Source organism: Xiphophorus couchianus, chromosome 1, assembly GCF_001444195.1.
Source record: "Xiphophorus couchianus chromosome 1, X_couchianus-1.0, whole genome shotgun sequence".
In the NCBI taxonomy this organism is placed as follows: domain Eukaryota; kingdom Metazoa; phylum Chordata; class Actinopteri; order Cyprinodontiformes; family Poeciliidae; genus Xiphophorus; species Xiphophorus couchianus.
The window spans coordinates 3,811,462-4,343,865 of record NC_040228.1 but is presented as its reverse complement, the minus strand read 5'-3'; the positions used below and the strand labels follow the sequence as shown (position 1 = coordinate 4,343,865).

The 532,404-nt window shown below is 39.7% G+C and overlaps 17 protein-coding genes and 4 long non-coding RNA genes across 34 annotated transcripts; 10 read left to right on the top strand and 11 right to left on the bottom strand.

Moving 5' to 3' along the window:
- Positions 1–1,411: 1,411 nt before the first annotated feature.
- pard6b (par-6 partitioning defective 6 homolog beta (C. elegans)) lies at positions 1,412–25,477 on the bottom strand. The gene is made up of 3 exons (XM_028011435.1): positions 25,102–25,477; positions 21,699–21,921; positions 1,412–5,536 (listed from the first exon to the last, which is right to left on the bottom strand). Exons 1-3 carry the CDS (start codon positions 25,162–25,164, stop codon positions 4,614–4,616), a joined length of 1,209 nt encoding a protein of 402 aa, XP_027867236.1. The 5' UTR covers positions 25,165–25,477; the 3' UTR covers positions 1,412–4,613.
- A 4,719-nt stretch (positions 25,478–30,196) lies between these two features.
- On the bottom strand, positions 30,197–40,912 carry adnpb (activity-dependent neuroprotector homeobox b). 2 transcript variants are annotated; one of them, XM_028011236.1, is made up of 4 exons: positions 40,480–40,912; positions 35,490–35,606; positions 34,204–34,296; positions 30,197–34,080 (listed from the first exon to the last, which is right to left on the bottom strand). In XM_028011236.1, exons 2-4 carry the CDS (start codon positions 35,595–35,597, stop codon positions 31,111–31,113), a joined length of 3,171 nt encoding a protein of 1,056 aa, XP_027867037.1. In that variant the 5' UTR covers positions 35,598–35,606; positions 40,480–40,912; the 3' UTR covers positions 30,197–31,110. The 2 variants fall into 2 exon arrangements, with proteins under 2 accessions (XP_027867037.1, XP_027867112.1); XM_028011311.1 differs by lacking the exon at positions 40,480–40,912 and adding an exon at positions 38,784–38,834.
- Positions 40,913–42,204: 1,292 nt separating this feature from the next.
- Positions 42,205–48,170, bottom strand: dpm1 (dolichyl-phosphate mannosyltransferase subunit 1, catalytic). Its single transcript, XM_028023837.1, has 9 exons — positions 47,964–48,170; positions 46,029–46,128; positions 45,796–45,829; positions 45,645–45,721; positions 45,453–45,478; positions 44,120–44,215; positions 43,737–43,805; positions 43,486–43,600; positions 42,205–42,556 (listed from the first exon to the last, which is right to left on the bottom strand). The coding sequence occupies exons 1-9, from the start codon at positions 48,092–48,094 to the stop codon at positions 42,452–42,454; spliced, it is 753 nt and encodes a 250-aa protein (XP_027879638.1). The 5' UTR covers positions 48,095–48,170; the 3' UTR covers positions 42,205–42,451.
- Positions 48,171–48,353: 183 nt separating this feature from the next.
- On the bottom strand, positions 48,354–102,344 carry LOC114147983 (collagen alpha-1(XX) chain). Of its 3 annotated transcripts, XM_028024067.1 has the most exons (43): positions 101,973–102,344; positions 101,781–101,889; positions 94,947–95,057; positions 93,672–93,776; positions 92,868–93,011; positions 91,092–91,271; positions 89,555–89,695; positions 87,308–87,475; positions 87,084–87,203; positions 86,854–87,018; positions 85,831–85,989; positions 85,541–85,713; positions 84,662–84,791; positions 83,500–83,645; positions 82,277–82,406; positions 82,020–82,159; positions 80,958–81,084; positions 80,733–80,872; positions 80,490–80,622; positions 78,892–79,037; positions 78,630–78,759; positions 77,685–77,801; positions 77,441–77,587; positions 76,226–76,282; positions 57,345–57,383; positions 57,097–57,235; positions 56,613–56,755; positions 54,852–54,961; positions 54,024–54,182; positions 53,847–53,924; positions 53,564–53,650; positions 53,395–53,448; positions 51,270–51,365; positions 51,113–51,166; positions 50,901–50,954; positions 50,759–50,812; positions 50,468–50,539; positions 50,340–50,375; positions 49,858–49,924; positions 49,563–49,751; positions 49,410–49,487; positions 49,147–49,308; positions 48,354–48,966 (listed from the first exon to the last, which is right to left on the bottom strand). In XM_028024067.1, the coding sequence occupies exons 3-43, from the start codon at positions 95,047–95,049 to the stop codon at positions 48,938–48,940; spliced, it is 4,701 nt and encodes a 1,566-aa protein (XP_027879868.1). In that variant the 5' UTR covers positions 95,050–95,057; positions 101,781–101,889; positions 101,973–102,344; the 3' UTR covers positions 48,354–48,937. The 3 variants fall into 3 exon arrangements, with proteins under 3 accessions (XP_027879868.1, XP_027879058.1, XP_027880612.1); XM_028023257.1 differs by having other exon boundaries at positions 101,781–102,344; XM_028024811.1 differs by having other exon boundaries at positions 92,868–93,008; positions 101,781–102,344.
- Positions 102,345–103,130: 786 nt separating this feature from the next.
- slc35h1 (solute carrier family 35 member H1) lies at positions 103,131–110,938 on the bottom strand. The gene is made up of 10 exons (XM_028025975.1): positions 110,811–110,938; positions 109,963–110,155; positions 109,700–109,850; positions 108,808–108,871; positions 108,649–108,721; positions 107,316–107,484; positions 107,107–107,190; positions 106,414–106,589; positions 104,947–105,076; positions 103,131–104,481 (listed from the first exon to the last, which is right to left on the bottom strand). The coding sequence occupies exons 2-10, from the start codon at positions 110,071–110,073 to the stop codon at positions 104,336–104,338; spliced, it is 1,104 nt and encodes a 367-aa protein (XP_027881776.1). The 5' UTR covers positions 110,074–110,155; positions 110,811–110,938; the 3' UTR covers positions 103,131–104,335.
- A 698-nt stretch (positions 110,939–111,636) lies between these two features.
- taf13 (TATA-box binding protein associated factor 13) lies at positions 111,637–112,938 on the top strand. The gene is made up of 2 exons (XM_028029582.1): positions 111,637–111,782; positions 111,857–112,938. Exon 2 carries the CDS (start codon positions 111,861–111,863, stop codon positions 112,236–112,238), a length of 378 nt encoding a protein of 125 aa, XP_027885383.1. The 5' UTR covers positions 111,637–111,782; positions 111,857–111,860; the 3' UTR covers positions 112,239–112,938.
- Positions 112,939–113,575: 637 nt separating this feature from the next.
- tnnc2.2 (troponin C2, fast skeletal type, tandem duplicate 2) lies at positions 113,576–117,801 on the bottom strand. The gene is made up of 6 exons (XM_028028386.1): positions 117,670–117,801; positions 116,740–116,791; positions 115,701–115,844; positions 115,290–115,404; positions 115,054–115,190; positions 113,576–114,220 (listed from the first exon to the last, which is right to left on the bottom strand). Exons 1-6 carry the CDS (start codon positions 117,670–117,672, stop codon positions 114,189–114,191), a joined length of 483 nt encoding a protein of 160 aa, XP_027884187.1. The 5' UTR covers positions 117,673–117,801; the 3' UTR covers positions 113,576–114,188.
- A 1,582-nt stretch (positions 117,802–119,383) lies between these two features.
- tnnc2.1 (troponin C2, fast skeletal type, tandem duplicate 1) lies at positions 119,384–126,088 on the bottom strand. Its single transcript, XM_028027153.1, has 6 exons — positions 125,854–126,088; positions 122,394–122,448; positions 122,075–122,218; positions 120,968–121,082; positions 120,344–120,480; positions 119,384–119,806 (listed from the first exon to the last, which is right to left on the bottom strand). Exons 1-6 carry the CDS (start codon positions 125,854–125,856, stop codon positions 119,775–119,777), a joined length of 486 nt encoding a protein of 161 aa, XP_027882954.1. The 5' UTR covers positions 125,857–126,088; the 3' UTR covers positions 119,384–119,774.
- Positions 126,089–129,534: 3,446 nt separating this feature from the next.
- On the top strand, positions 129,535–130,695 carry LOC114145511 (olfactory receptor 14I1-like). The gene has a single exon (XM_028019143.1). The coding sequence runs from the start codon at positions 129,535–129,537 to the stop codon at positions 130,693–130,695; it is 1,161 nt and encodes a 386-aa protein (XP_027874944.1).
- Positions 130,696–137,554: 6,859 nt separating this feature from the next.
- Positions 137,555–150,363, top strand: LOC114148414 (phosphatidylinositol 4,5-bisphosphate 3-kinase catalytic subunit gamma isoform). Of its 2 annotated transcripts, XM_028023714.1 has the most exons (14): positions 137,555–137,860; positions 137,969–138,204; positions 138,412–139,526; positions 139,557–139,619; positions 140,157–140,790; positions 140,905–140,970; positions 144,560–144,785; positions 145,553–145,647; positions 145,749–145,892; positions 145,985–146,075; positions 146,380–146,510; positions 147,852–147,963; positions 148,151–148,308; positions 149,198–150,363. In XM_028023714.1, exons 2-14 carry the CDS (start codon positions 137,986–137,988, stop codon positions 149,453–149,455), a joined length of 3,312 nt encoding a protein of 1,103 aa, XP_027879515.1. In that variant the 5' UTR covers positions 137,555–137,860; positions 137,969–137,985; the 3' UTR covers positions 149,456–150,363. The 2 variants fall into 2 exon arrangements, with proteins under 2 accessions (XP_027879515.1, XP_027879505.1); XM_028023704.1 differs by having other exon boundaries at positions 138,412–139,619.
- Positions 150,364–155,034: 4,671 nt separating this feature from the next.
- On the bottom strand, positions 155,035–156,183 carry LOC114145505 (olfactory receptor 14I1-like). The gene has a single exon (XM_028019134.1). It carries the CDS (start codon positions 156,181–156,183, stop codon positions 155,035–155,037), a length of 1,149 nt encoding a protein of 382 aa, XP_027874935.1.
- Positions 156,184–161,571: 5,388 nt separating this feature from the next.
- Positions 161,572–213,046, top strand: lamb2l (laminin, beta 2-like). 3 transcript variants are annotated; one of them, XM_028016865.1, is made up of 36 exons: positions 161,572–161,660; positions 161,737–161,774; positions 175,776–175,855; positions 182,524–182,693; positions 187,225–187,360; positions 187,507–187,580; positions 188,040–188,228; positions 188,762–188,825; positions 189,577–189,779; positions 191,528–191,648; positions 192,783–192,971; positions 193,963–194,142; positions 194,241–194,353; positions 195,448–195,527; positions 195,680–195,836; positions 197,139–197,279; positions 197,453–197,614; positions 198,041–198,162; positions 199,638–199,758; positions 200,395–200,587; positions 200,681–200,824; positions 201,826–202,057; positions 202,155–202,318; positions 203,003–203,227; positions 204,599–204,813; positions 204,909–205,005; positions 205,630–206,002; positions 206,077–206,261; positions 207,195–207,442; positions 208,264–208,470; positions 208,552–208,696; positions 208,831–209,038; positions 209,786–209,927; positions 210,049–210,225; positions 210,626–210,788; positions 212,362–213,046. In XM_028016865.1, exons 3-36 carry the CDS (start codon positions 175,792–175,794, stop codon positions 212,496–212,498), a joined length of 5,541 nt encoding a protein of 1,846 aa, XP_027872666.1. In that variant the 5' UTR covers positions 161,572–161,660; positions 161,737–161,774; positions 175,776–175,791; the 3' UTR covers positions 212,499–213,046. The 3 variants fall into 3 exon arrangements, with proteins under 3 accessions (XP_027872666.1, XP_027872657.1, XP_027872676.1); XM_028016856.1 differs by having other exon boundaries at positions 161,609–161,774; XM_028016875.1 differs by lacking the exons at positions 161,572–161,660; positions 161,737–161,774 and adding an exon at positions 174,170–174,283.
- Positions 213,047–218,115: 5,069 nt separating this feature from the next.
- On the top strand, positions 218,116–271,414 carry lamb2 (laminin, beta 2 (laminin S)). Of its 3 annotated transcripts, none has more exons than XM_028023971.1 (36): positions 218,116–218,271; positions 218,605–218,666; positions 237,068–237,237; positions 237,352–237,487; positions 239,333–239,406; positions 239,494–239,682; positions 241,136–241,199; positions 243,257–243,459; positions 243,579–243,699; positions 243,810–243,998; positions 245,245–245,424; positions 245,610–245,722; positions 247,341–247,420; positions 249,451–249,586; positions 249,668–249,826; positions 251,649–251,776; positions 251,915–252,047; positions 252,129–252,321; positions 253,269–253,412; positions 254,480–254,711; positions 255,530–255,699; positions 257,302–257,337; positions 258,707–258,931; positions 259,032–259,249; positions 260,242–260,338; positions 261,484–261,665; positions 261,755–261,945; positions 262,751–262,935; positions 263,024–263,265; positions 263,994–264,197; positions 266,060–266,204; positions 266,303–266,510; positions 266,607–266,748; positions 267,875–268,051; positions 268,511–268,670; positions 268,786–271,414. In XM_028023971.1, the coding sequence occupies exons 2-36, from the start codon at positions 218,636–218,638 to the stop codon at positions 268,920–268,922; spliced, it is 5,394 nt and encodes a 1,797-aa protein (XP_027879772.1). In that variant the 5' UTR covers positions 218,116–218,271; positions 218,605–218,635; the 3' UTR covers positions 268,923–271,414. The 3 variants fall into 3 exon arrangements, with proteins under 3 accessions (XP_027879772.1, XP_027879754.1, XP_027879764.1); XM_028023953.1 differs by having other exon boundaries at positions 218,145–218,270; positions 218,609–218,666; XM_028023963.1 differs by lacking the exon at positions 257,302–257,337 and having other exon boundaries at positions 218,154–218,271; positions 218,606–218,666.
- A 1,903-nt stretch (positions 271,415–273,317) lies between these two features.
- On the top strand, positions 273,318–295,358 carry usp19 (ubiquitin specific peptidase 19). Of its 4 annotated transcripts, none has more exons than XM_028023987.1 (26): positions 273,318–273,672; positions 276,153–276,540; positions 278,078–278,206; positions 278,315–278,451; positions 279,178–279,684; positions 280,239–280,617; positions 281,496–281,652; positions 281,740–281,811; positions 281,995–282,110; positions 282,528–282,763; positions 282,862–283,060; positions 283,949–284,082; positions 284,210–284,368; positions 284,485–284,595; positions 284,677–284,787; positions 284,897–284,998; positions 285,256–285,396; positions 285,480–285,598; positions 285,679–285,822; positions 286,992–287,368; positions 287,628–287,738; positions 287,829–288,045; positions 289,215–289,367; positions 289,485–289,651; positions 290,184–290,356; positions 291,829–294,295. In XM_028023987.1, exons 2-26 carry the CDS (start codon positions 276,318–276,320, stop codon positions 292,090–292,092), a joined length of 4,638 nt encoding a protein of 1,545 aa, XP_027879788.1. In that variant the 5' UTR covers positions 273,318–273,672; positions 276,153–276,317; the 3' UTR covers positions 292,093–294,295. The 4 variants fall into 4 exon arrangements, with proteins under 4 accessions (XP_027879788.1, XP_027879781.1, XP_027879806.1 ...); XM_028023980.1 differs by having other exon boundaries at positions 282,522–282,763; XM_028024005.1 differs by lacking the exon at positions 291,829–294,295 and adding an exon at positions 294,389–295,358 and having other exon boundaries at positions 273,319–273,672.
- Positions 295,359–300,339: 4,981 nt separating this feature from the next.
- LOC114148562 (uncharacterized) lies at positions 300,340–309,563 on the top strand. 2 transcript variants are annotated; one of them, XM_028023940.1, is made up of 7 exons: positions 300,340–300,734; positions 302,053–302,225; positions 302,462–302,680; positions 304,427–304,587; positions 304,685–304,817; positions 305,459–305,660; positions 307,234–309,563. In XM_028023940.1, exons 1-6 carry the CDS (start codon positions 300,485–300,487, stop codon positions 305,633–305,635), a joined length of 1,113 nt encoding a protein of 370 aa, XP_027879741.1. In that variant the 5' UTR covers positions 300,340–300,484; the 3' UTR covers positions 305,636–305,660; positions 307,234–309,563. The 2 variants fall into 2 exon arrangements, with proteins under 2 accessions (XP_027879741.1, XP_027879733.1); XM_028023932.1 differs by having other exon boundaries at positions 305,459–309,563.
- A 4,880-nt stretch (positions 309,564–314,443) lies between these two features.
- On the top strand, positions 314,444–479,906 carry klhdc8b (kelch domain containing 8B). Its single transcript, XM_028017307.1, has 6 exons — positions 314,444–314,908; positions 355,596–356,827; positions 422,946–423,110; positions 429,567–429,791; positions 457,196–457,297; positions 465,110–479,906. Exons 2-6 carry the CDS (start codon positions 356,437–356,439, stop codon positions 465,304–465,306), a joined length of 1,080 nt encoding a protein of 359 aa, XP_027873108.1. The 5' UTR covers positions 314,444–314,908; positions 355,596–356,436; the 3' UTR covers positions 465,307–479,906.
- A 14,586-nt stretch (positions 479,907–494,492) lies between these two features.
- On the top strand, positions 494,493–509,067 carry LOC114146517 (scavenger receptor cysteine-rich type 1 protein M130). 2 transcript variants are annotated; one of them, XM_028020660.1, is made up of 19 exons: positions 494,493–494,578; positions 497,601–497,924; positions 498,040–498,147; positions 498,993–499,208; positions 499,294–499,482; positions 499,650–499,807; positions 500,431–500,578; positions 500,682–500,990; positions 502,346–502,648; positions 502,763–503,077; positions 503,229–503,552; positions 503,641–503,979; positions 504,492–504,758; positions 505,218–505,396; positions 505,538–505,640; positions 505,785–505,940; positions 506,827–506,910; positions 507,053–507,226; positions 507,308–509,067. In XM_028020660.1, exons 1-19 carry the CDS (start codon positions 494,518–494,520, stop codon positions 507,487–507,489), a joined length of 3,939 nt encoding a protein of 1,312 aa, XP_027876461.1. In that variant the 5' UTR covers positions 494,493–494,517; the 3' UTR covers positions 507,490–509,067. The 2 variants fall into 2 exon arrangements, with proteins under 2 accessions (XP_027876461.1, XP_027876452.1); XM_028020651.1 differs by having other exon boundaries at positions 506,824–506,910.
- A 1,164-nt stretch (positions 509,068–510,231) lies between these two features.
- On the bottom strand, positions 510,232–514,275 carry LOC114143893 (uncharacterized). Its single transcript, XR_003595354.1, has 2 exons — positions 513,545–514,275; positions 510,232–513,453 (listed from the first exon to the last, which is right to left on the bottom strand). It is a non-coding gene; the product is annotated as an uncharacterized LOC114143893 (long non-coding RNA).
- Positions 514,276–518,451: 4,176 nt separating this feature from the next.
- LOC114143066 (uncharacterized) lies at positions 518,452–526,930 on the top strand. Its single transcript, XR_003595155.1, has 3 exons — positions 518,452–518,461; positions 526,517–526,523; positions 526,576–526,930. It is a non-coding gene; the product is annotated as an uncharacterized LOC114143066 (long non-coding RNA).
- Positions 519,174–531,287, bottom strand: LOC114143072 (uncharacterized). The gene is made up of 3 exons (XR_003595158.1): positions 530,680–531,287; positions 527,320–527,327; positions 519,174–519,184 (listed from the first exon to the last, which is right to left on the bottom strand). It is a non-coding gene; the product is annotated as an uncharacterized LOC114143072 (long non-coding RNA).
- On the bottom strand, positions 519,569–520,037 carry LOC114143059 (uncharacterized). The gene is made up of 2 exons (XR_003595152.1): positions 519,928–520,037; positions 519,569–519,835 (listed from the first exon to the last, which is right to left on the bottom strand). It is a non-coding gene; the product is annotated as an uncharacterized LOC114143059 (long non-coding RNA).
- Positions 531,288–532,404: the final 1,117 nt, after the last annotated feature.

Genomic DNA, 532,404 nt, shown 5'->3' with positions numbered 1-532,404 from the left:
AAAAGGGCACTTAACACGATCGAACTTTTAAAGTGCCACTTTTTTACAACTTTTTCAATCAATCCTCTGAAGTAAAAGTAAAAGCCGACGTAAAATACGGCGAAACTATTGCAAGCCCTTTTACTGACATTGTGTAAGTCTGTTGATACTCAATTTATTCAGCGACAAATGTTGAATATTTTAGACCTCACAACTAAACAAAATGGTTCTAATAGTTTATCTGAATAATAATCTCTCGTTTGGTTCTTGTATTATATTGTAATTTTATGATATTGTTCTTGTCAGAAATATTATGACAATATTTTTAGTATATGATTTCGTTTTTATTCTACTCATTTAAAAAAAAAAAACATGTTAAAATACCTTACAGGAAAAACAAATGTTCCACTTAAAAGTGGAACTTTTAGGTAATTATTACCTAAATTTAGGAACTTAAAAGGTAATATTAATTTCCATTATTATGATTCTGCTCACAATTCAATTAAAGGGAAAAGATTAGATTTCTCCACGCTGGTGTCGGAGGCCTTGCTCTCTCAAGTAATAACTGCTGCTCTGATACATTTTCCTTTAAAAATTTATGAAGAACTCTGTGTGGACTATTAACTATAATTATTTCTTCTTACTTTATAGCGTAGCGAGTAAAAAAACTACTTTTCTTTGCGTTCTGGGTTTGAAAACTGGCTAAACGTGTCTCTTAAACTTCCACTATTGTTCAACAGTTTCGCAGGTTAAAAGCGTTTTACAAACTGTCCACCAGATGGCGATAAAACACAGGGAAGGTTTTTAATAATTCCTCCTTCTGAGGAATGTTTGTTTATTCAGCGGCTGTATCTTCCTGAACATTCTGGGTTTGTGGATTTACAAAAGCAAATAAGATGGTTGTTAATGGTGAATAGAAAAACTATGCAGCTGGTCATAGATATCAGAGTGCAATTCCGAGAAAAACAATTTGAGAATGGTTTTCTTTGGCTTATATTATGTGGACAAAAAATGTCCATGTTTTGTCGCAGCATTTCCTTGGAAAATTGGAAGGTACTTTGCTTTGTTACAGGAGAAAAAATTAATTATTAATAAATATTTATTGTTAATAAACACTACTATTGTTACTAATCTTTTAATTAATTTACATTGTTCATCAGTCAGAATTACTTGTGGGCCAGAAATAAATTAAAAAAATTCTAAAACAGATGAAAAATGAAAATCCACTTCACCATCATCATACACGCTTATCTCTAGTGGGGTCACGAAGGGAGCTGGTGCCCATCTCCAGCGGTCAAAGGGCGAGAGGCGGGGTAAACCCTGGACAACTTGCCCACAGCTGAAAAATCACAAAGAAATAATATAATGGCTAATTTCAAAGGATAATACTTTTGCAAGGTTCTGTATGTAAACAAAAAAACCAGCAAGTATTGCTACATATTACTTTATTGTATCCAGCTCCGCCAGTCAGCAGTTACAGGTGTGCATCTACTTTTTCTTATATTTCCAGTTCAATCTTATAACAATATCCTTCAGATGATAAAAATGTCCATCATACATATAGCATTGATATGAAAATACTGACACTCTTTATTACAAATCTACATCACAGGATTTATCTGGCTAGAAAAAAAAAAACAATTATTACCTGATCACTTAAAAATAGTCGACACCAAACGTCTGCCTATGTGGTTGTTAATACAACTGTCTCGCTGTCACCAAAAATAATAATTCACAGTATGAGAAAATAAAATAGAAATAGTGTTTAATTAATTTTTTTTTTTTTAGCAGAGATTCTCCTGAAGCTTTAAACAAAGCGGTGAAATCTATAGAAATTAATTCTAAAGAAATCTCTATTGTACCTTGAGATTTACGACCAAAAACAAAAAAAGAAATGATCATTTATACAAACAACAAAAATATCTGTTATAAAAATATAATAGCATAAAATGTGTACAAAGAAAGAAAATATGAAGATTACAGAATAAATAAACATTTTTTGATGTAGTTACAATTCCAGTGTCCTGTGCTGTAGTTCAGAAACAAAGCTGATAAAGTAATAATTATAGAATTCCATTTAGAGTATGGTTCATTGCTATGCTTAGTGCTGGGAATGCTGCATTTTGTGGACCACACACAAGGCCAAAAACATCAAACGTAGTAAGTACCCTGTGCTGTTATAAAAACATCCTTTAATCAGTCATGGAATTTCACAATCTAAAAGTCTCAGATCGTAAACACGGCTACAAATTATGGACATAATAAGCGTAGCGTCAATTTAAATGAATATACTTTCACTTGCATAATTTGCTAAAAGTGACAGTGTGGACCATGGTTTTATGTGCAATAGTAAAACAAATGCTAAAGTAAGACTTAGCACTTCAATAAGGAGAACAGATGCTTAAAAGTCCAGGGCACGTGCTCTCACTTCACAGAGGGAGTTTGCAACAGAAATGGACGTACTGTTTATGGTTCCGTCTGGAATTGAAAGGGTTTCAATTCAATTATTTTAAGATATTATTCTACAAACATTTGAAATATTAGACCAAAGGAGGCTAACTTTGAAGATTTTTTAAAAACAATAAAAACCACCAACATTTCAGTACCACCTGGAACCACCAGAGGGGGTCATTTTTTCCCCAGATGACATTTAAGACTTTAGTGATCATTCATTCATTATTACTCGTGTTTTTTCTGAAGTGTATGAGTCAAACTGAGGTGTGAAGTATATGAACTGGAAAAATATTACTGTATTTTATCAGATTGTTCTATTGGACATCATTACAATGTGTGCACCCTTCAAAAATCAATATATTTATCATAATTATTCCAGAATCTGAGCAGAAATGTCACTTTGTATTGCTGAGTATGCATCCTTTCAGTTTCAGTGAGGCATAAATCCACAGTAGATCCTCTGTGGATCTACTTTTACATCACCATAACACTTTCATTTTAGTCATTTACTTCTGAGATGATATAGACTTTTTAAAATAAAATAAAAAAAACAAGATACTGGAGGTTAAATTGAAGAGAATTAAACAAAATGGAGAACACAAAGACAGGGCAAAAGTGGCTCCTTTGGTGGTTCTTAGATTATCATCATGTGGTTCATATGACGGCACGGCCTCACCTTCAACAAAGAGAGAGAGTTTGTGTCAGTTGTACCTGCAGCTGTGTGTTCAGCGGTGACTCAACCTCAGCAGGGACACGGACGCGTCATCTAGCTCACCTCAGAGGTTGTGTTTGCCAACATGGTTACAGCAACGCTATTTCTGGACCGTCAGCGCGCTTGTCGATATATTACAACTGAATGGAAATGGGGGATTTGATGGGAATGCTGGCAAATTGCAGACGAGTTAGAGAAAATCCTGTTTGTAAAATTGTGTTTAAAAAAACAACAAAAACCCCCCACTAATCTAAAATCCATTTCTGGAAGCATTTGGGCATATTTTGAATTATTATCATACACACATTTTTGTGGTTTACACTTTCAGTCCTGGAGTTGTGACGCGTTCATGCTAACATGCACTCCAGATTAGAATTTTATTTATTGGGATTTTTTTTTTTGGGACTCAAATTTTGGTTTCTTTTTCATTTTGATCTGTTTAACTTAAGGCTGTTCGAACATCTTCACCAATGGCGCTAAAAACTGTATCCACATCTTTATGAAGTCATGGCATGATTTAGAAAATGGCTGAATAATCTTAAATATATTGATCCATAAAGAACCATGAAAATCACATTCACATTATTTTACAAGTCGACCAAGTGGCAGAGGAGACAATCATGAGAATAGGAGTGCAATATGAAGGACAGATTGTGTGATTCATTCACAGATATCTTATTTTGGAGTTAATCACCACTCAAAATTTGTCTTCTAAGGAAAAAATAATCTCCATGAATAGCAGTGAAAATAAAGCAGGTTTAAGAGTAAAATGTTTTCACTGAGGCCATCTAATAATAATGATAACCTTCTTTTTGCAGTCGGTCACACTTATAATGAGGTACAAAAAGGAAGAAGGATAATAACAGTGGTTAAAACGATCAAAACCACAACTTGCTAGGTTGCTGGAAAGTAGTGTTTACCATTTGAATGAAGTAAATGTAAATGGATGAAAAGCAGGTGATTGGAGGCAATTGTCAACTAATAACTGAGCCAGAGAGAGTAGGGGTGCACTGATAAATCAGCCCTGATTTCCTTAATTTTGGGAAATCAGCAATCAGCAGATATTTGCAAGAGAAACTGATCTTACTCGCCAATTTTATCTAAAAAACGGTATCGACCAAAATCGGAATTGGTGAATCCTTAGCAAAGAGTGTTTGTAATGCCATGGAGCCAACTAGTTCACTGAAAATATTTGAAGACCAAATGAGGGTGTTGAGTTTACCAGTTAAAAAGCTAAAACCCGTGAACTCTACTGGTTTCGAGATGAACTGGAAAGCAGCTGTGGCTCTGTGTTCCTTCTGATCACCACTATGGCACTCCAGCGTGATGACTGGCATGTAGGGAGCAGCATACGGTGTGGTGTTTCACGTTCAATACATACACATCTAACTGTGCTCCTCAGATGAGGGCACTGAATGCGTTTCAGACGCTGCTGCACCTCCCAGTGATCAGTGTATTGAAACCCAGTCTACAGCGTGATGACTGTGCCCTCCTCCTCCAGGTTCCGCCTCTCCTTCGCTCTGTCGGGGGACGGCGTGGTGGAACTGGCGTTGGTGTTGGTCAGAGATCCGCCGCTGCCACGCAGGTTCCCGTTGGCATTTATGGAGAAGGCAGAGCCGGAATTGGCGGCAGTGGTGGTGCGAAGATTGAGGTGCGGTTCGTAGCGAGGCAGAGACGGCATGCTGTAGTTCGACGGAGTGCGCTGAATGGTCTCCGCCTCGCCCCCCACTTCGATCACCAGGTCCTCGTCGTCTTCGTCGCTCTCCAGCTCCCCAACAGGGAAGTTCTGGATGATGTGTGTCGGCCCGGCGGTGGCAGCTGCACCTTGGGGTACATAGCCATGGTAACTGGCACCACTGTCCGACGAACTACCAGAGGCAGCACCGCCGCCTCCTCCACTGCCACGAACGACATTGTTCCGCTGATTGGCAGGCTTCACGGTGATGATGAGGTTGTGGCTGTTGGCAATCATCATGTCCGTCACCTGGTCCAGAGACTTGCCCACCACCTCAATGCCATTCACCTCCAGAACCTCGTCGTTGACAGCCAGCAGGCCTGTGCTATCAGCCAGGCCGCCGGGCACCAGGCGGGAGATGAAGATCCCTGGGACCTTCTCCAGGCCCTGTGGAGTCACTCGCACGCTTGAGCCGTCGCGGATATAGAAACCCAACGGCTTCTCCTGACCATGCTTGTACAGACGGACACGCCTGTGCGTCTCCGGGAGGATGTCCACGTCGATGATGGACGACACAGGGCGGAAGTCTTTCGGGAGGCTTATGATCACTGGAGGCTTCTTCTTGTTGGGGTCAGGCCGCAGAAGAACCGCCGAGAGCACTGTATTCTTCTTCCTGGTCAGTGAGTCTGTACCAAATGTTGTGTAATCAGCTTCCTCTGAAAAACACAAGAGAGAGGAAGTTAAAAAAAATAGGCGAAGTAGAGAAGAGGAAGATGGAAGGCAAATAAAAAGTTCCCACTAATCAAGTGTCGTTTTGTAGCACAATCATTAATACAGTACTTATGTTAACTTCAGTTATAAAAATGCCGAGTATATACAGTACAGACCAAAAGTTTGGACACACCTTCTAATTCAATGGGTTTTCTTTATTTTCATGACTATTTATAAGGCAAGAAATCCCACTTATTAACCTGACAGGGCAGGTTGACCTATGAAGTGAAAACCATTTCAGGTGACAACCTCTTGAAGCTCATCAAGAAAATGCAGAGTGTGTGCAAAGCAGTAATCACAGCAAAAGGTTGCTACTTTGAAGAAACTAGAATATAAGGGGTATTTTCAGTTGTTTTACACTTTTTTGTTTAGTGCATATTTCCACATGTGTTATTCATAGTTTTGATGCCTTCAGTGTGAATCTACAATGTCAATAGTGATGAAAATGAAGGAAACTCATTGAATTAAAAGATGTGTCCAAACTTTTGGTCTGTACTGTATATATCAATAAATGACTATCAAATTTTACTCTCTAATTTAACGACTTGTAAGTGGCCCTATGTCTCTTTAAGATGCTACTGCCCTTTCTGAAGTTCTGCCTTCAGGAAGTCATCACAACAGCACTCCTCTGTTAACCCTTTAACAATGTTTTTACCAAAATTGTTCTGAAAGTAGCTCCTGTAATGAGTTCATCAGATGTGCAGCACCACCAGGTGTTTGCTAATTGCTGCTGGCTGGTCTGAGGGAGCTGAGTGGGGGATGTGTGGAGGCAGGGTCGAATACTTGTCATGAAAGATTAAAGAATTTCTAAAACATGCATGAAAGAGTCAAAGCAACACAAACTAAAAAAAATTGATTTTACATAATACTGCCCCTTTAAGGCTGGCACACATGAAACAGCTTCTATGCCTGACATTCTGTTTCATCATGTAATTTGAGACCAATTTATTTATTTATTTTTTGCTCTCAGCCTGAGGCATTGCTGGAAGAGGGATTCTGACTGCTCCCGTTGGGTCGCACTGATGAAAAAGTCCACCACAGCCAACAAGTCGCTTGGCAAGTCGACTTTTGAAAATCAGGTTTTTCCATCTTGCTGAAGCCAAAACCGTCCCCTCCTTATGCTGCATCGAACCCTGCAGGTGCATGTGGTGAGCTGATATTCTGCATTATTTATTTACCAAGCATATGGTTGGCTTGGCAGATTGTTCACATGAAATTTCTATTCTAACTGATGAAAAATCATTCAGCAAACAGTGACAATCTCATGAATCATTAGTGTTGTTGTGATGTGAAAACTCAATACTAACACTGGAGAACATTTTCAATCTCATTTTAGGTACTACATAGTAGAAATGCACAGAAAAATCTTAAGGCTGACCAGAAAGTGAGCATTACTGGCTTGATCAGGTAGCCGGAAACTCAAAAAGCCATTTCTTTTCTATTCAATGAATGAACATACCAAGTTGCACCAAAAGCAACAGATTGGGAGCACATGATTTACATGGCAAAAGCTGAAATAATACCAATAACTCTGAAGAATTTTAAATTAATGAGTTTCAACAACATTAAATATTCCTTTGAGATTAACAAAGTATTCTTGAATTTGAATTTAAGATGATGGAAGAAAACTCAAGGGTTTCTATTAGTATCAGTGAGGTGTTTAAAAATGAAGTCAGAGGATGCAGACAGGTTGGAAGCAATTCAAAAGGAAACCGTTTTAGTTTATTTCAAATCTTGCAGAGATAATTTTCATTCATACACAGGTAGCAATCATAGAAAGTTGGAAGGACTGTTGCAGTAAGAAGGTCCTGGGTTTGAATCCCAGTTGGATGGATGAATTACTGCCAAACGTTTTCTGTATATTTTGGTTCAATTCCAGACAGAGGCTGGTGTTAACTCATCGCTAGAGAAAGCTGAAAATATCAACTATGTAATCATTTTGTCTTTTGATTGAAATGTCAGTCAACTGTTTTACAATGGCACAAGTATGATTAACAGCACTAAGACCCGCCTCTTGGCTCTGATTGGTTGTCTCTGATCGAGCGGTATATGACAGTAGGACTACGGGGAGAAGGCAGAGAAGCTTGAATTTTTCACAGATAATCTGTCTCGTATTATACTGTTGTGACATTGTGACACATTTAGCAGTAAAAAACAAAAACAAAATTAACGTTACTAAAATTAGTTTTTAAAGAAAATTCAGAATCTTATCTAATTAGCATCAGCACGTGAAAACCTAGCAGAAATTGGAGCTCTAGAATTGACAAAAACTCTGAATCTCTACTCAATAGATATAAAATGTTCTTGATTAATACCTGACTACACATTTTTTTTGACAATATTGTCGCGTTTGCAGATAATGCAAAAACAAGTGAATTTACTACAACGTTATCATGAACAACTCACATTGATCCTAAAACCACATCTATCTGTTAACTACCCATTTATTTGAAAAGCATCTGAATCAAAGATCAATATCTGCTGCAGATCCCATCCTCAAACAGAGTTAAACTGGTACGTCATCGACTCTAGAAGAATGGATGCATCAGAAATCACTAAGTGACACCACTACAACCCTTTACTGTTAATTAAAATAACCAAACAAAAATGGCCAGTTTATTTACTGTAGGTGAATTTCAGAAAAAGAGGAACAAAGAAAACAGAACTCCCTCCAACTATTTTGAGTTGTGGTTTAATGCTTGTATGAGTCTAATCCTTCTATGGTTTCCTGGAATCATCTCCTATTTGTTCATGTTCCAACAATTTACTGAAGATTTTCTGCAGAATTAAGACATTATTGACTGAGCTGAGCTGATCGGCCAGGGTAACGCTCCCCGTTTCTGGGAATTTCATATTTTTAGGCCAACAATGAACCCCTCTGACTGGTTTGGACAGAACAAAAAGTGTACATCCTGAACCAAAAACACTTTCAAAGCATCATAAAAGAGAACAGCTTTTCAGGGCACAGTGTACGCTATCAACAAACTACAGCAGAGCATGGCTTACAGAGGAAGAAACTGAACCTTGAATCTAATAGTTAACTAGCATGTAACAAGCAGCTAAACATTAACATCTGTGTGATTGGTCGTGTCATTAACGTCCCACTGGGTTTTAGATGTTATTTTTACCATTTTCCTTTGAAAAGACTTCAAAGTTTTTACTCTCTCCATTTATGGGACTCAGCACAATCCAATTTAGATGCAGGAGCTCTATAAATAGAGCGTTAGTGACACTTTTTTGAATATCTGCCCCCTCTCCGAGTGTGTGAAAGCAACCTCGAAAGGTATCCGCTCTGGTAGCTGATGAAAATTCCAGCTCTCAGGTTCTGACAGCTGAGCACCACTCCCCGCTCCATCCCGAAACCAAAACAAAGGATCGATTGTCCCGAGAAAACGCTACCGGTTCGCCTTTCAGTTCCCACAAGGCACGAGTTTAACGTATTCGCACCTCTGATATCTTAAAAAGCCGAAACGTACGAATGTGTCATCTGCAAATTCTGCAGGATTCTAGTGTTTAAATGACCGACCGCTGGCTGTTTGAACACACAAACACATCTTTCCTTCATCGCTGCCACAAGGCCTTTTCGGTCAGAGCGGTCATGCGTGTGAGAGGGCCTGAGCTCTACATCTCGTTTCACTTTTACCAGTCGTCTTTTCATGTGAACCACCCATCTGTGACTGGCATATGAGAGACCTGACCGTCAGTGATGCTCACACACTCTAAGCAGGACCAGATGACATGAATTTGGGTATCTCCAACACTCTCTCACTGCACAGCTCAGCTCTTAAACACTTCATGTCTACTAACTCGACACCATGAAAAACAATAATTATTTACTTTATAGCTGGCTAGAGCACAGCATTACCTGGTGAAGTCTAGAGGAAGGTTACTAAATGATATGAACTAAATATATATGAATCCTTATGCTAGTTATTAAAGCCTAAAACCAATCTGACAATCCGTTTTCTTATTCACAGGAAGGTCTAAGGGTTCACGCCATAAATTAGTTTGCCTTTAGTCACTCAGTGCTTGGTAAACACTACAAAGGTTGACTGTGGTGTGCTGCACAGTGACTGTACAGGTATGTGGTATATTTGGACAATAATTAACCTGCACAGTCATAGAGGAACTATAAGAGGGAAGAAATTAAAGGTTCCCTATTATCAACCAGTATTTTAGAAAGTAGATCTACTTAGAGACTAGCATCAGCACCCTCATGTTTTTCTGTTGGTTAAAAAGGCATTTTGAAATATTCTACAACCCTTGCAAAACCCCATGAACGACATCTTTTAGCAGTGCACTTATAGCAGCTTTCTGGCCGATCAGCGATGTTTAAAAAGCCCGATTTGCTGATCCAGATTTTAACTGTTACAGATTTTCCTTTGTCTGAAAAGACACTTAAGGTTAGACATGATTGCAAAATATTAGAATTTTGAGTTTTACTGAAGTGGCATAGGACACACTATAGGCAGTGTCTTCATACTTAATTCAATCTGAAGGAGACATTTTGAAGTGATGTTCTGAGAAGACATTAAAATTAATAATTTCCTTACCATAAGCAGACATTTGTAACTACTGAAATTTGCCATTTTTACACTTTGTCAACCAAGAGGTTTTCCATTTTACTTCGACGTTGAGCTATTGAATATGGGAATAAATGAGAATTCAAGTTAGTGTTTGAATATACAAAAATTGAGCCAGAATTACAAACCAGTAGAGAAACTGGTTTATACAGGTTTATAAAACTGTATCAAAACTGGATTTAATATACATTTCCTTCATAAAACAAGCTCATAAGCATCCAATGACTTTTACTGTATGCATGAAAATGACTTCCAAGTCAGGAATTTTTGCCTTCAAGCCATATTGTATTGTGTTTTACTCCCCATTGTGAGTCATTAGCCTTGGTTAAAAGGCCAAACTGAAATCATGATTAACCCAGGGTTATTTCTGAAAACAGCTCAGTGGGTTTCCTTTGTCACTGTGTGGGCTCACGCCAGTAATACCAACAGAGACCTGTGGTGGTTGCTGAATTATGGTCCAGCACGCCGCACCGGTTAGGTATTCCAGCAATGCAGTGGTTGTTTTGACTTCCCACCATGTGAATGGGGTTAGTGAGGAGGGAAGAAACCACATCAATGGAGGAGAAAATGACCCCCGGGGAGGACGCTTGAGGGGGCGCTCAGTTTTTTTTTGCTGTTTCGTGTTTGTCACCTGGATGTATAGTTGTGTTCAAAATAATGGTAGTGCGTAAACAAGTAGAGTAGAGCTCAAAATCATTGTATTTCCACAAATGCATTGTGGAAATACAATGCATTTGTATCTATTCCAAAGCAAAATAAGAGGAAAAAGAGAAACTTTTTATTTACACTGCTTGCCGTTCACTTTACAAACTCCAACTTTTGCTGTGTAAACTGAATAACTTAACTTCCCACTCAACCACAGAAGAACAGATGTGCTTCTGACAACGGTTTACTTTTTTATCTCAAATGCAAAATGTGTATATATTTTGTACAGTTTTGGTTTAATTATGGCACAGTCTTTCAGCAAATGGCCTTTTTATTCTGTATGCTCCTGTTAACAATCAATTACTAAATGAGTTGATGATTATTTCAATCATCGATTCATCACGATTAATCATTTCAGTACTACGCCGTTCTCATTTCAGTTTCCATTCCAGATCATTTTCAAACTACTTTTTAACCAAAGTACGCATCTATGAAAAACACCTGGAAGGACCAATCTTGTCCACATTAAACACAGATAAATGTACTATAAGCAACATGTTAAACATTCTCTGTTATTCCTGTACAAGAGCCATACAATGAATGACCTCACTGATGAACGCCACACTGCTATTACCTCTTTCAATTAATGATTCAGTTACACAGAATGCCATAGGAAAATTTGCTATGTAAAAATATAATTTCTACCAAACTCCGATTAATCTGGTTAATGGTGCTGGATTGCCATTATCTTGAACACAAGTGGATGCCTCCTCATATTCAAATAATTGCAATATTACCCAGTAACAGATCCCATCTACACTCTGGATGAACCTATATAATGAGCTTGACATAAAAAAAAAACACCTCTTACTAGATCAAATCAGCTGAATGTCCTGGTATTTGGATCCCACAACAGAAACTGCCTTGTAACTTAAAAAGTATAAACAATAAAACATGAACATGTAGTGAGAGCATTAATAGTTTATGGGGTAGGAGTTTATATGTTTCGTACTTCTTCCTACTCCTTTTCGAGCATGTTACGATTATTGTAGTACAAAAATCTGTGTCTTTTGCATTCCTTGTTTATATGTGTGATTTTCTACTTCTATCATCTTCGAAGTAAAACAAATTCGATATACTTTCTGCTCCAGCGATGCATTCATGCATCCACTTTCTCTCGGTACTCTCATTACAGCCACTCCTTAAAATCTACTTTGCTGCTGGTATTGAGTATCAAAACTACAATGATCCAGACTGATAAGATGCTTTCTCTGCAGCAGAATTATCTCTAGCAATAACTCTAATGAGCCATTATTTCTCACTACCTGTAATTCTGGAAGCTTGACACTACTCCCAGGTTTCACCATGACCAGGAACACACACGCAGAGAACCGTTATCACAGCTGCGACAACTGTAGCTTTTTTGTTAATATTTTAGCTAAAAATACATCAGCTTGAACAGAGAAGCTAGAACAATCTGCTGAGTAACATTAACAAAAAACAGGAGTGATGAGAAGCCCAGCAGAGTAACAGCTTGAAGCCTGATAAACATGCAAAGCCTCGCAAACGCATTCATTCCCCTTCAACCTTTTCATGCAGGTCTTTAAAAAGCCTGACCAGCTGATTCCAATTTCAGCCTTTACCGATTTTTTAGTCTAAAAAGTTTGTAAATATAGCAACAAAGTCACTAAGTTGGGAGTAGCAGGGTGAATATTTTTAACTGTGCATGTGCAGAATGTCGTGCAGTATTGTTTTTTTTCACCAGTCAATTTATAGTCAGAATTGGTAAATAGTTCATCCATGAACATTAGCAAACAAAAAGCATCATGAGAACCAAAATGTCCACCTAAAGTGACCTGCCTTGATAAAAAGAGCAATAACCAAAGGAGCAGCCATGATAACACTGAAGGGAAAAATCAGTTGAAAGAATAACAGATAATAATTGTTCATGTACTTCCCAAATCCAGCCCTCATGGAAGAAAGTAGGGTTGGACGATATGGCTGGAAAACATGTGATGCAAGCGTTTCATATCAGTTGATATTGATAATTAATGATTAGTTTTTCGTTTTAAATATTTAAAACACAGCCAGATCTAAAGTTCTCAGACCAACATTAATTACTCCCAAGGTTGCTGAGTGAGGGAACGAAGGATAGTTTCATAAACGTTCCTATTTTTAGTCCAGTTTTTAGTCCACGCTGTTTTGTATTTTTATGCAGTTATGAGGCATGGTGGCAAAACCTAAACCTGCTGCTGCTCAAGTTACTCTGTAATTTCTGCACTCTTTTGTTACAGCGAGTGACTTAGTTGGTGCAACCAGCCTTGCTTAGCTCAAGGTTGGACAGCTAAATTCTTTCCTCTGTCTACATCCTTCAGAAGGCCGTACTGAGGTACTGGATCAGAGTTCAGTGAATATTCTATATATTGAGAATTGAAAATTCTATCAAACATATGTATCACGATATATATTGTTATACATTTATTGTCTAGCCTTAGAAGAAAGCTGCAGTAGAAAGAAAGCTGAAAGAGGACCTATTTATACTTTTACTGCAAACCCTGAGGACAACATTATGGCGGCGGCGGCATTAAGATACACGGATGTTGTTCTTTTGTCTGGGCAGAGGCTCACCTTCCAGCAGGAAAATAACCTGAAACAGCCAGAGCTACAATAGAAAGATTAATACCAAAGAATATTTATGTGTTAGAATGGACCAGTTAAAATCCAGGCTAAATTAGCAAAAAATAAGATACAAAAGTCACATCGAAAAATAAAAGGTTGAGGAAAAGCTATTTAGTATATTAACATAAACACACTGTGTTCACTGTTTATGTAATTCGTTTGAAATAGACAAATATAAGACATCAGAAGGGCATGATGAACTAAAAACAAGCAGACTGTGAGGTTCTGGAAACAGTCAGGGTTGTTGATGACAAGCTTGGATGTTCACTACTCAGCCGGTGTCATGATGTTCCTAACACGGGCTGATACGAGAGGAGGAAGAGGAGGAGGAGGAGGAGAATGTGTGAGAGTGTGCGTGTGTGTACTTTCACACAGCAGAAGCAAAGGTGGAAAACAACACAATACAGGACAGAGACAGAAACAAATAATACGGAGAGACAGGAGAGCTGGAACACTACTGGGATGGTGAATTAATAAAAATGCTTTCAAAAGGGTAAATTCCAGAACTGTTACTATTCCTGGTGTGGTAAGCATACCTCCCAGATAAAAGAGCCTTAATGCTGCTGATAGGAGGAAGAAGAAGTTGAAGAGGGAGGTCAAAGAGAGTCCTGAGACGAGGCGGCGGAATAAGGCTAGCAGTTTTACAAACTGAAGCAGAGCGCAATGGACCGATGTGAAAAGGTTCACCCGACTGCTGGCGATGTGAGGCCAGAAAGTCGCCATGAGTAACTAGGCTGGCACCGAGGAATTAGACCAAATGTATTATTTAAGACTCCTCATCAGTAAGACTGATCATCCTGCTTCCAGGCCTCCTGATACAATGTTAGACATAACTTCTCAATTACAATCATCAGTCTTGTCTTATTATCTTTTAATCTAGTTGGGAAAAACCTGAATAAAAATCCGAACTTGATAGAAAAGGACTGCACTGTAGGAGCAAATACAGAATGACTTAAAAGGGTTTAAGAGAAATGCATTTTTTCACCACTTTGCACTTGAAGGAACAGCACGTTTTAAACATTTTAGGCCGGCTCTGTTCCCATCTTGTCACTGCGGTATGAAGCAGTTCCATCAATTTGTTTAGTGCTGACAGAGACATTTTTGCTTCCTGCATTGGCTCCTGTCTTCCTTTCCCATCAACCTGTCCCTTGGCCACTCTGGTCCACCTCTCAGCAGAAACATTTCTGCTTTCAGCTGATCCAACAGATTCCTATTTTGGCTTTCTTCTCCATCTTCTCTTGATTTGGCCATTTTTTCTGTAATTACCTCCTTCTTTGGCACCTACTGCAGTGTTTTAAATGATTCAATTCAGAAGCACTTTACTAATTGCAGAGAAAAATTAAATGTTATTCCAACATTAATGTCCTCTTTACAGATAAACCCAGTCTGTAACCTCAAGACAACCCTTCAGGACTTCTTCAGCTTAGTGTGACCACTTTCTCACATTTCTCTTTGTTACAGGTCACCACTGAACAAGGGATTTATATTTTGAGCAGAGAAAAATAATGTGACATGTTAATAGCCACCTTCTACTATGATAGACTACATAAAGGGTTTGAAAAGAAATGAGATGAATTCAATTTGTAAAACAAATTAAACTCTTAATTTACAAATAATGTAATTATTTGACCCTAGTCTGGGGAATTAGTTAGTGGAAGCAAAATGCTTTCTGCCAAAAATTAATAGAAGTTAATCAAAAACTGGTAACTAGTCTGCATAATCACGAGAATTAGTTTACTATAACTTAGTGGGTGGGCTTTAACTGGATGCTGTGAACCTTAAGCAGAAAGTGTCCCAACAGCAGAAAGGCAACAGTGTTTGGGAAGCTGCTTGTCTGAGCCTGCTGACTATGGAGAACAGCCAATCAGATGAAACATGCTGGAACAGCGTGCAGAAAGAAATTCGTAGATAAGCATATCAGTTATTATGCCGCATATCAAAATAAGCATGACACCAAGTCCACAGGGCAGAAGAAATGAGTTTTAATTTAAGCTCAGCAAGAAGTAAATCTGTCAACTCGACTGTCTAAAAAAGCAAAAACAAAACATCATCTTCACATCTGTTCCAATCTGAATCCAACAAATGTAATGAAAGCTAAACAATTCCCTCTTTGACTGCTTTATTTGCAACACCTGAGATCATCACTAAAATACACAACACAGACTTTAAGTTTCAGCTTGTGAAATGGAAAGGAGCTCTCCAGCGACAGTTCATCAGTTGTCGTTTCTAACATGAATCTAAGCAGACATGGTTCAGCAGTCTCTCGTCACACATCCACCTGACATTGTGGGCATTCCTTCATGTCTTCTGGCTCTGTACAACGTCCAGCTCACTCACTACCTCTGTCCTTCCTTCATCACTCCATCATTCGTCTTGCTCTCCAGATTATCCCTTATGAATCGTTTGTGATCAAGACTTTCCTTTCTACAACCACGCCCTAAACCTCGGCTTTACCTCTTACCGCAGCTCAAATTGGATTTTCTTACAACAACCCCTTTTTCCTTCCTGCTCTAACTCATTCATCTTTTCAGAGCTAAAAGAACTCAGCAGCCTCCTAATGCCCCTGTATCCCATCTGCTCCCTTTCCTCCCTGCCTCCATTTTCTTGCAGTTTGAATAAAGTTTCAGTAAGTCAGGCATCAGAGGAGAAGGAGTAAGTTCTCAGCTTTTTGTCCTCCTTTTAAATCTCTCTCCACCAGTCTCTCTTTGTCCGTTTATAGCCCTTGTTGACTGAGCCATGCTCTGAAGCTCAGGGTCTGGTCTGGCCTGCTGTCTTGTCTAATCTATCCAGTGGACGTGATCAGACGCTAGCCACATACCACCCATAACGCCTCCACCTCCTCTGCTTCCCCGTCTCCCTCCCACTCTTCATTTCTTCCCCTCTTTCTCTCTCCCACCCACCCTATCTTGGGCCTCTCTCTGCATTCTTCCCTCACTAATACTATTCCCACTATCCTGCTACCCTCCTCTTACCTCCTGGTGCATTCCTATCACACTTAAAGCTCCCTCGCTCTCATCTAGCTGCATCACTAATTACACGACTTACCAAAACAAAGCATTCTACATTACTCCTGCTTTAATACTGTTTACTCTGCCTCCCGTCCATCCCTCAGTCTTTCTCATTAGCTTTAAGATATGCACCGCCTCCTCCACACATTCCTCCTCAAGTGCTCTGAATCCTTCGTTCCCTCACTCAGCATCCTTGGGAGTAATGAATGTTGGTCTGAAAACTTTAGATCTGGAGGTGGAGTGGCTGATTTCCCTTGCCTTGTCAGAGTGTGTTACTTAGGGAAGGAGCATGGATTTTACACCTGCCACTTTCATGTCCATCCAGCTTTAAAGATTTCACCCGATCGCACCACGACGGACTTTGTTGTGCTTGTTTTGTCCGTTTTCACCTTTATTCTATTCTATTCTGCTCTGTAAATGTGAATTTTTCACTCCATTTGTGTCACTCTGCTTCGACATCGTTGCCTCTCAACAGACTTGATGCGTGGCTTTGTTTGTGTACTGAAACCGCAATGTACATTCCCGCCACTCTGACTCTTGCATGTATTGGTTATTAACTCCTAAGGCATTCTCATGAGGGACTGTGAATCCAAGCATTCCTGCCCTCTGCTTTAATGAGCAATGGTTATGATTTCACCGTCATCATTCACAACTCCTCCTTTTGCTTGCTGATGGCCAGGTTGAAATTCATGTGACCAAACAGCCAGGTTTTAATTTTATCAGACAACAGGACATCTCTCCAGAAACTAACATATTTGTCTCTGAGTAGTTATAAACAGTAATTTGGTCACATTTTCATGACTATTTATATTCATAATTCATTTAAGTGTTTTTCTAACTAGAAAAATGAAGTGCCTATGGTTTAGGTACATCAGAACAAAACAGAAGTCAGACGTGTCAAAAGCGCCCGCCAAATGTATTCACAACCCTTAAAGTTTGAAAACGAGCGAGTGTACGAACTAAACAAGCTGAAGTTTATTCTTGACACATATTAAAAAAAAAAATTATAAGAAAACATTCCCAATACATAGCCTTATTCAGCAAGTTGAAAAAAACAATGTGTATACTCAAAACAAAGACAAAGACAAAACAAAAACAGAGACTTAAGAAATTTTTTCCTCTCTTTATAGTTTTTGCAGTTTTCCAGACACACCAAGTTTTGACAACTAGAAATTGACATTACACATGTTGGAAGATTAAATGGAAAAATCCTTAGAGCTGCTCTAACAACAACAATGCATGTAAAACCTTTTTTTTTTTTAACCCCTCCAGGGGGTCTTTTGTGGGCTCTAGAGTCCCTTTTTATGAAGTAGGCTGACAGGAAAGGGGGAAGGAGAGAGGGGAAGACATGCGGTAAACGTCGCCGGGTCCGGGAGTCGAACCCGCGACTGCCGCGTCGAGGACTTGAGGCCTCCAAATGTGGGTCGCGCTAACCCCTACACCACCACGGCACGCCCAGTAAAAACATTTCTGATTAGAACACATCACAGCCAGCTCAGTCATCATCAACACACTCTTTGCACTTTATGCAAGTTTAAAAGTTATCCCATGTTAACCGTTACACAGGACAACAACAAAACTCTTTATACAAAAAGCAAACGGCCACACACTTGCAGCCTCACATCAGTGCTCAAAATGTCTGCAGAAATGAACAAAACCCATTGATCACCGAGCTCGTGTAAGAAGCCCGAATAAAATAAAACCCAGAATAAAACTAAAAGCCACATCGGGAACAATCCTCATTAGGTGCAAATGGATCTGCACTGAGACTAAACACACACAGATTGTGAAATTGCCAGTTTGAGAATGATAAACAAGCGTTGTAACTGGAGACCGAGCTGTTTATATTTCAGAGCTAAACACATTTCTAAGCCCTCTAATAAGAGTTCACTGCTCCACGAAGGGAGAGGAGCTCTTCACCAATGCTTTGAAGGTTCACTTTATCCAGTAATAACATCACATCTGTCTAAAAGTTTATGAAATTTATAGAAATATGACAAGTGAATCTCAAAGGTATTAGCAGTAGGTTAGGAGTGGATTCCTCTTGTTTGATAAAAGTCTCTTCACTAGGACTCAACTGTACCTTTTACATAAAGACAAATTGGCTGGTGACCAATGTTTAGCTTGATCAGCTAATGTCTGCTTCACACAGCAAGATTTTAAAATCGTTGACCAATTGTCAAAACCTAAGAGACCACACATGACAACATATTGGCTATAAGAGGTTTGGTCATAAGGTGTGTGGTGTCGAGTCACTATACAAACAGATTTCACTCACCAACATTCAGATGTCAGACAGAAAATATCGCAAAACGTCTCGAGATGAAATGTTAGTTCATAGTAAACTAACATGGTCGACTGGGAAAAAGCAATGATGGCAGTCTGTGGACAATATTTAATAGAAAATATATAATACAAAGATATCTCAAAAGTACACCAAACTTTACGGTCCACTTTGGCAGTAATTTGTTTTCTTTATTTAAAATTCCCCTACATGTCACATTCAACAGGCTGCATTGTCATTTGTCCTCAGAACACCATACACACTGCGATATCGCCGACTATCCAAAGTGCTGAATATCCCCACTTTTAGATCAGAGCGGTCCTGACTTCCTTCAGAACAAACAAGATCACTCTTAAAGTGGCAGTATTCTGTATTTTACCATCACAAAGTGCCCTTTTAGAGCACAATTAAGTATCTGTTACCTTCAATTGTTATAAAAATGCTCTATGTATCAAACATGATTTAAAAGAAATTTGACTTTGCAATTTAACGCCTTGAAATTGGGCCTTCGTTTCTTTAAAAACTCCTACTTTTTCTGAAACTCCACCTTCAAGAAGTCATCACAACAAGGCTCCTCTGTTAACCCTTTATCAACGTTTTTACCAGCGTTGCACTGAGAAGTAGCTCCTATAATGAGCTCAACAGATGCGTAACTCCATCAGGTGTTTGCTAATTGCTGCTTGTTAGTCTGGAGAAGCTGGGAGGGGGATTCGCAGGGGAGGGGGTGCTCTGTGAGACGGAAGCTTAGAAATTCCAGCTCCGAGGAGGAGCTGCGCCTCAAAAGTGGGGTTAGGTCCATCAAGGCGTCTTGCACAGCTGAAAGGTTGTCATGAAGATTAAAAGATTTCTTAAACATGAAAGAAAGAATCAAGGCAACACTCCAGGTATCCTTGATGATTAAATAACATTATAACATGACGTAAAGCTAAAACAAGGGCACTTTATATAATACTGCCCCTTATATACTTATATAAACTTGCATACCACACACAGACATACCATACATCTCTTAACTTTTATCTTAAGGGTCATCTTGATAACCTGCCCATCCTTAAGATTGTTGGAAGAGGAAAATCAGGACAAAAACTGGGGGAAAAAAATCTTGCCAGGCTTAATCAGAAACTAAAATATCTCATCTTTTTATTATCAGAGAACTCTCCGTACCCAGACAGGGTCTGGTAACAATAACACTCTTTCAAATGGAAGTTGTGACTAAGGGAAGAAGACTCAAAGTAAGCTACTTGTAGTATCACTGAGGTGTTTAAAAAGAAGTCAGTGTTGAATGAATGAAACATCTACAAAGTTAATGTACTGCATCCGCACACTGTCAACTTAATCCTACTGGTGCCTACTGGTAGAGTGAAGAGCAGGGGAGGGTAACAAATCAGGTGGGGGATAGGAGTGTGAGGTTAATAGGGTCTGTGGGGGGTTGTGGTTGCACTGATGGGCGACCGTTGTTGGTTTTTATTTCAGCGCATGCCTAAGCGCGTGAGTGATGTGCACTCCCTGCTTGGCTCCACCGCCTTGTTTTCATGTTGTTCCGGTGCGTTTATGAACAGCAGTGAACCCAGCGTGGGGCTTGTGTCTGGAGCGTGTAATTCAAACAGCGTCCCATGCAGCGCTACGCACTCCCCTCGCTAATCTCCTCCTGACAAAGTGGCTTAGCTTCTATAGGGTTATATGGCACAGGGAGACAGCTTAAACCCCAGACTCCCTCGGCCACCAGACCCTGGGATCCTCCCAACATTCAACAGGTCACACTTGGAAACTCACAGGGTTAAAAATCCCAAACAGACGGGAAAGTGTTGCAATGCCTGAACATGAGAAACAATAACTTCAAAACTCTCACAAGCAAACCCACTGAAACCTCTCATATATTCTGAAAGCTGAAAATTGTCATGCACTGTAATGGGAGGATTATGAGGGAAGTACATTTGAGTCCTAATTAAAGTAAACAAATACAGATGAGAAAGAAGGATTTCACGACACATGCACACCTGGCATTTTCCATTAAAATCCTGCGACCTTTGACCTAAACCTGATAACAGATTTCAAAACTTAACTTAAGAATAAAACATATGCAGAGTTCAATTAAGTTTGTAATATATAATTATTCAAAGGATGCACCGATTGCAGTTTTCTGCCGATCACTGGTCTTTATGGTCGATTCTGATGTTGGCCAACAAAATGTTTTATTTCTGAAAAGTCCCTAAATATAGCCACAAACTTGCCAAGTAGGCAATAGTGGGGTGATAATTATAGACTGCGACCTTTGCAGAGTTAGATAAGATCCGAGGAGAAGATCAGTTTTACGTGTAAGTAGCTGCCAACTGAAGGAAATTCACCCAAAATTAAGGAAATCTGGTCAGCGAGGGTTGAAAATAGTCATACCAGAATAGTTTTCCTCCCATTTTAAGAGTAATGTTAACATTTTGGAGCAACTCAGCCATAGTCCAGACATGACTCTGATCTGTAAAGGGAGATTAGATTCATCTGAATCTCCCTCATCTTATAATACCAGTGGAAACATGCAACACGCTGGACAACAATTCTAAGAAAGGTTTAACTGAAAATAATATTTTTCCCATTATTATTGGTAAAAGTACAACTAATTTTCAACATGACATTTCATTTCATTATTTTTTTTCAAAACTGACACTCCTTTTACATCGTTTCATTATTTTTTGCCTAATTTCCTGTCTGGATTAAAAAAAACATTTCTTGTTTGGTTGACAAATATTTTAATGCTAAATTTGCCAGGAGTTGTGTATGTATGATTTTAAATATGCAACAAAACTATAACTTTTTGACTGTCCAGAGTAAAAGCGTTTCGGTTCTGTAACCAGCATTGTATTTCTAAGCTAGGTCATTTAAAAACACGCAGAAACTGAAGTAGAATAAATGTTACCTTTCCTTTGCAGGAAGAGCCTCAGCAGAGGGTTGGCACTCTTGACGGCCTTGAGATAATTGTCGTCGTTGTTGATGGGCAGCAGGTCGCCGTGCACATCGGCGTAGGCCACCAGCAGCTCCACGTTGGGGATGCGATGAACATGCTGCAGAAGGCCATAGAACTCATCAAAGCGGCCTGGCTTCGAGCGATCCAGAGAGAACCGACGGAACTCTGCGCCAAACTGGGACACGACACACAGGATCACAGCATGAATATTAACATGGATAATATCGGAGAGGTCGGAACGGAGACAAATTCAGAAAAAGGTGTGCGATGAGAATCAAGGGAGTTTTGCTAAACTATTCTGAGGAATTAAACTACAAATCCAGTAAATTACAGGATGCATTCTTATGGAATTTGATTTAAAAAATAAAAATAACACCTGATTTTCAGCATAATAGCAGACAGGGTCAAACTACAGATGTCTGATCTCATCAGCACATAGAAAGCCTCCCTGCTGATGTTGATGACAAGTTCTGGTTGTTGTGGTTACTGTTGCCGAGGATGGACCAAAAAAAAAAAGCTATGATTCAATGCCAACTTGGACGCTTGTTGCACATTGGTGCACACCAATGTAGAGATTAAGTTGTAGGACTAAAGTAAAAGCAGTCGGACTTTAGAGCACGCAATGATTTTGGTCAGTTTCTACAGGGAAGTCTGGAGAAAAACAGTTGGGATGTTCTGCTGGCTGCTTCAATAGTCTAATTTTTACATCAAAATTTTACCTATCCAGTCTGAATTTATGGCATCAATTAACTGAGAGGAGCAAATGACTGTTGCTCATGTAAAAACATCTAAAAAGAAAAAAAACAACAAACATTCAATTCTCTTTGTCCAATACGGGTAGGCCTGGCGCAATAAGCAATAAATCAGTTAATTGCATGAAAAATTAAAACAAGCTCATTAATTTCCATTTGCAGGATTTATCATTTCTCTTTTCTCTCTTTCCACCAAAAACTGGATAACAAAAAGTCTTCAGTTTGGTGCTTTGGTCTCCACTTGCCGTTTTTTTGACAGACAATTTTATTTGCAGAACCGTATGATTCTTTTTATTCGTTGTTTCTGTTGCTTTATTTATTTGGGATATTTAAAATGTCTTCCAGATCCAGTGTTAGATGTTAATCTGAATTTAAAGGTTATTGGTCTTTGAGAACGTATTCTTGCAGTATTATGTCATTACCATTTTATCACTTGAAAATGGTCACAAAACAACAATATAGACATTTATCACAATAACTACTGAGAATTTCTCTTCCAGCAAGATTTGTTGTTGTGACAAGCCTAGCTACAGGCGACATATTGTTGCTAAAATCTGAAAGTGCTTGTATGAATACAATCTAAACATAGAAATGCTCCAGAAAGATCATTCTATTACAACAATTCTGTTTACAATAAGTTGCAGCAATTTAGTTCATCTACAATTAAATGGTTGTTAACCATATTATTACAGAATGATGTCAAACATGTAAGCATTTAAATATGTCCTCTGTGTGCTGATTATAGGTTTGACAAATTAAACTGTGACCTGTTGGCCAGACAGAGAACCTTATCCCTGTATGTCAGAAAACCTCTTATCTATTTTTTAGCAACCTGAAGCTTTTCATCTGTCTCTACTTGGAACTACAAAGACTTACGTCTTTCCCTTTTCCCTCAAAAGGTTTCATCATGTAAAATTGCATAACATTGTGGGAGGCAGCAATATAAACAAATGAATAAACAATTGAGGCATTTTTTTTCAAAGCATGAAATTCTATGCAACTTAAAAATACAATTAAATATTGTAGAGAATGTCGAATTATGAAAAATACACGTTTCTAGGTATGGACTGCACAATATATCATTACATTAGTTCTCTGTGTGTATTAATAATATTCCAAAAGACTGTTTAGAGTTCAACATTTGTTGGTCACAAATTCTGTCACAAGTCCAATATGTTAAGGTCACAGGTTGTTGGAAACAATAATATCATAATCTTAATATGGGTATCCCACCCTACTGCTGAATACATATTTAATGAAGTCAAAAGTAAAGCGGGGTTATTTTTAGACCAGATTAAACGTACCAGGAAATACAACAACAAAAACTCAATTGTTTACAGTGAGATAATGTGAAGTTTCAGTTGGCCAGTATTGCATGTTGACTTGTGTTACCAACAGCAAGTAAAACATATTTATAATTTTTTTTTAAATTGAATACATTTCTTTAATGATTGACTTCAGCCATTGATCTGCCCCTCAACAACAAACCCAGTTATTAATAAGGGTCTTTTGGAAAATGTAATTACTCCCTACTGCCCCAAAGTATATGTTTGTATCTTGAACACCCCATAACTTCTTCTGCAAATTTCTATATAAATACATTTTACATCATATGTAAATTCAATATTCATACAATCACTTTAAAACTTTTCTATTAGTTTTAAAGATCAGACAAATAATAAGATACGAATCACACAATAAAAAAATTAGCCAAAAACTTCAAAATGGTTAACATAACTTCCCCCCACCCCACCCAACTTCTTTTATATGCTCTACTAAATAGGTAAGTTTGACTCCTTATTTTAAGGTAAGAACTGGTATCTTTTTATAGCTACTATGGCACATAACTATAAAAAGATGACAATTGGCCGATTCCGGTCACCTGTCAAGTAATCAGTGCATTTATAAACTTTCACCCTATCAGATTGAGGAGCGCTTCTAAAATGATAAAAAATAATTTGTATTCGTGCCAAAAACTGATGTCATAGTTTGTGTCATTGGATTTCAGTAAATAATAGTTTTCGGTAGAATTCCTCAATGTGGGCTACAGACAGGACACAGAGAGCCTACTGCGGAAGGAGCCAGACGAACGCAAGGCGAGTGATATCGGTACACGAATAAATAATATTATGGGCATTTAATAAATTGTTTTATTGTGACGCCTTAACTATGTTTCCGTTTGTTGTAAACCCTTTATGAGGCGGCAGCGCGTATATCTCCTAGTAGTTATACAGAACGTAATTGGTACAACTTCGGTGAGAGAGCAGGGAGCGGCGGAAGGAGCTATGACAGGTGAAACTAGTTCGCTGCGGAGTCAGCTGACATTAACCTCCACCTTCAAACTTAGCCAGTCCTAAAACTTGGCAAATACAACCACAAAATAGTTTCCTTAAAATGTGTCGAGCTATCAACGAACTCCCCACAGTAAAAACAGAACAACTGCGCGTGTAGCGCAGGTTTATACATCTGTGGTCGGAACATCACAACCTGCTACCAAGCCACTTAGCGGGCTAAATTAGCAGGAGTAATAATGTTAATCACTACAATGAGTTAGCATTACTCACAGAAAAAGTAAAACTGACAATAAAAAGTATATATATCACCTTGCTTTTCACCTCCACGGCACTCAGAGAACGGCTGCTCGGTACTCGGTGGTTTTTGTTCATGTTTCGCTAGCAGCAGGACCATCGACGCCGCCAAAGCCCGCACACTACGCCCTGCTCCAGCCGTCGCCGCCGCTTCAGCGACCGCTGCTGCCACCGCAGAGTGTCCGAAAAAGCAAGTTGTTTTACCGGGACCGCGAACTATCCCAAGAACTCTCGGCTACCACCAGTTTCAGAGGTCTGTGTAGAGAACGGCACAACTGCTGTCAGCCAGCTCGGCTCAGCTGGTGAACTTATCTCCTCTCATAGTTATCTTTTCCGATGTTATCCCAGCGGCAGCCTGCGCTATGACTGAGCTGGCCTGGTCCCTGCCTCGGGCTGCCTGTCTCCTCTCAGGACTGGGAAAGCTGGGTGCTTCAAAATAAAAGCCGCTAACTCTTAGCCAGTCAAAATAAGACTGAACAATAAACCAACGAAGTACACTTAAACTTTATATTAGCAACATAAACTACAATAAAAAGAAAAAAAACTTTATTTAAGAAATTGTATTTTAATTTATATTACTACCAATTTAAATATCATTATTTATGACATCCCCGAATATAATGATAGCAGTTATGATAAAAATAGCAGTTATGAAGACAGGATGAAATGTGGTTAATGTATACTGCCTTCTTAAATAACTTTTATTTTGTATACATACTAACATGAAAAAAATTACAAATCACAATATGACGTAAAAATATTTATTTATAAAGCAGGAATCGTTAACCACATTTTTCCATTCTTAGAGTGCCACCTCCTGGCCAAAACCTACAGTCGCTGCTCTTGACAAAAAATTAAAAAATAAAAAATCACGCAGTGAAGCCCAGTTTGTATTGTGAAGAAGTAAGTCAAATTAAATGAGCTGTGCTTTAATATGCTATGCATAGATTACTATAAACAATTGAAAAACTAGCATATAGTTTTAGTTTTGTGTTTACTCCGGCTTCAGTCCAAAAATATGACTGTCAGGTTGATTGGTCTCTCTAAAATTCTCCTTAGGTGTGGGTGAGTGCGTGCATGGTTGTTTGTCCTGTTTGTCTCTGTGTTGCCATGCGATGATCTGGCGACCTGTGACCTGTCCAGGATGTACCACGACTCTGGCCCCTTAACCACCTGGAGATAGGCACCAGCACCCCTGGAGACCCCACTAGAGGGTTGCCAGGGGTGGATGGATGGATGAATGGTTTTGTGTTAGTTCTATTTAGTTATTAGAATATATGTGAAAAAAGATACATTTTTTGTCTACTGTACATTGGCTTGTCTGAAAACATCAGCCTGACAATGAAAGTTGGTGGCAACATCGTGGAAGCTGGTTTGCGTTGATCGGAAGATGGATGGAACTAGAAACATGGCAGTCCTTCAAGAAAACCTGGAGGCTGCAAATCACTCTGGAAGAGTTTCATCTTTAAATCAGAACAAGGACCCAGCACACCCAGGCAGGTCAACAGTAGAACTGTTAGATCAAAGCACATATGTGTGCTAGAATGGCAGAATCAAAGTCTAGGACTAAGTCCATTTGAGAAGCTGCACCAAGATTTGAATATTCAGTTGGTTTTCATGTAATTTGACTGGACTAGATTCATTTGCAAAGAAGGATGGATAAAAATGCAAGTCCTTCTAAAAAAGGTTTAAAAGCACACATTTTGTTTTCTATTCTACCACTATTCCATTTTTTTTTTTTTTTTTACCTCCTCAATGTTTCGGCCTGACATGTTCCTCCTCCCCTGTGTTGTTTGCATTGTGCATGTGCAGCAAGGCCAATGTAACTGCAGGAGACATTGTGCACAGGCCTGCAACCGTCTCTGTTCGCCGACCCCCGTCCCCCAGCGTCCCCCAGCGTCCCCCAGCGTCCCCCAGCTCCACCTCCACCCCAGTCCTCCCTTTTCCAGCCTCCATCGCACAGCTCTGCAAAGGAGGAGTCCTCGCAGCGTGCCTCCCTTCGTCTGCCTCCCTCTCTTATTGTCCCAGTTTTCGTTGCACCCTGATCTTTAAAAACCCTTCTGTTGACAATGCGTATATTGATTTGTAGAATTGTTTAGTATTACTGTTTTTATGGGTTGTGTTTTGTGATGAAACAGGTCTCTCTTGTAAATGAGACAATGAGGCTCAAGAGACTTTTCCTGTACTAATAAAGGATTATATCTAAATATAGGATTATAAAGGATTATAACACATGACCTTTATAGTTGCATGTGATGGTCAGTAGAGTTGTACCCATTACCAATGCTTGTCCAGATGGGGAATATTAACACCTCTTGTGAGGGAGAATCTGTGGAAATGTCCCCTTCCTTCGCTGTCCTAACCGTCACTTCATCACCAGCCCTCCCCATTCAGGTGGGTTTGGGCAGCTGGTCAGGCCGATATGACCAGTCCAGCCAGTTAGCGAGGTCGTCATTGTGTCCAAGATCGCATATATTTATGCCCTGCTGTACCACATCTCCATGCACAGGGGGCGCAGTTTTGGACTCCCCCCACTGCTGCCATCTCCTCTATCTCCTCCTTCCCTATCACCCATCTTAGCTTCTCTTGTGTTCTCTGACTCCCCCCATCCTCCCTCCCCCCTCCCAGCTCCGTTCGCCACCCTTCTGCCTCCCCCTCGCCTCTCTTCTTCTCCTCTCTTCCCCCGTTCAGTGGTGTTAAGCACTCCTTCTGCACACAGCACTGCAGATGAGGCCTCCGCCTCCCCCACAGTCTTCCAGGCCCCTCTCTTCCTCTCCCTCCTTGTAGCAGCATAGCAACACGGCCTAGCCAGCCAAGGTTCTCTCTGGGGTAATTTCCATCCATCTTATGTTATTCATCCCACAGCGGCAAAGGACAACATTGTGATGAAAATAATGATATAAAGATGTGCATCCAGTTTCTCACAAGAAACTTGAGTTGCAAAAATAGGATTCATATCAGCAAGACTAACAAGTTTTGATTCACAGCAGCTCTCCCATATTTGGTCACTGATATGAGGACGGGGAAAGTTAAGAGATAGTTTTGTAACTTTTTCAGAGAGCAACCTCAAGAACTACAGGGTGAGGATTAGTGTTGTCTTTTACACATATAAACAGTGGTACTTCTAGGCGAGCCCTGCCTCCTGCCAACCCACCCAACCAGGCCACAACATCTGGAGTTATGTCCTGACTGTGAGAGAGTTTATATTCAATTGCAGTATCTGGTGCCGTTGCTGATGCCGCCCTGGGTAACCGCCCACATGGCCCAGTGGGAAGGCCACACCCAGAAAAAAAATATTCCCAATAGGGCAATGTACAGTACTGTGTGCGAAAGATTTACTGAGATACAAACATCTCCAGTGCTGCATACATATTCTTACTTTCTTTTATTATTATTACAATATAATAATATTACATTAAGAGGTCGCAGGTGGTGAGAAACCTCCAACTTTCCCACATTGATTTCCAATTTGATTGGACCTCTGTGATCCCCCCAGTTCAAGTCGAAAAAGAACATTTTAACATTTATAGTGAACATGTAATGTAATTGTTGCCTTCACCTAATTATGGATTGCCAATGGTTACAGTTTAGATACATATATATATATATATATATATATATATATATATATATATATATATATATATATATATATATTCCTGTTTTTTTAATGACAAATAGCAAATAGTAAATTAATGAAGTCTATGTCTTGTTATTTTAAAAACCCTTGGCTGGCTAGGCACTTGTGAAAAATGTGAGAACAATCATAGAGCTAACAGTACCAGAACAAAAAACCATGAACTTAAAGGGTCTTTTTGTTTGTTGGATGATCAATATTGAATTATCTTTGAAAGAAACAACTCCTGCGTAGGAAGTCATATTTAAGAGGTGCCGTTTGTAAAGTTACTCAAATAGAAATTCACAATAATTGGGGTTATTTAGTTTGTCATAAGAGAGAAAAAAATAGGATTCATTTTTAAAGTTATGTTATTATAAGAATATTTAGTTAGCAAGTTAAACATTCAGCTTCAAACTAAATGTTTGAGCTAAATATTTGAACTTAAATATTTAGCTCAGAGCTGAATATGTAGATTCACTTGCCTGTAAGCGGAAGTGGACCACCAAAATAAAAGCGTAGACTTGAAACCTTTATATAAATTTCTGCTGGCGTGCCTGATTAGAATCAGATGTTGCTTCAGGTCACCTTTTGATGATAACTTATTTTCTTTTCCTCTCAACAAGTACAATATTTCAGCCTAAAACATGAGATGAGCCATTTTAACGGCATTGCAGGTGTTACAGTGAATCTACAGCTACAGTGGCCGCGCTAGCTCATCGGCAGCAGGAGTTAAGGTTCGCAGCTTTTATTTTGACTGTCCACTTCCGGTTTCGGCATGTGAATTTGCATAATAGCGAAATACTTAAAATTTACCTATTCTTAAAATATTTTCAAACCTTTCAACTTTTAAGCTAGACATATAATATATATATATATATATATAAACATATATATAAGCTAGACATATATATATATATCCATCTTATGTTGGATATAATATATATACAGTATATTTAATTATATATTTTTTCCCTTTTCTTGGTTATTGCTACAGCAATAACTGGCCAACATAGTAACTTATTACACTATTGGCAAAATGTTATCGGCTTAGAAATGTTAGTATATCGTCAGTCATCGTATTGTTGGTTGAAATATCAAGCCCACTGTTTACCACAGTGAGGGACCTGATGCTGTGGGACAATTTCTTCTACGGCCCTGAAAACCTCAGCATACTGAATGGCATCCTAAACTTACTGGAAGAAAAGATACTTTAAAACTGGTTGTTTCAAACAGAGGAATGATTCAAATCTACAAAGAATCAAAAACAATTTTTTTTCTATGGTCATCCCAGCTGCTATTTCTGCATCTGAAAGCTGCAGGATGGAACCTCTCACCAACTGGACTTGGTCACCCCTGAGCTATATTCCACTAATCTGAATTTTGCAACTTTCCAGACTTATTTTAGCTCCAATTTCCAGGAAAATGTTAAAAGATGTACACCAAGCACAAGTCATTTCTTAGACCAAGCATGTGGTAAAGCATCCGGCCCTGTAAAAAGTCACAATTACAGCACTTTATTGTTCATAAATGCTTAGGTGAAAAATAAAATAAACAAAAATAAAATACACACAATTCAGAGAACACATGGTGAACACAATAATGTCCTTTGGAAGCAAAACCAGAAGCTTTCTTGCCAGTATCCCGGTTACTTTCCAGTCTTGTGGGTACATTTTTAAAAAACAAGCACAGTATAGTCAAAGATAATGAGCAATAGATGCCAAAAATGGATAAAATGATCCTTTATGTCAACAGAAATATAAAGAGCAATGTTGCCAAATAATTAAAAAATAAAATAAGAGTTACAATAAAAGAAAATGTTCCGTTCATTTATATTTATATATATTTATTTGGCGAAACAAAACTAATTTAGTTAAAAAATAAGCATGAAAATACCAATCCACAAAAGCAACACCTAGTTTTTAAGCATAGCAATGGAGAACATGAGGCTACCGTACACACAGGTGATATTTAAGGATACATGTACAGCGATGTCTGTTCAAACATGTTTAAAAGACTGTACAAATTTACACTATCTATCTTAGTATACCTGCATGAAAAATGGTGAATTATATGGTCAGTTTCTAAAGGTTTTACCCCCAAACATCGCTTCAGGAATACTGAGGAGCTCAGTGGCTAAAGCAATGTTAATAACTCTTTTATCTCAAAGAAATAAAGAATATAGAAGGCAAAAACTTCCCATTTTTGTTTGGTGTAACTTTCCCATCTTTGCTCGTCTCCTGTATATTTTAACTGCTTGCTTAGTTCTGCTTTCTAACATCAATAGATGGCTTTTTAAAATTTATTTATTTGTCCCTTTTGCTTCACCCCTGTAATCCAGTGCAGCTGTCATTTAATTCAGGTGAGGCAGATTTATTGGTGTGATCTTCTCAGACTGACTGATGCAGTCAGGACTGCTGTTTGCCCAGTTGGGCTCCATCTCTCTGGTTTCTAGCGGACGATGGGACAAACTTGGGGATAATAATGGGCAGACTGTCTCTTCCTGAGTTCTCAGTAGTGCCAAAACCATTCTCTACATGTCCCCCTTCATCATCTTCGTCATCTTCGTCATCCTCGTCGTCGTCGTCATCGTCGTCGTCGTCAGACATGTCGTCCAGATCTGAAACCGTTTTGATGTCTGTCCTTGTCTCCAGTCTCTCTTTAGAGCCAGTAAACTGCTGGTTACCATGGATATGTGCTGCTGCCCCTGGTTTCTTGTCCTTCCTCTGCTGCTCTTCCTCATCACTTTCAGAGTCTATGGAGATGGGCTCAGAGAGGTCTAGAGGCATTTTCTGTGGTAAGGTGCTGCTGATTGTCTTGGTTTGGTCTCTGCCGACAGTACTTGGTTTGGGAAGCAAACCTTCCTCCTTCCCCGCCAACTCTCCCTCCTGCGGCTGCTCAACTCCACCGTTGGCAGCCACGTGTTCCCTGTGTCTCTGTAGAGCCTGTTCTGATACCCCCATGCGTGTCCTGGAAGTCCGCTGCTTGCCGTGTTTGCCTTCGTAAGCGGCATCCGCGTCAAATTCCAGGTCGTGGCGAAGCTTGCTGAGGTCGTGCATGCTGAATCCCAGCAACACACTGGGCCGCTGGCTTTCACACTCCTGTACGCACTTTCTCCTTGTGCCGACAAAATGTCCAGAGACGTCCGACCTCCACAGCCAAAGACTAGATGCCAGCTTGTCCACCTCTCGTTGGGTAGGGTATGGCGCACGATTGAAATATTGCGTCAGAAACTCTTTCCTGGACTCGTACGACTTACTTTCCTGACCTTTGGGGTCAAGAGCAAGGACTACAGGTTCGTTTGGATTTTCTTCAAAGTAAGACGGACCATTGAGGTCCCCAGGGTGAGCCCTTTGTCCAGGAGGTCCCGGCCTCCTTCGCTTCGGTGCGCTGGTGTCAGAGCTATCAAAGCCAGGCCGTTTCAGTGCGCTGCTCTGAGACTGGCTGACGCGAGAAGACTGGGTGACCCTGGTGTCCTGTCCGTTCTGCGACTTCCCCACACCTCGACAGTGTACTAAGTGGAGCGTGATAGTAGATGCAGTCATGTTACTTGTATAAACCCCCAAGCAGTGGATGCATTTATAGGTCAGCTTCTTTTCTACAGGATGAACGGTCTGAATCACCTGGTGCCGCTCTCTTAAATGGTGGGCCAACGAATCTGAGATTGGGCCCTTGAGGATGGAGAAGCAGAGAGGGCACAGAGTCTTTCCAACGTCTCTCTTGTAAGGAACTGAAGCTTGCGGTGCGCTCTTGATTTGAAGAATGTCTGAGAGGCCCGATGATGTTTTAGATGGCTGCTGAGGCATCAACCTCTTCCCCCCTAGAAGAGAAGCAGAGAGGTTTGACGAGATGGAGGAGGTGCTGTTCTGGGCGTGAAATGCAACTGACTCTTCGGGTGCATCCCTCATGTTATATGTAGTGACAATCAACTGAACGTTTTTGGGGTTTCCCTGCTGCAGAGTGAGGTCAAAAGTCAGTGGAGAGTCGGTGCGAGGTCCGACCTTTTCCTCAGGGTGCGACAGCCGCATGTGGGCAACCATCTTCTCCACGTCGTTGAACGTCGCCCGACAGTACGGGCAGGACAGGCCATGGATTAGCATGTGGTTCAACAGCGTGTCACTGGGGAGATAGCGGTTGCAGTACAGACACTTGCTGGTGAAGTTGTGAATCTTCATGATGTAGTTGGCCACAGCAGGCACCTTCTCTGCTTTGTGCTCCTTCTCGAAGTGAGCACTGTAGACGTTCTCTGGGAACAGCTCGTTGCAGATGGTGCAGATCTTCCACTTCTGGGTGTAGGACGTGCCGAGAACCGAGGAGCCACCTTTCTTTGCTGTGACAGCCGCTACTGTGGTGGCAGCCGCCTGAACACGCGAGCCCAACGGGTTGGATTTGAGGGAGGAAGAAGCGCCAGCCACCAGCGGGCTCCGCAGATTAGTGACGGAGATGAGCTGCTTTGCTGCATGCGACTGCTGAGGCACAGACACCTGAGCGTTTCCCGGCAGAGTTCCTCTAATGTGGTGGTTACCGAGAGAGAACGGCTGCACGCTGCTTGCCTTTAACCCCAAAGGCTCATGTTTTAGTCCAGTTAGAAAACTGTGGGAGTTAAAGGCAGCCTTCGATGCTGCGACAGCAGCAGCAGCGGCTCGACTAAGCTGCTGGGACGCAGAAGACCGCGGCGTGGCCAACACTGCTCCTTTGGGGCCCATCCCGATAATCGTCTTGTCTCCTTGAGTTTTGGCCGGGAACATAACGAGTGCTTTTGGTCGAGGGACTATCACACTGGTGTGGCCGATCATGGCTGTGACCTGATAGCCGATCCTCTCGTGGTCCTCGATGACGTGTTGGACCAGCGCTTCGTAGGTCCGCGGAACAAACAGACACTTCTTGCAGCGAATTTGGTTTGCGTTACCACCGTGCGTGGTGTTGCTCTCCGCTGTGCCACCATTCTGACTGTTTGTTTTCTCTCCTGGCTTTACGATGTAAGGATGGGCCACTTGTTGAAAGTGTTCCCGGTAGATGTGCTTTCGCACCACATTGTACAAAGGGTCCCTGTAGGTGCACTTCTTGCAGTAGTACACCGCCTGTTCCACGTTATCCACCGTCCTCTTCAGCAAGCCGTCCTTCGTCATGATCCCGCCAGCTCCCGCCGCTGCCACGGCACCGGGCCCCTGCCGCACGCTGTTATTAGGCATGTGGAAGAGTTTAATGTGCGTTTCCAGGGTCTTCTTGTTGCCATTGAAAGTGCAGTAGGGACAATTGAGCAGAATGTTGTTCTCAAAGTCCTCGCTGTGGACGTTGCGGAAGTGGCTCTTGTATGCTGAGAAATACTTGGATGAAAATAAGCAGCCAGAGCAGCAAAAAGGTTTGGATCTGTAGTCCTGGAGACACAGATAAGAAGTAAAAAAAAAACAACAATTAATTGAAAGAAGAAATGAAAAATCACAGTATTGAAGCCACATATGGCAAAACAATTACATGTTTCATTTGAATGAATCACCCACCTGGACTTTGGTATGGGATGGTTCCCACATGCACACATCTTCCCAGGTTGTGTGCTTAATATACACCTCAGGAGGGTTAAAATCTTTATAGTCCTAACAAATAAAAGACAGAGTAATACATATTCATAGAAGATCTGAACAATATATCATCCGTGTGTGCTACACATCTCAATCCAAAGGGCCTGCTTTTAAGCAACAGATGGCAGGATACAATAGTTACAGTGACCGAAAAGTCGCTAAATATAACAACAAAGTTGCTAAGTATATTGGCAATATTGGGTGACTATTGTTGACCGTGTGACCCGATGTGTCAGTTAGGCCTCTCGAGGCTAGCAGTTGATTCTCAAACCTTTACCGAGATAAATAAGATAGGCTTCATATGCAAGCATCATCCAATCTCCCAAAATTAAGGAAATCATAGCGGATTTATTGGTGCACCCCTGAAAATTACTATGGTGATCATGTCTTCATAACACTCTCCTTGCTTGGGATACTGTTTATAACCCATCACTGCTGTAAAAGTCACAACAGCGGCATTTCGCTCCATTCTTTCCATCTACTGCTGATGGCTCATTATTATTCTGTAACAAACCTTTGAGGCTTTTACAGAACAGCTGGAGTTACAGTAAGATTAAATCGCACATGGATGGACTGGATTTAATTTAGTTGCTTTAGCGCAAAAGAGGTTGAATTGACATGTGTGCCACACTTTTCAGATTCATCTTTTGGACATTTTGAAAACCATCATCATTTTCCTTCCACTTCACAACCGTGCACTAATTTAGACCATCAGCTGTCAGGCTTATACTAAAGTTTTCAGTTACAATGAGACAAATTATTTACATACATATATATATATATATAAAGTAGTAGCATGTAGGAAGTGTAAATCCTCCAGCTTTAATGAAATAAAAGATTGATGAATTATCGAATGCAGAGAGCATCTTTTTTCTCTTTTATACATTAAGTGAAACATAATTAGAATGGGAATACAGAGTCATTGTGGGTAATCACAGCGCAGTGTGTGCTGGTTTGTAGATTCAAATGAGGATACATCATCTTAATTCATGCTGCAGTGCCAGAAGCTCTGCAGCAGAAGCCTTACTTCATGCACAGAAATCTCAATTCTTGAGTGCATAAAACTCAATATGCCATATTATGAATGCTACCCCCCACGCCAAAAAAAAAAAAAACGTCATGTGGTAATTTATAAAAGGACTACTGCAATCTACTGTAGATATAGCCATGAAGGAAAAGGTTAATTATTAACAGTGGAGCATGCTCACCTGTAGGTGATCTCTGCAGAACTCCAGGCCGATATCTCCCAGGACTTTCTTGACATTTCTCCTGGCTTTCCGTAGGCTGGTGAGGTTATTGACTGGGAGCTGGAACATTCTGCCCGCCTGAACAGAGGGGGCGAACAAACACAACATGTCTTCAATAAGTGTGGACATTTATCGTGTTGTTCATCGCTAGGCCTGTCGCGATAAGCAATAAATCAATTAATCGCATGATAAATCAAAACAAGCCCAACTATTTCTATTGCAGGCTTTATCATTTCTCTTTTCTCTCTTTCCCCAGCTTGTTGGTCTCAACTAGCCGGCTTTATGTTGAACGACAATTTGGTATATTTAAAACTTCATAATTAATCTGGTTTGTTATTTCAGTTGTTTTATTCATTTTGGATATTTAAGATGTCTTCCAGTTCCAGTTTTAAATGCTCACTAGTTATTGATCTTTCAGAATATGTTTTTGCGTTGCTATGCCATTACCATTGTATTACTCGGAAATGGTCTCAAAACAACATTATCATTTACGCCAAGAACTTCTGGAGCAATTTATTGTCCAATTTATCGTGTTATTGTGACAGGCCTATTTATCATGACACATTTCTTATAAGCATTTTGATTTATTGTTGTCACTTATTAATGATGTTTAAAACCTCAAAGCTGCTTTTATTGTCAAGACTGATCATTTTACCATTTTCTCCACTGTTTGTTCAATGAAAGCATCAATAAATACTAATGCACTTGAAAGTACAGTTATCATGTGCAGTTTATTGACACAAATCACATGTTTTTGTGTCCTAAAAGAAGCGAATAACCAATGGGAATGTTTTTTAAGAGCATTATTTGACACAGTCACAGCCATATAATTACATAAAAACAAAGCAATAGGTTTTATTGTTATCACAATAATATTGCAAAATATGAGAAAACGCTATGTACATATGACTAACCTCTAGCCAGACAGTCTGATGTAAAAAGTGAATTTATATTGGACCAAACGCATCGTTCTGCTGAAATTGCCTTGTAAGATGAGCAACATTTAACAACCTTTTAGCAAGTGGATGTTTGTTGTGCTTGATTACAAGTCGTTATTTTATACAGCCATCTTTTCAGCCTCCAGGTGAGCCAGTCTGACATTTTGTTTTGCATGATTCGGTGAATGAAGGCGCTCCAGAGGCTTGAAAGGCATCAGTAGAAGTTCCAGTCCCAACTCCTTACACACGACGTAATATTTCAGAATACTCTACACGCTGCTGTTGGCATGTCAGGTACATAAGAGAATGGCATTGCAGAGAAACCAAACTAACTTCAGAGCAGGTTGTGTTAAGAGCATCGGTCTCCATGGAGACAAAGCACTGAGAAAAATGAACATTTCTGAAAAATTCCTAAATTTATCATCTCAATTGACTAGATGCAATTCAGAATTCCTGATGTCCTGTTTGTTCATCACACAGGTGAGACTGTAGTGTTCAAAAGTCCAGAATTTTCCCTTCTTCACATGAACAACAGCTTCCTGCAATCTTTTTTTACTGATTTTCTAGGTTTCTCAAATGTGCTGTTATTCTCTGAACGTGTGTAGTTATTCTGTTATTCCACTTATTCTATTCTTTTGCCAAAACAGTTTTTGCAAATATTTCTTTATTAATTCACTTACCACTGACTCAATTAGAAACGCTGGTCAAGCAAAGAGATGGTTTTGGTGAAAAAAACAAAAAAGAAAACTTCTAGTTGGACTTTGAGCGCTGCAGGTGACCTGTTACACAGACAAGCTATTTTAAGTTCTTTGGTAAATAACAGAAAAAAATCTAAACGTTATACTATTTGACAGGCATACAGTATATGTATGCAACAGTATATGTAAAGAACTGTTAGCTTAAAAAGGTTTACATAAGGTAGCAGGTGAACTGAAGGATGATGCATCTCTCTGGGCGTGTGTGTGTGTGTGTGTGGATTCTTTTCCTGCCTATTTAAAGACATCACTTTCATTTACTGTTCATTTTCTGGAGATGGAATTGAAGGCCTAACATGCTTTAATGATCGTCTGGTTTCAGATCTTCATTTCTAAAGCTTCTACATAATAGATCCTTCAGTGTACAAAGAAAAACTTCTGAATTGTTCAGAGAACCACATTAAAGTTTACGCTAATCTTTAGCTTCTTATGAGCAGAATTAAAAAAACGAGGAATGACTCAGAACGTCTGAGTATTACTGAACTACAGATGCTGACCAATCTCCCGGCAGCCCTGCTAAATGTATACAAAAAACTGCTTCTTCCTGATAGAGTCTACCAGGAATGCTAAGCCTATTTAGCATGGCCACGGATGACAGCTTATGAACGGTGTTCCTGGAACAGCAAGTCCTTTCTAGGCTGGTACGTATAGCAGCATGTACCCTAGGTTGATTGACAGCATTAAACCCCTCCTCCTGGCTCTGATTGGTTGGTTTTGACCAGGAGCTGTGCATTTCTTCAGAAATGTTTGCTTTGGTTTAGATAAGACAGATTCTTCGTTTGTTTGTTTCACGCTGAGATTGACGTGAATCAAAAGGAATCAAAAACACCTTCTACCCACTGATGATCATGGTGAGGGCGACTCTTTGAACCCCCAAATGGGGCGGCGTCACACGGCTCAGTACGACGAATCCAAAGCCAGATCTGAACATCGTCCAAACAAGAAAAACATTTCGCAAGCTTTCGCAGGTGTTACGCTGTATGAGAACAGTTCTGAACTGCGGAAACAAACATCGGGTTCTAACATGGCTCACCCGGCTACAAACATGGTACAGACAGGAACCCATTCATGTTCCCAAAGATGGTTTCTCTTGGTAACCGGCACGTTACCGCCACATCGGAATTAATCAGTATCGGCCCAAACATTTGTGTGGGTGCATCCTCAATGCCAAACACATCTGTGCTTCACTGGGCTCCTCTTAAATTAATAGAAACTCCTATTAATTTAACAGGGATCTTATTAATTAATAAGAGACCTATGAAGGAGCGAATTAAACTCTGCTTATGATTTTTAATTGATCTTTCAAAAAGTTCTGCCCCCAGAGAAAATTGGACAAAAGGGGACAGATCATGTCAGCGGTTTGATATTAATTCAGATTTTCACAACAAAAAAACTAATCAATAATTATTGATATTGGCCAATATTTATCAGGTGTTTTTTTTTAACCATATAGAAAACCCTATTATACAAGATACTTTATTGATCCCCGAAAAGCAGGGTTTTGGGGATTTTGCTTGTCCCAGCATACAAAATATCAAAGAATTTTGAATTTTTGAACTTACTGTGTGCAGGTTAGTGAAGCAAATCACACATATTCATGTGACCGGTGTCCTACAGAACCATATGACAAATGTTTACGTTTTTCACTTTTGTCGTTATCACCATAGTAACACAAAATATCGTGATAGCACTTTAAATCTCTGCAGCCCACTTATTAGATCCTCTTTTCAAATCAAAACTCTTGTGCAGCAAGGGTCAAAGGTCACCTTCTTCACAATATCAAAGCAATGTGACGCCAAACAATTACAGTGAACACATGGGCCCCCTCCAGCTAACGTCCCCCCACAAAACAGCTCCAGGTACTAGACACAGACCTCTACCTGCTCTGCCTCCCTGATTTTTATTTATTTTTTTAATCCTTCATCCCTCCCTCTGATGTTAGATGGCGCTGCAGAGGACTCCCATTATGTAAGCCTCCCTTACACTCTGCCTGGCCCCCTTTTTTCCTCCCTTCCTCGCAGCACCGCCACAGAATGGCGCCTCCTATTGAGTTAGCAGCAGCCCCTACAATATGTCTGCAGCAGAAGAGGGTTGGGGGGATGGGAGGGAGAGATGTTGGATGGGAGGAAGAGGAGGGACAGAAGGAGTGAGAGGGAGAGAGACTTGGAACGAGGGAGGGTGAGTTGGGGGAGAGAGGATGAGCAAGAGGAGGAGGGGTGTGGAAAGCTTGCAAAGGGGAGAGATGAGAGGAAAAGGGGGAGGCAGGGAGGTCAGAGAGACTGGCAGAGAGGAAAGGGAGGGTGGAGGGGACAGAAAAGGGAAGAGGGCGAGATAGATGAGAGGGAGGGAGAGCCAAGGAGAGAAGGGGGTAGGAGAGGAGAGAAGGAAGAGGAAACACAGGAGGAGGCTGCTGGAGGAAAACAGGCTTCCCGTTCTGCGGTGGAGCTAGAGGGGAAAGAAACATTGGCCTTCATGGCATTAAACTCCCAGGATGTGATCACCTGGTCCACGTAGATCAGGTTTGCACTTCCTCAATGTCTCGGATGCTTAATTAAGGAAGGAGGAGGCACTTCTCACAACATCCACGTTAATGCGAGATTGGGATTTACCACATGGCTGCAAACCTGTCTAATGTATATTCTGATGAAGGTGAGGGTTTGTTTTTAGGCTCATCACCCCCGTCCCAATCCAACACCCGGCGTCAGTACAGCCCCACTGTCACCTGGCTGAACTCTGATCACATCCGAAGGGGCTCAAACGCAAACAACTATTGTGGTCAATAACAGATCGAGTGTTCAAAAACAAACAGTTTAAATCGGTACGGCTCGGACGCTTTTTTTTGTTTGTTTTTGGTCATTTTTTTAAAACAATAAAACATCTGGTAAGATCGAGATGGGCAAGAAGCTGCTGCTGCTGCTGCAGCTGACAAAGAATAGGGGGCACACCGCGCTCAGCTAGCATGCTAAGCTAGCTCCCAACAACATGGGCTGTTTAAAACTAATTCTTCACAATTCAACGCCTTGCTTCAACCCGACTAATCTATTACAAACAAGCTAACGGGCATTCGAGTTGCGATGAGCCTCCCAAACACACACACAAAAAACACAACAACAACAACAAAAACAACAACAAAAAAAACACGCACACACAATAGCCAGCGTCCCACCGCCACCCTTCACATCACATCCCCGCAGGTAGAGCGCGGTTAACGGCCAGCTATTTGCGGTGCTCTCCCGGCGTTATGACACCCAGGTTTACCTGCTTTCACATCCAGGACTCCCGTCTGAGCGAACCGCGTCACCTCAGGCTGACCGAGGCCGTGTCTTCACACTCTAGCGCGCACAGCTGCGTCCTCCCAGGTGTCTTCTGAGGAGGATCATCGGCCGTCGGTCTTCCCTCCCCGAGCCCGACGGTCCCTTACCAAGCGGCGGCTACCCTGTCTCCTCTGGCCAAAGAGCGGAAACGGAGAGCGCTCCGAGCTTCACCGGACAACCAATGGGGCCGTTCCGCGGAGCGCCGAGGGCGGACACATGTTGGCCGTTTCACTCCCGAAATAGAAATTCACCTTTAACTGTGCCTATACTTCCCCGGTAGTGAGAATTGCTTTGCCCATTCTCGTCTGACGGACAATACACAGCAAACCCGCAAACTGCCCAATCCAAAATGGCGCAAATAAAAGGAGCGGAAGTGACATCTACCTTATTAGCATAAATTATCTCGTTGTAAGGTCCTCCTAAAAATCATCTCATTAAAACTCCTGATTGGTTTGTCAGTCAGCTTGGCCAATTAAGCAAATATCTGCTAAAAGATAATCCATCCCGTCTTTCTTCTTCGACTGTTTATGTTGCGTCTGTGTTGGACTCAACGGGGTAAACAACCCCGCAGCAGTTACCTGAACTCTCCGGCAGCGGGCGTCCTTCTATGTACTCCTCCCTGCGGAGAGTCGGATGTGCACAGCGCCTCAGCACGTAGGTCGAGGTCGGGCCAACACTAGATGGCGCTGTAGATTCCGCTGTTTCCTAGTTAGTAGAAGCCGGTACTACTAGTTAATTGATGGGAACTAGTGGCCCTGTGTCTTTTGTTTGGGTTAACGTCAGCCATATTGTTTCCATCTTCTATTTTTATGTGTGCCTTAAACATGCACAACCTGATATATTTCTTGTGTGTACATGCCACATGATTCTGTACCATTGTTCAAAAATGTTTACTGCTAAAGAAAAGCCAGCCATTGGAAGACAGATATACTGTACATGGAATATGTGGATGATGGAATGGCATCCATACATTTCATTCATCCAAAGGGATGAATAGACAGGATTAACGCATGGGAGAATAGATGGATGGAAAAACCATTATGAATGTAAAGTTGGATTAATGAATGGAAAATGAGGAAGCAGATGCAAGTACGTCTAAAAAAAGTTTAGAGTAAAAGTTCTATATTCACAAAGTTCTGCTCATATTACAGATTCATAGGGTGAAAGATTCCAAACCTTTATTTCTTCTAAGTTAGATGATTATGCTCACAGATACTGAAAACCCAAAATACTTTCTCAGAAAATTGGATTGCAACATGATAAAAGAAGGATATTTTAAACAGAAATATAAACATATGTTCATTTTTATCCACTCAGTTCTTGATACTTTGGTCCTTTTTGCAGGAATTACTACGTTAATTAGGCATCAAGTTTAGAGGAGACCAGCCTGTGGATTATTTCTTCAGGCGTAATGGAAGCCCATGTTCCTTAGATAACTGTCTTTAGTTTATCTGCAGTGTTGATTCATCTTGACAACACCTCATAGATGCTGTGAACAACCAGTTTGTGGCGGGTGTCCACAGCAGTCTCCCCAATGACTGTGTGTCCGACTGACCCCGAGTCAGAGACCGTTTAGAGGCTCAGGTGTTTTCAGTAAAACCCAAGAGCTTTGCATCATGACATCATTAAATGTAAAAAAAAAAAAAAAACTACTCGCATAACAAACCAGTGGCAGGAATACAAACTGTTTATTACATACAAACAAATCTGGGTTCGGTTCACATTCAGTGATGGGGGCGATGAGGCACCAAATCAGACTCGAGAGAGATAACGGGAATGTAAAGCTTCGTCTTCCTTCAGTGTTCGTTTTGCGTTTCGTGCCTGGCGTGGACAGACGTCTGCTATCTGGTCCGACGATACGCCACGTTCTGACCGCTGGAACATTGAAGAAACGCCAAGTGAAGGCAGGTCGCTGATCACGTCGTGGCGAACAGCGTGAGCAGTCCCTTCGCATACGAAACAATCTCATTCCCTCCGAGCTTGGACTCCCCGTAAACCCGGTCCACAAAGGAGATGGGCACCTTTGTTTTGGAAAGAGAGGGGGACATTTTATTAGACGACAGAAGTGAGGGAAATTATTTAGGTAAAATCAAAGTAGAATTGTTTTTAATAGTTGGTAAAACTTTTGTAAAATGTTCATTGTACTATTTAGATGCGTCTGAGTCACCGTCGGTCCCTATTTATCGGATTGCGAAATAGTGATGATCGTGGAAGCGTTTTCAAAGCTGCGTCAATCTGATGGGAGCTAAATTCTAACCAATCAAACCAAGGCACTTTTTAATGTAGAAAAATAAATTAAATCCCTCATTTCCTGCTGAAGACAGGTTTCTGGGTAGAAGATGTCTGATATTAAGATAAAATATTAATATCTGTATCGATACAGATATTGATAAAAATTCTAGATGGGGTATCAGTGACAATGTGCCCGATACATAAGTTCAGATCTCTTCAATCTAATTCTATGCTTTGGGTTCTGAACATCATCATGCTTTATTATTTATTTTGCATCATATTTAGAATTAATAATTACACTTTCCGAATCATTTGAAAGGTTTGTTGCGGTTGATTTTTAAAAAAATGTTTCTCCGAGGTAGTCAACCTACTGTTTTCGTGAGTTTCAGTTTCTTTCTAATTCATTTTGCATTGGCTCCTCGTTGCGCTGGCATGAACAAATTAAAGTTGCGTTATTTTTACATGTTTGACCAAGCTCGTGACACTATTGGTGTATTTAAGCGTGCTGTGCTGATGCAGAGTTATCAAATCGATTTTTAATTCAGCACATTTAAGTCCGTTTAAAAAAAAAGAAAAAAAGAAAAGTTTTAAGTTAATTCAGCCGTTTTTCTGTATCGGATCAGGTGAGGCTGAACCTCGGATATCTGTTGTAGGTACCAAATATTTTCAGCTGGCTCTCTAAATACAGAACGAAAAGCGCAGCTGAGGGCTGGATCACCTCTCCCACTGTGTAGTTCAGTTGCCTGGCTCGGACGATCATCTCCATCTGAAAAACGTAGCCTTTGGACACACACCGCTCAACCAGGCTCTCCAACACTTTCTTCTTGTACAACCTGATGCAGGAGAGAGCAAAAAAAAAAAAAAAAAAAGAAAAATGAAAAAGAAACACTCCAATTTCTTCTTCATTGGAAAAGAAGAAGAAGAAAGACAATAGCTGTTGAGAAGAAGACAACTTCCCGCTCCACCCACCTGAAGCTTCCTGTGAGGTCTGACGCGCCGGGTCTCAACAGCACCTGGGCCAAAAAGTTGGCTCCCCGGCTGAAAGTGGGAGAAATAAACAAAGAAGCTTACAGAAAAAAATCTCTCAATTTCAGCTTCCTGTCAAAATAGGCAGGTGGAAACTTGAGAAAAAACAAACAAGAAACACACTATATATCAGCAATAATATCGGTATCAGCCGATGTTAGTCATTTTTTAACATATCGATCCAATAAGAAAAACTGGGCCGATATTAATAAAAGATATAACTAATATTGGTAATAGGTTATCAGCCATATTAATATTGGCCCAAATTTTGTCGGCGCAGTTGTAGAAAAAAAACAAACAAAACAAACTGTGCTGAGCAGTGTCACCTGATGAGTTTCCTGCGCAGGTCCCAGCCGTACACACCTCCACTGCCTTGGTATCGAGTGCCGGACACAAGGTCATAATCACCCTCCTTCTGTTTTCTGAATAAAAATAAATAATCATAATCATAATAATAATGAGAATTAATACTGGCAGACACAAGAAAACTATAACATCCTGCTGCCAATCAGAAAACATCTATTTAACCTACGGTAGGAACCAGAAGTTTACATACACTGCATAAAGAGAACACGAGCAGACATTAAATCAGACCAAACTTTTCCTGCTTCAGGTCAGTTTCTTTTTGCTAAATGTCAGGATGATGAGATGGGGAATGTTTTCTTCAGCCCAGATGTTGACGTACCCTTTCTTGATATTTGCTGGAACCACCTTGCTGGAATTCCGATCCAGTTCCTGACAGAATTGATGCCTCACTCACACACATATTTTCAGCCGTGTCCATAAATTGTCTACACACTGTAGATTAGCACTTTGTGGTGGTTTTGTCATTAAGCCAGGCTTGTTGTCGCATTTGGGCCCAAGGTTTAGCTTCCTGGTTGATGTTCTGAGAAGTTGCTACGTTTCCAGATATTGTCCCTTCCTGACAATCCCATCTATATTGTGAAGAGCAGATATTTCAGTTTCACCTGTGACACAAAAATGAAGGTTTTTGTCCCCCGATTGGTGGGTAACTTTAATTAGTTTTTTTTCTTTCTTTAGAGTACCGGCTTCTTCCTTGCAAAGCGACCTTTTCACTCATGTTGGTCTTCGTTTCATGGCTGATAATGATGCTCAATCAGCCTCCTCACCAGGTGCTTTGCTTTTGGTCTGAGGTTAATGCACCAACACACAGAACCCATCTCCTTCCTAAACAGTACAATGCATCTGAAACTTGTACTAGACTAATTCTCCTCCTGATATCTTGGTATTCTTTTTTTCCAACTATGTCAAACGGCAAAGCAGTGTGTTTGAGTTGTACCTTAAAATTATGGCCGGGTCTAACGTGTTTATTTCGACCAATTTATTACACAGATTTTAAAGCTTAAATTTTTTTTGCCCTATGTGAATACAAAGAAAATACTTGCATTTGCACATTTCTGTGCAGATGACTGCCTTCAAACTCCTGACTTTAGAAGACAATAATAATAATAATGATAATAATAATAAATACTCTCATTTACCAATTGGAACTAGTCAAACTTCCTGAAAACAGAACAAATTCTGTCTGAATTAACGCCTTTTTATACAGTGTATTTGACCTTGTGTATATTCTATTACTAATAAATCTACCCTTTATTATACTCTTTATAAAAACCTAAGTGTTTCAGATATACTTACTTGATAAACTGTGGGATAAACTTGGGCTGAAAGCAAAAGCAACAGTCATGAAATATGAAGTTGAACATAACAACATAACAACTTTTTTTTTTGGTAGGTTTTAGAAAGTAAGAGTTAAAAAATTTCTTTTCCCAAACTCAAACAATCGTGACACTTTGAGGCCATGAAAGATGCCAAACATTTTCCACTCACATGGTGGGACAGATCTGCATCCATTATAATGATGAAGTTCCCAGTCGCGTGCTTCATGCCATGAATGTAGGCCGTGCCTTTAAGAAGCAGACAGGACGCCATCATTAAATGATCAAGCTGAGCGAGTCGACGCAGCATGTTGACAGCTTACCAAGGCCCAGTTTTTTCGCTCGCGGTCGCAGAAGCTGGAAAACAACGAGATTTATGAATTATTTCTAATTGTTAACAGCTATGAGTCACCTTTAATACACATTTTTGTAGCACTGAGTTATTCATTCACACCGGCAACAAATAACTGCATTAAAACGCAACGATTTGGTTTTTCATGCCAATTTATACATCCTCAGATGAGCATGTATACATTACTTTAGCTTCTTAGCTTACCATTTTGTCATCTCCATAAATTTTCTGCAGCTGTTCTGCCACCTCCAGTGTCCCATCTGGGCTTCCGTCGTCAATGACAATGATCTCATAATCATGCCCACTGCAAGACGAACAAATTAAAAGGTGCATGTCATTAGTTACGAGCAGTTATACACGTGACGCTGCGCGCAACTAGTTCAGGCAAAGAAATTGAACCTGAAAATAATATTGCTGCCCCTGAATGCTCTTTGGTTTTGTTTGGGCACACAGACTATAAAACAAGTCTTGAAAAACAAAAGGAAGGTTAGTTTCATCTAGCAATACACAAATCAGTGAGCCGCTCTTTGAATCGCCACGTTTCTCTTGAAAAGCTTAGATCAATGACTAGCATGTAAAACACTTTCTGTTCGTCTTAGGAAGATAAGTACCACAGCAATACATGTTCATTGATGCAATTTTTATTCAGAGAAAGGGCAACCTTATGCATTGTTGAATAATTCATGGAAAATCTTGTAATTACTTTAGCATTTGTTTAAATGTTCATTACTTCTAACTATTGACAGAAAATAAAATGAGTCAGGTAGTTTGTGTGACGGTTCAAAGAAAGAAAGAAAGAAAAAATAATGATATATAATGTGAGGGTCAAAATGTCAAAGGAAACTAGAAATTATTATCAAGCAGTAGCTGGATTTTACAAAGTGAAGCCTAAACTTCATAGCTTTGTGGCGTGTAGATTACGTTACAGTACATTTTGTTAAAAAAACAAAACAAAACCAAAAAAAACAACAACAGTGCATCCAGACTATGCAAGGGGTAAACCTTCAATTTTACTGTGTGTGACGGGTTCTGCATACTGTTGGGCTACAGAGCCCAGTCATGATACACTGATGGCCAGATTTTGATTTGGGGCCAACAAAATCTAAAGCTCTTAGCCAGGACTGGATTCAGGGGAGTAGGTGGTGATAACCTGATTTATTTTTTTTAGATATTTTACTACGTACTTACATCACCTTACAAAAGTAAAATTAAGCTGGCAATTATTCAGAACCTACCCCATGCAAAATTAAATCTGAAATTATTTGTCAGTCAACTACAAAGTTCCCTTCTGATAGAAAATGAGAGCAGCTTTCCATTAATTGCTCTGTTTGCTGAATAACAGGTCAACGTCTTATAATCTTAAATTATTTTTCTCCTATTATACTGATGAAAACTAAAACCTTGCATCCTTCTAAGTCTGTGGGGGTCAGCAACACTTCTTGATAAAGACAGTATGGTGGTTTTGAAGCAAACAGAAAATGATAGACTTTAAAGATTATGAAACCTGGAATGCATCAAAAAAAATTCCTCTAGTCTTTATTTGCTTCTTTTTTATATATATATGAATTATAGAAATAAATGATGGCCTCGTTTTTTGTTTGATTCAAAAGTGTTGTCTCTCAACTCCAAGGAACCTTTCTATTTAATTTGTTTACAGACTTAAGAATTCAAGGGAAAAAAGAGAATATATCAAAACTGGACATGACAGGTGAGCGCTCAAAGAAAAACAATCAGAAAACTGAAAAAGACATTAAAAAAAAAAACTGACTCAACGAGGAAGACCGTTACCAGTTCATCTTTACCAAACCAAACTACACTGTAACTCGTGTTATAACGTACATAAATTACAGTATCGCTGATGTTTTGTAAATGAAAACACCTCATTGTAGAACCGAGCAGGCATTCAATACAAAAGACGCAGTGAAGTAGCTCTTTTTGAACATACCCAAAAAATAAACACTGTAAAAGTTTTCACATCACAAACTGCTTTAAACGAGTTTTAACATCTCAGATAATCCAGAGTCCACCTCTAGTTCAGCCCTGACCCACTTGTTTCCTCGGGTTAAGCGACAGCTCAGCGCTGGCAGCAGCAGCAGCAGTTAGCAGTAGCCGAGCAGATTAGCAGTACCACCAACTCACCTTTCCCCGAAATATTTCACCAAGAGCCACACGATCAGAGGAAGGTTTTCTCTCTCGTTGTACGTCGGTAGCAGGACGGAGTACTTGTCTCCGTTCGCTCTGTTTGCCTGCAAAGACTTTCTACTCGCCATGTTGACGTGACCAGATATGAAAACGGACAAGAGCAATCCTTCTGCGCAGGCGCAAAACTACAAACTGCTACCTCGCTTCCTGTTTGTAGACTTCAAAATAAATTGAATACCTTTTTGATCCCAGGCAGACAGACAGAGTTTCCGGTTGCACATTTCAAAGTAAGCAACAGTGGAAACAAATTCCCTAATAATCCTACCTGGATCTTGCTTGAGAAGATCAGTGGTAGAAATTTTACCTGAACATAATACCTTTTGACAGTAATTCAAAGATTTTATTTCATATTTAAACACTTTTGTCAATCATATAATTTGCCAAACTCAAGACATCAGAAAATGTAAACAGGGGCTTCCAGGTGAAATTCAGAACACATACAATTTACACAAATTAAAAAAGATGCAGCAAATACTACAAAACATATACACATTATTATACATATATAAATGCAGTCTCATATTATTATTTATATATAGTGTAAAAAAAGAAGCTTTCATACCACAAAATATGGATTTTAAATTATCTTAGAGGCAGCAAGGCTTACAATAAAAACAAAACATAATTTCAAAGGCTTAACTTGGTGCTTTAGGCAGTGCATGAATACATGAAAACATAAAGAAAAGCTTTCAGTGCTAAACTGTATAATATGGCACTCAAGTGATCCAACTGAGATTTCTTTATTATATACAGTTATTCTGGTTTATACTGGAAAGCTCTCTGATTCATCTTAGGTTCATTTCTCTGGAGATTTCAAACAGAATGGAGACTGGAACAGGGTGACTGGTAAACACACTTCTGCTCAGCTCTAAAGGAGAGTCATTTCATTAGTGACTGCTTGCTTTCTCCTCTCAGGGTTGGTAGTCGTAATAAGGGTCTTCTGGATGAAGAAAGTACAAAGAAGGAGAAAATGTTGAAAAAAATACTCAATTAGAAACTAGACAGAGCTAAAAACCAATCTGATCCTGCTCCAGGATAGTTTGGCTCAAACAGACCTGAGCTCTCACAAATGTCATTTCCCAGGCTTAGCTTCATCATTCGGCCACTCTTAGCAGCTAACCTGTTTGTTGGGGAACATTTCGACAGCCTCCACTGCTGTCACACATGCCCTGTGGTCCAATCTCTCCTGGCTGACCCGAAGGCCCAGTGGTCCCTGGTGGCCCTGGTTTGGCGTCGTTTCCTTTTGGACCTGGGACCCCTGGCTTGGACTCCCCTGGGGGACCTGCACACACAAAATGCACAACCGTCACATATTCTAATCACACCTGATGGTGTGTTAGACAGTGGAGTAATAAATGGAACACACAGGTCAAGGAGAAGTACCTGCAAGCCCTTTAATCCCTGAGGGCCCCTGGACATTATTCCCCAAACTTCCTTTTTCTCCAGGGATCCCTCTCCGTCCTGCAGAGAAAAAAGAAGCAATTGAACAGAATGTCTTGATGGCTCTGATGATACATCTAACAGATCAAACCTTACCTTGCTCTCCTGGATACCCAGGCCTCCCAGGTCTCCCTCTTGACCCAACACTCCCCTGGTTGCCCCTGGCACCAGGTGGGCCCCTGGACCCTGGTATACCAGGCTCCCCTGGGGGACCCACCGGCTCCTCAATAGGAACGGGCTTTCGACTAATCTCATTGATGTACATATCAAGCTTCAAAACCTCCTCTGAAAAAAAAGACATTAAAGCATGTTGTCGACGTACATTATGTTGCAGTGACTTAGAAAACACAAACAACTCATATGTGTTGGTTTTATCACTCCTGGTACTTACTGTGAACTAGTTGTTCACAAGCCTGTGTCACCAGCTGGTAGATCATGGCCATAGACTGTGGCTCCCCCTGAAAAATATCACTAGCCAGTTAGCTTAAAAAAATCAATCAATCCAGTCATAATTAAAAAAAGATATTTTAAAATGCCATAGAAAATCTTATACTGCAACATTTTACTCTGCAATAACAGAAATGCTTTCACCCATAATGCTGTACACATATATATAAAAACACTGAGTGGTGTATTGAAATATTTATTGAAAGACAAATATAAGAAGACAAAATGTATTTAACTCTATTGTTGACTGGGTTATGCCCTTATTTAGAGAATGTTTCCATCTTGTTACCTGGTCTTCTTTGAAGGTAACCCTCACAAAAAATCATATTGGACTTCCCTGGCTGAAGGTCTACTGGATGTAACAGCATGATTCTTTAAACATAAACTCAGAGTGGTGGTAAATCTATAATTTGCCCTGTTACCCACCTTTTCACCTCGTTCCCCTTTATTTCCCGGCAGACCCTGTGGAGTTAAACATACATGAGTGTGAACTGGTAGATAACCATATGTGAAGACAAGCTGGACAGCTTTTGTGTTTGTCCTTGAGTTCTTACCGTTGGTCCAACAGGTCCAAAGGGACCCCTCTCCCCGACAGGTCCTGGGTATCCCGGAAGTCCTTGGAAACCCTGAAGCACAGAAAATGTTTAATGGAAACACCATCAAATATCAGGCGAAAATAGAACAGAACGAGGGTTTATCTGTATGGGCATCCAGACAGTGAACCAAACTGTACTGGCCAGGAAGCTGAAGGGTGAAAATGGTTTTGATTTCAGCAAAACAAAATGTTCCTATAGCTGATTTGCTCGGCTCAGGCTGTTAGAACCATACACAGAGGACATTCTTACCCTGGTTCCCGTAATGCCCGGGGCACCTATGTTTCCCTCCACACCTCTGATACCCTGGAAAACAGAAAGCAAGACAGGAGGACTGAGAGAGATCTCTGCTGGAAGAGGACCTGTTACCTTTCTCTGGGATCAAGCAGCTCACCCTGGGGCCTGGGATCCCCTCTTCTCCCTTTGAACCTGGAGGTCCAGGTGAACCCTACAGGAAAAACAGACAAGAAGGTTGAATAGGGAACTTTAAGTGTGTTACGTTATTGACTCTATATAGCATTTGTGAACACTATGAATGAAGATATTATTGTTATGTGACAGCAAAAGACTGAAGAAACAGATTACCATCATTTGATTTCAACTCACCTGCACTCCTGGTCTACCAGGATCTCCTTTTTCCCCCCTGGCTCCTGGTGGACCCTGGTCAAGAAAAGTGGTTAAAAACACAGGAATATGTTCTTTTTGCATATATATGTCTTTATAAATCACATTCTAAGAGAGAAAATGTCAAGCTAGGACTCACAATTTTGCCTTGGACTGTTATGCCTCGGGGCCCAATGCTGCCCACAGGTCCAAGACCCCCCTCAAATCCAGCCTTACCTGGGGGGCCCACCTCTCCCTGACAGAGTAAGATTAACAAAATTTTCATGTATGAGTTTAGATTTTTCTTTTTTTTTTCTCCCAAAACTGACAAAATACTGTAAAACACAATGTTAAGTTGTCATGCAATTGCCAATTTGAGCCATTAGATGTCACTATAGCATATAAACCAGATTACCTATTACTCTACGTTCTTTTGTGACCAACCTTTGAGCAGTTATGGGTCTAAAGGAAGACAATGAAATTACTAAGTAGACGCCACAGACAACTGATTCCAATCACACATGTACTGGGCTGTAAAACAGGTCAGCAGCGCTAAAACTGAAGCTTTAAAAAATTGATACAACCAACTCTCCAAAATATTCATAGGTTTTAATAAAGACAAAAAAATACAACATATTGATGAAAAAAGTACTAGTTCCGTTGGCAGATTATTTCACCTATAATTTGGGACAAATGTCTTGTCATAAGTGAAATAATCTGCCAGTAGAACAAGTTCATTTTCCTCAGCATTAAGACATTTTTGACTTAAAGCCAGCTCCCACATCTTGCTGGAACGTTACTTAGAAGTTAGTGTAGTTTTGTCTTATTTCAAGTCTACTGAGATATTTGCACTAAAAACAAGACCAAAACTATGAGGTAAAGATTTTGTGGTTGTGCAGTGAAGTGACTAAAGAATTCAAACTACTGTATTTTATTCACGTTGCTTCAAATAGGCTTTATAATGTACAAAAGGATTTTCTGCATTGACTGAGACCCAGCTCAGCTCATGAGACCTGTAGTTTCTGTTTACTTTCTGTCCCCAATGAGTCATGTGCCTATTTCCACCATGTTACTCTAAGAAATATGTGTTTTTCTAACCAAATACAGTGTTTTTTACTGTTTAAAGTGAAAAGCACTACATTTTATCTTCTATCTGAGCAATTTGGAGGAACCACTTAATCTAGCTTCTTTGTTTTTGAAGTGTGGGGGGAACAGAACGAATCCACGTATGTACAGGGAGAAAATGAAAGCTCCATGCAGGAAGACCTTAGGCAGGGATTCAAACCCAGGACCTTTATTGCTGCCAGGCAACAAACAGCCTTACCAACTGTTCCACAATGTTAAACAAAGCGAATGATTAACAAGTCATATCAGAGCAGAGAGCAAGCACTCTGATGTTAGCATATCAGCTAATAACATCAGCTGATTCAAGACTGTAGCTGTATGAATGTAAAAACTGATAATAAAGCTATATTTCAGACAGTGTGTTTTTTTAAAGGTTTTGTTGGCTCTAGTGGCCTTTATTTGAAAGTAGTTCGACAGGAAAGAGGCTAATGAGAATGGGGGAAGACATGCGGTAAATGTCGCCAGGCCGGGAATTGAACCTGGGACCACTGTCACGAGAACTAAGGCCTCAATATGTGGGTCGTGCTTTGCCCCTGCACCACCATGGCACCACTTCAGACGATGTGTTGTCACAAGATCACAGAAACTGTCTAAACAGAGTTAATGCCTTTCTGGAGAAGCACACTGAAGCTGACTTGCAGAAACTCTGAATTGGACAAAATGTCTGCTGGCAACAAGAACAACAAATCAGAAAGAGTGGTGTGCCTAGAATGGTGAGTGAGATAATTGGGACATAATTGTGATACTAATGTATAGCGGTTCTGATTAAAGGACATATTTCAGTTTAATTACATGGTAATGATTTTAATGATGTACAGAACACGGCACATGCTTATTCTCAAATTACTCTGATCACCATCAGATCAGCGTCAGACTGGACAAGTGAACCTCATTGGGACATCACCATTATTGTCAGTAACTCATATGGAAATAAGAGTTAAAGACTTGAAGTTCATTTTCTCCACAGTTAGAGAATTTGAAGGGCTCTTCTTACTGTTGCCACATTAGTGCGTCCATGAAACTTCACTCACTAAGAAACGTTTCTGGTCATTAGAGGACTATTGTCCAGTAGCAGATAAACTAGAAGAGAGGAAGAAACAAAGCTAGTAGCTAAAACCACGGCATATTTTAAATGTTAAGAATGATCATTTTCATCTTACCTTTGACCCCTGTTCTCCCTTATCACCTTTTTCCCCTCGAGGACCTGGTTTCCCCTGTGAAAAAAAATATATAAATGGAATATGAACATTTTAATAATCCTTGGAAATATGCCTTATTGTAGCACAAAATATTACAGAGAAAAAAAAAAAAAGGCATGTAGAGACATACAATTGGTCCAGGGGGGCCTGGAGCTCCTTGAACGTTGGAGGAACAGGTACATGCATACGGTGGAGCAGGGCAGCTCTCCTCATCCCTCTGAGACACAGTCAGCAAAGGCTTTAGGTTAGCTGGTGAAGTGTGTGCCCCCAGAGGGGAAATGTGTTGTTTAAGTACAAATACCTCACATACAGCACATATTTAACATTTCAGACTGTCATCACATGGAGTCCCTACAGGCACCAAAATGAAAAAAAAAAAAAAAAAGCTGGCTAAAGATGGCAGTACCACTGACCACTCCAGGCAGGTCACAACAGGTGTCCATTGAAGCCCATGTGTTGTTACAGATGATTTCAAAGGACTGTAGCTGGAACTGGAGATATTAAAGAGAAAAAAACCCCAAAACATTGAAAGCTCCATTGTTGTATTTGAAGGATCAACCGATTTAATCTCAGAGAGGAAGAATAATTACCGGGGCTGAACCGCTTTTAGGTCCTCTGGTTTTCACCAGTTTTCCCAGCATCTCGAATCCATCGGTTGGTAGGTTTCCCAGAGGGCGGGCTGGCCTTTCACCAACAGGCTGACAGTCCACAGACAGGGAGACGCTCACCTGGCTGACAGACAGGTGAACCTGCCAGAACCAAATGAAAACACAAACACTGCTAATGATGATGGCAAATTAAGGGTGCAGTTTACTGGCTGATTACCAATTAAAGCCTGACCTGCTGATTCTGATTCTTGCTGATACCATTTTTTTGTCTGAAAAGTTGATAAATATAGCAACAAAGTTACTAAGTTGGAAAAAGTGGGGTGACTTATTATTAACTGAGTACATGCAGACATGACCTGGTGAAAAGGTCAATCAGTCAGCCCTCTCTCACAGCAAAGCAAAAGAGGACAGCAGCTGATTTTCAGACCTTTGCGGAGATAAATAAAATCAGTGGTTAAGATTGGTTTCACATTCAAGTATCAACCAAATTTAAAAAACTGGGGCAAATTCATTGGTGCACCCCTATATTTTTTGTAGAAACGTAGTTTAATTTATATTAAACTTATTTGGTCATCAAGTGAAATTTATGGACAAAAATAAATACAAAAATAGGCTTTTTTGTCTATTCAAATAGGGAACATTAGCATTTGTAGATGGAGGTACATATAGACCATTACTTCTCAGTACGTTTGATACGCATCTGTCTCTTGTCTGTGAAATAGCTAGCTGCAAAAAGAATCCATCTGATTTGTTCCTAAATAAAAGCAAACATTGATTCAACCTTAAAGAGCTTGGTGGGTCTTATCTCACCTTGTGAAAACTTCCATAGAAAATCTTGTGGACCTGTGGCTGATCAAAGGTGAGCTCCTGCACTTCTCCCCTGTAGTCCAGGCTGAAGTACATCAGAAGTTGGCTAGAAGCTGAAAAAGATGCAAAACAGTCATCTTTTTATCATTCAAAAGATTATTGTGTTGTTCTAAAAAGATATTTTTAAAAAGTTGCTGTGAGAATCCCGGTTTAAAAAAGAGAAGAGAGACTGACTTAATTTCATGTTATCAATGTGTTCTGATGTGGCAGGGTGGGGGAATAGCTATAGAGTGTAGCTGAAACCCCAGTTTAAATTTGAGAACACTTAGAGCAAAGCGCTAAGTTTATAAAACAGGACAACAACTTCTTTAAACTATATACGCACGCATTTAATAGAAAAAACATTGAAATATACAACAACTTCCATGGCACCAGGTGTACAAAATCCAGCACAAATAATGGTGAAAAACTTTAATTGCAACAAAATATTCCACAGTTTACTAATAGCAATATATTAAAAAGGCAGTATTATGTATTTTCCAATTCCAGGGATATAGTTGCATTTCATAGCACAATCAACAGGGCTGAGGGGGTCCACCGAGTTTTGCACAACTGAATGGTTGCATTGGGACATTAAAGAATTTCTCAAACATAAATGAAAGAATCAAAGCAACACTCCAGGTACGGTTTTGATGAGGGAATAACATTATAACACAAAGTAAAGCTCAAAAAAGTTGATTCTACATAATACTGCCCTTTAAGAAGAGCAAAAGTGTTTGAAATTTTTTTTTCTCCCAGTGAACCACTGCAGGCAGATATAGATGTGATGTTCTTCGCTTTAAGAGTTCACCACAACTCCCCTTATCCTTGAATGCTAACCCTCAAGAGGCTGTAAATAGTCTCTGCTGTTCCATCAGCAACCTAAAAAGCATTCATCCTGAGGACGTTTTAGTGGCCGGTCTTTAATCAGACTGAAATGAAAACTCTCTTCCCGTATTCCATCTGTGAAACAGGTGAGAGTGTGGGCTGACAGTGCTGGGGAGGCTCAACGAAATTGTTTTGAATGCATAACCTGGGATATGGACAGAGAAGAGGCTACATATGACCAGAGCTTCAATGTGGATGAGTATCTCTCATCTGTGTTAAAATTAATTTCAGACGTCAGTGTCATCAAGAACATCATCATCCGGGCCAATCAGAACACACTGACCTGCATGTTTTAGCCATTTCCCTGCAGCTGGTTGCAGTTCAGCAAACACCTGTCAATTGAAATCACCTGTGCTGAAGCAAGAAAACACCTAAAACATGCAGGGCAGTGTGCCTTAAGAACCAGGGATCTAGAGATTCTGTACTGTAGCTTTTTGATGCACTCGTGCTCTAACACACCCGAATCAAATGACTGGCTTTACCAGGCCTTCGACATACTTGATTGTATGCTGGAAAGGTAATTCAATCAGTTGATTCAGCCGTGTTGATGAATCTAAAAGTTGCAGGTCAGTAGATCTTCAGAACATAAAAACCAACTTAAACATTAATCAAAGCTACATGGCCCTATGTGAAAAAGTGGTGGAAGATATCATTGCTGCAGTTTATTACACCAGACTTTACAGTCTCAGGCCTGATTACTGCAACACAAAGACATCACTTAAATAGGACCTGCTTGACAAAGTGAAGACATCAAAATATCATTCAAGGCTGGACATGACCCCCGTCTCAACTGCTTAGAGGCGCCACTGAATGTAAAGCTGCAGAAGCATTACTCACGATCAATCACAACTCCCATCTTTGGCTGGAAGTCATTGTCAGTGAGCTGCCAGAGAGCAAAGGCCTCCATCAGCGTGTCCTGCAGCAGGCGAAAAGTGATGCTGATGGTGTGCTCTGGAGAGAAACCGGCAGGGTGAATAAACCTGAAAAAAGGGGGGTGGGGAGAAGCACACTGTCATGATAGAAGAGGGAAATAATTTCTTTTTCTTGAAATTTGTCTTCTTTGGTAAAATACAACTAGTTCTGCAAAACACCTCAATAGGGTTGGTCACCAACACATTAAGCAGTGAATAAACCAATATCAATAAGTAAAAAATAAATAAATAAATAATTGAATTATTGTCTAAACACAAAACAGAAATTACTCCATGGCCAAACAGCAGAAAACACGTTCTGTAATAATTTCTGCTGAGCATAAATGCATAAAAGGAGACACAGTAGAAAGTGTGCTTTTGAACTGAAATGTGAAATCAGAAAGTCTCACTTGGTGCTCTGTGTCAGTTGCACATCTCTGTACACGGTGTAGGCAGGCAGATTGTTGAAGACAAAGGGCTCGGCTGACACTCCCTCCACTGATGAGTGAGCTTTCCGCGTCAGACCAAACGCTTCCATCATGTTAAAGCCTGAACCAATAGATAAAACAACAATGATCTGCAGAACTTTTATTTGGATGAGCTGGGTGAATTCCTCTTGTTTTTAAATGAAATGTTTTGAGAAGACAGTCAGTTTCACCTTTAACAATGCCATTCTGGATGGTGACTTCAGGACAGACTGCAACACAAGAGGGCAGAGTTGAGACATTATAGGAAAAGGCAGGAAAGCATAGTTTCATATCACTATTATTATTATACATTTTGTTTGAAAAGAATAAAAGACAGAGTTATAAAGTATTTTACATTAAATTGCAAAAAAAAAAAAAAAATCCATTAAATATATAAAATAAACCTGCAGTGAACCAACCACTGCATGTTTATTTTAGTTTTTAAAAGAGAAGGACATTGAAGAGGGTGGTCTAATGAAAAGTGGTGTAATGACCGAGTAGCTCAGAAATAGAAGATGGGACACAACCATTAATTGACTGAAAAACTAGCAATAATCTTAAAATGTACTCTGAATATCACAGGCAATAGTTTTCAAGAGCATGAAGAAAAACAACACTTGGATGCAAGGATGTTGAATCTTATTGTTGATGTTCTTGTTGACTTCCTGTGGTGGGTGGAGATTTACACAGGTGGGCACAATCTGCTAATAAAAGGCCACAGGTTGCTCTGGTGAGCACTGCACTCAGGCCAAACGAAACTGAAGGCTATGTTGCTTTTCCTTCGTCACGACCCGGATCGTTTGATCCAGCCCCGGCTCCAGAGGAGCTTGGTAAAGAGGGGGAGGGGCATTGGCTTATTTTCAGGAGTAAACGTTTACTTAAAAAGAAATACACAAAAAAACTTTCATGTAACATTTCAATAAAAAAAACTGTGCTGGTTCTGTTGGACCTCAGTGCAGCTTTTGACACTGTCGATCATGACATATTACTGAATCGACTGGAGAGTTGGGTCGGACTCTCTGGCCCAGTGCTCAACTGGTTTAAGTCTTATATAAAGGCTTAAACCAAATTGGAAACTTCTCATCAAAGAGGTCAGAGGTCACATGTGGTGTACCTCGAGGTTCAATCCTAGGACCCCTCTTATTCAATATTTATATTGTCCGTTATCCTGCAATAGCTAGCCCCGCCCACTTCGTCACAACCCTCCGGGGCTGACTACTGACCAGTTCTCTGTCTAACAGGTCCGGAAAATCTCTAAGACCTGGGTATTACCCTAAAAGAGATCTATAAGAGATAATCTATTTAAACTGGTGTCGAAAGCGATTCGTCTAGCTCTAACTACCTCCAATCCAGAAGTTACGACCCTTTTCAGTTAAGAAACAATCAGCTGAGTAGCCCTCACAGCTGCATAATTCCAATAACCACTTCTGTTAACGGTAGCTCGCTTTCTAAAATATAACTAGCTCTTGGAACCGACTAGACTAAATTTAGTGACTTGGATGTAAGTCCCTGGGTCATTATTTTACTCTCACCAAAGGAAATTATGAAGCCTCCTCTTTACTAGAACCATGTACATTAGTTTTACCTTTATTAAAAGAACTGAAAAATGAGTAAATGACTCAATTAACTCCAATGTCCACCAACCTCATTAGAATTTTAGAGTATGAATTTATTAAGCAAGCTTAAGCAGGGATATGTGACATACAAATCAATAATCAATTGTATATAATTCAAGAGCAGTGTAATAAGATCAACATGTACAATCATACCCTACTGCCTCTTTTCCCTAACCTATGTCGCAGATTCTGAGATAGCTTTTTAGGAAGCAAGTTCGACTCATACCCAGTTGGTGGTGGATCTTTAGCAACAGGAACGTCCGAAAACCTTGGTCTGAATCTTTGTCCTTTGTGTGGTAAATCCTCTTTAGAATAGAAGCAAAGTAGAGAGGGTTCAATTGTTTTGAAAACCCAACTCCTTATCCCTCCGGAACCTTTGTCTTTTCTCCAAGTCTGTTGCAATGTTTGGGTTGAGGCAAGACCGACGATCGAATCAGGAACCCGGGTTGGACGATTGGAACTTGTCTCCCTTTGGCGGCAAGAAGCTTCAGCTTTTCCCGTGGCTCCAGGGTGTGGTCTGCTGTTGTTTCCTCGATCTGCTTCTTCTGTTAGCTCTACTTCGGTGCCGCAGACAAAGAACAAGAACTTCTCCTTTTCCGTCTGCTTATATACAGTTCTCTGCCATATATGTGTATGGGGAGTGTTAGTTTACGTGGTTTCGGCCCCTCCTGTCTGCTGGCTGGGATGGAAAGTACCGTCCTTTCCTCAGCGTTGTTCTTAGCCAACCATACCGCCCCACCCATCCTGTGCATCTGGCCATCTGTTCAGAACTGCTTGCGACAGCAGGAACTCACAAGTTCCCCTTCTGCTTTTTCCCTTTTTCTTTTTAACATTAAAACCTATGTGCTTTCCTCTGATTAACTTTTAAACACAGTCAAATATTAAAAACTATGTGCTGATTTCCATTAAGCATTAATCATAAGCATTAATCACCTCTTTCACTTATTATAAATCATCAAACCTTAATCATTTCATTGTTGTCATGCTATTACAGATCATGATTCGTACACTTCAGAATCATTCAGTGAATCATTCAGTGATTACTTACATACAGTCATTTTACCTATTGTATTCATCCATGTTCAACTTAATCATTATCAAAACACTCAATCATTATAAATCAAAACACAAGATTGCTTTATTTCCTTCAGGCTTTCATGCACCTTTTTCTGTGTGTACCTGGATAGATCTCAAACCTCATACCAGTTTTCTTGACACCCCCTCCTTGAGATCGGACGGTGCATCGCAGAAAACACAAAGTCCGAAGTTAAAAGAGGTCAAGTCCATCACCGCAATCAGCAGTCAAGATGTCCTGTTCGTAGCAGGCAACCGGAGATGATGATGGTGTCCAGGTATCCACAACCTCATACTCCGTCAGATTGGACGGCGGAGAAATCCAGCACTCGGCGTCCAACTGTGGAGGAAGTGGAGATCCTGCTGATCCGGGAGGGCTAATGTCCTCCAGGGAAGACTGCAGAAGCGAAGACAGATCCATCTCAGAGTCTGGCAGTGTCGGTGGGTTGTTACAGTATCCCTCCAACTCAGTCAGCAGATCCTGAAAATCCATATCGGTCGAAGGCGGATCTGGTGAAGGGGATGACACGAAGAGGGTGTCTTCTGTCTGGCACGCTTGGTGAAATGAACTGAGAATCTCAGTTTGGGTACCTTTTCTGTGAGTCGCACTGCTGGTTTGGCATCCGACATCGATAAACATATCCGGCGACACGGGACACGCTGGTGGAAGGTACTCGCCCACTGCCACAACTCGTCCATCGAGAAGGTGTAGAGTTGGCAGGCATTGTCGAGTAAGCTGGTGTTCCCATAACTTCTGAATCACGGGCAGCAGGAGTCCCGTGTGCATTGGAGATGTCGTAAGGTCGTCGTCTTCTTGGCCAAAGGCAGAGGTCCACACTATTTTGTGCACCCGTTCCAGGGATCGAGATGTGGAGGCCGCTATGTAAGGCAAATCTCCTTGCCCTGTGGCGCAGAGAATCGCCGTTACATCGGTGATACGGCTGCTCACGCAACGGTGACACCAGCGGGAGGACGATGCAACCCATATGAATCCATAGGACTCTGCGGCGATCCCACATCCCACACAGCAGGTTGGTGCCTGAGAAGAAACAGCAACCTAGGTAACTTCACGATTAGGGGTTTCGGATTAACAACAACACAACGAATATGCAAAAGCGAAAGCGGAGAGTGTAGCTGGTTTAAGCTCGTGTGCCTGCTTGGGCTGCCAGCCAGGGAGAATTAATCACAGGAACCGGAATATCATGATCTGGAGCTGGTTCGCCCCGATCATAGACATGAGCTGAATCATGGAATATTGCAGCATAGGTCATCATCCATACAACGATGGCCAGGTCAGAGGTCTCCTGAAGCCAGTAGAGGACCACCAAGATCCCCCAAACCGTTGCCCAAAGAGCCAGAACTATCCACTTTTGCAGCCATATGCGCCTGCCCCGACCTTTGATGGACAAGGCTTGGCGCGCTAGGTAGACGAGGATAGATACTGCGAAGAGCCCTTCTAGAATAGCTGTGAGGATCTTAAGTGGGGCGGTTCGAGTGGCTTGACGGTCCCCAAGGACCAACTCCAGTATCAGGGCTGTGGTGTCGGTGATGAGCCATAGGCAGACCACAACGCCCCTGCGCCAGTTGATGCGGGTACGGCCCATCAGGTAACAAGCGAAGAGGGATGAAGCTAACCCCCATTTCTGGAGGATGATGGGTCGTAGGATAAGCTTGACATATCCTTGTAGCGCAACGAAGATCCTCATAGGATGTCCCCTGGGCCAGGAACCAGTGTGGCAGTAGAGTACCCAGGCCAGGGTAACCCCTAAGTGCTCAAAGGTACTCACTTGAAGTGGTGCAAAAAGTGAGTTGGGGTTTGATGAGTTGGTTGAAGAGTTAGATTCCATGATGTCCGATGGTGGTTCTTTTGGTTCCGGTGTTGTCGGCTGCTGCAGCGAGGATTGAATGGCTCGCAGGCACACGGCAGCTCTCTTTTATGCAGAGGCAGGCTCCTCCTTCGGGGGGAGGGGCTGGTACTCCCTCTTATTACAACGACAAAGTGCTTTCAGCCACACCTCCAGGACGATTTTGCCAACGATTAAAGCCACGGCCACGCCCAGTAGGCCCAAGATGTATGGCCACAGCAGGCTCAGAGCATCTAGCAGCCACTGTCCGATGTGGAGGCCTCCCTCTACAACGTTAGCAACGCCTTCCACGACGTCGGTAAGGGTGGTCACGATAGCTGAGCCCAAAGTCTCGAACCAGTAACATTCATGTTGGTCAGATCCTTTTCCACATTTTTCCCAAATTTCCTTAGAGATTTGGCAGGTGAGATTGGAATACAAAAGGTTAGGCCCAACCCAATCAAACCCTGGGTCTGTGTGCCCATCACACAGATTCTTGCGGAAAGCATGTCCTTCGGCGATGGCCACCAGGGGATTTGGGATGAACGGAACTGGGAGACCCAGAATGCTCTTGCGCTTCTGGAGATGGTATCCCAGAATTGCATCGGTGCAGGTCTTTCCGCTCACTATAGCCCTCCGCCAAGTACCATTGATTTTGCGCCAAGTAACTTCAGAAGAGTGAGTGTCATACTCATCGGCATAATGTTGGTTGCAGTAGCTTTCCCAACCTTGGACCTCGTGGCAGGGTCTTCTGGCCAAACTGATGACACATTCAAAGACATGTCGTGTGTTGTTTTTACAAGTCATGCGCCAGGGTCTCGGGTTGACGTAGTTTTCAGGTCTCCAAAAAATTCCAGGCCAAATCGCGCGGTCCTTAGAATAAACTGTGGCGAGGTACTGGTACTTGATCCAATAATTGGTGGATTCACTGAGACATGGTATAACCCAGGCTTGAAGTTCTTCCTGTTGGAGTCCCCACCATTCCCAATCGCAATCTCGATAATAATCCTCATAGCAGGCTTGTAGAGCCCATTTAGCGGTAGGAAAGGTGTCGGGATCGGGGCAGTGATACTTCCATACGGAAAATAAAGTATGGCTTTCTTGTAAGAGGTCACATCGCGGTGAAGATAGGGTTTTCCTCCAATAAGTATCGTTGAGGCTGTCAAAGATCCTCTTGGCGACACACTTATCAATCTTTGCAAAATCATCCTTAGGAGCGTTCAGAAGATCCTCAGGAGTTGGAAGGCGTTGGGTACGCAAGTTGGCAATGTGTAGCTCCTGTAACCCAGCAGGAGAGCGAACCGCTCCCTCTGGGAAGTCTCCCACAAAGAACGTTTGGTCCGTTGCTATATATGTCCATGGGAATGTGTTATTCAGCCAAACTTCAATTTCTGTACGTACTGTGCGTACAGAGTGCCATAAATCCGTCCAGTATTCTTCTACAGCTGTTACAATGTAATTTTGGCCCCTGCATTTGACGAACTTATTCCAGAGGCAGGCATTCAACCACCTAAAGTGGTGCCTATAACAATGTTGTTGGTCAGATTGGTACATAAACCGTGTAGGACCTTGCCGAATCAGGAAAGCCGTAATATTAGCTAAACTGTTGTTGGGGGGGGGCCTCGTGACCCAGTCGCGAAAGTCGTTTCGGGAGGTTCTGTTGATCCGCTCTCGCTCTGTGATGTTGGCATCTTCTCTGCAATTTAGGTGATAGTCTCCCCAAAACTCCCCTCGTGGGAGCCAGGTTCGACAGCCTGAGGACCTGTGCGGGGCCGGGTATATAACTTCGGTATCCCAGTATCCCTGTTCCGGTAAAAGTAGTAGCGACCGACAGGCCATATTGCAATGCCATTGTGGAAAGCCTCGATCCGGATGAATCCAGTTGCATCTCACGGTCCGTCGCTCCTTGCGCTGTAGAACCCGTATCCAGCAGAGCGCTCCGGTCTCGAGGAAGTCATAGGCGTAGATCTCCCAGGTCCGATTCAGGAGGTCGTCTAGGGAGGAGTCGTTCACTTTGTAGGCTCGGCTTTCCACATACTTTTTGCCGTTGTCTTTGGCGAATAATCCGGTTCGATTCTGGGCAGAAGTTTCGTTGTCCCATGGCACAAAAATAGCCGTGGTGCTTGTATTCCAGCAGTTGAAAGTGGCATACTTGGAATGTCCATAAGTGACCTTTGTGTGCGTAAGGTACCACGGTCCAACTCCGATGAAGTAGAAGATCGTAGCGAGAACAGCAGCAGCAAATAGCAGAGCAAGAAGCGTCAGCAGCCCTTTCAGGCAAAGGGATTTTCCTGTTATCGTAGTCGTTTTCCGTAGCAAAGGTTCGTTAGAGGTGTCCGAGTCGTCGTCAGTGTCAGAAGAGCTGTCCGAATCCGATGTTGAGTCCAGCCAACCCTGGTCTGTAGGCTTGCGCCTCATGCCGATAGCATCCATTCTGGCCAGATTAGTGATTCTCTGGGATCCGGTGCATCAGGCTTTGTACAAATTTTTCTCAAAGCCTTGATACAGCCTTGGTGAGCCGGGTTCTTTGCAACCCGTCTGGTGGCTCTTCTTTGTTGCAAGGCTGTAAATATAGGAGAGGGGTAGGGTAAGTCGGGCTCCAACCCCCTCCACACCCACTTCCAGTGGAACACCCTCCAATAGTGCGGCCGAGGAAACGGGCCTTGGGCGGTGCCGTTTTTCAACGCCTGGTCATACCAAGATTCGTGATTGTACCCTATTGGGGCTGGTACTGAGATGTAGGTGTACAAAGGTTGCCCATGCAAAGTTAGTCTGGTGCGGTACCCCCAGGCTGACGGGGTAAAAATCCTCTGGTGTGGTGGATTGGGGTAGACCCTATCTATTTCCAATTTCAAGGGAAGCCTGGTGTTATTAAATATATAACACTCTGGATTCACTTCCCTCCTTACTATGGTTTTTGCCATACTTGGTGATGTGGTCCAAATAATCATGTCATTAAGTGAAATTTCACAATACAGTCCTTGCAGTGGTTCAAGGTAGTGGGGACCCCACCTTATCCGTAGTTCGATCCCCTGTACCCTGTGATACACTGTATTAAAAGTCCATGGTAGAGATCTTGGGCTCATAGGTGAAATTGATGCATAATGGACCATGTTATTGGACCCTCGTCCTTGCCAAGCAGGCGGTGCGGTAGGGATGAATAAATGTGGCTTCGTTGGAGGGGGTGGCGTGTACTCTTCACTTTGCCCCACCTGTTTTGTGTGCTGGAAATCAGTGGGTCGAAGATATATGAGGTACTTGAGGAAATATGCTTCGGTGAGCGGATTGGAAGGAGTGAAGTCCTCTCTTGGCATATCCAGGAGTATAGAGGTAGTTGGGAGTCTCAGAAACGGGCCTTTATCTGATAGTCCCGACGAGACTCCAGCTCCTACTTTGAACATTTTAGTTACAAAAACCTTTGTACCTTTCCGTCTTGTGGGTTTTGACTGACGTTGGGACTTGGCGACTCGTTTTCCCCCTTCCGGTTTATCCGTTAGTCTTGGTTCTTCTTTCTCCATGGAAATGCTGAAGCGAGCTTCTGCCAGGCGTGGGTCTTGGGTTTCTTCTTAGGAGGCTCCGGTTCGGTGTAGGACACGGTGGCGTAATTCTGCTCGTCTGGCACCACTTTGATGGCTGCTCCGACGGAGTAGATTCCTTTAAAGGGGACGGTGATCATGCGCACCGACAGCTGAATCTGGCAGGAGGTGCTAGGATCGGAGGGCGTACCCGCTCTATGGGCCACGCCTCCCGGGTGTTGCAAAACTCCATCCCGAAACTGGGACTCCGCTGTTATCCAGTACAGGCAAGACTTTTCCTTAGGTCTTACCGCATTGCTGCCCCACCCGTCCACCTCAGTGGTGTAGTAATACATATCTGAGCAGCGTACCCCATCTTCCCTTGGCACGTCCGGTAAATCCACCACAGGAATTGTGCAGTCATTGATGACTTCCAAAATCAGATGCGCCCATGTGGTCAGCTCCCAGGGGCCTGTCCAACCTCCATTAACAGCTTGGTCCCTGGTGTCATCTGGGAGTGCACTTAGCCCCTCAGCTGATGGTTGGTACGCGTGAGGACGATGTACCCGGAAGATCACAGGGGAGTGGCTGGTGTTCAATGGTGGAAATGACAGGGATGTTCCGGCAGCTTCATACGGCCAGGCAGCATGAACAGAATCCCACAGGACATCATGGGGCCCTTCTTCCCTCCTCCACACCCATGGATCCGCTTCTTCTGGGGTGTTTGGGGGAGCTGAAGGTCCTGGTAATATTATTGGTATGGGGCTCCCGTGATTTGGTTGTACTTGTCCATATGTTCTGTAATATCGCAGCGAGCTGTAAAACCTCGTCACCTGCCATCCCTCAGCCTGACCTGTCAAAGTCAGTTCTCCTCTCCCCAGCTGGTCTTCGCAAGTAGAACAGTGGTGGAGATCGTCCCCATCCCAGACGCAATAACAGCTTTTTGGTTCTTCATTCTGCCAGCTCCATTGGGTCTCCAACTGAAGTCGGGGCAGGTAACCTACCCGGCAGTTCCCACAGATGGTGTTGTTCAAAACCGTAACCGGAGAGACGCGGAGATGTTGTAGTATTTCTGCGGTGGCTCCTGGTTGCCTGGGTTTCTCACGGCCCGGTCCCTCCCAGGTGATGGGGAGTGGGTTGTTTACTAAACAAACCGGACAGCGACTTTTAGCTCTTGCCCATATCAGCATCTCTCGCTCCTCCGACAGGACTCCCTTTTTAGCCCAATCCAATTTCTTCAGGGCTCGTCCTGCCCAAATCCCTGAAGGTGTTCTTCTAATTATAACCACCCCTTTCACGGTGGCCAGTCCGATATAGGGTGGAATGGTACATGATTCACTGGCCATTTCACCGGCTTCTGTTTCACTTTAGTCAGGAACTGGCTTGAGCTGCTCAACTCCTTGAATCCCTTTTCTTTTCAGCAATACTGTGTTCCTATCCAGTACTTGCTTGACGATGTCAGTGGTCTCAAACTTGGGTTTTACTGCTGCATTTACAGGTTGCTCTCTTGCTTTGACCCACACGCGCTGTCCCTCTCGGAATGGCACTCTGGGCGTCAGCTTCTCCTTTTTGTCGCTGGAGCTCCGCCCCACTTCCTTCGTGGTGAACGGCCGTTGGTTGAGCTCCATTGCAGGGGCGGGCCTCTCGGCTCTGCTTCTGTCGTTCAGGGCCTGCCCTATTTCCACCGCCTGTGTGCTCCAACTGTTGGTGTTAGCATTTTTAGCTATCCAGCTTTTCACTAACCCTATGGCTCGTTCCACCACTCCGTTAGCTTGTGGGGTATAGGGTGGAGAGTAAACTCGCATTACTCCAAACTTCTGACACCATTGGTCAACCTGTGAATTACGGAAATGAGTCCCATTATCCGTGCGCAGCTCTTTCGGGATTCCCAGGGCACTGCATACTTGTTCCAGCATGCCGACAACACTATTGCCGTTTGCTTTCCTGGCTGCTTTTGTAGTTACAAACCCCGACATAGAATCCACCAGCACCAAGAGGTACTTCTCACCTTTTCTTCCTGTTATCCCCATGGGGCCTGCAACATCCATGCAGACTGAACCCCAGGGGACCGTGCTTTTGATGGATAACCCCTCCATCCGCTGCCCTCGGCGACCTGCGTTGTGTTGTCCACATACTTCACAGTCCCTTAGCACGCGTTGGACTTGTTTCACTGGGATCCAAAGATCCTGCTCCTCCAGCTCCTTACGGGTAGGTCGTACGCCTGCATGTCCAAGGGCCTCATGCACGCTCTGCACGACCTCAACCACGTACTCTTCTGGGACCTCCCGTCCTCTGGGAGTGCTGTCCCACTTCTCGGTACCGACAAAGACGATCTTTCTTTGCTGGACATAACAGTCCACTTCATCATTCCCACGCCAATGAGCTCCCTCATGCGTGTGTGCTTTTTGATGCTCAACATCTATTTCTAGTTGTAGTTTTAGCTCAGCAATCTTTTTCCACAAGTCTCTGTGTGCCACTGGCTTGCCCTTCGCTGTCTCGAAACCATTTTCTTCCCAAATGGCCAAGTCTTCTCTAAGGGCTTGAGCGCAGTAGTAACTGTCGGTTACTAACCTGGCATTCTTGATTTTCCTTTTCACCAGCTCCAGCAATCCTTCCAGTACGGCCGTTACTTCTCCGGCTTGAGCACTACCGGGAGCTTTTCCTTTCTGACGGCATTTTTCCTTGCCGTCTTGCTTCAGAATAAATCCCCAGTATGCCGACTGGTCGGACCCCTTTCTGGATCCATCGGTGTAGATTGTCCATTCCGGTTGTTTTGGCTTCTCAGATGTCTCTGGCGGTTTCTTCTTACTGGTGGGTTGTGCTGGCCCAATCTCAAGCTCCGGGTCCAGCAGGATGTCTTCCCATCTTCCCCACCGTGTGTTAGTTGCTTTAGTACTTTCCACGGTACCTTTTCTTAGATACTTATGAACTTGGCTCTGTGTGATGACTTTAACTGGTTGTCCTTGTGCTAGATCCTTCAGCACACCCCAGTAACGAGCTAACACCGCTAGCTCTTTCTCCTCCTGCGGATATTTCCTCTCAACAGAAGTCAGGGTGTAACTCCACAGGGTAACCAAGCCTCCATTTTCATTACTCACTTTGATCATGGCATCGTCATTCTCACAGCTGATTTCTGCCACCAGTCTTTCTGACAAACTTCTTGGCTCCAGTCTCACAGCTGCTTGAATGGCTTTTCTCAATTCTTCCAGGTTCTGTTGATTCGCTGCTGTCCATACCCAGGGTCTTTTTCCGTCCTTTTCGTCCTCCTCACTCTTTCTCAGGCATTTGTACAAAGGTTTGGCATACTTCTGATAATTGGGTACGTGGTCCCGGACATAGTTGCATAGTCCTAATATTTTCTGTAAGTCATTCTCTGACTGAGGTGGTTGAATGTTCGTCAGCTTTTCTCTGTACCCATCTGAGAGTCCCAAGTCCGACGTGACCTGGAAGCCCAGATAATTCACTTGGAACTGTCCAAATTGACATTTCTTGAGGTTTAGCTTCAAACCTGCCTCGGTGAGGTTTTCTACCACTTTTTGTAGTCTTTCTAGGTGTTCTTCTTCTGTGTCATCAGCAATAAAGACATCATCAATGTACACGGTTGCACCTACGTCCCCCAGTACTTCCATCACTGCTGACTGGAACACGTTTGGGGAGTTCTTGTATCCCTGGGGTAACCTTTGCCACACATAGCTCTTGCCTTTGTGGGTGAACGCAGTTTTACCTTGCGATTGTCTGGCGAGGCGTAGAGAGAAAAATCCATTGGCTAGGTCGATGCATGACTTGAACTTCTTGACTCGAAGAGTTTTTAACGCTCCTTGGGGATTGATTAAACTGGCTCGGTTCGCTATTGTTCTCCGATTCAGGGCTTTGAAGTTGATAACTGGTCTCCAACCCCCTCCAGCCGATTCAGGTTTCTTCACCGCCTGGATGGGGCTGTTGGTGATCGGGTTGAGCTCCTCTCTGATAATTTCCAGGGCGCTCAGCTCTTTCACGATCTTGTCCATCTCCTCGACTGCTCCCGGGTTCAGCGGGTACTGCCGGACAGGTGGATGAACCCCACCTTCGATGTGATGAACAAACTTTGGACCCAAATCCCCACAGTCGTTCTTGAACCGTGCCACTTGCGCTGTAACGATGATCTCACGCAGCTTCTCTTTCCCAGCCGGGGAGAAGTCACTCTCTGCGAGCTTCTGTTCTGTCACCGTTGGTATGTCAATCGGTTTGTACCAGTCCTGCTGCCCGGATCCGGTTTGGGTCGGGCCGACTTTCACCAACCTTGCTTTCAAGCTCGTCAGCCTTCGCTCTAGTCGGCGATGTGTGCCTTTCTTTTTACTGAGTTCATCTAAGTCTTTTACTGTGAGTAGATTGTAAGGACCTTTCACCCACACTACTCCTTTCCATGTCCCGTATGGCATTTCTTCTATTTTTCCATTAGCAAACTGAACCTTCAGGTGTCCTGCTGTTTCTAGGTCTTTGCGGGTCATCGACACCTCCGCTCCGGTGTCCACCAGGTAGGGTACTCCCTCCACTTTGGCGTAGATTTCGTCCCCTTCCCAGTAGGCATTTTCTAAAATGACCCGCGACCTGGACGCCATTACTTTGGTGACCCTCCGGCCCCGGCTTTACGGGACTCACGGAGGGCCGTCCTTTGTTCTGGGCTCAATTTCCTATATTCCTCATCCGTCAGGAACTGACCTTTCCCTGGCTGATTTTGTGAAGCCGGCGGGTTGGTCGGTCTTCCTTGTGGTCCTGGTGGTTTCTGCTGGAACGGCCGGTTTTGGAAATTGGATGGTGGTGCTCCCTGTTGAAACGGCCGGCCCTGGAAGTTGGATGGCTGCGTGCCTTGCGGGAACGGCCTGCTCTGGAAGTTGGATGGTTTTCTGATGTTGACCCTTCCAGGTGGCTTTGCTGGTTGGCTAGCCTCTTTTTTCCTTTTGTCCTCGTAGTACTGCTGCTCCAGGTCGAACCCCTGCACTGCCACGTCCATCTGGGCCACGGTTGTGCTTCTCACTGGCAGTTTCACAAACACAATCTCTCCTCTTCGTCCCTTTGTCACCTCACGCAGTACCTTCACATACCTCGCGGGAGAAACGGTTTGCTTTAGTGTGTGCCAAAGCGGTTCCAACCGGCTTCCTTTGTCCAGCCGTCCTCTAGCTCTCTTCACCTGGGACTCTTCGTCGTCCATGTCCTCCAACACCAATCTCTCATAGTTGCTCTGTGCTGACTCTGTTCCAACCATCGGGTCCGCAGTTACGCTGGTCAGCCACAACTTTTTGGCTCCTTCGTGGTTGGTGGTAGATAGCACGGTTGGCCAAACATCTTTCAAATACTCCTCATTATTTTCGTCTGCGTTTTTACTCCGAATCACCAGCCTTAGATTCTTTAGTTCTGCGTATGCATCTTGTCCGGTAGTAGTGGCCGGTGGCTGGGCTGACACTCCTTGTGGTCCCCGCGGGATCTGTGGTCCTGGCTCTGAAGACGTCGCCTGCGGCTCCTCTTCATCAGCCGACACCTCGTCCAGCTTCTGTCGAGTCTCCCTGGAGTACTTGTAGGCCGCTTTCTTCAGTCGTCGCAGAATCACATCATACATAATTCCCATGTATGCGTTCCTGAAGTTGGTGGTCAGGGAATAGTGTGCTGTCAGGGTAGAGCAGGATGGTGTCATCAGGATGTTAGCCCACTCCCCGACTGTCGCTTCTACCTCGAGCAGCACCTTGTCTCCCAGCCTGCTGGCCCATCCTGCTGGAATCTGGTACTCTGTCTGACCGACCTCTGGTACATACGTACGCCGTCCGTCTTTAGCCTGTACGGGGCCCCAGGTCACGTCTCTCGCTAGTCTCTCAGAAGAACCCTCGATGTCAAAGGTTTCTATTTCTTTCTTCTTTCCTCGGTGCTGTGCTGTTCGGAGTGTCTTATGCCCTGTCGGTGGTTGCTTTGGGTCGGAGAAGATGCTGCCGTGATCACTCTCTTCTTCTTCTTCTTCAGAATGTTCGATCTCCTGTTGCTCTTCTCCTTCCTCCGAGTCGCTGATGTCCTCATACTGTTGTTGTCGAAGAGGTTCCCTCCTGGGGGAGTTCAGCGGTTGAATCTTGGCTGGTTTCATCGGTCCTACTTCTCTCTGGACCGTCAGCTGCTCATTCTTGACTCTGTCCGTGTTGGGTTGCCTCAGTTCACTGCTGCTTCCCTCGAATGAGAATTCTTTGACATATCTTGCGGCCTGGGACTCTGGCCCGACTGGTGCTTCCCTTAACTTTATCCTGAGTGGCTCCATAACCTTGGCCTTGCCGGTCTGGGTGGTGTTTGAAACTCCACTCTGGGGTATTTTTAAGGGATATTTCTTGATCTCCTTTGCTGGGTGGCTGATGCGGCATTGCTCCTCCATTTCAGTTGCCATTCGTACACCTTGCTCCGTACGGAGTCGATGCATACGGGGGTCAACCACCACCACCACCTCTTTGAACACAAAGAAATGACTGTTGGTCTTGGCTATGTTCACCACTCCGTTCTCTGTGACCGCCCTGGCGGTGTCCCCTGGCAAATCTGCCGATCTTAGTCCCTGCACGCTCACCATCACCCTTCTCATGCTTCCGTTGCTGGCGGTCACCAGGCCCCTTTCGAGTCCATGCCACATCTTCTTCCGATACTCCTCCAGACTCTCTCCTTTCTTGTAAACATCAATTGGGACCAGGATTACGGCACCATAAGGAAGACTGTAGCCCTTCATCATCACTACGTCTCCTCTAGTTTTTTCACTACAGGAAGCCTCCAACACCTTTGAATCTTTTTGGTAATATTTCCCAGCTTGGTTTTTAAGGCTGCGTCGAAACTTTCGATTGTGGATCTTGTATTTATCATTGGTGAACACAATCAGCCCGTCACCTTCAAGGTCCCATATTCCTCCAATAAACTGGTAAATCATGAGCCCGGATTGCAGCCTTAAGCTGATGGTCTCTGATGGTATTTTGGCCAACTCTCGGGTGCTCCTCCAAACATCCGACTTCTGGGTCTTCTTTTTAGGGCGGCCGGGGTCCCATAGCTCCTCATCCGATTCCTCCCCGTCCTCGTCGGAGCTGCTGCCCGCTGGAGTCTTCGTAGGTGGCCGTAGCTGCCTCCTTTCCGTGCTGAGGACTCGGGGATGAAACCCGAACTCCCGACCCTGTCGAGGGGACCAATCCCTGGCCGCTTGCTCCAACTGCTCCTCAGTGAGACCGTCGATGAGCGATCCCTCGTGATTTTCCTCTTCTGACTGCTCAGAGGGGATCTCGTCGTTCCGCGATGGTCCCGGATGAGCTGGGATATCGTCATCGCCGTCCGTCAGGTCTATCAGGTCCCGCTGATCTTGCTTCGGCTGGTTAGTCGGTGTTGTGGCTCTGCTGGGCAGTCGAGAGGGGGCCTCAGCCACCTCCGATTCCGCTTTGTCCGGGGCCTGCTCTTTTCCTCGGGTCTCCTTGAAGGCCGAAAGTCTCTGCAGAACCTCGGTATATTCTTTGTATTTGCGCACCCCACTGGCGAGAGGGTTCACCAGGATCCCTTCGATGCCCGCTGCCAATGTAGCTGTCTTCACTAGGCTGTCATATTTCTCGGAGGGGCTGTAGACCATCCGCAGCTCACCAATCGTCCATCCTTCAAGGAGTTCAGCGAACCATTCCAGCCATTCTCTGATCTCCGATTTCTTGGTTATCTTTACCGGGCATTTAACGACTCCCAGTCGGTGACCATGTTTAAGCTGTGTGCAAAAGTATATCCGAGTCTGCACCAGGTACTTCATTAAGTTCCGTGCCATGTCCTCTTTGATGGTGTAGTGAAATTCAAAGAAAACCCTCCTAATTACCTCAATCCAGGAATCCAATCCATCACCGAGTAATATCAACGATATAGGCAATTGTGATAATGTGGATTGGGAAAGATGGGATTGATGACTCTCTCCATCCCGGCTGATGTTGCTTGCCTCTTGTCCCATTGTTGGCTTTGGCAGGGGATCCAGTTCCCCTCTTTCTTCTTCATTCATAGTTGTCTTTGTCTTCGAGTTGCCTATCCCCCAAAGCCTCTCTTTGCGCTCTTGAGTAGGGATGGGTCCAGGCTGTGTTGGCTACTGGCTTCACTGTCTGGATACTATTACTTATCCTCAGTAGAAGCTTTCCCTCACCTGCATGCTATACAGTTACTGCAAGGGTTGTGACCGACGGCCTTATCAGTCACTGTTAACTCTACTCCCTAAGAGTTAACGAACCAAGTGAGCTATTCAGAATCACACATCTGTTTTTACTGACTTAGTGTATTAGGGCCCGCCTACTTGGCTCCGCCCCACGTTGGGCGCCATGTCCGTTATCCTGCAATAGCTAGCCCCGCCCACTTCGTCACAACCCTCCGGGGCTGACTACTGACCAGTTCTCTGTCTAACAGGTCCGGAAAATCTCTAAGACCTGGGTATTACCCTAAAAGAGATCTATAAGAGATAATCTATTTAAACTGGTGTCGAAAGCGATTCGTCTAGCTCTAACTACCTCCAATCCAGAAGTTACGACCCTTTTCAGTTAAGAAACAATCAGCTGAGTAGCCCTCACAGCTGCATAATTCCAATAACCACTTCTGTTAACGGTAGCTCGCTTTCTAAAATATAACTAGCTCTTGGAACCGACTAGACTAAATTTAGTGACTTGGATGTAAGTCCCTGGGTCATTATTTTACTCTCACCAAAGGAAATTATGAAGCCTCCTCTTTACTAGAACCATGTACATTAGTTTTACCTTTATTAAAAGAACTGAAAAATGAGTAAATGACTCAATTAACTCCAATGTCCACCAACCTCATTAGAATTTTAGAGTATGAATTTATTAAGCAAGCTTAAGCAGGGATATGTGACATACAAATCAATAATCAATTGTATATAATTCAAGAGCAGTGTAATAAGATCAACATGTACAATCATACCCTACTGCCTCTTTTCCCTAACCTATGTCGCAGATTCTGAGATAGCTTTTTAGGAAGCAAGTTCGACTCATACCCAGTTGGTGGTGGATCTTTAGCAACAGGAACATCCGAAAACCTTGGTCTGAATCTTTGTCCTTTGTGTGGTAAATCCTCTTTAGAATAGAAGCAAAGTAGAGAGGGTTCAATTGTTTTGAAAACCCAACTCCTTATCCCTCCGGAACCTTTGTCTTTTCTCCAAGTCTGTTGCAATGTTTGGGTTGAGGCAAGACCGACGATCGAATCAGGAACCCGGGTTGGACGATTGGAACTTGTCTCCCTTTGGCGGCAAGAAGCTTCAGCTTTTCCCGTGGCTCCAGGGTGTGGTCTGCTGTTGTTTCCTCGATCTGCTTCTTCTGTTAGCTCTACTTCGGTGCCGCAGACAAAGAACAAGAACTTCTCCTTTTCCGTCTGCTTATATACAGTTCTCTGCCATATATGTGTATGGGGAGTGTTAGTTTACGTGGTTTCGGCCCCTCCTGTCTGCTGGCTGGGATGGAAAGTACCGTCCTTTCCTCAGCGTTGTTCTTAGCCAACCATACCGCCCCACCCATCCTGTGCATCTGGCCATCTGTTCAGAACTGCTTGCGACAGCAGGAACTCACAAGTTCCCCTTCTGCTTTTTCCCTTTTTCTTTTTAACATTAAAACCTATGTGCTTTCCTCTGATTAACTTTTAAACACAGTCAAATATTAAAAACTATGTGCTGATTTCCATTAAGCATTAATCATAAGCATTAATCACCTCTTTCACTTATTATAAATCATCAAACCTTAATCATTTCATTGTTGTCATGTTATTACAGATCATGATTCGTACACTTCAGAATCATTCAGTGAATCATTCAGTGATTACTTACATACAGTCATTTTACCTATTGTATTCATCCATGTTCAACTTAATCATTATCAAAACACTCAATCATTATAAATCAAAACACAAGATTGCTTTATTTCCTTCAGGCTTTCATGCACCTTTTTCTGTGTGTACCTGGATAGATCTCAAACCTCATACCAGTTTTCTTGACAATATGCTCCCACTAGCTCAGGTTATAACAGGAAATAAGATTAGCTACCATAACTATGCAGATGATACACAGCTCTACATTACAATGTCACCAGGTGACTCAGAGCCCATCCAATCATTGAATAAATGCTTAGAACAGATAAATGTGTGGATGTGCTAAAACTTTCTCCAGCTGAACAGAAACAAAACTGAAGTTATTAATTTTGGGCCGAAAGAGGAACGATCTAGAGTCAATGCACAGCTTCAGTTATTCCAACTTAAAACCAGCGATCAGGCCTGAAACCTGGGAGTAGTGATGGACTCTGACCTGAACCTCCAGAGCCACATAAAGACAGTTACAAAGTCGGCCTTCTATCACCTGAAGAACATCTCCAGGATTAGAGGACTAATGTCTCAGCAAGATCTAGGGAAGCTCATCCATGCGTCACAAGGAGAAGCAGCATTCAGCTTGTGTGCTCCACAAATCTGGAACAAACGTCTAGAAAACTGTAAAACGTCTGAAACATTGACTTCCTTTAAATCTCGACTAAAAACTAACTTTAGAAACTTAATCAATTACGAATTTAACAATGGCACTTGCCTTAAAGTAATGTTTTGATTGTTGATTCTATGTTTTGTGACTTTGTGTTTTTGTGTTTGTGATGTAAAGCACTTTGAAATGCCTTGTTGCTGAAATGTGCAATACAAATAAAATTTGATTGATCAAATTTTGACCATATGTGTGTTTAAAAAAAACTACAAAGAACTGAAACTTGCACACCCATTTCTTGTTTTTAAAATCCCTCCAATTAAAAGTTGTATATTTATTACAATTTAGTAAAAGAACTGCTTAAATGAAAAATCTTACATTATAGTGATATTGTTCTCTGTGATGAGTAAACATCTGACACCACTGTAAATGTTATATGTTTTGTCTTGCAGAAACTTTGGATTACTTCTTCTCATATGTAAAACCATATTTTATGCAGACTAAAAGAAACCCTGAGCTCCTCTAAAAGCAAAAGAAGCAACGTTTAAGGAGATTCACCTTCATTGTGTACAGGATATATCCGGGGAGGAATGGGAATTCTGGCTGGAGCTGGAGCTGTGAAAAGATAAATTAAAAGAGCATGCATCATTACTGGAATTACTACTTTGTATTTTAATTTCATTGTTTTGGAGACTTTCAAAGATTTGTGTAAATTCATTTAATTAACACATAAAAAATCCCTTTTACTGAACAGAAATATTAGCTGTCGGTTGCTGTTTATATGCATAGTAAAATCTCTAGTATTGAGTCAAATTAAAATAAGACATTTAAACACAAACACAACTAATTAGTTTCCAAGAATTAAAGAAAAATGATTCCTACTCTTAGAATGTGCTAGATTTTCTGTACCATTTAAAAAATTTCATGTAAATTGCAAATTAAATCAAGTAAAAAAAAAAAAAAAGGAAACAAAACAGATGCTTAGATGTGATCTAATACTTGCTGCAATATCTACCTTCCTCTGACACATTATTCACACTTTCCATTGTAATGGAAGTTTTTATTTTTTCGGCTCTAATTGACTTTATCCGGTAGAGGTCAGACAGGAAAACAGGTTGTGCGAGAGGAGAAGGACATGAACCTGCAGCAACCACACAGAGGACAGAGGTCTCCATAAATGGGCCGTGGGCCTTACCCCATCGCCACCCAGTGTTATGTTTTATTACTAAAAGTGATTATTCTATCACTTTTAGAATAATGAATAATTCTAAAAGTGACTGATTGTGATACATCAATATAAACCCATAAACCATTAGAAGTGTCAATTTCTAAATATATAAATCCCTTTTTTTAAAGAGGGTTTAATATTATTATTGATCTTTTGAGACAAATAAAGAACATGTTTTTTTATTAATGAGATTGTTAAGATTTTGATACATAAGTATAATAAATTGGCCTTTTCATGTGCTACATTTATCGCCCAACAGTTTACGAATCTCTTGCATTCCCCCACAAATGAAATGTTTTGCTTTTGCACAATATCTCAATTGCAACCATGTTTGTTCTATTTGTCTTTCTGTAGATTCTTAATTGTATTTATATCCAGACTTTGACTGGGCCATTCTAGCAGATGGATATGCTTTGATGTAAACCATTCAATTATAGCTTACTGGTAGGTTAGAGTTTGTTTCAATCTACTGTTGTAATGTGACAGAATGTGAGAAAGTTCAAGCTGTGTGAATACATGTGCAAGGCCCAGCAATTACTGCACACCTGTAGGATGGAGAATGGAGACGGCAGCGCCCTCTGCAGAGCCAAGAAGCGAATGTACGCTGATGCGATACAGGGTTTCAGGTTCCAGGTGGTTGAAGCAGTAGCTGTTGGTGGACTCACTCACAGTTTCCTGTTTTATTTGCTTGTCTAAACACAGAGAGAGAACCAACAAAGATGTTCACTCCAGCCAATGTGTTTTCAGAAACATGTTGAGCACAAACTTCTGTAAATATTTGTAGATCACCTTTAACTGACTGAATGACAACACGGTATCCATCGACCGCCAACACGGGCCTCCAGGACAAACAGACACTGGAGTGGTCCGACCTGACGACGCTTATGCTGCTCACACGTAGACTGGCTGCAGGGATGGGCACACGAACATGAGGGAATAGAAACTAGATCACAGATGAAGTAGAAAATCAGATTAAACCTGCAAGGACAAGAATGAACTCATAGAGGTTTCATATTTTTATTATTTTTTTATTTATAAGTTAATGGAAACTAATGTCATTTTTTGTTTATATACCCCATTTAAATAAGCCACATCTTGGTTTTACTGCATATATAAATTTTTGCAAAACTTGTTTGCAAAAATAAATTGTTCTGTGTTCACTTTTGTGTTTGAAAAATGTTTATACATTATTTTTAGTTTCCTGTTTAACAGAGTTTGTTTCTTTGTTTGCGGAACTGAAATTCTGCTGTGATCATAAACCTTTTGTTTTTGATCATTTTTGCAAAAAATATGCAATAAACTCTTAATCATGCATTAGTGTGAAAAAAAGCAGGGATTTGTTGATGTAAACCCACATCCTCTACTCCTGCTGGCCACCCACTAAAGCATTTTAGTGGAATCTTAAACATACTTCCAGTGTTATGAGAGTTATTCCCAAGAATAATTGTTACAATACAGAAATAACCAGTTGCAAATGCTCTTACTTTTTAGGTAATGTATATGAAGAATAGTGAACATGTTTTAGCCCCTCACCCTTTAAAAGTGGTGTTATGATTTAGAGTTCCTCCAGCATTCTCATTTGTCTCATTTGTGTCAAAATACTAAACTGAGAAATATGGAGTGGTGACAAAATAAATAACAAGAGCAAAAACAAAATTAACTGTAGCAGAGTATTAGTATCTTGAGTTGCGTGTTTAGGAAACAGGTGATTTGACTAGGCCCAAGTTCACTTACCGGTTTTGCCTTGAGCTGAGCCGCTGCCTCCCTCTCTGTTGCGATACTCTGCAGTGACTAAGATGCTATAACGTGTATCTGGCTGCAATGACTCCAGCACCACCTGCTTATGACCACCGGGGACCAACACCTGTAGACAACAACACAGTTTTTCAGACTGCCAACAGTGGCAGGAGGATTTGGAATATCTCTCTGACCCACAGTGATTTGTGACTCTTTGGAACAAGGCCCAAAAAAGCCAGAACGCTTAGAGCCCACTCACAGTTCCATCCTGGGTCTCAGCTCCGGTCAGTGGTGTGTAAGAAACCCGGTACTGGAGGACGTGAGCATTTGGAGGCACCCAGTTGACCAACATGCTAACTGCAGTTTCTTCTGACACGGATACACTGGACGGGCCTCCGCCTGACACTGCAGAAACAAACAACATGTTACAGGTTTTTCAGGTTCTGCCCAAAAACAGAGAAAGAGAAAATCGTTTTTACAAACAAGCTGAGTGGAAAACCTGAACATCCACATTTTGTTTGGTAGAAAAATACCCCAAAATTTTGTCTTAACCTTCGTCATGTCATTTGTGTTTCTATTCCTTCCTCATGCCCCCCGCAACATTTTATGTTTCAAATGCGTAAAAAATATTTGAAATTCTTTGTTTTTAGAAAAGCGCATCAATGTGAACAAACTTAATAAACACTAGGAAACTGATTTAAACATTGAATAAAACTACATACAACAAATTAATATGAAAACCAAAAAACATCCTAAAATATAGTTTTAAAAAAAGGGTTTATAACGATCATTGTAAACATAGATATCTAATTATTTGTTGCAGTTATTTGTATCATCTCATGCACAACATTTATTTACTTTTACACTCAACATTCTGTAAATGTAAATTATAACAAAAGTTCAAGACTGACTGTTCCACCTGATGTATAATGTATTTACAACAATATTTAACAAGAGGCTGTGCAGCAGAGGCAGTGTTTCAATAACCACTGGAACATTTTGTGGAAGGTTTATCAGTTTATTCCTGACGCAGCTGAGTCATTCTGGTGTTATTTAAGTTAAGGGACTAAAAGTTTACTATTATGAGGCATCAAATCTTTTTCATTTGTACGATGCCATCACATGCAAATAATTATCTGAAAAAAACATGCAGCTTTTGATGTGAAGCATAGAGAATATGTCTTAACATAAAGGACATATTAAATGAGGAATCAAAATAATCTGACTTTTTTTAGGATACCTTACCTATAGAAATGAAAACTTGCAAGATGTTAACTAAGAATTAAGTAGTGAAAAACAATCTGACTAAAGGTATAGCAAATGTCAGAAACATCAAAACTATTTCTCATATAGTTGAAGTGCTTGCACTTATTTGTGCTCCTTATAAAAAGCAACATCCTAACAGATGTGGTTCTTCTTGTGCTCTAGATATTCTGAAAGCAATACTCTAATTTGAGCCTATAAATTCTGAAGTAGCACTCTGGTATTGGCGCTCATTTGCAATTTCAAGATCCAAATTTTTTTTCTTTCCCAATTTTTATGCAAAAGCCACATTTTGTTAATATCTCGCAGTCATGACTGACTGTGAAAATTCAGAATTTCAAACGTCAAAAATTTTCGACGTTTGAAACTCATACATTTTTAATTTTTTTCTGGAAAATTTATCAGATTATTCTCAAAACTTTTTAGTTTTTGGTGAAAATGTACTTTTTGTTTTTGGGAACTCCTGGGTATATATAGAAAACCTTTAGAAACCCTTGAGAAATAATAAAGACATTTAAAGGGAAGCAAATTGAATTAGTGGGTGGTTTATAATTTTTGCACAGTAAAGTTTGCAGATAAATATGTTGGACTTACAGGTACTGTATCGAATGGCAACAGCCTCACTCTGAGCTCCATCTCCATAAAGTGCAGACAGAGAGATCTGGTATTCTTTATCCTCCTCCACTCCCTCCAGGATCGTTCCTTCATTGTCTCCATTCACCTTCAGCTAAACACACGTGAACCCAAACATATATACATGTATATGTATATATATATATATATATATATGTTTGGGTTTTTACATTTTAGAAGATTGCCTCGCCTTTCCCTCCTCACCTGCCTCAGGTCTCCTTCACTTAAAGAGATCCATTTGATGAGGTAATAGACCACATCATCTGCTGCTGCTGCCCAGCGTACCATAATTTCACTGCCCGAGAAATTAGTCACCTTGAGATCTGATGGAGAAGGCACCTTCACTGGCAGAGAGGAAAAAGGTGGTGAAGAAAACCCCAAAAAGAAGAATCAGAGACTGGATATACATGTGTGTGTATGTTGACTTACGTGTTGTGACGTTACTGGTGAGTGTGGCAGACAGGCCTTGCGGGTAGTGGGACTGGACTGAAACCAGGTATCGGGACAGAGATGAAAGGCTTTGCAGCACCACAGAGTTCTGGCCTTTGACCTCCATCTGGGGAAAAACAATTTCAAACATTTTCACATGCCGAGCTATCTATGAACTAGCATAAATGTGTATTATGCTGTTATAAGGAGTCATAGACCCCTATTGAAACTCAGAAAAGTAAGTATTTCAACACAAATGGAAAAGATATCAATAATCTTACATTTCTAATGTGAAGATTAGAGCAAATGTACCTGACATTCTATATCAAACCCAGTGTAATTGTTCAGTATCGCTTTCATGACGCTTGAAAAGGAATCAATGTCGATGAGTGAAGATGTGACATTCCTTTTATCTGCTTAGATAATGGTTTCCCACTTGGAGATAGATATACATGCAATTATTTGTACTGAAGTACCTTGAAAGTAATTTCCATAGTGCATGATGTTTCATTCTAAAAGCACAGAATCCTCTGTAAAGTTTAACTTCCTTTCTTTTGTTTGGGTCCCCATTAATTCTACTTCCCTGCATCTACTCTTCCACAATCATCCACAACTCAGAACTAGGAAACCTAAGAGTGACGTTCTCCATCTCAGTTAAACTGAGCCTTTAACAATGAAGCAACACACTGGGATTGCTGCTCATATGAAGTTTCCTGATCTACTTTTTTCCTTCTGTTTCATTAAAATATTAACTCTGTTCTTCTGATGTCTCAGCCTTGTGTTTTCTTAATATGAACAAAGAAAGTTGCTCAGTGTAAAAACAATGGATATAGACATAGATACAAGAAAACAGTATTCCTACTAATTCTTTATTTATCTTTAAAATGTCTTTATTGAGAGCAAAGTGGAACAGAAGACAAATTCCTTGTGGTGAATAAAGCTGATTATGATTCTGGATATCTAGACATAGAAACAGCTCTGCTGTGAGGCTAGTTGATGACATGAAAGATTGAAGCAGAAGTAGGAATAAATGAAAAATAAATGAACACAATACAATTTTACCTGCTTGGTGTCACTGCCATGATTGGTGCTGTAGGTGATTCTGTGGCCTGGGACATCCACAGCACCGGAGACCCAGCTCACCTTTATCATGCTGTGGGTTACAATCGGGAAGTGAATTCCAACCGGAGCTGGGAGGGGTACTTAAGGATCCGGAGGGTCCCGGATTTAGGAAAAACAGGATGAAGTGAAAAAATATTTCAGTTAAAATAAAACAGAGAGTTAGAAATGCTAATGAGAATGCTCAGGGAATCACTTACATGTGCGGGAAACTGAAGTGACTGGATCACTGGGCTCTTCATCATAGAGAGCATAAAGAGTGACAGAGTAGTCTGTTTCTGGCAGCAAGCCTGCAAGCTCCACCACTGTCTGGCCTGCGCTGAATTTCTCCTGTCCATAAATGATATAAAACATTAAATTAGGGTTGGAGCCATGTTATTCTCTTCCAAAAAAAAACCAAAACAAAAATCAATCAATCATCAAATCATATTTGAAGTGTTGTCTTGATTTTTTCATACATGTTTAAGAAATCCTTTAATTTTCCGTGGTAGCCACTTGGGGAGCCTAAACGCTTTCGGGGGACTTAACACCGCCTTCAAGATGTAGCCCCTCCTTGGAGCTGCAACTTCTAAGCTTCCGTCTCAAAGAGCCCCTCTCCCCTGAAACTCCCCCTCTCAGCTCCTCCAGAACAGCCAGCAGCAATTAGCAATCACCTGGTGGAACTGTGCATCTGTTGAGCTCATTATAGGAGCTACTTCTCAGTGAAACGCTGGTAAAAATGTTATTAAAGGGTTAGCAGAGGGGCTATGAAGTGATGACATCCTGAACGTGGAATTTCAGAAAGAGCAGGAGTTTCTTAAGGAGACATAGGCCCAATTTCAAGGCCTTAAATGACAAAGTCAAATTTCTTTTAAGTGATATTTGTTACATGCAGCATTTTTATAGCACAATCAGGTAAATATTGTAGTAAATTTTCTTAATAGTGAAACACTGAATTAATTAGATAAATGCACATTTGTCTTTTAGGTATTTATTTAGAAGACCAAAGTAAAAAGAAAAATATTGATTCTCAGAGATCAGCGAGAAAGGGAAGAAAGGGGAGAAGAGGAAAAAGTGAAACTTAACACATACAATTTTTCTTTAATATCTTTTCGATCATGTACACGGTGCCTTACACCCAGTTCTCTCCTATAGGGAGTTTCTCTCAGTCTTTCCCATCTCTGGTTAATTGGTACCTCTGTCCCTAAATCACACTCGGTTCAAAGGAGTTTTGGTAGAAAGGAAAAGAAAAACATCTCCTCTGAAACCTGTTATCAGGTTGTTCTTCCCAGTAAATAAGCCAAAGTTTATTATGTCATAACACTATGTTACCTGATTGTGTTATAAAATGGCACTGTGTCTGGAAAATACATAAATATAGATTTTTTAAATTTGATTCATTTTTAATTTGAGTTAATTCTGATTTTAGATTTTCACTCCTTACCTCCTTTGCATCTTCAGGCTCTCCGTCGCTGAGTGCTGAGTATAGGATCATGTAATGAGTCGCACCAGGAGCTGGACTCCAACTTACTTGCAGAGTACTGTAAGAGGAGGGAGTCACTTCCAAGTCGGTTGGCATAGCCAGAGGCACTGAAAAAGAAGCATTAAGAATAACAATGAGGACAGAATATAAAACAATGTGGCATCCAATATAGTACTGTACCACTGGTTTTTGTTTGTATGATTTGTGTTTGTGCTTTAAACCAGTGGTCCCCAACCTTTTTAGTACCACGGACCGGTTAAGACTTCGCAAATTTGCTGTGGACATGGGGGAGGGGAGGGGCGCGCGCATTAAGAGGACCGGCGGTGGGGGTTGGGGGAGTGTAGGGAGGAGACCGAAACCGATGCCGTTTGTGGGCTCAATGTTGCCGCGCAAGATGTAACCGACAGAATCCGGTTAAAGGATTTTCAAAATAAAAGATCCTCCAGACTCAATACATAACACGGAAATATTCTTGCGCGGCCAGGTACCAATTGGTCCACGGACCGGTACCGGTCCCCGGCCCGGGGGTTGGGGACCACTGCTTTAAATTGTGTGGATCATTTTGGTCTGCTTTAACTGTTTTGAACATGCTTAAGAAAACAATGGTTTCTATAGTTACCACACAGAGCCAGACAAAGACTGGGCAGAGAAAAAGAGGGCATAAAAAACATGTCATTTAATGAATGTGCTACTAAATTCAAACCAGCCTCTTAAAATTATGTTTTTTGTTTACCCCTCCAGGGGTTCTTTTTGTGGGCTCTAGAGTCCTTTTTCACAAAGTAGGCTGACAGGAAAGGGGGAGAAGACATGCGGTAAATGTCGCCGGGTCCGGGAGTCGAACCCACGACAGCCGTGTCAAGGACTTGAGGCCTCCAAATGTGGGTCGCGCTAACCACTACGCCACCACGGCACGCCCCCAGCCTCTTAAAATTATGAATTACAAATATATATCCTACTCAAGATGTACAAAATGTTAAATAAAATCACCTTTTGTGTTAGTTTATTTTTATCCTTGTGTTAATTGTTGATTACAAAACACCTAACCAGTTCAAACTTCCTTTTTTCTGCACAAACTGAATAAAATCCCATAAAATGCCATATTCATCAGCTATGTCATGCTCACATGTAGTGACAGTTCCTCTGAGGGCCAAGCCAATGCTGCTGGTGTACACAGGGAATATGGAGATGTGATAGAGTGTCTGAGATGAGAGGCCATCGAGCAGAACAGTGGATTCAGAGCCGGATAAAACCACCTGCAGACACATTTTTACAGTCACATGAAGAAATGGGTAGATTGTTCTAGTTTTCTGAAGACGTGTAGCTTTATAAAAACACAATCTACCTTACCTACACTCTATTCTTTTAATGGTGGCAACAATAGCCTAGCTCTGGAAAAAATTAAGAGACCACTCACTGAGCTCCATTGAAAACCTCATGGTTATTCCACTAAATATTAATTTCTGAACTCTTCCTGAGTTAAAACATTATTATTGCTGTTTCTAAATGAATATGAACTCGTTTTCCTTGCATTATTGAAGATATGAAAGCACTGCTTCTTTTTCGTTATTTTGACCATTTCTCATTTTATGCAAATAAATAAAACATTTTTGCTTGGAATTTCTTAGACATGTTGTTTGTAGTTCACAGAATAAAAGAACAATGTTCATTTTACTCAAATATATCCCTATAAAATGTTAAATCAGAGAAACGGACCATTTTAAGTGGTCTCTTAACTTTTTCCAGAGTTGTTTACATATGCAGCTTCTCTGCTTCAGTTAAAACACTCCAGTGGTGTATCACTATCACTGTCACATGACCAAGTAAACACCACATGGTTAATGCCCCCCTGAAACATACACAACAATAAATGGAAAGAAATATTAATTAATATTGGCCCAATATTACTCATCAGACGGATACTGACAAAGTGACCAATATCAGCCGATATCAGTGTTAAAGCCTATATATCATGCATGCCTAGATGTAAGAGTGTAGTTCTAACCTCCTGTGGACTCTGACTCTCAGCACTGTGGTAAACCACTCTGTACTGCTGGACGGGCTGGGCAGGATTGGTCCAGTGCAGCTTCACTTGTCTGGATCCAAGTTGGGAAAACCGCAGATCAGTAGGACTGGGAAAGGAGAGGCCTGGCTGTGTGGTGGGTGCAGGCTCCATTCCTAAAAATACAACGAATCCCACCTTAAGATGACATATTTTTCATTTCAGGTGACTGTACAATCAGTTTGAGCACAAGACAAACAGTCTGCGCGTAGGTAGACAGACGTGTGGGCTACGTTTTGAGATGCCACGGTCCTCTATCCTCCTGCACAGAATGTGAACCAGCCGAGCGACCAGCTTGCTGAGCAGGGGGAAATCATTTACATTGTAGACGTTCAGGTCAACTGGCTCTGAGGCAACCTGCCTCAATTCAGCTTCATCTGCATTTTTCACACCTAAAAAAAAACACAAACTTATAAAATGTATCAACCTCATTGGCAGAAGAAAAGGTATCTAAGCAGAGTTTAAAATTAGAGTTCGTAAGACAAAATTTTAGAGAGTGAAAATACAAAGATTGTAAAATAAACACAGGGCATAATGTCATTAAATAAGAGCTTACAGGGTATCTGGAATGAAAACACTACATTAAAAACTACATTTTTCTTTCTACATTCTACACACTCTACCATAGATTGCATACATAAGCTCTGGTTGACCTCCTGGATGGTTTTCCAATCTCTGCAAGAGAATAACTGAGCTCCAATATTGGTTTCTTGGACACATCCTTGGCCAGAGCACTTCTTCTTTGATTGCACATATTGGTTGGTGACTGTAACTAGGAAAGATCTGGCTGGTTGAAAAACTGTTTTCATTTGTAAATAATGAAAACCACGGGGCTTTTTGGGACGTTTGTTGTTCCCAAAAAGCTCTGTGGTATTGTTAAGAAAATTTGTGATTTGATACAATGCAGTCCAACAGGTCTATAGACAATTCCTCCTCTTTTGCCTTAATTGCTTGGTTTCTGCAATGAAAACTGTAAGACCTTATGTAGTTCAGTACAAGTGGATTCCAGTCAAGTTGTAGAAACATCTGAGGGATGATCAGTGGTAACATGATGCAGATGAGCGTCCTTTGCTAGTGTGAATACTTATGTGGATCGGATTTTCTTTTTTCTTTTTTTACAAATGTGCAACTTTTTATACTTTGTCATTCTGGGATATTACAAATAACAACATACTGTAAATAAGGTAGAAAAAGTGACACAAGGTGCATTCTTTCGGGATAAACTCGAAATTCAAAGCAATATTTTTCACTCTCACCTACAGCGATGATTTCCACGCCTGCATTCTTCAGCCGGTTAGCTGCTGCAATGGCATCGTCCTGAGACTTTCCATCAGTCAACAGAACCAGAAAAAATGGCGCACTGGCTCGTGCTCCTGCCTTAGGCTTCATGTTTTCCTCCATGACGTGGAGCAGTGCCTGTCCTAGGAGAAAACCGGCTGGTTACACACTGGCAGACATGAAAAGAGCTGAAGCTGAATTTCCCTACCTGTAAATGTGTTTCCTCCTTTGTATCTGAAATTCCTCACTGCCTCCAACAGCTGCTCTTTTGTGGTGAAGTTTCCCAGGTGCCACTCGGTGCGAGGGTCTCCGCTGTACTGGGTCAGCCCTGCAGCACACAGTACACTAATATTTGCCAGATTTTTCTCTCCTTTAGAGGGTATAGCTTCAGATAGAGAACTAGTTGATTCCCACTGTTGGCCTGGTCCTCACCGATCTGAATGTGGTTTGGTCCAATGTTGAACGGCGTCACCAGACCCTCCAGGAAGTCTCTGACCCGCCTGAAATTGGTGCGTCCGATGCTCCAGGAACCGTCAACCAACAGCATGATGTCTGCCGCCGTGTCACTCTCACACTCATATGGCTTCCTCTGGGGAAAGCCTAAACTCCAAGACACAAAAATAGATTTAGACAGGTCAAAGTTCACAGAACATTAAGGCAACAATACATGGGGACACAGGGATAAGTTGAGGCACCTCTTGTTTCTAGGAAACGGTAAGAAAAACATTAATCATGTGAACAAATAGTTAGGAGGAAGGCATCATTGAATGAAGTTTGTAAAGGTAAGAACCTCCTGGGTAAAGGGGTTAGACTTTGATTTCTTAAGAAGTGTGAATCTAGTCTTTTGTAAGTTTGATAATTGTGTTTAGATCAAAATAGATATTTTTAAATTTGTTTTATCATTTGTGTTATGTATGAACTACAACATGAAGTCATAAACCAAAAACAAAAGTGAAGCAATTTAGATGTAGGCACAAATAAAGTTAAAATATTTGCTTTGGGGCAAGTTGAGCCATTGGCAAGCTATAGAGTCTCAATTTTCCAATGATTCAGTTTTAGTTTATGCTCACTTTGTCATGATATACGGTTAGCGGTGGTGAGGCAGATGCAGAGGACCCAGGTTGGTGTGAAGAAATGATGATTTTAATGATGAAATGAGTATAAGTCCAAAAATCCAGGTAGCACAGATTGAGTAGAAGGCTAAGGCTCAAAACTGGTAGCAACTGGAAAACAAGAGACTTCTGACAATAGACTAGACACAACAAGACAGATAGACAAGGATCTGACAAGGAACAAGGAACACAGGTGGGATTAAATACAGAGGGAGACAATCAGGGGAAACAAGGAATAGCTGCACTCAATCAAGGGGTAGATGGGACAACACAGAGACTCGACAGAAAACCTTGACAGAGAAACCTAAATAAACACACAGAAAAACCCAAATCACTACACACTTCTCTGGCCCAATAAAAAGCATTTAGTTTTTTGATGTTGTTGTTTTTTATGAACAGCTGTTTAACAGTAATTTGTATAAATATATTTTTTTACTGTACTGATAAATTATGCAAAACAAATAAAATTGTGATTTATTTAGGAAATGCATTAAGTTAAAAGGTTGAATGCAAATCCAACCCACACTTTTCAGATTTCTACTTGTAAAAATCTTGAAAGCCATTTGCTAATTGTCTTCTGCTTCACAATTACATGCTGTCTAGTTGCATTGACCTGTCACATGAGCTCTCACTTAAACACATTGACATTTGGGGCTGGAATTTAGCAAAATGTGAAAAAGCTTAAGGGGTGTGAGCTTTTGCATAGCAAAACATGCTGACAGGTTGCATACATGAACTAGAGTGGGTTTCCATGCATGTGCGGAGTCTCGGAGCTTCCTAAGTTCAAAGAGGAGACAGAGGACATGTGTATCCAGAGGACATGTGTATCCTGCAGCTACACAGGACGGCTTGTCATTATCACCTATCAGTGAACACTGTCATCATGCTCCAAACCAGCATTTACTGCTCTGAAATATTATGTTTTTCTAGCATGTATTTTTTAGACATAGTTAATGCAAAGGTTTGCCGCTAAACTTAAACTTGATTAGAATAACTTTTGCTTGTCAGTACGGCTGTGTCTTACGATTGAGTATTAGGGCCATGCTAAGAAAAAAATAAATAATTAAAATAAAGAGAACAGTCATAATATTGCAAGAATAAAGTCATAATATTATGAAAATAAAGTCATACGAGAACAAAGTGTCAATATTGCCAGAATAAAGTCATTGTATTATAACTTTATTCTGGCAATATTATGACTATTCTTGAAATTGTATGACTTCGTTCTCATATTGTTACAACTTTATTCTCATATTATTTCGACTTAACCCCATATTCGTACGACTTTGATTTTGTCCTATTAAAACTTTATTTTCGTAAATGTAATTGTTGTATCAGTCTATTTTTGTAATATGACTTTATTCTCATTATGATAACTTTCTTCTCATATTATTTTGACTTTCTTCTCCAAATATTATGACGTTATTCTCATAATATTATGACTTTAATCTCATAATATTACTGAAATAATTGAATCTTAAACAGAAGCTGAACAATAAAATTTTCCCACAAGTTTTTCTTACATTTTTTCTGCAGAAATATGTGTTTCTGTGATTTGGGATTTTACCCTGTTTCATCCCATGCTCCTCCTTGTTTTCCACTGTGGAACTATGCTGCTCCTTCTCTTTCTTCCTCTTCCTCTTCTCTCTGGTGGTTTTCTCTGGGGGCTCATCAGGGTATTCGGAAGCGCTTTCTGTGGCTGAGGGCTCTGGGGACCAGATGTAATGGTAAATACATGGGTGGGGTTAAAGTAAGATAAGCAAAGGTTGTTCCCAGAGAAGCTGGGGTAATATAGAAAAAACATCAAAGGGAAAAGTGAGAAAAAAACCCTAACTTTGCTTCTAATAAATAAACATTTTCCCTTAAGATAAGACGTATTTATGGCTTATTTGTCATTTACAGAAAGAGGGATACAAAATCTCTTCTTGTTTGTTGGATTTATATCTTTCACATCTCCCACTTGGTTCAGTTTTAACATTGTATGTTTTTATCAGTCACTTTTGACAGATCCCACAAGTTTTCATGCAAGAGCATTTTAGCTAAAATCACATGGATAATGTCTGCCAGAAACATCTAATCTCTACCATCAGAAATGTCAGTACTTTTTGTGAAAAGATCTGGGTTAAATGGAAAATTCATTGTGATGAACTGTCCAGAATTTGTGTGACTCTGTACTGTGAAGGAAAAATTAATTAACAATGTTTAATTAATTTTGAATGTACACTTTATGATGTTTTTATTAAAGGTTTGCACTCAGTTGCAGCTCAGCAGGACATATGCTCTTCTGACCCTCCGCAAATAAGTGAAGAACAGGGTGTTCAGCGGTTAGAAATGTTAGACGTGGCTAAGGTGATAAGCCTATTTTGTAGAAGTTCAGTTACTAGTATCTGTTTAGCCATCAGCAGAGAGTCCTTTTTGGAGAAGCGCCTATTTGGACACAGAAAGAAAGTAGAAGTTATCTACTATGTTTCGTTAGATAAACCTAAAAGGGTGTCTTATCCACAAGAAACACAGAGAATATGGCCAAAGTTGAGCTGTGAATGTGTATGCAACCCTGCTCAACTGAAACTCACAGATGAGTAACTTATAGATTTTTGCCTGACACTTGACCCAGGGGGTGTGACTAAGTAATGTGTGATGTATCCTATGTAGATGAGGGGATGTTCAGCCCCAAGTCAGAACTCATCCGATTCTCACTGAGATGTGAGCTTTGTATGTTTTCTCCATTTGCAAATGTTAATTAAAGCTGTGTTTGTTCTCTCCTAAAGAGTGAAGTTTGGTCTCGAATTTTGTGCAACTTAACAGTACTACTTTTATTGTATTTTAAGTTATTTACATGTTGTATGTGTTTGCCACTTTTTTTAAATTTGTGTTCATGTAATTGTGTGTTTAGTTATGGTAAGGAAGGCTTGGAAAAATAAAATAAAACAAATTGAAACAACTTGCCAATTAATTTCTACTTTTCCATCTTCCCACAAGTGTTGTTGCATAAGTTATATTAAAATCTTTGACTTGTCTCATGTTGTTAGTTCTTGAGTCATTTTACTCTGACATGAGTCTTTGGGTTCATCAAAGTATTATTTTAACCAGCCAGCATATAGCACCTGCAGTTGAGACAGTGGCAGCAGTGGTAAGAGTGGGTTCTGGAAACAGAACTGTTGGCAGGTCCAGCAGAACAGCCGTCGAATCGTCCAGGTCCCCCGAGGCCGACCCGCCTGGGATCAACTTCCTACGGTTCTCACGGCTACCGCTGCGGATCATCTCCTCCTCTCGCAGACCCTCTACTGCAAAACATAAAGTTCAGTGTAATTACCCAAAATGTATCTTACACATTACTTTTCAGGTGCTCATAGGTAAAAAAAAAACAACAAAATGTCTAAAAATTACCACAACACAAAAGTACAACTGTTTTAAAATCACCTGATGTTCACATGTTTAAAGGTAAGAAATTCCTAAGAACAGGAATCCAGTGTAACCTTAGTTCTGACTGGGAACAAGACCCTGAGGGAGTGAAAAAAAAAAAATCCAAAAGACAAAGACACATCAGGAAGGAATTCCCAGACCGCCATACTTCTAGCCTGACAGCTAGAGTGCTACAAATTTCCAAGTCAAGGTGTTTTCTTTGTAATGTGCCTGAACACGCTCAAGTCATCACAGAAACCTGCTATCAGCTGCGTGTTTTGCAAGTACCTGAAGAGTACGCTATGCCCCAAGACAGGAATCCATCAGGCTCACTAAAAACATACAATATGAAAGGCATTCACAAATCAGGAGGAAATCAGCCGGCGTGTACCTCAGATCGGGATCAATTTTACTTCTGTAGATGGTAAAAGAAGACAGTAGAGTTTCTATCTGTCACACCCTAATCCTTAAAATATCTTCCAACCCTACTAATTCTGTCACAGTGTATGCCAAAGGCCATCATTAAGGCTGAGTTTGGGTTGTCCAGGATGGATAATTCACAATCTAGGAGACACTAAACTCATTATAGTGTATGAAGCAGCTTTAAAATCAATTTAAGGGAGTGTCTGTAATCAAAATGTGTTTATACTTACTGAGAGTGAGACTGTGTATTCGTGGTTCACAAAACTGAAATGGAATTTCTTTTTTTTGCATCACTTGTGTCACATGGTCAGTGACTCGTGTGGTCTTTTCTGTAGTATGCTACTACAGAAAAGATGAAAAAGACGACAGGAAGTGGTAGGAGGATGGTGGGGCTGCATATTGCTTACTGTCTAATCACCTGAACAAACTTATTCACGTGATATTTTAATTGCGCTTCTTGTTTAATGGAAACACTGCATTTGCGAAATTGTGTTTTTTTGACATTAGCAGAATTACCATGGAACAAGCTGTATTTCCAGAGTTTCTTCCACTGTTTTTCATCCTAACTGGCCTGCAGATGTTTAAGTTTCTTAAGGTCATGACAAAAACGTCTGAAAAGAAGAAAACAAAATGTGATTTTTACATGTGAAGCCAATATTATCCACCGATATTAAAACTGCAGTTAGTGCACCCCTTATTTTCTGTCCACAACCTAACCACTAATGTCAAACCTTTTAAGGTCCATTCGAATAATTGCTTTCTGACTTGTGAAACATTCAGACAAAAGACAGCAATTAAACTCAAGTGATGAAGGTGATTACCAGAGAACTAAAAGCTCAACACTTCGTAGAGCAGATAATTAGCTAAAGGATGAGCAAATGACATTTGCTTGACTTTAAGAGAAAAGTTCTAAAACTTAAGCAAAGTATGATGAAATCGACCTACTCTCAAACTAGACATATTATATCCTATTAAATTATTTAAAATGTTTCAAAAGCTGGTCCTAAATAAATATGTCCTGTAATTTAATCCATAGTTGATGCTGAGTTTCTTACAAGTGAATCGCCTTTTTGCCAGAAGCTTCTCCGTCGTCCCGTTCAGAACGAAGACTTGGAGGGAGTATTCCTGACTGGAGTCCAGTCCCGCCACTGTTGCCCGGCCTCGGGTGGTGGTCAGCATCAGCTCTGGTTGCTGCTCTTCTAGAAAGAAAATGAATGACTCATCAATCTGTATTCTGCTGTCCTTTCAATCCACGATGAAAGCTGCTCAGTTCCTCACAGAACTGTTGATATCTCTTGAATGTTTTTACCTTCTGTCACATTATCACAAATTTCAGTGTAATTTGTTGTATTTAATGGAACAGACCAACAAAAGGCTGGACGATATGGCCGAAAATGTATCACAATATAAGCCTTTTAGATTAGTTGATATCGATAATTGTCAATATTGATAATGATTGATTAGTTTTATGTTTTAAATATCTGAAATACTGCCAAACGTGACCTTTCCTGTTTTATTCGCAGTTTTCAATTCACACGGTTATTTATTTTTAAGCAGTTAGCCTATGAGGCATGTTGGTGAAACATGAAACTGTAGCTGCACAACTTTCTCAACAGTTTGTTGCTAGGAAACCAAAGAGTGAGTGAGTTAGTTAATGCCACCAACATTTCTTAGGTTACAGGCTAAAGTCTTTGCTATGCTTTGATGAGAAAGGCTTGGACTTTTGATAGTCCAACATCCTTCACCTTGAACATAAAGCAGGCGTCATTCCAACACTGTTTATAGACTAATATATTTATTAGTGAATCTTAGAAGTTATAGCTTTCACCAGTTTAGCAGAGCTTGGAAAATATTCTCACCTGACATTGTTCTGACCCGAACTTTGTATCCTTGAACGGGACCATCAGCCTCTTTCCACTTCATCTGCAATCGGTCCTCAGACAGAACGGTCAGCTTCAGACGACCTTGGCGGTAACAAAGATTTGGAAAAGATCAACATTTAGGATTTAAAAAGGATCTCTGTCTGTTGTTGAGGTGATTATTCAGGATTTCTTTTAAGATCAAAGGCTCAAACTGGGATGCTATCTTGGTTCCTCTCGCTCTCCCATGGCGGTCTAGCCCCTCTCACTTCCTCCTACACAAATCAAATCCCTCTCTTGTTCTGACTTCATCTGCATAATTTCCAGCAGGGGTTTCCCAACAAGTGGTGTCTTTCATGTCCCTGTCGTCCTGCCCTCTATACGTCCTCATCTCCAGCTGCCCCCCATCAGTCAAAGCAAGCCCTGTCCTCTGGACTGCAGCAGAAACAGGAACAGGACGCCAGGAGGGTCAAAGGGCATGTCAGAGCAGCGTCTCTCAGTTACAGTATGACAGGGTGCTGAATGTAACATGTAGTGGTGTAATAGAGGGGTGGGGGGAGCAGAAACAAGGAAGACAGAAGAGAGCAAACATGAGCATGGTGAATCCCAGCAGACTGTTTACAGCTGATCTGTGAACCTCCAGCACTCAACAGCTCCTTTTCTGACTCGGATTTACGCAGACTGTCTTCATCCATGGTCAAGGGGGCGGGGCCACGGGGGATCTGATGGGTCTTTGCAGAGAAAGGGTCAAGGATTCAAAGAGAGCCTCTAATAACAATAGCATTTCCAGACATGCAGAAGAAAACAGCATCTGTGCTCTGATTTAAGATTTAAACCTCATCTCTTATTTTGTGACTTACAAAAACCTGTTTGGAAATTTCAAATTCAAATTTCAAAAATGCTTCATTGATCCCAAAGGGAAATTAAATGTTGTTCTGACTCATATTAATTCAAATTCTTCAAAGAGTTATTGTAGATAGTGAAAACTGTTGGCAGGACAGATCTCTTGTAGCTGTCTGTACTACAGCAAATTTGAAGAAGCCTCTGACTGAAGACACTGTTTTCCAAAGAAGGTCTCATGAAGAGAATGGTCAGGGTTGTCCATACTCTTCTTGATTTTTTAAAGAATTCCTCTTTGCACAATCATCTCCAGAGTTTCCACAGACAAAAAAGCAGTTAAACACAGAAATATATCTTAAAATTGGTACATTTACTTAAAAATGGGATCAAAATTTCTAGACTTTCTTGTAACTTTAAAGGATCAAAACATATTACCCTGGCCATGAACTCCTGAGGACAGCAGCAAGAAGACACTGAGCAGGAAACACAGCATTGGCCTTAGAGACGATGGTCTGGATGCAAGGAGGTGAGAAGACATGATGGGGCCTGAAACAATAAAATAATAAATGTTCAAAGTTGACTTATAGTCTCTTTTGTTTTCATTTTGGCCTCTTCTTCCATTTTATTTACAGACTCCCAGACATTCTTGTAATCATTTAAAGAAATATTAGTCTGCACTTCTCCGTCTCTCTCTGTGGAGCAAATGATTTTTCATTATTCATTCATTTTCTCCTCTGCTTTTTCTCTTTCTTCCATTTTTAAAGAACATGCCCAAATTTCATCCTTCAAAACAACAAAAGCCTGACATATTTGTTTTTGTAAAACTTAATCGGTCGTTTAAATTTCTGTGTTTACACCTGTTTTGCTCTGGGCCAACAAACTCCCAAAACTCCTGCTTTAATAGAGGCGGTCCAGTTGATCAATTATTGCTTTTAACCTTTTTTAAATGCAGAAATGTCATCTTTCTTTAATGAGTAATGACAATGAATTCTGACTGTGTACATCTGAAGTTAGATTTTTAAAACGTTCAGGTCCTGCAGTTAATTTCAATGTGTCCTTATAAAGTAAAATTCTAAAAATAAAAGATGGTGTTATTTTATAGCTTTTAGTTGATTGCACTATGAGCTGATGATGAAAATGACATACAGTAGGTGTATGCTATCTGCAGTTAAACAGGAGGTAAAAAAAGTAAGTTTTTATGCAGATTCTTTTCAGCCTTGTGGTTGCACTGTTGGTGTTTCTTCAGGTTGTCGAACCACTAAAATTGTGCAGCTTTGCAACTTTCCTCACAGATTGTAACCTGGATCACAAGGTCTGGAGAAGGTGACACTTAGTAATGTTGTTTTTAGAAGCACATAACATTTTTGAGGTGGTCTGGTCTGGAATGTAGGCCATCTACAAGACTCAAATTGCCCTTTAGGTTTTAATGATCTTTTAGAAGCCACAGACTCTGATGTAAACATCCTTCCTATAGCTTCACACATCCCTGTTTATGGATCTCTGTACTGCCTTATTGCGCTCTCTATACTGTGAAAATTGTTTAAGCCACCCTTCATTCTTTATAACACATTACTTCCAACGAAGACTTACCATATTCAGTATGATTTTGATTAACAGATTTCTTTGGACTTTGGCCGATTTCTCACTCATTTTTACTTGTAGTACCTGAACAGTGCTGTCCTAAAAAATGAAAATTGACTCCTTTCAAACAAAAGATGCATTTTATTACTAGAAACCTCATACAGCAATGAGCAGCATTGAATGGTCCTGTCTTCAGAAAATAGAAAAAACCTTTCAAAGCACTGACACGTGACCTGAAAGACACTTAACAATCGCACTCTATAATTACTTCGCTTATGGTGGTAGAATATTGGAGTAGCTCTGTTACGTTAACTGAGATTTGTTCTTTTTGTATACTTTTATTTTTAAGTTGAGACATTGTTTTTTTTGGACAGCTGGTTTATCCCTCTGGTTTGGATAATGTGCAGCTGGAAGGACAGAGACTTAAACAGGAGCGAAAAAAGCAAATGAGATAGATTAGAAGTGCTTGCCAACAGCTGATGGTGTCATCCAGGACAAATATCATCTCTGCAGCCCAGATATTGAGCCGTTACGCAGTAAAAAAATAAATAAATAAATTGTTGACTCAACTTGATTCCTTGTTGGTTTGACTCACTTAAGTTGTATGAACTTTAGCCGCCAAGTTCAATACACTTAATAAAAGCTATTGCTACGACTTTTATTATGTTGACTTGACTGTCTTTAGGAACTACATTATTTATTTATTTTTTTTGTGTGACGTTTTAACTAATTTCTAAGTTAAGTTGTAACAGTTATAATCAGTCATACAGTAACAGTCTTCAGTCAGAGGCTTTTTCATATTCATTGGGTGGGTGGGGGTGTGAATATTTCCAATGTCTCTGTAACTGATGTCGCCCTGTCGGATCACTTCGCTGTTATTTTTGAAAGTTCTTTATCTTTTAACCCACTTGGACAAACAGCAACTATCACACAATGTTCTCTCACTGAAAACACAGCAGAAACTTTTAATCAAATCTACTCTTCTTCCTCACCCTTAAGTTGTAATGATGTAGATAAGTTGGTAAATGATTTTCAGTCTAAAGTTTCAGATATTATTGATTCCATTGCCCCAGTTAAAATGAAGGTTGTGTCTGGTAAAAAGAAATCTCCATGGAGAAATGCACAAACAGTTAGATCTGCAAGACAACTCTGCCGTAGGGCAGAACGAAAATGGCGTAAAACTCAACTCCACGTTCATTGTGACATATATAAGGAAAGACTACGTAACTATCATTTAACACTAAAACATGCAAGAGAGGCTTTCTTTGCAGATGTCATAAACAAAAACATTAACAATGCTCGAGCTTTATTGACAGAATCACAAACCCTCCTGTGATGTTACCGCCTGAATTCCAATGTATTGCCGCCTGCAACCAGTTTTCCAGCTTCTTTTCAGAGAAAATTCAAAAAATCAGAGGATTAATCTGTACATCCACTATAAAGTCAGTACCAATGCTGTGCCCAAACAAAACAAATACAGGAAAAATGACCCAATTTCAACTACTTAATTTTAAAACCTTAGAGGAAATTATAAGTCAACTAAGCTCCAGTTCCTGCTGTCTGGATGTTTTACCCACAAATTTCTTTAAGAAAGTCCTGCCTGTTATTGCTGCTGATCTGATCCAAATAGTAAACTCATCGCTCTCATCAGGCGTTTTCCCCCAGGCTCTGAAAACAGCAGTAATCAAACCACTTATAAAAAAGAACAATCTGGACAAATCACTAATGCAGAATTACAGGCCGATCTCCAACCTCCCATTCATCAGCAAAGTTATTGAAAAAGCTGTGTGTAAACAATTAACTAGCTTCCTAACTATAACCAACCTCTTTGACTCCTTCCAGTCTGGTTTTTGTGCTCACCACAGCACAGAGACCGCCCTCGTAAAAGTGTTCAATGACATCCATATAAATACGGACTGTGGCAGAACCACAGTGCTGGTTCTGTTGGATCTCAGTGCAGCTTTTGACACTGTTGACCATGACATATTACTGAATCGACTGGAGAGTTGGGTCGGACTCTCCGGTCCAGTGCTTAACTGGTTTAAATCCTACATAAAGAACAGGGATTTCTTTGTTTCAATTGAAAACTTTTCATCAAAGAGGCCAAAGGTCACATGTGGGGTACCCCAAGGTTCAATCCCAGGACCCCTTTTATTTGATATTTATATGCTCCCACTAGCTCAGGTTATAACAGGAAATAATATTAGCTACCATAACTATGCAGATGACACACAGCTCTACATTACAATGTCACCAGGTGACTCGGGGCCCATCCAATCACTGAACAGATGCTTAGAACAGATAAATGTGTGGATGTGCCAAAACTTTCTCCAGTTGAACAGAAACAAAACTGAAGTTATTATTTTTGGACCTAAAGAGGAACGATCTAGAGTCAATGCACAGCTTCAGTTATTCCAACTTAAAACCAGCGATCAGGCCCGAAACCTGGGAGTAGTGATGGACTCTGACCTGAACCTCCAGAGCCACATAAAGACAGTTACAAAGTCGGCCTTCTATCACCTGAAGAACATTTCCAGGATTAAAGGACTGATGTCTCAGCAAGATCTAGAGAAACTCATCCATGCATTCATCTTCAGTCGTATTGATTATTGTAACAGCGTCTTCACAGGTCTGTCCAACAAATCAATCAAACAGCTGCAGCTGATCCAGAATGCTGCTGCTCGCGTTCTCACTAAAACCAGGAAGATAGAGCACATAACACCAGTTTTAAAGTCCCTCCACTGGCTCCCTGTAGCTCAAAGAATAGACTTTAAAATACTGTTGTTAGTTTATAAATCACTGAATGGCTTAGCACCACAATACATTAAAGATCTGCTGTTGTTTTATGAACCTTCCAGACCTCTCAGGTCTTCCGGTTCTGGTCTGCTCTGCATCCCCAGAACCAGAACCAAACGAGGAGAAGCAGCTTTCAGCATCTATGCACCACAAATTTGGAACAAACTTCCAGAAAACTGTAAAACAGCTGAAACACTGACTTCTTTTAAATCTCAACTAAAAACCCACCTGTTTAGAATTGTATTTGAAATGCAATCAATTATGGAACTTGACTTAATGCTTTGTTTTGATTATTGATTCTATATTGCATTGTGTTCTTGTGTTTGTAATGATGTAAAGCACTTTGAAATGTCTTGCTGCTGAAATGTGCTATACAAATAAAATTTGATTGATTGATTGATTGATTGCGAGACAGACTGCTACCAGAAATCGTTCCTGTCCACAGCATCACCATCCACAACGAGTCTTGAAAATACTTGGATGACATTTAATTTCCCTTTGGGTTCAAAAAAATATTTTTCAAATTAACTGAATTAAAATGGGTTCTTTGCTAAGTTGCATCGAAGAACTTTGTAAAGTTTACTAAGTGTGAATATCAAACTGTCTGGGTTTAGACTTAGTAGCCTGATGACTCACATGTCATAACATAAGGGACAAAAAATACATTCCTCCAAAATTGCTTAGATAATGGGAGAAAAAAGTTCAACGAAAATGTCTTAGAAAAGGATGTACTGATCAAGATTGCTTTGAAATATTCTAAAAAAATTAAAATTAAAATGAAAAAGTCTAACATCTTGGAAGCAAAATATATAAAACAGGAATGCCCCAAGCTTTTTTCCTACCATTGTTATTTGAATTTTACAAAAATGTTCTTCCTCATCAGCCGCTTCCTGGATAAAAACCAACTCGTCAGCTTTTCCCATGGGAACTCTACTTGAAAGGATTCAGACTACAGATTTGTCAGTGCTTGCCCCATCACATACCCTGAAACCTCAGACAGCTAATAACACACAGGACAAACGCTCAGGACTTTTAGTGCCCATGAAGCTTCCACGCCTCCTTCTCAGTGGGCCGATTTCTAACAATACAACAAGCCTGCTGTCAACACTCCTGTGAACTTTCATTTGTGAGTCTTGCCTAAATATGATGATTTTGCCAAAATTCAGTTATTAAAAAACGTCGCTCAAGATCTTGAAATCTAACCAGGTCGAGCCAGTGTTGGGAGGATTAGAGAGTTTATAGTTTCATAAAAGCCTGAACGAAGTCAAATGAAAGCAGATGTAGGCAGGCGACCTTTACAGAACGGGTTCAGAATTGCTGGTGATTGTTTTCTGTGAATAATAGCACTGTGTAGTAAACTCAAGCTGAACAACTGTGATGACCTTTCACTGACCCAGGATCATGCCTCAGATTGCAAAAACTAATTCCAGGCTTGTGAGCAGAGTCAAAACAAATTTTTTATTTTTTTTTATTTTTATTTATTTTACAAACTTCAACACATTTTACTTTGGATTTTATGCGATAACACATACACCAGGTACTGCGAAATGGAGAGATGAGAGGAAAATGATAAAGAACTTTCTCTTTGGCACTTAAGTTGGGAATTTAAGTGCGAGAGAAATAAACTAAAGCAAAGCTGTAGTGGCTGTGGGTGATATGCTACTGGGGAAAGTTTCTACTGTTTTAGTCTTTGTCTTGATTTTTTTTTTATCATCTTAGCACATGGTTTTAGAAACAGACTTGAACCTTGGAGAACAACTAGCAGAGATAGCAGAGAGAAAGCACTGGCGAAGCTTAGGATGGGATAGATTACATGGCAAAACCCCAAGCAATAAGAGAATAATAAGTGAACAATAAGTGAAGCAGACAGCAGTCCCATAATAACTCTGTAGTCGGTGCAGATTCATAGCTCAAGCTTACACTGCACATTACCCTGTACAACCATTTCCCTCAGGATACATGGTGGCATATCAAGACTTGAGCGATCTCCATCTTTTCTCTGATCTGCCTGCTGTGTTCCCTGGTCTTGGTTGTGCTGTTTGTTCACTACTGTTCTCCATCAAACCTCTGAGGCCTTCAGAGAAGAGTTGCGTATTGATGGAGGTTCATTAGTACATAAAGACTTCTGAAGCCAGACAACTGAATTGGGTTTTATTTAGTGTCAGACTGAACACAACTGTATGCCACATTTCACAACGTTTTAAAAAGCAGCTATAATTTTCCTTCCAATTTGGAATTCTACTGCATTTTAGAATAATAAAATACTTTGTGACAAGATGTGATAAGATTCGTCTGCAAAGCACATGGGCCTAAGTAGACTAAACACCAGTTCTTTCCTGGAGCTTAATGGCCTTTGTAACGCTTGAATGAGTTTGCTCAATTACTAATCTCCAAGAAATCTTCTGAGAACGGTCAGCAAAAGGAAGTCATGATAAGAAATAATAATAAAAAAAGATTTTCCCACAGAAAAATTATTCAGAAGCTTTAAGACATGTTTATGGGGAAAACCTTTAAAAAAGCTCAAACTGGTTTCTTGACAGGAAACAGTATGTTCATAGTAGTTGAATATATTAAAAAAGTTATAATTTTAAAAAAACAACATACCTTTACTTTGAGAATCTAACTGGGTGGACAAAAGTACACACTTAAAAAAAGAGTCTATTTAAAACTGCAGTCCAAATGCATGCAATTTTACATTCATTTAAGGATTTTAAGTGACAAACACGGCCCAGTTAACCTAAGACAAGTTTTACATGAAAATCAACTTAGCATAAATTTTAGTTAATCTCTGAAGCTTAAACAACAATAAGCACTTTATTATTTACGTAAGCCTGCTGCTTACGTAAATAATGTCGCTCAATGTAGACAATTAAAACTTAAAAGGCAACTGACCTGAAGCTACGCGAGGTTAGGCCACTAGGATTCACCTTACAGCTCAGGTGTTGTCCGGTCACGCAGGTGTCCGTTCAGGTGTTTCCTTCTCTTCAACAGACGGTAGAAGCTAAAAAAAGGTCCTGGAAAAAATAAAGGTGTCCCACCATCTTAGAAGCTCTTTGTTCAGGGAGCTGCCAGGTGATGTCTTACCTGGCCCGGTCGACGAATTCCAGGTTATTCCGTCAAAAACTCTCCAAACCGCATTCCACTGGAGGGGATGTCAAAACGGTTCCGCAAAACCTGGAACCTGGAAACGAGCTCTCCTCGTGTCCGAACTGGAGACGGAGCTGGGTCGTCCTGCTGCGCCGCTCCGCTCCGCCATGGGAGTGGCTCTCCAAAGAATGTTTTAAAAAGTCAGAGAAAGTCAGCCCAGAACGTCTAAACCAGGTTTCAAAACGCGGCTCTGCTCCAAACCTTTTTACTTTGCTTGCTGACGCCGCAGGTTCGGTAACAAGTATCAGTAATTCTGATAATCACACGGCTCAGCGGTGGAGCACGCGCACCACTTGGAGAGTTCAGTCGTCACAGTGTTTGACCCTGGTTCGATTCCCACCCTTGGGAGATTTTCCCCTTCTTTCTGTCCAACTACTGGTGGATAAAGGCCACTAGGGTCGCAAAAATCTTTAAAAAAATAAGGCACATGCTTGTTTTTGTCATTTTTATTTGTTTAAGGGCTGTACTGACCCAACTGACAACTTAATGCCAACAGCAACGAACAAACAGGGTTTCTTAGGTCAAACAAAAGCCACTTGTGTGGATGCAAAAATATGTGGAAGTAAATCTCAACTTACACATTTATGTTGCAACACAGCAACCTGTTACAGGAAGTGAGAAAAGTAGGTATTCAGAGAAAATTCAATGCCAGAAGGATTTCACTGCAGAAACGTTGGACCTGGGCATTTATGTGCTTTATCTATCCTACCCTGCCTAAAACTAAAATTTTACTTTCAACTAAACAGTTTAAGATTTTTATGCAGTTATAGCAAACGTCTGTAAGTCCATGTTTTTCAGCCTGGAACCCCCCAATCTACCACCTCACCTGATGGGAAGATCCAATTATTTCATGATTTGGTTGGAAATAATGATGGAGCAGCAGCTTTAACTATGATCTTGCATATATTGCCTTGTTCTTCACCATGATAGACTTGGTCCATCAGTCAAATTGCTGCAGCTTATTCATCCATGCAGCCCCCACTTGATCACTGAACATGGCGCCCAGATACTTGAAAACGTCCTCTTGAAGCAGAAATGGGCCCTTCTCCCTCTTCTCCATTACGGACCAGTTGAATGTTGAGTCATAGAAGCAAATGACTGAAACAAATTTATTAAAAATTTTAATAAAATTACATTTTACACCCTTATCATTAGTCTCCTTTTACTGAAAATAATACACATCAAAATCTTTTCATCAATAGCTCTGCAAATCACTGACATACTCATTAGCAAAAATAGCTCATAAGGCACATAGCTTTGAAATATAAGTAAAAGCCTGGAAAATATTAGTAACCAACATTGAACCAAGCTTTAAATTTACAGGCAGAGCGTTTTAAATATTGGTCACAGTATGATCATTTAACCTGTATCCAGTATCATGATAAACACTATGGAATGATATTTAGGTCTATGACATCTGACAGCTGCTTAATGTCGAAAGTATTAAAATTGATGCAACAATAAATGGCCAGACATGAAATGGCTAACTTTCTCTTAATCATCAAGTGGAATAATGAAAAATAATTTTTCCTCCCATCCATAAAGTACATCAGAACTAAAAACTGTGAGCACTATTCTTTTAAACACACACACAGGATCTTCTTAACCCTATTCATCTGGAAAAAGGTTGACAACTTTATGATACAACGCATAAAATAGAGATGATTATGTAAGTTAGTCATTTTCTGTTGGATTCAAAAATCTCACCTCAAAGAACCTGCAATTTTCTTTTTTATCTTATTCATTATAGCCCTTAAAAAAAAAAAAAAACACTGAATATGTGAAAATTGGAACCAGAAACTAATATCGGCCAGAATTAATAGGAATATTTTTCAGAATTGGTAGATTTATGTTACACATTAACTTGCCTTATTTTTTTTTTTAGGGAAAAATGTTTTTTTTTGTCCAAAATTATTCTCCAATAACTATCAGATTAACATTGAAGACATCTCCAATGTGGCTGATGGATAAGGAACCCCCCCCTCATTTGATGCGTCAGAACATTGCTGTAAAGATATAACACTGTCTCTTACCTGTCAGACATTATAAATTCATAATATTTGCCTGTACTTGCTACAATTTAATATCAAAATATTAATTTTTTTGTTGCGTTTTAAGTCCAGAGAGAAATGCATAGCTAAGGAAGCAACAACAACAAAAAACAACTAAAAATTAAACAAAAAAACTAACAGAGGTTTTGTGTCACACTGAAGCCCTTCAGATAGAAGAAAACTGAAACGAAGAAGCTGGAAGAGCTTCTCTAAAGGTTAAGGAATGAGCTGGGTCCAAGTGGGGTTTTGTCAATGCAGTGAGATTTCTTGCTCCTCCTCTTCATCGTTATAGTCATCAGCAGCCGAATCCTCACATTTATCTCCGTTCTGCTGAAGTAATGGCAACTGAAGCTCTGAACCTTTACTGCTGAGCTGCCGAACAGAAGGAACCTTATCTGGTGGGGGGGGAACACGGGTTAGACGCATTTCATAAAATGTACAATGTAAAAGGGGCATCAATTTTTGAAGATAAAAAAATTCCTTTTTTTATTTTTATTTCATTAAAAGAATGGTATGTTGCAAAACTTTCTGATCTCAATAACAAATGGAAAAATCTTCACTGGATTACAGGAATAAAACACTTGACGGTGTTTCCTAGTTGGACTAATAAGATCTTAATAAAACCATGACCTGCATGAAATTTGCATATAGAAGCGACAGCTTTAAAGCTCAGTACATTTTGTAGATGATCATCAGAATAATTTCAGACATTAAAAATAGACATTAAATTAAAATCTAGGAGATGCCATGGATCATTGAGCCTGCAGGGTTGCAGGAGGGGGTGCAGAAGGAAACACCAGATTGGACCAGCAACGTTCTCGGAAGCCAGGCATGGAAGGTAACGTCTTTTATATACTTACTTTTGGAATAGTATGTTTTGAGTCCCACGTGTAAAGAAATCCCACAGAGGCACACTGCGAACCCCAGCCAGTTCAGATTGCTCATTCTGTCTCCCATCAGAGATGCTGCCAAAACCAGCGTACATACCTCCTACAGGAAACACCAAGCACAAGTTCAAATGGGTTAGATTACAGCTGGAAGACCAGAAACCACAGTAGGTCATAAGAACAAGAGAAAACAGCAACGTTGGGTTACTTTGACAAATGGATGCACTATTAAACATTAAAGCTCCAGTCAGGAATGTTAATCCTAAAGTTACAGTATTTGGATTAAGCATGTTGGCCAGGTTTTAATTCAGCTGGACGACTGACAGATAAACTGTTCCAGAAAGGTTCACAGTGAACATTTCACACTAAAGCTAACAGCTGACTGATGGGACTTCTTTGGAAATACCACTGTGGAAGAAATTTTAAAAAAATGCACATTGTACACAAAGTACCTTACAAGGTTCAATTCAAACACTTCAGCATTTTTAAAGTAAGTTTTCAAACTTTTCCAACAGCACTTTGGAAATAAAAACAACACAAATGAACTATAAAAGAAAAAAAAAACAGCTTAAATTCACTATTACTTGATAGTTTTACATTTATTTCTGTTATTAATATCTTGTGGTAGTATTTACATTTTAGAGCAGGCATGAGGTTATGGAAGAGGAAAAGAAAGAAAGAAAAGAATTCTTACAATAATCTCAGAATTCTGAGAAAAACAGTCTGCATTCTGAAATTAACGTCTAAATTCTTTTTCCCCAATGGCTCTAATCCTCTTTCATACGAGTTAAACTAAAATGCAACAACATTTTACATCTTAAAATGTTTCGCTCACACGCATACACTGTCAATCTGACTAGTCTGAGAACGTAACACTGATTTAACAAAAACAACTCCCAATATTAATGTCGTTTATTGTATTAAACATTGTTGAAGAACATTTAATGCATTAAACTTATTTATCATTGCACAGATCAATACGTCACTGAGCCATTAGGAGTAAAGAATATTCACTACATTAAGACAATCCCAACAAATTATGCTAAGTTAAATTACCTTCATTCTCAAATTAAATTGTAAACCACAATATACACAGAACGTTTAAAAAAAAAAAAATCTAAAAAAAACCAAAACAATTTTCTTGCTAAGTTTTCTGGCATTTAGCAAATAGAAATAATTTTAGTGAATCTTTCCAACTTAAAGCAAGAAAGGTTTAGTCTGATTTAATTTCAGACAATGAGAAATTACATCAAAAGGTTTATTTTTATAAACCGTAAATAACACTTTTTAATCAAATGTTAGACTCCACTTTATTACAAAACTGTTCACAGTTTGAATATCAGTCATTTTCAAGGATCTACACAGAAATGAAGCAAGTTCCAAACCTTGACAACACCTAATTGAAATTCAAACATTTTCAAGGATTTCAAGCACCCTGACCTTAAAGATTCCTGATATCGACAATGTGAGGCTGGAGGTCTTGGAGACGAGGAGAAACTCAGAAAAGCCCAACCCGAAGGCCAGTGTGCCGCCTACGCTCAGCGTCACGAGGGAATAGAGGAGTGGAGAGAGCTCCGTCACCCGGAATAACTTCTCCGAAGCACTCAGGCTCAGCGCTGCAGAGAGAGGACAGAAACAAGACAACGATTGTGGACACACTACAACATTTATCAGATCAAGATATGTAGCTAATGGAAGGATTCTTCTTTAAGGTTGTTCTTCAATTAGAAAGAACAAGGATCATGGCTCAGAATATATCAAAACACTAAATTAGTTTTCAAAACATTTTAAAGACATTATTTGTTACCACATTGGATCAATTTATCAATAAACATAACATTTAATGTAGTAAGCAGCAGAATGTGTTTTGTAAAAAAAAAAAAAAAAAAATTGCATTATGGATATGCTTGAAGAAACGTCAGCCAGAATAGACAAGAAACATTATTTTGTAGATTAAAAAATAAGATTTTGATACAATTGATCACAATATGCTGCTGGAGAAGTTAAGTAAATATGGTATGAGAGGTCTTGCTTACCAATCGGTCTCCTGTTACATAGTGACAGTTCTAACAAATAGGTGAAAGAAATAGATTATTGATAAAAGTTATATACTGTAGCTTTGACTATACTCACCTTCATTGTAGAGAAAAAGGGGGAAAAGTCCAAGAAACATGAGAGGCTGGAGGTGGTACATGGTATCGATGGGATTCTGAAGACCTGAAAAAGAACAAAATATCAAACAAGCTCAGCTGACTTTGTGTTTTTAAAATTCAACAGTGACGCAGTCCACCTCCAAAACTAAATACACAATAGTTTCATACTGAAAATGACTCAAGACCGACCCAGCTCTGCTTTCTGCATGAGGACCTGAGTGAGGGTCCAGCGGATTCCCCCGATGAAGGAGGCCAACAGCACCATGATGAAGCCCTCCATGTTGAACTGAGTCGACTCAAATGTAAACATAAAGAGTCCGCTGGAGATCAGCAGGACCACGAGGATCAGGAAGGGGTTCTGGTTAAAAATGGGAAAGAAGGAGCAGACAGACGCTGTGGTGAGATTGGAATTTCTGTGTGTTGGAAAAGTGTTAAGAACATTCTCAGACTTCCATTTTTCAGTAAAAAGAAGACTCAGTTATTATTCTGCACTAACAGAATAATAGAGCATTTGTTTGATGTAATAAGCACTAAAAGGAGAAAAACAGGTAACATTTTGAAACAGACACTTCTTGAAAGAAGAAACTGTAAAATCCCAAAACTAAAGGAGACATTTGAGGGAAAATTATTCCATCATTATGAAGATTTCTGGGACCATTAAAATGTTTTCTAATGGTTTCCAACAGTCTTCCCACTGCTCATTGTCAAATTTGAATGCAAGAAAACTCTAGTACTCTGGGATTTGTAAAGGATTTCCTGAAACAGGAAACTGCAGGAGAGAGCTTTTTATGGAGCTAAACTAGGGCCATGCAATTAGTTAACATTTTAAAAAAAACTGAGACAAAGATGTAAACCCGAAGAAAAAAAAAAAAGTACTTTTCAGACAAAGTTGTCCCCCCGCCCCCAAGTTTCCCACTCCTGGCTCTGTGTGGCATGTGGGTGGGGCCTCAGATGACGTGGAATCATGACTGACAGTGCAACACTGTGGCCGGACAAAACATTCAACGCTGTTGCATTCAGAAAATGTGGGACCCGAAAATGTATGGAACTCCACAGGAAAATAAATGAATCGGAAACTGATAGGAAAAAAAACTTGATTATGAAAAGTAGTTTTGAACTTTTATTATTACGATTATTACAGTTTAAAATCGAATTTTCATTTTCAAAGGATTTTTTTGTCGTTTTATTTCAGTTTCAATTTTGTCTTTGTACAAACTATGTGGTCCCAATTTAGCTCCATACTTTTTGCTTCAGGTTGGTACATTAGTACCAGACTGAAAACTTTAGTCATCCAGTGATTTTATTCCACAAGATCGATACATTAGTGGAACAAAATCAGCCCTAAATATCCCAAATGTCACACCATTTACTTCAAGTTGTGCAGCTACTTACAGACAGTACAAAAGAGATAAAGAATGAAACATTTTTCCTCCTGTTAAAAGACATTATTCTTTGTTCATGTTAGGCCACTTAAGGTCAAAATAATTTGAATCTCTTTCAAATTCAAATAATCTTTGCTCACCGGCTCCTCTAGTTTGAACACAAGGGAGAAAAAGAGAATGAACAGCACTGCTGAGGACTTGGTCATGGTGTACCTTCAGCCGTAAAGAAACAGACGTCAGGATGGGACATTACAACAGTTCAGGTGACAAAGCTGTGATGCTCATCTCCTTTAACTTACAAACTAATGCTGATGAAGAGGAAGCTCCAGTTGGAAAGCCCTATATCCAGTGCTGTTGCCAAGGCTGCAGAGAAGATGAACATGTTCACTACTTTTGTAAAATTACAAGTCAAATGCACTTCATGTACATACAGTATGCATGGTCACGAAACCGATACTATAGAGGGAATATACAGGAATGGAACATGATTTTCTAATAAATGCACTGCGAGTCTCATGAGCTCGTCATATGAACTACTTCTCAGACCATCACTCCAACGACGCTTGTAAACAGCATGATGAGAAGCATTGCTGTGTTGATATGCTGAAGGCAGAGAGTCGAAAAGAGGAGAAGATTCTTAAAGAGACAGAGGGAAACTTCAAGGCGCCAAATTACACTGTCAAATTTCTCGTAAGTCAGCATTTTTATACCAGCTGAAGGTAACAGCTACTTGACTGAGAGATAAAACAACACTGTGAGTCTGAAAAATGCTTAAGGCTGCCTTTAAAAAAAAAAAAAAAAGCCAGACCTGCCTATTTCGATTTTGGCCATTACAGATTTGTTTTGCAAGACAATATAGCGACAAAGATGGTAAGCTGGTAACAGTGGGGTGACTTGTTAACTGTGTGAGCAAGTGGGCGGGTCTGTCAGCCAACCCTCTATCACAGCAGAGAAAAGGGAACAGCTGCTGATTTTCAGACCTTTGCTCAGGTAGATATGATCGGTGTCACATCAGCTGATACTTCCATGTTTAAATGTGTGATGAAACTTAGCAATTTAGATTTTAGTCATATAATTATTGAAGAGGGGGAAAAAAAACATCAGTAAGCATGATAAGACCTGACCTTCAACCCCTGGCTCTCAGAATTGACAGTCAAAACATTTCAGAGTCCAAAAGTAACAAGAGCTTGCCTGTTGGCGCAACTTTACGGAGGTAGTCTTCCCAGGTCAGAATGATGCGGGGCTTCCCTGTCCAGCACTGCATAACCCGCCGCGTCAGAGCTGACAGACAGAAATTGACCCCAAGATGAACCAGCGTCATGAACAAGGGATAGTGGAAGCCCTGAGGAAAACAGAAGCAGACGGAATAAACTAGAATGCCTCCCAGTCCCTGAGAAATTCTGAGATCCAGTCTAGCAACAACAAACACAAAAGTAAGTAATGGAGGTTCTTACTTTCATCAGCCATTTGTTATAGAAGGTGATGCCTATGGAGAAGACGTAGTAGAGGAGAACCAATCCGACAGTGCGAAGGCCCCGGAAGAGAAACTGGACCGGCCACGCCATACGTAACCACTAACGAAGACAGACCACCGTCTTCAAACAAACTCTGGACCCGCCCATTACTGTTCACTGTGACCGGGACAACCTGGGTTTGGAGAAAATTAGGGGAAAAGAGTGAAGCAGTACTAAAAGTTCACAGTTAGTGATAATGTTAGCGCCAGCTGTCTGTCAATCACGGCAGGCCCACTCCTTTACAGTCCGCCGGCGCAGGACCAGGCCAAAAAACGTTGAGCGATAGAGGAGGATTTCCTTTATCAAAGCGAACCTTTTGTCGAAGTTACCCCAGACTCTTCAATTATGAGATTTAGCAACTCAGAGGGGCGCTGGTAACAAACTGGACAGACAGACGGACTCATACACTGAAGGCATATTCAGAGATAATTTTCTTGTTAAAACCCAGAGATGGACCATGGATTCACTGCCTTCAGACATCATTCTGATGTTGGTTTTGAAATGCCAATTTTGTGTTTACATTAACCATAAAAACAATATTATGAGTACGACGCGCTCGCTCTGAAACAGAGCGGGACATCCCGAGGATGCGCCGGCGTGTAAATGATGCGGACCCAGTTCATTTCCCAACTCAGTTTTACCAGAGTTTGTGTTAACAGCTGTTAGACAGACTGAATGCTTTAGTACTTGGTTAGGCACTCGGACACAGTTTTCTATTAAAAGAACATGTGCTCACGTATTATGAGCGCCGACAGCAGGTTGAAAAATGACAGTTCAACAGCACTTACCATCTGTTGTGCGACTACATGTCTGTTGTTTTTTTCTTCTTCTTCTTAGATTAAATAGCGCTTGGCAAACGGTGTGCAAAAGTGTGCATTACCGCCCCCTTCTGAACTGGAATGTGAACCAGAATGGAAACAAATATGAAGTTGTTCAACTGAATAACTACGAAGTAGCTCAATTAAACTGTAGTGTTCCTCTTTATGAAACTTACACTGCTCTCCTCGGCTCTGAAACTCACTTCCTCCGGTCATCAGGAATATAGATTTTCTCCCACTACTTACGTCACAGCTCAAAACACTCTGGCTGTTCACTTTAAACAGATCTTAACTGTTGTCCAACCTTGTTTATAGACCATCTATTTTTTAATTAATTGTTTTATTGATTCTATATTCATTTATTTGTTATTTTCTGTAACGTGACCCAGAGTTTTGCTGTACATAGGATTTCTAGTACAACATCCTGCCTTGACTGAGTGAGCAACAGACTAAAGCTTAAATCTTTCTGCCCACATTAACACCACTAAAGAAGGGAATTAATTCACCAATATAAACGGATACTTTATCCCTTCTTTCTACAATAAAAGCACTTCCTACCCTATTAACCTATTTACGGTCTCTGGATTCTGATTGGCTCTAGGTTCAGATACTGATTCCCTACTAGGTCAATGTAAATTATTAAAATTATTAATTTATTTGAACGTTGCGATGTCTCCCTGGAGATAGGCACCGGCATCCCTGCTTCCCCACTAGGGATAAGGGTGTAAAAAAAATGAATGAATGGATTTATTTCAATGATATACCAGTTGCAAAACTCAAAGATTTTTCAAGTTAATGTCCTGCTGCACTCCAGTCCGACAGGTGGCGATAGTGCACTGATAATCTGTTTACAAGTAGCCTACGATACACAAACAGGAAGTAGAAATTCAGACGCTGTCCGGGCTGTTGTTGCCTCGCGCCTCAGTTGAGCAAGGCAGCTATGTAAGAGATGTCCTTTTTTTGTTACGTTTTGATAAAGTTTAATTGACTTTAATTATATTTGTGTTTATTTCTAGAGTAATGGCGGAGGAGGAGGACGAGCCGGGCTTCGAGGAGGAGCTGGAGGACGGCTCCGGCGGGGTGGACGCCGCTGGCCACGGCAGGAGGAAAAGGCTCTTCTCTAAGGAACTCCGCTGCATGATGTACGGCTTCGGTGACGACCAGAACCCGTACACAGAGTCCGTGGACATCCTGGAGGACCTGGTGATCGAGTTCATCACGGAGATGACCCACAAAGCCATGTCCATCGGGCGGCAAGGCCGCGTCCAGGTGGAAGACATAGTTTTTCTGATCCGCAAAGATCCCAGAAAATTTGCCCGCGTCAAAGATTTGCTGACCATGAACGAGGAGCTGAAGAGAGCCCGGAAAGCTTTCGACGAAGCCAATTATGGCTCTTAATACACACACACGTGGACACATACTGCTGATACATCTGATTACAATATTCGTTTAATTATATATATATACGTAAATATTGCATGAGTCTGTTTTTTTTTATTTTTTCAACTTGACTTCCTCTATTTCTCAGTGGCTTAGTATCATAGATCAATACGCAATGCCAAAATCTCTCATATATTTCATAAGATTGTCTGAAACAGTTTGAATAAAGTAAAATACTTGTTCTTTGTATGTACTTTTATAAATGACCGATCCACACAGTCAGTACTCTTAACACTGGCTCCCAAGACAGGAGTTGATAGGAGCCATGTTTAGGGTTCCATTGATGCCAAAAATATGTGTATGTGAGGTCTGTGCTTATTTCTCTATGTGCTGCACATTATGGGGTATGCTGACCTACAACAGTTCTAAATGAAGACTCTTGCTCATTTATTATTGCTGTAGGTCAGCATGCCACATTAGGTGTGGCACATATATGAAAATGCACACCTTAGACACATGACTGTATATTTTGGTGCTAATGTTGCAGGGCTTAATATGATTCCCTGGAAAGAAAAATGAATACAAGAGTTCAAATCTTTGCAGGCGACAAGATCAAAACCACTTTTGGGAATTTCTTCTTTTTTTTTTGAAGTTATATGGCCTGTTATAGCTGGAGTAAAACAAAATTCCATCTTGAATTCCTTTTTTTTTTTTTTTTTTAGAAAAACGAACATTAAGTATGGTGATAGTATTTTGACGATCTGCAACTGTGTTGCTGCTTCAGTACTTGAATGGTTTGCTATAAGTGATGAAACCATGAATTCTGCTCTCCACTTTAAAGTCCTAAAAAAGAACGCGCAACTATCAGTTCTTGTTTTTTTTGCCATGTTTTTTTCTCCGATTGGGAGAAAAAACATACTAAATTTGGCTTTTGTAGTGGAATTGAAGCGTTCCAAACCACAACTTGGACAGATTTTTATTGTCAGTGTTTGGGGCAGTCGGGGTTTAGGAAACAACACAACAATTAATTAATTACAATTAATTGTATTTAATCTTATTCAGTGCTGGCTTCCATTCAAACTGAAAAAGAAAAAACAGACTTCGGTGTAGAAGATGTTTCTGCTGACCCATGCTGTGAAAAGTGACATTGAAAAAGTAAATAAAATAAAAAAATTAATTTCTATGCTTAAAGAGTTCAAAGTAGTCTGAGATTAACCCGTCTGGTCACAGCCAGGAATGATAGACATTAAACTCAATTAGCAAACACTGAACCTGAACTTCTGCACTCATGACACCGTTAAATTATTTCAGCCGGTGTACGCTGGGACGAGCACAAATTCTGAAATTGACAAAAGTAAAGAAACAAAAAAAGATTTTATTTAAATTCCTCAAAACAAAGTTGTTTTTTTACACAGACCATAAATATGATAGACCAACTACCAGTGAGCATGTGTTAGTTCATTTATTCTGTTCAAGCAAGCTACTTCTTTGTACAGTAAGGTGTTTGAAGTCCTTGGTCTATGCAGCAGGTAACAGACTGCCTATCTCTCTAGACTAGATCTAGATCACAGCTTCACCAGCAGAGAGGAGAGAGAAGGGGGGGCTCGCCATGCATGCAGATGGTGTTTGGAGACAATTTCCTCACTGCGGCCATGCTGTCCACTCACAGGATACAGCATCAGCACAGCAAATACGGCAAACTGTCTGCGTCTATCAGCAAGTCAGGGATTAATGTAGCTCAGCTAGCGACTCCCGCTCCAAAGCGAGGTGTCCTGGCTGTCTGTTGAGGATGTCTGCAAGGATGGAGAAGGAGGCAGTTGAACCAGGTGGACAATGTGTCTTTGAGTGCTTTTTTTTTTTTTTTTCGTGAGTCAGTGAAATAGAGGTGAGGGTAGAACGTGGTGCAGATTTATTCAGAAAGGGGTTTTCACAGGAGGTTGGAGGAATGTCCATTGAGTCCTATTTGTTTTACTGCACATTCTCCATCATCTTGAGGAATTCTGGATAAAAAGAGATTAGACAGGAAATTTTACCCAACAGGATCAGCAACAGTTGAAGTCCAAAAGCTGCAGGTTTATTCATTTAACCCAAATTCTGTGTTTCCGCTATGCAGCTAGAACAAGCTAAGAAGATACATTTAGGCCCACTTACAGGTGATTCAACAATAACATTTGTTTTAGCTGTTTTAATTCAATATTGGTTCAGTCCTGTGTTTTGTATTACTTAATTCTACATTGCTTCATGTGCCAGCAGATAAAGACTGAACCCATTCACAAATTACTTATTTTTCATGTTTTCTATTGTTTCGTTGACAATAACATAAGATATATCTTACTGACAATGAAGGATGGAAACACTTAAATAAAGGGAAATGTTCTGGCATAAAAACTCCTAGTGAGAAAAAGCATCTTGCGAGAAAAGAAGCAAACATAAACCCCTTTGATCTAAGATGTGTAATCTAACTTAGATTTCATTTTTGCAATGTTTTGTTCGACCAACCGCCATGTTTTAACCACAACTGCGTTACCAAAATAACCCAAATTGGTTATTTTGTTGCCAAACTCAAAATAGCAGTTATGTGTACCGCAAATTGGGTTATTTTTAACAATTAGTTTTTATAGTGTAGCAAGAATCTGTAAATCAAGTGATGGTCAATGGATTGGAGCAGAAAGTTAATCTTGCAAATTTCAAAATGATGTAAAAGAACAAAACGTCTGCAGGCAGTTTACTATTATTATTTTGTTTCTTTTAAAATCTAGTTGTTCAAAGATCAATACCAACTTCTCCACAAGGAGTATTTCATGTTTACGCATCTCTCCCATCATCCGCGTACCGTCAAAGTCCAGCATGCCATCGGAGTTCTTGTCTCCGTCCTTCAACAGCTCATCAATTTCGTCGTCTGTGATGGTTTCCCCGCTGCTGCGGATGATCAGGGCGAACTCGTCTCTGTCGATGTATCCGTCACCGTTCCTGCAGGAACGCGCGAGAAAATACGGAAGCATAAGCATAAAAGAGAAGGCATCTGCAAAACAGGCTCTGATCCAAACTCCAGCCGCGCAGTGGACGCACTTGTCGAACACACGGAAGCACTCTGCCAACTCTTCCTCGCTCTTGCCGGCCTCGTCCTCCTTGAGCAGCCTCACCATCATGACCAAGAACTCCTCGAAGTCGATGCTGCCGCTGCCTGAAGGTTGGCAAAACAAAAACAAAGAAGAAGAAGAAGAAAAAGAAGAAGAAGGCTAAAACCCCGAAATGACTGGTTAGACGTTGTGAGCTCTGTTGGACTACATCTGGACACACTTGAATTCCGAATTAGAAAAATATTTTAAAAACATTCAGTGATGCATTACAGAGTCAAGCTGAAATTTAGAAACACCCACATCAAAAACATTTAACAGCAACTTCTGATTATCTGTTTGCCTAGTGGCAGTGCGACGCTTTTTGTGCGTAAAAGTAAAAACAGTTGCGCGTTTTGCTCACCATCCTCATCGACCTCCTCGATGATTTCATCCAACTCTTCTCTTGTCGGGTTCTGGCCCAGCATCCTCATCACGGTACCCAACTCCTTGGTGCTGATGTCGCCGCCACCGTCGGTGTCGAACAGGTCGAAGGCGGCTTTGAACTCTGGAGGCAATCAATATGGAAAGAACTGTGGGATCTGGGCGCAGAATTTGGCTAATAGACATTAATTAGATTGTGTGATTATAACTTCTAAGCATCACATCACCAAAGTTGGACATGATGATGTGAGAGAGAAAAAAACAATCAGTTTTTTAAAAAAAATCAGAAACATTGCATATTGCTATGGCAACATATTGATTAACTGCTGTTTTTTGTGTTCAATTGAATGGGCAAAAGCCCCTCCTCATTTGTCTGCCTTGAAATTGTATGCACTATGGGCCACTTCTGACCTACACCTGTACTAATGATGTGAAGCAATAATGAAGAGAGACTTTGCAGTTTATTTAAAACATCAGCTTTGGAACAATTCAATGTTCAGCCCAGTATTTTATTCAGTGTTTAACATCAGTTAAACAACAGTAGCTACTTTCTTTTTGTAACAAATCCCGCCTAACATTTTTTGACAAGACAACATCTTAGACGCTGTAAAAACATAAGGAACTATTGTTAGATTTGTGGTAGAGAAGGTTTGTGTTGGAGGAAGTGTAAAGTTTGAATCTGGCTAACGTGCTAATGCTAACTCGATTGCTTAGCAGAGCTTTCTTAACCCCTGAGACGTTTAGTTGTTCCCAGAAAACTGTGATCGTCGAGGTTTACATCTCACCTAACTTGAATTGACTTTGAAAACCTATCACTATTTCACTGATGTTTTATGTTTAAATTCTTATTTTTTTGTTTGTTTGTTTTGATGAGTAACTGATCTTAGATTTATTTAGCTAAATAGGCATTGTTGCAACAATTTGTTGGAATCTAACTTATTTAAACAAAGATCCCAATTGTCACACCAGCTTTATTTTTTTTGGGATTAATTTCTAGCCTGTTTTATCAGTGTACTCACCAGCCAGCATTTCCTCGCTCAGATAGGAGCGGGCCTCTTGTTGCGCGTCAGTCTGCAAGAAAACAGGGGTCACTTCACTCCAGACTTCATTACTAAACTCTATAAATCTGTATTCAGCTGAATTGTGCTTCGGTCCACAGCAGTGGAGGGGATTGTCAGAGTCTGCTTTGACAACTTATCATTTTTTTGACACAAGATAACTGACTGAGAGAGAAAAAAAATGCTTAAAATACAAACAATAGCAGCCATATGTGTAGAGTTTTAGTGAAAAGTAAGAATTCTTGGGGTAAAAAACTACTGTAGAGATGAAATTTAAGCTCTCGTCAGTTTGAGGGATTTATTTCAGGTTACGTTTGACATTGTTGTCAAGCTTGCTTCTATGGGTCACATGGTGCATCATAAATGCCCTGGTCTCAAAAGGACTTTATGGAGCCTGTTGAAAGTTAGTCCAGCTATTTCAGGCTCAACACATTACACTCCCTGTATATGGCCCGGAGACATCCAATCCCCTGGAATCTGACTCCTAAGCAGAATCTGCACTTTCTCAGCTGACACTCCATCCTGCTCCTCATCAGCATGCAATGTTCAGCATTAGGAGTAAATTTGCAGGAGACTAACCTGTTGAGATCAAAAATCAATCCGTATTTTAAGAAGGCGATCAAAACATCGCATAGATTATCCAAATTAGCAAGTTTAAAATTCTAAATTCTATGTGCAAAAGAAAAAAAAAAACTAATCAAAAGAACAGATAAACATCTACTGGAAGCCAAAAGCAAAAAGGTGCATCTGTGCATCTCAGCCAAAGGATCTTTTTAATTATTCCATCATTACTACAGAACTTCAATATGACTCGTGGCTAATTAAATACCTGGTTCACCGATAAACACTGAACACCGTAGAATGGTCATTTACACAACAAATTTCTCTTACCATGTTTGTGGATTATGCTTTCCCCCCCAATTATCCGACGTGAACAGAAAAGCCTAAAGGAGTGGTCAACCCGTGTGCACCCCAACAGAGAGACTAGACATCAAGACAAGGTTCAGACTCACTTTAAACGGGGGCGGCCAGGCCCCGCCCACTGGATCTCACAGGATTCCAGATTTAGTATCCTGAACTTTTAGGGTTCTGGGGGGCCGGGGCTAGGCCAATCACTCCTTGGAGACTGACGCCGTAGGTACATGAAGCGACGGAGCTCGGAACAAAGGAGGCCTTTTTAGCAATTCTGAAATCGAGGGAAAACAGAGGAATGTCGGAATCTGAGGAGTCGCAGGAGGGATCACATCCCGGCATGATGCTGATAAGAGTTGATGGAGCAAAGACAAACTGAAGGGATTCTATTAGAACAGTAACTGCGCTTTGTATTTTAAACTTGTGGATCCCGATAATCTTGGCAACAGGTTTAATATGATGACTAAAAAATAGCAGAGCTCTGATCAGCTGGGGTTTCTGGTCAGGCCTTGTAAACACATGAGGGTCAACAAGGGAGGTGGAGGTCTTCATTTGACCGAAGTGGGTTGTTGGTTTTGTGATGATGAACGTTCAACGTGTGCAGGGGCCAGGATGCCTTGCATAGCTGGTAGATTTTCAGCTGAACAGGGGTGCAGAGAGATAAAGCCCCCCACCGATTACATCCAAGGGGTGAGAAATCCAATTTGATGCTCCAAGTTTGGCTTCAGCTTCTGGGTGGTGGTGGTAATTGGGGAGGGGGGACGACTTCACATTCAGTACAGGAGGATATTGAGAAGTTGGGCAGAGGAGATGGCAGGGGAGGGTTTTTCAGAGGTAGTGTGGGGGCCGAGGGTAACGCAGGCTATAAACACCGAGGAAGGCCAGTGTTGACTCATCCGCGTTGTGACTGCCTGTTTTATGCCTCTGACAGCAACTGAGACTTTGGTCTCCGCATTGGAAGACCTGTTTGTGAGCGAAAGTCATCAGATTTTATTCTAATCAGATATGATGCCTCAGCGGTATTAAATAAATGTACAACAATTACCTTAATGTACATCAAGGTAATTGTGCAGCAGGGAGGGTTTGATTGGGTTGAAAGTGGAGACAAAGTAGATGGGGCTTGAATTTCGTGAGACTTCGTGAGACCAGCTACAGTCGTGTGTGAGAAAAAGAAGGTCACTTAGAGAGTTGGGATCAGGTTTAAATGTCCCAGCAGCTGTGTTTCCACTTACCTTAAAATTGTGCTCATTGGAATTATGAAAATTAAATTCGCTTCATGGAAACACAGCAATTTTTCAATACAATGTTTTTGCGCTAGGATGAGGTGGTTTTATGGTCGTATCGAAAGTAGTGTATTTAAACGGAAACACTTTTTTCACATCACACCAGTTACGTGCAACCGGATGTAATTAGTGGCAAAAAAGACAAAGAAAACAACAGGGAGCTGTAGGAGGAAGAAGGCGCGGCATTTTTTTAATGACTTATGATGCAAACAAACGTATTCACCTGATTTTAACTGTATTTCTTATTTTAGGGAAAAGCTGCAATTACGAAATTGTGTTTTTTTCAACATTAGCTAAATTAAAATACAGCTAGTGAAGGTGGGAAAGATAGGAAGAGTGATGGAGGCTAAAACCTGTCAATTCATCTGTATGGTATGGATTTAGAAAAATGAGGAAAATAAGCAACAGAGTAAGGAAGAAACTTGGTTTATTTATAGAGCAGAGCTCATGGCGCGTAAGAGACTCGGGTCTGAGGGTGAGCAGGATGAAAATGGGGGGTTGAAGCCAGCTGGTGTTACATTTCTGGAGACACGGCAGCTGCCAACAGGACAGCTGAGGGGCCGGCGTAAGAAAGCATCTTCGTCTTAAATGGTCTGAATGTATATTTATAGAAATCTTAAACAACACTCTGAGTTTTACATGAGAAGAAAGAGAGGAAGCACTGACTGAGGGGGAGAGGCATGGAGATGTTTAATTCAACTAGGTTTGTACACTTTGTCAACCATTCAATATTTGTAGCATTTAGTTTCTTCTTAGAGGGGTTTATTTGATTTCTGAGGAAGGAATGTAGAGCTGGACTCATCACTGGACATTCTCCATCATCTTGAGAAACTCTGAAACGAAAGAAAAGAGATCAGAATGTCCATTATCCATACCAGCACAGATATTCAGACCATGCAAGGAACAATTAAGCACCTTTATGTTAAGTTCAGTCCATCATTTACAACCCAAACATCGTAGCGATAAAAGTATGAATAATGAATATTTATTGCATTGGTTTCACATTTTTGTTGAAATACATTTGGTGTATTATTATTATTATGCATGCTACCCATTTTTTCAGCTTCACTCGCTCATACATTATTTTTTATTAAAGCTGTGTACGTTTGTGAGAGGATCTCAATGTCTTGTTTTACAAAATATTCAACCTTTTGTTACCTCATAAGTATTCGAAGTTTTTTTTTTTTTACAATCACAAGCTTTCATATGTATAATTTTAAACATAATTTAATCATTTCTTTCCAGCTGCACATTATTTTATCAGCTTCAAATCGTTTATTTTCAGTTCCAATTTTCTGTTCAGTTTAAAAAAGGAACAATGGCCCAATCTAGCTATGTAATTTTCCATTGGAAAATGTCAGCAATCTTACCATCAAAATCAATTTTTCCGTCTTTGTTGGAGTCTGACTCGCCGAACATTTCATCAATGTCTTCCTCTGCGACCTGCTCTCCCGTCATGTGGAGGATATCTCCAAATTCTTCCCGGTCAACGAAGCCGTCTCCGTTCCTGCAAAGACACAGAGAAAATGTGTTAAACTATCATCTTCTTATTTATTTTTCTTTCATATGACCACACAAGCAAACAATTCATACATATATTTAAAGGTTAGGACATTTTTTTTTTAAATCAGTACTTTTATTGTTGTATCAAGATAGTTCAGGAATAAATGTTTGTGAACTATATTGGTTCTCATTGTAGCAGCAACATTGTCATAAAGGGGATTTGCTTCAAGCAAACAACAAAATATGTTGAAATGTTTGTAGTCTGTGAGTGAGATGAAAACTTTCTTCCATTACATTGGAACGATTCATTCAAACAAGTTAAGTCTAATGCTATTAACTCTCTGAACTCTGCAGAAACTCCAGTTGGCAAACAAGACGTGTCAACAAATAATATTTCTTCATCCCTCAGTATTTAACATTCTTATATTTAACTCTGATGGACCCGAGGGTTTAAATACTGAATGCAGTGTTTAGCTTAGGGAGAGTCGTACTTGTCGAAAATGCGGAAACATTCTGAAAGCTCCTCTTCGCTCTTTCCGGCCTGGTCCTCCTTTAGCTGCTGCACCATCATGACCAGGAACTCCTCAAAGTCGATGGTACCGCTGCCTGAGAAGACATGGAGTCAGTGAGACACCAGGGTGGTACCCCGCTTCAGCTAACTCTGACCCCCAACTAAACAAAACACAGGAAACTACCTACACTGTACAATATGAAGATAAAACAATGGTCTACTTGCTCAAAGTACAACAGACAAATTACTTCTACTTTTTTATCAGTGTGCATGGATCCACCCCTCCAACCAATCAAATGCCTCCCTGGGAATCTACCTATATATGTATCAATAAATCAAGTTTATTTGTATGGCACATTTCAGCAATAAGGCAGTTCAAAGTGATAAAAACAAAAAAATAGAAAGTCATAAAAAATACCAAACAGTCACCAATTGAGAAAACCAATAGCAAATATAAAATTTTCATGAGTGCCGTCATCATCATCATCATCATCAACACACATCATATATACTTGTCAATGTCCCATTTACTTTGGTTCAAAAGCAACTCTAAACAGGTTGGATTTTAGCCGTGATTTAAAGAAACTCTGTGTTTCGATTGTTTCGCAGTTTTCTGGACGTTTGTTCCAGATTTGAGGTGCGTAGAAGCTGAAAGCTGCTTCTTCATGTTTGGTTCTGGTGCTGGGGAAGCAGAGCAGAACCAGAACCAGAAGACCTAAGAAGTCTGGAAGGTTGATACAACAAAAACAGATCTTCAGTGTATTGTGGTCCTAAGCCGTTCAGTGATTTACAAACTAACAGGAGAATTTTAAAGTCTATTTTCTGAGCTACGGGGGGCCAGATCAAATGTGTCCAACTCCAGTTTCGGCAGGTTAGTGTCCTTCAAGTCTGAAAGTTTTCCCTTGTTCATCACTTCTGATCTATATGATCCACATTTGCAGAGCCTATTACATCCTGATCAGTTCATTCATCACTTCTGATGAGATGTGTTGGAGCAGGAAAACATCTAAACCATGCATTACACCGCCGTCTGAGGAGTCGTGTTTGGATTTTCGGGCTTCAAACCAAAGTACAGCAGAATCCATACCGTCTTCATCCACCTCCTCAATGATGGCGTCCAGCTCCTCTCTAGATGGGTTCTGGCCCAGCATCCTCATCACAGTGCCCAGCTCCTTGGTGCTGATGTCACCGCCACCATCTGTGTCGAACATGTCGAAGGCAGCCTTGAACTCTGACCAACAGGAAGAGAAGATTGAAATTCAGACGAGATGCATTTACTGCAATGTTAGTTTTTCTTGGCCCCGTATTTCTAGAAGCACAGCATAAAGTACATCATTTTATCTCAGTCGGTTCAAATCAACAGGTTATTCTGCAAAACTGACAGAATTTACACAAGGGCACCAGACCTGAAATCATCTCCTCAGTAAGGAAGGAGCGGGCGTCAGTCTGGGCGTCAGTGGGCTTGGAAGATCGTACGAAGCCGGAGAGGAGAAGAGGGAAAGGAGTAAAAAGTGGTCATTGTGTCTCTTGAGTGGTATCGAAGCAGTTATAACACCATTATACAGTAAGATGAGTCATTGTATTTTGGCTTACTGCAAAGAGAAAGAGGCTCTTAATACTTAATAAAAGATAAGAGCCAGAAGGACAAATTTATTATATCCACACTTTTATAAAAGTTAACTATTAACTCAGCTAATTTAATTTACAACACAATTTCTCATTTTTCTTTTTTAAATGAATCTCAACACTTTCTGAGTAATCAGATGCATAAAATTAGCCAAACTTTGCTGAGTTGTGATTAGATATTTAACAATGTGTGTTAGTTTTTACTAAAGAATAACCTGGTCATCTATTGGCTCAGACTTATTTTTCTAGACTTATTTCTTCTGGCATGGTAGAATGAATTTTTTTTTTCTGGGTTTCCCCTCACCTAATACCAATCGACTTTGGGTTAGACTTTAACAAGATCTCCTTATTTGATCCAAGAACAAAGATGAATTAGAAATAGTTTGGTATCACTTCCTGTATCTCTGACCTTTTAAAAGTGTCCTTTACTGTAAAACTGCAATCAGGCTGAAGTTTGCCCTGCAGCTGTTTTATCTTTAAAAGAGTTATACATTTGAAAGAACCTGAACCTTGGGAAATGTACTGATTCAAGGAAACGTTAGAGAGGTTTTTATACAAACATCGCCGCATGAATGTTGTATGGTGAATTCCCAGTTGGGTCGAAATTAGATTTTTTTCCAGTCACTTAATGTGTTTCAGGTCAATATCCCATTAAAACCAAAAACAATGTAACATTTTCAACCATATAACCCAAACTGTCACCCTTAGTTCAATTGATATTGGTCAAGATGTTTAGGAACAACCCAGAAAACCACCCAAAGCTCCAGCCAATCATAAACTGGAGCAACAGTGTCACTGTCAACAGTGATGACAGCATTATATCAAATGGACAAGCCCAATGCCTAGTGGAGGAAAAGTTTTTGGTGAAACGTGATAGAAGTTGAGTTATTTTGGCCAAAGCGACATCTAGGATGTTTGAAGGCACCAACCCCCTCTCCACGGTTGAGGTTCTTCCCCAGTCAGCCTCAGTCAGATTGATCTCCATTTCCAGATCCTGCGGGATTACTCCCTGTAATTTGGAACCACCTCAAGGGTGATGCATGTTGGACCTTGCCAAGTATTGTGCACAAGAGATTTGATTGGCAGCAGGGTACATTTGTTGATTGGTCACTTGATGAGCAAAGGCGGTACTTCCAAACTCCTCTAGCACTTCATCTCAACTACCACTTTCAATCCATGACCAGACAATACTAGTAGACGGCGAGATGGCAAGCCGCAAATCGATTTTTCCCTGGTCAAACCATTCGCTCCAATCCTTTTGATCAATTTTGAAAGAAGAGCGCATGCAGGATCAACTTTATGGGGCAACTTCCAACCAACAGACATACCAAGAGATTAGAGAAACTCTCCACCCGAGGGTACATGAGCAAAATGACATCACTGGAGTGTCAACCACAGCTCCTATTGATCAAGACCCACTGATGTTTTGACAATGGAGAAAGGGCTAAAGTGAGGCTTTCAGACCAAGGCACACTGTACCAATTGCCAAGCATAATAGTAGGAGCATTATATTGAGTGTCTGTTTATTTGCAAGTGGTCTATTTAAAAAAGCTGGATGGAATAATAATTCTATAAAGTCTATAGTGGGTATGGTGGTGATGCGGGTTAAAGCATGCAACCTATGTAGCCTCAGTCCTCTACGTGTTTGTCATGGATTTGATACCCAGTCTGTTGACCTTTGCCACATGTTTTTCTCTTCTCTCACAACCCACTGTCCTGTCGACTGACTGTGAAATAAAGGCATATAGAGTGAAAAAATCCCAACAAAAACAATAAATAAGACATCAAAATTCTGTAAGCAGACACCAGAACCAGTTATACAATGAAAGAAGCATGCTAACGTTATCTTTGGAAATGGCCACAAATGCAGTAACACTATAAAAACAAGGGTAGCGCAAAAAAACCTCACAATTTATACAGGCTCTAGATATTGTCCCAGAAAGAGAGCCCAAACATCCAGAATCAGCCATGGGCTTGTTTATGGCTGCAAATTGCTTATTTTCAAATTTCTTAAGGATATTTAACTGTACATCAGTGAATGTATACATACATATAGTGTATATAATTCTGTATATGTATAATTTTGAATTCAAACTTGTGAGTCTCATACTTGGTTTTAGAAATCAATGAATTTGTCTGTTTTATAATCAATATGGATCAAATCAGTCCTATGCACACAGCTATAGGAAGGTAGATGGTTTCAAAAAACATACGCCTTCAGATTTCTTTAACATTTGTAAAGATGCACCACAAAAACGCCAGTGTTGGAGCCATCAGTGACCAAGGAGCAGGACGTTTCTGGAAATAGCTTTCTATAGCAAGGTGCCAACTTTAATCCTGCCGCAGTTGGCTCAGCCCGTCAGCGTTGGCTCTTCAAGTGGAACGCCATGCAACTTCAGACCTGCTGTTCTTCATCTCCAGAGGGATATGTGAGCATGCTAGCCTAGTTTAAACATTCTAAAGCTCGGAACTTACTTGAGCACCTTCAAAGCTTGTTTTACATTTTATTTGTATCAAATACGTAGATGATGTCAAACTGGGCTCTGTTTGGTACTCGTACAGCTCCAGGAAAGCTACTTTACAAATGTATAACTCACCTCAATTTAGTGTGAAAACTAAATTGCCAACGTTTCTATAGCCAGTGAGTTATTTTTTCATTTTCCTGAAAGCATTTTAAAATCTTTCAGATGATCATACGAGCCCATAGCCATCAGTTCACTTTGAGCTATTTTTAAGGTGAGACTTGGATGAGGATTTGAAAGGGATTTTCTCAAGGTGACTGTCCAAAATTAGAACGACAGCACATCTACTCTCTTTACTCAGCTGTGCGCGTTTATATTCGCATGGCTCCCTCCTGTATAAATGACGATCTTATGTAGTTCAGCTACTGCAGGAAACAAAAGCAGATTGCATATAAAGAGCTATCAAGAGTCACAGAGACTTAACCTTTAAAGAGAAGTTGCAGGAATAGTTGTGCGCTCAGAGGATCTTTGTTTGCAGCAACTGTGAGCCTCAAATTAAACTCGAAAGAATTTCAGTAATTCCAACATCTGAAAACCCAACTTGTGTGAAAATCCTGCTGCTCTCCAGAAAAAGAAAAGACTTGAAGTCCTAAAATGTGATAAAACAGTCTACTTGAGATAATCATTTCCATCTTCTGGTTTCTTGTGTTAATGCCATCAAGATAAATCCTTGAAGATAAAAATCTTTGCGCGTCTCCTTCTGTCTTCAGGTTCTTACCATGGTTCTTGGTTTGGCTGGTCAGGCACTTGTGAAGACAACAGGCAACAGTAAAGGAAGCTTTTCCCTCCACGCAGTTCAGGTGGCACTGTGCCTTTCTTTCTTCCACTCCATAAATACCCTCTGTTCCACATATCATTTTACTAAAAATGATCAGGATTGGGCCAGAGAAGCCCTCCTCATCAGAGCTGGCCAATCAAGTCCAGCTTTGGATTGTGTCCTGTTACAATCTATTCCTCCCTTGTGTGTAACCCTCTACCAGCTCTCCATTCTTAGAAGACAGATAAGCCCACTGACATTTATTTAAAAAAAAAAAAAGAAGAGGAAACACAGGGCAAGCTTCAGACAGCTGGAGCTTGTTGTCAACTGAGCATCTCCTTAACGTTGGATTCTAGATTTCATGTGCTGTGCAGGAACTGGATGATGCGCCCACTTGTATAGATTTACCAGAATATGCAGGGATTATCACCTCTCTGCAGGCACAGACTCTTCTACAACCTCTGCAACCAGAGGAGTGTTGTGCTCTCATTCAGCTGCGCCACACGTTGTATCTCAGTTTAGCAATTTTCCTTCTTTGCTTATTGACAAACAAGTGAAGAATAAAAATCTTCTTCTCTATTGAGAACAAGATTTCCCTTCAATAATACCCTTGGAGACCGGTTCCCCTCAGTCAGAAGTATCTTAACAGTCCTATAGTGAAGTTGTAAAGGATTCCCCGATGCAAGTTATACTAATAGAGTAACAGTAAATAAATAAATATTCTGAAGAGAAATTTGTTCTTTATGTTCTTTAGGGCTATCTGTGTGTAAAAATGTTGATATCTTTTATAAACACTGTGTTGTGTGGTCAATATTATTTCACAATTATTTTATCATTGTGGTTTGTCAGTTTGGATAACCTGACTTCCTATCAAGCTATATGAAAGAAGGAAAAACATGCTAACAAAAATGCAGCAGACACTGACCAGCAGCCTATAGGCGGTCGTAGGGTGGTTTTTTGGTTCACTTATATATTAAATGATGAAATATTGACTTGTTTTTTGTTTCATTCTTTTTTAAGTTCTCCCCGTGGTAAATCTAGTCTAGGACCAGCCTCCAAAACTAACTCCTAACTCCTTATATATTTTTTGATATTTGTAAGGATGTCGGTTTTGTGTGTATTCATTAATTAATTTAGTCTCCATGCTGTTGTGTCTTACCCACCTGTCTCTCGTTCCCCTGTGTATTTTACCTCACCTGTGTCTTTATTTCCCTGCTGGGTTCTTGTCATTGTTGTAGCTGCCAGAGTCTGTGTCCAGTTCTCATAGCTCACCTGTTGTTCCTGGTGTTTTGTTCCTTGAAGAACTACATTAAATACATACATTTTATCCTGGGTCTGATCACTATCTCAATCCTCATTCACAAACCGTTTCATGACAGTATTGGTCTTTGAAATACCAGAATTTGTACAGAACTTACTTTTGGCTGTCTGATGACATGAATTTAAAATGATAAATCATGTGTTCTGATCAGTTTCTCAGTACTTGAGCACTTTACTTTTTACCAAAAACTTTATTTTTGTTTTTACAAAAAACAGCCATAAAATAAAGTGTACCGCTTCTGTGGGCTCCCCACCATGGTGGGCTTCCCTTATTTTAATTTCTGAAAGATGGCAACACTCGTTCACAGGTGTGAATACTTTTGCATTGGACTGCAAAAAAATGTAAAGGTACCTATCAGGGGAAGTGGGCACACTTCTGCTCATTTGCTAATGTGCTAATTTTTATCCTAGTACTTTTGCTAACTTTGAAAAAAACTTAGTGCACTTCCATCCATCCATCCATCCATCCATCCATTATCATACACATTTATCCCTAGTGGGGTTGTGAGCACTAAGCAGTCAACGGGTGGGGTCACTCTGGACAGGTCACCAGTTTATCACGGAGCAACACAGACATGATAAACAACCATACATGCACACACTCACACTAATCAAACATTTTGATCAACCCATCTTTTTCCATTCCCACCTTCTCTCTCACTCATCTCCCCGCCTCCGCCAGAGGACTCCAGCTTCTATTCTGTTCATCTTAGGTCACCCCCTCTTTCAGAGTCAGTCTGGTAACTAAGTGGCAGCGACAGCTGCGGCTCTGCCTGGCCCAGGACTTCCCACAGTCACCCCTCCTCTACAGCAGGGTGAGAGAATGGGGTGTGGACAGGTGAGAGGGCCGGGTTTGTTAAATAAAGACAGAGAGAAAACAGTTTTTCTTCTTGTTGTCCTTACTGCCCTCTTTCTATCTTCCCGCCATCTCCTTCATCTCCTCCTATTCCTGGACATTCCCTTGAGGAGGAGCTGCTCCCTGTAGATAAACACCACCTAAATAAGGCTCAAGGCCTGCAGCTTCTCCTCCCATTCAGCTCCATGATCTTCTGTTCTTATCATTTTTGCTCCTCTAATATGCTTTTGCTCGACAAGTCTTTCCTTTGAGATTACATTATTATGTGAATTTGGTCTGAAGCCCTCCAGTTCTAAGTTGCGAACAGCAGGGGGCAGTCTGCTCCTTTTTAAGAGAGCAGCCTCAACCCTTCAGCTCTGGCTGATTCGCCTAGATTCTGTAATGCTCCCGTTTCATCAAGATTTCCTTTGCTCCCATAGTTAGATTGGATCCCATTATGATGTTCTGGTTTCACTCCTGTTCAGATCTTGCCATATTCTGTTCAGTCCCCGACTACACTGTAAAATCTAATTAGTTCACCTTACTTAAAAAAAATTATGCAAACGCATAATTGCCTCAAAAGAATTAAGAAAAGTAGGCTCAAGATTAGTAAGTGCACCTGATTTATTTTAAAAGCATCATTAAATGTGGTAGTAAAACTAATGAAAAAAACAGCCAGTTCTTAAATTAATAAACCCCTTTTCTTGATTGATGCCTTGTCCTTCATCTATCAATTCTTTTTTTAAGGATCTATTGACTCTACTGACCTATAATTGAGTGAGGTCACACAGAAACTCACTCAAATAGGTTCCTGTCTGTTAATGAAAGAGGAGGAAGACATGCAGCAAAGGTCATCAGGCTGGGACTCAAACCTGTGACAGCACTAACCCACAGCACCCCTCTTTCCCACTTCGCAGAATTACTAAACACATCAAATATTTGAAATGCATAAAATATACAAAAATATTCTGTCTGATAAAATATGCGAGAAAGATGAATTCACTCTTACTGTCGACCATCAGACTTATAGGAATACCAAAAAAAGGAGAGAAAAAAACCCACACTCACAATACAAAGGTTCCAGCTGGGAACTTTTGCATGTAGGAAAAAAAATGCAATTAATTGATATAATGGCCCAAAAACAGAAATGTGTTCTATCGGGTCTAGTTAATTGTTTTGTAGATCAATAAAAGTAAAAGAAAAAAAGGTAAAGGAAAAACACCTTTGCATTGTCAAATGATTTTAAAATGATAAATATTTTGCACCTTTACATCTACATTCACTTTTCTCAAGATGCTTCTTGCATCGATCAGGAGTTTGTCAGAGAAACTTCTGCGGACAGTAGAAGGAATTAGAGTGGGCGGGCTCTCGGATCAGATACAGCGTTACTGTGATGCCGCGGCACGCAGACCAGGACGCGCAGCATCTCACAAGTGGTTACAGCCGACAGGACAGCACTTCAGTCCTCTGAATCTACTTTGATGAGAATGCCTAACTTTACTGGGATGCAGGCAGCGGGGGCGCCGAACATCAGCTCTCAGTGTTTGTGGTCCACCCAGAACCAGACGGATCGCCTGGCCGCAGCGGGACACCTTTTCCATTCCATCATTCCTCGCGGACCGGCAGTCCCCGCGCTCATTTGCGTTTTTGCCTTCCTGACTCTTTTCTCTTTATTGGTCAACCTGTTCACTTTGTACACCATCGAGCGGTCGGGAGACTTCTCCTATCTGCCGCGGTTCATCCTCTGCAAAAGCCTGATCTTCAGCGACCTGCTCCAGACCGTCACCTTCGCTCCCGCAATCATCGACTCGCTCGCGCGGCGCCAGACCATGGCGTTCAACCCTTACTGCTACTTTCAGCACGTCGTCGGCGGAGCCACCATCTTCTCCAGCCTCACCACCATCACCTGCATGGCACTGGAGCGCTACCTGTTCGTGTGCTACGCCCTCCAGTACACGGTGACGGTCACCCGGGAGCGCGTGAGCAAAGTCCTCGTCCTCGTCTGGTTGTACTCTGCCGCCATCGGCGTCGTCAGCTTGAGTCTGGTGCTGAGTAAAGGAAGGCAGGAGAACGTCCCGGACGTCACCGTGGGGCTGCTATGCGAACCGGACATCATGGAGCAGCACGTGGGCTCCCCGCGCGCTCCCGCTATATTCCGAAAAGTGGCCGGTTCCCTCGCGCTGCTGCTCTGCCTGCTGGCACACGCCTTCTCATACTTCAGGATGTATCGCAACGCCAGCAACGCCGTTGTGCCGTTTAACGAGAGCAACGCCGCGGCGCGACGGACCGTCCTCTTCTACTGCGGGATGCTGTTCCTGCAGCTGCTGCCGCTGCTCATCAAGGTGACGTCGGACGCGCTGTGGGAATTCAAGGGTACCGGCGTCATCGAGATGTCCGCCGGGTCTCGGGAGGACTGCCTTGCCGGCCCCTCGGCGACCGCGGCGGGGTTCCACGTGTCCCTGCTGGTCATGCTGCTGGTCCCACCCTGCATCAACCCTCTGGTGTACGGACTGCGGAGCGTGGAGCTCAGGAAGGCGCTGGTCAAGCTGCTCCGCTGGCGCGTGGGGCACAGAGGCGACCAGGAGCGGCCGCGCGGGATGATGCGGCTCAGGAACGTTGTGCATCCCAACCTTCCTGACGCGGGTTAGACAAGCAGGCTCTAAAAACTGTAAGGAGAAAAACAGTGGCACAACGAACAACAACAACAATAATAATAAAAATATTTATTTCCATACTTAATTTAAAGATTTAAAATTTAAATGTATAAAATAAAAATGTAGCTGCAGCAAAATTGATTAGATATGCAATTAAATAATCTTATTTACCTCAATTAAAATCTGTTGAAACTATCTACAGTTATCTAATAAATTATATAAATATGTCAGTTACACATAAGTAAAAATTATATTTAATATTTTTCTCAATTTTTAAAAATTGCGTCTTAAATTATGTTGTTATAATTTTTATACAAAGTACTATGAATAAATATGTATTTAACCTAATGCATTGCATTATGCAAATGCAATAATATTTAGATTAAATACATATTTTACCAAGGGTCTTTTTTCCGTAGTTGAAAAGCCAGCCCATGCTAGGCTAGTTAGCATCTCAACACAATACATACTGTAGATGAAAGACACTATATACCTCAATATTAAGGTCCTTCAAATTGGGGCATCACTCATTATGTGGAATACTAAACAACTTATCGAGTCAAAATGAATTATTTAGATTTTTCAGGTAATTATATCTATTTAAAAAAATTATCAGGATTAAGGAAATTAAAGACAATTACCTCTTGTCTTGTAAGAATGTCAGTATTTGCCATGGGTCACCATGAAAGTAAAAATACCTCAGTATTTAGCTAAAAAATTGTAGAACATGGATGGATTTTTTAAAAAAAGGTATAGAAAGATGTAACTGTAACATAGTTACATCTTTCTGAAACATATAATTTATATATTGCGACGTATAATTGCATAGTTATTTATTGATATTGTTTACTGTGCTCCATCTGCTCTGGACAGCCTGTAACCACTGACCACAACACTCATTAGTCCAGCTAACTGCTCAGGCAGAGCCTGCAGTTGGCTGCTTAACTCACATGTGTGCAAAGCTTGCAAAGTGGAGTTTTAAAACAGCCTTACAGGAATGGAGTAGTTTAGTCTGACTTAGTTTCTACCCTTTGGCCATCCGTCTCCTATGCAACCAGAAATATGTCAAAATAGCCAAATTTGTTGTATGCAGTACCCTTCTTTCAGCCAGCTGATTAGCAGTGCACATCATGAGGTCATCATAGAGTGCATACAGCCAGTGGTAAATCTGTGTGCTTTTTATGATCATCTTATTAAAAGGACTTGAAAGCATATGAACAGTACGACGCACAGTGTGCTGAAGAAATAAATATCCCACTCTGCTGCCTGCAAAAGACATTTTTGTTCAGCATGTAATCGGGAACTGTTAAAAGCAAAGAGACTGAAAATCATGTCTTTTCACATCAACATTTGAAATATTTTATTCACAAGGTAAATGTGAAGCATTTAATCCATCATTTTGTCCGGTTTCTATGCTCTTTGGGAACGTTGCCACATGAGACGTGATGTTGCTTCTGTGCTGTTTTAGTCGAGTGAGATAATTTTATGCAAACCATGAACGTAAAACTGTGACCAAACTGTTCACAGGTATGCCAGGAATCGGCAGTTGTTGTGACAGAACTGTCTTAATTTATGTAACTTTTGTGTAAAAAAATAAAATAAAATAAATAAATGTGACACACATTGTAAAGCTATTATTAATGGGTATTCAAACTGTCTTGACTGTTATGCAAATGTAAACCTCTATGGTTCCTTAGTTGTTTTAACAGATTAAAAATATTTATGCATTAGCACTGCTGGGGATGTTTATATGTGCTTCAATTAAAAATAAAATCTAAAATACTTAAGAAATGGCTTCGTTTTCATTTGTGGAAAACATTATGGTCATTAATTATTTCTTAATATAATGCAATGCAGACAAGCTGTATCTCAGAGCTCTATGAGAAACCATTGCTGCCATATTTGCTGAGACTGAGGAGCGAAACGGTCAAGATTATTTGTATGGCAGATTTCAGGAACAATACTGTACAAATTGCTTTACATCATAAAAGCATAACATGATGTCAAAAAGCAAAACGAATGATGAACATTGCATTACATTGGCAGAATAAATAGAATAGAAAAAGTAATCAAAAGTTGTGACCCACACCAGAATTAATTCATTTTTAGTCATTAATTAAAGACAGCTCTAAGCAAATGTGATATTAGACTGGATTTAAAGGAACTGTGTTTCAGCAGCTTCAACAGTTACATGAGATATTTTCATAATTCAGTCATGGTGCTAGCGCTCATCATCTATCAGCCATCAGAGGAGACGTCAGAGTCTTATCCAGATGTTGGAGTGACAAGGCAAAACCTGTGGATCTATTCCATGAATTCATGGAATTAAAAATCCTTGGAATCATAAATTGAAGCCTTACAACATATGATAATTGCAGAGAACTTCATAGAATGTCATGAGGAATTATGACATTCCTCATGACATATTTCAACATATTTGAAATATGTTGTATTTCAAATCTTCTTCACTATTGTACAGTGTTGATTCAATTACACAGGTGATGACACAGGTGATGTACACATCTGTTTCCTGATCAAGGTGTCCACATTATGCAAAGATAATAACTACACAAAACAACTCTCACCACTGACTCACACAAAGTGAGTTTATGAAGATTTCAGCTGTATTGCCTTTGTATATCTGGAAGTGGCTGCAAAGATTTATCATCAAGCTCATTCAAAGGGTTAATCCTGTCCTTGAGTAATTTTTTTTCTTATCTTGGTAGTAAGGGATCTTTCACCATCAACAACAGAGTCGTGGTCACCATGAACCATGAGGCAAACAGCCTTTGATCTGAAGTAAAACTAGGAAAACTGAACATATTGCTCCAGTTTTAAAGTCCTTTACTGGCTCACTGTATCTCAGATGAAGCACTTTAAAATGATTTTACAAGTTTATGTCACTGAATGGCCTATTACCACAATACATTAAGGATCTGCTGTTGCTGAATCAACCTTCCAGACCACTCAGGTGGTTTGATTCTGGTTCTGGTTCTACTCTGCATCCCCAGAACCAGATCCAAACATGGAGAAGCAGCATTCAGCTTCTATGCCTAATAAACTACCAGAAAACTGCAAAAGGGCAGTAACACCAAGTTCCTTTAAATCAAGACCAAAAACCCACCTGCTTAGTGGCCACTGGAAGAGAAAAATCAAAGAGAAAGAAATAATTTTTTAAAGGTTTAATATCCTTTTAGCGATTGTATAATTGTATGAGATTTTATAAGCATAATGGCAACAATTTTTCCAGCCTTTTTTCTTCGATTCCTCCTGGGGCCTTTGGTTTGCAGCTGTGTTTGACGCCTGTGGAATAAGTGCTGCTATTAGTTTAATATAATAGTGTGAACAGGAACTGCTTAGGTTACTCTAAATTTGCCATAATACCTCTGACTTCCTAAGACGCTTATACCTTATAGCCACATTGTAATAAAAGACACAAAGGCAGGCCTGCTGTCACCTAAAGGCTTCCAATTATTTACCTCTATAATTGCAAAGATTGCTGAACAATTTCTCCCTTTAATCTGACCTCCAGCAAGTCCTCCACCTACGCTCAGCCAGCTGTGTGAAGCTGACACCCCACCCACGTCAAAAAGATCCAGCAAATAGTCTGAGTGGTTAGTGCTCCGTCTGTGCAGGTTTGTGCCGTTAAAATTTTTGTTTGTGCAGCTTTGGTATTGGAGATATTAAAAATAATTTTTTTAGGACATCCAGAGTTCACCAGCCCCCCCATCTTGCTCCAAAACAAACCAAAGTGGGCTACTGCTCAGTTTGTGCCGCTATCCCTTATGAGATATTACATAATTTTATTTCAGACGACAACTGACTTCACCTAAATTGATGACTGTGGCCTGCGCTGGACATGACCACAAAGCAAGCAGTTGCTTTAATTAATTTCATATGTTATTGTGTAAGTTAAATTCTGCAGATTTTCACATGCACCTTCTTTTGTTTTGAACTTCAATAAAGATTTAGAACAAGAAGAAATTTGTCTCATTTCCAGAAATGTTTTAAAATAGTAATGTTTTCTCACCATTATGGCTCTCTCCACAATAATTGAATCCTGTCAATACAGGACATGCGGCTGTGACCGTAACGTAATGTGTATAATTTGTATGACTGTTCAACTGTGCTTTGGTTTCGGAGATGGTCTGAACAATTATATTCACATTGTTGACTTTCTGCTGATTATGGAGCAAACGAGTAAAAAAAAGACCCCCAAAAAATCCATAGCTAACATGCTAGTTGCTTGAGCAAATAAAGTTTTTGCAGAGTAAAACCGGTGTTGAACCCACGAAGAGGCAACGGAGGACCAGCAGGAGAGCCCGGAGCGCCGGCAGACTGCACAGGTACGTGTTCTGGTTCTTGGAGGATAGCTAGCTTCCATAAAGGAGAGGTAATAAAGAATTCACTATTCAATAACATTTTTACCAGTTCCATTCATTTTTGTAGATGAAATAATTATTAGTCATTCAACTCCAATAGAAACTTGAATAATTAGGCTCCCAATGCGAGGCTGGACTCTTTGCACCAACTCAGTCTCCCTGCGTTTAGATCCCGCAGGTTACCTGTTTCTTATTCCAGTGAATTCTTTATTCTGTTTTTCAGATATACATATCAGTAAACTAATCAAGCACTCACAAATCCTTACAAATCAGAAACTTTTCAGATGATTTGTCACAAGTGTGTAAATCTCCTGACACGGAGTTCACAAAGTGAAATACTGACATATTTTACTGGATGAGTGCATATGAATACAGTTAATCAGATTCTAAAGGCTCAGCACCAGATTAATGAGACTCCATCCTCAATGAAACACGTTCTCTCATTAAGCTGGGGTTGTTATGGTTCCATTCCACATAGTTTGATCATGCATAATGTCAGTGAAGTAGGAATAATTATCTTCTAGGTTTTTTTTCTTCTTCTTTTCAGTTCACACGACACACAACAGATTATTTTCCTGTGTGTCACATCACAACACTTGCCAGTTACAGTCACACTTTTCAGTACAGACAATAAGTATTTTACCTCCTGAATGCAGTTCTAGTTAATAGATTCCTACCTGTGGAGCCCTCTGTGTAACAGTGGACTGATCATTTTTGCAGAGTGGACTTTGTGAGGTGGAGTTGGTCGCTCAAGGCCATAAATGTGCAATGATGCTGTCAGTTTGAAGCAAAACTATCCAAGCCTCTCACAGACTTCCTACACAGAATAAATGAATTTATTCAGCAAAGACAGCTTTAGTTCTGCAGGAGCAGTCCGGGGTTATAATAATTCTGTGTTTTTCCATTATAGTTTAGTTTTTCACAGTGACATTTTGTTTGTCTAATTCAATTAGTTTCAATTTGTTTTGTGTTTCCTAGTTTTTATCAATCAATCAATCAATCAATCAATCAATCAATCAATCAATCAATCAATCAATCAATCAATCAATCAATCAATCAATCAATCAATCAATCAATCAATCAATCAGTTAAGTTTATGTGTATAGTATATTTCAGCAACAAGGCAGTTCAAAGTGCTGTACATCATAAAAAAAGTACAAAACTTGTAAAACACACAGTCAACAATTGTCAAGTGCCATCATTACACGTCAAAATATTAATTAATGTTTCATTGATTGTTTTTTAAAAGCAACTTTAAACAGGTGGGTTTTCAGTAGAGACTTAAAGGCACTCAGTGTTTCAGCTGTTTTGCAGTTTACTGGGAGTTTGATCCAGATTTGTGGAGCATAGAAGCTGGATGCTAGTTAGATATTGTTTAGTTTTTATTAGTCATAGTAGTTGGCTTGTTCATACTTTGGTTAATTTGTGGGTGCAGAATTCAAAAAGGTCAAAGTGTTGTATTGTCCAGCTGGATTCAGATGTGTTGCCAGGGAAACAGTCTTGCAGGTTCTGACTTGTTTTCTACAAGTGCATGTGCATTTCCAGGTATAAGTAACCTGTTCTCCTATTCAGAAACACTGAGAGTATCATTTCTGTTTCTGCAGTTATAAGTTCAGCTGAGCTAATGATTCTGTTGCCAAGCTACCATCTTTAGATACAACGCTTCCACAAGTTTTCACTCAGGCAATTTGACCCCTCAGACCTCTTCCATAACACACCATCCACGATCCTAACAATCTTCATAAATAAAAAGTCTTCATTATAATATATGGAGCCCAAAAATAGCTTTCCTGAAACAGGAATTGACTCTATAAACTCAAGGGCTATTACAGATAAAAAGATGAATCAGTTTCATCAAGAATTAAAAATACATAAGAAAGAGAGAAAAAACAAACATGCTAACCAATCACTGTGTTACAAGCTAAATGTGTAAAAGCTCTAAACTGGGAAAACATGTTCAGGGACGAAACTCTAATTAGCGGAAAAATGAAATCTCTAGTACTACATTGTGAGGTTGAGGGGTTTTAGGAAATGCAGACCTCATTCATGGAATTTGGACACCTTAAATATCAATGAACACATATTTATGGGTACCTCTATAGCCCTGCAGCCACCTCATACTAAATCGGAGTCATTGGTTAAGGAAGTTTGAAGATGGCAGAACAGGATGTTTAGATTCACGTAACTGTCTAATCTGCTCTGTCTTTGTTGTTTATGTCAGGCTCGCCGATCATCTGCTCAGGGTTGTGAATGGTTGGGGGTGATGTTGTATGCTCAGAGTTGTTTCCATTATTGTTGTCTGTTAGAAATGGAACAAAAAAGTTAAACACATTTATGAAACTAAAAATAACAAAAACAAATAAAGCATAAGTGCAGCTACATTCCATTAGATCATACCTTCACAAACTACTTCACAAACTACTGAGCCAAAACAGCTTCAACAGGTTTTTCTACTATTCCAGTAAATCTTGGAGGACTGCTGGTCTGTTTACATGTGCCGTTTAAAGCTGAATTGCAGAAGTTTAGATTTTCCGCTTTTCCCCCCAATTGGCTAGTAGTGTTCTTTATGTCTGTAGCCGTCAAAATGTCACAGTCTTTGCTTTAATTGTTAAAGGAGAAGAAGGAAGTCGGCTGTATTTTGTCAGTAAATGATTATCAGTATCTACCCTCTGTGCAGAGGAATGAGGAAGTTCAAAAGCGGCAACTAAAAGAGGAAGACAGTCTCTCACTAACATACAGGTGGAACCTCTCATGGACTCAGCACCAGCTTTTGTGAGGTTAGAATCTTATAATTGCTATGCTTTCTTCTTGCTATGTAATTGTCAACATTTTAAAAGCTTTTGTTATCAACTTTAACCCTTGAATGTCGTTTTGCTTCTGCTCAGGTTTTTCTAATATAGCAATGGCTACAGCAGTCTTCCCAAATCGGATGGATCCTCCAGATTGTGTGGGCTCCTCAACTGAACTGAGAACTCAGGGTGGCTCAGAGAACAACCTGAAGTTTATTTGTGAGTTTAGGCCTGAGGAAGGCAACAGTGCAGACAGCGATTATGAGTCTGTGACTGTCATCCTCCCTGCGCAGTGCAGCATCAGCCAGTTGAGGCTACGCATCTGCATGAAGGTATATTCACTGTTGTGGCTGATTTCTGAAACTTTTTATGAAATACTTTATTACTCATACTTGTGGGATTTCTCGAACACCTACTTTTTGCTTTAACTTGAGCAAACATGACTTTAAGTAGTGCCACTATTACTTGAGTATGGTTTTTGGCTACTTACATCTGGTGTGTTACGAACAGTGCTGAAACATCTGTCTCCATCTTTTCAGGCACAAGAACAAAACTGCCATCCTGATCCACTTGCAATATTGGATCCTGAGAAATACATCCTGTTGTATGCCAGAGGGGACGACTGGTATGAAGCCCATGATGACTGTCAGATCATCCGGACATTAGATATCCCATGGTCACATGATGATTCTCTGTGTCTAGTGGCGCACATAGTAGCAAAGCCTCTGGTCGCTGGTGATTCAGAACAAAAGAAAAGTCAACAGGAGTGTTTGACTTACTTGATTGGACATGACCTGGACAATGAGGCGTCAGACAGACTTGGTGAACTTACAGTCACCCGGAGGAAGCTGGCATCTCCACGAAGGCTGGAGCTGAGGAGTCGGGATGAGGTTCTGTATGCCACAGAGCCCTGGGTTACCCAGGCACCCATCCCTAATGAGCTGGAAGAATGGCTAAACAGGAAGCTTCGTCTCACCCTGCACTACATGAGCAAGATCAGCTTCAGCATACAGGTTGATTTGAAGGCAACTCCAAATGTTCTTCTTGAGGTTTTTAGAAGGGTTATGGCAGATCAAAGGGTCGAATATAACACTTCTGAAGAGTTGGTTTTGAAGGTCTCAGGGAGGGAGGAGTTCTTGTCTGGTGAAACCAGTCTTTGTGATTTCCTTTGGGTTCGACAGTGTTTGAAAGCCAATCAGGATCTCCACCTTTCTGTTGTCCCTGTCTCACAACTTGCTGCAGATACTGTCAGATTTGAAGACTGGCCACTTGTTGATGGTTTCAGTGGTCAGTTCAGCTCCCATGATGATCTTAGTCTCCTAGGCAAATATCTGGATGACATCTTCATGATTTCTTTGTGGGACTGCAACAGAAAGTTCAGAGTGAAACTGCTTGGCTTTGATATTCCACAACTGCCAAACAAGCCCCCTCACTCTGTCTATGTTGAAGCATCCATACTTTACGGCGGCAAAGTCCTCTGCTCAGTATACTCCCTTCCCAAGATTTTTGGAGATGAAGTACTTTGGAATGAGTGGCTGGAATTTGACATTTTCCTCCGGGACCTGCCTCGTGGAGTCAAGCTGAGCTTTACCATTAATGCCTGTGCTAGCGACGTCTCTCCAACAACCAGGGAGCCAAAGCCGGGATTCTCCAGAGACTCCAAGGTTTCAGTCAACAAGCATACAGACACGCAGAAAGGAAAGACAAAGATCCTTTACTTTGTCAACCTCCTTCTCATAGATCACCGGTGAGTTTTAGAACCTTTTTAGAACTCTAGTTAACTTTTAGAGTTAGTGTAGACACCAACTTTAGCATTATATTGCAGTATTACTCTTAGTAAATCTTTAGATTTTTCTGTATTTTGCATTAAAACGCTGTACAATGGTGACACCGGTGGTAGGAATTTGTCCTGCAGTCGTTGGGTTGCTGGTTTGATCCTGTCTTCGTCTGCCTCTGTGAAAACACTTCACTCGCCGTACCTGCTGGTGGTGGTCATAAGTCTTGGTGTGGTCTTTGTTTTTGTGATTTTACTCTGATCACAGTAGAGCCTGGAGTCAATTCAGTCTTTTACATTAAAAAGAATCAACTGAGCTGGTTTGGGCTTATGGTCAGGAGGCCTCTTGGCAAAAGCTTGTCCAGAGAATGTAGTTGGGGAGATGAAATTCTGAGTTTCAATGACAATTTATACTAAATGTTGTTTTTGTTTTAGTTGGCAAAACATACTTAAATGCATGTGAACAGCACAGTTGATAAAAAACCAGTGAACTTTGATGTGATTGTACAGGTCTGTCCTGAGTCAGGGTCCCTACACCCTGCACATGTGGTCCTATCCTGACCTGGAGGACGGAGCCATCACCTACCAAGCCGATAAGCTGTCCTCCGCTACAAACCCACATATAGATGAGTCCATGGCCATCAGCTTCCTTCTAGACCGCTACAGCTTCCCTGTGGTTCTCCCAAACACCTTCAGCCACAATGACGGGTCTGACAGTCCGACCTCCGACCTGTTCCCTGACAAATCTACTTCCTCAACCCAGTGCACTTCATCCACCACTGATTCTCTTTCTCCACATGGGAAATTTCTTCTGCCTCCAAAGACTGACAAGGTAACTCTGAGGTCTCCATCACCCGTCTTTAACACCAAGAGGGATTACCTCAAGAGGTTTCGGGAGGAGAGTGTCCAGTATGGCTCCAACCTTCCCCACTTCTTGCGTAATATTAACTGGTTGGATCGCAGGGTGGTGGAGGACGTGCACTGGCTACTGGGACACTGGGATCCTGGGGAACTGGATGTACATGTGGCGCTAGAGCTGCTAAGTATGGATTTCCCAGATGAGATTGTCAGGAAACTAGCAGTAAAGAGACTGGAGAGTCTACCCGATGATGATGTGCTCAAATATTTGCTACAGCTGGTGCAGGTATGTTTGTGATCTTCATGGGAAAAATGCAGAGTTACACAGTTGTTTGCTCTCTTTAGATTGGAATCTGCTGAATGACAACCAGGAAGTGACCAAAACCTTTCTGTTTTGCAGACCCTGAAAGTGGAGCCTTACCACGACAGTTTTCTTGCTCGGTATCTTATTCAAAGAGCTCTGCGGGTGAGTCATGTGACTTTTCGTTTCACTTGATATATCAAATGAAACTGTGCAACAGTTTGTTGCTTTATTGCTGTTGCACCTTTGAATTGTTTTCTGTTTACTCAATTAAATATTCAGTTAAAGTATGCTGCTCAAAAAAATAAAGGGAACACTTAAACAACACAATATAACTCCAAGTAAATCAGACTTCTGTGAAATCAAACTGTCCACTTAGGAAGCAACACTGATTGACAATCAATTTCACCTGCTGTTGTGCAAATGGAACTTTGTACAGAACAAAGTATTCAATGAGAATATTTCTTTCATTCAGATCTAGGATGTGTTATTTGAGTGTTCCCTTTATTTTTTTGAGCAGTGTATAAAGTTTCCAGGATGAATACTGTGATGGGAAAAATACATTTCGGTTTAATCTTTAGTTTTGGTCTATGCTTCAACTGAACCATTGTAACAGCTTGGTTCTGTGTTTAGCCTCTCTGTTGAGGATTTTCCACTATGTTTTGTATCATTCCCTTGTTAACAACATTATTTTACATAATTTTACATGAAACTATCTGTCAAACACATGACCTTCCGCTTTGATCAATATTACTTTAATTTCCAAACTATCAGTGCACCTGACTATAGACACTCATTCAATAAGAATCAGAATATTGTTGAAAAATTTATTTATTTCAGTTACTCCGTCACCAAGTTAAACACATTACTTAGATTTATTAGATAAAGACTATGTTTTAACATAGTTTTAACAATGTTAACTATAATTAACTATAGTTAACATAGTCAAGATTGTTTTCTGCTAACAGCCACCTTTTCTTTTTCTTTTTAAAGATGGCTGCATTCATACCAGCCATGTGTCCGCTTTAATCAAACTCCAGTTTGTTTGCCTGGAAAGTCCGGCTCATTCTGGGAGGTGCGAATGCAAATGCGAATGCAGATGTACAGTAAATGGCAAGCGGGCCCGAGACTGCTCCAAAAGCAGCAAACAAACTGCAGAACATTCTGGGCAAATATAACTGTTGGATAAATTGTATTTTTAGTAATTATCAAATATTTGTTGTATCATGTAGCTTTGTAGTAACATTTAGATAATGTTTAATTATATGCTTTTTCTCTTTTTCCTCTATTCTAAGTAATGTCTCTGTGTGTTGAATAATTATGATTCCTTCCTGTGACCTCTTTGAGAAAGAGAGCAGTGAAGCCTTCATGGAGATAGCGGAGACAACTCTGTCTGCTCTCCTGTGGTACTCGACGCCGTGTCTGGTACTCGACTGGAGCAGAAAGATTTAGAGTGTAGATAACATGTGTCTAATAGTAAATGTCATTAGCGCTGCAACAATGTGATAAATTGTTTTCCCCTCCCTTTGAGAGTTAAAGCGCTCAGTGTAAGAGGGTCCCCTAAAAAAGCAATAAAATAGAGGGAGCGGGAGATGTGTTTTCAGAGCGGTTGGAGATTTGTAACTGAAAGCATCTCTCTGTCTGCTCTCCTCGCGAGTACAAAAAGAATTTAACTCTCTTGTCTTTCCTGTGTTTTGTTTAATAGGTATTTAGACCCAACAATAACCCAACCAAACACGCCAGTGTAATGATACAGGGAGAAACGGCTCAAATTCTACAACTGTAAATAAATCTGACACCACTCCATTTTTGTTTACATGTCATGAAGAAGGAGGTTATGCTCAGTCACTTCTTCCCAGGTTTTCGTGTTGTTTCCTTCAATAGTTCTTGGCGCAGTGGCTCCAGAGGCGAGGGGCCGAACTGGTTTTACAAAGGGTTTAGATTATCTGACACGGTGCAGTGTGAAAGTGGACCACAGCAGCTGAAAATGTAATAAACCGAGTCTCTTGGACTATCAGATGTGAGAACCCCATGACAGTGTTAGATGTTTGATGTTTTCTAAATGGACTGCCATAAACTGCTATTTAAAAAAAAAAAAAAAACACATGTGGAATAAGCCAGGTAGAATGTGAGATGGAGTTCCATTTTTACCTTGGGTTAAATCTGAGAGTCACTTCAATAAAGATGAGCAGCTGTCTTAAATGTTCTGTCATTGTTAATATTCTTTCTCACAAGAAAAGAGAAAAATTATTCACTATAGAATTTTTTTATATAATAGAACTTGAACAGCTCTGATGGCCTTACCAGACTAATGGACATAATTTCTTCTCTAAAGTCATTGTTTAGTAATTGCCTTCTTGACATATGTTAGCATGCTTCTGTTCCAGAGCAGCAAGCTGCCGAACGCTCTTCTATTCTTAGACGTGCTCCTGCTGATGTTCTACTTACACTCTTTAACCTAACCAGACCTCTTTGTTTTTACAATGACTGTATGCTGAAAAAAAAATTTATTTCTTTTAGATATTCCCTTTAGTTCAAAAGCAACATTGTCAGAAGCCTAGTCAAGATTTTGATTAGTTAATTTCACTGTATATTTCCATGGATTTATTTCTTATACTTTAGCTGTTGGGAGGTTTAAATGAGAAAAAGAAGCAGACATCATTTAAACTATGTAGCTTTCTGGTGCGGCAGGTGAAGTTATATTTATACCATATAACAATTACCACACTATGTGAAGATGTTTACATTGTATGCATTCTCATTAAAGTATAAATCATGATGTCTTTTACATGGCAACGATATACTGATGTGCATAACAAAACACCTGAATGTGGATTTCTCGTGTCACAAAGCCTTCACAATGTTCAGAGTATTTTTGAACATTTGAAAGGTTAGAATTTTTTTCTCTTCTTTCTTGCTTTGCGTGCTGCAAGTTAATTAAATGAGGTACATTTATTCAAAAGATGTCAACTTTTTGATTGAAAGCGATAGACGTTGATTAACGCTAGATCTTTGTTTTGTCAACATAGAATTTCTGAGTATTTCTTGTGCTTTCTCGGAATGATGAAATAGATTATGACATGTAGACACCAGCTCAGTTAATCACATAGTGTTTTCTTTTGGCTAATGGAGGAGGCAGTGTTTACTCACTGAATGTCTTCTATGAGCATTTTTATTGAGTAAATGAAAAGAATGAAAAGGAATAAATGAAACTCTGGACCTAACTGCAATCATTTGTAAAGTGAGAAATAATAAGTAACAGCATCTTCAAGTGTAAAATCAACTTTTTTGAGTTTTACTTTATGTTACGCTATTCCTTCGTCAAAAACATACCCGCCTTGATTTCTTTCATACATGTTTGAGAAATCTTAATTTTCCATGGCAACCATTCAGCTGTGCCAGCGCTGTCTTTGAGGCGTAGCTCCTCCTCTGAGCTGCAGCTCCAAGCTCCTCATATGAGCTGTTTCTCAGTGCAACGCTGGTAAAAACGTTCTTAAAGGATTAGCAGAGGAGTGATGCTGTGATGACTTCTAGCTGGGTGCTGCAGAGAGTTAAAAAAGGCAGTGGTTTATGGTTATAGTTTATGAAGATATTACTCAAACATTGGCATAAAAGCATAGGAAATTCTCATGGGACTTTGTCAGAAATAACAAAAGCATATTTCAGCCCCCAGTTAAATTTTCAGTTAAAATTTTCAACATCAGCATTGAAACAACTGTTTCCCTGAGGATCTTACTTTTGTCTTTCTCTCCAGAGCAAGAGAATCGGCCACTTCTTCTTCTGGTATGTGCGCAGTGAGGTTGCAGGGTGCCCATACTTCCGCCAGCGCATGGCAGTGATTCTGGAGGCCTACCTGCTGGGCTGCGGCCAGGCCATGATCGACAGCTTCACCCAGCAGGTGCAGGCCGTGGAGGCCCTGCAGGAAGTCGCGATGATTATCAAGAGACTATACCCAGACAAAACAGATCTTCCTTCCTCAGGTTGGAGATTCAATTATGTAAATGTTTCTTGTGGCGTCTGAAAGCTTTTATGCCTCTTTGCTAACCTGACCTTTAAGATAAATACAGTGTGAATTCTCAGAAAAGCGTTTCAAACGTTAAATCATAAGGCAATAGTTTTAGGAGTTTGCTGAAGAAGTACAGTGTCTGTATTTGCTGAAGTTAACATTTTGACGCGTAGCTGCATTAATCTTAACATATTTGTGATTTTTATGTGAGAGTAACAGAGTATAAATTGAAACTGAAAAAAGCACAACTTTTTAAACATTGTTGTGTATAAAAATCTGAAAAGTGTCTCAATGGAACGTCTCTTTGAGTTTTGCACATTTAGTGACTAAAACCTGGACCATTTGTAGCGCTACACATATGAACATGCAACCTCTAACAGGGTTTCTTCCAACATTGTCTTCTCCCATCCATCTTCCCATGAATTATTATCAACTTGTTTTACCACGAGGGCAAAATGTTGAACATGATGTGTAGTTTGGCACAAACAGCTCGACATGAGCAGTGTTTCGAATGCAGCCCCAAATGTCTTTATTTTCTTGTTAAAGGTGCAGTATGTAACTTTGATTTAAAAAATGTTTAGTTTTTTTTACCTATTGGTTACAACTGTCACCAAAAGTACAGCTTTTCACACCACAGATTTGCCAAACACAGTCAGCATGTGTCCTATACTATCAGGCTGATGAATGTTTCAACTTTAAGGTTTTTTTATGAAATGAATCTGTGTTGTTGCTTTTTCTCAGCTCCACTCAAGCTGCAGGAGCTCCTCAGAACCAGTAATCTGCCAAATGAATTCCTATTGCCCTTTGACCCCCGCATCAAAGTGGGAACGATTCTGGTGGGTCTTGTTACAGCAGGTTTCTTTGTGTTAGAAAATGAGGTGCGCATGGCTCACATGACATGCTGAATAAACAATTTTTCTGAATCCTTCTGCTGCAGCTGGACAAATGCAAAGTGATGGCCTCAAAGAAGAAACCTCTGTGGCTGGAGTTCTCACCAATGCCATCGCCCACCTCCAGCACACCCGTCGGGATTATCTTCAAAGAGGGAGACGACCTCCGACAGGACATGTTGGTCATCCAGGTCACACAGATCATCTGCTACTTTTATTTTCTTACAGAATATTGTTTCACATTTGACTGAATTATCGTGGATTTGTTGGCCTCTGTGTTTAGACGTTGGTGGTAATGGAGTCCATCTGGCAGGAACAATCTCTGGACCTTAACCTGATTCCATATGGATGCATCTCCACAGGACACAACATAGGTATGTTTCTTTATGCTTAGACAATTCTGTTTTAAAGGAACGCTTGCTGTTACTCTCTGAGGCACACAGGAATGTCGATTGCTTATTCAGGGAGCGAGAAGTAAGATTAAAATTGATATCCAATTCATGGTCAGAACAGGATGAAACACATCTAACAAACAAATTAGTCAAGCTATGTCCATTCAAAGGCAACTTCCTTTTTCAAGGTCTCCAGCTGAAAAGGAATTTTCATTTTTTAATTCCAATATTTATTTGACACAAATTGATTTTTTTCAAAGTGTTTCTAAACCATCTCTTTCCAAAGGAATGATTGAAATAGTGAGGAATGCAGCGACCATTGCTGCAGTGCAGAGAAGCCACGGCGGAACGACTGCAGCCTTCAGAAACGATGCTCTGTTTGAGTGGCTCAAGTCCAAGTGTCCACTCCAGGAAATAGTGAGTGAAGCAGAAGCAGAAGTATTTTTCACTACAGATTTGAAAGCATGGTGAAACTTTTTGTTGTTGATGCAAACAAAACATTTTCTGCTAACTAAAACCTGGCTTAGGTTTAAATCGATTAAAGTAGTGCAAAATTAGAAAACTATAAGGGTGTTTTCATGCCTTTATAGTGTCCGAGTCGGGTAGATTCAGACACACTTTTCAGATTTTAATTTGTAAAATAAAATAAGTCCAACACCGTGCATTATTTGCCTTCTAATTAATACCAATGATCTTCTTTGTGTAGGTCTATTACGTAAAAGTATAATGAAATGTATAGAACTGTGAAATTTTTAGGGCTGTGAATTCTTTTGCAAGGTTCTGAAAACAAACAGGTAATTTTTGAGTCTCCACCCACACTCCAGATATTAAGTGGAGATCCATAAATAAAATCTTCCAAAAAAAAAACAATTATGTCAATTTCAAGCAATTTCAAGTCAGTGAATTATTGTCCTTAACTATATTTATCATATAAAATGTGTCCTTTTGGTCCATCTATCCAATCCAACACTGGCCGTTCCAAATCATTAACTTATTGTCCTCAAACCTCTTTCCAGCTGAAATGATGTTTCTTATTTTGGAAGACCAATTTCTGTCCACAATTTGTCATTTTCTCCTTAGTACACAAAAATCTGAATTTAATTTTATCATCCAATTACTTTATGAATGGCTTCTTTTATAACATGGCCTTGGAATCCATTAGAGCCAGCTGAGCTTCAGAATACTGAATAATGGCAGTGATGCCAAGGATGCTCTGGAGCCACAAGTGGCTCTTCAACATTAATTGAATAAGAATTGCTTATTAATGGGTTTTTTTCCTGTAATAAATCAATTTTCCATGACAGAACAACACTAAAAGTAGCAGTGGCATTGTTTTAGATCTATTTCGTCGTTATGTTTTTCTCTTATTTTCCATAAATTGAAGCATCTTACAGAAAGAACCTTGTTGTTTTCTGCATATGATTTTTTTCCCCTTTGTTTTAAAACTTAAAAACAGAAACATAACTGTTTTTTGTTTTTGTTTTAAATCACAAAGTAGATATTTATCAAAAAATGTTAAGTTGTGTTCTTAAATAAAACCAATCATACTTTGCAAGACTAAAGGCAAAAATGGCTCCTAGGATTGCATAGTTTGCTGGCGTCAGCACTAGAGGATTAGATTTTGCGGATACCTATTTAATTTAATTCCTAAAGTATCATCATATAGAAATTGAATTTGTTACCAGAAAAGAATTGAAGAAGATTAGAGGACCTGCTGCTTCATCTTCTCTCAGACTACTGTTCTTTTTCTGACTGCAGCACTATAAGACAGTGGAGAGGTTTGTGAAGTCCTGTGCAGGATACTGTGTGGCCACCTACGTCCTGGGAATAGGAGACAGACACAACGACAACATCATGATCACCGACCAAGGTAAGCAGCATGTTCTCTTGGATGTTTGTGCAATAATAAAATAAATTAAAAAACAATTTTTTAATTAAAAGCTTACTTCAAATAATTTTTTTAAAAAACAATAGAGTAATAAAAACACTTAGGAGGAATGAAGCTCTGTGATGGATAAAGCCAGACTCTGATTTTCCTTCGTCCTTCCTCCTCATAGGAAACTTGTTCCACATCGACTTTGGTCACATCCTGGGTAACAGGAAGCACTTCCTTGGAGTGAGCCGGGAGCGGGCACCGTTTGTCCTCACACCCGACTTCTTATATGTAATGGGCAGGGTCAAAGGTCGAAACAGCCTCTACTTTCAGCGGTTCAGGGTAAGAAGATCTCACTCTGTGTGTGACTGAGTACTAGAAATAGTTGAATTTAAAGAAGTGAGAAGTGGAGTCATCCTTGACTTCCTTTTGAGCAGCAATAATAAAGATTTGCTTTTGTTTCTTCATTTACATTTTGAAATATGAAAAAGATAGAAATGTGCCAATTCATAGTTTTTTATTCATCTCATTAAAATAATTGAATCATTTATTTAAAATACTACCCATGAATTCAATTTTCATGTGCACATAACTGCAAATCAATGATTAGGGCTGAAACAATTAATCGGGTTAGTCACAATTAATCAATTATTAAAATTATTGTTAATTTATTTATTAATTAATTGCTAACTAGAGTATCCCGACTTAACAAATATGTTGAAACAACATATTTAGAGCAGTAATTAACCTAAAATTGTACAAAAAATATTATACATTTTGTACTTAAGACAACAAAAAAAACACTTAGTAAACAACAAATGTCAGTTTTAGGTTACCCTGGTTCAAATTCTTTAAAATAAATACAATTTCCCATTAAGCATTTGTTAAAAAAAAATAGACACCAGCCATACATTGTGTTGATGTTAAGAGCTTTTCAAATGTTGATGTTAGAAGTATTTTTAACTACAGATGCATCCTTTGCTATAAATGATCAAGTGTTCACTAAAGAAATGCTGTGCTGCTGCGATTCAGGCAATAAAATGTTTATTTTCTGATAAACATTTAGTAGTTGAAAGAACAATTTGCAGAAGGTGTCAATTTTTTATCTGGTTACATCAATTGTTAGAATAATAGATTCCTAAAATAATCAGTAACTTGCATATGATAGCTGACTATTAGTTAATTGTGCCCTCCACATGTTTTTCCCATATATATATATTTTTTGTACCAGGATACCTGCACCCAGGCCTACCTCTTACTGCGCTCCCACTCCCGTCTGCTGGTCACGCTGTTCTCCCTCATGCTGCTCACCGGCATCCCGGAGCTGAGCGCCGCCGAGGACATGCGCTACCTGCGGGAGGCGCTGCAGGAGGACCAAACTGAGGCTGAGGCCAAGGAGCATTTCCTCCAGCGGATCGCAGAGTGTGAACACCTGGGCTGGACCGTACAGGCCAACTGGTGGATCCACATGGTGGCAGGCATCAAGTAGAACGTGCAGGAAGTGGGGAAGCGAAATGTCTGATTTGTATTTAGGCTTTGAGAAATGGATGTTGTGTTCACGCCTAGCTTTTCAGGCTATGAGACGCATTTCTTTCTTTCATCATCTTTTTGAATTCAGTCAAGTTGACTCTTTTTACATGTGGATGTGCTCAGCACTCTATTTCTTGTTGGCTTCTGATATTTTAAATTTTACCCAATCACTAATGTTTGGCCATGACATGTGCAATACAACAGACTGATGCTAACAAGCTTACTGGAAATTGCCTGCTCTGCAAACAAGCATCAGAGAACAGCCAGCAGAACGAGGCGTTGATGTTAACTCAACAATTGGAAGAGTGACCGACGCGGACCGATGGCTTCGTTCACTTCCTCTGTTGCCAATCGATAAAACTACAGACAATTCTGAATACCAACGATAACGTTGATTTTCTGCACAATGACAGAAATGGCTTGGTAAAAAATTCTACCAGAGGCAATCCACTTCAATGGGAGAAAGCCTAAACAGAGCAGTGAAGTGTGATGTGAATCAAGCGGACTTGTGTTGGAAGTCAAGGGTCAGGTTACCAGATATCAGCACGGTATTTTTTTTTTTTTTTTTTTGCAGGGACAATGTATATTGTACTATTATAAAGAGGTGTTTTGATTTAATTCGCCATGACAATATATTATTAAATCTGATATAATGTACAAAATACTGTAGATCTATACTAGATCGCATCTCAATTTCCTTTAAATTATCCTGAAAATAATTTTTAAAAAATTTAATATAAACACTGAGCCTCACTCGTACATAGCCATGTTTTTATTATTTGTCTTATCTAAAATGTCTTCTCTGATGCTGTTGTGACAGCATCTGTTCTTTCTTGGGTTTAATAAAGTTTGTATCGGACCAAGCGGTGACGGTGTCGTGTCTCAAAATCACTTTTCTTCAGATGGAAATATGATTTTTGTCAAGAGAGTTGAAATAACTCTGAGCAAAAAGCTGTGAAAGCTGAATTTGGAGACATCTGCAAAGTTAATAAATGTTACATAAAGAAAGGAATAGCACACATGAAGAGTGAAAAATAACTAATACAGTACAACATACTATCTAACCATATATCTAGCCTCCCCTCTCATAGAAATTAAGCCATTTTTTTTATAAAACAAAATAAAAATCACACTTATTTTGAATACTTTGAATAAACATTTTTTCAATTCTTTTCTTAGATGTTTGGCGGATTTATTTCGTTCTTTCTTTTGCCTTTTCATATTGATATTGTTTAAATACAAAGGTTTATTTTATGATGTATTTGGGGGCGTGGGGGCAATTCCAGACTTTTCCCAGATTGGCGGGGTCCGGACCCCCCACTCCTGACACCCCCGAAATTTCCCCCCAATGGGTGTTAGTATTCAGTGACACAGTATCAACATCATATCAATACAGTTTGGGATGTGTTAAAACGCTTCCTGACGCCTCATTCACCCATCACCACTTCAAGGAGTCCACAACAGGTAAGTTATATGTCATCCAAAAACTCGAGGAGACACAGAGAGCACAGTTGATGGCAAACACTCAGGCCCCTGTGGCTCTCAGGCGGATCAGGCTGGCAGATCGCAGGTGCCTCTGATAACGCAGTCAGTCCACCCTCCAGTGGATCAGCTGCTGTCTGGCTCCCTCTGGTGGACAAGTGTGGAAATTGAGAACCCGACGCAGAGCCCCAAACCCAGCCTCCCCACAAATACTAATTCAAGGTATCGGTAATGTAACTCTGATTAATCAGAATGTTAAGTTAATATATCTTAAGTAGAAAAGCTGCCGAACTAAAGTTATCTCTAATTGATTTGGAGATGTCATAAAATGAATTTTGACTATGTAAGGTAATTTTATTTATATAGCACATTTTCAGCAAAAAGGCAATACAAAGTGCTTTACAGGAATTAAAAGGAAATAAAAATAACAAACCAAAGAAAAAGCAAGAGAAGAAAAAGTTAGAATTCTAGATATTCCTATTTAATATCTAGAATTAAAAATGGACGTAAAAGTTGTGAAATACATTTGATATCTTGAATTATGGTGTCATTCAAGATGTCTTTTACTACAATAACTAGTCAAAACTAAGAACGAGATATCTTGAATTTACTTTATGACTAGTCAATTTAATTGTAGATATCCTAGATATGTGCTTCAGATAGTCAGTAATTTATTGTAGATATCTTGAATTGAAGGCTCCATACAATTCAATTGTAAATCTGACAGTCAGAATTGAATTAGAGATATCTCAAATATGTATTTTGTCTAGTCAAAAAAATATAATAGAAATATCTTAATTTACTAATCCGTCTAGTCATAAACCAATTTCAGACATCTGGAATGTAAGTGCCGTAAAAACAAAATTTATGTTAAAACGGCCTGCTGTATTTTCACGTCTACGGGCCTTGGAGCAGGCCGCGTGAGGCGAATCTGAAAGCTGATTGGTTCTATGAACTGTTCCGCTGCTGAACGGAGACCTGCTGAACGGAGGCCTGCTGAACGGAGGCCTGCTGAACGGAGGCCTGCTGGACGGAGACCTGCTGAACGGAGGCCTGCTGAACGGAGGCCTGCTGAACGGAGGCCTGCTGAACGGAGGCCTGCTGGACGGAGGCCTGCTGGACGGAGACCTGCTGAACGGAGACCTGCTGGACGGAGGCCTGCTGGACGGAGACCTGCTGAAGGCCCTGGGCAGATTAGACGGACCCTGGCAACGAGCAGAGACCGAAATCTAATTGAGCAAAACAAAACATGGATAATCCACACAGATATGTACGGCAAGCAGCGCGGTCAAAAGAAACATTACAAAAAAAAGAGAGTAGACTACTGGAAGTAAACGAAGAACATTTAACTGAACAAACATTATTGTTTAGATTGTAGATATTTGTTAAGGATTCTGACAGTGTTTGGGCCTTGCAGGCTTCCATCCTTCAAATAACTGATTCTTTTGAAGGTTGAATCAATCATTTGAATTTCTCTCTTTGACCAGAACAACTATTATTATTATTATTATTATTATTATTATCACAATTCTGATTACAGTTCATAGCATCACAAGATCTTTCAGGAGAACAAAGAGAATATTTCAGAGAGTGTGAATTAGAGGTCTTAGTTTCTGAGGTGGAGGCAAAAAGAAAGATGCTGTTTCTCTATAATTAGTATTCTTAAAATGACTGGCAAAAGCTGAATTTATGGGCATTATTTAGGCATTTTCACTTTTATTTTGAACTAAAGCACATAGAAACTTCCCAAGAGTTCTGATGCAAAAATATTTAAATTAGACAGCACGTACCACTTTTTATTACATACACAAATCTCCACATCTGCTAGTAAAATCACTAAGATAAAGTTAAGAGGTTTGCACTTGCACAACAATTATGAGTTTAGACACCCAATATTGTCATCTATTTTTTTTTGCTCACATAAATTAAGACAGTTTTGTCACAACAACTGCAGATTCTTGGCATGACTGTAAACAGGATCTTCAGATTTTATCACAGTTTTACATTCATGGTTTGCATAAAGCAACATCACTTGCAATTTACTGAAGTTCTCAAACAGTGTCAAACCAAAAGCACAAGTTTCTCAAAGTCTTTACATTTTTCTCATGAATAAAATATTTCAACACTAACACATCTTTAAAACACTGCTGTGAAAATACATGTTTTTCAGTCTCTATTTTAGCTGCTGCACAAAAATGTTTGTATATTCCATTCAGACTTTGCTGAACCTCAGAGAAAGAAATAAGAAATCATCACATTAAAATGACTCATCATTATGATGTTAATGTCAGTGCTGGATTCAGAGTTGTGCCTGAAAAAAGAACGCCTTCATGAGCAGATAACACTGTTAGAACATTTAACATAACGCTTCCATTTTTTACATGATGAACTTGAATTGAGCTCTTCCTGTTATTTCAGAGACTGAAAGAAACAAACTCAGAAACTTTTCACCAAACTAAATCTGGCAACTTCTGTGTCTTTGTGCGTGTTTGAGTTTCTGTGTCCATATCTGGTTCAGGATTCTGTAATTACATTTATGTCTCTGTGGGGACTTGACATTGATAATGTACATTTTTGTACATGTAGACATTTTCCTTACTTTAAACTTGACTATATCCAAAAGTGCAAAAAGTTTTCATCTATGCCTTGCAGTTCTTCTAATAAGATCATAAAATAAGCACAGTGTTTTTTTTTCTGGTTGCATAAATTATAGAGTAACATATAGCTGCTACATTTCTCTCTTGCTTATGATAAACACAAATTTAGCTACTTTGACATATTTAAGGTTGCATAGAAGACAGATGGCCACTGGGTAGAAAGTAAGACAACCTCCAATACTGTAAGGTTGTTTTAAAACTCCAATGCCCAGCGTGCCAGTTAAACAGTCAATGCAGGTTCTACTTGAGGACTGATTAACCAGCTAATTTCAGCTCTGCTCCTAGTGAGTGGTTCCTGGTTAATGGGAGCTGAGGCACAGCAGTGAGGCACAGCAAACATCCATGATGAAATTATATGCTGCAATATATAAAATCTATATTCAATGTACTAGTGCACAACACTTAGAATTTGTTGTCTGTTCTGGCGAATTACCCTTGGAGTAATTAGCTATAAAAATGTTTTGTATTTGAAAAATGTCAAATTTGCATATTATTATTATTATTATTATTATTATTATTATTATTATTATTATTATACACAAAATCATTTAGATCTTGTTAGGACAAGATTTTTTAAAAATCCATCCATTGTATTTGGATGGATTTGAAACAAAAATCATTCCTCACATGATTTATTTTCATTCTTTGATAAATACCGAAGTATTTTTACTCCCATACTGGCGCATGGCAAATGCTGGATCTTAGTTTTGTTTGTTTTTTTTAATCTAAGAATTTTTTTTTTTTAAATCTTAGATGAAATGCATATTTATTTCTGATTCTTTGTATAGAATTAGAAATACATTCTTTAAATATAAAAATGACGTGCAAAATTATTGTACTTTTTCATAATTTGATAGGCAATAAAATATTTGAATTATAAATTTGTAAAATAAAATATTGTTGTTATCATGCATAATTACAAAGTGTGCTCTAATTATTTCAATAAAGTGACCTTCACGGCATCTGCTTGGTCAAGATGTTTGGTTTGAATAGCCAACCAATATTAAATAACATTCGGGACGACGGTGGCCGAGGAGGTAGAAGATCATCCTGTAATCAGTGGGTTGCCGGTTAAAAAACCGCGGCTCCGTCCGTCTCTGTGTCCCTGGGCTTCTCCTTGGTGGTCGTAAGGGTTTCTGACCCCGGTGTGAAGCAGCCTCGCTTCACTTTAAAGCGTTTGAGTGTCCAGAGATGAGCGAGATGAGTCAGTTGTCATTAACTGAGATAAGCATTTTTTGATTGTGCATTTCATAAATTATGCACATAATTAAATTAATTAATTAAATAAAAGATACATTTTTATTTAATGTATCTGTCGTATATTATATATATTTAAATAGATTTGAACCCATCAGTAATTAAAGCCTGGTTCTGTACACTGTGTTGGTCTCTTGCTTGTCTAACCCGCGTCAGGAAGGTTGGGATGCACAACGTTCCTGAGCCGCATCATCCCGCGCGGCCGCTCCTGGTCGCCTCTGTGCCCCACGCGCCAGCGGAGCAGCTTGACCAGCGCCTTCCTGAGCTCCACGCTCCGCAGTCCGTACACCAGAGGGTTGATGCAGGGTGGGACCAGCAGCATGACCAGCAGGGACACGTGGAACCCCGCCGCGGTCGCCGAGGGGCCGGCAAGGCAGTCCTCCCGAGACCCGGCGGACATCTCGATGACGCCGGTACCCTTGAATTCCCACAGCGCGTCCGACGTCACCTTGATGAGCAGCGGCAGCAGCTGCAGGAACAGCATCCCGCAGTAGAAGAGGACGGTCCGTCGCGCCGCGGCGTTGCTCTCGTTAAACGGCACAACGGCGTTGCTGGCGTTGCGATACATCCTGAAGTATGAGAAGGCGTGTGCCAGCAGGCAGAGCAGCAGCGCGAGGGAACCGGCCACTTTTCGGAATATGGCGGGAGCGCGCGGGGAGCCCACGTGCTGCTCCATGATGTCCGGTTCGCATAGCAGCCCCACGGTGACGTCCGGGACGTTCTCCTGCCTTCCTTTACTCAGCACCAGACTCAAGCTGACGACGCCGATGGCAGCAGAGTACAACCAGACGAGGACGAGGACTTTGCTCACGCGCTCCCGGGTGACCGTCACCGTGTACTGGAGGGCGTAGCACACGAACAGGTAGCGCTCCAGTGCCATGCAGGTGATGGTGGTGAGGCTGGAGAAGATGGTGGCTCCGCCGACGACGTGCTGAAAGTAGCAGTAAGGGTTGAACGCCATGGTCTGGCGCCGCGCGAGCGAGTTGATGATCGCAGGAGCGAAGGTGACGGTCTGGAGCAGGTCGCTGAAGATCAGGCTTTTGCAGAGGATGAACCGCGGCAGATAGGAGAAGTCTCCCGACCGCTCGATGGTGTACAAAGTGAACAGGTTGGCCAATAAAGAGAAAAGAGTCAGGAAGGCAAAAACGCAAATGAGCGCGGGGACTGCCGGTCCGCGAGGAATGATGGAATGGAAAAGGTGTCCCGCTGCGCGCCAGTCTGTTACGTTGGAGTGGCACTTGGAACTGATGTCTCCCGCCTGTGATATCAGCGTCTCAGAAACGTTTTCCATGTTCATCAAGGTAAACTCTCAAAGAACTGAGATATTCTCAGTCAGCTGTGTCCTGTGCTCTGTTTGCTCTGCATCCAGCCAACACTTTTATACTCTGATCCAGTTGCGGCGGAATGGGTGGGCATTGGGGGGTGTTGCCTGGCCATAGTCAGCCTCCCTGGACTGGAAGCAGTTTTCTTTTTTTACCTCAGCGTGGCCAGCTGGTGCTGATCAGGGCCAGCCCAAGGCAAAGCAAACTAAGCAGCTGCTTAGGGCTCCCCTCAGTGGAGCTGATTTTTTAGTTTTTTTAGTAACAATTTCTATGTCATTACGATAACAAAAACACCCAATTTCATTAAATACTTGTGATTTGTTTTCTTTTTATGGACAGAAAGAAAAAATAAATTGCTCTTGGGGGCCCCCTGGTGGCCATGGTAGGTCACACCTCACCGGTAATATGAGCTGCAATGTGCGGTCAGCATCCCAATCTGCAAAACACCGGTGGAAGATGAGTTAGCAAAATAATATTGCAAAAAAGGAAAGAGAAAAGAAAGAGGAAGAATAAAAAAAAGACAAGAAAGGTAAGTTTTAGTGTGTCTGGGCCCCTCCTCCTCACCATGGACCCGGAGTCTGAACAACATGGAGGCTCTGAGAGCACTAGGGGCATCAAGAATAAAAAGGGCAGGGGCTCGAGTCTCGCTCGCCCCCCCCTGCACATGCCTGGCATATTTGATATTTGATTTCTCCACCACTGCGGTGTTATAAATGTCAAATCTTGGACACACATCTCTACTGTATCTCTGGAGCTCAGCAACAGTGATTTCTGGGTTCTTCTCACCAAGGCTCTTCTTCCACGATAGCACAGAGATGCGGTCGTCAAAAACTTCTTCCATTATGGAGACCACTGTGCTCTTAGGAACCTTGAGGAAATTCTTATTTCCTCTGATATGCTGGGCTACCATGTGTATTTTATGAATGTAGGATACTTTAATATAGGATTTTAGTGCATCTACATGTACTAGCTTTACATATTAAACAGGCAAGTCTTTCTCATGAAGGATTTTAGTGCATTTTCACAAGGAGGTATGTTAAATGGATAAGACATCCTGGTGGTTTTAAAAAAGTTTTTGTCAGCCAATATTTAGAGGTGAACCCGATCTTATCCCCAGATCTTATCTACTTCAGCAAAGGTTTTAAAAAAAATAAATCACCCCCTGTCCTGTTCTGCTGTTCCATGACAGAGTTAGCAATAGTCACCCCACTTTGCCAACACAGTGACTTTCTCGCTATATTTAGCAACATTTCAGACAAAGAAAATTGATATCAACCAAAATCAAAATTGCCCTGTCAGGCTTTTTAAAGATCTGTAATTGGTGATCGACCAGAAAACTGCAGTCGGTGCAGCCCTACTTATGATGGAATACATATTCATGACATTCTCTGATCAAATACATTTCTCTTAGGCATAATTACAATAGCTAAAAATTAAATTTATACTAAGTTCGTCTTTCTCATTTTAGAATGTGGACCGGTACTGGGCAAATAATTGTAACAGTGCTCCTGGAGAGGTTTCACATAACTTGTACGTTTATGTAAAAATGTTTGTTTTAGCCACATCAATTCTTGTGCTCAGCAGCAAGCAACATTTCACCAACTACGGAGTAGAGCAACTCATTGACATATCATTGTAGTAGCCATGTAGCCTGATGTAAAAACATTTTACTACATAATGTCAAACATTGAGAAGTTTTAATTATTGTCATCAAACATTATTAATCATGCCGTTTTAAACCAACCCTAAAAAAAAACCTCGGAAACTTATAGAACCAACCAAGATAATCTACTCATTTAAAGTTACAACTCAGTTGAACTGGACCGCTCAAGGTCGCCATCAAGCTGATGTTCTAGCAGCTCTACAAATCTTTTGGACAAACATTGCATTACCAAGAAACATGAAACCTTCGTCTTTTTTTCCTATATTTTTCCTCTTTCTTTTGTCCGTCTCTGAAGGATAAGTACTTTTGTGCGACATTGTTTTGAGTACTCATCTTCCTCCTGTACTTTGGAGGAGGAGTGCACGTTGCACGGCAACTCATTCTATCGGAAAAGCGCGACCTTCCGCAGCCACCAGGGGCCCTCCAAGAGCAATTAGTGTTTTTCTTTAGCCAGTGTAAACAACGAGTTCTGCACGATCAAACATATAGCTACCGGTGCTGGTCATAAGATTACAATATCATGAAAAAGTTGATTTAAATGAGTAATTTCATTCAAAAACTATATTCATTCATTACATACAGACTGATTTATTTCAAATGTTTAATGTTTCATTTCAGGTAGTGTATACTAACATGTATTATTGCAGGGCAATTGGTGGTCCTTGAGTGTTTGTTAAATGGTTTAAGTGGTTCTCAGAATGAAAATGTTTTCCAAATATATGTTGAAAAAACTCTTCTCCTCCCCTCCCGAAAGAGTATTTTAAACGTATTATTAATTTCATTTACCTTCAGATGTAAACACCAGTCAGGTCATGTGTAAGTCAAGAACTAAACCCACCGGACTTTGAAGCACATAAACGCACAGGGAGCTTTTGTGAGGGAGGCAACCTTTCATGTTATAGGCGGCCGCTGGACAGAGAAACCGGATATCAGCTGAGCTGGCTGGCTCCACATAATGAGCTCAGTGATGGAGACTGTCGTCGTCTCTTGATAATTCCCAGGGTACAAATCCTCTCCGTGATGAGCCGAGATATTCTCCTAACCTAAACCTAACCACGGCTGAATGCTGTGATCACTCACATCTCAGATTATGTTGAACACACGTTCCACGTAATTTGAACATGTGTGAAGAAGAACCCAATCAGATCAAATCTAAAAGTTGAACTAAAATGCTCATTGTTACGGGTATTTGCAGAAGTCTTTTAATGACAATTGGAAAATTAAGTTAACTGGCTCACAAATTGTTTCATTCTTCCTATGTCACTGACAGCTTTCTGTAGTTTATATCAATTTACGCTTTTATATCTATGCTTACAGGTAAATATATAATTGTCATCTGATCGAAGGTGATAAATAGCACCTTAATAATATAGCATATTCTATACTGTGTTCCAAATTATTATGCAAATTGTATTTAAGTGTCATAAAGATTAAATTTGTTGTTGTGCTATTAAATTTATAGATGGTATTGTGTGTCAGGACTCTTTGAATCACTATAATTATTTTCAGAGAGCTGGTTGATTAGTTTGTCTGCTGAGCTCAATTAAAGGAAATCTACTTAAGAAGGATGTTCCACATTATTAAGCAGGCCACAGGTTTCAAGCAATATGGGAAAGAGAAAGGATCTCTGCTGACAAAAATCATCAGATAGTGTAGTGCCGTATGACAAGGTATGAAAACATTAGATATTTAACTAAAACTGAAGTGTTATCATCGTACTGTGAAGAGATTTGTGGCTGATTCAGAACAAAGATGGGTTTGTACAGATAAAGACAAAATGAGGAAGGTTTCTGTTAGACAAATTCATCAGATTAAGAGAGCAGCTGTTAAAATGCCCTTACAAAGCAGCAAACAGTTATTTGAAGCTGCTGGTGCCTCTGGAACCTCAAGGTGGAGGATCCTCCAGAGGCTTGCAGTGCATGAAGCTACTATTGGGCCCCTAACCAGAGCTCACAAGCAGAAACGGTGGCAGTGGGTCCAGCCGTACATGAAGATTAATTTTCAAACAGACTTGTTCACTGATGACTGCTGTGCATCTGGTCCAGATGGACGCAGTAGTGGGTTGGTGGTGGACGGCCACCACATCCCAACACGGCTGTGACGTCAGCAAGGAGGTGGTGGAGTCATTTATTGGGCTGAAGTCATGAGGAGAGAATCATTGGTTGACCCCTTCAGAGTCCCTGACGGTGTGAAAATGACCTCAGCAAAGTATATGGACTTTCTGACTGATTACTTTCTTTCATGGTTCAAAAAGAAGAGCCGTATCTTCTGTAGCAAAATCATCTTCATCATGACAATGAATGCTGCAAGGAATACCACTGTGTCATTGGCTGCTATGAGAAACTCATGGTGTGGTCACCATCCTCCTCTGACCTCAACCCTATTGAGAACCTTTGGAGTTTCCTCAAGCAGAAGATCTGAATGCAGTTCATATCCAACCAGCAGCTCTGGGAAGGTTTTCTGACATCCTGCAAAGAAATTCAAGCAGAAACTTTCCACAAACTCACAAGTTCAATGGATCAAGAATTGAGCTGTGATATCAAAGAAGGTTCTATGTTAACATGTAACTCGGTCTGTTAAGATGTTTTTGATTGAAATAGATTTTGATTTTAGTACATATAGCCACTTAATGCTGCACATTCAAAGAATGACCATTTGCAGGTCTTTATAATCCATAAAATGTTTAGAAAATCTGCTGTGCATAATAAGTTGGAACAGTGCATTTTTATTTTTGGAAAAAATACTGTTCTCATGGGGAGCTTTGTTCAGTAAAATTTTATTTATTCTGTAATAGATCATGACTTGAACATTATACTGACCATCATTTGCATTGACCATTTAAGAAAATCTGAGAAAATATCACTTGCATAATCATTTGGAACAAGGTGTTATATAAAAAGAAATCCAATTATAATCATTGTCATTTTGTAAACAGTAAAATATTGTATTTGTAACATGTTTCAATTGTGCCTGGTGCAGGGTTATGTGCAACAGCTGACCTTTTTTGCATTGAGATGAAAATTGTGAATTTTTTTTTAATCAGCTTTAAATGGTTATAGCTATTAACAGATAGATGCAAGTTTACTGTATAAAAATTTCATTTGTCTAATCCAAGCCACCTCTGAGTAACGTAATCCAAGAAGTGCTGCTTCTGTCCGTCCCCAGTTTCCCTCAGTGAAGTGAAAATTAAGCTACCTTTTTTTTGTTGTTGTTGTATTATTCAAAAATTTGTTTGATCGTCTTTCAGATGCATTTCTTATTAGAAACGAACTTCGTGACTGAATCAAAAATCATTCAAAAATTCAGCCCTGAATCATTCAGGGCTGAAAGGTTTGTAGTGAGGTTGCTATATCCTTAGACCACCACAAGGGGCGGCATCAGCTCCGGAGCCCCCAGCAGGAGGAGAACGTTATTTAGCAGTAGTGATTATTAATCCCGTCCCCATTGAGATATATGCGTGAATAAAAACATTCCCTTCTATTTCCATGTGAAAGGTCATCTTTAAAACTCTGTGTGTGAATGCTTTCTGTTCTTTTTCCTCACAAGTTCAAGTTCAAACAATGAAAGACTGGTTCTGGTTGAGCTCTGACGAATTTCTGCAGATGACTGAGTTCAGTGGGCTCGGCATGATCGTGGGTGGTGGCTACCTGACGAACCGATGGGCCCTCCTCCTGCAGTCGGGGCCCATCCCTCCACCTTCCCCTCCTCAGCGGAACCGGAGACTGAGCTCACACTGGCGTGCTGCCCCGGCGGGACGGGGCATGTCGGAGTGTGTGGAACAGAGTGAGTTTCTGTGTGCGTAAGAGACAGGAAAGCAAAAGAAAGAAAGTTTGACTGTGTGTGTTTTTTTTGCGCCCAGCTGGCTGATGCAGAGGGGTCCAACACACAGCAGAACAGGTGAGTTTTCTGGGTTTAGTTTTAGTTTCCTATCAGTCAGCAGATTGTTTGTTACTGTGTGATAGCCAGGAAACACAACATGCACAACATGAACAGACCGCTGGGAAGAGCAGGATGAGTCTGCGGCTTAGGTCTCCTTACTGTGGGCCTTCGTGAAGAGAAATCAGTTATATTCCTGGTGGGGTTAAAGTAATTACACTTCCTGGATGTTTTGAGCTTTTTCTTCAGATCATAACCAAATACAATAAAACTCCCAAGTACAGCCATAAAATTAAAGCACATAGTCAGAGAATTTTATTTGGAGTGTTTTTGCGATTCATTGATTGTGCAAAGAGATGTTTTACCTCACTGGGCGAAATCCTGCAAGATAACAAGTGGTACATACTAATAGAATCATCTCAACAAGGAGAGATATACAGTAGCTCACTATCATAAAATATGCTGTATTTTTCTGCTTCACACCTTTATAAGCATTTTTGAGTGATAGTTATAGTGCCTTGAGAAAATTTTCACCTCTCTTTTTTGTGTTTTGCTAAGGTACAAGCTATATTTAAATGTGTTTTTGATTAATTTGCACAAAATGTTCTAGGTTGGTGAATTAAAATCATAAAAGCCAATTGATATATAAACACTGTGAAGTAAAAGCATGACAATTGGCATGTGCAGTACATATATGTTCAACCCTTCAGGTATGAAGCTTGTAAAATGTTCTGGTGCAACCTTCAGGAGTCACATGTTTGGTGAAATGAAGTCCACCTGTGTGCAGTCTGTCAGTAGAAAGGCTCCAGAGGCTGGAACACCACCGCTAACCAAACACTATGAACACCAAGGATCTAAATCTAAATCTCTGACGATCCCCCAAAGTATCATCAGATCCATTATCATCAAAACCAAAGAATATGGTACCGACCACATCAAACCTGCGAAAGAATACTTGACACCCACCTCGGTTCAGTATTCTCCACAACCTGCCCGTTCAATGCATCAGCTATAAAACCATCTTCATCATCAATTTACTGATATTTATATATGTATATATAAACTATTTACAATAAGTAAATAGTTTGCTGTAAAGCCATCTGTCTTTAAGGACAAAGTAAAGCCTGATTGTTTGTGAAACCTTAACCCTAATTGTGAAGCCCAAAAAACATCAGGAATGCTTTCATTTCCTCAAAAGCACGGCTTATATCGATTCTCCGCTTGTTCTCCTGAATACAGTAATGTGTTTCATCCACCTCCAGAAATCAAATATATCAGGCCTTTTTTTTCATTGTGAGATAATTCTCAATATGTTCAGGTGTATGAAACCTTTGAAATGTCTTTCCTGTCGCTGTGTTTGCAGCAGCAGCTGGATTATCTGCAGCTACAGCAACATTAAACATTTTCTGCTCACCTTATCACCAGAGAAACTCCCCAACATTACCACAAGAAATAAAAAGTTCTTTGATAAGTCATCAAAAAGCAGGTGTACCGGATAATTTGAGGAACATGTTCTGCTTAAATGGGTCACTAAAAAAACATAGTGTTGGTGTTTGGTTGTGCCTCTCTAGATGGATTCATGTTGCTGAAACAGATTCCCACCACATAAAACAGCAGTTACTTTCTGTCTTAAAGTTATTTCAAGTCATTATCTGTACAATTAGTGTAAATTCTAAATTCTCCTTTTAATGAAAATATAATTTATTTTAATAGAATGTTATATTGTATCTTGCAACTACTCATTCGTTTCACCAACTTCTCTGGGTAGTGCGGCGTGTTTGTGTGGCTGTGCAGGGCTTAGTGCGGCTTTAATCAGCTCAGGGATCTGGCTTGTGACCCTTCCGCTCCGATCAACTCCAGCCCAGATCTCCGAAAGGTTGAGAAGCCGTTCAGCTGCTCATGTGCAGGGGATGAGCAGAAAATGTTTCAGACCGGCTGCTTTAATATCTGTAGACCACCACTTGGCTGGATTTTAACTATATTTTCTTATGTGTTTCATAGATAACATAATGAAAGCCAAGGAAGTTTCATAAATAAAAATAGTTTCTGAAATGTTGTCATCTGCACAGCTCTGCTAAGATCCCACCTCAGTGTCTCATATGTTTCAGGTCTGGGCTTTGACTGGGCCAATGTTAAATTAGGCTGAGCTTTACTTGTAGGGCAACTGGCTGCACATTTGGCTCTAAAATAAGTTGGGATATAAAGGAACTTGTTGTCGACTCAATGACTGAAATGTACCCATGTCATGTTGCTGCGAAACTATCCCAAATCACCATCCCTCCACCACCATGCTGGACAATGGGCTTAAAGTATTTGAGCTCATATGATGGATTTTCTGCTGTTCATTTTGGCCACACCTTATTTTAGTCTCATCTGTTCAAAAGGCATTGTTCCAAAAGTTTTGTGGTTCATTTGGGTGCAATGAACATAATTCATACCAGACAATCTTGGAACTTGATTGTTTTTTAAATGGTTTATAAATGGCTTTTCAAAGCCTCCCAGAGTGATGGGCAGTAACAGCTGCTTTTCTCAGATTATTGCTGTTTTTTCTTCTTTGGCATCGTGATATTTTATTGTGTTTATTTCACATTAGCCTGGTAAAAACCAGCCTCTTGTCCCATGAGATCCAGAGTTTCATTTTCAGTGCAGTGGTAACTTTTTCACACAAACAATAAACTAAAACACAGCAGAAAAAAGCAGCACAAATGAGGAATACCAAAGAGCATCAAAAGTAACAGTAAATGTCTGTTGATGTTCCAAGTGGCTTTCAAATCTCCAGCAGTTTACTACAAGAACCTTTTTGGGTCAGACAGATGGAGAACTGAGGGTTAAAACTGTCACCATGTCATAAGACAGATAATCAGTGAAAAGATCAATGTCCTCCACCTCCTTCCAGTTCTATTATTGCCATCTGAAGAAAGGCACCACTCCCGAACAAAAACAGCCAATCAGAGCCAGGAGGAGGGTCTTAGTGCTGTCAGTCAAACTCAAGTACATGCTGCTAAATGTGCTAATGGCGGAGAAACAACTTACCGTTACAGGAAAACCACTTGTCTGCCGTGGCTATGCTAACTAGCTTAGCATTCATGACAGGCTCTGTCATGAATGCTGTAGCGTAGCAGCAATTGAAATTGCTGGTTTCATACAAAGAGAATGCATTATAGCAAAGAATTTCTTGGTGGTGATCTTGTCTATAATCTGTCACTAAATTCTCCTCCTCCTTTCAGAACATCCCTCCTAAATACTGTATGTTAATCTGTAAAAGTTCTTCTGTGTGCATAGAGTAGGCTTCGTGGGCGTGAGGTAGCGGAAGGAGATGTTAGATGTAGCTTTCTTTCTTTGAAGTTCCAAGGGAAATGACTGTGTACAGCTCAGTAAACTCTCTCTGAAATCTTTAAATTCTCTTACATAGCCCTTCTAGGCTATATGATGCCAGCAGACATTAAGCAACCATCCCAACAGAATTATGGGATTTCCTTTGGCTCCGAGGAAGTGATCCACCGTTGTGTGCAGAGGATTAGGAAGATGTTTGAAGGAAATCTTTTTCCTTGTCGGCACTTTGTCTAAACTGAAATATGTATCTAGCTGCGCTGAGTTTGGGTGGTCGACGCCCTTTTTATGTTCTCCTTTTTTGTTTCTTTCTGTTGTTTTTTCTGTAATAGTAACATGGCAACGCTCACGGTTCACTAGCCCATCTTTATCCAAAATGGCTTCATTTTAGACAAAGGTTTCCAAAAACTCTGAGATGAATTTCCTCTATAAGGAGGCTGGACTCTGCCCCAGATAAGTTGAGGATCTCCTTCATCCAGCAGGTGAACTTGATTTGAAGCTGTTTCTCTACACTGAAAGATGTCGTCTTAAACCAGAAGAGTCCAAAGTGTGCTTGGGGCCAACATGTGACCGTTGGAATAATTTTATTTGGCCCACAATCACAGTTCAAGAACAAATTTATGCCTCCAGCAAAGATGGTGCAGATAGGCATAAATTTTTTAGGATTAAATCTATACAAAATAATATCTTATTAATTTGAAAATATTTAGTACAAAACACATTTTTTTATTTGCTATGTTTTTTTAAATTTTTGTTGTGTTTTTTTTTTGCTGTCTTTTTGAAATCATAGTATTTTCTGTAGAAAACTTCCAGTGACTTTTGACTTAGGGTGCATTCACACCAGACCTGTTCAAGCCGCTTTCATTTGTCTAGAAGATTTGGTTTGTTTGTGGATGTGAAATCAAACTCTGATCTGGACCAAACCAAAGTATAGAACTCTGGTCTGCCTACGAACCTACGTAGGTCTCCGGTGGGTTGATGTGAACTGTGATGCGGTTTGAATACGTATGTGATCAGCAAGCGGACGGGAAACCGCTCCAAAGGCAGGAAGTGCAGCGCATTCTGGTTAAATACAACCAAAGCAAGCACGGTAGCTTAGCACAAGCAGGAGAAACGGGTCATGGTCTTTGTATTGTGATACTTAAAAGATTTCTTAGAGAAATTCGTATTCATTTTCTGTTGTTTTACGACCCCCTTGTGGCAGGATGTAAGTTAGGTTTTGTTTTCGTTAAAATTCAGTCTGTCCAGCGTAAAACGTGACCGTGTCTTTCTTCAAGCCTGAAGTTATCTTTGTCCATAAGTAGTGTGTTATTGTACTCAAATATTGTTTGCCAGAAAATAATTAAGTTTGTCTGCTATTTATGTTTTTGTGTAATATTTAACCATGTTAAACGTGTCCAGCCTCCGTAGCAGTACGTGTTACGTAGCAATGTGTGCACTTGAGACATGCAAGATGTTCATGTGCATCTTTTTGACATTGGGACTAGCGTTTTTTGTTTTGTTTTTTTTGTTCGCTATTTGTCTAGCTCGCCTGTGTGAGGACAGAATGGTCTTTTGCCAAAGACAAAATGTAATCTTACAATCGCTAAAATCTTACGCTGCCCAATTTTTGTTACATGTAGTGAATAAGGAAGTTGTGCTCAGTGTCTTCTTCAGAGGTTTCCATGTCATTTCTTGAGGTTCTTGGTGCAGCAGCACCAAAGGAGAGGCGTTGAGCAGGTTTCTGAAAGGGTTTGGTTGGTTTGACACAGTGCAGTGTGAACGTGAACTGCACCAGCTGAAAATGGAACAAATGTTGCAATTTTGGTCCCCAATCGAACTGAGTCTACAATTAGGCCTACGCATTCATAAAATGTGGCTGACTATAGCAAGGATCTTCTGAGAAAGTTGTTTTATTGCTGGTAATACACTGCTCAAAAAAATAAAGGGAACATTCAAATAACACATCCTAGATCTGAATGAAAGAAATATTCTCATTGAATACTTTGTTCTGTACAAAGTTCCATTTGCACAACAGCAGGTGAAATTGATTGTCAATCAGTGTTGCTTCCTAAGTGGACAGTTTGATTTCACAGAAGTTTGATTTACTTGGAGTTATATTGTGTTGTTTAAGTGTTCCCTTTATTTTTTTGAGCAGTGTATATTGACAGCAGCTTGTAGGCCCACAAAATAGAAAAACACGTGACCCGGAAAGTTAGGAGACTGTACCGCTTTATGAAAACAAATGTGCGGAACAGTTTTTCAGACCTACAATCATTTGTTCTTGTCTGGTCTGTTTTATTAAAAAATATTGCACTTTTACTTTAAAAGATAAAGAATTCACACTAAAATTATATTGTTTTCTTAATTGGAAGCGGAAAACAAAGATGACCTCTGAGTATTTTAAATTTGCAAATTTTTTAACAGTTTGGACTTCACTGGTTTAGGCAGTTTGATGCTTTCTGAATTATCCCTCTGTAGATTTCCCAAGATGTCCAACAGAAGACGAAAGCAATATGTTACTTAATGGTCTGGGTAAATGGATTAATAGCAGCTTAAAAGAGGAATTTCTTGGTTTTCATCAATTGTGATGTTGTGGAGATGGGTAAAAACCCTTGGGACCCATAGATCAGGGGTCTCAAACTCCAGTCCTCGAGGGCCGCAGACCTACAGTTTTTAGATGTGCCACAGGTACAAAACACTGGAATGAAATGGCTTAATTACCTCCTCCTTGTGTAGATCAGTTCTCCCAGCCTTGCTAATGACCTAGTTATTCTATTCAGGTGTGGTGCAGCAGAGGCACAACTAAAAGTTGCAGGACTGCGGCCCTCGAGGACTGGAGTTTGAGACCCCTGCCGTAGATGGATGGCTGTGTTTTCTTCATATTATCGTTTACTTTCAGATGAGACTTTGTTGCTTGGAAACCCATTGTTTGCTTCAAGTGATTGTGAATGCCAGCTCTTATGTTCATCATTGAGTCCTTTTTTTTTTTTTTTTAATGAACAGTGAAAGCAGCGGTACAACATGTTGTACCATGTATTGCTCTAAATGTTTTGATCATCAATTCAATAATTGTTGTGGCTACTCTTGCATCATAATAACGTCCAAAAACCATAAATGCCAGAGTAGTTTCTCAGGAGGAGGCTTTCGACTCACTCAAAATAAAAAGCACTCGTTTTCTGGTTTGAAAAAGGGTATTTTCTTTACTTACAAAAATAACAGAAATATTCTCCGAGTTGACTACATACAAAAAAATGTAAATATAAACATTAAATTTGTGGTAGAGAAACTGTTTCACTCCTTCACCAAACAATCAGATCAGTCACAGCAGGAGGCTGACTGACAAGGAGGAGGGTCTAAGCAAACCAAATAAATAAATAAACAACAATAGATCTACCATTCGCATTGTCTTGGATCTGTAACATTAATAGTTTAGCAAAAAATAAATTAATCTAATTCTTATTAGCCTCCAACAGTAATAGTTATAGATAAACACGTCTGATGCACATGTCTGTTATCACGTCTCTGGTTGTAACGTCAATTAGAGATACACCGATCGAAGTTTAATGTCCGATTTTAGACATCTGACTCCTACAAAACTTTGACCTGCTGAATTTTATTTCAGCTGATTGAGATTTTAGCTCAGAATAATTAACATCACTCTAAACATTTGATTGATTTTAATATTTCTTTATATTGGGAGCAGAGGTGACGTCACCCAGTATCTGTAGGGCAACTGCATACCAGAATTTACCGTTAAAGGGGCAGTATGTAAAATGGACTTTTTGAGCTTTAAATCATGTTATGATGTTACTCCCTCATCAAAAACATACCAGGAGTCTTGCCTTGATTCTTTCATGCAAATTTGAGAAATCTTTTAATCTCCATGGCAACCATTCAGCTGTACAAAATCCCTGGGTAAACTGACTGCCACCTTCGAGGCACAGCTTCTCCTCAGAGCTGCAGTTTCCAAGCTTCCAAGCAGCCACCTCACAGAGCGCCCCTCACCCACAACTCCCCAACTCAGCTCCTCCAGACTAGCCAGCAGTAATTAGCAAACACCTGGTGGAACTACACATCTGCTGAGCTCATTATACTACTCAGTGAAACGCTGGTAAAAATGTTGTTAAAGGGTTAATGGAGGACCCATGTTGATGACTTCCTGAAGGCGGAGCTTCAGAAAGAGCAGGATTTTTCTTTTTAAAGAGACAGAGGCCCAATTTCAAGGTGTTAAATCAAGAAGTCAAAATTCTTTGAAGTTATATTTGATATTTATAACATTTCTGTCACAACTGAAGTTAACGTAGTTACTTGATTGTGCTACAGACTGGCACTATGTGCTGCCCCTTTAAATAACTAAGACAAAATGATCAGAGTTGGCCTTTTTCAGCAGAATTTACAATTGTCAAAAATAATTCAGTTAGCAACTGGAAATATCCATGTCTGTGTGTTGACTGTATACAACGGAGAATATAGACCCTTACTTAAAATCTAAAGTTTCCAGGGAAGTGAATCATCTCCCTGTAAAAAAAAAAAAAGGGCAAACTTCCAGTATGATCTCATCTGCAGGATCTGATCCCACTTCCTGCCCAGCCTTGTTTTACCGTACCTTGACAGTTTCTTCAGTTGCAGAGTACTTTCAGTACATTCATTTGCTAATTCTGCAGACAAGCTCAGAAGAGAGAGATGCACACAGAGCCAACCTTATCGGGTTATGCTGTTCATGGATGTGGTGCCTGTGGTTTGTTTGGACTAGAGTCTTGAGATTAGCTTGCTTTGTCTGAGCCCGCTGCAGATGCCACAACTATGGCATTGAACCTTCAACTGGTTTTTGCTTCACCTTCTTGCTGAGATTGAGTGCTTGCTAAAGTTCCCAGAATGAAACCTGGTGCTCTTGTAATTTTAATGTCTTCGCACATTAAGTGTCATCTTCCATACTTTTATATATTATTCTGTAGATTAAAGGTTTAGCCTGCCTGCAGTGAAATACCACTGTCTTCAATACATGTCCACCACTGTTTTTATGATAAGTTATTGTCTTACATTGCATATATTACACTTGTAAACTGTCGAGTTTGTACACAAACTCGACAGTTATGACATGTATGCTGCCGATTTTGAATAACTGACTTATTTATTAAAGATGTGTGTTCAGAATAATAACAGGAGTTCAGTCAGTAAGGTCATTCATTCTGAGCAGAAGTAGGTGATGCTGCTTTTTAAGGCAACACATTTTGTACATGGTTGTGACGTCATTTAAAACAAACTGTTAAGAAGAATAGCATACCGCACTTTTTTTTTTTTTACAGATCTACCACTTGTATTTAGGCGTGACATGTTCATGTTTTCTTTCTCTTCATGATGCATTTTTTGACTAATGTGTTAAAGGTGCAGTATTATGTATTTTTCACGTACATAGTATCGTCTTATTGCACAATTAAGGAACTATGTTACCTTGAGTTGTTATAAAAATGCTGTGTATATCAAATATGACTTAAAATAAATTAAAGTAAGTAATTAATGCTTTGAAATTGGGCCTCTGTCTCTTTTAGAAACTTCTGCTCTTTTTGGCACTCTGCATTCAGGAAGTCATCACATGGCTCTTCTATTAACCCTTCCTTGAGAATTTAGTTGAAAAGTAGCTTGTACATTGAGCTCAGCACATGTGCAGTTCTGCTAATTGCTACTGGCTAGTCTGAAGGAGCTAAAGGGATGAGTTGCAGAGGGGAGGGGCTGCTCTGTAAGGCAGAAGCTCTGAAGCTTGGAAACTGAAGGTTTGAGGAAGGCTACGATCAATCCACCAAGGCGTTTTCCACAGCTGAATGGTTGCCATGGAGATTAAAGGATTTCTTAAACCACCATAAAAGAATCAAGGCAACACTCCAGGTGTGATTTTAATGAAGGAATAACATTATAATTAAGATCAAAAAAATAAATTTTACATGATACTGCCCCTTTAAATGTAGGGCTGGGACTTCAACGAGTTACTTTTGATTAGGTCCTTACATAGATATTAAGGTGTTAGGTTTGTGAATGCACTTATTGGCTCTTTTTTTTTTCTACATACAAAAGTCCAGAACTGGAATCTTTGTATTCGCATGTAAATCTGACGCACAATCGATATCCGCAAGTAACATCGATAGACGATAGAGCCGCTTCTCCTGCCCTACTGGGTTCACTTCTCACCCATTGACTGCTGTAGTTAGGCAGCGGCAGGTATAACCTGTGTAGACAATGAATGGATGGACGGGCATTGTTGAAATACAGCTTAACCCTCAACTAAAAACTCCTAAGATTTGTTACTGCAGTGTCTTTGAATAAGACCTGAGACTCTTTGAGGTCACCTGATATATTGCTGAAACATAAAACTTCAATACAGTGAGATAATTCCATTGCTAATGTGCAGAGCTTGTGTAGACAGCTTCTCTCTCCTCCTCTGTGTTTGCTCAGTGGCACATTGAGCCTCCATGTCCCACTTTAATCGATGCCAAAGGTCACATCGCTACAGAGCAGAATGTGCTGCTTTGTTCTCGCCTATCGTTTTTTTCCCCCCAGTTCTCTGCTTAATTGCACACCCACAACATGATGATGCATTGCATTTCGGAGTCCCTGCTCAAAATTCTGTGAAAGAGGTGTACGGAGCCTTGTGCCAGAAGCCCATTAAAATGCTGTCTACATCGTTTTAAACTGTGTGATTGTGAGTGGGAATAAAAATAGCAACAGGTATTTTCTTCCATATAACACAGTAGGAGTGTAACAGGTAAACCTTTATGGATGCAAACTCCACTAAAAACCCACCTGTTTAAAATTGTATTTGAAACGTAATCAATTACAAATTTATTGATGGAACCTGAATTAATGTCGTGTTTTGATTGTTGATTCTATGTTGCATTGTGTTTCTGTGTTTGATATGATGTAAAGCACTTTGAAATGCCTAGCTGCTGAAATGAGCTATACAAATAAAATTTGATTGATTGATTGATTGATTGCAACAGCACATACTGCAACATACTAAGCACATGTGAACAAACATGCACCATTCTGCCAGTCTAATCAGTTCATCTAACCTAGGTCATGCAATTGACCTCAACAGATTTGGTGTTTACCAGACAGCTCAGGTGATCTGCAACAACTTTTTGTAATTATTTAATGCTTATGCCAAAAAACAGTCTAACTGTAAAGAGTAATAAGTGATGTATTTTTTGAGTCTTTAGTCTTTATTCTGTTTGTTTTGTGTAGCTTGAGGCAGCAACTATCTAACTGGCTTACTGACATTTGTAAAGAGCTGACCTTGCTTTCAGACTGGGTGTTCAGGTTAACTTTGTTTTGAGGAAAGTGAATGTAGCTTTAAGAGCAGCTGAAACAAGTTTAGCCACCTATCGGCAACAAAGAATAATTAAGCAAAATCATTTGCTTTCAGCCAGCTGTTTCTTAAAGTCACCTACTTTAAGTTTCAACTGTTAGTATTTTCTGGAAAGTTACCCCCAGTTAACTGATAAAGCCGCTGGATGGTCCTAAAAATTAAGATGATGGCAAGGAGGCATTTCAGCCTCTAAGGCAGGCGTGTCAAACTCATTTTTATCTCAGGCCAAATCAAGATCACAAATGTCTTCAAAGGGCCGGTTGTGGCAGAATGTGTAGATAAAGCTACCCGATAGCAATCTGTTAGAGAGGCAGTATTATGTAAAATTAACTTTTTTGAGCTTTACATCATGTTATACCAGGAGTGTTGCCTTGATTTTTTTTAATGCATGCTTAAGAAATCGTTAAATCTCCCATGGCAACTGTTCATCTGTGAAAAACACATGGGTGGACCTAGCTCCGCCTTCAAGGTGAAGCTCCTCCTCGGAGCTGCAGTCTGAGGAGAGCAGCCCTCCTCCACGTCTCCCCCACTTTGCTCCTTCAGACTATCCGGCAAACGTGTGCATCCGGTGTTTGCTGATGCACAGCTCCGTCAGCTGTGCAGGTTTTCTTCCAATTAACTGCAATGTGTCACTTAACCTATCAGATGTTTGTGGAAGAGAACCAAGAAGGTTTGACCCAAGTCATACAGTTTAGAAGACAGTTATCCTTAATGCTCACCAAATGTATGTAAATATTTGAAATCAAGGAAAGTTACAAAAAATCTCTACAAAAAAAAAATGCTCTCAGCAAGTTTTCTGGCATTTAGCAAATTGAAATAATTTAGGTAATTCTAACTGACCTGTAACTAGAGAGGTTTGACCTAATATAACTGGGATAAGTGAGAAAAATGTGTATGTGTCTTTTTGTTACATTAACTTCAACTGTATTTATTACCTAATTTATATTATTTGTTTATATTTCCTATCAGAAACAGTTGAATAAAAACATATTTGAAATTTAAATCTGCATTAGAAGTGAAGAATTTTATGGACGATTTTTGGCACTGAACATACAAAATGCTACCTAAACTTAGGCAAACACTAATTAAAGTAACACTGCATATCAACCTGAACACACCATTCCAGCAATGATTCATGATGTTGGCAGCATCATGCTGTGGAAATACTTTTCTTGTTGGAACCTGGTCAGAGTTGTAAATAGGACAATGGATGGAGTCAAATGTAAAACCTGTTGGAAGCTCTAAAAGACTTAAGACTGTGGCTGAGGCTCACCTTCCTTGCCCTCAGTAGTGTAATTCTTCTTTTTTATCTTCTCTAATTCTAGTTTTGCTTTTAGTTTCCCCTCCTCCTTTTATTCTCTGTTCCTCTCTTCCTTTAACTTCCTCTCTCTGTTTTCCTCAAGCCTCCTCTGCCTCGCTCTCCCCAAGTATCCAGAAGAAAAGGGTGGTGCATTCCAAAGGCCTGGAGACCGTTCCCCTCTTTCAGGCAGTGGCCCAGAGACTGACAGAGAAATTAGAATAAGAATAGCCGCCTGTGCCCCAGTGATGAGCCGGGTGGGGGGCGGGGGGGAGGTTAGTGTTGGGAGGAGACGAATGAAGGGGTTCCCGTCCGGCACCCTGTGCTCCCATTGGCTAGCGGCATTCCCTCTGTTTTTACATTGCTGCCACCAGTTATGCTCTGAAGTTGGTTTTGCACATTCTGGGGCGCATGTTCATGCACGCGTAAATGCACGCATGCCGGGTTCCAGGACCTGCACACGTGCAGTGGTAGGCCGTAGTCTGAAGAGACGGAGGGCTGCAGAGACACACAGGGAGAGCTCCTGATCACGCAGGGCAGAGTGGGGTGACCCGGCGCTGTGTGAGTATGGTCTCACTCGTTGCTGATGTTTATGTGGAGATCTGCTAAACCTTCCATATTCCTGTCGTTTCTGCAGCTTGATGCTGTGAGTTCAGGGTTAAAACGTGACCCGGTGCTGTCGCCACTCCTTTACGTCACGTGGAGCTAAACTGTAAACTTTTAACCATGTAGCTGTTAAAATTTAACAATAGTGCTTTCACAGAGGAACTGCTTTTTTTTCTTTACTTCAGTTGCTTAGTTACTGGCTTGGGCAGTTATTATATCAAATGGTATATCTTGACTAATCTCTGCTGTTTAATTAAAGGAATTATAGAAAATGGAGATATCATAATGGGATTATGGCTCTGGAGCCCCTGGTGCCTATTATCACAGACAGGTTCTGTCATTCTTTGATCCTGAGGCAGTTCACACAGTGTGTTTAGCAGGAGGGGAAGTAGAGTTTACAACAGGGTCACACTCTTTAAGTAGTGGTCTATTTTATTTCTGCTGTCACAATCAGGAACCTTTAAGCTATATAAAACACCCTACAAAGTAATGACATGTATACATTGTAATTTGCTGTTGCTCGAGATCAAAATTGATGTCTCTTCATTGGTCATGAGTAAAATATAGTTTTATGTCATTTTTCAATTTAGTTCAGTTCAAATTAGTTTAAAGGGGCAGTAATATGTAAAATAGACTTTGTTGAGCTTTACATCATGCTATAATGTTATTCCCTCATCAAAATCATGCACGGAATGTTGCATTGTTCCTTTCATTCATATTTGAGAAATCCTTTAATATCCATGGCAACTATTCAAGCTGTGCAAAACGGCTTGAGGGACCAAAGGTGCATCTCCTCCTCTTTTTGGGGAATCTTCTGCCTCACAGAGCTGCCCTCCCCCACTCAGCTCCTTCGGACTAGCCAGCAGCAATTAGCAGCTGGATCTGCACATCTGCTGATCTCATCATACAAACTACTTCTCAGTGTGTCGCTGGTAATACGTTGTTAAAAGTTTAATACAGGAGTTTCAGGAAGAGCAGGATTTTTTAAGAGACTGAGGCCCAATTTCAAGGTGTTAAATTTTTCATATTTGGTGGTTTGAGTTTGTCCCTCTTTGAGCACTCTGCCTTCTTCCTGCATTTAATTGGTCTCTCTAAATAGTCCTTAGGTATGAGTGAGTGTATGGTTGTTTTTCTTGTGCATCTCGGTGTTACCGTGTGATGGACTAGCTTTCTGTCCAGGCAGTACCGATGACAACTCATCCAATGTTTCAGAAAGCAGCATTGACCCTCCATGGCCCCGCAAGGATGAGCACCTATAGATAATATATGGATCATCTCTTCACTTTTTACATTTTTATATACATTCAAGTTATCTCATACCACGAACGTTGGTTTCAGCAACTCTGAAATAAAAAAAACCTAAACCATAAAAAATATACTTTCACTTGCTTTATCCTTTTTTTCTTTGTATTTCTTTACTTTATTGCTTTATTTGTGTGTTTTGCAGACAGAGAGACAGTCACATGTCCAACCTCTTGGCCATTGAGATGCCCATCAAAATGATTCATTTGAGCCTTCTGTTGCTGGGTGAGTTGCATTTATAAATGTTTGACACTATTTTAGGTTTGCTCTTAAATCTGAACTTTGTGTGACTGTGTATTGTGACACTGGTGCCACTGTGTTGGGATTTTCCGTTCAGATGTTATGTCCAGTGTAAAGATAAGATATTCTGATTAGGGATTCATTGTTATGAAAATTTGGGTCAGTATTGATGTCCGAGATTAATGTTGCTGATATGAACAACAACCAATATTGACATATGTTATATATATTAATCCATCCATCTCACTCTGTGAAAAACAACCACACAACCTGCACTGCGTCACTATCACTGTGAGATGACCAAACAAATACCACATGGTCAACTCCCTCCCTTCCCCCTTCGGTCGATACTGATGTTGATGCCGATATATTTTGCACCACTAATGCTGATTTTAATCTGTGTTTTACCTGATGAATTGAACATTGCAGCATGTGTTCTATTGAAGGACACATGGATTGATCAAACCTGAAGACCTGAGCTCACCTGATCAAACTCACCTGCACACACTTGTCTTTTCTTTCAGCTTTTATATTAATCTTTAACCAGATAGAAGAAGTCTGCATTTGTGTAAGAATAGAAGCAGTGAACTTTAATGACACTTATACTGGTAAAGTCCAATAAAGTTGGACTTTAGTTCAAAGAACGTTGGTGCAGATACCTGGAACAATCTTTGTTTTGTGAGTATAGAGTAGCTAAAGAACCAGAAGTTCTGTCCAGGCTCTGACACCTGGAATTGAGCCTCTGATGAGTGACTTTTTCCTCCGTTCTTGCATTCTTGCTGTATACACAAGGCTTATGCCTTAGGGGGTATTTATGTGTAACTTTTCCTGGGTGGATATGTTCCAGTGGCACGTGCTACTCTGACAGACCAGATGGTCTCAAGCACACTGCTGGAGACAAACTACAATTAAACAGCTACTTAGAGTTCATTTTGACCTCCAAATCCTTTTTGCCTAATATGAAAAGTTAGGTAGAAAAAGTCTTTATGTATTTTAGACCATTCAGAAAAGAAATTATAGGAAAAAAGCTCTTTAAACTGCACAAAGTCATCTGCAGAACATCCCAATGATTCTCAATCGGGCTCTGGACTCTGCTGACTGATCCACAATTTAAGCTCGATAAAGCTTGGCACTGTCATTTTGGAATGCTGAATTTAGCTCAGAGATGTCCAAGTCCCATCAGGGAAGAAAGATCCATTGATGGACTAACCTGGTCATCCAGTATGTTCAGATAATCAGCTGACGTCATAATGTTGCTGAACCTGGACCTGCCCACCTGCAGCAACCCCAGATCACAGCGGGTTGCTCATTCCTAGTGGTAGTAGACACCAAACACGACGGCTGCACCACTTCATCTGCCTCTCTTCTTATCGCGATGTGACCATCACTCTAGAAGAGGGTCAATCTGGACTCATCAGACCTTCTTCAATCGCTCTAAAGTCCAGCCTTTATGTTTCCTTGCTAATTGCAGCCTGTTTGTCCAGTTAGCTTCAGTATCCGGTGGCTTTCTTATGACTACAACAGTTTAGTCCCAACCTCTTGAGTACCCTTCACATTGTGTGTTGAAATGATTCTAGCCAGGTTGTGTTCTTCCACATGGTTGTTTAAGAAATGAAAAGCTTCTCGTTGCACCAGCTGGGAGACAATTGCCTATGCAGTATCTATCCAATAGAAAGCTCATACCTATTTGCTCAGTTAAATTCAGTTGACGCCTTTTTTTCGGCTGTGTATTTATCCATTTACCATTTTTCTGTACCTGCTTCATGATCCGACAGCAATGTGATCACAACAGAAGAAATGTTCTAACCAAGCAGAGAACCACAATCTCTATTGTTAGAATAAACTAACAATACTAAACCTGAAGCCATTTCCGTTGGCTCAGAGGCTCGAAATTCGCTTCAAAGAATAAAAATAGCTTCATGGGAGTTTCACAGTGGTTTAGCCTCGTAATTACCTCCTCAAACACTATTCAAATATGTCTCGGTCTAGCAGACTTGAAGAAATCCATTAGACAAAAACAGACACGAAGCTTCTAATATAGGCATACGTTCAGCAAGTGTGTGGTCTGTGTCGAAACATAAACTCAGTCGGTGATTAAAACTGAGGCTAATTTATGAGAAAAGCTGAGGGGTACGTGTCTAGACAGAGGAGCACAGACAGATCACAACACATCTGAAGGATACCCCTATCACTGACTCAATCACCAGCAACAACCTGTGTGGTGGTGAAAAATTGAAATGATGCAAAACAAACAGAAGTAATGGAAGCACTAAATCAGAAATTAAATTAATTGCCAAGATAAAAAGAAATTCTTGCCTTCAGGATACGTTTAGTATTAATCACTGCTTCTCTTCTTCTCTCTGGTGCTTGTTTTGAGCATACTTTTCATTATTTATTTATAAACATCATAATCTCGGTGCTTGTCTTCTTTGTTGTGTGAAAAAGGGGACAAAATAGACCAAACAAAAAAAAAAAATCTACTTTTTTTTTTTATCTTCAGGGATTGGAATATTTTCGTGTGTGGAATTTTTATGGAGCTTTACTTGGGTAGTCTGACCAGAGCATGAACCTGTTGTGTAAAGTAATACCTATAGAGTGAGGTCAGGTGACACTCTGCTGCAGCTCTCAATCAAGCTCTGTAATCTTTGTCGGGGTTGTTTGAATAGAAGGGAGGGACCAAGGCCTGATACTTCCAGCCTCAACACTGATAAAATTGAAACTGACCTTGTTATGATTTTCTTGTATCTGTGCTTTCTGTTGAAGTCTCATAGCTGCACTGAGTTGTATTTTCTGCTTGGCCTGGGTGTCTCTTGGCTGCAGTCAGTATATTTCTCAGATTTTTGTCGTCTTTTGTCGTTATTACATTTGAAATAGATAGCTCATGAAGTTGGGGCACACTGTTGCCCAATGTTGTGGAATTGATCCTACTTCCTGAAAGGTGACTCAAAAACGTTAGTCATTCCAGTCAGTCGGCCACTGCTGAGGTTTCACAGGAATTCAGAAAATCCTTCACATTGAACCTTGTACTTGAACACCAGCCAAGGCATTTACAATTGTGTGTGTGCGCGTGCGCGTGCTTGGGTGTGTGTGTGTGTTTGTTCTGAATGGCTGGGAGAAATCCTTATTCAGTGTTGTAAAAGAGATTAAAACATTCCACAGACAATAACTTTGGAGGAGTATAAAGAGGTTTGGAAGATCCAGCTTTTATTTTGGAAATACACATCCTTATTGGATGTGAATATTTAGCTCAGAGCTAAAACTTTATGATTTACAGCTGGTGCTGATGCAAAGCTGCATCTTTGTCTGTTTATGCGTCCTATGACCATTTTTAAAATGAACTCGAATAAATAGACGTGATATTAGGCTACTAGCTATCTGCTTATTGACAGGTTTTAAAGGAGTGCATAGGTTGTTTTGACGCCCGTTATGGCTGCGTCCTGAAGAGCTTGACGTCACGTGCAAAGGGTCAATAGCTGAACTAAGTATTTAGCTTGTAGATGAATATTTAGTTTGTAGCTAAATATTTAGCTTGAAACATCTATTAATGAATAAATAACATGGTGAAAATAATACTTTGACAAATTATCCCCATTTTTCTAAATATTACTGTTTTTCACTTTGTAACTTAAATGGCATCCCATAGAGACATTTGTCTATAACATTTCACAGGATTAGAAAGAATATGTTTCAGAATGTCATTCTTTTTGTTGAACTGCATGAACAGTACGAGTCTTTTTCATGAATTCACTGCTTTAGTGTTTTAATACTTGTCACTTGACGTCCACAGCTTTATAAAGTCCTGCTTAGATTCTTCATAAAAGAAGAATCTCTCTCCAGAGGGACATGCTGATAAATCTAGTGCTCCTAATTTTCAAACCTCTCCAATCAGATTTGGCTTTTTCTCCTGGCTTATCTAGTTGCTAAAAGAAAAGCTTCCCATGTAAATTTACAATATTGACTATAGGCTGTGTTTTTGCATGCTCCAAATGCTTTGCAACTGTAATTCATTCATAACACCTTTGAAAAGAGGCTGTTTTAATTCAGCTACGTTTATTTATCCAGTACCAAGTTACATAAAGGCTCCCACAGCGCATTTAAAATGTTTCTGACGATTTGCTGCTAGCAATGTGTGACCTTCATGAGTAAATTTGGTTCTTCATATTTTACATTAACATAAAAACACAGAGGCTGCAGTGCATGCACTGTTGCCTTGCAGGAAGAAAGTCCTATCCCAGTCTGATCCCAGCCTGGGCTCGTTCCATGTGGAGTTTGCAAGTGTTCTTCATCTTCCCTCCACAGTGTGTTATTTGCCCTGTGTGTCTCTGTGTTGTCCTGTGATAGACTGCTGCCTTGTTCATGCCGCCCTGCCTCTCTCCCGGTGGAACACACCTGGGTGGGCCTAGTTCCACCTTCGAGGAGAAAGGTCCTCCTCACAGCAGCTTCTGCCTCACAGAGCTCACTTGTCCATGACGCCCCTGTCCAGCTCTTTCAGATTGGCCGGCAGTAATTAGCAAACACCTGGTGGAACTGGGAATCGTCTGAGCTCATTATATGAGCTGCTTCTCAGTGAAACGCTGGTAAAAACGTTGTTAAAGGGTTAACAGAGGAGTGTCAGAAAGAGCAGGAGTTTTCAAAGAGACAGAAGCCCAATTTCAAGGCATTTAATCAGGAAGTCAAATTTCTTTTAAGTCATATTTGATACATTCAGCGTTTTTATAACAACTGAAGGCAACATAGTTACTTGATTGGGCTATGGATTGGAACTATGTGGCTGGACAATATGTAATACTGCCTCTTTAAGAGAGTTACAGAAGGTGTTCCCATTTTTACTGCATGTGTACCTCTACTGACTTTGACCGCTTTTCTGTGAAAACTACTAATAATTAAAGGCCATCAGCAAAATTATATGTAAAAAAAACAATTATTTACTGGCTACTGAGGGTTCAGCAGAGTCAGCCCTGCCTGTACGCTCTGTCTCTTAATACCTTCTGTAGGCTGTGAAAATCAGTTGGGTAGGTTATGGAGGGCAGTTATTGGGAAAAAGTGAAAAAGAAAATGAATCAGTCATTTCAAAAGAACAGTATGTAATTTTTATAATGGAGCCCATAATGTCAATAACATTTGTATCCACAAGTTCTACAAGCCAATGTTTTGGCTACTAGGATGTAGCAGAACAAGGGGAGAATGAGAAAAGAACTAAATCTTCTTTAGAATTCGTACAGTTGCTGTTAAAGTAAAAAAAAAAAAGTATTTTGTATTTCTTATTCACTCTATCCATCTGAAAAGAGAATGGAATTATAGGAGATGATGCACATTGAGTGACATAAAGTGTTGAAAGGTGATAATACCAGGAATTAAGTACAATAAAAACAGAATAAACAAACAAAAACCACTGATGTCATCTCATAAAAAATGTTTCATGCTACTTGTGTTATCTTTATTAAAAATAAATCACACATTGGAAAGCAACTCTCACTACCACATTGAGGAGAGATGCTCTTAGTGAGCAGAGAAAGTGCTACAGTATTTCATTTTTTTCACAGAAGATACTTTTGATTCCATTTGAAACCATCCATGACTTTCCCATCATGCCTCAGCATGCCTGACTTCCTATTCATCTGTCTCCAAATCAACAGATGAAGTGCTTTGAAGATATTCCATCGTATGCAATTCTTTGCTTCATGCCTTCTCTGAAAGAAGATATGAAGCTTCTTTATAGATACATATCTTAGTATGTTGATGTTAAGTTCATCATGAAACTTAAAATAGTAAGACATGAGATGATGAGATGGACTTGAGTGATTTAATTAAGGAAAATGTTTTTTGTGGCAGAAAACAGCTGTGCTCACTACATCTGTAAAACTAAAATTATGTTCTCTGAACAAAATGAAATCCAACAAACAGAGACATTTTTACAGAGATCATTCAGACTATTTGGAACAAAGACTCTTTAAAGTGGGGTTGTCTTGTGCACTTATGAACAGTCAGTATCTTAACACCAGTAGATGCCTTTCCTATCTTCATTATTGTGACAAAACAAAGATTCCTTTTAGATCTAGTGGCTAGTAAAAGCAGAGTCAAAATAAGACAATTACTGTTGTGGTTAGACGACTTCAAACTCATAAAGTCATTGTGGGTCATGTGAACACAATTTTGTTAATTTTTGTTAAATCTCTAATTCATCAAAGTGAAGAGTATGAAAAAAGTATGGAAAGCCTCCAGTGCCATATAAACATGAATATTTCACATTATTTTGACGCACATATAACACAAACAATATGGAAAGTAAGTGATGTTTACCCCTCAAATATGTCACTTGTAATTAACACGTGTTAGTGACAGAGTAAAGTACCCTTTTGTGCCTATTAAGTCACAATTAGCATCTGTTTATGACCTGACAAAAAGGCGTAAGCAGCATGTTTATTCTACATGCTGTAAAGAGGAGTTTAATGTTTATTTGCTTATCATATAACTTTGATCTGAAATGTACTGAACTTGTGTAGAAAACATTACTTATAAACCATTTTAGAAACAAGTTAGCCGATTGATTGTATTTTCTTGTGGTGTTCAATTTTATATTAATAAATGGAAGAATCTTATAACGGTAGAATGATTACAAGCCGTTGTGTTTTATTGTGTGTGTGTGTCTGCAGCTCTGACTGCATTTGGACAGGAGCTTCCGTCGATCCCTCACGGCTGCACCGACGGAAGCTGTTACCCTGCAACCGGAAACCTTCTGATTGGACGAGCTGTCAATCTGACCGCCACCTCAACATGCGGTCTGGACGGACCGGAGCAGTTTTGCATTGTCAGCTACCTGCAGGTGAGGAAATGAGTGCACACTCACTGGGAAGAGTGGAGCAAAATTTATACCCTGAAGGAAAACTCCAAGCAAAAAAGTGGAAGTAAAACGGGATAATTGCACTTGATTATTTCAGATCAGTTTTGATCATTTCGGTTTAGCTCATAATTGCTGTGCATGCCGTGTCAGAATGAGCTGCTGGTTTAAATGAATTTCTTTAATCCTGAACTTGACCTGTTTGTCAGCTCATCAGTACTCCATACTACTGTGGCTTGCAAAAGTATTAATACCCCTTGAACTTTTCCATATTTTGTCATATTACAGCCACAAACATAAATATATTTCATTGGAATTAAAGACCAACACAAAGTGATATACAATTGTGAAGGTGGAAATAAATTATAAATTACAAAGGAAATTATAAATTACATTCAAAACCTTTTTACATATAAAAAACTGAAAAGTGTGGTGTGAGAAGTCTCAAGTCTTTTGCAGACTCCAACAGGTTTTCTTTCTAACATGGCCTTGAATTTGGCTTCGTCCATCTTTCCCAAAACTCTGACCATCTTCCTTGTGTCTACTGAAGACAAGCACCACAGAGCATGATGCAGCCACCGCCATGTCTGACAGTGAGGATTGTGTGGTCAGACTTATGTAGAATGTTAATTCTCTGCCTCGCATAGCTTTTTGCATTTTGGCCAAAAGTTAAATTTTGGTCTAGTCTGACCTCATGTTTGCTGGACAACTGCAAATGGGACTTCTTATGGTTTTCTTTTAACAATGGCTTTCTTCTTGCCACTCTTCCATAAAGACTACATTTGTGCAGTGCATGACTGATACTTGTCCCATGGACAGATTCCCCCACCTGAGCTGTGGATCTCTGTGTTTGGTCCATTGTCACCATGGACCTCTTGGCTCTCTGCTCAGTGCTCTGCTTGTTCAGCCTGGAAGTTTAGGTGGACGGCCTCGTCTCGGTAGGTGTACAGTTGTGTGTATTTGTATTGAGATTATATTACACACAAGTGTATTCTATTTAGTCATTAGCCGTCATCAGGCAACTTCTGAAGATAATTGTTTGTCCTCAGAGAAAATGAGGGCTGAATAGTTTTGCATACTCTTTCATTTTTTAATTTGCAAAAATGTTTTGAATCATGTATAATTTTCTTTCTATTCCGCAATTGTATACCACTTTCTGTTGGTCTTTCACATAAAGTTTGAAGAAAATATATTTTTATGTTTGTGGTAACAGAATATGGAAAGGTTCAAGGGGTATGAATACTTTTGTAAGCCAGTGCATATGGAGCCATCCTGTCAGGAGGAAAAGACAAACTGCAGTTATGTTTTCTCTTTTCATGCTCCTCCATCAGTCACTCACCACTACTTCATCTATAATTGTTCATCTGTCTGTTTGTTTGTAGTTTTGATGAGTGAGGCCCCTCCAGGTGTTAACTCACTATCAGCTCCACCCTCTTTAAACACACACTCTGTTTTTGTCACATTTTCTCTTTCAGGTTATAACATCTTTAATTGCTGGGTTTATTAGTCCAAAATTAAAGCAAGATTTCAGTGGATCATTTTTGTTGGTTGCACTCCACCAATGACTTTATCAGTTTAATCCCTTAGAGAAGCTGACTGTGTAGCTGCTGGTTTCACTGTGCAGAGTCGTGTTATTGCTGTGGCCTACATGTTATTGAAGATTTCATCCGTATGCTGAAATATTAAAAACGGTAAGATTGAATATGTATTCAAAAAGTCAGGGGATGCTAGATAAAATATAACTTCTGACAAAGAGAATTATTTAATTAAATGAACTGATTTAGAAGGATATTGTCAAGAAATGGTGCGGTGTTTTGGTGAGGCAGACACAGATGGAACCAGGTAGATGAATGATGATGATGATTTTTTTTTAAAGGTTTTATTGGCTCTAGTGGCCTTTATTTGATAGTTAATTGACAGGAAAGGGGGTAATGAGAGAAGGGGGAAGACATGCGGCAAAGGTCGCCAGGCCGGGAATCGAACCTGCGACAGCCGCGACGAGGACTAAAGCCTCCTTGTGTGGGCTGTGCTTAACCCCTGCGCCACCACAGCACATCCCAGATGATGATGATTTAATGAACGTAAAATCCAAACAGTCCACAAACACTGGGCAGCACGGCAGAGCGGAAGCCAGGGCTCGACGCCGGTAGCAACCGGTTACACGAAGGGACTAGACGCCACAATGAGACGACAGCTAGACAGTATGACGCGAACAAAGACAAGGATCCGACAGCAACGCAGACACACAGGTGGCATTAAATACACGGGAGGGTAATCACAGAAACGAGACACACCTGGGAACAATCAAGGGGAGGACAGGACAATGAAGAGACTCAAGGACACAGAAAACAATAAATAAATACACAGACAACACAGAACATGACAGATATTAAAGATTATGACCAGTATTTATGGGGATTAAAACTACCTGCAGCAGCACAGTGGAGAAAAATAAACATGATGAAATACTCTTATAAATATTGTCTAAGGGTACGTACGCTCACACCAGCCCTGTTCAGTCCACTTTAAACAAACTCTAGTTGATTAGCAAGTTTAGACAGAAGAGATTCATTCAAATCCTGGAGCTACCTCATCTTCCGCTCCTCCAGCAAGAAGAAATAGGTGTTGTAATAAGGGCTGGATTTGCAAGGATGTGGGCTCCTGGGCTGGAGCCAGTTTTTGGTGCAGTGTTCACAAAGGAAAAATTCATTTACTTATGCAAATTATAGGACATTAATGGGTAGCCCTATTTATTAACAGTAAGTTTTTTAAAAAGGTTTTATTGGCGCTACTGGCCTTTATTTGAGAACGGCCAGACAGGAAAGTGGGCAATGAGAGAGGGGGAGGACATGGGGCAAAGGTCACCAGGCTGGGACTCAAACCTGTAACATCTGCGTTGAGAAGTAAGACCTCCATAAGTGGGTTGTGTTTGTCCCTTCGCTACCACAGCACCTCCATCAGCAGTAGGTTTAATGTATCCTCCTAATTCAGTTTAATGTAGAGCATTAAACTGAAATGGGAAGCAGAAAACTACCTCAAACATATTTAATGAAAAGTAAGAGAGGCATATGTTTGGGTTAATCTTCTTTCCACATCTTATTGAAGCGGGACACTCTGCTAAAACATCCTGCACACACTGCACTCCTCCTGGCGGGTTCACCATCATGTTTACATTCATCCAGCTCACATCCGTGCATTTCCACACACCTGCATGTTTGTGCCTGCACTTCCACTGCCTCAGAGCAGGAATATTAACCACTGTCAACTTCCAGGTGAACATAATTGATGCTCTGTGCTTTCTACACCCTTACTTCCTACAGTACGGGTCAGGATATTGTGACAGCCTGGTATGTCTGAAGACACTTCAGAGTCCCACAGAAAACATTTGTCATCCAGCTTTCAAATGTCCACGCTATCATCTGTCACTCATGTTTGATGCGTGTCTTCTGGGTAGAGTTTTTCTGCTCTCCACGATCAGATTTCATGCTCTTTTTTTTCTAGTTTTCTATAGAGCGGAGGTATGTAAGCTGATTGTTGTCTACTATCTTATCTCTCCTTTAAGCTGTAACCGCTGCATATTATTTGCTTTTTCTCAACGAGAAATGTGAGGAAGGGGGGCGTGAATGAAAAAGCAAAGAAAAGAGACGATCACTGAGGGACAAACAGCGGCAAAGTCTCAGTTTCATAGCCTGAGTTGAGGCACAATGGAAACCAAATGAGGGAGGTGGGATGTACTTTCTTTTTGTGTTTCAAACTACCGTTGTAGTACGACAAAGAAAAGTGTTGTCAAATCAGCTGCAGACTTTAACTGGCGGATTGTTGAAGCGAAACCCTTTAGTTAAGCTGACCAGGCTTGACTAATGGGAGACAAATGAGAGCTGGGAAGGGTCTTTAGGGCAACATCAGCGATACAGAGGGCCTGAAAGACAAGATTAATTAGGATCAGGCTGATATGTCTTCATTTCAAAGTCAAAGTAGTATTTTTGAATGTAAGTGTTGGATCTTACAGGTAAGATGTTTGAAATTGTATGACTTTGATAGGTTCTAAGGAACATTGTATTAATAAGATGGGTGTTATTCTTTCATATGTGCACAGGTATGTAAAAGTTGACATGCGTGCACATCCATGACTGTGCTTCCTTTTCCCGGCTCAGCTGAGTCCATTTCACAGCCACGTTGTTGTTGCCAGCTTAATCACCCTTGACAACAGCCTAATTAAGAGGCGCTGCCCTGGATTCCACTGGTTCTCTGTGCCAACTTCCCCTCATTTCTCTGTTTAGCCCCAGTTTTCTCCATCTGTGCCCCTCTTCAAGGCCTCTTCTCAAATGAATCCCCTTTTTACCCCACAAGAGCAATACTGTATCCTCATCCCAAATCAGCTTTCATTCAAGTCTAGATACAAATGTCAAGAAAATGCACTGTCATGGCAGGGGTTGTTATGAGAAGCGCATAACATTTGACACAAATCCATCCTTTCCCTGGTTTCTTCTTATGCTGAATATGTTTGCCTCATCAGGATCCAGAAAAGTGTTTCGAGTGTGACTCCCGTCGGCGGTATGATCCCCGCCACCACAGAAACAGCCACCGCATTGAAAACGTGATCTACCTCACAGACATCAATGGGAATGAGAACTTTTGGAAGTCTGTCAATGGTGCGTGTTTACTCTTCAACGATGGACACAAACATGATCAGTTTGCTTGTTGCCTCTGTTGTCTCGTGGTACCTGTGTCAGGATCAACAGCTGAGACCAAAGGATTTGTCATTTGTTCATGACACATCTTGGTGTGTTTGTCGCAGGTAAGGAGGACGTCAGCATCAGACTGAACCTTGAGGCTGAATTCCACTTCACACATCTCATCATGAAGTTTAAGGTACGTTCCTTGTAATTTGATGTGGTTTGAAATGTACCTTCATCTTTCCAAAGCTACGTGAAAAGAAATGATGTTAAACTCATGACTATAATCAAAGCAAACCGCTACATAGGGCTGTGGTTCAGGACTGCAAAATGAAGGTGTGCTGAAGCAGAGAGACATCTGAAGGTTACAGGTCACCGTCCCTTGAGGAATGCAGTTTGAGACCCCGAGTCTAAACCTTTCTGTCTCTGAGTGTACTGTATCTGCTGTACTTACTCGGGCCTGTTTGTTATGTACACCTCACTATCTGTTGGCAGATCTACCATAAAGCAAAAGCTTTAGACAAATCACTTAGACAAGTTGCTCTCATGACACAAATGACTTTGAATTCCTATTTGTATTTGCTGTGTCATACAAAACTCACTGATGACTTTGACTTGTGCTGTAATAATTTCTGTGTTCGTTGAACCTCTCCAGACGTTTCGCCCCGCAGCTTTGATCATAGAGCGATCAGCTGATTTTGGCCGCACATGGCGCCCCTACCGCTACTTCGCCAAGAACTGTACCAGAACTTTCCCTGGAATCCCCGCCAACGGCTTGCACCATACCAACGACATCATCTGTGAAGAACGCTACTCTGATATCGAGCCCTCTAAAGATGGAGAGGTACACTGGAAAATTTGGGACCCTCTGAGTTGATTCATTTTACTAAAATCACACAAACTCAAATAAAGCAAATTCCGACTTATGGCCCCTTTACAGGACAAACAGATCACAATTGTATGTGGGGAGCTAGCTAACAAGCTAATACAACACAGCTGAACCAACACTGTATACAGAAAAACACTTTAGCCCCCATCACTTCAGTTTCTCTTAGAAAGGGACGCACTGATAAACCCCTCGGGCAATACTTAGACCACAAATCAATTTTATTCACTTTAATTTGCATTTTAATTGGCAAAGAAATTAAAATCTGCAATTTTTTCCCTAAAGGTTACTCAAATAAATGCAGCTGAGTAAATGTAACGAGTACCCACCTCTATTAATGACAGATTTTGGGTTTAATTTTCACAAATCAGACTTTTGATTTATTTTTTTAATGCCTAATATATTTTTGTTGTTTATGTAGATATTAGCTCTGATTGTAATATACCTTTCTCCAACTTTCTTTCCCTAAACTATTTTATTCTGTGATAAAGGTCATTTTTAAAGTGCTGGATCCAGCAATTCCAGTAGAAGATCCCTACAGCTTGGACATTCAAGGTCAGTGAAGACTTTATGTGTATGTGACAATAACAACATCATCAGAGTATAATGTCACCTTGACATTTTTATCAATTTTTATTCATTAACAAAACCTGTCACTTTTTATTTTCATTAATAAAACCTGTTTATTAACAGCCATTTGCAGACTGAGGCTGCGTGCTAGGGGAGAACTCGGGTCAGGCAGTGAAATAGTTTTTGCCTGCTGATAAGAAGATTTCTCATTAACACCTGCTATTAGCATGCTTCCTGTATTCCACTGACTTCTTTGAACAAGAGAAAATATCCGCCATCATGCAGGTTGATGAATCAGCAGGATGAACGCTGATAAAAAATAATCTAACCAGCCAAACCGCGTTATATAGAATGAGACTCAACTTCATCTATTTATCTTTATGTTGCAACTACATTTTCGTAAACAAACAAAAAAACACGTTAAAGTAAACTTAGACAAGTAGTCTGCTGTTTACCTGAAACTCATTAACAAGTTGGCCCCTAAGGCATATTAATATGGAGACACAGGAAAAGTGAGTCAAAGAAAGGTATCACACCTAAGAATGAATTATATTAACTGAGTGAAGTCCAATAGTATGAAAAATACTCTGTTACATATCAACATACATTGCCATGAAAAGTACTGGCCTCCTTCCAGATAATCTTTGTTTTGATTATTAAGTGTCTCCACTGTAATTTGCTTTTAATTAAAAAAGCTCTTAATTAAGACTAATTTGATCTGGTTTCTTCTCTTCAGAACTTTTGCGCATCACCAACCTGCGCATCAACTTCACGAAGCTCAACACGCTGGGAGACGACCTGCTGGACCGCCGCTCGGACGTCCTGCAGAAATATTACTACGCCATTAATGAGCTGGTGGTCCGAGGAAGCTGCTTTTGCTACGGACACGCTTCAGAGTGCGCACCAGTGCCGGGCGTAAACACCCATGAGACTGGCATGGTGGGTTAACAGACTAATACACTTCCACAGACTGCATTGTGTGTGTTGACGTGAGGCCAACACCCAACTGCTACTTAAAGCTGCAGTATGTAACTTTTGGAAAAAAGAATGTTTTGTATATATTTGTTAAAACCGTCACCATGTCCTGACAGTATAAGAGACAAATAATCTGTGAAATGATCAATCTCCTCCTCCCTGATCTACTTTTGCCACCTGAAGAAATACACCACTCCCGACCAAAAACAACCAATCAGAGCAAAGAGTCTTGGCTCTGTCAGTCAACTTCATGTACCCATTGCTAAATGTATTCATGGTGGAGAAACAACTTACTGTTACAGGAAAACTGTTAATCTGTCACCATCGGTAGCTATGCTAGCTAGCTTTAGCATTTATTTATTTATTTTTTACCCCTCCAGGGGGTCTTTTTTTTGTGGGCTCTAGTGTCCCTTATATGATAGTAGGCTAACAGGAAACGGTGAAGGAGAGGAGGGAAGACATGTGGCAAATGTCGTCGGGTCCGGGAGTCGAACCCGCGACGGCCGCGTCGAGGACTGAAGGCCTCCAAATATGGGTTGCGCTAACCACTACGCCACCACAGCACGCCCTAGCTTTAGCATTTATGACAGGCTCTGCTATCAGGAAGAAGCTGTAGTGTAGAAGAGTATAGGGAAGAGTTTGGATAAGAGGGTTGAGCAGTGCTGCACAGAGGGGTGACTGATGGCGCTAAGATCCTCCTCCTGGCTCTGATTGGTTATTTTTAGTGAGCACTGGGAGAAGGCAGAGGAGCTAAATTTTTTTCACAGGTTATCTGTCTCCATACCACACCATCACAACATAGTAACTGTATCAACAAAACAAAAACATTTTTTATAAAAGTTACGTACTACAGTTTTAAAAGCAGAGGTTCAAGTGGAGGACTGGCTGCATTAATGAAAATAACACAAACTGTTAAGCAAAGAACCACACAGTTATGAATTTATCTGTTCAATATTATACTGATAAGTTACCTTCCTATTAACACCTGGTTAGATGTGCCTGAGAAAGTTGCAGATGAACTCTGACAACATGCTTTAGACATTATTCTGGCATGATTATGTAACTATTCATGGCATAATTGGTAGGTTTCTTTTAAACTGACTGGCTCCTCTACAGAGCTGGCTAGTAGGGATAGTGTTTACATTTTTCAATCTATAGGTACAGGTGAGTGTTTACCTAAAGCTCAATGTGTTTACTGATTCCAAGCCAGCTCTGGTGTGTTTGAAATCATTGTCACGTCGGAACATGCTTTGTTTTTCCAGATGCCGCCCTGGGTGGTTGCCCGTGTCGCCCATTAGTTGGGTTACGTTGGTCGAGATCTCAACTGTTTTTGAACGCGTTCATGCTGCTTACCTATGATGTCCTATCAATTCACACACTAATTTAGTAAAATGTACTTTATATTTAGACATATTTAGTCACAAACACACGGTCCAGTATCTTTGTCTGGCGTTCTACAGGATTTTATTGTAGATACTACTTAGATTAAATCACTTAATGCATTTTGTGCAGTAAAACTTTAAAATCAACCAGTGATCTTTTTTACAATCAAATATTTAAATGAAAATAGTCTTGTTACCTGAAATCATAAGAGGAACAAAAAAAATCTAATATTTATTCTAGTTTTTAATGAAATAGTCTCATTTGATCTTGTTTCTCCAGCCTGTTGTAGCGTTTTTATCTCATAATTCTCCTGTACTCTGATTGGTTAGATCCATGGCCGCTGTGTTTGCAAGCACAATACTGAAGGGCTGAACTGCGAGCGCTGCAAGGTTTTCCACAATGACTCACCTTGGAGACCAGCGGAGACAGAGGACCCACACACATGCAGAGGTACCGTCCATTCAAAATGACAACAGCCAAACTTTCTAAGATGTTATCGATGTAAATCATGAGGTTTTTCAAAGAAGACTAAATCTGCTTTTTAAGTCTATACAACTCATCTTTCATCTGGCAAAAAACAGATCTGCAGACAACCAACAGGACGGTGTGTAAAAGGATGAGTGTCTTCCAAGTTGTACGTGTCTTTATTTTAGACTGACAGAACAGAATACAAAACAAGAAACAGAATAAACGGCTTCAGTTCTCTTCTTTCTTGACATCTGATTTTGAGAAATGTTGAAATTTGATTCTTGTATTTGCAAGCCTGACATTTGAGCACAGAACTGAGCACCCAGACGCCGTCGTCTGATTTAGTTTTGTAATGACATCCCTCTGTGACTGGATGTTTTCAAGCTGGAAGGCTGAGCAAGTTAATTTGCATGAGACCAAGCATATACAGGAAAATTCTAACTGTGCTATAGGAAACAATATGATCAGAGATTCCAAAAAGTACTTCATTCTTCAAAAAGATGAACAAAGCGAGAACATAAAAACATAAATTATGGAAAATCAGTTCATACATTAAATGTTTTTTAGCCATTTTATTGGCGACGTTCAGACAGGAGGAGCATGCTCCCATAGAGTGGCTAGCGGGAGGTTGCTCAATCCAAGATGAGGCTGAGCTCGCTGCTGCCTCACCAGCTGCGCTTCTGAGCATTTGAATGGAAAAATGCGAAAATTCAGCAATTTAAAAAATAAAAAATAAAAAAAAAATCAGAATTGGTTAAGGTAAATTAAAAATAGACACTTTATAGTACAAACCACAGGGTGAAAATAGCAATATAAATAATTTTATCATTATATATTATTTTTCCATGATGACGTGTGAGGCTCTGCCTCCCCTGACCGCTCGTCACTGATATATCACTACATTTGTGACTCCTTGGAAAAAACAACCACACCACTGACTTCACCACAGCCTCAGTTAAACTACAATAGGACAAAATGTAAAAACGTTACATCTGGAAATCACTGCAGGACCAGGCTCTGTTTTACTGCACAAACATATCAACAAAAAAATATTTAGACTTTATTTTATTTATGAAACGTAATATTCATTTCATGTTTTTTTACCTTCTTCTGCAGAGTGTAACTGCAACGGCCACACAAACCAGTGTCACTTTGACATGGCGGTGTATTTGGCGACGGGCAACACCAGCGGTGGAGTTTGTGATAACTGTCTGCACAACACAGTGGGACGCAACTGTGAGATGTGCAAACCGTTCTACTACCAAGACCCCAACAGGGATATCCGGGACCCTCGTGTCTGTGTTGGTGAGGCGTTTTTATCTAATTATGTTTGGGACACTATCTCTAGTTCAATCTTTTTTGATCAACGTGTTTTACTGTATTCAAGAACACCTACAACGGTATTAATAAGCATTTAAAAAAAATTTCTGCCCCCAAACGCCAGCCCTCCACCACAACACAACTAACGCAGCAAAATAAATAGATAATAAAATAAAATACAAATAATGCAAAATAACAAAAGTAAAAAGAATAAAGTAATATTATCAGTATCCATGTTTTCAAAATGAGGAAAAAATGTTGGAGTTTGTATTAAAGTTTGAGTTGTGTCTTTCACGGCATTTCTGATCTTTTGCAATTAAGCATATACATCCTCAGCAGGCGGGAGAGTCCGTTTTCATTTCAGTAAAAATTTGTTTTCTGAGAAATAATGATTGTTTAACAGAAAACATTCTCCCAGTCAATAGAGGGCAGAAAGCAATTAGATTGGAACATCGTTTGGAGAGACTGGCATTACGAGGATCCACTCGTAAACATAAATAGACAGAGTTCAACTGGACTGAAACATATTTTTAGAAACGTTTCAAAAATACAGAAAGATGTATTGATCCCCATGTGGCCGGTGTCACATAGAGTTCAAACCCTGCCTAGCTTTTGTCAATCTAGTTTTAAAGCAGAAGAGATGATGGACCACCTGGAACTGAGATGAAGAAAATATTCTACCAATCATCCTATATCAAGTCTCATTTGAAATATGTTCATCCAAATATCTTTCCCATCTTTTCCTGAGTAATTGCAAAGTGGCCAGCTTACCTAACGACTGGAAAACAGTTGTAACGTGTATAAGATCAAAGATGTCATCCAAAAGAGATGTATTATTATATTAATTTTTGAATAAATGCTGTTTATTATAGTTTTTATATATATATATTTTTTTTTTACCAAAGCTTCTAATTTTCACTAGTAATTTTATTTTGTAGGTGAAATTTTATTTTGAATCTGAAAACCTTAATTCCAGCTTGCGACTGTGACCCGGTTGGATCATTGGAGGGAGGTGTGTGTGACAGCCACACCGACCTGGGAATGGGGATGATCACAGGACAGTGTCGCTGCAAAGACAACGTGAAGGGCAAGCGCTGCGATGACTGCAAGGCGGGTTATTATGGACTCAGTGAGAGCGACCCACTGGGATGCCAACGTATGTGTCTGTTTTATCTCCACTCCAGGCAGCTTTGACGGAAATGAACATTCCTTTCCGGGGCTCAGAGTGTGTGTGTTTGTGTATTTTGCCATCAGCTTGCAACTGTGACCCCCGGGGCGTCATACTGATGGATGCTCCTTGTGATCAGATCAGTGGGGACTGCTCCTGTAAAAGATACGTCACAGGTCGCTACTGCAACCAGTGTCTGGTTAGTAATCTGAATAGTCATAAATCAGGCTGTTTTTTTATTTATATTTCATACCTGACTTCTGTCCATGTCACATCCTTAAAATAGCAACTTCAACTTGAGGTAGAGAAGGTTTCTCTTCCAGACATGTGTTCAAAACTAAATATCTTGGTAACCATAGTGATAATTACCAGTGGTGTCCCGGTACCAGTATCAAGTACTCAAACTTGATGCCTATTCTCCAAACCGGTACCACTGTTCTGCTGGATTTTCCTCCTGGGTTGGAAAGCAGTGCAACTCAAAGTCTAAGCCACACTTCATACCAGGTGGTGGTGATAATACACCAAGAAGTTATTTGCTGATCCTCCCAAAAAAAGAAAAAAAAACAGGAGAAGAAGGGAGAAGTTAAATTTCTATGTAAAGACAGAGGATGGTAAACAAGAGGCGAAAACTAGAGTTTAGATTTGTCCAGGCCTGATCTGACCCGACTAATTAATATTAATTACAGGCCAGAGTCTGAAGCAAATCCAACATATTATTTTAAAAAGCTTTTATTGCTTTAATTTTTAGTCCATAATTTTAGTAAGAAGTGTAACTTCTCTCGTTTTTAGCTTTTGTTTAGCATCTTCCAGCTCCATCTTATCGCTTGTTGTAACCTCAGGGTGAGTCAGGTGCAAATCATCTGGGATGTGTGATTGATAGGGGTGAAGCAGGGTGGGGCTGCGTGTGCCTGCAGCACTGTGCTTGTTAGTCTAATGAACTTCTGCATTATACTTTCTTTCTGTTTAAACTGTAATAAGTAGATTAACACAAATTTTCTACTACACATTCTATGGGTTTCTCTGTATATGTATTGTAGGTTTATTAAACAAACTACAGAAGCCTCACCCCAACCATGAGGCATTTTGCCTCAACCAGGCCTGAATTTCAGATCTGCCTCTGAAGTAATTAGATAACCCATATGAAGACTAAACAATCTGTATGTATGGTCTTTTTATGATTTGTTAAAACAGTCACATACTGTATATTGGATATATTGGAACACCACTAATAGTCAGATACTTGATGTAACCCAGTGCATCATGGATTAAGCTGAGTGTTTTCTGTCTCTGCAGCCTGAATACTGGGGTCTCAGTAATGACCTGGTTGGCTGCAGACCTTGTGAGTGCGACTTCGGTGGAGCGTTCAACAACAGGTTGATCTTATGGATAAAACATAATCTGAATGTGAATTTAGAAAGCATGTGTCTATAATATTAACCCCATGGTCTTGTGCATAGAAGTTTAGTTGTCAGAATTTACGCTAACCAGAATATTTTTTACATTTTTCTCTTCCTGTTGTAATAAGATGCATGATGGATAGTGGGCAGTGCGACTGCAGGAGGCATTTCATTGGTCGACGGTGTTCGGAGGTGCAGCCTGGGTATTTCTGTGCTCCACTCGACTACTACAAATACGAGGCTGAAGAGGCTGCCGGGCGCTCGCCCACCGATCCCTCGCTGCCGGTGAGCTCAGCAGCATCACCACAGTCGCTGTTAGAAAGTGACTGGGATACTAAAAGGATTACTTTGTGAGAAAAAAAACTCAGTTCTGATCACCAGCAGATTTGTCTGTCCATCTGTTTGGGTACTAAACTTAAATTGAGAAAAGATGATAACCAGAATCACCCTTTCCTGTAGCTAATCTAGTCTCATGTTACACTCTTCATTCTTTCTCACTTCTGTAACTGCTTTTACACATTTCTTTGTCTTTTTTATCATTCTTTGGTCCGTGTCCTACATGTAGTCCTAGAAGCAAGCTCTGACAGTCCACACTTGCAACATCTCTGCAGCAGGAATGTGAGAAGAACTGAGTTCAATGACTACAGTGGCTACAGTGCAAGGCACGTAGTGAAGCGTGACAATTTTATGTCCTGCTGGTTAGACTTCTCCTGGAGGGAAAATAAACACGTTCAGTAAAGATTTAGAGGCATGCAGCAGATACAGTTGGAACTAGATATTACTGAAAATACAATCCATAACCTGCCTGACATTAAATCAGACTGAATGTTCCGTTTTTTAGCTCTCTTATATTCATTAACATTATTTCTAGCAGCAGTGGAGAGAAAGAAATTCTCTAAATTGTTTCAGTGTGTTAAAACAAAACTTCAACAGACTGTGAGGATATTGACATGACTATTGTAAAACAAGTCATCTTTGGAATTACTAAACCACTGATGTACATTTGCAATTTATCAGTCCCAGTGGGCACCGTTTAAAAAAACAAGAGAAAACAAAATGGCCAAAGTCGTTCCACTGCATGAGTGTGGGAACAAACACCTCTCCACAAATTATACACCTGTCTCATTACACCTACAATTTTCAAAAAAATCTATAAGAACTAATAACAGAGTGCGTAAATCTTTTTACATAAAATAAAATACTCACTATAGTATAGCTCAATATGGATTTAAACCAAATAGATCAACTACACAACTTTTCAATAGAAAATATCACTGCTTTATTGGAACAAAAATAGCTTACAATTGGAATATTCAATACATTACGACAACTCCGAAACTTGGTATCAGAAGAACAAAACTAAAATTGAATAGGAATTATTTGATGGACAGATGTATATATAATCTTCAAAATTAATAGAGCCACTAAATATTTGACAGCACAGCAACAACGTTTCTCCTCAGTTTTCACTAACATCTTTTGTAAAAACTGGGAAACTTCAGCTTCAATAAATAAAAACAAGTTTGAGCTCAAATCTCCCACATGCTGAGGTTAACATGGAGCTTATTTTTTCCGTCTCGCCCTCAGGGCCAGGTCCGCCCGCAAGCAGCAGACGACTGCATTCAGCAGCTCAGCAACCAGGCCAGGAGGCATCGGCGACACCGGCGCATTTCAAGCCTGCAGCAGTCTCAGGCAGCGCTGAGACGCATCCGGCAGCTTCAGCAGACAGTAGGATTCTGACTCACCTTTTAACCTTTATTGAAGGATTTGCTCAGTAGATAGACAAACACAAATGAGTACATAATTATCTATTGGAAGAGAAATAATACTACTTTGTTATAATAGAGCGAGTCTGACACCTATAGCTTCCTGTGTGAGTGACATATCTTCTTCCCACTCAGCCGGACGTCATGACGGTCCACAGAGAGCACACTCCCAGCCACATCACCACCTGGACCGGTCCCGGGTTTGCTCGCGTCAAAGACGGCGCCGGCTTGGTATTCACCATCGACAACATCCCATACGCCATGGAGTACGAAGTCATGATTCGCTACGAGCCTGAGGTGTGTTTAGGTGTAAACAGTAGCTGCGTTTCCATTACGAATGTGCAAAATCTTTGTCTATTTTCTGCTAACGTTGAATTTCCAATTGTGTTTTCATGACATTAAAATCATGTGTGAATAAGTTTGTTCACTCATCAAGTCATTACAAATCATGGCAGTGACTGATGTTAACTGTCATATGAGATATACAGTAGTTATAATTCAGCAACGCCACTAATGCTTATCATCTGTCAGCCATAGACCTACTTCCTGTTGTCTTTGTCATTTCTGCCAGTAGTAACAACTGGCTGTTGATCACGTGACTCGTGTCCATTAAGCAAATTTATTTTTGTGTTTTCAATTTGCGCAATTTTACGGTTAAGGGAAATGCAGCTTGTGACAGCTGCATTCCCAGTGAACGTGTTGTGTCACGGTGTCCTGATGCAGTCCACAGAGGACTGGGAGGCTGTAGTCAGCATCACCTCTGCTGAGCTCCCCTCAAGTCTCCGATGTGGAAACCTTCTTCCGACCGAACAGCTCTACACTGAAACCCTGCTGCACAGCAACAGGTACCGACACTAGTCATGGATGTTTGCATGCCGACCCAGAATGTCTCTGAGTGTGTGTACGTCTGAGGGAGGAGCGCCTGGATGTTTGTTGAAATAGCAAGGAGGGGGGAAAAAAAATTGCATCACTGTTGTCACTTATATCTGCCCAGGCTTGTACGCACTGTGAGACACAGGTGGGCAAACAAACTGCAGAGTATTTGTAAGAATCAGCTTTGCTTGCTGTGGTGCAGATTGTGGAAATATTACAGAACAAACAGATGGTGTAATCTGACTGTAAGGCTTTAATTTATAGGCAACCTTTCAATTCTGGGCAAGATCCATCGAGTTTGCCTGGGTTTTATAGGGACCTGATTCTGTTTGGTGTTTTATGTTGATATGCAGGGCCAAAAACATTCATACCTCTTAAAACATCAAAAGGTGCAACTCCCAGTGGTTCTTCTTTGTGTGTTAAACGGTCCAGCTAATTCCTGTTTTACTTATAGCTGATGATAAATATTTGCATGAACACTAAAAGTTTCATTTATCCTTTTTAATTTGTTTTTCTGTTCAATTTTTATGTCTAAAACTCTTCAAAAAGCTCACCACCATCTGGATATTTAGTTATTTAATTAGCAAGCCAAATATCCAGTTAAATATTTAGAAATATTTAGTTTACAAACTAAGGGCAGGGTTAGGATTACCAACTATATATTTAGCTTTAAGCTTCAACTTTTGTTTAAGCAAGCCAAATATTTAATTAGCATACCAAATATTTAGTTTACCAGTCACATTGTTAGCTCAAAACAAATTATTTAGTTAGCAAGCTAAATAATTAAAAAAATTAGTTTACTAAATAAATATTATAAAAGGGTGGAATGGTCAGCTGCAATGATCCTTTCTGTGAACCTGACAGACTTGCATTTAGACCAAAAAATTGTCTGCTCTCCCATATGTTTTTTGTGTTCCCTACATGCGGCTCTCTGCAGATTGAATTTCTTAAACATTTTCTCTTGACACGCTTCCATAAATCCCAGATTTGTTAAGTACAAAACTGACTATTGTGCTGTGGACAGATTCTCACTCCTGAGCTGTGGATCTCTGCAGCTCCTCCAGAGGTACTGCAGGCCTCTTGGGACATTTTGTGTACATTTTCACTGCATGTTTTTCTTCCTTAAATTGTTAACAAAAGCTGTTCATTTACATAACTTTGCATTTGCCCCGCCCCCCGGCATTGACTGTAAAGAGAAGGTGTGCAGACAGAAACTCTCATAAGCCAGCTTTTGTCTGGCTTATCTAGTTGTAAATATTTAAAGATGTGAGTCAGACAGATGACAGAACTTATATGGTTGTTTACTGTATTTCTTTTTATTATTCACGTTCCTAATTAAATAAATATTAACAAATGATGGCTTGTAAATCAGTTGCTATTCGAGCTACTCAGAGTCTATTCCAGTGTTAGTAACTACCTGAGTACTGACTGTACTCTATTCTTCCAGATACATCCTGATGTCCAGGCCATTTTGTTTTGAGCCCAGTAATCGCTACGTGGTAGCAATCAGGTTCCAGCGACACGGAGTCGGTTACAGACACCTTACCGCTTTCATTTTGATTGACTCAGTAAGTAAGAAACCATAAACCATAAACCAGCTCTCCTCATTGCTCACAGGCAGGCATGCAGGCTTTAAAGTGGTTTATTGGTGCTCCAAATACAGATTTCTTTTTTTATTATTATTGTATCTGGTAGAAAAATGCTATGAAGATGTTTATGTTCAGTCAGGTTTGTGAGTCTGACAGCAGGAGCAGGGGCAACAGGTGCAGTTGCATACTGGTCACATGCATACTGATCTCCCCCTAGTGGTAGAAAGATGCAAATTCAGAAGTTAAGGTGATTAGGAATTTTAAGTTTTCACTTTCAGTAATCATTTCTTAAAAAGTGAGTTTGGGTTACCATTTTTAGTCGAGATGTTTCCTGGGTGAATTTCTTTTGTGATGTCTGTTATCATGAATCTCTTTTCTTTAAAAGTTTATTTCAATTAAGTTATGCATTTTTTGCATACTTAAATATAAAAAAGTGTGCTGTATCACAAGAAATTCTTTTTTGTAACGAGATCATTCAGAAACACTTTGTCCAACTTAGTATTTAAGAGGAAAAAAGCTTGAATTTGCTGCTAATGGTTAGACTGTTGAATAATCCTTCTATTCCCAGGATCCTTGTAATTCTGTAAACTCTGCTGTTTTCATTTCCCCATTTAGCTGGTTTTGATCCCCAAGTACACCGAGCTTCCTGGTTTCCACGGCAGCGACCCGGACACAGAGCAGCACCGGAAGGACATGGTCCGCTACATGTGCCTGGATTCCTTTATGATCACGCCGATGCCAATGCTGGCTGAGATGTGCACCAAACTCATCTGCGGCATCTCAGCCAACATTCACGATGGGGCCCTGCGTAAGCAGACACACTAACCGCACGGCGGACATAGACTGAGCAGATGCAGATCCAAAGCAGAGCATAAATGCATTTATTGTCTGTTGCATGCAGCATGTCAGTGCGACCCGCAGGGTTCCATCAGCGGCGAGTGCGATAAGGTCGGAGGTCAGTGCCGCTGTAAAGCTAACGTCATTGGGCGGCGGTGTGACCAGTGCGCCCCAGGAACCTACGGCTTCGGAGTGAACGGCTGCAATGGTGCGTCTGTTCTTAGGACCTGTGAGGACTAACAACTGCAGGCCTTCAATTGTGGTTGATGATTAGACGTAATTATTTATAATAGGTTAGTATAGAAGGCTATTATCTTTAATCCTCTGAAACATTTTGAGAGGAAGGCACTTTGGCATGAGCAATCATAATTTTTCCTGTAATTTTCTCTGTAAGCAGACTGCTATTTAGTCTGAATGGAAGGCCTTGGTATCCACTTCAACATATTATACTGGATACAATAATCCATTTGAGTAACTAGTACTCAAGTGGATAAGAGAAATTTGAATTTTTGTCCCTTATTCTGAAACCAACATAGACGCAGTTTTGAAAATAAAAACTCTTAGTAATCCCTCCTCACTTCTTGGAAAAGAAGGCCATCACTGTTGTTGAAACAGTTTGTCCACTTTAAAGCAGAAATACTGAAGATAAACAGGAAGACATTAAATGGGATGTATTATGCAAAATTCACATTTTGCACATTTTTGTGTTTCCACTTGGGTCTCTACCACTAAAAAACAACTTAAGCACTTAAAAAACAACACCCAGTTGGTTTTTCGCAATATTAATGTTTTTTTGGTGTCTGATATTTAAGGCAGTTCAAAAAACTCTGGGATGTAATGTCACAAATCAGCAGACACCGTCCCTCAACTAGATACCCCAGCTGCGCTCTGCTCGTCACCTAGCCACCCAAAGAGCTTCATCACGTTTGATCAGCTGCTGGTTAAAGTGCACTGTACAATGGCTGCTGGAAAAGAATAATGCTTTGTTGTTGACTTACCATCTAGAAATCACTTGCTGCATTGTGCATTGGTTGTGCAGGAGGCTCCACTTTTGCTTTTCAAAGATTTACAGTGTATAATTGTGCATCGGTTTGCAGCCGTTTTCAGGTGCAAGTGTAACTGTTGACTTGGGGGCGTGGCCAGCAGCAGCAGCTTATTTGGATTTAAAGTGACAAGAAGCATAACTGACCGCCCCTCTCTCTTTTTCAGCCTGTGACTGCCACCCAGAGGGCTCCTTCAGCCACCAGTGTGACCCGGTTACAGGTCAGTGTCCGTGCAGGCAGGGAGCCACCGGGCGCCAGTGCTCCGACTGCCAACCGGGCCAGTGGGGCTTCCCCAGCTGCAGCCCCTGTCAGTGTAACGGCCACGCCGACCTCTGTGACTCCCGGACAGGAGAGTGCAGAGGCTGCAGGGACAACACAGCGGGTCACCTCTGCGAACGGTGGGAAATTTTTTTTAAAAAACTTCCTTATTGCCTTTTGCTGCTTGGCTGCAGGTCTGTTGCCAGATGCATAAATATCTCTCTTCGTTCTCCACAGCTGTGTGGAAAGTTTCTACGGCAACCCAGTGCTCGGCTCGGGGGATCACTGTCATCCCTGCCCCTGCCCTGGAAACCCTGGTTCCAACCACTTTAATGGCCATTCCTGTCAAGCTGACCACACCTCTGATCAGATCATATGTTACTGCAAACCAGGCTATACAGGTGAGCTGGAACGTTATCATAATCATGTTTTACTCTTTCATTTTTTTCTAAGTACAATGCTTTTTTTTTTTCAAGTGTAGGATTTCAGTTTGTATTCTCCCCAAAGCGGATGTGTTTTACTTTGCAGTCATGTTTCCCTTCCTGTCTCACTCATGACATTACAGACCCCAGTCACAGGGAATGGCTAGCGGTCTGCAAGGCCCTGTTGACTTTAATGCGTTTGAATTGCTGAGTACATCATGTGACCCGATTTTCCTTTGGATCAATTTCCAAGTCGGATCCTGTGTGTTGTGGGTCTTATAGTTGTAATTAAACCATGTATCATTTTCCTTCCATTTCACATTTCTGCTCTGCTTTATGTTGATTTGTTACATTAATCACCAATAAAGTACATTGAGGGTTTTAGTTTTGAAGTGACAAAACATTCTTTTTGAGATAGGCGAGTAAAATCTTTAGGTTTTCTGAATTTGAATTTTGTGACATTGTCAGCTGTTGGTATCTTTCCTGCAGTGGACAGCAGTCTGAAGTTAAAAGAATTCATGTTAAAAATGATTTCAACTTAGCAGAAATATCCCCGGTAGCCTGGCTGTTAGCTTTGCATATGATAGAAACACATATAAAAACATCTAATGTTGCTTTATTAAATATCAACCACCCCACGATGGCCATCTATTCCTGTCCAAGGTCCTCGCTGCGATCAGTGTGCTCCAGGCTACTACGGCAACCCAGAGCAGCCCGGTGGACAGTGTCTCCGCTGCGAGTGCAATGATAACATCGACCCCCAGGATCCGGAGTCATGTGACCCCAGGACTGGGCAGTGCCTCAGGTGCCTGTACCACACGGACGGGCCGTCCTGTTCCCTGTGCGAGGAAGGATACTTCGGCAACGCTTTGATCAGGGACTGCAGACGTGAGTGATGAGAAATAATAATTATACAATTATACAATTGACGCTGTTTCTTTAAAGTATGCCATTTTTAGAAAAGCTCTTTTTTCTTTCTTTTTTTTTTTTTTTTTACATATTTGCTAAATATGTCGCTATTTTGTGATGCTATCAGACAGATAATCTTTGAATAGATCTGTCTTCTCCTCCCAGAGATGCTATTGCAATCTGCAGAAATACACCGCTCTCGATCACAAGCATGATTGTCAGCGCCAAGACCCTCCTCCTGGCTCTGATTGGTTGTTTCTGGCTGAGCAGTGTTTGTCTGCAGTTAGTACTGGGAGAACTGGGTGAAGGCAGAGGAGCGCTTTCTTTTTTCACAGATATCTCTTACTATGCTAACACAATAAAATGACAGTTTTAACAAACATGTATAAACATACTTTTTTAATAAGAGTAATGTACTGCAACTTTAAGGTTTGTTACCGTGGTTTTAAGGAAGCTAACTCTGTCTTTGGTATTAAAGCAAATGGTCAGAAGTAAATTTCCTTTTCATTCTTAAAACACATAAACAATCTGGATAGATACAGATACTCCTGGATGTATAAAATACTTTTTATGTGGAGGCGGTGAGTCTGTTGACAGAGAGCTGTCAGCCAATCAGAAGTCTGGAATTTCAGTATTTCAGTTTCCTGCACAATATTTCCTTTAAACAAAGCACTTAGCACCACAATCCTGAACGATCTGGTAGATGGAAGTAAACACACATCAACTCCTCCAACAAAGGCATAACTTAGCAAGAAGAATGTTAGCATATAAAAAACATTGAGCTGGATACCAGCTTTGATTATTAGCTTTGGTTATTAGCAGTCAGTGACTTCTTATTACTGCTATCCAGGTTTGTTTGCATCTTTCCATTGGTATTTTAAAAATGAATTTTTAGTGATGAACTCTAATTAAATATACAACCACAAACATGTCACAGAAAATTTTATTTTCCTGTGGGATCGATAAAATATTTTTGAATCTGACTGAATACTTGGCCTCTTCTCATCATGCAAAGAAAACCGCCGAGATCTCTGGCTATGTAAACCTTTAGCTCATGTAGCCAGATTGCTGAATCTTTCTGAAACTTTCACATTTCCAAAATATCATCCAGTCAGAACAATCATGTTGGCATAAATGGGAAAAAAAAGAAACTCTCTCTCTCTCTCTCACACACACACACACACACACACGCCCCCCACACACACATACAATTATGATCTCCTAAAAATGTATTTTCAAGCTAATTAAATTTCTGCTTGCTCATAAAAACAACAGCTTGCATATGTGGAAAATACAGACACAAAGTAGACCCCAAGATCTGCTCCTTATCTGTCCTTTGCCTTTACCCAGGGTGCACCTGTGTGACTGCTGGCACTGTGGAGTCAGCCTGCAGTGAAGGACAGTGTCTCTGTGACCACTACACTGGGGCCTGTCCTTGCAGGGGGTCTGTGATGGGCAACAACTGTGACCAGTGTGCCCCCAACCACTGGAATTACGGTCAGGCTGAAGGCTGCCAGCCGTGCAACTGTGACCAGCGGCATTCTGAGAGGGACCGGTGCAACATGGTGAGGAAGAGCGAAAGCATCTAAAAATAATTTTAAAACAATTTAAATCTTTGAAAAATATCATCAGGACGTGCATGTTTCCACCACCCCTGCAGTTCACAGGCCAGTGTCCGTGTTGGCCCGGTTTCGGAGGACAACGTTGCACCGAGTGCCAAGAGCACCACTGGGGCGACCCAGAGGTGGAGTGTAGAGGTAAGTCGGAAAGCAGAAGGAGACACCTGGTGGAACTGCACGTCTGCAGAGCTCATCATGTGAACTACTGCTCAACCCAGAGCTCTGACAAAACGTCCCTGTGATGACGTGATGAAGGCGAGGTGTTGGAAAGAGCTTCTTAAAGAGAAGCTCCTGCTTTCTTTAAGAAAAGAGCAGGAAGGCTTGCAAATCTAAAGACTTAGCGAGCCTTTAGATTGCAAAGTCAAATTTCTTTTAAGTCATGTTTGGATTTCAATTACAAATGTGCGCAAGGAACAGCAGGTGAGTGAGAGTCAGTAGATAAGTAGCTTTAGTTGCCCACCTGAGGTCATCGACGCTCTGTCCAATCAGCTGGTGGATCTGTTCCACGTTCCCCATATCAATCAGGACTCGTACCTGGGGGAGTAACATAGAGAACTAATATTCTCTATGTTACTCCTGGAAATTAAATAATACTGCTCCTCCAATTTTTTTATAGAAATTGAAGCAGTTTGGTGAATGCTCTTTGAAAAAATATTTGAAACTTCCAAGTTTTCACCCTAAAGGTTTTCATTGGAATTGGCCGAGGGAACAGCAATCGGTGCACTGCTGATTACTATCATATTTCTCTCTGCTTCCTTCCAGAGTGCTCCTGTCACCCGCTGGGCTCACAGACACGCCAGTGTAACCGAGCGACAGGGCAGTGCGATTGCAAGGACGGGATGGCGGGGCTCCGGTGCGATGAGTGCGCACGCGGCTTCACGGGCGTCTTCCCCAACTGTGTCCCGTGTCATCAGTGCTTCGATCAGGCGGACGACCACTTGTGCCAGATCAGAAGAGACTTGGAGCACATCCAGTACGCTGTCCAGAAGATCCTGGAGAGCGGGATCACGCCCGGAGTCGGGATCAACCGCATCATGGAGCTTGAGCAGAAGCTGAACCAGGTGCGAAACCTGATTGATACGGGGAGCACGGAACAGATCCACCAGCTGATTGGACAGAGCATCGATGACCTCAGGTGGGCAATTAAAGCTACTTATCTACTGACTCTTAGTCACCTGCAGTTCTCTAAATGCTAAAAATGTCTTTCAGACCTGAGATTGTTCTCATTAACTCACGTCTGGCGGGAATCGATCAAGACACAAACAAAACTAAAGAGGCGGATGAGGTCTTAAAACGCGCTCTGACTGACCTGGAGAAAGAACTGATGGATGTCAATGCTACGCTGGCTCGCAAACAGGAGCTGCTGGACAAGTACCTCACCTCAGGATTTTCAGGTATCCACCGGCAGATCTTAAAAAAAATATCACACTTCATGCAGCTTCATTTGTAACGACAGTAACCCCCTGTCAGTCATGTGTAATAGCCCCTAAAATAAATTCAACCAGTGCTGACCCTTTTTCAGTTCTATGGCGTACTTTACAGTGACAATGAAGCACTTTTTCACATATTTTTCCTTTATTTCACACCAACCCCACTTGGAGTGTTGATGGTTGGGAGTTAAACGGTTCCTCCTGGTATTCCTCTTTAACAGGCAGCTTACAGGCTAATGAGGTCTAGTGGTTGTTGTTTCAGAGTTGGTGCCAAGATGCATCTCAGATGCATCTAAAATGCTAAGAGCAAAAGCAAAATGAGCTTTGGAGATTTATTCAGCTAGTTTGCCATCCTGCTCATTGGGTTTGGTAGCAAAACCCAAAACCGAGTGAGTCTTTGTAACAGTCTAGATGTGGAATAATATTTTCTGGTAGCTGCTTCCTGAATGATCAGTAGCACATGTCTGCTTTGCTTGAGCCACATGTAGGCCTTTGGCAACAGGCAATTAATCAATTAATGATCAATTTAAATAAGCCTGAAGATTACTATTTTTTATTTTGTTTACAGAGATATTATAATCCATTCATGGTTTTGGTTACATGTGACTTTTATTTCCATTTTATTTACTGCTTTTAATGGGGTTTTATTTTGCATATTTAAATTATCTTTCAGTTCCAGTGTTAAGAGTTCTTTATGAAATTTATGTATTGGTCTTTCATTCAATTGTCAACGTAACACTTGGAAATGGTCATAAAATAACAGTATTATTGTTTATCACAATAATTACTGAGACCATTTCTCATCCAACAAAGGTTGTTACCGTGACGTGTGTAGCCACATGTTTTCTCGTCTTTCCCATTTTGAAGTGGCATATCTTTGCTCCTCTATTCCACCAGATCAGTTTGACAAAGTGAAGAAGTACTACCAACTGTCACAGCAGGCTGAGGAGAGGTGCAACGCCTCGGTGTTGTTTCCTACCAGTCCAGTTGAACAATCCAAACAAAATCGAGGGATTACCGAGAAGATGCTGAACGCCACAAAGGACGAGCTCCTCCGGAATCTAACCGCTCACAACAATTCATTAAACGAGCTGCATCAGAAGACCCAAAACCTCAGTGAGACGGTCCGACATCTCAGCCAAATGGTAAACAGTGCAGACACTCAGGAGGAGGTTGATAACCAAAAGAACTATCAGAAAACCCCAACATTCAGTTTCAGATACCCGGTGCTGCATGAAATAGATTAATATGATTTTTATTACAAAAATATGAGACTACTGATAAGTGGAGCATATGTACACCAGTGACTTGTGCAGAGGTTCATTACGGGCGAGGTTCTGACTGCAAAAATAGAAGCTCATTCTGCAATTTTGACTTTAATTGAAACAATCCGTTTTTTAAAAACCTTTTAATCAGTTCCATACTGTTAAAAGTAAAACAGCAAAGCAATAACTTAATTAACTTAATTAAATTAACTTAATTAATTGTAGCAATCATAAAGTTAATTAAGTTATGGAACCAATTCACCCATGATCACAACAGTAACACAAAATGTTGGGATAAAACTTTAAGGTCTTATCGCCCACACCTACTTCGAACTGTAATTTCAAACTTTATTGTATAAAGATATTGAATGAATGACAATACAAGCAAGGAACCAGAGAATAATAATAGTCAAACATTCGGTTTCACCTATAATTTATAGTTCTAAATACCTGTCTTGGTTAAAGCAAAAATTTGGTAAAGAAAAGTCTAAATAAACTTTGCCACCTCAGAGTCACCAAAATAAAACTGGTAACCATATGTGTTGTTAAATTATTGTGTGTGTTCCTGCAGCAGAATATTTTGCATACCGTTTTTAACCCAATTAAACAAATATTAAGGAATATGTTGCTTTAAATTTTGACCTTAAGACGTGTTTTATTTTTGTAGTCGAACTTCTTTTAAATCTCATTTCTCTTTTAAGGTGTGTGGTGGTGCTAGTAATGACAGCCAAAATGGCAGCTGCTCTGACAACCGGTGTGGTTGCCATGACAATCAGGGTAACTTTGTTTGTGGAGGAGAGGGATGCGATGGGACAAAGAGTTCTTCTTTGACTGCGCTGAAGGATGCCACAAACCTCACCGACAGTCTGAAAGCTGCCATGAAGGAGCTGCAGGGCGTCACTAAGAAGGTAGTGAAGCTTTCAGTAACCATCCTACCTACTGTTAGTACACAGGCTGGTGTATTTGATTGTTTTATTCCTTGGGCCCAGCTTCAGGACATAGCTTCCCAGACCCAGGATGTGAAGAACCGGACAATGAACGCTCTGGAGAAAGCCCAGAAGAAGAAAGAATACTTTGAAAAAAGCAATAAAGACCTTAAAGACTTGATTAAGACCATCAAAGACTTCCTTACAGGTCTGTGGATGGATGCTTTCAGGTCGAACTTTGCCCTGACGATCATTAGATTAACAAAGTTTTTTCTTTTGGGGTCTCTGTCTGTCTGTCTGTCTGTCTGTCTGTCTGCCTTGTCTGTCTGGTGTGCTGAGCAGAGGAGGGAGCAGATCCTGAGAGCATCCAGAAGGTAGCCCAGCAGGTCTTAGATATCAAGCTGCCGATCAACAGGACCACTGTGGACAAACTGATCAACCAGATCAACAGCAGCATTGCCAATCTCACCAACGTTCAGGACATTATGAATCAAACTTCGCAGCTCATCCGCAATGCTCAAGACCTGATGAACAAAGCTAAAGAGGCAGAGTGAGTTGTACTTCCAGCATTACATTTCCAGAAGATTCCAGAAGGCATTGTGACCCTGTCTCTCTCCTCGTTTAGAAACACTTTGTCATCTGGGACTAACCTTCTACTCAAAGCAGTTTTTCACCTTTATTCTGCCAAATTAAATCAGTCATTCTCCTCAGTTTTTCCGCGGCAATTCATTCAATGTTAACAGATCTCCAAATTTTTTGTACTAATGCATAATTGTTAGTTTATTGCAAATTTTTCCCCAAAATTGTAAAAAAATAAAAATAAAAATGGGTTCTAGTGATGCTAACTCCCACCTGCAGGTGGCAGTATTTCTTACTTCGGCTACACTGCTTCCTCAGGCTTCCTTGATGTCAAGTTATAGTCTGTGATCACAATGGAAAGTAACAAAAAGTCACACTTACTGTCATACATAAGCACAAATATTGCAAATTCACTGCAAATGTTTCTAAATTAGCATCACAATATCTGTCATTTTAATTGCAAAACAACACAAAAACAATCAAGAAATCCTTTGGGGGACTGATCAGTGTGAAAATATCCTCAGTATTATTTCATTTTAAGAAAACTTATTAAAGTTTATTCTTACTTAGGCAGCTCATTGTTGATATTTTACCCATAGTTTGCTAATAGGTTTTAGCAATACCCTTCAGAACATTGATAACCTTGATGTGGTCCAAAATGCAGCTTAAAGTTTTTAATAGTTTGATTTCAAACTGTTTTTCTGTCATTCCTGTCCAGGAGACAAGCAGTGGGTGTGAGGGATCTGGTCAATAGCACCAAACAGGCCTTAAATGTCTCTGAAGTGGCCATAGAGAAAGCAAAGGCAGCCCTGAAGGAGGCCCGGGACAACCTGAACAGGACCAAGAACTCCACTGCTGAGGTGCAGCATGATTGATCTGTGCAGGGTGTTTTACCCACTGCTCTGTAAAGGGTTTTAGCATGTCTCTTCATATCCTTTCATTTGTCCTTTGTCTTCTCCATTGTGACAATTGGCATTGCAGGTGGAAAATGGGTTGGTGCAGCTTGAGGACAAGCAGATGGACATCATGATGCGTCTAACCAATCTGTCCAAGGGGGTGGAAGCCCTAAAAAACAAGACAGAGATAAACAGACTAATGGCAAAGGACGCCATAAACCTGGCTAACAACGCCAGTCACCAGGCATCCACACTGGAGCAGGTCAGTAAGTAGGGAGTCAATATAGGTCCAGTTCAAAGAGTAAAGAAACGTTAATGTTGGGATTATATCACAAATGTGAAAAAATCTGTCCCTCCAGAATGTTGCAATGTTTTTTTGTGCCTGTTGCTCCCTAAAATTCTCAAAGTTATTATCAAAATCAAAGTTGCAGAGATGTTTTTTGTTCATAGCATGGTCTTTAAAAAGAAGCTGAAATTTCAGCACATAATCTTCACAAAAAAGACAAAGTTTTTAAATGAATAGGTTGCTCTAAAAAGCAACATAAAATTCTGTAATATTGTCCACAAACAAAGAGAGACACGTAGGGGTTGACTGCTGTGTTGTTTAGTCAAAATAAAGTTTTCATGTTCGCATTGAACTAATATGGTCTGTGCTCTGCCAGGAGCTAAATGTAACAGAGAAACGTTACCGTGAGCTGCAGTTGAAGATGGAGACTCTTGGCAGCTCTGGAAGTCTGAACAACATCCAACAGAAGGTCAAAGATATGACGAAGGCTGCAGAAGATCTCCTCAGTAAAGCCAATAATGGGATAAATGATCTTGACAGTGAGTATCTAGAACTTGGCAACTGTCCTTTAAATTGGTGTACAGAATATTTGGAAATCATCTTTATATGCAGATTTGTGCTTATAAAAATCGCCACAGATTCTCTGACATTTTTTGTTTGGTCTTGCGTTCATGATAAAATTCCCTGATACGTCAAAATAAGTATGTTTAGAATTGTTAGTCCTAAATGGTGGACCAAATTGCTGAGCTGTCTTTTAATATGCTCAAGGTGGTGCTGTGAAAAGTATTTACCCCGTACAGAATTCTTCTGTTTTAGATTTTTCACACTTCGATGTTTTTGGTCAAACAACATTTTATAGCAGGCAAAATTGATTTAAGTACAAAATCTAATTTTCAAACTTTGATTTGATTTATTAGAGAGAAAACTATTCAAATCAATCTGACCTCATGTGGAAAAGTAAGTGCGCCCTAAAATCTAAAGACTGTCTGTGCCGACATTGGTGGAAATACTTTGTCATTAAAGGTTTGAGACGACTGGCAATGAGTCTTTTTCTTTTTTTACTGTTGAATTGTTCTAGCTCAGCCACAGTGGGAAGTTCAGCTACCTGAACGGCCTGTATGTGGTCGAGTTACTGCATGCCAATCACATTTGACTGGTCTTTGATTTGACCAATTTTTCTTTTAATGATCTGTTTAGACACAAACTTGTTGATGTTCTTTGGATCATTATTAAATTATGCTTTGGCTTAAGGTCTGGAACTGACAGATGGAGTTTATCCTTCAGGATTTTCTGAAAGAGAACAGAGTTAATCTTTCCGTCAGTTAGGAAGAGATGTCTAGGTCCTGACAGAGGAGGCGTCACACTACCACCGCCATGTTTGACTGTTTCTTAAAAATGTATCATGAGATGTATCATGCCTTACATGATGAGATGAATCTCTGAGATTCTGTTGTTCTGGGTTTGTTATGAGTAGCTGAGAGTCGGTGATGCTCTTGAAGTAATTTTGGAAGGTTCTACTCTGTTCCATGTCGGTAAATAAATCATTGTACTCTTGTTTGTTGTTTCCACTAAGCGGGTACTGCACAGATTTTTGTGGTTTGGACAATTGTCTGTGAATGGTGAGGTACAGATTGTACAGGTTGTATGAGGTTGTTATTGGGGTGAAGCTTCTGACGTCGCACAAGACAATCCATTGACAGGAAAACATCACGACCTGTGACAAACATTCACCACTTTTGTTGTTGCATTTATATAAAACCACTAAGTGTTTTCTTGTGCGGCCCAACTGCTCAGTGACTGTCCGACTGATGGTGGAATGCTCTCCCGAATACCTCGGACCATAAAATTGCATACTGAACTGCACCAACCTGTGCTGGATCGCTCAATGGAAACAAAGCATTGGAAACTGGAATCTACCCAACATTATTTACTTTGAATTGTTCAAGTTTTGTTGAACAATTTGAATTGTTGAATCAAAGTTCCAGCTGCAGTGGAGCTCATTGTGTTCTTTTTTTATTCATCAATTCTTTTTCCATGCCTTCCTGCAGATGACCATATGTGTATCCTGCTGTTCAACTTGTTGAATCCCAGTGTTTTTGTTTTTTTGTGCAGAACTAGGGGAATTATTGAAAAACAACGAGGAGCGGATGAAGGAGCAGCTTGTGGAGCTGGAGGGCCTGAAGCAAAACGCCACTGATGTGAGAGACCAAATTCAGAAAGGAGTGCAGAAATATAGTACCTGCTCGTGATGATGTCACAATCTTACCTGTCTTGCCTGTGGCCGTAGTGGAGCAGCTCAGTCTGATGCTGCGACTGGAAACAGGCAGACATCACCTTTAACAAAGAAAAGCTGTTCAGGAGCTACCTCCTTTATGATCATTGGATTTCAAGTTTTACATTCTACCTGTCAAAGTGTTATAGCCCATATACGACCATATTCATGTACTGAACTGTTCTCTCCTAGTTATCGCCTATACAGTGTTTGATATTTGTATTTAAGCTATTTCAACAAGCAGATTACTCATAGTGGTCATTTACTTCACTGTACAGACCACAGTCAGCGACTTTCTCCAATTCATGTTTAATAAATTTCACAAATATATCAAATATGTTATCGGAAAGTTATTTTCACCAAATGTATCAGAACATTACATTTAACAAATATGAGAAAAGCTTTGTATTAAACTAAATTTGATGTTTTCTGTTTAAAAATATAATAAAAATTGTGTTTTGCTCATAAGATATTTCATCACAGATGTATTTGGGTAGCTGAATAAATCTGATCTTGCAATATAAACTTGTCTCTCCTTGTTCTAGTGGAGTTTCTTACATTTTGAGGTTGTAGAGATGTCATTTATATCTCTTACCATTAAGGGGCGCCCTAACCTTTAAAAAGCATGTACCTCAATTTGTCCTCAGTCTTTTTTCTTATCAGCTTCAGTAAGAATGGTCAGACTGGAAAGCGGGTTATGAGTGAGAGGGAAACCTGTGGCAAAGTTTGTCCAGCCGGGTCTCTATTCACTCTCTTTGAGTTTATAGTAATAGTATTTTTTGTTTTATTTGTAGGCGCCTTCTTCGGCATTGAAGAACACCGTAAAATATACACAAAATCAATTAACAGATATAACAATAAATAATAAAATCACTTGAACAGAAAGAGCAAAAGGCATTAGATAGAACAAGCAGTTATAAACAAATGTGTTATGAGTTGTGATTTGAAACGGGGGAGTGAATCTATTGGGATGGTAATGAATTCCAGAGACGGTGAGGAATGTTTACACAATGTTATTAAGTTGTGATTAAAACAAATAACAATGTGGGGTTTTTTTTAAGTAAAGCTTTCTATTCCATCTCCAAACATGAATATCCAGTTTGTTCTCTTCAGAAGGTGAAGAAATATTAGGCAGTTTGAAATAATACCACTGTCTGTATTTATTTACTGTGTGAACTGAAACATGTTTAGAGATTTTACCATAAGTAACTGGAATAATATTGAGTCAGTTTCTAAGAACTGCTTCACGTCTATGTTGCTGACTCAATAGATGGTTCTTGTTTCTTGATCCTGAAGAGAGCTTGTGACTGCTATTAAAACAGGAATACATGTCAGAAATATCTTAGTTGCATATTATTCTCACCTCAACGCGTACCAGTAAACAAGTGAGATGGGAAAAGTCAGTTCAGTTTTCATTTAGTTGCATATTACACTGCCTGGACAAAAATGTCACTGCAAGAAAAAAGGTTACATGTCTCATGTTCTGCTGGACGATCTTCAGCTTTGAATTCAGCAGATATTCACTGTGGCATTGTTTTCTATAAGCTTCTGCATCCGGTGTTGCATTAATTTTTGCATTGATGACGGAAGAGTCTGACCACTGAGCAAATCCTTCTAAAGCACATCCCTAAGGTTCTCAATGGGGTTAAGGTCCAGAATCTGTAACAGGCAGTCAAAGTTTAAAAATAATGTCATATAGTCGACGAACCACTGATGAATCCTGGAATATGGCCGTCCAATGAGGGAAGAAAACATCCTTTGATGGAATAACCTCGTCATTCAGTATCTTCAGGTAGAAGACCTGACCTAGACTTGACCAACTGCAGCAACCCCAGATCGTAGCACTGACCACACAGGCTGCTACAGTAGACACTAGTAATGATGGGTACATCACTTCCTCTCCCTTTTTTCTTACCCTGATGCACCATCACTCTGAAAGAGGGTAAATCTAGACTCACCAGACCTTCTTCCATTGTTCCAAGGTCCAACATCTATGCTTCCTTGCAGTCCTTTTCAATTAGTGATTTTTCTTATGGCTACACAGTTACTCAGTTTTCTCTGATTTATGTCAATGAGTGGGCCCTTCTTAAACCTTTTCCACGACCCAGCAGGTGTCTTTCCTCATGTTTGGGGATTTTGTAAGGAAACTTTGCCAAGCATTCCGATGCAGTAAAGTTGCTCCACAATCCCTTGTGTGTGTTAAATAACACTGAATCTTTGCCATTGTTGGTAATGTTTGATATGTGAATGGACATTTTCTGTTATTTTTTTTATGTATTTATTTTTTTGTCTCAATTTCTTTTGCTTTTGTTCCCCACAAGTTTTCCAATTTTGGTTTTTATTTCAAATCATTTTGCATATTTTCAGCTGAGCACTCTATTATTGTTTTCGACTTGGTATGTTTTCCTTTCTCCAGCCAGATTTTTATTTCATATAAGTTTTGCTCTTTATCAGAAACAACTGAGATATCAAGTGAACTGGGAGTTGGATAGAGTGTATATCTTTTCCCCAGAAGTTTTGGACTTAATCAGCTTCCACGATAAGCGATAAGCACACGTGTGGGTGTGTGTGTGTGTGTGTGTGTGTGTGCGTGTGAGTGTGAGTGCAGTAACGCTACTACAAGACAACTTAGAGCTAATTACTGACATTGACCTCTGCTTGGTTTTTTTTATAATTGACAGAGGCAGCCTTGAAGCAGACGTAGCTTCTCACTCGTCGCCTCGTTCATTGCCTTATTATTCTCAGTCTGTGCTTTTCTCTCTACGTTTTAACAAAGAGAGGCTGTCCTCGAGCTGCACAGGGAATGTGTATCATGACAGAGGGCTTTGTTTTTAAGCTCAAACACCTGCACTTGTTAGACAGAGCTACAACTCTCTGTAAAGGCTGCAGTATCATCTGTGCCCTGGAATTCTCAAACATTTGAATACAAAAAGTTAGCCACCACCTCATTAACTGAGAAGAAAATAATTCATGTTTCCAAATCCCAACATGGTGACAAACTCAGCTGCAAAACACTACAGGCGACAGTTTGATAAAGGTATAGAGCTGTTACTGCCACAAATGACTGGGACATAAACTGTCAGGAGTGCAAATCCTAAATAAACTACATGTTTATCTCTGTAGTTTAAATGTACTTTGGAGAATATTTAGTGTTTATTCTTGAATGAAAGGTTTGAGATGGCATTTTCTATAATCTTGCAAATCCTCTGCCTCAGAACAGAGATGAGGTGTATGTAGCAAACCTGCTTGTGATGTACGTTGTGGGCAAAGGTTTATTCCTGCAGCTGTCTCTATGCTTGAAATTGCATTGCAGCTATACTGAAATTGAGACTGGGGTGGTTTGGGGAACTTTAACTTTTCAACTGTGAATTCTGACGTCACGAGTGGTTCTATTTAACTTCTGCAAATTCTGATTCAGAGGGAAAAAATGCAGCGGGCCAACAAGTACAGAGGATTTCCATTCTCTGTAGCAACAGATATAAAAGAAAGAAAGCTATCTAGTCTTTTTTTAATACAACTCATGTCATCCACCTGAAAGACCAGTCTACAGTTCAGAGTGAGAAGGCAAACGGAGCATCTGAGACCTGAGCTTGCTGGTGGTTTGCTCATTGAGGACAATCAAAGGGAATTTAATCCATCCAGCAGGGAGCGCGCATTCCTGCTCCAGGACAAAATACATGGGATGACTGGAAAACATGTGATGGGACTTTATAGCAAAAGAAATCACAACCAGAATGAATTCATTTTCCTTTGTTAAATAAATAGGTTGCCTGATCCTTTTGTAAATATTTCCCTAGTCTTCAGGACTAACCATGGCATAATACTAAGAAAATATTTCTTACCTGACAGATTGGTTCTGTTTTTGTGTGATGAGTCTGCTACATGACTGCAGAAGAATTATGGGCCACTCTGCTTTGCAGAATTTTGCTCATCTCATCCACATTGCCAAAAGAACTTAATCATATTTAAGACCAGACTTTGACAAGGCCGCTTCAAAACTTACAAGTGTGCTTTGGATCACTCTCCTGCTGATTAACCCAAATGAGCTTTAATTTATGGTCGTGAACATATTTCCAGATATTACATAATGTTATTCTGCTGGAGAGCAGAATTCATGGTTCCATCATTTTTAACAAATTGTCCTGGTCCTTCAGTAGCAAGGCTCCCCTGACCATCGCTTGTTTTACTAATGGTAATGGCATTAGTCATCATGGTGTGATAATGGGATGACATTTTCTCATAAATTCTGAGTTAGTTTTAGAAGATGGTGCAGGAAATAAACCTTCCTAGATGTTTCTACTTCATCTCATCGATCCACAGAACGTTTTCCCAGAGCTGAATCTTTGTGCTCTTTTTCATCAGCTGTGGTTTTTATCTTGGAGCTCTCCCACTGATATCACTGCTGACATAATTAACATTGACCTGCAGTGACCTAGATGTTGTTCCAGGTTCTTCCGGATTACTTTTTGAAGCACTCTTGGAGTAATGTTGGTAGGACAGTCATGCAGGTTATCCACGTGTACTCCATTTGTGGCTGATCACTCGCTTTTGTTTGCTGGAATTCCACAGTCTTTGAAATGACTGATGGATGCCAATTACTTTTTTTTTTACGTCTGTTTTTGAATTTCTTTTGATTAGGGGAAGAAAAGCTCCATTTTGAGGTCTTTTAGCCTACTTCATGTTGAACTGATTTCCTCAGAATACTTGCACACCAAGCAAGTACCAAAAAAATTAGGAAGAGTCATAAGACAGGATATAAAAAAAAATCCCAGTGGTTCAAATGGGAAGCATTTAGCGAACATTTGCATACAACCTTTGCCAAACGTCAAAATGAAACTCCATTACACGTTCAGCAAATATTGTCTATGGAAGTTCGGTGAACATTAGCTAGACGTTCGTGGAACGTTTTATGAGGTTTCATTTTGACATTGGGTGAACGTTGTCTGCAGACGTTCACTGAACGTTGTTGGAGACATTTGGGGGCTGTTGTCTGAGCATTCGGATGGAATTCCACTTTTACGCTTTAAAATCCCCCAAACAAACAAACAAACAAAAAACTAGTTTCTTCTATGCTTCAAATAGTTTGTGTTTGGCTTAGTAAAACACTGAATTAAGCCAAACCCTTGGTTGGATTTAGGTATGGACTTTGGACCCTTATGATAAATATGTTACAAGTCACATTTACAAGTAACATATTTACTCATATGTAGAGTCCTCCTAATTCTGATGGGCCTTTTGGTTGTTTCCACAAATGACATTTTTCCTGCACAGCCCATTAGGTTAAAAGGTTGCCTTGCTAGTTTTTCAGTTGTACCATACTCTTCATTTTCAGATAATAAACTGATCAGTACTCCATCTGATATTCATAGCTTGGGACACTGATTTACAAACTAAAGCTACTTCAAACTGCTCCACTACTTTATCCCTGACCTGGCTACCTCACTGGACTTCTGAATTACTTTTATTGAATTACTGAGAGAACTGACTGAACCCCAAGTCCACTCACCGTGACTCCGTGACCCTGCTTCCATTGTGTCTTCTATCATGTCATCTTCTAACACCCACTCCACCCCTTTCCACCCATAGCACCTCCCTTATTACCTGGCCACTCCACTCCGCTCCGCGAGAGTCCAGCTCCGGGGTTTCCAACAGAGAGGCGCAGGAGCTGAGGGCTCCCTCACCACGGAGCTCCGCAACAAGTGCTCGGAGGGGAAACAGAGCTGCGAACATCTGAAACCGGACAAACACGGTGAGTTCACTTTCGCCCTGGTGTTTGCTAACATTTAGAGACATATTGTGCACAGTCTCTTGCTCATTTGTTTTTAAATGAAGCGCTTATGGAAGTGAGTTCTTATGAACAATGAGTCTTTCAAAGTTTGAGCTGAAGAAATAATAATAATTTAAAAAAAAAATTAAAAGAGCGTCTCCCTGTGACATCTAGAGTTAATTAAAGAAAGGCAAACGGAGCCAAACTCCTTCATAAAGTTATGTTCTTCGTGAAATAAACAAATGTGTCATGTAAACCATTAAAGCTCTCCTATAGCGGTGATATTCATTGACTTGAACCTAAATTGTTGCCTTTCCCAGGCAGCCCGGGTGGATGAGCGCTCAGAGATGCAAGCCGCGCTGTTAATGCTCCTCTGCGGTAAGTAGACTGTACACGGAGCTTTGAAGTCGGCCTCTGCTGCAGAACAAATCCTCAGAAGTGATCCAGTGAACGGGATCTCCACGTCACGGGGCTTTCTTTGATTAGCCTCTGGAAAATATGGAGCATTTATGTCAGATTAGAGATGATATACGCCTTAATGTTGCTGCTTTGCTCATCTGAGAGGTATTCCAGCGTGATCTCCTGAAGTTGTGTGGAAAGCCTAACTTATATTGCAGTTTCAGTCATTTCTTATTGTCCCCACCTGTTATTCCTAAAAGATGTATAAAAGTTCTGACAGATCCCACGCTCCCACCCGGTTGACTGCTGTGTCTTTCTGAACACAGATAAGATTGCAGATGTTTCTTTTTTAGGACCTCTGGTGCCCCCCCCCCCGCCCCCCCCCCAGTCTCCGAGGTCATCCCCTGTTCTGTCTCTCTGCATCTCTGTGGGAGGTGTCACCCTGTTTATGGTCCTCCTAAAACAGGCCAGCTGAATCCGCAAATAGAGAAACTAATTTCACACCTATATGATCGTCACCAAGCTTTTCAGACTGTGTTTGTGTTTGGTATTTTATGTGATCGAGGTTGTTAAAGTAAAGCTTTTAAAAAGGCTGAAAGTGGTGACAATGAAGTATTTCTATTATTATACAGTGCTCTGCAGAAGTATAGATACCACTTCAGATTTCTCAGATTTTGTCTCATTACAGCTACAGCCAAAGTTTTTTTCATGTACCGAAAATCAAAAAGTGTCTTGAGCATTCAGATAGTTGACCTGAGATAGAAATCACTGCTTATTGTAATATGCTGAGAAATAGCCAAGGTGCAGTCAAATCCGTCTCAACTGATAAAAGCATCTTCTTCTCCATGTTTGTTGTGTCTTTTACTTGACTTGGGGCAAACTGCAAACAGGAGTTCTTAGAATGTTCTTTTAACAATGTCTTTTACCTCTTGGCATCCACAGACCACAGATTTACTGTGCATGACTATTGATTTTTCCTTCTGAGCTATAGACGACATGTTTACATGTGCCATGTTTCTGCTGAGCTGTACGGCACAGGTCAGTGCGGTTGGATACGCTACTTTGTCTGTTTCCATTGTAAAACCGACCAGTACCACAGCATTCCTGGGTGCCCTTAAATTGTAGGTGCATAGGACAGTGGTGTGGTACAGTGAGGTGGACTTACTTGTGTCACACAGCACATGAATTGATTGAAGGACAGAAAAACATCAGGGCCTGCAACCAGCAAAAGATATAGGCTTACTAGTGTGCCACTTTTGTTGCCGCACTAGGAACATTGAGTCTAGCTCCTGCTGCCCAGTTAGGGTTCAACCAACAGTGGAAACGCTCTCCTGAATACACCGGACTGTAAAATAGCGTACTGAACTACACAAACCTGTGCCATATCACCCAGTTTAACAGAGACAATAGAGGGTCACGCTATGTAGGAAGGTTTGCAATTGTTAAACACTATTTCCATTTCACAGATGAGGGATTGGAGAGGGTTCTATAAGATGTCCCAACCTTGGGATATTGTTTTATATTCTAACACTGCTTTAAGCTTCTTCACAAGGCTTGTTGACCTCTCGGCTGGGTTCCTTGATCGTCTTAATGCTTTTTGTTCTCCAATGCTCTCTGGCAAATGTCTGAAACCCCTTCAGAACTGGCTGATTTAGACTAAGACTAAGACAGTCGCTTTTTACGAATAAGGTGTTTTATGAAGACCGTTGTTTACTGTGGATTATTGGCCTGAACAGGAATGGACAACACACTTTTCACATTTCTATGTATAAGATTTGTGAACCATGTATCCTTTTCCCTCCGCTTCACAATTATGCACTATTTCGTAATTCTAGTTGAGGCTTATTGTTTTGATAATACAAAAAAACCTTAAAGTGTATGAATGCTTTTACCAGACACTAAATGAATACTTCCTACAAGTGTGCTGAAAACTACTAGTAAGTTGAGGGTTTATGACTGTGTGTGTAAAATGCATCCTAATGCCTTGTTCCCTGCTGTTAAAAGACAATGAGCTCATGGTTCCAGTTAAAGTCTATTAGTGTCTGCTGTTGGCACCCAGGTGACCTCTTGCTGACCACTGCTTCCAACTCTTTGAGGGCCTCAGACCTTTGGATGGCAAGCTTTGTCACATCCTTGCTACTTTTCATTGAAACATTTATGACATAAAAGTATTATTTGCAGTTGCAAGATTGGTTACCTTTTCTTCTCAAGCCACAGAAAAATCTTCAATCAAGGCAATGTTATTAAAAAGTCATTGTTATTTCTATTCTCTAAACTGGGAACCTATTGGTCACATAATGTAGTGAACAATTGTCCAGCTAGTCATTTTAACACATTGGACCCAAAGTATTTGTGGGATTAGGGACCACAGTTGCCCATCAGTTTCTGAAATCCGTGAATACTTTAGACCCCCCTATAAAACACTTAAAAAATGTCATATAAAAACAAGCCTATTTTAATTGTTCAGAATATACTTTAATATGCATTAGCATGCACAGTGAAAACTGTCTTGGTACTACCACAGAAGCTAATATTCACAGCCATCCTTATCTCTGCTCTTGTGGATTCAGCCAATCAGTGGGAAGCAAAATAAAGGTCGCTCCTGGATTGGTTGCTTGGCAAACATCAGCCGATAGTGGATTAAGTAGCATTATGTTTAGATATTTGAGGTTGCAAAGGTTTATTTCTTTCAACTACTTTAGACATGTTTTCTGAAGAATTCTGCAAATAGGCGGTTTGCTTTGGAGTTACGTTCTACAGAGAAATCTGTGAATACTGAATGGTAGATATTTACCATTCTGATCTCTGCTGAGCTTCTCAGTTCTCTGTTGTTGAGCATGAATTTTAAGTTTCATGCTTTGCTTATTTTTGATTTTTAATGTATTCATTCTGAACTGAGAATCTAGTCTGAGCCTCTTCAAGTGGTGGTACTCTTTGAAAGCCCACTGGATTCAATTTAAATCTGGTTTATCCATTGACAGCTGGTAAATTTTTGGTCATTTCAGACATGATTTGATTTTCTTGAACAGCACTTCATGATATTAGGGAAAACACACCATTACTTTCCAAAACTAATGGGTAGTTTTACTATTCATTTTGGTTCTTCCTTTGACTTGCGTTCTTTGTGCTGCAGAGTTGAGCGGTGAACCAGCTTGTCCACGATGGCATTTCACTCAGTATTAAAAGTTTCATATTGACAATTGAAATATTACTATTATTAATTTTAGAAAGTTACTGTTCTGACAGATGTGCTGTCATCTGGTTCTCTTTCATGGTGCCTAATTCCAGCAGTTATTAGATGAGAAGTGGGCTGGCTTAGAGTAACCAGTTAACCTGACAGTTATGGTTTTTGACTCTGGGAGGAAACCAGAGTCACAAAACCCAGAGTACCCAGAGAGAATCCATGCGTGAACATGGAGAACATGCAGACTTCATATGAACCCAGGACTTTCTTGGTGCAAAGCAACCATGTCACATTATATAATAACATAATAGTCTACTTTTTAATGAACACGCAGTGTTCAAAGCAATTAAACATTCATCAAGTTCAATGGATAAACACACTTGATAAATGTTGAAAGATCAGTTCTTTCAAAGATAAGTTTTTGATATTGATCTAAAACTACAGATGTGCTTGTGCAAAGATTTAGAAAAACCTTGCTGACAAAGTGAAAATGAAAGTTAAGTAGAAGAAAAAGGGAAACCGTGGCCGTCGCTGGTGTGTATCAGAGCTGCAAATTGAAAGTATTGTGTGCTGTCAGGTCAGTGTTAAGAAACCGTCCATTCAAACTCTTGACACTTCAGGAGGACGAGCTGGGGGGTTAAAGGGTCAGCCTTAAACCCCTGGGTTAGAGAACGGGTTAATTGGATGTGCACAAATGAATAGATGTGTCAGTTGGCATGTGTGTGGGGGTGGGTGTGTGTGTGTGTTTGACGAAAGAGGAGAAACACTCAGAGGATGAAGAGACCGAGCCTGACGACAATGACAAATAATTCAGCCATGCTTCACTTTTCCTTTTTGTCTTTTTCTGTTTCTCTCTGAGAGGTAGAAATTTCACTGAAAAGAAGTTTTCATTAATGGGACCTAAACATAAAGCTTTTTTTAGTGTCAACAGTAACCTTAACAGCATTGCTTTTTCTTGGTTATGCCTCATTCATTGGGTTTGCTTTCTAACCTAAAGTGTCTGCTCAGTTTACTATCTCCCTTTCAGATACATATCTGCAATTGTGTGTTTAGGATTTTTCTTTTTCTTTACACCAGACAGCCTTCTTAGAAATGTGTGTGTGGCCAGGTAAGAGAGGGATAGGCAGCGGGAGCTTGACTCCTTTGCAAGCGTCAGCCTCCGGAAATGTGCGGATACCAGAACAATGGTTCGGCAAAGCCTAGTAGCTTGCAACACTAGAAACAAATAGGGAGACAGAGGGAGAGAGAGAGAGAGATGGTGAAAAACATAGAAAAGGGGGGGTAGTAGTGGTAGGATAGAGTCAGGACAAGAGGTAAAAAAAGAAACAGACTTTGGAGAAAGAAGAAAGACGGGGTGGGGGAGCTGGTATATGAAAGAACGGTGAGTTAGGTTTCTCCGTCCTGTTGACAGGGCCTTTTCTGGATTAAAACAGGAGGTGGAGATAAAAAGGCAGAGGAGGAGTACTGGTGGGGGGAGGATGAAGGGAGCTGGTCTCATTAAAAACAATGGAGAGGCTGGCACAGTGGTAAACTGCACTGTAGTCGCCAGTGTACACCAGAACAGGCACTCTGCTTAGAAAGTCTTTATACTAGAGCTATTGGAAGAAATTGACCTATTATAGGTCAATAGAAAACTACAGTTTATAGTTACTCTCACCGTCTTGAATAGGCTTACTCTTTTTGATGGTAAAAATTGTAGTCATTTTGACTACAATTTTTAGTAGTCAAAATTGGTTTCCTTTTGTTTGAAGGCTTTGGTCTCCTTCAAACAAAAGGTTGAAGGTTTAGTTTTCCTGCAGAACAACATATTTTAGGTGTTAAGAGTCACTGCTGATATTTTAATTTCTCATCAATGTTTGTTCATTCCCCTTTCTCATGAATTGCGTTTATAGGCTGGCATTGGGAGATTATAAAAATTTTGTTTTGGGATTTTCAGATTAAATCTCAAGCATTATATTGCATTCATTTTTACATTTGTGGTCTTGGACTCACAGACAAAACTAAACTCCTTCTACATGTTCCTGTAATTATAAGACTGTATTCAAGGCCCTGTCATTTTTAAACTTTTCAGCAAGAGTTTTTATTGATGACAGGAGAGTCTGACCACTGCATAAAGCCTTCTCCAGCACATCCCAAACATTCTCAATGAGGTTAAGGTCAGGACTCTGTGGTGGCTGATCTTAAAATATGCCCATCCCATCAAGAAACAGTCCTTTGATGGACTAACTTGCTCATTCTGTGTACTCAGATACTCAGTTGGCCTCATGATGTTGCTGAATCTGAACAGGACCAACTGTAACAACTCCAGATTGTAGTGCTGCCCCTACAGCTACCAAATAGACACGAGAGATGATGGCTGCATCAGTTTTACCTCTTACCCTGATGCGTCCAATAGTTGGAAACCAAGTCCAATCGTTGGACTCGGTTTCACTCTTGAAGAGTGTCAATCTGGACTCATCAGACCTTCTTCCATCGCTCTAGGGTCGAACCTTTATGCTCCCTTTCTTATTTAAACAGTTTTCTCATTGATAAGAGAAAAGGTTTCAGTCTTGTCTGCTTAATCGGATGGCAGTGATTTGACAGGCTAGCATCTTTTCAATAACCACAGGATGTATCTTTCCACATGATTATTTAAGAAAGGAGAAGAGATTGATAGTATCGTTTGAGATTAAATAACTTGTTGACAGCTCACAGATGATCATCCATCCAGTAATTATCCATTCGTGCCAGTTTGCTTGGTGACAACTTTGTTTTTGGGCCAGGCCGTGTATCTAGGTATCTATCTATCCTCAGAACAAGCTGTTGAACAAATTGAATGGCTTCATTTTATTCAACATTACAGCTAACACAATTATTTTTAGTCTATACCTCTTAAAAACAGATTCTGCTCCTACTTACTTGCTGTGGTACTCTTAGTATCCTTCTTCGGAAGGATACTAAGAGTATATATACAGAGAAATATATACTTTTCACCTTTATTAAATATTCATGTGTAAGTTTTGACTTGTTTTCTTTTATATTATGGCAATGAGTCACAGGTGTGGTCTGCCAGATTGCTGTGTTTAATGCATCTTGTTTAAAAACTCCCAGATGGTGCAGCGTGTCAGGCTAAGATGAGAGAGAAAGAAGAAAGGTGGGTGAAAGGAGGAAATAACAATAAAAAGGACAATGTGAATGGAAAAGAGTGAGGACCTAAGGTTATTTTCTATGCATTCAATAAATTAGCATGTTGTTGAAGAGTCGCAAAGTTTGAACGTTTTTATTTCTTGAAAACATGACATTTAATATTAGAATATTACATCAGACCAATAAAAAACTATTTCTAGAAACAGAAATGTGTGCTTAATGAAAAGTGTGTCTAATGCCTGCTTAAAGGTTATTATTTTTGAAACGTACTTTTAATCTGACAAATGAACCTCATCGGCACGCATATTGTAATTTATCGAATATGGCTATTTTCGCCATCTAAATCAAAATTAAACTTTTAGCAGCATGAATGTAGCATTCCAGTTGTAAAGTTAGTCAAAAATTAACAGCAATAATTTGTGTTATTTAGCTTGTGGTATAAGAAAAAAATACCACAAGCTATCTTTTCCTTATAAAAAGGGGGAAATAGATAGGAAGGCAGAGCTTTTGATTTATACATTTGTTTCACTGCTCCATTCCTCAAACTTTTAAATATTAGCCAATCAGTGTTCATTTTATTCTTAAGAAAATATGTGGTTTGAAGCTAAATATTTAGTTATCTTTGCTCTAAACCAAACATGCAGCTGCAAACTAAATGTTTCCGTTGTAGCTAAATTATTAGTTTGTAAATTCAGCTGTTTTTGTTGTACTGTCTATGATTATTTTACGCTTAAATCCAGGTAGCAGTGCAATTACAATTTGTGTACCCTTTTTTGTTTTTTACAATGATGTCTTATTTTGTGTTTATGACTTAAAAACTAGATTATGTCATGCACATTTTTCTGTTGATCCAACAAATCAGGCAGAGAAACTGTTGCAGCTCCCGTCGACTGCAACTTTATATCTCCTTTCTTGTCTTAATGTTTTAAGCTAACACATACACTTGCCCCTAAATGAAGCAGCTTTCTTGTTACAATTCTTGAGACAATTCTTGTTCATTCTTAGAACTGGTTCAGCTAGTAACCTGTCTAGACTTTAATAGATACATGGAGGGAGACCAGAAACAATTCTCTTCTCTCAGGGCATACACAGGGTCATTACCAGTTCAAATCTTTTGTTTAAAAAATCACTTCCCACAGAACTCCCTGGCGTACCCTCAATCATTTCCAAGCGTGTTGACCTCTGCCCTCAGCTACTCGGAGGAAAGTGGTCCATTATTCAAATGTGGTAAATTTATCATTTAACAGCTAAACGCAACACAATAATTATCCTGCACATTTAATAGTTCTACATACACACAGGAAGACAGAAGGCATGGCAGAAATACACTGCCATAATTGTTTGTAGTTAAATGCATTCAACCGTTGCATAAATTCTTTAAAAAGGGCATTTAGGACTCTGTGCACATGCCATACCTCAGTCCTGTGTATGCTGTGGTTTCCTCTATGTGTAGGCAGACCTTCTTTATCAGAGGTTCTGATTAGTAGCTACAGTAAACAGGACTGTACTCCCATCAGAGATCTAGGACTCCCTGAGCAGCTGCTGAGCGCTGGGGCAAACACATGGCACCAGGGTTACTAACCACACCGCCAGTAACTTGCTTTCTTTGGACAGGCTGTTCAGCCTCAGGACACATCTGTTGGCCATGTGTACCCCCACATACCCACAATCAGCCTTGCTGCCTTTTAACCTCTATATTCAGTATATCTTTAGAAAAACTGTTTCACATGAAATCTGAGTGATTGGTAATTATAAGTCGGAAGCACAGGCACCTATTGTCCTTTAGGTTCCCTATACAGTTCGTTCAAGCAATGCCAAACATAACTGGCTTCACTTTGACCACCTGTTGCTGTCAGTGTCTCACTCCATATTTCTTATCCACTGTGAAGTGAGTCAGACATTTCCAGCGTCAGGCAGGAATGTGGAAGTGTCTTCCAGTGCAACCAGCTGCTTCCCAGAGCCAAGCCTTGTTATCTTAAAAATGAGTGTAATAGGAAACGTCTGGTTGTTAGTGATACTGTCGGTTTGACCAAACGGCAGACAGTCAGCCATAGTTAATGGGGTTTACAATTATTGACACTTTGAATAACACAGGTTGCTGCATAGTTTCAGCTGAAACATTGAGGGAGGATCAGCTTGCTTTTCTCAGCTGTGATATCCTGCACTCTCATGTAATGTTTAGCAGACCTCCGATCTTGTAACTAAAAGAGTCAAATCAGAATTGCTCGATTCTTTAGTCCTGTTCTGGTGGTGCTAAGGTTCAGTGCAGTCTTTCTTGAATGAAATGCAAATAAACTTCAAGCTCCACCTAGGATGTTAAGGTATGGATACTTTCATTTCTTTAGTGCAGTTCCGTAAAGCTAATTAGTCATAAGTCCTTTAACTGTAGTAAAAATATGTTTTATCACTCTGAGCGTCTTAGAGTAGAGGACACTAACAGATAGTCAGACGTTCTCCCATCATTTTAGCTGATTTAATTATTTCAAACAACTCTAACTGAAAATGTTGAGATAAGTTTGATGAAATGTTTTATTGAATCATACTAATCATCTAAACTTAAACATATTGTTAACTTTGGTGCGATCAATCAGCACACTTGAAGTGACTCTAACAGGTGGTCAGTCAGTTTTTGGTTGTGTTCATACAGCAGATGCTCAATTGCAATTTTTTTTTCTTCATTAATTTTATAAGATGGGAGTTCATATTACTAATTTAATACGACCAGAATCAAACTTTTGTGTGAATGGTTTACAACCTCAAAGCAACCCACATGCACAGAAGAAGAATGTTGACGCCACACAGCAGTGTATTGTTTACAGAAGTAATAATGGATGCTGCCATCTGTTGGTATAATTTAACATTGTTGAGCAATTGGATCTGACAGTGTTACAAGATCATAACAAGAGAAATAAGCCAAGAAAAAAGAAAGCACAACTAATAGTGTTCCTTTGGTGCAAAATTATGACGCATGTCTCACACCAATGGTGTAAAAGTCGGATAAAATGCGGCATGACCATTTTGGCTGCAGATGCTTTGAAAATTGTACGTATCCGATTTAGCAACACATATGGAAGCGACACAAATCAGATTTTTTATTTTTGGTATGAAACGATAGGAAATGGGCTGTTCACACTGCCATGAAAAAGTTGGACATGACTCGCATATGGGGAAAGATATCTTATTTGGGTTGCATTTGCCTTCTTTGTGATGGAGCCTTAGTTTAATACTGCTTAACAGCAAACATGGATTATACCATGCTCTGTATTAGATTTTACTAAAGTCTACTAAAGTTACAGTTTTCCCCTGCAGACCTCATATACTCACCTTTTTTAATGCTTGCATCTTTGAAAAACGTTATTTTCTAAAATGAGATGCTACCTTTCCCTCGCTCCCTTTTTTTCAATCAAAAGGGCTTTAGCATTTGATTTAGGGAGGATGGCAGTAGTGAGGAAGGTGAACACAAGGGCAAAGTAGGCCTGGGGAGATTCAGTGGTTATTAGAAGAAAAGAAAGACGGGAGTCAAGGGCTGAGAGTAATAAAAAGGTGAACAGGGAGAAGAACAGCTGGCTTTTGGGGTGTGGGAGTCAGCCATGCATCAGCTAAGTGCAGAGCAAAGAGAGACCATGAGAGGGAGTAGGCAAACTAATTAGCTGGGAGAAGGTTAAAAAAAATTATTGACTCTTTTCTGCTGGGGTCTTAAAATAGGAGCTTGAATGCAATTTCGGATTATATTTTAGCTCCCTTTGAGTTCAAGATCCATCTAAGTCAGGTGGTCAGCTCACTGCATTTCTTAAAATGAAACTGGAACTAAACACTCTCCTGACAATGTCCATGTTTTCCCCATATTCTTCTTCTTTGTACCCCACATTTTGTATCTGTGTATTTAGGTGTTAATGCTTGTCTTATTGTTGGTCTGTTAGTCTTTGCTTCCTGTGATGCATTACCTAGTAAACGTGAAAACAAACTTGGCCCTGCCAGCCTGTCTCAGAGGAATCTGGCACATGGATGTTGCATCTCGCTCCCTTCTGCTCCGGAGCTAGAACATTTATTTGTTTTATTCAAAATGGATCAGAGAAATTACATTAATGCCACAATTTGAGACTGGCAAAAATCAGTTGTTTTTTTTTCACAAACTTTGCTGCTTCAGTTGTTATATGGTGATGTGTAAATCTGTCCTTTTAGGGAAATGCAGTTAGTTCTGAAATTAAACAAAGATTTGCATTGTTTTAATAGTACCACAAAGTGGCCTGCAATATTAGCGGATCTTATATTAGCTCATGGGAAACAAGGACACTACAGCTGATATTACTGTCATTCCTATAGAGTTATGATTAAAAACGGTTTCTTTAAAATAGAGCAATACTTGAAATCATTCTTTTGCCACCTACCTCCAAGGAAAATATTGCTGTTACCAATGCTTTACATCACAGGAATTTCCACAGAATCTCAAGGAAGTGGGGTTGCCCTGATTGCAAGTGCCAAGACCTACTGTGGTAAAAAACCAGTCCTTTGTTTTACGCTTTGCTTCATACAGAGAGCCTGGACCCTCGGCTAGTGAGAAATGATTGGTTGCTGGATGCATGGACTCAGTTGAAGATTTAGATTTTACCCAATCAGTAATGTTTGTCTATGATGTATGTAATACGCCAGTTTGACTCTATGAACATTACCAGAAATTGCCTTCACTGTAAACAACCATCCTCCACTGCAAAAGAGAGAAATACCAAGCTGAACGAGGCAGCTCGTAATGTTATTTTAATATTTGGAAGCGCGTCCAACACAGAGTAAACTGCTTTGTTCACTTCCTCTGCTGCCATTGCTAAAACTGCAGGCAGAAAAACATTATTGTTCTCAACTTCTCCTTCTGTTCCATGATTGGCCCAGCTGAAATTTTAAAACTTATGTTCAATGGGAGAAAGCCTAGATGGAGCAGTGAAGGGAGATGAGAATCTAGCAGAATTGCGTAGGAAGGAAATGACCAGGCTAGCATTAAACTATCTCCTTAGACGGATTCAACTGATGGATTTGGTTACAGTGTAAAGCTTGCAGCAGCTGGATTTGAGTGGAAGTAAAAATAAGTGGGCAGGAAAGAAGTCACTTCTGTCCAGAGAAAAACTCAAGGACAAATCACAATTTGCTGGAAGTACCAGGATTGGACTCTTGTTATGTCTCATTGATTGATTTAATTGGGTGATTGAAGTTTGAATAAAGAAAACATACTAGTAGGTCATATATTTTTTTCAGTGTTGTATAAAGTACTGAAATCTCAGAGTCAAGTAAAAGTATAAGTACCTCTCCAAAATATGACTTTGGTAAAAGTCCAAGTCACTGACTGAAATGTTACTTGAGTTAAAGTCTTAAAGTATCTGAAACTTCTTGTACTTAAGTATGGAAATTACTGTAAAAATGGATGTACTCAAGCAATGTAATGAAAAGTACAAGTAAAAAGTAAAACAAAGCAAATGCAGTTTGAATGACATTTTTTATATTTTGGTAAACTTGTCAAATACACTTAAAATAATGTACACAACCAAGTGCAGGCAAAATTAAACCTGTTAATAGATATACCTGCAGGCATCATTTAGTTAAGAAAATTAGGTGCTTTACCTATAGCACAAGGTTAACTTAACCTGCTTTACAACTGAACCAGCTTCTTAGTAAACCCTCCAGGACAGAAAATACAAAGTTTTTGTAAGCCTTAAGTTTTCCCTTCAAGTAAGGTCAGTGCTGAAAATGAGAAAAATAAATAGTACAGAAAATGCGGCCAACATGAAGAAAAAGAGCTGTTACGATTACTCTACTTCACAAATCAGTGAATCAGTCAATCCTACAGTCAGTAGGTGGTGCACACAACTGGTCATTATGCAAAAGAAAAAAAGAATTGGGAGGGAAATGCAGCTTATTGGCATCTGTAAACCTGGTTTTGAACTTGCATGCCTTTCCTATATTCGTTAAATTTAGTCTAAATTGCTATTGCTATGGCTTCTGTCCCCCCTTGAACAGAGGAGTCTAGGTAGCCTGCTACAGTCAACATTAGGCCTAAGCTAAATACACCACATGTGGAACTGAAACGATGCCAAACAAAGTTCATTTATGGTCAAGATTTCACAATACAGTAGTGTCTAGTGACCAAGCTATAGTTACTGAAACAGGAGGATTATAACCATTTCATAAGAAGTTACCTCGATGTGTTTCTTCAAGTTGGACGGGGAGTTTTTGTAAGATAGAATTTCCACATCTTCGGGCAGGAATAACATAAACGTCATGCGGTACGACGAATCTTTAACACCCACGAAAGAGTATATTGTGTTTAAATAAGGCCATGGGCTCTCATCACCAGCTGGTGGTTCCCCTGGAACCGTGTCCGACGTAGTTGCAGTCGTTGTGGTCTCCGTCTCCTCCTCCATGTGGCTGCGGCTGATTGCGAGACTTGCTTTGTGTTTAATGGGAGAAGCGAAACAGGTGTATCCTATTGGTGGTGATGAACAAGTCCAGGCAAGTAGGCTACCGACTTTGTTCGGTAGCCTACTTGCTACTTGCTAATCAGTAGGTGGGGTCAAAACACTTTGTTTCTCTCTCTCGCTTTTTTGTAACGAGTAACTAAACCACACATTGAAAATGTATCGGAGTAAAAGTACGCAATTAAGTTCGGAAATATAGTGAAGTAAAAGTGAAAGTCATCAATAATTTTCATACTCGAGGAAAGTATGAAGTACTCCAAAATATACTTAAGTAAAGTAGTGAAGTATTTTTACTTCGTTACTATACAACACTGATTTCTTTTCCTTTAACAAACAAAGGCGATATTACTGCTTGGGGGAAAACTTACACAACCTCAGTATGGCCTGGTCTGCTTGGTCACACACTTCTGTGGAATGACATCTCATTTCTCAACAAGCATTTGTTGCAAGTGAACTAATGTGGTTGTTTTGGTCACTCTACCATGAACAGTATTCTCACATCCCACAAATGAGCATTGGAGTTGGGGTCAGCACTGCATGCAGCCCATTTTATCACTCCCAGACTCTAAAGGTGCTTTTCCATTAGACCACTTCTAACCGGTACTATCCCGGTCCATCCAGATTCATTTTCCATTAGCAAATCCAGAGCGGTTCTGTGTGACTGTTCTCAGATTCTCCACACAATTAAATTAATTTATATGCATGCATCACCACTATACCCATATAGAAATATGGAGGTTACTTATTAGATGGAACTGTGTTTTTTTTTATTATTTTCAAGGTGGATGAATCAAGCAAGTCTCTTAGAATGAAAGAAAAGTCACATGTTTTGTCCAGGTCCCTCTTGAAAAAGAGATCTAGATCTCAATGGGGTTTACCTTGTTAAATAAAGGAAATTAAAAAAAAAGTGTCTTGTTGTGCACTGTATGCAAATCTTTGGTTTCATCTATTTGTCCCAGCTTTATAAATTTAATTGTTATAATCCAACTTGGCTTACAGTGTCTTGCTTTATTATTATAGTGATGCAGTTGAAGGAAATAGATTTTTTGCATACGTTTTCTTCAAGGTGCAGTTCAGGTCATGGCTCATGTTGTGTTTAGAAGTCTGAAGACAAAGAGAAAAAGTCGCCCAGATAAGAAGACAAAGAAAAACCTGGTCATTACACAAACATCAAATATCTGCTTCTATCCCCAACCTGCCTACTTCTTTCTCTCTCATACACACACCCACACACACACGCACACACACGGGCCTAAACCTTTGAGTGCTGGCCAACAGTATTCAGGACAGATTTGATGTTGTGTCTGGATGGATCAGTCCTTTGTCTGGAGGGGAAGCTCTGTTCTCTCTCAGGCATCTGCCTTGTTCTACTAGTGATTCCCACTCTTTTTCTCACACACTGACAGATAAAAAAACAGGAGGAACAATCTATTTTACATGGACCATTTGGCTGCTGTAGTCTTCGCTTATAATAATACAAAATGTTGGCAGCTTTAGTTGTTGTCTTGTACATAACCACTAATAGGTGTCTTTTGTGGAGTCAGCAAGCAGAAGCCTGATGTTTGCATTGAGTAAGATGAGGGAGCATCAGTGGTTACGCTGTAATTAGGAATGAGCGTGCCTTTGAGCAGAAGTGGAGCATGTGTGTTTGCATAGATGCACAGGTGGGCAGCGGTGTGAGCTACCTTCATCTGCCTGGCACCGATCTGAGACTTTGATTGTTGCAAAGTGTGTGTCGAGATTGTTGAAGGGTGTTTGTGTGAGTGGATGTGAAATCCTCCTCTGCACCGTTCTCAGCAGGCTTCATATCTGCAGCTGGCCGCTTTGCACTGCCAAGCTGTGGAAGTCTATGTTCTACTACATTTTAATCATGGAGCGTAGCTCTGCAGAGTACATCCAGACACAGGTTGCATTTCCATTATAAATGTACGCAAATGTCTATTTTTCACTAATGTTGAAATAACACTATTTTGCAATTGTGGAGTTTCCATTAAATAAGAAACGAAATTAAAATCACACATGAATAAGTTGTTAAAAAACATTCCGTGAAATCATCTTCCAACTACTTCCTGTTGTCTTCTTCTTCGTGGTCTACGCCAGTCATCTGGCTGATGATTATGTGACTCGTGTGATGTGAAAAAAGCGTTAACATTGCAGTTTTGTGGAAAATAAAAACAAAACAAAAAAAACAACAAATTTTGATAGGAGACAAGAAACCACCTCATCCTTGCAGCAAAACTTTGTATCAAAAACAAGTTTTTCCGAAATTGCATTGTTTCCATTGGGCAATGTCCGAAATGTCAAATTGTGCTATTATGTGGTCAATGGAAACACATCTAGTGACAGATAAAACAGCCAGCTCTCTAGATGTGATGAAAAGATTTTTGGTTTGGTTGGGAAATCCTTTGCTCCATAAGTGGCTTCAATATTTTGCTCGGTGAGTGTAAGCAACCAAACTTGGACAAGGAAGGACAAAAGGTTTTCAAAAGTAGGTAAAAAAATTTCAACATGGCAAACTTGAACATAAATTAATGTTAAAACGGTCAGATTTCTATTTGTAAAACCTTTTTGAAAACCAGGTACCCATTTATCTCTACTTTGCAAATATTCTTTTGCAAAGTGGGATTTTATGTGATAGACTCTATCACATAAAAGTCAGCACAATGAAGTGTGGGGTTGTGATACATGTTGTGTAACATTGTTAAAAATTTTGAAAGGTGTGAATACTTTTGTAACTGTAGTTTTTTTAAATGTGTTTTGCAAAAACATTTCCTCCTTATTGTTTTCTATTCCCTTTTTTGTGGCTAGAAATGTTGCCATGTTGTTGAAAACAAAGTAGAAGTGTACTTTGAAGTATTTCTCCTCAAACCTTTCAGGTACTTTCAGAGGATATCTTAATGTACTAATATTGCCAAATATGTTTCTGAGACAAATCTTTTGCATAGCAGTAGCTTACATTTTGCTTTTGCCAGGGTGCTTACATTTTGCTTTTGTTAAGATGAGAGACACCTGCTCTGGAAAAACTGTAGATTGACATCAGGAATATTGTACACTCTTCATGCTAATTAACTCTCTTTGTCTCACACACACACATGCACAACACCCCCACACACACAGATTTATAGGAGGATACATTCAAATTTATATCCATTGTGTGTGTGTGTGTGTGTGTGTGTGTGTATGTATATATATATCAATTGAATATATATCTGAATGTGTGACAGCTGCTGCTGGTTGTCATGAAAATTTATAAGGTTTATTTTAACTCCCACACATAGCCCGACTATGTAGTCACACCATGGCTCCAGTGGGACTCCCATCACTTTGGTTCAACACTGATATCATTCCTAGTGTTTCTGTTACAGTATGATGCATCATGGCCAAATTTAGTGTTCGATTACCTCACTTTGATCTGCTTTGGTATATTTTTGGATTTAGCTGGTAACTAGGCTTTGCTGTCACATCTTTGAGCTGAGTTTGATAACCCCAGATAATCCCTCTAGTAGTGGATGTTGTCTCACATTTATTAGTAGTACGGTAATTGTCAAAGTGCAGACAGTGGCGGGTTTTGACTTATCTGGCTTGCTTCATTAAGTAGCAGAACTTGGGTGGACAATAAGGAAAAAGCAACAACATAAAAATGTCCTTTGAACCCCTGACATGTTTTCTTATTTCTTATTTTATGTCCATAAAAAGCTGCGTACACTGGACCCTGTTTCTTACCCCTTTTGCCATCTTAGTGCGATGTTCAGGAGGAGCAAGGCAAATGTCATGGTCAGAGAATGAGAAAGCGCCGTGGAGCAGGGTGACGGTCTGACGGTCTTTCCAAAACCACACACACACACAAAAACCAAAAATAAAAATAACCCAACTCGTAAAAGTGCACAGTGCAACCCACAGGACTGCACTGTGTAAAAAACTTGTGGGTAGGTTACCCTGTCTCTTATGACTGTAGGAGGGTTAAACAGTAAATCCAGGAGCAGAAAATATTTAATTTGCAAAGTATGTGGAGAAAATACAAGTAAATTGTTTTACCACCTTAAAACAAAGCATGTACTTGAATACCAGCAATGCAAAGCAATGCAACTGACTATTAGTTTCAGTCACAACACTTAGGAAAAAAAGCAGGATTCAACACAGACATCCATTACATTACATTTATTGTGTTTCTATATAGATATATTTTTGATTTATTTATTTAACTTTGATTTATCCAGAAAGTCATCATTGAAATTATGCTGCTGCCTATCATTGCAGCAAAAAAAAACTAAAGTTACAAATAACATCCACAAAAACAAAACAAGTTTTAACTCATAATGCATACATTCCACTCAATTAATATGTGATTTTTTTCCCTTTCTTTTCGTAATTTTTATACTTATTGTAATGTATATCATTACTAAATTTTATGCCATATTGCACATTCCTATTTGTGACTATGTTCCAAAAAGACTTCTTTAGTGTTTAAGGACATTTTTACGTTCAGAGTCTTAAAAACCTTGTCTATGTAGGATTCAACTGATTAGTTGTGGATTTACCAGAGTCTTTAGGTATTCTATCAGGACTACCAGGTGTTTTCCCACTTGATAGTCTGATAGACTTCAATTGGGGACCAGAATTGCAACATTTGTTACATTTTCAGCTGGTGCCCTTTGCTTTCACACTGTACTGTGTCAAACAAACCAAACCGTTAAAAAACCCTCTTCAACTCCTTGCCTGTGGTGGCGCTTTATTAAAATTCACTGAAGGAAACAACATAAAAACCTTTACAGAAAACACTCAGTGCAAATTCCTTCTTCATAAAATAACAACAAAAATGTAGTGCTGTTAGATTTAAGCAGCTGTAGGATTTCTCTTTTGTTTTTGGGAAAAGACCATGAGTCATTTCTCCCGTTAGCACTAAACTCACGTGATTGTTTGGGTTGTTTTTATGCACACTCCCCTGGACGGTAATCTACTTCCTACTATTGGAGCAGTCTCCTGTCTGCTTGTATTCATATGCAGAGTTTCCCCCAGAAACCAGTCAACCAGTGGCCTACCATTGTTTAAGTTAAAAAATCTTTAAGGTTCACAAGAATTTTTTTAAATTTTTGATCCTTTGTTCATATACTGACCATACTATGCTGCCATTGTACTTCCAACCGTTTCACCAAAGAGATTCTTTAACCCATCTTTTCTGTATAAAAGCAACCTACCTACCTGTATAATAAATAAACAAAAATGCTTTGCCTGGTGGGAGTGCAAGTAAACCCTGATGGCCTGCCAGGCTTATAATACTCTGGGGGAAACCCTGCATACATACAGTATGCATTTGAACAGCATTGGAGTTCACATCAACCAATGTGGTTCAAATTGGTTGAACCACATTGGTTCTACGAGGCAGACTCTTTAAAGACACTGCCTTTGTAGAATCTGCCTACAAACTCTGGTCTGCCTAAGTTTGTAGGCAGACCAGAGGTCTCTTTTTTTGGTCATCATTGGAGTGGAAAGGAGAACACTAATTAGGTTTTCTTTATTTGGCAGCTCATGATTTTCACAAGTCTCTGTTTTCAAATGATACCAGTTTCCTCCCTTTCTTTTTGATCCATGGCCGGTTTCTATCCCTCCAGGCCTGACTGCCACAGTTGGCCAGGAACCAGACCAAGCCTATGGCTGTGCCCAAGGCAGCTGTTATCCAGCAACTGGGGACTTGTTGGTTGGAAGGGAAAAAAACTTGAAGGCCTCGTCCACTTGTGGCATGAGAAAGAAAGAGCGGTATTGCATCGTCAGTCACCTGCAGGTGAGTGTTTATGACGTTCCCTATAGGAGCTTTTTACTTTTGTTTGTTTTTACTTGATCCCTGAACTCCCTCTCTTCTTGTCACTATATTTGGTGCTATCCTATCCTGCCACAGGATGAGAAGAAATGTTTTGAGTGTGACTCCAGACGACCATACGACCCAGTCTACAACACCATTAATCACCGGATAGAGAATGTTATCACCACCTTCAAACCACATCGGAAAAAGTCCTGGTGGCAGTCAGAGAACGGTTAATGGATGCTTCTGTTTTGTGTTTTAATCAATCCACGTAAATTACAGAGGGAGTGGTAAATGAAGTTGATTTTGTGGCTACGTTTGAGTACCAGAAGTTAAATATAAAAATGGATAAAAATGAAAAGGGGTTGGGGGGAAAGATGATGAAGCTGTATTTTACAACCACAAATCCGAAGCAACTTGTAGCTTTAGCGAACTATAAAGGTTCCACATGAAGACACTGTGGCCAACATCCTCCCTGGAGCTTCAGCTCAGCCTAATAACAGAGCAGGCCCAGCTGTGGCATCTCATCAGAGGAAGGGAAGGAGGAAAGAAGATTAAAACCAATGGAAAGATAAAAGTTAATCTAGAGGGAATAATTAAGAACCAGTTAGATACTGTTTAGACAGTGAAGAGAGGCATATTAGAAACAAATTGCATATTTTTATTATGACTAAATGCACACAACTTGTGTCCAATCTCCATTTTTTTAAAGTTTTGATCTGAAACAAAATGGTAAAAGTTTCGGATTCTAGCAGTTCAGATTTTAAGCCTTGTTTTCTTGGATGGTTTAGCAGTTCTTTCTCTTGTGCTTTACTATAATGTCACAATCAAATCTCTGTCTGTCACACCAAATAAGCCCACTGTGTGCACACAGCTGTCTTGGAAAAGAAGGAGTATAAATAGATTGTACTTCCTGTGCTCCTTTCAGTCTCATTTAGTTGCTTTCTGCTTCTATTCTTGTTTTTGTTGCAACATGGTGTTGGCATCAGTAGCAACCCATGGTTTAAATAATACGGAGTAGATGGGAGGTTTGATTTCCCCTAATAGGTGAAGTAAAAAATAAAAATAAAATAAATAAAAATCACTTTTATAATACGAAGTGATCATATACCAAGCTTTGTGCAAACTTGTCTTACTAATAAATTGAAATAATTAACCTGATTCCTGCTTTTAAGGGGGCAGTATTGTGTGTTTACCAGGCACATAGTACCATTTTATAGCACAATCAAGTAACTGTGTTGCCTTCAGTAAGAAAAATTCAGTACATATCAAATATGACTTAAAAGAAATTTGACTTTGTCATTTAGCGCCTTCAGGAAGTCATCACAACATGGTTCCTCTATTAATCCTTTAGCAACGTTTTTACCAGCATTTCACAGAAGCTCCTATAATGAGCTCAGCTGATGCGTGGTTCCACCAGGTGTTTACTAATTGCTGCTGGCTAGTCTTGAGGAGCTGAGTGGGGGAGCCAATGGGAGGGCTGCTCTGTGAGGTGAAAGCTCAGAAGCTTGGGAACTGCAGCTCCAAGGAGGAGCTGCGCCTTGAAGGTGGTGCTAGATTCACCCAGGCGTTTTGCACAGCTGGATGGTTGCCATGAAAATTAAAGGATTTGTGAAATATGCATGATAGAATCAAAGCAACACTCCAGGTATGTTTTTGATGAAAGAATAATATTATAACTGTAATCAAACTGTTATCAAAAAGCCAAAATTTACACAATACTGCCCCTTTAATTTAAATTTTTTAAGTTATTTGCTGCATGAACATATACCACCTTAAAAAAAGAACTATTAGAAACCTAACATAAATGTACATGATAACTGGACATAAGTTGCTAACCAGTCTTTTTTCAGTCTCTGTTTTCATACAATTTGTAGCTATTATGATTAGTGATTAAAATAGTAATAGTTATAATAGTTTTAATCACTAATCTGATGCAGTTTCTCACTTCATCAGTGAGAAACGTCTCATGCAGATGTAAAGCAGTGTGATTTCCATTGTAATTTTCATTTCTAACCACTTGAGTGGAAGAAATGTTTTGGGTATATTTGTCTTACTAATGTTTTCTTTCTCTCAGGAAAGTCAAATGTTTTTATTGAGCTGGATCTTGAGGCAGAGTTTCATTTTACTCATCTGATTATGACATTTAAGGTAAGATCAAGGTACTTCACTCACTTTCCTGAAACAAATTAGTGCTAGAATATAAAAAACAGAGCATTGCATTTTTTTTTCTTGCAGACTTTCCGCCCTGCTGCCATGCTTATTGAGCGATCAGCAGATTTTGGTCGAACCTGGCAGATCTATCGCTACTTTGCTCATGACTGTGCTGTTTTTTTCCCTGGAGTCTCTACGGGTCCTTTGCAAAACATCAACGATGTGATCTGTGAATCCCGTTACTCTGACCTGGAGCCATCGACAGAGGGCGAGGTAAGGCATCTGTTTTTCACTGGTGCTTATAAAAACATGTTTACATGTTGAAGCCCTGCGCGGCCTCTAGTGGGTTGTCCTAGGAATGTAAATAAGCTACATTCAGATGTGAATATTACCATTATATTCCAGATGTAGACGTAGACTACATGTTGTGGTCATTGGTTGACAACAGCAAATCGTAGGGCATTTTATCCATTGGATTGCAGTGAATGAGAAGGCTGGAAATGCGGCTGTTTATGATAGTGGCAGCCATTTTGGATTTGGATCTTTATTGGTGGAAAAAAAAAATCCCAAATCCCAGATGTTCAAAATTTAGTATTTTGAACATCTGGACCTTTCTATTAATTTCCTTTGGCTTTTGAGTTTAAATCAACCAAAGGTACTATTATTTTTGGTTGCTGTGGTTATTAAGCAATTCGTTTTGGTCTGCTTCTGCAGTTGTAAAAGGCTAATAAAATGGACAATGGTTAACTTGTTGAAATTAAGACATAAATGCATCTATAAGTAAAAGGAAAAACTTGAAAACATCATTTAAAAAACTGTGTAGCTTATATTATTTTATCCTATGGTACTTTTTCTATTTGCAAAGCATATTTCAGCAACAAGGCACTTGTAGGCAAAGTGCTTTACACCATCAAGCATGTTTATTAATGCTCCAATAATGAATCAAAAGCAGCTCTAAACATGTGGGGTTCTATCCTTGATTCAAAGATACTAAGTGTTTCAGCCTTTATGCAGTCTTCTGGAAGTTTGTTCCAGAATTGTGGTGTATAGAAGCTGAATGCTGATTCTGTTTGATTTATGTTCCTAAATGTATAATTAGTTGGAACTAAACTTTAAAAAAAATTGTTTGAAAGTCAATTAAATGATAAAACATGGGGTAAAGTTCTCCTGTCTCATTTAATTGGTGCATTTTAAGTGTGTGTCATGTCACTGATAAATTTCTGTTTTTATTTTTCAGTTTTGGTCCTCCATACAATTGTTTGTCAATTACATTACCGCGTTCTTAAAACACAACTTGAAGGAAACACTTACTGTCTTGATGATAAATTAGGAAGTCACTTTTATGTCCCCTGTCTCTTTGCTTACCTCAGCACAAAGCCTTATGTTCTTCTGTTTATGGTATTGAACTTATACTTAGAAAGTAGGGTCCAAATAACTGCTGTTTTTAAAAAGTTGTACATTTTATTTTCCTTACTTTTTGGGCCATTAAGTTTTGGAGAGTGCAACATGCCAGATTAAACTCTGTTTGTGTGGAGAAGACATAAAAAAAAGTTCAGTTTTTAAATGAGCCCTACGCGTATCAAAGCATAACCAGCATCTCTTGTGCTCAGATCAAATGTACCATTTAAGCCTTTCTGGGTCTGTGAATATTTGGGCTCATGGTGCGTAGCGTAAATTAGCTCTACCAGTCATTTGTGGGGGGATAATCTGTGTTTTCCTGACCTAGGTCATCTACAGAGTCTTGGATCCAGCTATCAAGATTGAGGACCCATACAGCCCCAACATTCAGAGTAGGTCCTAGTTCTTGCTTATATTATGGGATAAAGTAAAATAGTTGTGTTTGAGAATTTATGTGATACATATTGGAATTGAATAAGTTACTTTAAATCAAACATTTCAAACCATTGTAGATTATCAATGTTTGGGGTTGTTAAACATTTAGAGGAATAAAATGTGTTGATTACTTAAAACTGCAATAATTAACTCTTGTAAAAAAATATATGTTTTTACATATTTGTTAAACGATCTCCATGTCCTCATAATGTGACAGATAATCTGTGAAAAGATATTGTTCCTAAGTTGCTATTGCTGTCTGAAGAAATGTACCACTCCCAACCAAAACAACCAAAGAGCTAGGAGGAGGAGGAGAGCAAGGGCAGAAAATGGCTCACAAATTTGCTTGTGATTAAGAGTCCTGGCTCTGATTGGTTGTTTTTAGTTCGCACAGAGAGATGGCAGAGGAGCTCACTTTTTTATTTTATTTTTTTCACCGATTATCTGTCTGATACTAGCCTGTCACGACATAGTGATGTGTCAGTATATATGTAAAAAAAATGTTTAAATAAAAGTCAGCTTTATTGACCTCATTAAACTTGTAACAGAACGGAGGAAAACCAAAGAGAGTTTTGCCTTTTCCTTTCTGTGTTTCCATTTGTCACCATAAGTCAAACTCCAGCCAACACATATAGCTGCTGTCATCTGGCTGTGACACATTACAGACAGACAGCCAGTCAGTCTCTCCGGGCTGTGAAACATGTTTCTGCTGTGTCGAAGACATGGTGCGATGGGAAAAGCAGCTGTTTCTCTCCCACACAGCCCTCGTGTTTAAACTGGCAGGACTTAAGAGCTTCTTCCCAGAAACCCCTGCTTTGTTTCCAGCACAGCAGCCGAGCCTGTCATCCTCTGTTGTGAAATAATTCATTGGAAGTGGCATGCAGGAAGTCCTCTAACCCCCTCACCTCAAATGAATCCATATTTATGGGCATGTGGTACAATTAGTCAGTGTCATGTTGAGGTCTTTTAGGACAGGATTCCTGTTTGTTTCGTTTGCTACTCAGTGGTGGTTGTTGTGTATTTTGTCTCTATGCTGCTGTAACTGCGAAATAATTTCCCTGCTGGGATGAATAAAGTAATTCTATTCTATTCTATTCTATTCTATTCTATTTGTCAAGTTTGCTTGATGATTACATTGACTTATTGACTGAAGTTTTATTATTATTGAAATTGAAGAACTGTGTCAAAAAGGGATGACAAAAGCTTTTTGTTTCATCCAAGACACATTGGGGGAACAGGATCTTTGTCCTGAACATTGAGAGTCATCCTAGAGCAATCTTTTAATCACATTTTTAAGGCTTGGAAACTCAGTAGTTTAGAAGCGCATTAAAAACGAACTACATTTTATAAGGGGTGCACCAATTGCAGTTTTCTGGCCAATCTTTAAAAAGCCTGACCTGCCAGTTTTTTTTCTGAAAGGGCACTAAATATAGCTACAAAGTTTATAAGCCCTCAAAGGTTTCTGTGGGCCTGGGATCAGTATCTTGTGACGGTCACTTCAAAACATTGACTTTGTTGCCTTAAGCCACATATAATTTAAGAAACCCCGTTTCTTTACAGCTTTAAATTCCTAGTTGATGTTTTAAGACTTTGCCTCTCAGAGTTTGCATGGTGTCCTTTGGCTTGCAAGATTCCCCTGTTTGTCGACACAATATATCTTCAAAAATCCAGCTTCTTTTGTTTATTGCAAACTGTAATCAGGCATCAAATATACATTCATCTTTTGGTCTTACCGTGGGACAGTACAATCCTTTCCCTCAAACATTGAAAGAGCATAAATATGATATCCTTGATATTTCTGGCTTACCCTCTCCAAAAGCACGAAGAGCAGATTGTTGCATAAGTGAGCTAAACTCAGGATTCCATTGCTGTCTCTGTAAAGGTTTCCATCTTTCCAGAAATTACTCTGCAACAGAACAGCATGGCATGGCACTAGGAGTTTTGGTGTGACTCTAGTCTTAATGTTGTCTCATGATAGATGTTTCTGACTCTCTAAATCCATTATTTCCTTCAGACCAACTGAAGATCACCAACTTAAGACTGAACTTCACCAAACTTCACACACTTGGAGACACCCTGGTGGACAACAGAGCTGAAATTAGGGAGAAATACTACTACGCCATATACGAACTTGTTGTACGTGGAAACTGCTTTTGCTATGGCCACGCCTCTGAGTGTGCACCCATTGAAGGCATCAGGGACGACATAGAAGGAATGGTAGGTGCTGAGGATTTACATCTAAAACATTTCAAGCATTTTACGACTGACTGGCTTTTTTTTCTCCTTTCATATTGATTGAATTTACTTTTACTCGGGTCCGTCTCAACTCTTTCAAGGTTCATGGCAGATGTGTGTGTAACCATAACACAAAAGGTTTGAACTGTGAGCAATGCGGTGACTTCTACAATGACCAGCCTTGGAGGCCAGCTGAAGGCCGCAACACACACGCTTGCAAGAGTTAGTCTTTACAGTAGATATAAATGATAGTGTCTGCCATACTAAAATCTTGGGAACATTTCTTGAGCTATGGCTTGTTTTTGTCTGAATAAATATGTCTTCACATTCAGAGTGTGATTGCAGTGACCATTCAGATAAGTGTCACTTTGACATGGCGGTTTATTTGGCCACGGGAAACACGAGTGGAGGGGTGTGTGATGACTGCCAGCACAACACAATGGGCAGAAATTGTGAGATCTGCAAACCATTCTTCTACAAAGATCCCACAAGGCACATAAGAGACTCCCGTGTCTGCATAGGTGAGTGTGTGGATGGTAAATACTTTGTAACGGGTCTATAAAAAGATATTGTTGAATATGAATATCATCCATGTTGTCTGTTGAAGTTTGAAACGACTGGATCCGATTTCAACCAATCGCTAACATTTGGTTATGATGTATGTAATGCTAGATATGCTATGAAGCTTCCTAGAAATTGTTAGAAACATCCCCAACTGCGAAAAGAGAAGTACTGAGCCAAATGACATCTTTGCCAGCAATAAAATGTCTTAAACATTCCTCTTGCTCCAACGTTGAGTGCTTAATATTTGTAAGCATGGCCAACACAGACTGAATGGCTTCTTTCACTTCTTTGCCAAACAACAACAATAGGCAGGCTACAATTCTAAAACAGCATAGAAACTTGTCGTCATTGTTCACAACTCAACTTGGTCCAGTTGAGATTTTACTGGAGACATCAAGATCAATGGGAGGAATTCCAAATTGAGAACTGAAAGGAGATGAGAATCGAGCAGGAATGCGTTGGAAGGCAACGGCCAGGTTTCTGTAAAACAGGATTTCATAATTAGTTTAAAACAGGTTAGATGATTGCAGCAGTTTTGGTTAGCATGCCTAGCATTACTAAAACTTAACTCTGAGATTGCTAGTCTCTAAATCCAACATGTTCCATGCCAGATGAATATTGAAAGCCCAAAGTAGACCACTTTTCTCTGTTCGGTCTGGAAGGATGACATGTTAATAAATCTGGATGTATACTTTAAAAAGGCAGGCAGAGAGATGTTAGAGTAGGGGATATGATTATGATCAATGGATGAGTTGGTTTGAACTTCCCTCTTCTCTCGCTGCTCTTTGGTCCTGCTCTGCCTTCATGACGCCTCCTTTCCAACTCCTCTGAGATTCTGGATGGTAGTTCAGGTTTTGAGCTTTTGAGATGCTAATCAGTTTTAAAAACACCTTGTTACCATGGCTACACTTCTTAACAACTGTCCAAAAGTGAAGAAGAAAGAATAGAAATAATTCCCGCTGCACAGCATTTAAAACCAGAGGGAATAATTGTCCAAACATCCAACACATAAACCAAAAAAATTATGAACAATACTCTACAGAAAGAACGAAACAGAACTAACATATCAGAGCAACTCCAAAATACTACCACCAGTGGCAAACGCACTAGGTGCACGTAAGAAATAGAATAGATCTTTCGGTTTTCTCAAACTGCAGTTTTGACTGACAAATAATAATAACCAGGACACATTTGCCCTTCCAGCTTGTGATTGTGACCCAGATGGCTCAGAGAATGGAGGATTGTGTGACAGCCACACTGACCCGTCGCTCGGCATGGTGGGAGGCCAGTGCCGTTGCAAGCCTAACGTAGAAGGGCCACGCTGCGACAAGTGCAAGACCAGCTTCTTTGGCCTGAGTGCCAACAACCCTGTGGGGTGCCAACGTGAGTGCAGTCTTAGTTTTCTTATTTGATTGTCTTTGTAGTTGCAGAAATTTTTGCTTTTTGATTGTAGTGTCTGTAACGGTAAAATATACAGACTGTGTTTGCAAGTAATGTAAAAAATGATCTTAACTAGTCATGTATCTATGACTTTTTCTCCTCCCCCATATATTTTCTTCAACGTCCAGCTTGTCGATGTGACTCCAGAGGAACCGTGTTGGGCAGCTCCATGTGTGACCCATTCAGTGGAGACTGCATCTGCAAGCGACTTGTCATTGGACGCTTCTGTGACCAGTGTCTAGTAAGATAAAACAAAAAAATATTTTAGGCCTTGGATTTTGATGTCATTAGTCATCAATAATATAAGTTATGTGTCTTTTGATAAATGCTTCTGTTTCTTTATGTGTAGGTCTATTCATCTTAGAAAAATAATTCCTCTCTTACCTTTATTTTTAATACTTCTTTGAAGTTAGGTAGACTGAAAAGTCGCAAACTACAGAAGCACGTTCAGCTGAGTTTGGTTGGTGCTGAATGAAGTGTGAAAATGTACATATAGTCAAGGGATGTGAATTATTTTTTTAAAGGCACTGTAAATGAGCCCCTGCTAAAAAGCTTCCTTTGGTGCTTTTAGTCATGTTCAAACCACAATTTGCAGTGTGAAAAAAGGTGCTCTGGTCAGATGAAATCAAAATCAAAATCCTGTATCATCCTCATCATGCTGCTGAGATGCTTTTATTACCAATCAGCAGTACATTTACCCCAAAGCATCACCTATCTACCCAAAGCGCCTTCTTGAACCTGCAGTGTCCAGCTGAGTTTTTGTCTCAAAGAGTAATTCTCAAACTACTTGTCAGCTCAGCACTCCTAACAGTGTTGTAAATTAGTTTATGTAAAAGCATTGTTTTGGGGATTTCCTGAAGGTGGAACATCAGAAAGAGCAGGAGTTTCTTAAAGCGACAGAAACCAATTTTAAAGAATAAAATTTCTTTTAAGCCATGTTTGATTTATGCAGCATTTTAATAACAACTGAAGGCGACATAGTTATCTGATTGTGTTATAAAACGACACTATATGTGTGGAAAATTCAGAATGCCACCCATTTAAAATGTCCCCATGCAGTGCAGGCTCTCTCTCCATTTGCAGGCTTTACATGTGCTTTATGAGTTTTATTTTTTATATAAAATTTAAAAACTTTTCTTTCTACTTCATGAAATTCCAGAAAAATATGTTGACATTTATGCTTTTTAAAAGGAGAAAATGTGAAAAAGCTTATGGGTTGTGAACATGTTTTCAAGACACTGTAACAATCATGTAGACATTTTTGTGTGCCTAGCAACCCAAGCTGTTAAACAGTGACGAGCCTCCTGTTATAATTCAACCCCTTGTCCTGAACCTACTCAGCCAAGAATAGCATGGGCAGGAATCCGAGCTCCTGCCTGGCTCACGGGTCTAAATTTAGCCAAGGGATTTAAGATTTGGTGTGAGTTACACTGGCCTTAAAATGGTCAGGCCTGGATGTGTTCCGGGTGTGTGGATCTGGTTGATAAGCCTGATTTATGATCTTTTCTTACAGATCTGAACTGAGCATGAAATAATGATGATGAAATAATCATCTTTGTTATGATTATTTCATCATCTTGTAGAACTCACATCATTTGGCAAAGTACAATAAAAATATGGTGACCATTTGCATATTGTGAAGTGTTCTTGTTTTCTAAGAAAAAAGAGAAACTTTAACAATGTTCTAGAAAAGAGAAGTAGACTTCCTGTGAAGTCTACTATATGTAGCTACATCAAACTCCTGTTGTTGCTTGTTTGTCTTAAAGTCTCACTGCAGGAAACGTATTGCAGCTGTTCAACTCTTTCTTCTTTTTGTGTCTGTCAATCATTGCCTTCTCTCTATCACCATATAACTCTAGTCCGAACACTGGGGGCTGAGCCACGACCTGAACGGATGTAGAGGTTGCGAATGTGATATTGGAGGGGCACTCGACAACCAGTGAGTAGCGCCATGAATTAATTCAGAAGTCAATTTACTCTTTGACTATTCCATTCAGGTTCTGAACATTTTCCATATATGTGTTTTATTTCCAACATACAGTAATTAAACTCGATTTCTCTCTATAAATTGACTTTTGTTTACATTTACTGGAATTATTCTGCAGCATGGGGTGCACCAATAAATCTGCCCCAATTTTCCTAATTTTAGGAAATCGGCAATCAGCCGATACTTGAATGTGAAACCGATTTTATTCACCAATCTCATCTATTTCCACAAAGGTCTGTAAATCAGCCACTGTCCCATTTTGCTCTGTCGTGAGAGAGGTTTGCCTGGCAGATCTGGCCACCAGGTCACGTCACACATGTTGTTAACTGGCGTGTGCCTGGTTAACAACAGTGAGGAAAGCTTCATGGAAAAACAGCAAAACCTTTCATTATATATTTGAACTGTCATATTTCTTGCTGCCAAACACAATATGTAAATCTTGATACCTATCTGATGTTTGTCTCTTTTTAAATGTCAACATAGTTTATATATAATGTATGTTAACTTGTAACCGTCCCATTTCAACGAATCTTATAAAATATCTGTTAAAATTATGAGTCGTGTATATGGTTTAAACAATTTTGCACCCACTCTCCTGATGTTATTCCATGTAAATTAAATGATTTAGTGAGCTTAGTCTTTTGCTCCTTATACACCTTTTGTTTTTTATAGGTTTTTGCTTAAGGTAGGTCTAAATATCCTCTTTAAACACTTCATCTATAATCAGGAGTTAATGGCCTGTAAACTCAGACCTTATCAGAGTTTTTTTTAAAAAGAACTCCACAATGTGTTTCTCATTAGGTAATTTCTTCATCATTACATATCAATTAGAGTTGCTGTGTAAAGGGTTTAGCCACAGCTTTGACACAGATAACAATAAGAGTTCTCAGTGAAGAAGTCTTGATCACTTTGATCTGTACTTTTCACAACGCAGCCAAAACTTCCCACAGCTCCAACAGTTTCTGTTCAGCTCTTTTTCTTTTTATCATCTGCCCATCTATTAGAAGGAATTATGACAAGATTACATGATCTTAGAGTTTCCCACTAAACAATAAGAGATGAGCTGCCAACCCATGCAATCAATCACAATGTTATTGAAAAGTATTGAACTTTATCACTGAGTGAAATACATTTATAGATTAATTACACACAGAGATGGATGTTTGAAACACATTATTTCTGTTATCTATGAGGACCTTCAGCTTATAAAAACAGGACATTTAAAATAAACCTGAGTGAAGTTGGCCCCCCCACCTTCTTCAAATTAGACAAAATTGGTGTCAATCAACTCGGCTACATTTGTGCTGGTTTGTGCAGCAAAAATTTTCGTTTGTGCCGCTATCATTTTAAAGATATAAAGAAATGTTTTTAGAGGTCATCAAAGGTCAACCAGCCCCCCACCTTCTTCAAATCAGACGAAATGGGTGTCAATCAACTCGGCTACGTTTGTGCTGGTTTGTGCAGGTTTGTGCAGCAAAGATTTTCATTTGTGCTGCTATCATTTTAAAGATATTAAGAAATGTTTTAGAGGTCATCAAAGGTCAACCAGCCCTCTTAATATCTTTAAAATGATAGCTGCACAAATGAAAATCTTTGCTGCACAATCCAGCACAAATGTAGCCGAGTTGATTGACACCAATTTTGTCTAATTTGAAGAAGGTGGGGGGGCCAACTTCACTCAGGTTTAAAATAAGAATATTACACCACACCATTAAAAAAATATTTCTAATACAGAAAAACTGACTTAATGAAAAGTATGTTTAATATCTGCTTAAATTTTTCCATTTTAAAAAAATACTTTTTATTTGATAAACCGGTTTCATCGGAATGCATATTCTATTTTTTTTAATATGACTGTATATAATATTTAGCAACATGTTCATCCATTAATTCCTAACCTCCTTCAGATGTTAGTGTTAGCCACGTAAGGGTTTCTAGAGCAACATTAGTCCTAAATACCACTGTGTATGCACTCTTTTTAGATGCTCCATTGATAGTGGTCAGTGTCGCTGCCGCAGTCACATAACGGGACGCGATTGCACGAAGGTGGAGTCTGGATATTTTTTTATGGCTCTGGATCATTTCATTTATGAGGCTGAGTTTGCTCAAATGGGGCAGGTGAGTTTTACAGCATTTTCAACACAAACCTTTTTAACTTTGATATATTTGATCTGTTTGTTTCTGGGTGCATGTTCTCAGGGTTGCACCTTAGAGACCAGGGAACATCAGCCCGGTCGCCCCGCTCAGTGGACAGATATCGGCTTCGCTCAGGTCCCTCAAGGCGGCACTTTGGAGTTTCTGATAAATAACATACCTTACTCTATGGAATATGATTTAGTCATCCGCTACGAATCCCAGGTGTGTATTATGACTCATGTTAATCTGAGGTCTTTTTTTGGTTGTGTACTCCTCAGCTATGAATGAGACGTTGAATGGAATCTAGACTGACTATAATACTGTATCAAATTAAAATAACTTTTAAACATGGAAATTTATTTTAAGAATTTTTTTTTCAAATTCTACTGATGTGCTATCCAATCTATATGTTGGTAAGAACCCAATTAATCCATATATGGTAAACAAATACATTCATAAATTTTGAGTACAGTGTTATTACACAGGTAATAAGTATTTTTGTTATTTTTATGGCAATGCACTGCATTCCTCATTTCATAACAAATGTCAGTTTCAAGACTAGAGACTAAAGAGACTAAATCATCTTCAAATTAGTGTGGGCACTACACTGCTTCCTGATCATCAATTATTCTCTTGAAGAATTTTGAATAAATATGAGTTACAATAACATATAGTTTCCCTCTAGGATCAATAAAGTATTTTGTAATTGAATAGGTTTCTAATTGGACTCCACCCAGGTGATTCACTGGGCTATTACAGTAGTTGTGTTTGTTCCTCTAAAATCAACTGAGTTTTCTGTTCAGATTGCTTCGAGACCATTTTCTTGCCACAAAGTTGCAAATGATGGAGAATTCTTATTCAAAATGTCTTTGCACATTTCTCCTTCAGTCATATGAAGTCTACTTATACCATATATTGAAAACAGCCACACACCATAATGGAACCATCTTCAGACTTCAATGTTATTGCAGCGTTTTTGAGATGATGTGCAGTATCATTCATTCTCTCTGCAGCACGCTGTAAATAAGATTAGCTGTACTTTTTCTTCACCAGTGGATTCTTGCACTGAAGGTTTGTGTAAAGGGTTTTTCTCTGGACAAACTGGACCTGCTGATTCTAGGTCATTTCAACCTCTCTGATAGTAGCTCACGACCTTTGGACAATTGTTCTGATTATTCTGTTGACTTCTGTGTCAAAAATCTGTGATGGGCTCCTGGTTGTAGCTGGTTTAGTCAGTGATGCTAACTTGGTTGTTTTGAAGTTTCAAAATATCTTTATTGCAGTCAACATGTATTTCCACAATAATACAACCCAATTAGGGGTTGTATTAGTTGTATTAGCAAAACACATAGAGAATGTTGTTTTGTTTAACTTATCATAAGATGCTTCGTGCCTGATACCTTACTTATGAGAAACCTTTTTACAGGTCATTAATTTGGACTAAACCAACCAGGGGTCCACTGATTGCAGTTTTCAGAACGATCACCAATCTTTAAAAAGCCTGATTATGATTTTGGCCGATACTGATGTTTTTGTCTGAAAAGTTGCTAAGTTGGTAACAGCGGTGTGACTATTATCAACAGCAGACATGCAGACATATCTTGTCAGTCAGCCCTCTGTGAAATGGAGCAAAATGGGCCGGTGGATGATTTTAAGGTGGACTGGATCGGTGGACAAGATCAGTTTCACATTGCCAATCTCCCAAAACTATGGAATTTATAGATGTATCCCCTAAGTCCAACCCTTTATGCTGCCTTCTTGTCTTCATGTGTTCAAAGATTTTTCCCTGTATCATTTCCCTAACAAATAACCAATTTTTTTGGCTTCTTTAGTTTTGATTTCTTTGTATGCGTGGACTACTTGGGTTGCTTCCGACATCTGTTGTGAATTTCCTTTTAATTGCTCTGTTATAAATATTTTTAACAAGAAACACATTGGCGTGTTTGACACTTATTTTCCCTGCTGTACATACGTCTTAGTTAGGTTGTTTTTAGTTTATTTGCCTGAGAACCATTTTAAGAAATGTATACCCTCTGAACTCTAGATGCCCCGGGACTGGGAGGAGGTGCAGATAACCGTGATCCGTCCAGGTTCCATTCCCACCAGCAGCCCTTGTGGGAACACCATCCCAGATGACGACAGACTCACCATCCCTCTGCCAGCCGGAGCCAGGTGTGCAACTCATGCAAACAAGCAATCTCACACACACAGATTTCTTTTCACAGTTGTATATTCTCATCCAAGCACCAACACATGTGAGCTTCTCTTTCAGTGTTGATGGAAACTGAGTGCTATCTCTGTCTTCCCAAGGTTTGTGGTTCTTCCTCAGCCAGTGTGTTTGGAGAGAGGTGTGACATACTCCCTCCGCTTGGAGTTCACACGTTATCAAGATGCTAACAGTATCCTCAATGGAGCAGACTACGCTGTCATCCTCATAGACTCTGTGAGATTAAATTGCGTCTTTAGATCTGTAGTTCTAGTCTCTGGTGATATCCTCTGACTGTAATGGCCGTCTCCGCTCCAGATTGTGCTGATGCCGCGTCACTCCTCCATGGAGATGTTCAACACTGGGGATCTTGCCTCAAACGTCAGGAAGCAGACCTTTGAGCGGTACCGGTGCCACGAAGGAGCAAGGAGTGTGATCCGCCCACAGATCAGTGATACCTGTGCTAAACTCATCAGCAGCATGTCAGCCGTTATTAATGATGGAGCCCTGGGTGAGGAAATATACATATATAAAACATACTTGCCAGAAGTAGTTATCCATATATTCCCACGCAAGATAACTATGTCATGAAGGTAAATTTTAAAAGGCAATGGATTTTAAGTGGGATTACAAAAGGGAAATAAATAAAGTGCAATGCACGAAATGTAACAGTGGGGAATGTAATAGTAGGACTCATCTTATAAGGTGCTGTTAGAATAGAACTATATTTTTGTGCCGTTTTCCATTTGATTAGTTTGCTAACCTCTTGCTAACCTCTAAAAATAACAGAAAAGGCCTGACTATACAGGGGAAACTGACCCATATAAACATGACAAGTTTTGTTTCCTGAGGAAGATTCATTAAGAGGAGCTTATTAGAACTAAAAGTCTACAGAAGTTTTACATTCAGTTAAATTCTGTTAAAAGTAAATCATTTTGAAACAGGACAGATGTAAAAGGCTGAAGATGGAGTTATTTTTCATGTTTTTTGTATTATAATTTTTCATGTTCTTCATTTGTTTATGCAAGTTCCTTTTGCTTCAGTAGTGAATCACTGCATGCAAAATAATGCTTTGATAAATGTTGTTTTCATCTGCAAAAGTAAAATAGTTCCAGGTTATTCCTGTTTCCCTCTCTCTCAGAAGTAGAATGTCAGACATTGCTGAGTAACAGAAGAGGTAGGCTGGAGGGGAGAGAGAGGGACATTTTTTCAAGAAACAAGAGATCAGCACCTTAAAGAAACAATTGAAACAAAGAAGATAACGTTCAAACTGTAGAGACGAGGTCCAAAAAGTACAGAAACCTGTGCGATAATTGCACAGTAAAAACATTAATGGTGTGTGATTAACCCGTTAACTTTGGCAGCCCTAATATACTCATATAGAAATATATATATATTTCAACTTCGGCAAGTATGTATATCTTGTTTTTGCTCATGCTCATGTTTTCGCTCCACCAGCTTGCAACTGTGACCCTCAGGGGTCCATCAGCTCCCTTTGTGATCCCCGTGGGGGCCAGTGTCGCTGCAGGTCCAACATCATTGGTCGGCGCTGTGACAAGTGTGCACCAGGAACCTACGGCTTCGGACCCTCAGGCTGCATACGTGAGGAGCTCACATGAAGACACACAGTACCTTCTTCCTTAATTCCTCTACAGGGCTTTTGATTAACTTTAAGATTAAGAGTGTAGTGGATTTTTCTCAAAGTTAGAAAACAATATCCATGCTTTGGATATCCTTGGTTCAATAAATCTGTGATTTTGTCGATCAGACTTCACAATTCTGGTCTTTATGGAAGAGTGTCGGTTAAAAGAAAGTCATACAAAGTCCTGTTAGAGAGAACCAGAGCGTCACCTGGGCATGAAAATTATTGTTCAGATGTTTTCCTTCTGTTTTGACCCAGCTTGAGATATATATATTTTTTACCCCTCCAGGGGGTCTTTTGTGGGCTCTAGTGTCCCTTATATGAAAGTAGGCTGACAGGAAAGGGGGAAGACATGCGGCAAATATTGTCGGGTCCGGGAGTCTTACCCGCGACGGCCGCGTCAAGGACATAAGGCCTTCAAACATGGGTCGCGCTATCCCCTACGCCACCACGGCACGCCCAGCTTGAGATATTTTGCAAGGAAGAATTAGCAGAAATATTTTATTTTAGTTGTAGATATTACAAAGCTGGTCTAGACATTCCCAAAAAGGTTTACAGCTGTAATCAAAGCAAAAATAGTAGAAGTAGCAATAATGAGTCACTGGTTGGGGGCAAATCCAAATGCACTGCACACTTTTCAGGCTTTAATCTCAAAAATTATATAATTTTCATTCTATATCATAACTGTGCTAGACTGTGTTACACCTTTCAGGTAAGATCCAATAAAATATGTAGTAGTTTATGGTTGAAACGTGGTGAAATGTGAAAAGTTGAATGGGTATAAATTCGTTTTCAAGGCAATGTAATATGTGAAATCTTTGCATAGGATTTAATGTTAGATTCAATGTTACACACCTTTAGGAAGTTGAAAGGCTTATGGTTGGTGCCCTCTACTGTTTCTAAGTAAATATTTCTAAAAGAAAATATTTACTTAAGAGGAAGAGGAAAGGCTCTTCCCTGCCTTTCCTCCTTTAACCCCACCCAATCTACTGCTCCTTGCCCCACATCCTGTGCTTTGTCTCGGCAGCATGCGAGTGCAGCTTAGACGGGTCGGTGACTCGACTCTGTGACAAGTACACCGGGCAGTGCCAGTGCCGTCCCGGAGCGTTTGGTCAGAGATGCGACGGGTGTCAGGCGGGTCATTGGGGCTTTCCCAGCTGCCGACCCTGCCACTGTAACGGACATGCCAACCACTGTGACCAGAGAAGCGGAGTCTGCATCAACTGCAGGGATAACACCAGCGGGGACAGTTGTGACAGGTGGCTTTCCAGAATACATTTGGTTAAAACTTTATTGGAATGAGTTAAATGAGACATTGAATTATGCAATGCAGTAAGATATTATGTACACCACTTACAGAGCAAGAGATCATTTTGAACTAACTTCAGTTGTGACTAAACTCCTTTCTCATTTTCTTTCAATGAGTTTCTTGCGTCTCCTGTAATCAGGTCAGAGGAATTATTTTTTCACTTAAAAAAACAAAATGTTTATTTGAAATTTTTATTTATGTGAACAGTTCCTAAATGCTGCCAGAATAATCCAGATATAATGTCTTTAGCATTTTGTTTTGTTTCCTTATGAGCTAAATGATATTTGTTTAACTCACTATGAATATAACTGTAGGTTTCTGTGTGTTTATTTAGGTTTCAGTGTTCAGTGGAGTCTCTGTGTTGTCCTGTCCACCCCTTGATTAGTTACACCTGTTCCTTGTTTCCCCTGATTGTCTCCCTGTGTATTTAAATCCATCTGTGTTCGTTGTTCTTTGTTGGGTCCTCGTCTATGCTACTGTCTTGTCTAGTTGTCTTGTCAGCATTTCATGTCGTACCAATTGCTACCAGTATTGAGCCATTAGCCTTCCGCTCATCTTTGCTGCCTGGATTATTGTACTTTATCATTAAATCATGATTTTCTTCTCTTCAACCTGGGTCCACTGCGTCTGCCTCGCCACCATTTACCGCAAAACATTACAATAACTTTGATCTCGACGGTAGTTTTAGGAAACTTACATCCTATGATCCATGATTTTTTTCTTTACTTTACATTAAAAGTTATATTAAATTTATTTGTATTCCTGTAGGTGTGCCAATGGTTATTATGGGAACCCAGTTTTGGGTATATCATCTGGTGGTCAGTGTCGTCCGTGCCCATGTCCAGATGGACCCCACAGTGGACGCCACTTTGCCACATCTTGTTACCAGGACAACCGCAATCGACAAATTATCTGCAACTGTAACCAAGGTTACACAGGTAAGCATCAAATAAGTAAAAGTTACAATGATGAAAGTGTGGACAGATGGAAATTAAATGGATGTAATTAATTTAATGCAATGAAACAGGATTTTATGTACATATGTGTGTACATGTATGTATCTATGCATTATATGTTACATATCTGGATCGATCTATCTACTGATTAATATAAATATACAGGGGTGCCTGAAGCTGTACAGCAGTACGCACTGTGCGTACCCTGAGGTTTTCCTCAGAGAAAATAAATATGATAGTTATTTTGCTTTTTATTATTTTCCCCATTTGCTATGGGTCCGCTGACGAGACACCCCATCGATTCTCCATTGACACACTGTGACATCTTCCGCGCTCTTCCTCAGCGTCACGCTAGACTGGGAGAGTTAAACAGTTAAATCTTGTCAAAATGTCACAAAGAGTAGAAATGAAGCAAACTTTGTCGCTTCACATCCTTCTCTGGAAGTCTCAGATAAACCACCCGAGTCAGCATCCTGCTCCTCACACGCGTAGCATTTGCTTTCCTGTCTTTATTATTTAGTATAATTTATTTTTTTTAAATTACAAAATGCTATGTGGGCATATAAGTTTGTGGGTGTGCATGACAGTTGAGCCAAGTGTGGATCAGATCTGCGGCTTCCGTGCCATGCACTTTGCGTTCATGTGTCCTACCTGTGTGGTTTAGGTTAGTGGGGTTCATGCGTGTTTTGGATGTGGCTGTGTTTGTGTGGATCAGGTGCAATGATAGTTTTGTGCGTACCCTCCAAAAATATCCTGTAGGCACCCCTGTAAATATAGATCGATATAGATATAGATTGATATAGATACATTTGTGTTGTCAAAATGTTTGCTTTTTTTGTCCCAAATGAATCTTTCAGCTCATCATATTTTTCTTTTCTCTCAGACAGAGTTAACTTAAGTAAATAAAAAAAATTGTTTTTGATTATTTCACACCTTAGGAAAAATAAGCCATCCAAATATATCTAATCCTATGTGATTTTAAAAAAAAACTTTCTTAGACGTGATAAAGGGTCATGCCAACTATTGGTCCTACTAGCTACCATCAAACATGTGCAACGTCTCACAATGAGTCTTTTACTTTGCTGGGGGGAATTTTGGCCCACTCCTCTTTACCAAATTGTTTTTAATTCGGCCACATTGGAGGGTTTTTCTGCATTAAATTGCCTGGCATGGCCTTCAAATTTAAGTTCTTTAAGTAGTTCTTTTAAGTCATCTTTTCTAAAATCTACTTTTTTGTTTGTTTTTGGAGTTATTAAACTGGCTGCTTTGCTTCAGGTGGTTGTGCTGCTGCCTAATAAGCTCAGCACAATTGAGATCTAGGTCACAAACTGACAGCTGGATATTCTTCTAACCCTAACTTTAACCCCTGCTTTTTGTAATCATCTTAGCCTGATGTTAAAATCTGAAACATTTTAGTATCGCAAAAAAGCAGAACCAGAGCAGATCTATAAGGGTCAAGCAATTTTCAAGGCACTTTTTGTGAAGGCAAAACCTCCAGTGAGGTAGCAACAGTAGTGTTTCTGTGTGGGCTTTAGTGAATGGTAATGGTTTTCATTTCCTTCCTCCCCTGTACTACTGGCACAGGGATTGTTAAACGCTCCGGGGCGACCGTTTTTAAGCGTGAGTAATGACAGTTGGTCCCCTCTCATTCCTGCTACCCTCTCCTATTTTTTTTTTTATATTTTGTTTGTTTTGTTTTAATCCACCGAGCCTACTGTCCTGCATCTATTGTCCTACTGTCCCACCAGTCTTACCCATGCATGAACCCAGCAGCACCGTTGTGCCACAACACACTTCCATGTGAGAACTGGTTCAACAAATGGTTCAGTGTTTTCTCTCACTGGCTGTGTTGTGATGTTTGCACCTAAGGTAACAAACACAGATTAAATGCAAAAACCAAATTAACCAGGTCAGTGTTAATAATAATCAAACAGAGACCTGACCCAGAATCTTTCTACAGTAAGTAAAACTGGCTGTTCCTCAGTCTGGTTCAGTGTCTTAAGCAGTTGATGCACGACTGAATGATGTCACTATAAAAAGCATTTTAGTCCTTGTTTTGTGGTGATATTTGTTACATCTTTAAGTTGTTCACTGTTAAAATGTTAGATAAAGAAAATAGCAATGTCATACACTTAAGTTAAAATTAATGAATTGATTCGGAAAATGACAACTTTTGTGGCTGAGCTCCGATCTCTGTTTTTTGTCATCTTTAACATGCACATAGTCAAATCAGATTTTACTGAGGATGTTTCCAAATCTGAATTTTAACCATTCTACTGTGAGTGGTAGCTTTATAGACCAGAAGCTGAGATAAATTTATAATGGTTGTGTAAAAGAGCAATTACTAGAAAAAGGTTTGTTCTGTTTTAATTCAAAAACAAGATTATGGGGTTTTAAGCTTTTTTTTTTTTTTTTTTTTTTACATAAAATCACATTCCATAATAGCAGAATAGAAGATGCAATCTGCTGAAGCTTGTCAGTTTAAAAGTACATTAAAAAAAACAATCTTTTAGAAGGTATTATTACTTTGAGGATGATCATTTTTATTTGTCATTATTTTGTCAATAGTGTAAAGTTTTGGTCAAAAAAAGCCACAGTTTTTTGATAATGCTTTTACAAATCAAACATTAAAACAGGAAAACATCCAAATACTTTTTAAAGACACTGCATCCTCCTCACTATGTTATGTTTAACTATGAGTAAATAAAGCTGATACTGGTGACACAACTTTCCACATATGTTTATCTCCATCCTTTTAAGACTTTTGTTTTTTGAGAAGAAAATGGCTGCCTGTAACTATTTAGTCTTAATTTAATATTAGGGAAAAAAAACACAGTTAAAGCAAAATGACTCATTTCTGCTGCAAGTTTAACAACATCCCTGCTTCCCTCCCATTCCATCCACCGTAAAATCAAGTTGAGAAATCCTTAAGTGCACCTTTCAATGAAATTTGTTTGCTGCTCCTCCTCCTCCTCCTGTTTCAACTCAGGCGCCCGGTGTGAAGAATGCGCCCCAGGTTACTACGGCAACCCCTCTCAGCCGGGAGGGCGCTGCCAGCCATGCCAGTGCAACAATAACATAGACATGTCAGACATGGACGCATGCGACAGGCGGACGGGGGAGTGCAGGAAGTGCCTTTACAACACAGAGGGTCCCAACTGTGGCATCTGCAGGAGCGGATACTTTGGAGATGCATCCCGACGCAACTGCAGGAGTTTGTAACAGTTTTCTAAAACATAATCTGTCCAGAAAAGAAAATAGATTGTTTTATCGACAGACTGTGTTGTTTATTTCTTCATTTTTTTCTTGTTCAGAGTGCATATGCAACTTTTTGGGCACGGAGCGCAGCCAGTGCATGGAGCGTGAAGACTGTGTGTGCCAGCGTGCCACGGGCCAGTGTCAGTGTCTGGCAAATGTGGTAGGTCTGTCGTGCGACCACTGCGCCCCCAACCACTGGAACCTGGCCAGTGGGAATGGCTGTGAAGCATGCAACTGTGATCCCAACAACTCTGTCACATCCTCCTGCAATGAAGTAAGTTAGGCATGGAGCTAAGCACTATGCTGTGGCAGTTCATGTTGCTTGACATTGGATGTTTGCCACATATAAGATAAAGGATAAAAAAATATGGTGTAAACTCTTAAAATTTGGGAAGCACCGAGAAATTGGACAGCCGATACTTGCATACAAAATCAATCTTATCCACCACTGAAAATGACTGGAATCAGCCATTTCCATTACAAATGTGCGCAAATTTTTGTCTGTATTCTGCTATGGTTCAAAAAACACAATTTCACAATTGTGTTTTTTCATGAAATAGCATGAAACCGCTATCACATGTGAATAAGCTGTTCATGTGATAAATCATTGAAAATAATGGCAGTGATGAATGTAAACAGTTACATGAGACTATGTTCATAATTCAGTGAAGGCGCTAGCGCTTCTCATCTCTCAGTCATCAGCGTCTTAGTCAGGCACTGGAGCGACAATTTCCTTATACTTGGGAGCGCTATGTGTTCTGTGTTTTGGGGTTTTGAAGTCTGTGATATTACAGGTGAACTATGGATTGAACACATTGGAATAACATAACTTTTTATGAACTCTGTGATGTTGTGAGAACTCTGGTGGATCCAGCTGCACATTGTCTGAAATACTCAGTTAACAATAGTCACCCCACTGTTTCCTTTCTCAATATATTTAGCGACTTTCCAGACTAAAACATCGGTATGAACCAAAATTAGAATCAGCAGATCAGGCTTTTTGAATATCAGTGATCGGCCAGAAAATGACAATCGGTGCAACTTTGCTTTAAATAGTTAAAAAAAACAAAAACCATGAATTTGTCAAGAAGCAGCCTGTGAGTGTTACAGCTGTGGGCATTAATGGGCATAGTGACAATTATTTTACCATTAAGGAGTTTATGGAAGCTAAGAAAAAAGATGAAAGGAGATCCTTTGATCTGGAAGGAAATTTAAAGTAAGTTTAAAGTCCTAATAGTTGTATTTCTTTTGCTTTCTGTCCCACAGTTTACAGGGCAGTGTCAATGCCGAGAAGGGTTTGGAGGAAAGACCTGCACAGAATGTGAGGAGAACTTCTGGGGAGACCCCCGAACGCTGTGCAGAGGTCAGAAAAGTAACGACTCAGTATCTTAGTACACATGGTCAGAGCTGCAGCTAGGTATTTTAGTACATTCTGCAGATGTTTTTCTCAACTGCTCAAGCCAATTTTATGTAATATTAAAAAAATACATAAAAAACACAAATATACAAATAATTCAATTACTTTTTAAAATAAGAAAATAAACGTAAATGTTATTGCCGGTGTTGAAACTGCATATTTTAGCACCGATTAATGAGTATTTGATTAGTAAATTAGTATCCAATAATCGATTCATTACAATTAAACTAATTAATTATGGATTTTGAGGACCCTGTAGCAGAATGCACTGTAAATATTACAATATTGCGACGTCTTTTATTCATTGTGTTGAACAGCTAAATAATCTTTGCCATTACCATTCACTTGTACTTGACAGTACATCTCAACTGCATCGTCAGTCTGTGTGTGTGCAATAATCATATTGTTGAGGACAATATCATATTGGAGTGCAGTAATTGTTGGCTAATACATTTTAAGAGCTCTAAAGTTGTATTTTTCATGCTAATGCTATATTTAGCCAGTAGATATAATTGACATGGCCAAAAATGCTAAAGGTATATCACAGGACAAAGGCTTCTCATAATAGCAAATTTTTGCCGGACAATAAATTGTCCCAGAAGTTATTACGATAAGTGATATCATTGTTTTGAGACAATTTTCAAGTAATATAATTTTAATGGTATAATAATGCAAGAACACATTCTCAAGCGCCAATAGACTTTAAATTCTAATGAACATTTTACACTGGCATTGGAAGACATTTAAAATAACCAAAATAAATAAACAAAGCAACAAATAAAATGAATTATGAAGTCTGAGTAAACCAAATTGTCCTTCAAAAAATGGCTAGTTGAGACCGAAGCACCAGACTGAAGACTTTTATCATCCAGTTTCAGGTAGTAAGAGAGAGAAAATGGAGAAAAACCATCAATTATGCAAATGGAAATTACTGAGCTTGTTTTTTTATGTGATTAATTGATTTACTGTTTATTGCGACAGACCTAGTAGGAAACATAAATCAGAAAGATAAAAACAGACCAATATTATGCCCATTTATGTATTTCTTTAATATTAAGCAGCCCTAGTCCTCTCGTGTTTTCCCTCTGTAGCGTGCGACTGTGACTGGCGTGGGATTGAGACGTCTCAGTGCAACCGCGCGACCGGCCACTGCGTCTGCCAGCAGGGGGTGTCGGGCGTCCGCTGCGACCAGTGTGCCAGAGGCTTTGCCGGCCAGTTTCCGAACTGCCAGCCCTGTCACCAGTGCTTCGGGGACTGGGATCGGATAGTACAGGTGCAGCTCTGAGTGAAAAACAAGGGAGTTGATCCTCAAACAAATACTGATTAAATGTGAGGAATTGTTGTTTTCACTCTTATCATCAGGACCTGGCAGTACGCACCAAGGCTCTTGCGGAGCGAGCCAATGAGATTCAAAGCACTGGGCTTATCGGACCTTATGAGAAAACCTTCAAAGACCTGGAGGCGAAGCTGGCTCAAGCTCAGGCCATCGTCAACGCAAGAAATGCCACGACTGCAGCTGTGGCTACTCTGATGGCTCTTATTGAGGATCTCAGGTACTTCTGCTTCACTCCGATACATTTTAATTTATTTATTTTTGACAGACAATTAAACAGAAAAATTGAAATAATAGCAAAATAAGTAGTAATGCCAATTGACATGCAATTTTACACCTCTTATACACATTAATATACAGTCATTTAAATCTACACACACCGAATAATATACATCTACATTAAGTGACACTTAAACCTCACATTATCATCATGAATTGTAGAATTACTTACATATTATTAATCAACAATAGAAATTTTTGCTTTTAAGGCACTCATCTAATAATTACGACGACCATTGTAGATGGAAAAAAAGATGTCGTAAATTTCTGCCGAAAAGTCCATAATCCTCTAGAAAAAACCTGAAAATGTTCCGTTTTTTTCTGGAGGATTTCTGAGATTAATCTTGTTTTTTTTCTTCTTGCGATTTTTTTTTACTTTTCAAAGTCAAAATGTTTCAACATTTGGAGCTCAGAAATGTCCTTGGTTTTTTTTAGACAATTTCTGAGTAATTTTTGTGGAAATTTATTCCTTCTCTCTTTTTTTCGATCTACAGTGGCCCTAACACATCATTGTATTTTCCAATCAGTTCATTTTTGTACAGTTTTTTTGAACTGGCTCATACGTGTAGCTTGTAGCACACATTGATACACTGAAGAACATTGTTTCTTAAAACGTCCTTCTCCTCTGTCACAGTATGAATAATGAATGTAAAGATACAGAAAGCTGTCATTCATAAATGCTCACATATCATTATAAGCATAAAAAAAACTCCTCTTATATTATTCAACCTTGTTGTGTATCAAAGGGCACAAATTGGTGAGACAACCGAAGCCCTAAACCACGTGGAGGGAGATTTAACAATCATCCAGGACCGAAACTCTGACGCAAGCAAGGAGCTGAACACTCTGGAGCGGGAGGCTCGAGAACTGAACCTCACATCTGAGCAGCTAAAACATCAACTGGATATTCTGAAAAACTCTAACTTCTTAGGTGGGATGAAGCCAAGCTCAGACGAAACTGTTGTGTTTTCCATTTCTAAAACGTACCCCAACTGATCTGGTCCTTTTTCTTCCTCCAGGAGCGTATGACAGCATCCGCAGCTCCTACAACATGTCTCGAGATGCTGAGCGACGGGCCAACCAGTCGACCACCACCAAGCCTAGCACGGTCAGTCAGTCGGCAGACACTCGCCGCCGCACCGAGCGCCTCATTGCCGCGAAGAAGGACGACTTCAGTCGGAAGAACTCAGCAAACAAGCGAGCGCTGGGGGAGCTGAAGGCCCGAGCCCAGGGTCTGGACATGAAAACGCTCAATGAGAAGGTTGGGTCTATCGCTTAATTCTTTGAAGCACTGCTTTCAAGTTTTTGACACCACAAGATGTTTTTTAATCCCATGCACCAATAAATCGGCCCGATTTCCTTCATTTTTCGGTGATCTTATCACATCTCAGCCACCGTCTTATTCCTACTCAATTAAAATAAAGAAAAGGCACCGACATAAAATAGTTTTATTTGGTTTCTTAGATTCCTAAGTAATTCTAACTAAAATGAAAATTTGTAGAATATTTTACATTATAAGCCTCACACAATAGACTTTATTAAAATGAGCTCAATGATTTCCATTCTGATGATTATATTTTTCAGGGCAATTTTGTTTACAGAAACACAATAAACCCTTTATTTATGGTTTCTTTTGTTTGTGGCTTTTATTTCCGTTTCATGTTTTGGTTGTTGTTTCGTTTTGGATATTTTAAATGTCTAACAGTTCCAGTGTTAATTTTTTCCCCCAAAATTAAAGTTAATTGGTCTTTGAGAGAGCGAACTTGCATTATTATGAGTATATTTGTTGAAAATAGTCTGAAAACAACATTATCGTTTATCACAATATTTCTGGGACAATTTATCATCCAGTAAAAAGTTTCCTTATGACAAGCATATATAACACCTTTAATCACTTTTAATATTACATACATTTGAGCAAAGTTAAAATTTATTCCGTATTTACTTTAGCTTTGAAGCTCTGCTAATATACTCTGTTTGCGCCGACAGATTTGTGGTTCTCTAGACGACGTTCCCTGCACGGAGAACCCCTGTGGAGGAGCTGGTTGCCGTGACGACGAAGGGAACCGTCACTGCGGAGGCCTGAACTGCAACGGAGCCGTGGCTGCAGCTGACAATGCTTTGGAGCGAGGCAAACATGCAGAGAAGGAGCTGAACAAAGCCATGGGGGAGATGCAGGAACTCTTCACCAAGGTAAGACTACACATGGAGCACACATAGAGCCTAGCACGTGATCTGCAACCTGTACCAACCAGCCGATTTCACTCTCAGTTCAGCTACGTACAACTGATTTAAAGCCACACATGTTGGGTGATAACGTAAGTTTCTGTCTGTGGTCATTTTAAAGAACCACCCTTTTAATTTAGTTTTTTGGGTTTTAAAACAAAGAATAACTTTTAAAAAAAGCAATTTACAAAAAGTGTATTGATGCGTTTTCTGGGATGTGGAAAATTATGTAAATAAAAAACACTAAGTTTACAACATAATGAGTGAGAACAAAATTAATAAATATTGGTGATACCTGTGTCTTTCTTTTGTGGAAATTCAATGCAGGATTTATTTCATGCAAAATAAAACACAAAAAATCCCCAGCTAAAATCTGCATTTTTTTATATGTATATTTTAAATACTTTTGTTTTTCTGAACTTTTTTGTTTAACCAAATATCAAGAGCCAGTAAGGAAGGTCCAAAAAGCCACTTCCAGGTTGCAGACTCCTAATCCAGCACAAAAAGATTTACAGAGCGTTGAAAATGTAGTCATACCTGTTGTGGAGGGGAAATGATTCCTGGTGTTAAATAAAAATCTGAAAAATTAGTATTCAATTTCCTTTCACAGCATTAACAGCTGCAAGGCTTTGGTGTAAGGTGAACTTCTGCCAGGCTCAAGTCCTCTACAGCTTCTAAAACATTTGGGGTGGGTTGCCATGTTTGTAGCTGTGTCCCTCCTCTATGTCGCCACAGCATCTAGCTGCCACCAGCGTGTTACGCAGTAAGGACAATGTCTAGGGTTAGTTTACTACCTGTAGTATTTGGTGACATAAATGAAAGTTTATCTTTTTCTACACATTTGCTGCGAGTGCTAAACTGCAAACTGGTTTTCAAAGGGCTTCATTTCAAAATTCTTCTCGCGACTCCACCATGAAGGCTAAAGCAAAAAAAAAGAAAAACAAGTGATGAGATAAATGCTGTTCAGTCAATGAGTTAAGATCAGAAATCTCATGATTTGATTATTGTCACGAGTCAGGGTTTTAGTTCACTAGAGTTCTCTAATGTCCAGCACAAGATTGAAAAAAAAAAAACTTGCTTCAGGTACTGAATAAGAGCCAGAGATTTAAAAAGGCCCAAAAATGTAAGAAAGAAGGCCGGTTCTGTTCCAGGGACTATTCTAAGGAAGGATTCTTCATGAAATCAATAAAATTAGGCACTTCATGATACTGTCTTTGAACAAGAGTGTCTTGTAATATTGTAATAATGATAAAAGTGCCAGTAACTATTTACTACTCCTTTGTTAGCTGACTGTATGACTGTGACTGCATTTCACAGCAATTGTAGTCTCACAAACATAAATATTGCTCTTGAATAGCATAACCATTTGTAATATGCTTCTTTCAGACATCAGTCACATAAAGAAGTGTGATTTGTATCACTATCTGCACACAGTAACTGTATTTAATTGTATTTTCAAGTTAATTGATATTTTGGATATTTTTATTTCACAAACAGTTGAGAAAACAGTAAAACTAACAATCCTGAGAAGTTCTGGAGGGTTTTAAATCTCATTGTTTGGAATTTATCGTGACGACAATAAATCAGATTTTTTTTTTTTTTTACCACTAAGACATTTATCATGATAAATGATATGAAAAATGTCCACACCTATGACAGAATAGTTCAACCATTATCAATACTTTTGAAAGGTAATTTATCCTAAAATGTCCATGTTTATATTTTTGGAAACTTTTTTTTCATTCAGCAGGAATTTTTGTTCTTGTAATATTTGTGAAACTTCATTATTGCCTTTCGGACTGCTAATTACTTACCTGTCTGTTGTGCAGGTAAAAGAAGCTAAGGCCAAGGCAGAGGAGGCTAAGGGTAAAGCCCAAGCTGCTCTGGATAAAGCCAAGGCCACAAAGAACAAAGTAGAGCACTCCAACAACAACCTCAGAGACCTGATCAAACAGATCAGGGACTTCCTCACTCGTCAGTCTTCGATAAGAGTCCACGCTTGTTGAATAACGGCAGTCGCTGTTAGTGCAGCCTCCTGTGCTGAACCCTGACTCCCCTTGATCTCTTTACAGAGGAGGGAGCCGATCCAGACAGCATCGAGGCGGTGGCGAACCACGTGCTGCAGCTCTCCATCCCCGCTTCACCGCTACAGATCAGACAACTCGCCGACGAGATCAAGGACCGCGTCCGCAGCCTGTCCAACGTGGACGCCATCCTGCAGCAGACGCAGGATGACGTTCAAAAGGCAGAGAAACTGCTGCTGGACGCTAAGAGGGCAAGGTAGTCATAACGGAGTCAGATTGGTTTTTTGGGGGAAGTTTTTTTTTTAAATAAATGAGCTAATTTACTGACATTTGTTCCTTGTTTCCTTTGAAGGCATCGTGCTGAGGGATTGAAAAACACAGCGGAGACGGTGAAGCAGGCCTTGGTGGATGCTAAGACAGCCCAGACTTCAGCTGAGAAAGCCATAGCGAGTGCCAGGGCAGACATCAGAGACACTGAGAATCGACTGGCTGAGGTCAGCATCTTCTTGGTTCTGTTTGAAATGCAGAAGAAATGACAAACATGGAGGATTTTTAATATGAATCTCATATTAATTTTATAGAGCAAAATGTTCAGCAGTGCTGCTCAGCATTTATTTCAACACTAGATAAAGAGATGTTTTTTAAAAAAAAAATAAAAGACTTAAAGCTGGGGTATGTAACTTCTATTTAAAAAATCTCTTTTTAAATATTTGCTAAAAGTGACACCATGTCATGACCGTATGAGACAAAATCTGTGAAAAGATAGATGTCCTTCATATCCTCCAAGTGCTACCAACTCTGTCTGAAGAAATGCACTGGCCAGTCAAAAACAACCAATCAGAGCCAGGAGGAAGGCCTTAATGCTGTTGATTGACAGCATTTAAACCCTGCTAATTTAGAAATTTAGTACATTTCTAAATGTGCCTACATTTAGAAATGCGTCTACATTTCTAAAAGTGCTAATGGTGGAGACCCAACTTCACATTTCAGGAAATCAGTTTTTTCCACTGTTATCCATCTTCATTGATTCAGTTGCCAATTGAAATTTATTTAAATTGATCTTATTATGTAAATTATTGGTATTTGGAAAAAAATATGATTGATTCATGTTAATTATTTGCAAAGCCTAACATGATAACATGAAGTTCTTCTTTGAATCGTCTTCAACTGAAAATGTATTTTGAAGTGATTCTTACTAGTACCAATGATTCTACTTGGGTGGGGGGGGAATATTTCTAACATTTCTTAACTAATTAAAGGTTGACTATTTCTTAATTTTTATCCTGAAATAATGCTACTTTAATAAAAAAAAAAAAAAAATATATATATATATATATATATATATATATATATGTGTGTATGTGTATTTTTTTATGCTTTTTACACATGGGTCAGCACTTCAAGTTTGAAATTTAAGTGTAAAAGTATATCTTTCTATTGCCATATACAATATAGTTACTTTTTGGTGTTTGCTGCCCCCTGGTGGTCACGAGGTATTTTCAGTGTTTTTAAAAGAAAACAATGTGCTCAGTATGTCAACAATAACTCAGCCAGGTGAGTTCCCTTAGAGACAAATTGTGTGTGATTAAATTATCATTTGCAAACTCTTATTCTACACAGATTGAGACAGAAACCTCCAACAGTGAGAAGAACCTGGATGATGCAATGCGTCGCCTCGGCACACTTGAACAGGAGATCAATGAGCTGAAGACCAAGCGAGCCAGAAACAGCATGGCGGCAGCCCGAGCTGAAGAGACGGCCACCATGGCTCGGGACAAGGCAAATGAAGCCAAGCAGGTCTGTGTCTGACTGCACACTCCTAGTATCGTCTAAAGGGGCAAATTTACATAAAATCAACCCTTTTCAGCTTCATATCATGTTATAATGTCATTCCCTCATCAAAGACATACTTGGAGTGTTGCCCTGATTCTTTCATGGATGTTTGAGAAATCATTTAATCTAACATGGAAACCATTCAGCTGTGCAAAACACCGGGTTGGAGTTAGCGCCACCTTTGAGATGCTGCTCTTTCTCTGAGCTGCAGTTTCCGAGCTTAAAAGCTTCCTTCCCCGTAACTCTCCCATTCAGTTCCTTCAGTCTAACCATATATTGGTGAATATGGGTAAATATTGTACTTACCGATATTTAACACCCTGGATGCAGTAGCTTGCCAACAAATAACCACTGTCCCCTTGGGGATCAATAAAGTATATTCTGTTCTATTGTACTCTATTAAACAATCCACATTATGCACAGATTCTAGACGGCCAGCTGACAGACAAATTCAACGAGGTGCAACAACGAGTGGACACCAAGGCCAAGGCCGTGCAGGACGCCAAGAAGAAGGCAGAGAGTCTCCGAGAGGAAGCCAAGGAGCTCCTCAACGATGCTCAGAATAAGCTACAGAAACTAGCAGGTGCTACTTAGCTGTAGAAGATTTGCCTGTGTTTCAAGAAGAAAATGGAGCATATAGTTGAGTAAAAGTGACATTTTAAGGCTAAAATTGTTTTTCTTCTTTATGGTTGGTGCAGAGCTGGAGAAAAACTATGAGGAGAACCAAAGGAAGCTGGAGGGGAAGGTCCGGCAGCTGGATGGGTTGGAGGACAAGATGAGGAGCATCCTCAACGACATAAACAAACAGATCCAGATCTACAACACGTGCCAGTAAACGAGCCCCTCCAAAACCACAAGGAAAGACGTCCACTGCTGTTAATTTACTTTAGATATCTAGAGACATGGTGCTAGGCTTTCAAGGGAAAATAAATCACTCTGCAAGCCAATGTCCATGTGGTGAACTCAGTGTTTTCCATTCAAATGGAAATAGCTAATTCTTACATTTAAAAAACAACAACATAGTAACGACTAAGTATGTTAGTTTGTCAATGAGCACATATTTTACTCGCATTTAGTTTGTGGTTATTACTGTTGCTTTGAATTTGGAACACTACTTTGAATGTTTGCATTTAAGTTTTCAAAACCAATATGTATTATTCCAGAGTTCACTATAGAACTAAGAATGGTATCTTTGAATCACCATAACAGTTTGGTTGTAAACAGCTATGATGCTGTGGACCTGCTTCTGCTCCATAGGTGCATTACACCATAAGACCCATTGAAATGGCTAAAAAATCTTAAATAAAATTCAGGTCAACTCCTCCAATACACTGAAAACAGTTTGACATCGAAACTTCCAGAAAGATAATGACCTACAATATTTGGCTAAACCAACACAGAAGTGGAGCACCAGATCCAAAATCTATTTTCCATAAACGTCCAAGGGCACAATCCTCCAGAAACCATGTGGGCTATTTACGAGAGACTGGGTACCCATAATCGTGCTACTTTTCAAAGACTTTTTTTCTTCACATGGCATTATTTTCTCACTAAATAATTGTACTGGAAGTACAAGTTAAATTTATAATAATTTTTTTCAGTTTGAGGTTGAGCTGAAGTTGGAAGTGTATTCTGAGCTGAGCTCAGCATCATGTTCCTGCTGCAGAAAGTAAGATTTTATTTTTATCATGATTAAAATTCAAATAATGCAAAAGATTCTGCACAACACACTACTTTTGAGATGAATAGATGGGATTATTCACTGGTGACAGTGAACCTAAAAAAAAGACAGTGCAGTCAAAACTGTTTATAGACCTACTGGTGGTCATTTATATAAAACATTGTTGGCAACACACCATGGCCATTTGAAAAGCTTTCCAGTACTTCAACAAACAGGATAAAAACAAACAGGATAAATTTAAATGAAAACAGATTTAAAACGACAAGTATTCAATTCCATTCATGTCAGAAATACTTTATTAATCCCATTGGGAAATTAAATGTTGTAACTCATTCATTTAGATTATTCTAAGAGTTATTGAAGATGGTGATGGCTGTTGGCAGGAAAGATCTTCTGTAGCAGTCTGTACTGCACTGAATCTGAAAAAGCCTCTGACTGAATATGTTCTGCCTTGCCAAGACAGTATTGTGAAGAGGATGGTCAGAGTTATTCATAATTTTCTTGATCCTATGAAGAATCCTTCTTTACATAATAATCTCCAGAGGTTCCACAGTCGTCCCCAGAACAGAACCAGAACAGAACCAGGCTTCTTCTTCAGGCTGTTGAGCCTTTTTAGGTCCCTGGCTCTGATGCTGCTGCCCCAACAGTTGATGGGAGAAAAGATTCCGCTCTCAACAACAGACTTATAGAAGATCTGCAGCATCATGCTGCAAACCTTGAAGGGTGTTGACGTCCTCAAGAAGTCCGGTCTGCTCTGTCTGTTTGTATAGACGGCTTTACTGTTGCATCTCCAGTCCAGTCTGTTGTCAAGGTGAACACCGAGGTATTTATATTCCTCAACTACCTCCACTTCTTCTTCCATGATGGAAATAGGGTTTGACCTGATCTTGTTCCTCATGAAATCAACAATCATCTCTGTTTTGTTTGCATTTAAGATGAGATGATTGTTCCCACACCAGGTCACAAAGTGGTCCAACACATCTCTACTCAGCTTCTCGTCTATCTCTGATACTCCCAACAACTGCAGAGTTGACTTATCTATATATTGTCCTTAGGTGTGTGTGTGTGTGTGTATGGTTGTTTGACTTGTGTGTTTCTGTGTTTCCTGCGATGGACAGGTGACCTGTTCAGGGTGGACTCGCCTGTCGCTAAGCAATGGATGGATGAAATATGGTCAACATCAACCTGACATTGTTTAAAAATGTTTGCAAATGTAACATTAGATAGAACATTTACATAGTATAATGGAGCATGTGACCCTTAAGCATAAAGGTTGAAGCTGTTTTTAAAATAGCCTGGAATTTAAAAAGAAAAAAAAAATCCAACCCCATTAGACACTGAATGTTTCTCACATACTGTATTTTTGTGACGGAACAAGCTAGACCTGCAGTTACTGATCTCTGATACTGAAGTGAAAGTAGAGAAATACTGGTTTTAATAGTGCCTTATGCTGTCAGTATTGTGGACATACAGTATATATATTGGCATTGTGCATGTGAGTTTGAGTTTTGCAAAATGTGACTAGTGCAAAATTCTTTCTTTTTTTTTTTTTTACATATTTCAGTAACAATGACTGGTCATTGGCAATGGAAACACCAAAGGTACTTTAAGTTTTACAGTTTTCTGAATAAAGATGAATATGACGTAATTTCAGATTGTTTTGTCTGTATAAGTATTCTTCCATGATGGTTGTTTTTGCTGGTCTAACATGCATGTGTTCCCCTCATAGTCCTCCAGCCAGCAGCATCCCATCTGAAAAGCTGAGTTAGCTTTTTCTTAAATGTGTGTTAGAAAGGTAATGACGGACCAGACAGCAGGATGAAATGACAGTCAGCATGCAAACTCATATTAACAGCAAAGAAGAGGAGATATGTAAACATTTTGAATAACTTTACCTGAAGGTATCTGGGATTAAAGCAAAGTCATTAGAGCAAACTTTAACTCGCCACAAAACTGCATTATTTTAATAAACGAAGGATAACGTTGGCCTCGTTGGCCAGCTGCAAAAGGGACAAAGCTATTTTCTAAAAATAGTTCATGTCCAAATGTAACTAGTCTGAGTCAGCTCGCCTGTTCATGTGACTATATTTGTATGAGCCCACTCCTATTCTGGACAGGTCTGTCAGTTTGCTAAAAGTTAGATAAGAACATATTTCTTTACTTCTGTACAGAGAAGTTCCATGTCTAGCTCTGGAACTTTTAAGTTTTTATTTTATGTGACAGATAAGGTAAATCTTTACCTTTCTCATTTAGACACTAATTTTTGTCCATTCATTACAAAATTTCCTAGGTTTGGTCAGCTTGAACTGAGAGTGTCTGAACAAAAATTTCCCCGTTGTGCTACAGATCCTCCATTAGATTTGCGGTCAGAATTTTAACTGGGCCAGTCTAAAAAATGTTTATGTGCTTTGATTTAACAATATCCCATGTGATTTAAACTTCCTATTAATTCAGACCATTTTTCAGTTCCTTGTTAAAAAAAAACCCCATCCCTCTGGTTGATGCTGGCATGTTTGGAGTGTTAAAGTTGCAGCATAAAAAATGTTTTTTTTTTTTTACGTTAGAAGTGTCATGCCTTGAAAAGATCGAACACTTCCACCTGTGTTCGAAGGTGGAAGTGTTCACCTTCCACCTTCGCTACAACTGCGAAGGTGAGCTACAACTGCTGTCTACAGAAATGTGCCATTCCCAATCACAAGAGAGCCAGAAGGAGCATCCTAGCGCTGTCAATCAACTTCAGCTACACGCTGCTAAATGTGCTAATGGCAGAGAAACAACTGACTATTTTGGAAAAAAATGTTTATCCACTGTCACTGGTGGCCATGCTAACTAGCCTGAGCCCTGGCAGACTCTGGGAAGATGCTGTAGCATAACAGCAGGTATGCAAGCATGATTGACAGTGTTAAGGCCCTCCTCCTGGCTTTTTATTGGCTGAGTCTAGTTATCACTGAGAGCACTGGAAGAAGCCAGGGGAGCTTGATTTTTTTTCACAGATTAGCTGTCTCTTCATGATCTGTATGAGACGTACACATTTGTTTTTGTTGTGTTTTTTTTAACAACAAATTTGTAAAAAACATTTTTTTTTGCACATTTGTAAAAAAAAACTTCCTATTGTGTCCTCTAGTCCATAATCGCATACTGACACGTTGAAAACATTATTTGCTTTGAATGCAATCTCTCTCCTTATTAGGTGTGAGCTTTCTGAGGCCATGTTTCTGTCAACGAGTCTGCTGAGACAGATTATTTCCGCTGGGGACTTGGTTGCATAATTTAACTGGAATGGCAAATTACCGGGTGTATGTTGAATTTTTTTTCCTCAACATTGAATGATGAAATTTTTTTTTCTGTTGATCTGAAAATATATGACGTTAGTTACGTTAATAAATGTATTTTATTTTTGAAGTTTACTTTTGTGAAATTAAATTGTCCAGTTGTTAATTAAAAGCAATGCTTCGGAGACTTTTGTTACCTGTAAAGTAAACCGACTGGAGATCTCTCAGGCGCGCAGGACCCCAAGTTGCCAATGACTGTATTCACATCACGTGTGCGTGGTATTCAGGAAGTAGCGCAGACTGGCAGTCATTTCAGGTCTGGTGGGGCAGTAGTATATTTTGTTTCTCATAAAGTAGGTTCTACCCGCCGAAGACAATGACACAAACGCAGTAAGTTGGATTTTGGACGTTGTGTTCTGCTTAAGTATCGGAGAAGCAGTGCTAGTTTGACAGAAATGGGTCCTGGTTAGATGTAGAACATTCTAGAAACACCGTAGACTGCGGGGGTTTCGAGTCCGGGCAGAAACAGCGCAGCAGCCCGAGGCCGTGAAAGAAGCTTAGCGGCAGCCGCAGAGTGCGCTAAGGAGTCGCCCGCTATTGTGAGTTCAGGCGGAACTACGACCACGTTAAAGGTAAGTAGGCCTTCAGTTTCACTGTTATAGGCGATATTAGGGTTTAAAACACCCGGAAGCTTGATGTCATGAAATGTCAGAACGCGTTTATTTATTATCTGGTAGCCGTGTCAACCCTTTCGTTTCAGTTACAGTTAGCATGTTGCTAATGACATTAGCCGTTGAGCCTTTCCTGGTCTGTGCGGCTAGAAGTGCTGCTGCATATCAGGTTGAGCGACCTCACCTATGAACTGTGTGCACTAACAGCTGCCATGGACTTGGAGCGATGATGATGATGATATTAATAATAATTAATAACAAATCAGCACAACCTTCACAGTGGAATTATCGGACAGAAGAAGTTAGCGCACCGGTGAATAATTACTTTGTTTACACATGTACGTTTTAGTTAAGTCTAATGACTAAAGGTTGTCCATTTGGACACCGCAGTAGTGGTAGTTAAATGTCACTTTTTAATAGACATGTTAGGACATTAAACGCTATTATTTTCAGGCGGCTAGCTCACCAGCTACTGAGCTGCTAATTGTAAGGGCGAATCGTCTAATAAAGCCATTTGCTTTTTATGAGCAGGGTTCGTATCTCAATAAATGCGCACTAAAACTCCTATAAATTTATGTTGCTCTGTTTATTTACTTTTTTATCATACGGTACTTACTGAATGTTATATTAGGCTAAGGAAAAGAGGCTAGGCTCTTTTGTATTGGCCGTGTTCCCCTTCAGCGTTGTCATTTGAAACCTGCTCCTAATTGGCTTAAAGCACCCTGATGTTTGTACATGGAGGAGCTTCTAGCTCTGTTCGCCCCAGCTTTATATACCTGAAACACTAAGTAACGTATTCCTGTGCGTTTTAAAACATACATATATCACATAAAATATTTGCTAATTCATATGACTGACATTGAAAATCCAGAAATGAATGTATTCTTCAGAGATACATTCAATGATTAAATTGTTACCTTTAAAAGTTGATGAGTGCAGGAGCCTCAACGATATAAATCCAACACTACAAACATAATGATCCTTCCAAAAGTATTCACACCCTTTGGTCTTTAGTTATGTTGCAACCACAACTTATTTTATGTGAAAAGCCAACACATACTAATGCATAAGTTTGAAACGGAAAAAAATACGTTATCTATATTAAAATGTATAAAAAAATGTTTTATCTAAAAATTGTGGTCAGCGTTTGTATTCAACTTGATGCATGGCCTTAATACCATCAAGTGCAGTCAGTTGCCTTTGTATGTCACATAATTAATGTTTTTTGTGTGTATTTTAATCTCAGTAAATATCCAGAGGCTTTATATGTTTACAAAAAATCAGTGTATAAACAGCATGGTAAGATGTGCTTATGGAACAAGCAGAACAAATGAAATCTATATTATGAACATAAAGCAGAAGGTAACGGGTTAGAAGTATTGCTGCATACAAACTGATTTAAAATGGTAACTAAGCTTTTGAAATTAAAGTTTACACCCAACACAGATTGAAACAATAAACACTTTATAACATATGAACCCACACACACTAAAAGCATGCATAGAAGATAATGTTGGAACGAGTTTTGAAAGTTCAGAGCTGATTGTTGGTCAGTCACTGTATGCTATCAGTGTGATCTACTTTATCTTTCGTCTGATCTATTATTTTTTTTAATTTTCACTGCTTCTCTACAGGTGTTTCAAGTTATGCACTTGTTTCCAGGTAGCTGTTCAGTTTGGTTACGTTTCACATGACGCCCTCTAAACCAGCTATTTCTAAAGTTGTGATGCTCAAGTGAGGTTTTGTTAAAACCAAAGTGGAGTCTAAGCTAAATGACTTAGAAAAATAAACAACGTTTTTTTCTGATAAATGTCGACATTGAAAATACTGCAGCCGCCAGGGGACGCTGTGGGGGCTTTAGAAAGTTGGAGGGAAAATGAGGGGGAAAGAAATTCAAAAATAAAAAAATTCATCTCAAAATTTTCAATCTCAAATTTTTCATCATAATTCCAATTTTGTTTTTCAGTATTTTAAAATTAATATCTAAGTTTAAATAATTTATTTAAATGTTATTTCTGATGCTTTGTCAATGTTCTCTCATCAGAAAAGGGGATTGAAAATTGTATTATCTGTTGATAAAGTCGTAATGTATTATCTGATAATTAAGACTTTCCACCATAGAACTCAAGGCCAACTAAAATCAAAAGGTATGGGGCAGCATTTATCCTAAATGAATGTAATAATCATTGGATAGTGAATAAAAAAATCATTCTAAAAGTTTATTTTTCTTTACATATTGTCTGTGTGTTTGCAAAGGGGCTCCCTGCCCAGAGGTTAATGTTCTTTTGGGGGGGCCTGATCTATGCGAGTAGAAGTTGGCTTACTTTTTTTTTCTCAAGTTCTTACTTTTAATTGTGCCACAGTTTGCAAACAGCATTCATATTTGCATTGCTATGTTGTTGTTATTTTGCTTCAGAAATCCCCTCTATGTTCTGCTGCAGGTTCCCACGCTGCGTTCAGCACCCTAATTCTGTTCTGGGAGAGTTCAGACCAGTATCGTCGCCAAGATAGCCGGGCCAGGCAGGAAGAGGCACACTTCAGATTCCGAGCCCAGCAGCGGTAGTGATTCTGGCGACGGGCGGCCGGTTAGCGCTAAGTGCCTGAAGATGGCCAGCAGCGGGGGGGACCGAGTAGCTGGTAGCGAGACGGCGGGGCGTCGTAGTAGGGCTCAACAACGAGGAGGCGCTAGGGAAAACGGCTCTGAACAGACCAGCAGCACCAGTAAGAAGAAACAGAAGGACAAGGCCAACCAGGAGAGCAGAGAGGCCAAGAGGGCTGCAGCAGCAGCCAATGCAGCGCTGGACGGTGTTCTGGCAGAGGTCAAGAAAGGTGAGAATAAATGAAATGCTCCTGCTACTGGAGTAACCAGTTTATTTGGCTGGTTGAAATTACTGTGGATAATCACTGGATAACTTATAGTGGTGCAGTGCTGCTCCTCCGTTGCTGTGTGTCCACTACAAATGTGTGTAATTCTTTGTTTATATTCTGCTAAGATAGGAAAAAAACAACACAATTGCAATTACAGTGTTTCTGTTAAATAATAAATGAAATTGAAATCATGCTGAATAAGCTTGTTCATGCAATAAGTCATTTAAAATCATGGCAGCAACATATGTGGACAGTTACATATATTTATAATGCAGCCACGGCGCCCTCGCTCCTCATCCATCAGCCATCAGAGGAGATGTAGGTGTCTTATTCAGGTGTTTTAGCAACAAACCGCTTACACTTGTCAGTGGCTGTGTAGCTGACATTTTGGAGAAATTGTAGTCGTTGGTCTTACAGGAGAGCTCTGGATTCAACACATGGGGTTGACTCGCAACTTTTTCTGAACTGCTTGATGCCGTGAGAGCTCTGGTTGAGCCAGCTGCACGTTGTCCAGAAAAAAGAAAAGATCGTTCTACCACTTCCTGTTGTCGTCTTCAATGTTTTTGCCAGCAGTAACATTTGGCTGTTGATTGCATGACTTGTGATGCGAAAAAAGTGTTTACATTGCAAATTTGCAAAATACATTTATTTTGATAGGGTTGAAAATTTACCTCATGCTAGCGCAAAAACGTAACAAAAAATTAGTTTGTGTTTTTTTTTTTTGGCATTTTCAATTAAACTAATTTATTTTCAAAATTTCAGTTTGCGCAATTTTATGGTTAATGGAAACGCAGCTAATGACACACACACAAAAATTTTTTTAAAGAATTTTCAAAAAGAAGAACAATCACTTAGTGGACTCTAAGAGAGCTTAAAAATCTTCATATTAAAGGGTTAGTTTTAATTTTCTGATGGAAGGACCTGTGAACATGTTTTCAGCTGGATGATGTCATATCTGTGTGAGCTAATAGAAAATAGGAATGCTTTACAATAATAGCTATTCTGAGGTTCACTGTCTGTTTTAGCCGATTCATCACTTTAGAACAGTTCAAACTGAAAATGATTGAGTTATCAGTGAGATATGCTATAATAGTATAAACGGTTTGAAATTTTCTAAAATTTAAACAATGTTTGTTTATGTGTGCAAAACATCTAACTGTTTCTGTTAGACATTTTGGATAGCAAGTGCATACTTTCATAGGGATATTCACATGAGTGTTTTTATATGCTGAATTTGTTTTCTATGTGCCATTTTTATTTATTCTCCCTCTAACAAGAATGTTGTTTTTATTTTTTAGACCTCTGGATTGTTGCCTTTATTTTGATACTAGAACAATTTAGACCTTGCAGTTCTTTAAATGTAATAAATTAATTACGACCATTTTAACATTTTAATATCTTCATGTTTTCTGAAGATCAGATGGTCATGTGTATTTCTGTGTACTGGTTACTTCCAGTACAGACTGATTCAGTTCTATAATTTATAATCTTTTCCTAGATGTGTTTGTGGACTGGAAGCAGAACGTGAATGAAGTGACGGTCAGGCTGCGCTGTGGAGACGGCGTGCAGAGGACAGAGGACATCAACACCACGTTCACCGACACACACTGCAACGTGTCTTTCCCAGGTTGACTTTGCTAAAACCTGCAAAAGCTGCAACTAAGTGAAATGGATTCAGGCAGGTGTTTGTAAATGTTCCTTTTGACTGTATTTTGGTTTGTCTCTAATTGATCAGATGGGCGGCAGTGGAGCTGTCAGTTGCAGGAGGAAATCGAGGCCTCCTGCAGTAAAGCACAGTACAAGGAGAAAGGTGGATTTCTGCACCTCATTTTGCACAAGAAGATTCCGTTTCACATTTGGCCGTCTCTCAAGGTGAGCCACTTTCAATGTTTTTCTTCCTCTTTTTGCTGTCCTTCAAAATACATCCGCGTTCAAACTTTAGACAGAAATATATTTTACTTTAGTTTTACTAAAATTACAATATGCATCTGTCTAAAGTTGTAAGTGGGATTGCAAAGCAGAGCTGTGAATCTTTCAGTGTCTTTTGGTTCCATTTTTAGGGTCAGGATTTGACTCAGAAGTGATTTTTGATTCAGAAACCAATTTGTTTGTTCAAACAGCCTGGAGACATTGTTGAAATTATGTGACTGACAAGATGAAAAGACAGTGTAAAGAAGTGGAACATTTATTTAAAACATTTCTATAAGGTTACATGCTATACTGCATTATGGTGGACACGTAATGTGGTATTCATTATACTCACAAATTAGAGCAGCAAAAGCGTACAACTTAAACACATTTTAAAATGGACTTTTGAGCATTTTGAATCAATTTAGAAGTCCCAGGACTAAGAATTGTGATTCTATATAGAAGGATTTTTTTTCTGCATCTCTATTGCAAAGCAACAAAACTTTATATTTCCTTTAATCGTTCTGAACTCGGTGGTTTAAAATTCAGAGGCCAAAAACCCACTTAAGATGAAAGACGACCAGAAGAAAATAACGTTTTTCTACAGTTACTTAATTTCAAAAGCTAATTGCCAAGTTCACCATGTTGGCGTTTGTTAAATGGCCTCATTTCTTTTCTTAATTCTTTCAGTCAAATAAGAAGGAAAAGGACGTGGCCCGACCAGAGTCCAGAAATGAAACCAAACCTTCCACCTTGAAGTCGTCAGAGAAAGCCAGATTAGCTTTAGAGCAGCTGCAGCCTCGGCCTCCCTCATCACCCGCACACGACGAGCAGAGCCGCAGCGCTGGCAGGCCCGAGCGCGGCTTCAAGCGCTGCTTCAAAAACAAAGCGGGCGACAAGGCAGCCGCGGACTCGGTCCAGGTGAAAAAGGGCTCCGACGACAGCGCCAGCATCGTGCCAAGGGCAGACGCAAAAGGCGAGCAGCCATCTCAGGAACACGGTGCCGCACGCACCACTTTGCTGCTGCCCAACATGAGCAAAGACCCAGAAGGGGAGCCCGCCTCTGAGAGATCTACTGCAGCTGCTGGTACAATTCCTCATCCCAGCTCACACAGACATGAAGACAACAGAGAAGAGAAAGAGGGAGGCAGCCAGGAATCTGGAGCACCAGGGGCGGCTGCTGGAGACAGAGCTCAGGTGAGACGGTGCTTTAAAGCCTCTTCTCATTTTTGTTCTGAGAACCACTTATTGTTTCAAAAAGAAAGAATCTGAAATATTTTCTCAAGTGTTTGCCCTGAGAGAAGTCTCCTGGTCAATCAGAATAAAGTGTTTTATTATTATTATTATTTACAAAGTTGTAAAATGTTGTCTGGAGAAATTATCTACTACAGTAAGAACCTGGAAGATTTTCTTTCCACTTTCTTTGGTTAATCTTTTTTTTGTTCAGACTTTAAAAGCATTATGTGGTTGAGATCTTTATCACTAAAATAAAAGGTGATTCTTCCTTTTTATTAGAGTGAAACAATATCTCTTTGTATCACTGCAGCCTGGAATAGGAAGACTTCTGGACATGCTGATATCATTTTACACCTGATTTTGGTTTAAACTGGAAGTTGGTTACCTGCTTCCTTCTGGAGAAGAAAAGTAGTGAAAGAATCCATTGACTTTAGACTGAATATCTAAAGTCAATGGAGCGATAACAGATGTCTTTGTTGCCTCCAGTACACTAATATCTATCTTTTTGTGTGAAGGTGGAGAAGACAGACGAGGCAATAGACGTGTCTGAAACAACAATACCTGGGACTGACGGCCATCTAACAGCTCCTGACATCACCGATCGCTTCCAGAACCCAGCCAAATCCAACAAGGAACCGGATTCTTCTCCACAGATGCCGAGAGACGGAACTGACCTTGAGGTGCAAGGAAAACCCACCGAGCGCGAATCCCAGCAGGACGCTTTCACATCCCGGCAGCCTGGGATAACAGAGAAGCTACCAGAACCGGCTGCCGGCGCAGCTCACAGGCAGAGTCAATCAGCAGGTCTAACGCTGAAGTCAAGCAGTTGTGATGGAGAGGAGAAAGGGGACCAGTCAAAGGAAGAGCCCGCTCTGGAGATGATGCAACAGGAAGGTTGGTTACAAATGCAGAATCGGTTTAAATGGAAATGTTTTGAGGAAGCTGGGAACTCTTTAATCAATACTATTAGTTTGAGAAAGTTACAAACACTCCCAGGAAACGTCCTAAGATGCGCTTTTGGAAATGAAACGACAACAAAGAAAATACAGTAGTGAACTAAAAGAAACTAGTGTTTCTGTATAATCAAATAATCTTTTAAATAAATAATATACTGCTAAATGTTACTGATGCTTTATTATCTGAAAACAACAGAGTGAGTTGAATGTCATACCAACCTTTATTGTTAAACTGGACAGTGAATATGAGTGGAGCAGAATGCCAGGTCCATGTTTCTGCAGTGATTTTCAAAACATCAGCAGCCTTCCCTTTGTGTCTGCCCTTGCAGTTCAGTGATTGGGACAAATGTCCTAAAAATCTGCATCCCCCTATTTACATCGTTATTGATACCCGCAGTTTGCCATAAGGCTTTGATATTTGATACATACTGTACATTTGTGCTGTATTCTCCAAAATGAGCCTTCAAAGAGGGATCATGTAAATGCTGCTACAGGAGCATCTTCCAAACAGACCGATTTGAATTTTAGGTTGCTGACATATGGTACTCTGGAGCACCAGCTTTACTCGTCTCTGCCATCACTGGTGTATAAAACAAATAATAATTTATAATAAATAATCAAACAACACTTAGCCTGTTGTGGGGCAAGTAAAACCTGGTAAAGCCAGGCTTGTAATACCCTGGGGCTAAACCCTGATCACATCCTGTCCAGATAAATGAAACAGTGAGGAAGCATTCTGTATTTTCTTGTTGTTCATCACTTGTTGGTTCAAGTTTTTTTTAATTTTTTTTTATTGTCTATAAAAATCCCCTGCAGCCCCAGAGCCGATGGTCAACCTGCCGTTGGTGAAAAACGACTCGTACGAGAAGGGCACAGACCTGATGGTGGTCAACGTTTACATGAAGGGAATCTGCAGGGAAACAGCCAGGGTCATCTTCAGAGAGCAGGACTTCACCCTCATCTTCCAGACAAGGTGCTTCACCTGAATATGCTGCTAAAAAGCAGAAGCTTTGCCTCTTTGTTTCTCAGAACTAATCACTTATTGTTTGCTCTTTGACAGCGATGCGAACTTTCTTCGGCTTCATTCAGGCTGTGGGCCAAACACGTTGTTCAAGTGGCAAGTTAAACTCAGGTAGCTGCTCTGCCCTGACTTCCTTATGACAGGTTAATAACAGCATGAAAGAAACTGTCTAGTTGGTATTTCCAACTAATACCACTAACATTTTGAAACGAAGATCTGAAAAAGGTCTGCATTAAGTTGATGGCATAAATGTGAGCTATGTGAAAAAGTGTGATATGACCTCCTGTGTGTCAGGAACCTGATCCAGCCAGGGCAGTGCAGCTACTCCTTCACCCCGTCCCGCCTGGACATCACCCTGAAGAAGAGACACAGCCAACGCTGGGGTGGCCTGGAGGCCCCGGCCTCACAAGGTCTGCTGCCAGCTTTCTATTTAGTTCTCTCAAAGACTTTAAAGAATTTCATAATTCATTTTATTTCTTCTTTCTAAACCAAATATTTAGTGTTGTTTAGTGTTAAATGTTCAATAGAATTTTAAAGTTTGATTTTTCAAAATGTCGTGTTGCATTATTGTGCCTTTGCCATTATATTACTTGAAAACAAGTAATATTAATAATAAAAATTTTATTGTTTATCAGGATACCTTCTGGGCCAAGTTACTGTCCAGCAAAATTTATCGTGGCAGGCTTAGCTTTCTCCAGAAGTGTTTTTAAGCAAATTAAATTTTTTTTTTTTTTTTTTTAGGAAATCTGTAATTGATATTTAGCACAATTCATGGTGAGTCTGTTGATCTTCTAACCACAAGCTCTGTTGTCCTGTTTAAGGTGCAGTGGGTGGTGCTAAGGTTGCTGTGCCCTCCAGCCCCGCCTGCATGGAGAAAAGCCAGCCAGGCAGCAGTCAGCACAGCCTCCCAGCTAAGGAGGAGCCCCCGAGGGTTGGAGAGGAGCCCACCAAGGCGCCCAAGGCATCTCCCAGAGGAGTGGAGGAAACGAGTCTGGATACCGTAGCTCCCCGCCCTGTCTCTGAGCACGTTAACATCACCAAGGCGGAGCCCACAGTAACCATGGTGAGGGGGAAACACAACAGGTTACTCCAGGTCAAGCAAGCAACATAAACTAAGATGTGTGTGAAGATAAGTGGGGAAATGTGTGCTTGTGTTTCAAGCCTCAGCCCAAGCCTACTTGCATGGTGCAGCCCATGACCCATGCACCACCTGCTGCTAACGAGTGCCACGAGGAAGAGGAGGAGAAGAAAGTGTGCCTGCCTGGATTCACAGGACTGGTTAACCTGGGCAACACCTGCTTCATGAACAGCGTCATCCAATCCCTGTCCAACACCAGAGAACTCAGGGATTACTTCCATGGTAAACACAACCATGATACTGCTCTAGGTGATCCATGATCATCTAACCAGGAACTTTTATTCAACATCAACAGAATTTATCTGCATCACTTTTAGCTGTTTGAGCTTTAAAACACTAGTGATTAATGCAGAGCTTGTTCTTAAGGGTCATTTATCTTGTATAGAAATTAGTGGTGAGACTTCAAATTTGTAATCGAGTTAATTTAATCAACTGAAATTAATTTATTGCATTTTAATCAAAAACTATGCAAAACAAGTAAGATTTTCAATTCAAGTACCATTTTTGCTGCTGAAGTACTCAATAAATAGATATATGAGCTCAACAAAAAAGGTATTTATTGTTTTTAATCTGTTTGGATTTTTCAATCGTCAAATTGGTGCAAAGTGTTATTGTAGCCATTTAGCTTTCAGTGTTCCAGGAAGCCCTGATCATTGATGGAATGATCATATAGAAATGTGGACACGGACGTTAGCGTTGGACGTTTATATTGCTGCTACATGTTTAGCATTGAGATGCTATTTTATCCTTTAATAGTTTAGCTGATAAGCTAACTAATTTTAGCACAACTTGAGCTCAACGACAGCATCCCACCAGATAATTTTTTGAAGCAGAACTTGAAAAAAGTTCTGCTTCTCTTGACAGCTTCTCTGTCAAGAGAATCAGTTTTGTTCTCCATTGATGTGTGCAGATGTCGCTTGTGCTTCAAATTTACGGGCGTGCCAGAAACATACGATTACAAAGGTTTCCAGTTGAGAATTTTCTATGTTTAATCAAAATTAAGACGTTAAGTCCCAGCCCTCTGAACTGTCTGTAGCTTTACTATAAGGTGCTGATGTTTTTCTGTCTTGATTAAAACCTCCTGATCTCTGAGTTTTCCCTCCCTGTCAGACCGAGCGTTTGAATCCGAGATCAACTGCAGTAATCCACTGGGAACCGGAGGCAGGCTGGCCATCGGTTTTGCTGTTCTGCTCAGGGCTCTGTGGAAAGGGACTCATCATGCCTTCCAACCATCAAAATTAAAGGTATTCTAATTAAGTGGGATTTTTCTAACTTGTTTGGAATATTTCTTTCGTTTCTCTCACACGATCCTTTTCACGAGTCGCGTCTGAACTCACGAATGAACTCCTTCGTTCCCTTCTGATCTCGCAGGCAATCGTGGCCAGTAAGGCCAGCCAGTTCACAGGTTATGCTCAGCACGATGCGCAGGAGTTCATGGCGTTCCTCCTGGACGGACTCCACGAGGACCTGAACCGGATCCAGAATAAACCCTACACCGAGACGGTGGACTCTGACGGACGTCTTGATGAGGTGGATTGGTCGTGAAAAATTGGCCCCATGGGATATTTACTTACTTTTTTCTATTAAGCCAAACCAAGTTGAAGTTTGCTTTCAATTGATTGTTTTTTTTTCTTCTGTTGTTGCAGGTGGTTGCAGAGGAGGCATGGCAGCGGCACAAGATGAGAAACGACTCGTTTATCGTGGATCTGTTCCAAGGCCAGTTTAAATCCAAGCTAGTGTGCCCCACATGCTCCAAGGTAATATTCAGCTCCATTAAAACATGGGATGACAGACCTGGCTTTACCCCGTCTCAATCGCCCTACTATTTCTTTTTACAGGTCTCCATCACCTTTGACCCCTTCCTGTACCTCCCAGTCCCGTTGCCACAAAAACAAAAAGTGCTCTCTGTTTTCTACTTTGCTAAAGAACCTCATAAAAAACCAATCAAGGTGAAATGATCATTTGTACTCTCTGCTTCTCCTGGTTTCCTGACATGATGAGTTGCATTTTGCCCCCCCTCGCCGCCTCTTTAACACACTTTTCCACTGTGTGTCGTAGTTTCTGGTTAGTGTGAGCAAGGAGAACTCCAGCACTGCTGAGGTTCTGGAATCTATCTCCAGGAGTGTGAGGGTCAAGTCTGAGAACCTCAGACTGGCAGAGGTTAGTTATTAGATGCTGTTATTAGATTTTAGGCAATAAAATGTTTTTCTTTAAAGAATGATTCAATTGCTTATTTTCATCTTTTAATATATTTCTAATATTGTATAACATAAGCTCAAGTAGATACGTGAAAAATTTGCAGATTATACCAATATTTTTTTTATCCAATTATCAGAATACCCAATTTATTAAAATGACATACAACAAATGTTGAAGTTTTCCTGATGTTAGTCCTTGTTTTTCTTCCCCTCTGCCAGGTGGCGAAAAATCGCTTCCAGCGCATCTTCCTGCCGTCCCATTCTCTGGACACTGTGTCGCCATCTGATACGTTGTTCTGCTTCGAGGTGCTTTCCAAAGATCTGGCCAAAGAACGAGTGGTGCTGCTCAGAGTGCAGCAGGTAATAAAGGAAACTCTTTTGTTGTTCTGCGCGTTAGCTGAGGTGTAACGACCCGATCTGAACGGCTCCGTTTTGCCTTCCAGAAACTCCAGGTGCCCAGCATCCCCATCTCAAAGTGCGCTGCCTGCCTGAAACCTCCAGTGTCCGAGGAAGACAAACTGAAGCGGTGCACCCGCTGCTACCGAGTGGGCTACTGCAATCAGTGAGCATCATGGGATGTCTCAGAGTCGAACTGTAAATGTCTGCAGCTTTTACTGTATTTTCTTTCTTCTGTCCCCCCAGACATTGTCAGAAAACTCACTGGCCCAGTCACAAGAGTCTATGTCGTCCCAACTCTGAGAACGTAGGCCTGCCATTCCTTGTTAGCGTCCCAGAGTCCCGCCTGTGCTACGCCCGCCTTGCCCAGCTGCTGGAGGGTTACTCCAGGTAATCACACCACCTCAGCTGCTCACCTGTTTGATTCATTTTAGTCATAACTTCCTCTGCCGGTCATTTTTCTATTAAACTTTAAAGACGGAACAGGAGTTCTGTTTTTGTTGGGAGTAAAACGGTATTAGATTAGATTATCAGTGTCTGAAAGAGTTTGCATTGAGATTATATTAGTAGAATGAACCGAGATGTGGATTAAAGGGGCAGTACTTTGTTTAACTTTACATCCTGTTATAATATTATTTCGCCATGAAAAACATACCTGGAGTGTTGCCTTGATTCTTTCATGCATGTTTGACTAATCCTTTCATCTCTATGGTAACCATTCAGCTATTTACAACGCCTGGCGGAGCCGAGTCCTGCCTTTGAGGCGCAGCTCCTAAAAGGCTCCTCCTCACATAGAAGGCCTTCTCTGTTCAGCTCCTTCAGACTGCATAGATCCATAATCTGCATAGGAGCTACTTCTCAGTGAAATTCTAGTAAAAATGTTAAAAGTGTTAATAGAGGATCAATGTAATGACTTTCAAAAAAAGAGACAAAGGACCAATTTAAAGGTGTTCAATTAGAAAGTTAGATAGTTAAATAGACAGAAACATAGATACAGTATATGCTATCTATATAAGATAGCATTTTTATAACAATTGAAGGTCACCTGGTTACTTCATTGTGCTATAAATTGGCACTACGTGCCTGGAATAGATATAATACTGCCCCTTTTAAGGATTTGTGATTAATTAAACATTCTAAAAGGAATTTTAATTCATGTCAGTTATTATCCGCTATGAGATTATCATAAGTGATGCTTCTAAATGGCAAATTAGAATCCTAATCTGAGGCTATTTTATGCTTTCTTTTTTTCAGGAGTTCGCATTAACAGATTTTTCTTTGCTTAAAAACATTAATTGCTTTTAAACTATAACAACTGCAAAACAATAGATTGCACTTTTATAGTTTATGTGAATTCTGCTGCTGTGGTGGTGAAGATCCAGGTTTCAGCAGTTAAATTACCGCAAAATATCTTGAGTCAAAATTTTGTAGATGTGTTGCATAAACACCACAACTCAGACTCTGTCCCACCACATCAGCTAAAGAAGCAGATGACTGCGTGAATCCTGATGAAACCAACTGATCTGTAACTAAAACCTGGCATTTCTCCTTCCCTGCAGGTTTTCTGTAAACGTATTCCAACCCCCGTTCCAATCAGGCAGAACGTCTCCTGAAACACCCCAGTCCCGGTTAGACGCACTGCCAATGGCGCTCGGCTCTCCTGACGGTGCTGGAGCCGGAGACGAGGCCAGGGGGGCGGGCGGTGATGTACAGGCTGGTGATGCTGACTTGGAGAGCCCTTCTCTGCCGCCTGAGCTCCAGGGGGAATACAGCCAGGCGTCGGCGATCCACTCCGAGACGTCGGGTTCCTTCTCCCTCTCCAGCACCCGGACTAAAGACTCTGGGTTTTCCGAGTCCGTTTCCTCCACTTCCTGCTGCTCTCTGGACCCTCAGGCCGAGAAAGAGACGACATGTGAGAAAGCGGTGCGGCCAGAAGGTAAAAACCAACAAAAAGTCTTTATATTTTACATCAGGCATCATTAAATGGTGGACTTCGGTCTGAATCGGGACCGAGTGATGGCTCTGCTTGAACCCGCCTCCAACCTGATAAATTCACAGAAATAGATTGTTTACATAGAGCATCTGTTCCAGCAGGATCCTAATTTTCCAAAAATGAAATCTGCCAAAATTCAATAATTTGATCAAATTTATCGGCCAGCACTAACAAATTCTTCTCCTTTGGTTTTGGTCTGAAGCTGCAGTAACAGGGTACCAACAGCCAAGCGAGGCAGCTTCTGGTCATGCCAGTCAGTTCTACATCGGTCTGCTGGACTTGAACAACAAGGAGCAAAGGCTGGACGAGAAAGGTACAAGAACGATCATCGGTTCTAATTGGATTTTAGTTAGAATGCAACTTTGTTTCTTGACTTTAATTTTCCCTCACACTCTCTCTGCAGAGGATGCGCTCGCGGACGTGGTAGATGATGCGACCTTGGAGCTGGTGTGGAAGAACAACGAGCGTCTGAAGGAGTATGTGCTGGTCAGCTCTAAGGAGCTGGAGTACGACGACGACCCCAGCTCCATGAGCGAGACGGCCAGAGCAGGACATTTCACCCTGGAGCAGTGCCTCAATCTCTTCACCAAGCCTGAGGTGTTGGCACCTGAAGAGGCCTGGTAGGGACAAACATTTACCACCTCAGTCCCTCCTAGGGTTCCAAAACATCTTTCCCACTACAACTAAGAGGCGTGCATCCAGGACTGCAAAACCACAAAGTCTTACCAAGTATTTTGTGTAGTTGCTATTGCACATGTCTTAGTTCACTAAGATATGAAATAAGACAAAACTAACTTACAAGTAACTTTTCAGCAAAATGCAGGAAGTAATTTTAAGTTAAACATTCTTTAATAATTTTAAAATGTACTAATTGCACTGGCAGATTATTTCACTTACATTTTCCCCATGTTATAAGTGAAATAATCTGACAGTGGAGCTAGTAGTTTCTCATCAAAACTAAGAAATTTATTTAAACAAGATCCTATAGAGGGACTATTGGTCGACGTTACGTTGTCAGCAGCCTGCTACTGTGCATGCTGCCTTCAGAATACAGGCAAGAATACATTTTTCTAACTATTGAAACTATTTACACTTTAATTTTTTATTGTTCATGTTGGAGATCTCATAAAATTACTTCATTCTCCTAATATTAAGGCTAATAAAATAGTTTATCTTCACCTAGCGCAACTCCCGCATGCAGCGTCTGCAGTTTTCAGAGGCTTTATTTTTAGCACAGTGTCTCTGTACCTCACACTACCTTCCGTTCAACCCACTGCATTTTTAATTTCTGAAGGCTTAGTTTATCAGCTGCCTTGATGGATGCAACTACATCTCCGTTTTACTTCTAATTGTGACCAAACTAGGACAAAATATTTTTTTTATTTATCCTTTGCATGCTGGCTGACATGTTAGTTGATGTTAAAACTACAAGATAAATGCGGGCAACCAGTCAGCCTTTAGAGGCCTCTCTGACGCTTTCATCAGTCAAGTTGCACATGCATCCGCTGTGTTTACAAACAAATAATTCCCTTATTTTTTCTGAAGTTACTTGTAAGTATTTTTTGTAGTAGTTTTTTTGTCTTATTTCAAGTTCTTGCTCAAAAAACTTGACGGAAATATTTGCAGTGAAGTATGTGGAAATTTCTGCCAGTTTTCTGGAAGACAGAACCAGTAATTAAAGAAATGTCTGTGAATGTAATCTTTCTTTGACATATTTCTGGAGTTATTGGTGTTCCTTGTTGCTGAATTTGCTTTATCTTTTTCCTCCCTGCTCCCCGTCTGCTTCCAGGTACTGTCCAAAGTGCCAGCAGCACCGAGAGGCCTCCAAGCAACTCCTGCTGTGGCGTCTGCCGAACGTTTTGATCATCCAGCTCAAACGTTTCTCCTTCAGAAGCTTCATCTGGAGGGATAAGATCAATGACATGGTCGACTTTCCTGTCAGGTGATCACAGCTGCTGTGAACTGATCTGAGAGTGTTTAGCATATGAAAGCACAAGATGCTTGTTAGAAGTGAAACATTAGTGAAAATCTAAACCTCTTAAACAATGTTGGGTTTCAGGAACTTGGATCTCAGTAAGTTCTGCATTGGCCAGAAGGACGAGATGCAGCAGGCCCCCATCTATGACCTCTATGCAGTCATCAACCATTACGGAGGGATGATCGGAGGACACTACACAGCGTACGCTCGCCTGCCCAGTGACAAGAACAGTCAGCGCAGTGATGTTGGTAAGTTTTACTCCTTCCCAAATGTATCTGTGTACTTTTGCTGACTGATCGTGATTTTTTTTTTTTTTTTAACGTCGGAGTTAAAAAAAAAAAAAAAAAGATATTATGTAAAAGTCTTTAATTAATATCTAAAATTAAGGCCTTAAAATGTCTTAATCTCATTAAAATAATTTAAGTTGGACTTAAATATGTTAATCACAGATCTTAAATTTTGGCGTGGCTGGATTATTTCTTCTTTTTTTTTCTCGCAAGACTTTTCTGTCAGGCAAAATTTTGAGTCACACACAAACATCTTCATTGTACTCGAGGCACAGAACGTTTTGAGTAGCCAGCTAGTTGCCAGGCTAATGTACCTTTGCTAGCTAACTAGATTATTATTTTTTGCATCTGTTATGGGCACAAATCCAGATTCCCATTGTTTTACTGTAAAAACGCTGTGACTGATTCGCATCAAAACATCACTAGTTACTTTCTGTAAATGTGGTCCTTTTCTATATTGCATTTTGAGTTTGTCTTCCATGTGTGGCTACAGGGTGGCGATTGTTCGACGACAGCACCGTGACAATGGTGGAGGAGAGCCAGGTGGTGACGCGTTACGCCTACGTCCTCTTCTACCGCCGCAGGAACTCCCCCGTGGAGAGGCCACCACGCTTCCTCTCTCCTGGAGCCGAGTCAGCTACAGCCACAGGAGCCTCTGCCAGCCAGGTGAGGGCGCCACAACCATAAGAAACCACAGAGTCCTCTTCACAAAGAGGCTTTGCTTTTGTTTCCCGGGTTCTGAGCTGTACTTTAAATAAAAGGTTGATCATTTCTTCAACCATAGTAACGTAAAAAAAAAGCTGTTTATGTTAAATAGTGCCATGTAATCACACATTGATTAGATGTTCACATCTACCTTTCAGAGGTTTGGTGTAATAAATGTTCCAGGCACTAGGAGGAGCTTTTAATCGGTTACAAAACAGAAGCATGTGTGTGAAATGGATGAGAAACAACACCCACTAATCATAGATTTTTCTGAGTTCTGATGAATAAAGCCAACCTGCAAAGGTCTCCTTTTAACAATTCAAAATGTTTTAAAAACAGCTGTGCATTTTATAATGCCTGTAAGGGCAATAAATCCATTTTATCGCTTAATCCAATGTAATATTTTTGGAAAATCAGGTTGTTTTTCCACCAATATGTTTCTTGTGTTTCCATACTTGATGTTATCCCACCGAGAGCCACCATCTTGTTCTCTAGCTTGTATTTATTTGGACTCCCAGAAGAGATGATGGAAGCAAGTTTTGGAAAGTATTTAGTCATTTCTTATGTTTTATAAGAAAAAAGTGAGGGAAAAAATTGTTTATAATCAGGAATCAGGTTTTGTAAGAAAATAATCTGATTTCATTTTTAAGCCAATACGTGCCACTGTGAGCATTTTGCATTTATCTTCGTTGACATTGGCAACGTGAAAAAGAGAAATTTACTACAATAGCGACCTTTTTTTATATATATATTTTGTTGCTGCAAAATCTGTGGAAATCAGAAACATAGCGGTTCATGAAAAATGATGACATCACATGATGTAATTTCTTTAAATTAGCCTTTTCTTTTTAAAACAAACAAAAAAGTCAGTTACTTTAAAAAGATACTGTAGATAAAATTTTTACTTGTAACATTTAATGTACCTGTGGATAGAATTGGTTGTTGTTAGGCCAGTAGGCCAGCATATGAAGTGCAAGGAAAGTGATTCATGGTTTTCAAAAATTTTTAGGAATAAAACTGTTCATTTTCCACCCTAGACAAATCACTCTAAAATCTTTCTTATTTTTTTTTTTTTTTGCTGCATTTACAGCTCCATTCATCTTCACACTTGTATTCCAATTGCTGTAGCATGATACTGCCACCACCATGTTCCACACTGTGGATCTGGTGTGGTAATCTCTGAAAACCTTCCACCCTTTTCCTTCCACTTCACTTCTATACGCCCATGTATTGATTCGTGACACATAAATGACACTTCAGCTTATGGTTCCAGCGTCTAAGGGGTACGAATACTTTGTGTTAAGCGCTCCGGCCTGCCTGTCGTCCCTCCTGCTCGGCAGGCAGCTCACTGTGGCGTTACCAAGTGTGATCTTAGTGTTTATTAGAAACTCGCCTTTTCCCAGAAGCTCACACCCGGTTTCCGCCAATCGCAGGCCTCTCTAATATGGCGGGAACTGGAGGAGGAAGACGAGGGGCCCGACGAAGGGCCTCGCGGACTGTTCCGCTCCGCGCTCCGAAGCCGACAAGCACAGAGGAACAGAGGCGAGGAAGAGGCAGGCGCACGCCGCCGCCGCAGGCACAAGATGTCAGATTATCCCGACGAAGACTGCGTGCGATATCTAGTGGTGGCCACGCTCACTGCAGTCATCGCTCTCTTTGTTAACTTAGTTTATCCCTTTCTATACAAAATCAGATGAACCTTTTAATAATAATGCTTTCAAATAAGACAAATACCTTTCTAATAACTGAGGTATTTGAAACGAAGATTGCACTACACGCTTTCTGAAAGGATTCCATGGGACTATGGTAGATGTTTCAGTAATAAACGAGAAGCAGTCTTATAGTCGAGGCAAAGGTAGATGTATAGCTTTAAAACTGCAGAATGTAACTTTTGTTAAAAAAAAAAGAAGTTATTTACATATTTGTTAAAACTGTCACTAAGTCCTGACAGTATACTGTGTGTCGGAAAGCTTATGAAAAGATTGATGTCTTTTGCCTCCTCCCTGAGCTACTGTTGCCATCTGAAGAAACAACCAATCAATCAGACCCAGAAGGAGCATCTCAGCGCTGTCAGTCAGCCTCATGTATTCACTGCTCAGTCTGCTAATGGCTGATAAACAACTTACTATTACAGGAAAATCCTTTATCCACTGTCATTGGTGGCTATGCTAACTATCCTTAGCATTCATTACAGGCTATGCTAGCTGCAGCGTAGCAGAGAGTGGGGTAAGAGGCCTGTGCATGAAAATGATTGGCACTGCTAAGGCCCGCCTCCTGACTCTCATTGGTTGCTTCTAGGTAACGATTGGAGAAGACAGGGCGGCTTCGTGACTCATGCTATACTGTCATGGCAGTGATGGTTTCCAAAAATAAATAATATATACCGGTGTGTATATATATATATATATATATATATATATATAGTTACGTTCTGCAGGTTTAATATGCCCACTCTTTACTAAGTCATTTGAGGTCAGTAATTATTATTACCTGGAGCAGACTTGATTAGCTAAAAGCTGTGGAACTTTCTAGTTGATTCTTCCGGATTGGGAACCAGTAGTTTGTCTGTGAGGCTTTTGTGGGTCAGTGACATTAGGAGGGCTAATTAGACTGAAGTAAGGAAGCTAGCCTGAAGCCTGCTGCTGCTGTTGAAGGAAACCTTCATTTCTCTGCACAAGGCTCCTTCTGTGAAGCAGCAGCCTGAAGGCTCTTTCCTCCTGATCAATGAGCAACCTGGTTCTTGTCTGATTTATTCAGTGGATTTAGTTTAAAACGTCCTTTTCTGTCCCTTTTAATGTTGTATTTTACGTGTCCTGTATGTTTTCTGCACTGTAATGTTTTTTTTATGCAATAATCTAGGCATGGGCTGGGCTGGTATGTTCGAAATGCCACAGCATAAATATTTCAACTCAAACTGTTTAAGTTCCTTCTTAATGGATGTAGATGATCTGAAGATGAAGCTCTGACTGAAACCACTGTAGTGAGCAGAGGATGCTCATGATTTACCTGCCATGTTTCTCCATTTTCTCCTTTAGCTGAATTTAGCTTTTCAAAATTTTGTGTTCAGCAACAGGTGGTGGAGGAGCAGTGCTGTTACCTTAATTCCAGAAACTATCCAATGCCTAATAACAGCTCAGTACGTCTTTATTTGTTTGATGTATTTTTACATGAAATATTTAAAGCCACAAACATACTTTGCATTTTGGAATGAAGTGTAGTAAGCAATATTTTTTTTTTAGTCAAAGCTGCAGAATTAAGCTTCAAATTTCAGAATTCTGTTCCCTTCTGACTATATATTTTCGTTGTATTTTAAAGCACTATGAGAAATTGTACCTATATATTTTGAAGAAAATTTCTTTTGTAACAAAGCATGTATATATATATATTTTAATGTAATCAAATTGAATTTAATTTATAAATTGTAAAATGACAACAATATTCCCATTTTTCACAGTTCTGCCTTCTTTCTTTATGCAGACGGGTTATTAAAAAAATGATTTTCTTGTTTTCTGAGAGCATTTGTGAGTCTCAGGGAAAGTCGTACTAAAGCAGCATTAGATGGTCTGTTATCCTCGAATGTTTTCTTATAAATTAAAATTAAGGTATATGAATGCTTTACTCTGATATATGCAATGCGTCCCGTTTTAATGTGCGTTTAACTTAGACGTGATGTTGAGCTTGATGTGAAGAGGTATGAGGAAGGCTGCAATATCCTCATGCAGGGAGCACAATCACTACTGTTCTGACCTGAAATGATCCAGAGTTGATCAAGACTGAAGGAATCTGATTTAGTAGTTTTAATCCACCTATAAAGTGATTAAAATCAAAGGAATGTATTTTCATTTCCTTCCAGTACTTTATTAAAGCTGCTTTTTAAATAAATCCACACTACAACCTTGACTGAAAGTGGATTTTTTTTGTGTGTTTTTTTTCCCTGTTTCACTAGTGTGAATGTCTGAGGATCCTTCATTTAACTGGTGATTTATCTTCCAGGCCTCTAGCCAGTCACTGTTTGGGACAGACCTGGACCCTGAAGGACCCCCCACCCTCACCCCGGAGGTGCCAGCTGACATTTTCGCTCACTCTGCAGAGTGCACGGCACCGTCCTACAGTAACATGGAGGAGGTGGACTAGTTGCCGTGGCGTCCAAAAAAAAAAAAACAGAGGTTTTCCAAAGCTCAGTTGTGGATGTGGTCAACCAGGTTGTCGACTGTTTTCTCTTCGGCTCAGAGTAGTAGTGACTTCCTAAACATAACGCATTAGGGTTTAATAAGCTGGGTTACGCCGTCTAATTCATCCACTGCAAACACGGCTTCCACACCTGCACCATGCAGCCATGTTTCAGAGGTCAGAGGATACGCTGTCGTCAACCATCAGGGCCGGTCTGAAGCTGAAAACCTGGACCAGATCGGATCGGACCATCCCCGACTGACGCTTTGGACTTTTAGGCTAATTCTGTAGAGTTTGATTGATGCTTGTTTAAAACGTGTGTAAATTATTTTGAGTTTTGCTGCAGCATCTCCAGTCAGTTGCTTTGTTTCTTTCTGCAGGGGAGGGACGTGAGTTTTCTGTCTGTTTTCTTAAAGATTTTGCCTTTTTTTTTTTCTTGTAATATTTGATCCTGTGGATGTAAGTGTTAGAGGGCTTTGGTATAAACTGAAATATGCATGACTTGATTTTTGTACAGGCTTTAATCACCCACCCTGAGCTGAAATGCTATGTTGCTCCAGTTCACTGTTGCAGGTTTGTCTTGAGTTATCCAGTCTAACCCCTGCAACGTTTGTCATAAACTGCAGATATAAAGTAAGAACGATTATTAATCCTGCTGTGGAAGTTATAAATGGTTGATTAAAATAAAACTGCTGATGGAAAAGCCTGCAACGTTTTTACTCCTCTGGACCTCTGGCAATTCAGGAGTATCTGAAAAAAAGTGCATCTGTAAATAAAACTGGTGAAAACTATTCATATTTGAACCTGTCATGTTTATTTTTTTAACTTGTAAAATTCCTATTTCCACTGAACAGCAGCGGGTTGTTTTGCTTAAACCAACAACATAGTTTGTCTTTAAAAACCTTTTATTTGAAGTGTTATGATTAGACTCTAATACAACTCAGTACTTCAGTGTTGTTTTAAATCGTAACATTTATTTTCCTGATTTTTATTTTGTTTAGACCCAATAGTGGGAATAGAACTAGCTGTGAACCAGAAAATGTGGTCAGTTTGATTTACCAAGTTGGTAATTCATTTTTCTCAAAATGCCAGCTTGGTTTGAGTAGCTTTCTGTTTCTCTTACAAAAAAAAGAAGTCATTGTCATGACTATTAACATTTGTTTGATCTGAAACATGGAAATGTTAAAAACAAAAAAAATGGTTGGGGTAAATACTACTACAGCACTGTACAAATCTATCAATAAATGTGCCAATCCAATAATTAAAGTAGCTAAATATGTATTTTAGAAAATGTTTTTTATTAGTTCAAACTAGCACTATATTGACAGTGTAATATGAGACAACTTCCCTCTTTCTTTCTGCTAGGCAGCAGATAGTTCCCCACACCAGAGTGTTGTGAATGTGCAGGCCGGTTAGCGTAGCCACGGATCAGGGTGGATAAATGGTTTTCCTGACAGTAAGTTGTTGATTGACAGCGCTAAGTTTTTTTTTTTACAGATTTGTCTCGTACCATACTGTTGCAACATTGTGACGGTCTTAATAAATCTGAAAAGACAAAAAAAAAAAAAACTTTATTGAAAGTTATATACTGCAGCTTTTAACAGATGACTGAGCTCACCAAATCATCTAAGTCAGGGTGTCAAACTGCAGGCGTCCTGCAACTTTTAGATGTGCCTCTGCTGCACCACACCTGAACAGAATAATTAGTTCATTAGCAAGACTGGAGAACTGATCTACACAAGGAGGAGGTAATTAAGCCGTTTCATTCCAGTGTTTTGTACCTGTGGCACATCTAAAAACTGCAGGACAGCGGCCCTCGAGGACTGGAGTTTGACACTTGTGATCTACGTGGTTAATGGAACTGCAGTGAAACTTAAGAACGACCCCCTAAGCCAGACTTTAGAAGTTGCTTACAGGGACATTAGCCCAGGAGCCAGATTGTTCAGACGCCATAGATTTATTTACTTATTTGTGTGTTTTGCAGACATTGTACTATATATAAAACTCATATCATGGTGAGTTCTATTAATATTTTAGGGTTTTTGTCAATATTTACAATACTCAAGTATTTAAATATATGAAGCTATTGTACATGTTTTGCAACATGCTGTCCATTGAATCATGGACAGCATGATTTAATGGTGTCCAGTTGTATCGGACTATATTCATGCACTGTAATTTACATTGGAAAGTCTTCAGTGGACAGGGCACCAACGCTTTCTCTAGCCCAGGGGTCAACATCCTTGTAAATCCGGCCCTGCCAATCAGCTTCCGTCAGAGAAGGATTACCCCCGCAAACTGCTAATCTTTAAGGGGCGCAAGCTTAAACAATTCCACGAACACCTCATTAAAATCTAAACACGGGTTGCCATCTTCTAAAATGTGATTATATTTAATGAATTGAATGTCAACAATTTTCTTTAGAAAACAGAGTTGATGCAGCAGGCCCGCGGTGAAACCCGCCCATCGAACGATAGACGCTGCCTGCGCATACAACCCGCGCACCTCCACCTGCACCTCCACCTCCACCTGCACCTCCTTTCATCTCCGAACGTATAATTCGGAACATGGTTTCCATGCTGTGACGTAACAAAGAGGTGTGGCACCAATATTAACGAGCCTTCAACCAGTGTTACTAACGTCGCTGTCTTGCTGTAAATTGAACTTCTATCTCGGTTGTTTCTATAAAAAGTTCAGACCCAGAGATTCTCGGGGATCAGCAGAATAATAATAATAATAATAATAATAATAATTTCATAGCCCGAAGAAATCTTGGTTTAGTCTTCTAGAAAAAAATGGATGTCAAGCTCCAGGAGCTGCTTCAGAGCATCTTGCAGAAGCACTGGATGAAGTTTTTGTCAAGCGATTCTAAAAGACAAAAAGCATGGTTACGGAAACATTTACTTGTCGGCGCGACAGATCTTTTTTCCGCTTTGGTCTTGAACAAAGTCCAGTGGACGTCTATCACACTCAAGGTTGTCAAAGCCATTGTGGGTAACAGACTCTCAGAAGCTCTGGAAAAGTTCCTGGGAATTCCAGGGATGGTTGACTCAAAAGCACTTAAAAAGTTAGAGAAACTAGTTGTCAAAGAAGTGATCAAAAGGATCCAATCCTTCACTGACACGGTCAATGTGAAGAAAGGCTCTTTGGTTAAGAGAAGCATTCATAAACTATTTAAGAGGATTGATCAAACTGACCATCAGCGACCTAAAATACCTTGCTTGATAAAACCAATCATTAAAATAACTGGGAAATATGGGGTTTTTAAAAAATACCGTGGGGGAAGCCCCTGGTTCAAACAGGGTATCCCCGAGTTACCAACCATTGTCGAAGTCTCTCAGAAGGAGGAAATGTTGGCTGAACTCAAATATTTTGGATACACCATTCAGGGAGACACAGAGGAATTTGTAAAGATGTTAACTGATAGTGGAAAAGCCCACTATTATGAGAGATCACTGTTATCAAATAACTTTGACGTCCAAGAACAGCCATCCCATGGAGGAGTCCAAATATCTGGAACTGAGTGTTCCTATGAACACAACAGATTTAAGAGCGAAAACGATCGGGCTGGTGATCAATCACAATTTACCACAGCCGAGAAGAAAAGCACGCAAGACCTCAGTTCAGAGGATCAATCCAGTAAAGCATATGTGAGCCAGATTATTGGGCTGGTTCTGTGTCGGGCGCTGAAATCATCAGATAAGATATGCCACTCTTACGTCTTCCGGGACATCTTCAAATGGACCCTTGAGAAAGTCTGGGATCGGGTTCAAGGGAAACAAATACAATTTCGCTCAAGAGTAAGAAAGAAATACATCAAAAAAATCTTCTGGAGTCTTTGTAACGCAATGTTCTGTACCGATAAAGACGCCTTGTGTTTACTAGTCATGAAAATCCCAGAGTTTGAAGAGTCAATTCTGTCCTGTTTTGAGAAATACCTGTTAAAGAGAGTTAGCAAGGTGGAAAGATGTCAAGAGTTTATAAGAGACCTTTATAGAAAGATCAAATGTTCGTCGCACTCTGATTTGTTACAGTCGTCCAGTATGGAAAGTATAGTGATAGACGGAGAGGGCTTTCAAATGGAAATTCTCCAGGGGAGCAGTGAAGCAGCAATAACTAGACGTTCCACAGACATCCCAGAGATCCCAGCTTGTCCTGGAGCTACAGGCGGATCCGAGAAACACCCTGAAGAGACACCAGGAGCAGAAAACGAGATAAAAACGGCCTTACAGACACTCGTCAAAGGTCTGGTGAGCAAAATGATTGAAGAATCAGCTTGCAGCTTCCAGGCTAAACATGTTGATGGGTTCTGTGACGTGATGTCCCAGGAAATCTGGAATGCAATTCGGGACAAAGATATCAAGTTGTCCTTGGGAAGGATTGAGGAGCTCAGCGAAGCAATTTTCAGGGACATTTTTGACAAGAGTACAGGTGAAAACATGAACCTGGGAGACTCGGACAAACCGCTGACAAGTTTTTTCAGGTCTTGTGTGATAGAAGATCTGAAGAGACCAGTGGAGACATCTACTTGACACACAGCAACAGTTGCAATGGCCAATAAAAAAAATGGATTAAGAGGGTTTATTACAATGAATTAGCCAGAAAGCTAAATGATCCTCTTATATTTCCTTTAATGCCAAGGCATCAAGGCATGGGTGAACTAAGCAGCTGCGTTGGGACCCCCAGACCCTCCAGGTCCCATATTGAAGATAAATCTAGAATTTTAATATTTGATTATTGAGAATGAAAGTGCTATTAATTTTATTTGGCGACATTAGCAGAGATAAATTTAAATAGTTGAAGTGGTCTAACATTTAAATGAGCAAAACTGAAAATAATCCACATAGATGGAGTTTTGCGTTACCATAGCAACAATTTGATGCTATAAGTTAAAATATTTCTTTATATCAGCTTCAGTTTGTTCACAATTACATTTCTTCTTCTAAAAAAATTTAAAATAAAAATATATCTTTTTCTTTTTCTTCATCATCATCATCATCATCATCATTATCATCAATCAATCAATCAATCATCAGTCAGCTTCTTCTTCTTTTCTATTATAGCAGATCGCAAACAACGTCGGCGGTGATCCGCCACCTACTGCACACGTGTGTAGCAACACCACCTCACATCCATTACATTCTGTTTTTTAATTTTCTACCATTAAGATAAATAAATCTCTTTTTCTCTCTCTCCCTCAGCCTGCCTACATGGTCTCTCCTCAGAGCTACATCCTGTTTCCAATCAGTTGCCAGTTCTTTCTCCAGTAACTAAGCTGCTATTTAAGCTCCTCATGTTCTTTCGCTTTCTGCTGGATTAGTTCCCTGCGCTCACTCAATCCTCATGTTCTCTTGTCCACTGTGCTCGTTTTTTTTGTTGTTGTTTTGTTTCATTTACTTTTCGTTGAACTTGCTGTTATGAAACTCACAATGTCCTGTCTGCATTTTGCTTTGGTTTGCTCTGGTTGGTAAAATGTTTCTGATTTTTCTCTTTCCTCTGTGTCATAAGCAAACCACCTATGCAGATGAAAAATATTTTGAAACTTGTTATTTACCCATTCGGGTTTTTCTACCTTATAGCTTAACTATCAGCTCAGTGTAGCAAAGGTCTGAACTGTGAGACAATAAACTTAGGTTAATCACTGCAAACAAAATTACAGAATTTTATTTGTAACGAAATGAAATAGGCCTGTGAAAATGAGCGGCTTTTTCCACAGGAAGATGGCGCTGTTTGGCGGTGTTCTCAGTGTTCGTCACCAACTCGCCTGACAATGAGATAGAAGAAGAAGATGGATACCGGGGAATCAGGAAGTAGCTAGCGGCCCGTGTGTTTGGTGGATACCAGTAAGTCACCCTGGTAACTGACTCTTGGCTAAGGCGGGAGACAGAAAGTTTCCCTTTGTGTAACCGCAGAGCTGTCATGGCGGAGGAACATGAAGTAACAGAGAGCAGACGTGTCTGTGTGCCGGCGCGGGGGACAGCAGGTGACCCTGCGCTGTCAGTCCCTCGGGTACTCGGCTCCGCAGATCACGCACCGAGGAAAAAGTTAATTCTACACATGGACCTGAATAACACAATCCTAGTCTCGGACACGGTGACCGGACAGGGGACGGTCGCTGCTCTGGACTACTTCCTCTCCACCGTCACCTGGGGGAAGATGAGCAAACACGGTAAAAACAAAGCACGGAGTCCAGAGCGTATTGTTCTGTTTCTAGAACACACAGGTGGAAACAAATGGATGGAAATGCTGTTTAGGAAGTATTAAAACATTTCAGCAATATATTGAGTTAATCAATTTATTTTAAGTCATATGACGTTCATGAACACTTGAGTAGTGACTGAGAACTACTTTCTGGATTCCACTTCCATTTATTCCTCGCCCCTCTGGAAGACTGGAATGACATAATTCCATGAAAGCGTCTATGATAAATATTAGTATTTTTATATTCTAATAATATTTTTAAGAAATACATAAAATCAGAATACTACTCGTTAGGGTAATATTGATTTTATAATATATAGGTAGATGCAAAATACTTATCTATAGACTTTTTAGTCCACCTATAAAAACATTTGTCATTTTTAAATTTATACTTCATCCCATAAATTCATTCCAATGATAAAAACACGTCATCTCACACATTTCAAATCATACTTGAAAAGCCATTTGACATTCAATTACTTCTATGAAAGTAGGTGTTCTCTTTCAACATTCGTTTCCGTATCTCACTATGGGACACGACCCCAGCGCCGGTCCCTCGGAAGCTCCATATCTGGGGTCTCAAACTCCAGTCCTCAAGGGCCGCTTTCCTGCAACTTTTAGATGTGCCTCTGCTGCACCACACCTGGATAGAATAATTAGTTCATTAGCAAGACTCTGGAAAACTGATCTACACAAGGAGGAGGTAATTAAACCATTTCATCCCAGAGTTTTGTACCTGTGGCACATCTAAAAACTGCAGGACAGCGGCCCTGGAGGACTGGAGTTTGAGACCCCTGCTCTATATGGACCTTACCAAGCTCCGCCCACAACAGACCTAGAAAATCCCACATGGCCGAAAGTCTCACAAACAAAGCCTCCCAGTGCGTTGTTTCTATGTAAACCTGGTGTCTTTTACTTCGACTGATTCTCTGCAGTGTATTTCTGACTCGATTAGTGCATCATTTCTACCGGATTTTCACAATATATCAGCTACTACAATGGACAGAGGAACTAACAAGTTCATGTCATCTTTTGTGGAGGAGATCAAGGTGTTTGAGCCACTCGATGCCTCCAACATTGTGCACGTCACAGCAAAATGCTTTCGCTCTGGATGAGGAAAATGACAGATCCACACACCCTCTACAAGGTCTCAGGAGATCACCCTCCTTGCCTTGAATTTAAAATGGCTTTTCAGGCCGACCCCCAAGTTTTACAGTTTTTAATAGGAATACTTTTATACATAATTTCCATCTCTGAAACTCTTGCATGCTGGGTAATTCTTGCAGGAAAATGGGAATGGCTGAGTGACGCCGCCTCCCTGTTACCTCCCTGCAGCGACGCCTCCAGCTACTACTCTCAGTTTGGACGCTCACCAGGCTTCACCTCTGTTGCTGGGCGACGCTTCAAAGGCCTGCTGGAGGAACATCTGGAGCTGCTCCGCTGGCCTGAGGGCGTCAAGGCAAGTGAGCGATCACAGAAACCTGCCTGACGCTCTGAGACGAAGATGACTCCCCTCTGAGCAGTGCAGCTACCTACACTCACATGTATATTAGGCCAGAATAATGTTGGGTTTACATTACTTTTGATGTCAAAGGGGGATGCTGTTCAAGCCAAGTTGGACATGCTTGATTTTTTTTTTTTTTTGCAATTAGCCGACATCATGAGAACACAATATTTCAACACTGTTTCCCACAGGAAGACAGACAGCTGTCTGTTAAAGGAGAAGATGGCCGACTCTACCACTGGATCCTCCCATCCTTCTTCCAGCTGATCAGAGATCTGGCGGGGGAAGGACGGGAGTTTGCCATTGTTTTCCGCACGTTTGGGACAGACCTGCCTCGGGTGCTGAAGGCCGTGTCTCGAGCAGTCAATGAGGGAGCTCACCCACTGTTCCCTGATCTGCCTGAGCTGAAGGTGAGGCAGGGTCACTCCTAAACATCAACTAATATTAGATCTTCAGTGTTGCCTTGCAGAACTCTGCCTATTAACTGTTCAGGTGACAGAAAATTACCTGAAAGGGGCAGCATTATGTAAAATCAACTTTTTTGAGCTGTACATCACGTTATAATGTTATTCCCTCATCAAAAGCATGCATGGAGTGTTGCTTTAATTCTTCTGTGCATGTTTGACAAATCCTTTAATCTCCATGGCAACTATTCAGCTGTCTAAAACTCCTGGTTTGACCTAGTGCTGCCTTCAAGGTGCTGCTCCTCCTCAAAGCTGCAGATTCCAACCTTCTGGTCTCATAGAGCAGCCCTTCTCTGTGACTCCCCCACTCAGCTCCTTCAGACTAGCTAGTAGCAATTAGTAAACACCTGGTGGTAGCTGCACATCTGCTGAGCTCATTATACGTCTCAGTGCAATGCTGGTAAAAATGTTGTTAAAGGGTTAATAGAGGAGGGATGTTGTGATGACTTCCTGAAGGCGGAGTTTCAATTAGAGAAAGCGTTTTTAAAGAAACAGAGACCCAATTTCAAGGTGTTACATCAGGAAATAACATTTCTTTCAAGTCATATTTAAGATAGCATTTTTAAAACAACTGAAGTTAACATAGTTACTTAATTTTGCTATAAAATGGTACTATGTGCCTAGAAAATATTTCATTCATTTTTAACATTTTTCATTATTACTTTAATCTTTCTGTACATGTGTACGGTGACAAACATCACTAAATACAAATAATACTGGCCCTTTAAACGCACTGTCATATTAGTTGTAATGTGGCTTAAAGGTTCTGGATTATGTGTTCTCCAGGCATGTAGAGCCGTTTTATATCACAATCCAGTACCTCCTGTATGTTAATGGGCCAGAATTCCAGCAAACTGCTGTGAGAAGCTTATGGAAGGAAACTCATATGGTTAACTACAGTATATCATACATTTAGACAATTTTACCAAAAACCAAGCAAATGCATGAAAACTGTGTTGTTATTGTGGCATTTAGCAACTTGAAATAATTTTGGTCAAACAGTGATTAGCAGGAGATTATTTGTCCTCATACAGTGCATGTAAACATCTGGATGTGCTGAGATAGACAGAAGAGTAGAGGAAGATGAATCAAACAGTTTCCAAACTAGAATTCATCCCTGGTGATGTTTTTTTAGTATCACAACTCCCAACATGGCTGTGATTTACAAACAGAACCTGAAAGCACTGCACTGTGACCTAACTGGACTTATATATTTTTTGTGTAGCTGTCTGTTTTAGGTGCTCAGCTGTGGTGCAGTCTTATCTTCCTTAGGCATTGTTTCCTCTTTGACACCAAACTAAAATATCAGCTATAGACAGAAACAATTTAAATCTTCAACTAGAAACTAAAACTCTAAAATTCGGTTAAAACAATACTTTATTAATCCCAAAGTTAAACTTGGTGTTGCTGTAAACCGTATTATTCGGATATCTTCAGAGTTGTTGCGGATGCTGTACCAGTCTGTATAACAACCGATTTGAAGACGCTTCTGACCGAAGACACTCAGCTGTTGTATGACACTCTGATGAAGAAAATTCTGCCTGTAATGTTCTTCATTTAATGTAGGTTCCTTCTTAGACAATCAAGTTAATATGATTAAGAACTTTAGGACTTGCTTTCTTTTTACCTCTCTTCTCATACCCTCTTCTTCTACTAACTCTGACCTTTGCTCTCCATATCGCTTTGGTTCAGCTCAGAGTGGATATGACTCCGGGTAAGATCCTCTGTAGCAAGCGAGGGGTCGTCCTGAGCCGGGCTGAAGAGCGCGTGTCCACTCGTGATGGAGAGAGAGGACTCTACCAATACTTGAGTTCTGTGCAGGGTCTCGGCGGTTTCCAGGACCACTTTGACTGGTATACAAATAGATGCTGCAGCACATACGTACACTACCACTTTGTTTTATTTCTCCTTCTATTTCAAATGATTTTCAATCCGGGTGTCTGTGTCCAGGTGGGCTACCAACACTTTCTCCATCCGAGGAGGGAAGCCCCTATGGATTGACCCCTTTGACCAGAATGTTCAGCATGTCTTTATAGACGACAATATCCGACAAAATGATGAGGACACCATTGTTAGTCCAAAGGTAATGTGGCTTCACTAATGTCCTAATTAGTTCAAATATGAATTGGAACTTCTACGCAATTAGTTTTGATCTTGTTTGTTACTATTTTATGAAAGTATCATAAACTAACTGATGAAAGCAACAGTATATTCTCTGTCTGTGTATACAACTTCTACAAAAATATGTCTTTTACATTAGTTAAAACAGTCACCATGTCGTGATAGAATGAGATAGATAATCTGTGAAATAATCAACCTGCTCCACCTCTTCCCAGTGCTACTATTGTGATATGAAGAAATGCACCGCTCCTAGTCAAAAGCAACCAATCAGAGCCAGGAAGAGGGTCATAACGCTGCTAATCCACCTCGTGTACGTGCTGCTAATCATGCTTTTGGCTGGGAACCTGTTTTATCTGCCGACATTGGTGGCCAAATCTAACTAGCCTGAGCATTCATGGAAAGCTAGCTGTCGGCAAGAAGCTTTAGCATATCAGAGAGCAAGAGGAGTAGCATCCGTATGAGGTTGATTAACAGCACTAAGACCCTCGTCCTTTTCTCACAGATCATCTGTACACTGTCATGAGTGATAATTTTAACAAATATGTAAAGTCGTCTTCATCCCGTCTTCTGTGTCCCTGCTCAATTTGTCTCCACACCGGCCAGGTGTTTCTGGAGCCCGGCGGCCATGACACCCGTGCAGCGTGCACTGCGGAGCTGTACGACATCTCCTTGGTCCAGACCGACCTCCTACGAGCCATTTCGGATCGCAGCTACTTCACCCAGCGCGTTCACATCTGTCTGGAAAACTGTGAGAGTAACATCTGGAATGGGACAGTCTAGAAGACAACTTCTAGGTTGCTGTGAGGTTTGTCCATGTGACAATTGGCAGTTTGCAGTGCTGCTGTCAACTAAACAACACTTCCGTCCCAGCTCGCTAAGAGTCACTGCCACTTTAATTGTGGTGTAGGGTCATCTAGTCATCTAGGTCAAAAGTAAAGACCTTACTGTGGTGGAAGATTGTGAGCTATTCATCGGCAGTACATGGACTTACAAAAGTGTAGCACTGAGATTACTTAAATTGCAATTATTATTTATAAAATATGGGATTCACAAAAGATTGCCAGTTTTATACAAAGAGCACTTACAGTTAAACCTACATTATCATTCACCCGGCAGATTTTACATTTTTATCTAGTTTTGTCTTGGCGATAAAAACGCTGTAAAATGACTTTCAGCTTTATTTTATTTTTTTAAATGTCATGTCAAACATGATTTATAGCCACCCACTAATCAATGGAAAAAACACTTCAGTTTATAGACGTCCGTTATTAGATCTGTAAACAGACCGCTGCTGTGTGACGTTCTGTTTCTGCACATGCGAGTCGTATTGGGAGTGAGTCTCCATTCACACAGAGAAGTCTGGTTGTGGTCGTATTAAATTAGCAGCATGAACGAACACACAAAAAATAAAAATTGAGATTTTAGCAAAAAATCTGAATTGAGGATCAAGGCCTGACGTGTGAACGTAGCCTTTGGCGTAGTTTCTTCATGACTTTACCACCTCTTTACTTTCCAAAACATTTTCATTGTGCAGTAAACGAGGGCCACCCACATCTGATTGGATGGTACTTAAATAATTAGCAATTTTTTTATTTTGCAATTCAAGCTGTTTTTTTTACAATAGGCCTATAACATACAGCGATATTGAGATAACAAAACTTTTGCAGCAAATTGTTCACTTGGCCACTCCAAGACTTTACTTTCAGTCAGAAGGAACGTTGGCCATGTAATATAAGTAATATATTAGTAATCAGTAATATAAAAGATTACTGAAAACTTAAATCTGGCAGGAGTTTTGGGTTAAAGTTTTACTGCTGAGATGGTAATTTGACTGTCAGACTTGGACTTAAGTTGTGCTTTAATTGCAAAAACAAAGACTTGTGCCTGAGCTCCCATGACTTGAGACTTGACTTAGACTTGTTGTCTGGCACTTGAGTCTCCTTAACAGTTTTTGTTTAATTTTTAAGGAGTGTATGCTCTGGAGGGCGGCTTGCTACATGCTCATACTTTATTCTGAAATGGTAGCCTTCATTTCTTTACCAGTCGAACTACAGATTACAACAGTCTGTTCATGTTTGCTGTAGCTTCAAGATTGTGACCCCACAGATAATCTCCAACTGTATTAAACAATGTAAACAATGTTTCTTCACAAGATACTTGAGTCTAAAAATGGTATCAAACAGCTAAAGTGTTTTCAAAAACATAGCAAAGCCACTTGAGCTGTTGGGTTTGTTGTGTTTTTACCTCAACGTTTGTTATCGTTAGGTCAGAGGAGTTAGATGCCGATACTTGAATGTGTCTTTATGAATGAATTGTGATTAAAGAATCACAATTCATAACGTAGCAGTCGTAAATTGGTGTATCCCAATTGTCCTTAGGTCGGAGTGTGTGGCTGGTTATTTGTCCAACCAAGCGACCAGGGTGTACTCCTGACCGCACCATCAAGGATAAGCTGGTATGGACAGATGGATGGACGTGGATCTGAACAGACTTGAACATGTTGCACTGAAACACTGTGGAAGTGTCTTACTGTGAAGTTCTGAATGTACATGTATGCTACTGTAACACTCTTTGATGTAAGATAATGTTTTTGCTGAATCATATCAGAAAGCTCCAACCAAAGCATTGGTTCAATGATAATTGGACAAGTTACATGTGTTAGCGCTGTTGTAAACAGAATCGGGTAAAATAAAGGAGACAGTGATGGAAGCCCAGAGAGGACAAAAATCTGTCGAAGCAGAACATTTTGAATATAGCTTGGTATTTAAATCTGATGTCGGTACTCACTATTGAGATCAGAAATCTTCCTTCACCATAAATGTTTTTTTCTAAAGATGACTTATGATCACACTGTGAACCAGGTTTTAGGGGAAGGTTTTTACCAAGCACTCCTCAGAGCAGATTTGTCTAAAAAAAACTCTACTGGGACGATGTTGGGGCTTCATTTGCATTGACTTATTCTCTTATTCTTTAAAGCACTTAGTGTGAAGTATTTTTTTAAAAGTTTTCTTTAAAGGTTTTAGAGTATATTTAATATTTGGTTTTAGAGAGGTCAGGTTATGAAGAGCTAAATGAACCATCAAATAACCTAAAAGCACTTTGAGTAAGGATGGTATAAATTGCACGTGAAGGCAGATAATTGCAGTGTTTTTATTGAGGCTGAGGACAGGCTTTACATTACGTAGCCCAAACTGAAGACTCCTTTACATGTTGATATAACATAATTACACTGCCAAATAAGGACTATTATATTATTTCAATAAATGTAAAACTTGAAATGAGTCAGAGAAAGAAAGCATTACATATTTATTAAACATAAATGGCTCTAAAAATATGTTATTTACACAATTGACTAGAAACTAGAAAAGTTTCAGTTTTATCCTAGGTGGAGTTTATTTGTTTCATGCTGTCAGTAAATTATCTTCACATATTGAGTTAAAGGGGGAAAAAAGCCTCCCATAGTTACTGTCAGTAACCAGGTGAACTGAGATCAAAGATTCATCTGTTTGTGGTGGCAAAATAAGTATGAATCCTAGTTCAGCATAGAGACAAATGGCTGGAAAAAAAAATCTGCTTCGTCACATCATATTTATACACTGGTAAACAAAGTCAGGGATTACTAATTATGTTCCTGGCACCAAAAAAGCCAGGAACATATATTTCCATATAAATCATCAAGTCTATCTTGAGAGTTCTCAAATACTTTCAGTGACTGATTATGAGGCTGAGATAAAAAAGCAAATTTATATTTGGGTCTTTTTCGCCTCTTTACCAACTATGCCAAAAATGTAGCTGATACAGTATGCCAGTATTTCCCATGCCTGGTTCTCAAGGCACACAGCCCTGCATGTTTTAGATGTTTCCCTGCTTTACTACGCCTGATTCAGCTGATTGCAGCTCACCAAACACCTTTCATTGAAATCACCTGGGCTGAAGCAAGAAAACACCTAAAACATGCAGGGCAGGGAGCCTTGAGGACCAGGGTTGGGAAACACTGAACTATGCAACAATGATGACTTTGGTTTATTTTTAACTTTTTAATTCTTATCTGAATTGCATGGTTAGTCTCCACATGTTGTTTTTTTTTACTGTGGTAAACATATCTGAATTGTATAGAAACGTTCATTTACTAAACATGCAATTTTCTTTACTTTTATGAAAATCTTAAGATACTGCAAAAATATTTCATGGTTCTGTAAACTGCTGTTATACCCTTGGAGGAGTAGACGGCGTCGTATACAATAAAAGTTTCTGATTTTCTGTTGACCCATGACAGGAATAAGGGTCTTCCACTACTACAATTTTTTCTAAAGTTGTCTGGATTTACTTTTTTGTTTCATTTTATTCACCAAACGGATTTGAAACCCAGGTGTTAAGGTTTGGTCTTTTGTAGAGTTTATTTCTGGTTTTTGAGACCTTCCTCATGTATGTGGAAGGAAACCTGGCTTTATTCCCCAGACGATTTGCAGTTGTTTTGAATTCTAGCAATTGAAATGAGGTTGTCAGTGAAATGGTTTCTTCCTGGAACAATTTACTGAAATATTTTGAAGCCAAAGCTGCTGGAAGACGTACCCCTCGATGTGTATTTTTAATGTGTACATCTTGTCAAAACTTGAAGTGTAAACAAAAACGTTTTCTGAAATGTTTATTTTTTTCCATGCAAAACATGAATATTCAACTAAATAAATGATGGAAGTTTTGTTTCTCAGTTGTGACGTGTTTTGTTTAAAAACGTGGGACAGCTGCCTAGAAAACAAACAGATCAGCTGCTTACGTCCTCCAAATCAGCAGGGGGCCCCCAAGAGCTTTTCCGGTTTGTCTTTTTTTTATGTCAGCTGTAATTGTATGAAACTAATTTTTTGATAATTGATATTTAATGGGTTATATCTTAGGACTTAGACCTTTTCTTGGTTTAAAAAAATTCTTTTATAGGGAAATTAACTGAAGCTATTGCCAACCCTACCAGTTGGTGGCGGTAATGCCTCCTTCGCCAATAAAAATCAAGAAGAGAACTCTTCTTTATTTCCTGTGAGTCTTGCAAAGAGCTACTGTATGTCCTCATTTTCAGTTGAGGTGTCTGATTTTGCTACATGTTACTTTAAAGTTGTATGAATAGGATGAGTATGATGTAACATAATGTTCACCCACCATGAAAATGAATAATTTTTTTTGTTGCAATAATTAGATTAAAAGGCACAAAGACGGCCATCTTGACAAAAAACTTAAGTAATGTGGCTACAGGAAAATATTAACAGCATTACCTGAGGTGTGAGCATTCAGTATTATATGCTTGTATTCACGCTTGAATTTTTTTTCTACAGTAATATGCTTAATTAATAATACCCACCTTTAATGTACGCACTCTTGACCTCCCATATTGGCATGAAATGGCTTGTTTCTCCCAGCTGCCTAGAAAAATTTAATTGTTTTCAAGCCGGGAAATAGAAAAAAAAGAAATGAAAATTAAGACACTAGAAAGGGGGTCAATTTATATCCGTGTTTTCAGAGGTGTGACCAAGTCACTGTGTTGCAAGTCTCAAGTAAGTCTCAAGTCTTTGTCCTCAAGTCCGAGTCAAGTCTCAAGTAAAGACAGGCAAAAGTCGAGTCAAGTCTCAAGTCAGGAACCTTTAATTTCAAGTCATTTCGAGTCGTTTTTATTTTATTTTTTTTTTATAATTTGCAATTATACATAAAATTCAAATAATAGACCATTTGTTCTTTTTAAAATATGTATTTGAGGTTCATTTGTGATCCTCTTATTCATCTGGTATTCTTCAAATCTCCTGCGACAGGCTGGCGACCTGTCCAGGGTGTACCCCGCCTCTCACCCGGAACGTAGCTGGAGATAGGCACCAGCAACCCTCCCGACCCCATTAGGGACAAGGGTGAACAGAAAATGGATGGATGGATGGATTCTTCAAATCTGTCAGAAGTAAACAGATGTCAGAAAATAAATTACAGCCTTTCATGAATTACATTTGACTTCAGTTTACTCCTTCTATTCATAAATAAACATCAACACTACAACAATCATAGTTTTCAAAAAATGAAATAAGTATAAATGAAGTTAGCTAAAGTCAGCTATCTTACAGCAAAAGAAAAGTGCCACCTACCGATCTTTGTGAAGCTTCAAATGCCGGACAAAGTTGGACGTCGTGGCATCTCCATCCGATATTCTCTTCTTGCATGTTTTACAAGTTGCAGTTCGTTTTTTAGTCGAAAGTTCATAACCTACGTAGCCAAAAGAAATTACTCGCGGAAGCATATTGAGCGGTTATTTCGTATTTCGTTCCCTGAGCTCTGTAGCTTTGCCGCGTTTTTTTAAACGTCCAAATCCTGTTAATTTGATTGGTTGTGCTGCAGCTACGTACACATACATACATAAGGAGAGAGGAAAACCATAGTGACGGTCTGCGCATATTGATACGGAATGAGTGACATTAATTAATGACGCCACTTTATAAATAATGTGTTTTAAATTTTAAGACTTTGAGTAAAAAATATCAAGTCTTTTCAAGTAAACAGCTTCAAGTCGAGTCAAGTCCCAAGTCAATGGCATGAAAGTCAAAGTCAAGTCCGAGTCTTTGAGCATTTTTTCAAGTCAAGTCTCAAGTCGTGATTTTAACGACTCGAGTCCGACTCGAGTCCAAGTCATGTGACTCGAGTCCCCACCTCTGCGTGTTTTGCTTCAACAGAGGTGGATAGACTAGTGTTTTACCAGTCTGTTAGCTTCGTTACAAACACATCACTGGCATTTAGTCAGTGAAGAAAATGCTTGGCAAGATATTCATATATTTAACTTTTTTCTGTATCTTTTACCACATTGAGTCAGCAGCAGCCCTAACCCGATACCAGCCTAACTCCTCCTGTGCTGCTCATTGAGCAGCACTGTGTTCAATGACGTGCTAGTTAGCATTATTGCAGGTAGTCTATGGGAATTTCATTCGAACTCTTTATTATTATTTTTACCACTACACATAAAACTGAAATATTTCTTATTGACAAAAGTTCAAACTATTATAAAATGATCATTAAAAAACAACCTCCTGTCTGGACTGTATGGTTAAACCCTGAGTATCCCATCTTATCTTGTATACTACCACGTTTTTCCTGACTTGACTCTGAAAAGCAACAGAATGCAAAGCATTTTTGCATAACTCCGCATATGTATATTTTGTACATAGCCTGTTGCTGGTGGTCCACTTTTGCTGTCTTACCATACTGTCTACTGAAACTCAGTTGGCTAGAAAGCTGGACTTGGACTGGGCCTTTGGTCAGTCAGGCTGAGCAGGGAACCAGGTAGCTGTTAAATGGCATATTTGAAAGAAAAGTTTGGGTTTCCAGAAGTGATTGATTATTATCTTGTTCAAAAATCTGATGTTTCTCTTCTTTGAGACAATGTTAATATATATTCATTTGACTGTAAAGTTATACATTTTAGACATTTGTTATAGTTATCAAGTTATCTGAGGTTTTTTTTTTAATCTATTAAGAATGTTAAAAGAACTTTGTTTTTGAATTTAACTTTTGCAATGAAAAATATGCTAAAAATGTCGTAACGATATTGCCTTTAGGTAATTTTTTTATGTCTGCTTTTAGTAGTGCTTCAAAAAGTGAATTACATACTATATGCAGACTTTTACATACAGTTCACCAGCAATACATGTTATGCTAGTACCAGTATTGAACCAAAGGAAGCAAGAAAGTTGCAAACCTTTGAAGTTAAATAATTAGATTCTAGATAATCTATCAACTGCTAACCCCTTGACAAAAAAAAAAAAATAAATATATATATATATATTTTTGTCATGGTTTTGAAAATTCCTGTTTTCCTGTACATTTTACCTCAAATTTAAAAAAATGTGGTTAATCACAAACAAGTGATGAATTAACAGAGGCTTCATGACATAGCAGCAGGTTGGTTTTGATAGCCTTGTACTCAATAAAGGAATTCTTTATTTGATAACTGCATTGGGTAGGTAAGGTATATTAGCCCTACAAAAATATACTATTGTATAAATGAGAAATAAGTATGTCATATATTTTGACCTTGATTTCAACATTTTTTTACATCAACCTAATAATCAATCATACCCACAACAAGCAAAGGATGCCCATCTGACTTATTTTTAGGACATGCTTTCCAAAGGCAGTGGAAGAATCACAATGAGCTGGTCACTGAATAACAGTATACATTCATTATGATTAAACTGATACATGTGTACACAAATGTATTCATTTGAAATCAAATCAATCAAAATCTTTGAAGAGAAAGGAAAAGGGGACGAGAACAGGCTCAAAGCAGAGTAACCCAGAATATTCCCACCTCAGGTCCATGGAAATGTCAGCCCTGGTCTTACAGCCTGGATTGGATTGGAACCCAACTTTCTCTCTTTTTCTCTCTCTCTCTGCCAAAGGGTTCTCAGTCATCATCTCAATGAGTATGGTGGGGTTGTCTCTGAGGAATGAGAGCAGTCGACAGGAGTCTGGATGTTTGGATGGACTGACAGTCACATGCCAGCTGGGACCCAGTCTCAGTGTAAGAGCTGATAAACAAAATTTGCTAGTGGGAGATTCCCCAGCACGCAGTCGCATGGAATGATTACTGAGAAACTTGTAGAAAACTAATGTTTTCTCGAGGGCAGTATGGAAAACGTCTCAGATGTTACGGAGATAGGCAGCAGGTGATGTTGACAACAAACACAGCAAAGTTGGACCCAAACACCAAACACACTAGTTTGTCTCATGCTTGTTGCAAGCACTGACATTTTCCTGCCCCTCAATCAATTGACTGTGTTGTGTGGCGCCGATACAGCTCCACCCTGTCCATACCATTATCATATAAATGAAGGGGGTTCACCACCATTTCATGACCTGGAAGGGCACACAGTTTGTGGTTCTCACTGGGTCAGCTTGTATGACACAAAAGACAAAATGAATATAGTTATAGTTGTGTACTTACAGTGGCAGAATAATCTAAAGTACTCTAATGACTCATTTCCTTTTCATCATAGTTGAGATGTTTGGTCATGTATTCCTCTTCTGCATGTGTTGTGGTTTTTTTTCTCTGACTGTTGTGGACTGTGTTACTGTCAGACATTTTTCCCTTGAACACATATAATCTAAATTACCTTATTTTAGAAGTTTATAGTTTCATTAAGACTTGGCAAACCTAAGCTGTGCTGCTGTTTTAGGTAGGTAGAGGTGATTCAGTCTCTGTTAATGGTCTGGTATTAATTTTAACATTTAATATAGGCCTTTTTTTTCCAATGCTTGCAAGCTGCGTGCTGTTACCTTGTAGTGAATGGGGGAACAAAAGAGGGGACTACAAAGGGCTGCTGTTTTCTTTTTGATTTGTAGGGTCTATTCATTATTTTATATTATTTAATTGAACCATTTTTTGGTTTTAAAAATAATATTTTTCATGCACTAATAGATCGGCAATAAATATCTTCCAATAGGATTGATGTCGGCCAAATAAATGTGCTTCGTGATTTACAAGTGGAAACGGAAAGTTTTCTTTTTTTTGACCACATGGGGGCAGCGTTGCCGTGTTTCAGCTACTCTCCACCTCCGGCGGCAGCGTCCTTCAGTTCAGGTGAGTCTGGAGTTTACCTGCTGCTGCAGGTCGAGTCCCGGGAAACCTCTGAAGCCAAGGCTCCGAGTCTCCGGGCCGCACGACGAACGCGGAGGGGGATTAGAAGCTCAGCTTAAAACAGAGGAGAATCCTCTGTTTTAGTCAGAGGTCAGCGTGGGAACAGCTGGCACACGCCGTGGACGCGGGGAGTTGCTGTCGTGCCTTGCGTAAAATGCGCGCTGGAGAGGGAGGCGAGGGACGGTGAGAGCCGAGGGAAAGCGGAGCGCTTCGTGAAAGAAGAGGAGAGGAACTGTTGATGTTTTTGGGTTTTTTGGTTTTTCTTTCCCTCGGATTGGTTGTTGAGAGAACACTAGCAGGATCTCCACGCCGGGGTTTCTGCTGGAAATGACCCGCTTTCAAAGTGTTCACCGGAGCTTTTCCCGTGAACTCCGACGCACCGCTGGCTCCTGAAACAGGTAAGGAATGCTTTGCGGCGAACTTTAACCCCCCGCTTGTGTCGTGCATGTAAACTGTGCGCAGGTGTTGCTTTTGGGCTCGGATGGCGATTAATTGGCGCGGAGCGTGGATTCGGAGGAATGGGTCAGTGCTGCGCTTCAGCTTGGCGCACCGAAGCTGCGTCACCGCGTGTTCCAAACCAGATGAGGAGACAGAGACTGAATATCTTTCTCTCGGTTCGGCCCACTTTCCACTTTCTTTGGCACGTATTTTCCAATTTTGAAAAAAGGAATGCTCCTTCAGGAAGCTGAAGTCTCACCATAAAGTATTTATAAATAAGAGTGTTCAGGTAAATGTTTTATCAAGCACAAATCTGAAAAGTATGGTGTGCATTTGGAACTCCCCTGCCTCCACACCCTCCTTCAAGTCTACCTGTATGGGGTGCAGTTTGAGAAAAGTAGTAAAAACAAAAATGAGTAAAAAATTGACAGCAATAATTTGATTCATTTAGCCTGTAATAGGAAAAAAAAGAGGGAGTTCATTGTTCAAAGTTCAAATTTGGAAAATATTTAGTCTGTACTATATATTTAGTTTGAAAGCTAAATATTTAGCTCAGACTTAAAACATTTAGTTCGGAACTAAATATGTGGCTTCCTGACTAAATATTTCACAAGCTAAATATTTAGCTTGTGAATTAAATATTTAGTTTGGAACTCTGACAATTGTAACGGTATGAATAGAAGGTGAAGATATGACTTTGAAAAACGAAGAGTTATGAGGAAAATGCCTCAAGATTTACCAGTCAGCATTACAGACGAGCTACAGTATGTAGTCATTTGTCCCTGAAGTCAGATGAGAAAAAGATTGAACCTTCTGGCCTACATGCAGAGCACCGTGGATGGATGGTTAGAATAGTGATCCGTTTGGATGACGTCTTCAACAAAACCTGTCTACCATCAGTAGTTCAGCTGTTTGGGTTGCAGCAGCAGCAGTATGCTCTTTGCCTCAGGATTATGTAAAAGCCTTCTTCCGGTTTTGCTTCCTAATTGAGTGCAAAGCTTTTTATTATATTCACAGAAAATCCATCCAGCTGTTTCGTGACACGGATCTTTTCTACAAAATCTCTAACCCGCCGGCCAACATCTGGATGTTTTACCGCCGTCGTTGGAGTTTAGTCTGTCCTCAGCCTGAGTTTGGATTGTGAGAATTCTGTTTCTTCCTCCTTTTCTTTTTTTTTTTTTTTAAATTAAATCCCTTGAATTACTCCTCAGATCTCTCTCTCCTTACGTTTCCCATCTGGGCCCTGATGTCTCCTGAGGTGCTGTGGGTTCATTTTTCATTATGAGGATTACAGCTGACATGCAGCGTCTGCATCTGTCTCCTTGGATACGGCAGGGACACGTAGTGGTGCTGAGGGCCAGCAGAATCCCACCTCCACCTGGGACTCAGCAGTCTACTCTGCTTTCTCTTACATTAGCGGTCTTGGTTCTATGAGGATGAAGCATTTAGTTCTTGTAGTTTTTGTTGAGCTTTCATTGGATTTGTGCTGCAGAAACAAAGTTGCCCACCTACTTGCTAAATTAATCCTGAAGTTCAGTCCACTGGAGGACCCAGTCCTGAGGCTACGATTTTACTTTAGACAGAAACAGGAACTGATATTTGTTGTGACTTCACTCTGGATATGCTGTCTTGGGTTTTTGAAAAATAATAGCGTAAGATTACAGATTATTTATGTCCCTCTCTGTTTAGGACTAAGGAATTGATGCTGGTTCTCCTGATCTTACTGTAATTTGTAAAAGTGTCCCATGAGAGTCGTCACAGGCAGTTTGCAGCGTCATTTATCATCTGTACCATACCTGTGTGGACAGTTTTGGTGTATAAATGATGCCTATGCAAATTTTTACAATCTAATCTGATGGTACACAGGTTCGAGGCAGAGTTGAGGAAATCATGGTTGTGTGTTTAACTCCTGCGTTAGGGGTGCAGCAACTGCCGTTTTCTGACCAAACACTGACTTGGCGATTCTAATAAGATCGATTTTATTATTGGGTCCTGCCAGAGCAATGCATAGGACTCCCAAGGGAAAGCAAGGCATTTTGAATTTTGTCTCTCCCTCTGTGTCTCACTCACACATGACAGTTTTCACACTGGGAGGGCAGAGCTTCCAGTTAGAACTACAGAGACGCCACCTTGGCGGAACATTTACTACAGAAAAGTATTTATTTAAAATATATTTGCCACCAATGACAAAAGAAAAAAAAAATATTTTCACTTTTCGGCAAAGTGAAATCTTATGTTTTCTGAACAATCACAATATTTGTTGTTAATCTGTTGCTAAGAGATGAGTGCGTTTTCTGGTAACCAAATGGCACCAAGAAAACATCAGAATTTTACTCTTGCAAAATTTACCAACTGTAAATTTCTTGTATCCAGGCAGATAAACAGTATTTCAAAAGAGCTTATGTTTAATAAACAATAATTAATTTGGTGTTAAGAGATGAGCGTTTCTTTTTTTTTCTGGCAACGAACTGTCACGAGGTATAAATCTGATTTTTACTTTTGTGTTGAGTGTCTGTTTTGTAATATATTCACCACCAATGATGAAAAAAAAACATTTTCAAATTTCTGAAAAATTCAGAATTCTTGTTCATTAGCAAGTAGTGTAAAATAAGTAATATTTCAAAAGAACAGAGGAAATCTTATGCACAGCAGTGCACTGACCACATTAGCATGAGCCTTTTCCCTAAAATAAGCTTTTTAGCTATTTGGTTTATTTTTCAGCCATGTTTAGCACATTGAATGGAGGAAGTCGTAAGACAACATGCTAGTGATGCCCCACATGCCACTGGCAGCATTTAGGCTAATATAAGCATTTTGGCTAATTTTAACATGTACACTAATTATTTTTATTTTTTAATATCTTTTTTTATACCCCTCCAAGGGGTCTTTTGTCCCCCTTTTGGGTCAGTCTAGTGTCCCTGATATGACAGTAGACTGACAGGAAAAGGGGAAGGAGAAGGGGGGAAGACATGCGGCAAAAAATCCGGGAGTTGAACCCGCGATGTCCGCGTCGAGGACTCAAGGCCTCCAAATGTAGGTCACACTATCCCCTACGCCACCACAGCACGCCCCATATACACTAATTTCAACATACTGAATTGAATAAGTCCATGTTGCTCCATATGCTTGTGACTCTCCACATGCTATTGAGTACATTTGTAATTTACTTTAGCTTTGATGCTAAATTTTAGCATCAGAACTCTGGGTTCCAACCGACGGGCACACTTTGGCAGGCCGCGCTTAAATTTCTTCAGAAATGTTCTAGTTATAATTATTACTGTAGTTGTTGTTGTTATAAATATTTTGTCTGTAGTCACTAAATATAAGTACATCATATTGGTGGAGTTAAGTTGCAGGACACCAACCCTGGAGCTCTGGAGTATGACACCACTGCCCTGAAGCATTCTGGATCTTGTGGTTTTAGTCAACATTTTCTGGTCCGACATGCCGCCTGCCACAGGATGTTTCATACTGTCATGCATCAGTTTGTACCTACAAATTTTCTGAAATATAGTGGAGCTAAAACAGAGCACGTTGGTACTATTAAAGCAGATAATGTTAATGTAGACTGTGTAGAAAAACAATAAATGTTGATCTTTAAGGTGTTTGGTTTGGTTGGTCGTGTTACTTTTTCAAGTTATACCTGTGTGGAAATATCAATTGCTATTAAATTATTGTTCTTTTATTTTAATTAGTAAGATTAGTAAGGTGAGTGTATTGACCAACATGGTGTAGTCTCTTGTTTCATGTACAGTGAGGCCACTCTAAAATGTTGGTTATTCACTTTAAATAAATTTTCTTGATTTTTATCAACAGAAACAAAGTAAAAAGTCCTCTAAGCCAAAAGACACTGAAATAAATGATCTTAATTCCAACCGATGTTTGAAATCCATCCATCCATCCATCCATTTTCTGTTCACCCTTGTCCCTAATGGGGTCGGGAGGGTTGTTGGTGCCTATCTCCAGCTACGTTCCGGGCGGGAGGCGGGGTTCACCCTGGACAGGTCACCAGTCTGTCGCAGGGCAACACAGAGACATACAGGACAAACAACCATACACACACTCACACCTAGGGAGAATTTAGAGAAACCAATTAACCTAACAGTCATGTTTTTGGACTGTGGGAGGAAGCCGGAGTACCCGGAGAGAACCCACGCATGCACAGGGAGAACATGCAAACTCCATGCAGAAAGACCCCGGCCGGGAACCGAACCCAGGACCTTCTTGCTGCAAGGCAACAGTGCTACCAACTGCGCCACTGAGCAGCCCCCACTTACCCCCACTTGGTTTGAAATCAAGCCCCCACTTGGTTTGAAATCCACTTACTCATATTAAGTTAGGTAAATTCTAACTAATTATGTTTAGAAAGTGAACAATGAGAAGTGGTTTGTTGTTGAAGTGTTTACAAAAATGTTACTAACATTGTCTTGTGTGAAGTATTTGTTTTTGTGACAAATGAACTCCAAGTCCAGGTCTGGAACTCCAGTCAGCACATAGACTGTTAAGCGTCTGCTAGCTGATGTAGGTGGAGTTTTTGGCTTTTTTTACTGATACAACAAAGGCATCATCAACTCTCTTTACGATTCTGTTTCCTGACTTTCACCAACTCATAGCTTCAACTCATAGGTTGATGTTTGGCCATATGCATGGATGGTCTTTTGCAGGACCCTCAAATGCAGGCAGAGTGATGTGGAAAAGCTGATATTCCTCACTGTTTTCTTGCATTGTGTCATTACTTGGGCTTAGAAGTTGCCAGTTTTGGTGCAGACGGTAGATGGACTGGAGTGTGTTTTGTGTCTCTCATGATGAATGAGCCTCCTGTACTCTGCGGGACAGAAGCAGAGTGTGAGCGTGAAATGTCTTTAGCTGTAATTAGAGTAGCTTGTGGGGGACAGATAAGTCGGCTGTCGCACTCATACAGAGTATGGGGTCCTGGTTCTCTCAGAGACATTAAACCGGACAGAGGAGGTGTGGAATTTAGCCAATATTCTCATCAGGGGATTAAGAGGGCTGTTTACTGAAGACAGTTTGGACACTCAGCCGCCAGCGATGGGGACTTCTAATCCTGGGGGGATATGTCAGAGTAGGAGGAGGTAATAAAGTAGCATGGTGCGTGACAGGAAAATAATTTTTGCGCACTTCGAGCTGACAACAGGATAATGAGTGTTTTATTAGGAAGTGTTTGACATGTTTTATTTGACTCACAGCATATATGCGTAGTCGAAGCAGGAAGTGACCACCTGTTGCTGTTTGTGTTTCCTAAACACTCTAAATAACATATTGCAGTAGCTAAATCACTCTGATTCTGCCGATAACCGTTAAAATTGAACGGTTTCAACAACAGAGACTGAGATTCCAAAAAGAGGATTTTTTAAAATTTTTTTAGAAAAGACTTAAACCAAGAGTCAGTTAGAGAAGAAAATGCCAAATCTGGATTGGCTTGTGAAGACATGTCAGTCAGTTTTTACCAGCATAGTGGTACTGTTTGAAGTTATCATTGATAATAGTACACCTGTAGCTGGCTGATATCTTTTACAGTATGTCCTGAAAAATGTAACTACTGTATATCCTCAGCAATTTTAAAGGGGCAATATTATGTAAAATCAACTTTTTTACATCATGTTGTTATTCCCTTGTCAAAAACATACCTGGAGTGGTGTTTGGTTCTTTCATACATGTTTTAGAAATCCTTTAATCTCCCATGGCAACCATCCAGCTGTGCAAAACACCTGGGTCACATTTGGTACATATAGTATTTTTTAACAACTGAAGGTAACATAGTTACTTATGCTATGAAATGGCACTATGTGTCTGTAGAATACATAATACTGCCCCTTTTACAAATTAAATTACACATTCTGATTTTAATTGATTTTTTTCTCTCACTTCGTTCCTTAAATTTTTTTTAGAAATGAGAATGCATCTTTAAAAACTCTTACTTCAACCCTCTCCAAAAACAGAACATTCGATTAATGGCTAAAATCGTTGTATTTTAGCCATTGTACCCAGCCCTAATACACAGAGATGCTGTAAAGATGGTCACTAAAAAATTGAGAAAATATGGGTATGTTACAGAAGCTGGATGTTCTAACAGAAGAGGTGGAAAGAGAAGACAGAATCTGGTCAGGAAGGCCCACTGCAAGACTGAAATTTCTCCAGAAATTTCTGGAGGGACTGTTTATGTTCCACAAGTGCTCAAAAAATCTGCCTGTTCTTTACATGTGTCTACTAAAGAGTAGAGACGTACCTGGAGTGGTGTTTGGTTCTTTCATTTGCCTCATTTGTTAAAAACACCATCCAAGCCTGTCCAAAATCTGAAACCATGTGGGACAAACAGGAAACAACTATGAACTTTGGGGTACAAGCTGTTAATTTTCCTTTAACGCCACAACAAGACCACATCTTTGGCATCCACTCGTTCTGGGGTTTACTGTTCCCCACATAAAGGTAGAGTTTTTGTGAAGTTTTATAAAGTGTGTCAAAATAACCAGCTAGTTTTGGGGGGAAAAAAAAATCTTCAAAGGGTTTGTCTGAAAGCTGGTGATAGAGATTTTGTTTTTTCCTCATCGCAGGCAGTCCAAGCACACGTACAACTCGACAGGCTTCACAGCAGGAGGATAACGCCGTGTTAATTAAAATGGCTCAGTTAAGATTCACTCAAGAACATTTTCATAGCTCAGACAAACAGTAAGTGCCTTGTTGTTTAATTGCCGTTTATTGTTTGCATTGCTTCCCCTCATTAGGCGCGCTAACCTGGAGCTGCTGCTGGGGCTGTGATTGTAGAGAAGCGTAGGACAGCGGTGATCTCACAAACATGGAGTTGTTCTGTCCCAGGGGCGTAGCGAGAACACGGAGAGGTCCACATGTAGGTACAACAAATCATTTCTTTTCCGAGGAAGCAGCCGTGTGTTTAGAAGAACAAACATGAGAACAGCATCTCAGATCATCACTGGCTTACTGTGAACACAAACATGGCAACTCGAGCTGAAGTTAAGGCACAAAAATGCATATTTTTGTGTTCTGCCCTGAAGAACTGACTTGGATGTGGCTTCCAGAGACTTCTGTGTTGTGAACACAAATTGTTACATTTGGACAAGATGTATTTTATGCCTTGTGTAAAGTCAGATTATTACATCTTTTCTTGTCTCCTTTTGGTGATTCTCCAAATGCCAGAGTTATCAAAAAACACTTTTTATCATATTTCATTCAAATAAAATAATTTAAAAAAAACAACAACTTTATTAATCCCAGAGGAGAATTAAAGGAATTAAGTATTCCACTCTGGAAATGATCAAACTTGTGTTTTATAATTTTCTTCAGAGTTAAAATAGATGCTGATGCCTGTGGGCAGGAGGGAACTCCTGTAGCAGTCTGTGTTACAGCTACAGGATGCTCAGGAGAAAAACTGTCTTTTAATATATATATATATATATTTTAAAAAAGCACCATATTAAAGCTTTGACACTTGAGCTCTAGATTAGCTTTACTAACGTTTTTAAGTTGATAACTTTCCCAGCCAATAATAATGTCAGTTTGTTTTTCCAGGTAGTTACACAGCACTCTGAAGCTCAGTCTGTCTTCTAGTGTTTTGCATGAACATGTTCAAGAGAACTCATGGTTAACGGCACTGTATTCTGTATTGTCCAGGCACATGATGTCATTTTATAGCACAATGAAGGAACTATGTTACCTTCAGTAGTTATAAAAATGCCATACATTTATCAAATATGACTGAAAAGGAATTTGACATGGTAATTTAACGCCTTGAAATTGGGTCTCCTTAAAATCTCCTGCTCTTTCTGCAGCTCCACCTTCAGGAAGTCATCACATGGCTCCTCTATTAACCCTATAGCAAAATTTTTATCAGCTTTGCAATGAGTAGTATCTTATGAAATGAGCTCAGCTGATGGAAAGTTCCACCACCTGTTTGCTAATTGCTGCAGGCTAGTCTGAAGGAACTGAGTGGAGGAGGGTTGCTCTACCCCACGACGTCTTTGGAGAACTCCTTAGACCCTCTTCTCAGGCTAATAAGTTGCTCCAACGTCTTTCTGAAGGCCTGAAAAACAATTTGAGTCAAATCGTCACCAGACGACCAAAGTAAATATCTCAGGTTTTAACAGAGCAAACCTTCATCAAAATCTTGATTCAACTGTATGTGATTTGAGTCATTTTAATTTGGACTAAATGTGCCATTGTGCTAATTTATCCCTCATCATAAATTACACTATTATTATATTTTACAGAAATTTCCAAAAGGTTTTTGCTTCACTTTTAATTATTTATTTTACTAGATGTTTTGTCAGGTTTGCTAAATGTTCTGAAATGTTCCTTATGGTGCCTTAATTTTTTCACCTGACTCTGTTGATGCAAATCAGCCAATCAGTGCTGCTGATTAATTTGCAACAAGCAATGCAGTGACTTCCATACTTCAACTTTTTCTTAAGAAAAAATACAGTCATCAGTCAGTTAGGGCAGATAGATGTCTCCATTGTCATTTCATAAAGCTGCGTAGATCTATGCTTCTAGTTGTGTTCAGAAGTACTTTTTGATTTGACTAGACCTTTGCAAATGTTTAGCCGACTCTGAGTGCCGCTTTACTCTGGTGCAGTCAAGAGTTTGCAAAAAAGCAAAAACAAAAAAAAGCAGAGGCAGACTTCCAGTTTTCTCTCTGGTGACAGCAGCACACCAAAGCACAACACATACAGAGAAGAAGAATGAAATATCCATGGTAATTATAACAAGTCATTTCAATTACATACTGATTAGATGTTATAGATCTCCCGATGGAGGTGGTAGTTGGGTAACTAATAGGCCGGGGAGACGGAAAAACAAGCTTTTGATACTTTCTTGCAGCCAGGAGCAGAATGTGTAGGAAGGTTTAATTGAGTAATCAGTGTTATGGCTTAAAGTATTAGCGCAGTATTAGAAGATCCCAGCTCAGCAGAAACGGAACCGTTTGGGTGTATTTTTTCTTTATGATTGATTCCATTTTTATGTTTGCCAGAAGCACAGCCTCACGCTGTGGGAATTAGACCTCCGTGTGATTGCTGTGACTGCCACCACATGGAGCTGTAGATATGATTGTAGGCTTGCCAGAGGCACTGAGAGACATACGCTCACGGAAAGTCACTGCTGTTTGATTGCTGCCACCGCACTCACAACGTGGTGGTCCAGGGAAGTATTCAGAGGCTGAACTGTTCTGTCTGGAAAGGTGGAAACGGAAACTCTTGTTGCGGCCTTAGACTGCAGGGTGTCCCGCAGAAAACATGCTAAGCCCAGTGGCAGAGTTACTAGGACAGTCCATCGGTTTTTGAGTTCAAACATTTTGCAGAGGTGCATGAGCAGGCATCATGACTTGGAACTGAACGTTACCTAATGTTGTCATTTTATCCAATGCCCCCACAGTGCTCAGGCGCCTGTCTCTACCCATGTCATGTTTGAAGTGTTTGTTTGTGTGTTTGTTCCTTGGATGGGTTGTTTTGAAATGTGAATTTCCCTCTGAGATTAATAAAGTATATCCATTCAATCATTGGAAATAATAGCGTGCGAGGCCAACAGTCAGGTGCAAAGATGGCGTAATTGGTGAGCACATCCTTTCACCCAGTTCAATGCATTAACTATAAACCTAGGTTAATTTCTCTTTACTGTTATATTTACTTGTGTATATTAGAAACCCAATTTAACTCGCGCTCGATTCTAACATTCTGTTTACTCCCCTTTTCCTACGGGTCAAAAATGACCCGCCCTAACAAAAACCCCAGAATAAAGCAAGTTAATTGAATTTTAAATCCAAAATCTTTTTTGCATGATGAAACAGTCTGTTATTTATCTATTCAACTCAATTGAATTCATTTTTTATCATGTATTTTTGTTTTGTACAAAAAGACGATCAACAGGATTACACTCTTTCTACCACAAGCCAAGTGTTGTAGCAGTTTTCTTTTACATGGTAAAGGTTTATTATTGAAATTATATAAATGTGAAGTTATTACTTCTGAATTAATTATACTGAAAGAGAACAAAAAGTCAAACATTTTGAACTTTTTAGTCAACGGTTCATTATTTTTTTAGGAATTGAATTTTAAGAATACCTCTCGTAACACAACAATACAAAAATGTAGCTCGATTTTGTAAACAGTTTAATTTTCAGTTAATTTTTGCTTTAAAAAAAACGATCTGGTGGGACGCTGGAAAAGACTTGCTGTGTCCAAGTCGTGTGCAAAAAGGATTTAGCCCTTCAGTGAAGGTATTCAAAACTAAATTAGCATCTCGATGCTAAACATGTAGCAGCAGCACAGACGTCCTCGACTCTAATGCCAGCGTCCACAGCCCACATTTCTAAAGAAGTTCCATTAATGATCTGGACTTCCTGGAACACTGAAAGCTGAATGAGTGTAATATGACTTTGCACCAATCTGATGGTATTGTGTATGCATCCAGCGAAGTGCAGCCTTCATCAGATTTGTGAAGCCTGAAGCAGAATCCATGTTACAGCCTTACTGTACCTCTGTCCTTGTTCTCACTTATCTAACAACATATTGCTGCTGCTGCTGCTGCTGGAACCCTACAGGTATTATTGTGAGCCAGGAGGAAGGAGGCAACAGCTGCTGTTTGACTTTGTTGAATTAAAGCCTCAGTTGCATTAATGCTTTTATGACAGCACCTGTGGCCTTGTCAGTCGTATGCCAAGATTTGCACACAGTTTACTTTGGCCTATATAAAGTCACGGGGGTGGGTGACGGGGGGGAACACACCCTCTCCAAATTTATAAAGTTCTGAAAATCTGATCCATGATTTAGCCTTAAAATTAGGTGACAAGTATAATCTTGTTTTGTTTTTTTTCTCCATTTTTTCTTCATCCGTTGTTGCTTCTTTCTAACTGATTCTGCCTTTTTGTTCTTTGGTTTTGGCTTTTAATATGATTTTGCAAATGATGTGCAGAGTTAACTATCCATGCCAGACATGTTTCAAATGATTCCTAGCCCTGGCAGATTTGAAGTAAAAAATTCAGCATGCTGTGTGAACCAGGAAGTGTTCTGAAATGTTAATTCATGGATGTAGGCAGAGGAAAGGATTTAGCCGCTCAACCTCTCATGGCCAGATAAGCAAGGTTGGTGGCATCAGCTAACTTACTCTTTGGTTACCTAGCAACAACCTAGTGAGTAACATGTGCAGCAGCGGTTTCATGTTTCGCCTCTGTGCCTCATAGGGTGACTGTTTAAAAATAAAAAGATTGGTGTGGAGTGAAGAGAGGAAATGGGTAGACTAGCATGAGAGGAAGTTGTGGATGAGACAGTAAAGGATCACACCACCAGCTTGGCAGTATTTCAGATATTTAGAACCAAAAACTAATCAATAATTATTGATATTGACTGATATGAAACGCTTATATCATGATGCATTTTTCAGCCGCATTGTCCAGTCTTATGACGACGTCATCCCGGACATTAATGCAGAATATCTTCCCTGTTGCCTAGGAATTGAGCTGTTAGCGTCTCATGATGGTCATGATATGCTAACAGCAATGTGCTTCAGCCAGAGGACTTTTCAGATTGACTGGAAGACTGACTGCTCATGCAGATTCTTCCTGCTCACAGCATTGCCATCCCACTATAAAGATACTTGGATGATACGAGTTGCAACATTTAATTTCTATTTTTTATTGAAAGATTACTTTAAACCTTAATATGTCAGCAAAATGAATAATCATCGGCTTAACTGTATGGTGTGCTTTATTTTTTATTTTTAATAATCTCTTTTAGTCATCATGTAGCCCTTTCTTTGCTCTGGTTCTCATCATCTAACTCCACTGTCATCCACTGGATAAAAATAGAGAAAAAATGGTTTTCCCTGTGTTTCTTCTTCTTTTTTCCACCTCTCTCTCTCTCTCCCCCCCACCTTCCGCTCGCTGCTCTTTCCCTCACTTTGTGGCTTCCTCTTTTAACTCGGTCTTCCATCCCCTCTATTTAAGGGAGACGACGGTGTCATTTGGGAAAACTGCAGGGCTGGGTGGAAAGCTTAAGCTGAATGGCCCAGCAGACTCCTCTCTGTGGCTCATGCTGGGAAAGGAAGAGAGGAGAGGCAGAGGGCAGTGGTGCAGATGAACAGATATGGACAGAGCAACAGAATGAGTAAAGAGGACACTGTATATATGTGAATGAGTGGACAGGAGGACGATTTACAGTTTTCTCTGCTGCACTTTGACCAGCTTGTTGACCTTTTAGGGGTGCATTGATTGCAGTTTTCTGGCCGATTACCGATTAGTCATCTATAAAAAGCCTGACCTGTTGATTCCAATTTTGGCCGATACCCATTTTTTTGGATGAAATGTTGCTAAATATAGCAAGAAATGTGCTGAGTTAGCAACACTGGAGGGACTATTGTTAACTGCAAACGAGCAGAAATAAAGTGATGGTTAATTTTTCGACCTTTGCTGATATTTTACTGCTAATATACCCTTGGCAGCTAGCTAGCTAGCTAGCTTTTTTACATCATTAATGGGTAAGTGCAACTTTTTCGCCGGTTGGTGCAATTATTCTGTGTGTGCAGACGTTTTCATTGTGTTCTGTGACTTGATGTTGTTAAAGCTACCACTAACTAGCCGTAAGTGCACATTTATTGCTGGTTGCCTCAACTTTGTAGCGAGGCCCCTAGCGTGGCTAAAGCTCCCCTGAAAACTGTTGCCACTGATCCAGCACTGATCTAAGAGCAGCATTTGGTGCGACACAAACTGAAGTTAGAGGTTTAGTGGATTTTAAACACGGCGGTCAAGCACCAGTCTGATGTATTTTAGAAATGTATTCCATAGTTGTTGCTATGTAGGGAAATGGAGCAGAGAAGGTTGAGAACAGGGAGAGAGTCCATCATAGCAACAAAGGAGAATAGCCACAGACACGGCGATGATGACAAATAGGAACAAAATAAGTTAAATGTAATTCATAGTGGTATTAAAATGTCTTAAATCTGAGTTGGTGAGACTTGCAGAAAGCCTGATTATACCTGGTGATAAATTTTAAGCCTGGCAGCACATCCCAGCAGTGCTTGACAGATCCACGAAGAAACGTCATGAAGTGACAAAATGCAGAGAGAAGCAACACTGGAAGCCAAAAGAAGAGGAATGAAAACTTTATAGAAGCAGAGGGCTTCTATACAGCCCTCTGCTTTAATTTTTTTTAATAATTAAAAAGAATATATATATACTTTTAAATGATTTAAAAAGATCTATATAGATTTTTAAATTATTATTTTTTAAAATAATTAAAAAAAAGATCTTTAAAAAATCTTTGGAAGGAACAAAACAGAAATCTATTTAACAAGTTGCTTTCCTGGTGAGGATGTAGACATGCTAGTCCTTGAAGAGAGGACATCCCCACAGGGTACCGCTGTTCATGGGATCTTCGCTCTGGCTAGCACTGAATGAACTCAGACTGGATGAGGATCTTCTTTTGATTTCAGTAGCTGATGGAGGTATGTAGTAAATAAACTGGTGTATTTCAAAGTTCAGTCACTGATTTGCCTCGGTGGTGTTTCTGTACTGCATACATTTATCTCAGACGTCAGATTTATAGTCGCACACTCCGAACAATCCTCTCTGAGAAAAACACTGAAGAGTCTTTATGAAACATGTCACATAGCAAGGTCAAGTCTGAAGCAGCCTGTGCTTATGTTCAGTTTGTGCTGCACATCAGTTCCCTACCACACAGCTTCTCAGATCCTGTTTTGGTGGCTAAACCACCAGCTGCCAGGAGTTGCTCCTGGTTCTCTGTTGCCCACTTCAGTTAGTACTGGGAGCTTTTAAAAGTTTCCACCCTGCTTCTTCTCCCAGTAGTTTTTCATGAAGCAAGGACTGATGTTCTTGAACAACTCATCTATTTGTGCTTATTATCTCTAAATCCCAATTAGTTTGCTCATATTGACCTTGCTAATAATGAATCTAAATTTTCCACAAAAAAACCCCCAACAAAAATGACGTCCAAGGCAAAACCCAATTCTGATTAAAACCCCCCACAAAGCCCATCGCACATTTGCTAGAATACATACTTTTAAGCAATGCTATGTGTCAGGATGGTTACAAATTAGTTTTACTTAAAGCAGCAGTATGTAAGTTAAAAAAGTTTTTTTTCTTTTTACCTAATTTTCAAAATGATCATTGTCATGACAGTAAATTTCAAGACAAATAATCTGTTCAAAAAAATTGATATCCTCTGCCTCCACCCAGTTCTCCCAGTACTAACTGCAGAAATACACCACTCTGTCAGAACCAGTCAGAGCCAGGAGGAGGCTCTTAGCACCGCCAATCAGCTTTGTGTATGAGCTGCTCACACACACTCCCCTTTGCTCTCTGCTGTGCTACAACTGGTTCACCACAACACAGACTGCCACTAACGCTAAGGCTAGTTAGCATGATCTCTGATGACAGTGGGTAAACTGGTTTCCTGTAACGGTAAATTGTTTCTCCACCATTAGCATATTTAGCATTTAGCACTGGCTGTTTGTTGTCGGGAGCGGCGCATTTCTTCTGACGGTAATAGTAGATCAGGGAGGAGGTGGAGGAGGTTGATCTTTTCAAAGATTATCTGTCTCATAGCAAACTGTCACAATATGGCTATAGTTTTAACAAATATGGGATTTTTTTTTTTTTTTACTGCAGCTGTAGTGGATAAGATAAACATTTGTAAACTGCATTTTTAGTTCCTCAGTTTATATTTGTCTCATAAAGCACATCACCTGTTAAGATGATGGATGGTGTTTTCCACTATAATCACGAGGTTACCAAACTTCACCTCCGTAGTTTCACTCCTCTTCTCACGATACGTCCTGTCAGTTATTTTCTCCTCTTCAAAGTCAGCTTGTCCATCTCCGTGGCCCTGCTGTGTTCTCAGAAAACAGCGGCAGCGATACCAGCTGTCAACATCACTTTGGTCAACTTGTACAGAATACCACATCACTCAATACTCACCGCAGGGCGAGAATAGTATGAAACAGACAGGCCTTCGGAGTGAGATTTATTCACATTTGCACAGAAGCTGTTGTGAAGTAGAAGCAAATGGGTATCCAGTGTGATGAAAAATGGGGAAAAATCAAACACGTTTTCTCTCCAAACCAAAGGGTGCATGTTTTTGCTAAATCTGGGAAATAGAGAGATCGATGAAGCCGTGCCCTCAAAGACATAGGACATCAAGAGAAAGTCGAACCTCCTAGTTTTCTTTAAACCAGTGAATCTTTTATGTTCTCGCCAGCACAGTACATTCAGCATGTGTGTGCATGCACCATGACAAATGGAGAAATCGCACAAGTTTGTTTGAATGCAGTTAAAAACGCCGCAGTGTTTTCTGCGTACACTGCTGCCTCACTAGAAAAACAACCTTGTGTTGCTGTTGCATTTCGAAGGCCACACACTCCCTGCTATTTACCCCCAAAAAGCTGCAACTACAGAAGAAACTCAAAAGAATTCACACTCCTTTCCTCATTGTACTTCACTGGGATTTATAAAAGATCAATATAAAATAATTACTACTGGCTATCAACGGAAGGAAAGGGATCCATGTGTATCCCTTTCCTTTAAAATAAAATAAATTTTATTTTATCAAATTAAATTCTGAACAGTGTGGCATGCTCATTATACAAGCTTCTTCTGAGTGAAACACTGGTAAAAAGGTTATTGAAGGATTAATAGCGGAGCCATGTTGTGACGACTTCCTAAAGGCGGTGTTTCAGAAAGAGCAGGAGTTTTTAAAGAGACAGAGGCCCAATTTTAAGTTGTTAAATTACAAAGTCAAATTTCTTTTACGTCACATTTGATATCTGAAGGTAACATAGTTACCTGGCTAATAAAAAGGTGCCTGAAAAATACATGGTGCTTAAGGTCAGTCCAGCAGCTTTACATGTTCTCCAAGGAATTTCAGCTACATTTGTAGACAAACTCATAACAGAAAACATAATCAAACATTACAGTATTTGATATTTAAACAATATTTTTAATTTACAGAGTTTAAAAATACAGTTTTAACTACACGAATCCCTCTAACTAAAGTACAATTGTTCTTAGTATTCATCCTGACATTTAGTTTTTTATATAAATCCCATATGTCAGAGTGATTGGCAGAAAACTAGCAAAAGATATCCTGCTAATCACTCCACATGGATAGGGACAAGGAAGTTAGAGTCAAAGGAAGATGGATAGAGTTACATACTGAGCAGTTCTGGAAGAAAATGTAATAATTTCTGTAAGGGCATATTTGTCAAAAAAAAAAAAAAAACTTTTCCAAGGCAAACATTTTCGTTAAAAGTCCAATACTAATTTGATACAAGATTAGCAGTTTTGAGGCACTGCTGTGAAACTTGAAACTGCTGCTGTGCAACGAAAGAGTGACTTAGTTGAACTCACTCACCTTGCCTAGCTGTGCGTTTGAGGTTTTGTGGCTAAAACGTTTCCTCTGCACAGAATTCTCTGCAGTTCTGGGTTGTAGTTATTCTATATATTGAATATTCTCGCAGACATGTTATCCTTTGATATCGATCACACATCTATTGCAATATGTCATTGATTTATTGTCCTAGTACGTTCTAATTCTAGTACCTGCATGTTGCCTATAACCACCAACTTGTTTCTTTAAAGTCTTTTAAATGATAGGCTAATTGAATGTATTATTCCCATTTACATATCTTTTTGCATTTTTGTTTTCCACACCATTCAACACCAGTCGATCCAGGAAGAGGCAGAAGAAAGACATTCCACACGTTAGGATTGGCCTAAATCTGGAAGATTAAATGGCACAAAGACAAACAAGCAGCACAATAGAGATTGTGTTTTAAACACAGGATACTACTGACGTCGTTGTCTATCAGTTTGATACTTCGGCGGCCTTTGGTGGCGGTGATGTCATGCAGGCTGTCTCCGTGGAGACGGTTAGTGGAGCGATTGATTGGACAGTTAACCTCGGGGGCGTCTGTGCCAACCAGGCTCGTTGTTCCTCTTAGTGGGACTAATGGGAAATGTGCGCCGGAGAGAAACGCTTTCATTTGGTCGACAGGCTGGGTTTATATAATTCTCATGCAAACACATTTTCCTTTGCTCCTCTGTGCCTCATTGACTCTGACTGTTGTTGCTCTCCCTCCACTTTGTCTTTCTGCGTAGCTCAGGCTTCGCTTTTTCTGCTTCCTTTTTGGTCCACCACATCTACTTCTAACGACTCCGTATCTGCGTAGTCCTTTAGTTCTTCATCGGCTTATTTTTATGCAAATTGCAATTGCGTTTTGCCTTCAGACTCAATTTGAAATGCCCTCCCATCTTCTCACCACTCTGTGTCTTAAATGTCCCGTCTGATTCTCACATATGTAAGCCTCAGCTGTATGTGGGCATATTTCCATGCATTTCTTTCTCTTAGACCCTTTTTCACACTCCAATTATTGGACAGTCCTCCTTTGAATGTCCACCGTTACGGTTGTATGTTCTCTGACTAGCAGTGCCTCATGTCATGTTGAGTTTTACTTTACGAACCCACATGCAAGAACACAATCAGAGAGAACGATTAAGTGCACAATAATCAGTTTATTGAAGTCAGGGGAGGGGTCAGGACGCGACTCCTGGTGCTGATGACCGGGTCGTCTTGCTACCAACAGGAGAAGCAGGGTCAGAGCAGTGAGGAGAAAATCCTTCGGGAATATTCCAGAGTCTGTCTTACTTGGAATGAGGGGGGTTCCACCAGAGAGGGATCGACGAGAGGAAAGGGTGGACACACGAGGGGTGGCTTCTGACCGGTAGCACCGACAGCGTCGAGGGAGGACACAGGAGGTAGGGAATCCACAACGAGGGGAGCACAGGCGCACACTGAACTCGGGGAGGACTGCTCTTCGCCAGAACAGCAGGATATCTGACGAGGAAGACAACAAAGGGTTAGAGCGGAACAGATCACAGAGAGCCTAGTTCTGGAACGAGTTGTTACCGAAGTAAGCAAACACTCAGGCGATGAGACGGAGAGGAGCTGCTGCTTAAATCCATAATCCACGCCCTCCAAAACAAGCTGCAGGTGTGTAAACGGGTTGAACTCAGCAGCCTTCCAGGGGCTCTGTCTGTTGGCGACCTCTGGTGGATGTCATGAGGAATGCCAGTCCCAACGGCAGGAAAAAAAAACTCAAACCAAAAAAAACCCAAAATAAAACGGAAACAAAATGCAGACCCTGACAGTACCCTCCCCTCAACGGACGCCACCTGGCGGCCGAGCAGAGGATGAGGGCTGAGAGTCCCAATACTCCCTAATGAGGGTGTTATCCACAATGAACGATCCCGGGACCCAGGAACGTTCTTCAGGGCCGTAGCCCTCCCAGTCGACGAGGTACTGGTAGCCCCGACCCCGCCGCCGGGAGGCCACTAGCCGACGGACGGCAAAAATGGCGTCGCCCCGCCCGTCCAGGGAGGGAGGAGGGGGTTCGGCCGGAGGGCAAAGTTCACTGGAGAGAACAGGTTTAATGTGGGACACGTGGAAGGTCGGGTGGATACGCATGGATGAAGGGAGTCGGAGTCGCACAGCCGCGGGACCCACGAGCGCCAGTATCTCGAAAGGACCGATGAATCTAGGGGACAACTTCCTGGACATAGATTTAAGGGGAATGTCACGTGTTGACAACCATACCTTCTGCCCCACGGAGTATGTCGGGGCAGGGATCCTACGTCGGTCAGCGAGTCGTTTATTACTGGCGGATGAGTTGAGGGCGGAGACGGTGTCCTTCCAGATCTTGTGACTCCTGCGAATGTGGTGCTGGACCGATGTGACAGAGATGTTACTTTCGTCAGCCGGGAGGAGAGGAGGTTGGTATCCCAGGACTACTTCAAAGGGAGAGAGACCAGTAGCTGCAGACGTGTGGCAGTTATGTGCATACTCTACCCACGGAAGGTGTGGAGCCCAATCATCAGGGTTGGTAGAGGTGAGACATCGCAGGGCGGCCTCCAGCTCCTGGTTCATACGTTCAGTCTGCCCATTGGTTTGGGGATGATACCCGGAGCTGAGAGACACCCTGGCTCCCAGGGCGGAGCAGAACTGACGCCAGACCTGCGAGATAAACTGGGGCCCGCGGTCGGAGAGGATCTCCTGGGGTATCCCATGCAGCTTGAAAACATGCTTGATGAGTAGTTTAGCTGTCTGAGCAGCGGTGGGTAGTTTGCGTAGGGGGACAAGATGACAGGCTTTGGAAAAACGGTCGATGATTGTGAGAATAGTGGTCATACCTTTGGACCTTGGGAGTCCGGTGACGAAGTCGACAGCGATGTGGGACCATGGTCGTCCTGGTATGGGTAATGGCTGTAGGAGGCCAGCAGGGGGTCGGTTGGACGACTTGTTGCGTGCACAGACTGCGCAGGCGGAGACATACTCCTTAACGTCCTTGTGTATTGATCCCCACCAAAACCTGCGATTGACCAACCCTATGGTGCGACTGACTCCAGGGTGAGCGGCGAACTTGGAGGCATGAATCCATTGTAGGAAGCGGGCACGGACAGCGGAGGGAACGTACTGTTTACCTGGAGGACAGGCTTCAGGAGGAGGCTCGGTCTGGTGCGCATGGCGGAGGATGTCCTCCATCTCCCACGTTACTCCTCCGACTGTGCAACTAGGCGGGAGAATGGGAGCCAGTCCTTCCTCCAAATCGTCAGGGGAGTGTATCCTGGACAGAGCATCTGGCTTTACATTCTTTGAACCTGGACGATAGGAAATGGAAAGGTTAAAGCGTGCGAAGAACAGAGACCAGCGAGACTGGCGTGGGTTGGATCGTTTAGCTGACTGGAGGTAGGACAGGTTCTTGTGATCGGTCCAGACTAAAACGGGGTGTTCTGCTCCCTCCAGCCAGTGACGCCACTCCTCCAAAGCCAGTTTTATAGCCAGCAATTCTCTGTCTCCCACATTGTAATTCCTCTCAGCTGGAGAGAGTCTGCGGGAAAAGAAAGCGCAGGGGTGTAACTTCTGATCCTGCGCAGTGATCTGGGACAGAACGGCCCCCACCCCAATATCGGATGCGTCAACCTCCACTACAAACTGCCTGCTTGGGTCGGGTTGAACCAGGACCGGGGCCTTGGAGAACCGCGACTTGAGTTCAGTGAAGGCGGCCTCGGCTTGTGGAGTCCAGCTAAACACCCTCTTTGTGGAGGTGAGAGCTGTGAGGGGGGAAGCGATCTGGCTATAGTTCCGGATGAACCTCCTGTAGAAGTTGGCAAAGCCTAGGAAACGTTGGAGTTGCTTACGCGTTTCAGGCTGAGGCCAGTCCAGAACTGCTGCGATCTTGTCCTCTGCTGCTCTGATCTGTCCGCTCTCAAGGACGTACCCCAGGAAAGTTACTGATGGGCGGTGGAACTCGCATTTTTCGGCTTTCACATACAATTTATTTTCTAGTAACCTCTGGAGAACTAGACGGACGTGTTCTTGGTGCTCCACCAGGGTCCTTGAGTAGATAAGGATGTCATCTAAGTAGACAAAGACAAACACATTAATGAAATCTCGGAGGACGTCGTTCACAAGGGCCTGGAAGAAGGAGGGGGCGTTAGACAAACCAAAAGGCATGACCAGATACTCGTAGTGCCCCATAGGGGTCTTAAAAGCGGTCTTCCATTCGTCGCCCTCCCTGATGCGTAGTAGATGGTAAGCGTTTCTAAGGTCCAGTTTCGAAAAGACGGTTGCCCCTTGAACAGGTTCGAAGGCAGAGGAGAGCAGGGGTAAAGGATACTTGTTTTTGATGGTGATTTGATTTAGGCCTCTATAGTCGATGCAGGGCCTCAGAGAACCATCCTTCTTCCCCACAAAGAAAAACCCAGCACCCAAAGGGGAAGACGAGGTACGGATAATACCTGCAGCGAGGGATTTATTTATGTAGTCCTCCATGGCCTGGCGTTCGGCCCTGGAGATGTTATACAGTCTACTGTTAGGTAGAGGGGCCCCAGGCAGGAGGTCGATTGCACAGTCATATGGTCTGTGAGGTGGTAGAGAGAGGGCTTTGTCCCTACTGAAAACAGTGATGAGTTCATGGTACTCACTAGGGACGGCGGTGACGTCGGATGGATCCACCTCATCCATCGTGGAACGTGTGGGCTGCGAAGGAACAGCGGAACGGAGACAGGTGGTGTGGCACTTGGAAGACCAGGAAGTAATCCGTCCCTCAACCCAATCTATCTGGGGGTTATGCTTGAATAGCCAGTTGAATCCTAGAACTATGGGGGAACTGATAGTGGGAAACACATAGAAAATGATCTCTTCAGTGTGGTTACCAGAAATTAGCAGGCGTAGTGGCTTGGTCCGGTGGGTTATCTGGGGTAGACCCTTCCCATCCAGGGCAGCGACACGGAGAGGAACTGGTAACGGTTCAGTAGGCACGGAGAGCTGGTGAATTATGTCGGAACTGATGAGATTTTGTTCGCAACCGGAATCAATGAGAACTGACACAGAAAGTGAGTCATTGTTGGCGAATAGGGTGACAGGGAAGGTGAGACGGGGTTTAGGAGTGGACGGTGCCGGCAGTTTCCCCGCTTTCACTGCCGGACCTGCGGGTTTAAACGTACAGGACAATTAGCAATCACATGGTTCGGCTCACCGCAGTAAATACAGAGCTGGGAGCGTAACCTCCGTTGACGCTCCTCGGGTGTGAGCCTTGTGTTTCCTATTTGCATGGGTTCCATACATGGGGCTGGGGAAGGAGGTGAGTGCTGAGCAGAAAGACGACTACTGGTTAGAGAGGTGCATGGAGAAGAAACTCGACGGGTGCGTTCCCTGGCTCTAGTACGGATTCGGTTGTCCAATCTTATGGATAAGTTTATGAAATCGTTCAGGGATTCTGGCTCATCCAATGTGGCTAATTCGTCCTTTATCTGCTTGTTTAGCCCATGGAAAAAGGCGCTCTTGAGAGCTACCATGTTCCAGCCAGATGCGGCCGCCTTGATCCTAAAGTCTATGGCGAAATCAGAAACACTCTTCTGCCCCTGCTTTAACCCGTGCAAATCTCTGGAAGAGGATGTTCCTTCCGTCTCCTGGCAAAAGACCTGTTCTAACTCAGTTAGGAACTCGGGGTAGGTACATCCATAATTAACTGCGGTGGTAAACCGGGCTTCGGCCCACTCTAAGGCTCGGCCCGTCAACAAGGATAAGACATAAGAAATCTTACGGTCATCATTGGGAAAACTCTGTGGCGAATGGTTGAAGACAATGGTGCATTGGAGGATAAATCCTGTTACCTTCTTGATGTCACCAGAAAACTTATCTGGAGTTGCCGGGCGGACCTCAGAGAAGCCGGAGCGGACGAGCGGATCCGGGGCTAATGACGGCGCGGATGGGGAAACAGAAGGTTGATTTGTGTCCTGAGGTAATGAATTCTGTAGGAAATTTGAGAGTTCAGTTAATCGTCGGTTAGTTTCAGCTTGGCGATTTCCCAGCTCTCTCAGAGCTGAATCGTGGAGCTGAATGAGGGCTTGTTGGTCTGATAACGCTCCTCTGATCGCGTCTGCGGAGGTCGTAGCTTGGCCTGAGTGTTCTGTCATGTTGAGTTTTACTTTACGAACCCACATGCAAGAACACAATCAGAGAGAACGATTAAGTGCACAATAATCAGTTTATTGAAGTCAGGGGAGGGGTCAGGACGCGACTCCTGGTGCTGATGACCGGGTCGTCTTGCTACCAACAGGAGAAGCAGGGTCAGAGCAGTGAGGAGAAAATCCTTCGGGAATATTCCAGAGTCTGTCTTACTTGGAATGAGGGGGGTTCCACCAGAGAGGGATCGACGAGAGGAAAGGGTGGACACACGAGGGGTGGCTTCTGACCGGTAGCACCGACAGCGTCGAGGGAGGACACAGGAGGTAGGGAATCCACAACGAGGGGAGCACAGGCGCACACTGAACTCGGGGAGGACTGCTCTTCGCCAGAACCGCGAGAGAACAGCAGGATATCTGACGAGGAAGACAACAAAGGGTTAGAGCGGAACAGATCACAGAGAGCCTAGTTCTGGAACGAGTTGTTACCGAAGTAAGCAAACACTCAGGCGATGAGACGGAGAGGAGCTGCTGCTTAAATCCATAATCCACGCCCTCCAAAACAAGCTGCAGGTGTGTAAACGGGTTGAACTCAGCAGCCTTCCAGGGGCTCTGTCTGTTGGCGACCTCTGGTGGATGTCATGAGGAATGCCAGTCCCAACGGCAGGAAAAAAAAACTCAAACCAAAAAAAACCCAAAATAAAACGGAAACAAAATGCAGACCCTGACACCTCAGGGTTAAAGAACAGGGCGGATGAGTCAGAGCCCATTCACATCTAAGCATTCTGTAATGCTTCGATGGTGGAATTGATTGTACAATCCAGTGAAAATAAATGTTTCCAAATATTGAACAATTGAAGTTGGACTATAAAGAAATTTCATTGCTGGCAAATATGTCGTGGCCTCCTCTCTCATTAACAGTTATTTTGGCCTAAAGTTCGTTGCAGTCTGCAGGCTATTTAGACATTTTAATCTGCCATCCTTCTACAGCCTGTGCCCCGCCGGACCTCAAGACAAAAAAATCCTAGAAACTCCGCTGGCCAGTAGCAATCCTTGAGTGATTAAAAAAAACTTGGCAGATATCAGGAATAGGAGCCTCATGACGTGTTGCTACCTTTTTGAAATGTAGTGTTTTTGTCAACTATTATTACACGACTCCTCTGAGATACGGCCACTTGGAGACTCGGGGATCTAGATTTCCAAATGAAATGCAAAATTTACTGTAATCTTAAGAAAGGACTTTGGACCACTGAGCAATAGTTCATTTTCTTTTTTTTTAATATCCTAGAGCAGTGGTTCTCAAATGGGGGTACGTGTACCCCTGGGGGTACGTGGAGGTACTGCAGGAGGTACGTGAAGCTTTTCAAAATATCTTTAAAAAATCAGTAGGCTCCTCATAATAAGTCTTGGGAAAAATTATTTTGTGAAAAGTTCGATAAAATATAAATGTGTGTTCATGCCCTGAATTTTATATTCAGTATTTAGTTTCAATATCCTTTAAAATAAAACGGTTTGACTGGTTTTATACCTTCCTGGTGGTCACCGTCTTCTGTTTTTCTTTTTTGTTTAACCATGCAATGTTGGCAATATGGATGTATTTGTCAGGTTCACTGATAGAAGTTGTTTGGCTTTAATAAATCAGACAGTGATTTTACAGCACTGTACCTCTTTTTAATTCCAAAAATGTTTTGCCCGTGTCAGGGGGTACTTGACTAAAAATATATTTTTAAGGGGGTACATCATGAAAAAGGTTTGAGAACCACTGCCCTAGATAATAAGATTCTGAAATAGTTTCTGTTTCAGGGGTTAAAACTAGGAATGTGGCAGTGTTATCTTATGTCTTGGATTCATCTCTGCCTGGTCAACTTGAAGCCTTTTCTACATCTGCTTGCTGTCTTATTGATTTTCTTTGCTGCTGGTGCACCTTTTGCTACCACCCCTTTCTCTTCCACTCAGCTTTCCATCAGTGTGCCTGGAAACAGCACTGCGAACATCTGGCTTCATTATCGTGGCTTAACCTCATTGATGAGGGCATCAACAATCTTCCTTATGATTGTGTAGCGCTAAAGATTTCTGCATGGAAAAACCTTTTCTTACTTAACTGTCCTATTAGGCGTTGTAAACCCAGTAAGCCACACTCACCTGTGACTGTAAGAAGTTGAAATGCATCACTTTTGCCGCATGATCTGAGTCACTGAAATGCATAAATTTTCAATATTTAAATTTATTGAGCTACAGCTGCATGAATTATTTCTAAAACCGATCTTGTGTCACAATGACCAATTAATCGCACTGTAAATTAAATTAAAATCAGGTCAATAACTTCCACTCTGATGATTAATACATTTTGAAGGGTAATTTTGTTTACAGACTTCAAAATCTTATTTGTGTTTTGTGTGAGGGTGGTTTTTATTTCCATTTTATTTATTGTTTTTGGCTATTTGGTTGTTTTTTTTTTATCTTCCAGTTCCAGTGTTTAGTTTTTTTTACAAAATTAAATTTCATTGATCTTGAGAGAGCGAGCTTGCATTATTGTGAAATTATCAATATATTGCTTGGAAATTGTCTCCAAAACAAAAAATATGATTATTTACCGCAATAATTTCTGGGACAATTCATCGTCCAGCAAAATTTGGTATTGTGACCGGCCTAATGCCACGAAACTGGACTCTTAACTCATGAGTTAACTGGCTGCCTCTTTTGTCATTTCAAGAAATGTATCATTTCATTTAACTATATCAACCATAGACATTATTTGTCTTTCAACTGCACATTTACAATGTACATATTGAGCAAAATGTTGTTGCAAGGCTCCAAGAAAAATAAATAAAAACATGAAAACTCTAAAAATAACATCAGCTATTAGATTTAAAAATAATATTATAACTTTTCTAGCTGAGTCTGTTTCACTCTGCACACTAGCGTGTTATTACTATAATAAAGAATATTTCTATGGATTTAGGATCATCTATGGCGTTTATCCTGAATTTCTATTTGGACAGGGATTGAAAGTTCTTTTTCTGGGCACACTAGTAAATACTGCATTACAGCTCTACTTAGTTCAGTTCAGAAATCATTTCAGAATAAAATCCTGTTTTCCTAATCCCACGGGAGGCTGAGTAAGCATGACTTCTAAACAATACCAACTGTGTTTTCCAAGTGAGATACACACACACACTTTGACAGACTGACAGAATGATCACATTATGGCAGCCAGCTGCTGTGAAGTGCTCAGAGATGGCGTTATGTAACTAACACAGCTTCCTTCTGAGGCATTTCCCGCCTCTCATCCTCTCATTTGATCAAACCTGTCTCTGATCAAATGCCGTACTGTCTGGATGGAGCAGATATTTACTCATCAAAATGAGTCTATAGAAGGAAGGAAACACAAACAGAATAGACGCTTGACATTTCCAGAAAATGCAGAAGTCCATGTTATTAAGGAAGCACACTGTTCTCTTTTCACACTGTAATATTTTGGGTTAAGCAGCACTGGGAGCACAAGGTCTCATTAATTCTCTTATGTTTGTAGTGGTGCTAGAATGTGTGTGTCTTTTTATATGTATATTTATCTTCTTTTTCTGTGCTCTTGCTTGTGTTGTCTTGTTAGTGTCAGGATCTGTGTTTTTCTGTGTTTATTTAGAGTTTTCTGTGTCCTTAAGTCTCTTCGTTGTCCTGTCCTCCCCTTGATTGTTCCCAGGTGTGTCTCGTCTCTGTGATTACCCTCCCGTGTATTTAACTCCACTTGTGTTCCTTGTTCCTCGTCGGGTCCTCGTCAATGTCCAGTCTACTCGTCGTCAGTGTTTCCATGTGCCTGCTGTTCGTTGTTGGACTTATTTATTATTAAAATTCATCATTCATCATACCTGGGTCCGCTGCATCTGCTTCACCACACCGCTTCCTGACAGTAGGACCCGACCAGACCGAAAGGTGAGGCTGCTATGATGGACCCAGCTGGAGTGAGGTTACCGCCTAAAGGGCAGAGCGGCCCGTGGCGGAGGTCCGTCAGGGAGGACAGGGAGCTGGCGGAGGCTCTCGCCGACTTGCAGCGGGAGCTTTTCCGGGGGACGAGACTGGTGTTGGCACCCCCCGGATACGGCCCCCGTCGATTCCTCCGTCCGGGAGGTCAGCGACGTGAGCCGCCGGCAGATCCGGCCCCTCGTTGCTTTCCTGAACCGCCACCTCCGCGACCAGCTCACAGACGGCGACGTGAGCCACCGGCAGATCCGGCCCCTCGTCGCTTTCCGGAGCCGCCACCTCCGCTGCCCGCTCGGAGACAGCGACGTGAGCCGCCGGCAGACCCGGCCCCTCGTGGCTTTCCGGAGCCGCCACCTCCACGGTCAGCCCGGAGACAGCGACGTGAGCCGCCGGTGGACCCGGCCCCTGGTCGCCTTCCGGAGCTGTCACACCCGCAGCCGGTTCCACGGCTTCGCTGCGGCTCGCCCCCGCAGCCGGTTCCACGGCTTCGCTGCGGCTCGCCCCCGCAGCCGGTTCCAAGGCTTCGCTGCGGCTCGCCCCCGCAGCCGGTTCCAAGGCTTCGCTGCGGCTCGCCCCCGCAGCCGGCCCCGAGGCTCCGCTCCGGCTCACCTCCAGCCGGCGCACCCGAGGCCGAATCAGCCGGCGTTCCTTCCGAGACTCCCAGTGTTCCTTCCGAGACTCCCAGTGTTCCTTCCGAGACTCCCAGTGTTCCTTCCAAGACTCCCAGTGTTCCGACTGAGACCCCCTGTGTTCATACCGAGACTCCCAGTGTTCCGACCCTGACCCTCTGCGTTCCGTCCGAGACCGAGACCCCCAGTGTTCCGACCGAGACCCCCAGTGTTCCGACCGAGACCCTGACCTTATGCGTTCCGACCGAGACCCTGACCTTATGCGTTCCGACCGAGACCCTGACCTTCTGCGTTCCACCCGAGACCCCCAGCGTTCTGACCGAGACCCAGACCCCCAGCGTTCCACCCGAGACCCAGACCCCTTGTGCTCCGACCGAGACCCCCTGTGCTCCACCAGAGACCCTACCTCGGGGGGCTCGTCATCTCCGTCTGTGGGCGGCCCCCGGGACTCCCCATTGCCACCTCCAGTGCCGCGGACGGCCGCTGGACCGCCTCCGGGGGTCCCGCCTCCGTGGTTCCCGCCTCCTGCGCCGCGGACGGCCGCCGGACCGCCTCCGTGGTTCCCGCCTCCAGTGCCGCGGATGGCCGCCGGACCGCCTCCGTGGTTCCCGCCTCTGTGGTTCCCGCCGCCGCGGACGACCGCCGGACCACCTCCGTAGTTCCCGCCTCCTTTGCCTCCGCCCACCCTGTGGGTAGTTTTTTTGTTGTTTTTGGACTCTTGGCCCTTCGTGTGTTTCCGCCCACAATGGTGGGTTGTTTTTTGTTTTTTCTGGACTCTGACCCCCCGTCCAGCACCCCTCCGCCCACCCTTGTTGTGTTTTTGTTTTGTGGGCGTCTGGTAGCCGCCCTTGAGGGGGGGGGGTACTGTCAGGATCTGTGTTTTTCTGTGTTTATTTAGTGTTTTCTGTGACCTTAAGTCTCTTCGTTGTCCTGTCCTCCCCTTGATTGTTCCCAGGTGTGTCTCGTCTCTGTGATTACCCTCCCGTGTATTTAACTCCACTTGTGTTCCTTGTTCCTCGTCGGGTCCTCGTCAATGTCCAGTCTACTCGTCGTCAGTGTTTCCATGTGCCTGCTGTTCGTTGTTGGACTTATTTATTATTAAAATTCATCATTCATCATACCTGGGTCTGCTGCATCTACTTCACCACACCGCTTCCTGACAGTTAGAGTTTCTTTTTTAAGCAATGTCATTTACATAACTTTTTCCAGCTGCACAGAAACAAAACTGAAGTTATTATCTTTGGGTTTGAACTAGAGTCAACACACAGCTTCAGTTACTACAGCTATGAACTAGCGCTCAGGCCCAAAATAGGTGATGGACTCAGACCTGAACATTCAGAGTCATATTAAGACAGTTACAAAGTTGGTCTTCTATCAACTGAAGAACATTTCCAGGACTGAAGGACTAATTTCCCACCAAGATCTGGACAAACTCATCTATTTGTTTACCTTTGCTCCCATTGATTCCAACAGTGTCTTCACAGGTCTGCTGAAAGTGCCGCCGTTCTCTCTAAAAATCGGAGGATGAAGCACATCAACCCAGTTCTGAAGTCCTTCCACTGGATGCTTACATTTCAGAGAACAGACTTTCACATACTTCTGTTGGCTTATAAATCACTGAATGAAAAGTGAAAAATAAATATTTGAGAACATAGTGAGTTTTGGTTAACGCTCCTTGAAAATGTAAATGTTTCTAAAAATGATTAATGAGCTCCAGATATTTTTCTATATTTATTGTCCTCACTATACAGAGACAATTGTATTTAGTAAGTATACTAATGTATACATACATCAAACCAGAGAGCCACCGATCCAATATTAATATCTGTATCAGTCCTAATATTGTCTAGGCAACAACATTTGTTTGTTGCTTAGATATGAGCAAGAGTAAAACTTTTTTTTAAATAAACATGAGCCCTATTTGTGCAGTAAATGATCACTTTGTTGCACAGATGTCAATACAGCAGTAGAGTTGACCTGCTGATGTCCCGCCTTGTCCGTAATCAACCTGGAAATGATTTCCTCTGGTGAGCGCATTAGCTAGCTATTCTCACTGCTGTAGCTGTTAGCTGAAGTCTACACACCACTTAGCTTCCCTTGTCTTAGCAACAGGGACATTTTTGACAAATCATGAAGAATGAAAGCTGAAACGACATGCGCATTTGTCAGTCTAATGTAGTACATTAAGGATTCATCCTGCTGAGAGCGCAGAGTTTGCCCCACATCAGATGCGGTACATTTCAAATTTTACACACCTCCTTCCATTCGCTGTTTGAGGTTAATTAAACTGATTTATTGAAGTGGATCCTGCAAGCTCTAACAGTGACTGTAAAAGGAGCAGCTGGGATTCGGGGACACGGTTTGGAAATGATGATGATCCTAGAGAGAATTAAAAAGAAGGAATATTTAAATTATCAATGAACATCATCAAATTTTCAGAGCGAATCATTTATGCAAGTGAACAGCAAAAGGTTGGGAATTAGAATGAACAAGGGTGAACTGTAAAACGCTTTATAGTAAGTTTTTTGGGTTTGTGAGAGAACCTTGCTTTTGGCATTTTTTTGGGGTAAGGAACATCAGAAGTAGGACTCTTGATGAAATAGCCAAGAGCAAAATTATGGTGGGATTAAATATTCATAGCAAGAGGTGAGGAAAGGAGAGCAGATACTGTGATTACACGCACGGGCGCCACACTTCACACTATGAGCACGGAGAGCCTCTTTGGTCTCAAGTTATGGGAAGTGAAACACAAACAGCTTTGACCTTTGCGTTGCACCAGATGTCTCAAGAGGTTGGCACTCGCCACGTCTCCAGATAGGATCAGCCAGCTTTAGCCAGATGACGAGGCTTCTGACACTGTTTGAGAGGTTGGAGAGAAAATCTTTTATAAGCAAAGGGATGCTTGTAGGCCAAGGAGCCAAACAACTTTGGAAGAGTAGAGAGAGGATTGTAGTGGAATATCTGAGGTATGGAAGAACAACAATCTTACCTGTGTACATTTTTTGGCCTCTCTACCCAACTACCCAATTTCTATTGGCAAAGAAAAGACACATTTTAACCAAACTTATACAGGTACAGTTGGAAGAAATGCATTCATGAGTGGAGCTCACATATTTGAGAACTTTAACCTGAATGATGCTACGTTTTTAAAACCCTGTTTACACGACAGCAGTTTCTGGTAAGAATGGAAGAGTTTTGTTGTGTTTGTAGTGTACATTTACATGAAACCACCGAATGTTTCCTTTGACAACGGCACAGATTGAGAACGGGTTCCAGAGTGCAATGATTCTGAAACGTTCTGGTGTCCGTTGTCTTGTAAACAGAATAAATATGGATCTTTTCTGTCAGGGAATCCCCAGCTCATGCATAGTATGAACCAAAACATAGCTGCTTCCTACAATCCACAGAAGAAGAAACTACTGACAATGCTGGTGTTACTACAGTTCGTGTTTCCCCATCAGATACGGTTCCTCCGTATCTGTGACCGCTCAGGTGGCAAAATACACGCGTGCTTGTTCAGCGCTCTTCGTTAGAGAACTACGGACACTGTGAAAGCTCAAACAATGTGTTTCAGCAAAGTTAGCCCACTTTTTTCCAACTGCACCCTAATCAGACACACATAGTGCGTGTTTTTCCACAGTATCTGGGGGAACGGTACCTGATGGGGAAATGCGAATTGACGTGCTTTTAAGTAGAACTTATTTTTAAATACATCCGCACTTAGTTTCAAAGAACCTAGCACCAACTAGTGGCGTGGCGAGAGCATTACACCTTCTTGATGTGTACCGTTACTGTGTAAACAAAGATTGTAATTAGAATGTCTTCATGTAAATGTAATAACAGAAACGGAACAAAAATTCAGTTTTCGTTGGATCATTGTCATGTAAACAGGGCCTAAGAGAAAAACTTGGAGAGAACTTTGCTCATCTTGACATCCTTTATTGGCGCTATGCTCTGGGTTGTACGAAAGATTTATGTTGTGATTATGTTTACGTTGATTGGGTAATGAATACTCGACACCAACTGACGATGGCGTTTTCCCCCAACTTTTGTTGTCGCCTTTTTGCGTACTAGCTTTAGAGCCACCAGGAGGAGTACGGAGTGTCGTAATTTGCAAACAGCTGACATAAACTGCATGTGTGGGAGGAAAGTGAACACAAAAACAAAGGATTTTATATCTCTAATTTCAGTACTTTTTTAGTTTTCTAAGCGCACATTATTGTTCCAGTGAGTTCCAGTTTTTCCCCATTAATTGCTGTTTTTACTTATTTAAAAAACATATTTTCTCAATTGCAGTTTTTGTTATTTTGCTGGGTTTAGTTAACTACAATAACCGTAATGATGGCGAAGGCCGTACTTTCAGAAGCTATAACCAAAGCAACCTTTTAACGGTCCTGAAGGAGACTTGACAAAAGAGAAGGGGTTATAGCGTCTCAGTATCCGCTGATTTCAACCTCGCCTAATCGCTGCATGGCAGAGTTGCTCGCAATCATTTCCACAGTATCATAATACCACCATTGGCTGATGGTAGCAAATAAATGATGAGGAAATTTCATGGCTGGACCTGTTGCACAGGTAGCATCCTCTCAGGGTATCGCACAGGACGTCACTGAGCTCCGTTAGCATATGGTTGCTGAAACAGTCTATGTGTCCAGGTGCTTCATTTAAAATAAAAATATGACAAAAGCAAAATAAAAAAGCGGAAATCAAAAACAGTTGAAATATCTCCACAGTCCTTGGTGCCAGGTATTCAGCTAAAGAGGCGTTTTAACACGTTATATTCTCTGCACCAACTGAGGCGTGATTCTGACCCCAGTCATTTAGCTCTGGCTTATCAGCAGCAGACATGCCCCACTAAAGCCAAACTCAGTAGAGATTTGCAAAACTCCGAAAATCAAACTATTGAATTGTGTTTTCTGTGGACCTCTGCACTCTGCTGCACTCTGATAGCAGATAAACGTTTTCCTGTCCACACATCTGTACAGTATAATGTAGTGTGTGGCTTCAGGCTGAGCTGCAGGCAGAGGGAAGTCGGTTCTGGCTCAGCGGCTGCAGCACAGACCACAGCTCTGCTGCAGTGCATCCTCTCAGGAACCGTCCAGGAGGTTTCCGTGTTGTTGTCTCGCTGACTCACTTCACGCATTACTTACTGGTAAATAAACATTCAGAACATTTTATTTAAAAAAGAGTCAGGTAGGCAGTTCAGAGCTTGACTTTATTTTCTAAAAACATCTTATCTGGAACAGTCAGAACCAGCCAAAGGTATGTTCAAGTTAAAGCTGCAGCATGTAAATTATACAGAATGTGTTTTTTACATGTTTGTTAAAACTGTCACCATGTCATGAGAGTTTTTTTATTAGATAATTAGTGAAAAGAGTGATCTCCTCCCTGAGCTACTACTGCTGAAGAAATGCATGGCTCCAGACCAAAAGCAACTAATCAGAGCCAGGAGGAGGGGCTTAGCGCTGTCAATCTTCTTAGTGTACTCGCTGCTAAATGTGCTAATGGTGGAGAAACAGCTCACCGTTACAGGAAAACTTTTCATCCACATCATGGTGATAAAGTAAAAAATAAATTATAAAGTTTATTTGCAGAAGAAGAAAAATAAAATTTTTTTGCTTCATGCTAATGTAAAAACTTTTAAGTGATGTGTTTATTCATCATTTGTTTGAATAAAGAAACCAAAACAAGATTCCGATCAAGATAATTAATTCTATTAAACTTTTACATATCGTTGAGAACAAGTGTCCAACTCAAGGCCCGTGGGCCAAATCCGGCCCACCATAGCTTCTTATGTGGCCCTGTAGTATCTAGACAAAACACTAAGTGTGCTTAAATATTATGTCATCAGTCAAATAAATGCAGTTTTCATTTGCTTACTGCTAAATTATATCAACCAGTCCCTCCAGTTTTGTGGAAATTCACGCAAAATCAACAAACTTTTTGCGCTAAAAATTGGCAGTTTATTTGAGATTTTTCTCAGAAGTTGCCAAAAACTTTCTTACTTGTACTAAACAGCTTCCCCAGCTTTAATTGATGTCAGATTATAGTCCAGGATCTATACAACGAGTAATAAAAAGTCACATTTCCAACACAGACACTTTGATTTTATTGAAAAAATTACAAATAGAATCACAAAATCCTGGCGGGACTGAAAAGATGTTCAATATTATTATTTAATTTTAAGAATTCATAGATATTTTAACAGTTGGTGAACGGGTTTATTAATACATTCTGCCACAACCGGCCCTTTAAGAGCATTCATGAGCTTGATTTGGCCCAAAACGGAAATGAGTTTGACACCCCTGGTTCAGAAGAATCTTCTGGATTTAAAGATGAATAAAAAACCTCTCAACATATTTTCTCTCTAATTATTGTGGGATTGTCTCTTTCAGCTGCACTGAATCTGAATGGATAGTTTTCAGAATAAACTGGATTGATATAAATTGAATTTGGACTGATTTGGATTCTGCACAGCAGGATATAAAGTGGATGTGATTATCTAACACACAAACAAAGTTTGTAGTGATTTTATTGTTAAATCAATAATAGTCAGTGTTATAGTTGTACAGTGTATATTGAAGTGAGTCAGCATTTTTTGTTCTTGACTCCATGTAAAGCAAATTGAGTGCTTTAAAAAGATATGCAATGTCAAACACTTTGCATACAACTTTCTTGTTTTCTTGGCAAGATGCCATCTTGATAGATTTGAGCGTCTTCTTTCTTTCTTTTTGTTTGTACTTCAGTTTTTCCTTTGCTAGTCAGTTTCCCCTGGTTTTAGCTGCAGTGAGGACTGGCTATATTAGGCTGGCAGCATGTGTTGCTAGTAGGGACAGAAGACCTGAGGGACTATTGGTCATAGTCACATCTGCCATGCTGGCTCTAACATGACACCATTTACAGCTGATTACCAGAGAATACAATAATCTTCAGCAGCTGAGCTTTGGTGGAACAATGTGTACTTTTCATTCTGCTGGTATTATGTCATAAAAGTGCTCATTTAGATTCCTAAAATAAATATATACAGTAGCACAGACGGAGCCTGCAATAATATTTCAGCTTTTAAGTCATCACACATTTATGCTTTCTTGGACTCTCTGTATGTAGAACACAGACATAAAGCATGTTCTGTGAATAATCCTAAATCAAATTCACGTGTGAATACATTTAGTAGGCAAGTTTGCTAAAAACAAACAAAAAAAAAGATATTTCCATTCTAGTGGAGGGTGTGTGTGTTTAATCTCTGTGATAAGCATTAAGTTATAAAATTAGCAGAAACCCATTTATTTCACGTGAATTGCTATCAGATAATTGTGTTTCTTCCAGGATGCAGGAGGATCTTTGTGGGAGCATTTTCTGTTAAAGAGGCAGTGTTCTGTATTTTCCAGGCACATGCTGTTTTATAGCACAATCAAGTAGCTATGTTAACTCCAGTTGTTAAAAGAAGCTGTAAATATCAAATATGACTTTTCTACTTTCTAATTCAACACTTTGAAAGTGGGCTTCTGTCTCTTTAAGAAACTCCTGCTCGTTCTGAAACTTCAGGAACCTTCAGGAAGTCATCACAGCATCGCTCCTCCATTAACCCTTTAACAACGTTGTTACTAAGAAGTAACTTGTAAAATGAGCTCAGCAGATGTGCAGTTCCACCAGGTGTTTGCTAATTGCTGCTGGCTAGTCTGAAGGAGCTAAGTGGGGGAGTCGTGGGGTGAGGGGTGCTCTGTAATGCAGAAGCTCAACTTGGTGGAGCTAGGTTCACCCAGGCAATTTGCACAGTTGAATGGTTGCCACGGAAGATTAAAGGATTTCTCAAACATGCATAAAAGAATCAAGGCAACACTCCAGGTGTGTTTGTGATGAGGGGAGGCTCTGGTTCTGCTGGAGGTTTCTTTCTGGTAAAGGGGAGTTTTTCCTCTCCACTGCTGATGCACAGTATGATGGATTGCTGCAAAGTCAACGACACAACGCAAGTGATTGTCCACTTTTGCAACATGGCCGTCCAGCAAGAGCAAATTCTGAGTCAATCACTTGATACAATCTGCTGGGTTTCTTTAGAAACATTTTTAGCCAATTTCAATAATAAACTGAATTTGTTCCATTGTTAACAAGGATTGACTGGAATTCATATATAACTAAAAATTTTTAATAGTAAAATAATAAAATACCTTGAGATGCATTTTCTTGTGAATTTGCAGTGGGAGTGGTTCAAACAATTCCATATTTCCACTACATTGTTCATTGGAGTAGAAGACTCAATTCAATACAAAAGTTAACGATGAATAAATGTGATCGACATGATGATGTTTTAATATCATGGGAGATCATCCATGTGAAACACATTTTTCATTCAGCCAGACTAATTGTTTGATGGAGGACTGGCGCAGAGCAAAAATTCACACAATATTAATCACATGATTATTACTTTACTTTAATTGAATCCAATGAAACTGAGTTGTTCCAAGATGATGGAAATCCATTTGTCATCCACCCCAGGCTAATTAGAAAGAATCTTTAACTTCTGAATTAAGCTAATGTATTTTTTTTCTAATTGAAGACATTGAGTATTGTCTACTAAGGCAAGATACTGAGTGCTTAAAGCTTCTCTACGGAGCCCTTCTTCCTAAATTCAGGACTCTCCCATCAGGTCCAGTTCTGGTGCCGATGGAAACTCGCCATCATAGCAGCTGATGCATAACACCAACCTTTCCTCATGGTGATGATGACTCATCTATTCCATCTCTAGGACCTTTTTACTTATTTTATCATAATTAATTCCATCTGTTTCTGTGTTGCATATTCAGAAAATGTAATGGCCACCATATTGAGTGTTTCCGCTCAACGCTTTCAGACGACAGATTGCGCTCCCTTTGTCTGCAACCTTTATTTATGACAAAATGTCTCTCGAAGAATAAAGATGTCTGAACAGATTTCTGTTTTTAATCAGCAGATCCAAATAAAAATGCTGTCAGCCATCTCCATTAAAACTTTTGCAGTGAAACTGAGGCAGTCCAGAAATTTTGAAAGGGCTGCGAAAAAAACCCTGCAGTTTATAACTCCACTTTTGTTTTATAACCACCAGGGTCCTCATGTTGTTGTGTTGTGCACAGCAGAAGTTCAGATGTATAAACCCGTGTGCAATCACCGGGCTGCGCACCTTCCCTTTACACGCCCCAATATGAGGGAAATAGAGTGCGGCTGCTGCTCTGTCTTGTCGCCACCCATAAATACATATGTAAATTTGTATAAATACCCGGAAGACTGCTATCACGTGTCCCAGTAACCGTGGAAACGGTTCCTTGCTTGTAGTAGTTTAAGGAGATCAAATGCTTGTTTGAATAGCAGAGCATTGAGTCGGGATTCAAAGACAGACATCGTGCCAAAGAGTCCTATGAGTGGGGAGTGTGGACGTTTATTCATGAGTTGAACCAGGTCAACATGCCACTAATTATTTTGTAAATATTAACACTTTCATGCAATGTTGGCGCTTTTAATGGACTTTCAATGCAACTTTTAGAGCAACTTTGCATTAAAAGTGTCATTATTTACTAAATGACTGTTGTCCTGAATGTTCATGACAACAGTCATAAACATTCATAAAGACTCCTTGATGTTCATGACAGGCATTATGTCATGTTTGTGACAGTGTCATGTCAGTCTTATGCACACCCCATCAAATAAAGTGTTACCATGTTACCTGTGTGCTGAGTCAGATATTCCTGTAAAACAGAAAAGCTGCATGTTTCGGGTAAAGTGTTGTCAGATCATTATTGCAGCCCTTGAAAACCTCTGCTACCTCTGCTGGTGCTGATGAGACTTCAGGTATAACCACACCAGGGACTCTGAAAACTCCTGAAATGGGTTTACAGTGATACAACTGATGCATCAAAAAAGAAGAAGGAAAAAAAAAACGCAAAAAGGTTTGAACTTCTTTTGCGCTCTTCGGGCACAAGATCAGTAGAGATCAGTAGTTCATTTACAGACAGCACACATTCATAAACAGAAGTGTATTCTATATCGGATGGGTTTTTTGTTTAGTTGTAGGCAAGTTATGTGGTCACTAGTATTGGTTAAGTAAAATAAGTACTGAATACTCCTCCAAGAAAATAATTGAGTTACTTCACTAGTTCTTTATTTTCAAAAGTAATTAGTTACTTTCATAATTACTTAACTTACTTATCAGTTTCCCTAAAGCGATGTTATCAGCGCTAATTTTTTCTGTAGCACTTTTGCGCACTTAGCTTCCCTTCTGTCTCTTCTGTTTAGCTAATTATGAAGGACTGTTAAGCATTTATGATAATGGTGGTCTGGGCTCCAAACTAATATTTTTCAAAGTCACCTTCACACATAAATTGGGACGTCCATGACAGAAATCATAAAATTGGACACTTTTTAATTAGAAGAACAAGACTACATTGTAACTCATGGAATTAAAAAGATCGTGGAAATTATAAGGAAATAAATCAGGTTAGCTTTCCTCTTCCTGATACTTTGTGTTCACTTTTTATCAACGCTTAATCATGATTCAAGACAGATCTACAGCACTACTAGTAAGCTATAAATTTTTACTGTCATCTTTGTATTTTAGATGAAATGACGAGAAGAAGAAAAGAAAGATAATGCTAACAGAGAGAAGTGGGCCAATAAGAAACAGTCCTGTAACTGTAGGAGAAATAAAGGAACAGGGAGAAAATGTAAGTTCAGAAATCTGAACCAGAATTTTGAGTCTGCACCTTTCTACCCATCTGTATTCTTCAGACTTTAGGTTATACATTCAAAAATGAATACATCTCAAATTTACTATTTGTATGACAGTCTTCTTCAGCTCCCATTTGCTCTCAATTTAATTTCTTCCTCTCAAAACCTTTGGAGAGGTTAAGAGCTGAACAGATGGATACAATTTCCCAATTAGGAAAGGGCATTCATTAAACGTGCCTGAAGGATGTTTTTTTTAAGACTCATTTATTTATTTTAGTTTTGAAGATTTCACCGTGATGACAGAAACATACATGTCTGTGCCTGACAGGTTAATTTTCCCACAGGTGGACTGAAAATGAGAGCTATAACATTTAATTTCTTTTTGCAAACCCACACACACACACTTACCCTAACACGTTTCAAAGGTCAGGGTGTCCACTGGGCTCAGGACATAACTGTAACGAGGAGGAGGGCATCATTAATTATGAATGTGTTGTAATACTGCACACTGGGAGAAAGAATGTGAGGGCAGCCAAGCAGGGAACCTCACTGTGTTGCTTTATTTCTCTGAATGGCACCACTTTTCCTCTGTCCTACTGCACACACACACACACACACACACACACTGAGTCAAACATCTATATTACAAAGAGAATAGCTGCATTACCATTGACCATATAACTGCACAACTTGACATTTTCAAAATAAATTTGCTCAACGGAAACTCACCAATTTAAAAAAAAAGTTGTTTTTGTTAAAAAAGATTTAATGTCAAAAAGGTTTTTCTGTTGGGATGATGGTTTTTTTGTTTTTTTGGGGTTTTTTTTAGTCATATTGAAATTGATTTATTTAGCAAAGCTGCAAGTGAAATACTTTTTTCGAAACACACGAGTCACGTGATCAATAACTGGATGTTGCCACTGACACAAAACACGAAGAAGACGACAATGGAAGGTTGGAGGACGACGGTGTGGCATGTTTTTCTAATGACTTAATTGTTAATCATGTTAACAAACATATCCATGTATGATTTTAATTGCCTTTTTTGTCTTCTATGGAAATACCGCAATTGCAAAAATGTGGGGTTTTCTCTGACAGTTTTATGCACACTTGTAATGGAAACGCAGCCAAAAGACCGAATGTGATTATAAAAGTGTCCATTGGTGAACCCTGACATGATTACAGGTTCCCACCCGCGCAGGCAAACTCAGCATTCTGAGATGTGTTTAATGTTGTGAAGGGCTCTGTTTGAATCCGAGTAAATTTTCTCCCTACAGCTTTTCAGGGTAGAATGCAGCATTTATGCAGAATTTACCAGTAAGATTGCTCTCTGAGTGGATCAAATCCCACTAACACGCACTAATAAGTGGGTTTTGTCTGCAGTGGAACGGCGTCCAATCCATATTCTGTTCTTTAGTCAAATAACATCAGCGGTCGGGAGTGTTTGTTTCTCAGCTCCTGCTCTGACAGAGAGTGAAACAAACACAACACAGTGGTAGATGTGCCAAGTTTAACTGCAGGAATGAGCACAGCTCTATTTTGTTTCCCATTAGCTAGCATTTACAGACGGAAGCAGCTCACTCAGTCTAAAACTGACGGCAGCAACAAGCCATGCTGAGAAAGAAACGGCAAGCTGTGGGGGAAAAAAAGACACAAGTATCATTTTTTGTGCTTGTGGAGTTTCAATGAATATTGTGTGTTGGACTGACTCTTGTGGTTGAATTAAAATGGAAACAAATCAGCTCTTTTTGTTCGCATAATTAGAGGTTTACCAGTTTATCTTCTTTGTTTTGAAGGTTAAAAGGTCTTCCCTCTGGGATGAAGTAATCATCTGTGCACACTGGCATGCAATTTAGGCATGCAGATTTCAATATGGAGCTCCTGGGTTTTTTGACGTTTCTTTGATGATGTTTCACTAAAAAGTGACCACTGATTTTTAACGGAGAATTTGGTAAGATGGCCACACTTGGGGAAAATTGCCAGACATCTTCAGTGTTTTCCAATTGTGAATAATTGATTTAACTGATGATTGGTGGACTTCAAGTTGTTTGAAAAGATTATTATAGACAACTGCTTTTCTATGGTCATTGCTGATGTCCATCATTAGACCAGAAAACTTTGAAAAGACCTGCTTTCATAGAAATGGACACACTGGATCAATTTATTGTACTGTAAAACTGTAGAATTTAAAAGTGACATGAACTTTCTTCTTATCATCACCAGAAAGTAAAAAACAAAGTAAACTGTATTTTTGCTGCACAGCATCAGAAGAAGCAGAATTCCTCAAATAGGTGAAGGCTTTCTCTCAAGTCAGCATCTAGAAAGTGCACACTTTGTGACACATTTACAGAACTGTGGGACACTGGCTTAAAGGTAAAAAAGCTTAACTACTAGAAAGATTTTTTTTCAAAGCTCCTAAAGTCAGTGTCATGGAAGAATTGTAGAGAGAACTGGAAAATGTGTGACCGCCGAAGCTTTCTAACCCGATTCAGCGACACAAAGCCTGTCCAGAGAAATGGAACAATTCTATTCTTATTACAAGATATTAGCAGGAGGACACCTGAAACATTTGACCTAAGCTTAACTGATTTAAATGCAAAGCAGGACAGTTCTATTAAGAAACATTTAACCTCCAACTCACCCGGAAAGCGAGGAGAAGCTCAGAAAAGCCTTTTTATTTTCATCTCTTGTTAAATAATGAACTGACAGGGTAGGTTTGTGGGGAATAAATGTGAAAATAAGAAATTCACATTCTGTTTGTGCAACGGCGCATATTTACATCTGTCTTCTGATGTTACGTCTTTCTCCCCCGTCTCACCCAGGACTGTTTTTTTTCCCTTCCAGGTCCCAGAGAGTCTCATCCTCGCCAAAGCCACCAGGAAGCTATGAGGCACGGAGTTCAGAAGTCACAGTGGTGGAGTTCTACTTTTAATTAAAGGTGACGCAAACTCCTTTCAAATGAAAAGACGGCGTGTACTTACTGAACTCTCGTAGGGCTTTTTTTTTAAAGACTTGCATTCAGCTATCAAGGATTTCTTTCCCCGAACTGTTGACTCCATGGTTTGGATGTAAATAAACATTCAGAGCCAATGCTGAGGAGTTGAAATATTGCCTTTACCGCCTGGAAGAGTGTTTCTGCCATTATTGAGACCCAAATAAAGGTCAGTGCTCCTTGATCTTATGGTCACGTTTCTCCTTGGGTTGTTTGTTCTTCAGACTCTGGAGGTTTTTCTAGTCAAAGCTTCTGGGTTTCCTCCTCAAGCACATCTTTTATTTTTCACAAGGACTACATTTAAACCCAATTTTACTCAAAATAACTCGCCAGGAGGAAGAGGAGGGAACCAAAGCCACAGTAGGGCAGATGGCTTTTGTGCTCCAAAACATCAACGGCTGGATGAATAAAACATTTGAAGAGGGAAAGATTCATGACATCTGGAAGTGAGGAACTTTGAGGACCACTCTGCTCGCCGTTCTCACGTTTCTGTCCCTCTGTGGACTCAGGAGTTCAGCCGGTCAGTAAAACAGACAGAAACAAGCCTGCTCTCCGGCTTATTTCTCCTTTATTCCACCTTGCTGTACCCCGCGCACCGCTTCGCCTTATCCTGCTCCCATCTTCTCCGCCCTCCGGCTCTCCGTCTCCAGCGCGGCGTGTGATGGTGCGTCCCCTCCTCTCGGCCCTGGAGACATGCCTGTACAGGAGATGGCGGTGAGTCCTGTCAAGTCCCTGCACTGGGAGCAATTCCCCTCCATGTCGCAGCGCCGTGTCTACTGCACGCCTGTATACCATGAGGGCCTGCTCTACGTGCTTGGGGGCTGCAGCGAGACCGGCATGCCCCTGGACAGCGTGGAAGTCCTGGACGTTGAGAGCCAGACATGGAGCCAGCTGCCCCCGCTCACCACTGCGCGGGCGGGGGCTTCAGCCGTGGCTCTTGGGGGACAGGTGATGGTGCTTGGAGGAATGAACCAGCAACAGACCCCGCTGGCCTCTGTGGAAATGTACCACCCCGACGAGGGCAAGTGGGAGACGAAGGCCAGTCTAGGTCAGCCTTCTATGGGAGTCACCGCCGTGGAGAGAGGTAAGGCGACGGAATCAGTGTTTGAGATGTTGTTATATGCAGCTGCTCTCTTCTGAGAAGTTGTAGAAATTGTTTTCATGATTTTCGAAATGTTAACTTTAAGTAAAAGTCTGCTGACTTTTAAAATCATAGCATTGTCATATTGTTGAAAGAGTAATAAGTGAATGATAGCTTTGGAACTCTTAGAACTGCCTCGATGCCCGAGTATCGGGCGGGTACTAAAGATAATCTTAAGATATTTTCCTGCCGTGTGTGGTGTGTTAGGAGTGATCTTGTCCGCTCTGGAAGATGTTGGGACCGCTTTGATCTAAAATCAAGATCTAAAATAAGATATTCAACATGTTGGATTGTCTTAGCCCGATATCGCAGTATGTATGGTGTCCTCCCAGGGACAAACGATAACACAACTCGTTGAGTCTGACGTGTAGCCAATCATAAAGCGAGGTGGCAGAAACATGGAGGGGAATTCTAAATAAAGAAGACAAAGCCACTGGCATGACGAACCAGAAAGTTCGGTGAATGTCGGAGACGTCTTTGTATTGTCTTTTCTCCATTTATCGCTATGGCCTCTTCCCAGTCGGCCATGTTTGTTTACTCTGAACTCGTGCTTGGTCTCGAGGTTTTGGGAGATTTTCCATCTGATATCTGCATGTTAGCAAATGAAATCGGTTTGTTTGTGATGTGTTGTCTTTGCTGTTTGAGTTGACGCCACACTGTATGACTAAAATGCAAAAATATATCCAAGATTTTTAAATGTTGTGTGGGGCCTCACATGTTCTGAAATGGTCTGAGTGAGTGGACCATTTCTTGCAAAAGTAGCAACACCTTGAACTGATTTACATATCGTAATTCTACATCCACAAACCTCAGTGGATTTTGTTGAGACTTTATCGAATGAATTAACATCACATTCATTTGTGCTCTCCCCCTTTTCTACCTCGATACCCATGCGCCCCACCTCCCCTCCAAAAATGTAGCCAGTTGCCTAATCAGATTAAAAACAGCGACGTTTGTTTAAAAAAATTAAAAATGTTTGCAAGGCACTTTATCACAGTTGCTTCGCTGCTGCAATGATTATATCTGCATTTATCTGTGGATTCAGTCCATCAATAACTACAAATTGCCTCAAGTAGACTAATTAAGAGTTGCAGTGGAGAATCCAGCTGTTTTGGCACAGCAGCACTGATGAACCCAAATCTGTGACACGCTAAAGTGAGCTAAATAATTCGATACATTCGGAAGAAGTCCCATCAGGGCTTCTAGGGGTTGAAGTGTCTTTTTAGTGGAAGTCACTCATAATCACTCATAAGTGGTTAGTGCTGAGATTTCATGCTGCTCATAAGAAGTGGCGAAGCTTTTTCCTCGGAGCACACAGCACCGGCGTCTGAGGCCGGCGTCTGGACTGTCAGTTGGTCAATAGTTAAACCTGAGGAAATTGGTGGATATGTCAGTTAATATATCTCTGTTTGTGTCCAGGCTTTCTTGAATGTGGCAGAGGATTTTTCTTGTGGAAGAGTCGATCAGCATGCAGTCTGCCTTGACTGAATAAACATACCGGGGCTTAATTCACATTTCCCAGGTGTTTTCTGGCTTTAAGGGGCTAAAGAGTGTCTGCTGATTCATAAAACTCTTCCTGTTCAGAACGTGGAGTTTTATAGAATATGGAAACTTCTGCTAAGTGCACAAGATATGGTAGTTTCCTAAAACAATACTCTCCAAATTAGTTTTTGTAAAAAATGTTGTAAGTTTGGCCCAACGTAAATTTATTTGAACCGATGGCTTCTTTCAGAAAAGGGTCAGAAGTCATTTTAGCTGCAATATTTCTAGAAGAAAAACAAACATATATAAATATAATTCACATTATGACTATACTGACTAGGTGTCAATATTTTTGAATTGATTCCCTAGCTCTAGTCCTGAATCTAATGGAAGAATGAATCAGTCATTTTTTGGTTTGATGCTTTATAATGGATGGGCAGTTTAATTTATTCTTTTTTTTTTTTACATTGTTTTGAAATTGTTTTATTTTCTTTATTAAATCACTGTTCATACAAAATCCAAATCCGGAAGATGATAAAATGACCCCTTGATGATTCCTGCTGGTATTTCCTACGTGGAACTCCTTCGTTAATGTCTCCAAAATATATGCTGCATATTGTCCATTTTCTCACTGCATAGAACTCATTGAAGATGATTCTTTACAAGGTTTGGACAATTAGAAAAAAAAACCCATTTATTGGAAGTCCATTGAAAAATTCAATGAAGCATTAATAAGTAGAGTGAGCTGGTATGGAGCAATAAGCTTAAAATAAAGAAAGGAATTGTGGGAAAGTGATGCAGATGGAGTGAAGAAAACAACCAACTAACTACATGTTGTGCAGACAAAACTACGTCTGTACAACATTTTGTTAAGTGGAAAAATGTGACGTTTGAAGTGTTTACATTTTAGACGACTGAGAGCAGAAAGAGTGCAGAGAGAAAACTAGAAGCATGACATGCAGGCTGAGGCATTTCCTCCCTGCTGTTTCCTGTGTTTACATGTCAGGCAGCATACTGTTGCCAGCCAACCAGATAAAGTGAAGAATCAATGTGACCTTTCAAGGTAATAGAGAAAGCTTGAGGGCGCATTTCTGTGATGAGCCTTTCTTTTTTTTCTTTCTTTTATTTATGAACTCGTGTTGAAGGCTAAGAACAGAACACAGGAGCGTCTAAGTGCAATGCTAATCAGAATAACATTTTATGATGTTATTAGAGTCACCAGAGCTTCATGTGCTGATGAATGGGGTGATGAATTATTGTACAAATATGTCAAAACATGAAACCATGTCAGTCGTCACACGCTGAAGCATTAGATCAAGTGACTAAAAATCAAGAATTTTCAATCTAACTTTAAAGAAACAATTCAAGATAAAAAGGGCACTGAAAGACTTAATGTCTATGCTTTGCTCTTATACCAAGGTGTGCAATTAGTAACAAAATAATATGCAGTAATTTGCAAATCAATTAAACACTAATTTTATAGAAAAACAAGGTGTTCCCCCATTTTTAAAAATTCTTAAGTTCATGTATCTAAAAGGAAAGTCTTAAATTCATTAAATAAAATGTAAGTTGGCCTTAAAAAAGTTAATCACAGGTCTTAAAATTTGTTGTGACAGGACTATTTAATCTCATACATTGTTTGTGTTTCTCTAGACATTTCTGTCAAGGTAAAGTTATCATTGCATTCAGACATTTTCATTGCGTTCTGTGGCTCAAGGCAGTTGAAGATACTGGCAACCAGCAACTAACATACCCTTGCTAGCTAGCTAGCTTTTTTGTGTCTATCATGTGTGATGGGCCTGGCACACAGGGAGCCACAAACAGCAGCGTCAGATGAAAGTCATCATCACTTTGGGTTGATGATGAGACTAGTCATATGCAGTGTGAAAATCACAAAGTAGTCACAAACAGACCCCAGAAATTTCACAATATTTACCTTATGCTTCATTTTGCCTGTATTACAATCAAGTGTAATAATCAATTATGTTTGATTATAATACAAGAGGATCCCCCCAAAATCCCCTGTATTTCTAGTTTTTTGGCCATAAAAAGATCTTAAAAGGTCTTAAATTTGACTTGCTCAAACCTGCAGATAACTTGAATAAACCGCAACAGAAGAGTTGGCATATATTTTCTCTGTGTTGACAGAAAAAAAATAAGCATTTTAATACATGTAAGGATATCAGATGTATATGACTCTTCTGGTGTTGTTTCATTTTACCAGAACAAAGGCAACAAGTTGCCTGTTTAGTAGGCTGTTAAGTCCCAGATCTCTAAGGTTGGAGAATGGCAATACAAATCAAGTTGCTTTGGTTCAGAAAAGTTCTAAATTGCTCACTAATCTAATAAAGAAACTTAAAAAGACAAAGTGCCTCTGGGCGATGATAATTCACAAATGCAATAAATCAAAGCAGAGCTCTGTTTATTCTTCTGCAGAAGAAAACAATTAGACTAAATGCTCTTACAATGGCAGCTAAACAAGCTAGTCAATACAACAACAAACAAAGCCAAAATCTATGAAAGTCCGTCAGTAAAGCAGACGCATAAGGTACAAAGAGTAGAAGCAAAGCGATACAGAGAGATGAATACACTAAGGTATTCTATATGGAATCAGAGTATGGTGAAGTGAGGAATCTGAAATGAAAGGAAATGGATCACTTCATGGGCAGCTGTCTGATAGTTCACAAAGACAGATGAGACGAGCAGTGAAGGGCAGCACCAGGAGCTCTGGTCATTGAGTCTGACAGAGAGGAGGCGAGATCAACGCCGTGTTGTGTTTTATTCACATCCTTTAAGTCTGGATCGCAGCATGGTATATAAGTGTCATGTTCATTAGTGTCGGAAACATAAATCTCTCCAGAAACTACTCCATTTTCCTTCTCCAAGTTCATAAAACAAATGTAAACAGCCTTGAACTGGTCCAGTGTTTCATGACCAGGAATAAATCCACATTATTCCTCCTGAATAACTTCAACTGTCCAGCGGACCCTTCCCTCCAGAACCATCTTACCAGGGAGGCTTTGTGAAGCCTGCCTGTGATTCCCATGTAGTTGGAAAATACCGTGGTTCCTCTTTTTGAATACCACTTAACTTTCTCTATATTAGGTCACATAGAAACCACCATCTTTAATCTATTTTGGGGGGGATTTTATATGAGAGATGAAGACAAAGTAGATTATAAATGCCAAGTGGAATATGAAAGGATGCAGACTTTTACACTATTCAATTCATCATCTGAAAATGGAAAGAGTTTGCCAACAACTTCAAACCTCCCAAGACATTGCTGTTCCATCTGAACTGACCAGGTGGACAAGGAGAGCATTAGGGTTCTCCCATACTTCAGCCAAAACTTCAAAATGGTCAGCATCTCATTGACGTAGTCACGTGATAAAACTTGCATCATCTTGTTTGTAAGGAGGCATCTTATTCCCCTTCTCAATCCCAGGTTTGGGTCAGACTATTTTGGCAGAGCTTTGTGTGATACGTTGTGTGATTGGTCAGACGTGTGCAGGCATATTTTATGTGGAATTGCACTTTGACAGGAATGTTCATATTTGTCCGTTGCCACTATCCAGGTTTGGCTCTGCGAGTGACATAAATACTTTTGAGGAATTTTTATCAGACATTGAGAAATTACACACATTTGTATGATTCTTCACACACACCTACATAGATTGATAAATGGCTTAAAACTTATGGATGGAAATTGGAAAGTCGTTGTACATGGACGAGACTGTTTGCAGGAAAAATGTGGCGTTCACTCCCTGACCAATATATGTCGTGACATATATTGGAGCGGAAGGGGTTGCCCCAGGTGGTCTGTGCCAGGTATGAAACCTGCAACCACATAACCAAAGTATGGGAGAGCCTTTAATTAATCAGACAAGTGGCCAAAAGCCTTTGGTAACACTAGAGCAGTGCTTCCCAACCCTGGTCCTGAAGAGACATGGCCCTGCATGTTTTAGGTGTTTCCTTGCTGCAGCTCAGCTGATTCCAATTGATGGTTGCTTAACAACTGTTTGGCGAGCTGCAATCATCTGAATCAGACATATTGAAGCAGGGAAACATCTAAAACATTCAGGGCAGTGTGTCTTCAGGACCAGGATCGGGGAACGTTGCTCTAGATGAGCCGCAGGAAGCTGCAGAGTCAGTTAAGATGGTAGCTATTAGTCGCACCTGCCACAAGTTTTTCTTTTATGGGAGATAGGCAGGAAGAAAGTCATTGTATGAAGTTCTGTTTACAATTTGCCTCAAGCCCTGAAGGGGATACAACAAATATGTGGAAAAAAAGGTTTAAATAGTTTGGCCTAAGTAGAAAACAACACTGTTTGAAGCAAATCTAACACTACACCGATCTATTAGACACACATGGAACCAGATTCTACCTTGATGTGTGCATGTTTTGCTAAATTGCAAAGCACAATACTTGTGAAAGTGAACTAATTCTCGGCTCAAAGCAAAGTCAGTGACATGCGCCAACAGTGTGTGTTCACACACACACACATAATGATGCCAATATATTTGTACTGACAGTTTGACAGGACCAGTAGGAGGGGAAAGACACTGTAGGCATTGGAGTGTGGGTGTTGTGGTGGCTTGATGGTGTTACACATGCCAAAAAAAACAAAACTAAATAAAACTAAAAAACAAAACAAATGCGGTGTTTGGTTGGATTTTGCCAAGGAATTTTTGAGATCACTGTCCAGATGTTGCTTATTTTGGGTAACGTCTTGTAACTTATTTCTATGAACACAAGTCAACAGGACCTGCACACATCCCCTTATTCGTAGTACTTTTTGGTCTGTTGGATTAGTGTTCCACTCAGAATCATGCAGTTTTTATTCATTAAAAAAAGGAAAACAAACTTTGAGTAATTTGTTTTTTACAAAGAACTAAACAATTTTATTCATGATATTTGAGGAATAAATTGTCCAAATATGGATAAGAAATTTTATTCATACTTGATTTATTCAGAACAAGTATCACTGTCGACGTTTCTTTACTGTATGTTGTGTATTTGACCCCAACTTTAAAATCTGAGACCCCTTTAGTGTTGTGCAAAACCAGTTTTATGATGCATTTTCAGATACCAAAAATAATATGTGGTCATCACATAACATAAACCTCTTGTTATTCTTACACTGCTCTCCGCTTCTGTAGTAATGTCTCCTCTTATTAACATCATTTTGTTGCACCACGTCTGGCCCTGCAGTTCAGTGGAGATTTATTGCCACCAGGTTGTTTATCTTCTTGTGCTTCCAGTTTTATAGGCAACTAACATATTCTACTTGGGTTGCTATGACATTTACAGGTCGGATTTATATTCAAAGGAAAGCAGCCCATCCTCGGTGTGGATGCATCTCTAATTAAGAAAAGTGATAAACTATGACTTGGACAAGAAGAGTCGAATGAAAAAACTTTCAAAAATCTAATATACATTTTTAGTAAATGGGTGTGATGTTATAAATAAAATAAATGTTTTAACCCTTAAACTACAAAAATAGGAAAGCAGAGATGATCATAGCTACATTAAATAACTACTGATAAGGACGAGGTGTATAGGGACCACAACCGTGGTGAAAAGCTGAAATTTGCGACCATTTTAGACTCCTCAAAAAATGCTTATAACTGCCAAGTTTAATAGTTCGAACACCAAATATACCTTAATATACACAGTGGAAACCACCCTGGCACTACCACAGTCCTTGTTATCTTGCTCTTGGGGGAACAACCAAAAAGGCACCAAGGAAAAGGAATGACGTTCCTAGATTGGTTGTTTTGCGAGAACTAGCCATGTTAAGTAACACTGTGTCCAAGGTTTTTCAGCTTCCCAAAATCGATTTCCTTTCAAATATTTTAGATATGCTCTACAAAAAAAAATCTGCAAGTAGGCAGGTCTTCTGCAAACAATTGAGTTACGTTCCCTAAGAGAATCTGCATATACAGAACTGTGAAAAGATTGGGGTTCACTGTGCGACTGAGTAGTCAGTATGCGTTTCTACTGACCGTGTAATTGCACAGATTGGAATTACAAAAATAAATTTGCTTAATGGATACCTGCCAATTTTGAACAAATTTGCTTTCCGTTTTTGTGCTAGTATGAGGTGGTTTTTCAGCAGTATCAAAATCAGTGTAATTCGCAAAACTGGAATGTCACATGACCAACAACCGGATGTTACTACTGGTGGAAAAGACAAAGCAGAAGACAGGAAGTGGCAGGATGACGATGGTGCGTTTCATTTTTTACTGGTATTAGATTTATGCTGATAATGGGAGTGAAAAAAAGTAACAGAATAATTTAAATCAGAATGTTGTCAGAATAATGTGTGTGACTCTTAGTAATTGCAGAATAATATTTATATTTTTTGTTTTAGTCTTTATTTCACAAATTTCCTTAATAAATATGTACGGTTTATTTCAAGAAAAGGTTTTTACTCTGTCTTTATAAAAGCTGCTTTGTGCTAACCCCTGAACATAGAAGTAAATATCTGGTACTTTAACTATAAAAAACAATTGTCATATGAGGTAAAGAACATTATTAGGTGTCTTCGTTCGATTGGTTATTCAGGTTTTGTGGCTCTTGAGGAATTTCATTTTGTTGGCTTCAGGACATTAATGGCTTTTAAAGACTGTTGCGTGACAAAAGCATTTGGTTTTTAGCTCTAGCGAAGATTATAAGTTATATTTTGTTCTGGACTTGGACTCGGCCATTCTAGCTGTTTGATCCAAGCTATTTCATTGTAACTCTGGCTGTATGTTTAAGGTTGTGTGCAAAGAATGAAATATGGTTTATAATTTTTAGCTAACTTTTAAGGACCTGGTTGCTGCATTTTTTTCGTATATTTTCACAATTTAAGATGATTTGAGACTTAAATCAGTTTAATTTATAGGGATTATCACGTTATGTTTACAATAAATGCTGATGTGATTGCTTATTGTAAATATTTTCATTTGGAAAATTCCATGGAAAAGTGATTTTGAAGCAGTAAATGTCATATTTTCATAATTTATGTGCTTTTGGAATTCCTCTCTTTCCCCTCCTGTTTCTTCACCCCTCGCCCCTCAGCCTCCCTCGCCGGTCGCCCCCTCACTGTTTCCCTGTCTGTCTGTCAACTTGCTCTGCGTTTTTTTGGGGTTGAACGACCAAGCTGGTATCGCTGTTGCCTGGCAACAAGTGTGTGATTGCCGTGTTTGTTTTTAGACTAATCAGAGGTGGTATGTGAGTTATAGTTGCACATGTCTGAGAGTGTGTGTGACTTATGCAAAGCATGCTTTTCAGAGAGAGTGTGTCATGCCTACAGTGAAATGCGGAGGCATGTGTGTGAATGTGTGTTCTCCTCCTTCCAGCTCTCTCCTGGTGCCGTTTCATGTTATGTCTTTATTCCTAAATCCAGCTGCATAAAGAATCCATATCCACTGTTTCTCTATATTCCTCTATGTGTGTGTGTGTGTGTGTGTGTGTCTTTGGGCTTTGGCCCTATTATGCCACATTTCCCCCCTAACCTCTTTGCGCTGCAGGTGTTGGTTTCTGCACCATGGAGCTTTTAGGCCTCGTCCCTAATTGTTGCAGAAGCGCAGCTCAGAAATATCATACCGCTACCGTACCGATGAGTCTAATTTCCTTCTGCTTTGCTCTGTGATTAATGACTGCTGGCCTCTGCACAGTGAAGTGCGAGGCGCCTTGCAGACCGACTGAGTGAAAGGCGACTCGGCTCTACAACCCAGTCAGGCTCCTGAGAAATATAAAGTTGTTTTCTACAAGGCACAAGATAAAAGTGTGCTGTCAAGGCTTCAAAGTGCTGCAGGAGAGCGCTTGTTGAGGAAAAAAAAAAGAGGTGTGACATAGAAAAGCCTCCTAAGATAGAGGCTGTTGGCTCTGCTGAGAAAGCAGGCTTTATTAGTGGTTACACTGTACAGTCTCAGTTTCTCCCTTCTGAAAATCATAAGGACACGTCGATTATCTGGATGACTCTTAATCCTCTCACGGTCTCTATGGATGGCGTCATTTGGACCCCACAAGTTTTTTCACTCTGTGCGCAGTCTGGTGGCATTGCACTGACCCCATGTGCGCTTTTCCAATGTTTTCTATTGCGCGTGTGTAGTTTCGGAAATTATTGGTCTGACGGGACAATTCCCCCCGCTTCCCATGCTTTCTGACCGTGACATTTGCTCTGCTCCTCCTCAGCCATGGGAGGTGGAAGCTTAGAAACTGCAGCTCTGAGGAGGGGCTCTGTCTTGAAGGCGGGGCTAGGACCACCAACGCATTTTGCGCAGCTGAATGGTTGCCATGGAGATTAAAGAATTTATCCAACATGCACGAAAGAATCAAGGCAACAGGTATGTTTTTGATGAGGGAATAATAATATAATAATTATATAAAGCTGAAAAAATTTTGCTTTTACATAATACTGCCCCTTTAAGAAGGTATAACATGTAACTTCACTATGTTTGAGTTAGATTTCATGTGTTGCTAGAACAACACTTCTACAGCTTCTGACATGTTTCCTTCTTGCCATCGACTTTGGCCACACAGAATTTTACTTGGAAGAAATGAAATAGTCAATTTTGACCTAATCTAACTAGAACATATTTCTTATGTTTTATATGTTTGAAGAGACGCATTCATTAAAGTCTGGAGCCCTGTTTCCCCAAAGAAATACTAAATCAGAACTTTTATGCAGATTGTATAAGGTGTTTTTTAGGTTGGTTTTCTCTGTGGAGTCTTTGTCCCCAAAGACAGCTTAGCAGATTAAAGTCATACTGGGTATTTACTTTCTTACAATTCTTTGCAGTTCACATCAAGGCAGCCAGACATTCTAGTGATCTTTTAAAGTGGTCTCAATCACCGGTCCCCAGACTTTCTGAAGGAGTTTCAAACGTCTATGGACTCTCTTGCAGCAGATTTAATAAGCAGGGCTAGATGTTTCTTAATACAACTTTTGATGCATTTTCAAATTGCAACATACAGACATAGTGTTAAAAAAGAGCTAGGCAGTAAGTTTGAAACTTTCTGTTGTTCAGGTAGACTATTTTAAAACCCACAACGCTGAGCGTTGCGTTGTCTGTACAAGGAATCAGTCTCCGATGACAGCTGCTTTTGATAGCATGGCCCAGCTGAGCTGACGCTGAGATGTTGTGCCGGAGGCCATGTGCTGGAATATTTGCATGTTCATTTCTCAGCTGAGATGGTGCAGCTTTAATACGAGATATACGCAGTAGAAAGAAACTCACAGTCGTCTGCTGTTCTCTCAAATGTTCTGTTATTGCACTAAAGCAGCTAATCTAATCCTGAAACAAGATTGCTGCATGCAAGAGTTTAATCTTTACAATATAAAAAACTGAGTGGAGACGATGTACCCAGAAACCATTTGTAACAGCAATAGCTTGTCATTTTCCTCATAATCTGATCAGTGTGTCATACTACTGCAGAGGAATGTCGGGCCACTCGTTTTATTCAACATTTGTTCTTTGTTTGTATGACCCAGTTTGGGCTCTCAGACAGAATTGCACATTCTGTACAATGCTTTGGTATTCTGAGTAATTTATGCTGACTACTCAATGACTATTAGTAGGTGTGTTCAATCCGATATAGATATCGGAAATCGGTTAGATATCATCTAAAAAACGTGCATGGATTATATCTGCCTGCATCTAAAATATCTGATATAAGCACCTAATGGAGGCACTCTACCCCAGCATTTAGTCTGCTCCAACATAAACTCTGTTCCAGCATTTAGTCTGCTTCAGCATTTAGTCTGCACCAACATAAAGTCTGTTCCAGCATTTAGCCTGCTTCAGCATTTAGTCTGCTCCAACATAAAGTTTGATCCAGCATTTAGTCTGCTTCAGCATTTAGTCTGCTCCAACATAAAGTTTGATCCAGCATTTAGTCTGCTCCAACATAACGTCTGCTCCAACATAAAGTTTGATCCAGCATTTAGTCTGCTACAACATTTAGTCTTCTCCAGCAGTTCCATTCAGTAGCCCAGAGGTCAGTACTAAATGGGTCAGTTGTTCTCATACCTGTTGTTCTCTATTAGAGCATTTTCACTCCATCAAGACTTTTCTATCATTCATCTCTACAAAATAAGTGGTAAAATTATGTGTGATTCGTCCTCCTGCATTTCAAGTCAATATCAGTATTTACCAATAAGCCTGTTGCAATAAGCAACTAATTAATCAGATAATAAATTAATTGAGCTTAATAATTTCCATTATGATTAATATTTTTTGAAAGGCAATTTTGTTTAGTGACTTCATAATCTATCTTATTTATGGGTATTTTTGTGTATGGTTTTTTATCTCCTTTTATTTATTGTTTTTGTGTATTATTTTGGATTTTTTAAATATCTTCCAGTTACAGTTATATACTTCCGTTATTATGTCATTATGAGTTGAAACATATTAGCTGAAAATGGTCTCAAAATCCCACTGTTATCGCTTAATGTCTGGGACAATACTCTTGTGGTTGGAGTTAATTTAAAATAATAAATTGATCATTTAAAAACCTGGAAAGGATCTGGTCTTTTTTTTTTTATTCCATTACATATTAAAGAGCGCAAATTGAAAGAAACTGAACTCTCTTTTTACCCCAGCTGCACAAGCACCAAATTTATGCAAGTGACACCTGGTTGCATCAGACATTTATGGGGAAAGGGAGAAGAATGAGGAAAGCTGGTCTGTTGGCGGCTCACGTCACAGTTGTTACCTGGTTAAAGGTAAAAAGTGTCTCAAAATGGTCAGAGTTGATGAAGGATGCAGCCGTTTCAGAAAGCTGCGTTCAAACAGTGGAACATCTCAGACATGCAGAACCGAGTTCATAAGATCCTGATACAACTCGGTGTGGAAACGTTCAATAGGAGGGAACATTTTTGCAAAGCTTTGATACATGAGATGACTCAATGAAATTAGAATTTTTATTTTTTTTAATTCAGTGAAACGTTCAGGCGACCTTTACGTCTTTTATATTTTATGTTTAGATATTGTGCAAAGACACAAAATCTTACCAAGTATTTTGGGTCTAGTTTCTAGTGCAATATCATTGGACACTTGAAATAAGACAAAACTAACTTACAAGTAACTTCTCAGGAATATCTGAGTCAATAATTCCTTAATATTGATAAAAAAAAAAAAAAAACAAGTTCTAATGGCAGATTACTTCAACAAGACATTTTTCTCTTGTTATAGGTGAAATAATCTGCCATTGGAACTTGTACTTTATAAAATTAATATTAGGGATTCATTGACTTAAAACAATCTTCTAGATCTTGCTGAAAAGTTACTTTCAAGTTTGTTTTGTCTTATTTCAAGTACACTGAGATATTTGCACTAGAAAGTAGATCAAAAATAATTGGTAAGTGTTTGTGTTTTGCAGTGTAGCGTCAAAATCAAATCTTAAACTGCTGGTAGTTGTCCTTGGGGGAAAAAAAGGCAAGCTCGTTGGAAAATGCATAAATTGAGCAAAACTTTCAGCACTCCTCCAAAGGGGGTGCGGGATGGGACAGGGGTCTGCGGCAGAAGAGGTGGGGATACGAGTTCTCCATTAATGTTAGCCCCCATAGACCGGAGCGCGCTGCAGCCTGAAGGCATGTGGAGTTCAGAGCACCGCCAGATTTCTCTCAACCGAGAAGAACACCCTCACAGTTATCGGTATAAGTACTGCTGCTTCTCACTCCACCTACACATGCTGACTGCAAAACATTCAGGAGAAACCTTTTCTGCCTTCAAAAAGATGTTGTGGATAAGCTGCATCGTCACCATTGAGGTTAGTAAGAGCAACAGAGCAAAGGTCTGTGCAGTAAAAAAAAAAGAAAAAGAAAAAATTGAAAGACATACTGTGGCGAGAAAGTCACTTGGAACGTTGCATGCTGATGAGCTTGTTGGCAAATCACCTTTAAAGCGACAAAACCAATCATATTCCTGGTGGCCAGTTTGGCCAAGTTTAGCTGAAGATTAGAAGAGTTTGACCAAGAACCACAGTGCTGACTCTTCACAGTTAGAGCCCAGATTACTGATTCTGTGAGCTTGCTGTATGATGACTCTCTCAATTTGCTGTGGACTATTCTGGTTGCGCCTCATCCTGTCTGCCAAAGCGCTTTTACCAGGGGAAGCCTGAAGCCCTGCTGAGACTTTCATTAGAAGCTCATAGAGAGGATGATTACAGGGAGAAAAAAACCGAAACAAACTAGAGCTGGCTGTCTGACAGAGAAGCAAAGCTGAATAACGCCACTCATTTGGGTTTCTGCTCCTGGATTGGGGGAGACGTCTGTGCCCCAGGGGAAGTGATTGATGTAGGAGGAGAATAAATGAGAGGGGAAAAAATGGAGAACAGATGAAAAATGTCTAAAAATAGGTCTTGATTTGGTTCAATTAAGGATGACCAGCAGGCAGGTTTAACCTCTGCAGTGGTGGGCACCGCTAGCTAAAACGTTTGCTGTGCTAACTGCACAGCACTAAATAGAAACATTAATTCCACTAACACTAAAGTACTACACCAATATACAGTAGTATCATCTAATGGACTAAGGCAGGGCTTCAGTCAGAAAGCACACAGGCCATCAGTAGAGTTTGAGCTCTTTACTTTAGAACTAGAGTCTTCCACTTCAAACGGGTAACTACTACAAGAACTCTTACGCAACTTTTGAACGCAGACTTTGAACTTTATTTCACTGAAAGTTGATACAACAGGCAAGTAACTTAGAGCTTTAGAATTTAAGTGGGAAAAAATAATTAACCTTCTAAAGGTTAGCTAAAAACATTATATGCTAAATGAAAAGCTTACTGTTAGCGCATTAGCAGCAGTGTGCCAACCAGTCAACCTATGTATAGCTTCTGTCTATTAGCTTCACTCACCTGATAAAATGTCAAATGTATAAATCCACTGTAAAACAAACCCCAGAGTTAACTTCAAAATACTGCACTCTGTTGTGCTTCAGGAAGTGAATCTTTAGAACTGACCTTTCACTCATGGTTTTAGTGTTATAGTTGCTGAGTATTGCTTGCTGTTGCTGATTTTGCCTCACTGAATTCTGGGTACAGAATAAACTTCGTTTGCTGCACTGGCTCATGGGTGGAGAACGTGTGGAGAGGAAACGGACCACCAGTGGTCCGGAGACCGCAGTTTGAGAAAGAGTGATTTAGAGGAAGCTAAGTGTGCTTAACATCTTCAAGGTTAGCAAAACCATTAAAGCGTTACACAAAAAATTAGCTCCACTATCAGTGGATTAATGGAAGTGTGCCCAGAATCTCTGTATGACGGCTGTCAAGTACATCTACTCACAGCTGTTAAAATATTGAACTTTATTCAACTGAAAGTTCAGACAACACACAAGTAAATTAGCAGGTTGGAATTTCTGTGGAATAAATGCTTTCAATGTTGGTTAAAGTTCAGCACTATAAGCAAAAAATAAGCACCACTATTAGTGAATGAGTGCATTAGATAATTAGAGGCACTACTATGCCTGTGTTTGGCTACATCTACTCTGTTAAAAAGGTTAAAAATACTTGCTCTGTAATAAATTATTCACATTACATTGTGGACATTGTTCACATATATTGTTTTTTATGTACAAATTCCCTGAAAACAAAGAATGAGAGTTAATTTCAATATGTCTTGTAAAGCTTTATATGTAACAGACAGAATTAAGTACAGAATTGACATTGAAAAAATGAAGGGAACTTTTTGAGAGAATTCAGTGAAAGACTAATATTACAAGTACATATCCTCCACTGGTATCGCCATGATGGAAACACACCTCACTGTCACATCTCCCTCTATGTCTGGCCTTCTCATATGTAACACCTTAACACTCATCCATTTTCCCAGCCTGCTTTGTCCTCTTCATTGTCGCAGGCAGCTGAAGCCAGAACCAGACTGCAGGTTCCCACACATACACTCCGACAGGCGACCCCAGCGGCGCTGCGCTCCGCTGTGTTTACCGCCTCGGCTGGGTAATAGAGTGATACAGAGCAACTAATGCAAAATTACATTAGCATATCCTGTTTCATTTGATGCGCTTTGGCTCAGTGGTCCCTTTTTGTCCTAACAGGCGCATTGACAGGTAGACACGCTGCTGGAAGGCTTTTGTTGTGCCTGAAAAGCTCAACGTGAAAATTCTCTTCATTTTTCTCCACTTGGCGTCGGCTTTTATTTGCAGCTATTACTCCACATGCTGTTAATACAATATAGTTAAACCTCGACATAGACGGACCAAAAAGTGCTACATTAATAACTGTGTCAAACACCCCAATCATATGTTAGATGTTTCATTTTGTGGTTATCATTTTTGGAGAGTTTGATCTAAACAGGGAGAGTGACCTGAACACTTACTCACATCAGTTCACGGGAATTAATAGCTGATGCAGGGAAATTAAACGTTGTCGTAACTCATGTCATCCAAGACGGAGTGAAGGATATGATCCTGTCCATTATGATCAGTGGAAGACATGGTTTGAACTTCCACCTCTGTGATTGTGGGTTGTAGTTCAGGTGTTACTTGAGGTTTTGACATGCTAATCAGCTACTCCCAGTTGTAGAAACAACAAAAAACACCTCGTTGCCACAGTTACGTCTCTACCAAAAACACAACAAAAAGGCTTCTTTGCTTATTGTGTTTAGCGCAAACATAATATTTAAACAAAATTTAAATTACATTACAAATTATGTTTGTAAAGTCTTTGAAAATGAATTTGTGGCAAATGTGCTTTTCCAAAAAAGATGTGGCAAATTATAAAGTCCATCTGTTGCTCTCTCTCTCTCTCTCTCTCTCTCTCATACACTCTTCAAGAACATGCTGACAAAATGAAGCTTGCAGTGGTTTGGAAACCGACATGACACATAATACTGTATGATACAGACGTTCAGCCTTGCATTGGCACTGTCAGAAGCTGAAAGGTCAGCTGTGAATATGATTTTGGTATGACATTTGGAAAAAATAAAGTTAAGGAGTCCGAAAAGGACTGACATGCATGGACCCGAAGCGTCTGCTGTCAAATACTTGACCTTGTCAAGATACAGTATTTGATATGACTGCAGTCATTGGAAAAAACCTCAACAAAAAAAGAAAAGAAAAAAAGACAGTCTTTGCTGGTTTTGATTGACGTGACATCCTGTAATCTTGACCAACACACCGTTGTATAATATTGAGCATTTTACTGGAAGAGGTGGGCAATAATACATTAAAATTATCTCTTTTTTCACATAAAACAGCAGTAAAAATAATTTTAACATTAGAGAAGTACATTAATAATAAAAATTCCACATACTACTTTCTTCATGACCTTTTCTAAAAACCATTAAACATTACATTGATTGTTTTTTGAAAGAGACACAAGGTTCTAAAACTAGAACATATTTATCAAATTATTGAAATACCTGTACTTTATTATAATTTGTAAAAACCAAGGCATCAACTGTGAGGACTATTCTTGAGTAATGTTTATAATAATTTATACATCCACAATAAAAACACTGCTTAGAATAAAACAAAAACAACAATTTTTTTTAAAAAAAAGTATAAAAGTTGTGGAGAAGACATAAAGGAAGCCAAGATGGCAGTAAAATATGTTCATCTCACTTTGCTGTGATGACTGTAAAAGAAAATATCATTTGTGACGATACAATTGTTGCTGTTTCTGTATAATGTTTTAGTCATTCAAGGCTCTTTGCACACATTGCCTTTTACTGTTGATTGTAGGGTTGTCAAAATAACAACCCTGAGACTGAAAACTGTGACAAGTACAACATGGTAATTACATCTGGAGAAAAACCTTTTCATCCATCTTTAGTCCAGCAAACAAAGGCAGAAGCACTAATTTGAGGTATTTTGCCAATCAATCAATCAATCAATCAATCAATCAATCAATCAATCATATTTTTGAAGCATCCTTCACATTAAAAGCAGTTTAAAATGTGACACAATGGGCTGTAAAAGTACACTGCACCGTGTTTTCATTATTCTTTATATCCTGGTTTTGCTGCAAATGTAAAGACCTCACTGTAAGCCGTTGACCCCTGACCTTACACCAAATTCAAAGTCTCTGTTGTTTCTTTGGCGTGAATCTGTGATTGTTTAATGACGTCAAAAAACTACAAGTTTATCGTTTGTTCAGGTTGAAAAGTTCTAAAAGTGTAACTGCATCCTGACGCTGTGTTCATCACTTGAAAAATATTCAGTTTTCTCTTCCTTTCAGCCATATTTCTGATGCATTCGCGTCTCACATATTTCCTCCCTTTCCTGCTTTTTCACATTTCCACATTTACTGTATTCTGCCACCTCCTCCCATGTGTCGATGGCCGTCGCACCGTCTCCACTTTCACTCCACGCGTAATAATGGTGAGGAAGATAATGAGGTATCAGTGCTGTCTCAATGACACTCTCTCTGAATATGGATGAGAGTCGCTTATTATTGCTGAGAGCAGACAGGCAGACCGATAACAAAGATTGCATTGAGAATTATGAAGACCCTTTTTGAAAATAAACTGTAATTTCATTGGTCCAACATGATTCAGGGTCTGCAGTGTAACCGCAGGGCAGGGCAACAACAAAACAAGGACAGGGAAATATTTCTTTGACCATAGTGTGAACATTTACATTTCACACTGACCGTTTGAGGATAGAAAAGAAAAAGCAGCTCTTATTCGGGGCATTACAGCTGCAGTGGGAAAATGGGATGTCGTTGAGGGGAATTAATTTTCCTGTGGAGGTGTTTACTCTTCAAAGGCTCATCCTTTTAATGAACTACCCCAAGCAAACCACAGGATACCCTGTTAGGGTAGGATGGACTTGTCTTGATCCAGTGGAGGAATGTAAAACACTGCAGAGCAAAATGGAAAACATCCTGGACAACAATCTGTCAAAATTTGGATGGTCTTGAGTCTTAGAGTGTCTTCCAGTGTTCTTCAAGGATGCTGTGTGTGTCCTATTTGGAGCGATGAAGAAAAATAGTGTTTTCACACCTAATAGTCTTATAGACTCTGTTCAATTTGGGACCTGAATACTAGCATTTGTTAGTTTTTCAGCTGCTGCGGTTGGTTCACTTTTCACACTGCACTCTCAAATGAACCAAACCCTTTGCCTGAGTTGGCGGTGCATTTGAACCGTTCACTTCAACTGAACTGAGGCTGAGGTATAAAGGTGGACCAGAGGTCACTTTTTTGGTTTGCATCAGAGTTCGGTTGTGCAGGCCTCCCCTAGCGAACCGGACTTTCTAGACAAACGAACTGGAGTTAAAGCATGCTAAACAGGGCCGGTGTGAATGCACCCTACGGATTCCTTGACAGTTTGAGCATTCACAAAACATTGATGGTGAGATAATGGTGGTTTGCTACTGTCAGGTAGCTTTTTTGACATCCTGGGCGCTATGTGGAGAACCCTGGAAGACCCAGTGGTGGCACAAGAATTTGAAGGAGGAGTGGGCATTTCATACCGTTCAAATAAGTATACAACCTAATCATACCCAGCGTCATGTACAGTGTCTCTATGGGACAGATTTTCAAAGCAGTGTATTTCAAACATCCATAATTCTGACCCCAACCTAGAATCCATGACTTAGGAGCAAATAACTTGTTCAGTATTGGTTATTTCGGTCTTTTGGGACCGAAACAAATGTTTTTTTCTTTTATCACCTGTCTTTCAAACATGGCAACAACAATGCAATACAAGAGCAGACTTACTTTAGAACAAATACCCAAATATAGATGTACAGACTAAATCCTCTAGGACTTTTTTTTATAAATCATGGTGCTGGCCTGTCTAGAGGGAACACTGTACATATGGCCTAACTATATTAATTAACTATGTTACTGTTATTGAAATATGGCAACATTAGTGTCGTTTTCACAGACTAGTTGAACTGAAAATGGATTCAGCTTCACCTTCCTTTGGTACCTTTCTTTCACCTTTTCTCTCCTTCTACTCTAAACTGTCATCTCCAGTTTTTCTTCACTCCTGAAAGCAGCGCAGCGCACAGACAGGCAGGAGCCAGCGGTGTTGGTTTTTCAAAACTAAGTACATTTTAATATTTCATTATATTTAAATTTATTTCAAACTCTGATTATGGTTAGTATACTTGGTATATTTATACATGTCTCATATGGTTTACATTCAAAAAGCAAATTATTCTGAAGGTGTGACAGTGCGCCACAATCAATTCCATGTAGAGAAAACCCAGATGTGGTGACAGTAATATTGTTTTTTTTTTTGTACATAAATAGCAATAACAACAAACTCACAGAGAAAGAAACCTTTGAATGTAAAAGTTTACCGTTAAAGATTTGCAGAAAATTAAACCCCCTATTATTTGTTCCTTGATTAGTAGCTAATTGTTTCTGCATTCACTTTATACCAGGAGTTAATTTGCACCAGGTTGTTAATGCTTCACAAATGGTTCTCCCAATTTTAGGGTTTTCAATCAGAGAAGGTGACATAATAATGTGCTGAAGATAAAAAAAAATCCAAAAAAATGAAAAAGAAAACTAAACAAAGTAAAGATACCATAAAAACTCCTAATATTTCCTTCAAAATGAAATATTAGACACTTCTTGCATATTTTATACTGTTCAGGTTGTTGGAGGCTCTCAAACATAATATGACGGCGGCCAGTTTCTCTTAGAAATAGTGGAAATGGAACATACAATTCCAGAAGGCAGATGTGTGTTGATCTTTACCTCAGGAAATGGTCAGTTTACAGCTGTTGTTTGTCTAAAATTGCCCCCATCTCTAGATAACTAAAAACTGTGACAAACGAGGCTGGATCAGGATGCACTGCTAGAGAACTGCAACAGAGTCTGTCCTCTTGTAAGTAATGTCTCCATAACAACTATTTATTTTCAGCTATTGGACAGATCTTTACCAGCGGTGCCAATACTTGTGGACGGCGCTGTGTGTACTGAGGACACTAATGATGATGAAACAACAGATGAGCAGCTATTAGCAAAGATGTGCGAGACAGAAACTGGTGGTATGCTAACCTAAAGCAGAGGGGGGCGGGATTTTGAAGTGAAACTAACAGAACGGTTGCCTGTGGAGACAAAAGAAGCTCATAACTAGAAGTCATTCCAGTGGAGTGGCAAAAATACACACACAGAAAAGCCTTCATTTAATCTCAGTGTATTTTTATAGCATCATTTCACAGGAAATATCATTTTAAGGCACTTTAGAAGACAAACGGAGCCAATTCATATCCAGTTACATAAAGATCAGTTAAAAGCCTTGACTTTATGCAAAACGCTGCAGCAGGTACCCTGTTGAAAATCGAAGAGAGAAAATGTTTCTCCTGTTTTAGCTTCTTATTGGGTCCATTTAAAATTCTCCTTCTCGCTGGCAAAGTGAAACTACATTTATTTTCATTAAATTAAAAATGCAAAAACGTATAAAGTTTGTGATTTTCTTCTTTTTTTTTCATTTTTGTCTTACCTGCTCAACAATAAATAAAGTTGTTTAGAACTTGTGCATCATTAAAGACCCAGAACATAAAAAGAGCTTCAGGCCTTTGCTTTATCGAAAGATTTTTTTGGGGTCATCAGTTGTTTTCTGTTTTGTTGGCCAACTTTTTTGCAAAATCATTTCAAGAATCACAAATTTCCCCCCGGGCCACACTTTGGATACCTCCGCTTTAGAGCGTAGAGAGAGTTTGACACATATGGTTGAAATAATTCTAGACTGCATTTGATCGTTTCTTGTTTATAATCTACATAAATCTGCTTTACTTGCAAGTATCCAGCCTCATGGAGCGAGTCATTATCAGTGCAGAAAGTATGACTCGAGATAAAGTGGTGTTATTATTGCATCACTGTTGCAATATTTGAGTCCCGGTTGCACCGACTCTGCATATAGGCGGTGCTCATGGCATGGGACAGCTGCAGTGTGTGGAGAAATGTCCGGAAAGATCCAGGCCGGACTGATTTATCTGTTGGTCAAATGTTGTTTGCTAGTGTTTACTTTCGCAGTTTGAGATTTATGAAATCTTTTGTTTCTTTATTCTATTGTGAAAATCCAAAAAGAATTTTCAGCTCAATTCAGGTTTATTTGTTTAGCACATTTCAGCAACAAGGCAGTTCAAAGTGCTTCACATCATACAATCATAAAACAATCACCAATTATGAAACAGTCAATAAACCTTACATTTTGTCAAATGCCGCCATCAAAATCGTTAAGAAAATACACATCAAATATGATGATTAATTTTCAAGTGTGCTAAATCTTAGAACTGTGTAGTTTGGCTTCACTTTATGGATCATATGGCAAGAAGAAAATAATCACAAGGAGCTATTAGCGAGAGCAATGGTTTATGTAAGGCAGAGCCTCAGGCTGGGATTTAGGGGAGAACCAAGGTGAAGCAACGATGAAGTTAAGCCATTAGTGAAATTAAAAGGTGTTTGATTAAGCTGGATGGACTCTTTGGAAAAAGCAAAAGGTCAGACTATTGAAGAGAGACAGAAAAGGAACAAAGTATGGTGTGAAAAGGTTAAGGAAGACACCATCAAGCAGGTAATGGAGGTGTGATTAAGCAAAGGAAGTGAACAGGATTAGCTGATGGGATCACTGCTCACGAGGAGGTTATAGGAGAAGAAGAAGAAGAAGAAGGAGAGGCCTGATGAGGTAAAAGGACAAAAAATCGTATCAAGATATTCAGCTGGGTAGTAATGCCTGTTTGGGTGGATTACTGCTCATAATTGCTTCAGTCAAAAAACCATGTAAACTATGAATGATATTGCTATATATTCTTTAGTTAGGTTCATAAAAATGTTGGCGCATAAAAAAACATTTTGGGTGTAATGATGGGTCCACATTTATGAGAAGAAACACTTTTAACAATATTTTTGGTAAAATTAAGAAAATGTTCAAAAATCATAAATTTTGCCTAAAACTGCAGAGATGCTGCAACATCGAGTTCCTTTGAGTTTAGAGCTGCATTGATTTGTAGTGAATTAATGTCTTTCTACTTTAGGTACAGTGCTTATGAAAACAGTTCCCCCTCTTGTTAAGCCTGTTGTAATAATAATCAATTAATGACATGATCAATTAAAATGAGCTTGATCATTTCCATTTTGATGATATTTTTTGAAGGGTATTTTTATAATTTTTATTTCCTTTTTTTAGTTATTGTTTTTGTGTTTTATCCTATCTTCCAGTTTGCAATAATTACTAGAGCAATTTATCATCCAGGAACACTTGCTGTGGTGACAGGCCTCCTTCTTTGGATGTTTTATCCTTTTATTAGTCAGCAAAATAAACCCCTTCATTATTTTCTACAAAAATAATGAGAAATTAAAATATGTAACATTGATATTCAACCCCGTTTAAAGTTACTGACCTAATTTAACAGAGGTCCAGCCTATCGGCGCTATGGTTATAGTTAGAGTCCATTCATTGGTTAAGTAGTATTTGTGCTCACCATTACAGCATGAAGACAAGAAGACAAAAGGATTTTTAATTAATTTATTTTTTTGTTTTTGTCAAAGAACAGCACATTTTGTTGTTCACAATTGATTTGTGAAAGCAATAAAAGGGGAAAACATAAAAAGAGTTGAATATTTTCTATAATCACTATAAACTATTACCATAAATTGCTGAACAGAACGCTACAACAAAAAAATCTGAATTTCTGAGCTGCTTTCTGTGAGGTTCCATTGACAAGACACTGAGTACCAATAAGGATTCTGGTTAAGCAGAGAAACGTTTAGCACAGCGTATGTTGTGACCAAGTTCTTACCTCTCTTCATATGTTTGTTACCTAAGGGATAAACAATATCATGAAACAAACATCCATTTTAGATGAAATCTCTGCCACAGAACATGAGATAATGTGAAATGTCCCGAGCGACTGGACGTAAATGCATCCTTTTCTGACATTTACAGTCAAGTCATGAGCTAGCAGGCAGGTCCATGTTTGACTGGCCCCCTGATGGGACTCATCAAGATTCAAATCACAGGTTAATGCAGGCGATCAGGATAAATGATTCCCTTTGACAGTAAGAAGCTTTGACCGGGGAGGTCATGGCACATCTTCTATCCTCACCAGCGTCAGTCTCAGAGGTTGATATTTTTAACTTGTTTTACATCCTCATGAAGCCTCATTTTTTTCCCTCCCCAAAATGTTCCGATTTAATTTTTGACTAAGTTTATAAATGGCACCACCATGATGTTCTAAACATGTAAAAAAAAAATTGCTCACAATATGTTATGTTTGTTACAATGTTATTATGGGATGGCAATGTAAGAGTATTTTTTTATTACGGTTTCATGTCTTCCAATGGGTGCTAAGTTTCATCTTAATGTTAGCACAATATACTGAAGCACATTATCTCTGGACCGTGTTTTATCCCATCTGTCTCTCTTGGATCAGCATTCCCTGCATTGCTGCTTAAATTACCTTGTTGCCTTTCAGATGATTGTAAAATTTCTAGACCACGTGACTGACTTGTGCGCGTGATCTGACTTAAATCCGAGTCTTCGAACTGGTGAAAGAAAATACTAGAAGGAAATGCCAATGTGAAGCACACTTGCTGGAAAAACACTCCTTTGATCCTTTTAATTGACGGCAATATGAACAAATTATTCGAAGTGGAGATCAGGGGTGGATACTGAATTTACAGCTTGTGTTCAACATATAAGCACCTTTACTTAGTATTAAAGAATGCCAGCAGAGAATCATCTTATGTCTTTTTTATATTTTTGCTAAAACATTTTTATATTTGCATCTGAGCAACAAATGCATGAGCAGACATGGAGGATTCACCTCATACATAAAAATATTCAGCTGCTCTGAGCTGCTGCCTTTTGCATCTCCTTCCTATCTACTGAGTGCAAAGCCAGCGAGTGAGTCAGTGTGTTTTGTTTTTTTTTATGCTCTAACATCCACCGATGAGCCACAACCAAAGAGGAGAAATGTTCACTGTATGAGGAGTTCATCAGATGAATAATGCAGCGATGGAGCCGTGGAGCTTCTCTGTTCTGGAAGACACTAAAAATGCAGCTTTTATGCTGTGTGTGTGTGTGTGTGTGTGTGTGTGTGTGTGTGTAATGTTAGAGGTCATCTGCATGTATCTGCATTGGATCATTACACTAACAGTTCTTAGAATATTACAAAATCTCCCTTCCAAACTTTTAGTTGAATCCTCTTCACAGGCTTCACAGATTAGTGACTCATGACAGTGAAACACTTTCAATAAATCATATACAATATAAACTACAGCATATACTGTATACTGTGATTAGTGTTGTTTTTCATGTTTTACTAGGGGAGTACACCTGTCTACACCCACTAGTGATGCACCAATCCACTTTTTTCACTTGGATATGATACAGAAAAGCAGTTGTTAAAATATTTAAAACATGTCTTTTTTTTAAAACACAGTTATATGTACTGAATTACAAATTTATAACTCTGCACCAGTGCAGCACACTTAAATACATCAATAGCTTCACAAGTTTGGACAAACATGTAAAGCCAACAAAATGAGGAGTTTTATATAACAACCAATATAAAACAAAAAATAAAGAAATTGAGAAAAAAAAAAAGATCGACTACCTTGGTCAAACATGTAAAAAGTAAACTGCAACAAACCTTTCAAATGGTTCAGAATGTGCAATTAGGATTTCTAAGTATAATGTAGATTGAAAATGAGACTGAACAGATTTTCCCTTATGGATCGCCACATTGTCACAGATAGAATATATTTCAGTGTCGGGACCGATGCAGATATTAATATTGGATCGGTGCATCTCTTAACACCCATCCATCATCACGTTACTCATTCTAGACACTGAAGTTGTAAAATAAACTATCATTTAAAGAGGAAAACTCCCTGAATTTGTACATTTGTTCTTACTGGCTGACTGAGCAGACAGTAAAAATCCTCTCCTCAGCTCCGGAGGAGTCCTTTGGTTGGAACATTGATAGGTTGACCCTCCGCCTTGTCGTGACATGACCTTGGGCAACACACTGCTCCTGCCGTAGAAAGGTCAACTGAACTCTGTAGAAAGCAGAAGGATTGATGTAGAAAGTCCACCAACCTGCATCAGATGCCCTTGTGGAATAAGTAAACCAGAATCTTCCAAAGTGGACTGGACCACAGGTTTGAATTTGTAAGGGAAAAATGATATATTGTTCAGCATGACAAAAAAAGAAAAACAACCAAAAAACAAAAACCAGAGTATTAGATTTTTTTGAGAACTCACAAGAATGCAGAAATCAGAACAGAATGATCAAAAGATGGGCAGAGACATTAAGATAATCAGGCTGCTAAAAGGCTTTTTGTTGTTCAGTGCTTCTGTGTTTCCCTGAGCAGCTGCAATGTGAATTATCCTGCCGAGGGACAAACAGGGAGGAATGTTATCTCCTTCTAAACTGTCTTTCAGCCCCTGGGCTTTGCTGAATAAGATTGGCTGAATGGTAGATGTGGAAAAGTTGCAAAGAATCAGAATAAAAAGAACAGACTAGATTACCTAATTAGTAAGTAGGAAAATGCTGAGGACGTTCATGTAGGGTCTTAACAGTGAGTTTTTAAAGCATCTCTGTAGCGTTAGCTCTTCCAGACTGAAGTTGGTTCCTGAAATCCTGAGAATCTAAAGTCTCGGATTTGTTGTAGATTAGGGCTGGCAATAAAACTATATCAATCGCGACAAATGTCATCAGCATCAATAAAAAAATCCATCTGATAGAATGAACTCTAATCCAGAACCACACGGCATACTGGGAGATGTAGGCAGCTAAGAAAGGTCTGATGATATAAACTCACTCACTCGCTCTTTGGTTACCTAGCGACAACGCGACAACAGTAGCAGTTTGTTGTTGCCCCAACATACTCGGGTGTACTTAGTTCATCGGCTGTCTGGACTTCACCAACTGCGCATACTGTTTGACGCAGCGACTCACCCAGGACGCTGCTCAGCAGGAAGCAGTGTTCACATCCAGCTGTTCTGTATGTGACAGCGAGCTGACGGATGTGGAGACAGCACAACCAGTGGTAAGGACGCGTTAGCGTTAGGATGAGGTGGTTATATGTCTATATCGACATGTGTTTCAAGATGTGTTTCAATAAACTGCGATCAAAGCATTATTTCGCATCACCCGGGTCACATGGTCAACGACCAGATGTTACTACTGGTGAAAATGAGGAAGGAGATGACGTGGTTGGAGGATGATGGTTTGTTTTTGGGTTTTTTTTTTCATACTATGTGCAGCTCACAGCATCACACAGTTCATAAAAAGTTGTGTGTGATTTGAACATGTCGAATTCATGGGTTGTGCTTTTTTGACATCAGCAGATCAGCGAGATTTTTACATATTTGTAGTGGAAATTCAGCTCCTGACATGTGAAATGACTACATCTGATAAACTCAGATGTAGTCATGGGTGTAAGAATTGTAAGAAATCAATTCTTACAAGACTTCTTTTTCTTGTAAGAATTGACAAGGCCAGTTTTCCACTTACTTCTCAAATAAATGATTATTCTATCAGGCTGACCAACCGATCATTAGAAATAGATTTAACACTTTTTTCTCATACACATTGGTTTTCTTCTCCTGAGTTATAAATTTTGCTCCATCTTGTGGACTGCTTGGATGACATATGCTTCATTTGGCTGCTTCTTGATGCAGGAGACAAAGACAGATGTTACTGCACATAGTCCAGGGACATGCTGTGGAAAACAAATCAAGTTCTTATCAGATACACCCAAAAAAATAAAATAAATAATTTTTATGCTTTCCAGTATAACTGTTGTATCTAGGAGTGAAGTGTACATTTACCTACCGTACATTAAGATACCAAAAATATTTCCCCCCACAACGTGAAATATGTCTTACAGCATGTTGTTCAGTTGCTGTCAGCGTGCGAGTGTCTGGTGAAGTAAGTACTTTACTACGGAGCAGGGAATGTTGCTACTGCAAAATTGAGAACCTGCTGGATCTATGATTGTGACTCTATTTCTGAAGTATGAATAAAAATGTTTCTTGAGTCTCCCTATTGTGCTGATAGCCTTGGATTGTCACTGCATGGGTGATCATCTTTCAGCTGGCAACAAGTTATTTAACGCCAGTGAGAATCAATAAATAACCATGTGGAAAGGAGTTAGTATGTTGAATAAAGAGCCGCTGCACAAATTGTACCGGTTAAAAAGGGGTACACTGTGGAAATAAAGCACTTATGTGAGGTATAAAATTAGATCTGTTAAAACAAACTGTTTGATTAGACCCTGACTTAGGTCATCTCTGTTGACCTAATGGTGTCCTTCATCAGCATGTCGCTAACTCTGCTGTGACTTCTGCTGCTTGTTATGCTGAAACAGACGGCTGAAAATGTCACGCTGCCATTTGAGTGTTCGGTTTTAAAGCACTCCACAAAAATCCAAATTGAAGCCGTACAAGAAAACAAATGTCATTTTATTTTAGACATCATATGAAGCACACTCCATAAGTCAAGCAAGAAAACATTAAAAAACAAGAGAACCAGACACAAAATCAAACAATATTAATGGTTCTGAAGTTTTGAAAGTTTTGTTAACGGTTTATGAGGAGGTAGTGTCTGCAGTTTCAAATTTGTAAGCATTGTAATTTATGTCAAATCCAGATAAGCTGATGATCATAAGTTTGTCTGACCAAAAAAATTGTATATGTTCCATTTTCAGTACGCGTTTCACACTGGAAGATCTTTGTGGTGCACTGCCTCCAAACTAAATTTCCTGTTGCTGTAGCTACTTCTCTTTAAGTAACTGCCACATTTTAAACCTAATGCTGGTCTTCTGTGTATTTCTACTCATTCAAATAAATGTAATTTATTCATTAGTTAAGTTAGAAAATAGACTGTTTCTAATTTGAGTCACATCTTCATGCAGAAGCCTGATAGAAGAACAGATAACAGCTGCAGGGCAGTATTAGTAGTGAACACAAAAAATGCAGCCTAGCTTTTCATACACTGCTTATGCAACTAATGGAACGTTTATTTTCTTCTGTTCGGTATCAAATGGCTTGTTTCCACTTCCCCTAAAACATGGTATGTCGGGTGTAATTGTGGCAGCAGTACAGTTACTGCTGCAATTGTAAGGAGGACAGAACAGGTGAGTCAAAAACAGGATGTTGCAGGTCAAAAGGTGGAGTGGAAGAGGGAAGCATATTGTGGTCGGACCAGGTAAAGAAGGTGGGAGCAGGATAAAAGGCGACCCCCCTGAAGCAATGTGAGTGATCTGGAGTGGTGTGAGTGATGGAGGTCTTCTGACGGCGTGTTCATGAGGAGCAGCTGGTTCAGCAGATGATGGGGTCAGGTGTTTGGCCGTGGATGGGCACAGGTGCTTCATCTTGTTTTTTTTTTTGTTGGAAGCATTTCACATCTGACGTTTTTAGTGAGGAGCTCAGAGTTCAGTTCAGTCTCTTTACGTCTTTGGTGTAATAACCTCCATCGGTTACTTCTTTATCTTTTTGCCATAATTGGGTGATTTTATCCTGTCTTTGCTAATTATCTGCTCTCTACGTTTCACGGTTTACTGATGGACAGTGTGACACTGTCCGTCAGTGTTAGACTGATGGACAAAAAGGTAAACTGGCAAAGAGGCAGATAAAACTGAAAGTATTAATTAGACCAAAGGTTATCAAACTTATTTAGGAAACTAGGGCTTACAATGGGAAATAGGATGAAAAAACTACAAGTACTATACCAACACCACTTCCAGGCCTGCTATTACAATGCAATGAGAGCAGTGCCTTTATGCAGAAGGCACTATGCATATTATGCTCAAAGAACACCGCTTGAGTTATTCTTAGTATATGTACTAATTTTAGCTTTTACACATTTTGAATGCACCATGTCGACGAGCTACGGTTAGTATTTTAGCTCTTTACAGCTTATCCACTGCCATTTTCATACTACATGGAATACGTGACTCTAGATCAACGTTCTTGTGATAGCTCTTCTGCAGTCACAAAACTTGTGCCAGTAGGTAGTCGGTGTGTTTTCATTGCAAATGTGCGCCAACCTCTGTTAGTATTCCGCTAGTGTAAAAAACCCCCCCCACAACCCACAATGTTGTTTCTATTAAATAAGAAATACAATTAAAATCACGTGTGAATAAATTTGTTCATGCGTGAAGTCATCACAAAACATCCTCCAATCACTTCCTGTTTTCTTCTTCGTGGTTTGCTCCAGCAGTAACATCCGGTTCTTGATGTTTCTCTCAACCAAACGTTTGTACCCAGTAATCTATGTCAGTCCTGTTCTTACATGTTGGGACAAAACGGTGATTTTTTGAAGGAAGCATTAAGCACCTCCTGGGCTGGAAGCTGAGTTCATCCAGGATTTTCAGTTCATTGCACATGATTCAGCTGAATCTCCCTTGCTTTCTTTTTCCTATTTAGCATTAGAGGCCAAGAAAAATTGACTAGCGTACAAGTTGACAGTTTGACATGCTCTCCTGTCCTTTTTGATCCTGCTATCAAGTTTTTTCTCTGCTGGCTTTTCAAGAAAATGCTGCATTCCAGCCCTGCAGCACCTTTATTAGCCAAGTCGAGCTTCACACGCTCTGACAGCTCAGTCTGATATGGAAATGTGGATTGAGGCCCTGCTTTGTTTTAAAGCGTTGAACAGGGAATTCAGTATAATTAATGTGCATGTCTGCCGTTTTCACTTCAGTATAAAAAATAGATGGTGTCTGTATTTAGTAATGTTGCCCTGCTTGTTATTGGGAAAAATATGTTGTTTCAACAGAACGACATTGAAATTACGTTGGTGTTTAGGGGCCTGGGACTGCAGTCCGACCCATTTTGTGAACTGTAGAGTAAAATGTGCAAACAGAAAATCGAACCCAATGTCCCTACAAAGCAGTCTGACAAATATCAACTGCCTCAGAACTGAAGCAGGAAGCAGTGGAGAGTCCGGAGGGATAGCACTGGGACGGCTACTTCACAGCCCAGGCCTGGGTTTGAATCCTGATCTGGGCTCTTTCTGGGTTTGCATGTTCTCCATACACATGCAGGTCCTGCCACAGTCCACATGACTGATAGGTTAGTGGTTACTCTTAATTATCCTCAGATATAGGAGTGTGTGCTTGGTTGTCTCTCCGTGTTGCACTCTTGTCACACTAGTCACTTCAAACATGTAAATCCTAACTTGGAGTATTATGTACATACACAGCATAGGTCACTGGATTTCAACCATGTGTCTGCGGGTGTGTGGGCATGTGGGTGTGTTGCTCACCTCTGAACATACAGAAAAGACCCAAATACAGTGTCGCTAGCTAAAAATACTCTTTGCCACCCTGTCAAGACTTTTAAACAAGAAAAAAGTAAAGTGACAATCCAGTGAGAAACCATAAAGTATTAATGACCTGAACCAAGGCCAGGGGGCAGAGAAAGCATGACACCATTCTTCAGTAGATTGTAAAAACAGTCTTAAATTCTCCTCAGAATGTGTGTGAGTGAGCTTTCAATCATCCTGTCAGCGGTGAAACACAGAGACCAGGTAGCTCTGCTGACCTCCAGAACCCTTTTTTCCCCCTTTGCTGCTCTTCCTCAATCGATCCATCAGGCCTGGTCTCCTCCTTTGAGCCAAAGTTCGACACATTCATCAGCGCTCTGCAAGGCGCCAGGTGCTACCTTACTGCTTCTCTTCCTACGCTTTTCATCTGAATTGCAGATTTCTTGGGAGGAAGCAGCTGAACAGCAGTCGTGAGCAGCCGAGTGCCCCACCAAGCTCGACTCCAGGCGACGAGGCTGATGGGTGGAAATCTAAAGATAATGGCAGACACAAACAGGAGGAGAAACAGTAGGAAAGAAGTAGGATAGTGCCGGAATCTGGGACTCAAAAGCGCTTTCACACTTTGAATAATGCAGCCTCTAAGGCTTGCATGCCTTTAATGTACAGTGTAAATACGAACACACACACATAAAACCGCGCGCACACACAAAGAGTATAAGCTGCTTAACATAGCAATAAGGAAGAGGAAGATGTGAGTATAACAAAAGAGGCCAGGAAGATGATTCTCCTGTTCTTTATCAAGAGTACATGCTGGCAGAATTCCCAAGCTGCCTGTCCCAAACTGTAATTTATCCCAACTCCTTCAGACTCTATCTGAAAATTATTAGCACTTAATATTTATATTACAAGTATCTGCACAGCATTTGGAGCTGGAGGAAGCTCTTTAACTTCATTTAAAGGGGCAGTATCATGAAAAAGGTCTTTTTGAGCATTATATTATGTTATGATGTTATTCCTATCATTAAAAACAGGTCTGGAGTGGGGTACTGTGGTGGCGCACAACCCGCGTATTGTGGCCTTAGTCCTCATGACAGTGGTCGCGGGTTTGATTCCCGGCCAGGCAACATTTGCCGCATGTCTTCCCCCTTTCTCAATACTCTCTTTCCTGTCAAACTACTTTCAAATAAAGGCCACTAGAGCCAATAAAACCTTTTTTTTTTTTTTTTTAAAAAAAACATGCCTGGAGTCTCTTATATTCTTTCATGCATGTTTGAGAAATCCTCTAATTTCCCATGGCAATCATCCAGCTGTCGACCTAGGACCACCATTGAGGAGGAGCTGCGATTTCCAAGCTTGTGCCTCACAGAGCATCCCTCCTCTGCGACTCCCTCACTCAGCTCCTTCAGACTAGCCAGCAGCAATTAGCAAACACCTGGTGGAGCTGTGCAGTACATGCTATTTCTCAACAATACATGTAAAAATGTTGTTAAACGGTTAACAGAGGAGCCATGTTGTGATGAGTTCCTGAAGGCGGAGTTTCAGAAAGAGCAGTAGTTTTTAAAGAGACACAGGCCCAATTTTAAGATGCTAAATTGCAAAGTTAAATTTATCTTAAGTCATATTTGGTATATACCACATTTTTATAACAACTGTAGTTAATTTAGTTACTTGATTGTGCTATAGGATGGCAAATAGGCAAATAGGCCTGGAAAACCCATAATAGAGCACCTTTAAAGGTGATAAAAGGAATATCGCCTTGTTTGTAATTTGTTTATGCAGGTTGGAGGCAGAACTGTTGCAGCCGAGCGCTTTTTGTACACCAGAGTGACATATCACTGCATTTCCTGCGTCCTTTTGGTGAAAACTCTGGGCTTTCTCTGCCACTCTGACAGGCTGATGAGGCTTTTAGAACCAGGCTGGGTTCTTGGAGAGAGAGAGAGGAGACAGGAGACGAAGAAAGGAAGTCTGTGAGGTGTGGGAAGTGATTGACAGAAGATTGAGGAAGGATGTGGGAAGACTGCGGAGGAATGACATGAAGTCAAGCACACAAAGAGTGAGGGGAGGGGGGGAAATGGGGCGGAGCGGCGACGGACATGCAGTGGTCTAATTCTTTCACACTATAAATGAGGCCTGCCAACTGTGTGAGTGAGGAATGGAGGGAGACTGAAGTCTGTTTTGAGGAATTCAACCCCCACTGTGCATCATCCAATGATTTATTATTTGTGCAAGAAAGGCAGAAAAAAAAAAAAAACTACTTTAAATGTTTTTAAGTAGAGTTCAAAATTTAGACCAACTTTATTTTGGTAAAAGTTGGTTACTTTGACCAAAACAAAAAAGTATGAACACTGTGCTGTCATCCATAACCTATGGCTTATATTGGAGTTGAAACAGATTATTCTGATGCTTTGTTTATATCAGCAGTTAATTTTATCAGAAAAAAACCAAACACAGCAACTTCCTAGCATCATAGGATTGATATCGCCGCTGATATGTACTAATTAATTTTTCCTGTAGATAATCGTTAATAATAGTTCAAAATCACTTAAATCAGCTAGAGCCAGTTGTCTCGACTGGATTTCTTCTCTTGCCTACAACCTTTACTGCAGTTTGACATATTTCTACTATAAAGGGAATTATTACTGATAACTACATGGAACATATTCCCACCCTATAAATCATTACAAGGCATATTTTTCTATCATGTCCCAACTTCTTGTTTCATCCAGTGGAAGAGGTTCTGAGAGGTCCGATCCGGTCTTTGGGTTAAAATTACGGCTCTTTCTTTTCTCTCCTCAAACCCAATGAAATGGATCAAAAACTGATGACCCCAACGGCATAAACCCAACATTTACTTTGCTTGAAACAAAGGCTCATGCACTCATTTAAATGAAAGTATCTGCCAAATGACAACATGCAGATTTCAGTGTCGTCGTCCCACCAGTGGGACCAGACATGCCCAGACCAGCATGACGCCAACAAATCCAATTGGCTTTTTTTCAGCGTGGAGTAACAGCAGGTCAACTCAGGCGTATGTCAGCTCCATTAGAGGGTCCAATCTGTGACTGTGGGCTTTATTATTTTTCACTTCATAAAGTATGAATTTTAATGCACATCGGAGTCATTGTTGAGCAATTAGCCATTCCCCTCACTTTACAAAGGGAAGCACAGATTGACAGTTGAGCTAAGTTATGTATGAAGTGCTTGTCAAGACCAAAAGAGAAACTTTTTAAACAGTAGTGTAGGAATACATGCCTGAGGAGTCAAACTATTTTTTTACAGACTCATGTTTTTTTCCTTCTTGTGTTTTGCTCCATCATTTCCTCATGGAAGAGTTTATATGTAGGTGAATGTTTTTGAAGGGCAAAGCTGGCTTCTTAGAAGAAAAATCATGCATATAACTGTGATTATATTCACCTTGAGACAGATTTCTCTCAATCTTAAAAGTTGGTAGATTTAAGACATAAATACAAAAATATATTTAGTGGAGGATAGACGTGACAGCTAAAGAATAAATAAAATCCCAGAACTCGTAGCTAGTAGTGTTTCTTCCTTCTTCCTTCCTTTCTTTCTTTTAAATAGAATCACCACTTCAAAACCGTGTTTTGTGTTTAGCAGAGTTGTCTTTGTCTGATATTGAAATTAGATCCATAAGAAGACAAACTCTTTTCCTCTGTGTTTAATTCTTCACGCTCTCTCAAGTTTTACCGTTTTACCTTTAAACTGAGCTTCTGTGAGTAAAACATTTGAAGCATCCTTATTTTGATGTTGCTATGTTTCTCTTTCTTTGGGGTGAATCTTAAATCCGATGATAGTTTGTGAATAAGCAGCCATATCAAGACACGGGTGTTGGTTTAATTCATTTGCTCAATTGCTAATTGTTTTGTTATTGCTTATTGATTTGGTTTATTGTTATTTCTCCCAGGAGGCCAGCTTCATTGTGCTGCTCCTCATTATTCAACAAAATCAAAGGACATGTTTACACCTATTTCTGCTGATTTTTACCCTCATCTATCACAACAAAGACACAAAACAGACAAATGAAGTAGTGATGAAATGGCAAGTAAATATTGAAGTTTCAGATACTGTTGTTGGAGCTTATTGACCTAAAAACTGCAGCTGCAAAGCAACCATTGTTATAATAAATATTCCATCACAGGACACCGTCTCTCCCTCATGGTATGTCTCATTCATCTCAGAAATAGATCTACGGTAAGTAGATGACACAAACACATTTTAGTTGATTCTGTCTATTCATGTTTCAGCAGCCATGGACAAAAACCCAACTCTCTAGGGGACTTGATGCATCGTTCCAGAACCACCGTCTTTTCCCCCTAGCTGTGGTTCCTGTCCAAGGAGGTTCAGTAGAACAGATCCAAGACAAAATGATGATGTACCATCACGCGCAGAGTACATTGGTAGACATGACGTGATTCTTTAGGCTTCAAGATTAAGATATGAAAGAAGAACGCTTTCACGATGAATCGCGAAGATCGTCATCACAATTTCCTTGTGCAATATTCCTATTGCAAAGGATTGATTGAAGAGCAATCATTGTTGTCTAATACATTCCAAGTGTTATGAACTTGCATTTCTGGTGCTAATACAATATTTAGACTCTCATGGCAGCGGATGTTCACACCAGACATACATGCCACTGCCCGACATGCCACAGGTTAAAGGTCACAAAGTGACTGAAGGGCAGATGAGAAAGAGAGGAAAGAGAAAAGTAGTTATAGAAAACATCAAAGCTGTCAGTCACTTTGTTCGTAGCGATCTGTAGCTGTTCCCATAAAATCATGCAACTTGAAATTACAAAAATAAATTTGCTCAATGAAAACACACCAATTTAAAAAAAAAAAAAAAATTTCTCTCGCTGGGAAGAGGTGGATTTTCACCCATGTCACGATATATTTCACAAAACTGAGTTATAAACACTTTTTTTTGCACTGTCAGACGGATGCTACTACTGGTGGAAACGACTAATAAGACGACAGAAAGTGGTTGGAGCATGTTTCTTTCTTCTCACAGCATCACACAGTCTATTAAAGGTTGCGCGTCATTCCTGCATGTTGGAATCTTCTGTAAAATCTCAGATTACAATTTCCCCAAAACGCTGCATACATTGCTGCTGCCAGGCATAAGGGGCTTGTCGCTTCGCCTGAATAAAACGCCAACATCTCCTCATTTCATATAACTGTTTCCATCCATCGCTACCATCATTTTTAATGACTTATCGCGTGAACAAGCTTATTCACATGTGATTTTTGCATCATTTTCTATTTCATAGAAAAACCGCAATTTAAAAATTGTGTTTTTAAAAAGATTACCAAAATGTAGACAGACCTGTGCACATTTGTAATGGCAAAGCAGCTGTTGATTAGCATTTGAAGTTAGAACCTTCAGACCAATTTATATATTAGGATAATCGATTTTTCCCCCTTTTTTTAACTTCAGATTTTGACTTGCTGTTCATTTCAATCTAAGACTGCAGGGACTTCAGATCAAATTGCAATTTCAGTGTGCTACCTTTCCATCTGTGCTCCTCAACTTAACAACTTAGGCAAGTCACCTAAACGCAGGCAAAAATTATGATTTGACAAAAAAAAATTTCAATCAAATTGTCATGAAGTGCTGTGAGGTGGTGGTGAGGCAGACGCTTGTAGGCCCAGGTAAAGATGATTTGAAGGTAGTTTAATGATGAACAAGCCAGAGTACAAAATCCAAAAACACCAGGCAGCACGACTGAGCGGTAGCAACTGGTTATATGAATGGATGCCTACAAGAAGAGACGACTATGACAACTGACTGGTAGATAGACAAGGACCCGACAAAGACGCTGAGACACAGGTGACATTAAATACACGGGAGGGTAATCACAGAAATGAGACACACCTGGGAAACAATCAAGGGGAAGACAGGACAACACGAAGACTCAGGGACACAGAAAAGCTCTAAACACACAGGAAAACACAGATCCTGACACAAATAGAGTAAAAGTGGAAGTGCCGGACTGTTTAAGTTCAAATCCAGACATTTCTGCCTCTTTAAAGTTTTGCAGCCTTTCTGAACCCCTTAAACTTTTGTCTTTTTTTATTTCACCTATTTTCCACTTCTTCACCATGACCATTTTCTTTAAGTCATTTAACACAGCTGCATTAATCATTCAAGCACAAAATAGGCTCCCTATAAACTTGTTCTATTTCAGCATAGTGAGGAGAGTGTCCTTCTGGGAAACTGTGAATAGGGGACAAGTGGAGGACTAATGCTTAAAAAAAGAAGAAGAAGAACAAGCAGGCCTTAAAATTATCTGCAGGAAATGAATCGGATCTGAGTAATGTCTTTGAGGTCTTTGGAAAATAATCCAACAGAGATGTGACCTAAGAGATGAATTACCCCTCAGTAAATCTATTTTATGCCTCCTTTCCCTATAATGTGCTTTAGGACAGGAGAGGCACCCAGAACACTCGTCCTCACAAGTCCCAGGCTCCGTCTCTCTGGGAAGTATACACACCTCTGTAGAAATGTCAGATGTTTGTTCTGTAAAAATTATTAAAAAACAAACAAACAAAACATACAAATTCCCATTATTGTGTCTGCAACAGCGTAAAAAAAAAAAAAGTCAGAGAAATGGAGCAATTTAAATAACTAAATGCTTATCAGAGGCTCTCTGGTATTTCTGTTTGCACTCCGACTGGCCTGCTTTGGCTTCGGCAGTACATCTTTCAGCAGAAAGTAGAGTCCAGCAAGCAATTGTGTTTGGATCAACAAGCCATTATCTGGAGTGTCCTGGCATCCCAAGGACCCAGGCTTCCCCAGCAGTGCAATGCATTATAATGAGCTCAACAAAGTCATTTTCTTTTTCTGCCACTGTCGTTGTGGCTGACTGTAGCAATTCAACTAGTGATGTATTTTTTTTTAGGGGGAATCAATAACAAACAGAAATGCTTTTATTTGTTTTGGTCATACATGGGAAGAAATTCTATCTTCTTGCAATTCTTTTTACATTGCAGTTTCATTTTTTTTCCACTTCCTGTTTCATTCTTCTTTTATTGAAACTGCTATGCAGGCACAATAAGCGATTGCCCGCTTTCTGCGGGCAATCGCAGCCACACGCTGGTTCAATCTTGGTGCAGTGCACAGGCAAAACTGAAATGATTACTCAGCGCTAACACAACAACGACATCACAGACACAACTCTGCAGGACCAATTCCCTGTAGAATTATCAATAAAGATTTTAGTTGGGCGTTCTTTAATAACTGCTCACGTTATATCCAATACACTTCGCTATTAGCTCGTGCACTAATAGCAGAGCTAGTATTTTCTCTAGAGTTTCTGCTAACTTTGAAAATGTTTAGCACTTAGCTTCCCCTAAATAAATTTTTCCAGATAAATTTGGAAGCGATAATTTTCTTGGCTGTCTTGTAAACTTTCAGTTGAATAAAGTTTGATGTTATTTTATTGACCGCTAAGAGTTCTTCAGGTAACTACCTGAAGATGCTTATACTATTTTGTTGTCTTTAAAAAAAAAATCTTTGAAATTTTCAAACAGAAAACCTTTGTGGAAAGCAATGGCCACATTGTTTTATCATGCGACATTCTGTTCTGTTCCTGATTAAATAAATTAAACAATTTGCCATAATGTTTTAGGAAAAATGTTTTTATCCATCAGAAATTGAACTTTGAAAAGGCACGCCTGTTAAAATGTATAATTTCTACCAAATTAAAGTCTTAGGTTGTTTTCCAAAAATTATTCTTCCAAGGACCCAATTAAATCCATTCATATATATTTTCCTCTCATTTAGCCCTTTGATTACCATGGAAACACTTATTTCAGAAAACTAAAAGGAGAAGCAGAGAAATCCGTTGCATACGATGTACTTTTTTTAACTCTGTTTTATAGGGAAAGTAAAACTGTAATCCATTAGTTGAGATCGGGTATGAAAGATAAAATACTTAGAATCAAAGTTGACTTTTCTTGTTAAATACATGATTGAAACTTTTGATCTTAGTACAAATTGTCTAAAAATATCACCTGTTTCCTGAGATGAGTTAAAACCTGTTTGTGGCGGATTCATCCATCGCTCTGTATGGATGAATTGTAGTACTCATCTCTAGCTCACACAGCAATAGTATCCATGACAGCACAATGGAACAGCTCTTGGAGCTAATGGAGTGTGTCATACGCTGTTAATCGTGTTCCAGCCTCTTAAACTCTGAGGTCTACAGGGCTTTCCATGTTTTTTATCAGTTCTCTGAAGAGCAAAAGCTACTTATAATAAGTGGTATTTTTAATTCTGTGATGGTAGGTAGTAGGAAAGACAGCACACCCTCTGTCAGTCCTGTATATATCAGGACAGGTTGACAATAATCTGATACTTGCATGTTCATAAATAGCTTAACTGTTACTAAATATACCTTAATGTGCATTAATATGCACAGCAGAAGCAGACTTCGCACTACAAGGAGAAGTTGTGAACGATGACATTGATTTTCTGTGCTGCTTTAGAATTGTAGCCTGCTTGACTGGCACAGGAAGTGAACGAAGACGTTCAGTCCATGTTGGCCACACTTCCAAATGCAGAATCTGCATTAACAGTTATCTGTTTCAGATCGACACTCCTCTCTCTGCAGTGGAGGAGGATTGTTTTTTTTTACAGCATAGGTCATTTCCAGTAAGCTTTATAACATTGAGGGTCCATACATCACCGCAAAATGTTAACTAGTGGGTAAAATGTAAAACTTCAACAGAGTCCATGTCTTCAGGAGACCTTTGTTTATCAGCAGTGCAGAGTCCAGACTGTCTGTATGAAGTGAAGCATTGAACAAGGGGCTGGTTTTCACCAGGTCAGCTGACATCTAGTCTTCCTTATTTCTGCTGTTGACGGTGCATCAAAAAAACTGACTGCTTGACAGATGCCAGGCAATAAGCTACAATGTAACTTAACACCATTTGAATGGATGAATAACTTAATGTAGTTTAAAGTGCCCTGGGGTTCTCTGGACTACATAAAATGTAATCCAATGCAATATTATAAATTTTAGTTGTAAACTTACGATGTGAGTCATATACTTTGCTTCGCCTCAAAAAAAAAAAAAGGCTAAACATCAGCGGCGTACCATTTGGTAAAGATTTATGATTACTTAAATCAAAAGAAGCATCTGAAGAAGCATTTTAATTGCAGAAAAGTTTGTCTTGGTAGTGCTCTGATGCGAAGTAATCAGCCAGTATAAAATCTCTTAGCTGATCAGTTGGAGAATTTTCCTCTTTTGCGTTGAAACGTTCATGTTTCAACGCTTGGATCTAATCTTTGGATCTAATCTTGATCCAAACGGTTTCCCCCTCCAGCTCAGACCGGCTGGCCCCAGGGATGCCGGACTTCGTCACGCCTTCGTCCTTCGCTTTCCGGTTAGCGAGAACAGCTCAAGTGTTTAATTTAATAATGTATCTTGTTAACTTTGAAAGACCCGATATCCATCTTCATTCAAGCTATAATTACAATATGTAGCGGGCTTTTCTCATGTCAAGGCAATTACACAGGAGGCTGAAACTGTAGTCAAATACAGCTGCACTTACTGCTTGTTCTTATTATGCATAAAGTCAAACTGGAAATCCGATGAACATTTAGAGCAGCGTTGCCAGAAACTCCTCCTAATAAGATCCAATACCGGCAGCGTAGTCCAGTTTCTCCCCATCTTGTTATGCGTTAATGGTTCCTGATTTCTCTGAAGGCTCCTGCTTGTTACGTAACGCAGCATTACAGGCCAAGTTCAACCCACATCCTGCAGGCTTGATCGACTGGTTTGGTTCTGTTTCATCAGGTGAGTCACACACAGTTACTTTAAAACTGTATAATAACTCAGACACTATGAAGTCAGAGTGAAGTTATAGATACAGTTTAGCAGCCTGCAGTAATCATTAATGGCTACAAAAGTTAAGGAGATCCTTCATTTGTATATATGCAGTCATATTCAGTAAATTAAAACTTTTTATCTTTTGTCAAATGAAAAGTTCCTTTTCAAGATAACTTAAGTAGTTGTTAAGCATACTTTCCATTCACGGATTTCTCAAACATACATGAAAGAATGAAAGCAACACTGCAGGTATGTTTTATGATGAAAAAATAACATCACAACATAACATAAAGCTAAAAAAAAATGATTTTACATAAAACCCTCAAGTCCCCCTTTAACATAAAGATGTGTGACAGCTTTTTGCCATTTCTCTTTATCTCTATTTTTCTTCTTCCATAAACCCAAATTACATGTTTGGAATCATGTTAAGTCGTATTGATCAATAAATGGAGATTTGATTTTAGTAAATACGTCACTGAAAGATGTTTTTCCAGTTGCACAACAGTCCAGTTATGCAGCTGGTCAGTGATCTTCGGCCGCTTCCTTTTATAAATCGATTCTGAGTTTGTTTGTTTTTGCGGGAGACATTATGCACGCTGCTTTTCATCCTGACCGTTGTTCGACTCATGTCCGCTTTTTCCTCTCTGGAGCTGATGCGATCTGCTTGATTTTTGTTGGAAAGCAGCTGCCGGCTCGCAGACTCAGGCTTGGCAAGTTAAACAATTCCAATCAGGTGCTATTCAGCAGGAAACAATGACTACTAATCAGGTGGTTTGTTTACTGAAGGGCCCACAAAGAAAAGCTGAATTCATTGTGTGTGAGGATGTTTTCACACCTGGTAGTCTGGTAGACTCTGTTAGATTGCAACATTTGTTCCATTCTGAGCTCCTGCACACACTGCACTGTGTCAAATGAACTAAACCCTTTGAAAAACCTGTTCACACTCTCGCCTGTGGTGGCGCTGCACCGAGAACTATTGAAGGAAACAACATGAAAACCTCAGAAGAAGACACTGAGCGCAACTTTCTTCTTTACAGAATGTAAAAGAAAATGAAGTGGCATGAGATTGAAATGGTTGTGGGATTTCTCACTTGTCTTTGGGAAAAAACCTCGGGCCATGTTGTTGCGCTACTCACGTTTGCTTAGGTTGTATTTACCCAGAATGCCCTGCAGTAAAATAAGTAGATTTGATTAAAGCGGACTAGACAGGGCTGGTGTGAACGCATTCCTAAAAACATTACTCATAATCACAGTGATTGTTTTGAACCAGTCATTTCTGATATTTCTAGAATAAATTTCTGAAAGTTCTGAACCAGTGAGGCATGATGAACCACACTGGTCATCACACTGGAATGCTAAAAAATGTTGGATTTGAACACCAGCAGATTTCAACTCTGTCCAAATCTTCAATATTTCTGGTTGGATTCTTGTTTTTCATGTTCGGTTTTTGCTTTTCTGCCAAAGACACCCCAAAGATCTCTCTTTGGGCCTTGGTTTTTAGTTCACTTTGTCGTTCTCTTAGAGTTGAGGTTTTTTGTTTTTCATGATTTGAGTTTAGTCTTCAATTATGGCTCTACTTTTTTGGTTTCAGTTCTTGTTTCCTTTTTGTTTTTTGCCTTTTAGTTCAGTATCTTGGCTCACTCTCCTACTGGGTTGAGTTCTGTTTGTCTTTTCTGGCTTCTGAGTTTCTGTTCATCCATCTCCTCCCGTCTGTTGACAATCCACCGACACTAATCACCTCCACAGCTCAGTTCCCTCTGTTTCTTGTCAGATCTTTCCTCTCTCTCTCCACTGCTCTGGCAGTTCTCCTTGTTAGTTTTTGGTGGCCTGGTTCCCTTCTTTTACTTTTGTGTGTTATTAAAGAATGATGAGCTAAATGTCAGTGCAAAATGAGATCCAGAAATCCAGCAAATCCAAACAAAGTGCGTGTCCGGTCCTGTCAGCTCACTTCGACCTGTAACATGCACATGCTTTTGTTTTGGCTGTAGTTACTCTTCCTGGCTGCTGTCTGTCCTGAAACAAGAACATTTCTGTGCTTGGATACAGAGTTGAGAGCAAGATCTCTGCATCCTACTCATCCTCTCCCGTTGACTGGTGTTACTCATCCGCCCCGACAGTGACACTTTGCTGTTGACGTTGCATTTGAATGATTTGTTTTCGAGAAAAACGTCAGGACTCCAATGTATTTTTTTTTCTTAGTTCTGCAGCTCTTGACAGGTCAGTGAAAAACAAGCATCAGACTCGGTCCCCCAGACGTACAGCGCATTGTTATGGGCTCTCCAGAAATCAACACTAATCCATCGCCTCGACCCTGTCGGTCAAACCGGGGGACGTTTCCATGACAGCAGCTTCCCACACAACAACCTCCAAAGTCTACCCTTGTCATGGTGCCTGAGTTGGCTTTATTATTGGATTTAAGTACCAATAAAAGCGGAATGAATTTTATACCCATTTCATTCTCAAATGTCACCTCTTTTAGGCAGATTGGTTCATCTAAAATTAGATTAGCGTGGAAAGTTTACAGGATGTACAAGAACCTCTAATGGAGACTTGGTTTCCAACCCAAGAGCATGAACAGGACCGCCTCCTAACAACTTCAGCAGAAACTGTGTTGAACTCGATGTATAAATAATACAAGTTCACCTGCTTTTCTTGTGCATTATTTAATAAAGTTGCACTCACAGTACAGTGTGTCTAGCTGCATTGGGAAATTCTGACCTGATGCAGTTGCCTGCGTTAGTTTGTGTAAGAAGTGAGTCCCAGTTACTTTCCATGCTTTTTCATTTTGTTGTGTTCTTGTTCGGTCTCAGTATGCCACAGTATTTCATAATTTCATAATTACAAAAAGGGATTTTCTTCTGCTGAAAATAGTCATTGACCAAATTATGGAAAGTCAAAGTCAACTACTCCTGGGGAAAAAAGACCATTTCTTATGGCAATTCTTAGAAATTGTACATCTATAATAACAAAATATATCCACATCGCCATATTAGTTTTGGTACTTATTGGCTCCAAGTCCGAGCCCTTTGCTTTTGAGCAAAGGGTGATACTGAGTCCTGATCCGATACTTCAGAAATACGTTTAAGAATGAAGAGCGAAGAAACAGATCCATGATGTTTTATCATTGAACAGAACACTGAGTCTGGGCAGGGCTCACCACTCTTAAGTGCAGTTCTATCTGTGCTTTCCTGTTTTGTGACCAATAAACCAGAGAGAATAACTAGTTATGATTTCTAGTGACTTTTTTAGAGCAGGTTGTTGCTGAAAGTTGCCAAATACATTGACAACATCCATCCATCAATCTGTCCATGAATCTTTATCCTCCCGGTATGTTTGCATATTCACTCTCACTCCGACCGGCGGAGGCTCAGTGTTTAGAAAGGAGGCATGACAACAAAATAGAGTCGAGGTGCATTTATTCACAGCTGCTCATTACATTTGCAAACCAATTACACAGTGAGACAAAGAGGTTGGCTTTTATACCTGGGGCAATTTCACCACTCATCCCAAGCAAAGGGGTAATCAAAGCAAAACAAGAAACAAACATTATTCACACAAACCTAACACAAAAACAATAAATGGTACCACTGAATATTCACATGCATGCAAATCAGTACAACTGAACTAATCTAAGGTCAGTCAAAGTATAAATTAAACTTAAATTTAACGTTCAGCAGCACCTGGAGCTTTTGTCTCTCTGTGCTGCTCCTTCCTGCTCAGGAGACACCAGGAAATTTAAGCACTGAGTTAACAAACTCAAATCAAACCCACAGAAGTTATCAGAAACAACCGGACATGTTCCCCCACGTCCTCCCTGAACAGGGAAGAACGCCCAACTAGATGTCACAGTGTAACAGAAATAAAGAACTGAAACGAGGAACACTTGGTCAGTCAAACTAAACACAAGAAAATATCAATAATCCTTTATTAGTGATGGTCAAAATCTGACGTTTTTGCAGGTTCCATGTCTAGAGCCAATAAAAGAGCTATAAAAATATATGTAAAAGGTTCAGGCCAAAAATCTAAATCTTTTTAAAGAAATATAGACAGACAACATGAAAAAGTGTCAGGTGGTGGAACCAGATCCAGATCTTACTACTGCAGCTGGGAAGTCTGATGGCAGAGAAAAAAAAAAAAAAAAAATAGAAGAATATGTTGAATATTTAAGGTGATGCCATGACAGAAATACTGCAGCGCTGCAGTTGGACTCCGACAGTAAAGCATTATACATTAAGCCGCAGCTCAGCTGTGATTGGCCAATATTTTCCACGCTACTGCAACAAGATGTTCTGTTACTGACAAATAGCTCTGGCCTCCCCTGGGCAAACAAACCTATCAGCCAATAAATCCACACCAGCATGCTGTCCTCTGCTAATGGTCCGGTGTCACGGAACGCATCACCATAATGGAGAATAATTTGTTATGTGCTAACTCACTAGCTAACTGTGCTTTAAAGCCTGTGTGATTGTTGTGCAGGAAAGTGAAGCAGAACATGTGGATGTATTTGCGAACTAACGTTAATGTAGTCATCACAGATAAACTCTGGGTGTGGGTTAAAATGAGATGGCTGTAAAATACCTGGAGGCGCTGCGGTGCAACAATGTTCTGCAGTGTAATTAAGCCATGAAAACAGCAGCTGCCTCATCTCCAAGCTGCTTTGTTTCGGAGTTGGGCTGCATTTGCCGTTAAGATGTGCACCCAGGTGGCTGTTGGACCATTTATTATTTCAATAAAGCACAGGCCGCATGCTGCTGTTCTCCTTTCCTCACAACTTCACCGTGGGCCAAATTCAGTTATGAATTAAAACATCTCGACATGCCGCAGCTGAGCCCAGTGAAAACCTTCTTGACGTTACCTCAAATAACCAACTTACGTTGACATGTAAATCAGATTTCCGCTTTTTTTTCTTTCTAATCTCTAAGAAAACCTGCCGTGCCACCTGTGTGCGCACACCACGAGGCTGACGCAAACTTTTCTACAGAAGGAGAGCGGTGTCCAGCCTACAGTCACTTGCAGCTCCCAAAGACTCCAACGGCAACAAAAAACAGTTTCTGTAGGTGTTTGAAGTGCGTTCAGGGCTCTGTTAGACGGGGGGAAAAAGTGCAACATTCATTACACTGTGCCAGAGTGCGGCAAGGAGACACATCTAGGTGAGGCATGAAGAAATACTCCATTCAAACCTATGTTTGGAAGCGTGCTCCGCTTCTCAAAGGAAATAGCAGCAGATTTCAGAATTGAAGCCACACAAATTACTTAAGGAAGTCTAACACTTATGGATGCCTCACAAAAGTAATCAGAACTTCACATCTGTCACGTTACAACCAGACAGTTATCCAGCATGTAGCGCTGTATACCTGCGCCGAATGTACTGTACTGTAGTGTACTGTGAAAAAATAGCAGAGGAAGAGAATACACCATTCTGCTATGGCTAAACAATGCTAAATGAGCATTTAATAGTGTACAGATCACATACAGTATATGTCATGTTTAAATTAGATATCAGACGTATCATTTAAACTTCTCAAACTGTCCACTGGGCAGCTTGTTTCCAAACCCACTGTAAGCATTACAGGATGAATAAAGACCCACATATCCAGGCGTACCAGAGTTCACTTAAAGATCTCCAGTTGTTGGGTTGACTAGCAACAGCCATCTTTTTATTTCACATCTTTCTTACATTAACGGGGCAATTTCACGTCCATCTGTAGCTGTTTTCAGGATCAGCGCAGGTCAGCACGAACGCCACGCAGCTGTGCAAAAAGGCCCATTGGCTACAAATCAGAAATTTTATTGGTTGATTAAATTGTCCAGTGAAGGTTATGTTGTAATTTGGTTTAATAGCCTGGGTGTGCTGTCAAAGGATGCAGGCGAATTAACCTGTGCAGAACTTTCACATTCACACATTTTAAAACTGGCTTTTTTTACTTGATCTCAAAAGTATTTAAACAAGAAGTTCAGACAGAAAACAGAAAAAAGACAAAAAAGGACAAGGAGAAAGAATAACTACAAAATAGTAATCAATATTAAACAAATTCAATTATTGCAGTTTTTCTTAATTGTTGGGTTCCATTGAAACATGTTTGATTTTGCTATATTTATACATTTCTTATGACTTGCAAAGGGTATTTACTATAAATAAGGCGTAGATTTTGCTAGCATTGTGAGTGTAAAACATATATTTTTTTAAAGAGGGCTTTGGAGTGAAGTTCTGATACTTTACAAGGCCAAGAACAGCAGCTGTTGAGACAGCAGTTGGCATTTGCTGACAGAAATGTGTTAAAAGAACACATGGAAATAAAAAGACTAATGGGGAAAAAGAAATTATTATAAAAGAACTAAACATATAAATCATACGCAGATAAATGCATATGAGAGTAAAAGAAAAAATATTGTAAAAATAATTTTAAAAAGTAAAACCCATATTGTGCTTACATATACAATTTGTAGAAACTACACTGAAAAAACAGATAGGAATGTCAGTTTTGTGATAAAGTTTTACTGCAGTGCCTACAATTCTACTGTGATATTTTTAGTTTTACTCTAATTCTTTGCAGTTGTGTAATTCTGTATCAGTCTTTCTTTACGTTTGTTGGTTGTACTGTAGTTCTATTGCAATTTTGCTGCGATTTTTTTTTTGTTTATGTAATCTTTTAACACTTTTACTGAGTTTTACAGTGTTGCTGTAATTCTATTACATTTTTGTGATTTTTAGTTTTAATGCAAATCTATCCCAACGTTAATGTGATTGTTGCAGTTCTACTGTTATAGAATTCCATTAAAAGTCATTTTGTTTTACAGTTCTAACTTGATGAAAATATTCAGTTCTATGCTTCCAGTAATGGGTTAATTATTTCAAACTGTGGATTCTGTTCAGAATGAACTCGCTCGGCCCAGATCCAATAATAAACCAGAACAGCCTTTTAGTTTAGCTGTGATGAGAAGCACCAGGGAGCTAAACTTAAAACTCTCACCTTATTATCTGGGGATCATAATAATAACCAATACTTGCTTTACCAGACAAAGTTACTTGCTTAGATCACATTAATTTTAATTGTATGGACAACAGTTTTTGCATATTAATTTGTCACATTCCTAATAGTGTTTTTGTGTTATTGACAGTAATTTTTCAGATTTTATTTTAGGTTCATATCGGTATAGCAACATAATTTCCTCCAGTCTAAATTCTCCCTGTTCTGTATTTCACGTGCCTTTGCTTCTCAGGTTAACTTTCTGAGATCTCGTAGCCTCCTTAACTTCTAGACAAGTTTCAGAGAACATTTTTTGCCAAGTCCCTAGAGAGGAAGGCCATTTCCATTACTCTCATTAAGTCCTCCTCCTACACAGTGGAATCAGCATGGGAAGTTTAAAGAGATACCTCATTTTGACAGCTCTGAATTTGCATAAAGGTCCAGCCTAATTAATGCAAGTTGTAGGGAAGAGAAAAGGACTGCGACTCTGAACTCTCACAGGGAGACATTTGAACTCTTTGCCAGTTCATGTAGCCTGTGGGTGATGTTACTTTACCTAAACCTGTATGTAAGCAGTGATAAATGAATAGCTAACTTTTAAATTGTTTTTAAATGATTTTATTTCCACCACCGTCTAAAATGAGTTTGTCTTTCCATCAGCTCTAATCTGGGCTGCTTCGCCAGATTAGAGCAGACAGCATTAGAGCAGATTAAAAAAATTTAAATCAAGGGGTTCAGAAATCCTCATTGGCCAACAACGCCATCAAAACGTGCATTACTGCAGATCTTACTAGAGATTACAGAGCGCAGCATGAAGAGCTAGCAACCATGTGAGGCACAGTGGAATAATAATACGGCATTAGCGTAACCCAGGGTAGAGCTTGTTCTTTTGTTTTCAGATTGCAAGTTTTTTTTATCTACTTTGTGAAAGCTACTGCAAATATCCTGTCCTATCAGACAAAAACCTGAAATGAAACCAATTTGTGCACTTGCACATGTTTGTGTATTGGAGCCACAGTGCCTTGTTGAAGGACATTACAATGACAATGACGACCTTGGAGGAGCTGTAAAAACCAAAGCTCAGGTGGGAGAATTTGCTAACTGGACAACTATTGGTCAATGGCATCACAACTAGTCAGAGCTATTTTTAAAGGCAGTATGGGTAAAAATCTGCATCTGTACAAGTATATAACTAGTAGAGAGACATACCATAAGTAACTTGCCACTGTAAGTGCAATAAAAGTAGTCAAACAAAGTATTGACTTATTAGAGCTAAATATGTAAACATGAAAGTCTGCTGAGATGTTCTTTAACTTTTGCTTCACTGCCTTACTTTGTGTTGGTTCTGTCACTTAAAATTAGGGATTGAACTCCATTAAAACATTTAAATCAACTTAAAGTCTGTAATTAATTATTCAATAACTACATATTGACAAGAAAGTTTCAATTTAAAAACCCTATTTACTCCTACATTACAGAAATTACAGCCTTCGTTAGCATTCGGGATATCCGTGCTGCTGTTACATGTCTAGCATTGAGATGCTACTTTAGGCTCAAATAGCTTCGCTACCTCATTTTCACACAACTTGAACACAACAAGTCTCTTCCAGCGTTATGTCAAATCGCTTTTTGAAGCAAAACTTAACCTCCACCCGGCCAAGAGAAGAGACTTTATCGTCCATCTCCATTTTGATGGATTTTTATTTATGTAAAAAATATTGCAATTCATTTTACTAAAATGTTTGACGCATCAAAATCTGCATAATTAATCTGTTGAGATTAACATGCAAAAATTCCGGGCCTAGTTAAATTACTAATGGGAAACATAGAAGTTTGGGGTTGTTTAGAGGCAAAGCATGAAAAGGTTCAAAGGCATTGGCGCAATTTCTTTCCTCGTTTCTGCAAAGCACTTTACTAACTACTTTTTAATTTATCCTTAGCCAAACATATTGAATGCATGCTTGTCATTCAACATACTGGCTCTGTACAATGAATATGCTGGAGGTTTTTTTTCTCTAATTCGCCAACCTTCCAGTAGAAGGACGGCCAGTCCACCTAGAGCCATAGCCATTATGCTAATACTCCTGCCTGTTTCCAGAACAGCTTCTTTCTGCATCATGTCTGATCTAATGATGTCATGAAATGTTACGACCTTGCTCTAAGTAGGCATCATTTTATTTTTCTTGAAGCAGCAGAAGCGTGTTACACAACCGGTCAGTCTGGATGCGACTCTGAAAGACTCATTAATTCTGGATTAAATGTGAATCATCACAGATGCCACATTGTATAGCAGTGACTCTGGGCTGGTGGGGGGGAAATGTCATCTTCCTCATTAATAAATTAGATTAATATTTTGCTTAGCGCAGCATAATTGGAGACAGGTCACTGTCAATGATTTAGAAGGCCACAAACTTTAATAAAAACAAAATATTACAAACTAAAATGTTGGGATTTGAAGCAGCGAGGCAGCTATTATTAAAACCACTAGATGAACAGATAATGGAAGGCTACAATATGTGATGCTCTTTCACAGAAAAAAGACTATGAGAAAAATAAACTGATGAAGGTATGAGCTGAGATCATTTATGGGGCAAAGTGTAAAGAAAAGCTAAAGCGATGAAATCATGAACAAATACAGCAAATCGGAAGCATTGTTAGAAACAAACTAAAGAATCAGTCTCATCACTTCCATATGTATGGTTTTAAGGTGTATTTTATACATTTTTTAGCTCAATCAAGTAATTATGTTACAATCAGTTGTTATAAAAAAATATATATAAATATATCAAAACAGCTTCACATCAATCCCAGGTCTGACGCCATGAAATTAGCCTCTGTCTCTTTAAGAAGCTCCTACTCTTCCCGACACTCCCTCTTTAGCATGTCATCACAACAATGCTTCTCGAAGATGCTGTTTACAATCCTTCCTAGGAGCCTTGTAGTTTGCATTATTTTTCTGTTGAGGACAACTCCAAATAATTCACAAAAAAATGTCCCTGTCGGCGGATTTACCCGTAGAAAATAACAAAAATATTTAAAAGAAAATTCAGCTTGGGAAGCTGAAATATTGAATTAAACTATTTCAAACCTGATCATCTTTGAACAAAATAGTTTTGTGGCCAATCTCGTCAAGTTCCTTATTGAGGTTTGTAGAGCTTTAACCTGCCAATAGTCAATTCAGGTTCCTCTATAAAAAAACTGCAATCAATTAGGCAAAAAAAAAAGTGTTATGAGCAACATTGCTTTGTCTCCATTCAATCTTTATGGAACTTGTTGCAGTGAGGCGACAATTGCTTGCAGTCCTTCATCCAAGGACTGCAAGGACTGAAATTCATATGCATGAAATTTCAAGCTGGTACATGCAGACGACGTTCCCAGGTGGGCTAACGAAGCGACACAAGGCCGTTGACAGATGTTCGAGTTTTGTTGTTGCCCTTGCTATCACGTGCCATGTGTTGGCGGGAGCTTTCACCTGTCGCTAGAGCTGGGCATTTATCATTTATTGAGATATATTTCTAATCTTGTTAACAAGTTTCATTTACTTTCATAATAAATTCCAATTACTGATGTTTAAAACCCCCCAAAATGGTCTGTATTGTTGGGATCGTACGTTTTAGTATTTTCTTCGCTGTTTGTTCAATGAGATCTTCAAACAATTTGAAAATATGATTAAATGGATATAATTTGTGCAGTTTAGTGATATAAATCACACTTCTTCATGTGAGTGGTGTTCTAAAGAAGCACATTTCAAATGTGTAGGTTATTCAAGAACAGTATTTGTGTTTGTGGGGCTATGATTGCTGTGTCATTCATTCACATCCATACAGGAAAAAAAAGATATAAATAGTTGTTGTATTATTATTATCGTATTATTAGGATCACTTCCCAAGCAACTTTCAACTAGTTCTTGTAAACTGAGGGCAGTAGTGGAGAAGCACCTCAATAGCAGCTTCTAGTACACGTACACACGCCCACACACACACACACACACACGCACACGCACACACACACACGCACACACACACACACACACACACTCAGGAGCTGTTTGTTGTGCAGTCAAAGCAGACGGGCTGTCGCAGCCTGTTTGTGCCAGCCTTGACACCCGTGCAATGATGGGTAATGATGTCGCTTTGTCACCGCGTTTGAACCAAGCGAACTCCAAGGCTCGCCGTGTCGCCGCCCTGTCATCAGCCCACCTCAGCTCAGGAAGCACAACACAATCAGACCTGTCATTTCTGCACAAGCAGCCAGATCGGGTGCTTCTCTGTGTGAAACGGGAAAGATAAATGCAGTCTGGACTGTATGTGTGTGTGCGTGGGTGAGAGAGTGTGTGTCACTGCGGAAGCCTGAGCTGTGCGTCACCGAGCTGTCACTTTAGGTTAATGTCGGCTACCTTGTGTTTGACAAACAATGGCGGCCTGTGGAACGTCATAGCTGCCTTGTCTCTGTGTCTGATCATCATCATCATCGTGAGGAAAACACACTTTCCTGTTTTCATCCGACATGGGGCGCCCACGCCTTTCCCGGGTCCTCATACGTGTGTGCTCACACAGACGGATTCTCTCACACACACGGCCCTCTAGCTGCTGCTTCACATCCTCTTCAGCTGAGGAACCCATTTAGTGCTGAGTGCAGCTTTACCTCAGTCATGCACCTGTATATACTGATCAGGTATTAACTACGAGATCCAGTTCTGACGTTATGTTGAAGCACAGCAATTATCTGGGTTCTTTTTATTATTATTTAGAAGACAAAAACATCATAGAGATAAAAACCTTTTCAACTGGCAATATGTACAATGCGTAAAATTACAGCATGACAGCAGAATTGTCTCCTGTAGACAATACGTGTCCTCTTTCCGGTGGCGGAATCAATTATGCTCTTGTACGCACAAGTTAAAACAGCCCGAAACAAACACGGGCATTCACTATCGTCATTTCAACAGCAGCTTTGGAGAAGATCTGATTAGTGTGTCCTGCAGAGAGATGAAGTAACCGGAGCCAGTAGAGATGGAGAGAGGCTGTGGGGAGAGAAGCCGTTACTTTGTTTGGAAGGAAAAGGACTTGAGGACAGAAGAAGGGATTTGAACCGAAACACATGTTGTCAGTGACTGAGTTTCCATTTCAAATCTTTGTCTGTTTCCCAGAAACACAGTTTTGCAGTTGTGGGATGTTTCCATTAAGTGAGAAATAAAATTAAAATCATGCATGAATAATAATGGCAGTTACATGAGATTATCCTCATAATCCAGCCATGGCGCTAGGAGGTGTGGCATCATATTCAGGCGTTGGAGAGACAAACTCCTTATATGTACTGGGGAGCGTTTTGGTCCATTTTACAAAAGAGCTTTGGATTCAGGACACTAGAAGGACTCACAACTTTTTATGAACTGTGTGATGTTATAAAAGCTCTGGTAGAGCAACGACTGCAAACCACAAAGAAGACTCCAGTGGTAACATCCGCTGTTGATGCAGAAGAAATGTTTCCATTTGCACCTTTGCAAAAAAACACGTTTTATTCCACTGAAAAACCATAAAACCACCACATCCCAACGCAAAACGTTTTATCATGAAAACATGAGTTTTGTCCTGTTTCCATTAAGCGACACGACAATTGCCGTCAAGCAAAAATAAAATTACAATTAATTTTGTAATTTCTATTACAAAAATAATAGAAATTATTTTTTGTAATTTCTGTATGATTGTGAGGAGATTTAAAGTGTAAGTGGCCACCAAATGAACTTTTCTTAGCTGATAAATGGTCTAAGTAGGTTATTGATTGTTCTATCTTTGTGTTTCTGTGGAAATTTTGACATTTTGATGTAAATTTTGGTTCCACATTATTTTGCCTAAAATAATTGGTTCTATTTGTTTAAAACAGAACAGCTGTTTGTCACACAGCTTGTGTCTGGGTCATATGTATACGCATGGCTCCGCCCAACCAGTGGAAAGTCAGGAAGTGGAATTTGTAAAATGTGTCGGGGCGGGGCTATGTTTTCACAGGGGGGTTAGTTAAACCATCTGTTCTGTGAATCTCTGTCATGTGTAACTGAACTTGCAAGGACCAATGATCAATTCTTTCCTCAGATTCTCAAATTGAACCAGGACTGGTCTTTGGACCTTCTTTAATCTAAACCTTTTCACTGTAATTAAGGCTGTATGTTCAGGGTGAAGGTGACCCTCTGACTCTGTTTTTAGTTTTTTACAACCTCTACTAAGTTGTCTGCCATTATCTAAATGTTTTTAGCTCCACCCATCTACCATCATTTCTGGCCAGCCTCCCTCTACCTGCTGAATATTAGCCTCCCCTCAGCATGATACCATCTCCGCTGTGATTTGCAGCAGAAATCTTTGCAGAATTGTTATCTTCAATTTTTTTCTGAAAACCATGCATCGTGTTATAGCAATCACCAAATTCCAAATAACTAAAAATATTAAAGAAGTACATGCTTCTAACTTGACAAAATGTGATATAAATATTCACTTGAACTCAGAGGTATGTTTTAATGTATTAGCAATAACATTAATTATAATAAAATATCATTTATAACAAATTGAATTCCAAATTAATTCATACTATGTGAGCAGTGCAAGCAGAAGAGTGAGTTTAGCTCACTGTTACGAGGTTTTCAGTCAACATTCATCATGTTTTTTCCCAAAGTGACAGTCTGTTCAGCTGACATGCAGGCTAATATTTAAAACGACAACAGCTAAACGTGATGAAAACTTTAAAACTGTGTGTGGGGAAATAATGAACTAAAATGATTTCCCTATGACATGCTTGTAGCAGCAGTCTTCAGGATGAGAGCTGCTGGCAACGCTGCTGCACTGATGGCACAGGAGCCTCTCCAGTCAATGAATCCTGTTCAGTCCTTATTACCTGGTGTTTCACAGCAGGGACGCTGCTCTGTTTTCTTCTGCTTGCTTTCTCCTTTTCTAGCTGTGTTTAGTGTATTTTTAGAGACCGAAGTCTTCAGAGATGCATCTGCAAGGCCGATAAACATGCAGCCGTCAGTTCAAAGTCTGTTCTGTTTCTAAGAGCGAGTGGTAAAAATACAGAAAACCTCACACAATGCAACACGTTCCTGTAGATTGTCCTGATAATATTGTAGTTTTGAAAATGTTAAAAGTTTAATCTTTCCAGTTTATGCATTTTTCATATGCTGCAGTCTTTTGTTTCTCCCTACCTAGCTCCCCACCACCGGGCCTCTGCCTCTTCTGCTCTCCGAGTTAAGCAGGAAGGAGAAGACTACCGTCTGCTGTCTTGGACTTTACACCCAGAAGGGATCAAGTGATTGATTTGACTGAGATTTCTGAAGACACACTGCATATGTCTGCTAGGAATCAGCCTGAAGAACCACCATACGGTCAAAGACTCTCTGCCAAGGCCTGTGAAGGAAGAGATGCTTAATCCTCACAAATTAATATTTTAGATCATTTCCATTTAACAAGGGGTGCACTGATTCACTTTTTTCACTTTCAATGCTGATATCTGAGGTTTAGTATCAGCCAATACCGATCCGATACAGAAAAACATCTGAATTGACTTAAAAAAATTCTTTCTTTCTTTTTGTATTTTTCTTCATTTAGTGCAATTAGGATTATAACAGCCAATGTAAAATAAAAAAAGGAAACTGAAAAAAACTATAGGCTGACTACCATGGTTAAACATGAAAAATAAACATCAGCAACCCTTCTTTCACCTGGTTCAGAAAGTGGGATTAGTAAATCTAATGTAAAATGCATAGTAAAGCATGACATTGCTCAGAGCATAAAGCATAGACTTAGAGTGAATAATATGCCCTTTTGAATTGGGCATATTGTCTCCAATAGAATTTTTATTTTTATTTTTATTTTTATCCCCATGTGTTTATAATGGAGCTCTGACCTGAAAGGGTGTGTGAATTGTGCATTCACACCAGCCCTGTCTAGTCTGCTGTAGTCAAACTGGTTCATTTGGGAAGGTGTGAATATGAATCTGACCCAAAAAAGCAAACTCTGATCCACCTAAAAACCTCGGTGTCAGTTGGGTTGAACAGGAAAACGCTCCAAAAGCAGAAAGAGGACTAAAGCTATCAAATAAATTTGTAATTCAGTACATTTATGTCTGTGTTTAAAAAGAAGAAACATTTTAAGTCAATTCTGCACTGGTTTTCTTTATCCGATTGGTGTCATCCGATACTGTACCTCTGATATCGGCTTTGGTATCAGAAATGAAAAAACGTGGATCGGTGCGTCCCTAGTAGGTGGTATGGATTGGTTGCTTCTAGAACTTGCCTGCTGCTCATTAGAGGTACCATATTCATTTGGGTTTTTTGGTTTCATTTTGGTTTTGGCCTGTAGGTGTCCCTAGAAAACCCCTCCACTTGAGTTTGGGAGAAAAACCTGAAAGTGTTTAACCCTAAAGGAACACACTATAAGTGTTGTTCTGCAAAAACAGCCCTGAAGTGGTTAAATCTGGCCTAATTAGGATGATTATTTAGTCAGGGAAGGCTGACTGTGAGCACTAACCCCTTTTTTATTTTTTTACTACAATCTCCCTGCAGCATCCGTTTTAGCTGCTCCATTAGTGCTATTCAGATGCCCAATACTTTGCACAAAGGAGCAGTTTAATGGCATCCTTTATTAGTGAAAAAGCTTCATTATTTCACTTTTTTTCCCTTCCAAAAATTTGCTCAATGGGTTTTTCTAAACCAGCAAAGGGCATTCAGTCTTTTTCTGTCGTTACTGAGAGTTTTGTGGTGCGCGGCGTTAAGGGAATTCAGATGCAGTAGATGGGGTGAGGAAAATGTCACCGCACAGTGGGGAAGGTCAGGACACGCATGAGGAAACTGAATGTTCTGGATGGGTTTGTGCGCTGAGGGGGAAGCTCCCCAGATATCAATATGCACTTTTTTTTTTCTTTAAAAAAAAAGACAGACTTTATCACTTGTCAGCTGAAATTGATGGCGGGTTCCGTTTTGTGAATTTAAAGCGGCCGTTACTTCCGTCCAGTTGCAGCTATTTGCTTTTTTTCACTGACTCCGCAGAAAATCCTGTCAGGTTTTTATAGCATAGAGCAGCATTTTCTGATGTTTACCATGCTGTCAGGCCACTTTGAGCGTTCAGAAGAGTTCTGATCGGTTTATTTATCCAAACACATTCTGCAGGTCTCTGCAGAAAAGTTCAAGAAGGTATTGTATTTTTTTTTTTTTTTTTTTTTTTTGAGAAAACCTCCTTTTCTCCTCGTCTAGAGAATCTCTCACTGGTTGGATGTTTACAGCATTCTTGTTTGTAGTTGTGTTTGGCTGTCATTGCTTTACATCAAAATGGTTTGTTTGTATAAAAGTGGATGTTTTCCATTAGAGCGTTTTCAGAGTTTTATGTGTAAGAGATGAACTCAGCCAACTTCCTGCTGTTCGCTCTAATTAAACCTTTACAGCAGGGATCTGCTAAAGAAGAGCTCTGAATGTGAAAGGTTCTACCCAGACATAAAGAACACATGACTATCATAGTTATGTGTTTGTTATTCAGTAAAGGAAATTAAATAAAAGCTGTAATTTATTGGTTTGTTTAAAATTAAGGGACCATAAGGGCAAAATTGAACCGTCCCAGGACGAGTTCCTCCAGGAAAACGACGACCTGCTGGAGATGTAACCATCCACTTCATGTACCCATATCAGAGGTTTGGTATCGACTGATACCGATCCAATACAGAAAATCATCTGAATTGACTTTAAACATTTCTTTTTTTAAACAAAGACGTATATGTACTGAGATGCACATTTTTTTGCCACATCAAAAGTTTCACAAGCTTCGTCAAACATGCAAAAAGAACAAAACCATAATTTGTTCAGTCAGCGCAATTAAGAGAATAACGACCAATGTTAAAATAAATAATAAAGAAACTGAAATGGACAAAAACAGATTGACTACCTATCAGGACCGATACAGATATTGATATCGGATTGGTCCATTTCTAGTCTGTATAGTACCTTTCAAAATTATCCTTACTCTTGTGAAAGAAAAAAGACTGAGACTGAAATTTTTGTTCGTTCTTCTTTGCAAAACAGCTGAAGCTCAGATTGATCACAACAGAGTACAAACGTTCCAGTCAAAACCTTTGTAAGTAAAAAAAAAACAATTTAAAAACCATTTGCTTTTCGTTTTAAAATTTTCAACGCCTGAAAATTTACATAAATAATCCAAATTAAGGCGTTAAAGTTATAAAACATCTCCACCGTTCTACTCCTGTGCAGCCTGCCATGTTTATTCTGAATAAAATATCTATTAGGTACACAGACAGCGTATTTGTCTGAAAACGTGATAAAGTTCAATTATGAGTGAAGAGTTTTAAAGGACAATATACGCTGGGAAACCCAGCCGCAGATCAGTGCTGCTGTCGGCCAAAGGATTGTCTCATAAATGTACCGAGCAACAAAACATTCCCTGACAAATGAACTTAATAACACAGATGGTTCTGTTTGTGAACTAAGTAATCAGAAAACTTCACTCTGTGTTTATGCAGACAGTAATTAACCCAGCTTCCCAGTGCTGGCGCTCGCTCCGAACTGGGGGATTGGCGTCTGTACTGGGCTTCAAATCAAAACCTTAATTACCTGAGCGTTTGATTTTTCTAAATCACAGCCTAAAGTGTAAATTGCAGTACCAACATAACAACAGAAGTAAAAGCAGTTAATGAGCCAGGCAGCAGCGGGGAGATGCAGTAATCATGATGTGGAGCGTCTGGCCCGGTGGCTCTGGAGTCGCTCCAGGGCAGTTCCGTCTCACGGATCAATCGTTCCAGGATGTTTGAATGTCAGGCAGCGGGAACAGCAACAGCAGAGGTAGAAAGCGCTTAATGAAAGGAGAGCAGCGACAGTGGTGATTGGAAACGAACAGCTTCCTGTTGGTTGATTAGTTCAGAGATCGAAGTTCTACCGAATTACAACTTGGTGTTTGTGGAAGGCTGTGCAGAGCTCATTGCTCTCTCTTTTTCTTTCTCTTTTCATTCCTACTTTTGTTCCTACTTCTGATCCTACTTTCGTTCCCTCTTTCTTACTTTTCCTTAATGCTTTATTGACATTGTATGTCAAAATACGAAGTTAACTTTTAGCATACTTTATTCACATGGCAGGGTTGAATTTAAATAAGAAGTTTGGATCCAGTCTTTTAGTTCTAAAGAACGCATCAATTAAGTTTATTTGAATAGCACATTTCAGCAGCAAGGCGGCTCAAGGTGCTTTACATAATAGCATTTTACTGTCAGGATACAAAAACAAAAAAAAATGACAAATGTTTCTGTATTGCATTTGTCATCACAATTCCCTGCTAAGCATCTGGTATACCTAAAGCTCTAAACTGAGACAGCGTTTATTTGCATGATGTATCCCTGCTCTGTAGATGTAGATAAAACAGACTCTCCATCTGTTGAAAGGTGTGTGTCTCCATAACATGAAAAGGAAGCTGCTTTTCCCTGTGAATGTAAAATGCTAGGCCTGTTTTTTCTGTGTATGGTGGTTATTTATATTGCTCTTCACCAAAACGACTTCAGATCTTTCAACCTAATACAAACGGTTTTTATCCTTTGGTCCTTGGGTTGAGTTTCTTTTTTGAAAAAAGTATTGATTTACCTTCACCTAAAGAGGGAACTGTAATTGCTGCCATATAAGCTGTACCTTTGCTGCTGAGCGGCCTGTGAGTGTGTTCTTGACCAATAAGCTCATAATAGCATCTCGTTGTAGACAAGTTGTTCTGCTCCCTGACCTGATGTTGAATAAAAAAGTTGCTCCATCCTATATGAAGTGATATTTGATAAAATGGAATATAAATGTAATTTCCTCTGTGCTAGTTTTAGATGTTTTATGTTATATCTTGCCAGGATAAGTGGGTTTAGGTGGTAACCTCTAACTTTGTATTGTATTTTTTTCCCTTCGTGTTTATTAAATATTGTTATATGTTTATTAATTCAAACAACACTCAAATATTATAATTATGAAGTTCCGGCTCATCAGTTTGGGACCAACATGGAGTCATCTGCTACATGTTTTTAATCAACCATCCAACAATGTGTACCTGGTATTTTGTAGGCCTCCTTATCAATATTCTGTAATTTGCATGAGAAAAAGATTTTTTTTTTCTTTTTTGTGGGAGGAGGGGTCACCAACACTTGCTCCAGCCCAGGGGCCCTTATTCCTCTAAATCCAGCCCTGGATGGATTAAGAGATAAATGTCATAACACCTTTTTGTTTTAGAAGGATTTCTATTTATCCATTTACATAAATATCCTTCCACCTGAAGTTGGAACCAGATATTTTCAAACACCAAAAGCCCAAAAGGTTTGAACTCAAGTCATCAGTTTAAAAGACAGTTGTCCTTCATACTGACCAAATGCATGGAAACTTTTGATTTCCAGGAAAGCTACAAAAATTCTGTAAGAAAATTTTCTCAGCAAGTTTTCTGGCACTTAGAATTATGAAATTTATTTTTGATTTGCTAACTAGACTAAAACAAGAAATGTTTTGTCTGATTTAACTTTAAGCAGTCAGAAAAAAAATCTCTGTTTATTCAGTGTATGTAATTATCTGGTTTCAGCTGTGCACACATATTTTAGTTTATTTAAATAATTGAATTTTGTCATAGTCCTCTATCAGACAAAGGTCCAGAATATATATGTGCATATATTATACACTATAACTGAATTATGGTAATTATTGAATAAATTGACTCACTTTCCAGCTTTATGATTACTGGACGTGGATTTCAACCTCAGCTTGGTGAGAAAGTAAACAGGCATTTTTATGCCATTTTCTGCTTCCTAAGAACAGTTTGATCGCTGCAATGACATTAACATTTTCTCCACTAATTACTGAGAAGTACGCAAATAAAATTTTTATAATTAGTTTTTTATTCTACACCACAATAACGTGTCACTTTGCTTCAATCTATCAGATAAAACCCTGATAAAATACATTGAAGTTTGTTCTGTAATTTAATGTGACAAAATGTAGATATTAGCTTTTAGAACAGAAGCAGAAAAACTATAATACATACTATAATAAAACTGGGGAGAGTTGTTTTTGTTTTGAATCCATAATCCACAGTGATACCATCCATATAAATGCCTTCGAGTGTTGTTTGTGATTTCCCGAAGCCACTTTACATTTTCAACACGCAGGGTAGAATTCTACATTAAGAGGAGGGAAACTGGATGGCCTGTATTGAAGAATGAGATAAGCGCAACATGGATAAAAGGATAAAATATTGAGTAAAGAAAGAGGAGAGGATAAAATAAGTGAAAAACATGATGGGGAGTGATGAAAGAGGAGCAAAAGTAAAGATGCAGAGAAAAGTGAAAATAGTGATTAGGGATGAGCAGCAGGGTCTAAGACACTGACAACGAGTTTGTGTTGGAAAATGTGAATAAAGCCAGCAGAGTGATCACACATCGCAGCCACACAGGGCACCAGTTTGAAATAATATTCAGACCTCAAATCCTTCTGAGGTAATTTGTGTTTGCAGTTTTGTTTTCTGGAAGCTGTGCCTCAGTGCTGTGGTTCTGACCTCAAATTTTAATTACTTCTCTCTAGAAAGAGACTCTAGGTCAGGCGCTGATTTGGGATGGATTTTATTTAGCGTGCGCCGCCGATGTGCCACGCAGCCGGTAGTTTTATCGGCCTGTGTATCATCCTGTTGTTGCCATGGAGTCTCCCGGGGTGACGACGGACATGAAAAATAAAGTTTATTTTAGTTAACTAGAGAACATTATCCATGTGTGTTTTCCTACTCTCACAATAAAATGTTTGACATCAGAGGTCAGTACATTTATAAAACGTTTTCTTTAAAAAATACCTCAATATAATAAAAAATATATAGTTTTGGATATGTTTCATGAGACTTGGAATTGAGCTCAGGTGCATCTGATTTCCATTTAGATGGGAGCTACTCAGAGGCGCAGTTGGCAGTGTAGTACTGTTGCCTAACAGCAAGAAGGTTCAAATCCCAACCTGAGGTCTTTCTGCATGACTTTTGCATGTTCTCTCTGGGTACTCCGGTTTCCTCCCACAGTCCAAAAACATCACTGCTTGGTGAATTGAATACTCTAAATCGCCCTGGGTGTGAGTGTGAGTCTGGTTGTTTGTCCTGTGTCATACACAGCTGGGTTCCTGAGTCAAACTTTTTGAAAGAGCATTTTTGATCTTTGATATTGACTCCTGAGTCTCTGCAGTCCATCACACCCACTTTCAGCTCATTTTGTTACCTTTTGATCTTGTCTTGTGACAGTCATGACCGCAGGTTTTTGCTGACAGAAGTATGCCTTTTGTGACTTCACCATATTTAGATTTTTACACAAATTTCTTCGTAATAAGTTCTATCATTTTCTCCTACATGCTGGGTTCTAACCTCCGGGGCAAATCCTGACTGCTGGTGTTGGTGACCCATTCCTTTTTTTCCACATACTTCACTCTGTGCAGGCACCTGAAGCGTTCTTATAGAGGGAGTTCACTGGGCAACGTCTGTGCACAGGTACTTTCACAACTGCGTACTCGGTGTCGCACAGTAAACTGCCCAACAGAAACTGCTGTTCATGTCGAACTGTTTTGCTTGTTCTACTGAGCTGATAAGCTTAGAGTTGAATTTGTTGCAATTATGCTTAATGGCTAGGCTGCCTCTTTGTGCTGCACTAAAAGGTGTGCAGGGGCTGCCCTGGAGGAGAAAAAACAGGGCTAGGCACCCAAGTAGCTCACTGTGCTTTGTCAAACTAACCAAAGCCTTTGAAAAACCTGTTCCTCCCCTCGCCTGTGGGGGCGGTGCATCAAGAAGCACTGTAGGAAACATCATGAAGACCTCAGAAGAAGACACTTAGGGCAACTTCCTTCTTCATAAAATGTAAACAGATACAAATTGGTGTCAGATTTAAGTAGTTGTAGAATTTCTCTTTTGTCTTTGGTAAAAGACCACACGTCTTTTCTCCTGCTAGCACAGAAGTTGTTTTGGTTGTTTTTACCCAAAGTTCACTTCAAACAAATCAAAACCTAGGGTTTAAGGTGAAATGTAAATGAAAGTGGAGTGGTGTAAGATTTTAGCGTCTGTAGGATTTCTCTTTGTCTCAAATGTGTCAAACTCTCTTCAACAACTGGCTTAGCAAAAGCAATTTCTTACACTAATGCCAGACGCACACTTGTGTTTTTGTTGTATTTACCCAGACTGCCCTGCGCTATAGTCTGCTAGTGGGAGTAGTCTCTGAAAGGATAAAAGGATAAAATATGAACTCTGTTCACAAACTCACCCGAGTTCACTTCAACCGAATTGAGACAGAGTTTTGTAGGCAGACCAGAGTTCACCTTTTCAGAGTTTGATTGCTCATTCACTCCTCCCCAAATGAACCCAACTTTCTAGATAAATAAACTAGAGTTGGATTAAAGCAGACTGAACAGAGCTGGTGTGGATCGTGGGTATTGGGTCTTTGTCTCCAGACAGAGGGAAGGTACTGTATTTCATTTTGCCCTACCTCTTTACCCCTGACTTCTTTCTTCGGGCGGTCTCACCTGGCTGTTCTGGGTTGTTTAATTTGTTTGGGGATGATTTTTAGAACTCCTTCCAACACTAATTCAGTGGTAGTCCTTAAAAACTCTGCAGTGATGTGATTATCCTTCCTTGCAGCTCTTCTTCAAATACATGTATTATGCCATGCTTCATGCTATGAGTGTTCTTTCTGCACCATTTGGTTTATGTGCAGCAGTAAAATTGGATTTACCCAGTCCTGAGAGCAGAAGTACGTGCAGATTGCCGCATCCTGAGAGACAGATTTATTATTGCTTTGTTCTTCACAGTTTAAGTCACAGCTCAGAATATTCATCATCTGCCTGAGTGACTAAGAGTCCCTCTGATTCACTTCTCTTTCTTTTCTCACTCTTGCTCTTTACCACATTTGTCTTGTTACAACTTCCAGAGGGCTAATGGTTTATTAATGCAATCATTTCATCAGTTCAGGTCTTTTCCTTTAGACTCTTGTTTCCTCCTCCTCTGTTTATTCATTCCTATCTTCTCTCTCTCTCTCTCTCTCTCTCTCTTCTCTTTTTTTCCTGGCCCTGCAGTGTTTCAGCAGTAGTATCATGTTGGCTAGCTCAGCAGTTTCTCCCCCACCTCCTTCCTGTATTCTAATGGCACTGCGGTAGCTGAAGATGTTCGTAGATGTCCTTGTGAAAACCTTTTCCACGGGTCGTTTCTCAGACTCATGAAATAAATAATGCAGACTGTGTGGATGACAAAGAGATGAGCAGATGTCGCTGCTTGAGCTGTATTGACAGGACTGAAGGGCACGGTAATGCATCAGATTCTTTGGCTCTTTGGAGTTGTGGGCAACATTTTTATCCATTTGCTTTATGATTGCTTTCTAAGTTTACGGTCAGATAGAAATTCCACCATTTGGCATTTAGTAGAGATGCAAAAATCGAATTCTATTCTTTGTGCTCTTAGCCTGAGCATGCTTTTTATATTTAATATACCGGCACTAACAAAGGTAAGATAAAAATGGCGATATAAGTCATTTCTCTAACATATCTGTTTCAGTCCGATAAATAAAACTGGGTCGATATAAAGAACCGATATTTATATCTATCTTGTTGCTGTCTGTTCTGTTTGTTTCCCCTTCTTCCCCAAAGATGACAACACAGAAGTGAAATTCATATAATATCAGTAAATATTGTTTTTTGGCCATAATAACAGTATTAATATTGGACATCAATATTGGTCCAAATGTTCATATCAGTGCATTCCTAATATTTACAATCCCTAATTGCACTTTCTGAACCATTTGAAAGAAAGTTTGTTGCAGTTTTTTTTTTTTTTTTTTAACATATTTGACAAAGGTAATCAGCCTATTGTTTTTGTCAGTTTCTTTATTATTTATTTTACGTTAGCTGACTGAACAAATTAAAGTTGTTTTTACATGTTTGACCAAGCTTGGGATGATATTGCTGTATGAAAGTGTGCTGGTACAGAGTTATCAAATTAATTTGCAATTCAGTACATTTATATCTGTGTTTTAAAAAAGATTTATGTGTAAATTCAGCTGTTTTTCTGTATCGTATCGACTGATACACTAAATCTCAGATATCGGTATCAATATCAGTATCAGTATCGGAAGTGAAAAAAAGGAATCTCTAGGATTCAGCAGTGTTTGACTAATTGTGTCAGGAGATGTCACTGTGGAATATCGTCCCTAGGGCCCTACAATAACAAAAACGTGTACGGAATTGCAGATTTTTCTTTTTCATAAGCGAAGCGGAAATCAGAGTAAGATGTGGAAATGCACAGAATTGGCTGATATCTGTGAGAAGGGCATAATATACTTGCTAAGGCCACTGCAGCTTCTATACCCACAGTTACAGATTTAGGCTGGGCTTGGCTCTGCATCTCCTCTTCACACAGACACAATGAAGTGGTCAGCCATGGTGACAAAACTCTCAAATACTCACACCCTCCCCCAAAAACCTAAATAAATAACTTGAAGCTTATTGCAAAATTCAGGGCCAGGGAGTTACTGAAGTTGTATCATAGCAGAGCACTGGGAGAAGGTAGAGGAACTCAATTCTTTTCCACAGATGTGTCATGTCATGCTGTCATAACATAGTGACAGTTTCAACAAATATTAAAAAACCCCCCCAAAACTTTCTATAAACGTTTCATACAGATTTAAACCCCTTTCAATAGTAAATTATTACAAATCGTGTAAAATAAAAATGCACAACAGTAAATATTACTTTTTGCTACTCGCCTTATAGATCATCGATTATAGTTAGACATGAAGTAAAGCTGAGGCAGCAATGTAGCAAAAGTGGGAAATACTGCCACCTGCAGGTGAGAGTTTACATCATCTAAAGCAGTGGTTCTCAAATGGGGGTACGTGTACCCCTGGGGGTACGTGGAGGTACTGCAGGGGGTACGTGAAGCTTTTCAAAATATCTTTAAAAAATCAGTAGGCTCCTCATAATAAGTCTTGGGAAAAATTATTTTGTGAAAAGTTCGATAAAATATAAATGTGTGTTCATGCACTGAATTTTATATTCAGTATTTAGTTTCAATATCCTTTAAAATAAAACGGTTTGACTGGTTTTATACCTTCCTGGTGGTCACCGTCTTCTGTTTTTCTTTTTTGTTTAACCATGCAATGTTGGCAATATGGATGTATTTGTCAGGTTCACTGATAGAAGTTGTTTGGCTTTATTAAATCAGACAGTGATTTTACAGCACTGTACCCCTTTTTAATTCCAAAAATGTTTTGCCCGTGTCAGGGGGTACTTGACTAAAAATATATTTTTAAGGGGGTACATCACTGAAAAAAGTTTGAGAACCACTGATCTAAAGCATGCATTTTGGGCCATTGCTGCAGAAAATTTGCATTAGCGTGAAAACATGTCATTTCTGTTGTTTTTGTGTGAATTTCCATTAAAAAGCTGGACTGCTGGCTCACAGTTAACTGCTGATGAAAAATGGATGAATGGTTTCAATAACCACATAACTTGTATTATGGTCTTATGAGCCTTTTAATAATCTCGATGTCTCCGCTGGGCGTCTCTCTGCAGATGGGAAGGTGTTCGCTCTGGGCGGAATGGGAGCAGACACAACACCTCAGGCTTTTGTTAAAGTCTACGAAGCAGAGAAGGATCAGTGGCAGGCCACCACCTCCATGCCCACGCCACGCTACGGAGCCACGCCCTTCGTAATAGGAAACAGAATTTATGTGATGGGTAAGATTACAACATTCACTCTCTCTGCATTCACTGGCTTCTGTCATGGTGATTCTCCAAACTCTCCAAGCAGTCGTATCCAAATTGATGTATTTCACAAAACCGAATGGAAACACTTTTTTTTTTTTACATCATCCCAGTTTGTGTACAGCAGGAACATTCATTGACAATGTGCAGCTGTGTGTGTGTGAAGAAACGTTTGCACACATTTGTAATTTAAACTCAACTAATTTTGATTTCTGGAACTGAGTTCTTGAGAATTTCCCAGTCTTTCACAAATGTTGGTGGTACATCTAGGTTTGGCAAACAGATCCGTTATATCATCTGTTTTTGCTTTCATTCAGATATTGACACGGAGCTGAGATCATGGGATGTGTGACTGTTGCTGCACCACAAACCTTTCAGTTTTGACTTTATCTGTCTGGCACTTTCCAAGCTGTGAAACTGACTGATAGAAAGAGAAAAATGTGTTTCTCAGGTTGAAGAGACACTCAAAATCTTTGTACAGTAGCCACTAGTAGAGGTGGGCTTCTGCTACGGCCTGCTCTGTAGATAAGAAAAAAGGCTGAATCTGTTAATTGACTGACATTGAGTTATTTCTTTTTTACTTCAGGTAGACTGTGCTTGCTCTTTCACACTGGGTAAATTCTTAACTATCCCTATATGAAAGAACTTGAACTTTCAATTAGGAGCTCAGTTTCACTTTTGTACCCTGTTGTCACTGAATGAAGATCCTACATGGACATGAAAAACCGACTGGATGCTGATGACTCTTGCAGGGTCTTGGCTAGTATTTCAGGAGTGCAGGAACGACAAGCTTTATATTTTATGTCATTGTCATTTTTAGTTGGTTTTAAATGACCCAAATGCAGATATGCGAGCAGGTTAAGCTGAACACTTTTATGAAAACAAAAGTAGGAACAATCGCCAGATTGCTGGTTCAATACCCGCATCACCTGCCTTTTGTTTTTATGCAAGACACTTCACCCGCCCTGCCTTGGTGTTGATACTTCTGTCCACTGGCTGCTATCCAGTAACCATCAGCGTGAGTGTGTGTGTGAATGGGTACACAAGTACAAAGCCAAAGCCAAGCCAAAAATGGAACATGAAGCTTAGGTAGAGTAATGAGGTCGATACTGGGAGGAACCAGTGAAGGACAATGAAACTGGTAAGCTTAAAAAGTGAGGCATGAGAAGACTCAGACAAAAAGGTTGCAAAAAATGCTGGGGAAGAGAGCAAACTGTTAGACTGAGGGAAGGTGTGCTTAATACGCATTAATAAATACTTAATGACTGAACTACAACTCAAGGAAGAAACAAATCAGGGGGAAAGAAGGACATATGACTGAGAGCCAAATCCAAATACACAAAAAGCAGAACATGCACTTAAATGAAGAAACTATATACAAAGGAATGACCTGGTAAGATGAGACCTTTTGAGCAGTAATGAATATAGGAACAGAACATGGCCTGACATTGACATGTACAGGTTGACGGTGTTAATGCCCTCCTCCTGGGACTGATTGGTTGCTTTTGGCCGAGCAAATGGCATTAGGACCACAGGGAGAAAACAGATTGAGATTGATTTTGTCATCTGTCTCAACATCCATCCATCCATCCATTTTCTTTACACCCTCTTAGAGGGGTCGGGAGGTGCTGGTTCCTATCTCCAGTTAACGTTCGGGGCGAGAGGCGGGGATCACCCTGGATAGGTCGCCAGTCTGTTGCAGGGCAACGCAGAGACAGACAGGACACACAACCATGTCCACACACACCTAGGGAGAATTTAGAGACCAATTAACCTGACAGTCATGTTTTTGGACTGTGGGAGGAAGCCGGAGTACCCAGAGAGAACCCATCTGTCTCAACATAGTTTTAACAAATATGTAAGACATCCATCTATCCATTTTCTTACACCCTTGTCCCTAGTGGGGCCAGCAGGGGGTGCTCCCAGCCCCCCTGCTGGGGGATCTCCATCTAACGTGTCTATCTCCATCTAACGTTTCGGGCGAGAGGCGGGGTTCACCCTGGACAGGTCGCCAGTCTGTCGCAGTATGTAGGAAATATTTTTGTAAAAGTTAAATGCTGCAGTTTTAAATGTGCAAAAACTGATTGACATGTTGAGCTGAAGTTTCTTAAAATTAAACATGTTAAAAGTTTAGCAGGTCATGTATCCTGAAGGAGAAGGAATATAACTTCTATCCTACAGCCATGCTAATAAGGAGACAAGATGACATGTGTTCAATTTCAGACTTAATTTTAGTCATTAGAGACTTAGACTTAACTTACACTTGGCGAAGAGGACATGTGAACATCTCTTTTTCTTAAAGGTAAAGCATTACTTTAAACTGACTCAGAATCTGAGCTGTCAAATCTTTTGTCCTTTACGCTTGTTTCTTTGCCCTCTTCCAGGCTTTAAATAGAAATCCCACAGACTGTGACACTACAAAGACGAAACCTTTTTACGCGCCTGTCGAAGTTGACCGAGGCTTTACTCATCTTTACTCCTGACAGCATCGCTGCGGGATTTACTAGCCACCAAATGAAGTACCCTGTGCTGGGTTTCGGTTTGTGAGCCGTCTTGCATTGCCGCGCCGGTTAGAAGATGGGATTCTTTTTGAAAACGCTCCATAAAAACAATGTGGAGAGATGAGCTCAGGAAGCTAATCCATCTGAGTAACAGTGGAGTTAATGATGCCCGGCAACCGCACGAGGCAGAGAAAAATGGCTGGTTTAAAGTGCATCCTCGGAGTCATGACTCACACAAGTCTGGTAGATGATCTAATCTGTTTATCTACAAATCTATGGGGATATTTATGTCGCTGATTTCATAACCGCAAATCCTGATTATTACGTCTCACTTATTATCTTGCTTCAGCTCACTGTCCCCTCCACCGCTAAGCATTGTGATTGTGAAATGTTTCTCCTATCCTGTGCAATGATGCTGTTTCTTCACCTGCTGTTCCTGGATGGGCCGTTTCAGGATCAGTGAGTATCTGGACCACCTTCGGTTTAAATTTCACCACTTTTCAGTAACTTGACTTAAAAGGGCAGTATTGTGTGTTTGCTAGGCACGTGGTGCCATTTTATAGCACAATCAAGTATCTATGTTTCCTGCAGTTGTTATAAATATGATATGAAATTTGGCTTAAAATAAATTTTACTTGTAAGTTAAAGCCTTGAAATTGTGCCTTTCTGAAACTCTGCCTTCAGGAAGTTATCATAACATGGGTCCTCTGTTATTCCTTTAACAAAATTTTTTACAAGCGTTGCACTGAGAAGTATCTCAGACAATGAGATCAGCAGAACAGTTCCACCAGGTGTTTGCTAATTTCTGCTGGCTTGTCTGAAGGAGCTGAGTGGCAGGGAAGGACTGCTCTGTGAGGTGGAAACTGTAGCTTGGTAAACTGCAGCTTTAAAGGCGGAGCTAGGTCCACCCAGGCGTTTTACACAGCTGAATGGTTGCCACGGGAGATTAAAGGAGTTCTCAAAAATATCTGAAAGAACCAAAGGAACACTCCAGGTATGTCTAATGAGGGAATAACACCATAACCGAGGTAAAGCTGAAAAAAGTGGATTTTTACACAATGCTGCCCCTTTAAACATCAGGCTTCACTGTGGGAGAGCCGAGAAAATATGGCCTCAATTTCTATGAATGGCTCTTCAGGTCAGGGATGATGGTCAGATTCAAGGATCAACTTCCTGAGTGTAAATACTCAGTGATGTCTGTGATCTTATCCTCAATGTGCATGACATGAAGTCTCAATAAATCAAACTAATGAAAGTACAAAAATATTCAGTCTAATTTTAGAAGAAGCTTTTGAATTTCAGCTGTTTCCATCAGAGGAGCTGAAAAAATATCAACTCTAATCACACTTCCTAGTCTTGGAAATTTTAAATCCATTCAATATGTTCAAGAATCTAAGAAGAAGAAACGAGGCTAGCCACCCGACTACCTCGCAGACTTACTAGCATTCAGTTAGACTGTGGGAAAATAAAAGGAATTTGTCATGAGAAATGTAGGCAATCGGTTCGCTCAGCTATGAGGTTTTAACTGTGTGCGAAGTGTGCACGCAGGGTTTGCCTGGCTCACAGAATACGCACTGCACACCCCAATATGTGGGAGCCTTTCCTGGCTTAAAGTTTATTTTCAGAATTATGTTGAATATGTTCATGTTAATTACTTCTAATGTTTCTTACTTCTTCCTACTCCTTTTCGAGAATGTCAAGATTACTGTGGTACAAAAATATGTGTCTTTTGCATTCCTTGTTCTTGTGCATGATTTTATACTGCTATCATGTTCTAAATAAATAAAAAATAATAAAAATTAAAAAAATAACAAATGTCTGTTTTTAAAGGTTTTGTCGGCTCTAGTAGCGTTTATTTGACAGTGGTCAGACAGGAAAGCGGGTTGTGAGAAACAGGGAAGGCATGTGTCAAAGGTCAACGGCATGAAGGCTTTTAATGCCAGAAGTGGCCGTAACACATTTTACCTCTCAGAGATTCTCTCTCTTTATGAACACGGTGTGGCATTGAGGTCAAAAGATTAAAAGCTGACAGAAGACAAAGTGAACACTATAATCAACTGTGAAATGCACTGTGAGCATTTCAGTTGGTTCACACAGGTGAACAACCAGGGTCAAGGTACAAACAGCACTTTGTTCTTTTGACGTCAAAAAAACTCTGTGAAGCACTTTGTTCAATTTTTGGATGTTGTAAAGCGTATAAATAATTATAGGTCCATTGTGTTGTTGCTCCAAACTTGCTGTCTTTCACATAAAAATCTCCCAAAATGCACAAACGAAACATGATAAAGTCATAGAGGTATGGATACTTTTGGCAGCACTTCAGAAGTCTCGATGTAGAATATTGATCTAACGTCCGAATAACCTGCTGATTCACACAGCGTTCACATCCACAGTATTCTGCCGCATTCAAACGATCCTTTTTCTCTGAATCTCTTTCCTTTCTCTCACGCTAATGCTTCCCACTCAGTTCGACTCTTTGTCTCACTATCAGTATCGATCTCCATGTTATCCTGCCCACTCCAGCTGACCCTCTTCCACTTTCTTCTTCCACTCCTCCACATTCTCCTCTTTCAGCCACTTCTCTCCGCAATTTCTCTTTGTCACTCCCTCATTTGCCTCCTTTTTTGCTGTGATTTGCTCCCTCTTACCCTCCATTGATTTTTCTCTTATCTCGTAGCCCCTAGCAACTGCATCTTGTGTGTTTTCTACCTTCCAGCACCTTTCCTCAGTGCTTCTCCTCCCCTCTCTGTCACCAAAATCCACCCTGTTCACTCAATGCCCGATTAACATACTACTTTCACTTTGTAGCGGTGTTTTCCAAGTTTACGTTATGATTTATGAAGGTAAATAACTAACCCTAGTTATTTACTCCTAGAGGAGCACCCTGCTGCTGCGCTTTGCTTTTCAACCCGAAATGAAATGTGGTCTCAAAGCTGTTCTGCACGCTTGGTAGATTTTGACATAAAGGCCACTGAAACTATGTGACACTGGAAGAAGATAAAGGTGGAAATTTCAAGCAGTAGCAGTGGCAGAAGTTGTCTAGTTGTCCCTGTACTTTTACTCAAGTGTCTAAATGGCAACCTTCTTGGAAGTTAATTCAGTTTTAAATGAGGTACATCACAATTTGATGGTACTTTTTTATACTCTAATCCAGCGGCTCAAAAATACACTATATGCAAATGCATATATGCACTATACACGACAATCTTATCCGAGGCTTTGGAACCCCAGTAAATCAAAGTAGCTGCGTTTCCATTGACCATACAATTCCGCGAGTTGGAATTCCGAAAATAAATTTGCTGAATTGAAACAAGGCAATTTTGAAAAAAAAAAAAAAAATAAAATAAAATAAAATCATGTTTTGGCTGTATCAAAACAGATGTATTTCGCAAAACTGCAATAAAAACACTTTTTCGCATCACATGAATCACAAGATCAACGGCTGGATGTTACTGCTGCCGAAAACAACCAAGACGACACAAAGTGGTTGGAGGATGATGGAGTGACATGCTTTTTTTATGATGACTTTATCATGGGTGATTTTAATTGCGTTTCTTATTTAATGAAAACACTTGCAATTGCAAAATTGTGCTTTTTCAGTATGAGCAGAATGTCAATGTTTTTTTGCACATTTATAGTGTCAAAGATCGACTGCCAGTTATCACAAAAAGCTGTCAGTTGTATTTCACATGCAGGCACGAGGTTTGAGGAGGACTGGTCAGGCATGGCTGGTATGGATAGGTTTTCCCTGCTAATAATCATTTGTAAACCACATTTAGTATTTTGCCAGCTTATCTTTATATTGATCTTGAATTTGCTGGATGATCTGAAACGTATAAGCGAACAGTAAAAGGAAAAAATCAGAAGGAAATGTGTGAAATACTTTTATTACATTAGTGTAGGATGACATTACGTCTGATATCTCCAGGTGGTCGTCAGGGAAAGATGCCAGTAACGGCCCTGGAGGCTTTCGACCTGGAGATGAAGAGCTGGACTCGGTACCCCTGCATCCCCAGCCGGAGGGCGTTCTCGTGCTGCGCTGCCAATGAGCGCAGCCTGTTCAGCCTGGGTGGGCTCCAGCAGCCGGGGCCTCATAATTTCTACTCCCGACCTCACTTTGTCAGCACTGCAGAGGAGTTTGACCTGGATCAAGGTACGTGGTTATTTAACGGTATGTACTAACATTAAGGTACAATTATTTCATGTTAAGCTAATGTAAGGTACTTTACATACCTACCTACTGTACATGCGGCTACCATTTTGGTCCAACTTTTACACTTTACATTCCATCTCTCTCGCGCGCCCTCTCTCTTTTTCTTTCCCTCCATGGGAGAGTGTAAGATTTCCATTAACACACCGTTCAATGTAAATTAAACACCAGTGTAGCTCATTATCCAATTGGTGCAATGAATGTGCCCAAACGCATGCAACACATAGCTGTGTAAGTGCCTTACTACCTTACTTTTAATGAATGCATTCAAACTCATCTTGGCTTTTCCCTCCGAATACAAGAGTTTTATGGTGGTTATATAAAGTTTATATAAAGCACGAATGAATCTGCTGCAGTGATTGTTGCAAGCTGGTTGCTGTGATGATTTATTTACATGCTGCAGTTTTCAGTGAATATTCCGACAGTCCTGAAAGGTTTAATTAATTTGACTATGGGAGACCAGTGACCTGTAATCTGTCTGCTACACACTTGAATACGTTGACATTTTCACACTGAATGAGTGTACTTAGCCTTTTCCATTACAGAATACTAAATTAAGATGCCTTCTCCGCAGTCGTCATCGTTTCTCTGAAAAAGTTCAGAAATGAATGTTTTTTTCTCTTTTATTTTTGGTACATTTGCTACTTGAACTTTTCTCAGCTTTCAAAAACATGGTGTGAACAAAAATATAAAGCTTTTCATAATGTCACCATAAGGAAAATAATTAGTCTTGTGAACCTTCAGGCTGAATGCGTAACATAGACAGATTCAGACACACACAAGACATTTTTCCCAGACATTGAGGACAGATATTTTTTATGTTCTACCAAGTAATTACAAACAGAAAATATTTGCTTTATGTATGCTTTTCTTTCTGAGGCAAGAAATCATGGGATTTCTAAGCTACTACTTTTCTAACTTCCTGCTGCAGCCAGTTTTACTGTAAGGATAATGTTGACTTGCAGTTAAAATGAATCAACAAATGGAGATGATTTCTACAGTTTTTTTTATTTGATCTCTTTTTTACAGTGCTAATACTAGCAACAGCGTAGTTTCTGTTAGCTAAAAGTATATCCACTCTTCCTGCTGCAAATGTTTCTGTTGCGTTCAATTGGATCTTCTTCACCCGTTACAACTTCAGCGGTTACAGCCCCAGGACTCGCCTGGGTTTTATGATTATTAGCAGATAGAATTTCAACAATATTTAGCGACATACTTTTAAAAAACTCTGTGTGGCTTCTCTTGGTAAAAGGGTTAGTGATTAACCGCTATGCTGTATAAAATTGGTAACATTCACTTTATTCAACATATAGTACATCTCATTAGTACCGGGCTGAATGCCCTGTTACCTTCAAAACTAAATTATTTCTTTGGTCAAAACGTCAACAAGATATTCAAACATATAAGCTAATAAAACCTTATATTTTGTCCTACAGTGAACAGGAAGTGAGTAGTTGCACCTTTTCTCCCACCTATCATCAGTCAGACATCAGCACTTTGTATTGGCTGTGAACGATTAAATAATGTCTTCTGTTAAGGTTCAAAAGGTCCAAATAATCAATGCTTGGCTTTTTTTTTTTGCACGGCTTTCAATTAAAAATTAGGAATTTAATCTATTTAGTTTCCATAATGAAGAGAAGGATGATGGCTTTGCTGCAGAGGAAAGTAAGGATTCCTGATCAGAGGTAACTAAATCCGGCAAATACCGCTTTGATAAGGCAATATTTAACAAGTTCTGGATTATTTGAAATGTTACATAAAACACAATAGATTTGATTGAAGCAAAGACCTTGGACCTGGATCTGCTTTCATTATGAAGACTGTTTCTTCTGGCCTTCTACACATTGCTTAGCAACTCTGGTGAATGGTGCAATCTTTTCAATGACGTGTCTGATCATACTCCCATTCACCTGATGAATTTTAAAAGGTTAGTTTCATGATTCCACCTTCATTCATCTCACTAGATTAGACTAATTGATTTTGTAACTAAATTTTTCCTGTCATTTCTTTGAGTTACATTTATTGCTTTTGATTCTCTCGTGTTCTGAGTAATTTACCTATAGATCAATGACAGTCGTAGTGCTCCGCTGCATCATGCATGAGTGTGTTACTTTTCCATTTCATCTCTCTTTCTCTTCCTATAATTTGCTGACATTTCTGAGTATACCACTTTAATGCAATGAGTGCCTCCAAGCGGTAAGATAAATTAGACATTGAGCGATGCTGTTAGTTTCCCCGTACGTTTCATGTATGTAGCATCCTGAGGTCAGTGAAGCATTTGCATAGAAGAAACTGAGCATAAATAATATAATTAGTTCATTGCTGTGATCTGTACCTCAAAACAGCATTGATTTTGTAGCTGTTGTGCACATACATGCGTCATATATGAGTTTTGTGGCACTCATGGGATTTCTTGTCACTTCCAAAGACTCCCTGGCTGGTTTGTTTGGGATGCCGCACAGTGAAATGTGCAAGTAGCAGGGCTGGAAAACGTATCACGATATAAGCATTTCATATCAGTCAATATCAATAAGTATTGATTGGTTTTTGTTTTAAATATCTGAGCTACTGCCAAACTGGCAACCTGACTGGATGTGTGACTAGAGAGTCTTCTTTTATCCAGTTTTCTCTCCAAACCATTGTTGTTTACTTTTAAGCAGTTATGAGGCAAAGTGGCAAAACCTGAAACTGCTGCTGCGCAAGTTGCTTGACAAATTGTTGCTAGCTAACCAAAGAGTGAATGAGTCAGTTGTGTGTGAAGTTACAGATCGCAGTTCAATGAATATATATTAAATATTGAATATTCTATTAAATGTATTATCTGCTGATATTGGTAAAGTATATCGGGATATACAGTATATTGTTATTGACTTTTGTTTTTTTAAGTATTTATGACTTTTTATTTTCTAGTGTGGTTTTCTACTTACCTGCTTTGGACATTTGGGTAATCTTTAGTCGCATTTCTTTTCTTAAAAGGTGCATTTCATTTCACTGTGGATTCCTCCTGTTGTTTGGGATTTACATCTTCTTATCTCTGTCAGTCCCTTTTCCATTTATGTTCCTCTGAGTGTTTTTCTTCCTGATGTACTGGGGCAGCATCGCTGTGACTGACATGCTGAGATTATACATCTTGAAAGCAGAGGCAAAAATAAAACTACCAAGAGGGTAGCTATCAAAGCAACTGCATTCACAACTGCAGTTTCCTTCTCGTATAAAAAGATCTGCAGCCTGACACAGAGCGGAAAGTAACAAAACATGCAAATCAGCTCAGCTTCATGTGTGATTCAGTGAGGGAAATTGTGTAACTCACAGCCATGTTTGTGAATCTGAAAGACAAGGTTGTGTGATTAGGCTCTTTATTAGAAGTTGTGACCCCGGAAGGCAGTGGAAACACAGAGCAGGTTCGTTACCTGTTCATGTTTTCTATTTACTGGAAAATGTTAAATCACCATGATTTGCATTTAAATGTCCTCCACGTCAGCAGTCAGTGCTGCAGAGGAACACAGAGGCAAGCAGGGTTAATGGATGTTCTGGTGCTGGCTGTCAGTGAGTCGTTACTGTGGGGAAGATACAATATCACTGACTAAAAGCTGAAAAAGATACAGTGGCTCTTTAATTATAATCACTGCTTTTAGAGTTCAGGCAGCTTTCTTTTAGATGATCAAACATGCAAGCATAATAAACATTAAAGGCTGACCTGATATAGTGATTAACTGGGTTGCTACCTCAGTAGTACACTGTTGTGTGTCGGTGTACGTGTGGACGTGTGCGCACGCGTGTTTGTGTGTGTTTTTAAGAATAACTATTAGGAATTTTAAACATCCATACAAACTTTGCATAAAAATACCTTATGCTCCTGAATCTGACCCTAGATGTCTAGCAAAGATTTCAGTAAGATAAACTGTACTTACTGTGACATCTGTGGTTTATTCAGGCTAAACAGTGAGAGAGAGCAAGACTTTGAACAGATAACAGAAAGTCAAATTGAGCATTTGAAGATTTCAACCATTATCTGTAATAAAACATACTGGGTTTGAAAATGTTTTGAGATGAACTGATATGGTGAAACCATTGCCTGGTAAAAACAAGCCTCCCTCTTGTTCTTCGGTTTGCTTCGTCCAGAGCGTCTGGACTCTTAGTTATTGAGAAACGATTGCTTCCTGGAGGCGTGGACTCTGTTGAGGTTTTAAATTTTACCCAATCGCTAACATTTGTCTGTGTCAGCTCGACGTTATGAAGCTTACTGAAAATTGCCTGCACTGTAAACAACCATGAGTGCTGGGCTGGCCGAGGCGGCTGTTCATGTTAACTTCATATTTGGACACCTGGCCACCACAGACTGAATGACTTCCTTCAGTTCCTTCGCTGTCACTGCTAAAACTGCAGGCGGAACACTATTCTAAACCAGTAGAAAGTCAACGTCACTTTTCTACAGCTTCTCCTTCCGTTCACTGGAGGAATCCAAGAAAGCCCACACTGGCTGTGATTACAGAATAGCATAGTAAGTCAATGGCCAGACTAGCAAAACCCTAACGACAATAATAAACAACTGCATATGGCAAGACATTTTTTAACTAAATAAATAAATGTGATTGCCATTATTTTTACTTGAAAATTTCCCCAAAGCAACAAATTATCATTTATTGCGATAACTTCTCAAACACTTTATTGCCCAGTAAAATTTGTTATTGTGACCTAAATATCATTGCTGCTTTTATATCTTCTTAAGCTCCTGCTGTTCAATAGAAACTGCAATCAGCTAAAATATATATCAATAGTTTTACAAAAGGCTCTAATACATGTTCAATGAAAATCCAACTTCATTATGTTTACCAACGTTACATTTTCTTTCAAAATGGATGCGGCGGTGGTGCTGGGGTAAAGCGTGTGGCCCATGTACGGAGGCCTCAGTCCTTAACACAGAAAGCACAGGTCTGAGTCTCTGACCCTTGACCTTTGCTGCTTGTCTTCTCCCTCTCTGACAACCTATTTTCCTGTCATGTTTCTGTCAAATAAAGGCCACTAGAGCCAGAAAAATCCTTAAAACCAACAAAAAAATGCCTATTGAAAATTATTAAAACAAACACCTGAGTTCTACCTTTCCACTCTTCTATGTCATTTACTTATAAAGCGAGGCACAGCGATTTCCCGAGTCATTTCTACTACTAATGACATTTTTTATGACCAGTCCACATGCCTTCTGCGTCTGCTGTGCCAACACTGATAATCTGACAAACAGCTCAGCCACTCCTAACGCTTTTCTTACTTTTTTGTCGATCAGGAGGGAGATGCCAAGCTGATGACAATAAAACAAACAGGAAACAAACATCAGTGGATCTTCTGATCTCATTTGTTCCTCTCAACTGCTGCCACTCCCTCACTACTACTGTGTTTGATCGTATGAGAGGAAAATGAGAGTACAATGCAACAGGTCAACACATTTATTTATGCTATGTGTTCCTGTGGCCATAAACCATGACAACAAGGATTCAGCACTTCACATGTGTCTGTTGCCAAACTGTCTGATTGGGTGGATATGTATTCATTCATATTAATCTGGTATTCCAACTGACAGGTGCTGCAGACTACTATAATTATGTGAAGTATGAAGCTGCTTCGCTGCAGCAGAGGCGTGTATGTTAACTAAGATGATGATTAAAGGATTGGCTTGCTTTTCAGACTATTATCTAGTTGGACATGCTGTCAAATGAAGCCTATAAATAGACCCTTGGGAGCGCTGGTGATGGCGGTGTGTGCTTGTGTTTGTTCGTGTAAATTTTCCTGTTTATGTGCCCATTTGTCTGCGGTGGAGAGGATGAGAGCAGTGCTGAGATGAAATGTGGGAATGGCAAGGAGGAGTGGCAAAAAATCTGAAAATGATACTGAAATGATGGCAGAAAACATCCTCGCTCGACGCAGCAGATTTGCAGCTGCGCTCGGAGAATCTCTGGATGCTGGATGGCAGCGAAACTCATTATGCCAGGCTGAAGCCTGTATCATAATAAGGCATGTACAGAGCGTATCGTCTTTCCTGAGGGATGAGGCTGCACTCTGATATTTCAACAGATGCACAAAACATGAAATGTAGGGCAGGATTAATGGTAGTCCTTTCTAGAACATAATCAGTGTTAATACTGGAGCAAGGTATTAGCAGATCCGACAACAAAAACTCGTCCACAGCTCTGACTACATGAATCCAGTAGCTCACAATCAGCCCTGGTTTGTTACAGCAGTTATTATAATGTCATTTACCTGTTTTAAAATGTAAGAAATATTAAACACCAGCAAAGTTTAGTGAACAAAAAAAATAGTACTGTAGTTGTACCACTAGCGGAACAAGTCAGCGTCGGGCCGTGGGGCGGGGCTAATGACCGGGCCCAATACCCAAATGGTAAAGCTCATGATAATTTAACTTTACAACATAGACATGCCCGCAAAAGCGGAGTTTACAAGTTTCACCACCACAGAGAGCGACTATGTCATTCTGAAATCCATCTAACATTAAGTATAACAAACCAAGAGAACAACAGAAACTTCAGGCTACTGGTTACTAATGATGAAACAACACAAATTCATATCAGTTCAGAACCACGGAGAGCGATCGGATCATTTTAACACTATATCACTTTTAACTCAGAACCTGAAGCCTGGTTGACTCTTTAAACTGAGCACGCAGCAACGCACATTGAAGACATCACTGCTGTACCACCGACAGAGAGAAAAGGGGATGTAAGCTCGGCGGCTCGGCTGATACAATTTACAGTCAGTCTACAGTTAACTCACACTTTGTGAGCAATGTCAGAGTTGCTACCTGTAACTAATCCGGCTCCTTCGCTGGGCTGGCAGTTTTGGCAGATCTGAATCGCCGCCAACAAGAAAGTCCGGTTCATCTCCAAGACGAGGAACAAAATATGCATTAAGTTTTTGGCTTTTCCCTGCTTTATTTTTTTCCCATCCTTTTCACTTTGCCGCTCCATGGAGCTCCACTCATGTTAACTTAGTCTGTAGAAATGCTCTAGCTAGTTTGCCATCTGTTGCCAAGTGACTGATGATGACGTTGGTGGACGGCTGGTGACAAGCTTTACCCAGAATACACTTGGAAACAATATGGATGATCCACTTGTAATTTTGTATGTCATAAAGTTAAATGTAAATAAAGTCAGTCATGTAGCACAACATTTTATTCAATATTTTACACCCACTATGTCACTAAAATTAGTCGGTCTTGTAAAGTTTTTAGCAACCATGAGTCAACAATGACTGGGGCACCATGCTATCTAATACATCATACATCATACTCAACAGGAGTATGATCAGATATGATAAAGGGTTGGTTCCCTGAAGTCATATTCTGCCTCCCATCCAGGCCGGGGCCAGGGGGTGATGGGCCCCCGGCTCCCCTGATGCTCTGCCCCTGAGTTGTACATTAGATTGATCTGGTCTTTTCAGAAAGAACATTTTTTCATCATATTAAGAAGAACTGAGAGTTTTGTCAAATCTTATCATTTGAATCCCGGGATTATTATAATCTTTGTTCACATGGTGCTGGTTTCATAGCTGTCACATTTTTGTTCAAGTGGAGTTCTCCTTTCCTTACTCTGGATTAGCCAAATCCCTAACTGTATCAGAGAGGAAGAGATACAAGTGATAGCCTTTCTGATGGACTATTCTTTGACATAAAACCCACTTTTGAACAAAATGTAAGCCCAAAAAATTGTACTTACTGGCAATCTAACTAGCTTAGTATCAACCCAGGCAACAAATCTGTCTTAAACAGGGATGACCCATATGTAGGTGAATTGTGTAGTCGCAAGCTTTTTCAGTTACAGTGTAGCTTTGCCCCACTTTTACTGCGTCATTTACTTTCCATAAAATTTGAGAATTTGTAAATTTTATCCATCTCTCATCTATACCGCCTTATCATTACTGGAGCTGATCTCCTTTGGATGAGAGAGGAGATGCACCCTGGACAGGTCACCAGTCCATGACAGACACATACAGGACAAACAACCATGCTTGCAAACACACTTTTGAGGTCAATTTGGAGAAACCCATTAGTCTAAAAGTCACAACTGCACTGGCAGAACATGCAGACTGCATGCAGAAAGACCCCAGGCTGGGCTTTCTTTCTGAATGCTAACAAATGTGCCACAGTGCAGCCTCTGATATCCTATAATTAAACAGAATACTTTAATAAATAACAACAGCCAACTGAGTAAGCAAGTTCAAAGTCTAGCTTTTAGGATTTGCTCAGAGAGGGAAAGAGCCCAAAGGACATAGTTAAAGAAAGTAAGTCCTTTTAGTCAACTAGCTCAAATTTGAGATGCATATTATGCTTTGTGGGTTTAAAGCTTCTTTCAGCTACATAGAGTCTAAACATTTCCACTTCATCACTTTCACCTCATTACAAAGTTTACACCATGCTGACTAATGCACAGATGCACCACATTTGCACTTGAGCTTCCTGAAGACCATTGGATGTCAAAAGGCCTTCTTCACCGCTGATGAACCTCCCGCCTTGATAGTCCATAAAACTATTTACACAGTTGCAATATTTCATTAGCAATTTCCTGCATGTAAGGCAGTTTAGATGCAGTAACTAACGAAAGTGCTGAACAGTGGACAGGTTTTATTACTAACACACTCCTTTATAGCAGAGAGTCTGCTAATTATATCTAGAGTTGTTCCAGATGCACAACTTCATCTGTGCTTTCAGTGCTGTACATGGTAATAAAGTTAGCTCATTATTTATATACCAGGACAAAAAACAAATGTTATCTTCAGTTCTAAATGAAGCTACTGGAATGATTAAATGTTCATCTGATCACATTGCTAGAATCTGTATTCATCTATTTAACTAGAAAACAGCAAATGGTCAAGTAACTTTACCTGTAACAATAAGTTGTTTTGTGGTCATTAAACTTTAGCTCACTTCCTTATGTTTTCCACATGTGGCCCAATTATACCGCTCTGAAGTAGAAAAGGGCCCCTGAGTTCATTAAACCCATTAACTTACAAATAATACTCTCGTGTTTAAACCTTTAAGTTTCACTTTAGAGTAATAATACACCAGTACTTTTCTAGTCTTTTCAAATTATTTTAACTTATTATACCATATTACTTCAAGTACCTGTAAGTACAGTTTTTGTTAACACTTATTTATAACAATTTTAATATATTTAAGCAAGCATGCTTAACACATTCTAACTTATTACTCCTTCCATGAACTTAACTCAATACAAAATGCCCTTATTTTGGACTACACACAAATTTGTCAGCTTCTGAAGCAGACACAAGCCAGTTTCTCTCTGCAGGAGGCAGTGTGATTTGGATAATTTGGATGAGGAGCCTAGGACTGGCTTTGTAACCTGGTTTATACAGTTCTGACATGGCTTCTGCTGGAACTCCGCTTGGTTTTTCACTAACTCAGACTGTAAGCTTCATAAAACTGGACCCAAAGGCCATTGTGAGCGCTCTCTTCTCATGAGTTTCTTGGATCACCAGGTCTTTCATTGAGATTAACCACTCATGCCTTCTCAGATAGCACTAGTAGGAGGTGAACCTTCATCATTCAGCAGGAGTACAAGGAACTGCCATATATTCATCATACACATCATACATGAATCATATTCTACTATTCATATACTCTGCATCCTTGCAGGTCTGCCATCTTGAATTTGAAAAGCAAGAACATTCATCCTCAAGCTGGTCCAAATGTTGGCCAAAACTTAGTGCATGTTGACTCCAGAAGGTTTATGCGTTAACCATGGTCATGTAGACTGAATGCTGTTTGTTGCAGAGGATGGCTTCTCAAAGGCTGACTAAGAGTGCATTAATGCCAGCCCTGTTTGTTCCACTTTAATCCAACTCTAGTTTGTTTGCCTGAACAGTCCGGTTTGTATGAGGAGGTGTGAAAATGTAATCCAACTCTGATCCACCTATAAGCCTAGGTCTCGGTTCTGTTGAAGTGAACTATTAGTTCACCTTAGTGTGAAACTTTCTTGGTCGTGGTCTGGATTGCTGTTTGGCTTCTGCATTCTTTTGCTTGTGGATAGTTGCCAATAGTGTAAGAAGTCTGAATCTGGTGTTGAAAGGTTTGTAAGGTAAATACTGAACCATGTACTAAAAATAAACCTAAAACATGTCTATGCAGTAAACACTCTTACCAGGAGTCTCTTTGTGCAATAATCTAAAGCAGTGTCAAATATCAGTACAAAAACATGTCGTACTACATAACATGTCAGCTCGTATGGAGCCTCTAGCTAGTTTTCACCAGGTCAAACTTGGGTTAAACGGCTGTCCATGAACTGACTTCTGCAGGAGGGATTACACCCATCAAGCAAAACAAACCAGAAGTACCACATCAGTTAGGCTCTGTGTATACCACAGCTATTACTGAGACGTAGTGTACACCATTGGTATTATTTTAGGCCAATAAGCTCATAAAAGGATCCTGTCTCCTTTTATGAGAAAACAAAAGAGCCAGAAGATCAATGGGGTTTTCTAACAATAACTCTGTGCTGTTTAACTTACGGCTCACACAGAATGAGTCCATCACCATATGTGTCAGACATATCAAAGCCTGTTATTCCATGCAAATTTTACGAGCAGCTTCCGTAGATTTGCCACCCTTTAGAAACACAGTCGGACTGCGCATTGTTAGGAACACATCTGAGTGTTTGTGTTTGATGTGAAAGGCCAAACGTAAAAGTTACAGTAGATGAACTGAATGGAGATTATTTGAGCTAAAAACTCCCACACAGGAACCGATGACAGCATGCCAACATGAAAAAAACACAGAACAGATGAGAATTTTAGTCTACTTCCAATCACTTCATGAATATTTGGGCACCTTCTCACTCAACGAACACGTGAACACACTGAGGGGCAGATGGACTGCAGGTTTGACCGACATATATGTAAATAGAATCTTAAATCAAGAATCATGTACAGCCATGTTACATCCTAGTCCACTGGTAGGCAAATTTTGCACTCTTTTCACATTACAACCACCCACTTTAGAGTATTTTATGTGATCGACCAACACAATGGAGTGCATAATAGTGTAGTAAGAGGAAACGTATGCATGATTTTCAAAGATTGTACAATTACAAATCTGAATTTTGTGAATGTAATCATCCCCCCTTAATCCACTGCACCTAATGAAATTCATTGCATTATATTTCACCATCTTAGTAAACAGTGTAACTGCTCTGTGAAGACCAAGAGGCAAAGTGGACAGGTCAGGGAGAAAGTTGTGAAGATGTTAAAAGTTGGGTTCTAAACCAATATCCCACTCTTTACATAATGCCTGGTTCACACAGCGAGATTTGAAAATTATTTGCTATTTTTTCAAATATTGAGAGACCCCACACAGTATAATAAAAAATGTTAGGTGTACCAGGTTTGGTTGCTCAGTGTGTCATTTTTTTTTTACCCCTCCAGGGGTCTTTTGTGGGCTCTAGTGTCCCTTATATGAAAGTAGGCTGACAGGAAACGGCGAAGGAGAGGGGGAAGACATGCGGCAAATGTCGTCAGGTCCGGGAGTCGAACCCGCGACGACCGCGTCAAGGACTGAAGGCCTCCAAATACGGGTCGCGCTAACCACTACGCCACCACGGCACGCCCCAACTCAGTGTGTCATTTTGCACTGTTTTCACATTTGCCATCGTACATGGCAAAGATAACAAACAAATCACACACAAACCGATTTCACTCTCCAACATTCAGATGTCAGACAGGAAATCTCCCAAAACCCCTCAAGACCAAACATGGGTCCAGCGTGAACAAACATGGCTGACTGCGAAAAAGCAATGGTGATAGTTGTGGACCACTGAAATTAGTCATACGCCCACCGGACTCTTTGGTGCGTAATTGCAGTTTTTTAAAATCACTTTTATTTAGAATTCCCCCCCATGTTTTCGTCACATTTCTTTGTAATTGGCTACACATCGCATTCAACAGGCTGCGTTCTCGTTTGTCCTCCTGGAACACCAGACACGGCAGGAATCTCTTCAAATTATCTTAAGAGCCGTACCGATAATCAGGTCATCCTTAAGATTGTCGGAGGGTGGAAATAAGGGAAATAAAGATGTAAAAAAGTTGTCACCTGAACTAGGCATAAATCATTGAACTCTCAGTCCAATATCTGAAAAAGGAAAGAGGATGGTAGAACAATGAACCTACAGAGGCACAGCCAAACAGCGAATCCACACAAGGACAAGCACTAGCTCTACACTCTATAAATTAGATTCTTATAGAATAGGACTGAAAAAGGCAATAAAAAGTCCTGCTTTCATTTCGCCACCAACCCTATTCTGAAACAGGAAGCTAGTGAGAGTTGATTGAAAGACAGATGGAGCTATAAACATGAGTATCGTGGAAGAAAAACAAAAGGTTACCTTCCCACTGGTCACTGCACCAAACTACAAGAAGGTAGTTTAAATCAAAGCCTAGGTCTAAATACAATCACGTCTCGTCGCAAAAGCTCTCCATACAATATCGCTGAGCTGGAGCTGTGACAAAAAATATTAAGAATTTTTGTCTCTTTGTGTGTAAAACCAATAGAATCATACCCCAAAAGTCTTACAGCAAAAGGTATTGACGTATTGACTGAACAAAAATGGATGCGCAATTGTTCTGTTTTTATTTTTAATACATTTTATTTTACAAAGTGTTTCTTCTTTTCCTCCCTCTTCACAATTTTGTTCAAATTTGTGTTGACCTATCATTTAAAACCCCAATTAGAATGTTGTGCTTTTAATGTGACAAACTCAATACATTTTTTTTCCAAGGCTCTGAATATAAAGAGACATAAAAAGAACTAGTATTAGAACCACAGTTTGAAAAGCAAAATCAGTGCAGTGATTGTAGAAGCTGGAAACAGAAACAGTCAGAAACATGGAAGCATTTAAAAAATGAAAACAAAAGAAAAAACTTCACTTTTTTATGATTGAACCAGACTTACTGCAGGTATTATGTTGTGATTGCACTGACTTCTAGCAGAATGTTCCAGCCGGCTGATTGCATCTCTTTCTATTAAAGTGTTGCCTGCAGAATAATGACTGTGTGCAGATGTCAGGGGAATTCTTCCACACTGGGGGAGCAGAGGGGGCCACAGAGGTCTGCAGCGATGACTCAAAACCACCAACTGTTGGTAGACATTTTGAACCACAGACCTGTTCTCCGCTCTCTGAATCATCCCTGTCATGTCTACACTCTGACTTGAAAGTGCTCTGAGATCTTGATGTTTAGACATTGGGTAGTTTTTTTTTTCCATCCTCAGTCCTCGTCCCCTGCAGTTTTGAAAGTTTTGCTCTCTTGGAGATGTCTGTCTTCCCAGCGTGTGCTGTTATGACTCCTTTCATAACGCACAAAGCAAAGCTGAGAATCGCCATTAGTCGAAGGCTGAAAAGGTGGGAGCCAGGACGAAATGGGTGACTCACCATAGCTGCAGTTTTATAACATGGAACACAGTAATAAGTCTCAGAAATCCATATGTTTATGAGGAATGGCTGATGAGGACGTCCACATACAACTTTAACAAAAAAGAAAACCTATTTGCTTACAATTTGAGCTAAATTGTGGTGAAAAGAATTCTGGTAAACCGTGTAAGAACCATGTGGATCTGATTTGCCATTTTTCAACAGAAACTGCATGCTAACTGCAATGTACCACTTTTGGCAGTCCATCCAGTTTTTTGTGATTCCATGATTGTGGAAATTAACGCAAAATCAACAGATAATTTGTTGAAATGTAAAATATAAACAAATGGTTGTACGATTTCTCTGTGTCAAATGTCAAATGTGTCAAACACTCTTCAACAATGGGCATAGCACAAGCTAATTCTTATGCTAGCACTAGGCATGTGTGTTTGTTTAGGTTGTATTTACCCAGAATGCCCTTCCCTGTGGTCTGCTTCCTGCTTTTGGAGCGGTTCTCTTCAAGAGAACTGAGACGAAGGTTTTTGGTTGGACCAGAGTTCACCTGTTTAGTCCACGTCAGAGTTAGAATAGGTTGACGTGTTCACATCTCCTCAAACGAACCGGACTTTGAAGGGAAATGAACTATAGTTTGAGTAAAGGTGGACTGAAGAGAGCTTATGTGAATGCACCCGAAGTTTACTTCCTTTTTCAGGTCTGTTATGATTAATGCAGCCATTTGAAAAGCATAAACAACACCAAAACTTTTGAAAAGTAAAGTTATTGCCTTGAACACTAGAAAGAAAAAACAGTTTCCATGGAAGTGGTCTAGTCTTTTTCCTGGTATTGCAATAATAGTTAAACTTTGACATTTAGATGTTGCCATGACCAAACATCTCTATGCAGAGGTAATAAGAGATCCAGCAGTTTTCTCTGTGATCCCATAGTTTTCTAGATTCTTATTAAAAACCCTGTTAAGTTTGACTCATAGCTTGTTGTATAAAATCAACCGTCCATATGCTAAAAGATAAAATGTTTCTTTACCATGAAGCATAGCTGCCACCCACAGAGCATGAATATTTATGGGATTACTCAGAAGCCATGGATGCTCATTAGCGGATCCTATAGGACCCTACAGCTTCCTGAAGCACCACTGGATCCCACTGAGCCGTAATAACCTGCTTTGTCCAGGACAAGCCAGGTAATATCCTCTATCATTCAGCAGGTAAACATTCAGGTGTTAGCAGCTCTCTTCCCTCCTCCCGTAAAGCCAAGCCACTGGTGTGTGCCTAATGAAACAGATTATCGCAGACCATCATTTCCGCCATGCAGAAACTTTTCCAAGTCCTCTTTTCCCTCGACTTTCTTTGCACATCCTCTCCATCCTCATGAGGCCTGAGAGGATGAGGATTAAAGCATCGAGCTACGTAATCGATTGCTAGAGTGTTATTCATCACATCTGCACTGCAGCAACAGCCTCACATTGTGAGATCATGAGTGTGTGTTTGTGTGTGGTTATGCCCCAGGAGAAAATGTGATTATTAACGCATTCAGTGAGCTGCAAACTTGGCTTTAGAGTACAAGAGGATAGATGACAGATGAAGGCACTGTAACAGAGAGAAGATTTGTTAAGACTTTGTGTTGCACAAAAGATCCACAAACCTATTTAATCAAGAAAAGACATGAAAGGAGAAGAGAGATTTAAAGTTTACTAGCAGCTTGTAAAGTGGGATTCACTGCAGGGTTAAAAATATCCACACAGAAATATAAAAAGTGCTAAAACTAGTAGAAACTGTCAGATGTACAAGTAAAGAAAAATGAATTGCTAGGGAATAATAATAAAAATATAACAAAGCAGACAATTTCTGTTTATGATTTCTGATCATAAACAGAAATTCAACAATCAAGATTTTGTTGCTGATTTCTGGGCACCACTTGTTTTTTTCTTAACCGATATGTCCAATTAGATTTTTACAGATTTGGGTATTTCTTAAAGAACTATAAATTATATTTTTGTCTACTTTCTGCATGAATGGAAATGTTAGCAGTCCTGACATTTCTTTATGTTAACATGAATTAAGAATCAATAAATAAAAGTCTCTGGAAATGTATAAGATGGACAGTTTTGGGTTTTTTTTGTTTTTTTTTGCAAGATGCATTCAACGTAGCTTCAAGCTTCAACTGCTTAATTTTTGATTAAAAAATCAAACTTGCTGTTATGGGAAAGTTTGGTAGGTGTATTGTAACATTATAAAAGCCTGTAGTGGAGAGAGAGAGAAACTGTGAGCTGATTTTTTTTAACTATTTGCTTTATGTATGAGCTGATAGGCCACTTAGCACAGTTAGCATGATTAGCCTTGTTAGCATAGTTAGTTTAAATATCTGTCTCTGAGTGTATTTCCTCTAGAGTCACTAAACAGTTACTTTAACCTTGGTAGCCTGATAGTACCATTTTATAGCATAATGTCCCTGGAAAATCACAATACTTCCCCTTCAACATCCATCCATCCCTACTGGTGTCATCAGGGGTGCTGCTGCCTATCTCCAGCAGTCAATGGGGCAGAAGAGGGGTCAGTCATCCAGCAATGGGGCCAGTCCAGTGAAGGGCAACAGAGAGACAGACAGGACAAACAACCACACACACACACACACACACACACACACACCAGAGGAGAATTAAGAGAGATCAATTAACCTAACAGTCATGGTTTTGGACTGTGGGAGGAAGCCGGAGTACCCAGAGAGAACCCAAACATGCACCGGGAGAACATGCAAACTCCATGCAGAAGGATCACATCGAACCCAGGATCTTCTTTCTGTGCAGCTTCCCCTTTAGCATATTTTCATAAAGATACCAGAACTTTTTTTAGTTTTTTTAAAGGAAATTAACTTTTTTTCCCTTCCTTTTTGAAATGCCAAATGTACCTCCACTTAGAGTAATATTGCCTGTCTGCCATGTAGTAATTGGGTTTATTTGTTCACAGATCATGAAGAAAGATTAAATTCTTAGTTTCTAAATGGCTGATTACCTATTAGGACCAGTGAAACTGGACGACACTGGTCAAACATTTATTTAAGATTTTGTGATGCTGCTAGCCGTTATTGATGCTGGTTAGGAAAAAATGGGCAGATAAAGAAAGTGGAAGACATGCAGCAAAGGTCTTAATATCTCTACATCAAGCCCCAGACAGCTGCATTGAGGACTAATAACCTTTCTATATAGGATATCCACTCTAATGACACGCCGCCATCTTTGTGCATTTTTGGTAATAGGTTAAAAAATATTTATTGATCAAAGTCTTCATTGATTTTCATGCGGTTGCTCACTGAGTGGTAGATTTATCAAGAACCTGGTTACCAGAAAACTAGCAGAACTTGCTAACTTATTAAGGCTCGACTATTTCTACTGCACACACTCCTGTGCCATCCTCTTTCCCCCGGGTGCAGCCTTTTGAATATTGATCAGTCTCTTTCTGCTGCAAGTTTTTCACATGGAATGTGCATATCAGCAGAAAGCAGCAGCTTCAGGCTGCTGCCTTTGAACGCATCATCACTGAACAAAAGGAGGTCAAAGGGAAAAAAACACTTCCTCACAGCTTATAGATCTTTACTGCTGACTTCTTGGTCACTCCTATATGGGAGATGACTTCTTAGTTTTTAACCTCTGATGACGATCCAATGATTTTATCCTTCCATACAGAACTGATACATTCTGTTTACTTTACTGGCTTCCAGTCAGTTTTACTTATTGATTTGTGATTTTTGCTTTTTTGGTCTTTTGTGGGCTCTAGTGTCCCTTATATGATAGTAGGCTGACAGGAAACGGGGAAGGAGAGAGGAGAAGACATGCGGCAAATGTCGTCGGGTCCGGGAGTCAAACCCGCGACGGCCGCTTCGAGGACTCAAGGCCTCCAAATACGGGTCGCGCTAACCGCTACGCCACCACGGCACGCCCGATTTGTGATTTTCTGAGCATCATTTGTTTGCAGTGAGAACTTTTTTTTTTTTTTCACCTCTGACCTGCTGCATTAATGCTTGTTTACTTACCTATCAGCCTGTTTTTGGCAGATATTAAACAATATTTGCCTTTCACTCCTATTGCTGACTTTTTACGTTGACACGTAAAAAGCAGCCTATATCTTTCTACATCGCCCTCATTAAGGTGGTTTCTACCCCTGCTTCTGTGTTTTGGAGCAGATTCATCATCCAGCATGTCAGCAAGCAGATGCAGATTCCCTGGACAGTACAGGAACATCAGGGTACGCAGTGCGAAGGCTGACGCAGCCCAGTCAGGGATGTAGAGACAGGGAAGAAAAATCCCTTCTGACAGTGATTAACCTTGTTTGCAGAACCTCGGATATAATCCAAACACTTCTCTTCACTCTGCAAACACACCTCCTGATGTTTGACACAGAGTTCAGAGCTGAGCTAGTCTGAGTTCTAGTTCTGGTAGTGAGAACGGATGACTTTGTAGATGAGACAATGCAAAATTTCATTCTCATAATGTGACTGATATTTAAGGATGACTTTGATGGGATTTTGCTTTATATATAAATACATATAAACACAATTGAATTAGGATGTATTTAAATTAAGCCAGACCTGCAAGGCTGATGTCACATTGGTTCTTATTTGCCATGTATGCTAGGCTAGGTGACCTTTCGGCATGGGTTCAGATGTGAGGTAAGTAGATAAATCTTGAAGAACATCATGATTTGAGACATGTTGTTGGCCATCCATCCATCCATCCATCCATCCATCCATCCATCCATCCATCCATCCATCAAACAGCAGAGATGTGATCTTAAGGCCATTATCTTCCTTCTTAATTCCTCTCGTTTCTCCCTTCAGTTCTCCATTTGGGATTTATTGCATTGATCTGGATTTTTTTATGATGCATTTCAAGCGGGCCAATTGTCATTGAGTTGTGAACCATGGCAATTTTCCATGCTGTTTCAGAATTGTAGTCTGCTTTTGGTTGTAGTTTGGCAATGGCAGCAGAGGAAGTAAACAAAGCCATTCAGGCAGTGTTGGTCACGCTTCCACAGCTTGCAGCTTTCACTAGCAGCCAACTTGTTCAGTTTGGCACTTCTCTCTTTACAGTGAGGCATGGTTGTTTACAGCGCATGCAGTTTCTTGTAAGCTTCATAGCATAGTGTTCTTCACGGTCAATCCGGTGCACCACATACATCATGGCCAAGCATTTACGGTTGGATTCTACGCCTCCAGTTCCTCAACTGCCAAAGGTCCAGGCCCTCTGTATGGAGCAATGCATAGAACAAGGGGCTGCTTCCTACCAGCTTACACCATGTGATGGTGTACTACGGATGCACCATGATTCACAGACAAATCATGGCAGTGGCATAGTTGTTGACGGAGAACAAGTTTACATTTTTGTCTGAAGTCATGTTGTCGTTAAGACAAACTAGCACAGCCCTGACCTCGGTGTAAATCAACAGGAAGCATGTGTGTCAACTGAAGGGACACAGTGCAGCTCACAGTAGGTGTTAATTACTGTCAGGAGGTTTTGTCTGCCTGCCTCTACATCCCTCACTGGGCTGCGTCAGCCTTCGCACTGCGTACCCTGATGTTCCTGTACGGTCCAGGGGATCTGCATCTGCTTACTGACATGCTGGATGATGAATCTGCTCCAAAACACACAAGCAGGGGTAGAAACCACCTTCATCAGGGTGATGTGGAAAGACACAGGCTGATAATGTTGCTGCTGCTACATCCACATGAGAGCATGTCATAGTATGTCATGTTGATCTGTGAAGATTTTTTTTTTTAGTCATGAGCAACAACAAACTGATGTGCTTGATATGCGTTTCCTGCTTCCAGCTACAAGGTCAAGTGTGTGTTTGGACAAAAAAGAGCAGCAACTGAACAAACGGTAGCAAACCCCAGAGACTACGAGCCAGAGTCGTCCTATTGCAGCTCACACAGCAGAATGAAACAAGAGTTCAGCAGTGGTAGACAACTCAAGGGCCTGTAGGGACAACTGTAAAAAGACATTTTACAGTTGTATAGTGTCTCATTCAATGGGAATGAAAAGTTTCATCCTTTTTAAGGGAGGAGAACTGTGGTTTCACTACCTGCATCTAGGAAAACAATAATTTCTTAGATTAGAGTTATAGAATGGAGTTATATTCTTGTTGCCCTGGTCTGCTTGTTGGCTACACTCAGTGTGGAAGTTTGATTTCTGCTTCGGCACTGACATATGCCTGCTGTAATAAGCAATAAATCAATTAATCGCATGTTAAATTAATTTGAGCTCAATCATATTCATTTGCAGGATTTATTTCTATTTTCTGCTCTCTCTCTCTTTCTACCAAAAACTGGATGACAAAAGTTTTCAGTTTGGTGCTTTAGTCTCAACCATCCCTTTTATTTGAAGGACAGTTGTGTTTACAGAGACTTCTTAATGCCTTTTCATAGCAGTGTGTGTGTGTGTGTCTGGGTGTGCGAGCAATGCTGCTGTAATATTCTCTGGCTTTCTAAAGGTGTGTGCCGGTCATATGCAGCCTAGTCATGGGAGGCGAGCGAAACGTCTGGGAGGGCGAAACAGGAGAAGGAACAGGATTGATTCTGAGCTTTAAATAAACACTCGCTCCTCTCCTCCAGCTGAGTCCACCAGACACGGATCTGCCCCACATGTCACTCAAATCAGCTGCCTGCATGCGCCACCACCGACGGTTTGTGTGAGAGCAGCCCCGGCGGCCAGTTGGCCCAACAGATACAAGAGTGGCGCCAGCCAACATAAATCAGTGTCTCATCTCCTCTCCAAACTTCGGATTTGGATCGAGCGAGAGAATTAATAGTTGGTGCTGACAAGCAGCCGTGTTTTCTCCTTGAAGTGGCTTGTCTTTCCTTCTTGCGGGTTAAAGCGGCAAAGAGGAGGGAAAAAAAAACCTGCAGCCTCTTTTCCTTTTCATGGGAGAGTGGTTTGCGCTCTCTCTGCTTGACAAGCTTTGTGAGAAGCAGTGGAGGTGAGAATGCACACAGACACAGAGGGACCTCCGCATCCAGAAACACAAAGCATCTCTCTGTCACCCAGTTTAATTTAATAAAGGCAGGGTGGATGGGGTGGATGTTCCAAGGCCTCCATCCCTTGGTGGAACTTAGAGAGCAAGGCTCAGCCATTGTATTGTACAACTTAGAGTGTTTCCACATGTGATAATCTGCTAGACCAAAGTTGCAACATTTGTTACATTTTTAGCTGGTGAGATTCAATTTCACACTGGACTGTGTCAAACAAATTATATCTTTTGAAATATCTGTTCCCCTCCTTGCCTGTGGAGGCGCTGTGCCACAAACCACTGAAGGAAACAACACAAAAACCTCTGAAGAAGACACTGGATGCCACTTCCCTCTTCACAAAATGACAACAAAAATGGAGTGTGTTAGAATAATTATGTTTTGTTATCATTCTTACATAAGTAGTTACCAGTTTGTTTTTCATTTAAAGGTTTAGTTTTCACACCCCAGGGAGGAAGAATCTGTTAAACTGTGTGAAAGACAAACTTAGCTTTTTACCTAAAACCTTGAAGCTGCAGCTGCTTTCTAATCTAGGGATCCTCCTTAAAGGGCCGGTGTGTTAGTTTATGTGTTCTTCCTTGTTTCAGAATAGCCATTCTTTGATTTATCACTCTCCCACATTTCACTCTCGACTCCCTTCTTTCTCCTGCTTAATAAAAAAAGACAGGCTCAGCTGCAGGGAGTCAGAACGCTTGGTAAACACCTTGAAGAAGTGGTTTGCTATGTTTTCTCCTTCTGCAGAAGCTTGGTTGAAAACTCATAAACGTTGTCTGTGGTTCTTTCTTTGTATTTAGGTAAACAAAATACCTATCAGAGTGGCGTCAGATTTTTAGCAGTTGTAGGATTTCTTTGTTGGCGAGAAATGGCTTGCTATTGTGAGACATTTTCATGCTAGCATGTTTCTTTTGATTGTATTTACCCAGAATTCCCTATGCTATAGTCCACTTCCTGCTTTTGGAGCTATCTGCAGTCCACTTGTCATTCACACATAAGAAAACAGTCAGAAATGAACACATCTATATCCTGCAAAATGTCCATTAGTGTAGCTTCACACAGAATATGGCTGAATGGTTCATGCTAAAAAAGGCTACAATATTCAGCACTATTGGTATTACATGCCTAACACAACACAAATAAAACAAACATATTTATCTCCCATCAGCAAAGAAGTACAAATGCTGACGTGAATCCAACGTAGCTCAGAGGGCGAACAAACACAAGTTATGATTATTCCTGCCAATTTGTCAAGAGAAAACATGGAGAAAAACATAAATTAGGAGCCTGCATGGTTGTTTGAAAGCTCCATTCCCCTTTTTTCTCTCCCCATATATCTGGACACAATTTGCATGCTATCTTTCCTTTCCATTTTCCACGCCTGAATAGCTGGTCTGTTGCAGCCAGCATATCTATTAGCAAGCTGCTGGTGGCCCTGCCGTCTCTCCTCTGACACAGAGATTAACATTTAGCTGCACTGCTACTGCATTACTTCCTCCAGCGAGCACCTCAACACATTAATGTTATCTAAAAAAAAATGTCTCCCCTCTTCTCTGAAGATCTCTACTGCAGAGGGAAAAATCAAATCTTTCAGTTTTATTAGACTTTTGCCTCTGATGAAAATATTTTGAAAGTAAAATATTTTCGTAGAACTCTATTTCCGTTGATGTTACTTATGCTGGTGTAGATTGTCTGTCATCTTGGACATGACAATCCTGAGAGCTTAAATACAGCGTAACTAAACTTGAGCTACACTAACTGGGCCACTAAGGTCACTACTTTAGTCTGTATTCTTGTTTTGACTGCAAACTCTGTGAATCCAACTATAGATACTTGTGAAGCAAGCTGCTAAGATCGGCCATCCAGGTGGCAAGGCGGTCAATGTTCTTCTTCTTTTGTGGTGCGTTTCTCATGTCAAACTAAAATGATGAAGACTGTCATTACCCATTGACCAATACAGCAATTAATAATCTAGGCTAAAAATGTGATGCCTGTGTTTTGTTTTTCATATCAAAACACAGGCATATGGAGCCATATCAAAAGGTTGATATGGCTCCATATCAACCTTTTTGGATGCTCATGCACAGACTAACAAACTTAACAACTTAAATTATTTGTCAGGGCAACAAAATGTACAGTGAAATGCCACAGAGCCCAACAGATCCTTCTTGAGGGAAAACGAGTTATGGCAAGTCCATTTAACTGCAGATTAATTCATTCATAGAAGTTTCCAGTTTCATTTAAAAAAGGAAAGAAACAGAAAAGTGAGAAGGCCAAGGATACCACCAGTTTGGGTTCAGAATTACAAGTCTATCCCGTATGAAGCTAGCCTGGTAAGTACAAGCTCCTTGTTCTACGTTTCGCTGTGAAGTGAAGTTCTGGGCCCTCGGCTACTGAGAAACGATTTCTTGCGTCCCCGTCAGACGGTCAGTTTCCAACACCACAAAATAAAAAAAACTCATAAAAGTGCACACAACTTCAGGCAGAGAAAAAAAAAACTTGTTGGGTCTAAAAGACCCGTCTTAAGATCGTGCGAGGGTTAATTGCCACCTAGTCCTTCATTTAGAACAGGGGTGGGCAACTCCAGGCCTCGAGGGCCGGTCTCCTGCAACTTTTAGATGCATCTCTACTTCAACACACCTGAGTCAAATAATGAGGTCATTAGCAGGACTCTGGAGAACTTGACTGCACTTAGGAGGTGATTCAGCTGTTGGATTCAAGTGTGTTGTACCAGGGAGACATCTAAGAGTTGCAGGACACCGGCCCTCGAGGACCAGGATTGCCCACCCCTGATTTAGAATGACAATGCAGAGATACTGAAACTTAAAATGACATTTAAGACAGCAGCTCTTTCAATAAACCTTCTCCTTTTAAGCTCTTAATCCTGTGAGATCAGCCTTAAAAGACCAACACATTGCTATTTTACCAAGGTTTGTGTGGAAGGATCCCCAGTGAGACCCTCCATGACTGTCATTAACTCCATTTGATTTGGTAAAAATTTGTCTTGAGACTCGAAACTTGAGTCACTGACAAAAAACTAATCCATTGATTGCAGGATCACGTCTGTTTATCTGTCATTTTTAACACAAAGACCACAAATGGAAAAAAAGAGAGAATCAAGTAATCCCCAGAACAGCTTCTTCAAAATAAAGTTTAAAACATGTAAGGCATCAAAACAAAGTGCTTGAGAGCAACGTCCTCTATCCAAGCAGAAGTTACAGACTCCACCCCTACAGAAGACTGCCAGGAATGAGGACAGTTGATGGGATTTATTTTTTGAACTCAAGTGAGATATCCAACTGTGATTCGGCTTGAAATTGGAATACAGATCTGACTGGGACCAAAAAACTAGTCCTGACTGGGACATTTCTAAGCATTCTCTGGAACTCCGTCACATTTTAAAATGAGGCAGCCATGTTGATTCAGAACTCTGACTTAATAAGTCAAACATTTCTCACTGCACTCAGCTTCAAAATCCAACATGGCTGCTTCGTATTGGAATGTAATGGGAGCTTCAAATTAAACCAACCACAGTGTATAATGTGCATTTGTGAACATGTCAAAGTGTTTGAATTCATAAAATGTTGGTGAATATTTTATCGGATTAGCTTAAACAGATGTCAAACCATAAGAGTGATTGAAATATAGAAAAATGAATACAAAACAATTATGATAAAGAGTAAGGATGAATGTTTCCTCTGAAATAGTCTGAGTGCTTTGTTCAATTTTGAATTAATTTTTTTCAGTCTGTCTGCATAATTACAAGCTAACAGAAATGGGAAAAAGAAAATTTCCCACAATGTGATATTCTGATGGGTTCATCATTTCCAATTGAATCTAGGGTTGTTTTAAAATAAAAACAATATTATTTTCACTTTTCATCAACTGTTTTCTCAAAAAGAACCACATTTTCTTCAGTTAGATACCTGGTCTCAGGTAACCCTGTTTAGCAGTCTGCCAAGTAACATATTTTTCACCGACACATCCATCTTTTCTCTGAGTAATACCTTGATCCTCTGCAGCGTCCTCCACTGCTCCACTGCTCCTATAAAGTACTCTCTGGATTTAGCACTATAACACTTCAACTGGAGGTCATCCAAGTCCGCCCCAGTGGCTCCGTGTTGGAAAGCATCAAATTGTCTCAGACGTTGTAAGGAATTAATGTATTCACTTCCAAGTCATTTTCCAGCTGACTATTCAGTATTTGAAGAGTGGATAAGGGCTAGGAAGGAAGCTCAGCAGTCTAAATACCCAGCATGTCTGACCCACATCAGGCTTTAAACTAAATAACTAAATAGGTCACCAGCTTTTTGTTTGCGGAAATAGAAATAAATTGTTTCTGGCCAGAATACTGGAGCTAAAGCATTATATACAAAATTTGATTAAGTATATGTTTCCAGTCAATAATGCCTATAAACATTAACAGATACAAAAAAAAGGTGATTAACAGGCTGCTGCAGTATTTGATGGTCATGCAATCATTTGAATCAGCTGTTCTGGAATAGAGGCACATCTAAAACATGCAGGGCAGGACTGAGGACTGGAATTGAGGAGCACTGCTATAAGTACAGTCACCGCCATAAAGTTACCTAAGTAAAAAATCGTTTTTTTATCGTTATCACAACAGTACCACAAAATATTGAGATAAAATTCTAAGTCATGTCACCCAGCCTTAGTGGAAAGTAGAGTTTAATAAATGCTGGCAGCAGCAACAAAGGTCAACCCCAAGCAAATAGAATATTTACACATTTTGATAGTTTTATGAATCAACTCACTTGTGACCTCATACAGCCATTTTTGTTTTTAGAATATTGATTTGTTTTATTAGATTTGTGTAAACTGCCATCTCCAACTCCTGCCATGACTCTTCTAGCACAGGAGACGAGGAGCGGTGGGAAAAGCAATGCGTCACCTCTTATCATGGTCCAAATATAGAAATTTAATCTGTGAGGGGTTTCAAGCCAGAGGAAGGAAAAGGAGCAGGGTGCTGGGAGCTCTCCAGGCAGATCTTGTTGTGTAAAATGCAGTTTTTCCCCCTCCATGTATTCCTACCTTTTGGCTTCTGCTGTCTTTCTTTCTCTCTCTATCTAGTGATTGGCTCTGCAGTTATTTCCTACTTCTTTCTGTAATGTCAAGATTGTAACAGCAAGATAGAGAGGTGACAAAAACTGAAACCATGTGTATTCCTCCATCCTGTCTTAAAAGAGCAAATTGACAGAGTTTAGAAAACAGCTGTTGGACTTTCATGAATTCTACATAAGAATTGGATTGGACTGCAGTGCTTTGTGAAACACAGACCAATGAACTACTTGACGGGGAAATAATATAAAAACTAGAACATTTCTTCAGAAATTTAAACGGGGCCTGCCAAAGTGTACCCGTCGGTTGGAACCCAGCGTTCTGATGCTACAAACTAAAGTAAGCTGCAATGTACTCAATAACATGTGGAGAGTCACAAGCATGTTGAGTAACATGGACTTATGCCATTCATTATGTTTAAATTAGTGTACAAGTTAAAATGAGCCAAATTGCTAACATTAGCCTAAATGCTGTCAGTAGCATGTGGGGCATCACTAGCACGTTGTCTTACATTGACTTACTCCATTCAGTGTGCTCAGCGTGGCTAATAAATAAGAAAAATAGCTAAAAGCTTTTTTTAGGGAAAAGGCTAATGCTAAAGGGGGCAGTGAAATGCTACTGCTTCTGCTAATGTTTGTGCTAATGTTAATGTTTATTTTCCTCCTTTTGCTTTCACTTATAGCTCTAAATGTGCACTTTACCTGTCTATTAGACTATCCATCTATTTTCTAACACACTTACCCCTCGTGGGGGTCAACAGGCAAAAGGTGGGGTTCAGGTAGCCAGTCCATTGCAGGGCAACACGGAGGCAAACAATCAAGGACACAAACAGAGAATTTTAAGAGATCAATCAACCTGACAGTCATGTATTTGGACTGTGGGAGGAAGCCGGAGAACCCACACATGCGCAAGGAGAAGATGCAAACTCCATGCAAAAAGACCCCAGGCTGGGAATTGAACCCAGGACCGTCTTGCTGCAAGGCAACAGTGCTACCAACTGCGCCACTGTACAGCCCCATGTCTGACCACACTTATGCATAAATGCCAACTGTACCAAAATATTATGGCGAATGGTACACATACCAAAATAAAAATACAAATATATTTTTTAAGGTGTTGTGTTTTTGCATTAGCTAAAAATAAAATCCTGGCTCTGATTTTAGTGGGGATAGAAAGTGTGATATGGATTTTTGCCATTTCATTCACCCCAGCTTCATTTGTGTTTGACAAATATAACGTATGACAATGTGGAACCTGTTGTGTGTGCCTGAATGCTTTAAGGGTTTAAAAACCTTTACATCCTGGTATCCCAAAGATTAGTGGAAATATTTTGTTTCCCTTGCAGTTTTATGAAATACATTAATTTTGATACAGTCGAAAAGCCACCTCATCCTAAAATCAAAATCTTTTTATCAAAAAATGTTTTTCAAAATTTTTGATGTTCCCATTAATCTAATTCATTTTTGTATTTCCAATTTGCGCAATTTAACAGAAACCCCAAAACAGTGAAAATATGTGTACTTTTTTTGCAGTCTGTATTTAACATTAAACTGTACGGTACGATGTGCAACTATGGATGCTTTTGGTAAACAAATCCAACAACTTGACCGACGAAACAGCTGAATCTGACTGTTTTACTGTTTTCATGTCCTGGAATGAGAAGAGTGACTGCCTAGTTAAGGCAAAAATATATATACAAAGGACTTTCTGAATAATTTCAGCATTTTGAATTTATTATTCTCAAAGAAACTTGGAAATAAAACTAGTTTAGGCTGAGGTGGCTGACTGTCTTTCTTGTTGTTCTTCTTTTGGTAGGTGTTTGGATCAAACCCAGCCGAACATCCAGGATGCGGGAAAAGAGGGCGGACTTTGTGGCAGGATGCCTTGGAGGAAGAGTCATCGTAGCTGGTGGTCTGGGTCAGTAGCTCTATGTTTTCCCTCCTCATTTTACTGTTTCCTGGCACAAAAAAGATATTCTAGCATCGTCCTCTTAGCCAAAGCAGAATTGGTTCTCATCACTGAAACCCACTGAAAACCAGTCATCCACAGTCTATGATTGAGCCCTCTGACTCACTGGAACCTTGTTTCTATCAGTTTGTTCATTAATGGTGGTTCAAGTTTTGTTTTTCTGGACATAAATCTCATTTCCTTCATCTGCTCTCTGACAGCTTGTTCACAAAAGGCAGCTTCTGTTTCTGTCTGTTTATTTCTCTTGTTGCTAAGACATTTCTGCCCATGAATAGACAAAACATGTATTGCTGTTTTAGTTGCACAGATCACCTCTATATTTACTCTATAGAGGTAGGGTATTTTCACACCTGGTAACTTGGTAGACTCGGTTTGATTGGGGACCAAAATTGCAACATTTGTTCCATTTTCAGTTGGTGCAGTTCACTTTCACACTGCACTATATCAAACCAACCAAACCCTATGGAACAAAATGTTGACCTCCTCACCTGCGGAGGTGCTGTACCAAGAAGCACTATTGGAAAAATCTCTGAAGAAGACATTGAGTGCATCTTCCTTCTTCACGAAAGGTGAAGAAAGATGAAATGGTTGTAGTGCTGGTGTGGATGCACCTTTAGATATATTTAAGTAACATTTACCCATAGTGTATTTATGTGCAGCATTCAGATATTAATGCTTTCATGCATTCAAAAATATACTGTATGTTTGTAGTTTATATACTCATAGGCAAATGAGCGTCAATTTTCATCCCTGCTTTTCCATTGACTGTGTAATTGTGCAAATTTGAATTCTGAAAATAAATTTGCTGAATAGAAACGCATCAATTTTGGAAAAAAGTCACGTTTTTCCATAAAAAGTGTTAGCACTTGGTAGTTTTAGGCCTTAACACTTTGCATCACACAAGTCACGTGATCAACAACTGGATGTTGTTAAAGAAGACGATGAAAGGAAATGGTCAAAAGATAATTTCACGGAATTGCAGAATTTGATTTTTTTGACATTAGCTGAATATCTCCTAACTTTTGTGCACATTTGGAATGGAAATGCAGCTGCCGTTATACCAAGATATTGAACTTAATCTTGAACTCAAATCAGTCAGATTGCCAAACAATTTCTGATTCGTCCAATGCATGCCCTTTTGCGACACTGTGTTAATTTACCTTCTTTCTTTCTTTTTTGTTGATGTTTTTTTCATGGACACAGAGCAACTTCAAAAAAATGTTCCTGTCTTATCTAAAAACAGCTGCTCGGTTTTCAACAGAGGTCATTTTTTGACAATGTTTTACAAAACTTCCACCAAGCCCACATTTTTTCCATATTTTGTCTTATTCTTAAAAAAACATCACATATTCAGCTGTGCTTTACATTGATTGAAACCTGTCAGATTTGGTTTACCACATTCACATGAAGGCCTAATGCGCCCTAGCAGCCTCTTCTATTCTTGGAGCTCAGTGTGACGATCAGCCATTCGGTCGGACAGCCGTTCAGATCGTGTGTTTGTGTGTGTGTGTGTGTGTGTGTGTGTGTGTGTGTGTGTGTGTGTGTGTGTGTGTGTGTGTGTGAGTGTGTTTGAGTAACACGTCAGTCTCGTCCTGACGAGAGCGAAAGAAGATTCCACGAGAGGCTTTGAGGAAAATGGAATGGAATGTGCGCGGGCGCATGTGTGTGTGAGAGGTTATTCTAATGGGATATTTTGAGCTTGTGAGACATAAAACATGTTTTTAACATAAAAAATTAAAAGGGAAATTACTTATAATGGTTCCAGCTGTCTCCTGTTCCCTGATCGTTCCCTTGTGCATTTAATCTCCCCACTGGATTCTTGTCTTTGTCAAGTCATTGTTCCCCTTCCTGAGTCTGTGTTCATGTCTCGTTGCTCACCTGTGTTTCCTACTTTTGAGAACCTTGAGGAGTAGAATAAACTCTTTTCTCCATTTCACCCTGGGTCTCACCGCGCCCATCCTCACCATCAACAAACCACTGCATGACAATGACTAATAAAAATGAATCTAAAACTAAAGGATATCTAGCTAATAAGAACTCATAAAAACTAGTAAACACACTCTGAAAACTAACTAAATTAGACAAACAAAAAGTCAGAATGAAATAAAACTAAACTATAATGAAAAACGTAAAACTATTAGAACCCTGCTTTGGTTTGGGAGATTCTGCTGCTGGCAGAAATTGGACTGGCCATTTGCCATACAATGCTTGGTCAGCCAATGGTTAGGGACCAGTCTGGGGCCGTCATAATAACCAAAAAAGTGTTTTTTAAAAAACTTGTCGGCCCACTGGTTCATATTCTTGAAGGACATTGGGCTAATCCAATGAAATCTCACAGCTATCTCCTTTGACCAAAGTTATCAGATAGTATTAGCATTGTTATTAAGTCACCCAACTTCCAGACTGATTTAACGTTGATGTGTTTTCATAATGCCTGTCACTTTTTTAAGAGTGTAATTGAATTTCAAAATTACCATGCCCCAGATACATAGATTAGATGTTATATTTGTTCAGGCCTTAATGTGTTCATTTATAACTATGAGTGACAACTTGATGCATGGATGCAAATTATGATTACATGCCAGCTGTTCCAGAGGACGGACTGGAGTTGCATGTTCATCCATATCATTTTATGAATACATGTATATTATCTGCTGAAGCAAGCCAACATCCAGGGCTTACTCATTATTTTTATTTGATAAACTTTATTTATTTGATTTCTTTCATCATTATTATTACCACCCAAACCTTTCCTTTTTATGCCATATGAAGTCTATTACATTGGAATATTAACAGAAACCTGCATTGTGAACAAGCTGACAAAACAGAGGCAGAAATATGTGTTAACTTGTTCTTGTCACCAAGACAACCAAATCTATCTCTCTGTTTCTAAGATGTTGACATAATCTGTATAAGTGGTTAACTTCAGAATACTTTTGTGTGTAAAATTCCCCATGTTATAACATAAGACGTCATAAGACATGACAGGCGGTGAATGTGGAGAACACGTTCAGATAAGGTTGATTTGGAATCAAAGCTATTTGTTGAGATGAAAGCAGAAAGATACTGTATGGCAAGAAAAAAAGCCTTACTCCCATCACACTCTGATGGATTTTAAGGACTTCCATTCATAACCATTTAGGTTTATTATATCAATGCACCTCGAAAGGAACTCTTATTTCTTCAGTACACCAAGACATTTTGGGAGTGGTCCTTTCTGTGCCAACAGAACTACGAACCAATGGACAAAGCAAAGACAAATGAGCAAATCTGGTCAGGATGAAGTTGACTGACTTACACAAACTTCTGACCTCAACATCACAGAACACCTCACTGTATAACAGAGAAACAGTGCAGTCAGACATTTTCCTGGAGATGACCAAAACCAGATTCTTTTAGAATACCGGACATGATTGTGCGAATCGTCAATCATCCCTTAGTGGACTCCACTAAGGGTTTTGTTAAATGCTAATGGTAAAAGTCCTGTACTTGTAAAGTGCTTTATCTAGTCTAACTACAGTACATTCCGTCATTCACACATTCATTCACTGGTAGGCTACTGAATTTTGACAGACAATTGTGACCTTGTTCGGGTGACACCGGGCCCTCTGACCACCACCAGCTGCCTTGCCAGCCGAAGAAGTGTGTTACCCAAGAAAAGAATGGAGACAGACGGAGTGGGGGATCAAACCGGTAACCCACCTTCCACAAGATGAACTCTTAACACAGTCAGGTGGCTCATTTGGGAAAATGTGCACACCATGTTAAGAGGTAATAGTCTTCGAGGGAGTTCTCCTGGGTTCTGTACGTGGTCTCCAGCCATTAGCTGCATATGTTCCCCTACTTTCTTCCCCTGTTTCCTGTCTGTTTTCTGTACAATACAGGCTGGTAAAGCCTAAAACATCGTAAAAAAAAACAAAACAAAAAAAACCCAACTAGAAAACAAACTGCAACAGTAGTCCATAGCAAAGAAAATGCAGAAGAGACACCAACGTGTTCACCTAGTTTGAAAAGAGTGTAAACCATTTCAAGCAATTTGAAACTTCTCCCATGTACAATGTGGCAAAAAGGTTTTTCTTTTACCCCTCCAGGGGGTCTTTTTGTGGGCTCTAGTGTCCCTTATACGAAAGTACGCTGACAGGAAGGGGGAAGAGAGGGGGTAAGACATGCGGCAAATATCACCGGGTCCGGGAATCGAACCCACGCCGACCACGTCGAGGACTCAAGGCCTCCAAATATGGGTCGCACTAACCCCTACTCCGTGGTGGCGCCCAATGTGGCAAATTTTAAACCATTTGCATCAACTTCATGCAAAGATCACAAACATGAAAAATGTCAATGGATCCATCTAATTAAAACAATAACATAAAGCATCTATTGTGTTTGTCTGAGAAAAGACATCAACAACCTATAGAAAAATAGATAGAAGTTGCTTCCATTTCCTTCATTTAATGCACCTGTCTGTCTATGGTGCTGTCTGCTTCGATAATCTAGTGTAGAAGAAAGAAGGAGCAGTGATGAAAAGGGATACAATAAAGACAAAAAATACCTCTAGAAACTGAGTCAAAAAATGTTGTATATTTTTTAACTCAACAGTGTTTACATGGAGATTGGTTATTTTGGGATTGGGATCCACAAGTGTGTAGAGAGTCTAACGTTATTCTCAGAAAAGGCAAAGAACACAATAAAAGGAGAGAGAACAATGCAACAGTGGCTGAACATTGGTGAGGTGACAGACAAAAAAAAGACAATTGTGTGAGATGTGCAAAGCAGAAAAAATAAAGGCATAGAACAGGCAGGAGAAATGAGAGGAGGAGAGTTTAGAAAAAAAAGAATAATTGCAGGAAATCAAGTCAGAGGCAGCTGACTGAGAAAATGGGTTAAGAATTGCAAAGTTAAAAACAAGAGTTAAAAACAGAAGCACAGCAAAGCTGTAAGTAAGCAATGGGAAGGAAATGAAAATGAGATAGTGACGTAAACAGCAGTAAAGAAGACGGAGAATAAAGGTCAAAAGAAGGAGAAAGGATGGGTGAAGTGACATGACATCTGTGGGTCGAGAATCAAAGCAGTGATGAAAAGCCTTTGAGCATCCTGTGGCAAGGTGTTTCTTTGTGTGTGTGTCATCCAGAGAGAGAGTGTTCATGATAAAGGAGATGATGGCTGAACAGGCCCGGATCACTTTGAAAAGGCCGCTCCGCCACCACCGCCTTGTTCTTCCAACATGATTATCTTAGTCTGTGACAGACACATGCACACACAATAACCGGGATCACGTTATTTGGGGACTTGCTGTGATGTGGGTCTCCATGGAAACAGCAACAACTTAGGTCTGCCTGATGTATAATAACAGAGCGCATTGCTACTAATGTGAGAGAGGAAGGAGAGGGGGAAAGAAGGAGAAGGTCAGAACAGACATTTTAAAGACAATAAATACTAAAAACATCTAAATACTGAACATTTCTGAATTTCCTCAGGATCTTATTCCTGCCCAGAACAAATAGAACAAATGGAATAGTTTCATATAAGATGTATTGTTGGATTTTATTGGAGTAGGGTTGCTTTTTTTTCAAGGTAGATCTGAGGGGCTAGAAGAAATGTAGCACACTTTTAACACAATTATGTGATTTTCTAATTGTTCATAAATTTATCTGTCATTGTCAAAAAAAAAAAAGGTCATGACAGCCCTGACACATGATAGATGCAGAACACTGGGAGTATTTATGCTACACAACTCTAACAATTGGAAATATAGCCTTCAAACAGTCAAGGAAACAACCTGAGGACAAACAAACATAGTCCAGCCGAACCTCAAAACCTCAACAAACTGAAACCTCAGTTAGGTCAGAGCAGGTAGAAAATAAGTGACATACGTAAGTTTGACCTGCCCACTCAATGCACAGCTAGACAGGTAGCTGCTACAGCAGCAATGTTACTGAGCCAGGCTTTGTTTTCCAAATGTATCAAAGAAAAACTTTTGCTGTCAATTATACTGTATGTCTGCTCTTCTCTGTTGTTCGCTCCTTGCGCCAACGTTGGTTGGCTCCTTTTCTCTTTGGAAACAAAAGCTTGGCTTTTCTCCAGGAGCCTGGAATACCTAAGCTTGTTGTTGTTTTAAGGTTAAAAATATCTTGTGGCAAAATTCATAACGTGCAGGTTTTAAGACACTTTCCTGCCAAAAGTGCATCCTGACAGCTGGCAGCCCTTCTTCTACTAGAGCTCACAAACTTTTCATTTTGTTTGTGTTTAAAATGAATGCGAAATAAAGAAAAAAACAACAAAAGTCATTCTAGATTCATTTTTGAACTTATAGGTGAATTTAAATTTGTGTCTCAGTTCAAACTGAAAATTGACAGTTATGATTACAAACCGAACATACCGAAAGGTGAAACGTGGGACTTTTGATTTGTCTAAATGTGAGATTTCTTTGACTTTACACTGAGCTGTGACTATCTGCACTGCAAAGCCACAAAGTCTTACCAAGTATTTTTGGTTTAGTTTCTAGTTCAGATATCTTAGCACACTTGAAATTAAACTAAGTAAAATTACAGTTAACTTTTCAGCAAGATATAGGAGCTTGTCTTAAATAAATCATTCCTTAATATTGACAAAGAAGTACTAGTTCCATTAGGAGATTATTTTACTTATTACATGGTCTTGTTATATGTGAGCTAGTGCTTTTTTTAATCAATATTGAGGAATTATTGACTTAAGCTCCTATATCTTGCTAATTTTACCTTATTTCAGATATATGCACTAGAAACTAGACCAAAATTACTTGGTAAGATTTTGTGCCTTTGCAGTGTGCTGTGTAATATTTCCTGGCATCAGACCTGCAGCGGCATCTCATATTCTGTTAGTGTGTGTCTGGATGAGTGTGTGTGTTTCTACAAAAGAAGCTGACTGTGGAATTGGGTGGCAGGTCATGATTGCCTTATCAGCTTTCAGGGCTCCTGTGACAGAGCTAAGTTCCTTCCTGATCGTGTCGCTCGTGTCCCTCAGGAGAAGTGTGTCAGTTAAGCTTTTAGAAGCTGCTGATGAGGCGGCTGAAGAATACAAATTAATTTTGTTGTGGGACTTTGAAGCGTTGCCAGCTGAATGGATAACCACGATTAGTCTAACTGAATGAATTTTCTTTTCATGTGAATGAGTTTATGCTTCTTTCTGCTCCTTTTCATTCTTGATTTCTTCTAGATTTTACATGAACTGTTCATAATTATTATTGAATGAATGAAATAAAAAATCTAATTCAAATGGAAAAAAATCTTCATAGTTTTAAGTAGAATCAATCAATGGGAAGGCACCCTAAAGTCAGAATTCCAAGAACAAATTGTGTTTTTTCTCCAAATCTCAAACTTCAATATGGCTGCTGTGTTTAAAATATGGTGATCGCTATGGAACAAACTATTGTATTTACATTTCTGACAGTTTTGTTTGCTAAAATGCAGAGTAATGCACAGTGTGCTTCATACCTCTGCAGGGGGGTTACGGAAAAGTTTCAGTCTGAGACCTGATTTCAAAATGATCACAAGAGTCGTGTAAGCGAGCGGCTGGATCACAACAAAAGTGTTTTGGATTCCCTGAAAACCAGCTCAGTGTAAACAGGGCCTTATAAAACTCAAGTGAAGTGGGATCTTGAGCGTGACGTCACGCTGCAGCAGGCCTCTACCTCAGGTTCCTTCACTGACTGACCGGATTGAGGTTTATTTTAGACTTTACAACATAACTGGCATTAATTTGGCCTTTTTATTCTTTGTTTTGCAGGTAATGAGCCATCGCCCTTGGGCTCAGTGGAGAGCTACAACCCAGTGAAGCGGCGCTGGGAGTATGTGGCCCCCATGCCCACTGCACGATGCTCGTCTGCTCTGCTGCAGACGACCAGCATCCTCTTTGTGATTGGAGGAGTTGCCCAGGGACCCAGTAACGCTGTGGAAGCCCTCTGCTTACAGGAAACAGTGTGATGCAGGCACAAAAAACCCTGAAATTAATGCAAACCGGCACCAATATTTTCTTCACTCTAGAACATGCAGGAGTTGGATCGCACTCAGATGCTTTCTCACATTATGATCGGCAACAATGGATTCCACTTACACACTGGGATGTCAACGACTTGTTTTGGCATTGAAGAAGTGTTTTCAGAGCCGGACCGTGAAGCAGATTGCTGTCCTGGCAAAGACAGGAAACTGAAAGCTTTTATACTCCGGGGAAATCAGAGCGAGAGAAAAATGAGCCAAACAACAAACCGACACGGACCCGGTTTCTGAAGAAACAACCCGGCTTTGAACTATTGAGCATTTTTTCAGAATAAAAGCAGGGTACTTTTCTGGATACTAAAAGGAACATAGGGCCATATCTGAAACGCTTCTTAGCAGCAGCGCTGTGCTCTGCTTTCATGGCAACAGCTCGCTCCGACTCTTTTCTAGAACCTCAGAGGCAGCACTTGGTTGAGTTGTAGATGGTGGCATTCAGAGAGTGTGGATGTCTGTTGTGGCTCTTTGTTCTGTTAGAGTGTCGTAAGTGTGAACACTACCGCTGCTAACAATCTTTACAACGGCATCAACAACGATGTTTTCGATGCCTTCACACCACAAGCGAGTCAAAGGCCTGCCAGTCAGAAAAAAAACATCCACTTTGTTCCAACAGGGGCCCCATCTTGAGCACAATCACACTTTCCTTGATTGAGGAAACAGTGATTGTGGATAAGCTTGTCAGCACTTTGCTTCGCCTCACATCTCTCCATCTCTACGCCACACCAATCAATCACAGAACTCCAACCAACACTCACATTGCGGAGCAGAGATGATTTTTGCTTGGGGGAGTGAATGTAGAGCTACCTGCTGCACTGAAGCATCCTGGGAAATCAGCTTTCTGTCACATGATGGGGTATTTTGTCTTTAACGTTGACAGTTCACTTTATTACAAACGTCAGCTTGATGTCAGTGAGATGATGGATGTGGATGTTTTAAGGTAATCATATCAGAGTTTACTAAGAATGCACTGAGTCGGAGACAAAATCGTACAACATGTTGAAGTTAGGATGCTATTTTAATCTATGATTTTTTTTTAAACTCTTGAAGTATTATTATTTCAAGGCATTTCTACAAGTGCAGCAGTCCTGCTGCTAGGATTGCCAAATAAAATTCTTGTATTTCAGAGGTCCAACTGATACAAGCAAAACTTAGTGGATCATTGATGCTTTCTTAGGAATTAAGAGTAAAAGTAGCAGTCAGCCTCTTCGCATATTAGATTTTTCCTTTCTGAAGCATTTAGGTGTACTCTAACTCAATGTCAAGCAGGAATGAGAGACACACAGTGTTGGTGCAGTGCTTAAGCGTTAGCAGATGTAATGTTTCTGATTAATTCCTGAGGTTTAGCACAACTCTTGGTCTTTGCTTTCAGGTAGAGTTAGTGGTAATTGTTTTTGTCACTTTTTTATGTTTGTACATGAAGCAGAGTTAGAATAACTGTTGAATTGTGTCATGACTGTTAAGTGAAAGGCTTTTAAAATTCCACAGAAATAATCAAGTTGGTTAATAAGTGAATTAAGTCATGCTTCACTGCTGATGTTCACCATTATTATTTTAGGGGGCTTTCTACCTCCCTTACTGGGAGGATTGTTCTAGAAAGCACTCAAATTGTCAGTGAGCAGCTTCTCCGTTTACACCCAGTGCACTATAAAACAGCAGTCAGTCTCTGCTGGTTCAGGGGAGCAAAAAAAAAAAAAAAGACAATTTGCATTATAAAGCTGAGTCAATATCAAGTAAAACATGTAAAAACTCCTGTTTTTATCACAGTTGGAGTCAGTTTAGCTCTCTAGGTGAAATTAGCTTCAGTTCATTGCTGCCTGGAGAAAGTTTAATTGAAATTGTCAGGTTATTAGGAGGCATGTTAGAACAAAGACACTTGGAAATTAAAGCTGATTTTATTTAGTTTTAAAGAGAATTCACAGATAATACTTAACTTTAACAGTCTAACACAAAATAAAAGTTGAGCCACACCCACTTATCTAACTATAAGGAGTGTAATTTATTAAGTAAAATCAAATGACTCCAGATCATTTAGATGCATTACACAAGGAGAGAGCTGCCTCTGGCCATTGTTAAAAGAGTTTTGTCTTCGCGTTGAACACACGCTCACGCTGTTCACCGTCTCGTCCAGCTCGCAGGTTTTTCTTGCCTGTTTGGTGACCGACCTCACTAACAGAGTCAGACATCTACTGCTGTTGGAAAGCTCAGATAAAATACCAGCAGACAAGCCGGTTATTTCTGGCGCTGCACTCCGTGCTTCTAATTGGACACGTTAGGCACGAGTCACCGCGTCTACGTCCACGGAACAGTCCACACGTTTACTCTGCTGTCCATACAGGGAACGGAGCCTGGATGAATGCGTTCTGATTCATTTCACCACATATTCAGGTTTATCTTCTATTTGTTTCACATTTGTGCCTTGCACATTTATATTTACTGACATTAGGTAACCCACAAATAGCAAAAATGTTAGGACGTAAAATAACACAACATATATAAAGACTCTGGCTGTGTGGGATTTAATTGATATTTCAATGCCACCCTCTTCCTCTGAGAGCCTGTCACATTTTAAAATGATTGGCTGATTTTACAAACCTGAGAGACCAAACACATGACAGTAGAAAATCTACGGTACAACAGTTTTGGTTGTACAGTGTGTGAATCTGCGTATATGATTGGATTTAAATGATTGATTTATTTATTTGTGCAAGGTCGACAGAGTAGTTTTAAGTGCCTTGAAACGACATTTGTTGTGAATCTGAATAAAATGAATCGAAGGAACTGAATGGTTTGAGGAGCACAACAACAAGTTTGAGGTGCTGACTTGCCCTCCAGATTCCCCAGATCTTAATCCAGTTGAGCTTCTGTAAGATGTGCTGGACACATAAATCTGATCCAATGGAATTTACAGGCCTTGAAGGATCCGCTGCTGTCTTTTTGGAAATTCAGTGGTTCAAAAAGCAGAATTAAAGTATGCTACAGTACATATCAGGACTGACAGCCGGGGTTTGTGTGTAATAGAGGACCTGATTCTGTAGTGAAAAGGGAAACTGGATCTTTTAAGTTTCTGCTAATGCGAATTACAATGGAAATTTTAGTGTTTTAGATCTGAAGACAAGCAATAACAACGTTCCCAGCTGCTTACTTTCTAAGTTTGATGGACAACCTAAGCAGTCTCTCTTTTATTTGAAATGTGAAACAGACAGTATAAAGCTGGTGCTTTGATTTGTAGAAAGGACACACACATGCTGGGTCATCAAAGCCCGGGATCACAGCATGGGGGGACTACATTATGATCAAAGCCAATTCAAGGGGCTTATTTTAAACCAAAGAAATTAATTATTTACAGTTGGTAAAGGTGTGTAAAAATATCTGTTATAGCACAGGCTTATCCTCACACTGGAAATGTTTTGAAAAACCCTCCATTTCATTTAAGTACATTTCCACAAATGAGAAAAACATCCCACTGAAAATCATAGTTACATTTGCTACTGTTGCTACATTTGTCAGCACTACTATTGATATATTTTAAAATTGTATAATACCTTTTGGTGAATAGGACTTTGTCCTGTTCATTTTAGATATTTTCCTACTTAAACAAAATGATACACTGGTCATTCATATCCAGGTGTGTTGGAGTATGGACATGTCGAAAACAGGCTGGACGAATGATTGAAATGGATGAATTACTGCCAAGCAACTAAGAAACAGTCTACTGCCACCTATTGGCCAGCGTATGAACTACATCTGGCTGAGCTTCAACAACTCTATTTAGCTGTCATGAAGAAATAGAATGGCAGGAAGAGTGAAGCGTGCCACATTAAAATAAAATAAAAAATACTGTAAAATAATTATTTTAAACTGGAAATAAGTACAGAAATAATTTATTAAATATATAATTAATTATACATGCCTCAATTAAAAGCTAGATATAATTGTGAATTAATAAGTTCAGGAGCGTGGTGACGGTCCTGCGTGTAGGAAGCTGAGTTCAAACTGGGATCAGCGTTAGCCCCACTCACTAGCTAGCTAACTAGCTGACACCGGCTAAGGCTCTTTTCGTGATTAGTGATATTTCAGACCAAAGTAAAGATATAAAGGATGGAGTTGCTCAACCATTTAGTTAGGTTATTGAAGTTATTTCTGCACTTTCCAGGGAAGATATTGACCTCAGAATAAAAGCAAACTAATTATTCTATTAAGTTGTCCTGGCAGTGGGTTTCAACCATCAAGCCCAGTGACGTTGACAGTTCCTATTAAATCATGTTATGCTTCAGCAACATGAAATATGTATCTAGTTTTTAAAACAAAATCAAAACATTTATTTCAGGCATATATAACTAATTCTAAATGTTTCTGAATTTATTAGCAGTTTAAAAAAAATATGGACACATTTAAATAATGCATTACTTATTTACAGTTAATTCTTCCCTCTCCATAGCAAGAATTGTAAAACAATTTCGCAACCCTGTTTGTCAGTAGCTGTTTTTGACAATATAATCCACACTAAAGATGGGAATATTTTTGTTTGATTCTGAATCTTATGTCCAATTATTCTAAATGTTACTAATTTGCTTCATACTTAGATTTAAATATAATGGGTTTGCTATATTCACATTAACCATCTCTGTTTAATTTAATTGTGTTTTGACAACAAAAACACAATTAATTAATTTTTTAGTCATAGATGAATAGCAACATTAGGGTGTTAAAATACACACTAATTAATCAAAAGTTTAACAATAAAAATGTTTTTAGCAATTATTTTCAGCATAAAAAACAACAACAAAAGAACAGCCCAACTAAAGAAAGCAATTGAAATGAAAAGTTGAATTTTTCAAAAACATTATGCCACTACATCTAAACTTTTATTCACTTCAACAAACTGTAGAACACACAGATTCAAATATTTCATTAGCTTGGGAGATGTTCAACCTGCTAACTGTGAGCCAGTGTAATATAAACAAAACCTTCAGGATAGATCTGAGCTCAAACAGAGTTAAAAGCAGCCTGTTCTCTGCACATCATCACTGCACACAGCTTTAAAATGGAAAACATTAAGCTGTGCAGCTTTGGCTGATGCACACTGAGCCTAAGAGTACCTACATCCAAAATTTATGTGCATCTGTGTCATTGTGTCACCTTGTGGATGTGCGGCTGTTCTTATGAGTCTGCGTGGGCGCATGAATGCAAATCTACACACACCACGAGGCGTCTGCAGGATCCGTACAGCCCTCCTTTGCAGGGATTCTGTCTCTCTAGTTCTCTCATCCATTTTTTCCACGTCACCCTGCGGTCCGGGGCGACGTGCTGAAGCTTTGCCAGAGCCAACTCTCTCATGTTGGAAGCATAAAATTTTTTAAGACCTTTTCTCTCTGCCTCTCTGTCCCTGTCAGGATCAGGCTGCTCCGCTTAGATGACGTCCTATAAATCTAGAATCAGTTTCCAGGTGAAAAGATGCCTCTGAGGTCTGCCTCATGTGACTGGGTGTGCTGTTTGCACATCGGGGGTGAGTTCTCCTTTCTAACAGCAGGCTGAGATGGAGAACAAAAGAGCAGGATGCTTCAGTGCAGGTAGCAGCTAATTACATGTTGTGCTGTTTCAGAGGGCCACTAGGCGAGTGACACCAGCACAAGCTAACGGGAATGTTGAAAGCCAAATCAGAGTGTCGTATGAGGGCACAACATCAGCGGAGAGTAAAAAATGATGAAACGTTTGATAAATCTGCAGAACCTGAGGCCATTTTATAAACACAAATGATTTTGTGCCAGTCTATCACAGAGTCATTCATTTTCGATCCTCCTCACTACTGACTGACTTCACACACTTTGATCATCTTACTCACAAGCTGCGTTTCCAAGCTGCGCAAAACTTTCCGTGTTCTGTTAAAGTCAAAAACATACAATTTTGCGGTGTTTCAGTTAACAAAGGATGAATGAAATGAAAATCACACCTGAATAGGTTCAAAATCCACCTCATCTTAACGCTAAAACGTTTCATTGAAAAACAGCTCTTTTTTCAAAATTGCTGTATTTTCATTAAGTTAATCCAGTTCAGAAATTTTAGATTGCGCAGCTAGTGGTGAGACTTTCACTAGCTCTGTTTCCATTGACCACAGAAACTGTGCAAATTGGAATTAAGAAAATAAGTTAATTTAATGCTAACACAGCAATTTTGGTAAAGGTCACGTTTTTCAATAAAATGTTTCAAAAGCTGGCAGAAAAGAGGAAGTGACAGGAGGACGATGGCACGGCATGATTTTAATTGTGTTTCTTAAATAATGGAAACACCGCAGTTGGGAAATTGGGTCTTTTCGACATTAATGGAATATCGACAAGGTTTTGCTCACATTTGTAATGGAAACGCAGCTATTGTACCCATAAGAGTGGCCTTGTGTGTCCTTACCTCTCCGATCTGCAGATACATCGTACCCCATCTCGTCCAAAACGCATTTTTGTTTTTGATGTTGGCATGTTTTGTGCCTTGGTTCCCAACTATAGGGCCCAAAGACTCAGGTTCTGACAAACAATTTCTAAATAGGGAGAAGATTAAAATTTTGTTAATTCCAGTGTGGGCAACATTATGTCCATTTCCTGGGTAACAGGGAAGACCCACTGGTAGCATAGATATGTTTCTCTTATATTTGCATATTGTCTCCATCTGTTCCTGTTTTTCTTTGCGATAGATGCTGGACATGTGATACACTATTTATTTCCTAATTGTTCTTGTTTATGCTCCTTTATTTCCTCTCCAGTTGTTTGTGTTGTGGACTGAGGTGACCGACGTTGTGGTGGTGTTGCCCACTGTGGGCTGGGTTCGCCCCAAAGTGTTTGTTACTGGTTGTGTCTTCTTAAAATGCTTTCAAGCAAGCAGATTAATCTTTTTTTTTAATGTGCAAAAAACAGTCTAAACATGTCTAATTGTACTGTTTTGGTTGTGTGAAACTCTTAGAGGAACTGAAAGTTTCATGAAATGAAAGATACGGTGTTTGCCAAAATGTACAAGCACCTTGACGTTTTCCGCCTTTTGTCACATTAGAGTCACAAACGTCAAAATATTGCTCTTGAATTGAATGTAAAGAGAGCATGCTGTGCATTTGTATTCACCATGAATCAACGCTTTCCAGGTTTAAGGATCCCACATACTCGGGCATACTGTGGCGTATTCATTTGGCAGTGTTGACTCCGTACACACTGTCCATGGACGGTTGAGATGTTATAGTCGAGCGAACCAATTACATCAATTTCTCGTAACAAATTCCTTCATTTCCCACAATCCCAATGGATATTAGCTAGCTTGATGAGCTGACTGCGTGCCTAGCCCCGTTTTTTCTCCACCAGGGCAGCCAGCGCAAAACTGATAGTGCGCCACAAAGTGGCAACCTGGCTTGTTACTGTTTGCACCGACTTTCAGTCTTATCAGCTTAGTGTTGCATTCAAAATAGTTTGATGTGACCACTGTTTCACACTGAGCAGCTTCCTGTGTGACACCACATACGTAGACGTCTCCAATGAGTCCGCAGAGTGAAGTACGCCTGTGTATTTGGGTGACTTTTGCTGAAATTTGGAGCACCAAGGCATTTAGGACATGGCTCTACAAGCTTTGCTCAGGCAGAAACTAGACAGTTTTTATTTGCAAAATAGCAAAGAAAGTCAAGACATCATCGGTCAAGATGATTAGCAAACAGGAGTTTGGAAGAGCTGCCAAAGATTTTTTGTTGAATTTAGTTCTTGATTTTGTTGAAAGGTGAATCCTGACCAGAGGTTCAACTCTTTGCCAATCTCCTCAATGCTTGTGGTCCTGTGTTGGTTTTTCTTTAGGGATCTAAAGAAACCAGTATGCTGTAATTGCATTCTGGCTTTTAACCATGTATAATCTTCCCTCCATTTCACTACAAATAACCTGGTCTGTCACATGAATTTCTAATAAGACTTCAGAGTTTCTAATTGTAATGCACAACAGAGTATTAGTGTCATACTAAGACATTTTTTTTCTAAATGAAATTATGAGAATAAAGTAATAAAATTATGAAATGAACATCAAAATAATGCAAGAATGATTTTATTCTAGTAATATTATGACTATACTTGTAATACTACAACTTATTTTTTTCTTAGCCTGGCCCTAATACTCCATTGTATTAATGTCTCAAAAGGCGAAAACATTTTTTAGAAGTATTAATACTTTCACATGGCACAGTACTGTGTGGAGCCAAGTACACGAGTCAGTAGTAGTCGATTTCTATGTCAACAAATTATTGTTTGTATTTAATTCCTTTTTTTTTTAGTAGACTTAGCAAATGAAACTCAACAAGTCGTATGTTTTTTTTTGTTATGGAAACAAGACCCTGCCCAGTTGTGAAGCCATAAGTGTCATCTGTCATTTCACTGCTTCATGTCAAACTAGAGCCTGGTTTGTACAGACGGGGAAACCCCCCTGAATATTCTTGCTTTTATTATATCTCACTGTACTGTGATGTTTCCCTACAGTGATGGTAGAAAACCTGGTGAAAACTGCTTTGTGGTCTCAGTGGGTCAGTATTGCCATGTGCTCTGTGTGTATAAAATGTTTTGGGAAGAGCTTAAGAACGAACTCGTGAATTAATATGGCTAAATTCAGACGGCGTGTGGGGAGATGTAACAGCAGTTACATTTTGCTTGTTCATGTTAAGCAGGTTAAGATTTCTTTTTTTATTCTTTTGATTGAAAATGTAAAAAAAAAAAAAGAAAAAAGAACACATGTCAAAGCTCCTTCAATGAGACTAACCACACACAGAATCTATGCACCTAAAACACAGCAGCAGCTGGAGCCGGATGTGAACCAAGCTAGCATGACTCAAATTCATCCATGACTCAATTACTGACGTTTATTCATTTACCTTCAGCGAGACAATCAGTTTCAGTAAAGTCCTTCTAACGGTCTCAGCAATATTTTTAGAACACTAAATTAAATTTGTAAGCACACACACACCACTCATTTCCCACACGGACATCAGATTTTTATAAATCATGTCAGATTGGGTATGATCTCCCCCCGCGGGTCAGGGAGAAGCATTTCACAGCCCGATGAGGTGACTGGGGCCAAATAAGGAAAATACAAGCTTGAGGTAAGATTTGTAGGATGTCGCTTGGCCCTGAACCTGAACAATCTCCACCAACAGACAGAACATATCTCAAACGCTGCTCAATAAGTCTTTTATTTGGTGATGAAATGAACTAGGAAATGTTTTCCTGACATGAAAAGTGAAATAAAAGGCGAATTAAATACATAACAAAACTGACACTCATCCTTTGACCAGATCTGTTAATCTCAATTAGACCTTAGTAGCTTTCTGTCTGATTTTCATTTATACGACATCAGCATGTACATGTGGGGGTATGGAAATTGCCTAAACTAATAGACCTTTTCAGTTCTAATTGAAACAAGTTGATTCTTCACATTTTAATACATTGAATGTTTCTTCATGGCTTGTTAGAAACTGGATTGTGGCAAATTTGGAAAACTTTTGTAATTGTGAAGGGATTTATGATATTCTTGGTTAACATGTCCTGCACTCAATGTTAGCATGGTGTGGTGATGTTGCTCCTGAATATCTCAGTTCGCTCAACTTCTTGGTGTAATCCTGCCCCTCTGAATGAAAACAAGTTAGCCAAAAGCTAGCAAAGGAGTCGCATTTGCTTAAGGTTGTTTCCACCACCTCGTTTCGCTATACATGGGAGGTTCCTGGTCCTCCACCATTAGTTTCAGCTTAGCACTAGCACTTATATACTTGAAGAGGCTTCAATATTTAATCAGGTTAGCAGCTACAGGGGTTTATATATTGTTGGCTAACAGTAAAGGTTCCATCTCTGCCGAATCCACCACATACTCCCTTTTTCCTTCCATGTCAAGTAGGCCTGGCCATAATGAGAGAAATTATTGCTGGCATCCAAATAGCAAAAGATGGACAGTGCAGAACCTAGGTTTGGTTGTTGAGTTAATCCTATTAGCTGTAGCGAGATGGAGAGTAGGACCCAGTTATCAGCCATCCCCTCAAAGCATTGGTAACACCTAGCAAGAGTAAAGGCAACACCTGTACACCGGGTTGTGGAGGAGCTGATGTTGTTGTCCAGGCATGTGACCAGTGTGGCAAGTCTTGCTTCAAAATCCTACACAAACGAGCCACACCAGTGCTGCAAACAGGACCCAGATACTTCCGAAGCTCTCCAAAAACTACAAGTCTAAATTGATTAATGCGTTACTGAAGACCATGCAGATTTCAGCCTAACTGCAACACCTTCATCCAGTGTTTTAGGGGGTGCTGGTAATATCTGAGCTAAATGAAGATTCATAAAACTCTCATGTTGCTCCGCTAACCACAGCTAAACTTTGTGAAACAGTTGCTTTCTAAAATGATCGGTGTGTTTTCAGATCAAATTGACTATGAAAAGCTAGCTCATAAAAAGAAAAGGACAAATTTGCAACTTGTATATGACAGAAACACAGCATAAAAAACTTATTACAAAAAGATAACATGGTTTTAATGTATTATTAAATTGAATATTGACATCAAAGTAACATATATCAACAAGAAAATTATATATTTGTGTATTTTTTTGTGTTTTTGCTACCCAAAGATGGGGAACTGAGATGAAATGTAGTCTAAATAGTGTGAGCAGGTTTTAAAAACCACAGATGATAATCAAGGTAATCTTTCTGCTTGTTGGCAAATCTCACATCAAATGAACAGGAATGATGAGGCAAACAAAGGAAAGTCCGTTTGGGCTCAACAACACAACTCACATGTGAAATTATAAATGCACATTTATTCACCAACAATAAAAAGAAGGACAGGAAGGCAATGGTAATTACTAGCAGACAATAAATGCAATAAAAATACAACACCAGATGTTGGCAAGAATCTGGCTGTAATATTACTTACTAGATTCTGAAGGTTACTTGTTAATATCAAGCTTGGGGGGGGGGAGTATTTAAAAAATTAAAAAATGAAGACTTGGTTTTTTAAACTGTGAAACGAAACTCTGGTCTCAAAGGACGTTTTTAATGAATCCATCATTCTAAGTCTAGTTTGGTTTATATAGTGTTGAACATAAAAACCTTAGTACAGAGCTGTACAGAGTAACTGATAGTGACGGACGGAGTGTTTTATTACTACTTGCTTTTTGACATGTTGACAAAATTTGTGGCATGAGATTCACAGAGTTGCCAAATTTACACAAGTAGTGCTCACTAGTAACCAGCTGTCGCAGGAATGACCCAATAATTTTACCGCTTAACCTCATGCTACGCTGTTCAACCCCCTCTGTTTGTGTTGATGAAGACACGCTAACCTTAGCATGTTGAATGTTTGGAATTGCCCCAACTTGAGGGAGACCACGCAATCTTAGAATTTCTGCATTTCTCTTAGTCTTTACGTTTGTTCCTGTTTCACAAAGATAGAACGTCAATTCATTTATGTAGCACATAAAAACAACAAATGTTGACCATTAAATAAAGCAAGATAGCAACAATAAGGACAAAAATGTTATATATTTCAAAATAAGGTTAAAACTAAAAACAAATATGCTTCATTATTGTCATCGTAAGAGAAATTCAAACTGTTTGAATCAAACACCAAAGAATAAAAATGTCTTGAGCAAAGATTTAAAAGTCTCAACAGTCTCAGCGGTTCATGTAAAGGTAAACCTTTCCAAAAGTTAGAAGCAGAAATGGCAAAAGTCTGATCAGAAAACAGAATTACAGAGAAATTATATTGACAATATAAGTTGCTGTGAAAAAACAAAATAAATGACATTGATACTAGATAATAATTAGAAAAAATTGTGTGTGTGTGATAGAAATTGTGATTAAAAGAGGGAAATGTTTCCTCATCTCACCACATCCTGCAAGACTGAATGTCCGACCATTTGATAAAATCAGGAAGGTTTAAGCGTGATGAGGATTAAGACTGCTCTGGAGCAGGCTTTATCTGTCATATTACAGCTTATATGGTTCCATTTAACAATCAATAATAAGGATTTACATCTAAGCCTGGAAACAATACCGCCTAAGAGGGAAGATAAACAAGAGATTTTTTTCTCTCTGTTCAGCAGCACTGAGAGATGAACGCTGCAGTTCAGAGCAAGCACATGCAAACAGGCAATACAAAGGCTAATCAAGCAGAAATCTTATGTAATATAACAAAAAAGGACAGATGCAAAACAAAAAAAACCCCAACCCTCTGCAAATACAGAAACAGCATTAAACGTGCTGGTAAACAACCCTGACAAAAAGAAAACGCTCCATGAAGGCAATTAAATGTGACTCCTAGAAGCTGCTCATCAATGTGTGTCCAGCGTTAGCATAACATCCACTTTCTGCTTTACAAAATAAAAAAAAAATCCTATTTCAGAGACTTTATCGACTGTGATTATCTCAAGAAAAAGTATCATTTTGCAAAGTAAAGTTTTCTGAAAGTCGGCACCAAATCGTGTGTCATTTGCAAAATGCTTTGTGAGTTTTCACTCGGCAAGAAAAACTGATTTTTAACATGCATGAGAAGATTTAAAAAAAAAAAAACTATATTGAAACGTATTAAGCTGTTTTTCTAACCCAATACAAACAATTTTTTAATAGCTCCCTGTCTAATCAAGAAGTTTCTGTGACTTCCTGATTAGACAGTGTTTTTTTAAACTGCGAAAACAGTTAATGTTTGATAATAAATTAATACCACCACTACAGGGTATTTCTACACGAATACAAACATTATTGTCTGAAGACATGATTTGTTTATGATATATGGCTTTGTGGAATTGTCAAGTAATAATAACCTTCAATAAAATTCTGGTACAGTTAGTTAAATACAGTCTTACTGTATATAATCTAAATTAATTTAAACAAACGTAAAACATGATCTACAGCTAGGGCAATAATTATTCCTACTGCTGATTTTTACTATTTGAATAATAGCTACAAAGCAATTTATTTAATTTTGCCTCAGACTTAAGCTGATACATTGATTAAACACTAACTAGTTTCATAGTTTTTAACTTATGAATGCTCAGAATATTACATATTTTTCTTTTTATACAAAAACATAAGTACAACAACATGATGTCTGGCTCAGGTAGCTAGCGTCAGTCAAGTCAAGTGCTTGACAGAAATTCTGCTTGTCCACTGTATTTTAAATAGTATTAAATTTAAAGAAAACCACAAAGCAGCAAGTTGGACTGAAACATCGGCTGAAGATATTCAAAACAATTTGTGACAAAACAAATGTCTAAAGGATGGTTCAGGAAATTGAAATTTTCATTAAAACTCAGCTTAAATCTAGCCAACGTCTAAAATATAAGATATTTCTCATCTGTGATTGAAGTACAGTTCTTACCATAAAACCTTCACACTACTAGCTGCTAGCTTAGAACAATGTTAACAGCAGTGCTTTAAATTCTAAAGCAGACTTTTAAAAATTGTTCTTGCTGACTAAGAAGTGGTATCAAAACTTCCCCCAACATGTATTCTGTATTTATTATTTTGGGTAATTGGAACAGGACAATTACTCGATTGTCCTGCTTTAGAAATTAGGCTAACGTTAGCTTGATTTGAATGAGCTAGTGATGTTTGTGCTAAAGCTGCGGTATGTAACTTTTATAAAGACTTTTTTTTTTTTTTTACATATTTGTTAAAACTGTCACTATGTCCTGATAATATAATATGAGATGGATAATCTGTCAAAAAATCAAGCTCCTCCACCTCCTCCTAGTGCTAGTAACTCTGTCTGAAGAAATGCACCGCTCCCGGTCAAAAACAGCCAATCAGAGCCAGAAGGAGGGTCTTAGTGCTGTCAGTCAATTCAGATACAGGCTGCTAAATGTGCTAATGTCGAAGAAACAAATTACCGTTCCAAAAAAATTGTTTTTGTCCCCTGTTTTTCATGGCCATGCTAGCGGGGAGAAGCTTTAGTGTAGCAGCTAGCTAGGGGGAGGCTGACTGACATAAGACCCTCCTTCTGGTTCCGATTGGTTGTTTCTCACAAAGCTGTTTACTTCTATAGTTAGCACTGTGAGAAGGCAGAGGTGTTCAGTTTTTCCACTTATGATCTACCTCAGACAGTACTGTCACAACATAGTGACAATTGTAAAACACTTTAAAAAAAAAAAAAAAAGTTACCCCAGCTTTAAAATTTTATTTAACACAGTTCCTGTCAGTAAACATGATTCATTGTATTAAATCAAGGTTCTGGTTTGCTGGATATAGTTGGATGAAACACCAAATTCTTTTCATGTAATTAGCCTTTTACTGACACGTGGTGAGATGAGAGCGATGACCTCGTTCTCTCTGAACGATCTGTGTGTCTCCATTGATTTGGCGGCTCAGACCGGCTGTACATGTAGCTGTCGCCAGCTCGTCAACGCGGCTGGCAGGCTTTGGTTTTCAAACCGAGTTGAGGCTGTGACTCCAGTGCAGTAGTTCAGTGCCTATACTAAACGTGAGGTTGTGCCTCGACTATGAAATCTGTTCTCTAATAAACTATTTTGACTTGTTGTCTGATTCCATATGTTGCGTGTGCCTTTTTTTTTCTTCCCCCCTCTCATTGATCGTGACTTTGTCTGGGCCATTTCCATGCGTGTCTGTCTCTGAAGAGGAGGAAGAGTCGGGTGCTGTCGTCGTGGGGGGAAATGCCATCTGATCCATTATAGATGAAGCTGACATCAAAACCCACTTCAAATGCGCCGCATGGATGAAGCACTCCTATAGAGGGTGAAGAAAGAACCCGAAGCACGTTTCTTCTTTCACAGTGTGAGGAGCTGGATGTGTGACTCCATGGTCAGCTGCTTCTCCAAATGAGACTTCAGACTCTCAGGGGATCCACCTGTCACATTGAATATGTGTCATATTAAACACCACCTGCAGTCATCAGGAAGCAGCCGCTGACTCTATGGTGCTGCGAGGGAGATAATGCGCCGCTTCCTGCATCATTAGGAAGCTTTTTAGTCTCTTAACAGCAACTAATTGGCTGCACGGTAATTAGAAGGAGCATCGCTTTGTTGTCAAAGCTAAAGTTTGGCTGAAGATGAAGGCTTGTGCAAAATATGTTTACTTTGAGAGAAAAGGGAGATCATATTAAACGGTTTATGAATAAGGTGGCATGGCTTGATGAGCTCTGCCTTATATAAATAGTAATTTATCACTAAAACAAGTTCTTATAATAAGACTCTATTTTTATTAGAATGACATCAAAGTTGGACTTTTCCAGCATTAACGTTGATCAATGAATTAATTATGGAAGGAATCCAGTAAAAAAGGAACATTTTTCATAACATCTTCTTCAGTTCACAAATATCTCGCAAAGAAGTTTGGAAACACTAACATGCTCAGTCTGTACCTGCAAGTGGGGGCGGAGCTTCAATCAGACACTTTAAAATAACAGGAATGTTTTACCTTAAAAGTTAGAGTTTATTCACATAAGGGACGTCTTGTGGTCCACTTGCTTGGTTTGGACCAAATGTGCGTTTTATGTTGCGCTTTAACAGACTATAATTTGTAAACAAAGCCACGCAGGTGATGATCATTCCTCCTATTGGACAGAAAGGATGAAGTTGGGACAGAACACAAACCCAGAACTTAAACCAACATGGAAGTCCTGCATATTGCATTTGTGCTGTTATTACAACTGTGACTGTGATGGCATTTTCAATGTCAAGGACATTTCATTCAACGCTGCTTTCATAATGTGATATTAAACATTTTGGAATGGCGTCAGTAAATGCTAACATGCCCGTTGCCATTCTACGCATCTCTGCTCAGTTCTAATCTCCGTTCAGGGCTCCTTCTGGGCGTTCTCCCATTGAGATGGATTTCTTCGGTGGAATCTCAACCGGTTCAGTCAGCGGGCGGAAGAAGTTGTGAACAATGATGTTGATTTTCTGCTCTGTTTTCGAATTACAGTCTGCCTATGGTTGTAGTTTGGCAATGGCAACAAAGGAAGTGAACGAAACTCATGAAGATGTACATTTCCTGTAGTTTGTTCACATCAAGGTCTGTAGACACACCATGAAGCAAACCATTCCAGAGTTGGTAAAAGGAAAAGGAAAAAGTTTGGACCAATAGAGGAAACTAATTCTGGTCCATTTAAAGTGGACTAAAAGCGGCAGATGTAAACACACCCTAAGTCATTAGAATTAAAGTCAAAGGAGTGTAAACTAAGATTGTTAAACATTCCCGCATTAACAGTGGGGAATTAATTTGAGAAAGGTAATGACTCCGATGAATGGAACTCGGACACTCACGACTTTTTACGATTCATCACAATTAAGAGCAAGTTTCCGCTGCCTTACTCCAGCTCTGATCAGATGTAGCATCCCGGTGAACAGCGTCGACTGTTAATTAGTGATCAAAGATTTATGGCCTTCCAATCACCATCCTCACCCTGCTCCCCGGTGTCTGCTCCAACACGGATCTATAATTAGTGTTATTCCATTTATGTCGCGATGATAAACATGCCGCTGAAGCTGCTTATTAACATCTCAGCAGGGAATCAGAAGATGGGAAATGCAGGGAAAAGATAAGGTGGGACTGAGGCTGGATGGGAGTTTAGGTTACAGCTAACAATGTGACATTAAAAAAAGCATTGCTGTGGCGTCTTTTTGTCTGGTTCCTGTTTTTTAAAGCCTCATAGACAGGAATAATGAGGCTTCTTTCTCGTGGGACGCATGAGCACTGACTTCTGTTGCTGTCTGGTCATGGCAGCCTTATTATTTTCACCAAGGCTGAAAAATAAAGTTTAAAAAAAAAAAAAGGCTGGAATAAACAGTTGGAAATCATGACTCTGGGTCTGACGAGCATGTTGGCGTTGTGTGAAATTCTTTCATCCAAAAACATGCTGTTATTCTTTTCTTGCAACCCACGACATCATGAGGTTATTTATAACCTCTCTGTGATGAAGAGCCTGGCTCCTTCGGCTCCTTTGTTTTCCTCAATCGACTCATGTGAACATGAAACCGCCATAGATCACGTACCAGATAATCAGCACAAGGAAATGTGGAGGTGGACTCATTTAGTATTTTCTTGCATAAAGAAGCTAATGTGCATAGGTAAAAATGGACTATATGATCCCTAGAAAATTGTTTGGTTGATTGAATGGAGAAAATTAACGTCCCCATAAACCTAAAAAGCAGTGGTTTCTCTCGATCAAGTCTCCAGTTATCTTTTATGGTTAAGTTTTTACATCCCTGGGGGTCAATGTTTCATCTCTCCTCCTCCTGCGCTCTCTCTCAGCTGCATTCACTTCCCTCTGATTCGCTCCTCTGGTTGAAATGAGTTAAACGTGGCCGTGAGTCACTCCCTGCTGAGTTTCTTTACATTTTTCTTAGCCTCCACAAATATGTTCTACTTTGTGTTTGTCTGACAAACTTTCTACAATCTGATAGGAAACAAACAAACAAACAAACAAACAAACAAAAAGTTTGTGGGAGGAGACAGACTGGCTAAAGCAGGCCTCAGCATGTCCAAAAGCAGATGAAAAGAAAACTTAAAAATGTAAATGAAACAAGAGTGAATGAAATGTGAATTGTTAGGAATATGAATAACTGGAGAAAATGGCAAATTTTCAGGCACAGTTTAGACTGTTAGTTTCATTCATGTTTGTTTTGAACATTTCTTTATTGTTTATTTCCTTATATATTAACATTTTAGTTTCCCCTTGTTCTTTATCTTCCCTTTCCTGCTGCCTGCCAGCTTCCTACCCTTCACAGCCGTTGGTTAAATATTTAGCTTCTAATATTTAGTTTGCAAGCCAGCAAACTAAATATTTGAAGCTACAAATTTAACTCAGAACTATTCAAATTCACTTGTCCACGTCTTGGCAAATATATTTGTATATTATCTAAGTATTTAGCTATACAAACTTAATATTTAGCTTCAAACTTGTTAGCGCAAACTAATGATTTAGTTTACTATCTCCAAATTAAGCTGTAAGCTAAATATGTTGACCTTCCAACAATAAATGCCCAAAGTAATGTTTCCCCCTTTTGATTTAAAAAAAAAGACTAAGGTCATGATTTTAGGGAAATGAAGATATGTAGCTAGCAAGCTAAAGCCACAAACTAAACTTAAGTTTGTGTTTTAAATTTAGTTCGAAACATTTATAGTTAATGAATAACACTGCGAAAATGTGACTTTTTAAAATTTATCTCAGTTTTTCTCTCTAAATAACTCCATTATCTCTGCTCATTTTTGACTAAGTAACTTTACAAACGGCACCAATGTGTAGGGCATCATTAAATTAAAAATACATGCATCTTTACTACAAAAAGTTCATTTAATTCCTCTTTATTTACCAAAAATAGTATTTAGAGCTTCGCAGTAAGGATGATTGATCTCCAGGAGCGACAGTTTGTGTCGAGGCTTTTTAATATTTCTAGTTCTGTGTTTACTGAGATAGATCGGACTGTGAACAGCTCAGAAATGCATAAACAAATGCAGAGAAGTGAGATAAAAAAAGAAAGAAGCATCTTTAGGTGAAATGATCAGAGCAGCTCAGGTAGAGTCAGACCCACCCCCCTCCTCCACCTGGACCAGCATATCTGACCAGGACAGGCGACACGATCTGAAACCGCGCAGATGCTGCAGAGAAAACATCACACACACACACACACACACGCCCTGGATGTGTGTGGTGAGCTTTCTAGCTCTTTCCCCCCTTCTGCTTTGCAACCCAGAGATGACTAATAAAGGAGCCCGCAGAGCGGAGGCTGTTCATTTCTAGAAGCAGCGAGGACAGGCTGTGCTCCGCTCGTCTGCCTGGGCATTTTGATCGGGAGGATTCTCTTAATTCACCATCGCAAATTAGCTTTTGGTGTCTGGGATTTATTTTCTCATTCTGCGTTCAGCGAGGCTGACATCAGGCCCGGGGAAATTAAATGCGAAAAGGGGAATTTTTATTTTTTTTTTTGGTGAAATTGGGTGGTCTTGTTTTCGGTTAGCACTAAACATAAATAGCAATGCTTCAGAAACAGAAACAGAACAGATTTAACACAAAAAGAAAAACATTCATTGTATGTTCATTACATGTCTGCATGTCTGAGTTGGCTGTTTTTGCTTCAGCACTATTTTTATGTTAATCAGATTTACAGCTGGAGTTTGTTCGATCCCGATCAGCTGTCCTTGTCTGCCCTCTAGTGGTGAACATATGTAGGTACACAGATTAAAGCTACTAACCCATTCAAAAAATTTGAATATTATTGAAAAGGCCAATTATTTCAGGAACTTTATGACTAAGTGAAACACATTATATACATTAATTACACACAGATGGATGCTTGAAAAACTTTCTTTCTATTAATTATGGCGATTTAAAAAAAAAAAACTTACAGCTACTGAAAATATGACATTTAAAACTAGAATTTTTCATCAGAGAAATAAAGAACAATAATAATAATAATAATAATAATAATAAAAAACAGAAATGTGGATTTATTGAAACATACGTTTAATACCTGCTTATTGACAAATGAGACTACATACAATTAATTGTATTCTAATTTATTGAACATGGCTAGAAGTTCACAAAGAAAGAGTTAAGATTAAAATCCATAAAGTATATATAATATATAAGACTTAGTTAGGGTATTTTAGATACATATTCTTTGATTATTATTACAATAGTAATCAGTATTTTTTATATAAAACACAGCACAATTTAGGAATATACTACGTAAGTCAAGCAATGTATGTATTTTTTTTTTTATTTAAATAAATGTTTGCAAGAATTTCTGGCAAGACACAAAGAAATGAAAGCTGCAGTATGAAAGTTTAATAAAAACATGTGTTTTACATGCTGCTTAATACTGTCACCATGTTGTGACAGATAATCTGTGAACAGATCAATGTTCTCCACCTCCTGGCTGAGCTACTCTGAAGAAATGGACCAACCAAAAACAACCAATCAGAGCCAGGAAGAGGGTCATGAAGGGTGATTGGCAGTGCTAAGACCCGCCCCCTGGCTGTGACTGGATGTTTCTAATTAGCAGTGGGTTAAGCCAGAAGAGCTCATTTTTGTTGTTGTTGTTTTTTCACAGATCATCTGTCTCACACCACGGTGACAGTTTCAACAAATATGTGAAAAAACAGAATTAAAAAACAAAATAAATAAAATAAAAGTTACATACTACGGCTTTAAGCACCTGAACATTAACAGAAAAACAAAAAAACCTGACAAGAAAAAAAAATCATGATGTTACACAATGTTATAAAGTGGTGATAGAATAATTACAATAGTTACAGTTAAATAGAAAGGTGAGGCAATGTTCCAGTGTATGTCACCTGCTTAGGTGTTTACCTAAGTAAAGTGTTTGAGTAAAGGGAGCATCGTTGGTTAATCACATATTCAAACACTGGATTCCATATCCAGGAAAACTTCCGAATGTTACCAGACGGTTGGTATCTCAGTCTGTCAACATGGACAACACTGATGAGTTCAGTCAGCCAGATCTAAAACTTTCCAGGGGACATAAATCAGACTTCCACAGATTCAAAATAGACAGTGAAGAGAGATTATGGGAAAAAAAAATTATTTAATGTAACTCTAGCAATGTAATCACTGAACTACCTTGTTCTGAATCAGCTGAAGCCTAAAATGAATTAAACAAGATTTGATGTTCTTCAGTTGTAGCAGCTTCAAGTTTACACACAAAGAGTTTACACACAGATCAACAATTTAAAAAAATATATAGAAAAAACAGATTATCCATAACAATAATACACTGTACAAGATTCTAAAAAATACCACTCAGGAACAGAAATATTGAGCTTATGATCCAGACAATGTGCAACTGAGTAGGAATATTTTTAAAAAAAATTTACATAATGTACATTAAACATTAAAAAGACAACAGACTGCTTAGAATACAGTATATCAACGCAGTGCAGAAAAGACAAAACACAGTCAGTGAAAACTTATTCAGTCTGAACAGCTGATGGTCAGAGTTTAACATGACGTCTTCAGGGAGGAAGGATCTCCTATAATGTTCCTTTGTGCTGACAGGATGCAGTCTTCCTTTGAGGTCCAGAGTGATGATGATGATGATAATGATGATGATTATGATGATGATGATGATGACGATGATGATTAGGATTTCTGTTCTGTGTCTTATTACTTCCACCTCTGACTTCTGTCATATCAGACCACCATTAAGACTAAAGTGACAAACGTTTCTCTGGGTCTTGATTAGGACGTTTCTGTCTGTGTAGGTGTCTGTGGTTTCTACCTGTGGGTTTCCGTGGAGATGTCAGTTCATGCATTTGATTGCAAAGAGCTTTAAGGAGAGATTAAAACACGTGATATACGTGAAACTGCCTCAGAGCACATGTTCTCACAGCACTTAAAGCTTCTCAAATTCTACCTGTCTTTGAATATACAGATAAACATTTGTTACGTTGTGAAAAAGTCTTTTCCTCTTACAGATTTTGAACAAATTGTTTCTTTAAAATGATTAATTTATTATTTCATTAAGGTATTCAAGCCAACCGAATTTTAATCAGCCCTATTGTTAATTCATGAATTTAGCTTTTATAACCACATTTGGTTCAAAGTTGGTTTCCAGATCCAGACCTGATCTAAGAATATGATTGTGATTCAGCTCAACAAACACAAATAATCCTTTTCTAAAACATAAATATTTTTTAAACTAGGTTCCTTCTAGACACTGTTTATATAAAGCAGTGTGATTTTTTAAATGCATATATATTTTATGACTGTGTGTGTTCCAAAGATTAGGTCTGCATGTGTGTGTTTGTGAATTGCGATCAGAAAGCAATGTAGTGTTATATTTTGATTTGATTTGAATTATCCACCTTTGTTTTTTCAAATCACAATTTTATATATCAGTTTTAGAAAGAAGAAAATAAAGAAAGGTTGTGGAGAGGCCTAGTCCAAGTCTTGCTTTAAACTGACTCAGCTTAAACATTCCATTCATTCTTGAAAGGCAGGAAGTGGCTGAATTAAAAAATCGTTTTTCACGGCAGAGTACTGCAGTCTGGCTATTAGGATGTGAGTTATGTTTGTATTTTCAGTTTATGCATCGTTAAAAACACAAGATTAAAGATCAAAGTCTTGAACAGTTTTTATGACCAGGTTCCATATTTGTTTTTAAAATTTTTGTGTCAGATTTACACATTTCAGTTTATCCTTTTGAAAGGATGTTCTTTGTGTTTGTACCTGGACCTCATCTGATGAGAACAGAAAGAAAATGGAGGCAAATTGAATTAGTTTGGACAGAGCAGTTACCTCTGAACTGGGTTTGATGTCAGAACGGTGTTCCAGTTAATGAGTCGCCATTAAGGTTTTGCTTAACCCTCCTATTATGTTCGTTTCTGAGGTACAGCAAAATTGTTCATGGGTCAATTTGACCCAGGGAGTGTTTAATCATACAATAGTGTCAGAAACCAAAAAATTCCTCCAAAACATTTTTGTATCTGATTATTAACTCCAATACTAACCATTTCAATTAATATTTGTGCAATGATGTTTTATTATTTCTCAAAAATTAAGGATCAATGACGATAACCTACTCATTTACTCATTTGGACATAAAAAATGGAATTTACATTTTTAATGACCACTGAAAAAAACCTAAAAATAAAAAACTATAATTTCCTTGAAATTGATCTTTGGTAAATTTTTTTATATTACACTTTTTTTTTTTTTCAATGGGTGATCTTTAACTTGAGACACACATACTGTTAAAATCATTTAGTCATGCAGAGAGTATTTATGTTTTCCTCCACTTCTGCTGAGTGTCCACTCAGTGTGGGTGGAGTTTGTCCACAAGAACAGAAAAGATTCCTGTCAAACGTTGTGTGAACACCTGCTTTCTCGCAGTTTCCTAGTGAAGTAAAGAGAATAGTGAGAAAGTGGGCTTGTGGGCGTGCACATGCGCATGTAGGGGTGTGGTGGGGTGTGTTTGTGTGTGTGCATGTGATGTGTTTGTGTGTGTGTGGTGAAATATGGTTCATAGCTGCAAGGAAACATATAGAATTGGACATTTTTTAATCTTCTTTTGCACTTTAACCTGACTACCGGGTCAAATTGACCCAAACAGTATCTATGTAAAAAGTAGACCTAGGGGTTGGTACATATGTGTAAAATGAATAAATTTTTAATTTATTTTGTAGCGTGCACCTATTAAGACAAATAGAAAAAGTTTCATGCAAAAAAAATACTTCCAACTATTTAAAAAAATATTTTAAACTTTAAAACGGGTCAATTTGACCCGCAACATAACAGGAGGGCTCATTTTAAGTTCAATTTTCTTTAAGCAAAAAACACTTTTAATTTACACCCGCGCCTTGGAAAATATACATGTTTCCACCTCTGGTGAGGTGAGGAGCGGCCATATTGGAACATGAAGTCTCTCTCATAAATCATAACTGGAAGTAGTCGGAGTTGCTCCCAGCTTTGAGTGGAAATTCTGACCTCAGAATCAAGTACAGACTCTAGTTGGGAAGCTAAAAAACCTTCATATTACGTCTGGTGAGAAGAAAAGTGTTGGTAAAATAAAAAGATTTCTTCACACTTTAATCTGCCACCAGTATGAATAATGTGGGGTTTAACTGTAGCGTCTCCTGTTTACCAGCCAGAAGAGTTAGCTTTGCCTCCAATGAACACAAAGGTCACCACCTTCGCCGTAGACACACACACACACCCACGCCCACACACACCCACGCCCACACACACGCACATTCGCACACAGGTTTTTATCAGAAGAAATTGGGGAAGTGTGAAAGGTGGGAGTCCATAGGATTATTCAGAACTTTCACATTTCACATGAACCTCAGTCATTTCATGCATTGACCCCCCAACTGTCTCTGCTGTCACACCTGTGTTCCATAACCTGGGTAACACACTTTGACTCAATAAAGGTATATATATATATATATATATATATATAAACAAGAAAAAAAACATTTTAAATAAAGTCAGAGAACCAAGCAGATCCAGCACAGTAAGATTTAAAGCTCACTGCTTTAGGAATCTACTACACACTTTGAACTGCCATTGTTGCTGAAAATGTGCTATAGAAATAAAATGACCTTCTCTAACATACCTAATATGGTTGATACACAACGTCTCCATGTCCACCTTTAAAACATCTGAAGATAAATATTTATAAATGCAGTTTTAAAAGATTAGAAAAATCTATCATTATGCAAAAGAATTATTGATGTGGTATTTGCTTCTCCTATTAATTAAGAACGGCACCGAAAAATGTCTGACAGCTACAAAATAAAACCCAGAACTTTTAACACAAAAACTACATTAAATATATAAATATTTTAAAATTAATCAGTAACTTTTATAAGATCACAAAAAAGTAGAATTTATTTATAGTTACGGTTTCACATTATGTTTTTTATTCCAGTGTCACTGTAATAACAATGTTTCTCATGGTTGTGTAAACAGGTAGTAATGCATCTAATTTTTGTCTAAAATGTTTTACACAAAGCAGGATTTCAAAAAATAAATACGTTTGCAGAACTTCGATAGAGATTCATCATGCTAAAAAAAAATAGACCATTAAATTAATGAGGCAGATGTTTTTTTTTCCAAGGATTAGATATTTAGTTTTGCATAAAGTATCTAGCATCCAGCGTTTTTAGCATCTGAAGACACATTTATTCAGAATGACTTAATTAGTTTTATGTGACATGTACAGTAGGCTGTTTTATCTCTCCTTCTGCATTTTTCTGTCTCGTGTTTTGTGGTGTCTGACGTGTAAAAAGGGGCTTTCTTTAAAATAAAATTTACTTGCGTTTTAAAAGGTTTCATTTTAGTCAAATCTGAGCAGCTAAAAAAAGTCGACCTCTTACACCTCTGGACAAAGCAAACGTAATTTCTTTCTACTATCTTGCTAAAAGCTGAGCAGAAATATCTCTCCTATAAAATTTGATCCACCATTCTCACTATATTTTCCTTTATGAGACTTTCAGAACTTTTGATTTAAAAAAAATCTCTGTAATTTTTTTTCAAAGTCAGATGGGTTGTATGTCTCCAAATTCATAGAGCAATTCTGTCTTATATGTGATATAAGTCTATTTAATAAATACTCTCATAAGTCTATTTAATAAATACTCTCACTGAAATCTTTATATGAATTTGTTCTGCCTTTATTTTTGCACATGTTCATTTTTACAGACTACCTGTACTTGTTCCCTCATGTCTTTGCTGGATCAGGTTAAAAGCGAAGCTACATTTCAGCTTCAGTCACTATCAGGTTGTTTTACTCTAGGGAGTAAATGAAACATTCAGATTTGTTTTTTTGTTGTTTTATAGGTCATATTTCTGCGGAGAGGAATTTTCCTGCAACGATGCTTCTGTAAATGTCACGCTGTTTAGTTCGGAATGCCCTTTCACGCAGTTTCAAGTCAGATTTTTCAAAAAGGGTGGAAATGAACATGAAGGTAAATACATAAAAGCCTCATAAGTATCTGTGTGACACTTAAGTTTTAATAAGCGAAATGAAGAGTGAGCGTTCATGTTTCCTGAGAATGCATGTGAGGAAGAAGCGAATGTAAGATCTGCGTTTCCTGCCGAGATAGAAGATCTGGTTTGTGGCTTGGTTTCTGCTAAACTGGCTCCCCGTCACACAGCCGTGGTTATGCATCAGCTCTGATCGCCGCGCCGATAAATGGAAAACATGTGGTCAAGTCGACTCTGAGAGGATCAGACACCCAGGAAGCTCAGCTGTGATATTCAGTGGTAGAGAGCTAAGGCGTTTCACACCCACTGCTAAAATAACACTTTTTTTTATGTGTGGTGGGGGGCAGGGGGGATTTTTGACTCTCAGAGATGTCATAATTTGTACAATATGGCCATACGTTCACATATTTGAACTTTTTATCAATCAATCAAGCGTCAATCAAGAATATATGAGTTTCTGCTGCAACAGAAAACTATTTTTCTACATGTGTTCAGGGAGTCAGATCAGACTTTGAGTTTATTCTTAATTTAAAGTTTAACAATAATAATAATAATAATAATAATAATAATAATAATGATAATAATAATAGGTATGCATCTGTTTGCATTAAAAAAACAATCAGAAATGCTAGAAAGGAAATAATATGAAAAATTTAAGTATGTGTTAAAATTTTAATAGTTTGTTATTCTGCAATGTATAACATGAATTTGAAATTTGTATTGAGAAGAATATCAAAAATATTACTGTGTTTAGAGTTTTTTTTTTAAGGTATACAGCAAAATATATAAAATTACATCAAACATCAAAGATGTGGAAATAAAAACAACAAAAAGGGGGAAATGGAGTAAAAATGAACTAATCCCATTTGTACATATTTAGAAATAAAAGGAATGCAAATTTAGGCATACATTTTTTTTCTTAAAAAGGAGCTAAATCTGAGACTATAATTTATACTTTGAATTATATCTCACAGTGCTTGTGTTTTGCAACAGTAAATTCCAAAGAGTTTAATGATTAAATTCACATTTTCTCTTCTTCACAATTTCTTGACTTTGTTGAAATAATCTGTGTTTGAGTGTAAAGTCTTATTTAAAACCAACAGAGTTCAGAGGAACACAAACAAATCAAATAAATCCAACTTTGAATACAAACTAATATGTCAGATTGGAGTTGATCTAAATATGATATTTTAGAAATCCACTCTGAATGCATTTAACATTTTTTTTAACAGTATTTGTAAAGTTGGTGTTTGAAATTTTCGATCAGAATCCGCTGAGAATTTAACAACTCAAAGTCATTCCATGCTGAGACGACATGGATGCTGTTCCATATTCACTATCTGTCGATCATGGATGGTTCAGGTTTTGTGAAACGAGGTTCTGTTGAGCAGCGTTTTGTCTGTCGCAGACATTGGTCACCATATTTGATGTATATTTGCTTGAGTGTTTGACAAATATAATGTTTATGCTAGTTTGGTGACTGTATGATATTTTGTGGTGTGAAGCATTTTGAACTGTCTTGTTGCTCAAACAACAGATTATCAGACTTCATATGTAGAATGTGTTGAGAGCCAAGCAAGCTTTTCTTTTGACTTTGACATTTATGGGCTGCTTTGTTTTTGTTTATCACTTAGAAAACAGGTAGAATGCATGGAAATGTGTGGCTGTAATGTCAAGAAAACATCATATTTGGTTGGTATATTTAGGATATGAACTGTTGGGGGTGTTTATGATCGAATGATTTTTGTTTCACTTGAAGTTTTCTAACTTCAGCTCTGAACGGAAGGTTTCTGCATCCGTGTAAGAATAATCAAATGTTACGACATGTGATTATTTCGATCATGATAAGAATTGATCCACCTTCTTTAACCTCGTGCTGCAGAACTCCGAGATGAAATCAGGTATCCATCATCTTGCGTAAATGCAGCAAACACACAGAAAGCAAACAAAATGGATTTTGGATTCGCGCTCGACTTCCTCCTGATCTGACATGAACGTCTCTATCTTGACTAAGTCACACACACTTTAAAATCTTTATTACATTTTTTTTTTTTCTCATTTCCTGATGCCTTCTGATAACATGAAGCAGGATGCTGATCATTTTTTAACCCCTCACAAATATTCTTTCCTCTGTAGGAATATTAATAGTTTGACATTTCTCTGATGTAATGTGACATTTGACTGGCTTCATCTCCAACTGCTCTGCTGAAACGTCTTCAGGCTTTAAATCGGACGCCTGTCTGCTGTCGGGAATATCACAGAAAACGATGAAACGAATACAAAACCGATAGACCTGATCTAATAATAATTATTGTTGTTATCATTTTATTAACAAAGAAAATGTTGAATTTAAAAAAAAAAAATCCTAATTTCTTTTAAATACAATCACAATAAAATATTAAGTTGGTCAGTTAATGAATTAATATTATTATTATTTTTTCTATATTTTTTATTCACCAATTAGTGTGTCTGCAATAAACATTACAGACTGACAAAAATCAAGTAAGGGTATTGATCTGCAAAATAACAGAACGAGGAAAAATCAATAAAAATAAAATAACCAAACAAACAACAAAAACACAAGCAGACAAATGAGGAAGTTTACATTAAAATGAACATATTGAAAAACAAGAATGAGACACAGAACACAATGAATTGGTGTCACAGCAAAAATGCTATTTTTTTATAAAATAATTTTAGACATTTAAAAATGATAAAATATTCCAAAACTTATTTTGAAATAACATTTTGATTATTCCTTATACATTTTTTTATACATTTTTAATTTGTCAGGTTAAATAAAGTGTCTTATGTTGCATTTTGATTGTGGTGAAACAAATAAGAATAATTAAATAATCTTAACTTTAATATTATGTCGGTTTTTAGGTTTAGTGCTTACCTGCTGTTTAGCCAGACACCCAACAAAAATGATTTTTATTCTATCGTTCATAAGTTCATAATCAGCATCTCTTTCATGTCATGTCTGTCAATATCTTCATTTAATGACACGTTTGTCAAAACAAACAGTGTTTAGGCAAAAACAGAAGGATTTTTTTCTTATCTATTCACTCTTCTTTTGAATACAAGATGAAATTTGCTTTTGTTTTATAACAGAATTACCAATAATCCATAATTTGAGTATAAACCACAAATTAGTGAATAATTATGAAATAAATCGATATCGTTTAGTCTTACACAAATAGAAAAAATGTTGCTAGCTGCAGAACAAAAGCAACAATAAAAAAAAATAGTTGGTACGTCAATAAATTACAGCTCATCACGTCAATAATGTGATGTCTGTTTGTAATATTTTCATAAATGTTAATAAATGACATGTGTCTACGTGTTGAATTCATAACCTGACTTTGTTAAAACCTTTCTAAGGTTATACAAGATTTCTCACATCCTCACGTCTCCAGTCATTTATCATCACAGTTAATAATTGAAGTTATGATTGACATTTAGAGTTGGTATACTTTCTATGACGCTTGAGTTATGTTAAATTTGTCTGCACATTTTGGTGAAAAAAAAACAACAACTAGAAAAGTTTGGACGTTTTTCTTCCAAGCTGCATCTAAGTGTTAAAAGCAGCGCCGTCTGCTGCTGCAGCATGTCGGCGGGCGTTTCCTTGTCAATATAAAGTGGAGCAGATCATCATCAGACCTCAGTGGCTTTGCGCCGTGGCGACGATGTGGTTCCTCCTTCTGCTCCTCCACACCTTCGCTCACTTCGGGCCTGTGGGCTCAGCAGGCGAGTTACGATTTTATCTTTGCTTTTCATTTGTGACAGAAGTTACACTTGATCCTGAATTCCAAAGAGAATATTTGTTTTTTTTTCACATTACACTGCAAAAATCTCCAAAAGTGTTTTTGGTCTGGTTTCTAGGGCCGATATCATGGCACACTTGAAATAAGACAAAACTGACTTACAACTAACTTTCCACCAAGATGCTATAAGTTGCTTTAAGTCAATAATTCCTTAATACTTATGAAAAAGTATTAGTTCCTTTGTTGGTTTATTTCACTTCTAACATTATAAATATGTCTTGTTCTAAGTCAAATTATCTGCCAGTGGGGCTAATACGTTTTCATCAATATTAAGGAATTATTGAAAAGGGTTTTTTTTTTAATGAGTTTTGTTTTATTTCAAGTGTATAAGATATTTGCACTGCAGACTAGACCAATAATACTTTGTGAGATTCTGTGCTTTTGCAGAGTAATGATAAAATAAGACAAGTGAAGGTTGTTCATCTTATTTACCAGCAGAAATATTCACTGTAAGAGTCATTTTAGACAAAGAAAAACCTCTAAAAATTTTAATTTGCCAAAAATATATATGTCACGTAAAACAGAAGGGTGGTTTATGATTGTTTTTCCTTAAGATGTCTATTACACTAAAGTTTATTTCATCATGCAAAGCGGCTGGAAATCAGCTTGGCTTTATAGTGTTTATTAAATATAAGTGTTTTAACCACATTATTAAACATCCGCAGATTTTGTTTGATCATACTACAATTAACAACAAAAGTTCTAATGTTTGGACATTAGAACATTATTACATTATTACAACAACATTATTTGTTGCTAATTTTTTTTTAAATAAAATTAAATTTTAAAAATAATATTTTTTAAAAGTCATAATATACAATATTATTATTAATTAATAATATGGCAGTCTTAAGCAATAAGTAATTTTCTCTATTTGAACAGAAACATATACAGATATGGAATTCTTTATTTAGTAGTTTTCAACATTATGAGCTAAATGTTAAATATTTGAGGTTTATTTTTTTTCATTATTATTTCAGTCGATATTAAAACATGTTCATTCACAGGCAGAAGTTTAGATGCACTCTAAACATCGGTGTGTGAATGTCTGATTCCGACCGATGGGCCCCATCGTTAAATTGGCGCCATTTATTGAACCAGTCAGTATTCAAACATATACACAAATATAAATATTTACTTCGACTTTAGTTCTTCTGTCAAGAAGTGAGCTCAAATATTCAGCCAGAATTATATAAGAAAAATATTGTTGACTACAAAAAGTCGATTCTAAGGGATAGTTGAGAAGAAGTGTTATCGGGTTGCTGTGGTTACGCACAACTTACAAAGAGGCCTGAGTTCTCGATGCGGCCGTCGGCGGTTTGATTCCCAGCCTGATGACTTTTGCTGCATGTCTCCCCCTCTCTCATTACCCACTTTCCTGTTTAAGGTTATTCTTATCTTATAAAATTAAAATTATAAAATTATAAAATTCATATCTGAGCTCTATATACATCTTGAGGCATGTATGTATAATTTTTGACTGTGCATATTATACATAGAACAAAATAAATTCAAACGTATGTACAGAGTGCCTTTTTTTATTTATTACAACGGCTTCTTGTATAATAATTTCACATAATTCATTTAAAAAAAAGCTTAATATTAAGCCTAAACCGATCACACTTATTTCCCATGATGAAAGTATGTAAACATTTGACACGTTATACTTAGAAAGTGAGAGTTTATTGCTTTAAAATGCTATTATTTATTGCAAAGAATTTAATTTAAAATAAACAATGACATGCCTAGTAATGAAACCTAAAGCTTGCCAGTATAAAAGCTGAGTTTTTTTAACTTATTTTTTTATTTCTTTATTTTAATATTTTTTGTGCGCGTCACTAATCAGTCAAACTCTAAAGTTTCTGTGAACACAAATGAATTATTGTCTGGAAAAATAGTGTTCAAGGAAATAAGTCAAAATTAATTAGTGTAAGGAAGGCTTTTGAATTTTTATTCAAAATTTTAAATAAAATTTTAAATACAATTTTGAATACATTTTTTATGGAATTTTTATGGAGATGGTTTAAAAAAAACAACACACAAATGAAACAAAAAAAGATTTGAATTCTCAGATATTTATAATAAATGGGTTTCATGTATAAATGTCTCCATTTTTTGCTAATCCATCCATCCTCCATGTATCCACCTACTTTACGAATAATATTCAATATTCAAATACATTTTTTTGCTTTAAACTAAATATTTTGTTAGAAATATAAATTATTAGCTTGAGACTAAATATTTAGTTAGCAAGCTAAATATTTAACTTCAAACTACATATTTAGCAAGATAAAACTAAATATTTAGTTAGCGTTAAACTGAATATTTAGTGAGTAACTTAATTTTCTTTAAACTCCAATCTAAGTATTTAGCTCACCACTAACTATTTAGCTAATTAGCCAATTCACTTGCCAATAAGCAGAAGTGAACTATCAAAATAAAAGCTGGACGTTGCGAACTTCTCCTGCTGCAGTGCTGAGGCTGAGTCACTTCAGCATCATGTCTACCTGCTGGTAAATGTCTGCATTGCCAGTGAAACGTCTTTTGTTTTAAGCTGAAATGTTGTACAAGTCGAGAGGAGAAGTAGCGAAGATAAAGACTCACCAAAACCCAGCTTTTATTTTGGTAGTCCACTTCCAATAATTTGCATATTACCTTAATATTTAGCTCTGAATTAAAAATTTAGCGTGAATCTAAATATTTAGCTTCCTAACTAAATATTTAGATTGTTTACTGATTAATTTTTGACTGAAAGTTTGCACTCGGCAGCCCAGACAGAACCCTCACATTGCATGAGGAGAACATTTAAACCCGGTCAGAAAACCCCCCTGGCTGGGCTTGAACATGCCTACTATTCTGACTGGACTTGCAGATGGATGAAACCTTGTGACTGGTGCAAAACAAAAATGCTTTCCTGCTTCATAAACCTCTCCTTCTTAAACCAGATCCAAACCAAGGGAAGATCATCCTACGGAGCGAAAACAACGATAACCCCTGTGAAGGACACGTGGAGGTTTATTATGGGAACGAAATGGGCCATGTCGGAGATAAAAATTGGAACGAAAAAACTGACGAAGTGGTGTGCAGAAGCACTCACTGTGGACGACCAGTGAGAAAATCAAACGTGTACAGGGCCTTCAACAGCACAGTCTGGCTGAATGAACTGGAATGCAGAGGAGACGAAGCAAGTCTGTGGGACTGTGACGGTTGGCCCGGTCCAAAGGTCAGCTTCTACAGAAAGCCCACGGTGAAAAAAATCACATGCTCATGTAAGTCTTCGATAATTCACATCACACGTATTCATGGACAACCTAACCAAAGGAAGTCCAATATTCTGTTTCAAAATCCTGAAAGTGTTTTTAACCTATTTTATTTTTTTTTTAGATGACATCAGCTTCCACTTGGAACAACATAAGTGTGAAGGAGCGGTCAAGTACACGATTCAGTCACCTACGGAGACTCAAACTGGTTACGTCTGCAGTGATGGGTTTGGTAAGAGCCTCACCTCCCAGATCCTCCCAGTAAAACACGAATCTGTAAAACAGTTCAGAGGAAAAATCGTCACGTTGTGGCTGGAGGAGTCCGGGTCGGTTACGCTGTGGAGAAAGTTAATGTCCTACTGTATTCTTATTTATTTTTATTATTATTGTCACATTATTGAATGACTCACATAAGAGCTGACATATCGTCACCTTTCTAAAATAATGACCAAAGTAATTTTTTATTTATTTATTTTTTTATCCGCCAACATTACTTTTGATCATTCTGGGCGGGCTATTTTTCTTAGATATTATTTATTGAAGTCATATAAGTCATACTCTGAGCAAATAGTTATTAAACTAACTGACTCACCATTCAAGAGAATTGGGCATGAAATGACCGAAAAAGGAAAAAAACAACAAACCCCAACACTGCCCACAACAAAATACACACTTTTATGTTTCCAAGTATAAATGTTTCTTTGATCAGAAGCAACAAGTAACATCACAAAAAGTTATTGTGAAATTACTTCAGTACGTTTTTTTTTTTTTTTTTTAAATACTTTATATCAAAGTCAACGTTGTCATTTCAAACACATCTTAATCATTTTTATATGTGGAGAAAAAAACGTGAAACTATCAGTTTAACTACCTAGCATTTTCCTGCAACATTTTTGCAGTAGAGCTTTTGAGTTTTTAATATTTTGTTTGCACTCTTCCTCTGCAAGCAAAATATTTGTTTGCAGAAGATCATTTCAAGAGCACCCTAGCTCTTGAAATAATGCTCTATGATCACTCAGAAATGAATTACTTTTGAACTTTTAATCCATCTTTCTATAACTATTTCCATGAATGCAGAAGAAGACGATGCCACGCGTTTGTGTAACAGCCTTCCTGGCTGTAAGGGGCCCGGAAAAAAGGTGACCTCTCAGTGGATGACGACGGAAAACTTCGTGAGTTCGCAGCACCGGGCGAAGATAAACTGCGCAGGCATTCAGAACGTGAAACATCTGTGGCAGTGTGTAGAATCACTCTCCTCAACGTGCGCTGGGCCTGCAGCGGTCAGCTGCGAAGGTAACAAACACTGTGCGATGCCGACAAGGTCTATGCAACACGTTGCGAGACCGAAGTGGCTGTAAATCCCTTGACTGGTTTTCAGGCCACAAAAGATTACAGCTGAGAGGAAAAAAGTCCAACGTTTGCGCTGGGAAGCTGGAAGAGGAGGGGGATGGCAAGTGGAAACCCACTGAAAACCAGAAAACGATTCCTGACTTGTGTAAGAAGCTGCACTGCGGTAACTCTCAGCCCTCTCAACAGAACGCCACAAGCGACCATGTGAATTGCACAGGTGATCCAGTTCATATTTAGCAAAAATAGTTTTATTTGTGATTTTGTGATCAGCTCCCTTCCTGTTCATTCATTTACTTGTTGAAAATAATAAATTATAAGAGCTGCATTTTGCACTTATTTCTTTTATGTTTTCCTGTTTTAATTGTCTTCTCTTTCTAAACACAGACCAGGTGAAAGTCGTTCTGACAGATGACAGTGACAGAGAAACCAAGTGTTATGGTTACGTCAAAATACAAAGGGATAATAAACAAAGACATGTTTGTGGTAATGACTGGACCGAGAAAGAATATGAAATGGTCTGCAAAGAACTGAAATGTGGGAAGGTGAGTCTTCAGGGTTAACTTGCTGGTCTCTGTCATCATTAGGATTGATATAGTGAAGCCCAAACTTATTCATAACCCTGATAGATTAAGGTTGACCGTGATATTAGGTTGTGTCCAGCACATTTCTTTCAACTGAAACCAATATTAATGCTTTAGAGCAACTCGGGAAGAGTCCAAACTTAAATCTGATAGAGAATCTGAGGGTGAAGATCAACATCAGGACCTCCAAATACTTCAGGTTCTATATTTCTCCTACATTCGGCAGATTTGTCTTTGCAGTCCAGATGATTTGTCTGGATATCAGTGAAAACTATAACTGAATATTGAGAAGGGCATTAATCATTTTGACAGGCCGTTTTCTTAAAAAAAAACAAGACATAAGTAGGTTAAATTATTCATTTAATCAGGATTTTTAAGGCTTAATAAAAGGCCTAAAAAGTCTTATTGTCATTGAATATGACTTTGGTAAGCCATCTCTGTTCAATTAAGCATCAGCAGTCCACATGTTACTGGGACATTATTCTCTTCATTGCATGTTATTCTTTTGTGTTTTGAAACAATCAACCTCTTTGTCTTTTCGGTTTATTAAAAGCACATGAAAGCTGCCATTACATTTCTTTCAGGTGATTAAAAAGGAAATGAAAACCATGAACAGAAAAGATGGGATAATGAACCACGTGAAGTGCACAGGCGGCGAGTCGTCCCTGTGGTACTGCAGGGCCGAACATCGCCACCAACAGTGCACGTCTGCTCCCTATGTCGTCTGTCAAGGTGGGACCGCCGATCAGAAAGCTTTGAAGCAACACCCTGACATCTCTGGCTGTCTAAAGATGGTTTTCAGTGCTTTTAACCTTCTGTTTTCCTCGTGGTACAGCTAGTCTAGAAGTCCGACTGCAGGACGGCCCTGGAAAGTGTGCTGGTCTACTGGAAGTTAAGGATGAAGGCCAGTGGAAAAGGGTCAGTAAGGAAGGCTGGGATGCTAGTTATACACAACGCGCCTGCAGGCTGTTGGACTGTGGGGATGCAGGAAAAGACAAATTGGATTCTGATGAATTCAGCCAGGGCACTGCTGCTATGCTAACCTTCAGCTGTAAAGAGGCTGATAAAAACCTGACTGACTGTAAAACCACTAAAACCAACAACCAAAATAGGAATGAGAAAGCAGTGCAGCTAATTTGCAATGGTGAGTTTTATTCCCGCCTTTTTTGTTTGCTATTTTAACACTTTAACACCGTTACTACCAGAAACATCCAGAAATGTTTCTGGTAGTGATAATAGAATGTGAAATGTCTACAGAAAGCCTGCAGGAAGCTAAAGAAACAACACTGCATGTGTGTGAGAATAACTAATAAGTTTAATTTAACTTACTGGGCCCATTTCAAATTCTACTCTAGCCCCACCACTGATATTTTCAATTCTTCATCATTTTTTTACATTTACAATAACATCAATTATTTGATAAAGGAGTTGTAGTTACTTCATTCATCCAATTTACCAGGGAAAATAGTCCAATATCTCTTTAAACCTGCAGTATGTAACTTTTACAAAAATATGTTTTTTTTACATAATTATAAAAATGATCAGTATGCCATGACAGTATAATAGGAGACAGATAATCCAGTACTAATGGGAGAAAGACACCAGAAACCAAGAGGAGGGTCTTAGTGCTGTCAATCACTCTCGTACTCACCCCTCCCCTTTGATATCCAGGGTAGAGTGGAACATCTTCATGCAGGTTCCTGACAGGCTCCCTCTAAAACAGACTCAACTGTGAAACTGAATCCAAAGGTGCAACAACGAAGTATTAGTTTAATTGAGACAAATATTTGGATTACTGTTATTATTAGAATATTTGTGTAATCAAGGTTGAACTTTTTAACACCTTCATTAAATGGACTGTTACCTAGATATAATGTGGTACGACATATTAGGATTGCAGTTAAAGGAGCAGTATTATATTAAATTGAGCTTCATGTCATGCCATAATGATATTTCCTCATCAAAAACATAACTGGAGTGTTGCTTTGATTCTTTCATGCATGTTAGTCTCTCATGGCAACCATCCAGCTGTGCAAAACGTCTGGGTGGACCTTGCTTTGCCTTTGAGATGCAGCTGAGACGCCCCACAGAGCAGCCCCTTCAGACTAGCCAGCAGCAATTAGCAAACACCTAGTGGGGCTGTGTCTGCTGAGCTCAGTGTCACTCTGGTAAAAACGTTGTTAAAGGAAAAATAGAGGAGCCATGTTGTGACGACTTCCTGAAGGCGGAGTTTCAGAAAGAGCAGGAGATTTTAAAGAGACAGAGGCCCAATTTCAAGGCGTTAAGTCAGGAAGTAAAATTTCTTTAAAGTTGAATTTGATGAAACATTTTTTATAATTTTTATGGAAAATAGATAATAATGCCCCTTTAAAGAAAACCACAATTTTAATTGACATGATGAGAAACGTATTTTCATTTGAGGGAAATGAAAAATTCCAAGGTTTGATCTGAAAAAAGCTGCAGCACCTCCGTCACGGCTCCTGTCTTTGTTTTGCACAGAAAACAAGTTGCTATTTCTGGATGGACCCCAGTCATGTTCTGGCTATGTGGCGATCGAGTACAAAGAAGAACTCTATTGGCTCTCGGGGTCAAACGAAACATGGAATACAGAGTTAGCCAACAAAGTGTGCCAGCAGATGCACTGTGGGAAGGCGTCAAGCTTCAGTCCGAGGTTTTCTGAAGACAAAAATCGCATGTGGGAAGAGTCGTTTAGCTGCTCATCTGATCACAAGTCCATCTTTGACTGCAACAAAAAACAAATTAATTCAAATAATTCAGCTATTGCTCATGTGAAATGTGAAGGTAATGAACACAATCCAGATGCTATCTACATAAGTATATAATGCATTTGTTTTTTGGTGGAACTGTTAGAAAAAAAACCTAAGCTTTGATTCTTTGTGTTCCACACCGCAATAGGAAAAATTACAGTGACTTTGGAGAACAAGTGCTGGGGAGCGGTCAAGATTTCTACAGGAGATGACAGCGGTTATGTAAGTGGAAGGCATTGGTCAGATACGCTGTCCGAGGCGCTGTGTAAAGAACTCGGCTGTGGGACTGAGATCCTAACACCCATAATAAAGTCTAATACAAACGGTGAAATTAAGTTCAAAGGTCTGTTTAAAATGATGAATAGCAGCAAAATGGCCCAGTACAGCATTGTTAAAATGGAGACGAATCCAGAATCCACAAGGAATCCAGAACCCAGGGATCCTGCCTATGTTGTTTGTAAAGGTATTGGCTTGTTTATTTATATATATATATATATATATATATATATATATATATATATATATATATGAAATGTATAACTATGTTAAAACTGGTAGTATTGTTTTTGCTTGTTTTAGCCAAATTGAAACAAAAATGCCCGTTTTTGTTTCAGACAGCATTAAGCCAAGATTTAATGATAAGGATAACGAGCGTCACAAATGTTCTGGGAATGTCGAGGTGTCTTACCAAGGCCAATGGTTACCAGTGAGCAAAGCGACTCTCGACAACAAGGCAACTCAAAAGACCATCTGTGCGGAGCTGGAATGCGGCGACGCTCTGGACTCAAAGGCCTACTATGGGCCCAGACCGAAACCGAGTCATGTCATCACAGTACAGGGATGTTCACAAAACACAGTAGCCGAATGTAAAACTGTCACCGCCAAGACCTTTGAAAGCAACAGCCAGACTTCAGACCTAGGAGGCCTCCGCTGCTCCAGTTAGTGTGATTCTTATTTGCTTCAAAATATTTCCGCTTAAAGTATTTTTTAGCCCTGCTCTCATCTGATTCCTGCTGTTTGTCTTAGACTGGAGGACTTTGGGACTGGAAGACTTTGGCACTTTGCAGCCGTCCTCTGAGGACGTCTGTAAAGGAGACGTGGTTGTTTACTCCAACGGAGAATCTGACCCCAAAAGAAATTTTGTCTCCAGTCAAAATTTGACACAAGACGTGGGGCAAAAGCTGTGTGATGCTATGAAGTGCGGGAAGTACAAAAGATACAGAAACTCAATTGAACTCCTCCAGGCTGACAATTGGTATGAAGGAATTTTTAAATGCAAAGGTTCTACAAATATCTGGGATTGTGAGACACAGAAACAGCAACGAGATCGGAATGAAACAGCAAAACTCTACATTGAATGCGAAGGTAAGATTTATTTTGTGGTGGATTGTTCTTTAATAATTACAGCCTCACTGACAGTGTTAGAAACGTGGCTGTGAAAATAAACCATGATGGAAACAGAGGCTACGGATCATTTCTATGGCATTTTTGTTTTTCACCAACTACACTTTATTTTTAGGAAACATCTGCAGTCAAATTTTAACATCACTATTGAAGCTACAGTTCACCTTCAGTTTAGTGTAAACTTCAATTGGAATACTTCTTCTGCTTCTAATAAGAACTAAATGGCTAATGGTCATTTGGCTTAGTTACAGATTTCTTCTATTTTTACTTGTCACCATTTAATATTTCTGATCAAGCAAATTTTAAAAATCACACCACGATAACCTAAGTTACTACAAAAGGTATTTTTCAAAGGATGATTTTTACTTCTTAAACTTGTAGAACTGGGTGTTTAGTCGACACAGTTGATGCTTTCCTGTCGGCTCTTCAATCAGTACAAATATCAGTTTGACGTTTTCTGCTTTTGCTTACAGGTAAACCAGAAATGAAGCTTTCACAGACTGGAGAGCTGTCAATAGATGGTGTTCCGGTCTGCAGAAGTCAGTGGGAAACGGATTATTCACACATGGTTTGCCAACAGCTGGGAAAAGGCAATGCCATTCCTACTCTGAGCAAAAAACAAGGTAAAACTCTTAAGGATTCCTACCACATCCGCTGTGATAAGCACAATTACCTCATTGGTCAGTGCCAACGAGCCAAAGGGAACTGCAACGAAGGGCCGGTGACTATCTACTGCAGCCGTAAGTGTTCATCCACCCTATTTATTTATTTACTTTTCTTGTCTGAGAATTTGCTTCTATACTAAATGACATGTGAAATACTTGTTTTGTGTTCTTAGTCCACTGGAAAAGTCCATTTTAAATTACCTGCAGCAAGATCTGAGTGAATATTTATTCATCATTATGATATTTATGTACTAACACATTGAGTTCAGATTATCTGGTGGAAAGGACCAGATTATTCTGCCACATTCAGAAGAGCATGTCATATCTATCTATCTATCTATCTATCTATCTATCTATCTATCTATCTATCTATCTATCTATCTATCTATCTATCTATCTATCTATCTATCTATATATATATATGTAAACATTTTTTGTCAGACAGAACTCAAGACTTCTTGTTCTGCCATGTCTAAGTTTCCAACAAGATTTTTCATTTTTTTTTATTTGACTTTATATCTTTTTGAATTGCAGGTGACGTGGAGTTCAACACAACAGAAACATGTGGTGGTGTGCTAAGTATCAAATATCAGAAAGCCCCAGAAAAGCGTGTGGAAGTGTGCCCAACCAACATTCCACAACATTTATCAAATAAGTTGTGCAACAAATTAAATTGTAGAGATTTTGATCCAAAGAAAAGAGGCTATAAGCAGGTAAATCTTCAAGCCTGTAACTGTTTCTACGGGTATTTGAGTCTTGCTCATTTCATAGTGTTAATCTTAGTAAGGCTGGGAAAACTCTGTAAGTTTAAAAGTATAATGGCAAAATAAAACTGAAGTTTTATTTTTTACAAGACCAAAATGGAACAGAGTCTCGACTGCAGCAGCTCCTCCAAAGACATGCGCTACTGTGTCTTAAAGGACACATGTGAAACTCCTACTTCCTTTTTCTGTGAAGGTAACTACAGCAGAGGACAAATACTCACTGGTCACTTTTAGCATTTTATTCCAATGGTCACATTTTCTCTCAGTTGTGATGCAGAGATGGAAGAAAGGAAATAATAGCTCATGGCCTTCCTTCTGTTTCCTGTCCTGATCTCAGCTTACCTGGAGCCACCACCAGCATCTCCCCCAGCAGAACCAACAAATCCAGTTCCCATTATTGTTGGCGTGCTAATTGTTCTCATCCTGGTTGCATTGATTGTGACATTTGTGCGATACTGCATTAAGAGGAGGAACAGGAAATCCATGATGCCACGTAAGTACTCTGAAACCATTTCCACTAAAAACTCACTGGATGTTTTTATCCACTAAAGCAACAACTGTGCTGCTCTGTCTGAGCCCAAGTCAGAGTTTGAAGCATTGGAGAAGAAAGGTGTGCTGCAGTGTGCTTCCTCTAGAGGGCAGTCTGTCCTCATGCTTCCTGAAATCGGACCTCGGTGCAATGACCAAGAAAACACAATGAAGTGTTCTCACTGTAGTTAAACAAGCAGAACGTCAGTAAATGGTTCTGTGGGTTACATTCACTATAATCCAACTCTGCGTTGATAGAACCACAGACAGCCATCTGCTAGGAGAAACAAAACTGCTTATTGAACAAGAGTCTGTCTGAAACGTCTGGGTTCTCCTTCTATACAGCTAAATGCAAAGTTAACATTGCGCATACAATTCAAATTAAAAGCTGAAGAGAAAAAATATATCATTTTTTTCAAAAGTGAGTCAAAAACAGCTGAGATGGTCTTTGTTTTCAAAATCAAATATTTACCGGATGAAGTGAAAACGATTCAGCTTTCCTGTGAATCAGTATCAGGGTCATGCTAAGAACAAGTCCTAATTATGAGAATAATTGTGTTTCTCAAAAACAATGTTTGTGCCCTTCTTTTAAAGTTCAAATAAGTCTTTTAGTTTTGCCAACATTCTTTTTGTATTGTTTCTTTCTCTGGTGGTGAGAGTCAAAGGTCACATTTAGTCATTTTTCAACAGTGGAACTTTGTGAAAGCAGGTTGCTGACGTTGGACTGTGATTGTTTTGAACTCAGGTGTAAATTTGGGCGTTTAAGTCTTCTGACCGGTGTTTTCATTTACGTTTTTAGTTTTTAGTGTTTTAAAATCCATCGGTAAATTTCTAATCTGTTTCTGAAGCAGCAGATATGGAAGAAGCGGACTGGGACAGTGGAGAGTACGAAGACGTCGACAAATCAGATGAAATGGGAAGCTTTAATCGTGGCAGTAAGTTCAACTAAACAGTGACTTTCAATAGACTTTATTTTTCTTAATTTTAGCACAAAGATGAATAGCTTATGAACGGCCTTTAATATTCAATCGCCAGACATTTTGCTTTCTTCCTCTGAGTTCTGAGCTTTTAACGTAGGGTTCAGATCCGACTCGGACGTGGAGAGGAGGAGAGATGTGGAGAGCAACAGGTCCTACAACTACGACGATGTGGATGAGATGACCGAGGCTCAGCCTCTCACACCTCAGGGCTCCGTGGTCCGAGCCGCTAAAGACCAAGACCTGCAACATGGGGTTGATAAGCCAAGCGATGGCAAGTTTTCATCCAGTGTCAACCATAATTTCAACACGCTGAATTCACCCGGCTGACTGCCAGCTGTTTGTCTTTGAACAGACGGCGTGACCTACGAAGTGGAAGACTCGCAGGAAAACTACGACGACATCGACGCCAGCCCTGAGAACGCCAAAACCACGGCTGAACTCCACGACGGGCCCAAGCCTGCGCCTGATGGCGATGAAGAGGGACCTAAAGACCAGAAAGATGAAGAGTACCCGGTGCCGGGTCAGGACGGGTGAGCCTGAACTGGGTCAAAATTCAAATCAAACAAAATTCTGGGTCAAAGACAAAATGGATGGTCCCAAAAACCTGTCTTCAGTTTAACATGAAAACTAATAATAATGCAGAAGGTGAATGTTGTGAAGCTGAATGCATTTCTGGCAAGAATTATAGGCAAACTGAAACTTTTGTGTCTTCAAATTATCTACATCATACCAGAAGTTGCAAAACTTACATTAGAGCTTTATTTACTATAAAGTACTAGAGCCAGGCTAAGATGTTTTTAAAGTCAACATAAAGCATCAAGTCATATTATTACCAGAATAAAGACATAATAGTTGAAGAATGAAGCAGTAATTTTTTGAGAACTTATACACCAAAAATAATAAGTTAAAAGGAGAAATGTTTGCACATCTTGTGACGTTATACTTTGGTTTTACAAATAAGGAAATATTTCATCTTTTATCACCGGACTAGCTGAGCTGGTCACATGACTAGCTAACTGCACCATAACTCATTAAACATTTATCTCATAATCATTTTACTCTCATAACATTGTGACTTTATTTTCATGTTATTACGATTTCATTCTGGTGATTAAAAAATAAAATGTCTTAGTCTGGCACATTAGACTCTCTCCTACTGCTTAAGTGCTTTACTTTTTAGCAATATTAAAATATAAAACAAACACAACAAAAATGACATAAATAGAAAAGAATAATATAGTACATGATACACAATAACAGTATATACATTGTTTTAATTTTACTGTGCATTTACATGAGTTACATCTATTACCCCGCAACATATTTATATTTTGTTAAAATTAGCACATTCTTATTGTGCGATTTTTACTCAACTACACAAACTTACTGTAATAAATGCTAGGATATTTCTAAACATATGCTACTGAAATATTAGATTCCTTATTATTTATTCTGGTTTTGTCCTCATCTGTCGCAGTGGTGGAGAATTTTGTCACAGTATTTTCTCTGCTTTATTATACTGGCTGTGAAGACTGAGAACTCGTTTGTGTTCATTGATAATCCTTCCCTGTTAGTTGGTTCCTGTTCTGGAGGTTCGCTGCATTCAATGAGATTAGACTGTAAACAAGTAACAGCTAAACAGTTAAACTACAGTAGTTCCTTCTCACTGTACGGGTATGTGCTATATTTAGCTAACTGCTGGGGGTGCTGGTTCCATATTCAATAGTTAGTTAGTTAGTTAGTTAGTTAGTTTCAGTAATATCTTGTACTTTAATGAAGTTGTTGGTCATATTTTGTTTAATTTCAACTGTAAATACAATGTAAAAAAACAGCAAATATATAAATTTTGCTTTGTCATTTCTTTCTATTTTAAAGATTACTTAGATTTTTCCAAGTTGTGTTTTAGACAAGCTTTTAATTACAGTTGTAGAATTTATGTTTGTTAAAAAAAACCCCAAAAAAACATTTTATCTGTATTGTAGTCTTGCTATGTGTTTTTGCGACTGTTTTAGGCTGACTCCTTGTATTATATTCCTCTTATACAATATCTCCACTTCATATATTTTGTCTTTGTAGTAAGCAAACTGAAATAAAAGTCATATTTAGCACGTCTCAGCTCTTCATATGGAAAGTTTTCTCTGTGCTGTAATCTTCGGGACCCGGTGGAGCTCCTCAGATTCTGCAGCTTTCTTTGGAAACAGCTTAGATGTTGAGTATCAAACTGTATGTTTAGTAGATCTTATATAGTTTGATACACAGCACAATAAGCTGTTTTATCCAACAGACATCTTTTTTTTATTATTATTGTTTTACGGTAAGTATAACTCAAACTGAAGCTGTTTTTAATTGTCCGTTTTTCATAAATCACAATAAGGTTTTGTTTTGTGTTGAACCTTAAAGGGGCAGTGTTACGTAAAATCAACTTTTTTGAGCTTTAGATTATGTTATTATGTTATGTTTGATTCTTTCATACGTATTTGGGAAATGGCAGCTTTTCAGCTGAGCAAAGCGCCTGGTTGGACCGAGCGCCGCCTGCCGGACGCAGCTTCTCCTCAGAGCTGCAGTTTCCAAGCTTCTGAGTTTCTGCCTCACAGAGCCAGCGGTCCCCCAGTCAGCTCCTTCAGACTAGCCAGCAGCAATTAGCCAACCCCTTGCTGGAGAGGTGCTAGGCATTGAAGGTGGTGTGTCAGACAGAGCAGAAGTTTTTAAAGAGACTGAGGACCAATTTCAAGGCATTAATTTACAAAGTCAAATGTTTCTTTTTTCATAATTGTTTAACGTATAAAGTTAACACAATTACTTGATTGTGCTACGAAATGACACGTTGTGCCTGGAAAACACATATTACTGCCCCTGTGACTTTTTCAATAACCATTCTCTCCCAGAGTTACACGAGAGCAGTTGCAGTCTTCAAATGTTTCCATGAGTAGCACCATCCGCCAGGCAGTGACAGATCTGCAGGAGTCTGACATGTTGAGCGAGAACAGAGCCAAGAGCCTCTCAGATCACTGAGGCCCTGATATATCCACCGGCCCTCAAGTGATGTGTTAACATCACGCCTGGCCTCTACGCCGGAGGCTTAGCTGTAGATCATGATTTAGAATTAACTCTGCTTTGTGCCTGAAGCCTAAATAGACACAGTGGAGACATTCCTATTTCTTAGCAGACACTATTTTTCATTTTCTCATAGCTAGCAATCAGAGATAAATATACTAACAAATAAAGTGGCAACTGAAAGTCAAAAACTTCCTGCTCTTGTAGTTGAATAAGATGGGAAACAGAGCCAGCCCAAGGTATAAGTAAATGAAGCAGCTGCCAAGGATGTCCACATCTGTATGAGGCCCCAAAGAAAGAGACCTGAGTACAATCTGACGGTCTGTGGAGGATCCAAGAGACTGAGCTGATGGTGAGGACAGCCGAGACGTGGAGCTCATCACCAAACGTAAATAATCAAAAGCAGGAAGACACCTGCTGTAAATTATACTTTTGCACAAAGTAAAAAGTTGTACAAATGATACACAAATAGCGAGGCGCACCACCTGAGGAAAACATGGCACCTTCTGAACAAAAAACAAACACACAAAAAAACATGTTTTGTTATTTTGTGATGGACTGTTAGCATTTTATTAGATTTAGAAAAATGACATATATTTCAATAATATGGCACTGTCTTTAAACATGCCAGGTCTCTCAAAGCTGGAAAATGACTGGAGCAGCACTGGTGCCCTTTAACCTTTGAAAAGGTTTTAACTCTCATGTTTTTCACTCAACTATATATGTTTTGTCCAAAGGTTTTATTCTGAGTTGTAATCACATAAATTCTGATTGAATTTGGTGAAAGTTCTATTTCAGAAAACACTTAAATGCAACCTTTGAATTGCTATTGTAATATTTTATTAGCAGTTCAATGCATTTTATATACAGATATTTCTTTTCCAAATTGTCATTTAAAGAACAGTGCAAAAAATGTATAATTGTTTCATCATTTTACCCCTGGTGAACAGGTGCACTTCTTGTCTTCATTTGCATAACTCTTTGGTTAGATGCCTAAAATGTTCCAGGAAGTTACAGGTTAATATGGCATTTTTCTTGGCAAAATAGCAAGTTTGTATTTTGGTTGGTAAATGTGAAAAAAAGTCAGAAGGCACCCGTCGACACTTTTTAAATATATATTAGCCCCTTAATTGGCAGGGAAAAAGGCAGAGTATTCAAACAAACTAGATTTATCCCATGGATGGGATATCACCAGTTAAGGGGTTCGTACAAATCCAACAAGGTGCCTGTAAAGCACAAGACAAACCCGAATTTCTTTACAACCAAACATTCATTATGCTTAAAGTACATTAAAGTACATGCACTTAAACCCCTTCTGTCTTCTCTGCACATGTACATTAAACGACATGGTGCTTATCTAGTAGGAAACATCAGAGCTACAAGTGAGGACTTGAACTGATCTTCGTTTGGTGGGGTGGGGGGTCATGTGACGACGAGGCGCTGCGGTTATGATTTGTTTCCAGGAAATGTTACATATCTGCCACATCTGGAGGTTATAGTGATAAGCAGGAAAGCCCAATCTTTAACACATCTGAAAAAAAACACGTAAAATGCTCGAAAAATGTAAAATGATGTGTCGCTTGGGGTCATTTTCCAGGTGAGGGAATAAGATTACAGTATAAATGTACAGTATATGTACTGCCTTCTTACACATGTTATGTTCTTTTAATCCATGTTTGGTGTGTGAAGGCCAGCCAGATCATTTGTGAGTCAACTGTCCAGAGTTGCTTCGCAGAAGAATTCACATTGGCTGTGTAAGTGTGTGCATGGCAGGCCTGTATGCCAGAGGTCAGAGGTCAGCTGAAACGACTCTGGAACAGCAATGTCTTATAAAAGCATTTAAAGCATGTACAGGACAAACAGCTTCTACCCAGCTGATCCATCAGTGGAGCGTCAGCTGCAACAGGCCTCAGTGATGGAGGTGAAGGGGGTCATTTAAAGTCTGGCTCCTCACAAAAGTTACACAACATGATATATGATCAGGTGTCAAGATACAACCAGCATATGAGGGGCCCATTTCGGCAATAACCGTTGTTTTTTTTTATTTTTTGGCAGATACAGCTTTCATAAACTGATCTGAGGATCAGTGTCTAATATTCACGTATATTTTTTCATGTGTACACAGTACATAACTGTGACAGTATGTGTAAATCACTATAGTTCTTTTAAAAACAACTAATCCCCCTCAGGTTTTTAAGTTATGGTAAATCAAATAAGACATTTATGATTGGAAACGACACAAATTAAAATATTATCTTCATCCTGATATCAGATTTCAGTTTGGACTCTGGCTGCTTGAATGCATTAAGACAAGAAACATTGTTAACAAAAATATTTTGTAATTTTTTTATTAAGTGCTCTGGCTTTGAATGCTTTACAAGTTAGAACATTAAAATAGATATTTAAAATTGTTTTATACTGTTGGAAAAAAAAAAAAAACATGGCTTCTTATTCTCTGAGTTGGAGTCTGTTTCCCCCCCAACATGAATTATGATAAACATATTTTTCATTGTTTTTCTTTTGGTAAATTGTCATTTCTATTTTTTTCTAATCTGCCTAAATAGTCAATTTAATAGCAGTAAGAATAATAATTTAAAAAACATTGTTACTATTAAGAAAAAATAAAAATAAAATACATACAATCTTCTGTTAATTCTGTCACCATGTGGTTTTTTCCCCCTGTAAACCTGTGGAATTACCACACACATACTGTATAAATGTATTCACAAAGAGAATAAAGGAAAGAACTTTTTTTCGGTTCCTGGAGAGAAATCAGCTGAAATCAAAGTTAGCAGGTCTAAAAAAATCTGTGACTGGAAATTAACCATACAGTCTCAACTCTGGTTAGTAACATTCATGTACAATCATCCCTGGATCAATATCAGAATGAAATATTATTTCTGCCTCACTAATGGTGACACCCGGTAAATCACAATTTACCATGGGTAATAAAGATGTTATAACTCCTGTCTAAAACTACATTTATTATTTTAAACAGCTAATGTACATTACTGTACCTAAAACTAGTCCTTTATCAACTTTTTAAAGCAAAATAGTTTTATATATATGTATGTGTGTGTGGGCGTGTGTGTGTGTGTATAACTATCAATCCAATGCAGCATAAATATTCAGCTTTCATCTATTAATACACATATTCATGATTTTGCACCACGTCATCTTTCCAGGGTTCGGTAACATTCACATAGTCATCGTCTTCATCATCTGTGCTTTCATCTTCTTCAGGTCTTTGTTCTGCTGCTCTAGGATCTTCCACACCAACAGTGACTTGTCCTAAGTTAATGACTGCATCTTCATAATCATGATCATCATCACTTGTTGACTCTTTGTCCATCTCCAGTTTCTTTACTAAGCGAATTGCATCAATATTTCCATAGTCGTCCTGATCATTCTCGTCGTATTTTGTGTTTAACTGCTGGAAAGACACTGAAACAAAACAAATATAGGGGATATGTGAATAAACACAAAGATAGATAGCAAGAATCTTAATTTAATGCATCTCTTGCTGAATACAGACTTTGGTTTTGGTCAGACGGTATGGGCCGTTTAGAGCAAAGTTTCCTCCTGCAGCCCAGACAGACTGCTAGAGACACCAGCAGGACCAGCAGCAGGATTCCACTGGAGACTGAGGAAACCAGTAGCAGTGAAGAGGCTAGGAGAGAAAACATTTGGTCAGTTTATGAATAGCCCTCATCATGTATCAGCCATCAGAGGAGATGGTGGTGTCTTATTCAGGCGTTGGAGCAACAAGCCCCTAATATTTGGGAGCGATTATGTATGCGGCGTCTTTGGGGAAATTGTAGTCGCCCATTTTCCAGAAGAGCTATGGATTCAACATGTTGGGATGACACAAAACTTTTAATGACCTGTGTGATACTATGAGAGGTGGAGCCAGCTGGACATTGTCCAAAAAACAACAAAAAACTGTTTCCACTGCAGTTTTGCTAAATACTGTACATCTGTTTCAGTATGGCTGAAAAACCAAGTCATTCTAGCACAGAAACCTTTACCAAAAAAATTTAGCTTTTTTCTAAATTGGAGTGTTTCCATTCAGCAAATTCATTTTCATAATTTCAATTTGAAATTTCAACTTTCTGTTCAATGGAAATATAGCTGGTGTCAATGATAATATCACAGAACTAAAGATTGAAAAGCTGAAGATGTTCAGGTTTATTTTGGGAGTGATGAGGACAGGTCAGATCAGGAATGAGTGGATCAGATGTACTAGCTTTAGTTAAATGTGTTGGAGATAAAGACAGAGAGGCCATACTGAGATGGTCAGAGGACATACAGTGATTACATCCTCTTGTGCTGAGGATGGAGCCGCAGCACAAAAGGTTGTGAGGAAGAGCACAAAAGAGAGGAGAATAGGACTAAATGGTGCAAAAGATCTGAAAAAAAAACAGGCTTTGAGACTTTAAGAAACCAATTGAGCCATTACCTAGAGGGGAACCTCTTCATGGAGACAGTGACCTCTCCAGTCAACAAAGGGACAATAAGTTTTTAGGTTCAGGAGGAAAATACTTTTCACACGGTGAAAGTTCAGTTGATAGTTCAGTGTTTCCCAAAACTGGTCCTCAAGGCTCCCTGTCTTCATGTTTTATGTGTTTCCTTGCTGCAGCCCAGGTGATTTCAACAGGTATTAGCTGAACTACAATCAGCTGAATCAGGCGTAATAAAGCAGGGAAACATCTAAAACATGGAGGTCAGTGTGCCTTGAGAACCAGGGTTAGGAAACAATGTGATAGTTCGTCTCTTTCAATAAATAGAATAATTTTTTAAAAACGTTTTTATTTTCTATTACCCTTAACTTTGTTTAATAATAATATTACCTTTTATAGGTTGTAGAAATGTTATTTAACTCACATATATTTTAACTCAGATTTAAATATTTTTCTCTCAAATATATATAGTTACTTACGTTTGATGATGAGACTAATGGGTTCTGTCTGAACAGAACTGAACCTCTGTGTAGCCATGGTAACCTCATACACACAGCTGTAGTTGCCCTGGTGTTCAAACTCAGCAGCTGGGAAGTTAAAGGAGGCTGAGTGTTTGACTGCTGGTCTGGTTTCTGTGATGTTGGAGTTGGAGAAGATGAGAGAGAAATCTCCCTGAGGATATCTGGGGTCAATGGAGCAAGTGAAGGAGAGGCCGTAACCCTTGGTAACCTCTGCTCCTCCTGGACCACAGACCAACCCTGCATTTGGTGACGTCAGGGAAATGTTGGGAATTTCCAGACTCACTGTGGATAAAAGATAGTTATTAGATTTTTTAGACATTTTTTTTCAAAAAGCTTTGTGGTGTTGCAACTCAATGTCACCTTTCCAGTTAGGCTTTAGAAGGTAAAAATACTAATGGCATACCTGGATGAGGTTCAGTTGAAAACAAGTTTCACAGGTTAGAAACTAAGATTCCGCAGCAAAATAAATAAATAAATAACTTTACTCTATTTTACTCTCTGATCAGTCTGACTGACTGGGTCACAGCAGGAGGAGTTATCCTGCTCTTTTCTCTTTTCTCATACTAACACTTGGAAAATTCCTCATTAAGACTTTATGGACCCAAAATTTAAGAGACTAAGAACTTGCTGAACTCTCAGCTCCCAGAAAGAATTCTTGATCTTTGCCAGAAGACAAAACATTTTCATCAGCATGAGTTACAGTAACGCTGGGCAGAGGTCTCAAACTCCAGTCCTCAAGGGCCGCTGTCCTGAAACGTTTAGATGTGCCTCTCCTGCACCACACCTGAATAGAATAAATAGTTCATTAGCAAGGCTCTGGAAAACTGATCTACACAAGTAGGAGGTAATTAAGCCATTTCATTCCAGTGTTTTGTACCTGTGGCACATCTAAAAACTGCAGGACAGCGGCCCTGGAGGACTGGAGTTTGACACCTGACTTAGGGAGTTTGAGGTCAGACAGTAAAGAATTAAGGAGAGTTTCATTTAGTCTCAGAGCATGGATACTAGACAGACAGACAGAAACTTTATTAATCACGTTGGGATTTTCGCTCTGGGAAATTGTATTCACTATTTCACTATTATGGTCACAGGGCCACCCAAAGTCTTTCAGAGGGCCACAAATGGCTCCCGGGCCATTTTGGACACTCCGGCTTTAGGTAGTCTGGTGCATTGTCTTATATGCATTATTATGTACAGTAAGTGTTATGTCCAGTGGTGTGTGCCCACAAAAGAAAAAATAGTGGAATATGTTTTTGCTTCAAATGCTTATGGCTGTAGTAACAGTGTTTCACCAGCAAGTGGTGCATGGAGACAGTGAATTATTGTTTGCTCCTCAGTTTCTCATAAACAGAAAACCAAATGATAACAAATTTTGACCATTTTCTCAACTCAGTGTCACTCTATGAGTAACAGCTCTAGTGTCAGGTCTTCATACCTGGGCCACCCCAGAGTCTGAAAAGCAGCTCTATGTGATCTGTACAATGGAGGACATGGACAACAATGGAAGCTACAGTACGTTGAGTAGGTACTACTCAAGCTGCTTCAACTTTAGTAGTACTAGTCTTTTGTACTAGTAAGTAGGTACTAGTACAAAAGGCCCAATAGTGACAGAGGACGAAATGTCTGGTCTGAAAAGTGGACGCCACTGACAGGGAGGAAGTGAGTTGCAGCTCATTGCCAATGAGTATAGCCCCAGTTTTGTTGCTGTTCAGTTGGAGAAAGTCCTGAATGTTCAGAGTTTGAGAAATGAATCAAATCCAACACATTCTCACTCCCGACTCGTCATATATTGACAAGTCGGGATGATTTCTGACCATGCGTCACACAACCATGCGTCACACGACGACTTGGGCAGGGTCCTTCAGCGTCACATGTTGACGATTTGGGTAGGTCACATGATTTACGTGGATTATTGACGCGAAGGGTTCTAGAAACTGCTGCCGAACCTTCAAAACCCGATGATTTGGTTAGGTTTAGGGCAAAAATTACGGTAAGGCATAGGGTAAAACCCCTCGCATCACATATTGACGGGAAAGGGGTACCCTGCGTGTCAATATGTGACGAGGACGGACCATCCGATGCGTCAATATATGACGAGTTGGGAGTGAGAATGGGTTGTCAAATCATAGGATTCAAAGACTTCAGATGCTTTTCTCAAAAAGAGAATACATTTTAAATTCATTGTACTGCTTACATTTCAGTATTAGCAGATTTTATTTTGTCTTACCAGTTAGACGGACAGAGTCACTGAGGAAGGAGGCAAATGCTTGATTGGAAATCCTTTTCTCGTAACAACACTGGAATTCTCCGTCATGATCCAGAGTCACTTTAGGGATGTTGAAGGTAGTAGAGTTGGAACGTGATGACTGTTTCATTCTGAATGAGTCTGAAGTCTTTTGGAGAGTAAATGTTTCACCCAAAAGTTCAGTTGCACAGGAACAAGTGATGCTGACTTCTTGTCCCCAGGTAACTACAGCAGCAGGACTTATAGAGAGGCTGGGCTTTGGAATGCTCTCTGAAATATACAGTGGTGAAAAAAATTATTTTGTAAAATATTTCTGATGTGATGCATTCCTTTTGAAAATGATTTATGCATAAACGAAGCCATATTGAGATACAAATCAATACTCAAAGACTAGGTTATCAGACTATTATAGTCTAGTTATGTCTATGTCAACAGTCTAGACTTGACCTGTGTTTAAATAGGTGAGAAGTTTTAACAATGAAAAAAATATTAAAGTCTTGCGCAATGAGCCTAGGATGTAGAACTGTGTGATAACCAGGGAGCTTAAACACAGAAGAGAAATTAAGTTTGCTGTGTTGTCCAAAGTATTTTAACTCACAATGCCACCTGAGCTTTGTCTGGACTGTGATATACTGTATTTCCATATTGTTGATTTGAATATAAACAAAAAAAAAACTGCAAAGGCTGTTGGACACGACCAACAGCCTCTCAATCTCTGCCTCCTGCCTTGTCCCTGGATTTGCCTGCCTGATATTGTCTTCATGTGCCTGATGTGTTTCTGTGCCCTGACTACTGATCCTCGCCTGACCCTCAGATAAGTTTGCCTCTTTCTGCCTCCCTGGTTCTGACCCTGCCTCGACCTCTTGACCTCCAAATTCTGATTCCCCCTGGATTCATCACCTGCTACCTACAGCTGTGCTACCAGTGCTCACGCTCTGGATCAGTCTCCATCATGCAGAGCTGTTCTGTCCTCTACAACCAACACCCCAGAGACGACTCCTCGCCATCACTTTGCTGAGGAACCAAGAATTACTCCCTGTTTTCCACAGCACTTTAAAAAGGTTAGTGGCTTTTCTTATTGAGTCTTGTCCCTGAGATCACAAGCCACTAACCTGCTTCTGTCCCGTACCCTGATTCTCTAAAAAAAATTTGCTTTCTATTTGTGTCTGACTGAAATTCTGGGTCCTCTGTTCTGAGCATTACAATATATTTTATTAAAACATGGTGTCTCCTCTTAAGTCTACAGTACCTCTGACTGTAGGCTTGTTTAGTCTTCAAATGCTTTATCCAATTACTCATTACAAGATCCATTTTTGCCAGAGTTTGGCTTTATGGTTCAAGCCTGACCTGAAATTGGATTCTGCGGCACGATTAATAAACCTACCAAAGCCAAATGAGAATGAATGCACAATATAAAGTTGTGTTAAATCTACTTGGTATGGTCTAAATAGAGTATAGGCAGCTTACCTGGTTGATGAAAGTAAGGTACAGTTAATCATTAGATTGCAGGACGTGCAGCACAACACATGCACACAGCTTTACCATGACACACTATTTAAAATCGCACGTAAAAATCTGATTTGCACTTGACTCACCCTGTGGTTACAACAAGTGACAAAATGGAGCTGAAAGATGCTAAACAAAAGCTAAAAATGGGAGAAGTTACACTGCTTACTCAAATTATGGTCTAAAAATTTAAAAAAACAATAAAAGTTTAATTAAAATACCATGTTGGGTTTACGTGGGCCTCAGACTAGAGGTGCACCAATTGCAGTTTTCTGGCCAATCGCCGATTACCGATCTTTTAAAAAGCTTAACATGCCAATTCCAATTTTGGCTGATACCATTTTTTTCTGAAATGTTGCTTAATATAGCTAAAAAGTTGTTGAGTGGGCAACAGTGGGGTAATTGTAAACATGCGGGTGGGCTGGTCTGTCAGCAAAACCTTTCTCACCTGGAGAGCAAAAGAGGACAGTGGATGATTCTTAGACATTTGCCAAGCTAGATAAGATTGGAGGATAAAATCGACTTCACGTAAAAATCGGCTGATCACCGATCTCCCAAAATGAAGTAAATCTGCACCAGTAAATCGGCTGGCCGATAAATCATACAATTATACCTCATAATTGCATGAGGTATAATGTGTCCGAGCTTGATTCAGGGTGGATCTGGCTCAGACACATTGCCTATTGGTTTGGGTTGGACTGGATTTTACAAGCCTGATCTAAACTCTAAACATTAAAAACAAAAGTTTAAATACAATTAATAAAGCATTTTTCCTTTACCTGAACAGACCACACCAGCATCCTCATGGTGACCACAGTCATGTCTCCCATAACCTCTGTGTCCACAGCTGGTTAGAGAGTTTTCATTTCCTGAGCACCGAACATCATCAAGCCAGATTTTTCAAACTCCTTGACCAAAGAGAGCAGAACCAACTACTGCACTGATAGCCGGACCACAGCCCAGCTGTCGACAAACCACATTAGCATCAGCTATGTCCCAGTTATCATTACAGACTGTTCCCCAGGCATTGCCATAGAAAACTTCAACCCTTCAAGAGCACCGAGCTGATCCTCGCCCTGCCAACCTGATCTGACCTATAAGGACAAAATTCAACATATTTATGTTGATGTTTTGATAACAATAAAATACACTTATTTACCATGGGAAGAGAAATTTATAAACTGACCTGTAGTGAATGAAGAAAATGTTAAGACAAGGAAAACTGCAAGATAAAAACTTAAATTGTCATTGTGTTAACAGAAGGAAGGTGATTTAAATATCGTTTTATACGAATAGAGGAAGACTATAGAAAAAATAGAAATATGACCTTACAGATAAAATCTTTAAGAAACTGATGATTCCTCTGCTTTCCGATCCACATAGCTGCATAAAGCTTCACGGTGTTCTTCAACTGGACTCAAACATTTTGAAAGGAACTCGACTTCTCACCACACAGACACTTCCTCTTCGCCTTTTTTAAAGGCACTCAGTCATAAAAGAACTTATTAAAACAGCTTTAAACAGCCACAGCTTTTACAGTTTCATTTAAAATTTGCTCTGTAGCTCTGGCAGCAGTTGTGTAGACTTTAAGCTTAATGTAGATGGTATTTTTGCTTAGTTTACTCATTCTCAAACAGCATGCAGTTCTATGAAGTGTTTCCCTCATATAGATTTAATCTGTTTTTGTATTTCTGTGATACTGAAATGTTTCACATCATTAAATGTGTATTCTGTTCAATTTGATGTATAAGACCCAAGTAAATATCTAAAGCTGTTTTTAAATTATGATTTTATTTAGCAGGGGGAATAAAATGTGTTTATTGACTTGGACTTTGACAATACAGCAACAAGAATGTTATCGACATCCAGATCCAAGCGTAAGTGAGCAGGGAGCAAATGTAGGTAAAGTCAACCAGAAAATAGCTTTTGTTTTAACTCGGAAAAAAAAAAAAAAAAAAACTATTTTAAACCTAAGTAAGTTGACTTAACAATAACTTAGCTGTCTAAGCATTGCTTTATAAGTTCTGACAGCTCAATCTTCAGTTGTGAGTTATTATAACTTCTTACTGTAATTTACACCAAACAGTTATTGCACATTATGCAAGAAAACGACCCTCACCTAGTTGAACAAGTACACATTCCTGCATTATTTTCACTCACATTATCAAGTTAAAATAACTATTGTAATTGAAATAATTAATTTTTTGTACGCTGTAATTCTTGTATTCTTCAGCTTACATGATCAAAATATCTGATAATGCAGTTTATTAACTATGACACTAAAATCTCCTCTAGAACATTTATTGTGATACAGGCTTAAACAGCACAAGAAGACAATGTAACACACTTCATCTGCCTCATGATGCAACACACTACATGAAAACATGCTGCAAAGCACCCTGGGAAATGGTCCCTACAACCACATGTTTCTTTATTCAGATTGGTGGCATCAACTAACCCACTTACTCTTTGGTAACACAGGTTTATGCACAAGTTGAGTAGAACAGTTTAATGGAGGAACATCCTGAAGGCGGATTATCAGAAAGACTAGGAGCTTCTTAAAGAGACAGAGACACAATTTCAAAGCTTTAAACTACAAAGTCAATTTTCTTTTGAGTAAAGTTTGATATAAACCAGATTTTTATAACAACTGACTGTAACAGTTACTTGATTGTGCTGTAACATGGCATATGTGCCTAGAAAATACAAAATAGTGCCCCTTTAAAGAGTAGAAGTTACTAGACACAACTAAAAAGTTATATTTCTTTACAAATTATTATGCAAATTGGATTTAAGTGTCATAAAGAGAACATTTTTTGTTGTGCTATTAAATTTATAGATGGTATTGTGTGTCAGGGCTCTTTGAATCACTATAATTAATTTCAGAGAGCTGGTTGATTAGTTTGTCTGGTGAGCTCAATTAAAGGAAATCTACTTAATAAGGATGTTCCACATTATTAAGCAGGCCACAGGTTTCAAGCAATATGGGAAAGAGAAAGGATCTCTCTGCTGACAAAAATCATCAGATAGTGTAGTGCCGTATGACAAGGTATGAAAACATTAGATATTTAACTAAAACTGAAGTGTTATCATCGTACTGTGAAGAGATTTGTGGCTGATTCAGAACAAAGATGGGTTTGTACAGATAAAGACAAAATGAGGAAGGTTTCTGTTAGACAAATTCATCAGATTAAGAGAGCAGCTGTTAAAATGCCCTTACAAAGCAACAAACAGTTATTTGAAGCTGCTGGTGCCTCTGGAACCTCAAGGTGGAGGATCCTCCAGAGGCTTGCAGTGCATGAAGCTACTATTGGGCCCCTAACCAGAGCTCACAAGCAGAAACGGTGGCAGTGGGTCCAGCCGTACATGAAGATTAATTTTCAAACAGACTTGTTCACTGATGACTGCTGTGCATCTGGTCCAGATGGACGCAGTAGTGGGTTGGTGGTGGACGGCCACCACATCCCAACACGGCTGTGACGTCAGCAAGGAGGTGGTGGAGTCATTTATTGGGCTGAAGTCATGAGGAGAGAATCATTGGTTGACCCCTTCAGAGTCCCTGACGGTGTGAAAATGACCTCAGCAAAGTATATGGACTTTCTGACTGATTACTTTCTTTCATGGTTCAAAAAGAAGAGCCGTATCTTCTGTAGCAAAATCATCTTCATCATGACAATGAATGCTGCAAGGAATACCACTGTGTCATTGGCTGCTATGAGAAACTCATGGTGTGGTCACCATCCTCCTCTGACCTCAACCCTATTGAGAACCTTTGGAGTTTCCTCAAGCAGAAGATCTGAATGCAGTTCATATCCAACCAGCAGCTCTGGGAAGGTTTTCTGACATCCTGCAAAGAAATTCAAGCAGAAACTTTCCACAAACTCACAAGTTCAATGGATCAAGAATTGAGCTGTGATATCAAAGAAGGTTCTATGTTAACATGTAACTCGGTCTGTTAAGATGTTTTTGATTGAAATAGATTTTGATTTTAGTACATATGGCCACTTAATGCTGCACATTCAAAGAATGACCATTTGCAGTTCTTTATAATCCATAAAATGTTTAGAAAATCTGCTGTGCATAATAAGTTGGAACAGTTCATTTTAATTTTTGGAAAAAATACTGTTCTCATGGGGAGCTTTGTTCAGTAAAATTTTATTTATTCTGTAATAGATCATGACCTGAAAACTATATTGACCATGATTTGCATTGTCCATTTAAGAAAATATCACTTGCATAATAATTTGGAACACAGTGTATAGCATGTTCAGGTTGTGCATATTTTCTTTAAAAAATTTAACTTAGTAATTAAGTAATTCTTTTTGAATATAAGTAATTAGTAAAGTAATGGACTATTTTCTCAAGGAAATAATTAGTGATTAATAACTCATTACTAATTACAAGAAACTTGACTAACACATGAGAATAAGATTTATATATCCATAAATGCGCAACCCTGAGTCCAAAAGCATCGACTGTAACTCCCTTCTAAACTTCTAACTTTAACCTGAACAGCTATAAAACAGACAGAAGCCTCTAATTTGTTACTTCTGTAATTCAGAGCATGATGTCATGATCTATGGTGTCTCAAATGTGGAACTTGAACACAAATTCTGAGAATTAGCTTCACACAGGATATGGTCACTAGACCTCTTCAAGTGACTGTCAAGCTCAAGGCAGTGCTGGTCACGTTTTCAATTGCTTCAAATGTTCTTAAACACCCCAACAAACCACAAAACATACATGAACCACAGAAAGTAACAATTCTTTTTTTGCCTTTATTGAGCCTGAGTGACAGTAAAGATGGTTTATATATATATATATATATATACTGTATATACTGTATATATACATTAAGTGGTGATGGATAATCATGTACCATGGTACATGGTATATGCCAGTAATCTCAATAAAGAGATACTTGTGAATGCTGTAGGCAATCATCATTTGAAAATGGCATGTTGTATTTTGTTTTGTAATCTTTGACATCATGTTTGATTATAATATTGACTTTGACAGGTTAGAAGTCACACTCAACAAATTAGAATAGGTGTTGTGGTGTGATGTTTGTTAGATCTAAAATATCTTTTGAAAATAATCTGTAATCAGGCATTAAATATGCTTCTCACATTTCTGTACAGAACATCTGGAAAGTATTCACAGTACTTTATTTTTTATGTTATGTACTAATTTCCAATTGCATTACATTAATTCATTTCCTCAAAATAGTACACACAAATACCTATTATGACAATCTGGAAAACAGTTTGAGATTTTTTGCTAATTCATTCAAAATAGAGAACCAAGAAATCATTTTCAGTGTTTTTGATACCTTTTCCCAGGAGGGGGGTATGGTGGGGAAACTTGTACAGATTATGTATCTGTACAACAGATACACAATGTATCTGTTGTACATTATGTGCTTTTGTACACAATTTCTAAAAATATTAACATTCCGTAGTAGAAAATATTTCTATCCTCTTTTGTAAAAGTTTTAGACTTTTCTGTATTTTAAAATTGAACAAGAGTACCAGAATTGACAAAAAGTGACAACGAATTGATTAAGTTATTGATCAGTTATCATTTTTCCAAAGGACATTTCAGAGTGAGAGATCCTATTGGAGACAAAAGTCTTGAACCTGGTGCTTTCACTCCTGAGGTACTTTAGCACAGCTATGCTGTCAGTCCAAAAGACTGATTTAGCGAGCTCCAGCTCCAGCTCTTAGCAGTGCATCCATCTTTGTTGCAACTGTGGCAGCCATCAATTCCATTCTTGGGATGGTTGGTGACTTTAGAGGTACAACCTTTGTTTTGGCCATGACCAATGTGCATTGAGTTTCACCAGTTTCAGAGCGCAGCAGCAGATAACTTGCTGTTCCATAGGCATCTTCACTCGCATCAGCAAAGTAACGAAGCTGTGTGTAGACTGACACACCAAACTGCTTTTCTTTGACACATCGGTTGATTCCAAACTTCTCGAGCAGAGACAGACTTGAAATCCAACTTTTCCAGATTTTTACAACATTGTCTGGTAGATTTTCATCCCAGCTATACTTCTGCTGACATAAGTCCTGTAGAATTTTTTTTGCTGGAAGTATTACTGGAGGGAGAAATCAAAAAGGGTCAAAGATGGAGCTGATCAAGGAAAGCAGACCTCCCCTAGTATGTGGTTGAACTTTGGGGTTGATCTTGAACCTGAACTGATCTGATTCAGTACACCACTGGATGCTTAATATCCTTTCCATCGGCAGATGGTCTTCATCTAAGTCCAGATTTTTAAATCCTTGTGCCTTTTCCTCTTCTTCCTGCTGTTACTTGACCATTTGGTCAGTCGAAATTCTCCTTTTTCCAACATGTTTCTTGACTCTGCGCATAGTGTGATGGCTTTGTCTTCATCAGAAACCAACTTAAGACAATCATCTATGTAAAAAATCTTCGGAACTGTTTAGACCGTCTCTTCAGTAAACTCATCTGCAAAATCCATTGCATACCTTTGAGGTGTATAGGTAGCAATGATGATGTTGCACCAAAAATGTGGACTAACATCTTGTGTTCGACCAGATCCAGGTCATAGTTCCCCTCAGGCCACCAGAGAAACCTAAGGAGATCTGTGTCCTCACTGTGGACTCTAACTTGGTGGAACATGGCCTCAACATCCGCCATGACCGCCACATGCTCTTGACGAAACCTCACGTGAACACCCATTAGAGAGCTTGTAAGGTCCAGCTCCTGCAATAGTTGTTGGTTCAATGCTGTTCCTTGAAAGCTTGCTCCACAGTCGAAGAGGACTTCCAATTTCTGCTTGGTTGGATGTCTAACCCCATGATGAGGCAGATACCATGTTCTTCCCTCTGCTCCACAGGTATTACTGTCAAGTTTCACTGTAAAACCTCTCTTGAGGAGTGTTAAGGAAGAATAATTTATAAATTAACTTTGGAAAAAAGTTTGGCTCTCTCTTCCTCTGATCCCAGGCCCTCTCAGCGGGCGACGTGCAGCCACAAGGAAAACAACACTGCGCGTTGACGTCACAGAATTACAGAGTTTAATCCCATACAAAGCAACGTATGAATCAACAACAAAACTGCAGAGGAACAGAGATATACATTCATTACCTGAGACAAGAAAAATAGAGAAAGAAAAACAAAGAAAAGGCAAAGACGCGTCTTTGGAGAGAGCTGATGCAAAAAAGCAAAATAGTGGCAGCTGTCTGAATTTTTACTCCTGTGCACGAACTCTTATACTGAAGGTGTGTCTTTCCTTTTTAATATATTCAATTAAGGCGTACCTCTGGTTGACCAACTGGAAGCTACCTTGGACACTCAGAAAAACTTAGAACTCCCCCTAATTTATGCCAAAGATCAAAGGCCATTTGTTCCCTGTTTCAACAAAAGAGCCAACAGCTGCGTCCTGGCCTCCTGGGTTCTACGGTCCTTTTGGGCAAAGAAAAACCTGAGATAAGATTTCACAGATGCCTGTGAAATCCGAAGTCTCTCCCGTTATCTCTCCTTACATAAATTCTCAGGAGAAACTTAAATCCAGGAATTTGGTTCAAAGAAAGGTTATCTTTACAAACCCCAGTTTTGCTCCTCTGCACTCAGCACCTCAAAAGATTGAGTCCTGCCAAAAATAACACATAAAATCAACAGAACAAAATGAGGTATAAATCCTGAGCAATTTTCTAATACCAAACAAAACATTTTCATTCAAACAATTTCCATTTGATTCTGATATTGTCACAGATAGTACAATTTTCAAATACATTCATCATTTACTAGATTAGTAGTTCTACAATTAGATAATACAATCTTTATTGAAACATACTATTAGTACTTAGAAAAATGTCTTAGAAATTAAATGTTAGTGGTTTCAACATTCTATGTTGTATTCAGTTTTACACCATCCCAGATGTTGGTTTCTGGAAGACTTTTGATCTTCTGTGAACCAAACAGATTTCTCTCCTCCAGGCTCAAGTGATACTGCCCTGGAGATGCTAATTTTATGGCCTCCTGTTCTCTGACCACACAGCAGGAGCCCCATTGAGAGATCCCTTTTGATCTGCATTTGGTTACTGTAGTTTGAATACTTGCCCATCAATAGTTTAGTTTTAAATCCTTAACACAAACCTGTTCAAAATTAAGAAATTTGTTCAAAATAAGAATGTTCAATATACCTTTTACACATGCCGTAAGATTAACTATATTAAACACTAAAAATAATCATTTTTCCTCAACAGGAGGTCATTGATAAATCCAACATGCTCTCCATGAAACTTAATATCCTTTGAAAACCTCTTGAGTAAATTCAGTGCACGTCGCTCTGCAACTGCCCTGTTGTTTGGCATCTTTATTCCAGTGTGTGTTAAGGCACACACTGGAATGACTGACAGGACACAATCGGCCCTATGGGCCCCGGTGACACCACAGGTTTCAGCTGTTTGTACAAAACAAAAGAAGTTCACAACTTTCCTTTACTGGTTGTAATATGTATAGATGTGGGGCGACATGTTGAGCATTCTTGACACATTTCTGCTTGCAACTGCTACTCATACGTCCTTGCTTCAGACATGCAAACCACAAACCTTTGCTCCTCAAGAATTCAATTTTGTTCTTATGTAGCTTGCTCTTAAATTTTTTGCAAACTGTGAGGCTGTGGTGCTCTTCACCACAATAAACGCAAGGTTTGGTGGTAGTTTCTGCTGTTGTAAGTGGTGTTTTTGAAGATTGTTATCTTCTGTCCTTTGCGGTACAACAGTTGTGGTAAATACCTTCTTTGGTTTGAATGATTCCATGTATTGTTTTCGTTTTGGTTTAGTAAGTTCTTTCGTGGTTTTGGTGGTGTCCTTTACGTTTCCATAGAGGGGCTGTAAAAGGTACTTACCCTGCTGGTTTAAAAAGTTAAACTCCTTAAATTTAGCTCTTTTCTTCGTCCTTTCTTGCAGGTCACAGGCAGATTTTCTCCATGATTCTTTGAGCTTGTATGGCAGTTTATTTGCCAAAGACTTTACATTAGCTGCATTGTCCAAGTCTTCCAGATAGCTAATATCCATCATTGTGTTGGAGCAGCCAGTGAGGAAAAGTGCAAAGGACTGAAGAGCATGTCCATCTTCTGGTTTAATTGCTGGCCAATCCAAAGCCTCTTTAATGTAGGCCTCTGAAATCTTGCAGTCATCTCCAAAGAACTCCTTTAACATCTGTTTAACTTTAGTATATCCTGCTGAAGATTCCATATGAATGCAGCTCTTAACCAACTGTTAAGAAAAATGATTATTTTCTGGTGCTTAATACATTTAATCTTACGACATGTGTAAAGGTATAGCCAACACTCTTATTTGGAACAGTTTTCTGTTGAGCATGTGGGAGCTGACAATAGCAGACATTTAAACAAGCAGGGCCTTTTTCCTCCCCCGCTGAAGACAGAGCAATAAAATTTACATTCCAATGGCAGAAGAGACTTCAGAGGTGTCTGCGAAATCTCATCTTAGGACTTTTGGCGCCAGGGATCTGCCCGTATCAGAAAGAGATGACCACGAAGTGGTCCGCCCTTTTACTTAGACAAAAACCAGACACCTTTGCCGTAAATGAGGGGAGTTTCCAAGTTTTTCTGAGTCCCTGAGGGAGTTTCTAATTGGTCAAAGAACGGAACGCCTTGGCTGCATAAATTAAATAGGGAAACACCTATTTGGTATAAAATTACGTACAGGAGCACGCCAAGAGAGAGAGAGAGCGGCCGCTATTTTTTGCTTTTTGTCTGTGTTTTATGTTCGTTTGTCTCCCCTTGTGTGTCTTTATTCTTATGAGAAAATGCATATCTCTGTTCCTCTGCAGCTTTGTTGTTGATTGCTTTGTATGGAATTAAACTCTGTGATCTGTGACGTCAACACGCTTTGTTGTTGTTTCGTTTTAGCAGCACGCAGTCGCTGCACGTCGCCCACGGAGAACGTCACTCGCCAGGGACTCGGGAGAGAAAAGAGGAAAGAGCCAAAACTTTTTGTCCAAAGCTAGCATTAAATGATCCTCTTTTTTTACACAACTCATGTGGTTGTCCACTTTGTATTGCAGCAAAAACTGAAGTTGATCACGATCATTATCGATACGACTCTCGATTCCATGTTTGATGGCCCCAATAAAAGATCTATATTCCAACGGTTCCCCATTAAATATTGGTATGGTGAGATCTGGAAGAAGCTATGCCTTATGGTTCTTCACCAGGTACTCTGTGACATGGGCTTGCTGTGAGATAGCTTGGCAAAGCTGACACCCCACCCACGTCAAAAAATTCAGCAAATACTCTGAGTGGTTAGTGCTCAGTTAGTGCAGGTTTGTGCCGTTAAAATGTTCGTTTGTGCAGCTTTCGTTTCTGAGACATTAAAAATTATATTTTAGGTCATCCAGAGTTCACCATCCCCCCATGTTACTCCAAAACAAAACAAACTGGGCTACTTCGTTAGTGCTCCGTTTGTGCAGTTAAAATTTTAGTTTGTGCAGCTTTCGTTTTCGAGATATTAAAAGTTATAAAATTGGCTGATGACGTCACCATCCCCCCATGTTGCTCCAAAACGAACCAAACTAGGCTACTTCGTTAGTGCTCCGTTAGTGCAGGTTTGTGCCGTTAAAACGGTCGTTTGTGCAGCTTTGGTTTCTGAAATATTAAACGTTATTTTTTAGGTCATCAGAGTTCACCATCCCCCCATGTTGCTCCAAAACAAACCAAACTGGGCTACTTCGTTAGTGCTTCAGGTTTGTGCAGTTAAAATGGTCGTTTGTGCAGCTTTGGTTTCTGAAATATTAAAAGTTATAATTTTGGCCGATGAGGTCACCATCACCCCATGTTGCACCAAAACAAAACAAACTGGGCTACTGCTCATTATGAGATATTACATAATTTTCTTTCATATGTCAACTGACTTCACCTAAACTGATGACTGTGGCCTGCTCTGGACATAACCACAAAGCAAGCAGTTATTAATTTCGTATGTTATTGTGTAAGTTGAATTCTGCAGATTTTCAGCTGTTGTACAATGTGTACCTTCTTTTGTTTTGAACTTCAATAAAGATTTAGAACAAGAAGAAATTTGTCTCATTTCAAGAAATGTTTTTAGATAGTAATGTTTTCTCACCAATATAACTTTCTCCACAATAATTGAATCCTGTCAATACAGGACATGCGGCTGTGACCGTGACGTAATGTGTATAATTTGTATGACTGTTCAACTGTGCTTTGGTTTCGGAGGTGGTTTCAACAATTATATTCACATTGTTGACTTACTTTCTGCTGATTATGCAGCAAAAGGGTAAAAAAACGACAACAAAAAATCCATAGCTAACATGCTAGTTGCTTGAGCAAATAAAGTTTTTGCAGAGTAAAACCGGAAGTGCACTGCAGCGTCATTGGTTCAACAAAGTTCATCCAAGTAATGTACTTAATATTTAGTAAATATATTTTATATAAAAAAATATATAAAAACAGTATATTAAAAAAAATGCTTAAATAGTAGAAATGAGAAACTGGGAAAGCCAACTTAACTTTTTATAGTTCAAGACTATTGTAATTGTGCAGCCTCTGTTAGAATGTCAATATTTTGTGGCTTCTTCGAAATTATGTAGACCAGAATTATTATTTTGAGCAATGCTAATCAAAGTCTTTTTATTTTTTAACTAGATGCCTCGACAGCCAGCAGTGGACAGAGAGTCTCTTTTCGCAGTTCTCTGCAAGTCAAAAGAGGCTATCCTAGAAAACTGCAATATAGCCACTCCAGCTGCCGCTGTCTGGACAGAGCTAAGTCAGCAGTTGGGAAATAAAATGTCTGCAAAAGCCCTGTACACATTTGTAAAGCTAAACAGACAAAACATATGGGCAAGCTTGGAAATAAATGATCAAGAAAGTGATCCTGAAAGCCCCGTGGACACAGAGTTTGACTCGGACACAACTTCTTCTGGACAATTTACAGATTTTCAGCTTGAAGTTCCATTTGAAGAATGGATTAAATTTATACCAGAAAGAGTTGAATACAATGACAAGTTTTCATCATCTGGCAAAAGGGAATACACAATTTTAAAACCTGGCACTTGGAGTCACATAATTAATGATCTGGTTTGGAAAAAGTTGAAAAGCACATGTACATTTGTATTGCAAAGAGCAAAAATTTATCCAACTGTCACTAGTAAGTACATTGATATCAAAGGCTTCTGTAAAGCGTGTCAAGGCCATGTTAAAATGACATGTGACAGAGAGCCAACGGTCAACAGCCCAATGGTGCTCCAGTGTTCTATCGAAGGCGCCGACATCTCCCTGCACACTGGCCAGTCCAAAAGATTCATGTCAGGAACCCTTCGTGCACAGGTTTCCAAAGAGTTGTGTGAGGGTAGGATGGAACCAGCTGTATGGAGGTCAGCAAAGGCATCAGAGTTGATGGATATTGGAGATCCCGAGCCAAGTCACCTTCCAAACCTGGCAACCTTACGAAAAGCCAAGCAGGAGAGAAAGGATTTGAAATTATGTATTGACAGGATTCAATTATTGTGGAGAAAGTTATATTGGTGAGAAAACATTACTATTGTTAAGGAAATATGATTATTTTTAATGCTTAATACAGTTAATCTTAAAAGATATATGGAACACTCTTATTTTGAACAGGGTTGTGTTAAGCATTTAAAACTAAACCAGATGGGTAAGTATTCAGAGACACAGGAACCAAATGCAGATTAAGGGAGATCTCTCAATGGGACCCCCACTGTGAGGCCGGGCCACAGGCGAAGCCATAAAATTAGCATTTTCCTTGGGAGACAGGGACGTTAGATTTCTCAGGTATCTGTGAGGTCTTATCTCAGGATCGTTCTGTACTCAGAATGACCGTGGGAGCCACGGGGGGTCAGAGCGGTCAGAGCGCAGCAATCAGCTATCCGCTCTTTTGTTTTGGTAGAAGGCAGATGGTCCTTTGATCTTTGCGTAGATTGAGGGGAGTGTCCAAGTTTCTCTGGGAGTTTCCAGTTGGCCAACAAGAGGAACGCCTAGAATGCATAAATTAAATAGGAAAACACCCACTCAGTATAAAATTTAGTGTCATCACTAAATTGTCAGAAAGTTGCCATCTTTTTGCTTTTTTGCATTGGCTCTCTCTCCAAAGACGTCTTTGCTGTTTGTCTTTGTTTCGTGTTTGTTTTGTCTCCCCTTGTGTGTCTTTATTTTATGAGAAAAATGCATATCTCTGTTCCTCTGCAGCTTTGTTGTCGATTGCTTTGTATGAGATTAAACTCTGTGATCTGTGACGTCAACGCGCAGTGTGGTGGTTCCACTTTCTAGCGGCTGCCCTGCCCGCTGAGAGGACCCGGGTTTTAAGGAAGAAGACGAGCCAAACGATTTGTCTAAAGTTTTTAATAATTATTCTTCCTTCACACTATCTAAAAACATTTCTTGAAATGAGACACATTTCTTCTTGTTCTAAATCTTTATTGAAGTTCAAAACAAAAGAAGGTACACATTGTACAACAGCTGAAAATCTGCAGAATTTAACTTACACAATAACATACGAAATTAATAACTGCTTGCTTTGTGGTTATGTCCAGAGCAGGCCACAGTCATCAATTTAGGTGGAGTCAGTTGGCATATGAAAGAAAATTATGTAATATCTCATAATGAGCAGTAGCCCAGTTTGGTTTGTTTTGGA

What these genes read in the sequence shown, in the direction of transcription:
- klhdc8b (XM_028017307.1), top strand. Translation starts at nt 356,437, where the DNA reads ATGCCTGTACAGGAGATGGCGGTGAGTCCTGTCAAGTCCCTGCACTGG. An exon ending in AAACAGAATTTATGTGATGG is followed by an intron (nt 423,111 to 429,566) that starts GTAAGATTACAA and finishes TGATATCTCCAG; the next exon opens with GTGGTCGTCAGGGAAAGATG. An exon ending in CATCGTAGCTGGTGGTCTGG is followed by an intron (nt 457,298 to 465,109) that starts GTCAGTAGCTCT and finishes TTTGTTTTGCAG; the next exon opens with GTAATGAGCCATCGCCCTTG.
- dpm1 (XM_028023837.1), bottom strand. Translation starts at nt 48,094, where the DNA reads ATGGCGAGTAGAAAGTCTTTGCAGGCAAACAGAGCGAACGGAGACAAG. An exon ending in CTGCGCAGGAAACTCATCAG is followed by an intron (nt 43,806 to 44,119) that starts GTGACACTGCTC and finishes TCCCACTTTCAG; the next exon opens with CCGGGGAGCCAACTTTTTGG. An exon ending in TGAACTACACAGTGGGAGAG is followed by an intron (nt 42,557 to 43,485) that starts GTGATCCAGCCC and finishes TCCAAAACAAAG; the next exon opens with GTGCCCATCTCCTTTGTGGA.
- usp19 (XM_028023980.1), top strand. Translation starts at nt 276,318, where the DNA reads ATGGCCAGCAGCGGGGGGGACCGAGTAGCTGGTAGCGAGACGGCGGGG. An exon ending in AAGTGGCAAGTTAAACTCAG is followed by an intron (nt 281,812 to 281,994) that starts GTAGCTGCTCTG and finishes CCTGTGTGTCAG; the next exon opens with GAACCTGATCCAGCCAGGGC. An exon ending in CTGACGGACGTCTTGATGAG is followed by an intron (nt 284,369 to 284,484) that starts GTGGATTGGTCG and finishes CTGTTGTTGCAG; the next exon opens with GTGGTTGCAGAGGAGGCATG.
- lamb2l (XM_028016865.1), top strand. Translation starts at nt 175,792, where the DNA reads ATGTCCAACCTCTTGGCCATTGAGATGCCCATCAAAATGATTCATTTG. An exon ending in GCTACTGCAACCAGTGTCTG is followed by an intron (nt 194,354 to 195,447) that starts GTTAGTAATCTG and finishes CTGTCTCTGCAG; the next exon opens with CCTGAATACTGGGGTCTCAG. An exon ending in TGATTCGCTACGAGCCTGAG is followed by an intron (nt 197,615 to 198,040) that starts GTGTGTTTAGGT and finishes GTCCTGATGCAG; the next exon opens with TCCACAGAGGACTGGGAGGC.
- slc35h1 (XM_028025975.1), bottom strand. Translation starts at nt 110,073, where the DNA reads ATGGCGTGGCCGGTCCAGTTTCTCTTCCGGGGCCTTCGCACTGTCGGA. An exon ending in CTCTTCATCAGCATTAGTTT is followed by an intron (nt 108,722 to 108,807) that starts GTAAGTTAAAGG and finishes TTACGGCTGAAG; the next exon opens with GTACACCATGACCAAGTCCT. An exon ending in CAAAACATACTATTCCAAAA is followed by an intron (nt 104,482 to 104,946) that starts GTAAGTATATAA and finishes CCCCCCCACCAG; the next exon opens with ATAAGGTTCCTTCTGTTCGG.
- LOC114145505 (XM_028019134.1), bottom strand. Translation starts at nt 156,183, where the DNA reads ATGGAAAACGTTTCTGAGACGCTGATATCACAGGCGGGAGACATCAGT.
- tnnc2.1 (XM_028027153.1), bottom strand. An exon ending in TGAGGAGGTGGATGAAGACG is followed by an intron (nt 121,083 to 122,074) that starts GTATGGATTCTG and finishes ATGTCTTCTCAG; the next exon opens with GCAGCGGTACCATCGACTTT. An exon ending in TGTTTCCGCATTTTCGACAA is followed by an intron (nt 120,481 to 120,967) that starts GTACGACTCTCC and finishes GTGTCTTTGCAG; the next exon opens with GAACGGAGACGGCTTCGTTG.
- pard6b (XM_028011435.1), bottom strand. Translation starts at nt 25,164, where the DNA reads ATGAACAAAAACCACCGAGTACCGAGCAGCCGTTCTCTGAGTGCCGTG. An exon ending in CCGTGGAGGTGAAAAGCAAG is followed by an intron (nt 21,922 to 25,101) that starts GTGATATATATA and finishes GTCGTGTCCCAG; the next exon opens with TTTGGCGCAGAGTTCCGTCG. An exon ending in GCTCTTCCTGCAAAGGAAAG is followed by an intron (nt 5,537 to 21,698) that starts GTAACATTTATT and finishes TGTGTTTTTCAG; the next exon opens with AGGAAGCTGATTACACAACA.
- tnnc2.2 (XM_028028386.1), bottom strand. An exon ending in CGAGGAGGTCGATGAGGATG is followed by an intron (nt 115,405 to 115,700) that starts GTGAGCAAAACG and finishes GCCAACCTTCAG; the next exon opens with GCAGCGGCAGCATCGACTTC. An exon ending in TGGCATGCTGGACTTTGACG is followed by an intron (nt 114,221 to 115,053) that starts GTACGCGGATGA and finishes CTTTTTATCCAG; the next exon opens with AATTCCTCAAGATGATGGAG.
- lamb2 (XM_028023971.1), top strand. Translation starts at nt 218,636, where the DNA reads ATGCAAGCCGCGCTGTTAATGCTCCTCTGCG. An exon ending in CAACCCTGTGGGGTGCCAAC is followed by an intron (nt 245,425 to 245,609) that starts GTGAGTGCAGTC and finishes TTCAACGTCCAG; the next exon opens with CTTGTCGATGTGACTCCAGA. An exon ending in TGCAGGAACTCTTCACCAAG is followed by an intron (nt 264,198 to 266,059) that starts GTAAGACTACAC and finishes TCTGTTGTGCAG; the next exon opens with GTAAAAGAAGCTAAGGCCAA.
- LOC114145511 (XM_028019143.1), top strand. Translation starts at nt 129,535, where the DNA reads ATGCCTAACTTTACTGGGATGCAGGCAGCGGGGGCGCCGAACATCAGC.
- LOC114148562 (XM_028023940.1), top strand. Translation starts at nt 300,485, where the DNA reads ATGGCGGAGGAACATGAAGTAACAGAGAGCAGACGTGTCTGTGTGCCG. An exon ending in CTGATCTGCCTGAGCTGAAG is followed by an intron (nt 302,681 to 304,426) that starts GTGAGGCAGGGT and finishes GCTTTGGTTCAG; the next exon opens with CTCAGAGTGGATATGACTCC. An exon ending in ACACCATTGTTAGTCCAAAG is followed by an intron (nt 304,818 to 305,458) that starts GTAATGTGGCTT and finishes CACACCGGCCAG; the next exon opens with GTGTTTCTGGAGCCCGGCGG.
- LOC114147983 (XM_028023257.1), bottom strand. Translation starts at nt 95,049, where the DNA reads ATGTCTTCTCACCTCCTTGCATCCAGACCATCGTCTCTAAGGCCAATG. An exon ending in GGCAAAAAGGCGATTCACTT is followed by an intron (nt 91,272 to 92,867) that starts GTAAGAAACTCA and finishes TATGTTTTGCAG; the next exon opens with TAGAGGGTCTGCGAGAGGAG. An exon ending in AAGGGGAACGAGGTGAAAAG is followed by an intron (nt 49,925 to 50,339) that starts GTGGGTAACAGG and finishes GATATTTTTCAG; the next exon opens with GGGGAGCCACAGTCTATGGC.
- LOC114146517 (XM_028020651.1), top strand. Translation starts at nt 494,518, where the DNA reads ATGTGGTTCCTCCTTCTGCTCCTCCACACCTTCGCTCACTTCGGGCCT. An exon ending in AGTGCAGCTAATTTGCAATG is followed by an intron (nt 500,991 to 502,345) that starts GTGAGTTTTATT and finishes TGTTTTGCACAG; the next exon opens with AAAACAAGTTGCTATTTCTG. An exon ending in CAGGAAATCCATGATGCCAC is followed by an intron (nt 505,941 to 506,823) that starts GTAAGTACTCTG and finishes CTGTTTCTGAAG; the next exon opens with CAGCAGATATGGAAGAAGCG.
- LOC114148414 (XM_028023704.1), top strand. Translation starts at nt 137,986, where the DNA reads ATGGCTACAGCAGTCTTCCCAAATCGGATGGATCCTCCAGATTGTGTG. An exon ending in TTATTCAAAGAGCTCTGCGG is followed by an intron (nt 140,971 to 144,559) that starts GTGAGTCATGTG and finishes CTTTCTCTCCAG; the next exon opens with AGCAAGAGAATCGGCCACTT. An exon ending in CATCATGATCACCGACCAAG is followed by an intron (nt 147,964 to 148,150) that starts GTAAGCAGCATG and finishes TCCTCCTCATAG; the next exon opens with GAAACTTGTTCCACATCGAC.
- taf13 (XM_028029582.1), top strand. Translation starts at nt 111,861, where the DNA reads ATGGCGGAGGAGGAGGACGAGCCGGGCTTCGAGGAGGAGCTGGAGGAC.
- adnpb (XM_028011236.1), bottom strand. Translation starts at nt 35,597, where the DNA reads ATGTTCCAGCTCCCAGTCAATAACCTCACCAGCCTACGGAAAGCCAGG. An exon ending in TCTGCAGAGATCACCTACAG is followed by an intron (nt 34,297 to 35,489) that starts GTGAGCATGCTC and finishes TTTATTTGTTAG; the next exon opens with GACTATAAAGATTTTAACCC. An exon ending in CATCCCATACCAAAGTCCAG is followed by an intron (nt 34,081 to 34,203) that starts GTGGGTGATTCA and finishes CTGTGTCTCCAG; the next exon opens with GACTACAGATCCAAACCTTT.